This window comes from Nesoenas mayeri (genome assembly GCF_963082525.1).
Source record: "Nesoenas mayeri genome assembly, chromosome: 14".
Classification (NCBI taxonomy): domain Eukaryota; kingdom Metazoa; phylum Chordata; class Aves; order Columbiformes; family Columbidae; genus Nesoenas; species Nesoenas mayeri.
In genome coordinates this window covers 4,272,856-4,849,571 of record NC_137556.1, presented here as the reverse complement: position 1 = coordinate 4,849,571, position 576,716 = coordinate 4,272,856, and the positions used below count along the sequence as shown (strand labels likewise).

General features: G+C 42.2%; 6 protein-coding genes across 19 annotated transcripts; 1 reads left to right on the top strand and 5 right to left on the bottom strand.

Moving 5' to 3' along the window:
- Positions 1-166,585: 166,585 nt before the first annotated feature.
- Positions 166,586-436,745, bottom strand: EBF1 (EBF transcription factor 1; the record flags this gene model as incomplete). 10 transcript variants are annotated; one of them, XM_080353088.1, is made up of 16 exons in its annotated part: positions 436,422-436,745; positions 434,868-435,024; positions 434,551-434,614; positions 434,211-434,266; positions 425,028-425,101; positions 417,927-417,995; positions 264,433-264,514; positions 256,354-256,495; positions 234,887-235,020; positions 227,096-227,222; positions 195,675-195,763; positions 178,354-178,419; positions 177,565-177,742; positions 176,189-176,368; positions 172,423-172,617; positions 166,586-166,914 (listed from the first exon to the last, which is right to left on the bottom strand). In XM_080353088.1, exons 1-16 carry the CDS (start codon positions 436,553-436,555, stop codon positions 166,883-166,885), a joined length of 1,779 nt encoding a protein of 592 aa, XP_080209214.1. In that variant the 5' UTR covers positions 436,556-436,745. The 10 variants fall into 10 exon arrangements, with proteins under 10 accessions (XP_080209214.1, XP_080209215.1, XP_080209216.1 ...); XM_080353089.1 differs by having other exon boundaries at positions 234,887-235,017; XM_080353090.1 differs by having other exon boundaries at positions 256,378-256,495.
- A 17,870-nt stretch (positions 436,746-454,615) lies between these two features.
- Positions 454,616-494,847, bottom strand: RNF145 (ring finger protein 145). Its single transcript, XM_080353445.1, has 11 exons — positions 494,639-494,847; positions 485,758-485,971; positions 476,891-476,999; positions 471,160-471,251; positions 466,264-466,499; positions 462,818-462,993; positions 461,032-461,172; positions 460,058-460,240; positions 458,225-458,372; positions 457,169-457,525; positions 454,616-456,029 (listed from the first exon to the last, which is right to left on the bottom strand). The coding sequence occupies exons 2-11, from the start codon at positions 485,939-485,941 to the stop codon at positions 455,586-455,588; spliced, it is 2,070 nt and encodes a 689-aa protein (XP_080209571.1). The 5' UTR covers positions 485,942-485,971; positions 494,639-494,847; the 3' UTR covers positions 454,616-455,585.
- A 6,190-nt stretch (positions 494,848-501,037) lies between these two features.
- UBLCP1 (ubiquitin like domain containing CTD phosphatase 1) lies at positions 501,038-514,274 on the top strand. 5 transcript variants are annotated; one of them, XM_080353177.1, is made up of 11 exons: positions 501,038-501,170; positions 504,019-504,212; positions 504,618-504,709; positions 505,123-505,208; positions 505,301-505,416; positions 506,492-506,590; positions 507,539-507,576; positions 509,884-509,982; positions 510,412-510,528; positions 511,891-512,018; positions 513,287-514,274. In XM_080353177.1, the coding sequence occupies exons 2-11, from the start codon at positions 504,059-504,061 to the stop codon at positions 513,312-513,314; spliced, it is 957 nt and encodes a 318-aa protein (XP_080209303.1). In that variant the 5' UTR covers positions 501,038-501,170; positions 504,019-504,058; the 3' UTR covers positions 513,315-514,274. The 5 variants fall into 5 exon arrangements, with proteins under 5 accessions (XP_080209303.1, XP_080209302.1, XP_080209304.1 ...); XM_080353176.1 differs by lacking the exon at positions 501,038-501,170 and adding an exon at positions 501,464-501,504; XM_080353178.1 differs by lacking the exon at positions 501,038-501,170 and adding an exon at positions 501,468-501,504 and having other exon boundaries at positions 504,022-504,212.
- An 11,822-nt stretch (positions 514,275-526,096) lies between these two features.
- Positions 526,097-530,017, bottom strand: LOC308046001 (serine protease inhibitor Kazal-type 6-like; the record flags this gene model as incomplete). Its single annotated transcript, XM_080353594.1, has 4 exons — positions 526,097-526,142; positions 526,922-527,034; positions 527,887-527,912; positions 529,960-530,017. The coding sequence occupies 4 exons, from the start codon at positions 530,015-530,017 to the stop codon at positions 526,097-526,099; spliced, it is 243 nt and encodes an 80-aa protein (XP_080209720.1).
- Positions 530,018-545,735: 15,718 nt separating this feature from the next.
- Positions 545,736-550,526, bottom strand: LOC308045808 (ovomucoid-like; the record flags this gene model as incomplete). Its single annotated transcript, XM_080353317.1, has 7 exons — positions 545,736-545,945; positions 546,967-547,027; positions 547,606-547,742; positions 548,029-548,086; positions 548,586-548,722; positions 549,448-549,467; positions 550,472-550,526. 7 exons carry the CDS (start codon positions 550,524-550,526, stop codon positions 545,736-545,738), a joined length of 678 nt encoding a protein of 225 aa, XP_080209443.1.
- A 12,138-nt stretch (positions 550,527-562,664) lies between these two features.
- Positions 562,665-573,198, bottom strand: SPINK5 (serine peptidase inhibitor Kazal type 5; the record flags this gene model as incomplete). The annotated part of the gene is made up of 16 exons (XM_080353281.1): positions 562,665-562,710; positions 563,203-563,318; positions 563,680-563,740; positions 564,115-564,251; positions 565,530-565,590; positions 565,668-565,801; positions 566,930-566,990; positions 567,455-567,591; positions 568,352-568,412; positions 568,844-568,977; positions 569,947-570,004; positions 570,451-570,584; positions 571,088-571,148; positions 571,327-571,463; positions 572,327-572,346; positions 573,144-573,198. The coding sequence occupies 16 exons, from the start codon at positions 573,196-573,198 to the stop codon at positions 562,665-562,667; spliced, it is 1,413 nt and encodes a 470-aa protein (XP_080209407.1).
- Positions 573,199-576,716: the final 3,518 nt, after the last annotated feature.

Genomic DNA, 576,716 nt, shown 5'->3' with positions numbered 1-576,716 from the left:
AGATGACCCTTTGTAGAATAATTTTAAGCTAACTGGAAATAGATATGCTTCTTAGTTATCATTTCTGTGTCCTTTGGGAATAGTCCCCACAGGCTGAAGATCTGATTCTCTTTCTTGTTTGTTGTGACAAGCAGCATGCCAGTTAGGGCTGTTTTCTGGGCTGTTTTCCCCAAGCCCCCTCTAGAGCCAAATGCCGAAGGTCTGTATTTATCCTTAGGAAGACGCTGGATCTTGGGGAAGAATGAGCAATTGTTCAGAACTCAAGAATGCGTTCAGTTCCCACCTCTGCCACTGATTCCCACTATCACCTCCAGCAAGTCTCTTATTCTCTTGATACTTCAGCTCCCTCCCTGAAACACAAGTAAACCACCAGGTCCTGCCTCAAAGCCAGATACTCAGTCAGATACTCAGATACTCTTCTAGTGAGGAAGCTGAGATTGCTCCTAAAGCTACAAGAGCTTTTGAGTTTGCAGGATGGTACGTGGAGAAACAGTGTCACCGTTTACTGCGGGGTGACAATAAACCGTGGCAGATGCTCTCTGTTAATCTCCCACCCTCCCCACTAAGCAAAGGGAGAGAGACTTGCAAGCTGGAAAAAGTTAAAAATGCTTTACTAATGCTACTAATAAATAGAGAAAGTAATACAAAATATACCAAACTAATCTCTATTTTCCCCAGGTAGCGCAGTGGTGGCTATGGGGTGGGCACCTGGAAGTCCTGGGCTGGCCTCCGCAATAAACTGGAATGGGATTCAGGGATGCAGGGCCTGGAACCAGGCCTGGGCTCATAGGCCTGACAGGCAGGGTCCTCTTCAGATGCCAGCCATGGTCAAAGACAGTGAGATCCATATGATCTTCCGCTTTTATAGGATGCATGCCATGTATGGGATGGAATACTTGGTTGGTCAATATTAGCCACCTGTTCTGTCCACCCCTCCTTGCAAATATGCCCCTCTCACTTATGGGATGTGCAAAATTTATCGGTAACCTTGGCTGCTGTAGCAATAAATATAAACCTGGACCTCTTCTGCATACCAGTGCTGCCATTATCAGCTCCAGAGCGAACAATTTCTGGAAACACATGCAGCCATCTTCAGAAAAGTGCAGTTACTTAGAAGACTTAGCTGAAAGGAAAATCTGCTAAAATAGAACTGGTCTTGTAATATCTCTCTGTCCTGGTTTTGTTTAAAACAAGTCATCCTGGCTGAGGTGAAGCTATAGAATGTGACATGGACATGGGGAACCCAGAAATCTGGAGTGAGTGAGTGAGTGAGAAGGTGCAGCTGAATTCACAAACCACTGTGTCTGAGCTAGTATCAGCCCTGCAGAGATCCCAGAGCAGCCTGGCCAGGGCAGGTGGGTGATCTGGTCCAGAGGAGACCCCTCTGGACAGCAGAGAGCTGATTCTTCCCACCTCTTGGTGGTGAGCCCCCTCAGAGAGGCACAAGGTCTATGCCAAATTGCTTTCCTCTAAAATGAAGCCTTGGTTTTATTATTTGCCTAAAATACAACCCTGGAATCAGCACATCCCTAAACATTCCTTGTTTAATATATTTTAAATAACACCACTGATACAAGGCAGTTTTGGACTAACATTAACATCTGGGCTGACCCCGCCTCCCTACCAAGTTTCAGCCTGATGTTAATTAAAACAGGCAAGTTATAAACCCCAGGAAATGGCAGCTGACCCTTGACTATGAATGTAATGCTGTAATAATATGCAGTAAAAGAGAGGCACAGTCAAACTGCTGCCCAGTTCATTCCTAGAACGATGCTCTTTCTTTCTCACCACTGTGCTCCCTTGCTCTGAGAAGTGAGACCATTACCTCACCAGCACCTTTTATGGGCTGCTGTCTGTTTTTGGGGTGGTAGGTGGCAGGGAGGCAGCCCTTGTGCTCCGAGTCACCCACAAGAAAATTATCCCAGCATGACAGGAGAAGCTGCCTCTCAGAAATCTGAAAGCTGTTTACTGAACACATGTGGCCACTGAGGATCCCATGATGTTCTTCATTAGGGCTGCTCTGGCTAACTCTGTCCTAATATCTGGAAAAATATGGAGGATTGTGTTTTCTTTCCACTCTGTATTCCCAGCTGGATATGAGGAGGGTGCAGGAAGACGGCCCTGGGAGGGATTGATGGAAACCCCACAGCTGAGGGCACAGTTCATGTTTGCTGTGTGCCATCTCCAGCCATCTCAGCTCTGTGCCAGAGAAGCAAGAGGCTGTGTTTTATACTTTCAAATATCCATCGCTGTAAGTGCAACTGTCCTTTCTTTGGTGGGCCGAAAGTGAGGGGTGAAGGTGTCTACAACGGAAACCACATACAGCCAAGAGCCAAGGTGGTGAGACAGGGTCAGAATAGCGCTGGAGAAACCCCCTAGATGCATTGCTACATCTCTGCCTGACTAAATATTAGATGTGATTTGGAAATAATTAAAGGAACGTTTTTGTTGTCATTGGAAAATGTGGTACTGTTGAAATTGGAGTGTTTCCTCTCAAGATGTTGCTTTTTGTCAAGCTATGAATGAAAAACAAAACACAACACACACACAAAAAAAAACCCAACCAGAAGAACCCCTCCCAAAACAAAACCCCAAATCCTAAGGGCACATGGCCCTGCAACCCCCTTTGAATAGACCCTATAGGTTTCAGTTCCTGTGGCACATCAGAATCCAGCCCAGCTGTGTTCAGAGTCCCAGAGAATATGTCCCATTGTTTGTAAGCAAATTAAACTACCTTTTGAGCAGATATACATTTTATCTTCTCTGAGAGCTGAAGGAACCAGGATATGAGCCCATGAAAGGCTGGGCTGTAGTGGATACACCCTGCCCCTTCTCTCCTTGAGCCATGGGAAAGGTCAATTTTTGTCCTCTAAAATGTGTCGCTGCTATAAATATGACTGCATAATTTATTGCAAATTGTTCAGCAAATTTATTGCGAACTATTAATAAACCTCCTTGAAACAGCACAATGAGCGCGTGCAATAAACAAGGAAAATATTTGCTTGATTTGAACCACATTGGATGATGTTAAATTAATGTTGAATAGATACATTTTGAAGGCCTGGAGGGATGAGTGCAGGCAGCAACCGGATGCTGCTGCGCTCGCCCAGAGCACACATGTCAGAAAATGTCGGAGAAGTGACCAAACCTTTTTGTCAATGGCTTAAAGCTGAGATAAGCCCCGAGTGTTTAAATTGGCAATTCTAATAGCTACCTGAATCCAATTCAATTCACAGCAGCTTGGCTTGTAAGGCAATCGGTGATACAGTGTTAATGCCAACTAATCTGATAAAAATTGACACAATGACAACGTTGGGCCATTAGTTACCAGCAGTTTTTATGTCTGTGTAAATCCATCGTGTTTTACAAGGTGTGGGGAATTCTGGGAGTCGGGGAATTTCTTGTTTTTTCCCAGAACTGTGAGAATAAAGTGGTTTTGCCAGTGAAACCAACTCATCCTCGTGCCGTGCATGCAGCCCTGAGCACGAGAGTGTTAAATGGCAAAATTCATCACAACTAATTTCTATTTGCCGTCTATTAGGCTACATTGTTTTGTCCTCAACGTCAGGTTAAATAATGAACCTCTCGGAATAGAGTAAATTAACCTCCACTTTATGTTCATGTCATTGTCAAATGGAAACATCACTTGTACAAATGAAAAAGATTCATTAGTAAAGCTAATGCATAGGCTCCACTCTAGTAAAAGATAAGAGCGATTGAGGCCTTGTCATAATGCAGTGTCGAACCGCTGGCTTGTTATTTATGATGCCTGCCATAATCTTTGGAGATTATTTTCAGCAATGGTAATTAGCACACAATGCATCAGGAACAATTATGGAACAATGTCTTAGCTTGACAGGTATGCCACCCTGCTGCAGGCGAGCTATGATCCATGAGAAATTCAATCAAATCTCCGTGCTGCAGGGAGTTTATTAATATTTCTCCTTCCGAGGCAGTTTGAAAGGCAGCTATGCTTGACCGGCCACCCAAAAATACTTAGCAGTGTGATATGAGTGTACTCCTTGTTAACACACACCTATCTGCACAGAGCCTCCCTATGCACTTAGAGCTGATTAAAATAATATCTGTGAGTTTGCTGTTTGCCGTGGTGAAGAGACAATTGCCACCTCTCCTGGCTGGCCACAGGGCCTCGTTCAGGGTGGGTTGTTGCTAAAGGGACTCTGTAATAAAGTGGCAAAGTCCTGTACTGTCACAAATCCTGTAAGTCTGCTAGAAGCAGTGGGACTGTGCTGATTTACAACTCCTTACATCCCAGCTTAGTGTCTGATGAAGGCAGTTTTCCACTGAGTAGCAAAATGCAACACCGCGGCAGCTTCTTGTTTCAGGCATCCCAGCAATCCTGTGTGAAGCCTCTCCAGAGAGAGTTGGGGCATCAACAGTGCACCGAGATGTGTTTGAGGAGCACGGTATGTGGATGGTGAAAGTGGGGAGGTTTAAAGGCTGGGCATTGAAGTAAGTGAGCGATGGTGATTGTTGGGCTCCCCAGGCAGGATCAGGGGTGGTGTCTTGCCAACAACAACAAAGGCACCCAGGATGCCAGGGTGAGAAAGAGTTACCAGCTTCTGTAAACAATTATGAGAGAGTAGTGGGAACAGGGATAAGCCCTCAGCAGAGCTTGCTTTACAAACCTGAGGGCTTGGGACAGTCTTTCTTCCCACTAGCCACTCACATGATTCATAGCAGTGTCTCGTTTCTCTGCGCAGTGGAAGAATCATCTCTTTCCCCTGGCTATCTGGGCTAGTTTAGGGCTCCATAAACACCAGGCAGTAGCAGGAAGCTGAGAATATTGAAGGCAGGTAGAGCCTAATTTCTTCTGGGGACAAGGAAGCTAGAACCCTAAATGCTTCTAGGAGTGTTGGTGTAAGTACCAAGAACAACAGATGCCATAGAAAGTCTTGAACTCAAATACTGCTCTCCAACACGTTTTTTTCCTGCATTTAGCTATTTGTTCAAGCTTTTCTCTATGAAGGGAAGTCCAAAGAAGGCTGCAGCTCCTCTTTGCCCTGCTTATGGTGGGAAGCAGAGCCTGAGATCACAAGTGCCTTGCCAAGGGACAGTTGAGGCATTGCGTATATGCTCAGCCCCCTACCAGTGCTGTGCCTGCATTCAGCCTCCTTCATGCTCGGCTGCTGTCCTGTTCAGTAAAAACAGGTGCTTTGCTTTGCAGAGAGTGGGAGAGGACTTCTTCAGCCTCATAAATAAAGACATCCCACATGGATGGTCAAATCCTGACCTCAGGGAAATCAGGAGTAAACCATTAGCTTCAGCAAACCAGTTCACACCCCATCTCTCCAGCCTGACCCAATCCAGAAGCTGTAGTGGGAAGGTTAGTGCTGGTTCTTCTCAGTTCACTTTCTCTGGGCTCAGTGGGAAGAACTGGCCCTCAGCTGCATAGTTCCCCAGAGACAAAAGCAGCTTCTAATAAACATGGGCTTCCCATTTTTGATTCTAGCTTGAGTCTGTTTGAGTAACAAGTAGGATGGGCTCTGATTTGCCTCCCTGAGTTGATATTGTCTGAACAGATGACTACAGATGAACTCTGAAAAATGGACAATACTTCCCCCTTCCTGGTCCTCTGCAGACACCTTGTCTAACGTAACCTACAGAGGGACACCTCATCACTGTGGTATGCAAGCACTTTTCAGTATGACACATACAGAGATCATTTCTAACCGGTAAGTCCCAACAAAAACCGTGGAGATAGTTGGGTGGCAGATGAAAGGTGGTGGGCATAGTCAACACCCGCATAACTTCACAAGGATAACTTGCTAGAAAGTCCTGCTTAAACAGGACAGGGCTCAGCTCTGTAGCTGCAGCTTTTCACTGCACCTTGCAAACTCCTGAGCTGCTGGTCTCTGTAGCTCCAGGTCACTCCAGCTGATATGCCATGAACAATTTCTTTCCATAAGGCTGCAGAGAGTTGCTGCTGTGTGGCTGCTCACCCTGGTGCTTGCCTGGGCCAGCACAGAGCTAATGTGAATATGTGGCACAAGTGACACATGCGGTGGTTGTAGCCACCCCTTACAGCAGAGTTGTAGCCTCTGTGGCTACAACTGATTTTAGTACCTGCCTTATAATCCCTCTGGTATTTTAGAGACAACCTCACAGGCACCACATTTTTTTGTTGTTGTCAGTGGTGACATGAGGATCTTCCAGCCAGCTCCTAGGTCTGCCCCGGAGTACAAAGCAGAGCTTTCCAAAAGGGATACACAGGTTATATACCAGCCTTTGGGAATAAACTTGTTCCAAGCTTTACTAAAAAATAACACTGCAAAGAGAGCACCTTGGCCAGGTCTTATAGGACTTTGGCTTCATATTTTCTCAGTGTGCAGATTGGGATAACTTCCTCATAAATATTGTTTAACATCTTATTTGGTTACTAATAGACTGGGGGACACTTCATCATCCTCATTTAATAAAAGTACATCAGTTTGCTTCTTTCTACATGCAGAAGTGGAAGTGCTATCTGCAGATTTCTGCCCATTCTGCATCATTATGAATGATTTATCATTGTCATCCTGTAATAGGCTTATATCATGATTAGGATTTCTTTTGTTCTTAATAATGCTTAAAGATCATTAAGAAAGAGAATTCACATGCACATGTCAGTGGGTGAAGAGACACCCTTAAAATAGGGGGACAGCTCTGGATGGATAGCAGGAGTGTGGGAGGGACGGCTGGTCACATTTAGCAGCACCGACCATATTATAAAATCATCAGTCAGAAAGGAATTGTTGCTTTTGTTTATTTTAACATTATTTTCTATAGGGATTGCTGCTAGGGGCTGAAAGGCGTGTCCAAGTTGTTTTTTTTTTCTAATGCAAACATTGTTTGGTATTTCTGTTGCACACAATCTCTTTCCTTCCTCTTGTTTGGTATTTAAATGTATGGATGGCTTGTGATTAGGAGCAGGTGGAGGGGGAGAAGAGGACAAAGTGATTTTAAGTCACTCCTCTTTTGTGCCACCATCTGTTCCTGGGCTGGAGTGAAACTGAATGCACAAAAAACTGATCGGCACCATAACTTTTCCAAAGAAAATGAGGATGATCAGGAGAATCCCAAGGGACATAGGCCTGATGGCAGAGGTCACACCCTCCTCCTCTGTACCCTGACAGATTGCTGTGCTGCTTTTCTGCCTAGAACAGACAAGCCACCATTTATTAATTATGGGTTGTTCTGCTGCTGAACCTAAAAATCGGGACCCCTCTGTGCTCGGTGCTGTATTAACACAGAGCTCAGCGGCAGCCATTGGCCCCAAAGACCTTACAGTTTGCGTGGAAGAATAAAGAAAACAGATGGATACAACAAACCAACTGCGGGAGCATGAAGTAACCATGAGACAATTATGATCCGTTAAACTATGCAGGTCAGGAAATGCACTGAAATACTATCCTCAATTGAAACACTAGAAGGATGCTAAATGGGCAGAGGACAGAGTGTAATGATTAGATTTGGAACAATGGATCGAACGTTCATTGCAGAGATTGCCCCAGGATTTTTAATGACCAGTTGTGATCACTGCTTGCATTTTACATAGTACCCAAGGAAATTGTATATCCGGTTGCTTTAAACCTTCTTGATGTGCACCTTGTGAAGGCCTGGAGGGCTGGTATTTAGTGCTCACATAAATTTTGATGAGATAGTCTGCAATAACAAAAGAGCAATCAGCACTAACTGATCGCCACAGCTTACACATCCCAGAAGTTGAGTATCTTCCCTCAGAAAACAGCTTTTGATTGCTGTAGTCATCCCTGCAAAAATATCTGCTGTTCCACATACCTGGGAACACTGAAGGTTGTTTGGAACAGGCTCGGGATGTTCCAAGCGCATTTGCTCAGCGTGTCTGTGAGTCAGCTCGAGCTGAGGGACCTTTAGAGGGCACTGGAAAATCCCTGGCTGAGCTGCTGGCTTCTGCAGGGCTGGTGCTGTGGATGTGGCACCTGGCAGAAGGAAACCTTGTGCTTATTCCCACCCCAAATTCAGCACAGTGATTGTGCTTGACTTGGACAGAGCCTGAAAGGAGTGCAGGATACAGGCAGCTAGCCCAGAACCTGGAGATAAGTGGGGTGCGTGCAGGTGTCTGCAGCCCTCCTGTGCGGTCCCTGTGCTCAGGGGCACCCTGAGCTCTGTGCGCTCCTCACTTGCCTTCTGTCTGGCACCTACTTGTTCCATGCAGAGCAACACTAGGCGTGATGCTGTGATGCCCAGTGCAGGAGATCCTTATGGACATTCTTGAGGGACTGAAGACAGTACCAACCTACCAAGCTCATGAGTGCTTTCTGCCTCTGTCCAGTTCAAAGGAAACTGAGGTGCTTCAACAGCTGTTAGCTCCTATCTGGACTTCTCTGAAGGTGATGCTGGCCTGAGGTCTTCAGTGATGCCTGATGCAAACATCTGGTGAATAAGGGCAGAGCGGTGATGTCCCTTAGAGGCTTTGAGTAGTTTACAGCTCAGAGCAAAGCGCCTGCCTGTTGCTGAATGAGCTGGTCCAGACTGCAGGGTTCGCTGTACTTGTACTCACCTTCTATGAATGTCTGGGTTGGCTCCAACCTGTTGTAGCTCTCCGGAGTATTACATCTTTCAATCAAGTATTCAGTACTCTTTAGACTCCACATTAGTCCATACAGCTAAACCCTGACAAAAACTGTTTAATGCTTTACACAAGTATTTTCTTTTTAACAATTCTGGCCAGAGATGCTGAGTTGAGGAACCAAACTAATTTCATGTACTTCTCCAACACCCCATTATGACATTTATGATATATTTTTCTGTTTAGAGGAATGATTTTTTCCAGATGCCAGCACATCTAAAACTACCTAATGAGATTTCCACAGATGTAGAGCTTAAAACCATCTACGGTATTTTTATTTTTCTCTCTAAGTGATGATGCTTCCCAACTGAAACATTTTCCGTATAAAGCACTAGAAATGGTTGAATGCATATTAGATTCACAGAGAGAAGAACTCGTTCATTGGAAGGGAGCTGTTGCGATTGAGTCTTGGCTTTTCTGTCACTTGATTTGAAATGAGTTTTGTTTTCTTTGGTGTTGGCCAAGGACTTAGAGAACAAATTTCAGAGTTCAAGGTGGACAGGGAGTACTTCAAAGGCTCTTCTCTACAGTAACACTACCTCCCTACATACAGTGTCTTGCCTTTTCACATTCCAAAGGAGGTATTATTGACCATGTTTTACACTGGGGAAAAGACAGGAACAGAAAGACGAAGTGACCAATGGGTGAATCTCCGTCTTTTCTCTATGGGTGGGAGAAGCCTTTGTTTCCTTGATGGCAGTTGATGCTTACCCTGTCTTGTGTTTTTGTCCTTGGGGGATGGTGATGATGAGTGGCTTGTGCAGGGTGGACTCTACTCCTCCTCTGCTCCCTGCTCTTCTTCCCTTCCCCAGTCTGCCCACTTAGGAGGGAGGAAAGCAGGCTGATGAATGTTGCCTCACCGGACGAGGTACTGTGCAAGGTCATTTAGGGTCCTGAGAAGCAAACTGGGAAGTTGTAATGTGGTGGTTATTTGATCTGAGCCTCAGCAAGGCAGGATGTTTGTATTGCTGCTGGATAGTCATTTTCACCACCTTTGTTCTTCACATTTTTCTTTCTTAATGCAGCTGATGAGACTCAGTTTGTTCAGAATCAGGAAGAGAATCTAACCCCTTGAGAGCCACCCCCTCGTGAATATGGAATAACACTAGGAAGGATTCTGTGTTATTCTGTGGCTGGCACCGGGATTACTGGTTTGGGTGTGATCCCCAGGATGCAGAGACATGAGAAAGTTGTTTAGCCGTGCATTGGGTGAGTGTAAGTCTTGCTATCTCCTGCTTCCCCACATTTCTTCTGCTTTCACACAGAATGATTATTATATTCTTTCAGTGAAGAATGACCCCTATTACACTTAAAATAAATCGCAGCATTGTCTGGAAATATTTAAGCTCAATCTCTCTCAATCTTGTAAGAGCAGAACACCCACAACCAAGGAAGGGAGGCTGCACCGTTCCAGCGCTGAACTCAGCCTTGCAGATGTCTGTCACCTGTTTCTAAGGAAATGTGCAAGTGTTTGGGAAAGAGCTGGGCTTCGTTGTTATTGTGGGAATCTGAAACCGCTCTGAACTTTGGCCTTCTATCCCCTTTCCAAATTTCTTCCTTTTTTTTACAGAAGAGAAATTGCTAGGCTTATACTTCACTAACTGTTTTGCATTAAGGGCTCTGTTCTGCCAAATGCCAAGTGCTCTCAGCCCTTGCCCAAGCCAAAGTTGCTCAGGACCTTGCCAGAACTGAACCATAAGATTCAGATTTGTGCCATGAGTTACAAAGTCAATCTCAGTTCATGTTCACCAATCTCTTCAGACAATGTTCCCTCTCCTGGCTGGGGAAAGGTGTGATCTGGCATGACACGTGGTGCTAATAAATAAGAACAGACTGTCTCTGCAGCAGCTCTCGCCCTACCAGGCAGTGTGCTGGGCAGCAGAGCAGTGAGCAGTGTTCCTCCTACCTGCTGGTGAGGGCTGCGAAACAAAAAGCTTCATGCCCCTCATGGAGAAAGACAAAAGCCAGATGCCTGGAGAACAGGAGGGAAACCTCCTGGTCTGTATCTGGTCCCCATCTTCTCTCTGAACAGCCCACAGCAAGGCTTCTCTCTCTCCTCCTTTCACCTACCGCATGCGACTCTTTACTGTACCCCATCACTAAAATCCCATTCCTTCACCCCACTGGCTTGGCATGTCACTGTGCTTCTCAGGAATGTGAATAAGGAAAAGCCTTAGTAAGTGGAGAGCATGATATGATGCTTGTATGAGGAATCTTCCCAAATTCCTGTTATGCAGGAGTGTGTCCTTCTCAGCCCCAGAACAATCACATCTTTCCAGGTCCTGGGTTGTGTAGGAAGAGCTCAACTCATCCACTTTTCCATGGGAAACAAACACACTGCAGAGCTGGGTTTTTTACAGGAGAGGTGCCCCACATCTGCTACAACTTCATGGACACCAAATTTAAAAAATTAAGACCAGGATCAAGACAATTATCCAAATGCTTATTGGGCAGGTCTGCCAGCTGAGATAATTTTGGATCCAGAAGCAGGTTCATGTCCCAGCTAACAAGAGGTTTACTTGGTGCTAAAGCCAACTTCAGTATCTGTCTACCACTCAGTCAGTGGAATGTTTGGGTGTTAGAAACCATCTTGAAGAGGATGTGAATGTTGTGCACCTTTGCATTTCATGTAATAAAATGGTTCCTGGTCAGCTAGGCTGTCAGTTAAGAATTATGCATCCACTGCTTTGCATGATTAATCAGATGTCAGGATGTATGTGCTCTCCCAGCGTATCATCCCATGGCAGGCAGCAGCACATTTACAAATGTAGAAAGAAAAAAAAAAAGGCAATAATAGGAAAAAGAATTATTTTTATGTGTACTTGTCTTAAGACATATTTTTCCATTCAGTAATTTGAAAAAAGTAACCATCTGGAAAAAATTATATTATGGACAAGGCGTGTCATGACATTTACAGCACATATTTTTGCTGCTAGTATCAAAACCAGCTCTTTGCTCCATCAAGGGCTGAGTATTTGTATACACATAAATGTTCAGTAAATAAAAGGGCCTCTGCAGAAACTTAGTACTTGGCGATCCTGTGCTCCCAGAATTCACATTCTCATTTGTTTATAGTTTTTTTCAAACCCCTATTTTTTGCATCTCAGATGTAAGTGCCTGTAGTTCCTTTCCCTTTGCCCTTTGGGTCTCGGGAGAATGACAATGAACAGCACTGCTGTGGAAGAAGTCCTGATGTGAGTAAAGGTATCAGGAGGTAACAAGGTCATGAGTGTAAATGAGACAAAGTTTCCAAAGAAATCACCAAGATGATTTATAATCATGGGCAACCCGGTTCAGCCAGAAGGAGAAATGAAATGTGTGCATCACGTGCCACGTTTTGAGAGGGAGCAGAGAAAGAATCCAAACAGCTCCTGTCATCTTCTAGATTGTTTGAAGCTTCCTAATGATGTTGGTCCCTGCAAGCCACCCCTGGCAGCAGCACTTGGGGCGAATGACAACTCCCCTCTCTCTGACACTCCTCCTACTGAGGTCAAAGAGCCTTTTTTAAGGCTTGATACTCAGTCTGGAGGCTAATGCATGGTTTACATGAGGTGTAAGCCTTGCACAGGGTCTCTTCATAGCCAGGTTGCATGTCCAGCACCTACTTTGAGGTTTCTGTAGCCTGTGTATCCTTCGGGCAGCTTTATTTGTTGGGGTACCTGTAGCACATTGCCAGGATGCTGCCATGTCCAGTATCCCTATGAGTGTTACCTGCTGCCCCCTCCAGAACGGCAGCTCTGAGGGTACCATTTCCATGAGGAATACGACTTGAAAGGGTGAATGGAAGTGAGATGTCAGTATCTACATTGGGGTGACAGAAACAAGGAAATTATGGCTTTGCTTTACAAAACAGGGACAGGAGCTGTGGTGACGCTGACAGCCAAATGTTCCCGGGGTGTGGGTGTTTGGATGCACAGGTTTCCCCAAGATTAACCTCTGCCCGTAGAGAGGCTATGGGCTATGGGCTGTAACCTCCACTACCACTTGTATTGCCCAATTACCACACGTACGCTAAACTCATGTACATCATAGGCATTAAATGTCCCTCTAAAAATATAATTTAAAATATTAAATAACACTGTAGAAACTGTCAGGTAGTACTTATATTTATGTATTTCTTTATCATATGTATTATCACGCTTTTAAAATCTAAAATGTTCTAGAAATTCTCCCTTTGTTTTGCACAGATTTTGAACGTAACCTACTATTTTACCTAAAACTTGTACTTTACAAATATTACAGTTAATTTTAAATATTTTTGTCTTTTATGATCTCATGAGCTCTGTCTCCTAAAGCGCCTTCACAAAGCTGCTCTGTTTAGTCCCAGCTTAGAAACCCTGAGTGTACCAAAATCTCCTCGAAATAGTAATGTGGTAATGCTTAATCACAGCATGTTACTACTTTGACATAAAGGAACAGCGATTCTTTCTCTGGGAGGAGGGTCAGTAGAAATGAATCTTCTTAACAAAAATCAATACCCCAAAATCTGAAATCAGTTGATGCAACTATCTGCAATTCAACTTCCTTATTAACAGACCCAACCAATCAGTTCTGTGTACTCCCTGTTGCTAAGTTGCCTCCATAAACAAATTGATTAATTGATTTTTTTTTTTTTTTCCCAAGGCCTTTTAGTGTATAAGCAGGTCAGGCAGCTATTATTTCATTTTGTTCATCTACTCAGCACTGGCTTTGTAAATCAGCTTGGAACCTCAGTTCTTCGTCTCAAAGATCAGTGGCATCATCTGCAAGCTCAGATGGAAAAAGGTGGATCCGTGGAGAAGCTTCAACTCTCTGGGAAGATGGGGAGAGAGGGACGGGGTTCAGTGTGAGAGTGGAAACCATCCACCCTGCCCCTGAATTTGAAGCACTTGGGTCAGAACTTGTCCTTAGAGCTTCAGGCCGAGGTTAAGATGGAAAAAAACCTAAGGAATAAAAGTACATTTTAAATTTGGCTTTTCCTTTCAGCTGTTTCCAAGCAAGAGCTTGACTGAAAATCTGCTTCAACAGGCTAATATCCACAAAGCAACATCCATATCTTTCTGGAATGGGTCCCTCTATACGTCCCTCATTTTTACTTCTCTCTGAAAGATAATGTTGTGTATTTTGTGTGTTTGTTTGTGGTTCTCTCTCCACTTCATCTGTACACAAACTGAAAAACAGTGGAAAGAAAACTGGAAAAAAAGACAGTAAAGAAAAAAAATTGGGGAAGTATCAGTGATTCCATCACACTCATTGACAACATCTAGTAGAAGAGAAGGAGGAAAAAGGCTTAAAAAAATGACCCCAAATATTTCAAAGTGAGAAGTTTTGGAAAACAAACCATGGTATTTTTTTAACAATCTTTCTTTTTCTGTTTAAATTGGTTCCAGTAGTAACAAGTTAGCTTAGAAACATAAGTGTTATAGTCAAGAGGTTCAAAATGTTGTCTTTTAAACAACAAATTGAATTTCCAGAAGGATTTCATGGTCTTTGGCAGAGAAAGGTAGATGATTTTTGGGAGTCAAGTTTTGGACTAAGCTTGGGGTTTAAGGCTGAAATATTGCAAACTTCATTTCTGTAGAGTTTTGGCTGCACAGCAGCAAGTATCTTGCTCCATTATCTCCATTTGCAAAAGCATCACAAAAATAGTTGCTCTCATGAGCTGTTGATCCTTTTTACATTTTAGGTTAGATGCAAAACCAAAACACCAGTGGCTAATTCAGACCTTGGGATTTGAGCCTGAATCTATCTCAAGATTTAGAAGTGTTAATCTTCAAGATTTTGACTTTTACCTATCTCCAGTCAGAAGATGTTTCATATGACTTCATCACTTAGCAAAGCAAATGGAAGGCATTTAATTGTTTGTTTCTTTCTTTATTCTCAAAGTAATTAAAAGTTAATTCTCTCCGTAGCTGAAACAATACTTTGAAGCAGAAAAAAATAGTTTCTTTATTACTACCAAGGGTTTTGTTATTGATCCTAACTGTATAATTATGCCTGTCTTCAAGGTGATTCAAGGTAATAATGCCTTTTCTCCATAGATTTGAGGTCTCACCAAACATTAATTGAATACCTTACCTAAGAAACAAGGCAGGCTAAAGCTTGTGTGCTATAGTGGATACTAGTATTACATCAGCTTTAAATGTAGGCAAATCAGGACATAACGTTGCCAAGTGACACCTGTAAGCGTTGGTCTCTGCATCCTTACAGGCAGCCACAGGGCTGTGAATGGGGCCGGTGCTGCGCTTGCCCTCAGCAGGACCATGGTGGTGGCCTCAGAGCTGGTCTGGATCCCACCAGCTGGGACAGTCCTGGGCTGTGTCCCCTTTCATGGAGCCAAAGGACACCAGAGCAGAATGCAACTGAAGAGGTGACAGGCCCATGTAGATTTAGGAGGAGGAAAAGATCTTCCTGTTTCCTTCCACTCTTTCCCAGGCTGTCAGCAGCAGGAACAGATCATCAGCAGGACCTGGCTTACCCATCCTACCATGTGAGGCAGCCATGGTACTTGCTAATTTTGTTTGTTTCTCTCCTCTTGCTGCTTTGACCCTTATACACATTTCTTCGCTGTGCTATAAATTTCTTTTATATACCAAATAAAAGAACCTTCAAATGCCAGAACCTCAGAAACAGTGGAGAAAGCTAGTGTGACATTCAAGTTTAGGCATGTTTGACTGTCTCTTTCCATCTCTAGAGGAAAGAGGGACCTTTTAATATGAGTCTTATTGGGTATTTGTTATCTTCTCAGAGGTAGGGCACTAAGTCTCCCATCCCCAGGAGTGTATGACCTCTAACCCTCAAAAAATATGACAGACAAAAACACCCATCATCAAGATTAGACTTTATCTCTGATTAGTGCACCAAAACAACCTTTTCTTATGCCACCATTTGATATGCTGGACATATGTCAGAAGACATGGGCCATCCATATCTTATCTTACATTAAGAGGAGTTATCCAGAAATGTACCTTCATTACTGCGACAGTCATGTCAAAAAGAATCGATTTATTGTCAACGCATCTAACCTAACAACGTTAATGGACTCTTCAGACATCTTCTCCTTCTCATTTGTTTCCTACATGCCTATCAAAAAGACAAAGCAAGAGAGTTACCAAGCTCTGGGGAGTGGTGTGTGTATGTGTGAAGAGAGTCCATGACAGCTCCTTGGACTGCCTATAATGAAATGAGATGGGGGTGCAAGGGGAGGAATTAGGAAGAGGTTTCTCCAACACTAGGACAGACTTAGAGCAGAACTTCAGCTTCCTCTGCCGCTGTATTTTCTCAAACGTTAACGGTTCTTTTGGGGATTAGTTAACAATGCGGTTGGTTACACTGTTGGTTAGCAATATCTGGAAAGGATTTACCTGCGTTTCACCTCTGTGTATTTATTTGTAGCCCTAATGCAGCCAAAGGCTTGAGCCAATGGTGCTGAGCACCGTTGTGAAGGATTGATGTCCTCTGGAGCTGTCAGAAAGTGAATGTTTGAGATTGGGCAGAAGTGTTTTCTACGTTGTGTCTTTGCCAAGTCAGTCACTGGGAAACCTATTCCTGCATTCCTGTTATGAATGAACTCGCCTTTTGCCAAAGTATGACTGGCTGTCTGGTGCTAATCAGTGGTAACAGGATGACCTTTGCAAGTGAATAGAGCGAAAGGCAATTTATCTTATAGGACTTGTACAACTGTTTTGTTTAATGAAACAACATGATTATAATCTTCCCACAAAGGCACATAAACAATTAGAGTAAATCTCCCTCACATGTTGCTAGGTGTTTACATAACTCATCCTTCTCTCTTATCAAATGATGTGTACAATGCACTCCTGACTCTGGCAGAACTTGGATCATGTAAGCTTCATCAAACCTGATAAACAAATGTGTTTCCTATAACGCTGGAACAGCATCAGCACACGTTTATTTATGCACCCAGGTTCTGTTTTAAAAAAAGACTTCTCGTCACCAGCGAGCGGTATTTAAACAACCAGGGGGAATGCAGAAACATACGCTATTACTAAGGGCATAAATACTGCTCTCTTGGTGCCTGTTATAGTCTTCACTGAGTCCAAACTGCCAGTTTGGGGTTTGAGTTTGTTATTTCAAAGATGATCAAGAGGGTCAGGTTGTTGATACTTGTATTTTTATTTTTTTAAATTTCAATTTTAAGCTATTCTGAAATTATGTTTAGTAAACACTTGTAAACAAATACACCAAAGAAGTCACGTGAAGGTTTCTCCTGCCTACCTCGACACAGTCCTGCTGTGTCTGGTCTTGGTTCATTCAAATGTCATTTCAGAGGGGCTGAACCAAATGATCAGATTGCCCATATAACCCTAAGGTCTGAGAATTAAAAGGTTTCTTTTTCTTTTTTTTTTTCCTTCCCACTTTATGTGGGAAAACTACAGAACTTACTTTCATTCCACAGGAAAAAGTCTGTTAATGTGCCAACATCAAGTGAATTCCATGAGTCTTCTATTCATTAAACTCCCAGTTCCTCTGCATATAATTTATGTCAGTTCAGTTATGCTCCTCCAGGGTGTGCTACTAAAAGAAAAAAGAAACAGGTATTTAGCCAAAAAGAGGTGGTTTTGGCTCCAGAAATCAACTTGCACCTACTGACAAAGGAAAAACAGACAAGTTTTGCCAAAAAAACAAATAATGAGGCCTATTTTTTAAAGCCTGCTGTTAGAAGGTATAACATTTACATTGTTCTTTAGCAATTCCCTTTGGTTGGTTGTTTTTGTATATCTGTTAGGCAAAAAACACCCCTGTTTCTCCATGATCAGCTTTGTACATACATGACCCTGCTCATAATATCTACTGGTGACTTCATGCTTTCAGAGGACTGTTTGGTGACGAATCTCGGCCAGACCTTGGGCCTGAATACAGCACCGCAGCTGGGAACGATTAACTCTGCACCCAGGTTTTGTCTTGGGCTCCTGAATAGTGAAGCTCAGTATTGGATAATGTGAGGCAGGCTGTGTCCAAAACCCTTAGCCAAATACAGTAATGTTAAAAACAAATGGCTAAATTACTTCTGCTGATGGAAAGTACTTTCACTGCGAGCAAAACTTTGAGGATCCTGCTCCCCTTCTCCCCCTGTTCTGGCCCCCTCCCCAAAACCAGATGGGTCCTCCTGGGTTTCATTGAAGCCTCAGATTAGGGGGCTGGGGGGGACTGTAAGACTGATTTGCTGGGAGGCATCAGGTTGCACAGTGCCCTGCATTAGATTCTCTAAGTTAATTACTCTAATTGGAGCCCTGAGATTCCTCAAACCTGCCATGGTACATATGTTTGCTTCCTCTTTGGCAGAGCCTGGACTCAGCGCTGGATGAGACCCTTTGAGGCCGTAGGGATGCAGGAGCAGATTTATGCTGAGGGAGAGGGACCGGCCGCTGGTCGTGATGGGGGGTGAGGAGGAGACGTGCTGTGAGAGTATCTGAACCTGATTTCTGAGGTCCTGGCTGAATCCATGTTACTTCCCTCCATAAATTCTGGCAGGCTCTAAAGCCTCATCCATAAAAGAAAGTGAGAGACAGAGAAACTCTGAAGACGGGCTCTGAGTGGGTGGGAGACTTGATTAATTGCAATGTCAGACAAAAAGAGAAGGACATATTTTAAAGTAACAGCAAGACCTTTCCACTGAAATAAAATAATTCTTAAATCTGCTCTGCTACATGGGCATTAATCTTGAGTCCCTCCTAGAAAGCCGATGGAGGTGATGAGGGTTGTCGGGGAAAGTGAGAACAGGATCTGGCCTGTGAGCTTAGAGAGAAACAGGGTGAAGGAGAGGAATGCTTTCTCTTTCTCTGAGGCATTTCATCCACAGGTATTCAGATAAACCCCTCCTGTTGGAGCAGCGTGCTCTACGCCATCCTCTATAGGCTCTGCTATTTATGTCTTGTGTGTGCATGCCTCTTATGCCACTAGTACAAATAACACATGAAATCTGTAAGTCAGGGAATGCCTTAGATTTGTATTTATTGTCTTAGTATTTGGAATAATCACATAAAAAATAATATGGAGTGCAAATTGTTAAAAATTATCATCTCCACAATGAATTTCTTCCAGGGGAACTCTCTGATACAGGGCATAAGGGAAACTATATGGTAAAGAATTTAATGGTTGAGGTCAGATGTCCCCTCCCTTTCCACATGTCTATTCAATAAGCAGCTACTAAAAGGAGAAGGGAGAAAAAACACTTACTGGTTGTGTCCACGAAAGTCCCATGTCTAATCTCTCATGGGAGGAACTGAGGAGTAGCTCTTTGTAATGTTTAGAGATCTATTGAGCTGGAGACAGTGAGAGCATTTACTGTTAATGGGTAGCATCATTTGCAACAATTGTCTGTACTTTGAGAAGTTATATAGGTAAATCTCACTGAATGCCAAATCTCATTCTAGTGGAATCAGTGGTATAGACTGTTGAAAAGGAAAAATACACTATAGGAGGGGAAAATGTGTTTAATTTCCAGAAACCTTACCCAAACATGTACAGGTTAAGAGGTTAGAGTCCTTTACAGCTTAAACGTCATTTACCTTGTTAAGGTGCCCTGGTTTTGATTTAATTTTCTTCTGCCGCTTTTAAGATAAAGCTGGAAATAAAGAGCATGTTTTGGAGATCATTGGTGTCAATGGGAATTGTTTAATTCACTTCAGTAGGCTTTGATGTCAAACTTAAATGAAGAGATCTGCTGAACTGGGATGCAATCCATAGCCCATTGAGGACAGCGGAAGAACAGACACTAATTTTAAGGAATTTTGAACTGGACTCTGAACACCAGACCAAAACAGACTTCTTGGGTGGGTGAAGTTCAATGCATATGCTCAGTCTTGAGGATCAAAGCTTAAAACATATTCAGAATGAAAACCTGTATTTAACAAAAGTCCAGCCATCATCAGACAAGTAACTCCTTAGATTGAAATTGAACTAATTCCAAATTGATCAAGAGTCAGTTTGGCCAAATATCTGAACAACAGTCTCTCCTTCAATAACTAGTTAGGTAAATACAGAGCCTGGATTGTCTTTCCAGTTATTGAGATATAGGCTCAGGATGGGCTTACCCCATTGATCCTATTCATGCTGATGATATGTTATGTATTGTACATGCTGAAGGAAGTGTAGAAAAGTGGTCTCCTTCAGCTGTTAATCAGCTTACCAATTCTTGCATGAAAAATGCTATATTCTGGACCATGATCCTGGCAAATAACCAAAGGGGAAGTGGATTTTCAAATGCTTATTTTATTAATCTTTAAATATCGTCTCGCTAGGGCTCCAGGTGCTGAGTGGTTTATAACACTCTAAATTGTAATCACGGATAATTTTTAATCCTGTGCATACATTCCCCTACTGTAGCAGAATGGGGATCTCACATACCATAAAATGGAGAAGAGCTGCCTACCAGATCTGGTCCTGGTCTCTGGCACAACAGCACAAAGGAAATTTCCTGCAAACTCATGAAGTCCTTGAATAATTTGTAAAATAAGGTAAGAGTTTGAGAGCGTTTAAAAGGAGGAGAAAGATACAGAAGTGCACTTTCCTGCCCCTGGCACATCAGCCAAGTGGGACCTAGTCCAACCACCCCCTGTAGTTAAATGAAGAATTTGACTAATTTTTGGATCAAACCCAGGTAGTGCACTGCCTCACATTGAGAGCAGTTCCACTTATCTTTGAGTTGCATTTTCCTTACTTTGTTTCTGTACCAATAGTTCTTTGCTTGAGGGCTGGAGGATTTGCAGACCAATAATACTTGAGTTTTTCACTGTTATCTTCATGTTTCATACACGTTTTTACAAGGAACTTAGGGGTACTGCATTATGACATTAAGTTTATTAGGCTGGCACAAGAGATATTTACGGAGGACTTCGGCTCACCCTCTTTTCAACATTTATTAACTCAGAGGAACAAGGCACAGACCTTATTCACCTATTGACTGTGGCTTCCTTCCAGCAGAGGGAAGCTGGTGTAAGTGATGATTTTTTATTTTAATTGCAGAAAGGACTGGATGTGGGTCTGTTTGACTGAGGAATAAGTGTTGGCGGTAGAGGAATGGGGCTGGCAGCTGGCAGGGTTTGGGGAGATGGGGGAGAATTTCACTGCAAATTGAATTATAAGAGGATCTATGTGATAAAAGGAAGCCTCCTAATGGAGTTTAGTGCTCATTCCCGTGAAGACCCATCAAGGTTTGGACGGCTGGCATTTCTAATTCTGTTAAGTGTCAAAATCGATGCTTGATGGGTCTGTGGGAGCCAGGCAATGGGCACGCCTTTGCTAACATACCAATTTGATACAAGAAAAGGACAAGGAAGGGACTTCCCAGAATAAGAGAGACGTCTCTTGAAATTTAATTTGCTTAATAAGGTTTAAAAAGCATTAAAAAAAAAATTAAATAACAAGGCCATTTCCACCCTCCTCCTAAAATAAACCTCGAGCTTTGTTTGCAGTTTTCCACTCGTAAGCGACACATGTAAGCGAAGGGCCAGTTGTCGCAACCCTGGAATGCTCCCAAGCAAATGATGCTTCTTTATTGAAAGCAAATGAAGAAAAAAGAGAATCTGTCAAGGAGAGAGAATGGTTTAATTGGATTAAAACCTATGAGCATGTACAGTAGGGGAGGAGAGAGCTCCTCTATCCCTGATTCCTGTGGAGAAGGCAAGGAGATTACTGGGGGGTGAAGCAGGAGCTATGCAACGCAGCACGAGCAGCCATCCAAAGCCTGGAGGTAGCCAGTGCAGAGGTCCCAGAAGAATTGCTGGTTTCTTTTGGGCGGCTGGGGAGTTCTCCGTGGAAAGGAGTGGCTGGCAGTGCTCATTAGAGGGAGTGCAGGTCTCCTCTGGCACTGAATGCAAATTAAGGAGCAATGTTTGTGTTTGTGGTTCATTAGCAGTCAAGTGGTTTGTCCAAAATACATTTTGCCTTTTCTCTAAAGAGACAGCCTGTAGGTGCAAGCCTGAGATTTCTTATGCATTTCAGATGACTTACTCCAGCCCTGGTCTTTCATCCCCACACTGTTATTTAAAAGAACTCTGAGTTTTGGATTCCTTTTCATCAGCTCTCAGAGAAGCAGAGACTTTGCAGGAGAAGATGCAGTGATGCTGTTCAGCCAAGGTGGGAGGATGTAGAAAGTCACTTGGTGCCTTGCACTTGGATTAAAATTGCAGAGAGAAGAAGGATATTTGCAAATTCAAAGTCTTACTACAAAGCCACAGCTAATGATGATCCAGGGTCAAACCACTCCACCAAAATGTTCCTGACCTTTCTGGTTGATATGTGGGTTCTGGACACTGCGGGCAAAATTTTGGAAGGGCTCAGTGTTTTAAGTTCTCTGTTCAGCTGTGGGTCTGGAGCCTTGGAAATGGGGGACCCGAGCCATTTCTGCAATAATGCTTGGGACACATGGTGGATCTAGATCTTAATGTAGGCTGAAATTTGGAGGCCTGAGATGTGGTCCCAAATCTGGGATTGGACCCCCAGTGCCACCAGAAGGGATGGAAAGTGAAACTCAGATGGGTAATTGCACAGCGAGGCAGGGACAGGGAAGCCAGGACGTTCCGCAGGTTGGGTGGGGGAAGGGGCTTTGATTTGAATATGAAGAAGCATTTGGAGCCAAACCAGCAGCAGATTGTGGTACCTTCTTAATTCTGTGAGCCACACATGAATGACCTTTTTGTCTGCCTCCGCCTGCCTGCAGTGGGGGGTTCTCCCCCCCTGCCTTTCCCCACCACACACACTCATTGATAATATACATGTGCTAAATAGGATTAACTCTCCCTCATCTGCATGAGTTGTTTCTCTCCCTTGCACCACTCAACCCATCTCCCCCTCTCTCCCCTCCCGCACCCTTCAGCCCCCCAGCTCCTTCTGGAGCTCCATGTGGGCCTTGTGTGGAGTTTAGCTCCCTCATTGTAGGGCAGCTGGTAATGGGAGCGGGGCTGAAAAGCCGGCTGTCAGGCTCAGTGCTCAGGAAGAATAGGCGGACGTCTGCTCCGCAGCTTTCCCTTTGATAGACGAGGATAATCCCTGCTATGAGAAGGCTGAGTCAAATGGAAAGGGAGAGTGAGCCCGGCGCCCTCCCACAGCCCCAAAGCAGCACAAATTGCAAATCCCGGAATTTGAGGGGAGACAGCTCATCCCGCTAAGCACCTTGTGATGAATCCATTTCTTCCTGGAGATGTCTTTTTTTTCTGGGAGGGAGGGATGGCAGCGGCTCTCTGAAGGAGTGGTGCCCATTTCACAGCCCGAGCAGAGCTGGGAATAGCTCTTTTCTTGCCAGGAGCCGGAGATTGGGTGCGGGAAGGGAGAACTGTGCTCCCTCCATCCGTGCTTTCATTGGGGAGCATTCCCAGCTGCCATGTGCAATTAGACAGTGGGCACAGATTGGGAAACAAACTCGTTCAATGCAGCCAGGATCAGACCTCACAGGTTTCTTCTCCAGCAGGAGCCATCCCATGCTTTGTGTGGGGAAACCAGTGAGGGAACATGTCTCAGGGTGGGGGTCTGGGATGTGGGGTGGCAGCTGTGATGGGAGCGAGTCCTAAGGAAAATGTGTGGGTGTTTGAGGGCCTCCTGGACAGCCATGGCATGAGGCTCATATGGGCGGTTTAGGAATAGATCAAAGGACAGCCCCAGTGGGGGAAATATTGCTGCAGAGGTGGGAGCTGCTTGGTTGAATCTCGGTCCCAGTGTGTGAGATGTGATGTGGCTTCCCAGTGAGGGACCAACCCTAGGAGGCAAAAAACCCTGGTTCAGGGTCCTTTTCCAGCTTGAGCACTCTGGAAACTTGAGTTGCTGTCACTCAAGTGGGTGCCTCATCCTTGGCCAGGTGGTGGTTGGGTGCCTCCGGCTATATCTCACTTCCTGCAAAATAGTTTCAAAAGGTCTTGATTTTGAGATGTTGGCAAGAAATGGCGACATGGTGACATGGTGACTTAACTCAGAAGGGAGCCTTTTTATTTTTATTTTTTTTGTTTTTTGCATATATGTTGTACGGGACTGGCACTCGCTAGTGTGTACCCAGAGGTTTAAGTCAATGTTTAGGCAGGATGTTCAATAATTTTATTCACTGATGTTTATGAAAAACCATTGTTTAGGTTTTGGGCCAAGTATTACCATGTTGCTTGGTAACATCCATGGCCCATTGAGAGGAGATGAGGCAGAGCCATAACAAGAAACAAGAAATTATAAACCATTGAGAAGCAAGCAGGGTTTTTTAGCTGAACTTTGGATTTCTTTTGCATATTATGTTGAATCTGTCCTGCTTATCTGCTCTTGGTGTGTCCAGTCCTTTAGATGCCCAGAGTTGAGCTCCAGATTAAACACCTTGTTCCCTGACATTCTCCAATGCTCTGTATTTACCTAAACTCAACCTTTCTGATGCAAAAAGTTTGGCTTAATGTTTCCACAAAGCAGGTTTCCTGCAAGCTCCCTCTGCTTCCAAACAGCCTGGGAGGGCACTGGGAGAAAAGCTGCTCTCCCAGTGTTTTGGGGTCTACTCTCCCATATGGGATCCGAAAACAGAGCAGCATCATCAGCAAATGAGTGGCACTAACTGAGCATTTACAAACCTGGAAGGAACTTTTGTTTCCAATTCAGCTTTCAAAAGAGCTGAAAGGCCAACGCCTTTCGCATTATTTATTCGAACCCATTTTCCCATCCTTACTTGAGGCTCGAACAAAAGTGGCCCATGCCGAGTCCTGCAGATGGATTAGCAATCACGCATACAGCTGCACATACCTGGCACTCAAGCGCTCGTGCTCGCCAGCCTCCTAAGAGCCAATCTCATTTTTGCTTTCTGGGTGCTGGAATGTGGGAGTGGGTGGAAGGGCCAGGATGTGAGAAACCTCCACAGATGTTTTCAAGACGGAAGTGAATCTATAGTTCAGGCAATCTGATTTACTTGAATCTCCAGATTGTTTTCTTGAAGGGTTTTTTGAGTTTTACTGGAATTTCTGATGAAGGTTTGGGGCATAACTTATTTTATTAGAATTGATTTTCCTATATCCCTTTATATCATCTTCCTCTCATCCTCTTGAGACCATCCTGATCATCTGGAAGTGAGGAGCTGGCCTGACTGCATAAGCAATGAGATATATGGCAACTTGCCTCCCATATAAAAGTCATCATCATGTCATGAACAGCTTTATCTATATCTTTCAGATATACCTTGAAAGCCTTTCTCTAATTCATTTCAGAATGTTGAGCTTCTTTATTCATAAGGCCTACCCATAGAATATCAGCTCATTGTGTCACCCTGCAGTATTAATCCAAGGGAACAGTCTGCTGGACAGTAAACTCCCCACCAAAGCAACGGAGAGCTCAAAATATTGACAGCAGTTCACGTAAAAATTCATAAGCTGGTTACAGCTGTGAGCTTAACTCTATTGAAAGGGTTGCATGTGAAACCTGGCTGATAGTGAGCTTGAAACCACACACACCACATCTGGTTCCACCTAGGATGGACAAGGAGAGGCTGCCAGAGTGGAGTGAGATTTCAGCTGAGATTTTGGCTTTGTTCAAATCCAGAAACTTCAAAACACAGACCCAGGGAACGAGAAACAGAGTAAGTTGGAAATGAAAGGCAAGGAGCTGGATTTACCCAAAGGAATGTGATGTTGGGGGGGTCAATGTGGCTTGATTGTATGGGGCTTTCTGCTGGCTCTAGAAAAGCCCAGCCCAACAGAAACGCTTTGCTACAGGTTGTGCTGAGCAAAGACCCTCTGCTGGATCTGAAACACAAGGATTGTATGAAGATGTACAAGTTGCCCTCAATGCCACCGAATCGCCGTCTTTGTCCATGTGCTCTGAGCACAGGTCAACAAAATGCTTCAGGAACGATGCTGCATGCCTGTATGTACACACCAGGTTGTAAAAAATCTGTGAAAATCTTTCGTAGAAAACTAATGGGCAGGCCTCCCTGTAATGCAAAGCAGCCTGTGTTCTGTTTGCACTTGGAAAGCTTGGAAATAAGACTGAGGTCTGCGTTGGTGTGGGGAAAATCTTGAATCCTCACAGCCAGCAGTGCCGGCAGCCGGAGATGATCATTGTCAATAATACGCAGGAAGATCGTGCTCCATTGTTGCGGTTCTTTATTAAATTACATAATTTTCATTTTTTCCATCCTTAAGCTTTACCACTTAAAATGGTCTGTCCTATGCAATCAAGCGATCCTTGAGCCTCAGCTTAAAAACTCAATAACAATGGGCGTTCTCTGGAATGGAAAAATATAAAGAAAATAAAGGGGCTGTGTAGTAATTCACTTAAATATGTGTGCAGAATCTAACCGAGAGCCTGATACAAAAACACTGAGCGAAGTGCATCCAGGCCGCTGCTTTGAAGGCACAGAGATAACATCTTGGTGCCAGGGTCAGCCCGATCTCCTTAGCCCAGGGAGAAATACTTCAGGCATTGGGGTGGGCATCAGACAAGATAATTTTCTCAGGGACTTTACTAGCTCTCTGAGAAATTTAATAGTAGTTTAAGCAACCCAGTGTAGCATTTGCAATGGATTTTAAGTTTTGACATGGTGGTCCCTGTGCCTCAGCTGGAGAGAGGTAACTTTAAAAGTTAAGTTCATGCAATAGCTTATGATGATGCCAGTGAAAGCCAGGATGCATATACTCGAACATTGAGTTCTAAACTGATAAAATTGCTTAATTGGTATGATTGCTTTCCATAACACACCAGGCAGCTGCGAGGGAACTGAACTGAGTACTCGACAGCAGGAAAGAGTCTGAACTGATGAGTAACAGCTTTAAGAGTCTAAACCTGGTTATCCCACTCCACCAAGAATTAGTTGCTATTGGCTTTGTGCAAGTGCCCAGATACTTTCAAATACTTTTATTTTCCTCGAGCCAGCAGCTCTCTATATTACAAATTCAAGTGTGCTGCGAAATGTTGCTGCAATTCATTGCCCAGAGATTTCGGCTAACCACCAGACTCTTGCTGCAGTTAATGCTTTTGGATGTTCTTCTCCTTTTTGGTTCTACTTTGTGCTGGTTTTAATTTGAGGATTTAAATCCAACATTACGCCCTTCTTCCCCACTACTGGTGATGGGTCTCATGGTGTCTGAGTTTGAATTTCCAGCCAAGGTCCATTTGCAGTTGTGGAAAATAGTGTGTTGTCTGTTGGGTAGATACTGGAAAAATAGACTCTGAATGCTTGTCTTTGCCTCCTTGGTGGTTGCCCTTACTTAGTGTATTCCTTCTTTTGTCCAGCTGGAATGAAAGATGTTTAGATGAGTCTCTGTTGAAAGATTAGACTCACATGCCCACAGCCTATGTAGGAAGAACACAGAGCGGACATCCCACTGTGGTAGCTGACTGCTTGTGTGCCTCTGGAAGAATTGTCTTTGGATTTCTTGTCTCTGCTGTTCCAGCATGCTGAGGCCTGAGCTGCAACCTGTCTTCTTCTGGTCCTGCCACTCACCAGAGCCTGGTCTGTGCCGGCCATCAGGAATTGCATGGATCACCTTCTTCCACGCTAACATCTGGAATATTGTGTCGTGTTCTGGGCCCCTCAGTTCAAGAAGGACAGGGAACTGCTGGAGAGGGTCCAGCGCAGGGCAACAAAGATGCTGAAGGGAGTGGAGCATCTCCCGTGTGAGGAAAGGAATAAAGAGCTGGGGCTCTGGAGCTGGAGAAGAGGAGACTGAGGGGTGACCTCATTAGTGTTTACAGATATATAAAGGGTGAGTGTCAGGAGGATGGAGCCAGGCTCTTCTCGGTGACAGCCAGTGATAGGACTGGGGTAATGGGTTGAGACTGGAACACAAAAGGTTCCACTTAAATTTGAGATGAAACTTCTTCTCAGTGAGAAGGGCGTTTGTGGAGTCTCCTTCTCCGCAGACATTCCAACCCGCCTGGACACCTTCCTGTGTAACCTCATCTGGGTGTTCCTGCTCCATGGGGGGACTGGACTGGATGAGCTTTCGAGGTTCCTTCCAATCCCTGACATTCTGAGATTCTGTGAAATCAGATCTGATGAAAACCAGCAATGGTGCAGTAAAAACAAAACTGAAACAAAACAATCTCTTTTTGAGATGCCCTGGCCCAATCTTTTTTTTTTTTTGGTCAGGTAAAGATGACAGGAAATTTGTGAGTTGTCCCAAAAGCCACATCAGGGATTTTATGAGTTTGAGGCTTTCATTTTATCTTTTCCTAGTGGGGAGACTGACCTGAATGCAAATACTCAAAGCGGAGAGAGGCAGGGATGGAGTGAGCCCACACACGCTGGACGGCGAAAGCAGGGGCAGGATTTTGGAAGACCAAGCTGCGTGTTGCAAGGATCTACTTAAGAACTAGTGATTCACGCTGGAAAAGTTGTTCCACTTTCTTTTTGTCTTTCTTCCCCCTCCTACCTCTTTGTTTGCTTTTGTTGCATTGCTCCTGGGACGTTAGAATGACAATGAGGGAATTGTTCCCTCATGAACAGGGCTCAATGAAACAGTGCAGAAAAAGTGACACGGCAAGAAAATATGACAAATATTCCGTACTTCTGTGTGGAACGTCGCCATTTCCTCAGTATGTACTCCTAAGAAGAAAAATATCCATCAAGATATTGATTTTAAACAGGGTGTTGCCATACGTGTTTCTCCTCTTTCTGAAAATACAAAGCTCAGATCTCTCCCTTGCCTGCCCAGTAAGGAGAAAATGCACCCAATATCAATTACATTTTTAATCTCGAAGACCCAGTCTCCAAATATGTTAGTGTCTATGTATACACACAAACTGTTTTCCCTTTGTCTTCCTATCCAAAATGCAAAAGCCTCTCAGATGTTGTGATTCCTCCAGGTTTTTCCCCCGTGGGAGGATGGAAACATGTAACATTATCTTCTAGCTGCCTACTGCCTGTCTCCGAAATTAGCATTTCAGTGACTGAAAGGTAGTTAGTGTCTGCACACACACACACAAAAAGGGAAAAAAAGAAAGCAACGGAAGGTTAGCACAAGGCTGGCACTAATAGTAATAGGAGATAAGTGAGAGGGTATGGGCCACGTTAGATTACTAAATGAAAACTGTGATTTTACCAGATGTGCTAATAGAACAATGAAAGGGGCTTTTGCAGAATAAATTAACTCTTTGGGTTTCTGTAATTAGCTGCCTCAGGAAGGAAAAGCCTCACAGGGCACGTTAACACAGAGTTCAAGGAAAGCTCTTACACTGTCCTAAATCTGGATTTTTATATATTTTTTTTAAGTATTTTAGTTTTTATTTCTGGGGTAGTCTCCAGATGAGCAAGTGCAAAGAAGATGCTACTGGATGTAAAACTGAGCAACAGCGCAGATGCTCGGATCTCACGGTAATTAATGGAGTCTGTTGTTTATGGCTGTCATGCCAACACATCACTCCTTGCGCAAAAATTAATCACAGCGCCTGTGTGGGGCTGGGGGGCCGGGTGAGTTGCCTTTACCAGCCCAGGCTTGAGCTGAAGTTCTCACCTTCAAGAGGGGCGGCCAATGCTGGAGTTGTGCTTTAGCAACCGGCTTTGCAAGGCTCAGCTCAGAGGGGCAGGAGTTGGAGGGGCACTAAGGAAAGTGTTTAAAGAAAGCTCTTGTTCTTTCTGTTTTTCCTTCCTTCCCACAAGACTCCATGTTTTTGTGTGGCTGAAGATGCTCCTGTCACAAATTGGTAACATAAGACTCCCAGCCTTCTCCTTTCACTGTTAGAAAATTCAGTTCTCTTGCCACCAGGTAGTGGGGAGTTGGTACTGTGGACATCCTGATCTTGGCTTTTTCTTCCCAGCTGAACTCTGTTCAGAGCCCATAGCTGGGGGAAGGAATTGCTTTGTGCTTCTCTTTTGAGCAGAAACCCTCAGGGAGTTGCCAGCTGCCTGCAGAGATCAGAGGGACATCCCTGGTGTGTGCTGGTGTCCCTCAAGAAGCTTTGCAGGTTGGCATTGCTGGACACCAGTCGTGTCACATCAGACGTGGACCAGTTATTGAGTGTGAACCTCCGAGTAATGCATTAAGGATGGACTTAAATAGCTGTACTTGGGAGGGACTTGGTCACATAGGTAAAAAGTGCCTGGGTTTTTTTCTTTGATTTGTTTCCAGTTTTTTATTTTAAAAAGTCTGAAAAAACTTTAAAAGCCTCTGACTTAAATCCATAGGGGAAAGAGAATTGAAGGGGATGGGACCATATTTTTGAAATCCCACAAAAAATGTTGATGACGTTGAGACAGAAAAAAAAACCCAAACTCTTTTCGCCAAAATGCCTATTAATGAGATGCCTTTAAGATCAGGCCTTGCACAATCCACCCTGCTCCAGAAAATTTCAGACACTCCAAAAAATAAAATGTCATGGAAGGGATAGACTAACAGGGTAATGTTTCTACTCTTGGATGTTCCAGTTCCAGCTGGGTTCAGATATGGGTAGAAATACTGGGAAATGCTGGCTCCCGCTGCACTCTGTGGATGGCTGGTTCAGTCAGACTGTGAGCTTGTTCTGCAATATGTGGAGTACAAGCTTGTGTGGATTTTTGTAAATGAATTAGAACATTAAGAAGCTGTCCTGAACTTCTAACATTCAGAATCTGCATGCAAATTTCTTAAATAGACTTGCTGCTTTACTCACTAAGCTCCTGCCCAGTTGAGGCTGATCCTTGGCTTTCTGGAGTTTCCCCATCACCTTCCGTGACCCAGGGGGTGGGCTGGAATGGGGCATAGGCAGTGCCATCTGTGTCTATATTTATATAGCCCTACCTGGAAAGTGAGGGGAGGCATGAGACACAGAATTGGGGAAAATAAAACCCTCCCCTATTTTTTGTAGCAATTTAGTAGTTTCTGGCCTGTGGTTGAGAAGCGAGTTGTGCCATCCCCTTTCAGAGCAGGGTGGTTTCATTTGGTTTCACCACTGTGTGGTCACTGCTTACTGTGAAGCCTAAAATAGATGTTGGCCCCTTGTCTGGCATCTAACGTCAGGCTGGATAACAGCCTGGTAGCAGCCGGGTGGGACTGCACAACACGGGACGTGATACCCCTGCTGGGACCGTGGCTTCCCAGCTGGCTGTGGAGGGAGCTGACGTCTGGTAGTGCTGGAGAGTGGGTGAACCGAATTCCTCACTGTCCCCTTGCCTCAGATGCTGCATGGCAGCTGTTTTAACCTGTTGCAGGCACTCTCATTTGTGCTTTGAATTAGGAGTGCTCAACTCACAGTTACCTTTTAAAGACGTATTTGCCTTTTTACTATTGTTTCAAGGAGGTCCTGCCACCTCCCCAGCTTTGCTGAAGGGTTCCCATCCTCAAGGAGGCTGTTTTTTTTGGAAGGGGGCTGCGTCCCTTGAGGGGAAGGGTAGGAGTAATATTTATGTGCTTTACTTTTTCTGAACTGTTTTTTCAAACTGGGGCATTCACCAGTCAAAATTGGCAGCCTCTGCTGACAAACTTGTGATTTTTTAAATCTGCAAGGGGCTCTGCTGCCTGTGGACATTTGGGTTGTGTCAGCAGCTGGAACACGGGGTGAGTTCTTCATGTCCCACACAAGACAAATCTTGGCAGCAGTGGTGGGACAGCCCCAGGGAGGGGGCAAGGACAGAAGCCTGGGGATGGTTCACACTCTTTTCTGCAAACAAGAGTCCTCTGGGGTAGGAAATGTGGCCACTGGGCAGCTGGCACAGGTAGTGCCATCCTCTGTGCTGGGCTCCTACAACTGATTTAAAGAGAAACAGTATTATTTGCCTCTAGCAACTTGGGAAGAAATTTGGGGGAAAAGCAGCCAGGCTCAGAAGCCATGGGAGCACAGTGCGGGGCTTGAGCTGCCGTCAGGGTAGATAAGCGGTCCTTTGCTCACGGAGATTCCTTTGTCTCAGCAGAACCATGATTCAGGTCCCCAGTTGTAGACACCCAGTTTGGAAGTGGGGGGACCAGCTACACGATTTGCAGCTTCCACCAGTATCCCAGACCCACAAGAAACTGGAATTCTGGAGGATGGTTTGAAACTTATCTTGCCACAATTAAAAAGTGTGTGTTTAATGTTAAACATGCATTTGTTTTTAACGCCGAAGCCTGGCTTTCTGCTCTCGAATAACCCATTTGTAATGGATTCTTCATCCAAGCAGGGGAAGAAATACTTGGTCCTGGAAGCCAGCTCCGTAAAGAAACACAAAGAGTATCTTTCTGAATAGCACACAAGTGTGAAAGGAAACATGCAATTGCTGAAGAAATTGAATCATTTGTACTCGGTGAAGGGAAAAAGAAAAAAAAAAATAAAAGCTTTTCAAAAGAAGATCTGTGCCTGAAGCTCTCCAGAACTGTTTAACCTGTTGGGGATATTAAGCAGATGAATTCTGACCCACGTTCTCCACTTTGCTATACCCTGTGACAGAGCGACGCAGCATCTGCCGCTTGTGTTCCTCTCCAGACACGCTCACAATGCCGGAGGAAACGGGGGAGAAAATTATGCAAATTGCTCCGAGCAGATTACTTTGACCAGCTGCTCTTCTTCCTCCTCAATCAAAGGTCTGCCTTGGGAAGCCAATCTAGATTATATATGTCAGTCGCATACTCTGAGCCTGAGCCACAGCATCTTGGTTTCTTTCTGCCCAAACAGGGGTGTTTCTTACAGTGAGGTGAAATGCGAAATGCTGAGGATATCATTTGCTCAAAAGAGGGCACAAGGGAACAGGAATTCCTTTTGCTTTTTTTTTGTGTGGTAACACCTTCCCGGGTCGCTTGCTGGTTTTTCAGGGCAATTCCTAGAGAAAGTGGTTGATCTCCACGCTAACAATTATTGAATTTTATTATTAAGCATGATGAAATGTGGCAGAGAGGAAAAAAAAATGAGCAAAAAGGCTCCCTAGACGGTGTGTTCACAGCATGGCCTTAGGTGGTGTTATTAAGCACATGGGCTGAAAGCTGAGTCGCTTTATCCCATGCAGCCGAGGGGTTGCCGGCTTTTTTTGTTGTTGTTGCTCTTGCAAAATGCAATTTATTCATGAACGCAAACTGGAGGCCAACCTGCTGACGTGTTTCGCAGACCTGCCAGACGTGGCTGTGACGTTGTGCTCAGACAGACCGAGAGCTCCAGCCATGTCCCACCGCTCCGCGCTGGAGCTCCTGTCCCTCCCTGCCCTCTCCTGCCACGTGCTGCCTGCCCTGCGCCCGCAACAACATTCAGAGTCCAAACAAGACCCTATAGCTTCATAAATGATGAAGTGTTTGTCTTTTTAAGCTGCTGTACCAGAGAGCACCTAACCCTGGCAGAAACAAAATACAGCCCTGTCACAGCCTTGTGGTAAGCCAGGTTTCACTGCATTAAATCACCACTAAGGTTTTCCGTAAGTTTGATGGAAACTTTGGGTATTTTATCCCAAATACAAATCAAAGAAAGTCCCATGTTAGCATGTGATAAAACACACACACATAAATACGCGAGCTGAATGTAGCTGCAGGTCTGTTGGGATGCATCCTCTGGAGGGTGCAGTTCCAGCAAGAGAGCCCTTGCTGTGGCTTTGAGAGATTAATCATTCTCTTGTCCTAGTTTATTTTTTATTGGTCCTATCCCATAGATTTTTTTTTGTTTTCCCCTGCGGATGCCAGAATTGCTGAAGATTTTAGCATTTCAATATACATTCCCTCCCATGAATTTCTAATCCGACTCAGCAAGACACTGGAGCAGGGGCTGAAGAGCCTCATCTTGGAGAAGAGCCTCTTGCAGCAGGAGGTTTAGCTCCGTCTGGCTCACTTTTTGCTGGTTTTACCTGTTTGTGTTCACCGACTTAGTATGGGAGTAGGGGTGATTAGTGATAGAAGTTAATCAAGCAAGCAAATTTCCATGAGTGGGCCAAAGATTTCTGGCAAAACCTGTGTATGTAGAGACGCTCAAGGCAGTCAGCACAGAAGTGCGGACATCTCCCTGCTTTCCACCATCACATGCCAATGGTGAAGACGACATTTTAAAAACTTGAATCAACACAAATTATTTTAATTTTTAATCGTGGTGCGAGAATTATGCAAAATAAGTAAATACAACTGAACACAGAATAATTTTTCTTCTTAAGGTTCTTTTTTTTAAGGGTTATGCAATGAATCCTAATATTTTTCCAGAGTCTATGATTTGATTTAAGCATCAGAAGAGCACTGCCATCATTCAGTAAAATTACCATTTGCTATATGTTTCTGTGCAACATGCTTCTAATATTCTTTACAAAAAATGTTAGTAAAAAGGAGACAGTGACAAATAAAAGCCACTGCGAGTTTGCCCTGTTCTTACTGGATTGCCAAGGCACTTGCCTCGATGGCACCCAGGGTGGGTGCTGGCAACAGGGGAGTCTGCAGCACTTGCTGCTTCGTCTAATTTCTGTTTGCTGCTGGGTAAGTCTGAGCAGCCCTTGTTCAGGGAAAAACTGCAGTTCTAGCTGTGATCTTGCCATCAGAGTTCACCTGCTTTTTGGGAAGAGTTTGTGGAGGTTTGGAAGCTAATGAGCTGCAGTTAAAGCAGGGGGAGCTCTGCAGCTGCTTCTGTAGGGAGGTTTAAGGTCCTTGGCATCGTGTGTTATGTGCTTTTCTGTCTTGCTCTGGGCCCGCAGAGTGCATGTTCTCACTTTATTTCTCCAAGCCTTGGCTTTATTCTGCTTTATCAGGTTTGTCTTGTTCAAAGAATTGCTGCAGTGTGTTGATGGAATGAAAGTTACTAGTAAAAACAAAAACAAAAAAACCCACACACACGCAAAAAACCCACAACGCCAAACCAACCCTTGAGATATGATGAATTAGCTGCAATTTCAGTGGTGAAAATGGTCTCTCGTAGCTGGCTATTAACTACACTCTGAATATATTTTCATGCAAGAGATGGTTTGCCATTTCAAAAGAGTCTCATTGAGACTTGATCAAGTTATTTTCAAAAGTTTGAAGTATTGTTAGATGGCAAATCCCACTGCTCAATTTTACGGCCATGTTTATTTGCTGTCACTTCTCTGTGCATACTCAGGGAAGCTGTGTGGGTGGGTACAGAAGGAAAAGTAAAGCTAACTGCCCTGAAGAAAGAGGAAGAAATAGAAATACTTCCCTGTTACCCTAGCATAAAGGAAGTATGACCTTGTATTTCATGGTACTGTGGAGTAGGCTGGAAATCACTCCCTCACCAGCACGCTTGCATATCTAAGCTGCAGCCAGGATTCTCCTTATCTAGGATGGAGCACAGTCACTGATGTGCCATTACAGGTCATTTGTTAAAAAAACCTCTGTTTGCTATTTTAGACACACAGTCAAGAGGGGTTTTTTGTTTGTTTTGTTTTACTTTGGTTTTAGGTTAATAATGAAAGGAGGAATGTAGTCAGCAGGGTAGCTCAAAAAGTGAAGTAAAATGATTGCTTGTCAGGTCGACATCTCTCAGAGGAAAGAGCCACAGAAGTTGCTGCCTGGGAGCCCATCAGCAGCAAGTGGGAAGGAGTGACTGGTCCTGAGCAAGCCTGGGAGATGGATGTTACTCAAGAGCCACCGATCAAAACAATTAGTAATTGGTAACTCAGCAGAGTGGCTAATGAGTTCTGTATGAAACTGCTGTTCTCTCACCTGAAGAAAGAAGTTTCTTTCCAGATCTGGACTAGACTGGACTGTTTCTGCAAATAATCTGAGGACATCTCGGCTGCACTAATGCCATCGGAAATTTGAAATCCGTGAGGTATTGGATCATCCTGTATTTACTGTGTCTCTACAGGGAACCTTAATTACAGAGAGGAAATGACTTGTCAGCATTTGCACTTCCCTGCTTTGCCGTTGAATTCATCATGGTCAATGTTTTCCTTGTCTACTTCCAGTTTACTCGGGCTGTAACCTCAGTGGATCCTTCACTCAATCCCAGTTAGCTCAGGCCAGTGCATGTTCAGGAGGTGTCCAAAGGAAAAGTCAAGCGCTGAAGTTATTTCTGTTGAGCCAAGAGTATTTTAGGGTCATGTTCTTATTAGATCTGCTGCATTTTGAATGCAGCAGATCCGTGGTGGATGCATGGTAAAATTCTTGTCCGCATTCAGTAAGTAAAGAAAGTGCATTAACTTCTGTGCCCTGCATAAATTCTAGCTCCTGCCTTCCCTGAAACCTATAATTTCAGGTGGATAAACTCTGCTTCAATGATCTATCACTGTTTTTTCCTGGTGACTCCACTTCTTTGTCTTCCATGCCACAATTTACTGCATTTCACTATGGAATAATCGCTGAACAAATCTGTAAACATATAGACAACAAGATGATCCCATGAGCTCATTCGTACTCAGTACACACCAGTGTTAAAAAGCTGGATCTTTTTTCCATATCTGGCCTTAGGAGAGGCACTGAAATATAAAACAGCCTAGCTGAAAAGCAATTTTGAACCCAACCAGTGCCACGATAAGGGGCCACGGGGCATGCGGCTGGGCAGGAAACGGAGATGGTTCTGTTGCAGCAAGGCTGACCTGCTGTCCCTTCTCCTTCTTTTCTTTCCTCTGAGGCATCCTTTGGATCTCACAGTAATTCTGTCACGGTGGCACACAGTTCTTCCTCTCGAGATGCCTTCTGAGTTGGACCTAAGTAGGATGTGAGGTTTTGTTGAAAATTCAGGGAGCTGTCTGTGGCACTGTCGGAAGCAGAGCAAACAGTGAGGGGGGAGGACGTGCTGTGTTTTGCTCAGCCTGTCGCCCTGAGATGCACCGTGGTTTGCTTTGCTCTAGCGCCGAAGAGCGATGTGGATTTCTCTCATTTCATTTTCAGGTGCACAAGCTGAACTTAAAGCTGAAATCAGTGTATGCAGCTTTTCCTGGCCTGCAGAGCAAGTTGGTTTGACAGGAGCATCAGCCAGGGAGAATAAGTACAGAGAGAGACTGTGAGATCGCAATCACTCATAAAGCCACCTCCTTGATGCTTCTGAGCAGGATCTTGACAGAAGCCAGTGAGCAAGGGTTTCTCTCTCAACTTGGCACTGTAATCCCCTCCCTCTTCTTTCTGTGCCCCCTCCCCAAAATCCCCAGGAAGGCAGTGAAATCTGATATACAGTGAAATCAAAGCTTTGTCCTGTTAGCAGGTTACCCACCACTAAATCTGCGAGGGACTTGGGGACATTCTCTATGACTGAACAAGTGACTGCTCTGTCCTGGGGGTATAAATCTAACACAAGCTTGTCAGCATAAGCCTTGTATATTTATGGGAAGCTTTCAGAGGAACTGCATGGGATCAGAGTTTCTGTTCAGCTCCGAGACACAGCATCCCCTGGCATGTCCCAGGCACAGCCGCTGCCTTTCTGCTCAGCCCTGAAGAGCAGCGATGCATTTGTACTGATTTGTTGCTTCTGAAACTGGTGTAAGAGACCTGGAGTGGGAGCATGAAGGATGGAAGTGACACCAGGGTAAGGGCAAGGAACATTCACACTATATTTAGGGCAGAAGCAGATAGTGGTAACAATTGTAAGGATCATATATAATGCAGTAAAACTGTCTACCTGAAATATAAACAAAAGCCCTTTCCTGAGGCAGTGAGGAGTGATCAGTCATGTTGACAGTCTCCCCAGCTAAGCAGCCAGGACATCTCATTCAGAAAGCACAGACAAAGTGTAGGGCACAGCTTATTCCTCTAATGGCATCCTGGAAACAGCATCTCTGCTCTGCTGCAGAGTAACGACTCCTCTCTAGACATTTTACATGGGTGTCATGGGTGCATGCTAGCCCCTTTGGTGTTTGCTATACCTGGAGAAGCACGAAGGTGGAATATAAACCATAATGCAGCAGAACCTTAGAGAATTTGACTTAGAGTATACTCTGAATCTCAGTAGCTTGTTCAAGGATGTATGTTTATCAACTGTATTGGATCCCGAATCAGATCATATTAATCTAACTCCTGGATATATACATTCTGCTTTCAGCATAGTTCTTTTACACACACAAACCAGCACTAAACCCAGCAAATTTCAGGCCTGCACAAACGTTCCCCAAAGCTGAGGAATGGGCTCTGCTTTGATCTGCCCTTTCACGTGGTTTTTTTTCAGCCTGCATGGAGCAAACATACTGAAAAATTTCAGTATACTTCCTATTTTTTCTTTCTACCTTTTCCCAAGACATCAGTTTTTGGCTGTTCTCAGTGAGAAGACGCTGGCTTGATCTCAGCTAGTGCATCTTTACCTGTGTTTTACTAAGGAAGACTGTCCTCATTCTTCGAGGAGTGGAAAGCACACAGATGCCATCCGTTGCTTCTCAGGGTAATTCCCATCATCTTTTGCAGGCAGCACCAACAATAGTGATAGAAAGCCCTGTGAGCTGCAGGTTGCTCGCTGTGCTCACTGTCTCATGCTAATTCTTTACGCGGTCCACTTTTGAAAGTCTCAGAAGAATGAAATTCCACTCTGAGATATCCAGATACAATGCAAGAACAAACCCTTCAAAGTGGTAGATGGAAGGTAAGAGATACAGGGGCAACCTGATCCCCAGCCTCTGCGCACGGGAGGAAGGTATTTGATTGCAGTTTTATTGTTCTGTATGTCAAAACTGATGGACTGTTAGCAACAAGGGGCTGTCTCTGGGGAAAAGCAGCCCACGGCTTAGCAGTGGCTTCTCTGGGGCCAGGAGCGAGCAGTGGGGAGAGACTGAGGCTGGATGCGGCTGTGTTGCCGAACTGCCGTGTGTTACTGCTGTTCTAACTAGCAGCGTGCCCCACTCCCTGTCTACTCCCAGTCTTGGCTACCAGCCCTTCGTTTACACTCATAATAAATTCACCCGTTAATTGGAAGAAGTAAATATGATGAGCTTTTGATACAGTTCAAAGGAGCAATAGCCAGCTTCTTGATTCCCAGCTTGGCAACTGTCCTTCCTGCATGCCCCAGAATCAAAATGCAGCTTTTGCTCCTGCAACTGTCAGGTTTTTTCACATCTTTTGATCAAGAGCCTGGTTGCAGAAAGAGAAAAAAAAACCCAACACCCAACTGTTTGGATCTTTTTTTCCCTACAATTATTATCACATCCATTACTCAGCAGAAGCCTGGAATGCCCTTTCATTCTTACACAAATACTTCCTTTTGGGATTCATTTAAAGTTTCCTTGTGCACGAAGTGGTCACTTGTCAGCGATCCACCTGAAGGGGTGAGGCAGAGAAAGCACAGTCAGCTAAAAAGGAACCATGACTTCAAGCATTTAAAATGAATATTGACAAAAAGAGGGGGTGGGAAGGAGTGGGAATCAAAAGCTCAAAAATTGCTGATTAGGCAAAACCTGACTGCCTCCTGCTTGTGGTAGGAAATGGCATCATTAGGAGAGATACAACAGGGCTGGTCCAGAGCAGCAAACAAGCTCAGCGGTAACTCCCACTCAGACCAGAAAAGCAGCGAATTGCCCTTTTTTCTGGCTTGTGGAATTTCAGCCCTGGCCAAGCCCCAGGCTGTGGTGGTCCCCAAACTGGGTCACCCTCGTGGTGTGTGCAGCTCAGGCTCTGGTGCTCGCCACCAGCCGTGCTGCACACACTGACAGCAGGAGCCCTGCAGTAGGCACGGGTGGGATATTTTGTCTACCTTTTGCAGATTACACCAATCCCTGTGTTAGTTAAGTCATGAAGTCTGATGTTTCTATTCCTTCTCATATTTTACCTCTAATTTAGGGGTGCGAGTGATGCATAAACCAGGATGCAACAGCAGCTTGGGCTGCTGAAGACCTCCAGAGAGATGACTGGGGATGCAGGGAGCTGAGCATCCTGCACGGAGTCTTCCCTTGGCCAGTATTTAATGGTGAGTAGGACCAGGGGTGCCAGTGATGATCAGGCATTATTGGTTATTTGGTGCCTCGTGGCTAATGAATGATGCTCTCAGGCTGCTTTTGTCCATAGTGTAAAGGAAGAGCATCAGAACTGGGGTCTCCTGGCCAAGAGAGATGGAGTTAACTTTTTGTTTCTTTTAAATATATATCTTCAAGCATTTACTGCAAGTCAGGACTGAGACACTGGAGGGGAAAGCTGCAGCACTGCTGCCCATGTGCTGCCTCTTCTGTGCTGAGCAGACCCAGGCCCCTGGGATATGGATTTCAAGAGCAATAAATTCACTCTAAAAATTTAAAGAGGATGACGCAGAAAACTTTAAAAAACCAAACAAACCAGCTCCACGCAATAAAAGCCATTTCTCTCCTGACATCTCTCTCTAGTTACAGCATGACACATCAAGGTCAGATACCCTGTCCCACAGGAGCACGGCTTTGTGCAGGGTGAAAATCCTCCCCTGATGGTGTGTGATGTCTGGTGTTTCATAACGATAAACTGTACTTATATAAAAGCTAGGATTCTCATAGTGGGGCATCATTTGTAGCAAGCATTCCCTCTCACAGGGCAGGAAAGCGCTGAGCTGAAGTGCCTTCAGGAGGTAGGAAGTGTCAAGGAGATATTTAACCTGCAATTGCTGACTCCCCAGCCCTGTTGTCTGACTCCTACATCGCACCGCTTTCCTCATGCAAAGGAGAGCTCACATCTGTAGCTCAATAAATTAGCCATTCATACCAGGAGGTTTCTCTATGGCAGAAGCTGAACTCAACAGTGAGAATAATAATCCATATGTCTGTTATTGTGATCAGCTCCTCTGGAAGATAAAACTTAAAAAGCTCTGCTGGAGCATCACGAATGCTGCGGCGCTCAAGGCCCCTGATGCTTTTGGTCAGGAAAGGGGGTAGGAACAAGGACCTGCCCCCCAGCCTGGAGCATTTCCACCGCACCAGTCTCCTGCGTGGCTTGTTCAGCTTCCCTACCATACTGATTCTTAGGGTTTTTTATTCTCTTAATGCAGTGGATTTTCTTGTGCGCAGTCTCCTAAATGAATGCACAGGCTGTTCCTGGCATGCTCTAAACCTTCATGCATTTTTAATGATTTACAAGGAAAAGAATTTTTCCTCTGTCTTCCCCCCCTTTTCCTCCTCCTTGATTCCCTTCTTCTTTCTTCAAGAAAAAGAAAAAAAAAAAAGTAAAAAAAAAAAGTAATGACTGAATACATATCAAGTGGAATTGTTGGTTTTTGGTGACATTTTTATAATTCCAGGTTCAAGGGTTTTTTTTCTATTTAATTATGGACAATAATTTTCATGAACTATAATGCAATAACAAAAGCATGCTCCAGACTTGGCATAAGCCTGTACTTTATTAGTATGGGTATGGATACTGTGCTTTATGTGTGAAATAAAATATTTGGAGCTAATGCTGAGTGTGTTTCTTTAGAATTGCACAGAACACTTCTTCTTTTAAAACACTGAAGCTCAGGCTTTCTGTTCCCTGTTTGGCCTGCTTATACCCTGATAAACTCAATTATACTTCATTTCACGATGCCTTACTTGTTTGCAGCTGCCTTTGTAATACCGTAATTGAATAGAGGGTTCATACATTAACCTGAAGTCCTCTATAGTATCTTAGTTTATGAAGGTTAAAAGTGATTAACTGATGAAAGGCTGCCTGCTGTAAATATTGACATTTCCCCAACCTGCCAGGGTTTTGATTAGCTCCTGAAGTTGCCTTAACATTTTGTTTATCAGGTTATCAGCAGTTCCAAAAGCTTATAAGCATCAGGACTTTTCTCGTGCCAATTATCACTAATGTTTCAGACATTGAAGGCAAATGCTTAACAATATATGATTGAGTACATTCATCAGCTTTGAGTGGAAATGTGTGTGTAATATTAAGCTCGATTGTAAATATTTGGATAAATGTGACTAATTTTGCAAAAATTATTTTCTCTTCCTTGCAGGCACTTTATTTCCTTTTCATTCAGTCTTGATGATAATGTTTGTAAGTCATTCTGGATTTTTGGAGAGAAGAATAGTTTCTGAAGCAAGCAAGATTGCTTTTTACAGCTGCAAATGGTTTATGTGTAAGTCTTGCCCAAAAGCAGCTTGGATTTGACAGCAAGTGTGGGTGAACTTTGTAACATTCGTAGCTGGTATTTTAGAGAATTCCTCTGAAATCTGCCTTTGGTCCTGGCTCTGACTTCCTTGGGGTTTCCATAAGTGTTCCTGGCACTGAATATTTAACTCTCTGTTTACCAGAAGGGTTCTGTTAACCTGTTAAAGGGCAGATTTTGTGAGATGGCTAACTTCAAAGTGCCTTGTTGGTGGCAGAGTGAAATCAGGTGAATTAAGTAACCTGTCATGCAGCTTGTAAAGTCAATACTATGCAATCTATACATATATACAGCTTGTAAAGCAAATACGATACAATGTACATATATATATTTATCTCGCATACTTTTAGCTGTTTTTACTGCCAACTGCTCACAGGTGATCTGGGGCTTCACAAACAGGAGGGGAAACCCTCCCACACCCAGGAATAAAGTCAGGGGCAAATTGCAGCAGGGTGGTGCTGCTGGTGCTTCCTCAGATGGGACCTGCAGAGAAGTGCAGAGCTGCTGGTGGCTGTGCTTGGAGCTGAGAATCTGCCTCTCTTCCAGCCTCGCCACAGAGATGCAGCGGTAAAAACCCTCCCTGCCTTTTGCCAAGCAGTTCTTGGCTTCCTTATTTGAAATTAAGCATTGCTTTAGGGGATTTAGAACCCACCCTTTGCCTGCTCCTTCCTCCCTGTGTGCTGTGGGGATGGGACTGCCTTGCTTGTTGTTGGCTTGTGTTCTCCATGACTTGCTGAATTTAAAATCTCCTCAGGTGTGACTCAGGCTGGTTTTCCTCAGGTGTTCAGACCATCCTAGTCCTCTTGCATAACTCCTGTACTTGTAATGTGTGCTAGACTGCTTCTCAACAAGCAGCAAAGAGCGGATGCTAAGGAATGTTAAACCCTCTCTTGCTAGTTTCTCTTTTGATTTAAAAAATGACAAAAAAGCCACATAGGCACTCATGACTTTATGATTTATTTTCTTATGCAGAAGAGACATTTCTTCGCTACAATTGGTAGGATGTTCTTTATAATGTTAAATATCTGTTTTCATGGTTGTGTTTTACTTTGCAAACTGTGATATGGCTGTGATATGACCTGCCTAAAGGTGTTTTCTTTAGTATTTGAGGATTCTGAAAACCTTTCTAATGTAGTTGTGATTTCATCTCTGGCCATGGCAAAGAAATACAGATGCACATGAATAAGACTTCTGAAGTTTCATGCAAGAGGAACAATTTGTAATCTAAAAATATTTAAAGCAATTATATTCTTCTGGGTTAGGGGAATGTCAAGGTTTGGGGCTTCTCTGTTTTTTCCTCCCCAAACAAGTTACTACGCATATATTCATTTCTGTCAACCTGGTCTGAGCTTCTCAATGGCTTATGTTGCGCTAAAGGAATGGGTGCTGAATATATTAGTTATGGCATTCATAAACTTCACTCTTAACATGTTGCAGTTTCACTAGTAAGCGGACAGAGAATTTCTCATTGAGTCCCAGAGCTGTGACAACATCATGGAGTAGTTGCCAAGACAGTTGTGCACTGAAAGTCATGGTGAAGCATAAAATCAAAGAATTGCTTGTGTGTGTTTGTTTGTTTGTTTTGTTAGGTGGCAAATCTAGCAATTGTTTAGGTTACCAGTGTTTCACAGAGTCAGAACAATGCTCAGTAGACAGTGAGATGTGATGGTTTTGGCTGAGGTCTGCTGTCCTCCTCCATCCTTGACTGCATTTACTTTGCCACAGTTCAGCTTAACTGAGCCTCGCTTGTCCCCTACATCTCATTTCCATTCAACCACAGGGAATAAACATCTGGACACAGGCACAGTTTTATCAGCCAGAAGAACAAGTAAGCACCAGGCAAAGTTCTCCAACCCACACATTGTCCCATGCCCCTAGAAAGGAGGGTAAATAAATCACCTTTTTCTTATTTATAAATGCTGCCTACACCGAAACAGCACTGCATTTTATAAACACGCTATATGGTGTGTCAATTTAATCTTAAGAGGAAAATAAGTGCTGCGAAGTTGCAATGGCTTCCTAAATGCTATCCTTGAGCCTCACTTATGTGGAGAAGATGTGTTGCTGGCTGCTCTATGGGGTGGGCACTGTGCTTGGGTGGATAAGCTGAAGGCATTGCCAACATCTGCCTGGCATTAAGGCAGGGAGGTTCAAAGGCAGCAAAGCAGCCAAGTTCCTCTGAAGTGAATGGGAATGTGCCACCTCTTTGAACTCCATGCAAAACCCATGCCCTGTTTGCTGGGAAAGGGAAGTGTAATTTCTTGCGTCAGCTCTACCTCATTCACCTCTTTATGATGCCCTAAAAAGTAATCCTGTGCCTCCCTGGAAGATTGGATCTCCCTGAATGCCCATCCTGCAAGGGTGAACCAGTTGCATGAGTCATGGTTGCAGAGGCTTTTCATCCTTGTGAGTGAAAGGTGCTTAATGAGCATCCTCTTAAATGTGTCCTGAATTAGTAACAGACAGGCAGATGTAGTTATTCTGGAGCTGGGTGTCAAAAGCAGAGGTGGGGTGGGGAAAGGCACTTTAAGGTTGAAGCCCTGATGCTTCCCTTGGAGCAGAACATCTGCTCTGCCACGTTGGATGCCACTACAGCTGCAACAGCCCCATCTAGTCCTGTGACCCCGCTGGGGCTCGTGGCAGCGTGACACCCGTGTGGCTCGATTCACTGTGGCACAGCCTATCTTGACAGGATGTATTATTGATGCTGAGGAAATGCAAGTGTTACAAGGGCTTTGTTCAGAGCTGCTGAGCCAACTAACAGTGCAGAAATAGCTAAAAGCAAGGAGTGCCCATAAAATCACAAATTCTCTTGTTTAGCCATTGATTTGGATGTCTGGCCATTTATTTCGGTTGCCCAAATCTCCAGTTGTATTTTTCTTGTATCTGTGACAAGGACTGAAAGCGTTACAAGGAATCCTGTGGAGAAAGCAGTACCTCAAAGGCAGATGAGGAGGCGTATTCCCTGTAAAGCTGGCCTCAAAGTCTGAAGAGGGGGTGAGAAGGAGAAAGGAATGTATGCATGTGTGTGCCCCATGAACTAGTTTCTAGCCACCAGGGAAAAATGGAGCAAAATCTATAGCTAAAGAAATATGTAACATGTTGCTTATAAGTTAGTGGGTGTTCATGGTGCCAAAGAATCAGCAGAAGTGCCTTAATGTGCTGGCTGCAACCTGAACACGCTGCCCTGTCTCTGCATATGTGTCACAGGTGCAGGGCCAGTCTCTGCTTCATGGTACATGCTGCTTACTGGAAAAATTATGAAAGTCATAAAAATGTCAGCTTCTGTATTTCAGTTCTGTAAACTACACATACATAATGCTCTCCTCGCACCCTGTGAAACCAGTAAGGGTTGTCTTTGGGTTTCTGCTTGGAAAACAACAGGGATGTCCCCCACCCTCTTGACAAGAGTCCATGGTGCAGACATGTCCCTGGCATCGCTGCCCTTACCCAGCTCTGGATGGAGCTGAGCTCAGAGAGGTTTTGTGGCATGAAGGCACGGCCAGCTGCACTGCTGTCACGTATTGCACATAGAACATGATGGAGAAAAGTTAGCTGGAGGTTTTAATGCCGGTGCAGCTGCATGAAACGTGTTACTACCATTACTTGTGCAGAATGGGCTGGTTCAGGAGGTTACTGCAGTTGCTGGTTTGCTGTGGACAGTATTAGAGCTGTTGTTTCAGAAGATGACCATCCAAGATGCACTATTAAAGTCATGCATAGCCATTGGTAGTAAATCCCTCAGTTTAGGGTGTGAATCTTGCCAGCTGCCCATCACAAGGAGTCCCTAAGCTTTGGATCTTGAAGGGAGGGGGGGAAAAAAAAAGGCTGATGAATACTGTGGAGCATGGAGCTGTGTGTGACTGTGGGCACCAAATCTATCGAACCTTTAAGTGCACGCCTTACTTAGCAAAACCTAGAGTGGTAAAGTTTCAGCAGATGCCTGCTGGCTTTCTGAGCTGGACACAGACCCGTCATGCAGGTTGTACAGAGACTGTGCAGCTGCTCTACCTGTCATGTACACCTGCATCAGGTAGGGCTAACAGCAAACCCTTTACCCCCCCGAACATGGGTTCAAGGGGAGTTGAAGGAGTTAGGAGCATGTGTAACTGCTGTGCAAGAGATCGGGTCTTTGGAGCCTGATTCCATTCTGTTAGATTCCATATGAGCCTCTCCATTGATTTCAGGGCTTTGTATTGGTCCCTTATCTGTGATTAAAACTTTTTTTAAATGGAATTTGGCATGAAAACCAGGCGTGAGTGTTATGTTCCTGGCACAGAGCCAGTGTAGCCCCTTTTCTCCAGAGGTTGGTGGCCTTTGGTTTTACACTACTTTGCCTATTGTTAGAGTGATGTCCTTCTGTTATGGACTGGTTTGGTTGGGTGGGTTATTTTTTTTGCTATTTGCAAAACTGACTGGCTTTGCTGCACATATGGAAGTTTTAATAATTATTCCCAAGCAGCTCTGAGAGTTTTTTAACATGGAAACAAGTTCTACATTACTCGTTAAATTGGTCGGATTTCAATAAAGTCAGGAAAACATATTGAAAACAGCATGAATATAATTTACAAAGAAAACAATCCAAGCGTTACTGCCAAAGAGTTTTCCAACAGGAAGGAAGAAAGAATTTCTCTTTCCCCCCACATAGAATGACTGTACCGTACATTAAATTAGTGGGTTTTGGAGTGAAGAAAACCACTGCAGGATGCACAGTGTTAATAAGAGTGAGGCTGGTACCCGATGTGAAGATAGGTTTTGCTTCTTTGTTATCTTCCCAGGTAGGTTGTATGAATCCTGGCTGCCAATATTCCTATTTCTGTAAGTAGCTCTATATCAGCCTCTTTATACTTTATGAGATCTTGCTTGCTGTGTTTTTACGTCTAGCAGTCAAACTCCATGCAGGGGCTAAAGTTTGGCGTAGAGGGTCTGGATTCTCAGCAAGCATGGAAGAGAACATGATGCTCTCTTGCCCCTAATATCACATTGTCCTTTAATTAAATCTGTTGAATCAGAGCGTGAATGAACCAAATGCAAAACGGTGGGCTGATCTGCTGAAAACCTCTCTGAAGTCCTCAGGACCAGCACCAAGCAGTGAGGTGGCAACCTTGATTAAAGTGTCTCATCGCAGGTGAAACCCTTGTTGATTTTTCCTGCTCAGGGTTCAAAGTAAAAAGATGGGGAGTATAGCAGAGCAATAATAGCAAATCTCATGCTCGTTTCTTAATGAAGTAGATTCAAATGTACACATGCCATTCTACATGTATGCGGCTATATGAAGGGGTTGTTACAAAAAGGTATTGACTGGAGGCGTTATTGTTGTAATTACTTGGACTATCAACTCCACCACCTGAAAGGGAAATATAAAGCAGATCCAAACTTGCCTGATGATAGAACTTGATGTGAAACTACAACTGTGTCTGGTGACCACATTTTGCAATTTTGAGATGTTTTTGCGCTGACATGAAAAGGAGCCTTTCCAAGTTTTTTGCAATATAAAACTCAGGCCTCAAGAACATGGTCTGCACTGATTGCACATTCTTCCCCTCTTTCATTGAGAGGGACAAGTTTGTCCACCCTGAACTTAACAAACCTTTCTGTTGAAATCTTGGGCAAAATCAAGATAATATTTACAAAGTATTTTAGCTTTGGTAACAGGGCAGGGTTTTTTTGCTTAAACAACAAACCTTTCAGTCGAAACAGTTCCAACACATTTTTTCTGTCAACTTGTATATAATCTTCCCCTGAGGTTCCTTTGCAACTGATATGAACACAGAGGGTGTGGGGGGAGAGTGGCGGTGCAAAACCCACAAACACATTTTTGGAAGGGCTGTGTTTTGCAATGAGGCGGCTGCGCTGTTTGGTTTGACACTTTCAGAAATGTTGTGAGGTTTAATTAACTAAAGCACTTTGTCATCATCAGAGAAATGGAGTTCTACAAGGTTATTAGTAGACTTTTTAAGGGCAACATCTGTATTGGAAAAATTAAAATCTTAAAAATTTTTTCTTACTAGTAGCGTTGGAGGGAGAAAGATGGAAAGGGCACAGCTACTAATTAAATTATTGTGCATTTCCCCCCTCCTTCACTGTCAGTTTAACAGCTGTGCTCCATCTCTGAGGCATATTTGTCTTTATCTTTGGCCACTTTGTCAGAGTTGGCAGAAGGACTCTTAGGTGGGGTTGTTCTCTTAGCAAATTAAACAATGACCAAAACTTTGCTCATTTCTTCCATCATTATTTCATATTTCCATGTCTTCATTTTGACTTAGCAATATAGAGGCAGTGTGTCTCTGAATATGAAGCAAGGAGTGGGGACGACCGAAGGACTGTAGGGCCTACGAGGGTCTGTGTTTTCATGAGAGTGTTCAGGTCCTGCTCTATGCACCGTACCATCCACCTACGCATGAAGACACTATAATAAAATGCTTTTACAGCATTTTAAGTGCATAAAAGTGGTCGGGTCCATAGCTTGTGCATAGGCAGAGTAATGCATTGGTGAGATGGATTTTATCTGAGTTATGTGACTATTAGGGGTAGTAAGTACCATTTAATATAAGCTATTTGAGATCCAAACAGTTCCAGTGTTTTTGTGTTTCTTCATTTTAGTGCCTGATGACCATCAGAGGATTTAATTTGTCAACAGACTACAAGTGGCCAAACCACCTCCATCTGCTGCTGTGACAGAATACAGTCAACAGGAAAAATGCAGGTACTTGCCTTTACTAGTCTCCTTCTGGCCAGTTCGGTGAACTTTGTGAGAAATCTGACTTTCAAGCTTAGGCCTGCATTCAGGCTTTATTGTTTGGTTGTGTCCGTCTCAGTGGAGAACATGGATGAGGGGTGAAGGAGCAGGACAGGTAACAACAGCACAAAGAAACGTCAGGAGATGAATCTGAGTAGAATTGAAGGAAGGAAAAATGTTCAGATAGTGGGAGTGGTGGGAGGAGAAGGGGCTAGAGCCAGAAAGTGGGATCCTGGATGCTCTATGTCTTTTGTTCAGTGAGTCCCAAATCTGTCCTGTCCCTAGATCTGGTGGTGATGACATGGTTGCTTATCACTGGAACAGATCTCAGGATGTTCCAGGAAGACTTTTCCCTCTGATGTTTAACTGGGCAAAAAAGAGGGCCAGGTTCAGATGTTTAAATAGATGCAAGTTCATGTTCCCTGGTGTCAGCAGGGTTGTTTGCACTGGGTCAGTTTGGCTGAAGCTTGTGCTTCTATGCTTGTGGCATTGGTTTGTGGCTGCTGAGGCCTTGGGCTGAGGGAGCTTGATCACAGGGTGTCAGCCACAGCCTGGGTTTCCTTTCCTTTCTCCTTCCCTTGCAAAGCTTCAAAAGCAAATAAGCAAAACCTCCAGGGCCAGAAAGCCTAAACCACCTGCAAACTGCTCCGAAATTAAAACAAAACCAAAACAAAACCAACAACAACAAACACAAAAACCAACCAAAGAAACCCAACTTGAAATCTGAAAATATCCATGGCAGGTGTATTGTGGTGTACAACTGGAGATACCTTAAAAGACTGTGTCAGTACACACTCTGATGCAACTTTCCTCCAACTGAAATAGATGTAAATCTGCAGGGACCAGTCGCTGTCTCTCTCAGCTGCTGACAACCACAACCCTATGAGTTATTTCCAGTTTTGTACACCCAGAGCTGAAGGTTGGCGTGTCTGTGAGGATGGCAACAGGTCTGGTGCCATGAGACCTGCCTATCTCCAGTAGAATATACAGTCGGTCTGTGCCCGCATGTGACAAAACCATCCTGAAGTAACCTGCTCACCCAGAAACACTTGCTGGTGTCCCCTGTCACTTACTGGTGGCGTGTTGAAATGCTGGGTGAATGTTACGATGATCTTTTGGCAACCCCTGATGGAAGAAATAGAACACCGATCTAAAACACAAAGAAAAGGCTCAAAGAATCTATCATTATTAATCCTGCTGTCAGTTTTAATTTTGGGGACATTACCTCATTCAACACTCGTTGGAGAGAGCTGCCAAAAATGATGATGTCATCATCACCAGGCACATCTGACCCTGGCTGCTGATTGCCAGTGTTGAGTGCAAGTTAATAAATCCCCTGGTACCTGGATACACACTGGAGTTTTATTACAATGCAGGCATTCCACGATACCCCAATAATTAAGCAGGCTGGGGTGGAAAGAAACCAAGCCACTACTTTTACCTAGTTAGAGAAATTGTAAAATATAATTGTCTTTCAGATCAGCTTCCCTCAACTGCCATTTAAACATGTGTTTTGATTGTAGAGAAAGGCTAAGAGGAAAACTTGCATGTAGGCAGAAATGTGAGATAATATATGAAATGTGAGGCCCAAGCTGCTTCCCCAGGATTGGTACTTGCAGACCAAAGTGCCTCCTAAGTTTGTGCATCAGGGCAGACACCTGAGATCCCAAAGCAGTGAGGTGGTGGCTGTGGGACCTGCTGGGGGAGTATGTGACAGTTGTGTGTGTGTCTGGTAGGGCTGGTGGCCACCAGCCCACCCCCATTGATCTGTCAGGCTGGCTGCTGCTGTCCTGAAACCCCGTGCCAGGAAAAGGGCTTGAATTATTTTGTAATCTGGCTGGTAGGGGCTCATATGACGACAGCCATCCCTTGCCAGCCTGTAGCCCTGCTCACATCGCGGTACCTGGGGATGGCTGTACATGGCGTGGTGCCGACAGAGCTCTGCCGATCCCTTGGCCTTCCTTCCCCTGGGAGCTTGGGCATGATGCTCCCAAATGTGGTCTGGAATGTCCTCATTGTGCAGCCTTCACATCTAGCACAGATAGTAAGGGTGAACTTTGAACCAAGCCTGACAGTCAGGGCACTTCACCTCCAAGAGACAGAAATATTTTAATTTCTAAGAAATACTGCAATTCTGGCATCTCTCTGTGAACTCAGGAGTGGAGGTCTCACCACAGCCATGCCTCTACCTCCCTGCCACCCCTGTGAGCTCCCTGCCATGGGCATTCTGGCTGCTGTTCTCTAGCAGAACAGTAGAGCAGCCAGGTCTGAACCCTGTCTGAAGTCCTGAATAGGAGCAATATGGATAGCTTATGAGTAGTGGATCTGCACTTTCACTCTTAGCCTGTCTCCAGACATAGCCACAAGATGAGACAGACAAAGTATTCATAGGATTGCCGCATTCCCGTGGCAGTAGCAGCATAACTGCTCCCAAATTTATAGAGCCCATTGAATAAAAGAGCAATTGAAGAAGTCATGTTGACGGAGCAAAGCCTTTGAAAGCGGGAGCAGAGCTGGGAACTTTCACACTAGAGAAAGCTCTCAAGTCACGCTTGTTTGGAGCTGACATCTGTTTACCTTTAAAGGTCTATAAATAATATTACCTTTCCTCTTTACTGACTACTGGAGATGATACTTTGCTTCTGTTTATGGACCCTCTCCTCCTCTATCTTGATATTGGAGTTATCTGGCTGAGCGATTTGACATCATCATCATCATCACAGACATTTTCCCTATCTCTATAGCAACATATGATGATGCCACAAACAGAGGATTATGCAATCTGTGTAGGCTCAGATGGAAGGAGAGGCAGGGCTGGGAGCTCTGATTTAAACACAAATGTCTCTAATAACAGTGAGGGGAATACAGAAACTTGTTGGCAAACAGAATGTTTTTTTGTATAAACATTCTCATTTTCCAAGTTTTGCTTTGGTGGGAAAGTGCCTCCTTAAAGTCCTCTTACACACATATATATGTATTATATATACACATTTGCACACAGATATGCATATTTATGTGTAAATTAATTTATGCAAACGCAGTATTTTTTCCCAGCATTGTACAAGCAGAGGTGTTGCCAGCTCCCTATGCACGAACTCTAATGCATCCAGGATCTATTGTGTTTCACTGATCCCAAGGTGCTGTGGGTCTGCCCAGTCCTCTCACTCCCTGTTCAGCAGAGGACTGTCCTGGCAGGCCCCATGGAATGTCCTCTGTCATGTCTGGGCACAATTATGTCCTTGGCAGGTGGGATCAGCAGCCTCCTTGTTCAGACCCACCCTGTCTTTTCTCTACCAGGTTTGTCCTGTGGCTAAAGCACCAGAAGAGAAGCACAGGGGTAGTTTTAAATCTCTGCCCTTCCCCAAAACTTCAGCAAAGCCTAAAGAAGTGCTTTTGAAGATGTCTCTGTGTCTGTTTCTCCAACAATAAGACAAATAGATCTCATTCTTAAGGAGGCGGTGAGGATAACTTCACTCTTCTGTCTGAGTGTTCTGGATCTTTGGTGGAGGCCTCCATGGAGACTCTGGAAAACATTCTTGTGGGCGTTTCTTCTACGTTTATCTTCTTTTTATTCAACATACAAACGCATCCTATCTAGCACATGTTGTCAGAATCAATAACTGTGCCTTGTTAGCAGTTTTTCCATTTATGGCATATTGTCTTGACATAGCTGTAAAACCTCAATGAATATGGTTTTAATAACCCAATGGTATTTAATGTACAATCGCTGTCTTATTAAGTCTAAATTAAATCCTTACTTGAGACACTTAATTTAAAGTGTGACTGATCTTTTCCTGGCCTGGAAGGAGATACTTAAGTGACACTTCTTCCAATTTGGCTACATGGCTGAGGGGGTGGGATTTAAATAATGTATTTTGATGATACTACTCATCTGGTTAAAGCTGAATCGCATCATTTTGTGAACACTCAGAGACAGGATCAAATTAAACCCAACTTCCCACCAAGTTAACTTAGCTGAGCTCGGAGCTTAGCACTGTATGCAAAACACACGCTTATTGTGACTATCCACTCATCAGCATCTGCTTGGCTTTTCCAAAGGAAAAAATGAAATGCACCATGTTTTTCTACTCAGAGCCTCTTGTGGGGTGCTTTTTGAGTTGACAAAGACAAGGCTTACATTCTGCTGTGGGCACACTAATAAAATAAACCTAATAAAATAAACATTACATGCAATAACGATGCTGCTAAATCTAAGTTCAATGTGTAGTTAAAGTGTTACCCACAGATCTATTTAGAGTGATGTGCTTGGACTTCTTTCCATCCTTTTCCAACCAGGAGTCACATTCACATAAGCATTTGCTAAATTGAAAGCATCGTCACGACCAATGGGAGCTCCGAAAGCAAATTTGGCACGTGCAAAGCTGAGGAGGGCACAGAGCTCACACATAGATGACATGCTGTCATTTCTGCATGCCAAGGCCACCATTGAAGATTGGCCAGACCTAAGGGTTTGGAAGAAAATATCTGAACAGAAGTGCCTGATGAGTCATTGGAAGCTATCACATACATTGCTGCTTTGCTTTGTGCTTGGGCCACAAAGTAACTGTTTTGCTGGATTCCTGCAAGTTGTGTAGCTGAAGGTGGACAGGGAAACCTCCTTTAGTACAGACAGATATGGAGCCTTTGGGTTTAAGTCTGGAAAGACGGCGCAGCCGAGTGAACAAGGCACTGGACAGGGAGCCAGGAGAAGTGGGGACACTGGGTGGTGGGTTGATTTCTGGCAGGACTTCAGTTTCCCAGCCTGTTTGGCCTCTAGGCTTTGGGGAGCATTGATGGAAAGCCAGGCAGTGCCATCATTATTGCAGCCTGCAGCTCAGATTCTAGCTGCATCCTAAACTAGTCTCTCTGGATTATTTTTGAAAGTAAGCTCTGGAATATTTTAGTTTGTTTTCAATATAAAGTGGAAGCTTGCTCCAAAAAAAGCAATAGGAAAGAGAATTCCTGGAATCGCAGAAATCTTTTTATCTGTGCTCAAACTCTGCTAAAGAAGCCTCTGTAGATTCACCTGCTGTTGTGCTGAACGATGTGGCTCAGCTGCTGTGCTGGTTGCCACAGCGTGGCTCTTTGGGCAGTCACTGGAAGGGTGTGATGGGATTGCTGGAGAAATACACCCTCAAGAGCTGGTCTGGACAGACGTGTTTCATGGCTTTCTCCATATCGAACAAATGAGGTGATTTGGGCTTGCTTTCTGTTGAGCTTGGTGGTGTTGCTCACTTTTAGAATGAACTTGTGCTATGCCGTACTTCAAGATATCTTTTTTTTACCAAAGCCCCAGCTGCTGGAGTTATGGGATTATGCAAGAGGTTCTGCTCTCATTCAGAAAACCAAAGGAAAACTCAAGTTCAAGTGATTTCAGCAGGAGGGTTTATAGTGTGACCAAAACCAGAGGTCAAGCATGAGGATAATGTAAGTGTATTCCTCCTTTAAAGACCTCAAAAATATCTGTGAAACATTGTCATGACTGCTTTAGAGGCCTGACTTCATGATGTCAAGTGTTTAGAACTGGCAATACTGCTGCTGTATGCAAGTAAAGGGGCCAGACAAGGTCAGTTAATTGCAAGGATCTCTCTAAGGTGGATCACCACAAAGCTGCTTTGAGATCTGCTTGCAAGGCAGCTGCTAGAGAGTAATCAGGGCTGTCTCCCAGAATGAAAAACTTGGGGGTTTTGCAATGCCTATTACTGTTTGCAACCTTGCAAGGGGCTCAGGATAAAGAAAATGTTATTGCTATATAATCCCCTGAAAAAAAATTTGGAAGCAGCCTGGAGGAGAGGAGAATGTGCGTTGTTTAACATCACCACCAGTAGAGTCTGCACTGAGGGCAGTATAACACTTCAAGTAAAAATATTTGTGTTTCTATTATGTCTTCCATCCAAGAACTTAACTGCTATTTGGTTCAGTTCAGTCTTGGTGATTGATTTCTCCTGGATGCTGGGGTGAGAATTGTTTTAACAGTTTACAGATGGACAAATGAAACACGGAGGTGTCTGATATATTGCCCAGCACTATAAACTAAGCTAGTGGCAGAATGATCGGTTCCCTGTTTGATCCCAGCGAGGTCTGATCCCTCTTCTTTCCTTTTGTAAAGATTTGACTTCCTCCCTAGCATGTGTACACTGTAATAGCTGAATCACAGCGGTAGAAAATGAAGAGGCTGAAGACACTGATGAAGATATTTCATAGTGATATTTATCCTTGTTCTAAATCTGGAACAAGACTTATTGCAATAATTCCAGTTCAGGGAGACATATTAGCTTTGCACAGTTGTTGTTGCTGATGCTATACCTATGTATTTAACAGTTTTTCAAGTAGTTTACTGAAGTTCACAAGTTTTAAGAGCTTTTCCAGGATGAAAGAGGAGGGAAGGGTAAGAGCTCAGCCAGAGGGTTTTCTCCAGAGCTCTTTTGTCTATCATTAATTAGGAAGGGTTTCAAGTGATAAAATCAGCTTGTTGTTATAAGTCATCCACATGCTAGATTAAAGTGGGCAAACTGACATGGTGGTTAAACCCTCAAAGCCTGAAGTCAATCAATAAAATCTATGGAAAATTACTCTGAGCAAATTAACATTCTTTATTACATAAATGCAGATTCTTTTTTGTTGTTGTTGTTTTTGTTTGCATGCCTCTGCTTAGTAACCATGCACAAATTTCCTGTCCACCCCAATTTCATTCCAAGCTACACATCACACACTCTCCCCTTTCCACCAGTACATCTTCATAGGAGTCCATAATTCTCCAAAGTGGAGTGACAGTGTAAAGGAGTCGGCCAGGCTGGCTGAGGCCACTATGCCCCAGCTCCTTGTCATTCAATGCTCTCAGAATGGTCTGATTTAGGAAAACTCACTAAGAAAATTGTTGGGGTTAATTTGGCTTTTTTTTTGACAAGAGCCAAGCCATGGAGCAGCTATAGTCGAGTGGGAACATCAGGTGGGGTGAGAGGGGGCAGAAAAGGGTGGTAGATTTTCTCCAAAACATCTTTTTGATGCTTTCATTAAATTTGCAAATCCCAACCCCCCTGAATTTGTAGAGAAGGTAACTGGATGCAAACAACTTTGGAGAGTAGAGCAAATAGGTTTGCAGAGCAAGGGGACTTAATGGTTTCTGAGGGCTAAGGACACATGTGATCCATCTTTCTGTGTACCCTTGCAAGCACTCAGCATTAATATCTGACAGCCTTTTAGTGCCACTGAAGAATTTATTCTCACAACACCACTGGCAGAAGGAGGATTTCTTAGCTCTAATTTCAGTATAAGTAGGAATTTGAGAAACTGAACCATCAAGCTATTGCTTTCCACTTAGGTCCTGTCTATGGATATTTACGAAAGATTACAAGAATAGATAGATGAACTAGAGAGTATCCAATTAATTTTAGTCCCTTCCTATACATCAGTATTTCTAGAGCTCTAAGGATGTTCAGTGTGTGCAATTGTTTCAGATGATTTGGGCTAAGTCACCCCAGATAGAAAGTGCAACAGGCCAACAAACTAAAGGATTTGAGGTATTTTTAATTGCATGGTCAAAAGCTGACAGTTTGCTGAAGGACAAAAGGTTTGAGGTTGTGAAATGCACGAGTTCACTTCTCTGCCAATAAAGCTCTGGAATGGGTCTTCTAGATGTTTCCTATCAAGAAAGTGTTCTAATAAAAATTTGTCTTTACGCAAATCAAAATTTTCTGCAGGAAAATTCTGACTTTGCTCAGTTGCCCCCTTCCCTTGGGAAAATTTATACAGAGCTTCCTGCTGGGAAGAGTTTTGCCAATTTTATTTTCTGCCTGGAGGGAGAAAAACAGATTGCTGCATATTTTCCAAGAGCCAGCAGAGCTGGGAGGAGGAAGGAAAGGCTAAGTGCCCTGGCTGTCTGCCTGCCACACAGCGTGGTCACCTCTGCCCATTGGGCTGGGTGGGACAAAGGGAGATAGGGGTCCTGGAGGCCTTGTCTACCTACCCAGAATTTTATTGTCTAGTTTAATCTATTAAAAAAAAAAAAAAGACATTTTCAAACCTTTTTTTCATGGAGCGAAGGGTGTAAATTTGTCTTTTAAAATTTTATTTTATATAATTTTATTTTTTTTTTTACCCTTGGAATAGATTTGCATTTTCTGGGCTGCTCTCCTCACACAACAGCTACAGGAAAGCTGAAAGGATGATTACTTTTGAGCAGGAGTCTGCAATACCTTGGCAGCTGGAATTCCATCAGATAAGCGATATTTGGTTAATATTGGACAGTAGGAGGAGACCAAAAGGGATAGTATGGACATATTGGAAAAGCACTCACAAGAGCTACTCATGGATTTGCAATATTCCAGCACAGATTGCCAATGTTGCATTAACATATTGCCTCAGAAGCAGTTCCCTAGACCCAATGCAGGATGAGCTGATGAACGACTCACCTCCTTCTCCATTCCACGTATTTCCTTCTGTCATATTTCCACCCATTTCCTCTGTCTATTGCCAGTGGCTTGAGCAAGGTTGGTTCAAATGAATTTAAATCAGGGATAAATCTTGTCAATTCAAATCACGGCTTTCCAGTCTGTCCCCAGGATTGTCCCCAGGGCAGGCATCGCCTTGCTGAAACAGGTCATAATCCCTTCCTACATGAGAAAGAAGAGGTGAGGGGTGGCAAGGGAAAGGCAGGAAAAGGGGAACACCAGTAAGCAAGCGAATGATTCACAGAGCAAGGAGGACATCCAAGCTTTTGCATTTTTTTTCTTTATTGTAGTTTATTCCAAATCCTGCCATAGCCTTTCTGGAGGAGGGGGAAGTGCATTGGCTGATTTGCATCTTATGTTACTGCTGACAGTAGGAGGTCTTAATTGGGGCACCAAAGAGCAGGTGTATGCTAAAGTTAATCTTCCCTTTCACCCGTCACTCATGCAATGAATATTATCTCTCCCTCTCATTAGCAGCGCTCTGTCACATACCAGGGAGCCTTGGAAGGGTCCCTCTGAAACTTGTTGGGATTGATTTTGCTGCCTGCACTGGGTTATTACTGCCAAACCCTGGACAACCGCTCCCAAGGAACACATCTGTCCAGTGGAGGTATGGATGAGCACCACCTAATCGCCTCAAATCATATGTGCCTTGTGGATAAATGAGCAGTGATTCCTATATCAGCCTTATGATAAACAGATAGAGACTGGCTCATTTTGAAAATAACACATTGTATGTTTGAGTGTTGCAGAGATGACCTTAGGAGGAAAGTTAATTTGGGAAAGATATTCAATTTGGTATTATGTCCAAATGTTGATTCCTGGAATCGTTACTCACTCCATAGTCAGGCAAAACTTCCCTGGATTTCAAGGACTCCAGCTGGAGCCAAGAGGAAATTGGCCTGGGAGAGGATGAAATAGTAACTCTAGAATTTGAACCTCCATCTTTTGCAGTTCACCTATCACAGCAACAAAAGCCTAATACTTTGCTTGAGTGATGCAGAATATTAGGAAACAACCATGAGCAGCCAAGATCAACTAAACCTGCTTTGTTTCACTCTTCGTGCACCATGAACTCTGTCTCGTGATGAACCTGCAGAAAGGACAACGATCTCTGTCTCCTGGCCACACGTTCCTCGCAAAGAGAAGGGAAAAAAGGAAAGGCATCTTGCAAAGAGTTTATCTAAGCTTTTTACATTCTTCTAGTGCTGCTTTGGAACAAGTTCCACTTTGGTTCATTCAGAGGTGAAATAAATAATTATCTTTGCGGGAAAAAATTCACATGGTTAAAAGTATTATATTCAGACAGCAACAGTTTGCTGGCTGTGAGTGTGATCCAGGGGGATGAGCATCAGCTGCAGGCTGTGTTCTGAGTCAGAGCAGAGTCCCGTGGGAATCACAGCTGCCTCAGGGCCCTGGGGTTGGTGGATTTTCTTTAGGATGATGATGGTTGGCCTCCTCTTTACTTTCATCATTCCCATCGGTTGTTGGGAGGTGGCTTTCTTTATCATCAAATTCCTTCCAAAAGCAGTAATACTGTGATTCAGTATAATGGAAACTGAGAAACAAATGGGACTGACACATTAATAATGTAATTCTAACTCGTAATCTGTTTTTTTCTTGCTGAGGTTGGGTCATGGTATGAGACTCTTCTCTTTCCTGAGATTATGAAAAAAAAGGGCAGTTGTAGTAGCTGATTGCTTAGCCCTTTTCAGGATGAAGTACCTCTGGAAAAAAGCACAGGAAAAAGCCCTAGCCTTCCCTGCTAGAGGGCACATTTGGGAGCAACCTGTCTTGTTCAGGCAGTTAATCAGCAATGCAGAACCCTCCCGCATACTAATATTGCTCCCAGACACCCTCCCGGAAGGTCCAGGCTGCTGGCAAACACACTGTTAAAAGCTAAGGTGGTTCTGAAATTTTCAAATGTTATTCATCTTATGGGGAAGAGGTGCCATGTCCCAGCCACCCAGATTAGATGCCACAAATTGCTGTTCCTTCTGGCTGGAGGTGTTTCCCTCAATCCATGCTGCAAGTGGGCACTGTAGAGCCCTGCAGACAGGGCAGGGGGTGGCAGTCGGGATCAGGACCCATATTTGCAGACCAACCATCACCTACTGCGCTTTAACTAGAGAAGATTCCCCAACAGCCACATCCTAAATTTAATTACACTCCTGATTTGCAAGTGTGTTATTTGAATCAAACTTTCCAGGCCTAATCGTGTGTAAAACTGAGACTAATTATATTCTATAATGGTCCAATCTGCAATAGTGAGATGAAGTTCAGAGAAGGAAAGTGAGATTTCCTTAGCTGTGCAATTGTCTTTCCCGGGAGCTTGGAGCTGCACATGTGCTCTGTGCATCTTCCATATCACCTTGGGAAATACCAGAGAAGATAATAGGCATTCTCCTGATTTCGTGTGGGTTTTCTCTGTGGTCTTTATGGTCCATGTGTGGTCTTTAATTTTACAAACTTAGCTGCACTGGTGGAAGGATGCAGGAACCTTATGGCCTTTTCCACATGTAAATGTGCTAAAGCACTTTGAGGGTGAGTAGGTGAGGGTCAAAAACTGGAGATGTGATGTGTTCCTTGAAAGCCTTTGTGAAGGAAGTAGATATTTCCCATGAATATTTTTGAAGGAAAGGTTTTGTTTTTAAAATTTTTTAAATTTGCTTTTCTCCAACGACAAATGGAAACTTCAAAATCAATTCTGAGTCAACACATTTATTTTCTAAACTTTTTTTTTTTCCTTTAAATTCAAAATTTTTGCATTCAGCTCTCCAGCAGAGGGAAACAAGGACCTTTACGAGAAGAACCAATATTCCACTGAAGACAGGAGGATGAAAATGGTGGAGATAACCCTACTGTGATTGTAATTTCTCCATTGGGCAATTGGAGACCTTTTATCTTGCTATTGACAACCTCCTTACTGTCTTGTCTTCTAGTGAATATTAATAAGCATGTTTTTCAATTCCTGTATTTATCTAGTGTACTCTAATCAAGTAATTACTGAAATTATAAGGGACAATCATAGAATCACAGTGCCTAAGTGCAGGAGAAATAACATGCTGGATTTAAACTATATGAATATTACAGATTTCATTTGCCTGGTGAACTGGGTGAGGCAGTGCCAGATTCAGTGAGATACCTCATGTGCTTAACAATGAGCGTGTGCTTAACCACGTTCCTGGGTTGGGAGTCTACAATCTCTGTTATTCCAGTCTGTGAATGTGTTGTCTTGAAACGTACACGCTGCAATTAAGAGCTATTGGATAATAACTATGCCATGAAAATGTCCTAAACTATTAAAGAGCTGAAGATGATAGTGTGCTTTTAATGTTTCACATAAACCATTTGGGATTTGAAGAACTTTCAGCGCTCATGAGGAAGTTAGAATATATGCTTGCTTGGGTTAAAGGGAAGGAACAGAAAAAGCCCTGAATTAAATTTTTGAGCTCGACACCCTCCACTTTTCTACATGTTGCTCAATTCTAAACAGGGAAAATAAAATCAGCTTTGTTCGTGAGCATATGCTTTTGACATTTTTTCTTCTTGGAGCTTGTGAATTATTAATAAACTAATTTCTCTTTATAGTTCAATCTTTGGAGACTTAAAGTGCTCACTCAAATGCACTGAACAAGAAGAATGCTTCAGCTCCCATCAGCTCCTGTCTTCTTTGGAAATGCTGGCCTTGAGGTATCTTTGAGTCTTTGAAATCAATCTTTTATTCAGCCGGGAATTTTTGATGGCTCGGAGGTCTAGTCTGTTAATTCTGCCTAATGCCCTGTTTAAGTTTGGGGCATTTTCATCGGCTGATTTTCTGCTTTTACTTTGCTGAGGGACTAAGAGCATCCCTCTCTCCCTTCACCAAGCTCCCTGTTTCTTTTTCACCAAGTGCAAACTAAAATGTTTGTTGTGCTCAACAAGTGGAGGGAGGTAGGATGATCTAGAAAATACCCAAAGTGGCACCTAGTTGAGATCTCACTGAGTTTTCAAAGCCCATTTAACACAGCTTGATCTCTAGGATCAGAAGTACAGGTGTTAAAGGGATCCCTGTGCTCTTTCTTGCAACATTTCATCCCCACAGCCTTGGCTGAGGGTTTCTTGTGCTGCTGGCATCAGTAGCACTCCCACAAGATTAGGAGCCTTTGCTAATATATTGGGATTTGCTCCCCATCAGAGCCTGGGCTGAGAACCAAACAAACTCGTTTCATTTATGATCATATGTGCATGTGAAACAAAAGCTCCCAAAGATAAAGCAACATTGCTCGGTCCTTCCATTCTCATGCTTCTAAAATAAATAAAATTCCAACAAAAGAACCCCCACGAAACAAAACACAAACTACTGAAAAAGGTCCACATGAAATTTAAAAATAGGCTGAGGGACTGGGTTACAAGTCACTGAGCTCCATGCGGTCAAATAAAAATGACAACAACAACAAAAAAAACCAGTGCTAAATTAAGCTGTACAACAGGATTTCATTTACCAGAAATATTTAACTGGAGAAAACCACATTAAGGCAGTGGCCTCATTAACAAAAATGTCCTATGCAGAGGTGGTTTCCCAGTTAACATTTTTGGGGAGATGGAAATCTGACTCCTGAAAGAAACTGAAAAAATAGTTAAAAACTAAACAAAAATCTGGTTTTCTCTCAAGTCTGATGTATTTCTCTTCCTTAGTCCTCATTACTGAAGCTATTTGCATGGAAACTGTGGGCCAGACTCTTGCTCTCTGTCTTGCTGGGGTAAATCCAGAGTCACTCCACCATACAAACCCGGAGCATGAGCAGCGACCGTGGTAGCACAGAGTGTCTTCTGTACATGATTTGTTTTCCAGCTCTCTCTGAGACCTCAGCAGCCCTGTGACGCTGGAAAAACACCTCGAAACCTGGAAAGGGAGAAGTTTTATTTGCTGGAGCACGGGAGGATTCCCAGTGGGGGATTAAAGAGATTTGCTTCCAGACTCCCATTCAGGTCGATAGGATTTGTGCAGCTCATTCCATGAAGGTCTTTGGAAAATTTCAGCCATGAAGGTTAATTATAAGCCCATAATTAATGAGACATTCACTGTGGGCTGAAGTGGTCTGGCTGTCTGAGCACCAGCCCAGCTGCTGGAGATGCTGCAAGGCCAGGGCTGCGTGTTGGGATGGGGTGAGCGGTTTGTGCCATCAGTACCGAGTCTGGTGCACTGTGCAAGTGGGCTCCATCGAGGTCCCCAGAGTGACCACAAGATAACATTTAGTGGGAGAACCGGTTATAAAACGGGGGTAAAAACCCCTGAACTTTTTATTACACCTTATGCAATAAAAAATGAGAATAAATCGGCAGCTGGTATTAAAAATCCAAACCAGTTAAATTAAGTTGGGAAGCTGTTTAAAAGAGGTTTCTTAATTTAAAATTCCCTAAAAAGTGAGGTAGCAACAAATGACATCTCTCAAGTTATTTTTTTGATAAGTGTAAAGAATAATTACTCAGTTACGCAAGAGTATCTCATCTGTTGGTTTTCCCCAAGCCATTGAACTAATTTGTGGCCAGAGGTACCTGCAGCAGGGAGGGACTTGTCTCTCTTTGCAGAATTGGCTTGAGAACTTCTGGCCCTCCTCAAAATGATGGCAAAGTAGCATTGACTTCAGGGGACCTGGCTTTTCTCTTAAGTATTGTAATTAGCAGTGTTTTTCTTTAACTTAATAGAAACAAAAGGCAGCACTAGAGAGAGATGCTGATGAGGGAGGAAAAGAGCCATTTAGCTTCTCCCAAAATTAGAGGAACTCTTCTTTTTTTTTCCGAAACATATGCTGCATTTCTTAGGATGAGGGAAAAATATGACGTGGGAGAAAATAACTTCTAGTTGATGCACTGAAACATTTTTAACTATCCAAATGATGGAAGCTGCATCCATGAGAAAATCAGCAAGGACTCCTAAAACAATATGAGGCCAACAAAAAAAAAAGGAAAATAAAGATCCCCATTCCTGGAGGATGCCTGTTTCTTTAAGCAGCTGTTTCTTGTCTCTGAGGTAACAAAGTTGTCATGTGATGCATCTGTTACCATGGCAATAATCTGTAATTGTGCAGAAAATCCACCAAAGTATCGTGCAACTCCTTAGTGAATTGGATGGAGAGAAAAAAATCACCCCTGTGCAAGCCTTGAATTGATGATGTTGTGAAACTGCATTGGCCAAGTCAGCCCAGTTTCACCTCCAATGAATTTCCTGTATTTATTCACTCTGGTTCTGGGTTTGCTTGGTCTTTAAATATGTTCCTTGCTTATGCGCTCATGGCTGGTAAATGGTGTGCATCTTCGTGTGTGCTTCCATCCTCCTCTGCCGCATTCAGGGCGTTTTATATAAAGCAAAGGATTTGGACACTCCTACTGTTCTGGTCAAAGGTGCGACAACTGTAATTATTGAGCCATTCTTTTCAAGCACAGGTGATAAAATGGCACTAAATATTGTGCCCTGCTACAATTGCAATGAGAATTTATTTTATCTCACTCTCCCAAAGGGGCAGCCCCAAACATCTGCATTATCTCTGTTTCTTCATCAGGATGAGTTGTTACGCCAGTACCTTGGGAACAACTCCCACGCACACTCATGTGCATGCTATATTTTTATTTATGTATAATGTATAAATTTAAATAAATCTTCTGCTTTCAGGCCAAGTTCAGCATCCTTTAAAGCTAACTGAAAATAGAAACACAGAAGGATGAGAAGATGAAATCTGCAAAACTTTCTTCCCTGCATTAGTCATAAAATAAACTGCTGGAATTCACAAAGAAAATCCTTGAGCATTTTGAGTCATCTGCTCATGATATCATTGGGCTAAAAGTGTTTGCTACTATCCAAATCAAAACGCCAGAGAAATCTCATGAGAATATGCCTCGTGGGCAAATCCCAAAAGGAGAACATCTGGATTTAAGATGCCATTGCCCTGTACTTAACCCTAAGCCACTGAGAAAAATTACTATTCTCCTGCTCTCACTCTTTATGTTGTTAGTAAATATTTATACTACACAAGCACCCAAAGGCCTCAAACAAGAGCAGACTTCCATCCTGAGGCTCGTGCAGGCCTAACAGAGCGAGGAGCCCCCTCTGCTCTAAGGAGCTTGCTTGTTATTTATTTTTCCTTTCAGCTATGATGTGATGAGCTGCCCCATGCCCAGCAACTGGCTGTGATTTCATGTTATTGGCCACTAGATGAGACCCTCAAAAAAAAAAGGTGGTTTGTTCGGTGGTGTTAGTTCAACTGAGGCAGCTTAGAATCAGTGAAAACTCTTTTAAATTGTGCCCACACCAGCAGAACCACCTTTAGCTTTGTCTGCCCAGGCTCTAATGTAACCCATTGAGCCTGAGTTAATAACATAAAACTGCTTTGTCTTTCCTTGTAGTTTAGAAGGTGTTAATTAGATTGATGTAGATGATTTAATACTGCATCACACTAAAATTCTAGCCTAAAAACAGACCTTCTCACAGTCTGGCATTTGTAGTGAGCAGATTGAAGCTTCTCCAACCTGTGCAAGTCCCTGCCTGCTTTTAAAAGCCAACACAAGTGCCTCATCTGCAGAAGCAGGGCTGTATCCCAAGGTGGGAAGACCTTACAGAAAGTCATTTGCTCTCTGGCATGTGTCTCACCAGCTGAACCCAACACCACTGAGTGGGCAACCCAAGATCTGCCATTTTCCAATCAATTTTGAAAGACAGATTCTGTCATCTCAGTTGTGGGATCCTCAACAGGTCATAACCTGAGCCTGCTGCAACTGTTTCTGGAGGGGAGATGTATGACCCCAATGTAAAATAGCAGGAACTTCCCAACAGCCTTGGGTACTTTGTTGCATGCAGAGTTTGCCTCTAAACTCCTTTTCTTGGTGGTTTCTAATGAAATGGAAACAACCCAGTAACAGAGAGAACCTCCCCATTGCTGAAAATGTACCATACCTGTGCACTCCTCAGCACACCTGAGAAAGGAAAAACACAATTAACATAATTAATTAATTGAAGCAGAGCCTGGGCGGGGCTTCCTCACTTTGTTAATAAGGTCCCAATTTGAAAAAGCTCTTTCTGTTGTCCTTGACCTCTCTCACTAGGTTTAATTCTAAGGAGGCCTTAGCTTTCCTAGTTGCCTCCCTACACCCTCTGACAACAGCCTTATATTCTCCCCAAGTGGCCAGCCCCTCCTTCCATGATCTATAAACTCTCCTCTTCCACTTGAGCATACCCATTGGTTCCCTGTTTAACCATGCAGGTCTTCTGGCTCCCTTCCTTGACTTCCTATGTTTCAGGATGCTCTGATCTTGTGCCTGGCAGAAACAGTTCCTGAACACTGCAGAAGTGGTAAGAGGATGGTGTGTACTGGATTTGGGAGGTTTCCAAGGGAAAGAGTTTGCTTGGAGCAGCGCAGGGTTGGGTTTTCTTGGGCTTCTGAGCTTGGCATTATAACGGTTGGCTCTACAAGGAGGGCCTGCTGCTCCTCTCTCATCTCTTTGCAACTTTCCTGCTGGATGTGCTGAGACTTTTCACTTCTAGAGAGAGGCCCCTTGAGATGACTCACCACACTCCCCCAGCCCCATGAGATCCCAAAGCTGGTGTGGCCACTGTGGGAAGGCAGGAAGCGGCAGCCAAAGCAGAACTGTTCTGAAATAAGTGCTCAGGAATGTTCTGACCTCTTGCCTCACTGAAGCATCTTTTTTTTTTTCTTCTTCTTTTTTTTTTTTCTTTTCAGAAAGCACATTAAAAGAGCTGTTTGTACATAACTTTAATCTGCATGTGCACATACATAGATTCAGCCTGGGCGAGGGAAAAGGCATCAGGGCTCTGCCAATTGTAGGCGTTCAGAGTTCCCGACAGCTGTGACAGACCGCAGCCTTTTTACTACCTTAAAAAACATAATGCATCACTTTTGTAATTTTAGCTATAAATGCACTTCTGCTGTATCGCAGGACAGTGCTTCAGTATGAGAAAAGAGAAATACAAGAAGTGCAGAAATAATGTGGTGACAGGCCAAAGAACAGCTTATAACACACCCACAGAGTGTTTCCTGTGAAAACAATATTCTCCTGGTTCTGCCTGGGATGCTCTTGCTTGCCTGCTTTAAGGAGTAATTTCTCAGAGCTAGATTTTCGATGTTCAAATCTTGTAAACTCTTCACAGTTTAATACATCACAATTCCTCTGCTTGCTGAGTTTGAGCCACTGCATTAAAATTGCATCCACAACCAGAGTCATCAATATTACCGTTAACTTGCCTTTTTCTCTCATCTCAGGCTCTACCTAATGGTCTCAACCTGTGATCCCAGTTTGTACTGCATACGTGACTGAAGAAGATCACAGATCTCAGTCTTTCCACAGTTTAGACAAAGTGGATAAATAAGGTGAGTGGTATCAGTGTAAAAGTGAGCTTAGGCAAAGTCTTTTGAAGTTGCAGAAGTCTTTGTGGCATGTGGTCGTGTCCTGAAAAGAAAGACAAAGACTGCGATGGTGTCCTGGGTATGGACCTGAGGGAAAGAGGGATGGTGCTTAGGAAATGTGTCTGCTGGGGTGCTGCTACTGCTATGTACTAGGAGCAGAAACTTTGAGGTTCTGGACAGACTGCAGTGATTGCTGGATTTAGCTGGGAAGAAGTTGTCTTCTGGATGACTTTACCAGGCTTGATGTTGTGAGGGATGTAGCATACAGTATATTTCATGGGGTAGGATCTTCTAAGCAAGTCTCATTCACTGAGTCCCTGCCCAGACTGGGGCTTAAGGTGTTGCAATCACAACCCACTGGTGGTGGACGCAGCACTGCTAGTGGCATGCCATGGGGTGGGCTGCAGGCCATGTGGGGTGCAAAAGCTTGACTAAAGGGTGCGGTGGTTCCTTCTAGTCTCAAAGTCCGTGAGATGGAAATCAAAGGAAAAAATGATGCAGTCAAGAAGCTGAGTTGTGGCTGTGTTGGGTTTTAATGTTGTCGCCTGATGATCAGTAGGGGCTGGCTGGCAGTGAGGTGGGCTGCGTGCTGGAAAAAGGCTCAGGAAGGGCTTCATTAGCACCCACACAGTGCGAGGCCCTGCTGGTAGGTAAATGCTCTGCAGCAAGGAAGGTGGTGGTGTTAGGGGGAGCCTGAAAGGCCAAAACTGAGCTTTGGGAGGCCTTGGTGTTTGAGTGAGGCCAACTGGAGATGTACCGAATGGAGCTGGGAATGGGAGATCAGAGGAGACTTTAAGGTTGCTTAAATATTTTAATAGAAATCTCAAGGAGCAACAGCTATAAACTGAAACATTTCAGTCTAAGTCAATAAAACTGATCCAGTTTTTGTTCAGAATGCCTCCTTCAACCTATTTAATAGCTCAAATTCCTTAAGGGAGCCAGTTCCACAGGCTTGTCTTTCCATAGACCTAATTGGCAGATTGCAGCAGTTACCTTCCATGCCTTGTTGAGAGGGATGCTGGCTCTTCAGGCACGTATTTCTGCTACAAGTCCTCCCAGAGGTGTTTGGATCTGTGTGCAATCTGACTGGTGGTGGCTAAAGCGCTCCATATGGTTCCACATCAGGAGAATGTGGGGCTGGATGTCCCGGGAGGTCATCTCATCTCCCACGCTGGGACACTCGTCGTTCTCCTCCAAAGGCTGAGCAACTTGCTGGGTTACAGATGTAACTGAGCATTACATCTGTTCCTGCTGGACTTGCCATGCACTGCTGGTTGGGACAGCAGTGAAGGACAGAGCTGCAAAGGATGAGGGAGAAGGAGTGTATTTTGTTTTTCTTCTTTCCCAGTCTACCTACAGACATCTGTACCTTCCCCCCTTTCCTTTCTTCCCAAGCCTTTAGATTTGGGCATAATGTTTTTATATTACTTCAGAAATCAATCTGTTCGCTAACCTGACTGAGAATAAGTAATGCAGCTACATATTTCTGAATAGTTATATGCTCACGATCTGTTTGTACGATATGCTCCAGTCTTCCTAACATCTGGTTCCAGCCAGTTGCTATCAGCCCCTTGGTTTTATAAGCACTAAATTCACTCAGTTTTTAATGCAGGGAAAAAAAAATACAGCCCAAAGAGCATAACATTTACAAGCATTTTTTGTGGGAGTGGAGACAGGAGGCCAAGTTCTGTTCTCAGACAGAGTCCAGCCTTTGCATTTTTGGGTGGGCCTCTGAAACCATATTTTATCCTTAAGGTGCCTCGTTTTCAGCCAAGCTAAACTGATTCCTGTCAACTATTATCACTCCAGTATGAATGGGTTTGGCATAGAGACTCAAGGGAGGCTCGGCAAGATGGCTTTTTGGGATGCTTGTCAAATGCAAACTGAACTGTTACACATGCAGTATGCGTGTGTGCCTTTGTCTTCTGGGAAGGGGGACACAGGGATGGGGTGGTTTCATGTTTCTGGTGGCCTGGCATGCCTGTTTTTCTCACCTGGTGTCCATCAGATGTCATGTTTGATGGAGATAAGGGAAGATAACCTGTGACTGTCCCAGCAGGCTGCAGCATCCAGGGGCCCCTCCCCAGGTGGCTCTTTCAGTGCAGCCCTGAACATGCAAGGAAGACCTTTATGCTCCAAAGCCTTCGGCTCATTATCTGCAGGGATAACTAAGGGTGGATTTTTATTGAGCACATATGACAGTGGATGATCCAAAAGCACAAGGCAGCCTGGCAGCTTTGTTGAAATCTCTCCATAAGAAAACCAGGCATCTACAAAACCAGTGCTGCCAAGCCAGTTTCTGACACAAACAGCAAATCCATCCATAATGAGAGATGCAAAACCACTCAAATCCTTGGAAAACCTAAATCCACGTTATCCACGTGCAGTTTACAAGAGAGTCGACTAGCTGCTGTCTTGCTGTTGTAGCCAAATTACCTTTTTACTATAATTTTATCCTCTGTCCTCTCATCCCAGTTTGCTGTTCACCCTCATCTGTGTTAAGACTCTAAGGTGAAAGTGAAACTCTGAGGGATGAGAACTCCCCTTAAATAATTTGAATTACAGTCCTGAATAATTCGAGTCAGATCATTAATGCCATTGAAAACTTCAGTAATGCTAATTCTAATAAAAATACCACATACCAGGGGTCCTGTATGCTCTGCAAGGGGAATAGAAATGCATTTGGGGTGAAAAGGAGATAGCAAACCAGAAATTGCTCATACTTTAAGTCACTGAAGGGTTGCAATTCACATATGGATGAAATTTGGCTCTAGAATAGGATAATGTATTTGTAAGTAGAATAAATCTGGTCCACTAATTCTTTTTCTGCCTGCTTTGTTTTGAAAGACAAACCATCTTCATTTTACATATGCACATAAAGCATGGATAGTTGAAACAGGTAATGGTGTAAGTTTCTGAGTAGGATTTGCCAGGTTTTTTGGCAAAACCTCACTTTGTGATGAGGATTAGAGTGAATACACATGTCCTCTTGTAGAGGTTCTGCTTATCTGTTCCTGAACTGTGACTGGTAACGGTGTGGCACTAATTCAGATCCTGCAGAATTGCATATAGGTTTCCACAGTTATTTTTCTGTTGCTATCAAACACTCAAACTAAGGCTATGCTGTGGTCATACAGACAGAAAAATGACATCATGCTTAAAAACACTAATCCAAATGCTTTGGAATCTGAAAGATGAACTGTGTTCTAATTAGGAGCAAAAAACAATGACATTTGAAATGGAGAAATTTCTTGGATTATTATTATTTTTAAATCCTCCCCTGGCTTTCCTTCCAGCCAAAGCTGTGACAAGTGCATTTGAGCTGATAATAAACATACACCTCTGAGGTCACAGCTAGGATTTTTAATTTAAATAAATAAATAAGGATGAATTTTCTGGTCTCCAGGGATCCAGCATTCAGGAACACGCAGCACAAAGTCTGCTCTGCAAGGTCAGTGTGGAAGATGTTTTTTCTGCTGTTTAGCGTAACTGTTTGGGTTTCTTTTTCCATTATTTGAAAATACAAAACAGCCTCTTTCTATACTTCTTCTCCTTCCAAGGTTGGTAGGTTTTAATGCCAGACTTTGGGATGGTGACGCTTAGTGGGGGATTATTCACTGCACGGAAAAAGCCAGAATTACTCACAGCAGCCACACCGTTTCAGGAGGTCACCAGATGTGACCAACTCATCATGCCTTGGATGATCAGAGCTGGCTAGAGAAACATTGAAGAAACCATATTCCACCAGCTGTTGGGTTCTGCATGTCTCAATGCTGCCGCATCTTCTGGAAATGAGTCCACTTTGTTTTGGGGAGAAAACAGGAGAGAAATTCCAATAACATTAAAACTGACACATTGGCACATGAAGAAAAAATTTTTTGGTCTGAAACAAATTTTCTCCCAAATTTCTTATTATTTTGCATTATCTAATTGGAAATTGATTGAAACACAAATTAAATACTTCAATCTAAAAAGCTGGTTTTATTTTTTTCCTAGAAGCTTCTTCTGCAGAGAACTGAATGCCAGGGGAGGAGAGGTTGTAGTTATTTAGAAGACAGCAACACTTTGAACTCCAATTTATAAATTCTTTGAGAAATGCACCTTCCATCCTTGAACTAGTTTGCCTTGTTTCCTACTTGAGTCAAAGTCATTGCTCAAATGCAACAAAGCCTGCCATCTATCCCCCTCCCCAAAATGAGGTAACCATAATTCCCAAAGATGCGTTGCAGAAGCTGGTGTCTACAGAGACATGAACCAATGCTATATGTCATCCCCACTCAAGAAATTCTGTTTGAGTGGCCCTTTGTTTTTGCATGATCTGTTACATTGGAAGTGAGGCAAACGGGCTCTCCATCTCTATCCTCAGCCCCTGCTCACTTTACCTCTATCCCCATCTGGAGAATAATATAATGAGAATAGTTACAGAGGTTGTTGCAAGGAATCACCTACTATCATGCACCTGCCAACAGGGTGGATTAACTGTCTGGTTCTCTTAGGAACAGAATAAATCCTGACGTATTTTGAAAACGTATCCTCACTTGCTTCTGAATTTCTGTTCTGCTCAGTTTCATCTCAGTCATAGCTGGTTTTCTAGAAGTGCCACTATTCATATTGAATTTATACCTTGCAAGCACTTGCAGGCTTGTTGTTTAGCGTGGGCTGTTCTTTATTGATTTGATTTTGTGTGTTTGTGTTCTGTTTTGTTTTATAACATTTCATGGTATGGACAGAAACTTTACAGGTACTGGCCTAGCCTACTAATTGGTTTCACATCTCTCTTTGTGGATTTAGCAGAGTCTTTGTAGGTTCTTGCTTATTTAATTAATTAATTATTTATTTAACCATAGAAATGGAAGAAAAAAGCAGCTCTATAATGTGATAGTATAATTCATTACTTCCTACAGCTATTTCTGTGCAGACCACAAAAATTATTTAGTTGCTGAGAGAGGGCAGATCATAATAGGTCTTCTAGAGTGAATATTCAATGTGACAGAGGACGGCTCTTCCAGGGTTAGTGGGGAGAGAGTGGGAGCAAAGCTGGGCCCAGTGCTGGATATTAAGTGCAGAGGTACCTTTGGAAACCAGTGCAGGAGCTTCATCTGTGCCACCATGATAAAGCTGAGCCTTAGTGCTAGGTGAAGTTTATTGGAGTCTTTCAGTGGGTGTTATTCCACTTTGAATCAAAATGATCAACTTCTTGTTCCTTCTGTGCTTTCACAATACGTGAGCTGACTTTCCAGAGCCCCGTTGCTGTGATGTGGGAAGGGGCTATAGTGGGACTACCTGGACTCAGGGCAGACTCACCCTGTTCTGAGCTGCCCCTCAGCAATGAGTCAAATTTGGCTCGGTGCTTCCAGGTAAAGCAGCTGTCACTCCTCAGTGATGGCTGCTCCAGCTCTGACTTTAGTCTTAACTTTTTCTAATCATGTCTAAATCAGACTTTTTACAAAGTGAAAAACAATTTTCTGCATTTATAAATTACAATTAAATGGTGAAAATATTTCTACCTGTGTGTTCATTTACTATTTTGGAAACTAAATGTGTCCTGACCGTATTGTGTCTCCAGCTTTGACTTATGTGGCAAGCAGGCTTTTCTTGAGACTATATAAGAAAATGAATGCTAGGATTTTATCACTAGTTTACTTTTGCCATTTGATTATGACAATGGTGCTTGGTTATGGGGAACAAAATTCAGATGAAATAAGACATCCTTGTAATAGCATATGCTGTTCTTCATGGTACTTAAGACACACACGAACAACAATAAAACAACTTTAGGTGAAGGGCCAGTGAATAAGAACACTAGACTTCATTCTTTTTTCCTGCAGAATAAATTCCCTTCTGTCTGCAAGCATCTCATTTGCTGTTTGTACAGAAAGTCCTTTGTTAGTCATTTCTCATTACAGCTGTTGATAAGGCCTGTCCAAAAACATGCCAAAGTGCTTTTGTAAGTTAGATATTTTACATCAAGTACCAACAGCCAGTAATTGTACAGTGGGTCTCTCTTAAAAACTTTTTCACTGTTGCCTTTTTATTTAGATAACATTGCCACGATACTTGCAGCAAGGGAATAGTATTCATACTTCAGTATGGTGTTTGGTTGGAAAAGCAACTGAGAATGTTTCAGCTGTTAGGAAGAAACTTCTCTTTAATTAACATGATTTCAAATATTACTACTTGTATGATAGGAATGTCTTGTATTGTAAGGACATTTGTTTCAATGAAAATAGTACTGCACGTGGGAGCAACTTTTTTCTGTGCTGTTAAGCAACAGTGAATAGTATTTTATTTTCAGCTTTAAGAAATATACATGAAAATATTAATAGTTCATTTATATCTTTATCACATATATACAAAGTAGCTTCCCTTCCCCTCTAAGTCTGATCTTTATTGCCAACCTTCACACATTTGTTTGCAATTTTCAATTTCAGTACTTTCCAATGTTGTCTATCCATATCCAGTCCAAAATAAGCAGTGATATGGAGAAATGTTTGTTGGGAATGGTAATGAGCTGTTTCTCATAACACTGAACAGTACCCAAATAAATGATTGCGCAACAGCCTGTAAACAAACAAAAATCTACTTTTTTGCACAATGCATAATTAAGTTGTGGAACTCATTGCCACAGGATGTTTTAGGTATCTAAAGTTCAAGAAGCAACCAAACAAGTGAATGGAAGCAAAGGTCTCTAAAGGGCTATTAAATGAGATGACGCAGATGTAGGCTACAGCTCAGGAAGTCCTTAAACCACAAATTGCTTGAAATGGAGAAGATATGGAGAATTTGATACTTGCATCACTTATATGTTTTCTCCAAATGCCCATAACTGGCCTTTTCCAAAGACAGGATATTGTGTTGCATGGGCCTTTGGCATGACCTGGTCCAACCTTTCTTGTATGTACCTGTGGGTCCTGGGGAGCACAAGGAGGAACATTCTTGAGCACAGGGAGAGGACTAGGGATTTTCATTCAGGTTAGACACAAAGATAATGTTTTCAGGTGTGGATAGTCTAAAAAAAAAATCTCCTTTTAGGCATATAAGAAATCTGTGAGTCTCCAACTGCCAAGTACCTTGGGCTCTGCTAGTTCCTTTGAGCTCAATTGTTTGGGGAGAGAAAAATGGAGGATGTTACATATCAGATTGGAAACTTTATTGGGAAAAGCCTCCAAGAGTTTTGTGTATGAACCACAAGTGGAAATATGTGGTGAGCAGTGCTTACTAAGAACACGAGGAGGTGGTGACAACCTGGCTAATTACTTGTTATCTCTGCTCTGGTGGCCATGCTGTGGCATGGAGTCCTTCAGGTCCCAACTGAAGTCAGGTCCCATTTATTTCCACATCTCATCTGTCTCCCAAGGGTTTCGTTATGCAGAAAAGCTAACCACAGGCTGGAGAAAGAGATGAGGACATGTGCGATTCTTTCCCCTGCTTTGGAATTTCAGTCTGACACCCAGAGAAATAAAGTGACTTTAAGGAATATTGGATTTTTTGTTGTTTTAATTTTTCTTAGTTTTTAGGGAACATGAGACATTTTCTTTGGCACTAGTTGTGATGTAGAGTAATGAAGATGGCATTTGCTTTTACTTTAAAGTAAGACCGCATATCTCACTTGAACCAAGATAGGTGTATCAGCCTCCGTCCAGTCTATTTCATATTGACTTAGGAATACCAATTGTGGGAAGCAAAAGACTTTCTCTCATGAAAATAAATGTTAAACTTCCCTCATTGGATACAAGGCAAAACAGTTACATTTTCAGCCTCCAGCTGCCAAGGACACCTATGAGCATTTTCCTACCACAGACATTTTGCAGGCAATGTGGAAAACATGCCACATGCCAAAGGCATTAAAAGAAAGAGCCAATCATGAATAATTCATTTGGAATTCACTATAATGGTGTTAGTCATAATGAAACCTAAGCTGGTATTAACATGGGGGTAATAGGTACGGCACTTCCTCAGGAATCACTCTTTATTAAGAGGGAGTATTAAGGAGAGCTTGGAAAAGGGATCCTGTTTCTGCCATCATGATGCCCTGGTCTATGCATAGTGGTGTCTGATTGTCTCCAGGAAAACAGACAAGCTATGTTGGCTATGATCAGTTTTGAGGTACTCAGCCTACTAGTTTAAAAAGAAATTGCTTACAAAATGACTATATGCAGCAGCTTAGAGTAGCAGTAGATGTGCCAGTAGAAGCATTGGTTCAAAAGAATAAGTGATCTGATCATATTTCTGTTTCTTTCTTCTTCTTCTTCCAACAAGCTTCTGTGCACATGAGGTGTTTTCATGTTTGCTTCACAGCTGCTGGGGGAACAGGAGAGCCTGTTGTTGCATGAGGAGAGAAGAGAATTAGTGTTTTGGGCTGGGTTTGTCCCAGCCAGTCTGCAGGAGGGTAGAGCCTGGGGTTCCCAAACAGGGGTGAGATGCTGCTCCGGTGTGCTGGATGCTCACATGCAGCCATTCACTGTGAGAGGAATTCGCTAGGGAAGGAAAAACCTGTGCTGCATAACTTCAGTAATGAGGTGATCCGGAATCACTCAAGCCTTTAAGGATGTGCTTATGCTCTGTTGAAAACCTGTGATGATCAGGTTTGGTTTTTTCCCTAGACTTTGAAATAACTGAGCAGTAGGTGTGTGTTTGGAGTTCAGTACTCTTGAACTTGGACTGTATAAGGAGTAATCAAAGGCAGACTCGACAAGGGCAGAGTCAAAGTAAATGGTTCACAGGGCACTCCAGTTGAAATATGTTTGCATAAAGTTGCTATCAGAGTCAATCCTCAGAACAAGATGGGAATGATTCAGGAACAGGCATAAGGGCCAAAACATTCATGCTAAATAATTTGCTTTGCTTTAGTATTCTAAATCTCAGGTTTGTCCAGTTGTGCTAGATGAGCATGAACTCCTAGTTCACTGAAAGTGCCGCTTTACAATACAATTTTCATCATGCCTCAGTTGTTGTAATCTTTATACAGTGACCACAGAGCCCTTGCTGGAGATGCTCTGAACAGAGAAAGCAATCTGCTCAGCTAATGAACATCCTGCAAAGTGTAATTATGAGACCTTTGCCTCATGAGGTGGAACTGATTCACCAAAACACTAAAATCACAGGAGAAGTTAACAATAGTTACCCAGTACAATGGAGCACTGTTACAATATCACACCTGTGATTGTCAGGTGCACCAATGGACACCACTCAGTGGGCAAGAGCAGGAAGGTGTCTTCCTGCTTCCCTGCTGCATGTTGTTGTTTGTGTTTTCTGTACACCAAGCAGTACAGCTCTTTCTCCAGTGTAAGAACTTGCAAAATAAAAGATGGAGGAAAGAAAAGTGTTGTTCATCTTTCCTTTATTTTCTGACATGAGAACTACAGGTCTGGAAAAAAAACGAAGGGCTTGACATTTACCATTCATAAATTCTGCAGAAACAGATCCAGACACTGAAGCTGCAGGAGTGAAAGAATACAAAGTTCGTCACCTGCTGACACTTGTCTTGAAAGGAGAGTGTCAGAGACAAATCCTGTCAGGACTGAGTGCCCAAGAGAAGTGTCAGGTTCCAGATCTTTTGCTGCATGAATAAGTTAGGTCTTCTATTGTGAGCCTGCAGAGATGCCAGGACCTGCAGAGGTCTGGACACAAAAGGGAAAAAGCCTTTTTTCCTCCTTGAAGATTATGACTCCAATAGGCTTGATAAGGAGCCTGCCACCATCATCAATCCACCCTGCTCCACACACACCCAAGGGCCATCAGCATGAAAATTAAGTGAGTTTGGGTTTGTTTTAACATCATGATTTTTCTGAGAGCATCCCAGGTTATGGCACCTGTCATGAGACTGCTTTCCCTGCAAATGGTGGACAGGGAAGAGCTCTCCAAGAAGATAATTCAGAGCACCTCAGTGAGATCTCTGCTCTAAATTGCCCAGATGCGTTCATCCTGATTTGTTAATCATAGTGGCAAGCCACAGAGACAAGTCTCTTCGAGGTAAGTTATATGTTTTAGGTCTCTAATGACTTCTCCTGACTGACTTCCTGTTCACATCAGGAAAACGAACTTGCTTAGGAGTAACAGAGAGATTCTGGATGAGTTTTCTGCTGCTGCTGAGACTGTATGTGCAAGGGACATACAGACGTGTCCCTAAGGGCTCGCTGCACCAGCAGTGCTGATGCTCAGAGGTGGCCAGTGACAGCTTCTTTCCATACATCTGCAGGAATGCAGAATTTTCCAAGAAATGCAGAAAAAAATCCATGTGTATCTCTTTTTATCTTGAGCATTGACCTATGGATTATGTCAGGCAAACTCAGATGCTTCAGGGAATTCTAGTTCAGCTTTTTACGAAGAACTGAGTAGTTGCCTCTGTTTTACTTTCTTCACCTTCTCTGTTAACGATACAACCTATCCCCTGGGGTTTAAACCTATCAATGTCAGTAAATCCAGGTAATTCTGATAATGTTAAACTTTTGGCTTTCTTTGCGTTGTCAGAGTTATGGTATAATCTTTTACTATAGATGGTTGTATGAGATGGGTATGGTGTGCTTTGGAAGATGTAGAACCTGAGTGGGATTTGTTATGGAGTAAAGGGCAAATAGGGATCTGGATTTCCTTGCTTCTGAATGCAAAAATCACCTTTCTGTTCCCATGGGAATCTGCTAGAACTTTCTCTCTGCTACATTCACTTTGCTTAGCTCATATTGGACTAAAATGCTTGAGATCATTACTTATCTGTGTAGCTGAGACCTAGTGCTGATTACAAAAATCATGTGTAGCTGTAGACATCTTTAATTCCAATAACTTTAAACAAAGTAATTAGTCATTTAGCTAACTGAGCTGCACAACAAAATTTTTAAATAGGCTTTCCCAATTTTACAGATGTTAATTTGTGGTGTACGCATTGTGTGATTTACTGATGGTGACACAGTGGATGTGTAATAAAGCCAGAAAGTGGTTCCAAGGCTCCGATGAGGACATGAGCAAGCTGCCTCAACAGAGAAATATTTACACCAAAAATAGGGCTCAGCCAAACATTATTTTGGTGTGGGTAGGAGATTGCTTCATTACATTCATCATTTTATGGGGAAAACTGTAAGAAAAATCAACCAAGAATGTTATTTTAGAGTCAAATTCTCATTTTGAATTTTGAAAATGCTTGTGTTGGTGCTTTCTCATTTATCTTAGTGGTTTTCACCAGTGATTGTGTTAGAGTGAGTTTTACTTTGAAAGTTGGAATCTTGTTTTCTTTCATGCCCATAATTTCCAGAGACTACATTATTTGTTTGTTTCTTGTTCTAATTTGCTGTGGATTTTCCCCTGTGTGCTTCAAGAGCTACTGTTGGATGTTAAGAAAAGGTGGGATTTTTTTAATGTTCTATTAAAGTTCTTTGTATGGAATATGATGTCTGAAAATAGCGTGATATACATTTAACACTAGATAATGTTGAATACCTTTGGGTTTGTGAAAATGGCATTACAAGCTAGCATTCTGTGTAGCCTGTTTCTCTTACACTGGTAGTACTTAGCCTGACTCCTGCCCCCTTCTCCCACTGTGCTAAGCCTCTGGTCTTTTTGGTCCTGGGGATCTGAATTTTGTGATGCAGCAGTAATTATGGGTTGGCTGTTTGATGGATTCACTAGGCATTTCAAGGCGTGGGCTTCCTTGCTGTCCAGAGGAACTGCATTAATGACCTAACATTATGTTGTCATGCCTGAGTTTCAATACACTGTCCCTCTGTGCTGAACAATACATCAGGCAGGTAAGAATTCTGAACTTTCATTCAAATTCATGCAAAGTATCTCTTTTTAAGAAAGATTGCTTTTAAAGCATGTGGCAAATCCATGAGGCAATGGCTAGGTCAGTTTGGGAAGCGAAATTCAGGAGACTCTCTCCACTAAAAGTAGTATTTCTGTTTGTGGAGTGTTACTGATTATTTTTTTATAGCATATATCTTAAAAGGTGCTTTTTATATTAAGTTTTATATATTGCAGTTGATGCCCGGTAGAATATTTGTTTTTGGTACAATGGTGTATGCTTAGGAGCTGTGCTTTGTTATGCAGCATGGAGTACAAGAACATATATATCACTTTATACATGTGCTTTGAACATCCTCATTTTATTTATACATATCCTTAGAAAGACAACACTTTTGTTGCTGCCAGCTAAGAACTGTTGGATTCCTATACTGAGATTTGAAGAGAAGTATTAAATTATGTAGACGCTGTGCTGAGTTCTCAAAGAACTAATAGTGCAAATTCACATGATCTGCATGACCATGATTAACTTTTCAGTTAATGATCCTATTTGTTATGCTTACAGATTCCATATGTGCTTTGTATACAGCACACAAGCAAACAAAATATACATATGGGAGTGCTGCAAAAGCATACATATGTGCAGTATGTTTAAGGCCTTTGAATAGAATTCCTGGGAAACTCATTTTAATGGTATTATCATGGGCAAATACAAAATATCTGTGGGGCAGGCTCTAAGGTAATGTAGTCCCAGGTAACTTGTCAACAGCAAGGCAGAGCAGTAAAATTACAAACTTCAGAAGCAATCTTAGGAACTGATAACCGTGCGGCAAAGCTACATTCGTTTGGAATATTACCAGAAACAGAGAAAAGTGTGTAGCGTAATCAAGTATTTCCGCTGCTGTGTATTGTATGTTTAATGGACCACACAAGATTTTACCAGAAAATCCGATTTCACAAATGTTTTAAAGCCACAAGTGCCTGGTGATGACATAGCCATAAAATACGGCTTTTAAAAATCTTCCACCAAGGGGAGAGGTTCTCTGCATTATATCAGCAACATTGATTTAAACAATGAAGAATTGATTATAAAATTGGAATCCAAATTGAACTCTGTGAGTAAATCCAGATCCGTGCTCAAACCTCAGTTTGAACTGAAAAGTCTGGACTGTGTTTGATTTGGGAAGCAGAACCTCTGGTTCTTTGGTGAGGTCCTGCTGCCACTGTTAGAGATGCTGTTTACATAAAATGAAATGAAAATGAACCCGGGCAGGGTTTATGAGAAATCAAGTTTGCATAGTGGGTACAGGATATAGGTAGCCTGCCAACACTTAACCATCTTTTGTAACGTAAGTAAGTGTTTGTAACACCTTGATGTGTATTTAACTGTTAAATTTAGGAAAACACATTTCTGTATCAGTGGAGAATGACAGCTCTCAAAACTTTACATCTTTGCCATTGCAGACACCTTTCTTCAGGGCGTTAGCTCTGGCAGACTGCAGAAAGGGAAGATCAGAGGTGAAAAGACAAAACTGTGTCATGCAAATAGCATGTTGCCTTCAGATCCATGGGCTGTCTTGCAGGTGGTGAAATTCCACCAAAAGCACCGGAGCTTCCCGTCTTCCGCTCCTTAAGGCCACGACATGTGTGTTTTTTGCACAAGGAGCAGCCTGGCTTTAGCTCTGGTTCTTGCACTGTTTATGAAGAAGCTCTTCTCAAAGCTAAAGTCATCAACGTGATTCTCTGGTTCCTCTCAGGCGATGGGCTCCTACCGTAACTTGTCATCTTCAGACGCAGAGCGCTTCGCCTGTGACAGCTGGCTGCGTCAGAACTGCTTGGTGTGACATTTTGCTGCATGAATCAAGTCTCTTAACACTTGGCAGGTGGTGTTTGGTCACAGTTATGTTTGTTGCACAACTTTTAGTTCACTACATTGAAAATGCTTTCCCTCACTTCTTTGGGCCAGGGTATTCCTGGCTCCTCTGCGCATGCTCCTGTTCAAAGAGAAAAGGTAGAAAGTCCTTTAGCTAACATGGTTTGTAAACGTGACCATGATCACTTACTTTGGCTGGGAAACTTGTTCTGTAACACCAATAAAAAGCACAAGTTGCCTTTCTTGGTGTCTCAGGGAAGACCAGAGGTTGCAGGAATCGGCTTGCCCCATTAGAAAGGGTGGCCCTGCTCCTGTGGGAAGCTGTAGGAGGAGTCTGATCCTGCCAGTCTCTCACCTCAGAGCATTTCCAACACGTACAAGTGGCCTTGGCAACCCATATGGAAATACAGTAGTGAAAAAGTTTTTATTTGCCTCTGCTGGGCTCTGAATCAGCTGGCGTGAAGCACTCCTGAGACCTGCTGTGGTTTTTATAACCAGTCCTGTGGTAGCTTGGGGAAATCTACCCTTCTGCCTGGGAAGAAAACGAAGCTGGTGGATCTTGTGGACTTCTGTGCACCTTGCTGTTGTCCCTGCTACACCACACATAGTGGTGGTAGCAATACAAGGCTCTGCTAATGGTGAAAGGCAGAAATTCATTCCTGACCCTATGAGTCACCCTCCTATGTCATGGAGCGTGTGGTTTCATCACCCTTGCCATTATTTTACCTTTCATCTGAGTAGTTACAGGTACCATTAATCTATAAAATAGATGTGGGCAGACAGGAGGACGTCATGTAAAGTCTGCAGAGACACAGAACCAACAGACACAAAAAAAAGGGAAAAAAGAAAAGCCAGCTTGAAATCATGACCCCAACTTTTTACTGTCATATGTTACAGGAAAATGATTTATTGTTGGCATGTTCTCATGTCACACTGATACTCAGGACAATGTAAAAGTCATGGTAGTCACTCAGGCCCTTGCTTCTGTCATTGTATTTTCAGATATTTCAAGGAATGAGGTAATGACTTCAAGATCAAGGTCATTTTCAGCTGCATCAATTATTTCACTTTCTCCTGGCAAAGGCATCTGCATACCTCTGCACAACGCCAGCTACCAGGCAAACATTTCACTGGAAAACCTGACCGCTCTCATCTGTATGGAGTGACTGGTTCATACATTAAATTGGTTTAATCATTTAAACTTTTACTATGTAACTTAGAAACTGGTATGCAGCAACACTGCATTGTAACCCATTTAATGCATTTAAAACAAATTTAAGTGGGTTCCAATGTACTTAGTCACTGCTATGCAAAGGAGAGACCCCATATTTCAAATAACAAGGCTTCAGCATAGAGATGATGCTAGCAGTGGGTAATAAGCTGAACTATCTATCAAGATATCAAGTATGAAACAGATGGTGAGGAAAAAAAGGGTACAGTTACATTTACAAGCCTTTTAACATGCTCACCCATTTAATTCACCACAAGGTCACAATTTGATGTCTTAGACATGCAATCTCCTCTTCAGCTACAAACAAAAGCAGGATTAAAAAACAAAACCAAAACAACAAAAAGCCAAAACCAACCTGTTACAGTAGGCTTTGTGGGATTTAGCTGGCCTTTCTGGGAAGGGAAAATAGCCCCTTGTCAAACCTTACAGGTCTTTGCTTGCCTGCACCAAGTCTGGAATGCATGATTTGTAGACCTGCATCCATTGATTCCTCCAGTGGTTCAGTACATTAGGAGGGATTTGCTGTAATGACTCAGCTCTGAAAAACTTGTTCCCTTCCTTTAGGACAATAATTGTTGGGGTTTGGAATGTTCTCGGTTGTACCTCTTATGTTTTCGTGTCCACATAGATTGGGGTTATTCAGTCAAATATTCCCATGTCCTAATTTGTTAAACCACTGTAACTCAGTCATGTATCTGATGCTTATCAGCTGGTCATGAAGGCCATCCCTCTATTTAATTTGTGGGGTTAACTCTCTTACACCCCATTCTTGAATTATAACACAATACAACCTGGCTCTGTACATACTTTCTCATAGCATAGATTAAAATGTTAAAGAACCTCTAGTAAAAGTTATACTGTTACTTAAAGCCTTCATTCTAGTAGCTGGGGAATTGATGTCAGATGGAAAATGATTTCCCAATGGTTTGGTTTTGTAGCAAAAGTCTTCAACTTTTATGTAGATAGTCTTTGAAGTTAGAAATTGTTGTTAGACTATCAAATATTGTTTGAGGTGTCACTCATTTTTTTTTTTTCCTCTTTCTATTATGGGAATGGGATCTTAGCAAAGAATTATTGTGGTAGAAAATGAATGTATGACTGACACTGGAAAGGAAGGTGTTTATGGGGTATATACAAGGGGAATTGTTGTGCAACCTAGACCTGTCAATATAATATCAGTTAATTCTCAAAATGTCTGGTGTCTCGCTCAAAGAAGGCAGGGTTAAATCTCCAAAGGCTTAATACTTGAATATGTCATCCATGGTGTGGAATATTTTCTAAAATACCTTTCTGCTGGTGTAATTTCATGTTGCTGGTTTATCTGAGTCACACCCGCAGTTCGAAGCAGGGGGTGTGACTGTCTTTTGGACTGCAGTTGGCTTGACCTGCCTAGAAAAATACGCTTCCTTTCCCTGTTTTCTGGACAGCTTTCCTGTATGTGATCTCTGTCCTCCCACCTCCTGTTTCCTGGCCCTGCACAATCCTTCCACCACTGTTTTTGTCTGAAGAAGAACTGAGCATGGGTTGGACCAATAGGTGGCACACAGAGAGCTCTTAAGTAGGCTGAAAAAAATATACAAAGAGAAAATTAAAATAATAATACTCCAAAAACCACATAAAATATTCCAGTTCTTGGTTAGCTTGGCTTTTTCCCATCCTGTGACCTTTTCTTATTTCCTTTGCTTTTGAAATTCCAACCAGGCCTGGTTATCCAAACAAGTCATTAACACTATACTGCCTGTCCAAAAGTGAACATGATCCTTCTGTGCGGATACCTACATGAAACAGCTAGTGCTCTAAGTACTCTCTGTCATGTGCATTGCTTTAGCATCTCAGACCAGACACCCAAATCCTGCTCTGCTAGGAGCTGTAGAAACACACAGCAAAATTGTCCTGTCCTAAAGAGCTCATCGGCAAAGTAAGAAATGAGAAGTCAGATGGTACAGGTAAGTGGAAAAGTACAATGAAAAATTAGGACAGTGGTAATCAGTATGATAGGCCTTAGCTCTATTTAGTTTAAACAACAACAGGAAATCCTCAAAACTGAGTTTTAGGGTGTTACGAATTCACCTATTACAACAAACCTCTGAGGATTTGCAAGCTCTAGGGAACACCCAGTTGCCCTGAAGTCCTACAGAAAATAGTGATTTGGATTTTTAACAATATGTCAACATATTATATCTTCAGCTTTCCTAAACAGGGCTGGAGCTTTAAGTGGTACCTCCAGGAACAGAAGGTTTGATGGTATTTCCTCTGACTCCTCTTGGAGCTGGATGGCCCATAAAAAATGTATAAGCCAATCAGCCGCATAAAGGAGGTGTGAGAGCTTAAATTCAGACAGGCGAAGTCACAACTGGTGAGATCTATACAGGTTAGATTAAATATTGAAAGAAAATCTGGGTGCAGGTAATACCATCCCCATAGAACCTGCAGCACAAATTTTCAAGAGCACTGCCAGAGTTTTCACACCATCCTCTGAGCATCCTTGGGAAGGAGCGCAGCCAGGCTCTGTGTATTTTCACATCTCTAAAAGCAAAGGAGACAGTCAATAAAAAAGGGATGGCTGCCTTGAGATTACCCCCCTTCCTCTGTGTTCTGAAGGCAACAGAACAGAGTGGATAGCGAGCAACCTGCTTGCCTTGGGTGCAGATGGCTTTAATTGTCATTCCCAGATGTTCTGCCTCTTGAAGGTCAAATTCACCTTGTATAAATCAGACTGGAACCATCCAGGGAAAGCACAGACATTTTATTTGAAAAAATGTAATAAAAGAATGTCCTTCTTTCTTGTTATTTCTTTCCTTGTAAATTTAAAGGGAACAGATTGAGAGGGAGGCCTGGCTGGCACAGGTCATGGTAATGGGATATAGAAGCTCTTGTCTGGAAGATGTGTGTTCAAATCCAGCTCTGTATCACCATGGTTTAAATGTTGTTATGTTTTGGCTGATATAGCTCAGCTCTAGGTGTTAGCCCAGGACTCTCGCTGCTGCATTTCACAGCATCACCTTTTAAACATGGTGATACAAAAGCCACACACAATATAGAATTGCTAGATGGAGCATCTATTCCATCAAGAAAGGACACGTGTCATTAAGGCCTGATGCACAAGGAAACCAATGATGCTTTTGCCTCATCTCTACCTGTTCTGTAGTGGAGGTTGCTTTGGTCTCCAAAGCAGCATGTTGTGCATCTCCTCCGAGCAGAAGACTTGCACTAGTGTTAACACCAGAACAACTCATGTTTCTGCCAGTCTTGCACAGATCTCACCACTTGATCAAGATTGCCTTCCCTGTGTACTGAATTATGTTGTTAAAGCTGCATGTGTTTTGTCGTGGAATGTACCTCACTCAAAATAGAAGCAGCAATATGTTTTATTGAGATAACAGTAGTTCCACAAGGTTCAACTTATTAATTACTGCATGGAGGAAATATACAGAAGGAAACTGAGTTAGCCTCAAGTTAGAAGGTTTCACATTGAGACTGGAGATGCAAAGATTAGAGAAAGCCCTCCTGTTGAGTCATGAGGTTCAAAATGGACCCACTTGCTTTCTCAGAGGTGTGACTGCATCCAGACTTAGTCTCAGACTTGTTCAACAGTTTATGTCTAAGGATACAGATGCAGGGATTGAGAGTAAAGAATACAGAGGTTGTAATATTGGAAGGCTATGGGGACTGGCAATGCTTCATTAGTATAAATTCAGTATGCAATCAGAGTTACCGTACTACAAGGTTATGTATGATATCGGTCTCTTACCAAAGATCTGCCATTGGTAGATCATCTCTGGGCCTTCAAGGCATGCTGCCTGCCAGAGAGACCTCCAAAAAAGGCTCAATTAGGCTGTTGTATTTATAGGATATAGTGGTTGGCTTACAGTCAAATCAAAGATGTGGTGGGAAAGGTAGGCATAAGGCTCCTTATGCCCACAACTTTCGTTGTTCCTTGATAAATGAGTCTTGGAAAAGCCACCCACTACTCATACATCTCTCACGTGACTGGTGTTCTGTATACATTGGTGCTCACTGTGCCATTCTGCCACTCTGTGGGTAAGCTGGAGGAGTTCATGGGCCACCCACAGCAAAGGCCTTTGCCTTCTCCAGAGCCTGTCCCAAACCACCACCAGTCTGGTCAAGAGTGCACCCATCACATTCTTTCATCTGAAATCATCAAACTTGGTGATGCTTTTAAAGTAGTAGTTCTGCAAATTCTGCCTTGTGATTATTCCATCCTGGTGCAGGTGTTGTACTGTGGCACAACTACTTGGCTGACTAAAGCTTAGGTTGTGTCTTACAGTTTCAAGTATTAGTTTTGATGTTAGCTAATCAATGCTGATGGTATCTGTAAGAGTTCATCTTGTATTATCTCTCATTGTCTGCAAGCACCATTGACTGTATCTTTCTACAGATCATATCATTTTAGAGACTAATAATGAAATGTATATGGGACAATAAGAATAGGAATAATTATGTCTTTTGCTGTCCCTTCAATGACTTGGGTTTTTTAAAGCAGATGTTTTAAATATCATGAGACATATCCAGTTTTGTTAGCTATAATAATGTAAGTATAAAATACCTAGGCTACAGGAACATGAGTCACATGGACCATCAAGTACATTCCTTTGCTGTATTACCACATCATATAATCCTATTCACAAATGTACCAATCCGCATCCTAAAACTACTTTGGCTGTTCGTTTCTCCTTCCTCTCCTACTCCTGTAGGAAGTCTGGTTCATCAATTCACTCCATTGGGCTTGGAAATGTTTTTCTTCTGTCCAGTGTAATTTATTAGCAGACACATATATATTCCCTTGTTTTTGTGTCAATAATGCACAGTGTATTTTTTAAGTGTACTGTAATTAGGTGGAAACATACTGTTATGTCGAGCATCGCCAGATGGGGCTTTTACACATAGTCTGCAAGCTTTGACTCTGGGGAGGATGTACTGCAGAGATGTTTTCAGTTATTTAGGCATCTGTAGAGGCAGCTTTGGAAGAAAGGCTGTTGAGCGAGCATTAAGATGTTGTTTTTCTCAAGCTTGGATTAGAGTCAGTTATTGAGACAGGAACCAAACTTGAGATTTAGATGTCCTCAGATGTCTCAACCAGCACCGAGAAGGGAGAGAAAGCCAGAATTACTACATAATTTTTTAAAATCTCAGACAAAACCTGCATTTTTCCAAGACAGCTGTGTATTCCCATATCGTCTTGCAGCAGATAAAACAGAAAATAATTTTTAGGGATACAGCCTTATCCTTTGATGGTTTCTTTGGGCAATTCTGGAAGAAAGGAGTGAAGATTATACATGTGATAAATGTGGATTTTAATGGAGAAACAGCTAGAAATTCTAAAGGTGATTAATTAAAGGAAAATTAAGATGCTATTAAGCAACTGTTCAGGGTAATTTCACACTGGAAAATTTACAGATTCAAACACAGCACTTTGTAAATATAAGCCATGAGATGAATAGAGACTTTTTATATGTGACATTTATTCCCTTACTTTTCTTGTGGACTGAAATATTTTGCCTCCATGATCCCAGAAGTTCTGAAATCCCAAATATCTTTGATTCATATTCCCATACTTTATGTTGAAAGCAGAGAGCATCGGAAAGAGGCATTTGGTGGATAATGCAAGACACTGAGAAAATATATCAAAGATCTGTTGTGCACACCAGGTCCTGTACCATAAGTCGTGTTCAGGGCCAGAATAATCATTGTTTGCTGCACACACAGCTCCTAATGGTGAGAGTGCTGCCTGGGCTGGGAGAACAGCACAAAAACCCAATACAAGTACATGTTTAAAATCTGGAGGAGACACCAGTCTGCAGCAACAAAGGTCTTACACAATTTAATGAGCATGGAGGTGTCTGTATAGGAGTGTAAATGAAACTGAAGCCAATGTGAGAGTTTAGAGAGACACCTTGGCATGCCTAGCAACTAGGAAAATGGGGTTTGTTGTTCGAGTACTTGCTGCTTATCCATGTTCCACCCTTGGTTGATTGATTTGTGCTGGGAGGGGGAGATTTGGCTACCATTGAAGGTCTAAGTTGTGGGTCAGTGCAGTGGGTACTTGTGAGCGGGGTTAGTGCAGATGAGGTCTGGATTAGAGGTTTGGGAAGAAAAAAAAAACCCAAAAGACTACTGTCTTACTATTCTTTTATGAATTAATGAGATGAACTGCAATGCTTGTGGTGGAAGTCCTTGTTTATGCCAGTTTGCCCCCAGAGAGCAAAACTTCACCATGGACCCTAGGTTCCTTTTCTTCCTGATCTTTAAATCATATCAGGCAGCCTGCAGTCTCCCAGTCTTCACCTGGAGAGGTGTTCTGAGTAGAAATGTCAGTGCATATGGTAATGCAGGAGCATTGGGGGCTCCCTAAATGAGGGTCAAGCACTCAGAGAGAGGCCACTGTCCACACACTGCACCTCAGGGTTCTTATGTTCATGAACACATTGGAGTTGTGATGGGGACAGGAGTATTCTTAACACTGCTTGGGAATGACAGTGTCTTTACTAATCTCTCGTTACTTTTATATATATTTTAAAATTGCACTGGAAGTGAACTTGCAACTTTGCATTTTTAAACCAGAACCAAATGGACTAGCGCGGTAGTCATGGACATCAACAAACTGGAGTTCACCTTGTTTCTGTGATTCCCATACAGGGTTAACACTAGTCCCTAAAGTTCCCAATGTCCTGGCACAATAATGGTGAAGCCACCACACAGATGCTTTAAACAAGGAGGAAAAGGCAGGATAGAAGGAACTAATAAGTACACAACAAAACTGTTCTGCTCTGCAGTGTGTTTGAGGGGGAGGAAAAAAAAAAAAGGTATAAAAAATAAAAAACCCAAAAGAAACAGATGGATCTGCCAGAAGTTAAATACACATCTGTTAAGGATGCTCTTCTCATATTTGGGGTCAGAAAAATATGTACAAATGTAGCACCTTGCTGATTGACAGAAAATCCTCAGTTCTGGCACTGAGAATCTTGTTTTCTTGACAGCACTTTGTTTTAAGGCTAGAGGCAGAAAAATGTCTTATGCTTGTCCTTAAACTGGAAGGCCCTTTGTTCAGGATACTTATACCATTTGCAGATAATGATGTGCATTGCAGTTTCAGCTGTCTGCATATGCATTTTTATGTTTTTTTATGACAGCTCTGCGTACTGAACTAAAAGGCCATTTAGAGCTGTCAGGAAGTGACAAGCATTACCCTTTACATTTACAATTCTGTTAGCATGCGTTGTCAGGTGGGCTCACCATTCCACCGACATACAATTTTCTTTGAAACCTATGTATGACTTTAATTTAATACAGCAGTCTCAAAAAAAAAATAGGAAAAGAAAAAAGAACCTTATTAAGATTTCCTTTCCCATTTATCTACTTTTTTCTTTCATGTAGTTCTTTTTTCCATTCTTCCTTTCTTTTTACTGTTTTCATAAGCAAGAAACAGGAAAAGAGACAAAAGTAGCTGTCTAGCCTGGAATACTCCAGCAAGCTTCTCCATTGCAGCTTCTGATGTTACATAGAAAAGAGTTGATTTTTAGTCCATTGACTTAGGAAAAAAGTGCTACCGGCATATGCTAAATATTGAATCAACTTACAAAAGTAGAAAGATCAGAACACCTGTAACTCACAATCTTGCATTGAACTACAATAAATGTGGGTGTTTTTGTTTGGTTTGGTTTGTTTTTTTTTTTATTTAGGTAGCAATTTAACAACCCAGCAGAGACCAGTTTCCATCCCTATGGGTCAGTTTTCAATGATTTTCTGCTGGTTCACATTGCTTTCTAGTAGCCACACTGTAGCTAAGTTTCAAAGGTCCTCTTTATCTTCCAAAATGTCACTGTCTCCCAACTGTGTTTTGAGCAGGAACTAGTTTATTAATGGATTTAACAAAATTCCACCTGAGAAAGGCCGACACTTGGAAGCCTCAAACATCAGAACCAGTCTCTCCTCTTCTGACCACACAGACCAAGTAGATGCACACTCAAAACAAGGGAGGGAAACTGAGGCACAGAGCTGTGAGGAAGGTTCAGCTTTATCCTCAGCTGGAGAGAAAGCTTCCGAGTGACAATTAAAGCAACAATCTCCATATGAACAGATTTTTGGCTGTATTTTTTATATGGTGATGATACGGATATATTATTTAACTGCTGACAGTATGCTCAGTTTCTCAGAAGCCCCAGTAGAAGATGCATCCCCAAAGACCTTGTAGTCCCAGACAGTGGCAACTGTCTAAATCATGCTCCCTGGATTGTACAGACTAGTGTGATAGTTATCGAGGGTTGCATTTGACTGACTCATACCACTTCAGATCCAGTCATCCATATTGTGTGGCTGGAAGGACTGGGTCATATTAAAAATAACACAAGTATTTTTCATGCTAGAGTTTCAGTTTGCATTTTGGATTTGTCCTGAGGGTTTTTTTGGATGTTATATGCAGGCCAGCACAAATGGCAGGGTCATTCGCTCAGCAAATTCATTTGTTATTGGTAGGTAGTGTGGAGAGATCTGTATGGATGGTTCCGTAGTTCAAGAAGGCATTGTAAGAATTAAGGATCAGAGTACAGTGTGCTTAGGAGTAAAATAACACATGTGGCTAAATGCCCAGGCAACTTTGACACTGAATTCCTTTTCTGTCATTGCATAAAAGCAAACCCTAAACATTATTTTTAAGCAGATGTTTTTATGCATACTAGCTGACACATCTGAATCCGTGTTTCTATACATCCTAAGCTCTTCATTTGTCTTGAATATATGGTGCAGACGTGTTGCATACCCAGGCAGACACAGATTCACTGAGGTCACCTCTGAACATAAGCCATCCTCTATTTCTTCTTGAGGACCTTCACTTACAATCCCCTAAGGTATCTTTTTTCCCTCTTGTATTTTGTGAGCGTACATGTTTATTTGGGAAGTTTACATAGGTGACGTGATTCTGATTCACCTGAAGTCAATGACGGTATCTAAACTTCAGTGGAAGAAAGTCAGATACTTCAGGCTTGAAGAAGTAAAATGGCAATAAATATCCAACAGCCTAATTGAGGTAGTGATGTAATATACTGAAAGAAATGCTCTGAAGGGGCTGATGTAGGGAGTGAGAACTGTTCTTTTATGGTACATCCTCAAAGACACAGGGTCACAATCTGAGCTCTGCAGCACCCCTGGTGCTGTGCAACTCCCATTGACCTTCAATGAGATCCCCACATGCTCTCCTTCAAATGCAGGCAGAAACTAAGTAGTCCTTTAAAATTTTTGACTCTTAGTTTGGTCCCTGCTTGCAAGAAGAGGCAAGAACTCCTCGATTAGCCTCCCCTGCTCCTGCCTGGACTGGGACCTGCGGTTCCTAAGAAAAAGGGGAAAATTCCCATGTATCCATTCTTTCTCCTTTGTCACTATCTAACATTTTGCCCTAACCTGTAGTACTCTGCAGGGACCAATTACATTATTCCAACATAGACATTTTCCATTAACTGCCTTTACAAGGTTTTTCTTATTCTCTTCATCGACATTCTGACTTTATATCAAATTTCAGCTTCTTGCTAGTAAAGAAATAGAGTCTGTATGTGCACTTAATCCCACGTCTGCAGATAAATGTGTATATTGTAGGCAAATATTTGTCATTACCAGGTATCCTTGAATATGGAGCAGATTCCCTCTTTGCAGGTGTCCATTCCTGAAGACTATGAAACACTTCATGTTTTTCTTCCTCTTATATTTTCCCATGCGTTTTCCTACAGCTAATTCTCTTATACTGTATTTACTTGTTTATTTCTTTTCAAGAGGTACATAACCTGATCCTTACCAAAGTCCTGAAGTCATTATATTTTGACCGTATTCATTACTTTTCATTTGGAGACTGGAAATTCCCTATTGGACCTTCTTCTCCACACAGTTCTGTGAAACTGGCTCAGAAGTGTGAGCTGAAGATACATTTTCACAAGTGCTTCAGTGCATTCTTCCCTTTTAGTAGAAGCTCCAAGCTTCAGAATGACATTTTAAAATTATCTCAAGCTTTTATTTCTCAGAAGCAGCTTGGAGTTAAAACATTCCTCCAGTTCTTTGGTGGATATTTTAATAAAATCTTGAAGATGTGAGCAAGTATCATGCAACAGGTCACAGAGGAGCATAGGAGACACTGAGCAGCTCCCTCTCTCTCTCCACATGAATATGGATGTGGGGAAGGAAAGGGAAGAGGGGACTATGAGAATAGCTCTGACATGGGAAGACTCATAAAACCATTATCAAGTTAAGCCGATTACAAATTCTAAATGGTCCTGCTCTGTAGGAGCACTGAAGTGCTTAGGTATAACTCATATTTGCTTTTCTGTAAGGGACTTCCATAGTCTAGAGCTGAGAACACCCATGAAATTTGGACTACAGCAAAGATTCCTCACAGAAATGAGAGGAACGAAAATCCAGTTCACTGCTGATGAACCATGGCAGCCTCTCTGGAGCTGTGACAGGCCCAGGGTGATGTGTCTACAGATATTTGAAGTTTCTCATTAGCTGTTTGGGTTGCAACAGAAAATACCTGAGAATATGGCAGTATTCATCCTGCTTCCATATGAACCTGCAGAAGCAGGAGGTCCATGACCTCAGAGGCTTCACAGGGTGGGAGAGCAGAAACCCAGGCACAAAGAGCAGGTGTGACTTGTCCATAGTTGTGCAGGTTGTCAGTAGTAAGGCCAGGAGCAGAGAGTATGTCTTGAAGCTCCAAGTGCCAAGCCGTTACTCCGTCTTGTTACTCTGGCATATCTTTACCCCACTGGGAGACAGACCAGTGGTGTATATTCATATATTTATCCCTAAAATAGGTGGGATCTTATAGCAGAGGTCCCAGAGCAGGTTGTGCATCCCAGGACTGGAAGCAGAGTAACTCCATTCCAAGTGTGCCTTGGCCAAGCAGGAGCGTTCACTTAGGTACAGCCCCATGTGAGCCCAGTTGTGCCCCTTGTGCAGCTGTGGGCTATGTCAAAAGGTTCTGGAATACCTAATGCTTATGGGACTCCAACAACATGGGGGTCTTCATTGCCCAGTGTGGACGAGCCACCAGTCACCTCAGAGCCAGCCATTTCTAAAATAAGGCTCAGGAGTGAGATATGCTCCCAGAAGTCTTCACTCAAACAGAACTGAGGTCCCAGAGAGAAAACCCCAAATTGAAAATGCCCCCAGTGCTTCTCTTCTTGATTCTTCCCACTGGCAGTGCAGCTTGGTATAGTCCTGTGTGTTTTGCAACGATGAGGATATCTTCCACGTAGGAATGAGACTGAAATAATTAACATTTCATGGAAGTTCACTAAAAACCAAGGTTCTCTTTTATTGCTGGTCTACCGACGAGTCTGGTTAAGGCTTTCTGTGACTGGGCCTTCTGTGACATCTAAACCCACTAAAGATAAGTTGTAATTTTAATTACATTTCATTTAACAGCCTGTGCAGGGAAGCACCCATAAACTGTCAAATACACACCTAAATTGTGATGATGACGACACTGTTATAAAGAGATTGTGTGATCTTTTGTCATGGAGACACTAGTTAACTTGCATGAAGTGTGGGGGATTTTTTTTACAGCAAATCTGAATTATTCATAGCATCTCTGTGGGATCATAGGGATTGCCATGGTGGATCAGATTGTTTGTCCATCTAGTTCAGCATCCTGTCTCTCCCACTGAAGAGTATAAGACAAGACATTTCAGAGAAGGATCCAAGAAGCCTCAGAGACAGCAGCTGTGGGATGATCTGCCTATGGGGAAAATTTCTTTCTCCCTACCTTCCCCTCAGGCAGCTGGTGGGTTGGATATGCCCTGCGGCATGGTGGCTTATATCATGTATTCAGATTTAATCCCATTATTTTTATTTGTTATTTGGATTGCGGTAGTTTCTAGAGGAAGTCAGCTGGGTCAGGTCCCCTGATTGTAGGCACTGTACAAGCACAAGGAAAATGACAGGCCTTGCATAATGCCACTGTAGATGCTCTCATTGCCTGCATTGTCATCTCTACATATTCATCATTTAAGCTTCCTCTGGAGTTGCTTCAGCAGTTCAGAGAAATTCATCGCTCCGTTTCTCCAGGACACTGTAAAGTCCTAAAGTAGTTTGTAAGTTAACACCTCCAATTACAAATTTCCTTTACAGAAGTCTGAACAGAAGCAGCACAGCACCAGTGGTGGAAGTGCACCAGTGCTTCTGAAAATGTATTAGTCTGAATTAAAAAAGAAGGAAAACACTCAACCCCAAAACCTGTGATGACATTCACTCCGTCCAGAGGCCTATTTTCTTCTGTATAATGTGTGCTGATTTCTAAGCTAAAGTGATATTTACTACTTGTTAATAGTTCTTGCTCAAAATCACAGACACCACACTCCCCAGCTCCTCTTCCTCAACACTGCAGGACTGCACTAAAGCTTTGAGATTTGCCCTTGATCTGTTTGTTTCTCCTGCAACTCCTTTTGCACAAAACTGAGGACTTTGTAGTAAAACTACTATTTGACGTTTTAACACCACAATCTAGGAAAAGATACTTCAGCTTTATTTGAGCTATGGGCATTGTCCAAGTTTTCTGCAAAAGAATCCTAATGAGGGCTCTGAAAATCCATTAGTAAATTGTCTACAGGTGAAGCTTTCTGAGAAGGCAACAGATAGCTGAAATGCAATTTATTTTATAAAAGGAGGAAACAAAATCTCCATGTTTGAGAATATTTTTTTTATTTTTTTGGGACCACTAGAAGTATTTTTAGAAGCTTTCAACCAATTTTTCGCTGGGATTTATTTTTTTGCAGGAGACTTATTTTTCAGGTGTTTCGTCCTGCAGCTTTTCACATGACAGACTTCTGTTGGCCTCCTGTTGTCTCTGTTCAAGGTTATGTAGTTATAAGAGGATGAGATTTTTAAGTTCTATTGCTTAAATAATATTAGTGCAGAGAGCTGGTGAAGAAATCTCCTGCCTTCTGACTGTCATTACCTGTCTTGTAAATGGTGAGCATTTGCAACCCTTTATTCCATATCTGAATTTCACTTCGGCTATCAAAAGAAACAAATTAAACTAGAAAATTCAAATCATAACAAGTACAAGCAAGATCCAAAATTATTTTAGATAGAGTCTGTACAGGAAGGGAGGGAGGAGGATAGAAAATAACAATGAATGCTTGAAGTCTGAGAGCCGTGAACTCCTGCAGTAGCTGTAACATTCCCTTTCAGAGAAAAAGGGGGAAACAGAAAAGTCATTCCTCCAAACCCAGTGGAGCTTTTTCCCACATGAAATTTCAGTAGATTCTGAGCATCAAGCGCACAGACAGCAAATGATTAATTTATAGGTTTACACATTAAATGACGTGTATTTCCACAGCTTGTCAGAGCAATTAGAGCAACGGATGAGATGGCTGAAGACCCCTTGATGTTAAAACAAAAGGCTGGCATGATGCTCAGAGAGCAACTTTGGAGTGTCTCCTGAGGGACTCTCTTCAGGAGCATACGAGGATGAGCAGGATCACAGCGGTGGGGAATAATGTGGTCACGGGAACATGTGCTTCTGCTCAATAATTACTCTTTAGGTGAGCCTGTACTTATGCAGAATAATGACTCAACCTTTCTGCACAAAGTGGTTGTGTCCTGCCTCTCTTGCATGGGACAGCAGGGTAGAGAAAGAAATTGCGTTGCCTGATGGGTGTGGTGTACCCTGTTTGGGGACAAATATAGTAAAACCTTTATTTGCTTTAGAAGTTTTGCTCTCTGTTTGTGTATTTCATGTCTGCCTGCTCATTTTCAGGCACTGTTCTATTTATATCCACGTCTTTTGGGAAGCAGAAAATTGCTTTACTTGGACCTTTCAATCATGATCTTTTCCATATGGGTTGTCTTTGCAGTTTTCCAAGTGCAGGTAACTCCTCCTGCAACAGCCAGAACTTCTGTCTGTTGGCGTTTTGTTGTGTGGAGAGGTCTAAAGGTCTGCTGCAAACAGTGGCCAAGCACAAGCTTCAGTAGTCTCCTTGTCCTCTGGAAAAACTGATTGGCACGCTGAATTTATTATATGGGGTGTTCATAATGAGTCCCATGCTCACGGATTGCCTGGCTGATGTAGAACAGAAATTTCTAAGCCATGATCTAAGAATTAGCGCTATTTATTTGTACGCTGCAGCAGCCTCAGTCCTGGGTTAAATTCAAGGTCCCACTGTGATAAGGGCCAGGCAAACACACTCTGTCAGCCTGAGCTGCCCCAAGGATCTGCAGCCCAACGGGACAAGACGGAGGAAGGAAGGTTTGCTGGTGGTCTCGAGAGCACTTGCTGGAGTCCCTCAAAGCTGATTGATCACTCAGTGCTGGCAGACCTCCTCCTTTCCAGCTGGTAAATGTCATTAAAAGACAGCTATAAATACATTAAATACTTTCCTAATATTACTTTTCCGTGTGATCCACTGCTGCTGTTGCCACAGGGAAGCTGATCAAGAATGTGAGAGGAGGTGATCTCTGGAAAGGAGGGGAGGGCTGCCCAGCCCAGCCTCTCCATTAAGACACAACCCACACGGCGCAATAACCTGCGAAGGCAGAAGAGAATTAGTGAAGGAACATTCGTCTGTTGGTTACTACTCATTGATTACTTCAGACAAAAAACTTGGCTCTGGGTCTTTGCTCAGCAAATTATGTCATTCTCGTTCACAAAAGGGGGAGCTTACAGTACGCTTTCTAAATTAAAGCTGGTGTTTCAAAATTAAAAGCAGATAGGGCAGATGTGCCTAGGAGAAATTTATATCCATATCTTTTGGGAATTAGCTAATCGCTCTGCCAGGACTTCAAATCAGCCTTTCCTATGTAGGGCTCGATTGCACCACACCTACACAAGCCACATTGAATAACGTGGGATTAAAATGTTACCAGATATTTCCTTAACTTTACCATGTGAAAGATGAGGGCAATTGTTGATGAAACCCAGAAATTCCAGGGCTCCAACAACATGATTTAATATTACTCAAGATGATTTTACAAAGAAAGAGAGGGTTCAGAGTCCAAGTGATCATCTCTAGCTTAATAGGCAGACATGTAAGATACTAAAAGATTGATTAGAACCATCTGAAACTGGAACATATAGTATTACTGATAATTCCTGCAGAGATATTGCAAGGCAGACACATTTATTTTGGATTCCAGGTACATTGTAGTGATGCTGTATTGTTTTACAATAAAACTTGGCCAGAGCAGGTCAAAGAAAAATCATTCTTCTCCTCTCTTCCCCCAGAACAGTCATTTTGTGTAAGATGTTAAAAATGAGAATCTGCTATCAATTTGCAGAGTTCAGAATGAACTGTTTTGCTGTTTCAGTTACATTTTCCCCTTTAAGAACAGTCTACTCAAATTCAGAGTTCATTAGTGAATTGGGACATAATCATGATAAAAATATTAATAAAAAAATCTGAAGCATTCACTAAAATAAGATTTTTTAATAAGGTCAAATATATTTGGAAAATGTTTCACTTTCTATAAATGACATATTATATTCTAAGAAAAAAACGGATGTTCCCAATATTTTACCAAGACCCTTACCTGGAGATGTGTTACATTTCAACGTGTAAGTATATAAATATACAGTAAATATAATGTAGGTATGCATTTGTTGGCTTCTGATGTTGAAGTTCTTGCCAGTTGACTCTGATCACTTGGTCACTGAAGTTAACTGGTGGGATCTTTCAAGGAGGGAGTGCAGTAAGAATTTTATACCAGCTTCCAAAGTGCATTGTTGAGGGGAAGACAATGATTTATCAGTGATAAACATTCCCTCTGCCACAGACCTGTGCCTTGAGGCCCTTCAGCTCCTCCTTGCTGTAGGTGGCTACTGGTTGGAAATGACCAGGGTCTGAACTATTATTAGTAGTAATCTTTGTTACAGACCCCAGTGTGTCTGATCTGCAAGCCCTGGCAAAGGATGGGGCTTTGCCCCTCATGTTGAGCAGGTACTGCATATACATCCTATGCTAGATTGGAGTACACACTTCAGAAATATTTTAATTTTTAAAAGTATTTTTAATTTTTTACTATACATTTTAAAATTTATTCAGACTGTTTTTAAAATCCCTCCTTAAAAGTTGTGGGGTCTTAGCTCTTTATCAGGGTGAGAATGATGAGGAAAAGTACTAATACATTTTAAACACACCTGAAAGACAGCATCAAGTAAGTTCTTTATACAGTAAAGATATCCCAGCTTTAAAGGCAGTTAGCCCGAATTTCTTCTTTCCAATAATATAAAGTTTGATAAAGTTTCTAGCCCTGCTGTTTCATGAGAATTTGAATTGTAAATCTGTTCCTGCTTCAGGAGTCAGACTAAATAATCCAGCCATGGGCCCCCAGCCAGTGTGAATGCTGGGAGGGGAAATGTTACTGTTAGAGGATAAAAAAAAGGAAATATTTCTCCTGTGGTTTTTTTTTTAAATGATTTTTATTTTATTTTTAAATAGCAGCTGTGTGAATCTGCTGATGGGTTTGGAAAGTTGGAAGTGGCACTCAGGGAATGGCCTTTGTGGGCAGCATGTAGGTGGGGGGGTGTGCTGCGGACCCGTGTGCACTCTCAGCACCCAAAATCTCAGCTGCCATGTGTGCCTCTCCCTGTCACCTCCATCCCTAGATCTGCACCGAGACCTTTGGCACATGCACCCCTTCCTCCAACCCCTGCACTGCCACACAGCAAGCGGCTGTAATGCAGCTGCTGGTGCCCGGTTACAGCTTCTGGCAGCACGTGGTGCCCCAGATGGGGCTTTTCTTGGCAGGGTGAGGTCTGGCCCCACTTCTGTTTCTTCTGGGGTGTGCAGCTCCTCATGAGCAGCCCAGGCTCTACAGGAGCCCCTGTCATCTTCTCCAGGGCTTTGAAAGCATGAGGTCCTGGACCACGCTGGCGATGATGTGTGGACAGCAGCCCAGCATGGCTTGTGCTCTTTGAGATGCTGCCCCGCAGCACCTCCAGCCTGAGAAGTGTCCGTGCTCCCTTGCAATGGACGCTGGGTTCCTGCAGGCAGTGTCGCTGCGCTAGTGGAAAGGCAGGGGACAAATGGGCTCCCTGCTCGCTGTGGCTCTAGGGGAGACAACACGTGGATGTGCTTATGGCACAGATCATGGTGGTGGAGATGTCCAAAAGTCCAGATGCTAAGAGGGCCTTCAAACCCAGGCAGCAACAGCTACTCCATAGGATCAGTCTGCTGATGCTGCTGAAGTATGTCCACAGAGCCACAGCTGGTTTTTGTTTGGTTTTGGTTTGTTTTTAAGGGCTTTTCATCACTAGGAGAACAGTCAGTAGGGCTGCTGTGAGTGCAGGAGAAGTGCAGTCACCCAGCTCTACAGCGTGAACGCTGACTGCTCATGCTGGCAGCAAGACAGGCTTCAGAAGCCACAGCATGCAGACCCCGGGGCACTGTGCCTCCTGTTTCATCTTTCAGTCTAGGAGAGTAGAAACGTCCGACTGAAGTCTGACAGGAAGAATGCACATGCCCTTTGAATGGGCAACGAAATCCTGCCAAGGCTTGCAGACTCAAGAGGAAGCGGGTACAACACAGACAGTAGAGGGTCGAGGCGGGGGGGACCAAAAAAAACCTCCAACAACCACCTTCCTAAGCCTCAGTGTGTCTGCAGCACATGAAGCTGAAATGAAACTATTGGGCCAAACACAATGGGCAGTTTATTCCAAGTTACCCTGTGGCCTCTCTGCTCCTCCACCAGCACAGTGTTTGTTCAGACAAGGCTGGTTAGGGTACCCAGAGCTAATACCACCCCCCCCGGCCCGAGGATGCTGTACCAGCCTGTTCTCAACCTCCACCCTCCAGAAAGATCAGGTGTGGCAAGGTGGTTGATCACAGCCTCCTCATTCATAACCTGGGAGACCTGAGGCACAACATAAATCAAAGCAGCCCTGAGGGACCCCCGACTTACGCTGGGGCTACCTCTGTCCATTGCATGGGCCAAGATGGAGAGAGTTTAAAGGCAGTTCAGAGATTTGTGACTGTACCCTCCATCTCCCACGGGTTGTCTCCAGAAAGTAGAGTCTGGGCCGTAGAAGGGTGATTTTAGATAAGAAAGACTACTCCAAACTCATAGGGCTCTGCGGTTTTCCTAGTAATGTTAGTTGTTTTCTGATAATGTTTGCCATTGGTCTTCTGGGAGTGCCCCTGACATCATTAATCAAAACCCTGCACTGCCTACTGGTACCAAAGTATCCATACTGCATCATCAATCATAAATGCCGTGAAGGGTGTGCTCTGGATATCTAAAGAGAGCAAGTGATAACATGGTGGGGTGAGGGGAAGAAAAAGGAAAGAGGCTTAATTATCATTATCCAGTGGTCTTTGGTCCATCGCTCACATTGGAAACATCTCTACAACTCTATTTTGCTTGTATCTCTTTTAAATCCTTGTAAACAGCAGTTAAGATAGAAAGCTTCATTCTGCCGTGCAGGGTACCCCACTGCTTCTCAAGCTATTATTTTAATAAGGTCTATTTTACAATTAAGGCACCATGGGCTTTAAATTACATATAAAATAAAATGTGGAAATTGAAGCATTAAGCGTGCGGCTGCCGTCGGAGCCTCGGCAGCCTTGCATTAAGTGGCTGCCTGTTCTTAAACAGAGTGACAGAAGGTAGAGGGTTTGTGCTACGGAGGGAGACGAACAATAACAGCCCCTTCCCTCCGGGGAAAGCACCAACGTGGGGCTGTTCTTCCCTCTGGACTGGGCTGGGTGGGATGACTGCAGCGGTGGGTGCTGGCCGGGGACTCTGCAGAGGAGGTTTTTCCCTTCACCCCCCTACTCCAGCTCTTGATGAGGTGCCTGGCACAGCCTCGTAAAGCCCGACGGTTTCGGTTACGCTTGTTGCCATTGCTGTGGTCTGCTGTGATACAAGGAGCGACTCCCGCTCCAGATGGTTGTAAAGGTTAACGAGGAATTTATGCAGAACTATATACAAATCAGGCTGAATCTTCTGGCTGGCAACAACGAGCCACCGACATAAATTCGGTTTTCTGAACATATGTAGCTTGGTCACTAAGGGAAACTGGAGAATGGCAAGCTGCTCTGCAGAATATCACCTCTCGCTTGCGATGGGGAGGGGACAGCACTGCCTGTGGCACAGGAGGGTCCTGGGGCTTTGGCTGCAAAACTGTCACCTCACCTGGAGCACCAGGACCAGCCTCAGGTGTGAGATGCACAGGAGTCAGGGGACATGTGGCTGGTGTTCCCAGGACTGAAGGTGAGGTTGGTGTGCACGCAGGTCCTCCCACGTGGCACCGTGCCTGAACCAAAGCAATTCAAAGGAGCTTCAGGGCAGAATGTGGCCCTTGCATGAAGGGGAAAGGAGCTGGGTCTTCAGAGCATGAGCTACAGCCTTTCACCCCCTGCATGGATAAAAAGTTGTGGCGTCTCCTGTGAGGAAAAGGGAACGCAGGAGCCACTTTCTCTTCCTGTGTGTGTGCACAGATCCATTAGAAAGGTAACACATGGTTGTGAAAAGATAACATTTTAAAACATAAAAAATTGAAATTTCCAGTGAGCAACTTGGAAGTGCTGTGCTAATGTTCAGATCCACGGCAAGTGGCCACAGCCTTTCACAGTGATATTCCCCTGACAGTCCTTACAAACTGTATCTGCCTCTTCGAATACGCAGTGCATGGATGTCCCTGTGCTGGAGGCTCATGGAACCTCCCTCTGCCACCTCTGTAAGGTGGCCCAGGCCCCACACGTCTTTTCTGACCATTTTTTACTTTCCCTTCAACAAGTACATAAGCTCAGGGCATTTGTCCGCTACTCCACTGTGCCTGAAAGTGCTCTTGCTCCTCCCAGAAACAGTGGTTGTGATGGCATGGGACTTACTTTTTCATTTATCTTTCTATTTTTTAAGTTATAAACAGATCAGAGCAGGATGCAGCAGAGGCACATAAAGAGTTTCCTTGTTAGCTTGTACTCGGGAGCTGATGAGTTCCTCAGATGAACTGGCTGCACTGGGGACAGGGATGTCAGCTGGAATTTAACCTCAGGATTGTGTCTCCTCTGCAAGAGAGGGAAAGAACAGAGAAGGCTCTTGCTTTTCTTCCTTAGGATTCATCCAGGTTACAGATGTGTTGGTAAACAATCTTCCCACTGAAAAAGAAATGTATATGTTGATGCACCTTCTGAGATAAATAGCTTTGGTTATTTTGTGAACATTTCTAAAATTTACTCTGAGGCTGATTTCAAGCCCATATTCCCAACACACTTACCTGCTTCACTCATCTTTGGGCTTTTTCAACCCCTTTACGGTTCCCTGCCAGCTCTCCCCATGTAGAATTTCCTCCTGCCCTGCAGTCCTACCTACAGAGTCACCTTGGCATCGAGTGTCACTGAAGTCTGTTGGCATAGATGGGACTGACATGATTATAGATCCAGCACTGACCATCAGCACAGGAAATCATTTCAATCCCTGTGTCTGAGGCTGGGAAAAGCCTCCTACGACCACACAAGCTGCTTATTATTGTGCAATGCTCTGGGCCACAAACCAGATTCATAAAGAGCCCAGCTCCACCCTGTCTGGGCTCACAAGGCTTTTTTGGCAGCACCTCTGTCATTTGAGGATGGGCTAGGGGCAGCCTGGAGAAGACTCCCTGCTCTCTGAGGCACCTCAAGTGGGATCCTCTTCCCAAGGATCTGACCACAGGTAGCTCTGCTCCTGCTTTCTCTGCCCCTTTTTCTCTTTTGCATCTGAAGGAAACAATAAACTCCAGAAAATACCCGACAGCCCTGGCTCCCTCCCCTGGAGCGGTGAGCCCAGGCGGATTTCCAGTGGCCAGCATTTCCAAGCATGCTCCAGTTTACCAGGCTTGAGGCTTCTCAACCCAAACAAGACTGAGGCTTTCCTTCTGCAATATTAAAAAAGGAAAAAAATATAATCATAAATCCTCCTGGCACTGCTGGCTCATGCCACTAAGCTATTCCATGCCAGTCCTATTGTTAAACTGTAAGGATTGGTTTCAATACTGTAATAAAATACCGCATTTGAAATTTTACAGTTCCCCATTAACCTTCTTTCTCTCTCTCTCCCCCACCTATTACATCATCTCTCTCACTTCTCTAGCTTGACATTGCCCTGACATAAAACTCGAAGCTTCTCCACCTTTCACTTTTCCATTCTTCCCTTCTTTTTCAGAGCCTTTAGCTGTCACTTGTGCAATAGAACAGCTGAGCCAAAGCAATAAAGTGCTGCATACCATCCCCGAACAGCCTGAGCAATTTTTTAAGACATCTGTGCCAAATACCACTGCTTCCCACACTCGTGCACACACATAGCCCCGTCTCATCCCCAGCCTTGATTCTACCCAGTACATTTACTTGAAAAATGATTTTTTTCTCTCTGCATGCACTGTCTGAAAACAACCCTGTTTTCAAAACTTTCAAAAGCTTTTTCTTCTTGCTATCTTGTTGTTCATTCTGCCAGGCTTTTACTCAGGATCAGATAGTAGAATTTCTATTCCCAGTGACACCGTGTTTGAGGACGCCTTGCTGTCTCCCAGGACCTGGGCAAGCAAGAGTGTCACCAAGTGTCACCTGGGTTCATCACAATGACATACACCGGTTCTCTGCATCCTGCAGTCTTCTTCCTCAACACAAAGGTAACTTCTCTGAAATCATTGAAGACACCATAGCAGAAGACGTAGACCAATATCTGCTGGCTATGATCTCCATGAGTTAACTCATTTCACATGTTGTCTTCTCTCTACTCCTCCAATTTGTCTAATATACCCCTGGTGTAAGGGTTGGCGGTGGTAGCACTGCAGCACCGAGCCAAGAGAAGACTCTTCCACTCCCAGCATAACGATCCAGTTGGCCAAATTCAGTGGAAATGTTGCCATTGACTTTGCTGGTCTTTGTGTGATGAGAGTCTCCCTTGTAGTTTTGGATACTGAGAAATCTGATGGAAATAATACAAATGCTCTTAGAAGAACAGAAAGTGTTTTTGATTGAATGATGGTCAAGTGGCACTTTCATGTTCAAAGAACCATGTGGACGTTCGCTGCTCACAGCTAACGATGCCGTGGGGTGAACCACCCACGTGCATCAGTGCCCACCCTGTTCTTACGGACACGAGACCTGGGACAGGGTGGGAGTGGTTTGCCTTGGGTGCAGCAGAACGTAACGGGGCAAGGGTGCCTGTGCTGCGGGTGCCGCTGCATCACAGGCTGCCGCCAGCCTCCTGCACTCCTCAGCCAGCCTGGCTGCTATTTCCATCTTATAAAAACAGCTCAAACCCTAAAACCAAACTTAGAGTCTTTCTCATTTTTTTTGGAGAGGGGTGGTGCTTTGTTTTGGTTTGATTTGTTTTTTTCTCTGAACTTTACCTCCTCAGTTTGATTCTGCATCAAATAAGAAGAAATTTTTAAACAGCTGCTACTTGAGGTTTGTTTGTCCTGAATAATAACATGAATTTCTGATATTTTTTCCTTGTGTAAGAGCTGGGATTATTGAAGACTGGCTGTATTGTGAGCTATCCCCATCCCTGTTCTCTATACACACGCACATACAGACAGTCTCACTGATCTGCCAGTGATCTCAAGCCTACCTAGACGGACCGCTCTCTCTAGGGATCTGTCTGCTGCATCTGCCTCGGGCCTTTCCTGAAGAGAGACAACTAATTGGGAAAAATTATGTTGCGTTACGTGTGGCTGCTGTGTGATGTGGACTCTTGGCTGAGGCCTCCCAAACTCGCTGTGAGTGTACAGCTCAGTAACACTGCGAGGGCTTGCGAGGATCAGCGCAGATGTTTGCGCTTTCCATCCTAAGGTAGAGGATTTTAAAGATTTGGGTTGATGGTCATAATGCTGCTTCGTTGTTAATTAATGAATGAGCCCAGTATATGGGCTAAACTGTTAACATTATACCTGACAACGGACATCCAGGCTTTTCAAATGCTCTAATTGATGAGTTTACTTCTAGAGGCTCAAGGGTCTTATTTACCTTTCAGAGTTTTGGTCCACACACTGTTTTTATTTTGGGTGGAAAAAAGTGCTTTGACATATAGGGTGAACTCAGCTACCTGCATGTTCATGTTTAGCTTGCTTTCCTTCCAAACCTCCCTAGGGGGGCAGAAAAGGGAGGGGGAGACAATGAAGGAGGCAGTGACTATCAGATTAATTACAGATGCTGGGTTAACTGCAAAAAACAGCAGAGGAGGAGGAAGCGGGGAATAAAGTCTGACCTCATCCACTCTTTTCTCTAAAAGAAATTAGCAGGTAGACTGTCACAGAGAGTCTGTGAGTGAGACCCCAGCACCGCTCTGCTGATTTCGGTGCAGGATGCCAATTCACACAAGCCGAGATTTAGCCCACAAAGGTTTCATAGCCTGTAGATGAGATATAAGGGAATGGGGGAAGAACCGTATGTTTGAGAAAGGGGAGAGCTTCCCTCAAACAAACAAAAACTGCGACTAACCTAAAAATAGCAAAATAGGTTACGTGACTCCCCAGTTTCTTTGAATTATGTGGCAGGATGATATCTGCTCTCATGTGGAGCGTGTCCCTCGACTCTGACCGGTTGTGGCTGAACAAGGGCACATTTCAGTATTTATTTTCTTTCTGTTGATTTCAACCAGATTGCCCGCGCTCTGCTTAATGTAGTGCCTGCTGTAGAACTGGGACGAATATTCAGTCACGTTAAAAATAAATCCAGAAATAGCAGCTTATAAATTTGGATTTTTCTCCTATTATTATTTATGGGTGAATCCTGTCAGATGCATAAATGAAATATCTTTGTAGGACGATGCTGGGATTTATATCCAAGGGGTTCTAACATTTACTTCATGTACTCAGCTGCAACTATTATAAGCTATTTCATGTACAACTAGAGACAAATGATCTCTCCCATGTTTGTCTTAACTTAAAATGCAGTTGGGTTGCTTGAATTCGCTTCCAAACCTCCTGCATGGAGGAGGGGGGCAGGAGATTTATGCCTCTTTAATATAATCAATTCCAAGCATATCTTTAGACAAATAATTTAGAAATCTATGCATCAAGAGACACCTCTATTAATTTCAGGACACAATGTTTTATGCATTTTTTTTAATGTGTATTAAAAAGGGATTAAATTTTTTAAAATAAAAGCCCTTACCCTGTTAAGAAAGCAAATTCTAACAAGAACATTTTGAAATAAAATCCCAGAAGGCAACAATCCCTCCAACAATTAAACTGGGAGAAGGTCCCCTGAGGGCAGACCAACAAAATTTAGTAAAAATAATTGCCGTGCTGGGTCCTTGCTCTATTTTAGCTGAGTATAAGCAGACACACAAAAAATAACCTACTGAGAGCAAGAACATTCCTACATGAAACAGGCGAACAACAGAGCCATGTAACTACCTGGCCACACCACTCGGTTTTGCTGGCACGCAACACAGATTTTTATACTTCAGCCAATATAAAATAACAATCAGGCTATTTACAAGGCTCTGCCAAATATTAACCTTATATCCAATTCTCTTCAAACCTTTCAAAGTCTCTAATGTGAACCATGCAAGTTCCTCATTACTTGATAATATTCTGTAACTATGATGTTATGGGCTAGTTATATTTTTTAAAAGATGGTGTGTTTATGCAAAGATAATGATGCAGTGCATTTTATGCTGAAAAACTCAACGATTAATTAATTTATAATCCCCCTTACTCTTCACCCCCCTCCCTCAAAAAAGGAATAAAATAAAAGATTAATTTGCTGGAGAAAACAGGTTCATGTTTGCCCTTAAGACAGAGGGCAAAATTACTTTAGCATGTGTACCATGGTGAAAACAAGTTAGATGCATGCGCGTTCACAGCCAGGTGAGAGCTATTGTAAAGGCACTGAGAGTGAAGCAAGCGCAGAACTAGCTCTTAAAAACAGAAGGTTACCTCCAAAAAGCAACACTAGGCATGCAAGGAGCTACCAGGGTTACTAACTGTGAGACAAAGGCTTTGTCTCTGGCTGTGGGCAGCACTGCATGGGAATGCAGGCACTGGCAGAAGGGTGGTGGGATGAAGGAGAAGGCACGGAGCGATCCTTTAGATCTCTTCTGTGTCAGACACATGTCCCTGGATTTAAATAAATAATAAATATATATATATAAATTGTCTTGCCAAATTTTCTGACGTGGTACCTTGGAGCTCTTTAACTATTTAAGGTGACGGTTTGTAGGTAGAGAGGGGACAGTGGGGCCACGGGAGGCTCTTGCCACCCGCAGCTCAGAGGTGACCAGCGTGGTTCGTGGCCTCACACGCTGCTGAAACGCCAGCGCTGGGGCCACTCAGGTGCCCATGCAGCCACCCTGGGCCACCATGGCCACTCATGGGCTGACCTGTGCCCTCTCAGCACTGTCCACAACTGGGACCTGTCACCCTGCGGAGGAAGCGCTTCTTCCCACTGCTCCGTGAGATCTTTCTAATTGGGCTCCTCTTCTCTCTCTGAACATCTGTGAATATCATTTTGGAAATCAAATATTGGGTTTCTTATTTTACAGGGAGCCTTTACATCTATTTTTTTAGACACGTTTTTACCAGCGGTACTTTTAACAATAAGTTACCAGATCCATCACACAATCTGACTAAAAGCCCGTATTTATTTCCCTAATTTTATAAACATTTAATAGGTCCTTATTAAACACATCAGCCAGCATGATTTAATAACACAATCAGTCTAGAAGTTTAAGAAAATTGAAAACAGGATTTGAATGTAATACAGCCACAATTACCGGAGAATATAGGCAATCATTTCCATATGTCTGCAATGGGGAGCTGCTAATCTCTGTTTGCGTGGAGGTGATTTCCTCTGGAACACTTCCCAGCCTTCAACAGCGCTAGTGCTGAACAAATTAGATTTGAAAGTCCCCAGTTTTATGACCAAGGTAATATACTCTGTGTATTTAGAGAAACACTGATTTCCTATTTTAACTGGCTTCCAAATGCTGGACAGAGACCTCAGCTTCATTTAGTTTGGCTTTGCTAGGTATATGGTAAAAGACTTTTTTTTTTAAAGGGTCAGCACATATATTTTTGGGCATCTCAATGATACACCACAAGTTGCCTCCATCCATAGGAGGGAAAGAGTTAGCATGGTGATCCAGTGACATCATGGCTGAGGAATGCGTAGCAATTAGCCCTGCAGTACTGCAGGCAGCCCGTGGCCAGGGGACAAGCAGCTCCCTCCTGCTAAACTTTAGGAGTCCTAACACCTTATTCCCTGACCTACCGCTTATGAGATCCTGAATAGCGTCACTTGTGTTTTGTGGGAATTCATCTGGTAAACTAGGCTTTTTGTGCATGGCCTTGGCTCGGCTTTGGCAGTTACTGTTGAAAATAGGACTGCTGTTGGGAAAGATTTCCTGCGCGGAGCAGTCGGGAGCTGGGCTGGTTTCAATAGCAGCCAGTGACTGGTGGACATGGGAGAGCTGCAGGGAGCTGCCGATGTGCCAGCCCTTTGGGGGGACCCAATGGTGTCCCAGGCATTTTTAGAATTATGGCAGAGTTATATCAGAGAACCCAAAGAAGAGAGCAGGACAGAAAGGAAATCTGTGCTGCTCAATAACAGGAGAAGAGCAAAGGAACAAGTGGATTCCCTGTGTGTGCACACGTTTGTTAGTGGCATCACTCATTTCACCTCCCTGTTGCTGGACCACGGTGTTGGTGAGCTCCTCAAAATATAGACGGAGAGAGGCTGTGCTGGGGAGGAAAGGAAGGGTGCACAGGCAGCTGGATATCTGGTGCTCTTATCTTTTGAGTGCTTGTATTTGTGAAGCTCGTAGCATTCTTGTGCTGTTACAAAGAGACTTTATTCATGGGCTCTGGCCATGCAGACTGAGAATGACCCTCCGTTATTTCACCAAATTAGAAAGCTGATGCTTGTATGTTGGACTAGGAAATGATAAAGCAGATGCCTCCACTGAAAAGACATTTGTGGCTGGATGATCTCCTTTCTCAGCTGAAGGAGCAAAAAGTGGCCCTTAACAGCCCCAAGTCAGAACTTCAGCTCAACTCCATCATTGTTCAAGAAAGCACTTAAGCACAGACCTGATTTAAAACACGTGCTTAATTCACCTTGACTTCAATTCATTCAAGGTGCCGAACAACACATGATGTCTGGACACTGACTTTGCTGAAAATGACACGTGGTCTTTCTGTCGAGCACATGATTAAGGACTTTCCTGAATTAGAATCCTAATCTGAAATTTAGGATTTTATTTTACTGTTTTTAGTCTGAGAAAGAGTTAGTACACTTGGGCTGAAAATATGAAAAAAAGTTAAAGAAAGGTGGTATCTCTCACACTGCTCTTGCTAAAAAAAATAAAAAATAAAAAATAAAAAAACACATAGTATGGAAATGCACTTTGATTAGGAATTGATTTGTGGCAAACATGAGCAAACTCTTAAGGTGACCAGAGGTAGCACTTGTCAACTGCAATGACACTAGGGAAGTCACCAAAGTGAATTTCGCTACCTGTTGTCCCACTATAACTGTAATGGAAGTTCTGACTGGTGAGGTATCAGGGTGACACATGGCACACAACCTGCCACAGACTGACCTTGGACATAACAGCTGACCCAGACTGAAACTCTATGTAACTAATTAAACAGTGACAGAATTAAGTAGATAAAGCTATTAGGTGTGTCCTTTTTATTTCCAGATAGCACAAAGCTGAACATATACTGTAGTATTCATTTGCAAAGCTTGCGTCTATGATCTATCTTGGTTAGAGCAAAAGAAAAAGAACATGGTTCTTGTAATAAAATAAATGTACAATTCCTGCACATTACTGCCTTTGTAGTTGCTTTTACCCTAAAAAAGGCCAGCTCTAGTGCACAGTATATTTTTCATCATAAACTTGCTCGTGTATGCATTCCAGATGGTGTGAAGAAGGGGTTCAGGAATTCTAGTGGCAACCGCTAGTATTACGAAAATAAAGGTAGGGCCCAGTTTTATGATGAACCTTGATCTTAAGGAGTTTATAACTAGACTGGCTCCAAGTTATACTTGAAATACATGGATAAATTTATTACATCAGTGGATTCCTTTACCCACTTAAAAAAAAAAGCTGCCTTGTTCTTGTTTGAGTAAAGCAAGAGATTGCTTGCAGTTTAAAGATGTTTCATGGCCTTCATTTCATATAAAAAAAAGAGTTGATTAAAAGGAAGTTGGCAAGACAACCACCCCCCATATATTGTAATCATTCTCCATTTGGAAGCAAAACATTCACCCACATTCCAACTATCTAGGTTGATTTACTTTGCAAAACATTATGTTGTAAAACCATGCAACCTCATTTGGTTATATATTTTTTGATATCAAATGTAAGCTTTTCCTTAAAAAGGTTCATTAATAAGTATTTGCATCAATGCACAAAAATATGGCAATTAAGGATGCAAGAGTGGTTTATTAAGTTCAACTTTTATGGGAAAGTTTTTTCCTTCTTTTCATTTTTAAGCTCTTGCCAACAAGAAATACGAGCTCCACCGAAATAGGTTTTAGGAAGAGGGAGGCAATAGGCCCCCATGCAGGAAAGGCTTTCAGCACATGCTTATGTTCCGTTGCTTTCACTGGGATTTAAGCACATTCTTAATTTATTTGTGAACAGAGTGGGTTTTTTTTTTATGAGGCAATCTTTACAGTGGACACTTTTTTAATGATAACGTGTTTGAGGCCACAGCCTTGTAAACTGGAATAAGAGTGGCATGGTGTGAGGCAGGAACCAAACCTGGGAGACAGACACACAGACACGAGGCTGGGCATGTTGGGGTAAAAAACATGGGGATACATCCATCTGGAGGGAAATCAGGGATGCGACCAAGAGCAAGGACCACCGTGGATGTAAGTGAGCTGTGTCACAGAAGCACCGAAGGTAAAAGTACTTTGTTTTGTAGTTTTTGCTAAAGAAAATCCACTGCAGTTATCTAGACTATGTATAATCGAGAGGGAACTCACCCCTCCTGAAGGTGATCGTGTCACCTTTCTAAGATGCACTTTGGGTTACACCAGGTTGCTTCAGGAGATGCTCTTATCTTCTTAATGATGAAGGGGGATCCCAGGTGATGGCTGCAGCTGCATGAATCCCATCCCAGCTCTCTGAATTGATAGCTCTTATTTTCTGTTTTTGTGAAAAAAGGAATCCATCAAAAATGTTTGTTTACCCCTCCAGCAGTAACTGGAGCAGGGTAAGAAATGTCCTTATTTAGGAAATTATTTTTTGTTAAATAATTAAGTGCAGTACCTTGAAGCCAACTCCTAACATACCCATACTACTGAGCATGGAGGAACTAGAATTCTGTCTGTCCGTCTGCAATGCTTCCTTAGTTTCTGATTTGTCTCCTGGGCTGTGGCTTAAAGATTCAGGCACATTTGGAGTAAGGCACAAGCGAGTGAGCTAAACATGAGGCAGAAGCCTTTGCAGTAAATATCCTGGCTTGTGTTATTTTTATGCTCTTTGAACTCTAAAAGCAGTTATTTATCATTTATTTGATATCCCTTGACAATAAACATGATGTCTGTGTCGAACTAGTTACTGATAAGCTATCCAATAAGGTCGAAACATGCAAACAAATGACAGCAACAATAATAAAAATGTTAACCACTGCATCCTTTTTTTTTTATAACTTTTTAGATTGTGCACTACTGTGTTTTTGTTGGAAGCATGTGGTACTTTTGCTTCTGCAATAACTCGTCTTCATGCACAGCAAACAGAAAGGATTTCAGGCTTTTTATTTCCTTGTCAGCTTCAATGAATGCAAAACGATTTACCTAAAAGAGCAAAATATCAGGTCCAAATTTTTCAAAGCTTTTTCGTTCTTGTCATTCAGGAAGCAAACTCCAACTTTATAAGCAGACAAACAAAAAGGGGTTTTTTTTGCATAACTTATAAGCTCATTTCCTTTGATTCCTGCAAGTGATGTCACGCAGCCCAGCTGTTGTGTTTCTACGATGATTTCCCTTACTCATGTTTCACCCAGTCATTTCAGGCCCTAATAGAATCACTTTAAGCAAAACCAGGGATTTTTTTTCACGGTTCACCTACCACATCAGCTGATACAAGGAACTCTTCTCGGGGATGCACAGAGAGTAGGTGCAGGGAATGAGATATATTTCAAAGAACGTTTTTCTGTTTTGTTTATAATCAGCCCCTCATCCCAGTGCAGATCAGCACTCTGTGGGCATGAGGACCGATAAGGAATGCAGACATTACATTTGATGTTTTCTATTCTTTATACGCTTAGTTTCTCAGAGGAGTCCAGCAGCCTGGACACGTGTGTGAGCTCCCCAGCTGCTCGTGGGAATAGTTAGATGCCTCCTGTTGATATTTGGTGTGATGGAGGGAATTTTGGTAACTAGTTTTGACCAGTTGTATTAGCTGTTCTTTCCTAAATGAAAAGCAGTGTGCATAGGGATGATTCTTGGTTCCTACCACCCAGGCACTTCTCTGGACTTCAGTATAGCACCTTTGCCTACTTGTGCAGAGACTTCTTAGATGGCAAATATTTTCTGTTTAGAAAAACAGGGATAATAGGCTGTTATCCTTCCATACCACCACCTAAAGGTGACAGCACCCTGTGGGTTGGGGGAAATCACAGTTCAGTGCCCTTTTTGAGTGGTTCAAATCCATATGTCCCCTCTCGCAGGAGACAGTTCAATGCACTCCAGGTGCAGAGTTGTCTGATCCAGGGCATAGCAGACAGGTAGCAAATTACAGGATTATCTTCTGGGTAGCAGATAACAGGATTAGGGATGTGCAGAGCTGTTTTAGACTCAGTGTATTTGGAGCTTGAGACATTTTTCATGGAAAAATTAGGCTTCTCTGGAATACATAAGCTACATGTGCTTTCTTACGGAGTAATTGCATGAGCAATATCTAGATTAAATGCTTGTGTCTTTTATGTCCCTCATGTCCACCTTTGGCTGACTAGAGTGTGAATTGTGTGGACTTCCAAGAGCTTGAATTTTTAATGCCCTCAGTGTCTTCATGGAGTCATTTTAGATGGAATATTCGATCTTGTGTAGGTGCATGTGTCTGTATAAATATATGTGGGAAGCTATCTTGTTTTCTTTGCAGCTGGGTTTTTTTAGGCTTTTTAATATCACTGTTATTCTTTACCTGCTGCTGACATATTTATATTTTGTCATTATTCGTACTCCCATGTTGACTGGAGGCATCAGTGAAGACTGAACTAACATGCAGAAGTGAAGGGACCACTGGCACGGGGAGATGTGGTGATAAGCCAGCAAGTACAGAAAACCACCCATCCCACCTTTAGTGCTTTACCTGAGCTACCTGTATTAAGAACACAGTTATGCTGGGGTTCCTGCGAAGTCGGGAGGGAGACTGGCAGCTCCAGAGTGATTTAGCCTCATCAAAGACAGGAATTAGAAATGATTTTCTTTCACCTCGTGAGCAGCTACAGTGATTGATTCTGACTTATGGAGCCCAACCTGCTCTAACATGCTCTTCCACCAACCTTTCTTCAGTGTGGACTCCTCTCCCCATCGACTGTGGGGCCTCTCCCTTGCTGCCCTGCTTTGCAAAAAACTCTCAAAAATTAAAAATAAATACTATTAGGAAAAGATGGAGCATGAAGAATTCCAGCCTGAGAGCGGAATGTAAGTGAATTCATCTCTCCTGGTGAGGAGGAAATTATTTTTGTTACTCGCAAAGGTTGTTTTTTCATTGGAATTTTTCTCCCAAAGCTTTTAGGCATCCATCAAAACCACAACAGCTTAATTTCTGTAGATACAATGTTTCACTTTTTAGTTGCCATATAACCTCATAGATTTAATTTTTCAGATTTTTTAGATGCTTTCAGGAAGCTGTGACAAGAGACCCTCCCTGGGTAAATTTCCTCTTCCAAGAAAGCCACTTGGAGAAAAAGGAACAAGGATGGTTTGAGCAGCTTTGCCCTACCCAGAAACAATGCTGCAGAGCTAAGGCGCAATCACCTTTTATTAAACTCAGTCAGAATCTTTCTGGCCCTTTTCATGTGCCGAGGGTGGGGACCATTGATCCATTCTGCTTCCACCCAGCCCGAACAGGGACCCAAACCCACCACTTTTCAGCTGTGCCTGTCCTCTTCTCCCCTTTCCTTTTTGTTAAATGGAAGTTGACGTAACGGAAGAGAGGAGCCTGCCAGGAGGGTGTCAGAGTCAGCAATGATCACAATCAGACACTGCGATCAGATTGCTCTACCAACTCCTAGGAAGAAATAACCATCTGTTTCGATGGTTACAGGGAGGGGGAATACAGACCCACGTCCAGGATTTTGCATTGCACGCAGTACCTCGTTGCCTGTCAGGAGGCATTGAAATAGGGTTTGATAGTGCTGTGAGTTCAGGACCTTGTGCACCAGAGGCAAACATCCAGCACTCAGCTAATGCGCAGTAAAATCGAGGATGGTGCGTGTGGTGGTTTAAGCGTTTCCATTTTCCTTCTGGGACCTGAGTTGGACAGCAGCCTGGGGCATCTATGGACTTGCCTTAGCCCATCTGGCCGATGGATTTCCACCCTTTTTTTTAACTCCAAAATACACTGACAAAAGCCTGTTGCCATAGTTGGAAGCAGCGTGGTCTGCTGGAGTAAGTGGGGGTCCAGAGCCCGTCCCTCCACCTGTACCCCATCCTGCACAGGTGGCTGCCCAGTGGTGGCTGCACATTGGCCTCGCTGTGCGATGTCCTCTGAGCCCAGTTAGTATTCTAGCCTACAGAGTGCTATCATGGATGCAACAAAGGCAAAATTCATTTATTCACTCAGGCAGGTGATGGATAGTCTGTCAATGTTTATACAGTAGACACAAGCCTAATTTTCAGGTATTAGTTGATTAACACTCGAGTCATAGTGTGTGTCCTGTGTCCAGTAATGTGGAACGTCAAATGTGTGAAAGAGATTAATAGTGTGCACAGATGTTACTCAGAGGATCAATTTGTCTGGGGTTTGAAGAGGAGGTACCCTGCAGATCAATAGGAAAGGAGAAAATTAGAGTAATATGTTGAAAGAAATCACAGCCGAATCTATGCATGGCTGGGTTATCTGCTCCAAATACTTAGCTTCTGGTGTGGAGTTACAAAGACTGCAACAAAATGTTAAGTACATTCTCCTGTATTTTTTGTGTTTGTTTGTTTCTTACAGACCTACAGCTTCCCCAAATGGCACACAAAGCAGTCCTTGTGGGATGGGCTGAGCAGCCCAGGAAAACTTTTCCCTGGCATTTGGTATGAAAAAATGCTTCCCTATATTAGAAATAGCAACAAGCAGGAGGGCAATAGAAATAAATGTTGCTCTGTAAATAAGGGAGCCCAAGTTGGACAGCAGAAGGGCTCTTTCTGGACAAGCTCAATTTTTCCTAAGTTTTAAAGGAGAAATATTATAATACCTCTTTTTCCTGCTGTCTCCAAGTGGTGCCTGATGGGAGCTGCATTGCAGCAGAGTTTTGGGAAGGCTGGAGTGAGTTTAGACACAGACATCGCGACAGCAGCTACTGCACTGCAACACTCCCGGGCTCCCCACACCCTGAGCTGCCTGTGCAGGCAGGGGATGAGCGTCAGGTGTGCTCAGACCTACATATAGAAACTTCCTTCTATAGTGGGAGAACAACATCTCTTGAATTTAATGCTCGCTTTAAGTGCTCCCACCCCTTCACTGCATGCAACAGGGGGTTACAAAGCTGCGCAAGTGTGTTGCAGCCCCATCACTATGTTGTGCAGCCTCTTGGAGGAGGGCGCTTTGAGGTTTAGGACACTGTGGAAAGTTTCCCCGCGGGAGAAGGACAGATCCCTGTTATCTTTAATATCTAAATAATGGCTGAGTAAAGCTCTGGAGGGGACACTGCAGCAAACAGCCGCCCATCTCCAGTCAGAATGATGCACTGGTCCCCCCACCTTGTTCACTCCTCTGTCTCTTTGCTGTGGTTGCAAGTGATGCAGAGCTGGGAAGACCTGAAAGGAGGGAGAAGTTGTTTGGGGTCGGTGATTCTGTGGGCAATGGCATTGCCATCCCTGCCCAGCCCGTGCGAGGGGCGGAGGGTGCGTGTCCCCGCCGTGGGGACAGCTGCTGAGCGCAGAGCAGCCGGCTGGCGGCTGACTCGCGTGTGCTGCCAAACACAGCCCAGAGGTTCTGCATATCTGTTTATCTCTGTTACTCAGAAATTGCTCCTTGCCACTGAGACAGAAAGCAGCTTTGGACAGAAATCTCAGCATATGATGAGAATGTCAGCAGTGTTATGGTCTTTCATATTTTTTTAAAGCCTGGCTTTCTGCAAACTGACATACTATTTACATGCTTGCTTTATAACATTGGCATGGGATTTATGAAATCTCCTTAAAATTAATGTCTGTTTCTAACAAATTTAAATTAAAAATGACCATACCCACATGAGGAACAGGGTAGGAAATTTAATTTAAGGGAAAGCTGGGAATGTGTATATTTCTGTTGCATATATTTCAGACTATTTCTGTTGCAACCTAATAGCATGTGAGAATGAGTGCCTGATCCTTCAGACATAACCTATGGAGGATTGTACTTATACAAAAAGTTGCTTTGTGATATTAGCAGAAAAGCTCAGAATGTAAGAATTATATTGAGCGGCAGATTTTTTCAAGAATCCAAATTCATCTGCCCTGGGGCCCACTCACCCAAAACAGGAGTAAGGAGGGTGAAGAGAGGGGTGCTGGGCTGCACACCCCAGGAGGAAGAGGCAGAGTTAACAACGGGCTGGACAGAAACACCTTTTTCCTTCCCTACATCAGGTCCAGGCCAGCGACTCCGTGTAATTAGGAGCCTTTCATATATACCCAGCTTCGAGAAACAACCATAGCTTCCTTGCTGATGAATGGCGTAAACTGCTCTGAACCATCATAAAAATAGTAAATTCTCATTTTCTCAGCCCAGGCAGTAGCAGCTGAGCTTACACGCCCCATACTGAAGTCCAGAAGCCAGGCTCGGCGATATGTTTCCTGCACAATATATTTATATAGACAGCTAACCCGCTGCTAGTCTGCTGGCAGGTTTGCATTTTCCTTGTAAACCGTTCTTATGTGCTACAACACATCTGGGCATTCTTAATTCTGCCTCTCACTTCATTACCTTTCATAGGAGACTCTGGGTTTACAGCAAAAGTATCAATAGTTTGAGAGTTTTAAAAAGTGCGGTATTAAAAATGTAGAAGAAACCAGGAAATCATTGTCTCCATTCAGAGGAGGAAAAAAAGCCCCAAACCACACACGCACACACACAAACAAAACAAACAGAAACATGCAAAACAAACAAACAAAAACCAAACCAAACAAAAACACACGACAAACTTTTTCTTTGGGTAAGGATTTGGGTTCATAATTAATTATCTTCATACACAGCAGCCTGGGATTTCTTCAGATATTTTACTAAATCTATGTCTTCTGGAACCCATATTAAATACATTGTAAGAGTTTAGACGCACGGATTGTTGGCAGCGTTGGCGCAAAGTGGAGTCCGGCAAACAATCTGTTGCTATTTTGATGATTGGAAAGTCAGTTTTTGGGGCAAGGGGAGGCGGGGGGTATGTGGGGCACGTCCCGCTGTGCAGCCTCTGCCTGCGCGGGCAGCAGCCCCAGCCCGACGGGACTGACTTCAGCCGAGGATCAATTCCCCGCTGCAGCATTTCTTTCCCTCGAGCTGATCTAATTGAAATCAGATCTTTGTGCTGTGTTAGGATTCCTCTGGCAGAGCGGTCTTGGCATTGTTTTCTTTACCATTTTTCCTATTACTGTTAGTACCAATCACCAGAACAAGGCAGCGAGGAACAGAAGAGAAAAGCAACATGCTGTGAAATTGTTGAAATAATTCAAAGGTTTCCACAGGAAACATCATCTCCAAATGCTTGAATGCAGCCTCCCAGGTATAAATATAGTGCAGGGAAAGACAAGGGGGAGGGGAAGGGAAGGGAGAAAGAGATTTAGTGATATTAAGAGGCTAAAGCAATTGAAGTGATTTGTAAATTATACAACCGGTCGTGTTCCCCGCGCAACGCGCTTCGTGTAGCACCGGAGAAAAACACAAATGCCTTGCCGGTGCTTAAGAGCCTGTTTTAACTGAGGTCTGTGGGCTGCGGCACCCTCTCTGCTTTGTTTTAAGGGGAATCTTTAGGCTCCGTTTTCTTTCTTGCAAAGACCAAAGTTGAAAAAATGAAAGTTCATTACGGAGGAAAAACGTGCTCAGTTCAAAGAGTATCCTTCAGCACGTGCTGAGAACAGCATCAATAACACCCATGTATTTATTGATCGATATCTTTCAATCATTGAAGGAATCATTTTGGTTTTAGCAGATGGCATTCTTCCAGTGTAACTCATTCAAGCTGATAGATAGTAAAATAATACAGCTACTATAACACTAAAACACGCTATATTTTAATATTTTGAAATGAAAAGTCATTTCACTTATTTTAAGAAACAAAGCCAGCTTATTTTTTAAGCCTGGATAGGTAGGTCAGATTTCCAAATTAATATTTTGGTTTGTAGATGTAATATATTTGATTTGTAGAAGTGTGCATTTCAGAAGTGGTTAAATCCACATTAAAACTTTTTGTTAATGGAAAAATCAATTTTCAGTTAATCAGAATTCCCCAAAAGCAATGGTTATGGTTTTTTTGAGAAAATTTTGTTTTGTTAGAAGAACCGGAACAGTTTCTGGTTTTGAAACCATCATTTTGGAGGTTTTGTATTTTGATTGAACAAGAAAGAGAAATTCTACAGAGGAACATTTCAATGAAAAGAATTTATATTTTGTTTTGCCTGCACTTCTTGTAATGAGAGAGAAGGGACATTTATGTATCTAGTGCTTCTGAGTGGCCAAAAAACCCCATGCCATCCATGGGGGTAGCCACACTTTGGAAATTAGCCATTTGTATTTAGGTATTTGAAGGTAAACAGCCAGATTTGAAGCATTTGCCTTAGGAACTTGCCTTACAAGAGCAGAAAATCCACCTCCCCTATTGTCTTCAGGAGCTCAGCAATTTCTGGGGGCTCCCAGCACCCCCCAGGATTTCTTTGTCTGTAAACAAACTTAAGCTCTGCCCCCCCAGCTCCAGCTCTCTAATCCTTTGCATGAAATCATTACCAGCTACTTGCAACGAACATGCCATTCTTCAGCTCACAATTATTGTTGTCGGCTTCACATAACAGTTCATCCCTTTTCTGCTTAATCAGAGGCATTAGATTTCAGGTATTTGTGGAAATGGAGAAGAGTTTTGAGGTTTCCAAATACTTCTCTTAATGAATCTTGTGATATTTTTAACAAAGAGGTCAGAAATACATATTTTATTATTTTCTAAATGTTAACAAAATACAGAAAAAGAAAGAAAGAAAGAAAGAAGGGGTGGGGAGAAGAAAGTTTCCAATGATTTTAGTCTGGTGACTGGATGTCCTTTGTGCATCTGTTCAAGTATTTTGTGGTTTGCATTTACGTCTGTATTTGCCCAATTTACAGCTTAAAAAAATCAATAGTAATGTTATATTTTCATGAAACCAGCATTTTTTAACTGAGATCTCATGAGTGAATTAAATTTCATCCATGCTGGATTACATCCAAGTTGGATTACAGTTGCAGGCCCTGATCCTGCAAATGCTTATGCACATGTATATTCCTGTTGTGTTTGTGCCTTGGGCTGAGACTTGAGAGACCTGGAACCTGGTTCTAGGTTTGGCATAGCCTCCCTCATCCCCATGTCCCTTATTAGCTCTGAATCTCAGTTTCTACTGTTTACTGAACAAACAAACAAAAACCCAAAACAAAACAAAAAACCACAAACATGAAGTAGAAAAGATGAACTAATATTGACAGTTGACTTGATGTTGCATATATATCACTTGCTATGGTCATCTGTGAGCTGTGAAATCACAAAATGTACCAGATATGATGATAAAAAAGGCTTTCTTAGCTATGCTTATCCCAGACTCTCCTGAAAAGGAAAGTTAGTCTGTGGCAGAAAAGCTCCTGTTGAGGATTCCCTGCTTTTCCTCTTGTTCTTCGACACCCTGTTGTTTCTACATCCTCCTGCTCCTAGCATAGGCAGACAAATTAAAGCAAACAAGAGCATGGCTAAATTCTTCCTTGCAGAGACTCTTTTGAGTCTGCACTTCTTTAGGGCTGACAAAATGGAGCTGCCATATTACAAACAAACACTAATATGAATGAACTCCGATACGAAGCATCAGAGAAGCAAATGTTATGTCACAAAAGAGAACCACTGGAGCAGGTGGACACAAATGCTATAGTGCAACACATGGAACAAAATTGCGCACGTGGCTGAAAGATGATCTTTGCTGTAGGCAGTTCTCTAGGCTACAACATAAGGTAGTACACGAATTAAAAGAGGATCCTAAGCCTTGGAGACATTAAATGTGATTTAATATATAATTGCATGTCAGCTGAGCTACTGTAAGTGCATGTGTATCAGCTCTGACTCAACACCGTGGTGCCAGGCTCGGGGAAGCCGTATGGCCTGTAACTGCTGGGAGGGCCAGGAGCTCATATATTGACTTGCCATAGCTCAGCTGAGGTATCACACTTTGTTCTGCCACAGTAATTTGGGCTTGTTCCTGAAACCCTTGTGATCTGTGAAGGTCTCAGAAGCAGCCTGAGGGAAAATGGGAAGAAGGAGGAAATTTAATATATGTATATATATATATATATATATATAATTTTATTTTTCCAGAAAAATAAACTAGCAGCCTGCCAAGCCACCCTTAACAAAATTGTTAGTGAAGAGAGTGCCTACTGAAAGGTGAAAATATCCTAAGAATTATGTTTTTACTGTTCACCGTAGAGTAGGAGATAGCACTTAGGGAGCAAGCAAGAAAGATCCCACTGCAATAGGCCCTGTGCAGGCAGGGTGGAAAAATCCAAATCCCTGAAGAGTTCACAGTAAGCAATGATTAACCAGCCCAAGGGCCTGGAAAGCAGGAATGAAATACACAGCTTAACCCTTCACATGCTTGGAAACCAATGTAACGCATGACATACAGCAAAATTATTTTAAAAGTTCATTAAGGTTAGTGTGTTCCTTTGCAGTTTGTAGTTTTTATTGCAGGTGTTCTTGCGATGCAGCAAACCCTGATTACTTTGCCTCAGAGTGGTACTGCAGTTCACCTGGTCAAGCTCAAGTGCTAGGAAGTGAATTTAGCAAATAAATTCAAATCAGAGATTATGAAATTAATTCTTTTGCCCAAATGTCTTATAATATTACTGTCTTTATGAGACTCAGATCTGTGAGGTAATACAGCTTATCAGATACTGAACATTAGGTATACCAAGTTATATACATATATTCCTCACAATAACACCAGACATATATAATAGGTATGTAAAAGAACTTCTTTTCTATATAAAGCCTATGTATCTGATGCATCTTTTTCATTCTGTTACTCTTCCTCCTCACTAAACATCAATGACTGTAGGACACAGACCTCCCTTCCAATCAATGTATGCACATCCCCTCCCTGAAAGAAGACCATTATCCTATGGTATTTAGGTGAAAAAGCACCCGATAGGATCTTAGAGTGGCTGTGGCAAAAAAGATCCACTGTGATTTATGCGAGGTGCATTGGGAACTGTCTGATGTGAAGTCAGCAGCTGAAGGGCAATGAATAATTCAGCACCAGGACCCGTCACATCATCTCTCTTCCCATGTTATTGCTGTTTTTACGTAATTGCAAAGTGAAAAATAAATTGATGTCATAAAGAAAGCTGCATCATTTGTCTGGAAACACATAAGAGTTATAGGTACATTTCTGCTGCTTTGTGAGCCCTGTATGATCTTACTGTGTGCAAAATTAAAAATGTGTCTTTATTAAACCTTCTCTAGGGTTAGATGGGTGATCCATGCAGCATGACATCTTTTACATTGGTGTGAGTAGCCTGCATTGATAGAGAATGATGTTTCTGAATTGCTTCCTTACAGCACTCCAGTGCTATTGCCCTTGCTCTGTGCTTCCCCAGTGAAGCTTTAATGCAGACCTGGGACTGAGGCGTCTGCCTGTATCATATGGGAAATGTTGTTTGTCAAACTGCGGACAAAAAATAGAGCCGGGTGGAAAGGTTTACCTGCCTCAGGGGAGATTTGGAAAGAGAAGTTGTGTAGAATGTTGCATTTCTTTACTCTGTTCATCAAAAATAAAGAACCCAACAAAAAGATCGGATTTGGTCAGTGGACTTGCTGATCCTGTACGATGTACAAAGCTCAGATGGCTGGCTAGATATATTCACGGGAAGATCAACATATACACATGCATCTCATGCTTTCATAGTGTTCTTACAGTTCATAGGAACTGGTGAGTGAAGGAGCCGGTTCAAGGGAAGCTTTACTTGCCTGTGGAGTGGGCTAACATTTTGTATGAGAACCTGGAATGCCCCAAAATTCTTGCATTTGGGGCTGGAAGTTGGTGTTTGGCCTGTTTCACAGGTAGGTCTGAAAAGCAGAGTTTGGGCCAGGACCAAAGAGACTGGGACATGGGCTGGGAAAAGATCTGACTTCTTTGTTCCCCTTTTATGGTGAAGAGTGCATTATCCGTCATTGTGGTTAAGTGTGACTTGTGCTCTCTGCCTTTCTTGCTGTTATTATACTGTAAGTGGAAGAAAAAAAACCCAACTTGGCATATTTCTGCCTTTTAATCTGAATTGTTCCAAAAGATGTCATAATGAGCTCCAGCCGCTGACTCTCCTGTCTTCCTTATAAAGCACAATCCCTCCTCTGTTCTTGACTTTGTCCTTGCCTCGCTAACACGAGGCTGATGTGAGCAAATGCTGTTTCTTAGGAAAGTTCTGACTCAACAATGTAAGCTTTTCAAAGGAGAATGAATGCAATCTGTGAACTGAATTGGCAATGCAGGCAGATTAGAAGAAATGCTATGCAATACCCAGATCATGCCATTTTAATATCTAAAGATGATTGCTTTTAGGAAGGAGACAATAGGTTTAGCATAGAGGTGACAAAACATATTCTTTTTGCCTTTCCTCTTGGTAAACAAACTTCTTTCAGAAATGAAATGAAGCTGTATTATGCAACAGTGATGGAAAGGGGAAGACGTGGTGTGGGGGCTGTCCTCCAGCTCGTAAGATAATAGGTATTTACCAAAGGGAACCATTGGGCTGCAGAGACCTTCTGATACCTTTTGTCTTGCAGAGCTTCACATTCTTTAAGTTAGGTTGTCAAAACTGAAGGGCTCTGTGGCTTGGTGTTTTGTTTTGCTTTCATTCATATTAGTTACTTTACTCAAAGGCAATGTCAGCTGGAAAAGTCTTCAGTTTTAGTGTTAAACATCCATCAGAAGAAGGTTTTAAAGGAGGGCTGGTGAGTGGGCAGAGCAGCAGAGGGATGCTGAGAGAAGAGATGAGACCTCAAGTAAAGGGATGTGAGGGTTTATGAAGGTTGGAAGAAAATTTTTCAGTTAATAGACAAGCTCTGCAATTCTTAGCAATTAGGCAAAGACCTCTGCTAAAGATTCATTGTAATTTCTCAGTATTTCCAGCTGATCCTGTGATATCAGACTTTTCCCCTGTCCTGCCTTAATTTGTCTCTGTTTTCTTCCAGCCCTGCCATGGAAGGTGGAGGTTGGTATATCAGACTTGGCTTTCTTACCTGATGTTGGTTTCTTATACTGATGTTACTCCATCGCTAGAGAAGGAAACTTGTCTATTGTATACTTTATCTTCCATAATCTGAAGTAATGGAGGGCTGGGATAGGCTGATAAAGGGGATAATATAGTTATTATTTCTCCTGGATGCTGGGAAAAAAGTCTTGACAGAGGAATAAAAAAAAAGGAGAATGTAAAGACCACCGTCTGGATGGTATAGTAGAGTTTTCTTGTTTATCAAATCCTCAGCATCACATGTGATGGTCTATAGTATCACCAACCTACATAAATTGATTGTTAACCCAGTCTGAAAATCCATGAGGCTTGATTAATGGTCACAGATTTATTATTTCTAAAAACCATTACAATTCCTTGGTTTTGCTTATGAGTTCCAGGCCTTTAGCACATGCATTTTTAAACCTTTCTCAAGTATAGTGATGCTGTAAAACATCCTGTACTTCTTTATTTTTTTCCCCAGGCTCACAGTAACGTGGTGAAGTCTGGCAGCACTGTAGGAATGTTGGAGTTAGCAATTTCTTACCCAGTTAAAATAGTACATAAAAATAAAAAGTAGAATTTTTGAAGTTCCTTTCTGTCTTATGGCTAATATATCTGGTTTTGGGGGGTTTCCCACTGTGGGGTTTTTTTCCTTCTATTTTTTTTTTAGTTTTAAATCTGCTTAGCCTATTAGTTTAGTGCTGCAGGTGTGCCCATCCGCACCAGGTGATCCTCCCTCTCATTGGCCCTTAGCCCAGATTCTCCTGATTCATTCAGTGCTCTCAGGTCTTTCCTGTGCTTTTGTTCTCTCTGTGGTCCTTCTGACAGCATTAGCAGGTGAGTCTCTTTGAGGACCTGCACCAACATCCTTCTCTTCTGGTTGCAAAGGCAGCTCTGTCCCACCTTCCCTTGTCATCTACTTCCAGCCAGTGTATCTCCCACTGAAGGACAAAAGGTAAGTGACCATCTTTTATTTTCACTGGCTTAAATGACCCTAAATTGCAAGTTCAAGGCAGAGGTTACTACAGTGGTAGGTAACAGGAATTACCTGCTTCTCTAGCTCAAGCAAAATATTATTTTTGTGCAAGATTCCTGAAAACTTACTGGTAAACGAAGTAAAAAACTTGCCCGTATGAGTAGACCTGCAATATTTTTCCGTGGACATAATGTGACTAATATATGAAGAAAAACTTGTCATTAGGTTCCAAAGACGCTTATTAAAAATGTAAGGCTAATTTTAAAAAAATAGTAAAAACATCCACCAGAAAGTGTCCTTTATAATCTCTTTTTAGAAAAAGCGCTTTGACTCTTGAAAATAAAATCTCAAGCAAATAACAACTTCCTCCCGCTCACCCCCATATCAGCAATTTCGAATGTTTCAGGGATTGTAAATAATGAGAACTCTTCATGGAGACAATGATGTTGTTCTTGAAAGCACTTAACTGGGGTCATGGTTTTAAGGAGAAATATTCCTTGGTGCATTATGGCTGTGAATTGCAAATGCTGAGTTTCCAAGTATTTCCAAGCACATGCTTCACATTAAAATGTAGGGTTTTCTTCTAATTTCTCTCCTTTTAATGGATAAACTCTACTGGGGTTTTGAATGCAAAGACATCAGAAAAACACATGGATAATTTATTTTAGTTTATAAGCAAAGTTTTTCCAAAGTCTCTTGCATGCGTTTTCTTGTAGCTGGTCATATTAATACAGAAAGTAAACCAGAACTGTCACCTGAATTCTATTTTATTACATGCACCTTTAACACTAAGGAACTGTATAATCTAATATAGGATGTAGGTGAGAAGAGTCTAATCCAAACCAGTAGTTGGTGTGTTGTATTCCTTTTTCTGATGCTTAATTTGTAGCAGTTCCATGAAAAGCTGTGTAGACACTTTCCTGATGTGGATAATAAGGTCATTTCAAGTGCGTGTTACCTGGACTGGACTCTCTTGGATCTGTTTGGGGTAGTGAAAAAAAATGTACGTCTGTCTGATACCAGAGTTGTTTTGCACAAAATATATAGGGGGTGGGGGTGTGGAATCCTAAACAATTGAGCAGTTGTGTTCTTGTGAGTTTAATTTGGAAAGCAATCATATATTTCCTATAAAACCTGTTATAGCTGTTTGGGGAGGGGGCTAGGGAAGGGGTCTCTTGGTTTTATGCCAGGTTTAGTTTCTAAGCAATGCTTTATTTTCCATTTGGACAAATAACTGCAGCACAGTCTTGCTGAAACCAGAACGCCAGTAAGCTTACCTGGCCTGCTGGTTCCAGTTTGGTGTGAGACCCAGGGACAAATAATGCAATTGCTGAAGTTTAGTGTGCCAAGAAAAATCTACCAGGGCAAATATCATTGAATCAGAGCTGTAGGGACGTAGGCTTTCTGCTTCAGTGGCATGTCTGAAGCAGGAACAACAGGAGGTTGGAGCAGAGGCATTAAGCTGTGACTTTATTGCTTCTGTTGCTGTTAAAATATAGTATTACCACAAATTGTGCAGCCCAGGTTGCTGGCTTTGAGGCTCCAGTACAGCGTTTTCATCGATCCTTATCTAGACAAGCAACTTGTTTTGCTGCTAGGATTATAATCTTCTTTAAGAGACTGATCAGTGCAACCCATGTTCTTTCCTCCAGCACAAAAATATACACTAATTAAAAATGTTTCTGGGCAGCTGGCACTGGTGTGTGAGACTAAAAGTTCAGCACTTCTGTGGAGAGGAAAGGGAATCCCAGTAACAGAAGAGTTTATAGTCAATCATTTAAGGTCAACACGAATGCTGCAAGGTTTGGGTCTTTTTGTTCATGTTGCTAATAAGAACCATTTAGAATATGACTCAAGCAAATTCTCTTTCCAGAAAACAGAAACCAAGTGAAACTGGAGCATTTCGTTCAACCCTGTAACGTGGCACACTAATTAGTCTGTAAAAATTAATTAGTATAAAGAAGAGTAACATACTGTGGGCCAAATTCTTTGGTGACTTCAATGGGAGAAGTGCTTGTGTACCTGAGGGCAGAGTTTAGATGGCCCTTTGATCTTAACTTCTGTAGCTCAAGTGCCAAACTTTATTAAAGATTAATTCTTAGGGCCTGTTTTTTAAAATATGGACAGTCATTTCCAGAGGCAGATGCATCCAGTGTGTGGCTGGGGGAAAGGTGACACTACAGACCTTGTGGAAAGCAGCTTCATAAGGCTGGGGACCTGTCAGTGCTAAGATGTGGATTCAGAGCCTGGCACCCCACTTCTCCCAGCAAATAGGCGCCAGACTTCTGTTCTCATGAGATGAATAAATGGCGCTACCCTTTTGTACAGAGAGAAAAAAAGGCAAGTCCTGTAAAGTGTTTCTTGTCTTATGTCAGTTGTTTGTGGACATTTATAGTTAAAGAAAATAGAACAACATCTCGTGGCATGCAGGCATCTCAGATATGCCTTTTCAATGGGGATTTGTTAATCGATGTTTTTCTTTTACTCTCTGTGATTGTTTCACTTTTTTTTCTATTGTTCTAAGATATTTTTTCCTCTCCTGCAGTCCATACATCTCACACCCATCCCTACCCCACGGGTTGCTGGCACCCAAGTGTGACAAATGCAGACTCAGCAGTTTGTGTGGCCATACCCCTGGGGGACAGGAGGCTGTGTTATGGCACAGTAACAATACTAGTTTTTTAAAACCAGTTTCCTTTCAGACTAATTCTCAGTTGCGTTCTCAGAATTTACATCTCTGATATAAGGCAACAACCTTCCCTCCCTCAAATGCTGTAATAGGCTATTATTTTTTGCAGAATATAAGGAAGAATGATAAATTTGGATATTTATGTAGTGGCAAAGATATTTCACTGTATCACTGGCATAATATTAAATATATCCTGACAATATCTGATGCAAGTGCTGTCATCGCTCTTCTGGGTAGTGCTGTTATTCCTGGTTTTTAGCTGACAGGTCAGGGAAACCCACATAAGCTCTCACAGAAATCAAGGGTCAGGTGCCTGAGTATTTTTCTGGCTTTCTGTCTGTATCACTTGTCCACAGTGAAGTGGGAAAAGGAGGACTAGTCCCAGGCTGAGAAGTTTCCTCAGTACATGTCCTGGTGTCTCCTCCCTTGCACTCTCATGGTCTCAGAGGTTTGTGGTCAAGCAGCTCTGCTGCAGGTGGAGGCCAAAGTTTCTCCTACAACGGGTGGAAAATGATCCGTTATCATTTTGAGTACCCAGCATGGAGACATCAGGTGGCCGAGGTGTATGTGAAAGCAAATAACTTTGGAAATCAAAATAGAGTTTCTCAAGGGTTGTATCAGATTGAATAATGACATCGGTGTTGTCTGTGAATGAACATTTCACTAATGTAAAAAAATTTTTGGCCATGCTATGTTCTGGATGTTACTTATTAAATAAATGGAGCTTTATTTGCTCACTTTTGGGATAATGCAATTTGAACTGATGACTCTTCCCTCCCCAGATGGTGTCAGAGCAGCTCTGGTGGGTATGTCAGGTCGAAGTGGTTTCAGTGATGCTCCCAGAGTCCCAGCAGAATTGTGGTTCAAGGGCTTCCCTCTTGTTTTTTTGGCAGATAAAGTACTGGATGCTGATCCAGCATCCTAGCAGAATGATTCTTTTCTTCCTTCACATATCTCCTCAGCTGCTGAGCAGCTGAAGAGCTGACAGAATTAAATTACATTGCTGCTGCTGCTATTAACAAAGAGTAAAGAGAAACTGTTACATCTGGCTCCACTTCTTTGCCAGAGTCTTCATTTAATTGTTTTCTAATTTGAAGAAAACCACTAATGACAAGATGAAACTGCTAGAAATGTAAATACAAGAGTCAAATTGCTCTTGTCAGATTTCTAGTTCACAAACCACGGTAATGTGATTCTGCATATCTGACCAATAAATAAGGGTTGCAGCGAGTGGCTGCTGTTGATTTCTCTCTTCACGTTCTCAGTGCCCTCACTCATGATCACAGAAGTGCTGAATTTGAAGGAACATCAAACATGCTGAATTTGAGGATCCAGCCTGACAGCTGCAGGCTTCTGCAGTGCATGCTGTAGGACAGCACTCTTCCTTGGTATTAAATGGGGAAACCAGCTTGAGCTGGCTGGAAAAGGTTTCATTGCTTATTCTGTGCCACTTTCATAATTATTTTCTTGTTTTCTGCTCCTTGTTTTAGTTGGGTGATGTTGAAACATGTTTGAAGAATACTGAAAGTTTCACAGATCGTGGTATGAAGGGCCATCTGATTTCTACATGCATGATCAAAAGTCAGTAGTTATGCAGTTTCCTTAAAAATACAAGCAAAATAGTAACACTAGTCAAAGATCTTTCCCTAATAATTTTGCAACAAGTTTGGTCCTCAGATAAGAAATTTAAAGTGAAGTATTCCTGCATAGACCAATGGTGAAGAATAAGGTTTGTCCTTTGTAAAGTCCTTATGAACAGCAAAATTAACATTAGTGTACAAATGGTTTGTTAGTCAAAAATAAGTAACTGACAGTTAAAATACAGAAATGCAAACAAAATATGCAAGCTAATGTTTGTTTTCAAACTAATGTCTGACACTTGTAATAGAAACTTACAATCATGGTCCTGAGCTCCACTGGGCACATTTACACAGTCAAATAACGAAATCAATCATCGCTAAGGGATTCCCTGGCAGAAAGAAATTCCCAGGTAATGCAAGTGGCCTTTATCCCTTTAAAATCATGCTGCAGCCCATAGCGCTGGCAGTGTCTGACAGGTAGCTGACCCTATTGTGCGACATCTCCGCTGCAGCTTTGAATGCCACAGTTGGCCAAGTTGCTGAAACTCATCTGTTTCCTTTGAAGCTGCCCCATTGTGGAGGCAAACAGCCTTACTGGATCGATCCCTATCTGCTGCACGGGTCAGCTAGCAGGTCGGTTTGAAGGGACAGCTCATTGGGCTTGCGATGTCGCATGTGGAGCGTCATCAAAACGCTGCTTTTCCAGTCTGTTTGAGCTTGGTTTGTTTGCCCTGGAGTTCTTGTGGCGGAGCTAAATGTCGCTCGAGACGTGGCTTAAACACAGAGCTGCAAGAGAGGAGCAGGGCCCTGGGGGGCAGAGAGGAGCGCAGCCAACAAGCACCAGTAGAAAGTGCAGCTGTCACAGAAGAGAGAGAAGTTAAAAAGGGAAGGGGAAAAAAAAGCCTTGACTGTCCCTTAGGGGCAGGGGCTGCTGTTGTTCCAAATGCCGACAGCTTTCCAAACCTAAACTAAAGCTATAAAATATGAAATATAATGAACAAAAGTTGGCACCCGCCCATGTGTAGCTGTCAACCTAATAAAAACAAAACTATCTGGCAGCTGGCACGTAGGTGCTGCGAGATGCCAGCTCTGGACTCCTGCAGAACAGGTCTTGCCTTTGCCTTCTTCTTCTGGGTGTTTGGTAGATTTTAAAAGGTGCACCAGAGGATGAGGAAAGAAGCACCTCCATACCTAGGCAGGCCTTGGTCATCAAAATAAGCATCTCCAAACTATATGTCCCTTCACACTTTCCCGTTTAGAGAGGACAAACAGCAAAGGAGTAGTGGAGATGGGATGTTACCACATTTTGGTTCTATTTCCCCTGTCACTCATTTGTTAAGCACTGGCCTAAGCCAGTGCCTGGCTGCAGTGAGTGGAACTGATTTGCTTTGAATGTAGACGATTAGCACGTGTGGTTGCACAAAGCTGCCAAAAGGCATAACCCCAAATCAGGGCTCCTTATCAATTTCCTAAAGCAAATCTCACAAAATAAATAAATAAATAAATGTTTCTACTAGGCCATTTAGGAATCAATCAGGAATGGGATTCATGGGGGAAAGGGAGTGACTAGTCTTGCCGTATAGCAGTGTTGGGGCAAGTGTATATTCTTTCTACATTAATAATTAATTCCAGACAATCAGATAGATGAGTAGGTGAAAGGAACTGATGATAACAACTCTACATCTTCACTGTCTGAGAGTTGGGGGTTTTACTCTGGATTAGATTTAGGCTGGATTGGGTGTTCTCACTGCACATGTAGTTTGAAAAAGTCTGAAGGACCAAGCACTGATTTGGATTTCATGTCCCACTAAAAGTTAGGGCATGTTTGGCATGCACCTGGACTGGAACATCTCATGTAGTTTCTTCTAAAAGGGATCCCATCCAGGTGTGGAGGAACCCCTCTGCGATTGAAAGCAATGCCATGATGGATGGGGATGAGCAAAGGATTCTCTTCAGAGCTGCACCAAACTGGAACACTAGCATAGACACAGTTGGGGTGCTGCACAATCCCTTCAGCAAATAACATTTTAAGAGCTGAATGTGTCATTTGGGGAGCAGTTGAGTTTCAATGCTCTGGGTTTTTTTAGCCTTTTCTCACTGAGAAGTGTGGTTCCCCAGCCCGGGCTGGGAGGCAGACTGCTTTCCAGGTTGGCACTATCAGAGTAAGGTATCACGTGTGGGAGGAATCATGGCAAACCTAGGCCTTTAATTCCCATGTAATCCTAAGATATTATACCTGTTTTGTGCCCCCACACTCCAGGAATAAATAGCTACCTGCAATTGCATTGCAGGTGTTTTTTGGTTGTTGTTGGTTTTGTTTGGTTTTTTTCATTTTGTCTGAAAACTGCTCCTCATTACAAAAGAATCTATCTTGAATGTGTCTCATTCCTCACAGACAAATTGCTTGGTCGAATCTCCTGTGACTTTCCCCTCTCTGTAGGTTAGAAAGTGTTTGTTCATTTTTATGAAGGGCAGCCTCTCGATATTTAGTGCAAACAGACCATCCCTCAGGCACCTGACACTCATGGCAAACAGACAAGTCTTTCGGTAAATGACAGTGCCCCTGTAGAGTGGAGAAAGCGGTTGGTTACAGACATCCAAGGGCAGAGAGTGAAGCTTTCCATTGCATGGCTGGGTGCAGCCTCCCTTCGCTTGTCTGCCAGCAGACTTGACCATGTTTTAGGGGTCTGGGACTTGCTCCTGTTTTAAACAAAATAAGTTCCTTCTTAGATGCTGTGATTTAGTCAATCATCTTCATGCAACTTTCACTGGCATTGAACCAATCTATACCACTCACCCCACTCACTCATAGGCTCTGATGGTGACAGAGAAAACCTGCTTCCCATCAGGAAGGCTGGCTTAATGCTATGAGCTTCAGCTGTATGGATCATCAGAGAAGAAAATGGAACTGATTCACTATTGAGTGAATGTGAGAGGATCTGTTGTCATTCTGTACTATAATCTTTGCATTAAAGTCTTCCCAGTTAACAGAATTCTGCAAACATGCACTTAGAAATGTAGTCCTTCTCTCTGAAATGTGAAGTAGATATAGCATTGAAAGAATGACCATGAATAACTGTTCTTCTTTCCTCTGAAACACATCCACCACGTGCATAGACATACAAGCATATGCATACATGTAATCCTATATGTCTGTTCAGGAGCATTTGCATGGGCTCAGAGGTTTTCATGGCTGAAATTTCCATTAAAAATAACCTATGTGAAGACATGATCTGTCATAGCCAACCCACTAATGTTTCATTGCAATGTATGTAAATAGGTGTGCTATATATTGTTTATTTGGCTCTTGTGTGTAATTAAGGTTGTTGCAGAAAGATTTGCTTCCAATTCACTCTGCCTGTAGATCTGCCCAATGTTTGCTGAGTTGCTGTTTTATGTCACTCATTGCAATGGGGAGACAGTTGGAGTTTGCTCTTACATATCAATATGCTCTTGTGTCAAGGTAATAAAGGAGGAAAAATGGAAGTGTTTGTATAGCAAATATGAAGATCCAAGTGAAGCTAGGTGGCTTGTTTAAACCATGGATCCTTTTCGCTTACTGGAGTTTTAAATGGTAGCCATGTAATTCCTTTTTCCAGAGATTACCTAGATTTTTCACGCAAGGTACGCTGCAAACCTCAGTGAAGGGAATTTTGGCATAGATACCAGATACGAAATATTGTCACTGAGGCTGACCCATTGCTGGAACCTGCTCCTATGAGGTGGAAGAGACTCTAGTGACATTTTAGCCTTTTAAAAATTAGTGTTCATAGTAAGCTAGTCATCCAATATCTCACAAAGATTAGCAGTGAGACAGACATCTTCAGAGTCAATCCAGTCAACCCATCCTGAGATATGTCGACATCCTTGCAGAGCTACTTGCTTTTCTCTGCAGACTGCTGAAGGAGACTTAATGAGTAATTTAGACTAGATAGTTAACTTCTGCAGAGCTGAACTGAGATTATGGCAGGTTAGTCCTGCCTATAGAGACTTTCCAAGACATGCTCTCACTAAACCCCTGGTTTCCTGGTTTAGATGCCTGAATTGCTGATTGCAAACCATGGGATGTGTGATATAGGCTGGATAAAAAGCCTGGTTAATCACAGCAGCCCTTTTCTCCCTTAAAAATGTTGGATTTGAAGACAGGGTCTCTACTGCAGAATGGAGTTTGCATATTCCATTGAAAAAGTCGGAACTGAGAGAAAAGCAGTGTGATCCAGAGAGGTGCTGTCTGAAGCTGCAGATGCTTTTCCAGATAGGAGATCTGTGTATCGGGAGAGCTTGAACAATGGACCATTCAGGATGGTCTCTCTGGGACAGCACATGCTTCTTTTGGCTGCAGAAAGTATCTCCTTTGGAGAAGATAGTCTTTCCTCACTCTTGAGAGAGGGAGACAGAGTAATGTCACTAAAACAATGCTTCAGAAAGACCTTCTAGGGAGGTTTCTCTTTAGTCTCATTTGAAATGTTAGAAGCCCGAATTTTTTTGTGTGTCTTTGTTTTAATGATACATTCTTGCAAGGATCCAATCTGTCATCAGAGGGTGTATGAAATTCCCTCTGACAATTATGGGGGTTCCACCCATAGATCAAAAAAAGAAGAAAAAAAAAAAAGAAATGAGAGGGAGGAAGAAAGAATGGCAGAATAGCTCCCTGTCTATCAGCAGCCCAAGCCCCACAATTGTGCTGTGCCAAAGGCTGCACAGCATGTAAGTTGTTGTGATCATTCTCATCAGAAAACTAAATTGTTAGCTAGAAACAGCTCAAAAGTTTTCGCTTGGGTAGCGCTTGCACACACCCAAATTGGTAGCAGGTGTTCTAGCCTATTGTATGTTAGTTTTGCGGTGGAAAGTGCGTGCTGCCAGGTCAGCGATAGAAGGGGTTCATGCCTCCTCCTCACCCCCACTCCATTCTTCAGCTTCTATTCCCTGCCTTGGCCATCCTGCATGCTTTCTTGTCATCAGCACCATCAGTAATGGTTTCCTCGCTTCGGGTATGAGTCGGGTTGTGCTCCGTGCCAGAATGCTTTGGAAGGAAATCATTCTGAGTCAGCCTAATGCCATAACAAGCTCTGCAACAGCTGCAGCAGTGATATGCTGGCAAGCTGCGTTGACCTTTTAAAATGAATAAAGAATGACTATTTCCACAGTACATATAACTCTTGTCCCAACCTCTATCTGTGTGCCCAGACAGCACAGGCATGCTGCTGAATTTGCAAGGAAGCATTTTTTATTTTTGCTTTTTTTTTCTTTTCATCTCAAACTTTATCAAAGCCTGTAAAATTATTCTACAAGGGTTAATCCTCTGAAGTTTAAAGTCAAAATACCCCATTCTAGAGGATGACAAACAGGCTCTGAGAGGTTAAGGAATTTTGTAGTGATCGTACAGTGCACTTGTATCAGGCATGAGAATAAAACCTGGAAGTTTCAGGTCTCAGTTCCCTGTTAATTCAAGATACATCCTTTAAATGAACGTGTAATTGAAGAAACAGGGCGTGTATACAGTGATCTTTTCTAGCGCTCTGCAGGCTAGAGATTTCCCAAGCCAGAGAATCTGAAACCCAAATCTTCTTTATTAGCCATTTAGCAATCTCCTCCACAGGTTTGCCTTTCATCCAATACTTATTGCTGTCCTATAAACCAGATTGGTGGTTAAATGTTTGGAGATCTTCACTCCGCAGCTGGTAATCTGGCACCATCCCCTGGAAAAGAAAGTCTGTACTGAAAAACTTGAATTAAAAAAGGTTGTATCATAGTTTAATGGAGAATGACTTGTTTCACCAAGCTCCTGGTCACCCATCGGCTCACCTAGAACCTGGTCCTCAGCCCTACACCACCTCACCAGGGACGCTGCCCTGGTTCTTGGTCCATGGGGTACACAGGTCTCATCGCCCTGCAGCAGTTCTTCAGGCTGGGATGCTCTAAGTCCTTCCACATTTTCAATTTTGAAATATTGGGAGCATTGTTTCAAATTTTTTATTTTTTTTTTTTTTTAAAGCTAAATACCAAACTAGCCTTTTCATCAGTGAGCTCTCCTCCCTGAAAGCAACCTGAGAGCCTCCTTTCCTCCTTTTACACCACCAGCACTGCTTCAGAAATGTGGAAACCCCGCCACTATTTTCTGCACAGTCAGAAGCTTTCTGTAGGACCCAAAGAAAAGCACCTATTTTTGTGCCTTGGTTACCCTTGGCAAAAAAGGAGACAACAGCACTTAAACTCACCAAATTATGGCAAGGAAGAGAGTGGGACACTCCAATGACAGAGCTGTGTAGAGTTGTAAAAGTGGTCTATGTATGTAATTAACTTTAGCCATTTCAGTGATGCAGTAGGAAAAATCTATCTATTGACCCAATACATAAGAGACACCAAGATTATGTGAAACAAATATATTTTCATTAATGTGCTTTCATATTACATCCATGTTCAAAAAATATTTATGAAATTGTTACAACTGCATTGTGAGGAATGTGGGCTTACTGAAAGTGCTATTTTCTTGCTGGAAAGAGAGTTAGTTTAACAAAGTTTTCATCACTAGATACTTTAGTAAATGTTCCAAGTTATCAAAATGCTTTCTTCCAGTATTTTCCAAATTAATTTTTTTCTCGACTTTTTGAAATGAAAAAATCACACAGTGCCTTCAAAAATAGTAAAAATTAGATTAAATATTTTAAAACTATTTGAGACAAAAATGTTTCACTTGGCCTAAACTGTGTCTCCCACTCACAGTAATTATTATATTAAACTTGCATCTCAGTTCAGGACACAGCTTTTTTCTAAAATTGTGACTATCTTTATGGATAAAGAAAGTTTTCCCACCCAGTGTTAATGTCCACATAATGGCACAAAAGCTCTTTTCTCTAAAGATGCATTAAAATCAAGGCTGTTGTCAATGAATCATGAAAGTGGGCTTGCTTGTTGAGGTTTCCATAATTCTCTAGGAAAACTCTTATTTTCTACCTCAATCTGTCCAGGCAAACAATGTACGCTGGAGACATTGTGGTCCATATGGAGAGGAATGTTGAACCCAAGCCAGATGTTTGTAAACCTTAACTTTGAAATGTGGCACAATACCACAAGCTGTCAAGTTGTGTAAAAGCTTAAGCAAAGACAAAAACAGAATGTAATATTTACCAGATGAGATTTCTCTGTAATCTTGTTGGAATTTTGGGAGTATCCAACTTTCATGGATTTTGAAATGAGCCCTGTATCATTTTTTTTCTTTTCTCTCTCTCTTATAAAGAGGGAAAAGGAAAAAAAAAACCCATGCTAATAAAAAGGAAACATTTTACATGGGCAAACAATGGACTTAGTATGTCCTTGGGCAATTTCAGATGGCCATATATTTCCTTGAAGACTGAATCCCATGGAAGATACACATTTTATTGTAACATATTTAAAGATTTTTCTTGAAAATAAAATCTATTTCTGGAAAAAATTACTAAATTGGTAGTACGTAAGACAATGCCATAGTATTAACAACATTTTTCATAATGTCTAAATTATTGTAGTAACATATGTTAGAACAGTGCAAAGCTATCCAACATATTTTACATCTTTTGCCAAAAATAATTGAATTCATCCACATAAAAAGATGAGTAAAACATTTCACTACTTGAATTAAAGACATACTACTCAATCCAGAAATAAGTTATTAACTCAAGGGGTCTAAGGTGACATTTTTTGCTCTCTGCTGAGAAAGTTCTTATCCTTGGTGGTTTTCTGCTTTTGATTTTCACGAGCCCCAACTATTTCCAGGGTGATGTTCTCTACAGCACCAGGTTGGTAGCCTGTTAGACCTCTTCCCCCACTAAATAAAAACTAAAGGCCTGTCTGTAGATGTGTAGATGTGATCCCAGGTATTTTACACTGCTCATTTAGCCCAAGAGGAGCCGGACTCTGCCTAATGAGAAGTTGCTGAGACCTCACGTGGGAGAAGGGAATGGGTATTTGAGGACAGCATTCCCCACCCTACAGAGACATTATTGCCTCTGAGCCTCGAATTAATAGTGTCTAGGGGAGAAACAACCAGTTTCTGCCATGTCTCAGCTGGCAGAACACCAAGAAGGGATTCTGTCCAGCTGGCATAATTTATTGCAGCCACTGGGCTGCTCAATATCACCCTGGATGGGATTGGCAGGGGTTGCGCTGTAGAATCTGGGATTTCTCCAGTGCTTTGACACACCTCCCTGGTGCTCATGTTTGCTGTGAGATACGTAGCATATATGTTGTGGTGGTGAAGAAAACATTTGTTGAAGGAGTGACTGAATTGGCACCAGCAGTTCTGTCTTTTTCAAAATATCCTCAAGGTCCAAAAATAGCAAATGCACAAATCTGCAAAGAATGATGGGCTATTTTGAGGGTAATGTTGGAGCTGGTTCCCAGCATCAAAGAAATGAGAGCTGTGCATTCTGCTGAATTTCTGCTAAAACATAACTGAGAACAGTGATTTGTATCACTTTATACTCACCAGACTCATAGAGATTGTTGTTTGTGTTGCTTTGTTTTGCTTTGTTTTGCTGTTTGTGCCAACAGCAATTGAATTTAAGGACTTCATTTTCCAGGAAGTCTCCATCCAGCTACTGAATTGGTGTGAACATCATTTACATGCTCAAACAATAGAATGTGAATATACAAATAGTATTTGTGTGCACAAATCAAGTCATTAGCATGTTCGTTAATTTGCATTGCAAATTAAGTGCCAGACTTTAAATATTTGGCTCTCATTAAGGCTATAAGATAGAGGAAAATAAAGAAATACAGAAATCTTGAGACTTCCTTTTTTTGAACATTGTAAAACATGATTATTGACATCAATCCAAGTGTATTGAATTGCATGGAAAATATGATCTATGGGTACGTATTCATACTGATCTACTTCAGGCAGGCAGAGACCAAAGTTATATGGCAAAGTTACTTATGAAGTCAATATAGGCAATAAAGTCAATAAAGTGCGTCTCCAGGTTGTTTATTCAAAGTACATAACTTAGCTATTCGAAATATCTAAGATGACCTATTTGCTTACCAGTGTGTTGAACCAACACCGAACTACAGAAAGCTTGTCAGCTCCTTCCCCCTGCCCCATCTTCTAAAGCACCACTATGCTGTAAGATCAACTAACAGCTAAGTGGTTTTTTTCAGTGCACGACTGTGGGCACAAAGATCTCCCTCATTCTGAGTAAACAGTAGCTTCCATTTTCCCCAGTAGCTGCTGCTTTGAGATCATAATGAGAGTTCCCACACAGCAACCCCCCATGTTCCTGGGTAAGATTTCAGCTGGAATAGTTTCCTCCTAATGGAACATGGTCCTTTATTTGAATATTATTCACTTGATTCCTTTCCTAAAGACCTCACCCAGTGGGACTTCCACAAGCAAAATTCTTGCAGAACTGCAGCTTGTATTTTGCCCAGAAAAATGAGTATCTGCTAAATGATTAGTAAGTCATATGTGATCAACAGGCAGCTCACTTCCCTTATTTTCAATGAAAACAACTCCTGGACACTCTCTAATCCTAGGAAAGGATTAGGATCATCTTTTCTAGTTGTGCTGATGAACAGATAGGTCTTGTCAGATTGGATCAAGGTCATGTTATCACCCACTTCAGTACCCAGAATCCCAGATATTTTCACAGGAAAGTGAGGAATCCCTGATGTCTGCAGATGCTGTCCATTTTCCACCAAGAACACCCGGGGACATCTAAGTCCCCAGTAGGTAGAAATGAAAAACCAACAAGAAGTTCAGTATCCCTTCTGCAAGCTGTATATTTTAAAAGTACTTTGTTAGCACTCTTTACCCATTCTTGGTGATGTATGAATGAAAGTGACTTTGGTATTAATGAGAAACCAGAGATAAAGGTCCAAAATTTCTATGTTTCGAAAACTGGCCTGCTGCTTTGTGTCACTGGTGTAGATATGAAGGTGGAAGATAAATGTTTGAGATCAGTAAAGTTTTAGGGTGTGATTTGCCTTTGAATAAATGTTTCAGTCATCCCAAGGTGAGCTAATGTGGCTGATGCTAGAAGGATGTATAGAAGGACACAGCAGATGGAGAGTGAGGTGGAAGGAATGTTGTACTAATGCCTTTAAAATCACTTTCTACAAAGTAGATTGTTAATTTAAACTTGTTTTCTCTAGCTGTTATTTTTTAATACAAGACTGGAACAGAAGACACGAGATGTAATAATTACCCATCAAGAGCTGACTTGGGGAAAAAAAAAAAGGGAAAAACAACAACCTGAAACAGAAATAGAAGTTGTGAGGAAAGGGGGGAAAATAGGAAATGTAATTCATTTATTCAGTGCTGGTATTAAGGGAAAACCAAGGTTAAAAAGAAAAAAAAAAAAAAAAAGAGTGTGTCTTTGCAAAGCTCTAATAGATATGCCAGATCCTCTCTTTTGCTTTCAGCAATTCTGGTGCATATTGTTGGCAGTGGTTCAAAGAAATGAAGTGTTCGTTCCCTGGGAATTGTCTTTCACACACACAAAAAAAAAGTAATTAGAAGAATAAAAGAATATGATGTATTATAAAATGGGAGCCATAACAAACTACTAAGTAAGCTGCCATGGCTAATTCTTCTTAACATTCTTTTAACCACTCTCAAACTTGTAACTGCATCCCAAACATTTCACAATTTCTATCTTGTTGAAAAATTCTGCATGGCCTATCTGAGGAGGGCAGAGATGTCAAACTTCTAAGCAGTATTGTGTGTCCTAGTGACAAATATGTTCCCTTGGTGGAGGAAAAGGTCCAGAAGGTACAAAGGGAGAGAGAGTAATCTATTTATAACTTTTACAATGCCTTGTAAGAGGAGATCTTGGGAACTCTTCTCCCGGGGTGGCTGATTGTGCTCTCTCTGATGTGGACTCTGCTAAGTACGGGTAGGAATCCTGTTACTGACCACTACAAAGGACTGAGTGGTTTAGTTCAGAATATAAAATTCATATTATGAATGCTGTATGGAGGCGGGTAGGGGGGAGGGAAGTAATATTAGCCTTCTGAAGAAGAGGAGACTGTCATGAATAATGCAACAGTGGCTCTCCGGGAGTCACACAAATGGATCAGATTTAAGATTCCTTTCCCAGTGATAAGGTCATCCATAGGGATGCTTTACATTTCTGCAGCACTTCCCAGGTTCAGGCCTCAAAGCCCTACGAAGACCATAAAGGACTGTGATTTCACAGAAATCACACCCTGGCTCCAGATGTAGGGAAAGAAGGAGAGAAAAGCAGAGCTGACAACTAAGTTGGCATGGACGGAGCCAGCACACAGCCTGGCTCTGCCCCCTGGTTCACGCTGTGTTTGGTGGGATGGTTGTTTGCCCAGCCCTGTCTCAGTGCCAACACAACAGTCTATGAGGGCTGAATGTAAGTCCCTGTCAGTGACTCTGGCCCAAAATAGGGCTTTTTAAAAACTCCAGGGCAATTTGGTATCTAAAACCAGCCACTAAGGGCTATCGGTGTCAGTAGCAGTGGTTTTGCATGGCACTGTACAGAGAAGAGCAATGCTGGATCCTGATGGCAGCATCCCAGCCATCTTTAGCATGGACCATGCAGCCCATAGCACCCCTTCCCACAGCCTGCTTTGCACCTACACAGCCATGGGCCTCCCGGGAGAGCCAAGATGTGTCAGCTGAAGCAGGTGAGCATGTCAGGCACAGCCCTGGCTGTAGCCCCAGGACGGTGGCCAGGGAGGGAAGGTAGAGCTGCTGGAGCCACCCTTCCTGAGAGACGAAGCCGCCCATTGAGCAAAGAGCCAGCTTTGGGCACACCTCCAAGTGATATTCCTCTGTCCATTCAGGACGGACAAATTAGAAATATTAATATCAGCCAGAGCCCGTGCACTGCTTCACTGCTCTGTGACTTCACTGCTAGCAGCACCTTAGAGGTCGATACTGGGTACAGAAACGATGACTTGAAATTATGGCAACAGTAATGAAGTGGCAATCAATCCCTAGGTTAAAAAAATATCCTTGATAGTCTCTGCTAATGCCATCTGCAACAGTTCATAACTTAATGTGAACAAATAGAAGGGTATAATCTTCAGACAGTGTTGTAACTTGCTTTGTCCTGTGGAGCTGAGTCTATAAGAAGCAAGAGCATTATACTAAGAATAAGCATTTGACTCAGGAGAGAACTGTAGGTAAACACCAGTAATACAATGTGCTTTAGAAAAAAAAAGTATTTTTCTGCCCCTTGATCTCACTGAGTCTTAAGCCAATTTTGGCAGGTTCTGCTGCATTAAATGGTCAGTACCCCGTAGTGGTCACACACTGTTTTACTGGAGGTCTGACAGCAGCTATAGGAAAGATAAAATTAACCCTTTGGCTCCAATGGATCTTATTGCCCACAACAGGGAAGGCATCAAGAGTTTCTAGCTCTCGGCCTCATGGGGTTAATGGCAATCTGTTGCTGATTTCCCTGGACAATCAGAGTAGCAAACACTGGGCTTTTTAATGAGCCCCAGAGGACAATACTGGCACACAAGGCTGTGAAGATCTGGACAAACCAAGGAAAAGTAAAATGAAAACAAACATGGACGTTTATTTTCCTAACTCACCAGTTGCAAACAAAATTTCATTTAATAAACCATGAAATGATTCACAGAGTTTCTGTATATTATTGTAAGAGCAGCTGGGTAATGTAAAAGTTACTTTCCTTCCTCTTTGTTATGCTGTTCCATATCCAGTTCTCATCCAAACAAAGCTGTATTTATTTATGTGTTAATATATTTATCATCTTACTTCTTACCATGCTTTTCTGAAATGAGTTTAGTTGTGACTTAAGTCGTCATCATGCGTAGGGTATCCAACACAGAGCAAAATCAGAGCATTGCTGAGTTTGGAAGGGACATCTGGAGGTCTCTGGTCCACCCCCTCTCCCCTGCTCAAAGCACAGCCAACTTGGAAATTGCATTAGGTTGCTCATAATAGAGCATGAAGGAAAAGCTTTTTCTGGTCATGGAATGGGACAGATTTTCTGGCGAAGCGCTGAGAGAAAACAGTTATCCAAGTTTCAGTTTGCCTTTTCCCCCGTATCTGAAACAAACTGGAATTTACAAAAATGTTTTTCAATTATCCTAAGGGAGGAAAATCAGCACGTATTTCCTATATCAGGAAATTATCCCTACTCAGGGGAACACATAAAAAAGTGCTGAATTTGAGCATGTACTTGAGTCCCACTGTGGTGAACGAGCACATGCTTTGAGTTAATCTCCTACTGAAGTACTTTCGTGATTCAGGATGACATACTGCTTGTGAACAATTTTTCCTGTACACATCCTTGATGCATACGTAATGCTTGGTACCTGATTTTTTACTGATGCCCCCTGTTTTGTTTTTGTTCCTTGATTGGATGAATGTAAACTAGCAGAAAAGGCAATAAATCAAGAGAGATTTCAAGCTGGCAGAGAAAACTCTGTCACTGTAAATCTATGAAATAACATGAGATATCTGTAAGGCTTTTCTGTCTTTCAGTGAACCAAAAATCCTGTCATATGAGTCTGGGGATTTCACTTGTTCATGGGTTCACAAAAGTTGCAGTATTTGGTTAAAGCTAGTTAGTAGCAAGCTGCTCTCCAGAACAAGTGAATGTCAGCTTTGTCTCACATGTTTTATAAGGTTGCATTGAATTATGGTACAACAATTAGTTGCATTCCAACACGATGAGGTTCTTATTTCTTTCAAAACCTTCCTGACTGCCAAATATGCAAACACATCCACTTAAAACAAGACAATTACTATTGCAATTATTATTAGGTTTTGAAAAAACAATTTCTAGACCCTTTCAGTCAGCCTCTCCAAAACTTCCCTGTAGAAGTTGTTCAATGGGTGCATTTGTAACAGCTCTGTGTGCTTGAGAATATGATACTGATCTAATTGTGTGGTGTTAGTGAAACCCATTCCCACACATCTGGGCAAATGAGATAGAACATGAGATAGTCCTGTCCTCCCCTTTTAAACACACACTGATCCCACTGGACTGAGAAATGAAGCAGAAGGGAATTGGTGCTATGTGGCAAATGCAGATAAGCATCATGAAGGCAGAAACACCTGTGATTTCATGCACAATGGCAAATGAATGACCAATTAGCAAGAGGGACAGTGTAATGTGGCACTATAATTATGCTCATTAATGGCACTGCAGGATTATATCTCCACTCAGTGGTTTCCATCTTTTGGAAGGGAGTAGAGCACAGCTGAAATGCAGCAATTTTAGAGGGTTTTAGTAGGGATAAAGATAAAAGCAAGCTCTGTAGTGGCTTTCAACTTGTAGTCAGTAGACTGATGGAGATTTGTGGACTAAAGACTGGTGAAAGTCAACTGTTGTCAGGAAGCATGAGCTGCCGGTGGTCTGCAGCTCAGAAAGGGTAGAAAAGTCCTGGCCACTCCATGGATGTGGACAAAAGCAGCAGGAAAGGGCTTGGCTCCTGTTTGCCGAACGCTGGATGTGGCAGAGCTGGCTTGGTGTGGGTCCAGCCTCAGCCTTGGCAGCAGAAATTAGTTCGTTTTTAACTGCACAGTTAACAGTTGCTTTTGCTGCCTCCCTCTGAAACACCTGAGCAAAGTCAACAGGCAGGCAAGACAAGGTGGACTGATAGTTTAATCCAGTTTTATACACCCACGGGAGCTGATTTGTACCTAATCTTTCTATTTGGCATCACAGCTCACATTGCTGTTTTGGTGGGAAATCGTGCTGTTTGGCAATGAGAGATGAGGATCAAATGATGTGCTGGCGACTCAGGAGACTCTCAGACCCTGCAGGAGCAGTGGTAACCTTCATGATTCTCAGCCCAAATGTCAGCAAGAAACTTTTCTGAGTCTACATGTTCACCTTTAATTTAATTTTTAAACATTTAGTAAACACAATTGTAGGGCTTCTTATTAACTTTGGAACCTTATAGTCATAATTTTTGATACACAACATTACTTACCAATTAGCTTGTCTTGTTCATTTAAATTTCTTCTCTCATATTTTAATGGGAGCTAATGATGCCTTTGTTGACTTATTTAATGTTATGTAAATGTGGCTATAAACTGTGAAGGGTTTAAAGAGCAGCTCTTTTTATGCTTACTCGTCAGTTTTCTGAGAATGTTTGGCATTCTCGCAATCTGCACATATCACTCTGATGAATAGGAGTAACTAAGAAGACAAATAATAATAATTTTGTAAAATAAGCAGTGAAAAGTATTCAGTGTGAAATTTGATATCTTCTCTTTACTGATGATTTTTTTTTTAATGGAGCCTAAGGGGACTTTGTGGCAGCTGATGTGGTTTAGCATGATATTAAGAAACTGCTAAATGTAGGTGAATGTTTGGATTCTGCCACACTCAGGTTGCCAGCTCATGAGGACACCTCGTTTCACTTTGCTTGACAGAACAGAACATGTGTGGTTATACAGGGACTTTTGATTCAACGTACACTTCTCGTTAAACTGAGACATAAGCACTTACAGATAGGTGTATATGGGAAATACACACAAACATTTATGTCTATATGACACACACACATTTGTGCAACACATAAATTTAGTTACCTCTACAAAAAAAAGACATCTTTATTAAAGAAAGCAGTGACTCTTGCACTTATCTCTGACATTTGGCCCTCTGGAGAAAGCAAAGCAGCATATTCAGCATCCCCTTTCTTCTCTAAACTCAGGACTGCATCCCTGTCTCTCCTTTCCACCATGCTTTGCTGGCTACTAAAGGTCACACAAAGGGGATTCTTAGAACTCGGAGAGAAGCAGCCAGTGCGGTCTGAGCCGGCTGCAGTCACACTACTGCATGGCAAAGCGATTCTGGTTGCTAATGAGTAGAAGGTGGGGAGAAGGGAGCCTTGTGAAACTCTTCAGCAAGGAGTTCGTAACCAACTGAGTACTGGTTTCTCCAACCTGATGATAATGCTTTGAAAATGCACTTCAAACATAGTGTGGAAAATTTAAATATTTAAATATTCATTTATTCTAATGTTCCTTTTGATAGGTACCCACCACTAGGCATACATTTCAGCAACTATGAAGATCTACAGCACACTGTCTATCAGTGTGGATTTTAGCACAATCTGCTGTAAATTAGGGAACGATTTTCACCTTCTTATCAATGTTTCAGGAACTCCTTTAGTTCGATATTTAACAATTGGGGGCTGAGAAGGAAAACTTCAAACAATGAATGAACAATTTTTACCTCCTATTACTATACAGATCTGTTCTAAAGGTTGGTGAGCATGTGGTTGTCTTTCTTTAGAACAGATTATATTTTTACCAGTCTGGATTTACACAGACAACAAGTATAAAAGTATGTTCATCATAAACTCTTAGAAATTAATCAAGGATTTGACTTTATAAAAAAAAAAAGTCAAGCAGATGTGACATTCAAATTAATTATACATTTTATATTATACATATAATATTAGAATGCAATATTTTGTTGTGTTGTCAAGACATGAATGTTTCCTACCCTGGTAGTCAGCTAATAACGAAAGTAATATTAGCATATTAAATTTGGCGTGACATAAGTGCTAGAGAAACAAGTTTAGTGCAGAAGATGTCAGTGATATTATAATAATGTAATCTCTGATTCCCAGCAAATTGTTTCCTGGATTTTTGCTTTCTTATGGCAATTGTCAACTCTCTTATATGCATTTTCAAACTTCCACACCGTTGTTTGTTAGGGATGTTGTTCTGCTGAATGCTGAAAACATACTTCACTTTTTGACTTAGGATGGCAAACAAGAAATATATCTGCATATTTTAGTAGCAGAAATATGTACGTATTCTTTTCTTTACTTAATTGTTTGGTATTATATGAGTTCAAAAACTCATGGTAGATGCACCAGGGTGCTATTAGTTTCACTGGTATGAAGTTTGCTTCAGCAGCATCCATTTGCAGAAGACACAGTACTCATCACCAGTAGGCTTTGAAGCTCGTTACAGATGAGTGATGCTGAATCCTTTATATCATACCTCAGTGCTATCCGTACCAAACGTGTTACAAATCCGTAAATCCTCTCTGGCATAACGAGACTTTCTAAGATGTATTGTTCTATTTAAGTTTCTCATGAATGCAATAGGAGCAATGCTGGTATGAAGTTCAGTTCTGTAATTACTGGGAACTATTATCTTGTACCATTTGTTCTCTTTTATTTGCGTGTAACAGACATGGTGCCAAATGTTGTATGTCATGTGTCTTTAGTGTAATTTCACTTCCACTTCCTTACAAGCCCATTATCTGGGCTGTTTCACTGTTGAAAGGTGGCTTTTTGTGGCTATATCATCAGGGTAAAGTTCTTCAAGGCATGCAAAAATATCGGAGCAGTTTAATGCAGACTGTAAAACATGAATTCCTTCTAAAAGGAGTGCTATTACAATGAACTATCTATAATTGACATTTCAAACGTATTTCTCTCTTTCCTTTTCTGTTTTATAATCCAGAAGTTGAGGGTGTGAAAAGAGGGTGTTTTGTTTTGCTTTGTTTTTCATAAAACACCTTTCTTTCATACTAAGCAGATGATAAATCCTATGGAGGTTACTATTATGATTTCTTGCTCTGAAATCTCATTGATAAAGGTGAAAGAAGGATCCATATTAGTTCTTGAGGGATATTTTTTAATCTCTGTGTTTATGAAAGCAGATGTTAGAATTACTGTTTCTTGCTCTCAGATTAAATTCATTTTGCCAATCTCAGCTGCCCAGCAGTCCCTGGCAGAACATTATATAGTTTTGGAGTCCCAGTGCGTGGTGAGGGGTAATCAAGTTTATTTAGCTCACAGTGAAATAGAAAATCATTGGGGCTGTGACTGAACATGCAGATTTCACAAGGTCCCAGAAGTCCACATAAATTCAGATAAGTCCCCAGGCTTTTGCGTCTTCTCCAAGCTTGATCTTAATCTTAGGGATTTTCAAGGTGGAGCAGAAAAAACTGATGAAAACAGGGTTCTGTTATCAGACTACTTCTAGCTGCTTCTGCCGAGGTTGAAAGTTAGGAAATAACAAATTCATCTGGAGGCTTGTTTGGGAGACCAGTATTGCTGTATCACGCTTCTCTTCAAAGAGAAAGGTGAAAGAGTGTGCAGACACAGTCTGGAGACCAAGAAGGTGCACCATGGGTCATAACAAATACAGACATTGCAGCCTGTTTAGGTTGCTCACCGGGACTAACCGTGCCTCGTGTGCTGAGATCACCGTGTGTGTGCTGTGTAGGGACACTGGCAGTCAGGGGGAGGGAAGGAGAAGGTTGTGTTTTCTTGCAGGCAAGTAGAGGTGAGGGTATTTGGTAATCAAACACTCAAAGGATGGAGACAGGTAAAAAGACTAAAAAAAATAGAAATCCACAGCTTCTGCTGTCATTACTGAATGAAGCCTTCTTTTCCTGCATCACAGAATTAACTTGTGTAGCAATATACATTAATTAAATCGTGCAAGGTTTAGGCGTTTGTGCCTCGCCAGAGCTAGAAACACCCTGTGATTTTAAAACCAGTCGTGTTTGGAATATACTAAAAAGCCACTATTCGATCTTACTTCTAATATAGCAAAATGCAGCTGTGATCTGCAGCAGGCCAGCACGCTCCAGCCCCAGCCCTGCTTAGCCCACTCCATCTGCAGTTGCTGGCAAGCGAAACTAGAGGCCATTAAGAAAGCTAATGCTTAGCCATTTTTGTTGATGGATTCAGCACTAGAACAATATTTTGCAGGGAAGCTGGACAAAAATGCTGTTAGTTCTCATTAGAGATGGAAGAACTTTGTGAAGCTGGAGGTTTTTGCAAATCAATCATATTGCTTTTTAGGTACGCAAACTGAGTCTGACTTCACAAACCATTTTTTTTCCCTGTCATTGAATTCTCAGGGGGTTTCCCCCTCCCCACACAACTGATGATTAATAAAAAGAAAAAAAAACAACAAAACACAAATGTTTTTTGGCTCAGGGGAAACCTATTCCTTGTGTTAGCAACAGTAATGCCCACCCTTTAAAACAGTAGACCTTGCAGAAAATAGGATAGGCTCTCTCACTGTTTGTTTTTTACTTCTGTTCAATTATATTTTTAATTCTCTCTTTCTTTTCCTTTGTGATCACTCTCTGTTCCCCATTGTATGCTAACCCAGCTCCTCTCCTTTGCACCCGCGCTTTTCTCACTCATAAATAAATTTTCCATTGAGGTTTCTATTTAAGTCCAATTTCCAGTTCAGCTTTTTCATACAGAATGAGTTTGTGTGTTTACTAAATCTTATGGGTTGTTAAGTGCCATTGTAATAAGACCTCCGTGGATAATGTACATATTTCCTAGAAGCCCATCATGCTGTTATTATAGCTGAGTACCCAAGCCTCCAGTAAGAGGAAACTCAAGATGCAGGAGAGGGAAGGGGTAAAAACCAGACAGATTTACTGGGGGGCTAACGAGCCTTTGGAGCCCATAACACTCCTCATCTTTGCACTGCTGGCAGCCCCCTACTCCCAGCAGCTTCTCTGTGGCTGCTCAGTCCCGTCAGCTAAATGCAGTTGGCTGGCCCGTGACGAATACATCTGGCACAGGAGTTGCTGGAGCAGAGAAAGTGCAGCAAATGCGTCTTTTTCTCTCTCTGGACACTTCCCTCCAACTTGTCTGACCGTTTCTCCCAGGAGGGAAGCGGGCCTGTCCCCAGCACACCGGAGGCTGGCTTTACGCCATCCTCTGGGCATCAGCTTTGCGTCCCTCACCCAAAAGGTGAGCACAGAGGCAGGATGGGGAGATAGGCAGGGGTAGACATGCTCTTTCATGATGTACTGGGATCATGGCCATGCAGACAAGCAGCCCCTCATCTGCTTCCATCAGGGAATAACTCTGCCCGCCTTATTGCACACATCTAAAGTTCTACAGTAACCCTTTTGCATGGTCACTTCTGGCATAGTGGTGCAATACAAATCCTGCACTGTGATGGCACCAACCACAAATCATTGGATGAGTGGGGTAGAACATACTTCAGCTTTGCAAAACATGCCGTTAAATATTTATTCTAAGTGTATCTGTGCCATTGTATGATTAAACCTTCTCCATTATTCACAGCAATAGATCTGCTTATTATAATGACGTGCTGTCTTTTAAGTATTCAATACCATTTCCAAGTTGCTGTTTGAGATTTTTCTTCCCTCTTTTAAAAAATACCAAGCTACAACAGCCTGTTTCTTACTGAATGAGTTGCCGTTCATAAGTGAGCGATCAGCATTATCTAAATAAATGAAATATTCTTTGGGGCTCAACAAAACGCTTGTTAGGTTGAAACTAATCTGTAGGAAATGAATGGTGTTTGTTAGTCTTTGAGAACACTGAAGAGATTCAGTTCGTGTTAATATTTCCAATAGTGCCAACATAAATGTAATGTGCAATTCTCCAAGATACAGAGCTTGTTATTGTTATCAGATGAGGGGTGGAAAGGAATGTGGTGTTATGTAATTCAGAATTATTATTTAACATGGAAAGAGACTGCGGATTGCGCTCAGAAAATCTAGTTAAAATGTACAGTGGGTGCTCTTCGGTGGTAAAAGAAACAGCTCTGTATGCCAGGGGCTCCCGGGATGCTGCGAACCCAGATTGCTCTGCTAAAGTCCCTGGAAGCTGCTTGGACTCAGCGCCCTTGAAAAATCAGTCCAAAATGTGATTTACTGAGTAACTCTTCTGTTTCATATTGTGTGTTTTTCATTATTGTTTTCACAAGTGAAGGCAGGCTGATAGGAGTCACTCTCTTGAGAACCATGAAAAGAGAGTTCTCTTTGATAGCAAAGCTGAACTGCATGGCCACAGCCCCAGGACTTTGAGAAAGCTGCACCGCTTTCAAACCTCATAATTTCCCAGAGACCACCATGCAGCTTTATCATAAAACTTTTGATTGAAAACATGCAACATATTTCTCACTGCTCCACAGCCCATCTTTGGCCCTTTAAACATGGCTTGGACCACCACTCACCCACAAAATGCTGCTCAGAAACAGGGAATGAATCTCCTTTTACTTTCACCTTCCTTCTCTCAACTCCTCCTTTACTCTCACCTTCCTTACACCAGCGTGGTAGTTTCTACATTGCTTCATATTTCACATTCTGTGTTTCTTTTTAAGTCCAAAATACCTTCTTAAGAGTGATTTTGTATTTGTGGCCATTCGGAGACCAGATTCCCAGCTGAACTTTTCCAGAAATGGTGAGAGATGGTCCAGAGCTATGAGTCAGGGGACATTCTTGCTTGACAAGAGCCTCCTGTAGGACCTTGGCAAGTCATTTAGGCTGAAATAAAGGTGTTGGGGAATGTGAGCCAGGTGAGCTGCCCTTTGGAACTGCTGCTTGCAAAGTGGCTAGCAAGAAAGCTGCTTAAACTAGATGTCTAACGTTAGACATCTGGAGATAAACCCCACCTTCAGTAATTAGGAGGTGGCAGTTGGAGACCTGGACTGGTTTCTGACCATCTGCTGGGCTGAAAGGATCCATTTTCCATCATCAGCCTCAGTACAGCTCTGAGCTAAGTTATTTTCAGTTATTAAAAAAAAAAAAGGCAATTTGCAACTTCGAGGGGAAAGACCTGACATTTTAAAGGCAAACTATCAACTAAAATAAAGTGAAAGGATTATTATGTGCATATGAAGGATGGGATAGATGAGATATTTGTAAGTGACATATACAGATTGTTCGTGGAAAAATGATTGCTATGAGTAACATGAAAATTAGTGCCATACTACACTTCGGTATGCTCATGCTTTTACTTCTATCTTTAGAGCTTTTATAGTATGGCCATCTCAGTAGTGCCTGAAGTTTCTCTTACTCTGTTTTTGAGGATACTTCTTTTGGACTTGCAAAGTCTTTAGGTTAGGCTAGGTAGAACCATTCCTAATACAGAAGTCTCAGAACTGACCTGAAACCTTAAAAAGGTTTCTGTCATTGTGAAAAGCCTGAAAATTCAGTTGGCAGAATTTTTTGATGACCAAGGAGGTTGTGGACCAAGGCTTCCTCCATTGGCCCAGGTCTGTAGTGCTTTAAAATGAACACCAATGTTTGACACTATGCCTTCAAAGCTCTGCAGTATGTGCTCAACATTTAGCAAGGTCTTATCTACCATCAAAGCCGAATTGAAGCATGTCCCTGCACGCTTTGTTGGGCAAAGAGCCTTCAGAGGTGACATTACAGTCCCAGATTAACAGCTCTCTCCTTCCCAAATGTGCTAATTTCCACCATCAGTCTGTCCCTCAAAATAAACATGTAGCATGTTTCTTGAACAGGAGGACCACACTGGAAAGAGGATGAAAAGCCTCAGAGGAGGGAGGTGTGAAAAAGTATGTTTATTAGGGGGTCGAAGTCAAAGAAAAATAGAGCTACATCATCTTCGAACAGCATGTTTGTGCTATGAACTTCTAGCACTATTTAGTTTTGTTTTGCTATCTGCCATTGACTGTCACATTTCACAAGTTAAGAAACGTGTTATTTCTTTGTTTATTTTGTCAGTCTTAGATAGTCTCTGGAGGGAAATTATATCACTGTTTCAGTGGAATAGATTTAATTTGTTTGTGTCTTGTTGTCTATAGCATCTATCTAACTACTTATCTCTGAAGTTACCTCTCAGTCAAAGGTTTTCTGTTTTGTTCACATTTTAACAGGAGGGAATTTGCACTTGATTGCTTTGAACACTTTCTAAGTTTGGTCAGCTATCTATGTATTTATTTTTCTGTTCTAGTGAGAGAAAATGGGAATTTAAAATGTATGGAGCCAGCAGAGGTTTAGCTGAGATTTGTTTCTAATGTAGAGGAAAATTGCTCAAGTAATCTTATCCCATTCATACAACTAATATGGCTATGAGGCTCTGATGTGTTGAACAGTAAACACCATGCAACATACCCTTAAGAACTGTGGCTTAAAAGATTTCTTATTTTCCATCACACGGTTCTAGCTTTCGATGAATAAATATCAGGTCCTACTTACATTAACGTCCATGGGAAGTTTCATGGGTTTAAATGGGAGTAATGTAAGTTCCGAGTTTATAAGCATATTTTATAAAAATGGTAGTTATAATGCATTATGGAGTTAAATGGTACCACTGGGTAGCTATGCGAGGAAAAATATTTCTGATGCAAGCAAGCTACAACAGCCAATTCCGATCGAGAGTATATAAACCAACTATCAACATTTGGTCAAGGGATATCATATATTCTCCAACAGTTGATGGCTTGAAATCCGAAATAAATTTTTACTATCTTTTCCAAAAACCAAAAATTGAGAAACCCATGCAGGGAAATGCTCTGGCCTGTGTGATATAGAAGACATTTTAGATGAATGTGGCAATTCATTTGGAATTAATATCTATGGGTCAGCTCACACCTTCACCAACCAACATGAACTTTGAGCAAATTTATATATATATATATGCATATATATATGCACATATCAAAATCACAGGACTAAGATTGGAGAAGATGTAGGAAAACATGAGGGGAAAATAGCATTATATGTATCAACTTCCATACCAAACCATAGGAAGTCAAATCTTGTCCCATTATTATCAGCAATGCATTTTCATCTCTTTAATCAAAGTTGGTGAAGCAGATAGGCTAGGTTTGGATCTAGTCTTTGCAGAATTTTTGTGACTCACTCCTAATCTTCTTAATCAAAATATCTTGTGACATTTGGCTACGGTATTTCACACCTGACACCAAGGACGTTGTTAAGTGGCAATTTAACACATTGTCTTGCAGGACTTTTAATGGATCAAAACTCATACACTGCCTCATTGTTTTGCAATGGTGTGACAAATTAGCAGCTGGCTAACCTGGGCCTTTTAGAAGTGGTGGTTTTAGGCACAATCCCCACTGTATTTTATATTTATCTTCTGTGAAATTCTTCCCTGAACATACTAAATATTAAACCTTGCTTATTCCTCTGATGAAATCTACACATCATTTGACTACAATTTTGTTTCTTATATGCCACCTCCCTCATTTGCCACATCACCAGTGTTTCTTTGAATCTTCTCCAGATCCAGTGGTTGTTGAATTTACATTCTTCTCTGGGCTGTTAATGAGTATATCGATTAATACTGGCTCCGGTATCAATCCCTGTGGGAGACCAATTGATACTTCTCTCTCTTTTGACATAAAACCATTGATGATAACTCATTGGTTCCTAGCTGTTGGATAGATTTTTGTCTACCTTATTGTATTATTATGCAGGCTATGCAACTCCAGCTTTCCTATTGAGTTTGTGTGTAGCACTAAACTAACAATTTACTAAAAATCCAACTATGTTATGTCTGTCTCCATTAATTAAATTCTCAGTATAATTGGGCCTGATCTTCCTTTCACAGACTTGTATGAGCTGTTACATGCTACCACATATTATTCACCATTTCTGTCAGGCTTTGTTTCCATAGAATCATGGGATAATTTTGGTTGGAAGGGACTATAGAGGTCATCTGGTGCAAGCCCCTGCTCAAAGCGGGTTCTATTAGATCAGGTCGCTCAGTCCAGTCAAGTCTTGAGCACCTCCATGGGTGGTGTTTACTGAAGCTCTCTGGGCAACCTGCTCCCATATTTGGTTACTTTCATGGTTAAAAAAAACACCCTTGCAGTATTCCTTCTATTGTTCCACCTTGTGTCTGCTACCTCCTGTCTTATTGCTGTGGACCTCCACGAGGCATCTGACTGTCATTGTATCAAGCAGTTGCAGGCAGCGATAGTGTCTCCCCTTCCTCTTCTCCAGGCTGAGCAAGTCCAGCTCCCTCAGTTTCTCAGCTCCATCACTCAACCAAATTTGAGGCCTCTTGGGATTTATTCCAGTATGTCCATGTCTCTGTTATGACTGGGAACCTCAAACTGGACACAGCATTACGAATGTGGTCTCACAAGTGCCAGAGAGGAGCACATCACTAGACCTGCTGTCTGCTTTCTTGCTAATACAGCCCAGGATGTGGTTGGCTTTCTTTGCTTCTTCCTAGACAGTCAAGCCTGCAGTCTTTATTGTTGCGTAAGGCTATTTTTTGCTAGATATCAAGACTTTGTGTTTGGTTTTGTTGAACTTCATGAGGTTTCTGCCAGCCCATTTCTCTAGCCCGTCTTGGTCCCTCTGAAGGGTAACCCTGCCATCTGGCATATTGACTGCTCCCCCCGCTATTTGATGTCATCTGCAAACTTGCTGAGAGTGCACTCCATCCCATCATCAGGTCGTTAATGAAGACATTAAGCAGTATTGGTCCCTATATTGATCCCTGGGGATAACACTACTTACTGGCCATTTTGTGGAGGACCGTGCTAGCTAATTTACCTCTCATGGTAAGAACTAGTGGTATGAGCCAGGCACAGTGGAAGGAGATCCTGCCTCACTGGCATTGGCATATGACTGAGAAATTGTGACATTTTTTAGCTGAAAGCACTCAGGGTCTGCCTGGAGAGCTGGGATGAGGCTGCCGGCTGACAGCTGGACCTCAGAACAGCCATGGAGACAAAACTAAAGCTGCTTGAAGGGCAGATTCAATACCTAAACAATTAGTGAGTCTGTGATTCTTTAGAGTGGGCATTTCATGGTGTTATCACCTACCAGTTCCAGCTCCGAAATTGTTGGGCAACAGATACAGCAGAGGCTGTTGCCATTTGTCAAAGGCAGCGTGGACACAGCCCATGGCTGTCTGTGCTAGGGACTAAGTTCATATTTCGAGTTTTATGTGGACTCACACACATTGGGACAGTGGAATAGACCCACCAGATTGAAGACGTCTCCACTGCGAGTGCAAGCTTGCCCCCTGGGCCCGTTGCCCTACCAAGCACACTCAGCACAGCTTACATAAATATTTGTTCACTTTGGAGGCTGAAATGTTATTCCTTATCCAACTACCTTTCTAAGTGATGAGGATGTGGGAAAAGAACTCCTTCTTAATACCTCCGACACAATAAACATTCAGCTCCAGTAACTGAGGCCCTGATTCAGTAGGAACCCTTCCTGGGGAGGAGTGCTTAAGCAAATTATACCTCAACGGAATCAATGGGAGTTCAGCACATGCTGAATATTTAAGCATGTGCTGAATTGTTTACTATTCAGCCCCTCATTTAGTTCTCATTTAATTAAACAGGATCAGATTCTCAACAGAAATAAATCACTGGAGTTTCTCCCAAAGGAGTTTTCCCAGTTTGCAATAATTGAAGAGCTGATCTAATGTCCCAACTCTACTTCTTTTTTCAAACATCTAGGTATCTGTCTATCTACCTAACCTATGTTATTTTTACCTCCTAAGTGATAAACTATTCAAAGGAGAGATGCTGTCAGAAGCAGTGTAGAGGGGCATAGGTGTCATTAGTTACAAATGAAGTTCTGAGCCTCTGGTAAATGAAATGAAACTTTTTTGATATTATTGTTGTTCAAGTCTAAGCTGATATAAGCTGCTCTGCTTCTCCTAATACAGGCAAGGATTTCTTTGGAAGTTTAGTGCTTCCACTCCAGATAAAAGCAAGTCATTTGCTTCTTTCATCATGTCACTACTAATTTCCAAACAGTCAAAGCTGCTGCTAATTTATTTACTGAACACTGAAGCCCTGTTAGCAGGGGCTGCTACTGAAACTGCTTTCTGGCCTTCGGCTTTTGTTTGTTGACAGCCTGATTTCCCAGTAGGCTATTTCCACCTGTGTTTCTGTTGTTTTTAGTGCATGTCTTTCTTTCTTCTTCCCAGTGACTGTCTCCCAAATGGCTCCTGAAGGCTTTTCTCATCTTCCCTCACTCTCTCATCCCCTTCTCCCTCCTCAGCTCTGCTTTCAGTCATTCTGCAGTTAGTGGTTGTCTACACTGCTGAGCTCCCATGGGGCACTAATTTTTGTTTCAAGGACAAGATTCAAAAGAGTTTGCTACACACAGGTTGCAGGGTGCACCTTCAGATGTGCCTTCAAATAGACTTTGGAGATTTGAATATATGAGCTCCTGAAAATCAGTTTTTAAATTGCAAGGGAGGCCTATTAAGTGCTGTAAAAAAATATTTTTTTGCTTTTCTATTTTAAAAGCAGCATTAAAAAAGCGATATATTTTTTTTCCTTCCTCTCTCCCATGACATTGGGTGGAAATAGAAATTAGGAGACTGCCATTTCCCTTTAACTTCATGCATATCAAAGGAAGAGAGATGACAGGATAAAATGATTCAGAGAGTGCCCAGCGTACTCTGTATCTGGAGGAGCTAGTGAAGAAAGATATTGAGATGTTGCAATGGTTTCTTTGCAACAACTCAGTGTGTCAGGAGCTTTACGTGTGCAAGAAAGGTTCTAAGATGATTTCCGTGCATCAAAAAATTTGGAGCCTGCATGGCTTCAAGTATTTACTTATTAAGATATTATTTTAAATTTGCTACTTTAAATTTCCTGGCTTCCTTGCGTGTGAGTGTGTGTACATTTCTTGATATGCACTTCACCTTGTATATAACTTCTGTTTTATACTTACGTTCTCTCAGCCCCAGCAGCCTATCTAAATCTTTCTGAGGCCAATTATGAGAAGACTCAACTGATGTCTGGTATATTTGGCTTCAAAAAGTCTCCTTTGCTTGCATGCTAACTTCAAGTGGGATTTTAAGACTTCAGTTTTGCTTGAAGACTTGGTTTCTAATGAGTCCACAAAACTCAAGACACAACTGCTTATCTTCTGGCTTAAACAAGGAACTGCAGCTTGGTGGGAGGTTTTCTGCTTATAGCTCCTGGGCCCTTGATTTCTTAAGCTGGCTGTTCACATCTAGAGGGTACTTCGGATTGTGTTTTCCTCTTTGCCTCAGTTTCCCATTTGTAAAACAGAGGTGGTAAGGCTGTCTCACCTCAAACAGGCACCGGGAGGTTGTTCAGAAATATAGGTGGGAATGTTTTCAAAACAGTACTCAAAGCAAAGTTTGAGGAGTGCATAGTAAACCTCCAATGTCCAAAGACACATGCTTTGCAGGAGGCCATGCCTGCACACAGAACTCCAAGCTGGGCATTCGAGCTGTAATCTACTGACCCTGAGTAAGTCTCTCACCTGCTGTGTCTCTCCATTTCCCAATAATATTGCAATAAGACTAATATTTACTTACCTCACAGTCGCATAGTCAGAATGAATGAATGTTTATAAAGTACTTGGAAGTCCTTGGATGAATGATCTCATCTAAGTGCTAAGCGGAGCATGCATCGTCATTTCATTGTAGATAAATACACATCATTTACATGGGTGTACAGAGCTGTTCACACAAGCATACGCAATGTCTCATCTCAGTGCACTCAGGTTAGCACAGAACATAAGAACAAACCCAACAATCCTTGACAATTCATGTCATTTTGCTTTGAAATGAGTATATTTTCTTTGAGAACAGAGCTTATCATGTAATCTCCAATGAAAGTTATGTTCTGCCTTTTTACAGTTGCCATGATGCAAATGTCATTTGTACTCTCCTTCTTTATGAAAGTTAACAGTTATTTAAGAGATCAAAGTTAATTATCACTAAGGAGATCATTTTTACCTATCAACCCACTTTTGTAACCCCACTATCACAAGTAGAAGCTTTATGCTAATCAGTTTTCTAATTTCCATAAATTACTGATAGAATGACTTTTTTTTCTTTCCCAGCATGAAAGTAGATCTGCTGGTGAAAGCTCTTGAGAGGTAAAGAGATAGAGGGGAAAATGAGGTAAGGTGTATTTTCAAGAGTTCACCAGCTGAATGTGGTACCAAGAAAATAAAATCCAAATCATTAGTTTCATCACATCACAAAACTTGTAGATGCTACAGCTTCCCTGCACTGCAGAAATCTGATGCACACACATTGTTTCAATTTAACATGGTGATAGGAATGGAATCGAACGTGAGGATCACTGTGTGACCCTATTACATGTGAAGTGTCTCTATTAGAGCTGCAAAGACAGCATGCCAGAGGAGCTGAAATGTGTTGATAGAAACAAACAGATATACCTTTTTAAAAGCAGCAGTCAGAAACTCTGCAGAGTGATCCAAGCATGTTCTGCTGGAGAGGGCAAGATAGTCTGTCCTAGGGGAAGATGATATTAAGAAAGAGAAAGAAACCCCTTCCACTCCATCACAGCGCTTTCTGTGTAGTGAGCTTGTGAAATGGAAGCTGCTACTGTGGAAGTTGTTACTGCTCTGAGTGACAGCTGCTGTGAAATAACCTCAGCTACAGCGTGGAAGGAACAATAAGAAATCAAAATGAAACAGATGCGGATATTTTGGGTATCCCCTTGGTCTCGAAGTTGAGTAAAATAATTGCTTAGAAATTAATAAGCTTGTTGCTATGCTGCTCCAGCCCTTTAGACTGATGCTGATGAATTCCAGCATAAATTAAATAATCTTGAACACAGACTCTACAACCTATTGCTAAAGCTGTATCTGTGAATCACTTGAACCCCACCATACTTTTGGAGCTTCATTCTGAGTTGGTAACAGAGCATCAGCAGACTTCTGCTTGACCACTGCTCTCTAGAATAAGGAGGGACCTGGGCTGTCATTCTGATCATACTGAAGTCCCAGTGTCTTCTGTCTTTGCCTCTGTATCTGTGGCATTTCCTATGGCGTCTCAGCCAACTGAAGAGCTCAACTTTTGGTCTGTCAAGTGCGTGAGACAAAGCCCAGAGAGACCAGGATCTGTGTTACGTCCCCTCTCTCTGTCACAGGCATCCCATTTCCCTCAGAGCAGCCCTGCAACCCAGATTGGTCTCGGGAGCTAAATGTAAGGGGCACCTAAAAGCCCCCCAGGAACAGGCAGGCACAAAGGAAAGTAAAAGGACCTTAGCTCCCCACTGGCTGTGAGTTTTTGTGTCACTGCTTAAAGAGAAGCAACACAAAATTATATTCTCTCTTGTTTTGTTTTTATTCTTCAACCTTCATCTCTCTTGCACACATGCACCTATTTCTCTTCAAACGCATGAGCCATCCCATTGAAGTCAGTGGGACTCTCCAGTGCTTCAAGCAAAGCATGCATATGCCTGTATCAAGTTGATATTTACAGAGTCTCCTTTTGAATTGGCTTTTGATTATACACCCATGTCAGTGGGTTTTTCCTTATTGCAGCTGTGGACAGTGGGGACCAGCATGACTTGTTTCCGTGTGAGAAAGATGGCAAAAGATCGCAAATATAACATTTAACATTATAGACTTTTTTTAACTGTCATGTACTGCGCTGAACTGTGTATTTGTCATTGAAAGGGAACATAATCTATGATGCAGAACACTAGAGGATTTAGAAAACATAACCTTTGTGCATATGTTTATGGTTTTATTATCGCATTTATTTATTCTGCTGGATATCTGTAGGATAATATGATCAATGAGTTGGAATCCTTCTTGTTTCTACCAACAACAAATCAAACCATTAATAGCCTGATAAAACCCTGGGATTTGGAGAGAGGGAAGGAGGGTTAGTAATTGCATTGTTCTGATGCTAACGAAGCACATCTATCTTAAAATAACTGTTTAAAGCTGGCGTTGACACAAGACCTTTGCACAAAAACGCACGTTACTAACATACAAGGTGTGTAGTATTGGGTTATGGGAACATGAAGTTGCAGTGGCAGCTCTGTCTTTGCTGTGTGCTCTGTACAAGGCGGATGTGGGAAGCGCCTCTGTCTGGGGGGTATTTCATCCTGCTTAACCCTTTCCATACACCACAGTGACAAGCTCACAGCACGGTGGGGCAGGAGCACACAGGGTTCATGGGGCACGTTGTGCAGCTGATAAATAGTTCCCGAGATGCATGATTGCATAATGATAGCCACATTCATTCACTTGCCTATCAAAAGTGATGCATTAAAGTTTGAGCTCTCTTCCCCTGGGTCCATGAAGAGACATTTGAGTGTTGGCTTATAGTCTTTAACGTTTCTTCTAACAGTGGGCTAAGTGCAGTGGGGTTAAACAGAGTCCCTTTTGCTTAGTAACCCATTAGCTAATGGGTGTGTAAGCCCATCAATTTTCTGTTTATTCCCTAACCCCATTAGGGTACACCTGCTGTGCATAAAAAATACACCTGACAAATCAGAGTGATAGTTGAAATAAAATAAATATCAAGTGTTGTTATAGCTGATCCATAGTGTTTAAAGCAGAAAGGGCATAACAGTGATTTGTGAGGGTGGAACAAAATAGTGTGTGCTGGCTCACAGTAGCTCGAGCAGGTTGATACAAATCCCTGTGCAATTTTACCAGTTCACCTGTAGACTCCAGCACTCGACTGCCTCTTTCCTCAGCCTCATGGACTCCTTTGGAAGGCTGGAGTTCACCTTCAAATGCTGTCTCCAAGCGCCTTCCAGAGAGCCAGAGCGCTGCTAAGTGATAAATTAATTATTTGGGGGAGGGAGGGTGAGAGCTCACAGGCTGCTCTCCCATAAAGGCAGCCAGAAGCTTCAAATCTGTCTCTGATAGCAGGCCATTTGTTTTGTCACTTCACAGGCTTTATTTATTTATTTATTTATCTTCCAGCTCGCCTTGTGATTAAAACTGTTGAAACAGCTGTTGGCTGGTAGCAACTTTTCGTTGTGCTATTTCCTGACGTCAATCAGGCAACTGTGGGGCTGCAGCCGCGATGGGGCGGCCCTGCGCTGCTCTGCTGGGGCTGGGTGAGAGGCAACAGCATCCCCGGCTGTCCCCAAACCCTTGAGGGTCTGTGGGGGCTTCCACACACCCCATTGCACAAGGAGAAAATAGGGGAATAAGAGCAATGAACCTGTAGGACTCCTTGCCGAAAGCTGTTACTGAAATTAAGAGGTTATTGGAAAATGGAGTAAAATGGTGCTTTTATGTTTAAAAAAAGAAAAAGGGTGCCATACCACCAAGTAGAGAGGCTGGCGACAATAAGATGAGCAAGGCACTTGGTTCAAAGTGATGGGTCCAGTGTGGAAAAACTCCCTGGGGCAAATGAATGGGATTTGAATGAGCTGGTCTCAGGATTTGTGGACAGGAGCTGGATGCCCTTTGCCATCCAGATGCGGGGAGGGCAGGTGGAGAACACCATGGGCATCTGGGATAGCAGGGGATGGGGAAGCCTTGTAGTCTCGGTGGTTCAGGGAATGTGCATAGAGAGCCTCTCAGGCTGAGGAAAGCTTAGGGCCATGTTTCTTGTGTCAAACTTGAGGTGTGAAAGAGACCATGACCACAAACATTGCTACTCCTTTTGCTGTTGAAGAAAACAAACGTTGTGCATGCTTTTTGAATCACATCAGGCACCTCAAGGCTGAGATTACTGGCTGTGACAGGCCTGTTTGTGGCTCCTAATTCCACAGTTGAACAAGCTGAAGAACTCAGCTTGCATTTTAAAAAGAGAGACCAGGTCAACCCAGTTCTGCAATGGAGCCAAATTGCCAAACCCCTCCCTTTGGGTAAGGTGGTGGAGGGAGGGTTTGAGAATCTGGCCTGGGTTGCCCAGTCTCTGTTGATTGCAAGTGCTGTGGGTGGGCTAAGGAGCAGTGATAAAAAGAACAAAGCAGGTCATTGCTTTTGAGTTGTATTATCCATAGGCTTTGGCATTTTCCAGCCAAATGCTTGCCTGTTCTTTCCTGGCCCACTGCTGCTAATATTTTTACATCATGACTGTTGAGCAGTGTATCATTCATAACCTACTTATCACAGAGAGATTCCTTTTTAAATGCTTAGGGAGATAGAGGGCTACAAACCCTGGGAAATCAGCTATGCCTAATATATTATGTAGAAGTTCTGTAATCATTATTGAACTAAAGTGCATTGAGTAAGTGGATAAAATCAGTCCCACTGTAGCATAAGTCTCCAGAGAGCACAGATAAAAATGCCTTGCACTTAAGTAGAAAAAGGTAACAAAATATTTCCAGTCCCAGCAACTGCATTTTCCCCTCTATATAAATAGGGAACCCTCAGGAGAAGGCAATGATGCAGCAGAGGTTGAAGGCAAAGTTAATGGTGGCGAGGCAGGGGAGTGATGCGGCGCCTGGGGCGGGCTGACGGTGAGCGATGTGAGCAGCGCTCCGTGGAAATGAGGCTGAAGGCAGAGCCCTTCGTGGCAGGGGCAGTGGGGTGCGAAGCTTGGGGGTAAGGTGTGGGCCTGGGAGGGCGTAGAGATGAAAGCTGCAGCACAGCAACCTTCCAGATGAGCCTCTGTACAAGGTTTGTGCTCCCCTTTCGTCTAAACACTGCAGAAAGGTGAACTTTTATGACAGGGTTCATCTTGGGGCTTGCTTCCCAGAGCTTGTCACGGCTCTCACGCCGTTTCCCCCCTGAACGCTGTGACATACACGTCTGCATTTTTGAGCCTCCTGAGCTAAAGGCTGAGCTGAGCTGTTGCCTTCCTGCAGGGAGTCACTGAGGCATCCTCACTGGCAAATTCCTCTTGAGTTTATTCTCAACCAGAGAAGCGGTGCCTCTTCAGAGCACACTTGTACATAGCTGCAAACATAATCGGTCCTTTCCGCTCTCATACGCATGGTCAAGAGCTGCCAAAGTGCAGCGAATCACCTTGGCATGGTGAGTCTCTCTTGTATACCAGCTGCAAACCCACTGAAACCCTTGGAAGGGCTTACAGTATAAGATGCAATTTGACATGAATAAATGTGATAAAATTAGGTATTCTTATACTTTAATAAAGAAGGAAGTGAACAGTTTCATTCCTCCTTATACAAAACAGAGTTTGCCTCGACTGGGACACGCAGGACAGTTTTCTATATGTTTCAGGAAAGGGCTGGGTAATCATCTAAATGATTTTTTTTGTTGTTGTTGTTGTTTGAGGTCTTCAAATGTGCATTCACATTAGTGAGGAAGTTTGGGTAATTCGTTGAAAATAAGGAGAAAAATGCATGTTAGAGCCTTGTGTTTGCTGCTCCTGCTGTAGGCTTACACAAAAAAACCCCACCTAGAATTGCAGTCTCTGCTGTTAGGCTGTGACCTGGGTAGTCATCAGCATTCGTGTCCTGGAATGACTATATTAAAGTTTTCTAAGATGTGTGCTCTTTCACATGACCTGCCAATCATGTTGGAGCAGTGCCATAAGCTCTGGTCTGGTTGTATCCTCAAGGGCACCAAGGAGAGGAAGACAGAACAGGGTTGTGGAGTTGGAACTATTACTTATTTATCTAAAGTATTGACCTGACCTCCCCTACTGAAATATCAGCATTAGATGCTGGGGAAAGGGATTCCAGAGCCAGCTCCTTCTGGGAAATAGAGTAAACAGAGATGTCAAATGAGGCCCAAATCAGGCAGCATCCCATGGAGATAATGGTGGTGGGGGCAGGAAGGGAGGTAGCAATGACATGAAAGAGTGTACCTGGTGGGTGACCAAGTATCATGCTGAACTCTGTGTCAAGCTGTTTCATAGCATCTCTGAAATGTGCACTTATTGTATGGAGTGGACTTCGAGTGTTCACTGGTAGGTTTTGCACATTTTTATTAGTACGATAGTATTGAAGTATGTTTGTGAAGACAGAAAGAAAGAAAGAAGGGAGTAGAAAGAGTCGTTTTTGTAATGTTGCTGTGGATGAAGCTAAGCAAATAAATGGTCACAGGTCTGCGATGATGAGGTGGATATGAGTTGTACTTCAACCATGCTGGAATTTGCACACTGCAATTGGTCCTCGTGTGGTCTGGGCTTTGGAGGTTTTTTCCTGGCATCAAAAAGGCAGTTAATCATTTATTACAGTACTGTCACCTAGGTGATCTCCGTTTGGCTGGTCAGATGAACATCACTGGAGCTGACTAGCAGCTTTCAGCATTTGCCTGAACTAGAAGCCTGAAGGTTCATGCTCTCTTATCTCCCTTACCCCCTTTTTATAAAATGTAGCTGAAATTAAATTTCACACAAAAACATTTCTTATTGGATCCAAAAGGTTGAAGCAGAGCTCTGGTTCTGTGGCACCTAGAATGGGTTGCCTAACATTACATCCTGAATTTCATCTTTAAGACTGCTTTTCAGCAACATGTGACCCAACATCTTTCCAGTTAGCTGAGCACTCAGAGCCCTTGGCTGCAGTGAGAGCTGCCAATATTCACACCACTTGAAAGAGGAGCAGGAGAATTATCTCAGACAGAAGAAACAGATCTCTTGTGCTGACAGAGTAAACACATTTGGGGTCTGACTTCTCTGCCAACAGCTCTTTTTTCTCTTAACAACAACTACTGGAGTGGATCTGCTAACATTTAAGAGATATCCAACATGTTACGTTGCCAGAAGCCACTTCCAACTGCTTATGTTTTTAGCCACTTGAATTTTTTTTTAAGTAAATTTTAATTTCATTTAAACTGGATCCCAAACATCCCTATCCCTACCTTGGAAATGCTTGGATCCTTGCATTAGATCTCGTGTTTAAAGGGTTTTTTTGATTGTTCCTATACAAGTCATCTGTATGACAGCCACTCTTCAGGTCCAGTTAAGTGCCATTGTATCAACCATTCTCATCCCAGAGGTAAAACTCCTTGTGGTGCTCTCCTGCCAGAGGAGCACAGAATGAAATGAAACACCAAGAACTGATTTAGCACCTATGGATTTGTCACTTAGGAAAGGCAGCAGAATGGAAATACCTTATAGAAGCCTTCTTCGTGGTCAGGTAGCTAGTTACAGCTCTGTGTACTTCGGTGCAGGTCTTGGAGCTGGCCTTGAGCAAGACACTTAAGACCTGGTCTTGGAAGTGTTGCAATTGACTTAAATAATACCAAGATGAAAACTTAAATCTCCCTGGGTCACAATGCCAGAGCATTGGATCTAATATGCCTTTGTGTTGTACTTCATTATCACTGTGTTTAGAGGGACAGCTCTTTGCACCTGGGTACCTAAAGCTCCTGAATTCTGCTAGAAAAATAAGTTGGCCCTTCAGGCAATCAGTAGACTAAAACAATGGAAATAATAGTGATAACAAGATGAACATTCAGCGCTATGAGTGAGGAGCCTTTGAAATCAATTAGTGACAGATGAACAGTAGTTACAGTGCATGAGAATTCGTATGTTTCCCTGTGTAATGCCATGAATTTCTGCTTCTCCTTAATTTCACAAAGACAATTCAGTAGGCTCCGGCTTCTGTATTTTGTATTTTTTTCTCATCTACTAGTCAGCAGAAACAGAAAAATAAACACACAACTAGGAGCTGTATTCACAGACAGGAAGTAACTTTAATTAAATATTGTGAAAGTTGAAAAGTTTTTACAGCTTGAATTTCTGCAAAAAAATTATAACAATCTCTACAGTAGTTAGTTTCTCTAACAATAGAACTGTACAGTGTGTGTGTCTATTGAAAAAGATTTAGATAAGAAGGTGAAAGGTTAGTAGTTTCAGAGATGACTTCATTTTAGCTGCATCCTAGTACAACTGTGAGGAGATAGACATACTTTATGCAATCCAGTCATTGTGAAGCTTCACCTTGTTAAAACTGAAATCTGAACTTTTCCACTTAAAGCCATATTCTGTAAACAGCCACATCTTTTACGTTGTAAAAGATCAGGGTGGTGTCTGGGGGTTTTATATAAATTCCCAGTCCTCAGATCACTATAAATAGCTGCGACAAAACAAAATGATGCACACTGTCTAAGGATCTTTGGACACTGGCATAGAAGGCTACGAACATCGATGGCTAACACTGGTGTCAAACTTGCTATGACTTTGAGTGGAGCTCTACAAGAGTAATTGATGGTGTCACCGGACAAAATATGGCTTTAAATTTGATTACATTGTCGTGCTGTTGCTTGCTATGTGAATTAGAGTAATCGCTTGGAATACAGAGAAGCAATAAACTGACGTCTCTCACATTTTCCAGTTTTCTCTTCTTTTATTTTCTTGCCATAGAAAAAAAAAATCCTGTTTTCTTCCCTTCCCACCCTCCCCCCCCCAATCACACTGTGACGTTCTAGTGAAAACCATTGCAAAATTCATACAGGAAACATGCACAGTTGCAGCATCGTTGTAAATGATTTCTTGCTCGACTAGAAAAAAGTTATATTGTTTTAAGGTAACAAAACAGTTCTTTTGTGCTTTTCAATTCATTTTTTTTTTTGTTTTTTCTTAGAATGTTAGTGATGATTTGACAGTTCTGGTGCACAGTACAATGTACAAGTGAAATGAATATGATTTGCATTGTTAAGGCATCCAATCTGCTGGTTTATATTTATGTGAAAGACAGAGAAATATACAAGCAGACTTAAGAAAGAAAGTATTTTCATTGATTTCTATGAAGTTTCTCCCCATATTTAATGCACAAAAATGCGTCACTCCAAAGAGGAGAAATCCCATGCATATTAATAGAGTAAAAGAGCATTAGTTTTTGTTAAGCCTCAAAAGCAAAGGATACAATTTCTTTTTAAATCTACATAACTAAATGCTACAAGAATAATATGCTACTTTTTGCCATATATTGGAAAAAACTTCTTAACTTACAAATAATACAAAAATAGACAATGGCTTTTGGGTGGAAATTAAAAAAAAATGGAAGCATGGTTTTAAACAATACTAAAAAAGAACCCAAAAAACAAAACTATAAATGAAATGTTTTAAAATCACATTTCAACAGCTAATACAACGGTGAATGACCAAACAAATCAGCACTTTTCACATAGCAAACATACACAATAAAATAAACTTGGCAGGGGAAAAGAGCAATGTACAAATTCCAAAGATAAATACATTATTTATATGGATATTTTACAAACTCCCCTGTAAAACAAACGAACAAAAAAACAGAAACAAAAAGCTTTTTTTCCTCTTTAATTAATTTTGCAAGTATGTGCAAGCTAAAGGTAGTGAGCTCTTTTTGCAAAATATGCAGTAAAATTCTTTTTTTTTTTGTGATATTGAAAAACTGTCTTAAGACATTAAAATGTATAAATAGAACAACAACTTTGGCAAAAAATCACAAAAAATCTACAGTATTTATAACTACATACAAAACACAACAGCAAAGAAAAAAATATCAGGTAATGCATCTTCAGAGCTTTGCTGCCTCATTGACTAATAGTTTTTTAAGAACACTTCCCAGATAATGAGAGCAAAATTGTTGTAAAACAGAAGCTATGGTTTTGATTGGAAACCTCCCTAAGAGCCCTCCCGCCCCCCACCCAACTCATGTTTCCATTTACTATTCAAAAGCAGTTACCTGTTGCTTAATATATTATGGTACAAACCGAGAGGGTCGACTGATACAGGACCAATCCTAGTGGGATGCTGACAGACTCGTGTGCTTTTAGATTGTGACGATGCAGAACCACCGATGAGTCTGTTCTTGTTTTGCCCCATAAAATCGAACAGGGGGAAGGGATGGGGCTGCACTGAGCCCCCCGCGATGGCCACAGTCTGTGTTGGGAGAGGGCTGTGCAAAATCTAAGTGGCATTTTATGCACAGCTCAGGTGACGTTAAACCTCAAGAAGGCCACTCATTTGGTAAGAGTCTGATGTATAAGCTAACGGGAGCGCCCTGCTAATCTAATTCTGCTGTTGTAGCGTTATATCTAGAGGCACTGGATTTTCAGTTCAAGAGGAAATGTGTTATTTGCATCCTTACCTTTTCTTTCACCATTTTTTTCATTGCATTATTTACAGAATTATCAAGCCTGATATTAAAGAGAGGTTACTAATCCCACCCCTCAACCCGCCCTCATCATCCAAAAATACCGTCTTTCTAGGGAGTGGTATCTATTTAATTAGAACATTAAAAATGCATCATATTAGCTAGCGACCACTGGATAAGCAACCTGTATGAGCTGACCCTTAATTAAATGGCCATAATTCTTCTACGAAAAACTAACTGGCACTTCTATTCTGTCCCATACAGACTTGTATGTAAATGACACTTCTTCATTTTTCTTTACACAGCTTTAAAAAAAGAAAATCATAAATTAACAATGTGGAGTTCCATCTCTAGTGTCCCTTGTGTAATTGTGTGATTTAGAAAAGACAAATGGGGTTGAGTTAAATCAAGCCTTAAAAAAAAAAGAAAAAAAGACAAAAACCAATTAAAAACAAAAAAAAAAAAACAAAAAAAAAAAACAAACAAGGCTCCACCCCCCCACCCCCAAATAAAAAAAAGTGGATTTTTTAATCAACATACAATAAATATATCTCCCAGGTATTTGGGATGGACAACTTGAATCAACACCTTGCAATTGTAGGTTGTTAATTTCAGTATTTGCAAGGATGGCGATTTCTGGTTTATTTAAAAATCCGCAGTTATTGTAAGATTCTTCTTTATTTCTTTTTTTTTATTTTATTTTATTTTTAAAAAGGCCTGAGTAAAAAGTTCCACTCTGGGACTTGTATCAGATTCTCTCTGAAGCAGAATTCAACTTCTTCATTAATAAAATTCTTCAAGGCAATTCTTTCACATGGGGGGAACAATCATGCCAGATATAGCTGTCAGAAGGGAAGGGGAGGAAGGGAGAGAGAGAGGGGGGGAAAAGTTACTTTAGTGCATTATTAAGCAACTTTCCAAATCCTCAGAGCTTTTTAGCATTTACTATCAACGTACTGAGCTTCAGCTGTACTGTGAATTAAATTTATATTCAAGTATCATCCAGTAGAGACAACTATGTTAACATTAATCATTGGAAGTCTCATTCTGATCAGAAAGTAGTTTAAATTACATGTGACTGCTGATATTAGTGGTTTTCTTGCAGAAAAATGCACTTCCCTGATATCAGAATCAGAGCTCAACTTCATTTTCTGATTTTAGTTTCAAAATCTCAGAATGCTCAGGAGGCTTAAACCTGACCCACCTGTTGCTACACATTCTATTACTTTTTAAAAGCAAAGCAGATAGTTGCTCCACATATGAGCAACTGGCTGAGGTCCCATAGGCCCCCAATATTACAGATCTGGTAGGGTGTCTATTGCATTAGACACGCACAGTGGTTCATTCTCCTATGCCAGTTTTCTCTTCAATATTCAGCCCTCAGACCTATGTACACATTTCCAGGTGCTCAGAAAAGGACTTAAACTCTCACATCCAATTTTCAAATTGGAAAATGTCCTTAACTGGTGGTTTAGCAGACTGGCTTCTCATGGTTGTATTACACTTGTAGCAGACATCACCAACTATATTGACTGAGCCACATGTCAATGTTAATTTAGAATTTTGAAAGTTGAATCATCAGTATTTATTATGCTTTCCCAACCTCATTTTCTGTGAAACCACCACCTCTCTTAAAGAGGAGACATTCATTACACATCAACAGGTACAGTCTTCCACCTAGTGTGACCTCCAGCTTGGTCTCCTGTTGTTTACAAGGCACTCTATGCAGATCAGAAGTAATAAATGCCCAAGTGAGCAAGCACAGCATTACAGGAGGTAGTCATGCAAGTTTATGATGAAAACTATAATAGCAATGCATCTTTAAAATACCAGTTGTATGGTTATTTGCAAAAAAGGTAGAGAACAGATTCGCCTTCAGGTTGACGGCACTTCATGGGCACATTATTTAAATGCTAGAGCTGCCTGCCATCTCAGACATCTGGACATGTAATTTCTTAAGGAAGAACTCAAACCTGCGACTGGTGCTGATTCATTGTGCTTTAATTACAGCTGCAATTATTTGATAAGAACAGAGCCAAAGTAAAAGACTCACAGATTCAGGGTTGGAGGGGGAGAGAAGGGAAATGTTTTCTCCACAAACACCACCATATGTGCAAGAATTACAAGTCTAATCAACAAGGGGAGAACAGCCCGAGTAAACTGCACAGATTAAATGAAATAAAATGAGAGGAGAAGGCAAGAATGCAAAACACATCCACATGTTTGCAACAGGCCATCTTCAGAGGTGACATGTTGCAACTATACAGCAGCATTTAAATTCTTGGAATTTGGAATTCAGCAATGTTTCTATGTGGAATGACTGTACTGATTGTTTCCATTCTCCATGAGGGCTCGTTAAGGAGCTGAGAACAAGGATAAGAGGGATAGGGAGGTGAGTTAAGTTGCTTTAAGCCCTCCAGCAAGGCACTTAAGTGAGTAGCATAGAGGACACCACTTTGTCATAGATGCTCCTTGCTGACGTATTCCCTGTCATGGGCTTTTTAGGCTTCATCTTGGATGCATTTTCCTATAATGTCCACAGCTATGCTGTCTCCTTCATCTCAAATCATAGGATGAATGTAATACTGCCTTTTTTTTTAGAATCCTTGCCAATTTAATCAACACTGGGTGAAACAACAGCAGCTTTGTTTAAAAAAAAATCTCAAAGGGTTTTATTTCAGCAGTGTCTCAAATAACAAGTTCTGAATCCTCACAATTGGGCTGTCCTTTTTATAGGTGAGACTGAAAAAGAAGCAAACCCAAGCCAAGCAACGCTCTCGCTGTTGTGGTTGCTCCCTACTCTGCTCTTGATATCCTTCCATCTGAGCCAGGATACGGACCCTGAATCATGGACCTCTATAGCATCAGTAAAGTACGTATTGACAGCAATAGATACAGTCAGCCTGACTAATTCTGCTGTTCACCTACAGCTAAGGGCAAGAGTGTAATTTTCCCTATCTAAATATGTGAAAGATTCATGAAGGCAAAGACCCGAGACACAGATTTTTGTCCCAGTTCTCCTTCTAGCTCACTATCTTACGACAAGTGATTTGATTTGTTTCTGTTTCTTATCTGAGGATAACAATTTCTATCCCTAATAGTAAAGCACTTGGAGATTTGTAGATGGCAGTTGTTTAGCACAATATAGGGGTGGAACTGCAGTGCTTGGATGTCAGTGCCGCATGTTACAGTGCAAGGAAAAGCAATAGTGACAACAGTCCTCCCTTCGTTACTGCTCAGATAAGCAAGGAGTTGAGCAGATGGGGAGAGTCTTCCTATATGTGATGAGTGCAACTGAGCAGAGTCAGATGGATAATTCATCCTCTGTGCATATCATTTCAACCTTTTTTGTCCTTTCTGAATTCTAAATTTAGTGAAACTTTAAAACAAGATACTGTTTTACTTTAGAAAAAATACCTACACTTCAGAAAAATGTCAAAGTATTACTCCAAGGAAAAAAAAAGTCTCAAGCTAAAAGATTCATCAAAACCATATCAATTTCAGCAAGAAATGGTCAAGAATTTTCTCTCTCTTGGGACAGCGTAGCTGTCTGCCCTGGGTAAGAGCCCAAAGAAAGGTCACATAATTGCAGCTCCTCCCTTAGACATTTCCATGTAGTTACATATCAGCCATGCACCTTTTGCCACTGGAAACAACTAGTACAGATGCAGATCTTCACTCATTTTTTCAAAGCATTATTGTTTTTGAAGAGCTCTGAAATTCTGAATTAAATTACAAGGCAAATGGCAAAATGATATCTTTTCTGCCTAAAAGCTTTGATATTCCTGTTCTTTCCAAGTCTTCATTTGTATCTTTCTATTTTTATTCCTTAAGTGCTACATCTAGTCATGCAAATTCTCCCAGCTGTAGCATGTTATTGAACCTGAAAACAGAGATACCAGTGCGTAACAGTGCAGGTATGAGATCACACCACCTCCAGAAAGGGAGGGCAGGGAGTAGGAAAACTCCCACTAATAGGCATTATTTCATCTATCATATACTAATTTGTATTTGCTGCTAGCAAATTACAGAAATAATGTATTTTGAGTTTTACAAAATTGCGTGGCAAAGGGAACAACAGATGATAAGCCTAGCTGTTGTTTTAGTGAGTTCTGCTGATATCTAAGCTACATAAGGAAAGCTTGATTGCTTTCTGATGTATCCAGAAGCCCAAGAGAGATAAGCCAGCCTCCTCATACATGGTTGTTTATTTAAGCAATAAGGCACAACAGGCAGTGCATTTCTGAGTGATTATTACAAGCCCCGGATGGTGTCAGGAGGCATGGGACTAAAGCCTGTCTTTAACTCACAAAGAAGTTCAGTGATGACCTAGAAATGAACCATCTCTTGGTGTCTCATTCCTATTACGGAAACTGAGTTGCTAAATAAAAATTAGGGGGAACACTCAGATCTGTGTGGTTTCTGGACATTGCAGGTCTGGATGTGACATAATGAGGTGGCAATCAGCAAAACCCAGTTTTGTCTAGTGCTCTCAGCTCATCCCATAATTGCTTTTCATAACCGATTATGTGAAATCTGGGTATTCCATGTCTTGTCAAAGGAAAACGGTTCCTGAAAAAGCTTTTTCCTGTTATTTGCTTTTTCTCTCCACCAACAACATCAAGTTGGGACAAGGTGAAGAGAAGGAAAAAAAATGAACATTAACAGGTTCAAAAGCTTCTGGCAGTCAACTCTTAGCTCCTTTTCTACTTTTTAATTTGGAGGTGAAACATTTTTAGCTGTTGCCTTTAAAATTTGTAGCATGTCAGCAGTGCCAAATTTTTTAAATGCACAAAAATTAATCTGCTAAACATTAAAGCGCATCTGGTTTTTTTGTTTGTTTGTTTTATTCCTGACACAGCCTGTATTTATATCAAAGTCCTGACCGAAGGTACACAAGTGCTGCTTATAAGTTCCTAGCATTTTCCCAATTTCTGTGTGCATGTGTACATCTGCAATGAGTCCTCCTCTGAATTCACCAGCGTAAAACGCACAGAGGATAATGCTTTCCTTCGGTCACAATAGATCCCAGCTTTTATGAATGAATTCCTTCCACTCTGCCTGCATATAGATTTTTTTGGCTGTTAATGGTGCTATCAGCATTATGCCCGCAAGCCCAGCATTTCTCTTTCCAGAGGCTGTAGAGTGACATGTGGAGTCTATGGAATGATCCTCCCCCCGCCCTGCATATCTCCTTCTGAACGTGGCTTTAAAAATGATGGATTTTCTTCCCTGCTCGATGCTCTTTGGATAATTTGCACAGGCACGTGGAAAGGAAAACAGACCTGAGGTCTGCGGGAAGCACAACGCATACTGCAACGTCTTCCCCACCTCTGGCACAGTTGGAGGCAGCTGGATGCATCTGCTTATGGAAACGCCTCAGTTTAAGCGAGCATGAAAATGACTCTCTCAGCACACTAATGCGTCCTGAGGTAATTACACAGGAAGGTTTAGGCACAGTGTTGTAAAACGGGCTGAACCAAACAATGAAATGGGCAGCGCTGGGCTTTGCAGCATCCTCAGTTTGACAAGCTTTTGTCTGTCACTCCCTCAGCTTGCAGCGACGCTTCAAAACATATTTAGGTGCTAATGCTGGAATACTTTGTAATGAGAGAGGAAGGGATGGAGAAAAGGAGCAGCCCCTTGATACCAACAGTTCAAGAGGCTTCCAAAAAGGCCCTGCACCATTTATGGAGTTAATTGGCACAGAAGTACATTAATCAGTGGAAACTAACGTTTGCCCTGGTATGAGTTAAACTGGAAAAATGCTGCTGTTAGTTTGTAATGTGTCTTCTATTTATGAAAGGCAAAGATTTGTGCCAAGCTCTGTAACGGTCTGTTGCTGTCAGTAGGATTTCTGCACAAGTGTACTATGACAAAGGAAAAAAAGGAAGGGAAGATTGAGTGACGTACTTCAGGAGAAGGCCAGCCCCTGGAGAGACCCTGCAGTGGAGTACTTGCTAGAGTCCACAAAAGACTGGTCTGATAAAGGACGACAAGAGGGAATAAGAGAGGAAAGAAAGAAAAAGGATGGTATTAGTAAGCTGAAATATTACTTGTTTTTTTATCATAACAGTGGGTCTGTGCTTTAAAAGACACAGCCTCTCAATTTAGCAGTATTAGTTGAGTTAGAGATAGGGTGGTTGCCAAACACCTGCACAGTACTAGGTGGGCTGGTGGTGGAGTCCAGTTACTCTTTACAGGAGAAAACTTTAGGACAGAGACCACCAGGGATTCCCCATTGTCTTCTATCCCCTTTGACAACTCAGTGTGGTTTGGAGCCTGGCAAGGCACCGGGAACTGATGGGTTTGAGAGAAGCCATCTATGCTCCGGACTTGGTTTCACCTACCTTGCAGGCTATTGCCATTGGTGCTGGTGCAGGTGGGAGGAGGAGAAGTTTGTGGTCTCACGACAGGCGCAAAAGCACTCTTCTGTTTCACTGCTGAGACCATGTTGGCTGGTGAGAAGGAGAAAATCCCAGAGGAACTGCTACAGTTTGAGGGGAGGCTAGTGGAGGAGGCCATTGTCGGACTTGATGGCACAACTACAGGAAAAAAAAGACCCCCCCAAAAGGCATTTCTTAGTATTAGATAAACAGCAGGCTGCAGAAACAAGATAACTCTGCTTCTTGGATGCACTGGGTCTGATTTGAAATGGCAAAGGCCTTTATTGCGGTTACATTTCTGGTTGTTCAGAAAGTGTGATCAATCGCTACAGGTAACCCACTTGTTTTGTTTTGCACATGTTGAGGAGCAGTAATTCTTGGAGGTCTTAAACATTCCTTTAATTCTCTGTCACTGCAAATCTTTATTCTTACAACAACCCTGTCATGCCATCCTGTTGCAAATTTCTTTTCTAGTGATTGGCATTAGCCACTGCCCTGGTCCAAATAGGTTATGTTTTTGTGTAGGTGGAGAGTGGTTAAAGTATAAATTTGGATCTAGAATTTTTAACCTGGAAAGGTTTGAGGTTTTTAACTGCTGTGGAAAACCAGTGTTTTAATCTGTGCTTTCCTTGTGGTGAGATGGCTCCAGAAAGATCTACGAGGTTTCAGGGAAACTTGCAGAAGGTAGAGAGGTCTCAGTGGTGGCTTAGTCTAGTCAACTTGCTTGTCAAAAGTCAGCAAAAAGGGTTGGGTTTCTTTCCTCTCTCAACCCTGAACGAGGGCTTAAAAAGAGTTATTCTGAAAGCTGTGAATGTATATATATCTATATGTACACACACATATAGATATATATACAAATACAGGGAGGCTATCCAGTGAAGCAACAAGCAAGATGGCCACACTAACAGTTTTTTACTCCTTTGGTCTCCTGGCACTGGTGTTTTCAGTGTCTGTTGCACAAAAAAAAATGTGTGATAGAGTTTGTGTTTTTATCTTCCAGTGGGATAAACCATTAAACCTTTCTCACAATGGCCACCGATGCTTTCTGTGTTACAACTACTAGCACCAAGTCAGTCTCCAGCTTCCCTGTATCCATCAGCTTTGGGACAGTTTCCACTGTGACAACTTCCCGGGAATTCTCAGTGACATGACAAACAGTCATATTTTTCATGTGACCATTTATTTATGCACAGGAATGGAACTGGCATTTAGTATCTCACCCGAGATGGAAAATTTTGAAAATGAAAGGCTGTTTAATAACGGCCAAGACAAATAATTCTCCCAGAGCATCTGTGACCACTGTCTGAATACAGTCAATACAACATTCGCATTCAGAGCCATCGACTGGAATCTCAGCTGGACTAGCTAAGCAATGAAGCCATTCTGGTTTACATCAAGTGAAGATCTGGCTTTAACGACAAGACTGAATCAAATGAAAGTCTTCAGTTTTTCTAAATAAGTGTACACATAATGCTCACCTCTTTTTTTTGAGGGATTGAACTGATTGTCCAAAATGCAAATCCGCCATATAGGAGGTTTGGTTTTCAAATCATATATCCTTAAAGCATTATTTTACTATATAGTGGGATAAATATCTTTGGTTTGTGTATTTGAATTTTAAGTGAATTTGTTCTCATGAAAATAAAGCCAACTACTTTTATATTCAGACAGCGTTGTCAGACCAATAGTAAGATTCTGCACTTTCATTCTTCGCTCTCTTTAGAAACTGCTTATATACATGAGGGTTCTATGAATAATTACATATTAGAGGGTAAAATTCCTATAATCTGGGCTTTGAATTATTATTTTATTTGCATTTATGTAGATAAACATCACCCTATTTAAGTTCTTATTTGAGAATCTGATATCATATTTGTTAACACTGAGGAAATCAATTAATGGAAATTAAATGTTCAAAGTTTCACAGTCTGACAGATACAATCTTAGTCTGAAGTCACTCTGTGTCTGGAAGTACTAGCTAAGGGAGAGCAATCAAAGCACCTAAATTGAATTGCTACTATACAGCAATTAGTTTATTGATTTAATTAAGAATGCCACCTTTTAATTTTCAGGTCATGATTGAAGCATTTTCTGATGCAATGGATTAGGCATTAGCAGAGTGACAGATCTACCAAGAAAACGTCCCAAAATATAGCTAGAACAGACAACCAGGGCTGGGAAGTGAAGTGCTATTCTAAAGAGGACTTCGTTCATAAATATGAAATAATACACTGCTAGAGTATTTTAAATGCATTACTGGCATCTGCTTCCAAAAAGAGATGTCTCATCAATCATGTTATATTATGAATTCAGAGTGCACAGATTCTATGACAGTAAATTCAACTTAATAAGTAAGGTACTTCGTAACGTTACTTGTTACATTATTATTAGAGTAGAAAAATAATAACTGGTTAGCAATCCCCAGATTATAAGTACTAGTTATGTGGCTAAATATTTTCTTCTAAATTTGCAGCAGCTAAGAAGCCTCGGAGGCAATTTTCCAAAATCAGAGTTACTTTCCCTTAGTTCTGAACTCTAGCAATGCAATTCAAAATAATTCATTACTGCTGTTTACACCACCAAACTTAAGATTTGCTCCATAAACCTTGGTATGTTCAGCAGTCTGTTTGTCCTGTCCATGCAAGGGTCTCAGTCCATAAACCTATTTATATGACAACACCTTCTGGTCTGATTCTTCTACCAGCTTTCTGCAGATGTCAGTGGAATCCTTTGTGCTACATGAGTAATGTCAGTGGAGTTGGGCAGGTCCTATTCATTTAATTTTCTCATGTCAATAGGGACTACTGAGCTGTGTGAGTGGTTGCAGAGGCGGTTCATAGGCCTTTATCAATAGAAATGCATTTATATTTAAGCAGGTTACTAGACCTGTGATATCAAAATGCAGAAAGTTAGTCCTACACATAAATATTTCCGTATCTGGGACTGTAGACCATAAGCTCTTTATGCCATGCAATGTATGATTAGTGTGACTTACATGTTCATGGCATTTACTGTACAGACACTAAACCACAAACTCATTGTCACAATTTACTAATACTAAGCTCTCAGTAAAGTCAATATAATACCTATTTCCAAGGCAAATGGCGTGTAAGCAATCAAGATTAGGCCTGATAGCAATTAATAATTTTTATACAGGTTATGAATATATTATTTGCTCAGAGGTCTTGGAAACATCGTCATGCAGCTTATGGAAATGGCAGTCTTATTACAGCAAACTTTTCTGCTCTGCATATCTTCCAGCTGGAATAAACTATTTTTCCTGCAGCAAAGCCCCTCAGCCTCCCTTAATAGCCCCTACAGCAAAAAGTCATGTACTGACAACTGACTTTTGATCCAGTGCAACAGACTTTAAGTCACTTATGTCATCCCTGCTTTCTGCAACATTGAGGACATTTCTTATTTACAGAGTATAAGGTAAGTTATAAAACTATCAGCACAAATCATGAGAGATATCCTAATTTTTAAGCTCCTACGACATAATAATAATAGTAACAATAATAATAATAATAATAAACCAGAGAATAGCATTGCTGGCAACACTGAAGTCTTCAAAGTGCTTCAAAGATCAGTACTTTGAGGAGGAGAGAAAGGACTAAGCTTTGTTTCAAGTGCTCAGAATAGAAACCAACTATTGAGTATCATCACAAAAAAATCACCATCTCCTTCTAATGAAAATGCATAAAATACAGAAGAGCTATATAATACTCACTGGCATAGGGAGAATTGGCAGCAGATCCATTCAGGAAGGTTGGAGAACCGCCTAAATTTGACATTCCAGCATTCCCATAGCCATTCATGCTTGTTGTGACAGAGTTATAATTTGTCTGCTGAGGGGTGGTGCTTGGCACGTAGCCATGAGGTGACACGCTGCTTGAGTTGCGAGTAAAACCTTTTGTAGGGAGGGAACACATTTAGAAATTGGTATTATCCCAAGAACAGTTTTTTACACAAACAGTAACAAGCAAGTAACTCTGTGCTACCAAGCCAGTGGCTTAGTCTGGCCATGGCAGGCATTGGGAGGTCCAGGACCACCACTACCACCATGTAACCCAAATTGTGGACCCTCACTGCCTGGGTCACTGCTGATGGGAGCACAAAAAGGGAGGAGGGAGGCTAAAGCCTCCACAGCTCCGCAAGCAACCCATGCCCTCGAGCAAAGATCACCACTGGGTATCACAGGAACACTCACTCTGAAAGAGCTGCTTGTAGGAAATGGAGTAAACATGACCTACATTTTCAAAGCGAGGAGTACATGCCAACCTAAGCTATGTAAAAGCATGTAATTTTTGTTAACCCTATTCTGACATCTCTCGCATTTACTCCATCTCAGACACTTGCTGCACACTTTAGAAAACGTATGGTATATTTCTCAAAGTAGTGGGATATCCTTAGTCTTTTTGCCCTGGTCTGATCATGATCTTGGTAGAAAATGACTATCAAATTTTTGGCACCAAGTTAAAATTTGAGTCTCTACTTAATTTTTGAAATGATAGTTGGGGAAACTCACTCATATCCAAATATCCAAAAAGGAATATTTGTTTCTAGAAGCACAGAAATACAAAATGCATCTTCATTGCTAAAATTAAAAAAAAAAAAAAAAAGACAGCTTTTCTTCCTACCACCCAGGGAATCCATAAAATATTTTAATCTAAAAATAATTTATATGTTTTTAGTGTAAAGCAGAATAATTTTGTCTGCCCTTCTAGTAAACAGCCTAATTCTAATACTTTTTCATTAAAGTGTGTTTTTAAGTTGGATTAAAAAAATAGAGCTGAGCAAAGGAGAGGGGGAAATGCAAAAGGTTTTTAAAAATAGTGGAATTTAAACACAAATACAAGTGTTATTTTGAGCAGAAGGAAATCTATTTAGATACATGCAGAAGTGCTTTTCCCAAATTGGGGCAAAAGTGACTAAAGAAAAGCCCATCTCATGACTGCGTTGTGTCCTTCAAAGGCTGTGCTTGTATGAGGGATGGTGTCTGTCTAGCCTGTAGATTTGAACCATCACTCTTTCACTGCTCTTCATGATTCCCTGACTTTTATCAGAAAAGGTTCAAAGAGAGAGGAAGACGAGTCTTCTCCTGACCCTGATTGGTGGCTTGTGAGGCTTCGGAAACGTTGACAGCGAGTTGACCGCTAAAGGAATTCACTCCCATCATTCCGGCATGGACTGACGTGTTTGCAAGGGTGGGGAGCTGGTTGTGATTGCGGGGGACACTGTAGAGTGCTTCTGCGATGTCTGCTGCTCTTTTCAGGATTATTTCCTAGAGGATAAGGAGGAAAAAAAAAAAAAAAAAAGAATAAAAGTGTTACCAATGTGACTCTGACAAACCTTTTCTTACACGCTAAAATGAAACATTTCCCTGGGCAAAGGCAAAAACTAGATGCTTTTCTTTCTAGACCAGTTGGCTGACTGATGGATAATGCTTATAAGATCTGCTGCCTTTGTGATAAATCCTGACATCTGCGGTAAGAGAGCTGGAAGTTTCAGTCCCAGCGGCCACACTTCTGTATAACAAGACCAACTGGCAGAATGAGGCTGGAGCTTAGACTTACTCCACCTTAAAGCTGTCTTTAGGGTAAGATTGAATCATCACTGGTGGCAATACATAATGCATATCATTGTCCATATTATATAGTATCTGCTGAAAGTGGGCAAATGCCTCCAGGGTTAATAGCATGTTGCTTTTAGAAGCACTAAATTCACACCCTTTAAAAAAGAAAACAAGCACACTAAACCCCACTGCAGATATGACATTGCCCTCTATATTTATTCTTGTCTCACATTGTAGTATCATGTACCTTTAGCCCCTGATCTATCTATACATCTAAGAAATAGCCATATTTTAGAATTGCTGAAGTAGAATGCATTTACCTGGTTATTATGTGGCATACCATAGAGTGCTTCTACTAAATCAGCAGCCCTCTTAAGTATTACTTCCTGTCAATATAAAAACAGATGCATTGCTCTGAGTTCAATAAACTCCTTGTGGGGAGAAAAACAAATATTAGAATCTTTTTATACTCTTCTATTAGTTGCAGTGTGGTTTGTGTGGGTTTTTTTTTTTCTTCCCACCAGGTACACCTTAATTGTAACAACTATCAGCAACCACCGAATGGTGTTAAATCACTAGTTCATCCTATTCGCACACACGCTTAATCAAGTCAAAAGGTGAGAATCATTGGTGCTGCAAAATAAAATACATCACTCAATTGTCTCTACCATCTGCACTATAAACCACTCATCGGTTTATTGCAGAATACAATCCTGAGGTCATTTACTAGATTACTGCAATCAATGTCATTCAGAGCATGTTATGAATCCCTTCAATGTGTTTATTTTATTCTTAATTGCATACTGCAGGAATTGTGACCTTACCCAGCAGGCCACGTTCAAAAGATATCCAGTCAGTCCTGTGCTACTGGTAATGTAACCTTTCAACTCCTTTGGTTTGTATCTGATATGATGGGTCAGGGCAGGATCCATGTACATAAAATGCTGCACAAGAGGAGAACACGTGCAGTACGAGAGAATGGCCCAGTACGTGCAGTGTTTCCTGGAAAATTCCTGCATGGACAGCAGAATTTAAAACAGTCTGGGATTTAGTTCTCCATTTGGGGCATATTTTCCCCTCCATTTTCCTATTTGTTCCTTTTCTCTTTATATTTCTTCGAGTATTTTAAACTGGCATGCAAGTAATAATATTTCCTATGTTCTTACATTTTACAGTTTGGAAAAAATCTCTATGAACAATACTGATAGAAAATGTAAAAATGCATTGCAGAGTTAAACCAGAACACATTTTTTTTTCTTATTCTTTCAAAGCATGTAGCAGATTCCCAATTGCCTGATCAAAACCAGTCAAGACTGTCCTTTGATTAAAACAATATATTTTTGTAATTCCCAGCCCCTAAGCATTGCTGTAATATACTAACATGATGCTATTCACCACGGTATGTTTCTGCAGGTAGCTTACAAAAATAGAACCAGTTCTAAGGTTTGTACAGTTTTCTACAAAGTTAAACTTTCTAACTTAAAATATTTTACACAATAGCCATATTTTATACCAAAAAGAAACAGTAATGCTCAATTTTCATATACTGTAGACTCTGATCAGAAAATAGAGATATAATTGCGTTCATTTTGCTGTCATCATAACCTCTTCAAAATCCTTGAACAACTCTTCAAATGACAAGCTTTTAGATGCATATTAGCATTTTTTTCAATTTTAAATTCTCTATAATATAAGATAAAATAGTTGTCATACTGCAGTAACTACTTATGACATATATAATGTCCTAAATTCAAAAATGAGATGGAGGATTTTTGTACTCCCAGTAAACATTTAGGCTTGCCTTCTGCTGCACGCACCCTCTCTCAGAATACACATTTAAATTATTTTCCACATATGAAGTGAGAGGTAATATATAATTAATGGATTTTTATATCACTACATCAGAAACAGATTCTGAGGAGTTAAGTCACTACAGCCTTTTTTTTCTTTTTGTTATGGTTGTCTCATGGTTGTTGTTTATTTTATTGCATTTTTTATGTGTGTGTGTAGCTTGACCACAACATCCAGCAGTATAATTACGGACAGACAGACTACAAACAACATCCAGGTAAAATCAATCAATGTTGCTTTACCAGAATCATCAGAGCACTGAGTTGCCCTTTTTACCTCATACTGAAGATACGAACAGAGATGTTACTGAAAAATGTTATCTTTTTCAATTCATGATTTTAGGTGGAAAATTACTACACAGGTGTTTGACTTTGCAAAGCAGGATTTATTTCACTTCAGGAGAAATTGTTTGCACTATATATTTCACTGATGGAAAATTATAATGTAATACAGAGCCCACAAACTGCTTTGGAATATTGTTAACCTAAGCTGTCATTATGCCCAATTACTAAAAATAGAAGAAAGTTTAAATAGTCATTTTGTCTCAACCTGACTAATCATAGTTATTTATGTAATGCTGAGCCAAAAATCTTAGAATGCATCTAAAAAGAGATTGAAGACCATGTTAAAAAATGAGGTAATTACATGGAATCTTACAGCCGCTCTACCTAATATCAAATATATTCCAGTTCTTAAACAGTGAAAGTCCTTTGATGACATCATATCATATTGCATGTAAATAAAACTAATTTTCCTGATTGAAATATACTTGACAAGTAGCATTCAATTTTCCTAGCTAGTCAATGGTTATGTTTTTTTAACAGTTTCAGAATCTGTAAATTTTAGTTTCATACTTTCTCTAACAATATTTTCACACAATAAAAGCATTTCTTGTTTATGATATTTTCAGATCATACAAAGTAGATGTTACACAAAAACTCCTGTGTCAAATAGTGGTATCTTCTATTCCAGAGGTAGCGGTAGTTGTTATATACACAAACTAGCTATAGAAATACACAATAAAGTGCTACTACAGACATGCTTGACTTAGTAACTTCTTGTTTTCTGAACGCATCTTAAACCCTTTCCAGCTCTGCTTAAATTACCATAGAAGCTACTGTTACGACTCCACATACAAAGGAGCCCCAAAAGTCCTCTATAAGTTAGAGCAACAGACCTTGCAAGGTGCTTGGATTGCGGTGACCAGAAAATTGTTCTCACCTCCATGTCATTACGCTCCCAGTGAAGCAGCCCCCGAGCATGTTTGTGTTCGGGATCTAATATATTGCCTTTCAATCAGAGCCGAGAGCCACTGAACACACAGACGGAACATGACGAGCAGGTCAGGAAAGCAATAAAGATTTTACAGAGCTGTCCAAGGTGCTAAATTTACTCAATAATGGGTTTGGCACCATAGTGTTAACCTCTCATTTACTACCAGTTTGAGGGACTAAATTGAAGTAGCTGACTTCATTTACCTTGAAATGTATATTTTATGGCATTATGTAAGTAGATTGAAAGGGCACTGCAGTTTTAACAATTTAAAGGCTAGAGCATGTTTAAGATGAAGCTCAGATATTTATTGTGTATTGCACTTAAACTATATTATGTATTAAAATGCATTGATTAAATTTGTAAAAGGTATTATAAAAAAGGACAGCTAATATAAAAGATCTATGTCTTTTAAAATCCAATTGATACTTCATGTTACCACCGCAATGGTGATAGATAAACAGATAGGTGGACAGAGCAGCAGACAGACATATCAGAAAGTGAGTGAAACTCACATTCTATAAAAAGAAAGCTCTGCAGAAGCTCAAGGTCTGTTACGCCAGATATTCTTTTGTTCACAGAAATTTTTCTTTGCCTTCATCTCAGAAACCTAGATTTTCATAGCATTAAGTGGGCACCATGTAAGGTCCTTCCAATTGAATATGCAAGTGGAAATATTTCCTGAGAGAGACAGAGTTTGACTAAAGCTAATATCTAATTTATGGGGGAATTTGTCAAGAAAGATCCACAGTTCTATTAATACTAAAAGTCTGACAGCTTTTGGTTTAGAATAAAGGACTTTGCAGCATTTACTTAGAGCTAAAATGAGGGTCTTCTTGTCTTGCATTTGATTTCAAATGAGCGTCGTCTTATTTCTATAAAAACAACGATTTAACAAATATTGAAAAGATTACTTTAGTGATTAAATATGATGCATCAGAACTGTGCCCTTCATGCAGCTACACACCACAGATCCAGAGTCCATTTTTATTCCAAACTGAAGCTGATTTTCTACTGAGGGATTTTTACTTCTTTAAAATAATTGTATGCCTGTTTCAAAAATTAATCAAATTTTCCTTCTGAAAATACTAAGGAGTATTTACATAAGCAAAAGAGGAGGCTGGGTAGGGAAGTCTGCTGCAACTTCACATATTCCAAAATTACTGAAGGAAAGATTGTATAAATCATACCAGAATGACTGTGCTTTTGAAGCACAAAGACTGAAATTCAGACTGAATCCACTTCTGACAGAATGTACCTTGAACCAACGTTACAGCAACTTTGCATGTTTTATTTGTGGCATGCATTCGCTTAGAGGGAATTCATGAAGATTATGAAATTTGCATTTCAAGTTCTATCATGATGAAAACATTTTGTGTCAAGCTTTATCGTGATAAACACATTTTGTGTCACCTCCTAAAAAGATGGAATATTTCTTCTGTTGACAGCTGCTTACTTTCTATTCAGTAACTAGTGAAAAAAGCCATCCTGTGTCCCAAAAGGGTTGTGAGTCTAGTCAGATAAAGGGTATCTAGAGTTACACTGAGTTATTCAGCTTAAGTAACTAAATTAGATAATGTTCAAGGTACTTGTGAAATCTAAATGAGTTTTGTCAAGAAGAAGCTGACCACAATATATAATACTCAGCAGCCACACACTGTATTATTGAGACCACCAAAGGATTTATGTACTTGTGGAGGGCGTGGGGGGGAAGCTGTTCTAGCATACTCTGAGGCATTTATCTTATGTCTTGTCTAGATATCATATCACCTTCTAATGCTCTTTAGCATTGTAATACAAGAGAGAGCCCATTCATCTTCTGAGAGGGTACTTAGGGATGATGATGTCATTCATACTTCCATGACTCTTATGTCTGACCTCCTGCCTCTGCCTTCTAACTTCCTACTCTCATGGCTACTTGCAAGAAAAAAAACTCTTCTGCAGAGTCAAAATGGTGAACACCAGCCTCCAGTTCCCTTCTTCACCTTGGAAAGGTCACATTCTGAAATTTCAAGTCAAAATGGCAACAATCTGTTCTCAAACTTTTGCTTTGTTTTTCAGTGGGTGAAATTGTAAACGTGCTAGTTAAGGATATGTGTTAGAACTAAGTTTTAAACTTAGACTTTGTGTACACATTTTGAAACATAAAGATAAAATTTCGATCACTACTTTCAAGTGTAAAGGCAAACCCAACATTTTGGTAGAGAGTCATTTAGAAGGACGCCACAGATGTGAAATGCTATCTAGCTTGGTATACAAGAGTTTCAGCCTGTCCAGAACCTCTCATCTCCACATCGACACTGAGCATTGTATTATTGTATCATTTTCAGCAATTATAATTTTATAAAGACTCATAAAAGCCATTCAAAATGTAAAGACCCTTCATTTACTGTAAAACTGAGGGAACTACGCCAGCCTAATGGAAAGTATAAAATAACAGGGCCATTTCACTAAAAAGATATTTGTACTCGCATAAAGATGGAAACTTCTTCAGCAAACAAACAACTGAATTGTTTCCATATATTATAATTGAATCATACTGAAGAAGTAAACACCATACAGATATTACAAAGACAAGAAGGCAAAATCAGAAAGACAACACACTTCACTTGAGGGGTAAAAAAAGAGAAGCTTCTGCTTTCCACTGCCTGTAGAATGGAAATGCACTGAATTCCTGTCACTGCATTTCAGTGGCAATTTCCAGAAAATAAGTCTACAGTGGGAGCTAGAACTTCAGCCTTTCCAAGCCATTTTAGTCTTATCAGCCTCCACCCAAACTGAAAATCACATCCTAAATCTACAGCACTAAAAACAGTCATGCATGACCTTACCACCTGCTCCACAGTGAGCCAACCTTATAAATAAAATATAGAAAGCCTATATGAGGCAGCAGAAAGAACAAACACTGAAGTGCAAATGCAAGCAGGCATCTAGCCATAAACATTGAGAATCGATTATTAAAACACCTCTTAACCACAAAGGTGATAAATGCGTAACGATAGGGATAACACACCCTGTTCAAGCAGTCTCCATTGCAAACACTGCTGACAAAAAGAAGGAACAAAATTATGATGATCACCTGTAAGTCTGTCCTTGTAAGTCTTCTATCTTACCCCTATTATCCTCCTGTTAATATAGTGTAAAAAAAGGTATCAGCCCCCTTTTTTTAATCCACACCTTTCATGTTCCTGGTTTTGATTTTCATAAATAATGGGCACATAACAATGGTAACAGAATTAGTAGCTGGCACAGATGTGCACTTCAGCTAGGTACACTGTAGCATGGAATAAGCTAGCATTAATATAGTTGCATTGGAATAACTCTTTGAATCAACTGACATTTGAGAATTTGGATGCTCCCACCATATTCCATCAACTGAAGCATCTGGCAAGTAAACTGGATGGTTTTGTTGCTGAAAAAGGTCTAGAGTTCTCTGCTAATGTTAGGTCCCTAAGTCAAAGGGAGAAGGGCAAATATGTGAAAGCAGATATGTAGAAGTAAAATCACATGGCCAGTGCTTAAATCACCTCTTTTAGGGACTTTATTCAACAGTGATTACATGACTCATGTCTGTGTCCCTCAGACAGCTGTAGAAATTTGATTTTCCTAAATATGTTTAGAGTATGTCTTGCCCCAGACCACTAAGTTTACCAGAAAAAGGACATATATAGCTACCTGCAGGAATCCTTCAGAGTTATCAACTTTTAACTCATGAGGTCAATCTACCTTCCATGCACACAGCGTAGAGCTGGTAGTTATTACTACATTGTACTCTTGTATCTATTTCCATCCTACAAGACATTGACCAGTTGTGAGTCGTATTTGGGACTCACTGTCATTAACACGTTGACGCTATGGTAATTCACTGGCACCTTCTACAGCATTTCCCACAGGTTATCTTCCAAGCTCAGACTGTGAGGATCTAAAGACAGATCCCTTCAGATTGAAACATAGCAAGATGACAAAAGGAAACACATTTTCCTGCTGTACAAAAGGCTGCAGTATTTATCCCACCATGTAAAGACTAGTTCTTCTGTACATACTTTTCCTTAGTTCTGCAACCCCATCTTTCCTACTATGATCACTTTGTCGGATCCAGTAAATCATTAGAAGACAAAATAAATGAGATATACAAACTAGATCATGAACGGATAAGTCCACATAAACACAAAATTTATCTAAGTACGCCAACAAACTATTTTCTGTAAAAAACAAGTGTTCGCCTATATGCAATTAAAGACCTGCCCACATTTTCTGTTAACGAAGGGAGGAAAAAAAACAGCAAAACAAAACAAGAAAAAAAAACAAAACAGTATATCATTAAGATCTGTGAAACTGTCACTTTTCTGGATTGTACGCTTCAGGTAGGAAGTGTGAGGTACTTAGAAACTGAGAGTTCAGGTTACTTTTAATAGCAGGAGGAAAACTGAAAAATAAGACGTATTGAAATTCTGACCTACAATGATATTCCACTCTGTTCTGTGGAGAGTGAGTGCATAAAAATGTTGAAATAGAGACTGGAATAACGTTGGTAGGTTTTAGTATTACAGTTAAAACACTGCTCAGTCATAACCCCTACAAATGACTACTTTCACTTACATTTTATCATCAGTATAATTAAAAGAAGTCTCTTGAAAGGGGCACTCTCATTACAACGAAGGACCACTTCAGACCCAATTGAAATGAAAAGACAGACCATAGATTAGGTGTTGATACCAAGTGGTAATTTCTAGGGAAGCATAAAATGCCAAATGTGTAACAATTATATTTTATAACTATGTGTTCAAAGGATTTACAGTATTTTATTGTACAAAGAGACTTTGGTTCAGAAAGAGCACTTCAATGAAATGCCTTCTTGCATACATTCTAAAATTTTTTCAACTTTCTTATCAGAAAAAGATACTTTAATTTATGGCCTTAAAAAATCAGCTGAAGTTATTCAAAGCAAGTATAAATGTTGAATAACCATGTATTTAACAAATTAAATGTATCCAACATTTTACAGAGATAACAGTGTCTTTCTGTGTATACCTACACAATGTAAAAGCAGGTACACTATTTTACACAATCTAGGGCTCCTTTCTCTGTTGTGAGTGAAAAGATATATAGTACTATTAGTAAAGACACTTAGATCACCCTAAAGAAGAAAATTAACACACAGAAAAGCCAAAATTTCTGTATCTTAGATCTCCCAGAGTATATGAACAAAAAATTGTTACATATCTGTGGCATTGCTTAAAAAAATTACTTCTGTGTTTTGTTTTGATTCTCCTCTCAGCAAGCATATCATTTATCATCTATAGTCACAAATACATTCCAAAACATTATTTAAAATAAATCCAAAATGCATATCTGTGTTTATACAAGTAGCATGAGATTGTATGCTATTGTACTTAGAGGACATTTCAGTCCAGTTGAGTTATATCAACATAAGCTACATGATTGACTTTTACAACAGAAAGAAAAGGTTGTACTCAAACAACTGTTATTGCCTCAATGGAAAAAAGAAAATCAATGAAAGTAAAATGAACAAGAGACTTTGTCTGAGTTGCAGTTAATACTACTGAAGAGCTATGGATATTAAAAGGTCAACAAATAAATTAGTCCAAGTGTTATGAAATGAATGATTTGGCTTATAATTGTATTGAGTGCAAATTGTTCACTGCCTATTAGACCAGGTAATTTTTAACCATGGTGCCTCAATTACTGTTCCATAAGCAATAATATAGTTGTAAGAGCCACTGGTTCGATCGAGTGACCTGTGAGACGCACCAGGACAGCTGACTTCGCTATGATGGATCACTGAGCCTGATCTCCAAATGGTGCCAAAACTTCTCTTTCTGTGAGGAGATCTCATAAAAGAAACATTACTGCTTGATTCATTTGACCAAAATGTTTGAGTTTTCAAGTGTCAGCAGTAGAGTACAGATTGTGAAGCTCTGTATTTCTTAGAAGAATTACAACAACATTGCTTCCAGCACTCTCTGCTAAATGGCATCATGATGGTTAGGAGGATGCTTTTTCTGCTACTCAATTGGACTGTGTTGTGAGAAATATACAGCAATCATATTTTACATCACCACGTAAACCACCGCGTAACACCTAAAACTAGGCTAGAAATGGAAACTGTAGGTGAGATTATAGACATTACTTCACACTCCTGCAATGCCCTGCGTTCAAAGATCTCAAAGCGCCACTTTAATGGGAACAAATTAAACTCCACAACACACTTTCTAGGAAAATATTCTCTCTTTTCCACCTTCATCAGAGACAGCCCCAAAGTGTAGCTGTTTGGCTGAAGTCACAATGGTCCATGGTTACAACCAAGACCAGTTTTGTAGGGTGAGATCATATCTTTTATTAGACCCACTGATAGAGGTGGGAGGCGGCACAGCCAGCACGCAGGAAGCAAGGCTTGTGCACCCTAAACCTTGTCTTTTTTTTTCCTAGTTATATCAGTTAGTCTAATATAAGATATTACCACTCCTTGCAAACCCTGATAGCCTTAAACAGGGAAAATAAATTCATCTGATATTGCTTTCGTGCTCTGAAGTAACATATATGGCACTTCATGAGGAGGAAAGGCAGCAGCTGTGTTTCCCCATTTCTCCTAAGGGCACAGTGTTCCCTGTAAGCCAGGACTCAAAATTCGGCAATAAAAGTCTCACCACACTTCCCACAGCACTGGGCGTTAAAGGACTATAGCTGTATAGTAACTATGTATATCTGTTCTCTGCCCCTATATAAAATAAGCTGAAGATGTAAATGCAAATCCTGAATTATCAAATAATCTGTGCAGAAGAAACTGCAATAACAAAAGCCTAATTAGAATAGATTGTATCACATACAACCAAATCCTGTTTATATTGTCACTCCGCTATATTTTTGATAAATCACTACATTCAAACAGTCCATTGGGAGGGTGATTTTCCATTTCATCTCTCCATTGAGCAAAGAAGTGCCATGTGACTGGAGTCTGAATTTCAATTTCACCAGCATACAGTTGAACTGAATATTATTTGGCACAATACAGTATACAACTGAGCCACTAAATGGCTGATTTACTAAATTATTATTAGATGAGCTCTTGCTGTTCCAAGTGAAAGTGCAGTCACTGTCTCTCTTCATGGTGTGTTCAAATTGTTCTGTGTTTAAATATTCAGCATGAGGCTAATGTGAACTGATGAACTGAGACTACAAACATTCACTTCCAATACAGACAGAGAGACAGAGATGCAACATATCATGTGGCCTGCGGAGGTGAAAATGATTTATATTTAAGGATGCTGCTGCCTACTTCCATTACTATAAGATATTCTTAATTAGCTTTGTGTTTGAATCAGGAGTTTGGAAGTGTAGCTAAAAAGCAGCTCCAAAACTGAACTAGTGATGTGCCTACGGAGGCTTCAGAATCCTGGTCAAGTGGTTCTTGAACCTCGTTATCATATTTTACTACATTTAGTATTTGAGCATCACCTGCAATTCCAGCCTCAGTGTCAGAAATCCTACGAAATGTACAGGACTGACCATATTGTGTAATTCCGTGACTTTTTGAGGCAGGGGAGATGGGCAGAAATGAATTTTATAAAGAAAAAAAAAAGAAAATTAAAAAAAGGAAACAATTTCTTTACTGCCACCTGCTGGAGTTGACAATAACCCTTTGTCATACTGAAAGAACAAGCATCTTCACTTAGAGGACAGTTACGGCAAGCATTTAAAATACTGTGATCCCAGACACTTACAGTAGATTAGAATTTTTTATTGGTGCTGTGTTGCCATAACAACATAAAGACAGCAGATGACTTAAGCTAAGCTTGCAAAGCAAAAGGCTGCTCATCTGGCAGTTAAAATGAATACAGTTCACTTCACAAGTTCCCCATATGGACCCTTAGTGTATGGTAATGAGGATACCATATGGTGGGAGAAAATGCACAGAGAACAATTGTGCTCTGCTGGATGAGTGAAGTGAGGAGGAAGTTATGAGGAAATGCAGGAGAGAGATTTGTGCCTGTGCTCTCTAACTCAAGGGTTTCTTTCAGAGGGGGAGTTCTCTCCCTTCTTAATCTTCTTCTTAATATATACATGCATAGAAATGACAGAGAAACATATTGTACAGTTTGCAACATCATTCATCATAAACTGTCAGCTGTGTTTGTAAATCAGCTTGCTAAGATCTTATAAATTTGTAATTCTTAAGAGGTAAAAGTGCTAAGTTTTTAGACAAAGTGCAGGAAAATTTAAGCACTTCTGACAGGTAAAAACATTAGTGGTAATCATTTTAAAAATGCTTGCATCTTTCTGCCTGCATGTTTAGCTGTAAATAATGCCGCAATGAATAAAAGCTAGAGAAAGGGGAGGGGAAGATGAAATGGAATAAATATCTTTTATTTTATTTCCAAAAGGATAAGAAGTAATAGTCGGTCAGAACCATATACATGCAAGATTCTGCTCTAAATGTACATATGCTATACAGTACGCTGTACTAACCAGACCCTCAACCTGGTAAGACAGCTTGCTAAAGGCTGCAAAGTCAATTTTGTACTACACATGCTTCATAAAAGATGAATATAAATGCATTAGTTAGACACGGTGAGCTAAATTAGAAGGTCAGGCAGGGCTGGAAGGGCTGAAATATCACACAACCAATGACTGTAATTACTCTTTTTTTAAGTCTATTAAGTGGTGTTGTTCTATCAAGGCTCAGGGGTATAGGACATGAAGTACAAGATAAAGTAATGTGTATTTATTACTCCCACGGGATCAATTTACTAGATATTTTCAGCTCCACGGAGCAAAATACACAAATGCAGCCTTTGTTACTTTCTTCAAACTGTGGCTTTTTCCTTCAAAAGCTCTGCTCCTCAAAGGGATTGTGTTTACCTGTTTGGTATCTCCCTGCCGCCCTCAGTTAACTGTTGTATTTAAAATGATAGCAATAAGGATACAGGAACAGAGAAATGCAGGGATCCTTCTTACAGGATGTTCAAACAAGTGGTTCGAGTTGCTCAGATGGAATGTGCAGACTAGAAAATCCAATCCTGGGCACGATTTTTAGCCCAAGGCAAAGCAGAAATCAGGAACGGAGAATGGCACAGAGCTCCTTGTCATCGTGTTAGCCCTGATCTATTAAAAGTTTTGTCATAGATTCTAAATTACACCATCTGCTCTAATCATTTGCTGAGTAAATGCTGACCCACTTATAAAGAAAACTCAGTGAAATGTGTATGCGCACGGTTGACCTTCAGAAAGGAAAGGGCTCCTTGCCAGCCATTTGGATGTGGCTGTGCCCTTCAGCGAGCAACGTGCCTCTGTCTCCCAGCTCTCTCTCTTTTCAGACTCTGCATATTCCCAGACATGCCTCTGACATGCACCACTCCATAAGGGTAATACTGTCATAGTGGCTTCAGGCATCTTGGTCTTCTTCTCTCTCTGAATATTTTCAATAGGACAAATTGACTAAATGTCCAGATTGTTAGGAAATGAAAAAAAGCCAACTCCTAAGGGTTCAATACCAACCTTAACTCTAGTCTCACATTCCTATAAATTTTACAGTACAGCGTAGAAACTGCCAAGCACATCTCATGCCCTCCTTGCTATACAGATGAATCACAGAATCATTTAGGTTGGGAAAGACCTTTAAGATCATCACGTCCAGCCGTTAACCTAGCGCTGAACTCCAATAGCTCCTCTTCACATGCCCTCCCTTCCTGCCCATACTTAGTATAAAAGTTTCCTAATAAACCTCTTGTTACACTGAGTGGAGAGGGAAAAATAGCAAAAAAAGTGTTTTCTTAGTTAGAACTGCCTAACTTAGGTTAAAATATAGTATTTTGAGTTAACAGATGGATATCCATTCTGGAATTTCCATGGGGTCTGTCTGAAGAAGAAAGCCTGCGTTGCCTTGTCTTCATTGCTATTTTAACCTTCACTAGCAAGCCTGGGCCGACCCACCCACGTTTAGAGACAACCTTTATTTGCAATATAAACGATGTCCATGTCACAATGGATAAAGGGCAGATCTGTGGGATTTCATATGGGAACAGACAACTGCTTTTGCCAGCCATTGGTTCCTAATAACCACCTGTCTTTTATTAGTGTCCTAAATGGGAAGGTGGGATATGTCTTCTGGGGGGTCTAATGAGAGACCAGAGAAAAAGAGCTGAAGGGAAGGTGGAGCCTGGTTACGTGTGCTCTCCACTCAGCAGGGAGGCCCCTGTGTGCTACACAGAGAGAAAAAGGCTCCACTTTCATCCACATGAAGAGAAACCAGAAGTAATGGTCCCTTTCAGGAGGGATAAGGGGTCTCCTAGAGAGAGCATTTATGCAACAAACTGGGCGGGAGAGGATGTCAGATCTTAAACATAGAGTGAACAATCTTGTGCTTCATTTAAATACAAGTGATGAGTTGCAAAAGTGGGGAAAATGGCAGATAAATTCTAGGAAATTGCATATAATAAGGAATCATTGTTATTAAATCATTTAAGATGTATGTGTTTCAAATCTAGCTCTCAGAGGAAACTGTTTTACAGCTATAGCTGTGGAGTCTTAACAAAATTGCAGAATTGCAATGTATCTGCCAGGGATTTATTTTAAGGATTGTAGGGTGGTTACATAAATGAACCTCAATAGACTCAACATGTTGTTGTGATCTGAACTTTTTCCTGATTTCCACTGCAGTTACTTATGCAAGAGCTAACAACATGTGTATTTTTGTGCATGTATGCAAACACCTGAAACAGGGAAATTGCACACATGTGTGCAGGCTTGTTCCTGAGCTCCACAGGCAGGCTTTCTACAAACTGTTCCTACAAGACAACGATACAATTTCTTAATATTAGCATTCTGAAATTTCATTTCACTTTTCCCTAGAGATCTCTTCTTTCCTCTTATCTGCCTCCTGTCTGTATAAGAAAGGAAAGGGTATACTGTCCAGTGAAGTCCTGGTACTTGATCTCTCTCCAAGCTTTAGGTGCTAATCCCACCACCTCTGTACTGACTTTCTTTCCTCTTGGTGCACGTGTTTGTATGTACAGATGTGCACATCTGCTAGTGACAAACCTACACTAGCTGCTTTCCCTGACCTGTTCTGTACAAGAAGGGAACAGGACTCCACAACTCAGCTGCCAACATCAGCTCCCACTCCTTTTTCTCCAGAAAATATAAATTGCATTTCTACTTCAAACACACCTCCATATCAGCTCTCAGTCTAGCAGTCTAAAGACACTAATTCCCAGGTGCTCCATTCTCCTCACTATGGGAGGACATTCTCCACTGGGGTTTGGCTACTGAAGCACTGGGAGACATAGAAAAAACTTCACAATCAGGCTTTTTTCTTTGCATACTTCCACCACATGTCTGGAACATTTAAGAAAATTCATCCTAAGCATGAACACGGAGCACTTCTGAAGATACTGGTTCTACACTAGTAGTGATTAAATTTCTCAAACAACCTCAATGGGTTTAGAAATGCCTGTTGACACAGGTTAGTCTGTTAACTCCTCAGCTCTAGAGGGCAGAGCATGTGGAAACACTCACTTGATGGCTTCAACTCTTCTCCTTGACTGCAGGGATAAGTCACATAGCAGAATGTTCTTGTTGGTCCATGGGGAGGATTGCATGCCCTTATGAACACAAACATTATAACCACTTCTGCTTCTTGAAGGATCTCTAATTCTTTAGCAATGTTTCAATGGAATAATGGCCACAAACGCTAGCAGCAATCATAAGTGTGTTTTGTTTTACTTATTTAACGCATAAGTACGAGCTTTTTAATGAACAGAAAGTGATGATGCCCTGGCAGGACAAGGGGGAGAATGGAGGAAAGGGTATTGAAAGCTCTGAGCACTGCTCTCCTCTCTGCCGTCTCACGCTCTGTCTCTCTCATACATTTGCCCTCTCTGCCCGTGGTTCCATTGTGGAAGCCATATGGCTTCCAATTCCCTTCTAAGTAGCCACTGAGAATTGTCTATAGTGGAATATTGCCAAAGCCCTTCCTGGTTTAATGACATGGAGAAGAGCACTGTGCAGTGCTCACCCAGCACAGAGACTCGCTGCGTCCTTGATTATCATCCTGGAGCCAGCAAGTGATGCTGGGAATTGAACCATCAGTGCCTCAAATACAGAAGTCGACATGTGCCAACCCCTGCTGCATTCAGCTCTGTGCACGGCATATTAATGAGCCTTGAACTTGAGGTCCAACCTTCAAGCTTGCACAGAATGAATTGCCCAAAGACAAAAAAAAAAGGAAAGGTCCTCTTCATCCTGTTTCCTTCTAACCTTGTATTGTGATACTAGTTTCTTCACTGAGCTTGTTCAGTCCTTAAGCAGTAACTTTTTCTTTTTAGGCCATCATATCACACTTCTGCATACATAACCACAGTTCCACAATTTCCCTCAATTTAAAGATCTGAAAAACTAGCTTGAAAATACACACAGAACAAACATATTGAGCCAGAAGAGTATACGAGGGGACAGATGACTCTGTACTAACCCTCATTGTCATACCTTACCCATAAATACCTGCTAAATGTTGGGGTCAGGATATGGAGCTAGCTGGAGCTTTCCTGGGCCTGTTTTTTGTCCTGCAACACTATATAGCAGGAATGTGTGATCAGTGTGGTGACAGTCTTGGTCTAAATGGGAAGAAGACAGATGCTCAGCCTGGTGGCAGCATTCCCATACCAGCAAAAATGAGCATTTCTGGGGAGCCCCTCAGTGCCATGGGTGTCAGAAAGGGAGCCTGATATCTGTGAAAGTTGGTAATGCACTACAACCCTCAGCTGCATAACCCAATTTGAAATTGCTCAATCTTATTTTACTTGAATTTCCTCATTTAGAGGAAAGCCACAGCCATCTACAAGTCAGCTGGAACACTGGGTTCAGGGAAATGTTGCAGCATTTCTTTTGGTCTTGCGAATGCCTAGTGCATAATAAAGGCTGGTCTCTTATTTTCTTTGAAACAGTTTTTTATCTGTGTGCATATTTGGCAGCTGACGCACTACACAGATGACAGAGCCCCTACAGAAGGATACTTTCTTTGGAAAGGGTTGCACCTCTGGAGGGAAATTTGACAACTTCCAAAAGCTGTGTCCTGCTGTAAATCTGTCCAAAAGTCAGAGAAAGGGACAGCTTGTAGAGGGTGAACAGAGCCAATGTAAAATGTAACTCTCCAGGACAGCATGTTTCTCTAGTGCTAAGAAGGAAGGACAACACATCATCAACCCTGAAACCACAATCTATAGGCTTCCTAAGCAAAATAAAAGACCTAACAAGCCTGCTAAAAAGTAAAAATAATAATAATTAAAAAGTACATATTGAATTGCATTTCTTTCAAGAAATAAAAATAAGTTGTGGTGTTCACAGGTTCTTCTCACCTTTGAAACACTCTAGAAATTTAACTAACCAAAGCCCACAACAATCCGTGATTAAATCCTACTCACAGCTCAAGGAGCTACGGAAGAAAGGGCACAAGATTTACCCAGTCACAAACGCTATTCTGGATGTGCATTGTTCAAGGGATCTGGCCTGAGGCATCAAAGCCAAATTTGTTCTGTGTCTCAGGTCTGCAAATTCACATCTTCCTTTCTGTAAGTCAAAGGCAGTGTTCATCAAATACACCCACCAAGCCCACTTGACTGCCCAACTAACAGCCATGATGCCAGATCAGATACAACACACGCTGGCAGCTCATCACACACAGTGACTCCAGCTCATGCACTCTGTTGCTCAGTATTCCTGTGGCAAAGAGCAATACTTCTTCAAGAACTCTGCTTCTTCCTCCAGTATATCACAAAACTCACCACAAATTCTTGGCAGAGAGAGTATAGTAAGGCAAGGTAGCAAGAACAGAAGTGAGTGCAGACCCAGACAGCATTTTCACAGTACAAGGCAGAAGTTCTACAAGCCCACATGAACTATTCTGTTTCTTCCTCAGTTTTTACTTGACAGAAATAAACAAAAAAAATTTGCACTAACTTTGATGGGAATGACCATCAAATCATTTCATTAAGCATTGCTCTAAGTATTTCATCAATTCTGAAATAAAGCAGTATATAATAAATTATCTTAAACCAACGCATGGTGCAGCACCTGTGGACACACATTCCCTGAAGATTGAAATCACTTGATTTTATTAATGGCGAAGTTCTCAAAATTATAATGGCAAGTACCACTGTGATACCAAAACTAAGACACATCATTCTATGAATAAGCTTCTCAGGTTCGAAAAGACCAACCAAAAATGTGCTCTTTGTTAAGTATTTCAGAACGCAGAGTAAAATTTGCTTTTAAGAAACACAGGAGCTGTTTGAACTAGGTGTGACTCAGAAAAGTCACAGAAGTCTCATAAGTCTACAATGAAAGTTGCTGATTGGGCTTCACTCGTCATGTCTCTGTTTCAGCTTATCCAGGCTGGGTACCAAACCAGGACCATGACATTAACAGAGTCTTGTACTTCCAGACAAAAACATGCAGTAACCAGCTTTGCCATATTTAATACAACAATAAACTTTATGCTGACCTTTGGCAAGCGTTCAGGGTCACCAGGGTGCCGGGGAATAACCTTCTGTAACCTTTGGAAACCATAGTCAATGGTGGGTTCGTTCAGAGCTGAAACAACAACAAACAAGATGGTGAGGTGAGAAGCGCACAGCAAGTGGGCTCCGGCGCACAGTAGCAATTGGCAACGCGTTGCAAGACCAAGGAAGGATCACAGTAAAATCCCCTTTTACTGAAATCAGCACTGACTGTGAAGTCTCGGTTCAAACGCTGTTTGAGGTTAGTTCTGAGGCTTTGGTTCAAACAGCAATGCAAACCTTCCCACTTGAGTTCCTAAAACAAGGTTGCTGGAAAATTTGAGGATGTTGCGTACATCTTCCAAATAGGAAGCAATTATTATCTCTGAAAGCCATGATGAAATTAATTTGACAAATACTTTGCACCCCATGTTTCATGTTGGGGTTTTTTCCTGCTTTCATATTATGAGGAAGGTCCTTTGTGAATGGAAGACAAAAGAAGTAACTATTAGGGAGCCTCTCCTGTTCCAGATTCTATTATACATTTAATATGTTGCATGTGCAACGATCACACATAATTTTGTTGTGAAGTACAGGCAGAGGCTTTATTTTTTTACTCACCTACAATGACTTTAGCAACCCAGAAAAGGCTCTGATCAGCACTAAGCTTATCAAAAATAACTAATTAATTGTAAAAATAATGATAATAATAATCATCATCATCTATGGTTTTAGTTCATTTTTTCCTTAGTCTTTGTCCAATAAAATGGAGGAGAGAAATGGTGTAAGTGGAACACTTTAATCTTCATGAAAATGCTGGTCTGCCTGCATTAATCAAAGCTCTGATTGTGCCAAGCCTTTAAGCACATGCTTATCTGTAAGCACATACTTAAACGCATTTGCTTTCAGCAAAGCAAATTTGAGCATATTATGTTTTTTATATGATTGCCTGTAATTACAGGGGACTGCATTGAATGACCTTCTAGCTATATTTCCAGTCATATGATCACTTTAAAACTCAGATGTTAGTGAGACTTCAACATGTGCTTAAAATTTCCTAAGTGCTTTGGTGAACTGGAACAACAGTCAAGCATCCTCAAGCATCTCTAAACAACAGCGCATCTTGACTCTCCCATGCCAATAGCAATGATGAAATTTTCCACAGCAATTTGTTTGAGTTAAATGAAAACAAACAAACAAAAAATCCAGTATGGATTTTTATATTTTTAGACTTTTTTTTCCCTTCATTTTTGGGTCACTTAAAAGTTTTTCTTATTTTGTCCTAGCTTATTAACAAAAAGAAAATACTTCTTGCACAAGGTGTCCCTCTTAAGTTATGAATCTTTTCTTTATATTCAGGGCATCATAGGGAAGAGGTGAGGATAAGGCTTTATTCCTGCTTGCGTTCTTTGTGGTTTTTGGATGGTTGGATGTGTTTTGCATGTTTCCTTTCGCACCCTGGCCATGTGCTGTGCACACTGTTGTGTAGTTCTGCAGAAAATCTCACAGTGTCTGTGTCTGTAAACTCCCAGTTTCATTCCTTTTGAATTTCCTTACATGGCTTCTTATTGTCAACCTGTTAAGCTTAGACCTTCTTCAAATTTTACAATAAATTAATTTACTGCTGTTTATATTTATTATTAAAAAAAAAAGCTGTTCTCTGAGAAGATTAAAAACCCCAAACCCCTACAGTTCTAATTTACATTTCTTTTGCAAATGTGCTAGAAGGTTTTAGTGCGGTACTGTCAAATTTGTTTCTTCTCTAATTCACTCTAGTTTATGGCCATTTTCGCTTTACATCCTTTGGGAAAGCAGGTACTAAATTCTGCAGCATTATAAATGGAGGCCAGTTCTGAAATCCCCCCAGAGATAGCCGTCATTTTCTCATATCTTCCCACACATTCAACACATTTGAAATCCACAGAGTATTTCTTGCAAGCATTTTCTGAACTAAGTGACCAAAAAAAAAGAGTTAATTGTATGGTCCAATCTCACTGGGCATCAAGTATCCTCTGAGAGATACTGAAAACTTTCTGTCTCAAATAGCTTTAGCTTTACTTGAGTGGTGGCGAGTGGCTGCACACAGCAATTCACATGATTGGGTCCTAAACTAAATATCACTCAGTCTATAACCATTCAGCCCTTTCGATCTTAGATAAAATGAAAAGAAGACATCTTTAGCTGCCTGAACCTCTAACCTCAGACTGGACAATCTCAGCCCTCCATTCCTCAGTTCGTTTATAACCCAAGTCAAACGTAATTAGTCACATCTCAAAGAAAGAACCCCATTTAAATATTTAATCCCACCTTGAGCATTAAGGCCACACCAGTTGTTGTGTCAGTAGCTGGCCAAACTCCAAAGAAAAGGTGATATTCTGATCTCCTGGCACTGCAGAGATCCAGTGCTCAGGTTGCCCTTGGTGGCAACCACAGTACAAGGCGAGATTCCAGTTTCATGCAAGGTTTTGCCTCTGCTTCCAATACGTATGAGCCTGATTTCTGCCTTTGAAGTCCATTCACAATAACATGTTTCCCAGTGCTATTATTTTATTTTTCCCATGATTGGAAAAAAAAGAATCAATAGGGAATACAAACTCTCTATTTGTGTTCTTGACATCCATACATTAAAAACAAGCTAACACATGCTGTATTTAAAATGCATTCGCATTACCCTAAATTTTAAAAGTATAACTAACTTTAAAAAACTGTATTAAATTCAAATAGGTCCCAAGGCTAATGGAAGCAATTTGTATACCAACCCAAACTGACTGGCCCACTTTTCAAAATACAGGTATGATAATCTTGTGGTTTTAAAAGGACATTTAAATTGAAAGACTGTGAATTTAGTACATAATTATACCAATAGAACCCTTTAACTTGTCAACTTGTAAATCTAAAAGGCTATCAATCATTTCTAAAGAGGAAATAAACCTTAAAATTCTTTGATTGACAGTGCTTACTTTTTATGTGGAAAAAAAAAAAAAAAGGAGTAAAGTGGCCAGAAATCCATTTACAAAAGTACATTGTTTTACATAGGTGAGTAAAAAGCCAATAATTACACCTCCAAAAGACATATAAATCAAAGTAAGTACTTTTCCCTCACTTACATATTTTAAGTTGCAGTAAACTTCAGGTAACTTTTTATTAAAATACTTTTCCAAATGCAAAGCTTATTGAAGCCATTAATAGAGTAGCATTTTCATTTAAGCTAATATAATCATTTTTGCAAATACAAGATTTAAGCCATTTTTCTCCTTCCAAACAATAAACTTTCAGCCTGTCTCTTGTGTGAATTAACTAAAATTACACCCAGGTGTACAAAATCTGTCTATCTATCCTAGTGTATGAGTTAAGGCACAATATTTATTATTCTTACCATTTTATGAATTACTTCTTAAACCCTTGAGGAAGAACTTTCTTTCAAATTAGACTCTAACAGAATAAGCCACGAAGCTCTATGCAGCAAGTCTAAAGCCATAACTCATAAAATCTAAGGCTTTTAATCAAGAAAATGCACAATGTCTATGGAAATAAGGATGCTTACATATATTCATCTTTTCAAAGTCCAACTTATTTTTCAACAGAAAGGCTGCTTGTGCCTTTGAGAAAAATGTCTCCATCGTAACTATAACTTCAAATTCTGCATGAATAATTTTAATAACTACATGTAGATAATCCACCATCTTTAAAAGTCTCTTTCTCTTTTTTTACAACTAGTCAGTGGAGGGCTTTTTTAAACATTTCACATAATGAATTCCTACTGTGTCAATAAAGCTTTGGTCGTTAATTGAATGACTGTCTGCTGTATCCGAGAGAGGAATTTGTTTCTCTGGCCATGCTGCCAACTTATAGCAGAATGATCGACACTTAATATCAGCAATTAAAAGGACCTGTTCAAATATCGTATGGAATTCGTAGCTTGGGGTAGTGTAAGAGAACTCTTCACCGAGGAAAACTCATTCAGTGAATGCAGAGAGTAATTGAATTAGACACATTTTAACATTATTATTCAAAGAAAAATAAACACACACTACATAGAAGCATTATGGAAATATTTCAGAACGTAAAACATATCCAGTTAATTTGTTTCCCATGCATTTATGGTTTCATTTATTCCTTTTATTTTTCAGTGCTTGTTTCTTTTTCATTCTGTTTGACCCAGAACCAATGAGAAATCAGCACTTAGACCTATGAACTTCCCATATACTTTTCCAGGGGAAAGGGCTGCAAGGCGAGGGAAACGATTCGAAGGGCTCAAATAGCAAAAATGAGAAAAGGATGAAGGCTACAAACAAATTTGCCTCAGGTCCACAGGCTTGATTGTCCCTATCCCAGATGAGAAACCTGGTCTCGATTGTGTTAAGTGAAACTCCCAAGGACAGGCTGCACATGGGAATTAAGTGTCCCAAAGTGCTTGCTCCTGAATCACTGGTTTTCCTGGAAGGATTGGGGGAGTTTGAAGAAAGTAAGAATGACCTGTGGAAGCACAGAGCTATAATGGCTTCAGATTATGTCCAGGAGGTTGTGAAATGGAAGACAATCCTTTAGACTCTACCTTTGCCTCTGCACAAATCCTCTTTCTGTTTTTTTCAGTTTGGCTCCACAACAAAATTAGACACCTGAACTCTAATGTCAGAGAGATGGGGCTTTGGGGTCTACAATGCAGTTGTTCTGGGTGTTTTTCCTGTGTGATGAAAGAAACTTCACCAAAATATAAATAGATGTTGACTCTGTGGCTGAGACACACAAATATGCCCATCTCAACACCTCATAGCCTCAAAAGAGTATGAAGAAATCCATGCAAAAATGCTGCAGCATAGTCTCAGCAATGAAAGCCAGGCCAGGCACACATGTAACGTATCTCCCTGTGCCCAGATTAAACCAGGTCAGGACATTTGAAAGCACAGCAAATTAATATTTTAAATAAAATCAAGGGCATGTAGGAAGGCAGACTTCAACGGGAGCCTTGCAATCTTAGCGGCTTCAGAGGAATTGTATAGCTAAGGGCTTCTTTTGTCCTCGATATTTGCCCTCTTCCCCCAGCAACTGAGATGCCCACCTCTACAACCAGCCCTCCTGCTTTTTAATGTGCATTTGTGTCTGCAATTCCACACTGCTGAGAAACAGCAGAGTGGAGTGCGAGTGGGAACACATGAGAGTAGTCAGGCAAAAGGTTGTGGCTTCTGACTCCCCACTCTCACTGAGCACAGATTTTATGAGGTGACGGAAAGCAGGAGCTTCTGCTTCTCATAGCAGCAAGATGCTGCCATGGAGCTGATCCACAGTATTTACCTTTGTTAACAGCCTGTGGCTTCTGTCCCCAAGCCCTGGGTGATTTCTGTTAGAAGCCCCTGACTCTAACGAAATAACAGGTTGACTGTGGGAGATAGGGATAGGACAGGCCAACCATATGAACATCAAACTCCAGGTGCTAAAAGGCCTTGCTAAGGCCCTGCGGTACAGCAATATAAGCAACGGATGATATTATAAAGCAACAACTTTGACATGGTGTGCTGTAAGCAAACCCTACCCAACAACTCTTATGCATGGGGGCCTCTTTATGCCTGCTCTACAAAGACAGCAAAAATACCACTTCAAAACCCCATCATCAAATGAAAAAAAAAATAAGCCTGTTTTGCAAATCTCCCTGCAAAGACTGTTCCTTTGCTAATTAAAGACAGTTAAACGAAAACATGCAAGCATTTGAGCTATTTGTTGTTGTTTTTGTTGCGAATTTGGCTTGCTTTTTATAAAGTTTCCTTTCCACTGACTTTCCCTGGAGTGTTTATTCCCACAAGCAGTGGAAAACGGAAGCGGGTGGAACAGCAAGAGCTGTACAGAAAGGTTTCGGCGAGAAAAGCCCTTCAGTGCTAACTCAGAATGTTCTGGCTTTTCTGGTCACAGTTCTTCCTCACTTGTGCTTTGAGTGTCCATGTTTAAAATCAAAGTGTGACATGAGGCCATTTTTTTAATTAGAAATAGAAAGAGATAGAGATATCTGAAGTATCTGATAGAGATATCTGAAATACCACATGCATGTGCCAAGCAATATGAAAAATGCAGAGCTGAGTCAAATAACAAATCTAACACCTAGATCTCTTGAGTTTCCCTACTGACTGCTCTTTACCTGAGCTAAAGATGCAATAGGCCAGCATTTGAGACAGCTCCACTGTGTTCATCGGAGTTATTACAAACATGATAGACAGCGTGATATTTTCTTCCCGATGACAATTTTTCTCAAGCAACTAAGAATCAGAGGAGATATTCCCTTCCCACCAAACCCAGTCTCTGTGGCCGGTAGGAGTGCTGAAGATGCAAGGAGAGCATGTGTTGAGCCCAATCTTTTTTTATTGAAAGGTAAGGAATGAAATTACTGGATCTGTCTGGCAAGAATCATGTGTTTGCTTCTCAAAACACATTAAGTCTGAATGTTCACTCTTAGCAACCTGCAATCTGGCTTGAAAAAAACATCAAACAATCTGTGAGCTTCACAATTTCTTCTGCCTCTGACTGCGCTGACCTCTTGTCTAATGGGGAAGATTTGGCCCTAAGGGATTCTGAAACAGAGTCCAGTTTCAGGCACTGGAATTTAAACATACCAATTTCAGAATAGGCTGGTAGAAATCACTGGGGATACGTATAGAGAGGGCCAGAAGGAAATTAATGCATGTTGGTTACTTCTTCTAGTCATCTAGGTTAATTGATGCACCTTTGGCAGTCATTACAAAAAAGGAAAGAACAGCATTTATATGTGAATATTTTCCTATTTGTCAGACACGTTCTGGTAATGCACACGGGCATGCAGCAAAAATTTCCAAAAAATGGCTATCTCTCAATAGATTACCTCTTCATTTAAATAAATAAATACATGTCTACACATACACACAAACACAAAAACGCATATAAGCCAAGCCAATAATAATGGGTACCTAAGGCTGGCTATAAGATCTATATTTAGGTCTACTCAAAACATTTAAAGAATAAAGATGCTGCATTTATTTTGAAACTGTTGGCTCAGAAACAGTGACATACCATACAGACTGTAGGATATGATAAAATGTCACCTCATGTAACCTTCTCTTTCATTTTCTACTACACGTATTTTCAACACTTTTGCTTTGCATAGACTCATCAAATTCTACTATGTAGGTGCAGACACCTTTAAAATTTTCACAGAGATAATTTTGTATAACATACAGGGAGTTGTTTCTTTTTGTCACCCTCCACAAACTCCTTTGGGGTAGATAGCATTGAAAATCATTGTTGTGATATGTTGGTATGCAGAAATATTTTCTTTTCAATAATGCCAATTCAATGTCCTGTCTGAATGCCAAGGCCGTTCCTATCAGAAAGCACCTTAGCTGAAGTCTGGCTGTGTCTTCTAAATTGTAGCCTTCTGATGAGCAAGCGCACTATAGTCAGAGCAAAAAGAATCAAGAGACAAAATGGGAAAAACATCCGAGTCTCTGCAAATGAGATTCACAGAAAAATACAAGTAGAGCTGAATCATAAAAATGAGATGAACTGTGCCTCGCTGTAATGAACATTAGAGGTGTGATCTTGGAAGGGACTGACCTCCTGTGAGGTTTAATTTAGGTCTTTAATCCCTCACAATAACTAAGCTTAAATCCCTTGAGAAAACAATAGTTTCCAAACATCTTTACTTCTAAACATTAGCTTTGATTTGTCTACATGAAAGTGCGAAAAGGCTACTCACTTGAAAGTAAAAGGACCTTTTTGGTTATATCCCTGATGATGCAGCAAATTGTTTAAAACTAAAACAGTTGGGTTTCTTATCTGCTAGTTTGTGACATTTAAACAGAAATGTATAATTTGGGAGCTCTCAGTAGTCTCTGATTTTAGCAGCATTTATATCACCTGCTTCTATAATTGTTCATGGTTTTTTAGTTTGCAAAAATTTTGATAATAACAGTTATCAAGAGTAAAAAAAAAAAAAAAATCATAGCAAGCTTTCTGATAAACATGTTTCCCTGCCCTCACACCCCAGTGAGCACTGTGACACTATACTTTTATCATCTAGTGTGTGCTCAGAATGAGCTTAGAACAGCAATTGCCAGGAATAGGCAGGCGATAAACTGCATTGATTTAACACATCTTGTTTTCAATCATGCTCGGATTTTCTGAGCACGCATTTTTCCTGTACTCTAGCTTGTAGCTTTTATCTGACGAGCTGATCCCTTTTCACTGGAAAATGAAAAGGTCGCACAATAAGACACGGTTTACTGGAACTTGAGCACGCACCAGGGAAAGTATTTTAGATAAATACTGTCAGACATAGTGGAGCTGAATTTCAACAACACAATTGCTAAACAACAATACTTATTACTCTCTAGAACAAGGCTACAAGCAACTTATGGCTCCCAGCAGGGGAGATCTCAGAGTTAGGCTCAATAGTTAAAGAAACCTTATTCAAGCCTATTTAAAGATGCAGTATCGCTTTTGTGTTACATGCACCGACTAGCCATACCTCAGGACCAAACTAAATGGCTCTTCAGCTGCTTTCCCAGATAATTTGTAAATGACGGAAAACCACTTCAATGGCTTTTCTCTTTTTTTTTTTTTGGCAGAAAGCTGACTGATTATGTGCTCGATTTAATTTAATCAAATGGGGTACAAGTTGGAGGTAAAAACAAAATTATCCATATGTGAAAGTAATTGAACTGAAACTAATTAATTAACCAAGGCGAGTTGCTGAGGAGGTCAGTAAACAAGCAAAGAGTAATATGACCTGACCCATCTACCAATGGCCAAGGTAGAGTAGGCTCATAATAATTCTAATTTATTTCCCCCTCCCTCTGAAGTGACTGTAATGATCTTGGCCAATATCGCACTGGAAGCAAAAGATCTTCACTTATTCCTATCAGAAGGGGCAAAGAATATTGCAAGTTATTCTTGATGGCACTGATTATACCCCAAAAAAGATCTCACAAGTAAACATGGAACCTGACTTAATTATCTTCCTTGGCCTAAGGGGACTAACACCCATTTCCCTCCAAGGACTTGGTGGCTGATTGCAGCCAGGGAGGGGGAATTAGTTCACTCCAGCTGCAGCTCCTCTCAGCACCTGCTTCCAGGCTTCACGTGTGTGCAGCACAAGTCTTTCAAAACCAACCTCCACCTCACCCCTAAAGACTTTGGAGAAGACTCATCATTTCCAGTGCTTCTCAGTCTGCTCCCCTCATCCAGCAGCCTTGCTCATGAGAGGGCCCTTGTTTCTCATGGACCCCAGACAGCCCCCAGACCTTCCCCTCATTTACAGGTACTTCTGCACCACTGCCAAAATGCCAGCCCAGTGCGTTCATGAATAACATGGACTGCAAGTGAGAATGGCATGTTTAGTAGAGGGATTCCTTCAGCACGGGCTGTTTGCTCTGGCAGCAGTGGGTTCAGCCCCATGGTGTAACTCTGAAAGTGTCATGCCCTGCTAGCTCACTTGTGTAAGTACTCACGCAGCAAAATTATCACAAGCGAGTGATGACCACAGGTAAAAGCAGCCCTTCCTTCCTTTTCTCCCTAATATATCCTCATTCATCACTTTTGCTTACAATTATATATAGCCTCTCAATCTCTGCAAACATAAGAGGGGGGTAAGAAACTCCAGCTCCTGATCCAATCTGCACTTTTGGAGAAAGCAGCCTTGCTTTTCCAGGCAGCCGGTCGCTAAGACACAGCTGCTGGTTCGGCTTAGCTGTAACACTTAATGAGACACAGTGATACCATCTATTCCTCATGGAAGTTGCAATACAAAGGGAAGTCCCCAAAACAAAGTATCATCCCCACAGACATCCTTCCCATTTGTCAGCAATGCCAGTGCAAAACTGGTGTGAAATATTTATGTTTTCCTTGCTTCTCCTGAATGTGCTTATTAGTCATTTAGGCCCAGCATAAACTCATCTTAAATTCACTTTGTCCAAGATCCGCAACCTGTATAAAGCAGAAGTGTTCTGTCAGTTTTTATGAAAATATACTGATAGTGGATGGAAACTTTACTGGCTGGAGCTGAGTTTATATTTTGCATATACACATCAGATAGCCAAGCCTCCACCTCTAGCCAGATACATCCACCCTTCTCTGCCGTTCTGCTCACATTGTAAGTCTTATAGAAAGAATATGGTACATTTTGTTTAAATTACATTTTGAATTATAATTTTAAATAGGCAAGTCAAAAGCAAAGCAACAGACCTGAAGAAACATATAAAGTAAAATCCAACTTTGCAAGTAATGGCACTTTACATTCAGGCCCGTAAGCCTGTCTGCTAGAGAACCCATTCAAGCATCTATTTCTCCCTCTCACCTGGCACATTTTTTGGCTAGACGAGTAAACTGATAAATCCATGCTGCATTTTAGGGTTATCTCATGCAACACAGGCAGAATACCGATACGCCTTCTTCATTAACTGCTCATAATCCCAGAAAAGAAAGTAACTCATTTCTTCCCAGGATGCCTGTTAACTGAGAAACCCATCTTAACTGAATGCACAGATCAGTTAACCATCTCCAGATTGGCAAACCATTAGTTTGCCGTTTGCACAGCAGCTCTGCCAGCAGGTCTGCTCCCACCACTGTGCTTTGGGGGGACCTGAGGTTCAGCTAAGGTGGTGAAGGTGCTGGAAGCCATAAGGAAACACCGTCAAGCGCGCACACTCATGACAGAATGAGTGCTCTAGGGCCAAATACGCCTTTGCTAAATTGTTGGTGCTAGATCCCCTTGCAAGTCAATTATACAGGAATCAAAAACTACTGCAGCTCTGCCCCCAAATACGAGTAAAGTAGCCTCCAAACATGCCTACAGAGACATCGCTGATCTGGAATCTGGAGCCTCACAGGCAAAAGAGAAAGGAAGTAAAAATAATTGCCTATATCACTCCCTTTGCATCTTGCCTCTCTCCCACCATCACAATTTACCATCTACGATATCCTTGGTAAACTAGTGGAGTATGGAAATTAAAATATCCCAGGTGCAGCTGTTTGCCTATAAAGTTGATGCTTCCAAAATAAACTATAAAAGGAGGGAAGTGAGGAATTGGACTGAAACTCAGTGTCCTGTTGTGAAACACTTTAAATGCTTCATTTACAGGGGGTGTGAACCAACCATCGGTTCTTCAGTGGCCACTGCTGAATTTGGGATACGCAGCAAAACATCTCAGCGGCACCTTGAGGCAGCAACCGCATCCCTGCACCCACCCACACTCATCTGCCAGCTGAATAATGCTCTTTTGAGATAGCCAAAACTTTCTTGCATTCAAATAGGGCTCACCAAAACTAGCCATTTTGCTTTTAATAGGATTTAGAAAAATATTTTAAGTGTCATTGGATTAATTTTTCCTAAAGCAGAATATTACCATTTCCCTAATTCAAGGCAGAGGTAGAATAAACAGATTAAGGACTGCAAGATGATCAGAAAATAGAGTAGATGATGGAAAGTTACCACTGATAACCAGAATTGGTCAGACAGGTTTATTATCCTGCATTTGTGCCTGTTTATTTCCTAATTTTCTAGGTATCATTGGTAGCCTATAGGAAAATTCAGATCCCAGCTCTGAAGTTATCAATAAGACACCATCAGAGCAGCATGGTATTGCTCCTTTTCTCTTGTATTAAACAAATACCTTCCTTTCATCCAATTCAAAACAAGAGCCAAACCCTGGTATAATAGATTACAGTATTCTGTACAAATTTGTTTCTAGTGGATTTCATGACAACTGTTATCATCATAAAAAATTGCCACCAAAATATATGTGTATTGTATTAACATGCCTCAAAGTTCAACACCAACACAAACATTATCATCGGGTGATAAAAACAAAGATGCTGCAAGGGTGACATGAAAAAAAGAGTTAAAATCTAATTTAGCAATTTGCAAATTGCCAGTCTAAAAGGAGGAATTTAACATTAATCTTGCTGGAAGTGGTGTACTTATCAGTAACTGATTTGTAGCTTTCCAGGCAGTAAGCAATATATATAAATATACTTCTGGGTCCATCAGCAGTACGCAAGAATGTGCTTAAACAGACAGACTCACTAAGGCCCTGAGTGAGCAAAGGATTAAGCACCTGCCTGCCAAAGTTAATTAGTCTGTGCAGAGCAATGCACTGATGCTGCTGCTCCTGCTCCAAGCCAGCTCCATCATCACTGGCCTGGGGCACCTCTGCGTTCTGCTCTCCTGTGCTGGGTGTAGGTGACTCAAGAATTAAGCTGCTTCTTCCCCCTCCTATGACCCCCATGCAAGCCAAGCCCATCACCTTGGTATCTAACCACTCGTGGTGAGGATACCTCCGCTCACCAAGGACACGGGGACAGAGCTGGGAAGGAGCAGCCTCCTGCACCATCTCTCAGCACCGCACACTTCCAAGAGGAGTTAACTTGTCTTTTGGCCCGTAATGCATTCAGCCAGTGTGCAAAGCAGGCACAAAGGCTGTCGGAAACCGGCTACACGCGGAGAAGAGTTTGCAAAACTGTTCACTGCCTTGGGCTTCAGTGAAAATCGCTTTGGTTTCACACTGAAAAGACCGTGCTGATGCCTGGCAGCCCTTGTACATCGTGGGGCTGGCAGCGCCTGCACTTGCAGAGCCTGGGGACAGCTTGGGGGGATAGGGACCACACCTGAGATGTCCCTTCAGAAAGGAGATTCCCAGCAGTGGACTCTACTCACTTTGTTGGCTTTGATTTTTACATCCTGTGCGGTCTCTTCTCTAACTGACCAGGTAATACATATTCAGTGGCACAGGTAATTAACTAAAATAAATCTGAGTTGTACCTCATTGAGTAAAAAAAGGACTCTGACAAGATACTGTGTCATATTACACACTAATGTGCTCGTGTAATTGATTTTTTCAAAAAATACACTACTTTTTCATCTTCACTTGAACAAGACCTAAACAAAGCCCCCCCCCCAAATGTTATCTCTATGTACATGTGTATTTATAAGTGCTTGTGTGGATGGGTGAAAACATATTATCTGCAGCTCCTAGCAAATAATTTTGCATGTGCTGTATATCCGCATGTACAGAGGTTCAGAAAGGGGAAAGTCCTTCCTGGGGACCATAGCAAGCAGTAGATCCCTGCTGGAGCAGAAGTGTCCCAGCTTATCACAGCCAAAGATGGAAGACACAGCAACAATATTTAAAACTACGACTTGCAAACTGGTAGATGCTTTCTCCGTATAGCAAAGGGAAATGCAATAACGTTTTTTTCTTCCAAACTTTGCTTGTTGCGCAAAACGAAAGTGAATGAGCAAAAGAAGAGAGGGAAAAAATTCACACAGGATTCCCCTGCTCTACTCAAGGCAATGCAGACCTGCCATTCCCCTTCATTCCCTTTCCTTCCACCATCTGCCCATGACAGTAACATGACCTACAGAGAACTCTCCAAAAACTATTGTTTCAGTAGATTATCACATATATAAAATGAAACACGAAACTGAAACACATATAAAAGGAAACTAAATACATCATCTCCTTGGAACCTAGAACAAAACTAAAAAACCCAAACTTTTTCAACATTCAAATATTCAGAAATTAAAATATTGGAAAGGGAGAGATGGGACTAATCCAACTCTGCTTTAAAGCTTGTCGTGCTGTGAAATACCACATTACTGTACAGGCAGCATTCATCTTACTTCAGCTAATTGTGTGTGATGGACGCTGACCCACCAAAGTTTGGTGTAGGTATCAGATGGCAGAATTCAGTGTCAAGTACACATTAAAAAGTACTCAGGGTTGATTTTTATTACATTTAACTGCTAAGCATGCAAAACATTATTTATTATTGGTTAGGCTCTTCAATCCCACCAGATTAAAGAACACTTTACATGATTTGGTCAGATTTTTTTTTTAAGCATTAAAATCTTTTTATGTCAATCAGATTACAGCTGTGGGGCCTCTAAGTTTCAGGGTACTGAAATGAAGGTGTATTTTTAATAGCGAGAGTGAAGTAACAGTCTTTGTTGGGTACCTATGCAGTGGTTTTTTGCCTTAGTATCAGAGCTCTTTCCATGTTATTTGGCATCATGCATTCCCTGTAATTTATAGTAGTCCTGCATTATATCTCTAATTTAAAGCTGAGGAACAAACAGCCACAAATCCATAAAATTTAGGTACCTATGTGTATTTAAAAATCCCAGCAGACACCTAAATTAACATTCAGAACTGTAAATACAATTGCAGGTGGTCACTGGCAGCACAGGCAATATCAAGATCCTGCTGTCATTCAAGTTTTAGCTGACTAAATATGTGAACAATCACAAGGGACAAGATTCAAAATACATTACTTTGTGCTGTGACGGGCAAAGGTAAAAGAGTCACCTGTTGGGCACATTTTTTCCATAGTAAATTGCACAGAAAAGGAGCTGTGAGTCAAAGATGACCTCCTATACTGTGGCAAATAACGTTTTCTAACTTCTCCTTAAGGCACTAATGAGCAAAAATGAGGATCCACTCCACACTGTACTATTGCCTTCAAATAGAATTTATTCTATTTGAAGTTTTTTAATGGATTTGCATTGTTAATTTATTCCAAGCCATCAAACCCCAAATCTTTTGGAGACAGGTAACATCCCAGAAAAAAAATAAATAATAATGACTCTTATTCATGACCCACTAAAATAACAGGATCTACAAAGGAAAGATCAATACTGTTCAACATGTAGTGTACAAACCTCCAGGACACCAGAAGTCCTGCAACTGTTTTTTGGTGGTCCATGAACAAGAACTACAAGAGATGCAAGTCTATTGGCAGCAGGCTTAAAATCACCGCACAGTTCATTGTTCAAGGATCTGCATTTGTACTGGAAAATATGGAGGTGTCTACAACTCTGAAAAAGGTTGAAAAGACACTGCGATAGATGGTTTGTTGGCACAAGCTCTCCTCCCGCTGGAAGATTTGCTACATACATTGGGGCACCAGCTTGGAGGACTGTGGATATTTTGTGCTGAATGGGGCCCTTGGAGAGGAAATATTTGATTTACTGCAGAGTTCTCATTTCCCTGAATTGCAAATAAAATGTAATTTGATTAAATGTAAATGAATCCTACAATACTTTTGGTGGCTTGTCTGAAACAATTGATTGTAATGGGCATCCATCATTTGGCTTGATTTTAATTCAGAGACAAAAAAGGCAAAATGAGAAAACTAGGGCAAGTGCCACTAACATTCTAGAGCGGGAGCAGTCGGGATTTCTGGCACTGGACTGTTATTTCCATTGTTCTCGGACAGCAAGCAACGCAGTGGAGGGGAAACACAACAGCAAAAGACAAAGAATAATGTGAAACACATACCTAGAAATATACCTAGAGGAAAATTAAACTTTTTCACAATGAACTCCACTAAATCACCTTAAAGAGCATGATTTGTTAAATTTATTTTAGCACTGATATTCAAAAATGAAAGAATGTTTTTCAGAAGAAAATGTTTGTTTGTGTGGACCACCCAATTCCTTTCTCACCAAGGTATAATATTCACCAAGAGCATAACACTAATTTTCAGCAGTTCTTATGGTCTGAAATAACAAAAGAGAAGTGAAAATGTTGATAGAGACACAAGCTTGATACACTTTTGGTGTCACTTTCTTTAAATGTGGAACTACTCCAACCACAGAGATAATTATAGATGACCATATTGTAACTGCTTTATTGCTTCTTTTTCCTCATAAATTTTAATTTTGGAAAGTTAAGTGAAAAATGTGGTTTCAATTTCCTACAAATTGCACACAATTTGGTTTTAACAAGAAAATAGAAAGAGATGGTACGTTCTTTTGGAGTGAATTACTGAGGAGTTTGTTTCTTTGTCTTTCAGCATCATCAGAATAACAAAGTACAAAATGCAAAAAAGATGACTGTGAAAAAAAGGCAGCTGTACAATGTACCAAGAAAAGCACCAAGTAATTCTTTATCTGAATAAGCTCTGAGCAATTTAACTAGATAATGCAATTGCTCTAGCTTTTTTCCCCTCTGTTTTACCAGATTAGAGTTGAAAAGAAATCAAGCTGCATACACGTGTTACAGGAAAGCTTCTAATGAGAAAATGCTGTGTATATGACCATCTTGCTCTCTCAGAAGGTACCAGGAATTGTCAAAGAGCCGTGCAAAGCAGCCTTATTCAGAACATATTAAAAAGGCTTGGATAAATACTTACATGGAACTAACAAAACAAGAACAGAAATGAAAGCCAACACAAGACAGAGCCAATATTTATTTTGCCCGAGAGGTATGTGGGACTCAAATCAGTGTGTGGCTTTACCTACTGTACCCATACATATAATTACGATACACATATTAGGTTCTTAAATCATATTAAAGGCTACCCAGCCTTTACCTTCAGCCACAACAGAGGTTTTAGAGGAGATGGAGGATGCTCTGAAGTAGGTAACAGCAGCATAAAGCAAATGCTGAGGGCATCCTGCCAGTGCTGCCAGCAGAGAAGTGATGGGCTCAGCTCAGGATGGACAAGGAGAAGTTCCAAGTCCAACCAGGCCTATCGGTCAGCGTGGCTGTGAAATGGGATGGTGGAGATCAAAATGCAAGATGGAAAAGTCTGCTAAGCACTTGTAATCCAGCAGTTAAGACTTACTGTAAGGACTGTAGGTATCGTGATTCTTAGAATGATCCCAGGAAACCTCACAAAGATTGACAACTAGATTCCCAATTTAATAGAGCACTTAAGTAACCTAAAGAGTTTCCTGGACTTTCACCAAGCCGTTTAGGTGCTTCTAAGGAAGGATGTTCTCAAAACTTAAAGGGTGTCAATTGATTTACACTGTTTTTAATGCAAATAATGGTGAAAATTAACTAGTCGTGAATGTAAATATAAAGTCTTTATCAGTTTTCTTTAAAATTTAGATGCAGAGCTTCCAAAAAGAAGTAGCAAATAAACAAGAGAGAAACATTTTAAATTAATTTTAGAGCAAAAGAAATGTTCATTATGATAGCATATGCAAAAATATAATAAAATCTGGCACTGTAAGCAGTACTTTGGGAAAGAAAGAAAGAAAAAACAAACCAAACCAGAAACTTCCATAAAAATTCAAGTTACCAAAACTAGAGGGATCCAAGTTATTAGGGAATTACTGCACAAATTTGAGAAAATATCTGTAATAAATTTCATGCAGCTTTAGACTTTATTACACAAATCCCTGGTATTTTTTACTTTGTAAGAGAACTTTCACTGGTCAATAACAGGGTAAGTCTCAAACTGTTTTCTAAAAAAACATGCGTGTGAACCGATGAAGCTGCTGAACTGCTCTATTGACACCCCACGCCGTAGTCGTTTCCTGCCTTAACACACGTTTTTCATCTGTTCTATGAGTGTAATCACCAAAGACAGAAAAAACCACAAGCATTGCCAGTGCCTTAAAAAGATGCCACACCACAAACATCTTGACCTACAAGAAAATAGTTCTTTCCATGAATAGGAAGGCATGGTCCTACCTCTTTCCAGAGGCAAGAGTGCGTCTTCAGTTTACAATGGTCCCTTCCTGACAGTAGATGCAATGAGCGCAAGAGAAGAGGGTTTTCCTCACCCCGCGCGTCCCCGCAGAGTCAGAACACACACCTCAGCCACTTATCATCCTGCCATCCCAACCTGCCAGCTCCACAAGGATTTTTCCCCCAGGGTTTCTAAACTAGAACTGTTATTTAGGTTATGAAAACAATTGCATGTTTTCTGCTTCCTGAGCCAGCATAGGATGCAAACGAAAAGAGCCATAAAGCTGCCAGGGATGCAGCTCACTCCTCACCTTCTTGCCCGTGGAAAACACACACCCATGGAGGGAGAACTTGCGCCTGGGAAAGCAGCACATGGTGAGATGCTGTGACCATCGCAACCTGTGCTCAGTTCAGTATTGAGGGTTCCAGAGTCTTACTGCAGGGCCTTGCAGTTTACAGAAAGCAATTTTCTTTGGCCTCTGCATCAGCCAGAGGTTAATTTCCTTCTTTCATTTTTCCTCCCTTCCCCCTATTCCTTGATCAGAAGTGCCCATTTCACTACTCCCAACCTCCCAACTACACAGCTCAAAGGAGAAAAAAGGACAAACCTTGCATGTCCAACCATGCTGGGGATCCAATGCAAATCCTGCAGATTAGCTGAAAATTTAGCTGAAATTTGCAGTAGGCCTGATCTGTTCAGAACTTGCTCATCTAGTCTTTCTCATATTTCTAGGTGATGATCACAGGGGATGCACTAAGTTTGCCGGCACATATAAAGCAGCTTCCTCACAGGGCAGGATGCATGTTTGTCTTCCCAAGTGCTAAAATGTCGCCCCGTTACAGGAGTTTACTATTTTTTACCTCGCACCGTTTCTTAGTTCTTTTTTTTTTACATCGTTAAATCTTATCTGTGCTCATTATAAAATTCTTGCTGCTAAATTATTTATGCCAAACAATTGAGTGTGATACCTTTGCAGATGTCAGCAGATAAACAGAAATGCAATGTTGCATGATGGAGTTTAATGCTGTGGAAATGTCGGGGTGCTTATTTTAAAATTCCACTGACCTTTGCTGTCCTTTTTTCAATGTTTGCTTATCGCTACTGTAAGCAAATACTGCAATATGATTAGGAATTTTTATATGTGGATCCTGAAAGTCAATATTTAAGGAACGCATGTTTCCTCAATTACACCATTTCTGATTACATGCTATCAAAAGAGGCAGCACGGAGATACCATTTACACGGAACATGGGTGATACATGTGATGCAGCAAAGAGAGCAAGAGCAAAAAATACTCAAGCAAAGCCAAAGTACAGGATTGTCCTAAGAGGGCCAAGAGAGCTCGATGTCTGCCTATTGTTACAGCGGGACACTGTGACACTAAGTTACAACAGGTTTGTTGTTATTTTGAGTGTTCCTCTCTTTCCCTGTTGTCCAGGCTCTGCGGGACCCATGTAACAAGGCAATAGTGCCTGCAAAATAATGAGCCAGGAATGCAGTGCGGCTCTTCCACTGCAATGTTAGGTGCGATGTTGCACACTAAAGCTCCGGATCAATACTTCCAGCAGCAAGCCGTTCAATAACCCTGAATTATTGCTTCATTTTTCTTCTTATTATAGATGAGTTGTGTTATTATTTTCCCCAAATCGATATTTTACAACCTTTTTTATCCGTTTCTCCATAAATTTTGTGATTACTTTAAACTGGGAATTCCGGTACACTAAATAAGATGCAGTATCTGAGAGGTAGTGAATGTACCAACAAGATTTTTTTACTCAAGGCGCTGCTTAAAGGCAGATCCTAATCAATACCTAAGTAGGAAAATTTTTACGTAAGGAAGTTGGATGCAGCGCCACTCTTACAAAATCAAAACTCACATTCCTATAAAATATTAGCTACGAAAGAAGACTATTTGAGAAGCACAGGGAAAGAGAGGTCTGATGGGCACTTTGCGTGGGAAATTTAATTCCAAACAAATATGCTTTTTACTTTCCCTCAGCTAAAGGGCAACCATAATTCACTGAAATTGTTTCTCACAAAGCAGATAATCCTGTGCACCTTAGAGTGATTTAATTAGCTTCCGTAGCTGTCTCCTGCTAAGTGTTTAAAGCATCTGCAAATCAAATCATGTTAACTCATCTGCTGCACCACTTTCTTTGTTGTATGCATAGGACCTTCCTAATGGCATTAATAGAAGCATGGGTTTCCCTGGAGAGGGGAGCAGCAAGGTGAGTTAATTATGTAGTTATTGTAAAACTGTGTACGTTATTCCACAGAACACACAGGTTGCTGCACAGAAAATTAGGACGATTCAGGGTAATCTCACGGACCGCAACTTTGTAATTTGAGGATAATGCAGATTCCCATTGCAATTGGAGGAATTCTGCCAAATTCCTGCATGCAGTCTTCCTGGCCTGGCTGTTCACAGGCTGCAGTGCAGCATCCTGACTATTCCCTACACATCGGCTACTATTTCTATCCTCACATTCACTGCACAATTACAAGATGGAACAGTAGGCGCCACAGTAATCTCCACTCACTGTTTTATAACACCTTAATATTTTTAAAAGGAAAACCAAACCAAAGCAAACCTCCCTGGGATTTTCTGCTGTAAATTGTACAGATTTCTGCTCATATGCATTTGGTCTAATTAGGCGCAGTATTGCAGACCCCTCGAAGAGCAAGTCCAGCAGCTCCTTTGGGTCCGGGCATCAGTAGTACAGTGCGCAAACAATTCATAACAAACCATTCCCTCTCAGTACCTGTCCAATGAGACATCTTTCTCCAATTAATTGTTAGCTGAAAGCATTTGTAAAATAGTTCTTCTGATTAACCTTGTTCTTATAGACAGATCATTAGAGTGGCTTCATTTTAAATTGTCCATTTATGGCATATATTCAGAGAGGGCATCACCTCACCTGTGTGTTCGCTGTTTTCAAGTCATGCTTCCTAACAGCTAACACTAAGTTTTACACCCTTTTGCTCAGGCAAAGACACATACACTGTGGAAAGTTCACTTTTCATAGTACACTCTGAGGTTTTCTTAAAGCGAACTCTGTCAACTAACTCACTTCTTCACACATTCAGAGTGCAAAACACTACAGGGAAACTGAAGGAAATTCATTGCCAAAAAACAAATGAATATTCATGGTCCTTAGAAATACCCTTATTTCCCAGCTCTAATCAGCATGAACATCTGTGAAAAAAAGTCTAATGGGGGAAATTGGAGAGGGGAGGGGGTCATTTCCATCCTTTCCCTTAGGCCCCAGTTTAAAGGAGGTTCATTTGTCTTTTTAACAGAACTTGCAAGTGGTGCAAGGGTGAACAGTTTTGGTGAAGAAACGATGTGCAGATTGGCCTTGTCTTTGGGAAAATTGAGGTGAATTCTTCATTCCAGAACAAAAGATACCTCATGCAGATGCTTGTTCCTTTCCCTGACCTGCAGACACATGCACTGTCCTGAGAGCCCCTCCATCAATAACAGAGCCTGAGCTGACAAAAGTACCCAGGGAAAACACAATCTCAGGCAACCAGGTGATGCATGTTTCACTCTCTTCCTTTTAAATAAACACCACACACATTTCAATGCAAAAGTTAAGGGAACCAGAAGTACTTCAAAATGAAAAATCTGCAGAGAAGAATACCATTTTTTAGTACAGTGGCCACTTTAAGACCTATTTTTAGGAACGACAATGTAACGACTATTTCTAGCAGCTGTGCACAACATGCTTGTGAACTTTGGGGAGAATTTTCTTTGGAGTGGTGAATCTAGTCAGAAATCTACATTTGGAAAAAACATTTCCCTTGCAGAAGTGACCTTTCAACATGAATTCATGGTTACTTCTGTCAGTAACATCTTGCCTTTCCTTTTTACAAATACAAGCTTGCTGCTAGAACTGCCTGAGCATAAAACTCTTATTTGCATGTATTTTTATGCAATGAGTTGTAGTCTTCTAAGGGAAGTACCTCACAGAAAGCTAGGAATAGGATATAAATTACATTTTAAAAAACAAGCAAACAAACAAAAACAAACACCACCAAAACCAAACAAACACAAAAACAACCAAAAAACCCCAAAAGATGGGGAGAACAATAAGCACATGTATTTCAGAAACCAGCATGGGATCATAATACTTGGAGCAATAGTTCCTTTCCTACACAGCACCTAGTGTGTGGGTGACCAAGGGTGTAAAGCTTCTCACCCAGCTCCAGCCATCCAAATGCACGCTTGAGAACTTATTAGAGCCCATCTTCAGATAGAGGACAGAGCGGAGAGTTTCTTGGTGCAGATACGCCCACTTCTAAGATGATGTCTCAGACCATCAAGGGGGTATCATGCCCCAGAGCTCCAAAGGGAGGGTTGCTAGAGCTCACGAGATTCCTATCCCTCACGCACACAATGCAAAAGAGGACCTCATTATGTTGAAAAGAGATAAAGCTCACTCTGGAAGACGCTGCAGTACTAAAAAGTGACAGCAAGTTTCACAGTTATTCGTAGACATCACAGTTTTTGCTCTGTAATTTTCACACATTTAAAACGGAGAGTTTGACACAAATTCTTGTTTTCACAAACATGTATTTTTGCTGGGTAACTGTTACTACATTTTAATTTCCATGTGCATTGCATGGGGACTTAAAAAATATCATTCTTAGTTGATTATATCTGGTTTTGGGTGGGTTTTTTTGGTGATGGCTTTTTTTAGGGGGGGAGGAGGGGGTGTTCTTTTTGTTGCTATTGGTTTTGGTTTGGTGTTTTTTGTTTTTTTTTTTTAATTAACACTCTGTCCAATGAGAATGACGTTTCCTCTTCTTAACCACCAATGCTGACACCTGGTGCTATGCAAGAGCAGTTCAAGAGTCCGCAACGCTTCACGCAAAGAGGTTAACCACAATTTATGCCAACAGGAAAAAGATGAAAACATTACATTTGGGAGGGAAGGGAGACAAGGGAAACTAAAGAAGACACTGAAAGATGAAGTAACAGTGGCTACAGCCATGCAAATACCTTAGGGCAAACTGTGCAAGACTGCAAGTCTACAAGGGTACCTGTGCAAATCCAGGTCTTTATTGTGATACTGAATGGACGGTTCACAGTTATCTCCCCAAGGTGTAAACTGCCGTGAACTATCTGATACTTGAAAGTCTAAGTTTAGTATTGACTATTAAAGAAGTTCCTAAAGAACGGTCAACATGCTGCAAAACCACAGTCTAATTTACATCGCACAAACATGCTTGTGTACTAATATACTAAAAAACTTCTGTCCTACCTTGTGGAATAAAAGATCTGCATACTCCTGGCTTGGCAGAATAAAGTAACAGTTTTATACTTCTATAGTTAACTGCAGAGCTCACAACAGGGCCATGATAAGATCCAATGGCAAAACACCTTTCAGTAAAGGTTATACAAGACAGTAGAAAAGTACAAAGAACTTCACACTCCATGAAATAAGTCGCTCTTGCATCTATTAAGATGAAAGGCTGCAAGTACAAGATTTTCCTTTTACCTATATATTAAAAAAGCCTAAATCTGTAGACATGGGCTATATTGGGGCACATCTACTCTGTATTCATAGCTTTAACCAGGCTAGATAAGCATTACTGGCTGCATAGGGATGCCAGTACAAGCTCAAAGCAAGTGAGGCTGCCCAAGTCCTTCCTCTGGGGAACGATGGCTGCACAGGTCACCTCTGGTCTAAGCCAGCCCTGCAGCCTTCTCCTGCGTAATAACATGCCTAAGCAAAATGAACTCTTACTAACAAGCACCTTGAAGGATTAAGCACATGCTAAGGAGGCTATTTTGCAGGTAGTACCATGCAGGAGCGTGCCTCAGGTGGCCGTGCACTAAATCCACGCTCTGATTTTCTGGCCGGAGCCAACGCGCTGTGTCCACGGGCACCTCCGACAGTCCAGCCCACAGCCTGGCCAGTTTTCAACAACACCCAGTAAATCCTGCACACGGTTCCAGGCAGAAATCAAAACCTGCTGCACCCCATGAGAAGGACAAGACGGGTGAGTTAGGTACATATACAGCCGCAAGGCAGCCAGAATTCCCAGCTATGAAATATTTCAGTTGCAACAAGTAGCTAAGGAGTTGACTTTCTGGATGAGCAAAGAGACAGTGCCTTGTCCCTCTTCTCAAGGCATAAGATCAAAATGCATAAAGGTAAGTAGTACAGCCACTGCCGCTACTATATACTATACATTTCTGTGGCATTTATCTAATCTGAATACTCATACATTAAGAAACAAGACAGTGAAGACCCCTGTAGAAACAGAGTGCAATTCAGGGTTTTTAGTAATTCATCTCAGCTTTCTGTTTTATTGGCCATTTGTTTTAAGATGGAATAATATCTTATCAACTGACATGAGCTAAAAGGAGAATAAAAAAAAGATTAACAATTTCAGTCTGGAATAAGAGAGTTTTGAAGCAAGGGCATGAAAATTTGAAGGTTTTGGGGTGGGGATAAAGAAAAGAATTTACAAGGCTTATTTTGTGAACCCAGAGGGTTAATTTATCATGGAGTAAAGTCCAGAACTTGAAAAGCAAAACACACTTTATTGGCTTTGAAGGTCAGATAACTATGTTATATCATATTCAATAGGTTAAGGTTCCAAGGGCCTATGGGGTTGCATGACAATTGCAGAAATCCTTATAAAGTCTAGTTTATACCTTTATCGTTAATAGCTTTCTAATCCTTTACCACAAATTTATAGTTTAGAAATGGCAACACATCTTAAAGATTAAAGGTATGTGACAAACAGTTCATGTCCTTTAATAATCAAATCACACAGCTTAGATTGGGGGCTTATCAGGCTTTTTCCTACTCTATGGTTTCATAGGTAGAGAATACTTTATATCCCTATTACATGAGTGATGAATGGGACCATTGGTTATGGGCTGTTATTTGCTTGGCTGTAGTCAATATGTTTTCTTTGGACAGGGACTTCAGTGATTTATTTCTCTTTTGGCCTTATCACTTATTAACTCAGGGCAGACAGAAACAGCCAAGGTTGTGAATAAGGACTAGTGCCCATTTAGACTTCTAATATCATAGAAAATATTCTTTTTAATGATGCAGCTACCCTTTGCTGCATAGACTCCGATTGCACTTCCCTCTAACTAGAAAATAAAGGTCATATTTCTTGGTAAGTGTATACATAAAATATGCAAAATAATATGTTTCCTTCACAGCCAGCTTTATTCTGATGGTTGCTGTAATTGCTTTCATTTTGCAGCTGTCCTACAGGTACACTGCACACTTTTAGCTATTGTTTTTTGCAGTGTGTTATGATGCTGCCAGTGTTTAAGTGTTTAAGAAATACCAAAGAGATGAGGGTTCTATGTTCCTATTAGCATACAAAAGGGATTTTCCAGTCTTCCTCCACTGCTCCCTCGCTGTCTGGTAACACCCTTTTACTCGCAATCAATTAGGATTCCTCCCAGCTTCTTTTCCTGAATTGCTGCAAACCAAACCAACCACCCTAATATTCAACCATGATAATTGTCTGTATTTCACTCCACTGGGCATAACCTAAGAAACTTCAAAGCAAACACTCTTGTAATGACATTCATCCCTAAGCCCACCACTAAATAATAAAGACTGAAGTTATTTCATCTAGGAGAGCTTGCTCCAAAACAACGGCAACCTTTCTTTTTTTCCCTAAAAATTTCCAGACAACGTATTCACACTGAGTGAGCAGAGCCATGAAGTTAATGGACTGGAACTCAGAAAAGGCCAGTTCAAGCTTAAACATAGATTTTTCCCTTTCAAAAGCAGGCAACACCCAAGATCACATCACTGCTTTCGGTGCTTGGACAGGGGAGACTGCCCCAATCCCTCCCTTGTTTTCCTATCTGTATTTTACCTGCAATCCTCCCCAACCCAGCAGTGGAGTCCTGAGGACCTAGTTCTTCAGTGACTATGGCAAACTCCTGTGGCAGCAGAAAGCCTTGCGTACAGCTCAGCTTCTTCAGCCCAATGCACCACCCCAAAGACGGGTCCATCTCTGAGCTCTGCACAGCACCTGGTGCCCCTGGTGTCCCCACAATGAGTTCCAGCTGGGAGCCAACACTCAGCACAATGAGGTGCAGGGGGAACCCAGTAAACTCTGCATTAGGACATTGTTTCAGATAGCTGTTATGAGGGGGGTTTTGCTTGTCTCCAGATACATTAATTAAATTCACCAGTAAAAGTCTACAGTTACAAAGGATGAATTTAATATTTGATTGTGCAAGAGTTAGGATTTACCATCTCTCCTCTGTCCTTTGCAGAGTCTCTCTGAGATCAGGAACAGACTTTATTTTGAGCATCCAAAGCACAGGGTAACCTGCAGTGCAGGGCTCTCCTGCTTTTAAGAACAGACACTAGCTCTTATTTTAAACTTTATGCATTTCTTTGTATTGAGGGATTTTGTTCTCTTCTTCTGAAGCACTCGGTGACGATTTAACTTCGAGACATCTGATACTTTTTATTCTACCACTGCTATTAATATTTACTAGTGAAAGGCAGATAAAAACTGCTGTTAAAAACAAATGGCATTCATTTGCTAGCTACCAGATCTCATAGCTGGTCACTCTTCTGGAGGAGTGATGTGCTCTATATTTCATTTAAGATAAATGAGCATCATATCTTTGAGGGTGAAGAATTTTATGAACACATCAGGATAAACCACAAGATAGCATCAGAGATGCTGCCTTTTTTATTTTATTTTTATTGTTCTGTTGATGGTGGCCTTCCCTCCTCATTTATACTAATCAGCTATTTAAGTGCTCATGATTTAATAATAAACACACATGAATGAAGCATTGTAAAACTAATGAGGTTGTGTATTACTGATGTTGAGAAGAACTGCCACTAGGTTTTAACATTTCTCAGGAACTAACAGATACACAGCTATGGCCAAGGTTAGCTGGCGTAAGGGTCAATCTCTAGCCCACAGGGATCAAGAAAGGCTCCAGTGGGGCTACAGGAACCTCTTGACAGCCAGTCTGTCTCTCATCACCACTTCTTTTTTCTGTTTTTAAGTCTACAAACTCCAGAGCTCTCCTTTCTGAAAACTGATTGCTGCATTGATTACATATCTTTTGAACTTTGCATAGTTATTGGTGCCCTCTTGAAAGCAGAAAATTTTCCCAGCAAAGGAATCACTGAAGTTTACCAGGCTGGAAAATTTAGGGACTGGATATCACCTTTTAAGTGGTTCCAGTTCTGACCAGATCTGTGTACAAGACTTAAATCTCTGCTTCCAGGTCCATGGCCTGAAATTTTAAATAGTGATAGGAGGTTTTTGGTCTCTTACTCTTGGATATATTTGACTTAAGAAGTGAAGAGAACGATTCTCAGAAGATGACTACCCTTATGCTTCTATAAATTGAACCATTTAAAGCTAAAAAACTAAAAATTAAGCCACCTAAAACTGAAGCTTTTGAAAATGTTACCCAAACCATCTGTGATCTGCAAGCCTCTTCATATTTGTGTACAGACTCAAAAGTTTTTGGAAGTAAATAAAGGGTGAAATGAGGATGGAGCAGGGATTTTTCCACGTGAGGCTATTTCTTCTTCGTAGCAACTTGGGGAGTGAAAAGTTCCCTGAGAAGCCATATGACCTTTCAGAGAAAAATGCAGTTTCCCAGAAATCCTGCGAGGATCCTGACCTTCACAGCGCTAGCATTTCTCCATCACTCTACACACAATGGCCACAAGCACAATGCAAACACTGGTCAGTCTGGGCAGTGCTCCGCTCTGACCTTCGTCACAATTATCCTGGAGGATCAGCGCTCAGCATCTGGGATATTCGTCCAGCACAGCAAGCCCTGTGTGACTACGCTGACCCTACATCCACCCCTTCCTCTTTGCAGCACTTCTAGAGACACACCATGCCCCATAGCTTGTAACAAACCCCAAATGAGCTGTGCGAGGACTTGCCTGTTTCTCTAGGTACAAACAATTTAGCCCTCAGCCTCCCTGCAAGAATAGTGCAAATGAAAATTCTAACCTGTATCCAATCATGTAATCAATTTTCACAAAAAAAAGGAACAGTATGTGGAGTACTGCTCAGAAAAGCATCTGAATTAACGCCATGTTGTACACATAACCTTGGTGACAGAGCTGTATAATTCTGGTCGGTATGTAGTCCTTTGCTGTAGCTCAGTAACAAAAGCACAAAACCTTAAACTGAGCAGGTGGTAGAAGACACAGCATAATGCATTTTTATGGACCTTCCATATGTCTTTTCCAACATGCAGTGAGATAAATTCCCATTTCACTTACATTCATGCAGTCTCACTCAAATCTCGCAGTTTAGTACCACCATCCATAGCAAAATTCATCTATGAAAATCACGCTATCCAATATGTATCCATTTCTTTTTAATTAAAACAGAAAAAAAAGAAACCCTCAAAAGTATCACAAATCTGTGCCAATTCTCATCCCTTATTTAACTCAACCATATATGCCTTGAGTCACCTTGGCAAACTAACTACATATTTGTATCCTTAATGGCTTCTTCCATAACTTCAGGTTCTCCGGTTCTAAAATAACGGTAGTGATACATATCTGACTCCTGAGTTGTGACATGGAAATCCATTCAGTGCTCTTCACTACCAGAAGAGACTTAGAGGTGAAGGTACCACAGGTAAACACCAACAAGCAAATCTGGGTATCTCTGTGTGCAGTATGAACTTTTAATATTATTCCAAAATGAACACACATACAAGGCGTGTTGAGACTTCTCTATATCTTATAATGTGCTCTCAGAATTGTCAAAGCTTAAATCTAAGAAATAATTGCTTTATAAGTGCATGCTAATGGCTTGCTTTGCAGATGGAAAATAAAATCTTATGTTTACTTGTAAGCACAGGGTTGACACTGGTTTATTTCTTTCAAAAATACTTACAAAAGCCAGGATTTCTCTGTATATATGTGACCTTGATTCCTAGATGGCACATGGACTACTTAGAGATCATGTTACTGGGTTATTTGCAGTTAAAGGGGGGAAAAAAAAGGCTAAAATTAATGGGTCACTGGGTATTTTCTTCTGAGAACTTAAGTACTTAACAGTAAGAAAAAAACAGTTTACAGCCAGGTGGCTTGAGGGGATATTTTGTTGAACACTGATTAAAAATAATTTCTTCTAAATGAGACCTGACCACAAAATGGGACCATTAACGAGCAGGGACATTCTCACCAGAAAGGAAACTCCGCTTGATCGCCTCCTGCACCGCCCACAAACCCCACGTTTTTTCCTCTCTCTCTCACACACTCTCTTCTATTTTTTTTCCCCTTTTCTCCTCTCCCCTTTTCTTGTTCTTAACAGCAGAGTAAATAAGCAGCAAGTGATGCTGAAATGTTTTCGGCCAAAAACAGAGGCCAAACTCCTCTGAGAAAACATTTGGCCTCTGTGGTTTTGTAATATGTTCCAGAACACTGAGTTCACTGAAGAACATTGTGAAAAACTCCCATCGGCTGGAGTGATGCTGGGGAATGTTACTGTATCCCAAATTCCAATTGGTCCATTTCCTGCAGGCCTTGTTAAAAAAAAAAAAGAGTTAAAAAAAATAGCGCTATGTGGGAGTTAAAACAAGTTCTCATGGGAAAAATGAATGGCAAGAAATTCTAGCTTTAAAAGAAACAGCTAATCTGCTAGTTTGATTGTTCTTCAAAACTTACAATGAACCAATAATCCTAATTAAAAACACTTGGCCTAGTTCTCTAAAGCATCATAGCTTTTTCTATGCTTCGTTTGTACACACCATAGACTATTAGTTTTTTTCTAGTGCTCACTAACAAAGTGCTGACTTTGTTGGGATGGCTGAGCTAATTTCGTGAACTCAGTGTGAAACCTTAGCTAAACAAAATTGTGGTAATTTTCCTTAATTTGTAAAAGTGATTGGAGTGCAAACAAAATTTTCCTCTTGGGTCAATCCTATAATTTTCAATTAACTAAAACTAATCGTCAGGCGTGTACTGAACCTGCATTTTGTTTAAAGGGCTGGAAGGCACTTCCGAAGGTCAGGATGCATTAATTGTTTTTATTTTAGTTTCATTTAGTTCTTTTTTAAAAGCCACATTTAAGTTCAGGCTGCCTGTAAAAGGAAAATGCAAATTATGTGAGGTAGGATTGCAGTCACAAGAGCTTTTCTGTATCTACCGCAACACTATAAAAGCTGCATAAGTGAGAGAATTGTCCATGGACTGGATCACCTTTGATTATATCATTGTTGTTTAGTATTTCGTAACTTTCATTTACTGAATGAAAAATAACGTGTTTTAAACACTAACCTGAAAATGCATATATGGAAACACTCTTCCTGCTGGGACACTTTATTTTCACATTCAGACATCTGCTTTTGGGCAGACAGGCTAAACTGCCGCCCTCCTTTTCACTGGAAAAGCTAATTAATGATGATCTGAAAAGCAAAACGGGCTCAAGCCATTTTTACATTTAAATCGCAAAATGAAGTCCCCCAAAATTTCTTCTCAATGTCGATGGGGTGGCTTTCCTCCCTTTCTTCTTCTACATGCGTACTTGCCATTCCACCAGCCCAAGATGCAGCCAAGCCGGCGGCTCGGCAGCAAGAAGGACAGCACAGCTTATTGTGAGTGTGAATGTGAAACGGGAAAGGATTCATGGTCACACTGCCCAGAGCTCTGGCTGACACTTCCGCATGGTATATGCTGGCAATTTAAACTTTTGCTTTTGCTTTTGTTTCAACACATTCAAACACTATTTTTTTTTTTTTTAATATATGGTTTGTTATTGTCCAATATATGAATTTCCCACAGATTGTTGAAATCATAATGCTCACAATAAATACACACAGCCTCCACAACTGCCTGCTGCTCAGCCAGCAAGGTGATACATGAACATTTTAAGACTCAGTTTAAAGAAACACAGTGCATAATCCCAGCTGGAGAGAGGGTATTTGGAAGAGACAACAAAGCTTTATAAGGCACCTTTGCTCAATTTGTTCAGCATTATGAAAATCAAACGAGAGCTTCATTATCCAGCTGGAGCACAGAGGTCTGTCCTCTGCCTTGAGTCCCTCTGTGTACATTCATAGTTGGGGTAATATGCGTGCCCAGTGTAATTCAGAGTGCCTCACAGACACAAGTATTTATGATATATCTTACTCTTAAAGTTTCAGGGGTATTTAAGAATGAGAAAAGGAACCGCACTGGATTCTGGAAAAGAGTTGCAGAAATAGTCCTGTCTGCATATGTCCACTAATAAGTGCATAAAACGACAAGCACATCAAAATCTGGACCAAGCCATTAATTCTCATAGCATGCATACCTTCCAAGGAATCAATGACACACATTCTTTTAACAAGTTAGGCTGCTTCTTGATTTACTTCCCATGCCATCCTTGTCACTACTGAGAGTGGTTTAACATTGACAGCACCCGCGATGTCCCAGCATGTGTTTTGTTAAAAACTCTTCAGGCCAAACCAGTTGACTCAGTGGTCTCAGCGTGGGACATCACCCCTAAACACACGTCTGCAGTGTCAGCTGGGGTGAAAGCCACTGAGCCTCCCTGGGAGACAAGTATGTCATGGTGAGATGGGCAGGGAAACCCACTGATGCTTGGAATACTTGCTGGACAACATGAGATGGAGATATTCAGCAAGATGCTTCTTGGAAGGCAGGTTTGTGGTTGCACCAGTGTGTCTGCCCCTTGATGCCTGCACTCTTCCTTTGTTTAAGTACATGTTTCTCTCCTTCCTCCCCACTCCTGGGTAAAGAGAAGTCCCATTGCGAAGACAAACAAGCAAACAAAAATCCCACACTGCTATGTTTTCAGATTCATCTCTGTGGTCACCCATTTCTGAAATTCAGCCTTAAATTGGTATCTTCAATACCAGCCAAAATAATAAAATACAGTACAGCTTTTAACGATGAAAGTAGAAGTAGAAGCCCTGGCGAGTGTGATATATTGCCTGCCCTATTTCTCCATGTTATATCTAGTACTAAAGCATCCTTACCTGTGTAAATGAATCTTCCAGGCGTTCCCTTGCAAAACTGCTTAGACTTGTAGGACAATGTGACTTCTACAACCCCTGGGATATGTCGGGGAGGCGTCTGTACACGGATGGCATGAGGAGTAATCAGCTAGAGGAAAACATTGAGAAGGGAAAGGGGGAAAAAAAGCGCTGTTATATGCTGAACACTTCTTTAATAACACTTTCCTCTCAGATCACAGTAAACAAGCTTTGAAACATGTAATTAACCTGTCAATGTTTGAGTACAATCTTGATATAACCCACACAAAAGCCAGTGACTACAATATTTACAAGCATTCTCCTTCTCAGTTGTAACAACATTATTTCTGTTTTCATACATGGCAGGCACTTGCTTCCTAGTACAAGCATTACCCTTCGTTTAATGCAATAGCTCTAGCTCACAGCAGCAGGATGCCTGTGTTTGCTCAGGTGATCATTAGGGTCACGACAGTGTCCAGCAAATCTGATTGATAACTGATACACACGTGTGTGAACACGGTGCAGCACAAGCCCAGGCTGAGATACACTGCACAGCAAAAGCCCAGCCAGGCTTGTAAACACACTGGTCCCCAGCTGACATCTGTACACTGCAAAAGCACCATGTGCTGCTGCTTTAATTCTCTATTTATATTGTGGAGGTATAACCGATTACTGCAGACATGCAAAGCTTGGCTTCTGAAGGACGCTGGATCTCATTGCGGGTGATCAGAGCACACAATGAGACATACCAAATATAACCATCTAACCATCACTTCCAGTCTGCCTTCACTGCAATGACTGAACCACATCTGAGAGGGCTTCTGCACATGTGGATTTACACAGTAATAAGTAGACAAACTTATCTTTCTTGCTAACAGAGCTGGGGATCCTGATTCTATTAACATAAAAGGCTGGGGTGGGTCAGTGCTGCAGTTTCCAGGTTCTAGGCCATTTTTGCTCTTTCAGGATTCTGGACTGGATTTTAAATGTAGTCCCTGAAATTAATATAACAGCCATCTAGGAGTTCACTCATTTGTGGCAATTTATCTCAAATCTCTGCTGCACTCAAAACCTGTAGAATTATCCTCCCCATCACTGGAATGTCCTCTTCTTACTCATGCTCCCTCAAACAAGAGTAAAAAGAGGTACATAGAAAAGGGGACATGATTGTGTCCAGGAACCAAGATACAGCTCTGGCACATGGATAATCCTTCTCTAACTGACTGTGGCACATTAAAACACTTCTAGAGAGGCAAACAAGGTCAAGATCATAACCAGCCTTGACAGTGAGCAAAGCCATGGGCACCCTATACAGACAGTCAACTGCTCTGTGCTGTTGATTGACTCACATCCTGGATGGGGGAACACATTTCAATAGATTTTCTTTTTTTTCTAAAATTAAAAGTTAATTTTATTCTTATTTTTTACTGGGAACCGAATATTCCAAAATTGTAGTAAGGTCCTACCAAAAAAAAAATCACATTTTAAACCAGTTCTTTGTTTAAAGCACAGGACTGAAAAAGCACAGGAAGGTAATGTCTGTCTGAGCGCCATCTGTGCTACTGAGGGAAATGGCATACACAGTAGGAAGTTCTCCGTATTTAAAATAAGAAAATTAACAGTAAATCAACTTGAAGATTAAAACCAAAACTACTAGCATCCAATGCTCCAAAAGTTATTCAGATCCATGCAAGTGGATTTAGAAATGATCATGTAGGAATGGATGCCTTCTTGTTTGTGAGCTCCAAAGAACATATTTTCAGGCTCTGCTTTGAAATCATGGGATTTAGGAACTTATTTACTTTTGAAAGAAACCTGCCTTTTTTTCTAAATTGCTCACTCTATCAACTGGGAAAACACACAAATTTCCAAAGATTGCTTATCCTTAAATTGAGTTGTCTTACAGTTGGGCTGATCCAAGCCTAAAAGTCTAGGCCAATTATCTCCACATCCTCAACAGTCAGCAGAGGCAGAAAGCACTGCCAAACAGCAATTTATTTCCAGTGTTTTAGACACCTCTCGTGTTGGGATGAGCTGCTTTCTGGAAGCATCTACCTTTCTTCAATAAAGCGAGATGACAAGTTTAGACTAGATGCTTAACTTTAGGCAGCCAAACACAGCTGAGATGAATCCCATCCTCAAGTGGTTCTGGTTAACTGGGTGAACTGGCAAGAGGAGAAAAGATTCATGACATTTTTAGGGGGGAAATATTTGTAAAAACAGCCAAGGATTTTAATAGTAAAGGTTAACATGCTAATCTTACTATATCAGCATGTGCCTTGCACCCCTCACCCCCATTCTGGCATGAACTATACAGGCAGCTTCTGGTTGTATCTTTGAATTTCCCAGCATTTACTGGTCTGTCACCACTTTAATGTGCTTTAAACATAATTTGTGGCATTTTCCAATACTCATCTTCCCTGGTTCCCAAGAAATGTCTGACCTATTTATGGTCCATTGTTACAGAATGCTGGGGAGAGTTAAGCAAGTTTCCTGGTTTGTTCTCCACAAACAGTTTGGTTTTCCTTTGTGCTCTGAAGTAAATAAGTTTAACTGTGTTTAAAACCACAAATATACAATAATGTCGCCCACACATTCCCAAAGGGTGAACATTATGTCTGAAGTCCTATGGTTTCAGATATCCAGGATATATTTTACTCCTTCCTTCTCTAGAACTAAAGCTTGGGAGGTATACCAGAATACATATGCCTTTTGCTTTTGCTTTTTCTCCTTGGCATTTGCCACTGACCACTGTCAGGGATATAGTGCTGAGCTAGAAGGACCTTTGTTCTGGGTCAGCCTTCAGTTCTCATGCACACAGAAAGGAACTGGCTAGCTTGGTTGCACACCAGTAGCCTGCTATATTGCTGTCATAACACAAAATTGTCTTTAAGGGACAAACAACGTCACCGCACTTCAAAACCTGCCCTCTGAACCTCACCTTTGGACTTGAACTCTGATTCTCAAGTGCTGCCAGGATCTGCATCATGGATTGGGACCAGCTGGCTGAATTGCCCTAGGTCCATTTTGCAATCCCAGTGACCCCATGGGTACTGCACAGGTCTGGGTACTCCAGGCCCACCCACAGCAAGAGAGAATATGCCCCTGACTTCAGTAACTCCAGGATTATGAGATGTTCTCCTGTCTACACTGTCACTCTGTGGCCTGACCTTGGGAACCCACTCCACCTTTTCCTGCCACGTTTTCTCCTCTCACACTGACACAGGCTGTACCTTCTTCAAGACACAGTCTGTCCCATATTTGCAAATAAGGCACCTGGAAAAGGTGAGCCATTAGCATCAAGGGATTTTAAAAGTAAAGACACCAGTTGTGGAAGCCTCTGAGCCCCAAACGGTTGGAGGCTGGTGGAACGTTCTGGGGAAGCATCACTACATGCTCACCCTACTGCTTTTATAGATATCCGTCATTGCTCAGCGCCAAACACAAGATACTAAGACAGATGAATGAACCTCCATGTCTGTCCCCATACAGCCATTTCTATCTTCTAACCTCAGGTGGGAACTCTTGGCGTATTAACAGACGTCATAACAACCATAACAATGACATGCCAAGAACTAAGATTTTGTAAGCATGAGTTAGGTGCATTTCTGAACACATTTTTTTAAATGCAAATCTTGAGCAAGACATTAACCTGTGATTTGGAGATGAACCCACCAGCCAAAATCCCAGATCCATTCCATTCCAGCATTTGGCTAATTGAGATCTGGAGCTGGACATAAAACTAGTAACTGGACCCTTCCTCCCAAGGGATTTTCAGGTGAATTGGCCTGATACTTGGCAACTGCACTAGCTGTTTGATATAAACTCTTACATGTCAGTTGGGACCTGCTGTGGATTGCATTAAACCCCGAGGTAGAGACCTTCAGAACAGAGGGAGGTGCACGTCCTTCAAAATCCAAAACACATTTGTTTTGAGTGTGTACAAGCAGCCTCTTTCTGTGGTTTTAAAATATATTCTGGACATTCTTGTGTGATACAGCATAATTTCACACTCTTCGGAGTGCCAGGTTACTTTCTTTTTTTAAAAGTTACATTTTACAAGGAGATGTCATTGATCTGAGTCACTGGTTTATTTTTGCATGCTTGTGTGCTGGCTTGTGGTTAGGGAAATGGGGACAATCAGCCATCAATGTTACTTGGACTCTGTGTGAAGAGGACCATTAGGACAGAGATGAAGAAGAACCCCACCAGCTGAAGGTAATGACAGCTTTCAGTGAGAACAGGGGCCTTAAGATACCTATATTTTTTAAAATGACCGGTGACTATGCATGCCTCAATTCTGGGCATCCAGATCCTGCTTAATAAACCTTGCTGTTCCAAAAGAGGGTGCCTACTCATTTTCTTTTAATGAGTCAGACCTCCAAAATAAGCACTCAGAACTTCCAAAATCAATAATAAACATAAAAAGCAAAATAAAAATCTGTGTCACAGAATTTGATTCAGCAGCATTAAAAAAAGAAAGAAAGGGGAAAAAAAAAAGCCAAGCCAAAAAACCCATCCTCTATTTTTGTGCTGTACAAAGGTAAAAGAACTGATGTTTCAGTGCTTCATCTTTTCTAAGTATAAAAGAAAAAGAAGTTGTTTCCAGCTGACTCTGTACAGCTGGAGGAATGTTCTTGGCAGGAAAGTGTTTAAAGAAATAGTTCATTTTAAGCAAATATTGTGGAATATTTATAAGAAACTAATTTTGTCTTCGCAATCATGTATTTGCCCTGAAACTCGACTCTGGGAGTTTCAGCCCCCCAGTCAGAGAAACAACAGAGGATTCTTATCAGCAGCTCGGATTGGGAATATTTGCAACAACGCACAGCCCAGAACGCTGGGTAGAAACCTGCAAATAGACTTTGGCTGTTCGTGGGGCAGACAAACAGCCGGGCACAGTCTGTCTGGCAAACAGACGATTTGCTGTGAGCTGCCTGTCCAGATCCAGCATGTGCACGATACCCCGATGCCATTTGTCGGTTACGAAAGTCCCTTGAAATAAAGGCATTAGATGGCCCGTTTTGCTGTATTCTAAAAATATCAAGGGCTTTTAAAGTCATTTTTATAAAGTAATATGGGAGTTAAGGATTCATCGAAGCTACTGGCTTAGGGTATCTGCATTTCTGCACAAAATTAATGTGACAAATTAAGTTTTTATTTAGTTCTCCCTGGCTGAGAAAGGTTGTAATTATGTTAGAGTGTTTACAGTTAAAATATATGTTTAAATAATAAATAGGTGTTTCAGAAACCATTTTAAGCCTCCTTTTTTAACACAGTCAACTCCATTTCAAGCATATAAATATTTCAATTACAAAACTTGAATACATGTAAAATAAATTAAAAATATATTATTTACATTTCATATTATTTATAACATATGCTGCTTGACAGCAACAAATTCACCCTTAAAATGAACTTTTCTTTTTTTTTTTTTTTGGCTTTTAACTTTGCTTCCAAACCGTGGTAGGATTTATATTTTAAATATCCATGCATCTCAGCTATTTACATGGATTGTGCTATAATAAAATCTTAGTAATATAGGACCTTTACAATAATTATCCTCACAGCACCTCTCCAAAGAAGGTGACTAATCTTATTACTATGTTAGAGAAAGGGAATTGAACTTTAAGCAGATTATGTGATTTGCCCAAGGTCCCATGCGAAGTCTGTGGCAAAATGATGCTTAATTTAAATATTAGACTTCAACCCCCAAACCACCTGCAATTACATCTTAAACTGAGGATAGAAGAAATCCATGTGAAAATCCTCTGCAAGACTCACTCTTTTTCTTTTGTTTCCGCCTATCTAGTTTTGGTTTGGATTTTCTACAGCTCAGTTAAAACCACATATTCCTTGGATCTGTGAAACAACAGGATTAACTTGAGAATTCTTCTTTAATTCAATAACAAAATAACCTGGCCAGGTTTGCTCAAGACTGGCCCTGACTGGCACCTCCAGATGAATCCGGTCCAGGTTTGAAGAGGGACAGTTCAATTCTACACTCTATTAAAGGAAAACAGAAATATTCTTCCTGGCTACTGAAAATGCACTAGATAATTTTAGAAATGGGAAGGCAAATGAAAGAACTTATTTTATACTTCATATGTGGCTAGTTTGTGTAATTTGAATTATTTATAGATCACTATTATTTCGGGATCACTCCGACAGCTCATGCATTTCTGCACTTGTTTATTATGTCTGTTTCTTTTAGAAAGAATTTATTTTCCATTGCAGGTTTTTCTATTGCTCTAATTGGTTATGAAACTGAGAAGCAATTCTGCCATGGAGAGACAGTGAAGCAGTTTTCACTCAAAGCCAACTTGCAGTCCATCATATCATTCACAACAAGCAGACTGACTGGTCTAGACCTCCTCTAACATTATTAATTTTATGCCAAAGCCTTGCAACCATCAGCAACAATATTTTGACCAGCATTCACTCTTCTGAGATTAGAAACTGCCAATTAATGGCTTCTACTAATAAACAGAATCAAGATTTATAATGAAAGATGCAATGCTGCAGTACCAAATTCAGAGCACTTTCTCCCCAGCCTCTTCACCTTTCCCTGTTCGACGTTTATAACCATAATGGCTTCAATCCGAACACACAAAACGCTTACACTGGACCCAGGGGGCACTTTCATGATCACATAAGGGCTTCAGAATAGGGCTCATTTAATATATCTCCTTTTCTGGAGTGCCCTTTCATACACACTTGTCCTCAAGTGGAAGAATGAGTGAGAGAGAGAGAACAGTGAAGCCCATGAAGGACATTAGAGGATACTCTTCATATGGAAAAAATGCTGCCATATGTACAATGGAATCAGTAGAGGGAATGTGCTGGATATGAATTAAGCTATAATATTGATTTAATGTTTATAGGATACAAGGCAAAGCATCAGAAGATCCTTGCGTAACTGGGTAAGCATTGTATAGCTATTTCAGAGACGCTGCTTTGTCTGTTAGCGTGTTTATTTCAGTATTAAAATAATGAAAATAACAATTTCTTATAAAACTCCCAAAATGCTTTTGACAAGTCATAAGTGCAAAATCTGAACCTTCCCTTGGAGCTGCCTTCCCATGCCAATGAAGCCAGTGGGAACTCTGCCCTGACTTCTGCAGCCACTTGGGTGATGCTGCCTGGGTTTTAACTTTCCACAGGCCTTTGGGGAATATCAGACTCTACATTTAATTATGTGCCAGGAGAAGAGAGGATTCAAGAAACAGGGAGGAACAGCAACAGCAATAAATAGATTAAAGAAAAAAAATACCTGCTGTGAAACTACTAAGTATGACAAGTCTGTATTTTCCACTGTGCATACAATACTGTGTATTTGGCTCCTATTATGTAGATGGTACTTACACCAAGCGCCTATAGTTTAAGGATACGCTATTCAGAGGAGCTGAATTTCTGCAATCTCCACCTCATTGAGCTGCAGGTACAAGCAGCCAGTTTCCCTGGAAAGCAGGATCCCCTAAATGTCTGTTTCCTGTGGGCCTTTAGCAATTGTAGTGCTAAATGCAGAATTATTTACACAAGCATTTATCCTTCTCTTTTCTTGGAATAAAAGGCACTAAGCTAAATTCTGGGCCAGTGAGAGGAAATGCAATTCCCCTGGCTATACTGGATTTCTGCCACAGGTAAATTTGACTAATTATTTTGATAAAACTGAAGTAGGAAAGGATTCACATTTCAACATTTGTTGCTGATTTAGCATGTGGCATAGAAAAAGGACAGGCTAGCTAGAAGCTAGACAAAGCTATTAGACATTACCGTTCAGACAACACCTACCTCACTCCAAACCAGCATGGTGCCGAATATGACCTGTAACCCATCAAAGAAATTGTCTCCTATGATGATGACAGTGGCACCTCCTGTAGTCCATCCTTCACTTGGACTGATGGCTTTGATACATGGTGTAGCTGCTTTTCAACACACATGAAAAAGAGAAGTATTCTGCTGTTAGAACCAGATTTTAATGATAGAAGACTTGAAAAAATAAAATAAAAGGAGCTTTCATTTTCCCCCCTCACTAACACAAAGATTTCAGCAATCACGTTCTTTCTAGTACATGTGCATGACCTCAAACTATATATTCGGAGCATTTTTTCTCAATTAATTTCTGTTTAGTTTTGTTATCTGCATTGAAAAAATTAACTTTTCTAAACCTATATTAACAAAAAAAATCACAACATGATGGGCAGAGACCAATTGGAAATCAGGACAAATGCCTATCTTTATTCTATACGCCATACCTGAGTTAATAAAACAATCTCCAGTGAGCTTGCTTTATTATCCATCATAACCTAAATTCATGAGGGAAATTCCTATAAATATTATGGCAAATATTGGTTACATGAAAATGTGTGTAACCTTCAGCATTTCTTTAACTATTCTGCAATCAGATCCAGGTTGTTCTAGTATTAAACCACCTTGCCTTGCTTTGGTTACTAAAAAACAAAACAAAACAAAAACCAGCCAAGCCAAAACCTACAACCCTGCCATCCAGTCACTGCAGTTACACTGCATCTACATTTATAGATAGATAGATAGATAGATAGATAGATAGATATGCATATGTACATCTTCTTTTAGGGTTGCTGGCATTTGGCTATGAATTGCTACTTGGTCAAAAGGCTGCTGGGCTGTTAATTTGGTTTATAACTTTGAGGATTTGATGACGTACTCAGGGGAGAGCACGCAGGCACATCACCAGGTAAGGATTTACCAAGAAGATAATGGTGTGAATGCACATGTTAGCACCACCCAGGACAACACCCTTGCCCTCATTAATTACTTAATGTGGCTGTGTAGCAGCACAGCCCCTGCCCTGCATTCTCCTAATTGCAAAGACAGTAAATGAATTCATTCACAGAAGACTACTTTAAAATGCTCCAGACATAAAACACTAAAGAGACCCTGTGTGCCTTTATGATTATTTAGTGAAGTTCTGGTTGGTTGGAGCTAATTGCAAGAGTTGGTGAGGCTGCAGAAGCTTCTTCCTCCCAGTCCCTGGGCTTGATGGGTGGACATGGAGCTGGGAAGCCGGAGGGAGCTGGGAGCGGAGCTGTTGAGTCACCCTTAGCAGTGAGTGTTTCTGTGGGCACTGCTACAGACTGGCACCCCTGGAGATGGAACACATGCCTGCAGAGCAAACAGACCCCATCCCCACCTACAAAAGTTTGCAAGTGTCAGGCACAAACTTTTCCACTACTTAAGCTGACGGGGATGCCAGCTCCAGCGAAAAACACAAACACACAGGCAGAAAAGAAATCATTACCCTATTCCAAACTTGGCAGAGCGCAGCCATTAACTTTCACATGAGCTAACAAAAGAAACATCCCAACATTACCATCACGAAAATGTAGTGCGTACACAGAAGTAACTTCAATATGTTTAATTTCGATTCAAGTATGCTTGCATAAAAATGTACATAAAAAACATTGCAAAAAGTCCAAAACCAAATGCTTTCCTTTCAGCCAAGCTCACAGCAATGAATTTATAGCTTCTCAAAATGTCATCTAGCCCTTTTCACAGAATCAAACTTTTTCAGAAATAAAAATTAACATCACTTCCAAATTACACCCTTTCCAATATTTCCAGTCGATTGTGGACACCCACACCCCACAATAAAACCCAAAGATAATCAGTTTCCCATGTGTCAGAGAACAAGCTACTTTTCTTAAAGACTACAAGCAACATTTTTTTCCTAAATACCAGTGAATAAAAACTGTTTGAGACCATAAGCCATTAACAGAAAACACATGCAGGCTTCAAAATTACAGATTCAATTCATCTTCAAAATGAATGCAAGACACTGTTCTGCAGTTACAGGTCCCTGTTAAAGGTCTTGCTATTTATATTGTGATGTTCTTTGCAGAAGTGCAAGGTGCTGCACTGTCTGTGCTGCCTTGTGTCTTTGATTCTGATAGTTAATATGTGTATGTGCCATGGTGGCCAAGGGGACTTCGAGCCGACACTCAGGCCCTTGTGCTGCACTGGGGCTGGGGGTTTTTCCCTGGGACACTCTCTGCTGCAATGTGACCACTTGCACATGTAGTTTTATTTAAATATGTAGCAATTGTGCTGAATCAGTGCATCACCAAAACAGCTGGAAATAGCCCAGGACAACTGCTCTGAGGAGGAAAAGTCAGGACTTGGTTATTTAATAAGCAGGGTAGGTTGGTACACTTCGCAGGCGCTACCTGAGAAGCAGTAAGAGCCCTGTGCATTCAAAAGATTTCAGGGCATCATTTTCCCTTTGGAACAGTAGTGAAAAGAACAGTGGAACTCCAAACTTTCCCCACACAGTTTATCTTAAAATGCAAGTGTCTGTAAGGACTGGAAGGGTTGCACGAAGGTGCTGAAGGGCTGCATCCCCAGGAGACGTGCTGAGGGAGGCATCCAGACTGCTACCTGTTTTTGAAGGCACAAATCATGTTTATATAATGACATATTTGCAACAGACAGTGTCATTTGGGATACTGGTCTTACTAAAACTTTGCCCTTAGGGTCCTTCCCTTGGAGCACCAGGAAGGAGGATGGAAGAATCAGGTGCCATTTGCCAGCATCACCACAGGTGACACTGGGAGGGGGACAGGGCAATGACCTCAACTCTATTTATGTCCGTGGTACAAATGTCTGGCCAGCTCAGGCCCTCAGCTCTTCATACTTCTTCTGTTAATCATTTGGCAACTTTCAAAGTGCTGTCTGGAAGGTGTTTACTTCTGTGCAACCCTAGAAAAACAGAGCTGGGCAAAACAATCTTGTCATTGGAGACCTTGATTTTTTTACATTTTGTTTTGGTCACAAGAGAAACGAAAATACAGAACCTTTTTTTTTCAGAATGCAAAGTTCCAGACTCTCTATCTGGAATTAACGCCGCCACTTTTTAATATTTCCAAGAAAAACAAAATAATTGGTTTCAAAATATTACCACTTCACATGCCCTTCTGTAACACCAAGGCATCATTGCTAAAATGGTGCTTTTTAAACAAATAGAAAAAAGTTACTTAAAATTTAGTTGTTTTCTGTAGAAAAAGAGATTTTCATCAAAGTCTGGAACTTCACTGATAAAAAACCACCGTGAAGGACTTCAGACCAATTCTAACATAGACAACGTAATGTACATGATCAGTAATAGGAAGAGACTTTAAGTCCAAGGACTAATTATTATTTTATTATAATAAAAAAGAATAATTACACTTTCTTATGCGCAGAAACACTTTTTTAAATAAACAGCTGGCAGCCAGCTACAACCAGAATGAAAAGAGTTGGACAGCTTGACTATCAGAAGAGATTGTAAGACTCTTTGGCGTGATTGTATCACATTCACTGCATGTTTTCAGAACAGTCTTTCCCAGCCACAGTCACGGACCTTGCAGCTACCGGCTGAAGGGGATGTGGCCGCATCCTGCACCTGCTGAAATGGCCTAATGGTTCTGAGTCGTAATGAGCTGCTCTCCTTCTTTGCAGAGTATCAAGGCAAATCAGCGTTAACATCTGACATGTTTTATTGTGCTGCTCCTGCGGTTTGAGTTAACAGATACAGATGTTGGAGGGAGGCACTGCAATCCCAAACTTACTGAAGACAATGGGAATTTTGCCACTGAGCTCAAAGCTAAAGTCTCTACCAATGCATTTGAAGGATTTATGAGCAAAAACCTTAACGACTTTCAAGGGAAACAATGTTCCTTTTGAAATCTTCATCTTTTCTCAGAATATACATTGTTAAAATCTTATCTCCTTCCATGGAAAGGATGGTAGGTACCGACTTCACAACACAGATAGCAAAAAGGAAAAGTTTTTCATTTTGTGCCGTGTGTGTCAGTGTGTTCTTGTGTTCCCGTGCTCCCCAAGCTACTGATATACAGGGGATTTTTCTTCCTTCAAACTGTGACAATAAAATGATTACCCCGCCACAGTTTAGCATAATGGTTCAGAAATGCTCGTGGCATATTGCAGAGTTAAAGTGGAAATTATTAGGTAGCTCTTCTTTGTTATAATAATGATCACTCCACAAATAAAAGCTCTTCTCCCAAAGGTACTGCAAGGCACAAAATGCTAATTCGGAAGATTATGTGCGCGCTTTTATTAAATATTACTATACCCTGTCTGTTTGAGGGTTTCACTGCTCTGATTGTTTTATGAGTGCCATGTTAATGTCAGCCCCATCTTGCTAGCAGCAGGCACACATTTTAGCTTTTGTATGAGAGTTGATCAAAGGCCACGTGCTGAGGGAATTGCTGAGAAAACACGGACAAGCGATAAAAATCTAACAGATTAATTGGTTTAAATTTCATTTCAGGGCGTTGAACTTTGGCTCAGGACACTAATACTACGCTACCAGTCGGGGCCTAATTACCACATTTCCAATTTGCTTCTGAACAATGGTTGTAAGGGAGGATAATAACAGTACTAATAATACTAATAACAATAATAATAACAACAAAACAACAGCAATAATGTCTCCTCATAGCTTCTTGTACATGTGTAACAACTAACTTTGTACGCAAGCAATTGCACTAGGAAATCCCTCTCCCCAAAATCACCATCCATCCACCTTGTGAGCATTTCTATCTGCGTTGAACAGCACCTGAAGACAGCAGAAATAGCATCTAAATTTACAGAATCAATGAGCTACGGATTCAAGTCCCCCACAAAGACCCCCTGGCCATCTCATACTCTTAATTAGGGACCTGCATTTATAAACAGAGATAGTGTTTTATCCTCCAACAGAAATGATCTATTCCATTGATAGAAAACAGAGGCTGGAGGAAAAAAAAACAACAAACATATTTACCACATAGTTTATGGGTGGCCTTGGAATAAGGGTTAATTGAGCTTAGAGGTACATGTTCACTGAGGTGAATTAGTGGGATGCACAGCTATCAGCAGGGCTCTGGGACTGCTCTTATTTAGCTTTTGAAATGTATTTGCGATATGATTAATATCCAGTTTGTGCTGGTGACTGTAAGAGTGACCTCGCCTGCAGTTTCTATCATGAAATGTGGTTTCATCCTCCACTATTCCATAGATGAGGCTCTGACAACAGTTGCTGCATCACAATAGGAGTTTAAATGATGGGGTACATGATTTTAGTTTTCTTTTCTTTAAGAGTATTGTGCCACACAAGGAGAGTTGCATAAAGGCAGTTAAAACTGGGAATGCAGAGAAACAGGGAATTTGTCTCATCATTAAAGTATCTGGAGTTTAATTTAATTTTCTTTTTTTTTTTTTCTTGGGTAAAACCTAATTCCAGGCTAAATATATAAATAAGCCACATATTAACCTACAGTGTACAGGTCTGATCCTGCAACCTGTTAAATGCTTTCGCCAAACTGCTGATTTTCAGAATATCAAGACAAATCAGTTTTAAGCACTCAAAACCATGACCTATTAAAGTCGTGATTCAACAAACCACTTAAGTAAGTGCTTAAAAATACAGCCGAAGAAGTGACAGACTAAGGAACTAGATCAGCACAATGCTGCCAAGAGCTATGTAACGTATACAGAACTGGGGTTTCTCATTTCAAAACCCACTTGGGTCACCTGCAGACCACCCTGTGCTGTGCAGAGCTCAACCGACCTGACACAAGAACCAGCAGCAGCAGCAGAGCTGACGTACTAACAGCAACATTCTGATTTCAGGAACTGAGCCGCTATGTCTCTGCAGTGTGTCAGAGTCAAATGTAACAGCAACTCAACACCAGCTCCGGGTTTTCTACAGCATTTTTATGTCATCTGGTGCAGATCTTCCCTCAGGTACCTCATAGCTGTTGAAATCATGTAGGGTTTGTGACTATGAGCAAGGCGATGCCCAGGAACAATGTGAGCCTAAACTCCTTTCCCACGGCACCCTGGAGTCAGCGGTGTGCGGTACTTGTTGGGATGCTAAAGGCCTTTTGAATCAAATATTTTTAGTTTGGCAAGGTGTGGTTTTCCTTAAGAGGGGAGAAAAACAGTATTTCTTCCCTTGTCAAATTACAAATTTAAATGGGTGTTACATGGAGGGCAAGGGTTATTCCACTCATCCTTGTTTATTGTGGGTTTTCCACCTCAAGCACTTTAACAAACCGATTTGATCATGGGAAGGGTGGGGAGTTTTTTAGAGCTGAAACTTATAATTTTCAAAAATTTGCCAGCTTAAAAGAATGAACCAAATATTTGCAGTGAGGAGGTTCAGTTTGGGTGGGTTTGTTTGTGTTTGTTTGTTTTAAAAATAACTTGCTCATTCCTGAGAAGCAGGAGTTGTTGTCTGCTTACCTACTTTAAGCATGCTGAAAGGGTGGGCCCTAAAAACTGTGTGCACTCGCATAGACATATCATTCCAGTCCAGTGTGCAGAGGAATTAGCCAAGTTGTATCGAGCACAAGAAACTGAAGTTTACCAAACCAGTCTGGATGGGAAAAGCCCACAGGACCATCCCAAAGGGTTAGTCATAGACACTTCAGGGAAAGAGAATGTGGTGGAGGTTTTACATATTATACCAGAGCATTAAATCTTCACTCATAAACTAAACAATGCGTTTGCTGTTTATCTTTGTAAAGTGATGATCTTCCTGCTTTCCTTTTTCATATCACAGCCTGCTCTCTCTCCTATTCTCTCCTGACAATAAGCAGCTGCTGTGCAGGAAACAGGGTAACAGAGGTTTCCCTCTCGAGGAGATAACTCATGCAGCTTTATTCAACACAGGCACGAGAATGAGATGCCCCATTCCTCCTTCCCAACTCCCTCCTTTACAGCATCTCAATATTTGGGACTTACCATTTGCAAGCTTTAAGGATTACAACAGTCTGCCAAAAATGGCAACCTCCACCTGATTCTTCATGATGTCTGCATGGGGTGAAATCACCGAATCAAAAATACATGCACCGTGCAACCCCTCCAGGTTGGGGGAAGGGAGGAAGTTTGCCTTTGTTTCTGTTTTCAACTGATGAAATTAAAGGTATTGGCTGTAACTTTCTACCTAACATTTTGGATGCTCAGTTTCCATTAATGAGAATTTAAAATGTGTATTATCTGGTATAATATTCCACCTGCAATCAATATTAAGCCAGTGTTGCTCTTTTATCCTTCCTGATGCCCCAGCTAGCAAAGTTACATGTCATGGAGTCCTCTGTGTTTCTCTTAATGATTTCCAAAGCTCTCAGTTGTTGAACACAGCCTGAAAAATGATTGCATGGAAAAAGGAGGCGACCCTGAATAATGAGAGATGTGTTACAAAAAAAATCCACTGTGTATTTTACATAAAGCATTTCCATTAAAATAATAATTTAGTTCTCTATAAATAGCAAGAATTATCTCTAAATAGCAAGTTAGTTATCTCTAATTAGTAAGCTCTCCAATTGCAAGAGACGTATTTGCAGTCATTCTTTCAAACGCATTCACATCACAGAGGAAGATTTGGGGTTTTTGGTTGATTGGTTGGTTTGTTTGGGGTTTTTTTTTGGTTGGTTGTTTTTTGCTTTGGGAGGTACCTCTTGCTTTCAAAACCAGTGAGATTCCTTAGCATTTCAATGCAACTCAGTAAACTCGACCTCCAAAGGAAAGCTGTCATATTTCTTTGGCAAATAATAAATTACCCAAGAAAAATGTAATGTTGCAAAACCACTTGAAAATTTGGTTAAATTCAACATATAGTTTCAGTCTAAACATTTATATATATATATACTTTAAAAAAAAATAAATCTACATTATTATTCTTGAAAAAATATATATGCTCTTTCTAAATATGTATTTTTTTTTCAAGAAGCCTAACAATTTTATTGGGAATATTCGTGATTATTTTTTCTTCCAAGGAAATTTCAAGCAGGCTTTAAACTCTAATTTTTGCATTCAGACAGAAACTGCTGTGGGTGGCCATGGCCCATCACAGCACCCCGCTTAAATCAGTGCAGCTCTGAGATGGATTTGCACAGACCCAGGCACCAAAGCAATGAGTGCTGCAGCACGCTCTCCCTTCTCGGGGGTGCACAGCCACTTTTTGACCCCAAGCAAGATAAATGCTTTACCATGACCCCCCAAATTATTGCCCCTCAGTTTCTTCACTGCGTCCTCCATCCCACAGGGTCACTTGCAGAGGTGCAGGAACAGCGTTTGCTCCTAAAAGACGGGAAGAGCATCCAGGGGACTAAGGTGTGACACCCGCACGGGATTGCACTGCTTTGTCTGAATGTGAACTTTAAAAGCTTTGTTAGCAAAACAGAGAAAAAAGTCCTATATGCCTCTCCCACTTCAATTTCAACGGCTTCCTACTGATTTAACTTCCGCTGAGAGAGCTACAGAGCCCAGCTAAGTCAATATGACTATTTTAAAAACAATAAGCATATCCAGAAAGGAGATTGCATCTGTTTAAGTGCACTAAAGTTTAAAAATAGTTGCACTGATGCAATTTCTGGGTGAGGATGAAGGTAACCTTGAGAATGGAAGCCCAAAATATGTAATATAAATCAACTCTAAAAGTTTGTCAAAACAAACATTGCTGCACAGCTCACATACTCTGAAACCTACTTAATTTAACTGACTGGTCCTTCAGTGCTGCTAACGAAGGTCCTGAATCAGCAAAGCATTTTATAAGATGGGACCAATCGTTTCCTTAATGTCAGCCCTGTGGTTTACCGTTTTGCTGAATCCCAACCTAACAGAAAGGCAGGTGGATGCTATTTCTAAATTCATGTTTTGTTTCACCATTACCCTGGTCTCATTTCCTCTCTTTTATTTTCCATCAGCACCTTACCAAAATTGTAAATCTCTCCCAGAAAATCTCTCTGGAGTCAGAACGTAGGACTAGATAAAAGCTCCCATCCCTGCAAGGTGTAAAAAGTTCAGCATCCCACGCTCAACAGCAGCGAGTCTTGACATCCAGATGTACACTGGTATCTTCTGGCTACATTGACAAGGTTTAGACGGTGCTACATGGAATTTAATCTAAATTTAAATTCTCACTCCCCTAGACAAAATATTAGTATATACTAAACTTTTCTGTAATCTTTAACTATCACAAAGAAAAAAACAGAGCTCCATTCGCCAAAATCAGCTAAACACCCCTGTTATATTATATAGCAAAACATCCAGTTCACTTGAGATAGATCCCATGGCAAAGAATTTATTTCATCCTGATAAAAATAAGAGCCCAAACTAGAATTAAGTTTTAGCTGAAGTCTCTTTGTTCAGCCGAACTGAGAAAGTCTGTCCACAACAGAGACCTTGCGGTAGTCATCCTTCAGAAACAGAACAACCCGCCTAGAGACACAAAGCAGTTGTGGCAGGGACAGGGAGCGCCTGTAATCCTGTTTCTTCAAGGGAAATTCAAGTACCCTAAGAGTTCTTGTTCTTCCTCTGATTTCTCTCACAAATCACAAGCTGCTCTCTAATGCAATTTTCTGGAGTCTGAAAATCATAAAGTCAAATATGAACAAGTCTAGTGGAAAATCTGTGATGCTAATCTTGGCCTACGTTGTATTTTTAACAGGCACTGAATTTGTGTGCCGGATTATCCAGATGGTCATACAGGAATCATCCTGATAGGATTAAACCTTTGTGCTGAACTCTGCTCCATCTGTTCTCGGAGGTTTGCCTATTGCTATCAGAATACGAATGTTCAGCCTATGTCTCACACAACTGAAAGCGCCTCTTTACCACACACACACACAAGTGTATGTGCCACACATATCCTTGAGTACTTGATTAGTAATGTGAGATGAAGTTAGCCTGAAGTTTACCACTGAAGAAACATACTGGTTTTATTATATGTTTGAAGAACAAAGTATGCAATATCTAAATTCAAAGAAAAAAGCATTTTTGTTGTTGTTCTGGGACTTGTTCAATTCATTAAACCATAATACTGCCATAAATTTACAGATGAAGGCACGACTAAACATGAAGCAGCAGGCTCTTCATCTTTGAAATCTATAAGTGCATGAGAATGTATGACACAATGGCACTTTGAAGATAGCATGGTTAAATATTCCAGATTAAAAACCAGCCAAGAACAAAACACATGCATGCACCCAGCGTTGTTTGCTGTTATTTGTGTCTCAATCATGTCACAGACCAAGAACAAAGAAGTAATAATCAGTCCCAGTAAAGGAAAAGCTTATTCCCATTAATTTTCCTTCTGCTTTTATTATCTATTAATAACGGTCTTCTGCATTCATTGTTGCAGCCTGCCAGATGCAGCAAATATCCACGTTCATCATGGGCAAAACCTGTGCTCAGGCTGTCGCTGTGACAGGTGATGTGGAGCTGCCAATGGAGAGACCAAAGTCTGATGGACGGCTCAGGTTTCCAGGCCCTGGGCCAAGGGAAAAGGTAGGAAATCTGGCTCTTCTGTAGGAAAAGCATCCCAGTGATCAGATGACTTAACTGAAATGCTGTCCTGGACAGAAACATACTACAAACTAATGACTACCTGGAATGGGAAGGGTCGATAAGAAAAGTAAACAAAATAATTCTATTATTATTATTATTATTATTATTATTATTATTATTACAACTGCTACTACTTGGGAGGTTTGATTCAGGAATGCAATATAATACTGAGTCCATGTTTGTGATGGCAGCGGGACAGCAATGAATTGCATTTCAAGCAGAAGCCCTGATTGCATTGCAAAGACTGAGACCCCCTTGTCTCTCGTGTGCGGTGTCTTTCAGACTGCTTCCTCCTCTGTTCTTTGTGCTGCTCTGAATGCAGGGGCAAGCACCTCCTCATAGCCAGTTAGGCTTTACTTGCAAAAACACAAGCATAAAAATATATTTATAGTTCATAGTATCTCTTCAGCAGTGACACCACATAAAACCAACACGCTGAAAATCTGAGGAGCAAATACTTTGGACCTGAGCCTACAAACGCTTAGGGAAGTTTTTTCAATGTGGCTGATAAAGTCATGCTATGTTTTTATTTATTTATTTAGGGCCATATTCAGGCCACCTACCTAAGGCATTGCAGGGTGTACCAATCAAACTCCAGCTCTGGCTGGGTGTATTGAACTGCCTAAATTGGGCTCTCCTCTTTCTGCTGTACAATGAGCAGAGACGGGCAGACACCTCTGCAAGCCTGGACACCTGGGAGCTCTGTGCTGGCTCCTGCCAGGACCGAGGGACCTTGGCAAGGTGGTATCATAGGTAGGAAGCAGCCAGAAGCAACCTCGTAAGAAACATTTGGCAGCTGATACTGAGCAGACACCTGACCCTTGGCTTTCCGTCAGGCACTTCTGCTCCGGCTCGGGGCTGAATGAGGAGGCAGCGCTCGCCACCGCCTTCAACGTCATGGTCCCAGGAAGGGGATATTTTTCCCTAAAGGGCCCCTACTCAGAGTTGTTTTACCTTTCAGTGCCTCAGAGCACCAAACCTGGTCAGAAACATATTTCCCCCCCCTCTTCATCTCCTCCAAGAGCCTGGGGAGTTGAGCGAAGCTCTCACCTGAACACACTGCGGGAAAGCGCCGTGACCTCAAACCCCAACCCTCAAACTAAAGCTGCAGCTGGAAAGATGAGCAGCGCTGTGGTCAGCCCTGCGATTTACCTCCAAGCACTGGCCTTCCCCTCCACATGGATCAGGTAACACCAGACCTATGAATTCCATACGCAAGCCCGGGATTTCAGCGCTCAGCAATGCGAGCTGTGTGTTCGGTCTCCAGGAGCAGGGGAGATCTAGCACGCCTGCTGCCATGTCACAACCCAAACAGGGACCTTGGCAGGAAACACACTTTGCTTTTTCATGGGGTTGATAAAAAAACTCTCAGAGGATTGCTACAAAACCATAATGACAAGGTATTAACCAAGCATAATTACTTTTGAATTTCCTTATACTCTCATTATGAACAGACACTTCAACAGTAGCACAGTAAAAAGCACACAGGTTCCTGCAGTACTTGGGAGCAGATTTTTGGAAGCACCCAGCTATCCAGTGCTTCCAGTAAGCACCTAATGGTATTTTCAAAATACCTGGCAGACAGGCATAGAAATTATGTAGCCAAAGTTTAAAAAATGCCACTAACCACCCACTTGCGGCCTTAAGTTCACACTTTTGGGTGAGCACTTGACTCACAGAATGGGTCAGAAGTTCAGAAAGTCCTAAACATCCGCGTCTAGAAGGACAGTATCTTGTTGAGCATCTCACTTGTACCTTAACTTTCAGATCTAAATGTTTGAATTCCTCTTGAGAAATAAATTTAAACTGCTAAGTTTCAGACAAGTTTTTCATAAAACTTCATTCTTGATCTTTTTAATAAACTTCCTAACTCTATTTGCTTTGCTCAATGAGGTCATAAACCAGCACCGCTTATATTACAGTCACTTTCACCCTAAAGATTTGTTTTGTCAGAAAGAGAAACATAAATTCATGGAATGAAGGTGGGAAGCAGAAAGGACTAATTGTGACACACAAAGCTTTCTGGTTATGCTCAGCAAACAGTTTGGGCTAAGATTTTAAAAAACACTTTATGAAGTTGTCTTACTGGCTGTAATGAAAGCAGACTATTTGCAATGCCATGCACTCCCGAAAATCCTGTATTTGGATTTGGGCCAAACACAGAGCCTGTCTCCATTCCAATATTAATTATTAGTAGTTTATTTTTGTTCTTTACTACTAACATTAATAATTTTCACATGGAAACCCAGATTAGAATAACCACTCCAAACATCCCACTGTGGTCGGTTCCACTTTCTGCATCAGTTTCCTGGTTTATGCTATTAACTCATTTCCTCAGACATGGAGGAGCTTTGTCAAATACTCATTTTGCTGGGGAAACACTTGGCAGGCGCCACATCAGACAGTACGAGAGAGACTTGAATGCTCGCACTGGCCTTCTCTCAGTTCTATGAGAAGATGTACAGCCTCAGATGCAAAAAATACTGAGTTCCTTATTTGTGAAGCATTCTAATCGGAATATTCTAAACAACCATTTGGAAGAAAATCTTCATCTAAATAAAACCTTAATCCTCAGGTTGTTAGCACTCAGTTGATTCAGACCTTTGGACATAAGTTCAAGAAAAACAGAGACCTTTCATAATCACCAATTGTTCTGGGGTATTTAAATACCAGGGTGCCTAACGTGAAATATTTGAAAGTGTCCGGGTACCTGCAAACTGCTGTGAACACCATTCTTTGATAATCATTTGAAAGTGTCCGGGTATCTGCAAACTGCTGTGAACACCATTCTTTGATAATCATGACCTTTTACGACACCCAGATGAGTTCTCAAAAGATCACCAGTTCTTGGTCTTCATTTACAAATCAAAATACACAAAATCCTTGCCTTTGTACTCTGCCCAAATCAGCAGGGGACTGGAGAGAAAAAAACACCTTTTCCCAGCATAACGACAATGAAGGCATCCTATAATATAAAAGCTAAGATAGAGGAATTTGTTCAGAAATAATAATCATACAACAATAATATAATGTTTTGTAATTTGCTGGCATGCGTATTTTGGAAGGTTGGAAAAACAACCTCTGGCAAAACTTCATTGCCACACAGTGCAGTATCTCTCAAACCTTTATCTCACCCTAATGTAATTCTTCTCCCCTATGATGCCATTGTATTAGTGACACTGTGGCCAGCAAAGCAAATTGAAATGTAATGAATGTTCATTATCTATGAATATTCATTGCCTATTTGAGTGCTACTAAATGTTCTCCTGCACTGGTAGCTGTGAAGTTTCTGCCAAACAGTAGTTCAGGTTTTTCTACTGGCATAACTGTACTCTGATTGTACCCTGATTCCTCTGAGGTCTGGAGAGAAACCTCAAATCTTCAGAAAGTGCTTGGTCTAATTCTTCAAATAAGAGTCAAGTCTTGTGGTGGTTGGAGAATTTCCATCTGAACTTTTCTCCCTTATCTGTTTGCTGTAACAAAACAGGGTGGGGTGTTTTTTTTTTTCACACAAATCTGCATCAAATTTTAATGACAGTTTTCCCCATGTTTTCTTCTTTTGGCAATTTTGGGAGCGCAGTTCTGAAAGCTCCTCTGGGAAATTCACAAAATGTGCTCTATCTTCATCCAGGTGTTATTTTTCTGTGAATTGATGACATCCTCATAACAATAGAGGGTAACAACACATCGCAGCTTGACATCATTTAGATATTCTGGGGGAAGGGCTGTTTTACTTTTCATTTATCTGAAAAACTTAAAGGGCAGCTGCTCATGGGTAGGAACTGCCACACCTTATCTTTTCAAAATCAAGATGTCTCCTACTTCCATTGTAGCATATTTTCCCTTTTTCAATTAAACGTGACATTAGATCCTTGATAAGTGACTGTCAAGCAGGAATTCTTTTTAACTGTGGTAATTGGAGTACCCAAGCTTGACTTTTCAGGAGGTATTTCCATGGGCATTATTTAACAGCAACCCTTTTTATTAAAGGCTTGGATACTCCAAACGTCTCGCAACAGTGTTAGTACATATACGTTATGAAATAATCTTGAAATAATGACCAAAATCACAAACTCAAACCACCAACTTCATTAAATACCTACAGCCTAATGGCAGAACTCAAATCTGGAATCTCCTCACCCAAATCAACCATTAAGAGTGCGCCTCTCAGAAAATAATTTGAAAGTTGTTTTCATTTAAGCCTCAGACTAAAAATAAATTTTGAAAGATCAAAATTGCTGCAGCCAGATATTCCAAGCTTTTGAGTAGCTCTTCTTAGTGGCTGATTTATGACCTAGACAAATAGAAACAGCAGATTTTCTGCTTTCTGTTTGCCGTGACTGGCTATGAGAAGGGCAGCTCCACCCACTCACCCACCCACCCAGTTCTTGTGAAATTCCCAGTAACATCCAAAGACGTAGCGGGGGTCTGGGCCTGCAGACAACTGGTCTGCTCCAGTGGAGATTTGAAAAACACCAGCACAATTCGGAGACGCATAATTTAGTTAACACAGTTTTGGCCACCTAAATGGGAGCGGTATGAATCTGAGTTCTGCTGTGTTTTGCTAAGCTAAAGGATCCTAAGATCTTGCTCCTGAAGGGATCATTCTGATCACAGAGCCCGACCTCCTGCACAGCATCCACCAGCAATTCCTGGGTAAGGAGTTACTCAAACCCTTAACCTCTACCTGACCTCCCATATAATTTTAAGAAGATACCATGTCCTGACTTAACATTTGCAGCCTGGACAAAACCTGCCACAGTTTGGGCAACTTAATTCAGTGGCCCCTAGAGTTAAAATCTTGTTGAAATTGTATTGGAGTCTTTATCTACAAAATCTTTGAAGTGAAGCACCTTAACTTTCTGGTCATTTTGGTCTCTTGAGAGGCAAAAATGCTCTAGCTCCATCTGGGTGTACATACGGGACTAATTCAGCCCTGGTGTGCTCACTTATATTAGAAACATACAGTAGGTCCATGGGGCAGCGAAGAGGTTAATATTATACACTCAGTGAGGTCAAACTCCAAGAACACATAACAAGCCATTATGTAAAAAATTGCCTGAATATATGACTCACTGCATTTATGAAGGAACTGATATGAAAAAGACAACTTGGCAAAAGTAAAGAAAATTATTTCCAGTTTGAAGTTTTGCAATCCTTCAGTATATCAAGGCTCACTTACTGTTATTACTATCCATGTTGTGCAATGTTCTGAAAGTCACATTTTTTCCCTAGTGTATGCATAGAGATGTCCAACAACCCTAGGTATTCTTTCCTCATAGAAAATAAATTAGAAAGCAGACGTAACTCAGAATAACATACAAGATCCCCTCAAGTAGAGTGGTAGAATCCTAATATTTTTTTTCATTATTTCCCTTCTAAATAATAAATCAAGCCCACTGCATTTCTCTGTATGGAATGATACAATGCAGAAAAAGCTTGTGCGTTTATATCTTTCACATTATCACGATAACATTCTTAAGTGAAGCACTAACTTAAAACAAGTGCTTCCACCCAAATATTCACCATCCCAGGAGGTATTTAAAAGATACTGGAGTAAGGTGAGGTTCTTAGGGACACGGTTTAGAGGCAGACTTGATAGTGTTAGGTTAATGGTTGGACTCAAAATGATTCTGTGATTCTAAGTTTCTTTGGTTAAACCTGACCAGTTTGTTAATGCAGTAGTGCCTAACTTTGATTCAGACTCTGAACTTAAACCATCTAAGAGTAAAACGTATCAAGTTTTGAAGCCTAAGCTTTCTTAACTTGCTAATACTTTTCAGTTCAGTCAGTATTGTGTCTTGTATTTACAATTTCATCAACTAACATGGATACATTGAAGTGGTTAAAATGGAGCTGCTAGGGGCATCCTCTTCATGGCTCTCCACACTGCCCAAAATGTAGTGGTTAATGTTGTGGCACAAGCCACTTAGAGCACAAGAACCAGGTCACTAAGTCAGATTTCTGAGCCTCCATCAAGAATTATAAACAGGCACGCCCAGCACATGCAGCTAAATTCAAGGTAGACAATGACCATTCTCAACAATTCTGTTCCAGTCAGACTAGATACAATGATCCTTAAAGGCAGCCAGATTATCCTCTCAAAAGAATTTATAAGGTGAGGAAAAGCTTTCATTTTATTAACCTAAATAGAAAATATCTAATCAACTAAGACACAACCTCGCATTCGTTTTTGCTTTCAAATCTGAAAACTTAGCAGGAAATCTGTACATCTGCCTGCTGTGGTGACTGTCGCCTCTCAGATTTCCCAGGATGGGCAGGATTGACAAGAAAAGCTCCTAAAATACCCCACTACTGACGAGAAGATCCACCTGACATACCCGGCTGAGGCACAGCAACTACTACTCTTCACTTACTGTGGAAGGTTTTCCACCTCTAGACAGCAAATGGTCTGAATCACTCATTACTATCACGAATTAAAACAACATAGTCTCAGGTGACGTTATAGAGGAATGAAATAATCCAGCCACACACCATTTCCAGTATAAGGGAGACACTAATAATTGCTTTCTTATATAATAACTGATTTTAGATGCACATACACACACTAGATTTATATATATTTCATACAAAATAATGGCAGGATATGGTTATCTTCACTGCCATCTTCAAATTCTGACACATTTTATAATCTGTCCCTATTTCTACCCGGCATCTTTCCCCCGTTGCTGCTGTTGAGCTGACCCAGAACCAAATCGCTGGCAAATGTCACCACCACCTAATTCTTCAGCACTCTTCTATGGAGGAGGAGGAAGGAAAAGCAAAAGAAATAAACTGCCCCTTTAAAAACCCAAGCATTTAAGCTGCTTGTCAGTCGTCTTCCTGACAAGGCCACTTGAATGTATTCAGGAATATTTGCATAAATGCTCACAGTGAGTTCACGGTGGCAGCTAGCACTAATGGTACATAAAGTAATTTAGTCACTTCTCTTAGGCATGCTGTCAGGGTGATAAGCACCCCCTCTTTGCCTTGTTGCATATTAGATCATTAGATAATAAAGTGTTAGAGCATGCAAACTGACAGGGTCTCGGGGACTATCATTTTTCGAGGGCATTGCATTCTGCCAGTGAGGAAAAATAACAGAGAAACTGATGCAATTGGCTTTACATTCTTGTAAAGCTATTCAAAAATTTGTGGGAATAAAAGAATTTCTACTTTGCAGTGATATGAGAGTTTAAACTGGAAACTTTGCAGACATCTGCAGTGGTGGACTTCCTGCTGGTAAACTTGAAAAGGATTGTGGCAAACCCTGCCAGAATTCCCCCCTTCCATAAGCTACTCACTTAAATCACATTGGAAAGATTTTGCTCTTAAAATTGACACCCTGGGATGAACTACAAGCTGAAATATATTCTACTGGTTTGTGCCTATTTGCTATACATTATACATCTTACTATATATGTACAATTTAGAAAGGTCAACCACACTGGCTTTCTGGTTTACCATAAATATAAAACAAGTGAGGATCCAACTATTTGTGAATGAAAAAGTGATAATTATTTAAAACCACAGATTACCGTGGCTTACCCTATTTATACCACATAGAGATATATGAAATAATTGACCTCTGCCAGCTATTACTTTTGAAAGATGGATATATTTATTTGAAGTATGGGCTTCTTAACCCACTGGTTTCAAGGAGTACTGTGTGGGGATACGAAACCATGATGTAGGTTCCTAGCTATATTCAGAGAGATGAGCCACGACAAGGAACTTTCATATTACGGTCTGACAAGCAAGGTATAAATAGAGATGTGTTGGATGTCCCCGAAATAATCCAGGCTACCTGCTAATGAAATGGTAAAACCCAAATGTGGAGACACCAGGCTCCTGAGTGTCTTGGGAGGTGAAGCGTTCTTTCCAGCTTTTTGGCACCCAAAGTCTCTTTTAGGTGTCACATAAACTGCAACTTCATGTTTAAGAGCATGTTGTCCCAAAACAACTTTGTGAGGGAAAATAAGATGGATATTGTCTAACTAAACCAGGCCACAAGCACACTTTCTTGCTGCATCCCCCTCCCCTTCCCCCGGTCCGCACACAGTCAGGCATTCTTCTCTCTTGCCATCAGATATTTGTGTTAAAGAGTTAAACGTCTAGAAAAGTACACTGGAACACATTTGGTCAAGGGCATATGATAGTTAGATCCTAGTATTTAAAAACCTGTGATCAGAAGTTGCTCACCAGAGCAATAAACCTGAGCCAAACTTGGCATGCCTAAGCCAGCTTTGCATATCACCGTTTACAGCTACTGCTCAGGCCAATCTGGCCTCCCCTGGTGGAGGCAGAAGAGCTGAAAAGAGGAAAGGCAAACAAACTGTCTCTGCTACTTATACCTGAAGATATTGTCCAAGATAAAAATTCCAAACCTGAAGACTCCAACTCAGGACTCCAACTAAAAGTAAAAATTAATTTCAGTGGGGGAAACTATTATCTGTTCCAATGGGTCTAAGGTTCATGGTGGTTGCCCAAAATTCAATAGCGTTAAGCCCAGCTGAGATTTTTCCTATTTTTTTTCATTAAGTGTTTCAGACATCTAATAACAACATCTAAAACAGTTTGTGGATTTTTTTTTTCCTGTCTCTTGGACTCAAGTGTGCATAGAATTCCTGGAGAGCTGGATTGAAGGATTTAGGTTAAAAAGGAAGACTCCACCGAGCCACTGGGATGAGTGCAATTTGTAGTGTAGAGGTTGCTATTCAAAAGTAAGAATTTACTAGCTGCTTTATGAGGTTGCTTGAGAGGTGCCTGAGAAAGCAGATTAGAAAAATCACCTTTCCCACAAAATATACACATGGAGATATTTTGCAGATGTTGACTTTTAATGTTGGCACGGTAACTAGGGTTTGTGTGGATATGTAAGCATAACATTACCTTTTTTTGTTTCTTTTTGCTAACATAATCCCTCAGGTAGCAGGAATGAGAATGATAACTGTAGTAAAATGATTTGCTATTACATCAGGCATGCAAAGAAGAATATTTATGTATGAGAAAGTAAGTATTGCCTTGACCAAAAGCATGCACTGATTGAGAAAAAATATATGGCATCTACTTTAGTAGGAATTCAAGTAAAAAATAGGAGTGTTTTGTTGAAAGGCTAGGCTGAATGGAAAGATTACAAAGTTGAATAGAGAGAAGTTTCCTTCTGTAACATTCTGCCTTCTGCTAATTAATAAAGACAGAGTTCATACATTCCTTACAAAAATTCAGCAAAAATTATAACAGTGGTTTGTTTATTAAATTAGGTCGTTGGCAGGATGAAAAAAAAATTCTATAATATGAATTATGGCTGAAAATGGCTCATAGCCTACATAAAAAGTTAGAGCTAAATAAATACAGATGTAAGTTATGTTTATATAATGAGAAACGCTGCTGAGCTAAGAATTTTAGGTTAGTAAGTGTGAACTACAGACCCGATTCTGCAAACACTTATCAATACCCTCAACTCTACTGACACAAGAAGCCTCATTGATCCCAACAGGACCATATGTGTGCATAATCTTAAATATATGCATAAGTGCTTGCAGGACTGATGCCTGAAAGCATAAACAGAATAGAAAGCTATTTCCACAGGAATTCACTGAGTAGTAGAAATCCACACATTTGCCCATTTCTCAGTATTAATAATTTCTTTCAACATATCTAGTTAACATTTTTTCTGAGTGGCATTAGCTTTTCCAGAGAAAATTTTATCTGGTTTCTTTACACTCTTTGGAAAAATCTATTTAATTATTCATCAGATCCTTGGCAAATATTTGTGAAACAAACCAGCAAAAAGGACTGGAATCTTCTACACTCAACTACTTCAATGGAAGCTGAGGATACGCATCTCTTGGAGGGAGGAAGCACCTATTGAATTTAGGATTACAAACAGCTTTGAAGACAAAGAGCTATTCTACCAAGCTGGAACAGGGAGAGGGGAGTGAAATGCCCTCTGTTTTGCTTTTCAGTAGTAGTCATCAGCTTTGAGGACAAAGAGCAAAACAAAACATTAATCAGATCCATATTTTTCAAAGTACATTTGCACTCAACAACTCCCATTTTAAGCACCTACAGTCACCAGCAGATGTTCTTTTCCAAGATCAGCTGATCTTACGGAAAAGATGACTGTCCCCCAGGCTGCTCCCAGCCCACCCTTCCTGGGCTTTACTGTCCTTTCAGAAAAGCCGGACAAATTGCCTTGTACCATTTCTCTTCCAATTATTTCAGACAAATAAAGTAGATTTGCAGAGTTATTACTTAAATGGTTCAACTTTAATGAACTTCTTTGGATTGAAGAAGGCTAGGGAGCAACGGGACAACCATCTTAGCCGGCATGTCCATGGTGGAGAGTAGCCTGCAGCAGGGAGGAGAGACAAGCAGCTGTGGTGTGTAGGGAAGAGCAGCTTCCTCAGCTGGCACAGCTGGAGCCAGAGGAGAGCACTCGTCCATGGCTTGAGTAAGCAGATGGATTTCCAAGAGGGCTCTGCTTTCATTTAGGGCAATTCAAAGAAACAGCTGGATCTCCTGGAGAGCTCAGCTCTCTATAGACAGAAGAAATCCAATCTGAAACTTGGGTGCTGATCCCTTCAGAATATATGCAACATGCTTTTGATACACAATCAAGAATCAAGGCAATTTGGAAAAGCTCAAACCACCGCAGGACAAACTCTTCACCTGTGTTTGCTTACTGGTTTGTCATTTCACTATGTTTATCACTGACCTACTTGAAAAACTCCCGCTTTGGTCTGAAGGCCAGTCTCTTCAAAATACCTGGTCCCAAAGGTATAAACTTTTACAGGACAATTTGAAACCAGAAGCCAGAGAAATAAACAAAATAAAACTACATTTAAAGTAGCAATGCCAACCAATGAAAATTATATGCCTACCATGTTCCAGATAAGAAGGCGTACCTTCCGAGGGATCGAGTCTTCGAGCTCTCCGCCCGTGCTTGGAATTGTTGTGTACAAACATATTGTCCGACACTGCCAACACATGGCCATCAACATTGACTGTTGTAGACACCACAACCTGCAAAGGCAAGAGAAAAATAGAGGTAAATTTGGATATATCTGTATGTTTTTTAAGAAGCACACAGTATAATAAACTCAGTTAAATAAATAACAGCTGGGAGCTGTAGAAAATTGCATAGCTATTTCACATAATAACTCGTGCTTGTGCTGTACAAATCTAACAAGAGACGCTATTGATGAGTGGGTCTTTGGCATCGAAAGCTTTTGATGCAGTTTTAAGTCAAATTGCAGAGTTTGTAGCTGCATGGCAGACGGCACACTGTTAACCATTATTTTAACAAGAGGATCTTTATTAAGTATTTTTTCCCCTGCATACAAGGGCAGCTGTGTTTCACCCTAAATTATCCTTCAGTTTCCATGCTGAAGTAGATAGAGCTGTTGACATTGCAAATGAGAATCAATTCAGAATAAAAGAAAACAAAAGCATATTTTGTGAAGTTGTAATGAGAGTTGCTGCATGCCTCCCTGTCCCCCCCACTCCCCTTCTCAGTACAGTCACTACAGGTTGTTGGACTTGCCCAAATTTCTCCTGAGTTCTATCTTCAGGAGTACATATAGGCACATTTGTGTACACACGCACGCTTGACAGTGGGGTCTTGATCTGGAGAACACAACCCTATTCATGCAGCATTGGAATTATTTGTGTTTCTCAACTTATCTCAATGTCAACACCTGGGATTTGGTTTAAGGGGAGGGGAGGGAGACAGAAGCACCACCCTGGAGGCAGGATCCCACAGTTCTGCTCCCCAGAGCAGCCTGGGGTGGGAGAGGAGCCAACCCAGCAGGAGCCAAACAGGTACATGTTGGGTCCAGAGCAGGAGACCCAGCTACTCAGAGGGGTCCAAAGGCATATCTCAACCTTAAGGCCCAGCAGGCATTATCCTATAGGAGATCCCTGTTCAGGCTGAGGGCAATGGAGTCATGAACTATCAAGGAGGAAACATAGGGATGTATAGGGCAAGTCCCTGGCAGAGCTGGGAGCTCATCACACCGGGTCTCCTCCCACCACACTCAGACCAAGCAACCTCACAGCCTCCCTGGCTTTCATCCAGTCATCCCCTCCCATAGCCTTTTCCCAGCCGAGTACGGCATTCCAAGGGTTTTACCCCAGCCAAAGATCTGGCCTTCAGCTGGCTGTGCTGGTTTGCCAGGGGCACGTGTCGCCTTTGAGAACTTCGACTAAAACAATAAGAAGAAATGACCTACACTTCTCCTTACATTAAACAGGGAAAGGGATTAAAAACTGAAACCCACAGAGATATGTTTATTCATGTGACCTCTTACAACCAAATATAATAATTGTCTGTTAATTGCAGTTTCAGCTCCCACCTCATGCTTCGACATGTGAAACAGCAATCAGCAGCTCCTGTTTAATCCACCTATTATGTTGACTAATTAACTTTGCTCGACAGTTTATTTCTTCCTCCATTATCAGCCCCTGTCAGCCGCAAGCACACTGCCGCAAAGGGGGACCTCAGCCCTTTTGATTGATCACCGATAGATTGACATGCAGATTAATTTAATTAGAATCACCTCACTTGAGAAATGAAAGACAATGGCAAGGGGGCTAATAGATCTGCTCTTATAATGAGGCAAGCCTCCAGAGCCACGGCAGAGGATTTCTGATTTATTTTGCTGAATTCCCCAGTCACTCTGAAAGGCTCTCGCTTTAATTGTTCTTGGTTTTGAGAGGCTTTAGCCTCTGAAGAGGTGAAATGCTTTACAAGGATTGGCAAACATTGCTTCAACTCTCTCAGGAAGCTGCTGCCTCTCAAAGTTGGTCAAATGGGGACACTTAAAGGATTGCTTACAACAATTCAATTTCATCATTTGAATTAGATTGAAAAAAAAGGTAAATGAAAAATTTTCCAACTCTTGCTGACCACTGATTAAAACGCTCAAAAATATAAAGTAAGCAAAACTGTCCATAGCTCATCGCAAGGTCTTTGTCTGTAAAAAGAGGAATACAAAAAAGAGCAGGTTACGTCTGAAGTATCCTAAAACCATTCCTCAGAATGGCATTCCAGGCAATAGATTTTTGTGCGTGTTTTAAGTGAAAGATATTAAAACACAGAATAAATTATTCAAGAGCTCTTACAGATGGAAATTTGGGAAAAAGAAAGCACCAAACACTGTAGGTAAGTTTTTCTGAAATCAAACTAAAGGCAAGAAAACCCCAAGCCCTATATATAAAATTCCAAAAGGGATTTAAAAAGTAATTTATCCATTGCATTCCTGAGGGATAGAATAAGGTTTATGATATTTTCAATAAAATATGATCTTATAGTAAGTGGCTCAGGGTTTGCAATCTTATTTGTGCACTTGCAACCATTGTAAATTCTTTGCAACTGGGATCTTAAGCCAAATCCTTAGCTGGCATTGCCTGTCAAGGCTCCATGATTCCTGCCAGCTCCTTATATTCTGCAGTGGATCTGCTTAGACACGTCTGAAAATTAACACTATTACAATAAATAACAATGGCTACAACATAAAATATTTTCCCCAATCCTAAAACTATATAGGTACACGCAGATTTCCCACTGAAGCTGATCAATCCTCTGCTGAAATCCAAACTTTTAAAGATTTCTAGAAATAGGATTCCAGAAAAATAATGAGTCAAGAGTCATAATAGCAAGGTAGGTTCCTGTGACAATTGGAGATATAAGTAGCTGTCACTATACACGCACCTTTCTAGGGAAGAACTCAAGGAAAAAATCCTAGTGAGGTCAGTTTTATGTGAGTAAATCTACATTTAATTTTTGCCTCTTCAGGCTTCCAAAACTGTTGATGTAACGTACTTTGAATTACTTAACAGTGTCTTCCTACCCACCTCCTGAACAGAGAGTTTGATTTACTACAAAGAGACCACATTGGTGTGTTCTTCAGTGTCGTTAGCAGAAGAAACTATAAAAGGAATCCTCAAGAGAAACTCTTTTCAGTGTCAGGAAATGCATTAAAAAAACCTGTGGTTACTCTTATGTATCTGTTTGAAAAAAAAATAAGATTATCCATAGTGCACCTGTAAGATGCACCACACGCTCACTGCTCAATTCGTTAAATACAAAACTTCATTAATATGGGTATACTGAACATACACTCCACTAAGAAAATATTAATGCCCCTAAAAAATACACCTTGAATATTGTGTGACACAGTTACATATTTGGATCGCTACAGAGCACTTACAGAGTTACAAGTTCTCCTCATATTTTTTAATCTAAAAAAATACTGCACTCTCCTCATTTTGATTTTGAAATGACTGGGATATGTTCAAGTTAAAGGACATACTAAAACTAATTTGTGGAGAAATCATAAAATTAGGGGGAGGGGAGAGCCAAAGTATATATGGAATGGGCTCTGAGACATCCTAAAACACAGACCATAGCAAGAGGGAAAGGCACACTACAGTTTAATAAATGATTAATGAGGTGCTGACACATTAATGTAAGCACAGGGATAACCAGGCCTGCCAAATCTCAAACCTTTCCAAATTTTGTCAACAAAACACAGTTTTAATTTGGGACAGGCAAACATGGAAAATGATTTTGAGCTTTAGCTTTAGCCCTTCATAGATTTTGAATTTAAATCCTGTATCAACACCAGGGGAGACAGGGGTATGAAAGAAACACATTGGTTTACAACTTTCTTCAATGAAGTTGGCACTATCAACCACGCTAACGTATCACGGCTCTGTGAATTATTCTGCCTGCCATTAAATAGTTCAGTTTGTGAAAACTTGAGCTTAGTTTAAAAAAAAACAAAACCAAAACACAACATTCGGAGACCAGGAGCCTGGAGATCAAGCTATTTATCCACGTTTAGCGCTCGGCCTGTTTATTTGTTATAGTACCTCACCTAATATATCAAAATTAAGCATTGCATGACTCCTCATTTTTAACCACAGCCCATTAAGCGCTGCTAACTGATTAAGACATAGCATGTTCCTTGTGCTTTCAATTTTCTCCCATGTAAGGTGAGAGAGCTGATATTTGTGCGATGTCCCCAACATACAGTGGCAAAAGCAGAGAGAATTAAGATGATCTCTAGTTTGAAGTGTGTCATTACTGTTAAACCTGTAAGTCCAGTGTTCGCTGCTCTTCTGAAAGTGATGCAGCAACACCTTTATTTTCAGCACCACTTGGTGACTTCTTCCTCCAGTGTGTTGACTTCTTTATTCTAGTGACTAAAAATCACTCTTGATTTAATGAGACTCTTTAAAAGTCACCTAACTTTAAGCACATAAGTAGAATACATTCAGTAATTTTGCTCATGTGCTCAAGGACAGGCCAGGCACTTAATTGCCTTGTTAAATCAGGCTCTTTTTTTTGCCTTTCCCTTCTCTGGGGATGGAGCCTTGCATGTCCAAATTCCATTATCTGGGATTCATGAAGCATCATCTCTGTCTCTTATGCAAATTTGCAATAAGACACAAGTGGTTTCAATTCAAACATGAGTGGCAGTGTCCCGTGGAGGCAAACTAGCAGCCTAGGCTGAGGAAGAGGTTGTGGTAACAAAATCAAATAACATGGCAATTTCTAAGTGACTTTCAAGGTTTTCATAATAAATGAATGTCTGGGGCTTTATGCAGTGACTCAGTCTGAAAAGTTTCCTCTAAATTAAAGCTTGACATGTGTCAGTTTGCAAGCAATTGTACTAAAACAAGAACAACAAGATAACTAGGGCACCTGGGTTTCATTAATTAAAATAACATGCAAAACTGTTTAGGTTGTATGAATGAATTCTTAGTGCTGAAATATAAAATCCAGGCAGAGTTCACCGATGATGCCTTCTCCTAGGTATTATTATTACCACAACTAACTGGGGCACTACAGCTCATCCAACCAAGACTGATGACTTATTGTGATGAAGAATGCAAAACTGGACTGAGCATCTGCTCCATGGGGTTGTTGGAATAAAAAGGCAAGGTTGGACAAAGGTGACAATATGTGATATCACCAAATATTTTTTGCAATCGATGAAGCGCCGGCGATAAAATGATTTTCTCAAGGACAAGCAGGGAGTCTGTAGCACAACTGAACACTCAGCTGCCTTGAGTTCCTTCATAATACTTGACTCTCCTCTCTGACCATCTCCTTCTGCTAAGAGGAACACATCTAACACAGACAGGGCCAGCACTGCTCCAGCACACATTTTTGCTGGCACTCGTCACAATTCCCATTGTCACATACCTGGATGCCTCAGACATACAGAGAAATGCATTTCCTTCCAGGCCCACCACTTATTTTATGTGAGGCTTATCACACTACTACATTTGCACACAAAGTTCAGGATAAAAATTCCAAACTTATTCCTAGATGAGTCTGAACGAATTTTCACACACAGGTCATCTGAATCAACACATACTCTCCCTCTTCCCTCTATTTTCTTAACCTCCCATACCATATGATAATCAGACAATTTCCTGCTGCAGGATAAAAATACCAAAAAACGACAAGAAAGGACATTTTTCACAGGACCCATGCTTAGATAGTGCAAGACTCATGTCCCTGGCCCTTCACCGTTTCTTCGACCAAAACCATAATGTGCATCCTAACAACTCCCAGCAACTTTTGGGCACTGATGAATAAGAGACCATGGCTAAAAGATCGACAAATCTCTGGGCAGCTTAACAGTCCAGCACAGGTAGGGGAATGAAGTAAAGGAAGGGGACTTCTCACTTTCTTCTTGTTACAAAAGTATTCTACTACTCTGAAAGAAGCTGGAAATATCTTACGCTCATCACTTTTAACCAGAAATTTGACATAACTATTAGAGACCTTGTAAGTCACTTGCAATATTCCAAAGGCAGCTGATAGCAAACCGTCCACTGACTTTACAGGACCCCAGATTTCACTTGGTTCCTATACAACATTGTCTCAAACATCTAGGTGCATCATATGATTGTGGTACTGTGTGTAGGCTTGGTCCTTTCCACCCTAAGAAATGACAAATGAAGCCTGGACTTTGAAGACTCTGGCTGTTTTGTTTTAAGAAGTCTATTTCTAAAAAAGCAACAAGTTCAAAATTAAAACAAAACAAACAAACAAAACAACAACAACAACAACAAAAAGGAACAAAAAAACCCACATAAAACAAAAAAAACCACCAAACAAACAAACAAAAAGAAACAACAAAAGAAAAAAAAAGCAGCTGTTGTAGAACAATAAGCCTGGGCACTTAACAGGATGCTGCAAGCTTCAGTACCACCCTGTATTATAGCATGAGTGGTTCGCTCTGCTGAAAGTGATTAATTTCTTGAAAATGCTAAGGTCACACTAATTGACATGACCTGTGTAATTAAGCAGTCTCTGTTTACACACAGAAAGCTCAACTGCTGTGAAGCTGGGTTTGTATGACAGAATGTCTTTACAAGTCAAGAGACCAACAACCTTTCCTATGTCCTACCTACTCGCCGACATAGACTCCTGATTGCTGTTCTGAGAGAACACGAAAAGGCATTACCATATGAAAATCAGCCTCAAGCCTGGACGAGCACAAACCCAGTTGAGTGTACATGTTGTGAAGCAAGATCTGACGGGCCCCAGGGGCGACTGCTTGGCCTAAACCCCTGTACTGGTGAGAGTCCTTTTCCCTCTTTCTCCTTCAGCGATAATGCCCTCGCGAATCACAGGAGAAATGTGATGGAGGGAGGAGTGTGGGGTGAGAAGCTGAGGGCTCTGCCACACTAATGCCAGCTCTTATACTGATTAATTTAATCCCTGTGGCCACATCTCCTCACTCTGCACTGCTATGCTTGGAGGGGCAAATAACACCCTTCTGCCTTCCAGCATTGTTGCAATTAAGCAGTTCAACAAAAGACACATGTTCTACATATAAATAATATTGCCATTTACATAGCATTTAGCACTTTTATTTAAGTGCTACAGTGCTGAAAAATGAAGTAAACAAGGTTCTGAGCTACTGCAGAAAACAGCCAACTCTTGGAACTGTCTTCCTTCAGAGATCCATGCAGTTTCTGGGACCAATCTCCTGTTTTTTCCTCAGATGCTTTAGGCAAATCCCCACTGAATGGCTATCATGTTTTCTCCCTGGGTTATATACACTCTTCCCATTAGAAGAGAAGGTCCTTTGGCTCTCTATCCCAATATTTTTCAGCACGTACTCGGGTAAAGCATTATTGGCAGTCAATGGACCACATCTTCAGTAAGCGGGTTGAAGCAACTATTTCTCAGCATTGCCACCACGTACATCACTCTGCTGCCAGCACTGGGGCAGGCAAGTCCAGACCATCTTCCCAAGGGACAGTGGCATACTTAATCCCAAAGCAGTCGTGGACATAGGTGTAGCATAAAATATGTTCTTGGCCATCTAAAGCTGTGTTGATACTACAGTTCCAAAGCCCCACTGCCACATGCTGCAACATCAGGAAAATACCAGCCCAAAACATCCCAAGAAATATACACCCAATGGTAGTTTTTTCTAAGAGCTGACTACTGGGATGGACCTTCCTCCTATTGATACATTTTTATGAGTCTTTAACTTTGATGACGAAGAACTGCTGAAGTGTAGTCATGAGATTGATTTTATTAGTGGCTCTTATACCCTCCTCTGCCTCTTCCAATGAATATAGTGCTCACTTAATGTTTACATGAAGGCAAATAGTTCCCCCAGCAGAAGGGAATATCTCAGAGCAGGGTAGCCCCATAACCTAAAACAATAGTGAGGTCATTCTGATTTTTCCTTTGCATGCTTTCATTTCCCATGGAGAGGACATTATCTTCAAGAGTTCTCTTGTCCAGGGCAAGAAAATCCAACTACTTCCTGCCAATTCTGCTGTGACAAGAAGTCCTCAAGCAATACGCTGTGACCTTATGATTTTAGCATCTTTCAGTGAATTACTAGGTTAGTTTGGGTCAAAGTACTTGTGTACCTAACAGCTGCTGATTTTTAAAGGAGGAAGCGTGTCCGACTGACCTGGAATCGACGCATATCTCGAGGGTTTCCTGCATTTTTTAGGCAATTTTGGTTACATTTGAGGAAAAATTTCAAGAAGAACCTGTGGAGAAAGAGAAATGGACATTAACATCTTATAAACAGTGTGTAGTAATAGTATGTAACATCCACACATTTGGTCCAACAAAGCCTTATTTGCCTTTATATTCCCAATTCAGACAAATCATCCCACTGACCATCCAAAGAAGGAGCAGAGCTTGCATGGGCTTTAATCCAGCAAAATATGTAAGCACGTCTTAAACATTTAAGCATTAACTTAATAGATCAGTTGTGTCATAGCCATTAAAGTTTGCAGAGTCAAACCCTCTATCACACTAACCGGCCAGGATATTTCAGCACAGCAAAAGAGGACACAAAAATGTCAGCCAAGAAAATTCCCTTATGTATAAACGGGGTTTTGTTTTACAAGTTCACTGTTGTGTGCGAATTTTGATTTAATACAAAAATACTGAAAATGTTCCATAGAGTTGAAATTTCCTTTCCACAATTACCCCTGTTTCTGCATAAAATTAATGTTCAAATAGCAGTTAGTGGGAGATCAAAACCATGAAAGGAGAAAGAGGGAAGTCTTGGTTAAAAGCTTGACTTCACAGAAAAATGAAATCTTTTCAGTGCAGTCTATTTCCTGACCATACACAGTTCACTGAAGTAGCTATACGACCCTGACATATATCTCCAAGAAAAGACATTGCATTTTACAAAGCCAATGAAAAAAGCAAACATTTCCCCAAAAATATTTCCTTCAGTGTTATGCATCAGTGGACTGTAAACTCAGAAAGACAAGTTGATGAATAATAGTGAGTCTCAGATTCCATGCTTCCTTCCTGAGAGCCAAAGTTTATCAACCTTTTGTCCAAAATAAACTACAGACTAAGGTCTACTAAAGCTCGGGCACGCAAAATTTAATCCTACAGTAAGTTTAAAACCTAGCACATCCAGACAGAGCAGCACTACACTTGCAACAACCATCAGTTGACTAAGCAGAAGTTAATCTGACCTGTCTCCATATACAAAAAGCAGGGTGGAGAACTGTTTGATTCTGGTTTACTTTAAATCGGAAATTTAACTTTTGCAAGTATCCATCTTTTAGCACCCAAACTGAATGCTAGATCAGCGGAATTTGCACATGCTGCCACCAAGAAAGGAAAAACTACAGGGAAAACAGCTTCACAAAATCCCTTTTTGATGAGCAGCATTCCTTGCCCCACTCTAGTTGTGATGCTGCCCCTCAATGAGGTGTTTTGGTGCTTGTTCCTCCATGCCAAGAATATCATACTAGGCAAATGGTTGTGAAGACAAATTGAAACTACAATAGACTGTCTTCCTTAAAGAAAAATAAGGTTACGAGGGGGATTATAAAATGTGATGCCTGGGATTATCAAGGACTGTATCTCCTGAGCCAGGAAGTCCCTTCTAGACCTGTGCTCCTAAATAAGAGCAAGCAATCAACATAAAATAAATAGCTACCACACTTGAACAGGGTTTTGGAGACACTATGTTTACACTAAAATAAAGAGCAGTGTAAGCCATTATGTTTTTTTCATCAAGCAGGTTCTGATATTCAATGATGGAAAGTTGGTGTTATTTGTTGTAGGTGTGTGTGCCTTTTTAAGCCTCTAATGGCCAGCTGTGACAGCCTGACTCAGATTGTGTAGAAGGAGCTGTCAGCACAAATCTTGGCATCTCAAATCCAGACAACTGCTCGCCACCAGGAGAGGGTTTGTACTCACGCCAGAATGGATTTTGAGAGACAAGCAAATAGGGCATTAACTCCACCAAAGAAAAACTAAAAGTGGGAAGAGTTCAGGATCTTACATTTTAGATTATAGCTTTCCTGTCAACAGCCCGTCATTTAGGCTCATGAGCTATGAAGGGCATGGACATCAGATCCCTCTTGCCCTAAGCTGGCCCTGTCTGGAAAATGCTGGCAGGATCCAGAGACCACCCCTCCACGCAAGATTGCTTGCTGAAATAAAAAGCGTGGCCATCTGTTGGGAGGCAAAGACATCCCTGTCAGCTGGTGCCTACAGCTTCGAATGGGCCCTTATGTGGTGAAGCCTCTCAGAGCCACTTGCTCTTTCAGGAGAAGCTGGTGCTGCCCCAGGTTTGCCAGGAGATTTTTGGTGGCTTAGCCAAGTACCGAGCCCAGCAGCTGCTCGCCTGGTCTGTCACAGCCCTGGAGCAACATCTCAGCCCCCAGCAGGGCTGGGACATGGAATAGTTAAAAATATCTGCACTGAGAAACAGCGTCAGTCATGCAAACATGGGAAGTGCCTTCAAATCTGGCTCTGCCCCATGAGCTCTGGGCAATGGGAGTTGGCAGGTTGACACGAGGGCCCCAAAAGAGATAGAAAGCCCTTCATGAAGCTCTTTGGAGAAACACTGGACCTCCCCTCCTGAAGTCTGAGCTCCTGTCAGCTCAAAGTCTTTGAAAATCACTATGAAATAAAAGAGCTGGCTTCTGGGGTCTGCAAACTCTAACCCAAAGTTTCAAAGTCTAACTGCATTTGCACCGTGCTATCTGCCACATTCTACAGAAGTTTCATCAAAATAAACTACAGAAGAAATGAAGTTTATCTATTTAAGCCTACCAAAAAAATATCAGGCAAGCAAGTAAACAAACAAAACTTCCTTCGAATTAAATCAACTCCAGAAAAAATAACTTAAAAACCATCAGTATTTTCAGAGGAATTTTCAAGACACCAATCTGACACAGCCAAGTCCACTCCCTGCATTTTAAGTAAAAAGCCGCCAGTTTACAGAACACATTCTGCCAAACACCATGTTTTTATTCTACTGAAAGACAAAACAAACTATAGGCTGCGCTTTGTTTTGGAACACACCAAAGATGGAGTCCTCCTGGCTACGCAAAAGCGTCCCCGCTTGTCTGGGCAAGAGCTGAGCAGCTCCTGAGCTGGCACAGTGCGTGCCGGCCGACCGTCTGCCCCAGCTTTGGCAGCAACGTGGGTGAGAACAGATTAGGACAAGGGTAGAGTGGAGCAGTTTGATTCACGGGGTTCAGCCCAGTCTCGGTTTGTGCTTTAAAACACTTCTTCAGGTGCCTTCTTCACCTCGAGTCCAGTTCTGACAGCCTTGGTCATTACCAACACTTCACTCTGCAAATAATTCAGATTTAGATTGACAGGACTGGTGCAGGAGAAGTGCCAACAGAGCTGAGCTCTTTGTAGGCATAAACCTCCATCCCTGTTTGTTTGCATCTAACTTCTTCACTGTGGGTTATTTTTTTCAGTTCTAACTTTATCCGCCTTTGGCAGGGCTGTATAGCATTAATACTAACCACAGAGGATATATAGCATTAATGCTAACCACTGGGGTCTGACATTCATTTCCAAGATGAAAAAAGTCTGCAAAACACAGAAGTGTCAATAAAATCTTCAACTCTCTCTCCAAACTTATGTGCTCGCTGAACACCAGCTCTTCTGTCACACAAGACTCAGTCAGCAATTACACTTATTGCTACCATTGAAGGTTTATTTTTTTCGTGAATCAAACACACATTTTCTGACTCCCTTCTTGACTACTAACATCCCTGGTGTGAGGAGAATTGGTGCATATGGAGCAGAGAAACACAAGCCAGTGCCACACAAGTGGGCTCAGGTCCAGAAACATTCATACTTTACAAAGCACTTGTATTTACTGTCTTACATTGCTATTAAATCACGGGACTCTGTGCTTCACCCCTTAACCCACAGAGACATGGTTGGAGGGTATGGGAGTGCAGTTTTGGAGAAAACCAGTTAATTTTAGATTAAGATGTGCTAAGATGCAGCTCAGTGCAGGCTGCAAAAACCACTCAAGGACTGAAGTTGTTGAGCAGTTCATCCATGCCATGGCACTGTACTACTACTGATCTCTAATCAATTGCAAGGACCAATGTAGAAATATAACCTCCAGTTAAATACAAAACTCTGATCTGAATTAGGCCCAAAATTAACTTGAACCTCTGTATGCCAGGCATAAAAATGAGTTATTGGCTCTTTGGGGAGTATTCTCTCCTTTCTCACAACTTGATTGAAAATTAATTTCTGGAGATGATGAATTTTTTTCTAGCAAAAATGCTTCATCTCCAAAAAGGTTTTGGTGTCAGCAGGACTGTGCTCTCACCATTACCCTCTAACTCCATGTTAGTGAGGGACTCTCACCAGCCCGGTCTGAGCTCCCTGGTTGTCCCCACTGCCTTCCCACATTGCTATTTCTTGCTCCTGACACCAGCTCATCCCTTGTCCTTCCATGCCTTGATTCCCCTTGTGCAGTCAAAGGATCCAGTGAGCACACGACCAGCTGGAGGTCCCTACATTTGTATAAAACACTCCCCACAATCCATCATTGGCCATCTAGTCCACCACACTGCAAACTCTTTGCATGTTCAATCCCCATCATCACCCCAACTTTTTGCCACTGCTAACTACCACAACGAGTTAAATTAAATAAGTACAGCAGACATGGAAATAGTAGCAATAAAGATTTAAAAGGATTTTGCCTTCCTACATTTCTTGCCACTACAAATTAATACCCATGTTTATTAACAAAAAAACCCAAAGATTTAAATTAAAGAAATCAAGCTCTGACATGATCTAGTTTGGCTCTTCTGTCACTCCCCCAAAGGAAATTTAAAGGAGCTCAAACACGAAGGCTTAGCGTTAGGATTTTCTTGCCATTGCCACAATAAATATGTCTGTGGAAGGAGAAAAAAATAGTTGGAAAGAAGGCCCACTGCATTCCCGATTCTGAAGAAAAGCGAGTTTGTTCCTGATACATTGGAGAAGTTGTTCAAGAACAGTTCATCCATGTGAAAATACGACAGCTGTCGTGCTGCCAAGGTCAGCCAGAGCAGTGGCTGTCCAGAAAGTGAGTGCCCATTATACAACTTAAACATGCCTAGCGCAAACAAAATCCACAAAATGCACCTTTTCTGAGGTATAAATGCATTTGATAGAAAAGAGAAGCTTTAGACCCCTGGATGAAACACAGCAGTAAGTACATGTGGGTTTGCAAAATTAGTAAAACCAAAATACATGGTCCAGTGCAACAATTAGTCCATCAGATAATGGGATCGCATGCTCATTCTGTAGGACACAGCAATTCAGCAGAGTACTAAATATGTGCATAAATTTAAATACACAAGCAGTACCGATGGAGACAAAGGTACCACTCACGTACTGCAGGAACTTGCAGAACCAGCTCGTCTCCTCTCTTTGGTTGCTCTCCCAGCAACAGAGGATGCTGGGGATGTGATAATACAAATACAGTTGTCTCAAACAGTATCTGATGGGTATTTTATTTCTGGTGTAAACTTGGCAATACTAAGAAGTACTAAAGAAAATATAGAGGTGAGTCCACAGGACACCAAGAAGCCAACAGTGCTTCAGCCATTTCATTTAGGTTTTCAATGTACTTTTCACACACTTCTCTCTAAAGCAGTAACTTCTACTGCACCTACTGGTAGCTAGATCTAATTAGTAATTTATCACTAAAATAAAAATACAGAGGGAATGCACTGTTTAATGCAATTTTATTTGGAAAAGTAAAAATTCAAAATGTACAAATGTCTCTTTAGAAATTTCAGAAGGACAAAGCTCATTTTTTCCCTTTCAAGATGACCCTTCTAATCAAAACTCCAGTTTTACAATGGAAAATTCCCATATTTAAAAAAAAAAAAAGCTAAAATACAACATTTTTCCTTGAACAATAATTTCTTGAATTTTCCAACATTTTAAAAATCTGCTTGAAGGGAGAACTTTTCAAAATAATGGCATTTCCTACACTACAGAAAATGTGAGCTCAGCTCTACATTAGTAGAGCCCAGCTCTACTAATAACTGCAGGAAAAGGAGGGGAAAAATACCTTATCATTTAGGGGATGAGGATTCCCATTTACTAACAAGTCTGTTGTTGCAATGCTTTATTTTTGTTTTATTTTGTGGGTTTTTTATTTGCTTTGGTTTGTTTTTCCTCTCCTTGTAGACCTTTTCACATACAAGTTACTGGTCATGTCAGGGACCCTATTCAGAAAGAAAAATTGAGACTTAAACTGATATTTACCAGCACGAGGTTGTGCATGGAAATCACATAGAGACATGGGGAAAATCTCCTATTACCCACATGTTCACAGCTGGATTTTACTTGGCTCTTTAGTCAATAAACAGCAGTAGCTACCTTTTGTGGCATTTTTATAACAGTAAATTTATTCTGCAGAAGAGAAATTAAACACCAGATATGGTCATCTAACTCTCTTCTAAACATAACCTTCCTGAGTTGTTGAGCATCCTAATTAAGAAAATACAAGCTAAACCTGCTCTCCCCAGATTCCGTGTTCTCACTGATTTAAAATGGAAACAGAATCAGCATCTATGTGATGCTAAACAATTCACTGTGTAAAAAAAATTCTTAAAAGTTAAAAGAAATAATTAAAAAGCCAAAACCAAAAGCCTGGATAATTATCTATTTTACTAGAAAATATGTATCTTCCCCTTGTACTGCAGAAAAGGTCCAAGAAAGGCAACATGACATAAAGAATAAGCCTCAAGCAGTCAGAGTCTATTCCGAGATTCTTCAGGCAATGCCATAATAACAGAAACAGAATAGTCTACATTATTTTTGTGAACTTGCTCTGACTCCTGGAGCCAGCATTGCCAGGGCTTGCTGCTATCAATATAGTAAATATTCAGCTCAGCACAGCAAATAGCCAAGGAGGCACAGACATAATCACCAAATCAGAAGGCAGAGCTGCCCAAAACAGCCTTAAATTACTCATTGCTCGCTTCGCCAAGTGTTCCCACTCGCTTTTCCTCAGGTCTGTGTGTTCTGCGCAGCGAAGCGCAGCATATCAATTTTTCATCTTGCATCTTTTGGACTTCTCTGATACTGAGTTATAATGCATCAGAGAAATTTAGAGTAGTTTGGGAAAGTGTGTTTGTCATTTTCTCCCATGAGTGAGTTAGAATCCCAGAGAGACTGTTTTGGTTTCTTCTCTCAGACTTTTAATAAGAAAAGAAAGAGATAACACCACCAAAAAACAACATCACGAAACAGAATTAAAAATAGTCCAGAGGCAGGTTTGAGTGCTCAGTTTTCTGTAATTTAATTTTGCCCCCAGGTCTGATTTTTTAATATTTTTTTTTTCTCTTAAAGTAGTAAAAATCTGAATTTTCTTATATCTCCTTACATGTGCCCAACTCCATTACCTAAAATCTGTATTCCATTTGAACTGCAGCTACCTTCCTATCACAAAAAAAAAAAGAAGGTTGGACGGAGCTTATGCCATCTGTGTATAGAGTATACACAGTGTATTTGGGTTATGACAGCTAAATGCAAGACAATTGAACATACAGAGCTCCTTTAGGTTACACTGACACAAAGCATATAGTGAGACACACAGTGCAGTGCTCACACCCCGTGCCCCGAGCACAGCGCTGCTCTTGGCTTACACAGCACAGAAGCCTCCAAAGCTCTGCCTTGCTTTACATGCTTCAAATCACAGACTATTCTCTACAAGCTGATGGGTTGGTACTTTAGCTGAAATTGTGACAAATTTCCAGCATCAGAGTGTTTTATTATTGAGTATAGTCACATAACCAAGAGAATTTATCCTTATTCATTTAGTAAAAACAACCGATATTCGATCAATTTGTTTCAGTTGAACTCCTTTTCCCTTCGCTCTTTCCCCATTGCACTACTTTTTCACTCCTCAAATACAATAAATATGAAAGTGAGTTAACTATTTCTAAGTTTTTACCGAAGACGCTAGACTTCAGTTCTGGAAAAGCATCCAAAGCAGCTCTGTGGTCTGCCATAGTTCACACGATGCCATTGAATTAGCAGCTCCCAGAGTCATACTTTTGCTAAAAGAACCTCTGTTCAGTGGAAGTGATGACACATAACAGCATTACTGTTATTGCAATATGATATCAGGATTTGGTTGCCTGCTACCTCAAGGTAAACTACTGTAGCTTTAGCGTGGTTACCAAAAACCATCAGCAATAGCAGAGTGTGTCGGAGAGCAGCATTAATCCAGGCACCTGAAGCTGGTTTTCTTACAGCAAGCATGGGACCCTAAAACTTGTCACCTCGAGCTGAGGGTGCTGATGATTTATTTCTTTCATCAGCTTATTCAGAAAGTTACGAAGATTCACATGGTAAATAGGTCAAGTGTGGGAAACGCATTTCTCAACTTTCCCTGGATCAGGCACATGTAAACCCCCTGTATATAAAACTGTGTGCAATCTGCCTGCACTTACAATAATTAATGATTCCTCAAATATCCTGACACCAATAATATCCATAAATAACACTTGACACATCAGTGTTATCATTCGAACCTGCGAAACCCAGAGGGTCATGCTATTAAAATGACACGTGTGTGCAGAACAGCTCCTGGCCAGAGCGTGAGCCTCTAAAGCACTGAGAGAAGTTTCGGCTTAAGTAGCAGTGAAGTGCTACTCAACAACCATCTGCACAGATGTAACCAGGAATGATTAAACATGCAGACAATGTTGCAAGACCTGGCTCAAAACCCGCTCTGTTTTATCCTCAAGATTTCTTTTTTTCCCCTTTTAAGTGGAAAATGCTTCATGCTAAGAAAAAGCCAAGGGGTCTGCTTAGACTGACAGGCAATGATTTTTGACCAGATTTAAGTGAATGGCGGATGGCCTGACGAGAGAGAAGTGGCAAAGGTGCTGTTAGATCTCTTATTTACAATAAACCATGAAAAAAATGAAAAAAGTGATTATTGTGTCCATTCATGTCTCAAAATCATTAAAAACACACAGTCCAAGGAGTTTCCAGCCCCGGAGAAATGTAACAGAAACTTCGCACACGTGCTGAAGTAGTCCAGGAGATGCTGACTGTGCAAATCCAGGGGCTCTCGGCTGCAGCAGCTCCACTGCCTCAGGATCACCCCAGCAAGATGAACATTGCGAGATCATGGGATTTACTGCTGGAATGACACCCCAGTCTCAGCTTCTGCATCACTAAAGCCTCAGCAGAACTGCAACAGCGATGGCCAACCTAGAAACAAGACTGTAAATCTGTTGACACAGTCCTGCTCTGAAGATGAGTGGAACTTACCCGACCCACCTGAGGAACTACAGAGAAATACTTGGAAAGTGTCAATATGGTGAAAGATGGATTGCATCCCCTCCAAAGACAACTTATGCTTCAAGAAGCAAGTTGAGTGTTTGTTTCAAGTAACGTAGCAGCAGTGAAGGACATTACGTGGGGAAGAAAAAACCCAATAACTTAAAGTTATTAAAAGCTAACGTTTAGTAACTTAAAAACAAAACTAAACTGGGAATCCAGTCTGAGACAGAGATAGAGGAAAATCTGACAGAATTTCTGCTGGGATGTGTGATTTTACTTTTTGTAATAACCTTTTTTAGTCCTCTGAGAAGAAAAAACAAAAACCAAACCAAAACAGACCAAAACAAACCCAAACACACAAAAATAAATAAACACACGCATGCAATAAAAAAAGCAACCACACCACCAGACAATTAAAAGGAGTCTTTAAAACGTACTAGTTAATGATGAGTCTAGAATTAGCTGCTTAGAAAATAATATACATCTGCAAATGTGTATTTGTATTTATACAAGAAAAGACGAAGCACAAAAATCCTGTGGAAGAAAGACAAGCGCTGCCTTTGGCTCCTGCCACAAGCTGGACATTCCATCCAGGAGTTCCCATTGTTTCACGATATTTGAGAGAATAAAGCCCCCGCTTCCTTTGCAGCAGGGAGCTCTGGCAATGAGGATGGGCTTTGGTGTGTAGTTGCTATTTTGAGTGCTGGAAGGAAGCAAAGAGACGTTCTGTGGAAAGGCGGAGGAGCATTGTTTGAGCCGTGCATGCGGTGGTTCAACAAGAGGAGATATTCCAGGGGTGTTTGAAGGGGATGCTGAAGTGGCTGTAGGTATAAAACACAGCAAAGTTTTTTTGAGCAAGCAATCCAGACACTGTAAGATTCATTGCAAGTCACCACAGAACAGTAAGACTGAAAGAGAAGGGGGAAAAGAGAGTTTTTGATGTGATGGTGAAGAGGATCATGCTATATGCAGTGTTGGAGATGTCATCAATAAATATTGCACGTGTGTGCTACCTTTAACATGACATTAAAAGAGCTCAATTAATCTTTGAAATAATGACCTCTGCAGCAGACATGCAGAATCAAATAATATCTGATTATATCATAACTTTTCTTAAAGCAATGGGCCTTCAACATGTAGGAAAAACACTTTTGCTGATGCGCTCTTCTATTTCAGAGAGACGTGGAAAAGGCTTCATTGGCTGGAATGATGAGAAACAGCATATTTATCATAGAGTTCAGTGGTGTGAAGACGTTGTGAAGACAATGGCACAGTGTTAGATACCCTACATGAGGGAGCAGGGAACAATGTGCATTATCATCTTAGGAAAGAAGGTGACCTCTGTTAGCAGCTGTAGACACCTTCCATGGGTGCTGAAACACAGTCAAGAAGTGGGGTCTCTGCTGTGTTTCTGGATGTCTGGCTGTATCACTGAGATGCCCTTCTGTACAAAAGAAGAGATGATACCTGAGATCAACAGGATTCATAGCCACAAAACACAGAGCATGGGGATTTTCAAAGTCCTATGTAAGTATTGCGTAATAATGGTTCTTCCGTGTAACTGTAAAGCAGCGAGGACAGCATCAGCGATGGAAAAAAGGTTTAGAATGAGCAGTTAAGTAAACTTGCCAGATGGTCAGAGCAGAAAGGCTGAAGTTCTTATTCATCTACATCAAGCAATGAAAGTCACAATTAATTCAATGGACACGGAAGTGCTTTCAACTTAAACTTTTACTCTCTAACTCCATTTTATGTTCTATTGTTATTTTGAGAACAGTTGTGCTGGCAACTGGCAAAGAGTAAAGAGGATCAGCAAAAACCTACAGCTGCCCTCCCAGCACCTCACTGGTAACAATTCCTAGTTAATTTAAACGTAACTAACAAATCTCACTCAAAATCTTTCTAACAAGGCAGTATCTTAAAATCATCAAGAACTCTACATGAGTACTGAATGTTGATCATTTTCTTTTCATTCAATCCTGTAGCTCTGACAAAGTTTCCCTAAAGACTTAATTGCACGATAGTTTTCTTCAAACATGTTATCCTCTCCATAATACATACATATCACTAAGGAAAAGGCTAAAATCCTTAAGATGATTGGCTAAACGATGTGAACCTAGGTGACAATATCTCTTATGTCACAGATATTGATATAAACCTAAAGAAAACATGAATTTTCATCTTATCTGGTGAGTGAAAACTCCAGGCTCAGAGTCAACTAATACAGGAATAAAAACACAAGTGTCTGCCCAAAGGCTTGATGCTCATTTGCTGAACATACAATATCAAGTTTTAAATCCCTGCTAAATCTCCATATAAAAAATAAGAGGGAATTTGAAGGAAGACTGTGCGGTGCCAATGACAAATTTATCAGCAGGCGTGTTAGACAACATTGTAAAATACTCTCATGTCAACTTGTCAACAATAACCATCAACTAACTGACAACCCTGACAAAATAATACTCAAAACAAAGAGGAAAATACAGTTAAATGTACATTATCTAAACAAGTTGTATGCGACTTTGGTGTCTATTAAACAAAAAAACATTACTCTAACTTCTAAGTATGAATCATCCTGGTTACAACCGCATGACAAAGTTTCTACCCTCAAAGTTTCCTTCCACTGTGCAGAATAACTATGACAAGTCCAAAATGATTGCACTGTTTGTCCCCCCACAGCGTGGATTTTCTGCCATCCTAGATCTACAGCGTTACCTATTTACAGTCAGATATAGCCTCAGCACCTTCTGAGTCCTCCACCAACTTTTTACGGAGTAAGTTGATGGATATAAAGAGGCAGGTTGGGCTCACTGTATTTAGGAGAGCATGAAGATCCCTTCATCTAAAGATTCCTGATGCTCAGTACAAGCAGCTCGCTGGAACTAGTGAAGACACCAAGGAGAAAACTTTCATCCTTACAGTAAGTGCCTTGGGACTTGTTATGTCTACAGGTGGCCAAACACTTGACTTTGTGTCTCTCCTGAAAGACAGCACCTCCAGCATGCTGCTCCCTGGCGTGACACCTCTTCAGCAGCATCTGAAAGAGAAGCGTACCTCCTACTGAGCCACCAAACGCCGCTTCCCGCAGCACAGAGGCTTTTCCTTAGAGGACTCTTCTTTTACAACAAAAATTGTCAGTCTAGTGATGCAGTGCCAATAACTCCATGTGCTTTTGTTTTTGTGTATCCTGAAGGTTGTGTTTGAAAAATGGGTTTCATTACACAACGAGTTACAGCCAAGGGGCGTGTCACAAGTTTTGAACCGATATCATTTTTTTGCAGCTGGACACGGTCTTCTTGATCTCCATCCAGTCATTTAGAAGGCGCATTCCAGTGTTAACCTACGTGTCTCTTTTCAAGCAAGAGATTAATACAATCTGCATTCCTTGGTAACAGTTTTAGATTATTTTTTTAATTCCACTCCTAAAGATCACAAAATAATGAAACAAAACTAGTTTTTTTTTTTTCCTTTAATCAGAGGAATCTTTGCGTAAAGCTGTAGGCAATAATGCATTTGAGATATGGAAACAAATTGGAGCTGGCAGAACACGCACAGAAATGTCTTGCCTTCATCCCATGGAGAAACATGCTTCTAAGATGTTCAGGTAGAAAATTTTCTGGAATTTTGAATATGTTAATAGTTCAAAGTACTGATGACTTCAAGCCAAAACCCCAAATTGGAAAGTTCCTGAGCTATGGGCATTCAGTCCGCAGTTGTAGAAGAAACACAAATTCAGATGGAAACATGTACACCTTCTGTAAAGTTCTAATTTGAGGTTGGCACCTGCCCAGAAATAACCCATTCAGACCCCATCTTGGAGACCTGACCTCAGGACCAAGAAGTCTCCAGAACAAAATGGAAATGCCTTCCTGAAAGGCGAGAGATGCTGGTTTCTTTTGTGTTGCGCTGTCTTATTCCAAAGTATCTCCACCCATTACCTCTTAAAGGACACCAGCAAACGGCACCTCCTAGGCTGTATAAATCTCTGCAGAAGGAATGACATAATTTTTCTCCCATCACAAACCTTCCAGTCTAATATTTGACAGCCTAGATCAGGTGCTGTCCAAACATTTATTAAAACATTTTAAATGATGAATATATCCAATTATTACTATTAATGCAGCTAATACTGACTAATGAGGGGGAAACACACTAGCTTGTGTCCCGCAATTCATTACCCCTGCCTTGTCAACAATTCAAAGCCCAAAACCTAATCATCCATACCGGGCCCTGTTATATTTCACACGTCACATTTAATAAGTCACTCAGTGCCTATAAATTAATGTAACATGTCGGCGTTTATGAGTGCGGCTCTGTCGCTGTTAACAAATGATGTGCTGGCCTGGTCTGCTGCAGCTCGGCAGTGACGAATGATGGAGGATGATTTCTTTCCAAACTATAAACTACGCACTGGGGACCACAGCAACACATGGATACACTTACATACACGGGCACATATGTGCACGCACATGTACATGCATACTGTGTATGGAAATGGTATATCATACAAAGAAGGTGCACCTGCGTATACTTTTTAGGTGTACTGCATACATTTTGATACAGATTATTTTTCCGTTTGGTCATTATATTTTATCAACACATATCATACCTATTCATACATGCATATATATGCACAGTAGATACCATACAGTATTAAAGGAATGTATATACAACTCTTCAGCAAGTTTACCAAAACCACGTCTGCTGTATATATCATATCATGACTTTGCTTGCACTAGTTTAAGCCAACCAAGTTTATAGAACAATACTACATACTGATGGGGTGAAGCCAGATTTACAATTAGCCTGAACACCTGTAATATTTCTATGCTTAGCGCTTCCATGGCCAATCACAACCTGAAACAGAAACGAAACACCACAGACTTGCATTGCAAAATGTGATGCTAAACTGCAGATGACTGGCATGGCACCAATAGTTTCTTTTCTTTTTCTAGAGCAGAACTGATTTTTTTTTCAACAGTGTTAATAATACATAAGAACTTAAAGGCACACAGTACATGAATAAAAAATGTATATGTGATACACATGTACTTTTTAATGTGTTTCTTCCTATTTTCCTGCAAGCGTACCCAGTGGAAAGTAAACAAGAAAAATGCCGGTGTCTTTTTGGTTAGTTTGGTTACAGCTGTGGCAGGTTCGGGATTGACAAAAGGCATCTGGATCTACATACTGTACGCAGTAATAAAACGGCATGTTGGAAATGCACACTGTGGCCAGAAGGAAAGTCGTCACTAGAAGCAGTTTTTATAGAGCTCAACTGGTTTGTCAGCAGCAGAAGACAGATCAGGAAAGGAGCTCTGAGAGCTGAGCTCCCAATCCCTAGGAAAGCTGAATCTTACCAAATCACAGACCACAGACCCCAGTTTTGGCTTTGTCACAAAGCTTTCCCAATGGTAATACCAGTTTTACGTTTCTGTTCTCTTTTACATCAACGATATACCCTGTGTCACAGCAACAGATTCCTTGTGAAATGAAGTGTATTCGAGTACACGCAGTAATTTGAAAAGTTTAAGAGAGATGTGAATGAGTCCACAGCCAGTCTCGGAGTGACTGATCTGACTCTGAACCTTCTGGGTACTTTTTTTGCCTCTGTTGGGAAACAATAGTCTGTAAAAAAGAAACTTCTGGGGGAAGGATGAAAACCATGTTCAGAGGAAAACCTCCAGTGTGTCAAAATCTCAGATAGTTTACAAATGAAAAGCATGTACCTTCCTGGTAAAAGACAAAGATTGCTTGGAAATTTTAACTTAAAAATAATTTTAAAAAAAAAGTTGGAAATACATTTAAAGGTTGACATAGAAATTATCATGTTTTTATTCACAGTATTCCCTTTTTTTCTTGGACCACTGACTCACAAATTGCATAGGGATTCTGATTGTGGTTTGTTTTTCCATTTAATGGGGTTTTTTTTTTCAGTTTGTTGGGGTTTGGTTTTGTTTTTTAATCCCAGTTTCAAACCAGAAAACTATTGAAAGGCCTCTGGCCCTGGACAAAGGTTTCCTGGACAGGTCCAGCAAAAACCCCACAGACATTGGCTCTGTGACCCCCTGAGGCTTAAGACACCAAAGCAAAACCTGGCTCTGAGGGATCATCGCACTGCGACATGGGAACCCCTGCAAAGGTGTGGGCTTCACTTCATGGCAGCAGCCACAGCTTAGTGCTTCTACGCCCCATTGAAGCAGCAATAGTGAACAACAGTGCAGTAAATTCATACTTATTTTCCAAAATCGATCTGCCCTGGGAGGGCCGTCCAGTGGTTAAAGTACTAGACCAGAACACAGAAGACCGAGATTCCATTCTGTGCTTGCCATACTTTGTAAGCTGCCAAGTCGCTTTTAGGCTGCTAAAGATGCAATTAAGCCCTCTTGAAAGTCCTACTGCACACTTTACTGTAACTTTAGAAGTCAAAACACCTTTAAAAATCTAGCTTTAAATCTCTCTGTGTCTTCTTTTCCCATCTTTAAAATAGGGATCATGACACTTCCTTAGCACACAGGTACTGTAAGGATAGATAAAGACAAAGGCACTTTCTAAAAGGTGTCACATATATCTGGGATTGTCTCATGTATTGTTGGCATAAAAAAAAAAATCTTAGATATTTTTAAAGACTTCTGATATATAAAGTGGGAAATGATGCAGGATTTCATAGACCTTTTTTTTAATGTCTCTAAGAAAATTATTCACTGAAAGAAGCACACTTCCCAATTTGTTTTTCTAGGTCATGTGTGGGGGTTTTTTGGCACTTCATGCCTCTAGACCAGTAGATATGGTAAAAGTGTGTTGAAAGGTGTGAGCATTGCTGCTCCCGCACTCTACGTAATGGGCAACACCCCGTGCTGAAGGAAACTTGGAGTTCAGTCTGCAGTCAGCCATGGTGCAGCAGCACGTGGTGCACAACAGCAGAGGTCTGGCAACTAATTAAAGCTAAAGGATGCCCTGGTGTCCCAGCAGCCTGCCATTTGCGCAACGTTAAAGGTAATAAAGCCCTGAAAACCCAGGACTGCATTCCAGCCAAGCAATACAGCGACCCCTTACCAGAGGAAATAGGGAAGGGGCAAAACCAAGATCTCCAAGATATTAAATACTTTAATAATTTCACTAAAGAACATTTATTTGGTAATAATGCAGCGTTGTATTTCCAGCACCTAACTCAGAAATCATCTTGCAAACTCTCCCTCCAAGTAACTCTGTGACAAGACCTGGGCAAGCAGAAGCTGAGATTATTATTCCTGACCTAAACCAAATTCTTTGAGCAGCACAGCTGTACAGAACCCCCATCATTTGTTTCTTCATCCCATTCTCCTCAGTGTCCTGTCATTCATTTACCATCTCTAGTTCTTTCAGTCATCAATTTTGTGGGGCAGTAGTATATCATTTGTATAGAAATCTGACCTACCAGAGGCCTCCAGGTACAACTGCAAAATACATGATATATAAGAACAAACTTCTTTTTTTTTTTTTCTTACATATACATTAAGCTCTAAATGGGCAGGAAGAAAAGCAAAAAGTGAGCTGAGTGCTAACAGGAAAGCTTAGTAATATACACATACCACAGCAGTCTCTGAAAACTTAGAAACCTCCATGAGAAAGGTGGAGACTTTGCAATAAAACTACCGCACTACCACACTGGCACTGCTGGAAAAAGCTTAAAAAAATAAAAAAGGAAAGCAGTAGAATTACCCTGCAGCAAGGGATTCATGGAATCTCTGAAATCTTGAAGAAGAGAAGAGAAATCTGCATGACAATAACATTGTTTCCTTCTCCGAGGGACCCAAAGGGCTCACAAAATCGTACAGAAAAGAACACAGCTCTTTTCAATTCAGCCCATTGTATAGAACGGTGAATGTCACAAGGTTTATTTTGTAATGATTTATTATCAAGAAAAATAAGGCCTCAGGCAGAGACATATTTTCTCAAGAACTTATTGTTCACCAAAATGGTTTGTTTTGCAGAAACATTTCTTTTTCCTCTATTTTTTTCTAGCAGTTCCTTTTGGCTTCATCCTAGAGCTGCCTCCATCCATACTTTGCTTTGCTCCGAGAGAGTTAAATTTTAAACCTTCACCTTTTCTGCTACCTGCTGCTCTCAGACCTCCCCTGAGTGGGGAAGCTGCACCCGCAATCACTGCTGAGCCACCACCTTCTCCTCCTTGCACCACATCTGTCTGCGTCCTCCCTCCTGAAGCATCAGAGATCGCTCAGACCTCTGGAGAGCCAAGAAGGGAGCAAAGCGCTGACAATACAAGTTTCAGTCCACTGCCACCAGAGACAGAAGCACACGGCTGAATCCCACAGCGAGGATCTCCTTTGCTAACAAAACCACAGCTGGGCAATGCCCAGGTGGCAGAGGGGGGCGGGAGCAGCCCAAGCTCCTCAGGTGGAGCAGAGGCTGGTGGAACATCCTTCCTAAACCCTGTGCGAGCAACGAAATGAGCTGCACTGAAAGGAAGGGCTTTAACCAGCTCTCCTTACCACCTACCGGCGTGAAATGGCATCTCTACAGAAACCCTGGCTTGGTGTGTTCTGTGTGATCCTGTGCTATTCCAGTGCCACCACAGGCTTCATCAGCCTATGTGTTCCTATGGAACTTTGTTATTATTACTGTTTATATACTTAGTCCCTATAGCCGTGATGCCAGCTAAGGAAATGCCTGTGTTCTCTTTTCATAGGGGAGGAAAATAAGTGAGTTCACAAAGGCATGCAAAAGTTTTGGGGGAAAGAAGAAAAGGTTATTCCACTGCATGTACTCTGGCTCTACTAGTGACTAGATTTCTACTCTCGTAGTTATGTTTTTTAATTAGAAAAGCAGAAGGATTTAAAGATTAAAATAAAGCCTTCCTCGGATGAATTTGTCACTTAGAACTTGAGCTTGGTTCAGAAAATGGATAAACCAAAAACTGAGCAGGCAAAGAAAACTCAAAGTGCATTATATGTCCAAGATAAACTGATGCAAGTGCACACATTCAGTAAAAAATAAAGTCAAAAAAGTAGGTCAGAAAAGCTGACATAATTAATCACCGAAAAGATGAATAGGAAATTTGATGGAAATAAGACACTTTTCATGATGAATTCATAGTCAGCATTTAATTGAGTACAATGAACTTGAAAATACACTTGGTGAACGTCTGCGTTAGCTGGACTGCTGAATGTTTGCTGGCTGTTAAGATACACAAACTGATCAATAGTGTAAAACAAAGGAGCTCAGGTATGCATGTGTACTCATACATCACTTCAATAAATTACCCTGCATGTTACAACTGGGAGAAGGGAGGGGGGTGGATTTAGAACAATCATTTTGGGATCAAGAGCTAAATCATTTCAACCACATCTTGATTTCTGCAAAACTCGGCAGGAATTATGAGGCTTAACAGCATCTCAACAATTAGCATATTATAAATACAAAAATGATATATTAAAGCGAGAGGAGAAAAAGGCCAGCATTTTACACCTACAGTAATATAATTCCACTACTTAATGCAAAGTAACAGGCATTAGAGTGTTTGGGATCCTCTTGTATAGTGTTATCTGCTCTATCAGTAAATGAGACTATGTGAACAGTACAACCTATAAATAATTCAAGGCCTGAGATGGCAATTATAGAACCATGCACAACCAGCATGAATATTTTATGAAGGCTAAAACAGCCCTCAGAATGAATCATGGATAGATGAACACACACACATACACACACTCAGCTGTTGGCCAAGTATTGCTTCCAGACATGGCTTATATCTGATCCTCGGTACATCTAAAAAGAAATTTCCTGAACACAAAAGTCAGAAGTTATATTTGTATTTTTATATATTAAAATATATTAGAAAAGCTAAATAAAGTGACTGTAGAAAAAAAAAAAAAATGCTATATTGGTGAGAGAAAACATTTGTTTCTTTCCAAATATTCTGGTAGGAATTCTAAATAACTTTTTGCTCTGCATAAATTGTGGTTGACGAACGTAACCTATGAGGTACAAAAGGGCCTGCAAGGACTGTGCCGTACATCGGTCTGTAAAATCTGCCCCTAAAGAAGGACTTGCCCACATGGAGATATTTACCAGTAGAGATACACTGGTGTAACTTCCCAGATGGGCACTATTATCGCAGCACAAGAGCATTCACATGGGAGCTACAGCAGTATAACTACTCCAGCATAATTATACGGGTATAATTATGCCAGTAAATTTCCCTGTATTAGCAAATCCGGAGAAAAGCTCCCTGTAAGGAGCGCGGTACGGCTGCATCCCCCAAGTGCACCGGCAAGGGGCTGCAGCAAAATACAACCCGGAGCAGAGACCCCCAAATCTCGCTCCCAAATCAGGGCGCTCAGTGGCATATTAGTAAATAAATAACGCACATGCCTATCACGCACATAGACACAAAGACATGTATGTGCTTACATACACACTGTAGTTATATTTATGCTACGTATAAATATAGTATATATAAATATACATAGAGTTATTTATATGAATTTACATTTTAGAAGATATGTGTCATAAACACTGTCTGATTAGTCCACAGATCAGCTCTTTGAAATGAGGATGTATAATTTCTCCCATTCTCTGACTGGTAAAACTAAAATACACAGTTAAAGCACCACCAGCTATTAAAAGAAACTGGGCTGGAACCCGGTTGACCATCAGATAACTCTTCTATGCCAAATAAGATCTTCGATAGCCTGAAGATTTCACACGTGTGAATATAACTGACCAGGCTGGTTTTGGGTACATGGCAGCTTACACACATGCTTAAGAAATGAAGATTGAGAATAGAAAAACGATGGGACTAAGGGGGCAGAATCAGATCTTTCTTGCTAATCTTAATACACTTTTGCCTTGTATTTTTTTAAAAAAACTCTAATTGGGTCTTTCATTTGCATCTAAAAAAGGATCTTTTAAGGCTACAATTTAAAACGAAGCGTTGCAGACAGGCTGCCGAGTCCTCCTGCAAGGATGTGCCCATGAACAGGGTCACAGTGTCACAGACAGCGCAGAGAGCACGAACTCACCCATCTCGCTGCCTTTTCCTGCACGACCCCTATAATTTTGTGGGTTTGGCAAACACAAGGGGCAATTGTGTCTGCCAGGGTCAAGCTGCCATTGTGGGGGGTTTGTGGGCAGGTTTGGTAGCCGAGGGAGAAGGGTTGTGTCATGCTGGGTCAAGACACTGCAATTGTGGGTGCCAATTTGGCAGCTACCAGGTGGGTTGCAGTTGTTTTCCAGGGAGGGAAGAGACAAGCGTCCAGGCGGCTCTGGAAGATACAGTTTGAACTGAAGCTGTTTCTAGAAGGTTTGGCACTGAGAAGAAGGTGAAGTTAGTTCAAGGAAGCAAGGAGATTGCAGAGGTGCAAAGTATCTGGGAGCTGGAATGGTTTAGGATATGTGGAGGGGAAGATGCGGCCTCCGAAGGGATGGACGCCTTCAGCATCCTGTATCGCTCTGAGTATAATAGTCAGCAAATAGGTGCATTTCCCCCAGTAGAAGCTCAAAAACCACACATCCCTCAGTGCGTACACCCATGAGGAACTGGTGCACTGGGGGAGAGGTTTCACAAGCGAGTTTTACAGCCTAATTCTGCTTTGTTTGCAGCCGTCTCTTAACTCAGCCTTTTTTCTCTCACCTGCCAATGCATTTGGAGATGCTGATCTCCAAGTCAAACTGCAACTTGAACACAACCAGACTCCTGGTACATATGGATCCAGCAAAGCAGAACTGTGAAGTTTGTTTTTTCTCATTTAAAGGCAGTGAATAAAGAAAAAAAAAATCATGAACAGAAACACATACCTTAAGACCACAAGTCCAAAGGAAATACTCTGCTAATTGCAAGGGTGTATTAAAGTCATGAACTAAGTAAACTAATTTGCTCTTGGCATACCTTCTATACCTCCCAGGTTTCTGTTTAGAATCTCTGTTTAGACGTTTCGCAATCTAAATGTGGTGAAGTCTGAAAAAGGCCTTCAGAAGAAGGGGGGCAAAGAACAGGCAACTGGTGTAACAAGCAGCTTTCGGAACTTGATCTGGCTTTCTATTAATTTGCAAGATAGATTTGATTTCTAACTCAAAAAAAAATCTGAATGGTTAATCTTTTATTTTCATTATTTTGACATTTCTGTTTACCTTTCAGAAATGCTATCGGAGGCACAATGTGGCATTGGAAAGCTAAATGCTAACACATGGAGTGCTCCACGACTGCAAAAATTTCTCTCATACTTTTGCAAATACCACAGCCAAAATCAACAGTATAAGTTTGATTTTCTTCATCATGAATTGACAGCTTATTTATCTCTAAGGAAGAACTTTCTAAACCTCTTAAGCTTCCAAACAACTGAGGAAAGATTCTGCTGACCATCCAAAAATATCAGTGCCTCATAAAATTATAAGTTTAGTTATTCAGTTCTTTGTATGTTCCTTCCAAAACAAAAGAAGTATGCATTATGAATTGCAACAGGCTTCAGGAAAACAAAAGTCAAAATGCTGATCTGCCAAAAAGCTTTCTTATTAGCAGGGCATCTTTCATCTGATACTAAACCTGTATTTATCCGTACCATGCGTAAAGTCCAGCTAAACAGTTTTCATGGTATCAGCTGATCTTAGATACATATGGACTTTCAAACACTTGGTCAAGTCTCATTAAAGTAAAAGTTTAACACAGGCTTCAGTACGTCCAGAACAATGATGGATTTACATTCAATGCTCAATTGCTTTCCTGAATTACGGCCTTAACCACTTCATACTCCAGTGAAGGTAAACACGACCATCCTCAGAATGCTGGGTAATGCCCATGCTTTACTACAGCGACTAAAGCACAGGCGTTGCCAAATTGCCATCGCCTGCAGCAGAAATAACGGGTTTTGGTGGCTGTCAGGCAGAGTGAGATGGTGGGTGAACACCAGCCCGGAGCTGTACAGGAGAGAACACAACCCTGGCACGGCAGGACACAGCCAAAGCAAACCAGGGCTGTGCATCAGCATCTCCCAGGAACGCTGCCTTCCAGCGAGCTAACTGCTTGTTTACAGGAGAGGCTTTAAATCAATACACGGGAACGAAAGAATCCAGCAATGCTAACAGATCAAGTATTCAAATGTGGAATCCAAGTAACGTCCCGCTTGCCAGTAAAACGCCCAGTGTAACTCATTCACCCATGAAAAGAGCTGTGTCTGAAGTCATCTTTATTTACAATGTGTTTGTGCCATACGTCTGCTTGGGAAGTGGAGGACAAGTTGGAGTAGGTGGCATCTCTCATAGCTTCCTTTTCACACACTCCGGATTCAGGCTCCAAAGCTCTGAGTCTCACAAGGCAGCTACTGACGAGCAGAGCAAGGCACACATTTATTTGCACCGAAACTACATAACGTATTTGCTGTGAAAGTGTTCGCCTGAGCTTATAAAGCAGGAATTCCCTGTGCAAAATATGTAGTTACTCTGCTCTAAAACTGATGTAACACAGAAACTGGGCCTTGTGCCGCTTTACCTCCACTGCCCAAACAGCAAAGTGGGTATAAAAATGACCAGTCAACCAGGAATATGCTATGAGTTTTTCTGAATGTCAAATTGGTCAAAATTCACAAGTTTTGTTTGACTTAGAAGCCTGAAATTTTGAAATTTATTTTCACCTGAAATCAAAATTAAAACCAAACAAACACAACGTGCTGTGAAAAACTAGAAATTGTACCTGGAATATCAAAATTACCTTATGCAAGCCATGACAGAAGTACGCAATATGGTGGGAAATCTATCATTTCCTCAGACATTCTGCTGGCCACTGTGATATATATACCATGGGCAAGTGAAACTTGATAACATGTTTTCCTGTTTCAAGCTCTCAGACCACCCTACACTTGAAGCTAAGGGAGAAATCTCAGATAGCAGGAGAGAGCTCACAGGAAAACATAAAACTGCCAGGAGCAGGAGGTGTCTCCAGTTATGTCATACAAAGTATCATATAACATCTTCATCCACTCATTTTTCTAAAGTAAGAGATCCTTTTCCAGCACAAACTGCATTATCACACCGTAAAATTAAAAAGATGTTAAAACCGTGTTTGAATGTATTTGATGAAAAAGCTGTTCTTGAGAGCACAGTTCCATCCTGAAACTGGCATTTGTGTAAGCAATTGCATCCAAAAGGGATGGCTTGTTTCTAGGTTACTCTGCAGAGTGGCTGTCTCAAGAGAGATGAAAGAGCAAAGGTGGGTCTTTCCTCTATATCCCTATCAAGATATTAATGGATGTGACGGGGGGAAAAAGCCTGAAGTGATGTCACTGGAGGCAGAGTGCACACAGTGTTATATGGATTCCATAATGAAGCAGGAGAGACGAGCCACCAACACGAGAGAGGGAAAATGCTGATGAAAACCAGGTAAACAATAGTGAAATGGAAGTTCAGTTGGACTGGAAGCTTTTGTGAAATGGGAAAAATGGACACAGTTAAGTCCTACCTAAGGGGCTGTGGAGTGTAAGAAGGAGCAGAAGAATAAATAAATAAATAAACAAACAAAAATCACCAAAACTCAAACCAAACCAGCTTCTGATACCACAAAACAAGTCTCTACAAGAGACCCCACCACGCAGAGGGTTCTAAACCCATGTGTCCCACTCTGTGAGCCCATTTCAAACCACCATCCTATAGGGCCTTTCTAACCTACCGCAATGCAACACACGCAGCATTTTCGTAAGTCAGCAAAGCAGCTCATTTTTGAGGGTTGTCACAAAGCAACAGGAAATGCATCTTGCAGCATAAATGGCCATCCAGCATAGAAAGCAGATTTTGTGTTAGTGTTACACAAGCATACACATAAAACCAGTTCCCTGGGGTAAGGACCATTACATAACACCCCCCACTATTTACTAAATGTAATTTCTGTTTTACTGAAATAAATGAAGACAGGTAACTACTGTAACCACAGAATCATAATAATGAACCGGCCAACAGATGGCAGCTGAACCAAATCACCTGATTTAAATAAGATCTGCATTCTCTTCAATCCAGCAAGTTTTGCAAACAGATTTAAGTCAACTGCCAGATAAAAATCAAGTAATTTCAGAGTCATGCTTGCTTGTAATGGATTACAACTTTATTATGAATTACGTCTCTGAACCTGCATGTTTACAGCTACAAACAGTACTACTGTGGCAACTGAAAGGCGGGGGCAATATCACTCTATTTGATTTTGCTCACCAATGATATCATTCATACAATGAAAATAATGTGCTGTGCATGAATCTGGCTTCTGATGGCAGCACTTTGGTGAGAGAGAGACTGAGAAAATACAAAGCAGAAACAGAGTCCTGAGGCAGTCAGTGAATATGAATAAAAAAAACACAAGAGAGCTTTCTGGCCTGAGGTTAGAGGCAGAGGTTGGCATTATTTTACATTAGAAACAATTCACATTCAAAACTGTAATTGATAGCAGTGAAGTGTTAGGGAAAAGAGACTGTGGTGTTCAGGCAGGCTGACCTGCCAATCAAACTCAACCTTTCTCTGAATGAATAAAAGCTTCATTGCCCTATTATGTGGATCTGGGCAGGCAGCACTAAAGTACCCTGTTTGTCAAGTTTATGTGCACTGCCCCGAGCTACTCAGACACCCATGCTCAATAATAACTCGAAATCATCAGTGATTTTTGATAGGGTTTCTTTTAAAACATTTAGTGTTAATTTTACTAAGTCCCTGGGACTTAAAGAAACAGGAGGGCAATATTTCCACTCTGCTTTGTACAAAGACTGACAGACAATTGTGCTACTGCTATAGTTAAGGTAGAGAGAGGCTGTCAGCTGGGGTTTTTTTTCAAACATCTGTGAAACCGTGTAGTCTGAACGCTGCAGGCAACAGCTCCTTATCATTACAGGGAGGAAATGCTTGTCTTGATACTTTTTTTTTCCCCCTCTCCTCCAGGCAGGAGAGCTCTTGTAAATAGAACAATTGGCCCTTTGCTAACCATTTGATGGGAGACTTTGGTTTTTCACCATTTCTTTCCTCTCCCAATTGCTGCCAGTCCATTATGCTCACTACTGCACCAGATCCACCGCTGCTCTCACCCTCAAGCACTTATGAGCACAGAATTATTTGCTGCCATCAATTCTGTTTGCAAACAGGCCTCCTTTAGAGGTCTGCTGGTCTCTGCTGAGACGTTCAGTGGGTGCTCAATGTTGAATTTGGCCAATGTGGTTGATCACCCAAACTGCAGGGTGCTGTTTCTACTCCTTGTTTGGGGAACACCGGTTTTCCTCATGCAAGGTATGAGGAAGCTGAGATTTCAGGAGATATTAGAGGGGATGAGGAAAGATCAGTGAGCAGCACATACACAGGCCTGGGGTGTTTGAGAAAGGACCTCACTGCCCTGCTCCACCACCACCCTGTTTCTTTCCTCATTCCCTCCCTGCTAACAGTCTTTCCCTCTTAAATGGAAAGTGGGTGTCTGGCCACTATGGAATCCAGTTTCCTGCACAATGAGAAGCGTTAGATCTCACTCTGAATATGAACACTGACAAATATTCTCCAGGCAGAGGATCTGCTGCTGCCTGCACAGCTCACTGTCTGTTTTACTTGATTAATTTGTATGAGAACCGCTTGTTCTCACAGCTTCTGCAGTTTCTTTTTACCTCCTGAATCTCCCCATTAGCAAGTATACAAGGCCAGTTTAATTCAGATGTGTTCACGTTTGAAGTTTCTTGTAAAGCTGCAAGAAAAACTCCTGCTGGGAAATTAGTTCACTGTGTCCAGATATTCTTGTTAATATATAATTGTGATAAAGTACATATAAACACAAACAAGAGCTCCTGCCAGAATACAAGAACAAAACCCGTGTCACCATTCGAAAGCCGCCCTCCAAAGACAGCTCAATTCTGAAACCCGATTTAGCCAGCAAAGTTTCTGATTACATTCAGCCACTGCTTTTCCAGTTCTCTTCACAAGTGATTGAGGGGAAAAGCTACTTTTGTAAGCGATAACTGAATGTTGCAGCAAACAAACTGGGCAGTAGTCTGTGGCTAGAAAAATTAGCGAGGAAACCTTTCTTAAAGTGCTTTCAAAGCTATTAAAGGAGACACTGAGAAGAAAGTGAAGCAGAAAAGAATTCACTCGACTTCTGCCTTTTAAACCACTGTCCTTCTTCCTTGGCCCATTGTCTCCCAGGTTTTAAATATCTTCTAAGCTGTATTTTCAAAGGGGAAGCTCTGTGTACGGGCAGACAAGTTGGTTGAAAATAGATTCATCAGGCTTCAAAGGATTATTGTTTGCAAAGAGATAGTACAAACATTACTATTTCACTGTACAGCTATGACATTATTAACCTACTGTGGAAGGATTTTATTGCCAGATTGGTTCATTTGTCAAAAATAAGGGAAATTCAAAGCACCATAAGGAAGCTAACATTTCAGCAGGCTTGGCTTTCACTTAACGTCATTAATCTCTCTATTCACAGAAGAGGCAAAAGTGTTCATTTAGTGGTGTCTCACAGTTCAGCGTAAGAGCCTTGATTCAGTTTCTGAGCACCAGTACATCAATACTGCATGCGGTAGCAGAGGAAATATTAGTATTTTTGCTATGAAGTGATTTTTTTGTTACATTCAGCATCCCTTCCCTTGCTAAGTGCTGGGAGGAGAATGACAGTCGCTCTATGTGAAAAGTGTGTATGTGCACAAACTGGCCAACACTGGAAAGAAAAGAAGATATTAAAATACTGCAATATGCATGTCATTGAAAGAATCAAAACTTCTATATGTAAGAATTGGTATCTTCATGTCATGATATCACAAGGTAAAAGCAAAGAGCATGCTGGGGGAGGAAACACTGAACAATGACTCCTTTTTTTTTTTGTAAAGAAACTGATGGCAAACATCTCAATAATTCATGAAGAAGCAATTGATTTTTTTGGCTGGAAGGACTGGCTCCTTTCGACTTGTCCTCTCCAGAGGAAAAGCTCATTAACACAGAGGTGTGGGGGGCGGGGTGTGCCTGTGTGCACGTGGATGCTCTGGATGTGTGTGCATGTGTTTGTGCACACACTATTTATGTGCATATATTCATCTAACTTTTAGACATCTCACACAAACGTGATATTATGGTTTTTACCTATACAAAAAATAGAGACAAAACTGCACAAATACACACACACACAGTGAAAATACCCTTATGGATTTTCATTACCATATTCAGACTTCCCTATTCCCAAAGATTTTCATGAAGACCCTAAATTATAGCCTTTTAATTGACCCACCTCCAAAGCATGCAGAGTGCTGAGATCCCAAGATGCATATAGTATTTTTGCAATACATTACGGGTCAAATTCATTTCAGCTACAACCCCTTTGCAGTGACTAGTTATATCTTTTGAGAATGTTAGCCCCCAGAGTACAGTGACAGCAATTACCCCTGTTTTCCTGCAGGAAACATTACAATATATTTGAACACTACTGAAAGCACAGGAAAATGTGCTTATAGTCATGGCTCCCTCAGATGCCTAATAATGGAAATTATAATGTCTCCAGTTCAGCCTACTGGGTTTTGACCCCAATGGTCAAAACATAAGAGGAAGGCTTTGCATTGGGTTTTTTTTGTTAACCCTCGGCTTTTATCATTATTTTCAAGATTTCTAAGGGCTTTTTCAACTAGCTGGAAACACAGCATCCAGCACCCAGTACTTTACGGCTGGATTTACTTAATCCCACACAGTCAAGCCATATAGAAGTTGAACTAAAGCCGTGACTTCATCCTCATGCCTGGATAGTGCAAGCTCATGCCCTTGCACATTATGTGTAACATAGATTGGCAGAAAAGAAGTTACTAGCCTTAGACTTGAAGGAGTTTCACTGTGCATGGTGAGCAGGGTATAGGTGGTTATTCACAAACAACGTTGAAAGCTGCCCACACCATGGGGGCACTGGGCTACCCAGTGCTCTTCTCCACCAGGTCTCCGAATACCTAAGACCCATTTCTCTACCAAGATTCCCTAGTTCCCAGCTCACTCTCCACCCATGACGAATCAGTGAGGTTGGACATGGCACTTAGTGCCATGCTCTAGTAAACAGACTAGAGTTGGACCAAGGGTTGGACTCGATGATCTCTGAGGTCTTTTCCAACCCAGTCGATTCTGTGATTCTGTGAACTTATACTGGGATATATTCCCTACACGGGGAAGCTGGTATCCTGGTGCACAGTTATTGCTATACAGAACACTCCACTAACCCAAAGGGAAGATACGGATTATTTCTCCTCTTTCTCATACATGGCTTTACCACAGCAAAGCAAGGGAAGCTTCACTGTATTTAATGCACACTCTTCTGGGCATATATTATTGTCTAGAATTACTTACTTTTAAACAAGATCAGGGACCAAACAACAACGCTGCCTTTGAAACTTTAAAGTTTAGCAGCACATTTTAAAACTCAGAAGACTGGGAATTATTTTGGTTTTTGCCGACTATGAATTGCAAACCCAAATGATTAACCTCTCCGCTGGGCTCCCTGTTTCCAGGGGAAACAGCAGAAAGGATGATTTCTATGCTTAAATCTCTAAATCAGATTGCACAGAGTAGTGCTGGCAGGTGATAGCTGAGCAGAGGATACATCCTTTTGTCATCAAAACCTTACAAATTATTTATTTGATCAGGAAGGAGAGCTGCAAAAGGCATCATATATTGACAGTTACTATTTCAGGGCAGGTTGCCATCCTTTCCAGTTGCTGTAAGAAGAAAGGAACAATTCTTAAAATACACTCAAGTCTCCATACATTATATTTTTGGTGTGGATGAACATCGAACTTACAGCTCAGACCACAAAGCTGCTACATCTCTCTGTAATGGATTTGTGCAGCATATGATCCCATCAGCTGTGCCCCAGAAACCCTGGGCTCGTTTTTTGGCTTTGCCACTGATGTGTTCTGTGAATTTGGGCAAATCACTTCAGCCAGTTGTGCCTCCCTCTGTTCTCTTCTTCCCCGCTCCTGCCTGTCTTTGGCTACTTATGTACACTAAGGATGTCTGATAACACAGACTGGTCTCTACTGTGTATAGAAAATGTTATTTAGCATCCTGATTTTTGCTAAAGGCAGTATATGCTACTTCACAAATAAGTAATAACAACATAACTATCCATACCTCTCTATTGGCTTATGTACCCCCATTCAATCTCAATTGGTATATTGTGCAGTTTGGGGCCCATCTCCTTGTAAGAAGAGTTCACAGATACCAAACAGTTTTCATTAGCTGACTCAGGGAGAGTAATTTGAGCCTGCCCTGGCTCCCCATTTGTGCTGCAACACCCATCCAAAGCATTGCTTCCAACACTGACTAGCGTTGTTGAAATTCTCACAATAACAGCTCTTTTACCTCTGTTTCCATGTGATTTTTGTGAGGATTTCATCACACCATTTTTTAAAGAAAGTTGATTTCTGGATTTCATATGGCGTTGGGAAAACCAGAAAATACATAAATTGCAAAGTGAACCCTTTACTCACCATCATACAAAACTGCAAATAGAGAGAAACTAGTATTTCTGTACTGAAACATCTTCTGATTTTATATTCAATCTCATTCTGGAGGGAGCTGGCGTTCCAGCACCTGACAGATGCAAGGTCCCAAGGAGATGAAAAGGATTTCAGATCTGGAACAAACTCCCTCCAAAAGAGGGTTTTTCTTGAAGTCTTCCAAAGTATAACACCTACAAACATAATGTCTTCCATAAAGGCAGACACTGAGCCAAGCATCTGTCTCAGCATTGGCCAATAGTAGCTATGTGAAAGGAGAAAAGAGGAATATTGAAAGAATAGCCAACTGTACTCTCCCAGCTTCCAGCAACAAAAGTTTCAAGGTTTTCTGAGCCCAGAGATTCCATCTGCACCTTCGTATTTATAGGCTTTATAAGATCGGTTCTCCCTGAACTTGTCTCTCTTTGAACTCATTTTCAGTTTCGACCTCCACATCCTGTTGCAATGGGTTCACACTTAAATTCTGCATTGTGTAAAAAAGTACCTTCTCTGCTTGTGTTAAACCTGTTACCTGATCACTTAACAGGGCAATCTTTAATCTTTGTGTTAGGAATTTAGAACTCTCATTCCATATTCCCTTTGATAATTTCATAGTCTTGATTGTATCTTCCTTCTCTCATCACTTTTCCAACCTAAAGATTCCCGATCTCTACAATCTCTTCTCATATATGAATCATTCCACAATCCTAAATATCCCTCTTCCCATGTCTCACCTTCCCATCCCTCCCAAAAGATATCTATTTCCTTGACTTGTTTGTGTTCTTCTGATTAGGATGCTGGGAAGTGAAAAAGCAGAAGCTGGATGAATCGTATTTGTAAATGTCTTGTTCATACTACTCTTCTTATTACGTATTTCTTAATTTGTTTCTGTAAGGTTTCATTTTCTAAGAATCAAGAGAATAAAATAAATGGTTTTCTTAAAATGTGGTCCCTTCTCAAACTTGACTGTAACTGCCAGACATTTACAAAAACCCAAATATAGTATTTCAAAAATCACATTATGGCCATCACAAAATTGCCAATGAACAGAAAGATGCTGAGTGAAGGGTGGGAGCATGGAAAACAAGTCCTTGTAAAATGTGGTTTGAGAGCCCCTGGAGTCCAGAGTTTATCAAAGAAGGGATTTTACTAATCTTAGTTACTTTCTATTTCCCTCCTGTAATACAGTAAGTGATGCTCCTTTATTTACTTGTGCTATTTGAATTTGATCCCCTTGATCCTCACCATCTTGACAGCCTTGCACTTAGTCCCAGTTTTGCATCACAGGTAAAGATAATGAGGTTTGTGAGCTACCATGGGTTATTCCACTCTGTCTTGAGCTACTACTACTGAGAAGAATTTTCAGCTATTTGTTCCTGACCATGTTGTCAATAGTTATCCCATGCACAACGCTGTAGATTAGTTTCTTACACAAAGAGCTAATTAAAGTTCACATCTGTAAACATGTTGTTTTCGGCTAATCTCCATCCTTAATTGCTCCTTTGTACTTATTCTTGACCATTTTGTTGGAGTTAGATCCCCCCACACAGAGGCTAAAATCCATTTATTACCTTCTAGCTGCTGTCTTACATTTAACAACACAGCCAGGGCAGGTAAAGGGATGAACAACACCTTCAGGAGTCACCTGCATGGTCTACAGCTCATCATGTGGGCAAACAGTGTCCACAGAGATGCTACTTTGGTCCTAGATGTCACCAATCTCTTCCAACCAACACAAAGGAGCAAGGAGAGGCTAATTTGTCCAAGCATAACTTTGGCACTGATAATCTCATCTGGAGCAAACGGCAAACAGCATCCAAGTCCTGGCTCTGAGTTACAGGTCTTTGGCCTAATCCAGAGACTTGTAGTGAGATTCATGGTTGTCCCCTAGGGTGTCCCTCTGCTTCTTGCTCCAGACTTCAACTTAGTTTTGCTGGTTTTCCCCGTGAAGAGTATTGTGAGCGTTTCCCTGCTGCAGATGTCAGAGCTTGCAGGGCACAGTCACCTGGAGCTCCTTTTTCTGGATTGTGATAAATGAGCAACTTCACATCATTTTCACGTGAAAGAAGAACAGACTCTTCAGAGCTAACAGTAGAACCTTCCACAGCTTGACTCAGAAGATTAAGCCTTACAAATGCCTTATCTGGACAACCACAAGATGGGGACAAAAGCCACAGTACCTTCCCTGAATGGGCCATACATTTTTGCAGGCATTAAACTACAGTGTACCAACTCCTCTTACTCAAGTGTTCCCTATGTTGCATCTTCAAAAATTATCATTTCTTCCAAAATACATAAGTGTTCAATGTAGCATTGTGACAACTCTATTCAGCCTTCAGACAACACAACCACCCAGATATCCTTCACTTCAAAATAAATGCTCCACATAATCTCAACATTCAGAAATTAGCCTAGTTTCCTCTCACACCAGGCTTTAGTGTGATGTAATAAAGTAGGAAGAGGGCAGGGAAATCTGTGCACCAACAAAAAAAAAAACAAACAAAATGAAAATGCCAGATAAAACTAAAAGCATAGCCAGGATGTTAACACTTGTAACACAAAAAGTTTTCTGTCATTTGCTTTGCCATCAAAGTTCCATATATTTTATGCTGTCCATAAATTTTCCATTCCTGATATGCCAGAAGTTTTGGAACACAAAGTGTTTGTACCAGAAGAAGACGTGGCAAAGCTGGACACAAATAGGAAAGCAGAGGAGATGGCTTGAAGCTGTATCAACTGAAACCTGAAGCTTCTTTTTAAATGACAATCAGTGAAACATGAACAACACTGTCAGTCATTCTGCCCTCTTCAGGTTTTGGAGTTAACTGTGAGCTAACTAGGACTCCATACACTTCCACAACCTTTTGTTTCAAACTCCTGGCAAACTCCAGCAAAAAGCTCTGCGTCCCTCTCCAGTCACTTCATGATGCAAGAGTTGTCCCTACCAGTTTGAGAACCAAACCCCTACTACTTGTCTCTGAGATGGAGGAAAATATGTCTTAATGTGAAAGAAGTGCTTTCTGCAACCTGGAAAACACAATCCCAAGGGACACAGCAGGCAGAAAATTTCAGCATGGGGGAGAAGACTGAAATAATAGATTCGTGTTCTCTTGGCAAAGCTGAACTCGATGAAGCAATCGGAAGTAGAATGGAGCACGAGAAGCAGGAAGGAAAGGGAAGAGGACTGACTCCAAAGAGAAAGAATTCCTCCAGCCTCTAGCAGATCTTCCAAGAGTTGTTATCGAATGAGAAGATAAAAGACTGATCAGAGACCCAGAGCAGGAACCAGCAGCTGGGAGAAAATGAATGGATCAGGAAGGAGTATGTGTGATTATTTTGAATATGGTTAATGGGGGAGAAGAGGTCCTTGAACTTGTGTAGGGTGAGGTCACGATCGGTGACGTGAGCTCTGCAGAGCAGCACCATTGTTCTCCCTGAAGTCTTCCCCTTTGGACGGTCGAAAGAAAATAACTGTTTTCACCATCTTCTCTTTTAATTTCAAGACACAGTGATTCGGCTCCAGCTGTTTCCACACCCTGCTTCACATCTATGGTCCATCTGACCTTTTCTCCCTCCCCCACCCCCAGCCATTTCCTCTCTGAGCTCTTCAGAACAGCTTATACCAAACAATATTTAGCACTAATTCATTCTTGCTCCATTTGGTTACTTCTTTCAGCTACAAAACACAAAAGAGCTGCACTTCCCTGATGACACAAACACAAAAACCTAATGAAAGTATTGGCACTGTTAAATTTTTCTAATATGAAAGTCATTGCTGTCCCAGCCCCCTCTCCCTTATTTTCAATCTCTAGCATATATATTATTAACCACCTTTTTATTTTGCTGCTTATGAAAGAATACATGGTCGATGCTATCCTGTGTCCCTGGGATTAGGAGTTAAGACATCCCCTATAAATCAGAGTAATCTTTGTAAAAGGACATTGTTGCACTGAGCATTCCTGTCTGTATGATACATTTTCAATTACTCTACATGTTTTATACTTAGTAAGCCAGCTTAATTCTTTGCTATGTCACAATATTAGAACATGTCCCAGGTTAGAAAAAAGGAGCAATCTTGGAGCCCTTGTAAAGTTGTTTAGCCTCTGGCACTTATAAATCCAAAAACACAAGGGAAATCCCTTTTCCTTGCTTGTAATATGCCTTTAGATTTATTACTTAAAGAATCTGTTCACTTAATCCCCGGCTGAGGTCAGGGTTCATCTGCATTCTAATAAAGGTTTTAGTAAGACAAAATAAAAAATCAAGGAGCTGTATGTGCCTGTATAAGCAAGCAATGCTGCAGATAAAGTGTATTCCCAAGTAAATTCTCCACCAGGAAAGAAAACGAAGCAGAAAAAAAAGAAGCAAGAAAAAAGCAGGATGCTTTAAATTACTCTACACAAATCCAGACCATCTATCTTGGGCTGCTCTCTTGGACAGCTTGGCCAGGGTGGGCAGGCAAGACAGAGGCTAAAGAGCTCTTTAGGGACCAAATTACTGTTTCAAAATGGGCCTGCTGCTCCAAGTATATGACAATATTATCTGAGAAATGTTACAGACATTGTGTGTCCTTCAGAGTTCTGCTAACACATGTCCTGTGATTGGAGGCATGTGTCACTACCAAAAAAAATAATAGAAGAAAAGATGTTCATTATAAATAGACTCAAGGATATCTGGATGTAGAATTAGGAAAATGACCAAAATATGGCTACGAAACTTATTAGCAATTTATGTTGATGATCACGTTTGGATTTCCAGAAAACTAGTGCACAGATGTTTTATGTTGTCTCTGCCTTTTCAGGGGAGCTTGTTTAATTTATTGGGTTTTGTGTTGGAACAAAACAGTGCTGCAAATTCCCTAAGAGGTACAATGAGAAAGAAAGAAGCAAGATAATGCAGATAAGTTATCTTAGCCTGTGTTTCTAAGAATCTGTGTGTGAATAAGTATGTCTGTGTATACACATGTGTGTGCAATTAAAAAAAATCATTATTGCAAATCAATGTGTCTCTCTCTTTCAAGGAATGATCTCAGCAAAAACAACATACACCCTGGGTTCTACCTGATCCCACTGAAATTCAGGCAAATCCAAGTCCACTGAAATCATGGTTGTTTCTGTATTCACGGGACTAAGCTACTGTGAGCACAATACACATTCTGCATCCCAACTTTCTGATTTAGAACAGCTCTGTCCCACACTTCTCCCCACAACCACCCCTCTGCAAAGCTCTTCAGTGACGTCCCTGGTGTAGCGGTGCAGGGACAGAGCCAACAAGAACCAAAGCCCACGTATTTTGTTGTCAAGCCTGAGACACCGGCCTCAAAACACAATGCACTGAAGAGGGTTTGCTTCCCATAACACAAGATACTCTGCGGGAGAGAAATATTTTAATGCAAGAAAATGCTCCACATCCAACAAGTCTTTAACAGATCACTTGTGCAAATACTACCAATAAAAATTCACTGGGATTTTGTAGTTTACTGTGAGGTCCTAATGCCTGTCCTGCAGATAAAAGCACCTGCATCTGTGTAGCATTTACAGGATTTCTCTTACGTATCAATTCAGAACTAGAACAGAACCTACCACCCTTGGTGCTACAGGTATTTCACGAACGAAGAAAATCCACTTTTAACCACTAGCACTGATTGAAATCATGTTGTAATACAGAATGCTGGAGGTACAAATTGAACCACATGCAGTTTATTATTTTTTCAGTGATGTTACTGAATGGAGCATCTCTCATCCAATTATCACAACACAAAGCATGGATTCTGAAGTGGAAGAGAGGAAATATTGCATTGCTTCACTCTCCCTAGATCAACTCCTCCTGAGCAAGTTTCTATGGAAAGGTGAGAGAATAAAGTTGAGGGAACAAGAGAATTCCCTTTTTTCCAGTGGGTCTTTGCCTTGCTGGTCTTGGGCCCTGATCTGGCACTGGATACTGCACTCAACCTGGAAATCTGCATCAGCCTAAGGAACCCAATGTAGGAACAGTGAGGTGAGTTAGAAGCTTTCCAGAAAAAGAACTGCATTTAATCATGTTTTCTCCAGCACAAGCCCATTATCTACAATAACAAACAAAACTTACATTCTTGAATTATACCAGGTGGAACAGTTATTTATTCATCAGGTTAGGAAAATTGCTAAGTTGTCAGAGGGCACCTACTGCGAAATGTTTGCAAATAACTATTTTCAACCCTGTTTACAAACAGAAGATAAGAGGATTCAGAGGGAAATCTCCATACCATAAGTATCTATTAAGACTACTTGTTCTGCTGGTATACTGTAAATTCTTATTTTCATTTACTTCAGTTTCCAGAAAAGAAATTCTATTTCAAATAAATAAACCAATTGAGCTCAAAAATCAGACAGCAGGCTGAGACCACCGTTCTTCTCCCAGCAGCACTGAGCCCTCAGCACATGCTGATATTGCAAAGAACCCTTCCTTCCATTCCAAAAGCAAGAAATAGAACCCATTTAAGATAACCCATCCCCAGATTCAGTTGGGGTTTTTTACAGTTATGGGTACTTGAAGGACAGATTTCTTTTTCATGATCTGTGATATATGACTAAGCTCATTTCTGTTCTTATATAGATTGATACCATCATAGCACCCATGACCTCCATATCATTTCTGTTCACTTAGACCACCAGATATTAGGAGCAAGCACATCTTCTTCTTGCTCCTATGTGTGGTCCTCACTGACACACACACAGATTGAGAGCCATTCTATTATGACTAAATCACCTTTCATGAACTGAGTTCTCTTTGTCAGCTGGCACTGGGCCTCTCCAAAGCTACATGAGTGCATGATGAGATGTTTCCATGTCACTAAGAATTGATTAGTTGAAAAATATGGGTTATATTAACACTTTGATATGATTATGAATTTAATTCCTTGACTCTTCAATCAGGTAAACACTTTATCAATAAGAATATCTACACTGCATATGAGCAATTTTCGGAGGTGTTCCTGATTTTTCTGGACATAGTTTAAATTACAGCTCTTCCTAGGAAGTAAATTATTCTCATTCTGGTCATGCTCCAATCCTAAAAGGAGCTGGCAGCCTTCTGTTGGCTGTCTTTCCCCAATCTCTAAAGGCTTAACTCAAACTACAAAAGTTAGTGGCTGGAAACCAAAGGCAATCACCCTTCTCCCGATTAAATCCCAAATTGCCATCTAAAGTTCCCCACATTCAGCTTTCCAATCCCCTTATTAGACTATTTTAAAAGCAAATCACAGCGGGGTTCCAACAAAGACCACGTCTCATTGTTACAGGTTTGAGTGTCAGTAACTAAAGATGTCACACATGCAGAGTGTGCCCTGTGATGAGCAACCGTGTCAAAGGAGCTTCTCTGTTAAAACACTGATACTTTAAGAGTGGGATTTTCAAAAGCACTCAGCATTCACATAACTGTTCAATGGCAACGCTCCCCAGTTAGGCCAATATTGAACACTTTTGAAAATCCCATCCTACATGTTTACACAGTCTTTTAATCATTTCTGGCCAGGCTGGCAGGCCCTGGGTGCCAGAGAGAAGAAAAGGATTTAACAAAGCAGAAATAAAAATAAGGAAAAAAATATCTAAGGTACAACAACTCCTTTAATAAAAGGTTGATGCTTTTAAAAGGTAAAATAATTCACATTTTAAACCCCAAAAAGCTAATAGTGAAAAGAACATCTACAAGTAAAGCAGTACTCCAACAGTATCAAATAGTCCAGTCTGGATACACATTTAAAGTCAAAGGCTTAATAACCAAATGAAAGGATACTGAATATCATTAGAAATGAAGAGGTGTTCTGTGACATCAGGGAGAGCTGATTAAATGGGCAGTTTGTACCACAATTTGGTCAGTGGCACTTTGGCACTGCAGTATAAATGGGTAAGGATTAAGTCATTTCTCAGCTTTCCTTGGCAGAGTCTTTTATTATTTACAATATTTACTTCAGGGAAGTCTTGGCGTGTGTCATATTTATCTTGCTGAAAAATGGGCCTGTAAATGCATATCACCTCTTGAACAAAGCAAAGCATTGTGATACTAATGTGGTTCCTGAAGTACGTAACTCAGCCTCTTTGCACAGGGGCAACATTTGTCTCCTGCTTTATTAAACAACTATAAACCCATTTTTTTTTTACTTGGCACTGAAACAGGCCAGGCCACTGTCACACATACACTGGTGTTCTGGAGCGCTGCCTGCACACAGGAATTGTCATCTTTCAGCATGCACCTACTACCATGTGTGAACACAGGTGGGAGAGCAAGACCCAAAGCTATTGCAGATAACAGCGTGGTAAGTCCTCAGTGACACAGCAAAGAGAAACTCTCTGCTAACCTCTTTATTCCCGCAACAATCAGCTTTTCCCACCCCAAATTCACAGCTCAGACAACAACTCTTGCTGCAATGGGTTCATCTTGTCAGCCTGTCTAATAAGATCTGCCTCCAGAAGTTTAGGACACAGGGTGAGCACAGAACCTGCTCATTTCAGAGAGATGATTTGGGGATAACAGCAAGTAGAGCCATCCCACATACACGCAGAGCACCAACACGGCAAACAATAGGAGCATTTCCAACTGCATCTTCTGGCAAAAATTTCCCCTCCCACCAGGAGAAATGCACAGTATTAACACTCAGAGAATCCAGATCTGCCCATAACATCGCAGACTCTGGTGGTTTAATTTTCAGTAGCCACATCCCAGATGACCACTGCCACCCGTCAAGAGCTCTTTCATGCTCCATCTCAGATAAGTCCTAAGTGAGATCTTCACTACTCCACCTACAACATATGTCTTAGGAGCTCTACACCTGTCTGGTGTTTATGGCCACCTGCACTATGAAATACATAAAATCCTGTAAAGGAGCACAAAAAAAATGAGATGGAGAAGAAGAAACACAAACAGTCAACCTCCAGTTATGTGCCTCTTTTGCTAAAGCAGACATCTTATACACAAATGGGTTAGGAGTAATTTGATATTGCAGAGCAACCAAGTATGGGGGAGGGAGGAACGATGCGTGCAGCTTACAAATGCAGAGAATAAATACACATTTTTAGTGAATTGAGAGTGTTTAAAATAATTTCACAGACAAGATTCACTTATCACCACAGGTGGCCTGTGTAATAGATGTTTTAGTTGAAGATGCAAAAATTCGGAGAAGCAGAAATTGTTGATTACAAGCAAGAGTGTTTGCACTTAAAATCCTATCAAAACTGATCTTTGTAAGTAAATAATATTAGACTAATCTATTCTCCAGAGGTTATTAAGTGTGTACTCAGAAAACAGCATTGCTGTAATGTTAATTAATTTGAGCAAATGGGGCAAGGGGGAAAGGAACTGCTTTCACGAAAGTTTCTCATTTTATCTTCAGAAATATGTTAGATAAAGAGCTGATCATAACAATAAATACCTAGGTTTTAAGTGTTGTTTTCCACGAAAAAGATTACGCAAATACTTACTTTACACGTGGAAATATTGTGGTTGGTATTCTAAGTAACAGATCAACCAGAAAGAGACCAAAAGCAAGAGTTCTGCATCTCTTTGTTATCCAGACTGTGTCCAGTGTGGTGCCATCTACCAGCTTAGGACTCAGCACCTCGTTTTGCTCTGAGATGCTGTTGGGCCACAAGACATTCCACACAGGAGAACATACATAGTCAAGACCCAAACTACTCACAAGCCAGCTCAGGGCCTGCTCCTGATGAGGCTGTCAGCTCTCATGAAAAAGAGAAGAGGCAAGAAATGATGGGAAGAGCAACATTAAAATAAAGCTAAGTGCTTTGGAGTTTTAGAACAAAGATATTGCTTTAATTCCATTTTATCCACAGCACCTACTTTGTGTGGCTGCCGGGGTGCTACTGCTGTCAGGTCACGGGCCAGCAAAGGAAGCACACAACAATTGCTGAGTGCCCTCCTATACTTCAGCACAACAGCCCTTTTTCCTTGCTTGATTTGTTCCAAAATTAGGATGTCACACTTTCCTTGGCCACACTTAAAGATGATAGAATAGCACCTCTCCTTATCCACAAGTCAAAACACATTACAGTAACAATTAACTCAAGCTGTTAGCTATCAGTTTATTTTTTTTTAATCTTCATGCTCTATCTTATTTTCCCATTTTCCTTTCATAAAACAAACATTGTCCTTCAAGCTGCCATGTTCTTACATCGTGCTGCCTCATGAGCTGTGCTGTCTCCTGTCAATGAATTTCTCTTCAACAAGGATTTGTCTCAGGTTCTAGCTACCTGGGACTTGTTGCACCCAGCAGGAAGAGGCACAGCCTGGCTGATGGTCATCTAACAACAAAGAGAATGGATATTGCAGGGCATTCTCCCTGGAGTGGTGTCTGGGAAGATGTGGCACCGTCGGACAGAGCCTGAAAGATCAGCCACCTGCCGAAAATTATAGAGGGCAAAAGCATATATAAAGAAGTGGCATTAAAATGTAATGATCTGCGTGCATGTAGGAGAGAAAAAGGCAGTTTTGTCCTAGGAAGTTTTAATTGCCATTTGGCTGAAAAGCTTGCATAACCCAGCCTTTAGTTCTAAGTACTACAGCTTTTCTTAACAGAGGAGGACAAAAGCCAGGCAGCCTCCACGGCACCCTTAGCATCAAATACAGTGGCTTCTGTCAAAGAATGTGGTTCTGTTTTTCCACCATTTTGTTCCATACATAAGGAATACGCCACGAAATAACGGCAATAGTGCTACGAAAAGACGGTTATTTTTGTTATTACAACTACAAGAGGAACCAACAATTTCCATTTAACTAGAATTGTAAAATAAACATACAATCATAAAGCCAATAGCTGAAAACAAACAAAACTGAAAAGTGCATTGGGGGTTTTATAGCTCACTTGGTACTCTTGGTCTTGCGTGGATGCTGTAAGCAAACATCTAATGTAGCAAAACCTGCCATGTACTGCTCCGATGATATTCAGGACAGTTACATATTGTATCTATCTTGCAAAGATAACAAGCAGGATAAATACACATAGTGGGAAGTGAGAAAATACAGATCTATTATCAATCCATGGCTCAAAACCTGAAACTGCTGCACAGACACAAGATCTGATCTATGACAATTGTCCACCTACAGCCACTGTATGGGATTAGCTTCTACCATATATATTTTCCCTTTGCATTTTTCTATAAAAAACATAACATGCGGTTATTTCATGCATTTATTTTCAGATATCAGTAATCAATTGCTTGCTACCAGCTCCCATCAACTACATACAGTGGCCACTATGCGTATGTGAATACGCTATACCATGCTTTCAGTATTCTGAAAATAATAATAAACGGGGCACAGCCAAGTTGACTAAATAAACTTTGTAACAGACTGCAATTAAGACTATTAATTTTTCAGCAGAAAAACAGGCATATAATCCTCCCATTAGAAAAACTTCTTTAGAACGGTGCCTATCCAACGCCAACCAAATTGACACGCTTTCTTCCATGCATCAATGCCACTTGGTTCAGACTGGCTGGCTTTTGCTGCAGTGACCCCATCTTGCCTCCTGTATTATTTAAAAAGATTTATAGCTGGGTGTCTCGTGTGGTGAAACATGAGCTCTGACCCCCAGGCTTGGAAGTTGTCAGGCAGAAACATTAATATTATGCCACATTAGGAAAGAAAACTCATCAGTAGCAGCAAACCAAACGACAAAGTGAAACATGATGCTGCTTGTCATACATGACACTGAACAGTTAAACGTACCCAAAAAGTTGTGCCCTCTAACGTGTCATGTGTTATGTTACAGCAATGCAACAAGCAGTGGTCCAGATTTCAGCTGGCGTGCCTCTGATACAGAAGAACCTACAGTCACAGCAAAAACAGTCAAATCTCACTGTGTGCCGCAAAAACAAAAATCCAGGCCACTTTTGTCAAAAAAAAACCTTAATATCTAGATAGTTGGGTGGAGGACAGAGGGGTAGATAACTGACAAGCAAGGCAGATAACTGACAAGCAAGGCACAAGGAGCCAGAGATGTGAAATGGCTTCTCCAAAAACGCATCAGAAATCTGTGCCAGAGCAAGGGACTCTCCTGAGACCCCATCGAGTAACCTTACAGCACATGACTCTTCTTCATTTGAATTATCTACAACGTTTATGTAGCCAACAAAATCATCTCATCAACAAATGGCTGTGTTTCAGATAATGTTCTCCCCACAAAACAGCATAAAAACCTAACCCAAGGTTTTAGAAAGGGCCGGCTAATCCCAATGACTTGTGAAATCAGTGATGATGCTTCATGCTAAAAATAGGCACAAACAAGTTCAGCTTCAGGGAATAATCAAGTCGTCACACAGGTAAGCAAGGATTTTCCTAACCAAATCCCATGGACAGAGCTTTGCATCGGCAGAATATTTGAAGTAAACACACACACATATATGTTGGTATCTATATATAATCTTGTCTCCACTTCCGTACACGCTGATATCAGTAATATGTAACGCTATAGATTCAAAGTCTGAATTGGGAACACAGAATTTGCTACGTCAAACACAGAAACTAAAGATTCAAAATATTATCCCCACACTTTGCTCAGGTGTGTGTTTTGCACACACTCCGTTTATCAATAAAAGGAAGAGAAGGGAAGAAGAAGGGGCAGGAGAAGAGCAGGAAAGGAGGGAAAAGCAAAAGGAGCAACTTCTGCTCTCTCTGCTTCTTAGCACCGGTTTCAATGTCTCCTGTGAGTTTGAGCTACCTTGAGGAAATCAGAGGAGTAAAGATATATATGTTTAATCACTGAGGCAGATATGACTTTTTAAAAACCATATATTTTATTTAAATCTGATTTCCTTTTCATAATAAAAAATGTATTAATATGTACTTTTTGACTAATCTCAGCAATACCTGGTAATTTTCCCATATCTTTAAATATTTCTTAGAACAAATAGGCTTGGGTCTTAGTGTATAACATGTGCACGGGTGTATGAGTGTGAAGATGGTCCCGTTTCTCACTTGAGAAACCCAATTTGCTTTCTCAGGACCTGTTCATTTTATGCCTCTCTATAAATATAAAGTATAGAAAAGCAAAAACTAAGCAAGCAAGAGTTTTCTTCAGACATTAATCAGAGAAACACTCATTCTTAAAGCAAAATGAGGCACAGGCAGGCATTTCCACCAGCTTTGTGTATTGGTTTTGCACCTTACTGAGCTCTCCTAAAATTCTGGCATGCCAGGATAGTTGTAGAGCCCTATTGTCATCTGTACCTCTCCTGACACTCCGCTAATACCATAACTTATCCGCACCGCTAAGCACGGACACGGCCTCTCTCCTTCTGAATGGCCCACTCACTACAGGCACACAGGGACATACATAATGCACAAGTCTACTGCATCAAAAGTAGAGTATCAGGAGTATTTCTGCTCTTTCTAGGTTGTACAGAATAAAATATCATCTTGGTTGAAAGGCCAAAAACCCGCCTTCTGTAAAAGGTATACATCAGCAACGGCTTGCGTATTTCTGTCAAAAAACATCTGCTCTTTTAATTAAAAGCCTGAGCCAGATTGTGGCATAGCGTGCAAATCCTGGAAGTTCCGGGGTGCAAATTGTGGTTGTCTAAATACTGCTAATTGAAAAAGAAAAAACCCAAAACACAGAATCACAGAATGTCAGGGATTGGAACGGACCTCAAAAGCTCATCCAGTCCAATCCCACGCCAGAGCAGGAATACCCAGATGAGGTTACACAGGAAGGTGTCCAGGTGGGTTTTGAATGCCTCTAGAGTAGGAGAGTCCACAAGCCCCCTGGGCAGCCTGTTCCAGTGCTCTGTCACCCTCACTGAGAAGAAGTTTCTTCTCAAATTTAAGTGGAACCTTTTGTGTTCCAGTTTGCACCCATTACCCCTTGTCCTATCATTGGTTGTCACCAAGAAGAGCCTGGCTCCATCCTCATGGCACTCATCCTTTATATATCTGTAAACATTAATGAGGTCACCCCTCAGTCTCCTCTTCTTCAAGCTAAAGAGCCCCAGCTCCCTCAGCTTTTGCTCATAAGGGAGATGCTCCACTCCCTTCAGCATCTTTGTTGTCCTACGCATTTCCATTATAATGAAATTTTACATATTCTCCTGACTTTTCCAAAAATTACACAACCTAAAAAAGAAAATATGTGAAAAGTATGTCCTGTCACAGCTCTAAATGCAGAGGTGTGGAGAATCCAACATCTTCACTTTCTGAGAAGACGAAACAACATGAGTACCTGGCTCATTCCATCCATCCTGCTACACCTTCCACTACTTTCAGAAGTTTTACATGCGCGCCATGCAAATAAAAAAGAGCACTGCAGATAGAGAAGCAGGGGGTGAAACGAAAAATGCATATAACTAACAGAAGAATATAAGTCTATATTGCCTCAAGATAACTGCACATTTAAGCTACGATTTCTATTCCTCTTTTCTTTTTTTCATGAGTGAATATGGAAATGCACCTCTGGGCTGGAAAGTTTAAGGACCAGGGACAACTTACACATGTCTCGTAAGCACAGAGAAAAAACTGGCAGCCAGAGGACAAACGCTAAGATCATGTGCTTCCCAAGCCCACAGACTTGCAATTAAATTAAGTTCTCATAATTGTGAATACATTAGCAAATATCAAAGAGTGAAATCAGAACACAAACAGAACGGAAGGGAATCTTTTCAAGAGATCTGTTATTTGCAAAGCATCAACTGTCTATACAATAACTGGGACTCTTCAGTCGGAGTTTCGCAAATGCTAATCAGGGATGGAGCTTTTCAATGATTTTCAGATCAAATTAATTAAGACCTTTGGAAAAATCTACTACATTTGCAAGGTTTTTTTGGCTGAAGGGAATTTGTCATGCCTGTCTAAAGTACTTTATTTTTTGCTCTGGGTGTTTCGACACACATGTACAGTCAGGAAACTGGACTTACAACCAAGTACAAAACTTGAGTCGCACAACACTGATGCCACCTTTCTGTACATTTAGGAATTTGTGCATTTCAGAAGACCTGACAAAACTAACCAGAAAGAGCTTTTGGCCTAGGGAATTGTAATAAAGCCAAGACTGGAAATGTTGCAATCGGAGAGTCTGGGAGAGGTAAACAGTACATGCACAGGTCTAAGTTCACAAGGACCAACGTGCTGGAATGGTTGATCCTGCAATGAAGTTGCTCTGCATGCTGCAAACCTGCTGTGTTGAAATTGCCACACACAGGTAGACTGAATGCAGGGAACATGTTCCCTTTGCCAAGCAGTGAAAAATAACTGCAGAAGTCAGGAAAGACTACATGACATTGAAGAGAACTTTAGAGGATGGCCAAACATCTCAAAAACAAGGGGTTGAGTCCACACAATGTACAGGCAACATACAAGCTGCCTGCAGTCTCTCCAATGGCTTGCGGTATTTTTTCCATGTCTCTCTATCCAGCATCCCCCTTATGCTGGAAAACACCTCTGTCAGATACCTCACCAGAAAGAAAGAACTCTTACCAAGCCAATATACCCCCTTATGAGTTTCAGTGTTCATGTCGAAAATCAAAGTTAATAGTTTTTCAATACTATTTTCATTTCCTGCCCATGATCCCAGTGCAGCAAAGTATTTAAGCATGTGCTTTAGACTTTGTCCTAGAAAGGCATTTATGCGCATGCTCAAGATACACCCCTGCCCGGTGCTTTTCCTGGCTCCAAAAAGAAGTGCAGAAGAAGGGTAACGCGGGATAATTAACATTTGCGGTACACATTCCAGTCATTTGAATTTCACTTTCTGCTCAAACAAACAGACTTATAATTTGCACACTGCTATTTAGAGTAACTTTCAATCAATATGACAGTTTAAAAAATGATTCAATGTAATATGTAAACAGCCTGAAGCAAAAGCATCCAACAAAAAGGAAATATTTGCAAATAGAAACAACAAAGATTTTCATTTCACTCTAGAAAATGAAAGAAACCTGCTTAAAAACAAGTTAAATGAGCAATGTATTTTTCCAAGAAAAGTTTTGTTGGTTTGTTGTTTGTTTGGTTTTTTTTAAGATGAATGAGTTGACAGATGTTTTACTAAAATCATTTAGACAAGATGGCAATAATTTCTGGATGTGTTAACTAAACTATTGCGATCTGGATCATGTGATGTGTGACACCACAGTTTTCACATAAGGCACAGAAGCAGTTTACCAGTTTGAAAGAGTATCCCATGCACTGGCTTTCATACTCCCAATATAGAATACCACCAGTAAAGGGACAGATATAAATATACCTGCATGTAACTTTAGCAGTAGATTTAAGGTAGGTGCTTATTAATATCATGAAGATATGATTCTTAATGATCTGGGAGCACAGCCTTATATAGGGTTGAATAATGACATTGTCTCATTGCATGCATAGTTTGTGCTTTTGTCTCCGACAGGTTCATTTTTCACTGGAGGGGAAAGGTTCATATCGCACGAGGGGGGTAACCAGTTGATGTTACAAGGCTGCCGATTAGCCCCCTCGCTGTTCCACATGACACTGGGAAGGACTCCAGCAGGCATCCTTAATGCCTGCTTCAGCATCTTGAAGAAATTAATGAACACAGCTTCGATGGCAAAACATTTCAATCAACCCCAACCAGCTGTGTCTACCATTAAAAAAAAATTTATCCATTTATTTTAAACCGGGTTTATCAAAAGTTTCTTCGAAGGATGCAAGTTCTTTTGGGAGGGAGAAATAAAAAGGAAGGACAACGGTGTTTAACGCCAAAAGATGTGCAATGGCCTCTGTGTTTGTTGAACAAATTAAGCACGTTCTGGTTTTTCACCTGCTGAAGTAGCAGCAGTGCATATGGCCCAGAAGTTAAAAATAAGGAAATATGCATACATTACCATACTTAATGGCCGACCCTCTCCATTTAATATGCAAATTTCCTGAAATATTACTGAATGCCGTCTGTTCTAAATGAATAAATTTGAATTGCAATTAGAATAATCCTTTATAATTAATGAAAACTGTCAATTTTGGTTCATAAGTAATTTGATTAACAGGATGATGGGACACTTATCAAGTTCACTGGACTGCTAGGGTATGAGAAAGCTGACAGGGAAAATAAGGTGGTCCAGGCACTTAGGCACCACTGGAATATTATCCTAAATTATTGATAACACAAGCTAATGAACTTCAGAAAGTGAACTCTGCATGCTTTATTTAAAGGGACAGTGCAGTGAGGTGATAAGTACTAGTCTGGTCATGATGCCTTCTCCAAAATACAGTCATGTCATTACCCACACTCAGAGAGGGAAAAAAAGATTTCCACAGGCAACACCACACACCTACTTAAACCTGAAATTTACACCCTCCAGCTGCTTCCAGAGAGGGAAAAAATGTTCACACCATAAATGTAAGAAAGGGACAATGCAAGCCAGGTGGAACACAGTTTATATAATGTACCACAAATACTATTTTATGTTGTATTTCCCTTGGTTTAAAAATGGCACTGACTACAGCTGGTTTTCCATCCTTTTTCCTCCTATAATCTACCATGCATTTGACCATCAACGGGGTTTTTTTAAATGTGCTTTTGCTAATTGAGAACAGGAGAATGTTAATATATCAGTTTCAGTTTTATAAGAAAAGCAATTAAAAAAAAAACAGCCACTACACACCCAAGAAAAACCCCAAGTCTGAGGCCATCATTTCCCTCAAGCCACGTGTTCACTGACACCAATATCACAAATGGGAAAGGCAACTGCAGGCCAAATCTCTGGGCTGACACAACACTCCCTCTGTAACTCCCTTAATTTGGGGGGCCATGAAGGATGTAATCCAATGCAAAACTTGCCCATAATGGCATTTTAAATCAGCACACCCATCAGCACACACAGGCTGCAATTCTGACAATCCACTTAGTGAGCCCAAGTGTGAGTAACATAGGTGAACCTTAGTAGAAGTATCAAATCTGGCAATGTCTGAGGATATTAATTTTCCCAAATCAGTTTAGGATTTGAATGAAAAATACGGGTGGATTTGCTATCCTGCCACTAAATGAATATGGTGAAATCAGGATAGTTTTTTCTTTTGCCCTCGGTCTGTCTTGTTACAAAGCCCTTCTTCTAAAAACACGCTTGACTCCAAACACATCACTCCCCTCTCTTGGGGAGCTATGTCATATTTTATATATTGCACATGGCATTTATTGTATGCAATTATTCCATATCACCCTCAACACAGCCAATGGAACAATTCTGAATGCAACTTGAGAGTGCGATCTCCTTCCAAACATCCTGATAGAGCACATCCTGGATACACCCACGCAGCACAAATGGAATCCAGTGCAATCGGCCTTTTATATTTTGCAAACAACAGGAGTTGAAAATGGTGAAATTGCTTGTTGAATGAGGTTACCCTTTGCCTGAGCACAGGCGCAGTGCCAGCGGATTCTGGGAGCAGGTTTGTAAAAGCCTGCTATTGCATAACAAAGGCCAGTGTGCATGAGCGAGGTATGTTTTTAAACCATTACAGCTCTGAGAACTCAAAACAGATTTTCAACAAATCACTGAAAAGACACTTCTGTGACCGAGGGACTAAATCTCTGCTAAATTTCAGATTCATACAGTCCGATCACCAACCCACCAGCACTACCTACAAGAAGGCCACAACTTGGAGTAAAACATATGCGCTCGCATACTCAAGAACAATATCTCATTTTTAAATCAAACTTTCCAATAATGTTCAGATCTTGCCTAATGCAGAATATTTCAACACAGGAGGTAACATTTGTCAAAAGTACAAGCATCTGGAAAAGGCTTTTTGGAACTGAAATGCTCCAAACCACAGGTGGTGTTACAGATAGACATTATTAGAACTTGCAAAGCCAGAAATGAGTTCACTTTACTAACCCTGACCTATATTCCTTTGTAGCCATTTTAGCCTGTTTCTACTAGACAGTTACTCCAGTGTTGAGCAGAATCAGACATACCCAAACACTAATGTGCTCAGATCTTGGTACAGTGCTCATCAGTACGGCAAATAAACCACATTACGAAGAAAACAATGCCATAATTGGCCAGTGGGCCAGTTTCCTGTCTTCTTCCTCTGAGGCAATCAGGCTTTTTTTTTTTTTAGTCTCATTTCCTAGGGAAATGAGGATCTGTGAGATCACATTGTCTGCTTCTGAGTCCCTCCTCCTAATAGTTTTAACCCCTTGTCCATTGTCTACTTAGGTCTCAAAAAAGGAAAAGTTTTGATACTTCCATGCAAATGCATCACTTAGGAAAAGCAGCAAGTTCTCCCATGGAAGGAACGACTGGTACAAAAGGAAGCACAGGATGGGGAGCACAGTCAAGGGACAGTTGTGCAGGAAGCCAGGAGAGGGCTGAGTGTTTGCAGAGGAACGGAGGTTCATAGGGAAGTAGTGAAAATATTGGAGTGATGGCTATAAATGCCACATCAGTGATCAAAGAGTACTATGGTGACAAGCAGACATGATGAATGGAGTTATTGTGATAAAGGAGCACAGGAAACAATACAAATCTGTAGAAAAACAGGGGTTAGTTCCATTAGTTCCAGTGTTCATGGAATAAACTCAACAAAGTTATACTATTTTTTACATCTCTGTTTCTACCTTCCTTTCACTGCCCTTATATTTCTCTTTCTTTTCGCCTTCTGGTTTCACCATGGCTATGGAAGAACATCATTTGCAAGTAGTAAGACACCAGCAGACTCACATAAGAAAACACTAAATTATCAGTCATGCATGTAAAACATAAGGTTACATTTATGTCACTGACTTCACTCCTTAATGGGATGTGGAAATTACGTGCAACTCCATCACACTCCTTTTCACTATCTTCCAACTTTCATAAACCTTTGTCCCAATCTTCTTAAGAAGGGACGTCCTTTAAGAATCCAGCAAGCATTTCAGGAGCTTTAAGAGAGCATTACTATTTCAATTTAGGGACAGGATAAATGAGGCAATAAGATGCCTGTAACTCAGCATGTGACTACAGCAAGACTAATAATACAATGCACAGTGAAGTTAAAAAGTCCTGTGACCAGACCACAAGACCATACTGCCCCTAGAAATCCACCACTCTAAAAGCAGGAGGACAACTAGTATTACCCATTTGGATATGTGAAGGTTGAACAGGATCATCTGAATAAGTAAATAATCACCTAAACAAAACCACACAAAACGATGGGGAAAATCTTCCATTCTGAGCTTGCAGTATCTTTCACTACATATAATGAAGGTGAGTTCTTTATGATTTCCTAAGAGCAATAAAGACTCATCTTCATGAGAAAGCACTTTAGGTAAAGCACAGCTAAACGTTCATAGTGCTATCTCTTATTTTGTTCATTCACACAACATTGAGAGTTTCATTTAATACAGTTCTAGGTCCTGTAGTGGGGCAAGACTGAACTGTCCACTAAACAATTCACAAGAACATCAGAGATGTAGCTGAAGGACATATCAACACATTGGACGGGAAAATGCCTCTATTTAATTCTCTGTCACATGAATGGGAAGCATAAACATAATATTCTCCTAGTAGAGCTTCAGAATTATGATGTCAAAGAGCAAATGCCAGCAGGTGAGGAAAAAAATATCTGTTGCGACAATAACTGAAGTTTGGAAGTTTTTCCCTTGGGTGAAATCAGTAACTATTCTATCAAATAGGACCTATCTATTCTTATTTCATTCCCATTATTATGGCATCCAAGAACCATTATCATGTGCTGCTCTTGGTGACTAATGCTGGAGCAACTATGGCAAGTGGAAATAGGAAATAAAAAAAAACAACGGCAATGGAGATATTAGTGGCATAAACTGTTACGGATATGGATGTAAATAACAAACTTATTTATTCATGCTCCTTAAATATTCTTTTTTTCTTCATTGTTTGCTGAGCTAAGAAAATGAATCATTTTCAAACTGTTGATGTTGGGAAGGGAAGGTTGCAAAGGGTACGTGTTATACAAGGGCTTTGTCCCAAACAAATGAAAGTCTTTCAGTGAATTATGGTCTGACTAGTTTTCTTTTTTAAGGCACATCAAGGCATTTCAGTATGTGTCAATAAAAGCCCACCTGGAGGAAGAAATTACAGAGCACTGGAAAGAACGCCAAGATTACTCAAGTCTTTGTGTTTTCATTTGTTTTAAATCTGCATGTTGTTAAAACAAACGTAGAAATTAGCCATATGGGAACTTAGTTTTGGTGCAATATCTTCATCTGTCACCGCATTTGGAAAAAAGCGCACACACAACAAGATCAGTGGCCAGGGAAGGGAGGGTGAGAACAGCACACAAGGAAACAATGCTGAACATATGCACAGGATTTCGACCTCGCAGCATGGTGACTAATGATTATTTCATAGATATTGAAGCTGTGATGGATTATTATTACTGAAGAGGTACATTTTTAAAGATCATCTTAACAGTTATTGTATAGAAAGGTAGCTCATATCTCTCACTGGGACAACCTGCCCTTATATGTAGTGTATCTTACCCAAATGAACACCACACACTATTTTCAATTCAAACCTTAGACCCAATCCATGTAAGACAGGGGCTTAATAGCTTTCCAAACTCTCATTTGGCCTCAGTTATACAACCAGCTGACACTGAAAATAATTAATGCCCTTTAGGACTCGCATCTGCTCCTATGGTTCCATGTCAAGGTTTTTAATTGGGCTATTTTGGCATTTGGAGACAATGGCAAGGTGAAATAACCTTTCTTTAATATTTCTGAGGTCAGAAGTTAGTCCTGCCAAAGGTCATCCTTCAGGTTCACAAATGAGTCATTTGTATCACCTAATGCAATCTGTGACTTGCAAATTGCAGTGGGAGATGTTATAGTGCATTAATTAGTCCATGTAGTGAATACTGAATTCATCATTACCAGGGAGGCCTGTGCAGGCGTGCCAATACTCGTTTTGGTGGGCTGCAGTAGCTGATTACATTACATATTATCCTTCAAACTGTGGCCTTTAATATCAGGCCTTGTTTGCTGCTAAAAGCAACGACAAGGACAATCTGGTCCTCTCCCACTGAGCAGCAAGAAAAGTTACATGTGAACAGTTCCCTGGGTGGTGAGTGTGCAAGAAGCCACCTTGGCCCATTCATTTGGCTTCTGCTTCACAGATACTGTCATTGAGTGTTCCCACAAGTGACACCATTGCTGGATTGCACTCGCAAGTCAGAAGGCTGGTTGAAAGTTTAGAAACTAGGCTGTCTTAGCTGTCCTCTGCTCATCTGAGCCTGAAGAGTAGTTCTAATTTTTAATTTTTTTATATATATATTTTTTTTTTTTCACGTTGCCTGGTTGGTTTTCTCCGTAGCTGTAGGGATTACAAGCTTTTAAACCAGACAGGCATTAAACAGTAATTAACTGCAATTCTCAGGTGGCTGCATGTTCACAAAAGCAGGGCCTTTTCGAAAAGCACAATAAAACTGCAAGAGCAGCACTAGCATCTTCCAGTGAGGATCTGGGATATTTGCCCAATAACGAGGTTTCCCAGGTCTTATTTCCAAAAGCCCATGTGTTGCTGTCACCTTGTACAGGCTATTGAAAACCAGATAATGTCTCCACATGTGCCCTTCCACACTTCAGGTCCTTCTGGGCCCAAAGACAGGTCAATAGCAATCCCAAGCCCATTCTGTAAAAATCAGCGTTCAGTCAAGCTTCCTTGTTGTAAAGAAACCTTGGAGAGAATTTCACCCCAAGTCACAGTCTGATCTTTCAGCTGGTTGGCAGCTATCGCCTATAATGAAGGGATTATTAATTTCTGTTTCAAAGGGATAGGAGATCAGGATATGGACACGGCATGACTGTACCATCTGTGTGGCTGACATATATTGATTCATAGCATCTTCCCATCTGTCCTTGACACTACAGAGCACCAGAGGTCACAATCAACTCTTTGCTGGAATTCCCCCAAAAAACAAGTTTTCATCCAGTTCCCTGTCAAAAAACGCTTCAAACCACTTTTACAGAAAATTGATCACCTCTTCAGTGTATTATGGAAACCTATACATTGACCACAGTTCAGCCTTCTAAGTATAAACCACACAAGAGGTACAACAATGACCAATATTATCAAACAATGACAAATAGGAGCTTCAATGTCCCTTAATGAAAGGCTCAGACTAAAATATTGCTCTTGAAACAATCAGGGGCTGAAGAAGCTATGAAAATTATTAAAGCTCTAAAGAGATTTACGTACATATATTGCACTAGGTACAATAACCAATCTGAGCAGCAGGTTGAGAAACGAGAAGTTTGGTTGTATGTGCCTATGGAAAGTGGTAGGGGAAAAATGAAAACCTGCATCTGAGTAAATCATGAAATGTATCAAAGTCTCTGGAGACGACCTAGTTTTGTTTTCATGATAGGTACCATTTCTTTTTTTCCTGTCATCCTATGCAAATTGCTAATAGCTAAGAAATGAAAACTTTTGAAATAGCCATTTCTGGCCTTTGTCAGTTTAAATATTTCATCTGACACAGCCCACAATATAACTGGAAGCACTATGTGTAATCTAGGCTTAAACATTGCTCATGCGAAACTGTGTTCTCAGTGAGTTACAACTGCCCCAAAAACAGCCTTGGGTTAAAACATGTCATGCTTTTTTCTCTCTCCAAAAACTGGCTGAAGAAAATCCAACCAGATTTGAGCAAGCCTGGAATTTTAAAAAGTCTGTGGTAGAAGGACTGGCAATTACCCAACGATTTGTTGTTGTTGCTGCTGCTGTCACAGCAATGACCACACAAGTTAATCCTCAAATTTACACTTAATAATAAAATTCAGTCCTCATGTACTGCTTTCCTCTTTGGGCTATCTTACCAAGCTAAACTCAGTGAAATCACAAAAAGCCTCACCACCTTTTTTATGTTTAAAAAATAGGAAGAGGACAACACAATCTGCCTGGGTATGAAGCTTGAAGCTGTAGGCCCTGGTTTGATTTATGGCCATGGTGAACACTACTAAAATATAACATTATCAATTTATTTACTCAGCGCGTTAGCACAACCTGAAATCTCTCTGCTGTTTTTGGAGTGCAACAGCGAGTAGAAGGCACAGTGAAAGAACTCATGCTGGATTCAACCTGCAGTGCCAGCATGGCAACTTTACATGCTTGACCTACAAAAATGTTCCCCAAAAGCCATGGATCAGGCCAGCTGGGAACTCTCAGGTGACAGCAGCACCTTGGTAAGTGCACCTTTACCTGGTTACCCATCCGCATTTGCCTGGACAGCCCATAGTACCCAAGGACAGCTTGACATATTACATAAATATCATAGAATCACAGAATGTCCTGAGCTGGAAGGGACCCACAAGGATCATGGAGTCCAACTCCTGTCCCTGCACAGGACACCCCACAGTTCACACCGTGTGTTTGAGGACATTGTCCAGTCTCTTCTTGAACACTGTCAGGCTTGGGGCCATGACACCTCCCTGGGGAGCCTGTTCAGTGTCCAGCACCCCCTGGGTGAAGAACCTTTTCCTCATGCCCAACCTAAACCTCCCCTGGCACATCTTCTGCCATCCCCTCGGGTTCTGTCGTTGGTCACTAAAAAGCTCAGCGCCTGCCCCTCCTCCCCTTGTGAGGAAGCTGTAACCCCGATGATGTCTCCTCTCAGTCTCCTCTTCTCCAGGCTGAACAGGCCAAGTGACTTTAGCCACTCATACAGCTTCTTCTCCAAACCCTTCACCAGCTTCGTAGCCCTAAATATTTCACAACAGTTGTATAAGCTCTCTGCATTTTTTTTTTTTTAGACAACCCAGTCAGCCCCTGAAACTCAACAACAGCAACGCAGCGCTGTTGTGGTTTATACCTGATACCTCTCGTCTGCATCAGCTGTGCTTATCCAACTGATTAATTTCATGAATTAACTTTTGAACACATGCATCCAAAACAGGTGACAGGCCATGGGGGTGGACTGCCTGCTTGCCCTCCCTTTTGTTTGTGCCAGACATCTTCCCTTGACCCTGTGTAAGCAGGGCCTGCGCCCAGCGCTCCTGCACACCTCCCTCCCTCCATGGCAGCCGCACGCCAGCCCCAGAGCCCCACTGGGACACGGAGCTCAGGGGACAAGGCCAGCAGTCACCCTGAAGAGGCTGCTCACTTGGTGTTAGGAGACATTTCTGCTTTCAGTGGACTACACAGCAGAAAAACAAGGGGGCACGGAGGAGGAACAACGAATAGCACGAGTGTTAAGGGAGAGGAAAGGACCGCAGCACCCCAGGGGCCCGCCACAACATGGCGCCCCGTGGCCCCGCACTGCGCTGCCACCTCGCGGCCGCCGCCGCGCACTGCGGCCGGGCGCTCGCCGGGGGAGGCCGCCTCCCTGCACGGGCGCACACCGACCTCCCAAACAAAAAAATACCCCAAGAAACTAATTTTTGTCATCCCTCCAGTGCCAGGCATCCGCACGGGGGGGGATTGGAGGGGTTTATGCTGCCTTGACGTGTTGGTACACACTGACAGGTTTCCTCGCCCACATTCAGCCCCTGAGGACTCAGGGAACCTCACAGCACAAGGCCAAAAGGCTGATAATGTGCAGTAATGGCATTAATATGAGGTAAAATATTGCCACGTTATTCTTAATCTCTTAATAAATGCATTGAAAACCGGGCACCATCCATTAATAGCTGCCCAGGAGCCAGGACATTAGTCGACAAGATTTCTCCATGTTAATTTACTATGGCCTGTTCTGGTAGTAAAAGGATCTAGTCAAGTTGCAATCCAGTCATCTTAAAAGTACACATACAAAATGAGGCTTTGGGATTTACAGTCTGACTCCCTGCCAACTGTTGAGGTTTCACAATCGTGTTCCTCATGTGTGCTTTTTTTTTTCCTCCCCCCTCAAATCCTTTTTTCCTGTGTTCCTGTGTGTGAAAGAGGTACCAAGAAACAGGGAAACATGGAGCCTCGGACCATCTCCTGTGAAAGCTCTGTGTAATACCAGCCACTGTATAAGACTCTACTTGTATTAAACAGAGCACCTACCTAAAATGAAACCTCCTGGAAGTACTAGGTGGTTAAGTACTTTGAAAATTGTGTTTCAAGGGTACATCAGGGGATTTGTCTTTGCTGAAGTGGATGAGAAGCCAGCCCTTTCAACATATTTGCTGTAGACATCACAAGAAATCAAAGTCCCGGAGCCTGTAGGAGCTGAGACACCACGGTGGCTGATCAGAGCACAGAGATTTACCGTCACAACGGTTACTGACAACAAATTGTGGGTGCTGTGCGAATCCCCACACTCTGAGTAGTAAATGGTGACTGAAAGATGAGAAAAGCAGTAGGACTGTCCTGAAGTACCGTGTTAATGAGACTGTCTAAAATTACACCAAAGAAACCAGGCAAATGAAGAAACTATTGAAAACGGGCAAACACCAAATGGGTCATCTTCTGTTATTTTTTATACCTGCCTAAGACTCATGTTATTTCACTTTGTACTAAAAAGATAAGGACAACTTTGTAGTTATTTTGCTGAGGTCAAAGAGGGTGACGTGCATCACAAACAGCCTTCATAACCAAGCGGCAAGAGCATTGCTGATCAGCTCAGAGCTCACCTGAAGGGAGAAGCCTGAATTTTATATCACTTACTTTTGTAAATCGGTTATAATATCTGTGTGTTTGGTCTAGGCATTTGGGTCTGGCTTTTACCTGTTCCTATGTTTATTCTGTACTTGCTCTGTTCCATCTCTCCTTAATGCAAATGAATCCATTTATATATGTTGTTCTAAATAAAACAAATGACTAAGTAGGAAAATACAGATTTCTGTGAATTTGAATTCACTTTACCTTTTCTGTACCTCCAGAGCAATGTGTCGATCCAAGAATCAGCTATCACTTATCCCTGTAGCCTTCCTATCTGGGCACAGAAAATAGGCTCACAGTCTAAAATGCTTTGTCCCACATAACCTCACTGCAGTAACCCTTTCTACATCTTCCTCCTCCATCTCTTTGCCCTGTATGCTTTTAGAAACAACCTAAGATGCTTCCTTACCTTCCTTTTTTATTTATTCAATAGGAAACGAAGACTTTTGCTGGTCAACAAGTGAGTACAGCAGAATCACAGTAACTAGTGCCTGCATCTGGGACAAAACCACCTCCAACATCTCCCTGCTTGCTCTAAGCCAAGAAGACGTTCCCACTGCATCTCACAAGCACTGCTTCATAAGAAAACAAAATCCGTTGACACACCAGCCACAAGCAGGCTAAGAAACCAGAAAAATGTTTTGCCTCCCATGCAAACCTTTGAGCAGTTGCAACTGGCAGCAACTAAACCACACAATTCTCTGTTAAATAATTTACCAGAAAATAAAAATAGATAGAAGCCCCACTACTTAACATATTCATCCCCACATCTGGATGATAAAATATAATTCTTATGGCAAAATATAATTTTTAGGCGCTATGTTCCCTATCTGCAATTACATCAAAATCACATTAATTGAGCTATAACACTGTCAGGCCCAGCAGCTGGGAGGCACATCCATACATTCTAAAGAGGTGGCCATTAATTCAGTGCTCCACAGTGTGGCAATGAAGCTGGGATGTCCGTTCCCCAACGTGATTTACTGTCTTTCAAGCTGCTTAAGTGGGAACCTCTACAAAAAGATTTAAGTTAAGTGACTCTTATGCCAAGCTGGAGCTCATTTATTATTGAATTAAGTTTTCATTTCTTTTAAAGGGAAAGAGAAATATAGTTTTATTTGAAACAAGGTAGAACAGTTCAAAGAAAGCAACTACTGCAATTCAGGAAGCAAGAATATGTATCTGTGGGTGACAGTGGCATTTTGGTTTTGCATTGCTCTAAAAGGTAAATTAAAAAATTATATACATACTTATAAATGCACATATGTATATGGTTTATGCGCGTATCTGCTTTTACATGTATATATGTATGTATGTATTTGCATACAGATCTGGAAATACATCTATAATTACAAATGTAGATATAGTTTATATCTATCTAATAAATTTATGAGCCTAGATCCTGAAACAGCACATATGCTTAATTTTAAGGCTATGAAGTAGCTGACTTAACAAGGCAGTGGGACACTACAGTATATAGAAGTTGCTACAAAATTTATCAGTATAAATTGTATTTTGCCTCTTACCTTAGCACCTTTTTTCATATTCTAGCACTTCTCTCTCTTTAAAGAATGTATTTAATCAAGTTCTGTTTCAGAAAATATATCGTGATTTATTTATTTAAAAAAAAAAAGAAAAGGCAGGCTTACACCTGACACTCAATCACCTTAATTAAATGAGGTAGAAAGGGTGGGTATTGTTTGCGTCCTGTGCTAAAAACTGGGTTTGACAGAGAAACAGACATTTATCCTATTCAAGCAGCAGGTACACGATTTCTGCTCTGAAATTAGAACATCAGAACATAGCAATCGATGCAGGGTTTGGCTTCTGTCCTCTAACCACGTGAAGAAAATATATTGAGCTAAATTTTCTGCCAGCTTAATTTTATTGAAATTAGTGGAATTTATCCAACCAAATACTTGGCATCTTGTATTTGATGGCTAAAATGTGCCAGTGCAGGGAAAGGGATTTTGAGGGAAAGCAGTTACTCTGCATGCTTAAATTGGCTAAATATTTCTGAATAAAATATATTTTAAAAATAAATAATTAAAATTTGCCAGGATCCCCATAATGGTGTCATTTACACTCCAGTCACATGAGTCTACAGCGCAAGACCCTTTCATAATTAGGAACGTACACTATATAAGCTCCCTCTCTAATTAGCAAATTATGTTGAAAATAGCATCCTGCTAATTAATGGTTATTATGGCATTTCTGAAGCTGAAGCTTTAATTATCACCAACCTAATGATTGTGTACAGAAAAAAACAACTTTTTTTCTTAAATTATCAATAAGGGCAGGAGATTATTATCAGGCGAATCTGCTGACGGCTGATTAATTTGTTTGATGCAAAGTTGCTGTGTGTTTCATATTATTTTATCGGAGTTGCAGGAAAAAGGTACATAATTTGGTTTCATTAGCAACTACTGCTATTTATCACTAGAAGATACCCCTCCCTTTTTTGTTGTTTGTTCAATTCCCTCTGTGTTTTTGCCTGCACCAGCATCAAAGTCAAGAGCAGGAAGTTTTAATTAAGTGACACTAATGAGGTCGTTGAAAATGATACTTCAGCAATTCAGCATGCTGTTAAATGTGTTTATTCTATAATGTCATCAAAGGTGATTGTTTTCCCTTGTAATAGATAAAATTCATTACCATAAGCATTGTACTTTTGAGCGTTAGAGATACAAAATGCGAGTTAGTCAGGTGTGTCTGTTGCACATTTCATCTCATCTACCTCTGTAAATGAATTTGCATCTAAAACTATCCCTTAAAAAGGAAATGTAGCATGAGCTGTAATTGTAAGTGGGTTTTTGTTCAGAAATAGCTAGCTTTGAGTAATCTACTTGCTTGTGATGATTGTAGCCCTGCTTTTCTGGCTGCCAACCCATTCATAAGTGCATCCCAAAATTCGGTGTTTTCAGCCTATTTTGCAAGTCCTAATCAAACAGTTTGAATTAATCATTTCCAGCTCACAAAATAACTGCAAAGTAGTTGTACAATTCATACTACGATTACACAAATCAAAGAGTAGTTTTAGGGCTGGGATCACAACAGGCTAAGGATATATTATAGTAAGGCAAGGTATGTTTGTAAGGAGACGTTGTAATCTCTTCAATCAGCTGAACTAGATGGAAAAAACCACAGTTCTTCAGGTCTGCCCTAGGAGTACTTATGAGCCTCTGCTACTCTCTTCCTCATTGGGGATTTGGTATTGTAGAAATGTTCTTTGTTTGGCCTCACATTTGCACAGGAAAAAACCCTAGAGATGTTTGATGAGTAAGATATGGCTTCTACAAACGCACATATGTGTGAAAAAACAGTAAACCTGCAATCAGTGCTCATTAATAGATTTACTCATGTCTACACAAATTGGCATGAGCAGGGGCAAAAATTCACAAAGGTCCTAAATCTTTCTTGGGTGGAGATGGACATTGTTCACTAGACAACGTTTATATCAATGTAACATCTAGTCTGATCAGTCCTCAAATTGCTCAATTCCTTGACAAATATATTTCAGAATAAATATATATATATATATATATAACTAAAATTCATTTTGCAGAGCTACGTTCAAAGCAGCAGCTGACTCTTAAGTAGTAATCTCAGCATAGTAGCGGAGCAGTAAAGAGACTTCAATGGACTTCATCTATCCTAAAGCCTTGCAGCAGGCTAAAGACATTCAGCTTTACTCAGGACATAAACAGACCGCAATACTTCCTGGCAATCCACTTCAATTCCCAAATTTCACTCATATGATTAAGAAAGTGATCAAAATGTTACTTTTCTGCTCTTGTATGCTAAAAAATAAGGAACTAGGTACACGTTAATACTAAGGCCAGTAAAAATACCACTCGCATTTTCAGTGAATGTTCTTTTCAAACTACTACAGTTCAAGGATTATGAAGTTTTCCTTATTTAGAATAACATGAAACCAAAAAAGTAGAGAAATGAGCTCTATGGGAAAAGTCTCCCTTTTCTTCACTGAAGAATAGAGGCAATAATTTGTTTCAGTTTAAATCAAATTCATTTTTAAAAATTCAGTTTGTTTCCAAGAAAAATTTTTTAAATGTCAGATGAGGCGAAACCAAACAAACTTCAAATTATTCAGAAAAGGCAAAGCACCACAAATATTTTTCAGTGGAAAAAGTCCACTGTTTCCAATAAATAGCATTTGGACACTGCTCAATTGCTAAGTGAAATACAACATGGCATACACAGGCCTAATACTGGAAATCTTTACTTCCAGTTCGAATTTAGAGCTGCCATTCAAAGCTTTGGGTCTCTGGGCAGATCCCATTTTAAACACCTGGCCCATACTGTGTTGCTTTCCATCTGGCTGGAGGGAGAATGCTCTTCAAGTTTAACCAGCCTAAAGCCACCAAATCCACCTCATCCTTTGGCCCTTCGCTGCGGGGTGACAGAGGTGGCCAGGGCCATTGGCATCTGTCGCTCCGTGTGCCACCCCTGGACAACCCAAAGAGCACGATACTGCACAATACGTTTCATCCTGGGATACAATTTGTGTCCTGTAGTGCAAAACCACTCACTTCCCACAGTTATTACCCCTTGCGTTTGCTTAACACGTGTGTGTGTGTGTGTGAGACACATCAAAATACACTGGAGATAAGAGGGTCTCATTCTTCGTCTTTGAAGTCAATCGAAAAACTCCTATCGATTTCAATGGGGCAGGACTGGGCCTTTAACAAGGAATAAACAGTCCCCAAAGTTGGGTTTTTTTACTAATAATATTTACAGTGGCACCATTCAACCATCACAACTTGTTTGTAAGACACGAAAAGAATTTTTGCCTTACAGTCAGGAGCGGGGAATTAGAAATCGCCTGCAAACTCACCCACCCACCCCCACAGCAGGAGCCATAAATCATCATTTTGTCCACGCAGAGTGAAAAGCAGGAATCGCAGCGAGATGTAGGGAGAGCCGCCCTTCATGTGGACAGCAGGGGACACGTCTGGGTCACATGCCCCCTAACCTTATCTTTATTTTTCCATCAGGCTCTGTGACATTTGTCCTTTTTCATTCAATAAGATGCAGGACTATTTGCCATTTTCAAGTAACTACATTATACAGTATTTCCCATTGACAGACATGTCCCCCCAGCACAAGGTGTTTTAACTCTTTCTAATAGGTTTTTTCCTGGCTTCTGTTTACCAAGTGAGATTTTATGTTTTGTTTGCTTTGACAAAAAGAAGAAAGGGAAAAAAAGAAAGAAAGAAACATACCCCCTGGGAAAGTTAACCTCAAAACATAACATTTCTAAAGCAGGATAAACCACTATCGTAACTGCAGAGGACAACATAATTACAGGCAAAAACACAGAAAAACAGATGTACTGAGCAAGCAGTCTTGGCAGTCCAAAGTTAGAAGGTCAATAGGTTGGTTTGCCTAAATTGTACGTTTTTAAAGTAGACATTAGTTGCTTTCTGCAGATTAGCCACTGCAAAATCTATATTTTGTCTGAAATCACAGGCACCTTCTCATCTGAAAATCCAACTTCTCTGGAAATATGGCACAAAACTTTATCCCACCTAGTACAAAATCCTGGGGAAGAGCTGCCTGTAGAAGCTGACAGTTTGTATCTCCAGAAGGTTTCTATCAGCTTCACAAAATGCTGTCTCCTAATCTATAATCGAAGGCTGGAGCTGCATTGTCCTATGGTCTTCTGAAGGGGCTCATCCTGGTCTCATCCTTCCAAGTGGAAGAGGATACCCCATCTTACCCCTTCTCTGCCCTCTGCAGATGGGAGTTATCCTCATGGGGCCAAGCACCTCAATGGTTGAGCTCTGACACATTTTTCTTGAAAGATGGAGGATGTACCCACCTGCTCTTGCCATGATGCTTAATATTTTCTCACCAGCAGTGGCACTGCCAATTTTAGTAGAGTGCAGCTGGTAAGGAAGGGCTATTCTTCCCATTTTACTGATAAGAAATTGAGGGTCAGGGAAACTGTGTAAAAGAAAGTGTCCTGGCAAAGCAGGACTTGGAAGAGCAGTCTCTCAAGTCACTGATCAGCAACCTTGTGGCTCTTGGCAACTTTCCTCCATCTCCACATGAAATGTGTATGGCCTCCCTGCACATAAACGGTGTTGATGAGCCCAGGCTTCAAGGTAAAGCACCTTTGCAAAGACTCTGGAATAGAAGATGAGATGAAATATTTCAAGCAAATCCTTTGGTGCCTCCTCTAACCAGTCCAAACGTGTCCTTGCTCATAATGGGTGCTTCAGCTGCTCCATTTCAGGATGCTGCTGATAAAAGCAAGGAGAACAACATTGTACCACAGACACATTTCAAGGGCATCTCCAAGTCACTGAAGTGTTTTTAAAACCCCATGACATAAACTTGGTTATTATACTAAAATCATGTGCTCAACATCTAAGATAAAGTCTGGGGGAGAGACCTGTCTTTTGCACAGCACAAAACCTGATGGAGCAAAGGTGCGGTTGATGCCCACAAACACTCATGAGAGCTTCGTGGCCTCTGAAGGGCTCAATGCCCTCTCAGCATTGCCTGGTTGCCCTTCAGCCCCAGCTCTGCCTGCCACCTCCACCCTGCTGAGAAAGGGCAAAGCGGTGATGTGCAGCCTGCACCGAGCAGAGGTGCTGTCACCGTGTTAGCGCTTCGCCCACACGCAGAATAACCACGGGTCATGGAGGAGGCAGGATTTCAGCCTGAACGCAAACATGAGATGTTGACCAAGAAAATGCCCCACTGGGTTTTTGGTTTTTTTTTTCCCCATGTGATTATAGGCACATTCAGATATTCTCTGAGAAAAATGACGCTCTCTTTAGTCATCGCAGGAAGGAAAGCACCACTGAAGGCAGCGTCATTGGGGTGTCCAAACCACATCTTCAAAGAGGCAGAAGTTTAGTCATTTGTAGCTGACTTGTAGCATAACGCTGTGCTCATGTGAGTGGATCCACCTCTGTGGCAAAAATCAAAGATGGCCAATTCTGGTTTTGTTCTTTCCTATGCTTATATTTGACACGTAGTCTCAAATATGAGCTTACGTCATGTACTGTAACACAAGATATTATTACAACCATAGGAAGAGGCTTAGTACAAATTCTCAGCGCTTATTCTGTGCCAATCCATCCCTGTACCCTCCTGAAAAGTAACTGATTTGCATTAGCAGCTCCTCCAAATGATGACACTGAGGTGGATGTGGAAATGTAAATACTAGGAGAAGCAAAACTCCAGATCCAGATATCAGTAACTAGCAGCTTTCTATGGGAGCATTTGATAGCAGCCAGTAAACACATCCCATATGTTAAGGTATTGTGACATTTTCTGAAAGACAGTTGATGTGTGTGTCCGTATCCAGAATGACTGTCAATGTGATGCTTCCAGAGGAGCTTCTGAGATGCCACAGGTTCAGAGTACTGCTGGTGGACAGCAAATTAAACATGTGATATCGCTACAAAATGAGCACTGAGTTGGAGCCAGATGTACAAAGGTGGCACGTGGTGATCAAGTGGCACTGATGGGTGTGCACCTACAGCACTGTGTTCTCCTCTGGACAGCAAGATTATACAAAAAATATCAGCAAATTAGACGGAGATAAGTGACAAAAATTTTCAATGATATTCAAGGGAAAAATAGATAAAGTAAAGTACAAGATAAGCTGCAGATTTGTAGGCATTAGTTTGTTTTCTGGTGATACTAATTGAATTTGTAGTCTTCTTTTACAATTAAAAAAAAATAAGCATGACCATAAAAGCAGCAGTTTCCTGGGAATGGAGGCATCAATATATGAACTTCTATGCAATGCTGGAGCTGCTAAGAAAAGTTCTCAGAGCAGGAGTGTAATGTGTTTGTCCTTATCCTCTGTGACTGCAGTTCAGAGGCTTTGCAGCCTGCACACAGCATGCACACCATGCCTGCACCCCAGCTATGGGAACATGTTCTCTGCACTCTTTGTCACCAGTCATCAGAATTAAAGACCTGTAGGAGCATTATGCTACCACTGCTTCCCTTACCATAGGAAATCGATGAGTGTTGCAGTTTTATTCTGACATGCACACAGAACATATCTGTAATATGGACCCAGAGACGCAGGCAGGGCACAGAATTGCTTCACGGTAGACATATAGTCCTGCTAAAGTCAGTGTGACTGCCAACAGTCATTCAACATGCTCCAGATATTCAAAACACAGGTTGGGGGCAGATCAAATGATCAGCAGTAGGTTTTCAGCTACAAATTTTACACTGACAAATGGAAGTTTCTCAGCGGTGTCACTTCTTGCAAATATTTCTACAATTTTTTCACGTACCTTAGACCCAAAGTAGATCTTTACAGCAAAAAGAGGACAATCTGCCTAATAGAGCTACTGGGTCAAGTTTAAAACCTAGACTCAAATTCTTGATCTTAGACCAAGACTACAACCACAATAATCTCTGCACCAGAGCAGTTTGCTACCAGAGGAATCATCTATTCTTGAAATTATTTTCTCCTTAATAAATAAATAGCATGAAAAGCACAAGCTCCTGAAGGGGAAGAGAATGAAATGAGAAATCTTCATGTTTCTGCAGACTGGAATTCTTAGATTTCAGTCAGCACAACTGAACTTGCACATTTGAGTCCAGACTTTCCATGGACCTCTGGAACCAACAATTCCTCAGCTCCTCTTGAAACACTTATGACCCCACTCCCAAGAGTCAGCATCAGATACATGCCCAAAACCGCACAGTTCTTAAAAGAATGAGATATCGAGTACGAATGGTGAGTCTTTTTGGAAGTTCAGACCCACCAATCAAAAGAATGTCACAATCTAGTCCCAGGCCAGACAAACGCACAGCTGGCTCCCGTCTAATTGCTTCGTGTCTTAATTTCCTGACCCTCATTTTCAAGTTTTATTTTCTCTCGACTTCCCGTCATGTGTTCTCAGCTTGCAAAAGACAGGATGCCATTTGCATTCACAAACTACAAGGAGATTTTCGCTGAACCATAAAATTTACTTCATCTGACGTTATTTTGACTGTATCAGCACCGGTTTGATATTTGAAGCTGAAGCCTATTACACAAGATGCTCCCTGGCCCTCTCTTGCACTTGGGCCTCCATTTAGGACAAGTTAGCCCATAGGCCAGGAATGGAGAATTTAGTCAGAATATCAAGGTAAAATGAAGAAATTCAAATTTCTCTAGATGGGAGAAGTTTTCAAATAGGAAACACACATATTGATGTATTTAATATCCATGTTTTATTCTTCTTCATTAACTTTTTCAAACTTTAAATCTGTGTTGCACTTACACTGTAACCGTGCTTCACTTCCTCAATTTCTATTCACATATAGCTTACTATATGGAAGACAAAAAAAATAATGATATTCTATTGATTATATACCTAATGCAGCTGTGTTGCTAATCCCCATACCTCAGACTCCAGATGTGCTATGGGCAAACAGCATCTGCCCACAATCATGAACATGGAATTAAAAAGCATGCAATGTTAAAAGTGAAAGCTTGCAGAAGACTTTTCCAATATTAAATAAGATTATTTTCAAGTACTTTTTTCCCTGAACTGTAAGAACTAGAAACTTTCTTTTATAAATAAGAATTGCTAACATTGCAACCAAACAACTTCTTTGTTGTTTAGCAAAAAGTCAATTGTATTTTGAACTGAACATTCAATACTGATAACGGGTACTCTCTGTGACTGGGAGCACCAAAAGTAAGAACCTAGCTTTTTAAAATAACTCTTACAAATATGGGCTGTGCTTCAGTGGCTTGAAATGCCTTATTTGTGTAATTTCTCCCACTGGGTGAATACAATTTTAAAAAGAAATGAAGCATCATGATATAAGCTACATACCACCTCTATATACCTTGCACTTGCATGTGGGCATTAGAAATATCAGCAGCAAGAAAAGGAGCCAGTGCTTTTCTAAAGGAAGAAGACTTTTTTGTTTCATTCTTTCCTGATCTATTGTTGTGACTCTCCCTCCGATTGACAGGTGGCATTCTTGTCTTTATGGATGGAGAAGCAAAGCTCTTGATGGTTATCGACATAAGGAAATGTCATGTCTGAATATGTTTCAACAGGACCTTTTTTCCCCTCATTTCCTGCTCCTTCCTCTGACTTAATTTATTATATTTAATGCCATGAAATCTCACAAGTATGAATTGATAATCCAAACACTTAATTGCAGTCAGGAACCCACACCTGGCATTTAATTGCTATTTGGTATTAAAAATCACATTTGCAAGAGAAGTGTCCTTACAAGGTCAGGTTGACCGAGTTCCCCATGCACCAAAGCATCTCTTGGCCTTGAGCCTTCAAGATGGTGGTGGGAACACACTGCTGAGTGACAGGAGCAACTCTGTAACCGACAACATCGTTGTAAATTACCCATCAAGTGTAATTCATTCAGAAACCAGAAGCAAGTGGGTGGAAGCGGTAAAATAGCTCATTTTGCACTGGGCTGACACACAGTGTAAGTGCAACATGAGGGCAACTCACTCCGACGCAATGCTCAGCGGCGTTGCATACCGTCCTGCCAATAGGGCTACCACCTCCACGTAACATCCAGAATAACTCTCTGACATTAAGCGTCAGGGCTGAGTGCAGGGCCTGAGGGAATCGTACTCTCCCCCAAGGCCTGGCTTTGGCTCTGGTAGCCTTTATGGTGCTTTATACCAGGGACACCAACCACTACATGCCATTAATCCACCTCTTTGCTCCTGACACATCAGTAATGTGGACCATCCTTCCTGTCTGACCATCACTACCCTCTGCACCACGTCGCCCCCAGCGAGACTCACTTCTACCCTGTACAATATTCCTGGTTTAAAAAACGGTGTTTCTTTATGCCATGCACAGGCTTCAGATTACCTCTAACACTTCTCGTCTGCCCCTCTTACACCCTACCTCTCCTTGCTTTGTCAGGTCTGAAATTAATTTGTTATCCTCCATCTCAAGCAGGGATCATATCTTTATCTGTATTGCAAAGTGCCCAAACAGCATAAAAATTGTATCTTTGGTGATGTCAAATAATAAATAATAACAATAGGGCAGACTGGGAATACTTTGTCTGGGATAATGCATCATTGCTCTCTCTACCATGACCCTAATTCATCTGCATAAATTTCCACATGTTTTATATGCATTAGGCTAACATTTTGACCACTAACCACAGGGTGAAGAAGTATAACATAGGAGCTGGTTTTGCACAGCCAAAAATAGGTACCTCTAATTAAAAAATAAAGAACAGGAAACAATTCCCTAGAACCTGTCTGTCCCTTCAAGTGGATCCTTGTCCCATCCCAGGTGGAAAAGCCAGAGACCTGATTGTACTTGTTACTCCACGAATGGTTCACAACGTACAAGGAGCAGATCGTAGCCTAATGAACCGCCCTCCCTCTGCCACTTCAACACAAAGAACTTCACAGCTAGGTAAATTCTCAGCTGCTCTTTGTCTTACTTCTATTTAATGAGCAGTGCTGTGGGGATTAATATGCTGTGAATGCCTCTCTATTGCGCTCTGAAATCAGGGAGCCAGTCCCTCACCAGTCCTCAGTAGCTGGGGAGTCACCAAGACATCTGACAAGGTTCAGAACTCATGTTAGTGTTTCATTGAATCATGTTACTCCACCTGGAGAGCAGATGCTGCAAGTGGTTCCAGTGGTACCTGTTGAAGTTCCTAAGCCCAACTGAACTTTCCTTCCCAGCTCATCACCATATATTCCCCAACTTTTTAATCCATATGCTTTCAGGCATGCACAGGGCAAATGCTTCTGTGAGAAGACTGAATAAATACCTGAGTAATGAATTATATTATTTATGCCCTTCTCTGCCATTGGATTCAATCTCATAAATGCAAAAAGAACATCTAAGAGAAGAGCCTTCCTGGCCTCTTCTCTGTAATGGGAATACAAATAGCAAGTTCAGAGTCAGGTCTATGCAGTCTAAGCCCAGCCTGGTTTCAGTTATAACAAGTTTTGCTACAGATGCTAGAAGAAGCCTCCAAACAGCACAAAGAGAGGGAGACCTGAGCCAACTCTGAGGCAATTACATTATTCCAATTGAAGGAGTATTTGGGAAGACAATCACATGCAGGATGCATGAGCATTCCTATTTCTTCTAGTTAAGTACTTCTGGTTTTCCCTCATCTTGTCACTGAATGCATTTCTACGCCTTTATAGCCAGCCAAGCTATAAAATTCAGCATGAGCTCGAAGTGTACTACATGCTAATTTTGTATTGCCCTAATAATGCCCAGATTTACTGGGATCTATTCTCTCACTGATGCATATTTGTAAGTACTATTAACGTTAATGGGAGTTACCAACTAATTAGAAAGGAGAACAAAATCTAGGCTATAGGATGCAAATTAGAGTAGTGCCTATGTCACTTATCTTCCCGCTGAGGAATTACAGAGTAGAGCAAAATCAAGGACAGTGACTCTGAATTCTGTTGACTATTTGCCTTACGTTTTGCACTCATGAACCCACAACAAAACAAAATATTTGATGGGAGATAGCTAGCCAGGTTATGGAAGTTTATTGCGTAATAGCAAAATCTCCAAGCTGGTTCTCAAACAGAGAAAGATTTGAGAAGTTCTAATCTGGTTCACTGAAACACACTTAACAAAGAATGGTTGCGAGGTATAGCTAACAATTAATAGTTTTAACAAGCTAGTCAAGAGAGTGTAGCTCAGTGAGTCTGTGTATTAAAAGGGCATTGTTAGCACACTGCTTGGCTTTTATGAGGTGAAACAATCCAAACCTACTTCAGCGCATGGAGAGGTTTGGAGTGGTTTTATTTTCATCCTCAAAGTCCAGGGTGGCTTTGGCATAATAAAGGTCATATCTCCTAATCATGGTAATGTTCACACACAGCAATATGAGCTCATTGCAGAGAGCTCCAGCACTCAGAAATCCCCGGTTAGAAGGTGTCACCGATTAAACTATCGCATTTCAAAGGCTTCCATACAGTAAATAGGAAAGAAAAGAAGAAAAGGAACCATGGCCTTTTGTTATTCAAAAAGCTACGGAGAGCGATAATTAACCCATTTTTGTTGAGAAATCATTTGGACAAAAGTCAAGGGATTGCCACCCTGTCAATTGTTAAGTCTAGATAAGGACATTATATTCCACTGTACAAAGAGTGACTGAAGATAGTGAATAGAAAGTAGGCCACTACTATGACTTTCCCTGGTCCATCGAAAAAGAGGTCTATTTTTTTTCCACAAAAGAGGTAATATAGTAAAAAAAAAAAATCTCTTCCTACATTAAAAACATAACTACAGTGCTTGTTTTTGCATTTTGTTAAATATTCAAAGGTACCATGCAATTAGCATGTCATTAATGAATAATTAATTAGTGCTAAAACAGCCTTCAGATTTTTTTGCAACTAAATTATTTAAAGAGCAAATATAACAATGGAATGCAGCCCTCCCCTCCACCCCCCCCTTAACTCTGTGTTTTCATCAGTGCGTTGGTCTGTAGATGAATAGGGGTGTATGAACTAAGAGACAAACAATATTTTGGAACGGAGAAAGGTTCCAGTTTCCCTTCCTGGTTGTACTGGGTCAACCTACCACATCATTGCTCTGCCCTCAGCCCCTCAAAGGAGCCCAAGGACAAAAGTGATGTGGTGCTTGTTAGCATCTGCTAGGATTAGATAAAACACCTGAAATGTGCTTTAGTATACAAGATTTGAACATCTCCTGAAAAAAAAAAACACCCAGATATGTTAAAAACTAGTCATTACCAGTACTTTGCAGCAGTGCACCCAAAGACTCGGCAAGTGCGTTGTGTTTTTGTTTATCATTTGTCACCAGATCTAATGACAGTTGCTGTGTTATTAAAATCTACCCCGCTATACAGCCAAGAGTTAAAGAGAAAGTAATTTGTTGCCACTTGCAGATATACATCACTAGTAAGACGTTAGTTTATATTTATAAGCTGCACATCTGTGAATCAGTTGGCCTGCCCATCTGTTAACTGCACCAGTAAACACTAAGGCTGTAAGCTGCGTATTCCTGCATCCATCACAGATTCTTTCTTTAATTGTATGTTTATGCAACAAACCTCCACTTAAGTGTATTTGAGAATGTTTTGAACAGTGATAATTAGTTTTTATGACTCAATACTACTCTTCCTAAAACTGATTCAACACTATTATTTTAAATAGAGACGGCACTTCTCTCTGACAGTGTCAAAGCAGGTTTTCTCCATGGAGCAGAATTTGTCCCTACAAAGATACTCTGGTAAAACAAATCTCTTCCCAGTGTTCCCAAGCTACCGTTACAGCATGCAAACGTGATTCTTCATCTTTCCATAAGCTTCTTTTTTAGGGGTTGGTCCCTGAAATAAAATACAATACGAGCTATCAGCCCACCACAAAAAGTTGTGAAAGAGCTTGGATTGCACTGGACTGGATAGCAGGGGCTAAAATTGCAATTTTGGACACACATTCAGCAAGCCGCAGTGCAATTATTAAGACGTGGCATCTTTAAGCTTGTGAGTCAAGGAGATGACTCACCTGTTTAAACTTAAGATACCCACTTACATATACTGCTGATTCCAAGTGCTGTTTCATTTCCAAGCAGATTTATGCTTGGGTACTTTACCTAATTTCTGTAAACAAAAAGCTAATGGAGAAAAAAAAAATAACCATGAAGTTATACCTCTTACTGTATCTCATTTTACTCAGGAAATATTGCATGCACCTTTTTGCATAATAGGGGATTTTCACAGTATTTTTTTCTAATGGCTTTACAGTGAAGTGGCGTACGATATGATGTTCAACTTCATAAAGCATTTAGTTACAGCATTTATTTTGTTTGAGGAACCGAAAGCACACTTATCTATGTATCATTGTGCTGATGCAAATGGCAAAATTTTCCACATGATTAAACATCGTTTTCTCAGGGTATTCTGTGTCCAACTGCCTGCTACTCAGTAAATGTTTAGATCAATGCATGGTTGATCCCAAGTCTTGCAAGCCTGAAATCCTTCCATATCTAAATAAACACATAGGTTTACTTAAGGCCAAAAAAAGGACTTAGGCAGGATCTGGAAAGAATCAGCTGGGTAACAAAAAATGCTAATTTAAAAAAAATATATATATGCTTGCAATGATATTTTAAACCACAGGTTACATTTATGTGTATCTCTTTATTTACTCCTTACCAGGAAAGTGTTTCACTTAGTGACTCTTGGAGCAAAAAGTGGCCACCAGTGAATGACGGTGCTGTGCAGAAATCGCCATTGACTGACAGTAGTGACGGCTACTGGCACCACCGGCTCCAGTAGCTGCCAGAAGCTCCCCTGTAGTTGGTCTTCAGCCACCAAGCTGCTCACAAGTCCAGCATCTGTTCTTTGCTTAACATGACTGGGAGCCGTATGGACACAGTCCTCCTCTCTCATTCCTAGGGGCAGATGCCAATGTGGTCTTATGTCACTTCCAAGAGAAAAAAAAACACCCTCACCTACTCAGTGGCCATCAGACAAACCAGGATCTTCAAGAACAGCAGGCTTAGCAAACTATGATAATAATTTTTAGAGCACGCAGCAGCCCAAAGAGAGGTTTTTCTCAGTATATGTTGTGGTGATTTTGCATGATTATTACAGATATTGAGAAAAGTCAGGTCGAAATAAATTTACTGATGATATAATAACAAGTGCAAAATGAAGGAATCGCCCCGTTCCCATCTCCTAAATACTTTGCCAGTCCAGGACTCCCAAATCCTCCAGCCCCATACACCAATAGTTAAGCTTGGCACATCACGGGGGCTCAGTGCTGAAAATCATGCAGCTCCCGGCTTCCCTATGAAACGGATGACAAGGGCATCACATTGATGCTTCTGCCAGAACTGGCCAGAGTACAAAATCTCATTCCTGAGCAGATGTCAGGTAGGGCGAACATTCAATCTACACAAGACTTGGACAAAAATGTAGGATCACAGCGCAGAGGTGAAAGAGATTTGGTGAAAAGAACAGACCCCAGGTCTCCAGCCAAAATATTTCAAAGCAACTTCTGCCGAGGAGACACAATCAACAATTCCAGTGAGAAAGAATGTCGGCTTCAGCACACACCAAAAACCTTCTGCTAACATCTCCCAAATGGAAAAGATATTATAAACAACATTCACCTCACTCTCCTCCCTCCCTGTCACAGAAATGACCACAATTCTTTACTACATACCTTCAAAAACAGGCCTTTGCAGATGAAAAGAAATAAAATCCAACCTTAAGAAGTACATTCAGAGCCCCCCTTTATGCCGCTGCTCTGTGCTATGGAAAAATGAAGGTAGAAATCTGTTGAAAAACATTTCCCTGCTGTATTGTGATTGACATCTGACAGTGCTCAGTGGTGTCCTAACTTGGATGAATTTAAATGACAAGCTTTCCTTTATAAGTAACAGAGCTCCTCTTACAATAGAACAGCACGATTACTTCATGGAAAGGAAAAAAAGGAAGAATCAAAGTTTTTCTTCAAATCCCTGAGGGTACCCCTGACCTGTCACCAGGCTGCGACCTTCCCTCGTTAATCTATGCAAATCGGATGACTCTAATTTGTGCCACCGATTGCTTTGCCACACCTTTAAATTCAGAGATCAGGCTCCGGGATGATGCCTACATCACACAGAGTTCAGATCACCTTCATGTCGCCAACTTTTTTAATGCTGTGACAGATGACTTCCCCACCATTCTGGGACAAGACCGTCCACTGAGCCCTCCAGACTACTTTTTGATTAACATCGAGACAAAAGCCAGCAGTGTTTTGCCTCTTGGTTTGTGATTAGCAGCATTGCTGCCATAAGCATTCCTAAGCAAGAACCCCTGGGAAGAGTATCAGATCCCAGGTCAAGGCACAGACTGCCAATATCACGGCTGCGCTAACAGTCACCCAATCGCTTTTATGGACATAAAGAAAAAAAAAAGGTATTCACTGTAATAAGCACCGGTTCCAACTGAGAGACATTATGTCAAACTCTAAGGCCTGTTTCAAAACTTTCTCCATTCATGTAACTTAATACACTTTGTAAGCCAAAGAGGGCAATATCACAGAAGATGCTCTATGTTCACCTTCCACGTCACACAAAGGCCACGGAAGCTGTTTTGTCTGGGTTTAGTGTGGTATGGGAGTTAAACTTTTTGCTTTAAATTGGGTCCTTGTCAAGGATACACTATTTTTTATTTAACCCTAACCTAACCTATTTTATGCCAAGTTTTATCCCTTTTCTCCTGTGAGACTCTTGTCTTCATAGAGCTGAAAAAGTGGAGATTTTGATTTATAATGAAAAACGTATTCATTATTTCTATTATCCACCTATACATGCAAATCTATCCATTCAGAAAGTTATTGGAGAGAAAACTTGAAAATCATTTTCCTGAAAACCAGAAAGCGCATGGGAGCATCATCATTAATAAAACATTCAAAAAATTTAATACATGGCCTATGCGATCCATGCATTTAATGCATCTAACAATATACTCTGTGTAATAATCTTATTTGCTTATGTCTTCCAATTCTGACAACACTCCAGCCTATTAACTATCTTTTCAAACAAACACTGAAGGTTGCCAGTTGTGACAGATTTGGACTAACGTTGATGGTAGCATGGGAGTTCGCTAAAGTGATTTGATAAGCTCATAGCAGCTTGAGGGGCGGCGTCATTCCAAATATGTAAACAACATTGTCAACAACAGAGCCCATCAGTAAACGCAGCCCCTATCTCACACAGCCATTATTAAAATAAAAATAATATTGAAAATACAGGAAGGCAGACAAAGAAAAAAGATATTATTTGTCTGTTGCCACAAATCAATGACATATAGCATCAGGGTTCACTGAAACACTGACAAATGTGTCAGGAACACTTGCTTTTACCATTACTGTGTTCTTTACAACTATTAGGAAGCAAGTACAAGGTTATTATAGGCATAGAGGCTAAACATAGTGACATACTTCACAAGCTCACTCATGCTTTGTATCAGAGCTTTCACTTACTATGGGAGTGGATTATCCCATTTTCCCATGCTGATCCAAGTGATCTCATTACTTACAGAAGAATCTTGGCATACAAGGATTACTTTGCCAACCATCACTTAAAACATCCCAGCAGACTCTATTTTTAAAGGAGAACTGTCATATTTTTCTTCTAATGGCTCTTCTATTGAAAAAAAAACCAAAACTAACAAACCAACAACCAAAAAAAGAAAAACACAAAACATAACATAAAAAACCTCACAACCCACCAACACTGAAAACAGCTTCTACAGGGATTACAGCCTCTGCCACTGGGAAGCGAAATGCAGTTATAGAGCAAATATTTTTTAATGGCTCCCACTCTGATGGCCAATAAGCAGCTTGGTATTCCTCCATCTCCATCCCCCAAGCAAATATATTTATACATATATACACATATATATCTCCACTGGCGTGCTGCCAGAGTCTCTGGAGGCTCTGCTCTCGGTGAATCCTGGCCATCTGGTTAGCTGGCTGGATTGCTGCCTCCACGATCTGTGTCTTTGGGCAGAACCAGCCCCTGGAGTATCTGGTTATGGGCAAGAAGTATTTTAGGGAACAGTCTGCCTGTGCTGATTGATGAGAGATCAATTCCTTTGCTCCATCCTCAAGAGCTTTTATCAGAAGGTGGATCCCAAAGGTCTCTCAGTGTCTTATGATATATAGAAGCCCTTTCCATAAGGTAGGACTTTCCATAGCAGACCTCAAGATTAAACCTGTAAATCAGTGGGGAAAAGTGGTTCAAAATAAACAACAGCTCTCAAAACAAACCCTAAAAGCATCTAGGCCCCTATCCAACAAAACACTTAAATGCTCATGAGAGAGAAGGCAGCTCACCAAATATGCACAGATGCTTGATAGCCAGATCCACTTTTCGCAGCTCTGCCACAGACTCGTCTGTAACCTCGTACCAGTGATTTGAGCCCTGCCCAGCTATGCTTCATTTCCTCCAGCTGTAAAACTGGGAAAGTCATCCTGAGTTTCATCATTGTGGATATTGTCTTATGTATTGGATGTTTATCCAGTGACCAGATACCCGAGTTATGAATTGCACAGAATATCTATATATACTCACTTACAAGAGGGAGGGTCATTCTGTGAAGTTTAAGAAATAATAACTTGGAAAAAAAATTCCAAAGGAGTGGACACAGTAGTGATTAATATTCCAAGAGGAAGATCTAGTGAATATGGAACTGCTCAGGGATTCAGGAAATACAGGATATGGAAGAAGATCGCAGATTGAATATGGACTTTAGAGAATTGGTTTCATCTCACCTGCAAAATCTCAATAAAATAAACCATTACTACTGCAGAGGGGACATATCCATTAAAACATCTCAGGTACTTTATAATATTAAGGCTGAAATAACAGGTGTTTCATCCATGATACTCTTACTTTTCCTGATTTTCAATCTATCCAAACTCCACTGATTCCTAAATCTCTGCCCAAACTGGTATTAAGGTCACCTTGACAGCGCAACTGTAGGATAAAGATATCTATTAATTCAGAGAGAGAGCATATAGACTATGAGTGCCATAAGGGACTGGCGAATCTAACCAAGAATATACATCAGCCTGAGAACATTCAGGAAAAGCAGAGCTCCACAGCTGCATTTTCCAATCCATAGTTAAAGCAACTTCCCAACAGCAACCACGAGGAGACAGAAACAGAGAGTGAGCGCCATCCGTGCAACTGAATAACACTGCCTGACATAGTCACCAAGAACTACTCGAGAAGAGGCAAAATGTACCCTCACAGACTGGAGTAACAATGCTTATTTCGTGTAATTAAATGATTAGTCCTGCTCCCAAGCTAAACCTGCAGCCAAAGCACTCAGCTGGCCAGTGCAGTTCCCCAAAGCAATGCAAGGGGGGCCGGGCACCGACCAGTGTGTTCCCCTGGCACCCCACACCACAACCTCTGAAATTGTGGATGAAGGGCTGCACTTCTCAGGAATCCACAGTTAGAAATCGTTACCGGTATTAGAGGTGTTGCTGGGATCCGCACATTGAAAAGCATTGCAATTTAAGCAGTAGTAATTAATTGATGTGAAGCTGTGTTCCTGCCCCTCCCATGGCATCTGAGCAGATCTTACCTTTGAAATAACAAGGGGTTAAGATTTGCCATGAATGGACCACCTACATTTTTAAGGTTATAAAAATAGGATGCTTACACTTTTCCTAACCCCTCACCAATGACCAGACCCATATGTAAATTTCACACAGTAGTATTTAGTAGCATAATTAATCCCTACTTTATGTTATGAGTAATATTTCCTATTCCCGACCCTGCAACGTCCTTTAAGAAGATCCATGTTCCAATTAGACTAGCCCATCGGCACTCTTTTAATGAGCAGATTAATCATTCAGATGGGTACAATGGTGTCATCACAGGTTTTAAATATGATAATCTACATCCTAATGGTGCTGCAAAAGCCTTGGCTCACAGCAGAAAAAAAAGGTAGGCAAAAATTGGTGATACTTTCCTTTTTGTTCTTTCTTTTTCCACATGACTCAAGACATGAGGATACTTGGGCGCTGCAGAAAGTGCTGCAAGAAGGCAGCTCAGAGAGAGGGGCTGCTGAGCAGTTCAATAATTCAGGTGCAATAATTGTTTTGCAAGGACAGACAGATTCTCTGGTCCCTGAAAAACCTTCTGCCATGATGAGGAAATATTTCAGATCTCTCTTGTCAGCCTAACATGTTGGCTCTGCCCTTACAGCCTTTTCTCAACGCTTATTGAAAACACATCCAAAATGTAAGACTGTCATTCAGAATTTAATTTCATTTAATATTAATAAGAACAGAGATCTTTTCAGATCGTGCCCAAATTCACCATTTCCAAAAGGCAGCCTCAGTATTTTTAAAGCCAAAGAGAACCTATACTATTATTTAAAAAAAAAAAAAAAATCCAAAACACCAAACTTCCAAACTACATTATATGGGCTCAATTCCATGCAAAAAAAGCTGGTATAGATGCTCCCGTTCAAACACAATCCATTAAAAGGCTCCTCAAGTAATATCACTCTAAAAGCTACGAGTGCCATAGTTATAAAGCCAGAACCATACTCCATCCCTGCTCTGAGTGTGACAGTTCAAAATCTCATGTGCTGTACCACTCCTTAATTGTGACTTTCTACTCATGAGGCTTGTTTTAGCAACCAGTAGGAGTTACATCTGCTTTTCCTTCTCTTGAGCTTGTCTTAGTAAGACAAGCCCTGCAGAATACCAGCACCTTTGCAGACACGCAACATTGATTTACACTGTGGTTGATTTTGATGTAGCCAGAAAAGAACCAGCAACTGTCAATTCATCTGTGGGTCACCTTTTAAATCCAGCAAAAAAAGGACAGTGGTGGATATTTGTCTATGAAAAAGCCAGCTATAAACCATGACCCAGTTCTGAGGACTGTCCTCTTGTGAACAGTCCCCATGAAGTCATGACCAAAGTCTGAGTAATTCTTTCATCATTGTCTGAGGAAGAAGTGAGTAAGGGATATAAAATTTGGACTTATCTCAAACGTACCCACACACAATCTATGGCAGAAGGCAACTGTAAATTCTGCCTCCAATGTCTCGACTTCATTAAAACATGTTTCTGACATAAAGGAATCTTTATTTCTTATCATTAAAGCAAAATCTCTTCTTCAGCAGCCAAAAATCTACTCTCCAAAGTCACTGTCAACAGTGTTATTGTATTTTTAAAACTGCATTTTTCAGCCAATTGTTGTCCAAAGCCTCCTCGTTTTACTCAGATATGTAACTGTAAGAATCAGTCATGCTACTCTCTCCATTAAATTGTATCCATTGGCCCTTCATCTTTTAGGATCTAATCCAGCTCTCCTTGACTACAAAGACGATTGGATCTGAGCCATTTTGCATAACATTGGTAGAGGATTCGGTATTTCGGTCAGGTCTTTGGGTGTACTGCCTGCACTCAGTCTGAAATTGCCTGCATCAGGTAGGCTGATAGAGAAAACTGTTTGTACACAAAAGGAAGCACTGAAATTATAAAGAGCCATCTTGTGCATGTGCACTTGCTGGGTAGGAGACATTATTCTTACTAATGCACCTTTGCTAATGTCCACATCACAAGGACTTTTCTTTTTTAGTATAACACTAATGTTAGTTGTCCATTATGGTATCTGGAGTCATAATGGGCAAGGAATCCCTACAGTGAAGGAGCCAAAGGAACAACATTCAGAAATAAATTCCTACATTGGTTATGGGAATTATATTGCTGTAGCAAATTTTATTATTATTATTATTTTAAAAAGTTTGCAGTGCATTAATTTCTCCTCATTTTGCAAATTCAGGAAATCATTCAAAAGGCAGCACTTTAAGAAGCACTTAGGAAAACCAGTATCAGCCATCAGCCGATCCTGCGCTGCTCCTCTCTGCTCACCCTGGCTGGCCTTTCCGCAGCCCCGTGATACTGGGGAGCAACGCATCCTTCTGCACCCGACACCAGAGTCTGCTTTGGGCTGTCACTCTTCTGAGGCTTTAACTATCTGCACAACTCTAGAAACCACATCAAATTGCAGTTTTTCCTGATTTTATAGTAATTTGCATAATAGGTCACCATTAACACACTGTGCTGAAGGAGAAACAGCTCAACTGAAATCCACCTTGAATGCTTCCATTAAAATATGCTCAAATTTTTCTCTCTACCCTCAGTCCTGCCAGCCCAGGAGTGAATTAAGGAAATACATATGTAAACAAGTATAAAAAAAAAAGGCAAAAAATAATTATAAAATTAGTTCTAGACACATAATCCAATGTGATTCATGTTATGTTCCCAGCGTGATCCCAGCTCCAGAAGAGTTAATCAACCATAGCAACCTTCTAATCAGAGCAGTGAACTAATGATCCTATTTCTGAGTAATACCAGTCAGATAAGGCTCTCAAAAGGTAGTTAACATCACTTTGGTGGAAAGGCATGACAAGTGCAAGTTCTAGCAGTGGGTAATGCATCATTCATGCCCCCTCTCGTTCTGACATTTTAACGTTATCTTGTTTTACTGTGTCGGCCTAACACTGCCACTGCTGGCAAATTAAACTGTGAACTTACAAAGTGGGTGGCAATAAATACAAATTATGAGAGTTCAAAAGATGTCCCTGGAGGTGTACTGCCAGACATGGAATGTCTCTGGCTTTTCTGTCACATAGCAATAGACAAGACAAAGTGTAGCATGAGCTGAAAAAAAGAATTAACTACATCATGATGAAAAATGAGATGAAAATGATAAGAAAAAAGAAAAAACAAATAAAAGGGAGATGTAAAGGCAGGACAGGAATGAACAAAGGAGCGTACTCTTGAAATAGGAAACATAACTCTATCTCAGAACGAAAGCTATGTAAATTCAAAGTCAACAAACCCCTTTTAGAAATATATTCCGACTATAAAATGTTGTCAACGTTATTACAAAAGTAAGCGGCTCCTCTTAAAGAAACTGCAGCACAGAAACAATAGCAGCATGATGTTACAGCGTTTGTATCTCTGCTAGAAGTTCTGAATATCCCACTGCTCTTCTCCACACTAACAAAGATTTCACATTTTGCATTGACTTAAATACATGGGGCAAAATCTTGCTTTCATCGTCTAGAAAAACAACAACAACAACCAACCAAACAACAAAACCAACACCAAAACCAAACAGACAACTGCCTGGGTTGACAACAAGGAAGTCACAAAAAGCAAAAGCTCCTTGCACAGACTTTCCCAGCCTTTTCTGCTTTGTGCAGGGAGCAGGAAGAGAACAGGGCAGTGAGGTTCCCACTGTTCTTGGGGGGCTGGTGACCTATTACTCCACCCCACAGAGCCAGGACCCAACTGCACAGTTCATCAGTCGTACTGCAGATTTAACACAGACAAAAGAGGCAAAAGTTAACGTTTCTTCCTTCCCTCAGGAAGATAAAACTTCACATGCTATTAACAGGGTCAGAAAAAACTGTTCTTTTTTTTAATATACCGAAGCCACGAAGCTTATTCAACTTGGTCTAACACCACTAATGAATCTTATAAAACATTTTATCTCCCCCGCCCATGTTCGCAAACCACTCACATGAGGCTTGAAAATCACAATAATATCTTCCCAAAGTGCAGATATCACTCACACCATATGCAGCACAACTCTGTTTATTTTTCCCTATAAACCATTAGTTTCATTGAAACTCATTAGCATCACCTGTGTTAATTACACTAGCAAACCAATCAACAGCTCCTTCTTAATTAGGTTTTCTTTATTAAAGCCGGAAATTACCGAGGAGACAAAAGTCAACTGGGGAAATTATGTGAAAAGGAGTGTTTATGCCAAATTACCATACAAAATATAATAAGGAAAGGAAACTCAGTTTGTTTACAGGAATAACAAACAATATTAATTTTCAAGGTCACTGGCACAATTATTAATTACCTGTCTTACATTTTATAGTGATAGTTTACTCTGCAAGGGAGGGTAGCTCATAAAAAACCTTCCGAGTGTGGTTGTATCACATTTCAGCTGCCATGGTCACTGCCTGTGATGCGCGAATTCTTTTTGGAAGTTACTTTCACGAGCATTTCCCAGATGGGTTGGCACAATGGAAACTCAGAAAGGTACATAAAAAGCTCTGAGGTTTGACCGCTGCCTCCCTTAGAGAGGTCTCATGGGAAGGGAGAATTCAAGCAGGGAAATCTAAGTTGCTCATCCCTAGTGGAAGGCATTTTGGAGTCCAAGAATATACCATGAGAAGTGCTGCTACAGATCGTAAGACTCCACAGAGGTGCCATGGCCTCTCCCTTTACATCCCCTGATACCAGCTAAAATGACTCCCACAGCTCCAGGGACCAGAGTTGGCACTGGATACAACAAGCCCCACTCAACATAACTGGGTTTTCTGACATCTAGCAGAGAACATTGGTTAAATCAACCCTTCCGCAGAAGAAATCTGCTGGTTTACTCAGCCTCTGCCACTCCGCTGCCAGTGAGGAGATCTCAGGCTTCCTTTGTGCTCTGTGGGTCAAGAGCCAGACCCAGCAGCATCCTGCTCAGCCTGGTTGGGGTTGGGTTGGTGCCAGGAGGAGGTCAGGGTGCTGGGCCACAGAGCAAACACTGTGGCTGTTACTATAGGAAGTTTGCCAGCTGCTCGCTCTTTACATACCCACCTACCAGGAGAGTCCTCTTTGAGTGTTGGTTACCACACTGTGCCTTCTCTGCAAGTTTTCCAATGTGCCTACACACACGCGTGCACACACATTAGTGCAACTACTGTGCAGCTCCACAGCTCTATCAGGATCCCCAAAGAGTCATTATATGCTACCATCAAAGCAGTTGTCTATCGACAAGCCCCTAAACTAGCGACCATGATGGACCTTTCAAGACACACTGCATCAGGAAGGCATCGTGTGCTGATGTTTTGGGTCCTATGAAGCTTCATCCTTTCTTCAGATTAAGCAGATTGCAACATACACTGATTCTTCAGTTGACCAATAAGAAAGTCAATGCTTGAGCTCTGCATTCTTGGCCTGACAAGTCAAAGCGAAATACTGAAATATACCATTCATGAACTGTAGATTATCTGCTGTCAATTCATCTGGAAATCCAGTCTCAGCAACCTATTATTTCAAAGTTACTTGCTGTGCTGCACAACAGCAGCTTTCTAAAAATGACATGACTGTTCCCAACCTTGCACTGCTTGACATGTCTCTGATTTTACAGAACCTGGAAACTCCTTACTGATTCCTTAGAAAGCTCAGATCCTGCATCATCCTCAGCATCACATTTTGTTTCCTAAATGCCTGTGAACAGGTCCCTTTGAAGTTCACTGCAGTTAGTTCAGGGTAACATGTATGCATGCTGCTGTTACATTGTCAGACATTTTTCTGTTATTTTGGGATCATTCTACACTGATTGCATAAATATATCTAACTTATAATTAATACTTGTATTCTGTCCTGCTGGTTTGATGCATATGTCCTTAGTTACTAACCCATTAGTTCTTTTCAGTCCTGCTAATACTTGTATTTGGGAAGAAAAATTTTCTATCATTTTACAAATATCCAACGTCCTTAAAAAAAATAGCCTACTTCTCAGAATAACTTTCCTTTAACCCAGTTATCTATTATACCGCAAACATCTCAGTCTGCAATAAGTCCATTTATTAACTGTTCAAATGCACATGCCTTAGCTTTATTGCACAGCTCTATTACATAATGGGCAATTATCTCATTTCACAGATAGTTGCTTGTAAACTAAGATAATGTGGTTTTCCCATGAGTTATTCTTGTATGGATTATGAGTTTTCTCTATTTTTTGTGTGTCTCAATCTTATACTTTGCAGTCCCCTTTATGGCACTGCTGGAAGACACAGCAATCACCAGTGCCAGGACACCTGCTGCATCTGCTCTCTTCTCGTGTTCTATCTGGCACACTGGGGCCTCAGTGCTTAACTGGTGTCCCAGGTGTGACCATAGTACAAAATATTACACTTTCTCCAACTTCTTTGCAATGCTGCTTCATTCCAGCAAAATTTGGAAGCATTACAATCCCTTCTCTCCGGCTCTGCAAGGACTTTTTCCAAACCGATGCTTTCTTTGATCCTGAAGTAGGTAATAAAGACGCGACAGAGATTCAGGAGGGCTGGTGAGAGACTGGGTCACCTCGTGGCCTCAATAAGAGGAAAGATAAAGGTTATGCAAGACTTCAGGTCTGAATCTCCAGAAAACCCTATATAAACCATACACAGCGCTCACATGAAGGAGTGAGGGGTACTGGGAGGGAAGTGGCTGCCCTGGAGGTGTCTGTGTAATGGAGGACATCTCACAAGGTCTTTGGCAGGAGCTTTCTCTTCTCCCTGCTGCCTGTGAGCGTTTCACCTCAGCTCATCCCGGTCCCTCCTCTGAGGCATTGACTCTAATGAAAGCAACACCCAGAGTGTGCACTCACATCACGTTTTCTGGTGAACCAGGGTTCAGTCAGATGACATATCCATCCCTGCTTTCATCCTGCTGGAGAAGAGGCCCTCTCCAGTCATCCCCTGAATCTTCCTGACTTTCAGAGTACAACAATAACACGGTCTGCATATGCCACAAAACTGGCTTGCAGAGCCCCCCAGGTGAACATCTGAACTCTGGAGAGGTTGTGGTGGCTCTTTAGGCCTTCTTCACACCCTACCTTGTGAGGGAATGACTTGTCAATGCAGAGAAGTCCCTACTCAGCCTCTTCCATTGAATGAATGCCAAAAATAATCCAAAAATAATGAGCTGTTGCCTATTATGTCACCTGCTGTACCAAGCTCTTGCAAGATAGGTAATGTCACGCAATGTGACAAGGCTGTCTCAGGAAAGAGTTATACATATATCAGCTGCCCTTTAGAGTGGATGATTGTAGGAAAACATATTGCACCCTGAAGGTGGAGTTCCCAGTCATTGCATCATTTAAGACAGACCATCATGTTCTGTTTTAGAATGAGACAGACATAGGGAAATGTTCATTTATTTCATGTTAGTTGTGGGGGGAATAGCACAGAAAAAAAAATCCACTATGCTAGAAATGTGTCATGCTTGCAACAATTCCAGAATGAGTATTTAAAAGACAATTTTTAAAAAAGGTATATGATTTCCCTGATAAGCCATAATGGCTCTTTAGAAACCATCATGGTCTACTATTAAAAAAAAAATCATATTTAAAACACTTTTAAAATATGTGTTATAAAGACTTTTTTAAAATGAACATTATTTACTCAGAAGGCCATAATGGTTCTGAAATGTATTTTGCAAATCTGTACTCAGGGACTTTTTTGTTAAAAAGGAGTTTTATTTTTTTTTCTTTGACCCAAGAGATCTTAAACAGCTTCTATGGAGCGATCAGGATTTATTGTTTTAATAGGGCTGAAATGAAGTTTAGAACATGTTATTGCACACACAGCAGCGATGTTTTTCAGACAAAAATGAGGAAGAGGAAAGAGGAAAGAAAGAAGTATAACTGGAAGAAGGAGAATAAATGGAAGATGGAGATGAGAAGGAGGGAGATGAGAAGATGGGAGACTGTCCACATGACTGAGATGCTCAGGCACAGAAAAGCCACAGTCCTGGCAGCAGGCGCAGTGAGGGAGAGGTCCAAAATTTGCAGGAAAGGGGGGGAAAGTGTTTCTGAGCTCACACTTGCAGCAGTACAACATGCCAGCTCTGAGGAAATAAAAGAAAAAAAAAAGGTCAATTTGAGTGAGCAGGAACTGCAGAGCTGACAGGAACCTCAGGTAAATGCTTGCACATCAGCATCTTAAGACAAAATAGTAGAGACTGAGTCTTCTCCTGCATGCCCATTAGGCAAATCCAGCCCACACGCTGGTCCATACTGTGGGATAACGATGTAAGAGGAGAGACGTGAACAGACAGAACAAAATAACACAACCAGCATCCCACTCGTGCTGGGTTGTAACCATCAGAAGCCACCTGGACCCACGTCAGGTGGATCAGAGAGCCACGGTGTCCTCTGTCAGTGGGAACGGACTGGCTCACACACTTTAGAAACATTCTCTGACTGATAAAGAACAATAACGACAACATTTCTGCGTTGCTTCATATCTTCAAGAAAAGTGCCAGAGACATCAACTGATTCATCCCAAATGCAGCTTCTAGCAAACCCTCAAGAGGAAATTACGGATGGGATAAGGTCCCTCAAAGAACAACCAGCTGTGGATGCACAAAAAACCTGCAGCAAGCAGCAAGTTCTACATATATACACAGACACACACATACACACATACTACAATTTCCAGGAGCCATAGTTGGTGCTACCAGATGACTTTGAGGCACTACACTTGATTTTCGTTATCTCAGTACTCTAATTCTCACTTGGGAAGAAAATATTGTGCCTAGAACAATACTCTGGGACTAGGAGCCAACTATTTCGGTATAGGTGAATCAGACTCTGGTTGAAACACCAAGAAACAGCCCTCACTGAGTGCTGTATCAGGGACAAAACCAGCTTTGCTCTACTTAGAGAAGCCAGAAATCAAAACGTGCAGGAGCTTGCTGGCTTGCCTCTTGCAAAGCTCCACTGCTCAGCCACACGGGGTGATTCCAGCATCGCGGATGGTTTGTGCCCACAACTGCAACACCGCGCCTGGCACAGCATCCATGAGCAGAGCACTGAGAAGGATCAGCCACTGAACCAAATCTAGAGCAATCCTAAAAGCCTGGCTGCCATCCTTACTTTTTTTTTTTTCTCTTAATAACTGGAATTAAGTACCGACTAAAAGCTAGCAAACATGGTTTGTGCCTTATCACGTGAATATGTCATCAAATCCAACCTGACAATGAGCCTGCTGATACTGCAAATGGCATTGGTTTAACTAAACTAGTAAAAAAGCCTAACACAACACATTTAAACCATTTTAATTTACGTCTAAATAAGATTTAGAAATAAAGACAAGACAGCTCTTGATATTTTTATGCAAGCTATGGTATCTTCTGAGTTCAATATCCATAGCCCAGTGTAGTAAGAATTTCTGTGCCTGATCCTCTTTTCATGTTAATGCATTGGCGATGGTGAGGAAGAAGTCACCACTGGTGTACACTGGTGGAAATGGAGTCACTGCAAGCACGTGTTCACACGTGAAGTCCAGCTTATCCTCTCAAGGCAGGGTCTGGTTAACATTACAGGCTGGGTGCAGTCACAAAGGGGTGAGTTTCCCTGGGGGGTGCTGAGCCAAAGGCCAGACTGCATCATCCACGGTCTCTTCTGGATTTCAATTGTCTACATCCATGAGTCAGGATAACTGGTATTAGTGATGAAATTCGGAGCGCTCTGTACCTGGGGACCCTCACTCCCCAGGGAACGGGGGGATATGTGTCTGCAGAGGGGATGATTCCTTGGCCAGATGCAGCCTTTTATTCACAAAAGATAACTTTTGTCACCGGTCTTCCTCGCAACGCTTCAAGAGCTTAAAACACACTTTGAGGAAGGTTTCAAACACTTTTTCCCCCCTCAAATCTGTCTACGCTTATTCACTGTGGATTCCAGAGGGATGACCTGGATTTCCTTGCACACTCTCAAACCAAATTATATTGGTCTCAATTAGGCTGCCTGCTAGCTGTACCTGCAGCTAAGACTGCAAAATTTCTTCCCTCTGTATCTCCTTACAGTGAGGGCTCTGGACAGGGAAGCTTTCCGTGTTAGAATATAAAACCATATATAAACCATATATAAAACCATATGATGGAGCCTAAAAATACAATTATAATTGCAGTGCCAAAAGCAAGCTACTAGTCAATATCTTCAGGATTCTAATAGTTTCAAGCACTATTACCTTAACAGTCTCACATCACAGTACTGATTAAAGAAACATTTTGTCTTTTTATCTGTATTCAATGGAGAGTGTAATCACTGGATCGTAGAGAACTAAAACATTTATTAGGAAGTACACATCTTAGGTCAGGTGGCAAAAGTCGATGTTGAAGTGATGATGTGCAGCACAGCTTTCACTCTAATTCATGGACCACATCCCGTCATCTCCTTGGGATCATCTCCTGTGAACGGGACAAGCGGCTGCTCTGCTCCTCTGACAAACGCTCGTAGGAGGAGACCCCTCAGGAGCTTAAATTGGCAGCGTCACTCATGGACAGTGTATTTCTATTGGGCTAAGTCAACAAAAGCTGCACATGGAGATGAAATACGTAATCAGCCTCAAATGTGGAAAATATGGGGCTTTTTTAAGTAAACGAGCAAATCTACCTTTACTGAAAGTAGCACTGTTCTTCACCTAGAATTAATAATGGGGGGAAGAAGAAGAAGAGGCAATGCCCCCATTCTTATACTGATAAATTTGTTTTCTCTTTTTGCCTGATTGCTTAACAATAAATCCACACACACTCTATTATCCATAGCCTACTGCAATATTCCTCGGGGCACATGATCAGCAATCAGAAAGCTTGAAAGATGGCCAACATAACCTTAAATATCGCAGTGTATTACCAAATCAGTATTTCAAATTTAGTGGACATACTCAGATATGTTTTCCTCTCTGCTAGAGGCATCAGGTAAGTGGCAAACAAGATACAGAAGATCGATTATTTAGCATAATTGCACAATCTAATTGTATGGATTTTAAATGGAACAAGAAGGCAAAAGATTAAAATCATACAGCACAGCAGTATACTTTCACAGAGTGCATGAAATATATTTTCCCCAATTAGCTGAACAATGGAAATACTTACTGTCAATTCAGTGAAGATATTTTGAAACAAGAGTCAAGCAACATCCAGATCAGCACGGGGCAGGAGCACATCATTTTATCATTAATGGGAAAAAAACCCCAAGAAAACAAAAAACCACAACCACACCACACTGAAAACTTACACATTCCGCTCAAAAAGCTGCGCTCCTGTGATGATGCTTCCTTTCAGAACCACATTTAGGGGACCTTATGAACAGATTGTGCTGACTTCCCAGAAGAAAGTGCAACATCCATTGACATGGATGGATTTTGTGCCTGCCCATGTCTGTGCACACACAGCCCCACTCCTGCCTGTTCCACCATCGCTCACCAAAAACCGAGCCAGTCCAGAGCATCCTGCAGATTAACTGGGGGGCAGGGGGCGGTGAAGGGAACTTTGCTGTCTCAAAAATTAAGTGAAAACGCTAACCTTGTCATATTCCGCGGGCAAACAAAGGCAGAGGCAGCGTGGCTCTGCTCAGCTGTACCATGGGTTAACTGGCATTTCTAATACTTTTCACCCAGCGTGGCTTGACAGACGCCGAACCTTGGCTGGGGAGTGGAGACAGCCTGATGGGCCCTGGCCATACAGGGGGAAAATTTTTGATGCTTCCCACTTATGACATGATTGATTTTCTTTCAGCGGCCCTTCACTTTGGGCTGTGGCGGGGGCTGCCTGCCCGAGCCCCCGCGCGCCCTGACCTCGACATATGGCCGCTGCGAGGCTGAAAACTGATGACGGCAGAAACCTAAAAAATCAATAGGCCCTGTCAGTCAGCGGGGAGGCGAACGTCTTTTAAAAACCCAATCACGACATGTACTTGCTGCATGGTGCGGATCTGCTGCACACTTGAGAACACACTGGATTTCCCGGTTTATGTGTTTATTTATTTATTTTTAAGAAAGTTCTGTGTTAACACACCGGTTACCTATTTATTCCTTAACCTTTTACGCAGGAAGAAAGCAAATGAATCATCGTCAAGACGGAATCTCCATGATATTAACAGGAAAAAAAAAATCCCTGGAAACTCTCTGGGAATAGTATGAAATAAATAAAGAGCACCTTTCCCTTGCCAATATAAACACTGACATCATTATTTTTGACATTATCTGGAAAGAATTTAGATATAAGGAGTTTTGGAGTCTAAAAACATATGAGTATGAAACTGGTTTAATTTTCTTTACGGGAGGTGAAGTATTGTTTTGGTTAGATTTTTTTTTTTTTAACTTTGTTTCTGAAATATGTAAGAAAAAAAATCAGATTCACCATTGGTTCTACACTTCATAGTTCTTGTCATCCTCTGTGTGCACTGAAGAGAGGAAATTATTAGGCTGACTGTAGTCAGCTGGAGATGCTGGTGCTCCCTAAACTGCACTGGGCCATTTATACCACTCAGGACTGGGCCAACAATATTCAACTTGCCAGCTCATGAAAGAAAAGCATTTTATGAGATAAGTGATATAACATACATTGATTTGATTTCTACATTTTGCTCCAAAACTTTCTTCTAGAGCCCTGATGAAAAGCAAACAAACAAAAATCCAACCACAATTAAAAAACAGATATACTACCGGTGGATAGGACTTGTTATACTTTATCACCTCCAATCAAGCGTGCAAAGCCCAACCAACTAATGCCTCTGAGTGATTTACATAACCTTGTTGAAATTTTGGAGGCATAGCCGCTATTTGGAAACGATGTCTTCATGGAGGAAAAGATAAAACTGAAAGATGTTGGCTCAGAAATCGATGTGTTGCCAGGATGTATTTTAAAAATCCCCCAAAAGTAAGAAAGATTTAAAAAAAAAAAACAGTAATCACACAAATAAACAAAATCTCCTGCTGAATTCCCAAACTAAGACCAATTAAAGCTTTCTTTATGACTGCAAACCTGACAAGCTTACAATTTCGCCCTGTTGCAATGGGGTGTGTGTGTGTTTTAATGTAATATTAATCAGCCAGGATGGAGGGTCATAAAAAGTGATAGGTTTTTGCGATGGTAAATTATAAATCGGTATTGATTTTTCCCGGCACTAATGCAGCCAGCTTATTGTAAGACACCACAGGCAAAGTGCACTTTATCAGATTAGACTGGAGCCTGGTATCAAATATACATGAGAAAAGGGATGCATTTGTGACTTAGACTAGACTTTTTTTTTTAATGATACATGAAATTTTTAAGGAAAAAAGTCTCAGAATATTAAGAAATTAAATACAGTTTTAAAAGATCTCAGATGGCAGCAAATAGATATTAATGTCACATTAGGGTAATCTGTTTTTACACTGATGGGATATAGGCTTATATAGGAATATAGGAATAAGTACATGAATTAAATCCTGCTCAGATTTAACTATGTGCTTAATCAGTCCAATTTATGATCATCTCAACTGCTCATGATAAAATAGTTCCTCATTTGCATAACACGCCTGAAGAATCAGGCCCTGCATCTGCTTATGACTATATATAATATAAAGTCACACGTATATACGTCTATCTGGTGAGCGTTGATTCTGTGTGTGTTACGTTTCATATCCTACGCTGCTTTGAAGAAGTTGTTTGGTTTCCCTGTGTATGTACCACCCAGCCATGCCAGCCAAAGACTATGAAAGAGCTTTTCCTTGTAGCACTTTTATTGCTTAAATGCTGTGAAGCTTTTCTTTCCCTTTCATCTCAAAATGCATTGGGAGTTGTCCGCGCAGTAAAACTGGGCGTTATTTTTTAGAATCAGCTTTGCTTTTCATCTCCTGACCTTCCCACAGTCGGGATTTCCTCATTAAAACATTTCAGTGATGTGGATAATTGACACAAAAAAAAAAAAGGAAGGAGAAAAGAAAACAACAACAAATATAAAAGCGCCATTACTTTCTGCAAAGTTGCTCTGGATGAGGAGCAAAACAACATCACTTTTCCTTCGCTGGAGATGGTAAGGGATGGGTTTGCACAAAGGCACATGCCTGTGTCCCCTTGGCAGCTCCTTCCCTCCTCTCACCCCAAATATCCCCCCCCGGCCCCCGAAGCAGAACCGTATCCTACTTTGCTGGCCCAAGCAGCCTGTGTGCAAAACTCACTATTTTTTCCCCAAAAACCATATGCTTATTGACAGTTTGTTACCAACCAGCCCCTGCACAGGCTGCCTGCGAAGGCAGGCACTCATGTGTGAACCCAAATAAGTAACAGAGGAAGGGGGAGGCTGTGGAGGGTGGAGGGGCGGGTGTGTTTGGGGAGTATTTTCTGCACAGAAAGAGGCGTGTGGTGAGGGAGATGGGGACCCTGGAGTCATCTGAACCTTTGGGGATGTTTTAACAAAGGAACATCGAGGACAGTCCTTCACATTTCACAAGAACGGGCAGGTGGCCGAGGAGTCCCCCATGCTGAGCACTGAGGGGTCTCAGTGGGGCCCACGAACAGCGTTGGGGAGCACAGAGAGAGTGGCTGATCCCACTGCCCAAATCCCTGTGACACCCACCCCAGACCACCCCACCCAAGCACCAGTTTGCCGCTTTTTTTTTTGCATTTTATCAGCTGAAACTAATGCTGGACGTTGCACCCTCAAAGTGTTTCAGCAACTCTTTGCCTTCCTGTATTTCAATTTTTTTTTTATTCTTATAAGCAGACTAAGAAAGAGATAAGAAACTGGGAAAGGAGAAGAAGGAGAAGGATGCTTTTTCTTTCTACTATATACATACAAACGCTCCTGAACAAGCGCAAAACATCGAGACCTCGTCACTGGAAACTCTCTTTGTGCACCCAGCCACATTGACTGCCAGGGATTTCAGCTTAACAGAGCCCCCCGGAGCACACCCCCCCAGCACCAAGGATCGAGCCCACAGTGAGTTACAGGATCTCATAAAAATACTTATGATTAAAACAACAAAGAAACTCAAACACCAACAGCCTCATTAGCAGATTGCCAGCAACCCCACTTGTCTCGCAGTGATGTGTTGTATCACAGGATAAAAATCTGAGGCCTGATCTTAGCAATCCTTTCTCAGACAGAATTCCTATAAACTTCCATGGAAGTTTTTTCCATCCTGGGACCGAATGGGCTTTCACCTTGCAGCTCCTCATATGCTGAGAGCAATAAGAGGAAACTTTTCTTTTTGACAAGACCTCATCAGCTAAAACCTAATAAAGCTAAAAAGGAAATTAGGAAAATGGAAGGTTATTCCCAGAGCAATCTGATCCTGCCGTGGCTAAAGCCAACACTGGGATGCCTTTGGTCTGAATGAGCCGGATTCCCACCGGCATGTTCACCATCGCACCACGGGCACCAGCTGAGGACGCGACACACCAAGGGACACTTCACATGGGTCCCGCTGAACTCAACCACAGCATCGAAATCTGCCCACACCCCCAGGAAAAGACGAGACCCTCCTGCTGCCTTGGTGCAAACTCATCGCACTCCCAGTCAACGCAGCACTTTTAAAGTTGTGGCTATAAACATTATTAAAGTGAAACAAGCCATTTTTCAAATGTATGCTAATTCCACTTTGTTAGTGATGCCAAAGTCCTCATTTACATTTTTCATAAAAATTATGCAGAGGTTTTTGCTGCTTTAGGGATAAAACTAATAAACAAATACATAAATTAGTATATTTTAATTAAATGTTATCCCATGAAGTAATATTGTATCCCATTGTCTGAAACAACAACAACAAAAAAAAGAGAATCTAAAGAAGCAACTCTAACTTGAAAATTTGTGTTGTATTAAAATATTAGAACTCATTAAAATCTAATTTGAAAATCACTTTACCTAACAACCATAAAAATTTCGAATTCTGTATTCTAATATGCATTATTTGTTTTGGTACAGGAGATTATCACTGCAGCATGCATTACTATTAGAACATACATACATTAGAAGCATCGTAGTACCCCCAGATTCTCCTAGAAAATAACCAAGTCAAGTACTACCTGCAAACGTATCCCCATTACCATTTTAAATACTGTATTATTTCTATGCTGTAACAGCACAGACTGTACACAGCACACACGTGGCACACGTGTTAATTTAGGTTTAGGTCCATATATCACATCTGAACACGTAAAAAATACATATGTATTTTGGGATGGGATATTGCGTGCTATTATTATTCTAAAATGCTGCTCAGAGTACAATAAACAGGGCCGTTTCAGCAGTGAGGTGTGGCTGGAGCTGCAGGGGGAAGTCCAACAGGCAGAAAACAATCACATCCTAATTTAACATCTTAAAGTAACCTGCAGAAATAGCGTGGCTACTAAAAAAAAAATAAGCAAATGTGCATTAGAACACATTCACCTCATTAGAAGGTTTTCTGCAACCCTGCTTTCCTTCGGAAAGGACAAATAGACCCAGACTCCTCATTTTCATGACTCTATCCTCCATTGTAATTTTTTCTAAATGTAAGATTATTGCTTTGCAAGGCAGGTGCTTAAATGAAACAAGCACTCTATTTGGCATTTTCACTGAAAAAGTTTTGTCTGCTACTTGGTTATGTTTCCTAGAAATGGAAAGATTTAAAAAAGAAAGAAAGAAACGAGGAATTTTTGTGTATATAAATGCGCTTTCTGTAAAGTTACATTCATTTCTCAGCCTTTCTGTAGGTGTAATTGACTGTATATTCCTATTAGAAATACAGTGTAAGCCCTTCAGAGGCCATATCTTCAGGTATCTGTTTCCAATGTCAGTGAGCGATACCAATTGCACAGCAATGGGGAGCAACTGGATGAAGCCAAAGCAATTAAGCAGGAAGCTTGAAGTCAGGGCTCTTTGAAAGCACATTTAATTATCGGGGGGATGCAGCACCAGGGAGTAGTACCTGCCATTCGGAGAAATGGACCACAGTGCAAGGGTGGGAGGACTGAGGCCCCCCTTCGAGGTTAACCTCTGTGGATGATCCAAAGGATCATGGATACAGAGAAGTATTTAATCTATGGGGAGAAATTTCAGATCACACAAATGTGGAAGGTTTTTCATTGAACCTCCAGGTTTCTTGTCTGCCCCCAAAGAGGAATTTCCTGCAGCTTAAACTCCCTGGATCCTCCTGTTCTAGAGGAGGTCAGGTCATCTCATTGGGGGAATTTGGATTTCTGGTGGTACAAACAACATCCAGTAGCCTGTTCTGTGCCAAGCAGTAATCAACAAAACACAAGCAAAAAAGCTGTCTCCTGAACATGCCCAGGCCCTTTAAAAATATTTTCAAAGTGTTCTTTTTAAACTGCTAAGGCTCATAAGCCACTGTGAGATTAGTCTTAATGTGGAGCAGTGACTCATCTACAGTGACATCAGAGAGAGTCCAATGTCGTCTCTCACTTTACAGTCAGCGTTATCACCCCCTTGCCTCACCCTGAGCCTTCCCCATAAATATTTAAACAAGAAGCAAAGTGATATAATATTATGGATATCATATTCAAAACCGCCTAAGTGAGTCGCTTCAATTCAAGATCCACAAGTGTATTTAGATACCTAAACTTCAATTTAGACGCTTAACTTTCTTTTCAAATGAATGGAAAAGCAGGCTCCTCGAGAGCTTCTAAGATCCTTGTATTTTTATGAATCTGGCAGCAGGTTACTCACTAACACAGCGTTCAGCATCGTAGCCATCATCTCTGGAGCTGAGGACAGGCTAGCAACATCAACTCAGCAGAGGACGTGTAGCTGCCTGGCAAAGCGGTGCTGGAAGACACATAGAGAAGCTCAACCTCAAACATCTGATGCTACTAAAAGCCTGGCCCTGTGGTACTGACTCCTGAATTTCCTCTCCCCAAACGCAGTGCAGCTGGATCAGCAGCCACACAGCTGTCTGGCATCAGAAACCACCCCCCCACAGCCCTTCAGGGTGGAAATCCTGGGTCACAGATCCACGCTGCTCCAAACACTTTGATGTGGAGGAGCTCCCAGGAGATGCACTGCTTCTCACAGCAGCTTCTCCCAGGTGGCCAGGTGTCCCCAAAAGCCTCGTGAAGCTTATAATAAGAGTGAGGATTGCCAGATTCTTTCTGGTAATTAGGAGTTATCCCCCATTTCATGCACAGATTTTACTCTGGAAATCCCCTTTTCCTCTATCTCTGTCCACGTGGCAGAGCTTTGGGGAAAAAGAAGGAAAGGGATTTGTCTCTGCCATCACTACCACCGTGTCCACTTTGTCACAAACTTCCTGAACACAGAGCAAATGCTCAAGCTAGACATCCAAACCAACAGCGCATTTTCCCAGGTGCAGAGACTCCTACAGTTCTGATTAATTACAAGTAGAAAATTCCCAAATATTCTTACATGACTGATGCCATGATAATGCTTACACTTAATTAACAAGTGAGACCTTGTATCACCTCGAGCATCCTCAACAGACACTAGTGTGACAGATTTCATTTCTGTCTTTGCTGACGCTCCGCAAGCTAACCAAAATGCAAACTTTATTTTCACCAAAAACTCCTCGGTTGCATGATAAAGAGAAGTTGTGAAGTCTTGTGAGCAACTAATAACAAATTATAAGAGCACTAAGCAGGCAGCTTGCATGGGAGCTTCAGCAGAAGGCCTCTTTCCTTCCTCTCACACCCCCATTGTTTTCAGTGGGATCATTCGTGCACTGGGTGCTTGCTAGACCATGGTGTTCAGTTGTGCTTGTCATCAGTCCCAGACACCGAATCTCAGTGGCAAGGGTTGGCACCAAACCGAGGAAAGTGGAGGGTTAAACCAGTCCCTTCTAGACTGCCCATCAAAACTGCAGGCTACCTCAGCACAGTCCAATGTCCTTACGTCCTTCTGACTCCAAAACCAAGACACCAGACTCACAGCAAAATGTAAATAGGCAGACACTTGAGCGAAGGGAGCGTTTCTCTTGCCATCAGTACGGTGCTGATTTTGTAATCAGTCTGGAAGTTTTATTTTTAACTGCCGCACCAAGGTTCTACAGAGACACAATTGTTCTGTTGAAACCTTGCTAATAGGGCTGATCAGTAATACTACTACTATATACGGAGCAGAAAAGCACAGCATAATGAAATTGTACTCTGAGAAACCATGAACGAAGTATTCTTTCTATAAAAAGCATTTTTTAATAAAATATGCAATGGCTTCAGAAACTGCTCATCATATTCAGATGAAGAGACTGGTTCTGCACTCACTGGGTGCTCATCATCTCCCCATCTCCTCCGGGCCCTCACAACGCTGTTATTCCCCTTTGAGAAAGTGCATCTGGCAAATTAAAAATGGGGACTTTTCCAAGCTACTTTCACGTCGACCACACACTTTAAACCACTCAGAGCCCGTTCCAAGGAACAAAGTGAGTAGAGATACTCTTTCAGCAGCTCTTAGGTCGATGTGATACACTACAGATGCGTTAAGGTATTCTATGCAGATTACCATGATGTATAAATTCAGTACTAGGATAAGAAGCTCAACTGTGGATCTCCAAAATGCGTATGCATCCCCTGTAAAGTGTCATTTCTCTAAGCACACTGCCTAAAAGCTTATTTCCAAAAGCAGTTATCGATACAGCATGCACACAAAGGTTACAGCCAGCAACTAAACACATTTTTGTTTTATGTTGTGCTCCAAAGGTGTTTGCAAGTGGTAGTTTGCTCTGTTTCCTGAACCGAAAGGTTTGCACTTGGTTGTCTACAGGTAATTTTGCCCCATGAACTTTGTAAATGTTCTACAACTTGATCTTCTAAAACTTTTAAGCATTTAAGAAACTTGTGGTTCCCATTCTTGTACCATTTTAACAATCCAGATCATATCCATATTTTTTCCTTGTTACCATTGTCTAGAGTTACCTGAAGAGAACAGTCTTTGCTGCCAATTCATAATTTCTTAGGAGTTTAAAACACATTAAAAGTTTAAAAGTTTGGGTTGGTTTTTTTTAAGTTTAAACCACTCTGCAGACATACTGCACAATTTAAATCCTTTGCTAGGCTTTTTTTGCATCTTTCTCTGTACTTCTCTGGTCCTCCCTGCTGCGCCATGCAAGCACTTCACAGTGATTAGTGGATTATAACCTCATAACAATGAGGTGGAGGCACAAACTGGATTAAATGACTTGCCCACATCCACGCCAGGAGACTGTGGCAGAGAATGAGTCACAGGCAGGACACTCAGATTCCCTGTGCAGTGACCTATCCATAAAGCAATGTTTCTTGTCACAGAATTAAGAAATCTTTTTTCCGTTTATAGTGAGGGGGTCAAGAAAGCAATCTTATTATTTAGCACAACTGTAAAAGGGCAGAGTGGGTGATCCCCAAAATTTTATTTTGTTTTTTTTTTATCTCAGTAGATTTTAAATCTGTGTTTATAGATAGAAGTAATTGCAGATATAAACCATTTAAAAAACACCCTGTATTTGCCACTGCTGCCTTTCAAAAGGAGGAAGAGGAGAAACAGACAGAATTGTTTTGTTGTCAAGAAAAATACATCTAGCATAAAATGTTAAGGTTGCCAAGAGATGACAGTATTTGGCAGCATCCTAAAATGTTTGTCATTTTAAAAGTATTTATGCTAAGGCAGAAAATAAACTATCCAACATTTTAGTCACTTTAGGCGATTAAAACAAGTTATTAGAATTTTAGCTTAAAATACTCTTAGACAAGATTTTCCCTTACCTAACCAGCCAGTTTTCCTTCCTCACAGAAAAAACTGTGTGCAGTTTTTGCTCTCAAAGCTTGTGTCTTAGCTCTAAGTGCTCTTGTGTGATGCAGGGAAAACAAAATGTGGTAGACTTTGAATATCATTTTCATTTTCATTGGAAACCTTTTCAATGACTACACCACTGAATAGAAATAACTGGGGGGAAGAAGGTTAGGAAAACTTTAAATCCTCAGGAAAAACGCAAGAACTTCTCCTTACAAAAATACAAGTAGGTGCACCTAGTTGTCTAAGTTTAAACTCTAACATGAATTTGACAAATTTTCCCGATAGCGACTTGCCTTACTTCTGTTTCTTGTACCGTGTTCAGAGTATTTACAAATGCACATTTCTCATGAAGTTGGAAGTAAATTTGGATCTATTTTTTTTCATTTTATAGAGACACTGATGTGTTTTTTCTGACATGCCTCATGAACTCAGTCAATCACAAGTCTTTCTTAATGGAAACCACATGTCTGCCCAGCACTGTGTAATTACAATGCTAGGATTCTTGGCACTGCCAGGAAAAGGGGCATTGTCAAACCAATTAGAGTTTATTTATTTACATACCATTTCTGGATGAGAATGTTCTTTCTTTTATGCTGATGCTGAGAAAATATATATTTCATCGAGCAGCTGTAATTTTCGCTAGATACTGTTACATTTTGTAGCAATTACATCTCTAGTTTTCAGTTACTTTGTATGTAAGGAAACTTTCCTTTAAATGAAACAGCTGGGAATAACATCATGAATTTTATCAGCCCGGTTTTCATTTGTTTCAGATGATGAAGGAGCCGTGAGGGCGGCTGTTTCCCTAAGCTCAACAGAGTCAGTATTTCCACCCACTTCCACCCCACTATGAGCTTTTCATTGTACAAGATGCCTTATTTGTACATTCACCCTCCCGCTGTATCACCCTTTCCACACCCCCATCAAGTGGTACCTGCAGCCAGCCCTGGCCGAGCAGCACAACATGTCCCAGAAAAAAGGAGGAGCAAGACTCTAGAAGGTGATCTGCAATGCTATTCCAAGGTAGATCTCTCTGGACACCATTAAAATGAAAGTTATATGACTCAGGAAAGCCAAATACCACGCAGCTTTGCGCTGGGTCCTCTGCTGAGTTGCGGTGCTGCTGCTGGAAGGTTATAAGCAAGCCAAAGGGGCTGTGTGGTGGGAAATTGCATTCCAGGGACACCAAAAAAAGGCCAGGGCCTGAATGCTGTTGTAGCGGGTCTCCCACAGAACGTGCTGCACACCGTAACCTGCCGAGGGTTCCCTCTGCTCTGTCACAAACACCATTCACTGGTTCAGACCTTCTGGGTTTGTCTCAAATATGAGTACAACTGCAGCACAGGCATGAAAGGGGGAGAAGGCTGCTAAGTACTGATTGTCTATAGGAGTAAAAACAAGAGTAAATGGGCGAGTTTAAACTACAAGTTTACTGGACATCTTTCACTTATTTGCATTGTCCCCGTCTGTCTGAGACAGATCGTGTACTTTTCTGGCTAACGCCTTTCCAGGTCCCCATTCCTGCAGTGCCTGAACACCCAGCCATCCCCAATGTCTCCAGCCCTTACTCCCACCTGGAGAGCTGTGACACCTTCACATTGCAAGGGAATCATGAAGAGACGTGCCCAGGACCCGGCAGGACAGCTGTGGTGCAGGAGGGGGATGAAACCCACATCCCCAAAGAGGCAGATGGGGTTGTGCCAGGGTGATTTTTCAGGGCTGACCCACAGGAGCCATCCTCTTCCTAACACAGAACCAGCCCTTTCTGTTTTCACACATATCTGTTGCGTGCCACAGTCCCAAGCAGTGACCTGATGTCAGCTGGCCAAGATGATCCCCTCCCATTGCAGAGGATATCAGTGTGTGTCGTGTGAGACCATAAGGTATTTAGTAACGGAGAGATGTCAGGCTTAAACCCTCCCATCTGGACCAAGCCAGTCCCTGCTGGGATGCTCTCTTTGTCACAGGAGGCACCTCCTACCCTGAGATTGTGTTGTGCCCTTCCACTGAATACACACAGGAAGGGAAACAGCTGTAAAAATCTCCTATTTAAAGCTCCTGAAGCTTCAGGGCCTTCTATGAAATTCCTTGTATGAGATTCTTTTTATTTTTTATTTGTTTTAATCACTGCTCCAACCTTTCATGACTTCCTCATCTTTGGAAAGTTCCAAAGCATTAAAAGGAAACATTAAGTTCTGACGCCCTCCAACATTATTTTTCAGTTTAATCGTTTTCCCCCATTTTCCTCCTCTTTCTCTGTGCTGAGTGAGGGTGGGAAAGAGACAATGAAGGGAAACTCAAAACTCTCAGATGTTTCAAATATGAAAAAGTTTAATAAAAGTTTTCCCACACAGCAGCAGAGAAGTAGGAAAAACTTTTCTTATGAAATTCTCAAAGCTGAAATGACCAAAACATTCCTGGGTTTTGTGTTCACCACTCCCACCCCAATTTTTTGAGCCAAAAGTCTCTGTTTTATCTTGTATTCATGCTTGTCTGCATGTCTGTGAGAGACAGAGCCCTGCCCTGATGATCTTACATTTATAGGGACCAGGCAGATGTGGGGTGAGGGTTGAAGCGGCGGCGCAGAGAGGGGAAATGACTTGCCCAAGGTCGTGCAGCGGGGCAATGACTCAAAAGATTTCCAATAACACAGTTGTTTCTATAAAGGCTTTAAAAAAATGGTGCTTGATTCACTGCCCCGCACGGCTGCTGCGGAGAATAACACAGTCCTGGGAGCTACCGAGGAGTTACGCGATGCTGTGTCAGGCCAATCATTTAAGCAAAAGTTGGCTTGGGTTCAGCTGGGAGGGGAGGAGAGGGGGGCGGATACGTGTGTTTTAAACTACAGATCCTAAATAAGAGAGGGAGACTCCTGGGATAGGTATTTATGTGGCTATTTTAAGAGTTGATGGAGGTAATCCACATCTTCAGAAAGAGCAAGTGAGGATGAAGATGAGTTGACAGGTTGGGCAGCGGACAAAATACCCTTTTTTTTTTTTGCTGTGTCACAGCTTTTATTTCCATTGTGGTCTATGTCCCATGACATCTAGCCACTCAGCTTTGGACATTCACATCTCTCCATCCTCCACAAATTGGGTGCCCCATCGCCCTTCTCACACAGCAAAGCAGGGCAGAAACCCTGTTGGTACCACAATCTCATCCCAGGCCCATGGACGGGCAGCAGGAGATGGAACCTGGCAGCTTCTCCTTGCTGCAAAGCAAACAGCCCAGGAAGAAAAGAAAGGCAAGAAAAAGGTGCCCACAGGGAAGAATTTTCTGCCTTCACAGTTTTATTGGAGAGACTGGATTGTAATCCAAGTTGTGTTTTCATCTCAGCTCTGTTCACAAGGTGCTGCAGCCCTTGGTTGAGCTGTCTCTTGGCTACTGAAGTCAGGTTCATCATCACTTCACCAGGCAATAGGAAAGACCTTGCCACCTTGCAAAGCAAACTCATGAAAACAATGTGCTAGTGACTGCATTTCAATGCTGATTTCAAATTATGAAGCACAGGAGCAACTTTCTACACACAATTTCTGATTCTGCTTTCTATTCCTGTCGAGCTGCAGCCAGAGTTTTGCCAGTGAAAAGTGCTATAAACAGCCCTGGCCTAGCTGAAAAAAGCAATATGCCGTCAGTCTGACATCTACCTCGCTTTTCCGCTCATTGTCAGCACTTTGATTGATGGTGTTGTTCATTAATGTGGAACGATTGTCAGCTTTTCCTGAATAAATATAAAAAGAAACAAAGAAATCCCCACCCTTTTCAAGCCAGAGTGAATTATTTCCTATTTTCCTTTGCTGAATTCAGGCATGTAACAGTACACTGCCCTCAAAATATACTGGAGCTTTAACCACAAAGTAGGAAATTGGACTTTGGATAGAGGAACCAAAACTTTGCTTAAGTAGTAAGTACAGTAATTAAATTTTACTATTATTTATTTTCCAAAAGGAAAAAAAAAACACAATGGTATGCCCTAAAGGCTTCTGCTTTAATACAGTACTTCAATTTTGTGCAAAAAGCTAAAAGAAATCTATTTGGTGAAGACTAAAGTGACATGTGAAAAGCAGAGGCAATCACAAGCACCGCAAAAGATAGGCAGAGATTCAATTTAGTACAAGGCTGCATCTTAATTCATACTGGGGAGAAGGGAAAAAAAGATGTGAAAATTCACATTCATTTAAAGTATTTAAAAGACAAGTAAGTTTTATTGGGCTCTCAGTACCCCCAAAATACTCCCCATGATATCTTGTCTGCTCAGGAATCTTCAAGGTTTGGTCAAGTTGGACATCCTCACTGTCTTCTTTGTATTCCCATACACCAACAATTAGAAAAGGGGGAGACGCCATAAAACCCATCCTAAACTGTCTTAACATTTGGCATTTTCACTATACATTTTATCTCTCTGAGTTTTCCTTGCACTGGCACCCTTAGCTTTCTGCTTGATGGAGTCTTTCTAATCAGGTCATTGCTTTTACCGTTAGCAATAGGGTCATTGCTCAACATCTTTTTCAAATTGTACATTGCATCAGTGTGTACAAAACACAACAAAAATGACAATTACAAAATTGTAACTGGGGCGGGGGGGGGAGGAAAGGGGAGAGGAATGTAAATGGGTGACCAATGATTAATTCAGCAAATTATGCTTCAGCACAGATTTGCTTTAGAAGCAACATGCTAACAATAATAATATTCTTCACAAGTGCTACATTTGTAGACTTGAACGGCAAATTATTTTGAATACCTCTGTAAAGAACAGGAAACTGAGAACTGTGGAAAAACTGGCATTATGCCACCGATTGAAGATTCAATCTGACTGTAATAGAAGGTGATTATTGGGGACTAGCAGGCAGATGATGGATGATTTCCTCCTAAAATGACAGCTCTGCTGTGTATCAGCTATCCTCATACAGCACAAATGTACAGGTCGGCTTTTGTGGCTTTTTAATTGTTACCATTGTGGGAAATGGATTTCAAACCTGTGGCAACCTATTTCAGGGCACATTTGGATTGTTCCTGTCTTTCTCTTTTCCCCCATCTTATTTGGGTTTGTTTTCTTTTTTTTTTTCCTTCTTTTTCTTTTCCTTTTTACAAATCTGACAAAAGATGCTCAGTGAAGTTTTGTAGACATTTACCTCAAGCAGAGGAACAAAGAGCAGAACCACACGTTCCTTGCTCCGACAACATCCCCACTCGAACCCAGTGGGGTCAGGCCTGGGAGGGCAGAGCAGGACGAGCAGAGCCCGGTGACAACCTTCCCTCCCCACCACTGCCCCCATTCCTGGGTAGCATGGAAATTAAAATACCCCCTTGTTTATCTTCAACTCTCTTCTGCTTTAGTGAAAAACACATACACAAAGCATAATTTGTGTGCTAGAATCTGATACCCCGCACAGTGTTTTGTTTCAAAAATACTCATTAGGGCTTCCTAGAGAGCATGGCCAACCCATCGGTGTGACAGGGGACCATACAGCTGCGACACCAACACTCCTTCCATGTTTCACTGCAGGAAAAAGGCAATCCAGAAACTCTAATGAGGTTAGAACAAAAAATATTTTAAGTTCCTTGCTTAAAGCTATAAGCTCTGTACAACCCTTTGCTTTAAAAGACAAGCTAATCAATAACACCGTCTTTTATCGCTCTGCCCCTCCGTGTACTCCGTTAATGATCACACAGCACTTTTAGTACGTCGTGAAATCATACAGACCAGTTATAGGACAGGCTGCCTTCAGGAGGAAAAAGTGCTATCCAACAAAATCCAGGCCATCTACTCCGTGTCACTGTGGTCTGGTGTCTAATGATGCCCTGGCTCCCCGCTCCTCACCGTAAATTAATATGGACATATGTTCTGGTGTCTATCAAGACCCAGCACCAACACTCTGCCACGCCTGCACAAAAGGACAAGGTAGTTCACAAGAGCGGTGAATTTATCAATCAAATCCTGTAAGTGTCCCTCGTTGACAACATCAGCCCTTTTTTCCAATTTAACAAGAAAGTAAGATCCAGCTTGCTAAGACATCATGGGCACATTCCACCTACTAAACACCATTGTCAATATTTCACAAAGTGCTTGCCATTCTCCTGTCTGCAGTCACTTGGGTGCTGGATTGTGCTTATTCATTTGCTTTTAAAGATAGGGGGGTTTGTACACCAAAGATCAAAAAAAAAGGGCAATTACATACATTGGACTAGATGATCTTTTGAGGTCCCTTCCAATCCCAAATATACTGTGATACTGTGATCTGGTTAATCCTGAACATTTTTTTTCAAGTAATAAAAAAAATCATTTCATTTTGGCCTTTAGGTCTCAGCAATGGGCAGGTAATTAATTGTTAGTTTTATATTTGTGTGCAATCTGCATAGTTTTTATTTTTTTGCTTTATAAATGCAATTAGGGATGATGGAATGAAACAAGTAGGCCAAAGATGCTGCATAACAGCCGTGAATTAAAAACAACGCGGTTTTGCTTCTCCTTTGTCACAGGTTGCTGGCACTAACTTTTGCAACGTAACAAAGAATGTGTTCTGCTGCTGTGCAGAATCACGGTGGTGTTGCACAGAATGACATGTCAACAGAGTAGGAGCTCGTGTTTATAGTAGAGTAGAGCAAACCATTATCAGTATGCGATGTCAATTTAAATTTTACTGGAACAGAAACCTTTTGACCCCTTCCAAACTTGATCCATTACTAGGTTTATACATGAAAGCTTAGGAGAGAATTAAATTAGAAGGAACATTGCAAGAGAACTGTATTTGCATCTATTGCACTTAAGACTGGAGATTAGTTGACCTTTGGAAAAGGGGATTAAAGCAGTTTCACCATCAAGAGAAGACAATCTGTGTTCTTAAAGCAATCAGATTGGGAAGGGTAACAACCTCTGAAAGATGAATTGAACTGAGGAAGAATCCATGCTAATTTGCGTGGTTTACATGTCACTTACAAATGAATTTTGCAGTGATTTCTGCAAAGGGAATTGTACAGTATTTGAATTATTCCACAAGTCCTTCAGTGCTGGCATGTAAATGTGGAAACTGTGTCCATTTTTACAATCTAATTTTACAATAGATTAACCTCAGAAAGGGTATCAGTAGATAGTAAAGATGCTGTGCGGTGCATAAGCCTGGAACAGCAAAATGCAGTCACAAGGAAGTTTCTCCCTTTTCCGTGGAGAAAAATGTCAAGAACAATAATTGCCAAATCACAGCGTTGCAGAAGCACCTGCTCCAAGATAATCCAGGGCCAGGGAACAAATAACACCCAGGATGGGAGAGGGCCTGATGTGGGGCATAAAATGAGGCTTATCACACAGGTAGCAAGCATATCTTGAAAAATATATGAAGCTGTACACATTTGCTGACAATGTGGTCCTTAGTGAGTGATGGAGCAGAATTTAAACAAAAAAAAGGATAAAAAGGTGAAATTATGTTCTCTATTATGTGTCTTTAGCACTGTGGTTATACAGAGGGAAAGTCTGTTCTTCCCCCATGTCAGGAAGATACCTGCTAGCTTTATTATCTATGCCATGAGATTTCACTCATCAATTAAACCATAATCACATTCTCATTGAAAATTAATGACAAAAAAACCATCCAAGTTGGGCTCTTCCTTACTTTCTAACAACCAGGAAAAAGGAGCAGTGAATGCAGATTTCTTGTAACCTTTGTGTATCTCTGCAAAGTTATAGCTCTTCAGACTCCAGTGCTATGGAAAAGCCTCTCTGCAAATGCCATAGGACTGATAATATTTTCCATCAACTATATTTTGAGTTTTGGAGTATAACAGGCTCTGAAATAATCAGTGTCAATACAGTCTCCAGGCATCCATAAGAATCAAGAAACGAGGCCACTAAATACGATCCCATCAATGCAATAAAGTGACGTTGCACTCATCATCACACAAATCAAGAGAGAACAGGGGTAAAGAGCGAGAGACATGCAGATCTCCTGGGAATCTTTGCTAAAATAAAATCTCCCCATTTTCAGATATAAAGACACACAGAACCAAACATGCTTAGGAAGCCATTTCCCAGCATAAAGCTGCTCGTCAGCAGGCTTTTAAGAAATGTGACAGAACTTTTCATGCTGAGTATTTATAATTTAAAGGGGCATTTTGCATTCTTATACACAGATTGCACTGTTCCATGCCCATAGTTACAACACCTCAAAAAGAAAAATCAATAATCTGGATGCCAATACAATTTGCAGCTTTGCAGCATGGAAAACCTCCATTCCGTCTGTGAAATTTGGGTAGTTTTGTCTGAGGAATAGAGCAGAATGTATTAGGACTATCCATCTTCTGCACATCTCAAAGCAAGATATGGGTCAGAAAAGCATTTGTTAAATGTATTTTTCCTCCTGAATGACCAAATAGCTGTTGCATTGGTACCGGAGGGAGTACATAAACCAAAAAAGGAAAAAAAAAGCAGAAAGAGTATAAAAGGATAAAAGGAAACATTCATATCTTAAAGAGGAAAATAGACTTCAATTAAAAAATAAATAAAAAAAAAAACCAAACGAAATCTCAGCTTTAATAATGAAAAAGAAGATTTCTTCATTAAGGAAGGATGCTGAGGACATGCTGATTTACAAGGTAACATTCTTATGCAAGCTGAACCCAGCTAAGAATCAAGTGGTTTGGATTTGTTTAAACTTTTAGCTATGACAGTCCTAGTTTGTAAGGAGAAAACTGTCTGCTGCTGTTTACTGTGCACCTGTGCAAAGGGCTGAAGCACTGAGATGCAGATCTGGCCATGAGACACATCTTCTCTGGAGAGCACCTGGAGTTGTCTCACTCCATGACATCACCCTGGACGGATGGACAAATGCAAGGACAGCTTTCCAAGTCCTCAGGCACAACAAACAACAACTACCTCAAGCCTTCAGCAACTCTCAGTACTTTCAGTTCCTCACCTTTGCAGAAGAACTTGGCATCCGAAATGCTGAGGTTTCTGAGGAAAACATGGGGAAAACCACCTGCAGCCAGGCAGGAAAACTAGAGCAGGAATTAGCTGCCATCTCCAGAGTCAAAAGTCAGAGACCATCTCGTGGCCCATCTGTTGTCCCCTTCCAGCAAAGATTGAAACATTCTGCAGTGAGGACACAGGCAACAGATTTAAGGAAAAAGGAAATCCTATAATGTGCAAACCACTCCAGAACCACTAGTTCTTGTGTTAAAATGATTCCTGTCTTTTTAAAGTGAAATTATTCAGTGTCCCTAACCTTGCTCTCAAAAAATTCTAATAGAAAATGGTTAAGAGCAAAATGAAAGGGAAAGGTGTTATTTTAGAAACCTAAAAAGCGAGGGCTTTTTCAGCCTATTTATTAAAATGTTGTCTGAATGCTCAGAGAATTCACAAAAAGGCACCCAATGGTACTTGGCAGTACCGGCTCCTACATAAGTTTTGCAGCAGCTGCAATCATAGGATGAGTCCAGCTCCAGGCCAAACGAACAAATAAATAAAATAAAGATGCACCCCTAGGCTGTGTCTGACTTTTCCCATATAACTATCTCCAGGATGCCACCTCTAAAGAACCTCAACGTTCTTTTATATTCACCTGCAGAAAGCCCCTTACTCTTCCTTGCATTAAAGATTCAGCCTGCTCACAGGGACACACAGAAGGAAGGGGTCACACACACACAAACACACACACATGCTGTTTTATCAGTTACTGATTTACAGCTTGGTAGCACAATGGGCTTAGGCTGACACTTTCAAAGGACCTGGGAACCTCACCCCTTCAGCCTCCTTGGAAAATCACAGCAGTGTCCCTAACAATAACAACGCACACTTGCTCAGGACCCAAAACCAGTTATTACACTTGGAAAATAGGCTGGGGAAACCAATTAAAAGCTCAGTTCAGTATCCAGGTAAAGTGTCGGCAGCAAACCCAGGCTCTGTAGGTTGGCTCGTATGTCAGCTTCTTCCCACGGGAAAAAATTATACATCTTAAGCACTGCCAACTGCCCCTTGTTTGTGGCTGCCGGGTCCCAGCGAGGGACTGGGAGCTGATACGGTGACTATTTGCAATCCTTGCACCACGATGCTTGGGGATGGATTTGCAGGGGCTGCTGCAGATTGGGATGGGGAGCTGAGCATGGGCTGGGGCTGAGAACATCACCGCAGCACCACGGCAGCATTGTACCATCCTCACCCTCATTCGAGCCTTCCCCAACTCCTCCTTGCTGCAGCACACACCAGACTCACACAGGCCAAGGCTGATAAAACAAAAGAGAAGGTATGCATCTCTGAGGATGTTGAAAACAAAGCTTTTGTGATCTAGATTCCTCACACCAAGAGGAGCAGGCAACAATTAGAGCTGCTAAACATCAGCTAAAGGCGGACAGTAATCCAGCTTGTATTGCAAAACAGCCATGCCAACTTCCAAATCTGTTTTCCCTCTCTGGCAGCTTATTAATCAAATGCCCTAAATACCAACAAAATCCCCTTTTCTAATATTAATTTGAGACCACCTGGAAATGCGGGGTGGTTACTCCCACAAGGAAAATCCTCTATTCCTCTCCCTTTCCCTCTCACCTCCTCTTCACCCCAAGATGCGCTTCCAGGGCTCGCAGCGCGCACCGTCCCCAGCAGCGCTGCGGCAGCAGCCGACCCAGCACGGCCCCCCCGGCACGGCCTGCGGATCTCTGCCAGAGCTCCCCGAGGCTGCGGTTTGAGGCTAAGTACCTAGGAGCTCACTTTCACTCCCAATCTGTCAGCCCATCATTCGGGATCAGCTGTGGCCCTCTTGTTAATTGTTCCCAGCTCTGAGCAAGCGGGGATGGGAAACAGGCCATGGCTGATACATGACTCCCGGCTCTGGAATGCTGTTTTACCATCGGCCCTTCGGAGACCGAGTTTGTTGAGTTTAAGTCTCAGCTCTTCGCCTAAGTCCAGTTTTTTGGGAGAGACAGAGGTTGGACTGTTGTGTTTTATTCACGGACGGGAGCACATGGGTAGAGAGCTGTCAAAAGTCTTGCTTGTTGTTTTAAATGGTGGTATGCAGGAGTATATTGGGCACGTTTACATTAATTTCTGATTAAAAAGGGGAAGAAAGGATTTAGCATTTCTAAAAAGACAACATGTCTGGATCCACAAGGTAAACTTCCCACGAAAGAACATTCAGCGCCTGAATTTAAACCTTTGTATATTATTCCACTGAACATCTGTTGACCATGAAACTTCAGATAACCAGCATTAACATACACAGGCTGTTTGTTCAAAAAAATAGATTATTCACACAGAATCAGTAAAGCCCTTAAAGAACTATTTTTCTGTTTGTTTTTTTATCCCCACAACATTTAAAAGGAAAAAAAAAAAAATCAAAACCTTCATAAGCAAGAAACATTTTTAACATATGAAAAATGAGACTTTTGGATTAGAAGTGGAATTCCACACAGCATTCAAGATTGCGTTATCAGTTCTGTGGCACCCTATTAATCTGTTACAATAAAATATGGGGGAGTTTTTAAAGGGAAATTGTCTTTCAAGAAAGGAAAAGCAAAAGGTCCAACCTTGATAGTAAAGCTTATGCTTACTGAAAGAAACAGGAAGATCCGTGTCATCTGGCCGTCTAATTGAAGAAAGATGCTAAACACAGTGCAGAATTGAGTATAATAAACATGATTTCTTTTCTAACTGAGTGTAGAACTGTTTTATAGATTTTTTTTTTCCTCTTTTCTTTAGGTGTGTATATGCTTATGTAGACATATATATCTATTTTTTATAAATGTCGCTTAGTACTTATATAAAGCTGTCAAAGAGCACTAACAAACCAGCAGGATTCAATTAGCCCGTGCTTTTTCAAAAACGTCCCTAAATCACCGAACGTTCCCGCTCCATCCCGGCGCATTTTCCCAGCGCATAATTTCACCCTGTCCTCAAGACAGAACACGGCTTTATAAAAGAAAACCTGAAATATTAATGCGTGTTTTGCTAAGGAAGTGGAAGTCGAATCCACTTCCTGATACCCCGAGTATCTGATTTCTAAAACGGTCCGAGGCCGATGGTCGCAGCCCCTCCAGATGTGGGGCGCAGCGGAAGCCCAGCTCTGCCGCCCACCGCTGCGTCGGACGCAGAGCTCAGCGGACTGCATCCTCTGATAGTATATTTTTGTTAGCTGGCTGCCCGGAAACCCTCCGCTGCTCGATTTGTTTTGTGATCCTGCGAGGGCCTTCCCGGCGCTGATGACAGCCCTGGATTCAAGAGCTTGTTTGCTTTGGTGGGGTTGGGCACCGGCGTTTAATTTATCCTCTGCAAGAGAGGTGTGGGGGCCTCGTCCTGAAGGATGGAGTCTATTTTGAGAGGTTCGCGCCACAGACTGTTGTTCACCACATACCAAAAAACAATGCCTTTTTGTTACCGATCCCGCCTTCTTTTATTGCTTTGTTTATTGACATTTTTGGCATGGGATGTCTTAGGAGCATTTCCTCATACGAGGAGCAAATGTCACAAATACCAAAATTTGAGCAAAGGAGAAAGAGAAATCCCAAGAGGACTACTGATTTCAATACCTCCATTTTGGAAAAGAAATTGGAAAGGAAAACTTCTGCATTTTATTTTGCCTCCTGCCTTCCTTCTACAAAAAAAAAATAAGTATTGGGGCAGAAACAGAGAAAAAAAAATGCAACAATGTTTGCTTATTCCATCCCAAAAAAACAAAGACATTTTTGGGACTCAGAGAGCAGAAGAGGCGATGTCCATAAAAAGAAAACAACAAAATCAAAACTGTCCCCTTGCCCCTTCTCCCAGTTTGGAGCTGAAACACAGGCCACTGCTACAGGGAACAGCTTGTTTGCTCCAGAGAGAATTCCCAGTGCAGCAACACCCTGGCAAAGCAGCCCGTGTGTGGGACTGAGGGCCGGTGCACACTGTCCTCCTTGGCTTTTCACTGAACTGTGCCTCAAATTTCATGTTTTAACTCTTTTTGTGTTGACATTCAACATTACCGTATTTCACACGTTGCGCACCGAAGGCTGAGTCCTGCTTCTGCAAATATTTTCTCCTACCTCAGTTATTCAGAAGTTACTAAACTTTTATTTATATGGCTTTTTTTTTTTGGTGGAGTTAAAATGTGTCATTGCCTACCTAAGCATTTCTGATGCCCTTATTGTTTTTTCTATGCAGTGACACTTAATTTGGGAGCTCATTAAAAGGGATCAAATTCTTCTCCCCATTTTAGCCCTTGCTCAAGCCCTGGAAAGCCAAGCCAGCTGCTTCTGCAGATGCTCTGCCACCCATCACACCAGCACACAGAACACCCACCCTCACAGTGAGAAGCACCATGTTTTGGGTGCACAAAATCTATCTGGGCACTATCCAATCTACCAGATGGATGATGGATGCGAATGGGCGGCAGGAAAAGCTGCTGCAAGAAGAACTCGGGGCAAAAAGTTTCACGGCTCACATCTAGTTTTGTTCAGCCCTGTGGAGCGTACAGCAGAAAATCCCTCCCCATGCTGTTTAACTTTGCGAGATCTGGACCTCGGTGTGTGCAGTTATCTTCCCACCTCGCTTCCACAGGCACTATTCTTTTACTTGGCAGGAAAGATAGTAATCAGCACAAAAATGTACTCCATATTCATACATCTCGCTCTGTAAATACTTAAGAGTCAATTCCTCCTCTCATTTCCAGAACCCCGAAAGAGAAACAGCAACTGCTCTTTCAATAACACAGGTTGGATTTTGTCACGTTGCAATCTCTAAAAATGACATGGTTCCAGCCGGTTAAAAGTCAATACGTGAAATGACACAGCAGTACATGGCATCACAACGGAATCCAATTTAACACAATGTAACGTATCAGAAATGTGATTTTTTCCCTTTTCAGATTGGCTGTCTGCTGGCATTTCAGGGATCAAATAGCCAACAAAAATGGTTTTAGATCTGGGAGCTGCTCCATTAGCATCGTCGGCAGCGTTTCGATAGCTGCTCACCGTGCCGGTCCTGTCACTGGCTGCTTCCACATGTGCACATCTTCACTGCTAATATCAGTTGCAATTTCCAAAAGTAGAGAAAAGAAGACTTTTCCAAACTTTTGTTCTTTTTCATTGCAACGTATAAAGCGAATCTGTTTAGTATTTTACTTATACAGTTAAAATTGATCGGATTTGAACAAGCTGTTGATATTCTCAGCTAATAAACTCATTTAAACTGCAGTGAGTGCTGTAGTGAGTGCAGTCCAGAACACGTGCATCTGCGGAAGTCACTGATTAACAAGATAACATGAACAAATCACATTTTTTAGATATTTATCCAAGTGTCTTCCTAAAACCATTTAGTATCTAGCACGTGGAAAAATATGGATTCACATGGAATTAGAGATGCAGGAAAACAGGCTATTCTTGCTTATCACTAAAATACTCAGTAAAATTAGTGAAGTACAATAAAAAAATCTACCAGACCACCAAGGCCAAAAGGCTTTTGCTCTTTTACTAAATCCACAGATCAAATAATGACAAGAAGAACTGAATTTTCAGAGTCTCCGAACACATTTCCTTACTGAATGGGTAAATCTTTACACACTTACAGACACAGCCTGATCTTTGCAGCCTTTTCCTCAGCTCAGCCCTCACTCACTCAAATGGGGTATTTATTGAGCAAAAAATTGAGAGAAGGGAACTATGTGTATTTTGGAAGAATTTGGAGTATTTCCTGGACTACTGTGTGCAAAAGTGGAAAGGTTTGATTGGCATAAGACTTCAAACAAGACTTTAGAAAGTGAAGGAGAGAGGACTAAACACGCTGCTCGTAGCGAGACCATTTCACATGTTGGTATTGTCCCTGGGACCTCAGTGGACTTGCACCCATGTAACTGGTGATGATTTCCAGTGGGATGAAAGAGAGAAAAATCTGAGCAATATTCTTAGCCCTGCATAACCACTTAAAGATGGACTTGTGTTCCTTAGACCAAAATACTGACAGTTCTTCCATTGCTCCAAAAATGCACTTTATTAAAAACTTATTAGGCCCTATTCATTTATATTTACCTAATTCTCCTACAAAAGCATTAATCTTTGCACAATTCCTCCAAGCGTTTACCAGGCGAATATTTAAAACAAGCGATGTCCTGTGACCATAAATGTCATGTTTATTTGTGTTATACAACTAATTAATATCTCAGACTTCCTGCGTGTATCTGGATAATGGTACTGTAAATATAAATGTAAAATAAGTAATAATTTATGAAATCCGATTTGCATTTTCAAATATAAAATGTGCAAAATCCAACTAATTAGCAAGAGTGAAGGCCAAGGTGTTTCTATAGCAACTATAAAAATGCTTTAAAAATGTTTTATAGCAGGCTCATTAATGTTTGTCTTCCTCACTTGTTTTGTGGGTATTCCCTCCGACACGGATTCTGCTTTGCTGTTAAGTTCTGATCACTGAGTACTATTTAATACCTTTGGCAGAGCTCTGGCACTACTTCTTTATGCTGACATTTCTGTCACGGCCTTAAAGAAATATTTGGTGCGCAGTACAAAAAAATATTATACTAATTAGAACAGGATGCAACGGCGCAGGAAAATTAACCCAACCAAACTGCCAAAGAAGAGAAAACTATGAAAAACAACCCCTGGACTTGTCCTCTTTCTCCCTCCTTCAGATTCACCCTTTTAAATCCGACCTGCTGATGTTGTAGCTGGACAGACAGCAAAGTTTCGGCCAGTTTTCCCCCTGGGTTGGTGCCAGTGCTATTCCCAGCCCAGTGTACAGCATCAGCCAGCCCAAAGGCCACACTAAGGAATCCTGATTTTCCCTTCCCCTCCCCCATCCTGTGCAACTTTCTTGCTTAGTAAATCGAAATGGAGCCTCTCATTTCCATCCTCAGTGTACACAGCTCCCCGGCAGATTGATTTCTGCGAGAAAGCGAATGACAATGCTTAAAAGATGTAAGATCTCCTGTTCCACAAACAGCCTTACTCAGCCCATACCTGCGAGAGGGAGAAAGGTGACAAATGTCCCCATAAAGCTGGGAGAGAGTGGACGGGAGCAAGTCATTCTTCTTTGGTTTAATTACTGAAAATCATTTGAAACCCGGGAGAAGCCCATCACTTCCAGGCGGGTTATTTGAATGCAAAATAAACTTATGCTGAATGGCATAGAGAGTGGCCACTGACAGCATTTATTTCCAAGCTGACTTTAATCAAATGCTAATTCCCAGCCCCTCTGCTGAGTATTAGTAATATTTTATGTAAAAGTTCACGACATTAGGTCTAAATTATCACAAACAATTGAGATATTCTGGAAGTTCTGCAGTGTTGACAAAAAAGCATGCACAGTGGCTGCTCACAGTTGTGGGCATTAATTTCTAATGCCACGTGTGTGATCTCTATAATAGTTTAATACCATTAGACTGCATTGCAACTTTAAATGGCCCTAATGGACCCTATAGTGTTTTTCAATTATGGATACTGGGAGAGGTCTAGTCTGCTCCCGTTACTGCTGCTAGTTGTAAAATACTTGTATTTTACAGACTGAGGGCATTAAAATTAGTGTCTTTAGTTAACTTCTAAACTGGCCCATCCAGGGAGTGCTCACCAGAACACTGCTGCATTTTAAAAAGGGCCTTTTCCTACAAGCTCTGTTTCAGTTGATTACAGCACGAGGCAGAATATTGCGATGCTGAAAGGCATCTGATCTGCATGTTACACTTGCAACAAAGCCCCCGTCTCTTCAAAAAAACCACACAACTTGTTAACACAAATCTCCTCAAAGGCTTTATTTTGATAGCTGCTGAATGGTGTTGTCATGCAGCTCAATTAAAGGCCGCAAAACACGCTTCAGCGGCTGCCGGCACCACTGCTCCCCACAAGATGAGCTCGGGGTGACCAGCTGCTTTCCCAAATTTGACACTGGGCATATGGGGGTAAGTGAGGCCTGGGGGGCAAGGAGCTGGGGGGAGCTCTGGTGAGCAATGACGGAGGAGCAGCAGCTCCCGCTCTGCACCGAGACCACAGCACTTCCCACCACCCACCCGCCACTCCGAGTATTTTGCATGCAATAAAACTTGTGGGGAACCAACTCAAGTGAAACTCTTTGAAGATATATGATGAGGATTAGCTGTAAAACACTAATTAAGAAGGGGATGAGGAATTAATGGGAACCTACGAGGCTCTGCATTTTATATCGCCATCTAAAAGCGTTGCTGCTCTCCATTTAAAGAAAAGAGAAGCTGACCAAATGGATCTGGGATTTTTTTCATCTACAGTGTTTGGCTTTTTTTTTTTTAATTATTATTATTATTATTATTATTATTGTTTCCCTTAGCTTATTTTGTAAGGGCAGGTCATTAAAGAAAGAATATGGCCAGAAAAATCTCTTGGTGAAGGCTCATTACATTTTTCAAGCACAAATAAAGTGTCACTTGAAAAGGAAACCCAGTTACTCTGAAGCATTTGTCGCTTTACTTCATTGCATATGAAATGAATACAGGGCCCAACGCTGCCCTCAGCTTCTGTAATTTCCGAGCAGCTAGACGCTCAGAGACAGCGCTATGTAAAAATATGTACATTGTTTAATTTATTGCAGTACGTTACCATTTTTCTCATGAAAACAAACAAACAAAAAGATTCCAGCAGCTGGTTTCAATACCGCCCACTTTGTTTAAATTTATAGCGAAAACTAGCAGCATCATTAAAAACAAACATATTGCTCCCCTCCGAGCATCCTATAGTGCAGCTCACAGAGAGATGTGTAACTTTTGTAAGAGATCCAGGAGAAACCGGCCAGCTTGGAGCTCCGATCTGAACCTCCAGCTACGTTTTCCAGGACAGAAATAAGTAGCATTTTATTCATTGAAATAGTTTTCTGGAAAGGAATATTTTGGATAGAAAAGAACATCTCGACAGAAAATTTTCCATTTGCTGAAATGTTCCAATTTTCTGCTGAAAACTAACAATGAATTCTGTAATTGGGTTTGGGAAGGCAGTGCGCTGAGGGCTGCCCGGCCCTGCCTCTCCCTGCCCCGCCAGCCATGGGGAGGACCAGAGGACGGATGGAGAAGGGAGAGAAGCAAAGCCAATGAGAACCAACCTATTTTTTGTTTTGAGTTCCCTCCACCACACTGATAAATGATGTGAACGTTTTCCAATGCTCTTTCAGTTGGGCTATTAATCAGATGTCTTGGAATGAGACAGATCCTCAGGCTCCTTCGTGGAGGAAATAAATACACTCTTTTCCTCGGCCTTTCCCTACTGAAACTCCCTCCCACCAAACCAACCTCCCTGGCAAAAGCAAAGAGAGGGCTTGTACAAGTTCTTTTGGGATGGGGATAGTATTTTCCTACAGTTGCAGACATACCCATCGTTCTGCGAGGTCCCTACCCCTGGCAGGGACGTGACCATCACTGGGGACACCCCGTGGGCTGCCTGCAGCCTCGTGCTCCCAGCAAACGGCAGATGAGATCCAACCATTGCCTGCCTGATGGCAAACCATCATGCCAAGGAGCATGCAGAATGGGGAAAAACAAAAGCAAAGACAAACATTCAAAGTTTAGCTCAGTTCATAGCTGGCTATAAGTAAAAACATTTTGGCAACAATTCCTAGGATAGTCCTTTGGACTAATATTTTTTCCAGGTAAGACAGGTGGAGCTACAAGTAAAAAGGTTGAGGACTAGTATGTAAAAAGGCAAAATAATACACTCTCAAGCTCTTTACATTGGTTATAAACAACATGACAAATCCATGAACCTTCCCAATAGAAGGGGCAATCTGCTGACTGCGTTTGCGATAGAAAGCTACATCACCTGAGAGCAGCTTGTGAGACCTGCCAGCAATTTTACTAAAATCAAAATGCCCACTGAGATCACAGCTCAGCGTTTTTTGCAGTCCAGTAGCTCTCACCTGCAAATGCTGCTTCAGCCTTAACTTTATACAAGGCAATACTGATCTCCTTGGAATAATTGAGCTCACAGAAACCATGCTTAAAGATGAAGGACAGCATGCAAGGACTTTCAGAACTCAGGCCTGACTTATAAAACAGGTAGAATATTCCCAAGGAAGAAAAAAGCTTTAGAACTCCTTCCTTAATAATGTTCTAGCAGGCCAAAATTGAGACAAATGCTAGAATCTCCTAGAAATATTAACATGTCATAAGAGCTTCAAGTTCTACCTTCTTCTTTTTTAAAGAAACCTCACAGATATGAATTACTTTGGAATTCAGATATGAAAAAGCAGCACTGAAGCCCAAATCATCTCAGAGGACAATGTCAAAACACGGCTCAGATCTAACTTCAGGTGCTTTGCTCCTGAGATTCTCTTATTTAATTGCTTAGTCCACGTATGCATTTATTCACTCATTTGCATCCCCGCATTTATATTTAGAACATTTAGGGGATTCAACTACACCACTTTTTTTTTTTCCCAAATATCTATAAGAAATAGGGGATTCAGCTTTGCCATGAAGCACCACACGCTGTGTGGCATTAGACATATCACTAGCACAAAAGAAACAACATGACGTTATCCTGCTTCAAATTTCTTCAACTGTTTTGCTCCCAGGTTCTGACTTTTGTTTCCCCCATGATATGCCATTCTTTATTTATTACAGCATATTTATCCATGGGGTTTTTTATTATTATTGTTGCCCTGCTCTTACTTCTTCTTTAACCTTATTAACCCTTGCTATTACTTGACAGTTTAACACCCTCCATTACTCTGCAATGTTTGGTATAAGAACTGACATGGAACTAATAGCAGCCTTTTTATATCCAATCTGCGAGGTCACATGAAACTGCCCTTGGCTGAACCCTGCAAGATTTCCTATAGGTCGTTCTCCTTTTCTTTGGATTTTCTTCTTGATATGTCTCTACAGGCCTATCTGAATGTAAAAAAAATGGAATCTGATTCCTGCTAACTGTAGTTACTGACAACGTGCACCTTAGAATAGGTTTCCCTTTAGTGAAAGCTCCCAGTAATGTGATTTGAAATAACTTTGTGGTATTCTTTTCAAGAATTATATATTGTTTTAAAGGCATACCCACAGATGTTCCTTTTGAAGGGATCTTTGGCTTTCCCAGCAACGTGCCAGAATGGTCACATTCATCTCCTGAACCTCAGCTCTGAGTGTAAGTAGGACGTTAAAGCGATAACACTGTAATGCTGGGGTGTCTAGCTCAGTTGTTCAGCATGGTTTGATTAAATATAATTGTTTGGGCCTCTGACTTCAGGGGGTACCCGTCACTCTGCACTGTACGATCCCAAGCTGTTGTTTACCCTCATGAGTGGATCTGCTCGAGCTTTCCCCCAGCCTGGGTGGCTGGCTTGGCACTAAACTCCATGACAAGATTCTTCAAATGCAGAAGGACGTCGTCAATACACCCGTGCAAAGCAACTGAAGTACCCTATTGCTCATCAGCAGCCAAGAGAGGGAAAATGAATCGCTGGGATAGCATCGATCAGAAGAGGCTCACACACACACCTGTTACTTCCCTAGGTTTTTCCTAATAGGACCTGAGCAGAAGGAAAGAAGGTGCTTTTTTCATGCATTTATTCCTTGCAAGTGTGAAAAATTAACTTTTGCTAAATGGAAAGAACACAAAAGCACAATGAGATCCATATAGCCAAGCAAAGAAGTATATGGGGGACAAACAGAAATTTAGGAGAACAAGTTTAACAGCTTTCCTTGCAGATGTAGTACCTGTTTAGATTAGTTATGATCTATTTTAAAATTTAAAATAAAATTTAAAATTTAAAAAGCCTTCCTTCTGTGCAAACCTATCATCCTAATTATTGCTATTCCAAGTGCAACGATGACCCTGGGAACTAAATTCTTTACTTGAAACTTCTTTGGGAAACCGTTCTTAGTTCAGAAGTCCACAGTTTCCCCCACCCAATTTCAGTTTAATAGCATCTAGAGTGACAAAGTGGGAAGAGACAAACATCTGGTAGAGCTAACCAGTCATTTGCTGGTTCTACGGAAGTTTGTGCTTCCCAGTCAGTGTCACATATGAGAAATACAGATGGTCCCAAGTCAGAAAAAAAGTGTTGAAACATATACAAATGTTATGAGGACTTTAAGTGTAAAATGTTAACCAGCTGTGAATGTGACATCTCTAGTTTTACTAAATCTACTGAGATGCATCATTACTGCACATGACATCTATATATTTTCTGTACTGATGGCAATTCTCTGTTCTCCATTTGCTTCTAGTTCTGGGCCAAAACCATTCAGATAAGAACACAAAAAGAGAAAGAAAAGTGTTTTTCATTTCTAAGAGTTGTTTGTAAATGCTCCAATAATTTCCTGTGTTATAAGCCGACTGTTTACTGGGGGAAGGGTAGAAGTCACAAACATCAGGAGTTAAAAATAAGATATAAATGTTAAAACAAAATCAAAAGGTTACTAATTCACACAAAGTCCTAGAGATTTAGAGTCATCCATTCTATATACAGTTCAGCAATGCATGGAATGCAATAAGACATTTAAACCACAACACAGCAGTGCTCTTGCCCTGTTGCTGGCAGTATCAGTTGTTTCCCACACAAGGGCCTAAATCTGACCTTTTTATGAAACTTTTACATTTGCAAAAATAGAACAGTTGGGAAATCTTGGGCACTTCTAGTTAAATTGCAAACAAAATAACTCTCTCTCTGCTGCTGCTTAAGCTCTAGATAATCATCACATATCAAGACAATTACTTTTTCCCCCTATATGAGTTGTTTTGACAGAGCTTTTCAAATGTTATGTACAATGCAACCTAAAAGGAAAAGAAAATGTATGTTTCAGGATGCATTAAAGTGTACGAGGGGGAGGAGAGAGTGGAAAACAGATGGGTTTCCCTCCCTTTTTCTTGGACAAAAGCTCCAAATTTCCATGTCTACCTTTGGCGTCTCATGCCTGCGTGCAGCATCATGGTTAACACGGGTGAAAAAATCACCCGTGAAAGGACAGACAGATGCCCGGCGACCTGCGTGGAGGGACAGCAGCTCTGGGAGCACTGGACCCTGCCTGCCTGGTACCTTCCCTTCCTCACCTCAGCCCATCGGGGACCTCCTGGGAGCAGGGAAATGGAGCATATCTGGTGTTTCAGGGCACATTGGCAGGGAGGGAGCACTGCGGGGAGGCAGGAGAGCTCCTCTCAGCCCTTCCACCCCCTGCTCCCCTCCGCTCGGCTGCACAGAGATGCTCCCTTCCCAGGAGTGGGTCACAGGGAGGTAGCGAGCCAGTCTGGGGTGGTTTTTTGGCTTGCGTGGTTGGTTGGTTTTGCTAGGAGTGGAGCAGCGCTGGAAGAAATTCAGATTCTCCGCACCCCTTCCTAAAATGTAACTGGGAGCAGGGACCAGCCTCTCTCACCCTCATCTGCCAGGAGGCTTTTCCTTTCTATTTTTGACTATTTTTTTTTTCCAAATAAGGCAAGGAAAACAAATCAAAAACAAGTAAATAACAAACAAAACAAACAAACAAACAATAAAGCCCCAGTTTTAATATAAATTGGAAAAATATTATACTTCTTGGCAGAGTTTTACAGCTGTTTTAGACAAGCGCTGATGTCTTAGCACACCATGGACCCCTGAGCCAGGACGAGGACATCACCACTTCGGGGCAAGAAATGAGCACCAGCACAAGGGTGGGAGAGTTCCAAGGGTGAACAAACCTGGGGGCTCCAATTGAGATGTAAACCTCCTTTCTTCGGAGGAAAGAGCTACTAGTTTTGGATTGTCTTCCTAATAGATTGTTTGCCTGTTATTATGGACTTTATTATGACATTAGCTTGCTTTAAAATGTTATTTGTATAATTAGCTTTCCAAATGAGATCGTTTGGCTAACGTATTTCTTTCAACACCCACAGCAGAATTATCCTGAGATGCCATCATAAACCTTTTTGAATCGTTTTCCTAGTGCATCCCACCTAGGAAGTTTTTACCTGAACAAAGGGATGGTAGCACAGAAGAAGGGAATTTATCTTTTCCTATCAGACAGAAAGATGCATTTCTTAATCCTTCTCTCACTGAAGTGGGAGGGCAACACCAAAATGACACCAGTTAACAGTGGAAAAACACATTAGGACATCCCTTAGGGGAATATAAACCCCTTCAATACAAATTGGTGTAAAGCAGCAGCATAAACACATCAGGCAGAATTTGTGTGCCTGAAGTTTAGCCAAAGGCCAAATTTCTGCAGGTATTTAGGCACCTAAAGAGAGGGATGGATGCCTGCCAGGGCACCCCTGCCTCCAGCAGCCACTGCGAAAGCCCCATCGGCCCCACCAGCTGCTAAAATCGTCTCCAAGCATTGCCCGTGGGCTCCACTCCTGCCAAGAATTGCCAGCTGGGTTGAGCTCAGGGAATAACCCCGGCTGAATCAAACAGCCCGATAGGACTTGGTTGTTGCTGATGAGCCCTCATGGACACCCACTCCTTGAGTACAAAGCCCCTCGCACCCCACTACCCCGGACCGAGGTGCCGCTCACAGTCGCTCCTGCCCCGCAGGCAGATAAATTGACTTCCCGGCGGTTCATCGCACGCAGGCACTTAAGCAGGTAAGTTATAAATTGAAGGTCCGTATGGACGAATGATTCTCCCTCCCCTGCGGCCGTGCTTTGCACCCGGCTGGGGTTCATGGCCGGTACCCCACACCGCCCCTTCCCCTTCCCAGCATACGCTGCGAGGTCTGCGAGTGGAAGGCTCTGAAATGCTGTTAAATACTATCGCTATCACTCCATGCTCAGCACTCAGGAAGTTGGCCACCTGGGTAAATGTTAGAGGATCTTGTACATATTATATCCCCATTATTTTCTGACAGACTTTTCCTTCCATTATGCAATACAGGAAAAGAGGTTTAGTATTATAACACCAAGAACGTGGGTTTCGAGCTCCTGCTAACTATAAGACCAGATCCTGGATACAGACACACACAGTTATCAACAAACACAAGGTAGCACTGAGACCACATTAAGTTTTTCCTTTACATTTAATTCAAAAAAAAAAAGCTTCACATAGTTTCCTCCTCTTGACCTAACACAAATTCCATCAAACTTCAAAAACAATACTTTGAGATGCTGGAGGATGCAGGCCGGAAACTGAGGAAAGACTTTACACAAAGTTAGGAAATATTTTTTGGAGGGAATACTTGAAGCTACTGAACTATTTTATCTAAATGACTAGATCTTATGGTAGATGAGTATATAATTAAATTTAAGAGCTACGCTATTGTGTTCGAGGTATATCAGCTCATCAACAAAAGAAGCACTATTTAGCTATGCTAAAAGCGATATGTAAATACCATCCTCTGATAAATAATTGATTATCACCTTAATGTTTTGACAAAGCCATAAAATGCCCTGCAGATTATGTCCAAAACATTTTAAGGTGATGTGAAATCATTTTTATTGTAATGACAGTGAGCTGTCCATGGTCGACTGCTTTAAATTTTATATCTTTTCATGTTAGGAAAGGTTTCTGTTTTCTTTGAGAATTTAATTATCAGAGGGTGTTTAATATGATAGGAAGATTTACGGCCTTCAGGAGCTATCCAAAAACAGTGCTATAAAAATGGACTTAGATCCCATCGCAAGCAATAAAGCTGTTATGCAGACTTGATGCTCGCGGTGAAAACTTTGTGTATGAATATATTTCACCATTGTGCATGGAAGTTCACGTTGGAGGATTTTTAATTTCGAACCTGAAATGTGACCTGAACTACAGGGTGAGGAAAGCAAAAAAAGGCTTCACAAAAGCAAGCTGAGCTGTGCTAGTATGGATGCATTAGCGTTTATTTTGGAAAACGCTCTTCACTATCCATAAATATTTCTTTTAACTTGTTGCCATTAAGATGCAGTAGGGACTAAGTTTTCCAGGAGGACATAAAAGAGGACTACAACGATACACTCCTATTGTGTAATAATCAGTCCACATTTCAATGAATAAGTAATATTTCTCACAAGCCAAAGTTAGATAGTGGATTTATTTAACCTCTGAGGGTCAGGTAATAAATACTAAGTGAATTATTCAGACCAATGGCTAATCAATACAATTCAGTGATATATTTTTTGTGTTTCATAAAAGGTTGTACACTAAAGGCAGTGAGCAATTATGGAAATTGGGCCCGAGCGGCACTCAATTCTTCTCTTACTTGAAACCCCAGCACCACTACCTTGACAGCAAATCGATTAGTGTGCTAGTGAAGCAGCTCAGCAACCTCTGACCCCTTCCAGCTCTGTCCAACAGCCTGGAGACTATTTTATATTTATTTTATTGAATTAACCCCCTCTTGCCTGGACACTGTTTTACACATACAGTAACGCGGGAGGAGGAAAACGACAGACTTCTTTCATTTAAATGCTTCTCTGTAGGTCTGAGTGAAGCAAACCTAACAGACTCCTTTGTTCTGGCTTCAAAACGCCGATTTTTGCCACGACATAGGGTTTTCAAGTCCATCCCAAAACTAACATAATTAACAGGATGCAAAGAATGTCCCAAGTGTACCGCAGACACTGAATCGCTCCTATTCATGCCCGCCTTTGCGCACAGCTACCAACTTCATACAATGCGCGAGTCACCGTTTTGTGCCAAAACTAAAAGCTCCTCAATAAAAGTGAGTTAATATTGCTATAGGTATAATATCCTGTTTTACACAGTGTAAGGGAGAACACTAGAGATTAACAGCATTTTCCACCAGGAAATTAAAACTAACATAAAGCCACATAAAGCGCCTTTTCTGCATGTTTAACTCTATAGGCACTACTCTCGTATCCTTCGCCCAGCAAAGCCCAGTCTGATCCCAGTGGGACTTTGTGAATATTCAGGGCAATGTAGAAAAGACAGTTTTAGGTCTAAGACCTGCATGCTTTTCTTTGCATCATGCAATGTGTTCAGCACAGACACTTTTGGTGGTGCCATGGACCAGGAGCCCGTACCCTTACCCACCAAAGTGTCAGCTCTCCATCCCCTCCTGGCCAGACCCGCAAGTGGAAATGTAAGCCCCACAAAAAATAGCACTTTCCTCCCCCAACAAGCACTTGCTTAATGCCCCAACTGCCTCATGTCACCTTTAGATACATTATCAATAGGCTTTGAAATCGATGCAACGCCTCCTTTTCCAAAAAAACTGGCAGGAGCACACAGAAAAGGTGCTGCAGCATCTGCCACCTTACCCAATATCAAGCACCGGAATAAAAACTTGACTTTCAGTGCCTTTAGCTGGAGACATGACTTGCTGCAGCCCCACAGAGGGCCCCGTGCAAGGTATCCTACCCAAAGCACAAGTCTGTTTACTTTTCCAACAATATCCACAGGAATAAGCAGGAGTTGCAGCTATTCACATACTCTCTGTATCACACATAACCAGTTCCCCTGGTTCTAGGAAACTTATTCCAAATTCAAGCTGGTGTAGTTGAGAGAAGATTCAGACCCCAAAATTCCTAAATCAGGATCTGTCACTGGTCTGATCCTAAAAAGATTTTAATGACAGATGAATACTCCAAAATTTGCAAGTATTGCATCTCATTTGTATTATGAACTTTAAGCTAAAAAAATAATAGCAAATTGTATGCAAATAACAGAAAGAGAGATTTCTCAGGAAGAAATCAATTCCCCCCAAAAAAGCAAAATCATGATGCTGTTCCCATTGAGGCTAACAGGAGGCAGATTAGATTTCCACAGTAGCTGGTCTGTTCCACTCCAAACAATGATAATCACAGCAAAAATGGCATTTAGTAACTGTCGAGAAGCTCATATGCTCTGTCTACAGGCCTTATTCTGCCACTTCAAGGCTGAATAAAAACCACATGCATAGCAAGATACAGCACTTTTCATAAGACTATTCACAGAAAAAGGAACCACTCAAAGTTCACCACATCTGACCATAAGCAGATACACAGCTCAGATTTGAGCAGTGTACTTTATAAAACCCTTATACCCTTTTCTATAACACTGCGTTGAGTTCTGAATTATTCTTTTCGTCTCTTCCGCTCTCAGAATCTGTACAAAAGTGATTACTTCAGTCATTTTTCAATATAACTTTCATTCCTGGAAAATGCATTTTCAAAAGTTATTTATTTTTCACAGTATGGCATGTTGTTATATTATACTAGTTAAAATAAAACCATTGTAGACTTCGGCATGCATTTATGTTTCTCTTCCAATGGTACGATGTAGGATTTTCAGGTTTTTATGCTGAATGTATTCTACATATTGCATTATCAATCCTTTATCTTAGGTTTGGTGTAGATTTAAAAAACAAGCTGTTAAATCAAGTTACTAAAGTAATTGAGCTATAAAACTGCCTTCTTATTTATAATCACCATTTCCCTCCTAAAAAGAGTTTTTAAAGATCAACTGTGGTTTCTGTTATGCAATTTTTTAAAACAACTTTATGCCACTGATTTAACTTAAAATCTAATTAAAACAGTGGAGAAAATGTATGTTTCCTACACGGCGACAGTGAATGGGCTTTGTTACCATATTGCAGGCTGAATGTTGGGACTATCCCTCCTTCAGGGTGTGTGGGTGAAACTCTGCCCGGCCCTAAGTGAAAATCAAGGGACAGACTGGGGTTGGGCAGCCCAGGGTCTCTGCTGACCTCTCATCCTTGCCCCAAAATTCATCCTAGGAATCCTTTTCAAAAGGTTTGGTTCTGTTTGGTTTCTTACCATGTAATCCTGGGCAATGCTGGAATCCAGAACATTATTTCTGGGTAGAAAAGGGTCTGAAACAGAACTTATTTAAAGATCTATCCGTTGCCTGCCCAGCTGATAGACAACAGTGACCATCGTGCCACTTCTCAGTGGCAACCTCTTTGAAACCAGTTCAGTTAAACATCATGAAAATTGCTGTTTATCCAGCTGTTTGCCAAAAAAACCTAAAATATTCCGGCTCCGTGGGGTGCTACCAAAGCAAAGCACAACAGCTCAGCAGCCCTGGCATCGACTTTTGGAGGGGATACATGGCAGGAGCTTGGGGGCCCTTGTTTCCCCACGGGATCACTGTCCATCGCCCTGCTGGACGAGCTGTCTCAGCCAGAGCACCCAAAGCCTGGGTACCACTGCCCATAAACCCCAAACCAGCTGAAAATACCACATTGCCGGGGCCATGATTTCTTCAGAGCGGGCAAAAAGGAAGAAACGCAGCTGGCTGCATGGAGAAATACCAGAAAAGGGAAATCCAGCCCCAAATCGGCCAACAGAGGGATGAGACATGGCACTGACCAACCAGCAGGACCCGTGGGATGGTTTTGAGGCAGCTGCGGATCCCACATTGCTGTGTTATGACAGATCTTACAGCCTGTGGTCCTGCCCCAAGGTTGTGTCCCCTCTGCAGCCAAAATCTCTTCGCAACACCCCGCTTGTCCCTGTGTCACCCCCCAGCAAAGCAGGGCAGGCAGAGCAGCGAGCCCACCCTAAACCAGCGACAAACCGTGGCTGTGCTAGAAAGTCTCAATCCTCCCAAAAAGCGCATTATTGAGCACTAGAGCAGCTGAATACCGGGGATACACCATCCCTTAGAAAATCCTGCGCTCGTTGCAGTGTGGCTGAATTAGAGGTGGGAAAAAACAAGCTTAAATATTTAATAAACAATTCCACAAAAACTCCGAGTGCAGGTCTGAAATGAGTCTCTGCTCTACACCCACAGAGGTGGCCGGGGAAATGGCCGAGGGCCAGATGACTGAGGACTCTTTTTCTGAAACAGTGCTGGCAGAGGCCTATCAGGAAATCTTTCAGAATTGCTTTAATCTTTCATTTTAGTTTGGTCTCTGGCCACACAAGTGCGTCCAGCCCTCAGAGACCCTGGAGGTCACTATCTGTGAGTTTTTAAAAACAGGAAAGCCATTACAGAAAAATCAGAAGAGCAAGGGGAAAAAACGACTCGCTGTAAATATGTACATTTTTAATATAACAGAACGATAGTGAGATTTTTTTGTTCTGCTATTGCTTTTAACTAAAAAGGAAGGGAACCTGGAATGTTATAAACATCTCGGAGTTTTTAGCTCTCTGCCAAAGAATTTATCCATTAAACGCAACATGAACTACAAATCTGAATTTCAGATCCTGCTTCACAGAGTATGAATCTATTCCCCCCTTTGATATGCATGTGAAGTTCTCATTGACACTAATGGGAGTTACACGTGCTTATTACGGGATAACTAGATCTCTCAGCATGAATATATACTTCTAGATAGACAGCTCTCCTTAAGTTTAAAAAAAAAAGGGTGGAAAGGGGTGGGGGGAGAAGATACCAATGAGGGGAAAAAATACATTAGGGATGTTCTGCAAACAGAAGAACCATTCTGGGCATTTTTGATCAGCTGGCAGCTCTGAAAAAAATAGACATCTACAGAAACACATATAGGTGTGCAATTATATACGTGCACATCATCCTTCCAGAATGCGGGGATGCATTCGAAGATGCACACGAGCACATGTGCCATTGCGAGGAAGAGTCTTTGCTCAGTCTCCCCAAGGCTCAATGCCGGTCCCAGCCTATGAGCCAAGTGTAAATCAGCTCAGCTCCGTGATTTCCACTGAACTGCCCAATTTACACCAGCTGAGCGGGTGACACAGGGTCCATGGGAGTGCTGCAAGCCCCAGGTCTCTCCTCCGGGGTCTGTATAGAGTAGCTGCTCCACGGAATGCTAATGGGTACAGAGCACACAGCACTGGGATCTAGGAGTTATTTCTTTTATGGGAACATTTCTTTAGATGTGTATTTCATTTTTTAGCTTGCTGGCTAGAGGTGTTACCAGGGACAGCAAATAGAGAGGGAGAGTCATGTTAAATTCATAAACATATCCTGTAGAAAGTAAGAGAGTGTATAAGGATAACATATGAGTGTGTATATACCATACCTGCATTTTTATGGTATAAAAGGACCTGTGTGTATCTACGTGTGTGTTTACACCCACGTGTCAAAATATTGGCACTTAGAGTCAAATTTATAAATTGTCCAGCCAGACCAGACATTTTCAGTATTTTTCTTTAATCAAGAGCTTTCACTAGAAATATTAGTAAAGGGTCAATTCCTTTCCATCCACCAAGTGACAGTTTTGAATAACTGTGTTACGCACAGCGCCTTGAGAAGACTTATAGGACTGTCACAATATTTAACTACTCATTTTTGCCTGCATGATTGTGGTTGATATGACCACAGAATACTGATCTATCCAAAAGAGAAAAATTATAGAGTGGAACAGTGGGATTTATGAATGAGATATCTTTGGCTGCAAAGCATTCCCATTTATAGCACTCAGCCACCACAAAACTGCTGTGTAATTGGAAGAGAAATTTTTCCCATGTACTGAAGCTATAGTCAAACTGCCAAACAATAAGAGACAGCCTTGTCTGAATTAGAGGAGTCACATACCTGATTTTTCTCCCACTCATTTAGAAACAGACCTTATTTCCCATCTCCGCTCCTCTTATGCTGAAACTGGGTGCAGGAAAGCTGTGTTTTGCGATTGCCAGAGCCTAAAGCTGATTCCATTTAAGCATCATATCAGAATAAATGTGTGGACAAATCAGCGGGACTCGTCAGAGCTGCCAATTTTAACTTCCTGAGTATCTGCATGTGAAAACCGTTATTTTCCCAAGGAGGCACATGGGCTTTTGTTATGATTATTTATTTGTATTAGAATAGACCAAGGAAGCCAAAGAGAGGGCCCTGTAATGTGAGAGGACACACAGACTCAACGCTGCCCCAGGGCACTTGGGAGGCGGTGGGACAGTCCCGGGATGCACTAATGCTCCCAGGATGGACTGACGCTCCCAGGACAGATGGACGCTCGCCCACACTTGTCCCTGCTGTGCTCACACAGAGATTGCTGCGAACTAGGGGCTCTGGGGCTTTACAAGGCTCATCTTTGCAAAGCCCAACAAGTTAAACCACCCCGTTGCACAGCCTCACAGCACTGCACAGATGGACAGACGGACACACGGAGATATCCCTCCCCTTGCAGTCCCTGGGGTACCAGGCAGGCAGATGCCCCCACAGGACCAGCTGCCTGATGAGCCGCAACTAAAAGCAGCAGCTTGAGACCAGGGACAAAGCAACCATAGAACAAGTATGTTTCTTGCCATAGAAATTAGCAACCTCAATTCCTCATCTCACAGGCAACACCACGCATCAGAGGCCACCCGGTCCCCCTGGGAACACTAGATGGGGCATGTCCCATGGGGCAGCACAGCATCAACCCCTTCGGAGCGAGCAGGATGAGCTGCTTTGCTCTTACTCTGTGATGTGTCCCCTTTTCTCCCTCCTATCCTCTCCATCATACCCTGCGTGGCCTCTACCCCCGAGGCTGCTGACAGGGACCAGATAACTGTGCCCAGCCAAGCTCTTCTCTGCCCAGGCCCACTGCAAGTTCCACACCAGCACCCATGACAGCCACGCAACGCCACAAAACATCATTTTTAAATATATTTTTGCAAAAGGAAAGTTCTCGGATAACCCTTTCCATGAAGACTCCAGGGCGGAAAGCAGCACAGAGTGAAATCTCATCAGGAGCTCATGCCGGGAAGCACGTGGAAGACGCTGCGGAGCGGCCCCGCCGTCTTACAGCCCCATCGGAAAGCAGAAGTCAGGAAACAGGTTTACTTGCATCATTACAACATGATTGCTGCTGGGAACACCTTCCTGTCAAGGTCCCTGCAACTGCATCCTTAATCACAGGCACTGCTGCAGAGGCTCTGCAGGACCCTCAGATCACAGCACCATGGGACACGAAGCACCAGCGGCACCGCTCCCTGGTGAGCGACAGCACAGCCCGGGGAGAGAAACAAACACCTCAATTAATTGACTGCAACGACGGTGGGGAGCAGGTATCACCCCAGAGCATCACAGGCAGGGTTCCTCCAGCACGAGCAGTTTTGCACCGTGCCACTGGGGCTTCCTAGAGATGCCTATTGCTGCTCTAGCTCTCAAGTTTGCACTTCTTGGTGGGCTCAGTGGCTTTGGAAGCCAAACTGTAAAATATTGACCGTGGGAATGAAATCTCTGCTCTGGAAATCAAGACTCCACACAAAACTCAAAGCTGGGTGCCCCAGAAATTCAGGCACCCCAATGATGAGTTGTTCTGGAAACTCAGGGCAATGTTTTCTGCCAATGATCAATAAGAGGGTTCAAAGCGGCTTTCTCCAACTGCCACCATGTTGTGACAATTTATTTTTTCACTTCATCCACAAAGAAAATCAAAATACCAAAGTATCAATTTTACACAACTTTATGCTTTAGCAGATTCACAGTTTGTCAAGAGTTCTGTAATCCATTTCAAATTCCCTCTTATAAACAGGATTTCTTCTATTTCTGTGTTTGAACTGTGGGTGATTAAACAACAAGCAGCAGAAAATTAATATGTTAAATTCAAAGTCATTAAAAAAATAGATAATCTCATTGTCCAGAGAGAATCCCAGGAATCCTGGAGTTTCCAGGAACAAAAGCTACAACTCACTCAGGCTTAGGTCTTAGTGGAATTAACATTACTCAATAGCAAGTACTGATTGTGAGGTTTTTTACTAACCTACAATACAGAACTTGGCTAATACTTAAATAAATAAATAAATAAACCTTATTTATATATAAAGAAGAAAAAAAAAACATTGAGAGAGGCCACATGTGTGACAGGAAGCAATGAATGCTACGGATTCAGAACCTCGTCTGAAAACCTCTCCCAAGTCCCCAGAGATAACCACAGGACGCTTTTCTGAGTCCCTGCCCCCAGCCAGGCAAATTATAAATGTGAACAATGACTCTTGTTTTTCTGTTGAAATGCATTGAGTTTATTACTTTGTTGTGCTTTTCCAAAGCGCACCTTGCACGTAGAAAGCCCAGTACAGGCTCAGGGTGCCAAAATATTTCCCCCTCCTGTTTAGCAGCACGTATTAATACCGTAAGAGTTTCAAGGACCTGGCCAAGATCCTCTTGACATAATGAAAGGATTTTCCTCCGGGCAATGACACCGTGACCGGATCTCACTGATGGCAACACAGTACATGGCAACGTGGAGAGACGAGGAGCCGAAGGAGCTCGAATGGTGGCAGAAGTGATGCCAACTGTTTGTTTGGGGGAAAAAAATACTCCTAAAGAGCTTATGGAATTTCTATCTCCAGAGACTCCCTCTTCCTTGAGTTTTCCCAGCCACAGTGCCCCATCAGTCCAGAGGGATTTAAGGGGAGAAAGCAAACAGGCCACTGATCTCCCTGCTCACAGCAATGGGATCAGGATGAGTTCCTGCCGTCGGATTGAGAGGAGCTGGAGATGGGGATTCACCACTGACGTGAGCAGAGAATCCCATATTCCCTGTGCAGGAGGAGGCAGCAGCACATAATACACATCAGGGGCAAAAGCGTTGTTGAATTTCGTGCGATGCTCAAAAAGAAATACACAAGCACAGGGCTCGATCAGCCTGTGAACAATTAATATTACCATTGGAGCAGCCTCATCTCTCCTGCTTTGAGCTCAGCCCCACTACCCGTAGCAGAGAGGCACAAAATTGACAGCCAGAGATATAACGTTGGTACATTTACATATGTATCTCTTGAATGCCCTATTGATGTCCCTGTGAGAAAGGACTCAGTAAAACACTGCAAATTAATGACATAAGAGCAAAATCCATTCTGCATTGCATGTTTTAAAGAAAAAATAGCCTCAGATGGGAAGACACAAAATAACAATATAAAGGCAGAGTGAAACATTTTGATCTGCTGAACGCCTTTATAAATATTTGAGTATCATTTATTTATGTTTTCCTTCTTTTCATTGTAAAGCAAGGTTTTCTGACAAAAGCCCTCGTTTGGAGAACACTGTGCTTTATTATTTAACTTCCTAAAAGTGACATCAAAGGCTGGAGTTTAAAGCTTTAAAACAAATGAACTATTTGCAATATTTTAAAGATTTAGAGATGAGAAGAGCAGGAGTTCTCCACAGCTCACATCTAAAGGCCTCTGCGGTCTGTGCTGGGCAAGGAAGACACAACAGCCCTGCCAAACGCTGGGGAACAAAATCCCTGACATCCTTTTGCAAGCACCAGCTGTAGCTTGTGCTCAGGGCTGCCAAGATGCTTCAAATTCAGTCATTCTCCTTCTCACCATTGTGTCTCACCTGCAGCCACTCTGCTCTCCTCTTCCAGCTTTCCCACCATCACTCTTGGGAATCACTTGTGCTGGGAGTCCCCTGAACCACAGCCCCATGCAAAGACAGTTTGCATCACTCACGTTACTCAGACACTGATCCACTCCTGTCCCGGTGCTGCTGTGATACAAACCGAGTGATCCTGCCAGAAGAAAATTAGCCCGTGCCAGGTCTGGCAAGTGTACGTGTCATGGGAACATGTGGTTGTTACTGGCACTCACATAGCGGATAATACGACAAATTCTCTAGCTTTGCAAGGCATTGGGACAAAGTCTGGAAGCTCTGCTTAAAGGAGTTTCCAATGCCACCCTGATGGATCCGGTCCATAAGAGAAGGCACAAGAGGGGCAAGAAAATGTGTTGTGCCTCCAGTATGCAACCACCTCAGGAAACCTTTCTCCATGAGAGCTCAATGGGACTGAGCCTAGGAGAAGGACCTGTGCATTTATCCCACACCTCAGTCCACTGGAGACCATTTCTCCAGTGAACAAGCTTTGCTCTGCGATCCAGACTGCCATGCAGAGGAAACCCCTTCAAGATTCCTACATGTGGAGGCAAACATAACACAGCCCCAAGCACTTCCATTCCCATTGAAGCCAAGAGCTGAGGGACTGGGCAGTCAGCAGATCTGTCTTCTTTTTATAATCCAATCCCTGTTTGCATCCTCCTGTTGTTTAAACACACTGATGTGAAGGGATTGCTCATATACCACACCTTCCTTCTACTTTTTGTCTGATTCCAGGCTCTTTGTGGCTAGGGCAGAATGACTTGTGCTGCACATATCGTGTTCAGACCTCAGCATCAGTCATATACCCTCACAGCTAATAAAAGAATAAGAAACAGAATTTGCCCTTTGGTAACACTAAGGGCTACAGCCACTGCGAGTATAAATTTGCAGAGCTCCACCAGCTTCAATTTTATATACGATAAAAAAAATAAAACCTTCATTAAGTGTTATGTAGTTAATTAGAAAATCCCTAAATTAATTTATTGTGGCAAAAAATGTCTGTAAGAGAATATGAACTTCAAACCCTACGCCAAGACCATTTCTTTACTGGTTTGCTCTGAGACAATCCATTTTAGGTCCTACAAACTTAAAACCCCTCAAACACAGTTATGGAAATATTAAATTCACCTAAACTGGCTGAAATTATGCAGGCAACTTTAAAAAAAAAAAATACCAAAAAAACCCCAACAACAGTTTGCGTTTTAAAGCAGAATGGACTCAGCCATCCATTAAATATGACAAGGTCTGCATTTTATTTAGACATTGCCATTAATAATAAAATGATGTATGATTTCCATTCCTGCAGTTCTTCCTCCCCTACACAATCAATTATGCATTTAAGAAAATATTTACTTGATATAAAACTATTCTAATTAAGCATTACTGGTATACTAATATAAGCTTGAACAAATCAAGATCTGATCTCTAAGATGCACAAAAGAATAAGATGCTCCACTTTAAAGGGTCATTTATTCCTGTCTGGCAGGAAAAAAGGAATCCTTAAAAGTTGAAGCCATACAAGGTTCAGCGCAATACTACAGATACCACCATTCTTTAGACCATCCTTTAGATCTAACAAGGTAAATCTTCCCTGTGAGAGGGTCCTTGGGGCTACTCACATTGCTAAAGCAAATAGAATTTGACCCGAGAAAAATCACATGGGAAACTGCATGGATATGAATGTTGACAAGGAGAGGAAAGATCTTCCCAAAGACTCAGACATTTCCAGGTTGCTTCTGGGCGAGAAACGGGATCCTAAAAGTAAATTTCAGAGTGGTGGCTGTGACCAAACTCTCTTGAGACTGCAAAGATCACTGTTGTCAATGAGAGCATGAGCTGCAGTTCAGGGCTGCTTTTCATCCCTGGGGTGATGATCAGAAGCACCCCTTGAATTCCCCCGTTACAGAACTACTGCCTGACTCCTGGCTAGCTAGTGCAAAATGGTCTTACATGGAAAACACCCCAGGGTAGCTGAGCTGGGCTGGTCACCCAGCTGTGCCCTGAAGGAGAGAGCACACGGCATTTACAGCTCCTCTCTGCTTCCCAGGGCTCGCTGGAGACCCTGGAAAGCAGAGCATAAATCACAGCAGGCTTAGGAAAACCTCTCCAGCCTGCGCCAGGAAAGCAGCACCCAGCCCAGCCGTAAGCCTATGGGGGCTAATCCTGGCCGGTAAAGGTGGTGTTGGAGGTAGGAAGGGAAATGGAGAGAAAAGTGGCTGGAGGCCAGAAAGCAGCAGCCAAGGAGACAGCAATTAGGATGCAGAAGCAGCCAGAGATATGGCATCGCCAGAGATTTACTGTGTGTACACACCTCCCTCTCTGCTCCCAATGTACTCACTTCTTCTTTCTGTCCATATACATACAGTAAATCTTCAGTGACTCCTTATCTCCCAGTCTGCTTCTAGATCCTAATTGCCATCTATCTCTGTCTGCCTGCCACTTCCAGGTCTCCCAGCCTCTTCTTCTCTTACAGCTCCCAACCCCCCGCACACCCTCCCTGCTTTGCCCACCTCCTCCTCTTCCTCCTGTCTTCAAGCAGGAGGTTTCCACATGAAATTTGACACGGGCAACCAAAATTTCCCCCTCTCAACTAATCATTACACCCCAAAACATGCAATAAAAGCTGTCAGCAGCACAAGGCTCACTGGGGAGGTCAAAGCCAAGGGGCTAAAGTGCAGGAGCAGCGGAGGAGCCAAGCTCTGCTCTGTCCCCATCATATAGTACATAGAATGTTGACATAGAATGTCCTGAGTTGGAAGGGACCCACGAGGATCATTGAGTCCAACTCCTGTCCCTGCTAGTGACAACCCCACAGTTAAGGTGTCTGAGGATGTTGTCCACTATCTTCCCTTGGCTTCTCTGTGCCACCCACCCACTCTTCGTGGCCATTGGCTTGTGCCACCTTCCCAGCCTAACACTGCCAAGGGCGCCTTCCACAAGGCTCAGCATGCCGCTCGCTTGATTTCATTTTTATTTACTACTATTCTTCCCTACTATTTATTTATTCATTCCTATTTTTATTTCACTTTGCACATGCCCAGCTGTGTCATCTTGGTTTTGCTGAAAATGTAAACAAAAAAGCTGCATTCAAATGCAGCCTTTCATTGCGTGAATACATTTCCCATCCAACACAGCTCCAGTGCTCCCACCCTGAAATTAAAACTTAAAAAAAAAGCAACATCAACACTGTACATCACATCTATCCCCCCCGATGTTTTCTTTATTTGTGCTATTTATTCTTATTGAAAAACAAACACGTCAACAGTTTTAATAGCTAAATTTTCTCTCCACAAACCAGGAGGAAAGAAATAAATGTAAATAGAGCTAATTTTATATCCCATACGGTAACAAACCTGAATGCCTCTGCTTTTCCCTAGCAAAATATTGTGCCTGATTTACAGTCTATGACACAGAATTGGTCACCGTTTCTTTTTAAGTACTGAGCTCAGTTTTTATCTTGCAAAGTGTAACTTTAGCGAGCTCTGAGCCTGAGGCTTTTCAGTTTGGCTTAACAGTAGTTATATGGGTGCTGAGAAAGGAAGCAACATTGTATGTTCCTTACACTTTGCAAATTTTTCCGCGCTTCTCCGCTCTAAACACAGAAGGAATATTTTCTCTTCCGCAAGCATGACAATCCAAAAGGAAGCTACAGAACACACTGTGCAGAAGAAAACACCCCTGAGAATGCCGTGAGACACAACGGCAAAGCAGCATTTCGTAATTCTGTCTCTGGCTTTTAGCAAGGGAACAATTCGAGAAGAAGAGAGGAGGAGGAGGAGGTAAAAAAGTGAAAGAGACAAAAAAGTGAAAGTGGAAGAGAAAGCGGAAGAGAAAGCATTTTGTAATTCTGTCTTCGGCTTTTAGCAAGGGAACAATTAGAGAAGAAGAGAGGAGAGGAAGTGAAAGAGGGGAAAAAGTGGAGAAGAGAGGGGAAGGGAGAGGGGAAGGGAGAGGGGAAGGGAGAGGGGAAGGGAGAGGGGAAGGGAGAGGGGAAGGGAGAGGGGAAGGGAGAGGGGAAGGGAGAGGGGAAGGGAGAGGGGAAGGGAGAGGGGAAGGGAGAGGGGAAGGGAGAGGGGAAGGGAGAGGGGAAGGGAGAGGAAAAAGGAAAAGAGAGGGAAAATAAAAGGGGAGAGAGGAGAGGCAAAAGGGATAGAAAAAGGAAGGGTGGGGGGGGAGGGATGTAAAAATAGAAAGAAGAAAAGTGAAAATAGAAAGAAAATCAAGCCAGACCGGAGAAGAACGGGAGGTGACAGGCGGGCGCAGCCGCAGCGCCCCCCCCGCCCCCCTCCATCCCCCCCCCCCACCCCGGGCACGCGCTGCCCGAGCCCCGCGCCGGCAGCGCGCGCAGCCCCGGCCCGCGCGGGTAGTGCGGAGCTTTGGCTGGCGCCAGCGCGGAACCGCCGCTGCGCTCCCGGGGCCGCTGCGCTCCCGGGGCCGCTGCGCTCCCGGGGCCGCTGCGCTCCCGGGGCCGCTGCGCTCCCGGGGCCGCTGCGCTCCCCGCCGCCACCAGCACCGCCCGCGGCCGGGCCAGGCAGCCGAGAGACACCGGTCTGAGAGCCGATTAACGGCGGCTACAACGGCACTACTGAGAGCGGGGCGGGGGTGGGAAGAGAACGAGCAGCGTGTGCCCCGCGCCCCTGCCCTTCTCCTAAAACCCTCAGCCGGCCCCTCCGCCCTGCGCACCGCTGGCTTTCGCACACAGCAGGAATTTAGAATAGAGCGTGCTCCTAAATTAGCTTTACCATAAATCTTTTAGGCTCTTAAATAAATAAATAAATAGCATTGCTGCCTTTCGCCCTCCTTGTTTTTTATTTTTTTAGCATGCAATTCTTCATCAGTTTCATTCCATTAGACTTTCCTGACAGCACTAAGAGACCCGTTGAGTCCGGATACTGGGGTTTTTTTTTGTTTTGCTTGTTGTTGGTTGGTTGGTTGTTGAGGGGGGGTAGTGGTGTTGCTTTGGTTTTATTTTGAGTTTGTTTGTTTTGGGGTGGTTTTTTTCGTCTCAGCAGCAGGCTACTTTCAAACTTTGTGCAAGGCTTTGGGTTTGTTTGTTTTCCTGCTTTCAAATGGCATTATGATTTTAATCAAAATGGACTGGTTTCTGGAGAAAGCCAGAACAGACTGGGACTGGGAGGCAGATCACTTGGGCAGTTTATAGCAGTTCAGAAGAAGGTTTTGTAAACAAACACAGCTCAGAGGTAGAAAAGCAAATACGGTGGGTGAAATCTTGGCCTCCTCTGAAAGCGATGGCACAGCTCAATGGGGCCAGTATTTTCACATCCACACGCAACTTTTCCTCGAGCAAACACGAAACCAACAGAGACGCAGGTAATGGAGAAAACAGCTCCAAATCTGTATTACTATTGCCTAAACAGCTTGATGTTGTCAGGGGAAAGCAAAAGAAATACAAGTGACAACCGAGTATGAGAAACAAACATCCTAAGGGGTTTTCTGGCTTAAGGAGCCCTCCTGCCCCTGCAATTTTCCCCAAGCATGGGGCAGCATCACGGCCCCCAAGCCAATACAAGAGGACTCCCCCAAGCAAGGACACAGCCCCCCTGGGTGCTGACTGGGGCTCCTGCACACCAAAACCTCAGAGGAACCATGGACACTAAGGTTTAGAGTTTTGTTATTCAAATGTTTCACTTGTAAAGCCTGAGGGGAAAAAAATGGAAAATTGTGGAGAACTAGACGAGGTTGCAGGATTGGGCCATTTAGGACAAATAAGATAGTAAATTCCCCCATGGTCAGTGTTATCCAAGCAAGGGCACTGGTACATGTCAGTGCTCCTCTGGCCATTTCCATGGGTTGTGATTCCAGCGAGGAGCCCAGTGCAGAGCCATCGGGGCCAAGCTGCGTACGGGACCTTTCCCAGCAAGTACAGGCAGCACTTTGAGCCTCTGCTCTGCAGGTGCAAAGCCAGAAGCAGCCACAGCTCTGCCATGCCACACAGAGGGACACTGGAGTGACAGAAAGACAAGCTTCTTCCAGGAGGAAGAGATGCACACTCTTACTAAAAAGTACAAATTAAAGTCCCTCTACTTGGCTTAAGCCTGTCCCACTTCTTTTCCACACCACCTAACTGCACTAAAACACATCATCAACCTGACGCTGCTGGAGAAGGGGCCAAACCATGAACCTCAAGATTGCTCACCACGTGAACAACTCACCAAGGTGAGAAAGGGCTCCTGGAGCAAAGTCCAAACCCGCATCTGGTCCAGGGTGGGAAGAAAAGTGAGGCAGCAACTGCCAAAAATGCGGGCTGGATCCTGCCAGCGTTTCCACAGCACAGGGCTGGCATTGGGAGCTCCAGCAGAGGTGAACATCTCGCTCCTCCTCAAGTCTTTCTGCTGGCCCTTGAGGGCTAAGCAAGCTGAACACAGAGCTGAGGTTTGGGCGCTGTTGGCAGATGCCTTTGGGACCTCTCACAGCCAGGGAGACCCCTCCAGACATGGAGAGCCACCAAACGATTGTTTTCAGCATCAGAGCCATACTCCCTCTACCTTTGTCCCCTCCTTACTACAGCATGGGAGCATCACATTAAAAAAAAAAAAATCAAAGGGAAAACATTAATAAATAATAATCAAGATCATCTGCAGTTTTAATGATAAGCTATTTAATGAATTATAAAGTACCTATAACTCAAAGTATGAGACTGTACATTGTCAAAACTGGCATTAAAGTGTATGGAGATAATTAAGCAATAATGACCTCCACAGAGGGCTTTTCCTGGGAATTAATGACCGGTCGGGAGGAGCTGATGGCTCAAGGCACAAGCAAGGGCCATTAACCCCAGCTGGTCATTAATACCCAGGAAATGCCTGGCACTGAGGTCATTATTGTGAGTATACGATAAAATAAAGAGGGAGCAGTTATTAATATCTGAATTAGGAGGCTGCTTGGAGAGGTGATGTTTGCAGGTACTCAGGTTCATGCCTGACCATCAATCACCTCCAGAGCTCCCAGAACCAGGAACACGCCCCCGACACAAACCCACTCTGGACCCCTGACACCAGCATTTGGGGGCTCTGCCAGCACAAACAGAGCCCTCAAGACATCTTTGCAACCAAAGAGAGTAAAAGCAAAACATCCTGACAGCAATGCAAAATCAGAGGTTTTGTTTCAAACCAAATTTCGGATATTGAATCCTTATGCTTCTCGCAATTTCAGATCCCGAGTCTCAGGCTCATCTATCTATAAGTCACGCTTTTGGGACCATCACAGCCAAAGCCAGGCCCTGGTACAGCCCTGGCCACTGTTTGTAGTGGGAGCCTCCCAGGCTCCACGCAAAAGCGGAAGAGCAGAACAACCTCCTTTCAGCCCAAAGCTGCAGACATCTCTCCCCAACCTCATCATGACTTCAGGGGGATGTAGAGGAAGAGAAGTGTCACCTCCTGGTGGGGCAAAAGGAAAGCTAACACAAAGCTGGCCCTGCAGGATGGACCCGCATCCTTCCTGCAGCACCAGGTTGGCACCGGCTCAACCCCTCACCGAGGTGTCAAAGCAGAGCCCAAGGCCAAATCTCTACCTGTCTCCCACCCTTAGGAAGGCATGGAAGGATTTGGGGAAACAGTCCCCTGGGATAGATGCCCCAACACTGCCCCCCATTCTAACCAGAGGGAGGAATTAACCTGAGCTGGTTTGCTGGGACAGTGAACCCCAGCTGTCCTCTGCTCCCAGCCCCACGTTTCCACTGATCTCCCCCATCCCCCTCTCTGATACCCACTGGGGAACCTCTGGAAGCCCAGAGTCACCATTATGGTCTCCCCTGGCTGGGGGAGTGCGGGGTGTCTGACCCCCAACCCCGCACACGGGGCGGGGTGGGAGCACAACACCCACCCCAGCTGCAATTATCCAGCCCTGTTCTAAATAAACCCACGAGGGAGTGAGGGGACTTGGGTTTTCCACTATAGCCTCTCTGGTCATTTATTTACCCCAGTGCCATATTCTTGCACTGAAAACACATAAATGTACTTGGAGGTGACAATCGCAGAACATTTTGCCCTGTAGGATCAGAGCGTATGTAAATTTTCACCTACACAAATGAATCCACGATGGTTGTAAATATTGCCAAATTATTCTGTGTAGCGATCGGCGCTAATCACGCTGTTTGTGAGAACATAACAGCGATGTTTGTTGGCAAAATATAGGATCCCTTTTAGTTTCTTACAATCTGGAAAGAAACCCAGAGCAGCTCCTCAGTCACAGTGTTTCTCCTTCACTGTTTGCAATCGATTGGAATAGAAAAATTAAGTATCCCACTGGCAATACGGAGTTTCCAACAATTATATGTTAAAAACAGCTCTTGCTTAGCAGAGGGAAATCACTACATAAGGAAAATTAGTGCTTGTTAGTACATGTAATATCCAGAATCACAAGTAGAATAAAAGCAGCAATGCAGAAACTGTTATCAGCAGAGAGAAAATTATTCAAGTATGCATTTGAGTAATTCTGCATTTTAATTTAACCCTTTGAAACATTAATCAAACCATGGCTAATTATAGGAATTAAGGAATTAAACGATGGAATCTTCTAAAAGATATTATTTAAAAGGCAGTTTATACAATTACTTGTATAGATGTTTGCTTTAAAGAGGGAAACATTTCTACTGTAATGAAAAGGGTCTTAGAAAATTAAATTAACAAGGGGGGACCAGGCTGATATGAAACTAAATTAGCATCAAATGCAAATTACAGGGTACTTAATGGTAGAAACAGGTGCAGAGCAGGTCCCTAAATGAGATAAATGAATAAAACATCCCTCTGCACAAATGTGGAAGCTGACACAAAGTCAATGATATGAATAATTCAGCAGCCTCCGCACTGCTGTTGAGGTCAGTTTTCCTTGACCTTTGAAACAGGAAGTAAAATTCTGTCCAAATGTGAGTGACTGGAAATGCAGCAGCTATTTGTTGGGAAAATACATAAAATAAAAAGGGAAAATCCAGATTAGAAACCCCAAAATACAAACTCACGGTATGCATGTGAGATTGTGTATACATACATATAAAATAATAAACAGAAACACTGTGTAAATGCGTCAGCACAAGGAAACATGAAGAAGTGGGAAACCTGTAACATGTTGGAGTCATAGTGGCTAAAGAATATTTGTTTCAGCCTAAAACTATGTGTGTGTGATATATGAAGATATTTAGGTCATGTTCAGAGCTAAATGGATTCATCTTTTGAAAAATAATATAGTTGTGCTAAAGGGGATATTAATAGAGTCAAAGTCATATTTCAGGCATTAAAGAAATCAAATCGTATAAAAGTAGCTGCTCAAAGCCAAACGATCAATTGCTTTCTTTACTTCAAACTTCTTTTTTAATAGAGGAACTGAAGACTTCTTTTCTGGACTTTTTTACCTGAGCTGCCGATTTAGTGACTGTTGCAATTCAAACATTAAAAAGTCATAATTTCACACATAAACCACCCTAATAACAGATGCCAATGAAGCACAAACTGTGCAAGTGTGCATGAGTGTGAGCACTCTCAAAGCAGAAATTGTGTAGATACATCTATATTTTACATAGATAATTTAAATTTAAATAATCCATAAACACAAATTACTGTATTTATTTCTTTAAAAGACAGAAATCTGGAGCAGCTGCCGTAAATCCAGTGGAACATCTCCAAATTTACACCCTCACAACTAAATGAAGATTTCTGTGCCTTTCCCTATGACAAAATACCCAGGTGAAAATATAGGTCATCATTTCTGACTAGATGTAGGATCCTAATTTCAAACTGAATTTGGCACTAAAACAGATGACAAATAACTAATTTCTCCAAGCTGGAAGGAACGGAACAACATCACCTCTGCAGCTCGTCTGCTAGGGCAACAAAAGATGTAAGATAACAGGAGTTCTCTCTGCTCTTCCTTTTGTTGCATTGATCTCTTTTTACCTTCTTACTTGTCATCTGCAGCACACGTGTCCCATATCAAGGGGGTTAATTTTATTTGCTACGCTTTAGGCAGGTGAAGCCCAGGAATGGCTCTGACTCCATGGGGTTTTTTGAGGAGTTAAAGCCAGCTCTGGCAGCAGCCACCCTGAAGATGCGTATTAATGAGATAAATAAAAATCAACCCCGGCATTGCATAATCCCATGTGGCAAACCCAGCGCCGGTAATTTGGGGGTTGAGTTCGCGGCTCAGCTCAGCGCCGGGTTTGTGTGCAAAGTGGCTCCCTCCAAACGCCAGCGCTGAGAACCCAGCTGGTTCTCATTTCCAAACAACCAGTTTCTCTATCCCCAAGTGCTAAAGAAAATAATCCCAGCAATCCATGACTACAGGCTTTCACAGGGACAGCAGTGAGAATTTGATTGGAGAGATAATTAAAGTCATTCCTGAAACTTCCAAGGAAAAGAAGTTGGGGGGGAGGAGAGGGGCCAACGGGGACAATGATGCTCGTGTTTAAATTGAACTAAGCAACCGGTTTGGCTTGGAGAAGAGATGGGTGGGACGCTACTTTTGGGGAATTTGTTTTCCTGAAACTTCTCTCTCCTGCATTCTAATAGTTACAATGTTTGCAAAGAAAACACGATAGACTGTGGCAAGTAGGAAGATTAGAGTCAGGTTTGGAGCCTGGATGTTCCTAATTTGGCAAGAACATCCAGAGGGAAATGCTTTTGCGTTCTGGTAAACTTGAATAAAATTATGTACAGCCACTTCAATTAGAAAGGTTTAAAGGGAAATGATACTATAAAAGCAATAAAACCAACTGCTATCTGCTTCAAACACTGAAAACATCTTTTTAAAATTAATGTTTCCTGCAGCCCTGCCATGAGTTAGAACTGAAATAATTTTAATATTAACAATGCTCAAGAGCAGGTTAATCTAGAGCAAATCATGCGGCTGGATTAGTCCACTACGTCTTTCCAAAACAGTGGAGTAATTTACACCACTCCAGCTGGTGCAGATCAGCAGGGTGTCCCTGGCATCAGGAGAGCGTGAGGTTCTGGCCACAACTGAAAAATAATCATAATGATGACGATTAAAAAAAAGCCTTGCTTCCAGCAAAGCTAAATTGTACAAGCCCCATGTCACACATCTGCTCTGCCCCTCGTCGTCCTGAAATCGGTGTGAAATTCAGAGATGGAGAGAAAGAGTTTAAAGCACTTGTAATCTCTCTGTCTGCACTATCTGCCTTGAGCAGGAAGGAGGGATCCACTCAATGAGAGCTATTCAGGGCCTCTCAATTAACCTGATTAGTTCAGCAGGCTGCTCTCATGAATGACACCTTATCTTGGAAATGAAGGGAAAAAAAACTTCCTCCCTTCTGGAGATCCAGGCGGCCCCCAAAGCCAGAGCAGCGGCGCCCATGGGGACCAGCTCCCCCAGGAGCTGCTTTTGGGGTGGCAGGGGCAGGCAGCCCAGGTGGCCCAAGCCGGGAGGGGGTCCCCCTCTTTCAGAGCCACCCAGGCACATGATGGGATTTGCTGCCATGGTTAACCCTTGGGACGCTGGCACAGCCCGGCCACGGCGCTGCCGGCAGGTAAGAGATGGAGCAGCCGAGGGGGCGAAGCCCCCGGGAACGCTGCCGTAGTTAAGTGTGTTGTAGTCTGGAACTTGTTTCATATGTGACAGATTAATGTGCGATAACTGGGTTACCATGGCAAAAAGCATTCCCAAAATTCTCTTTTGTTTCCCCGAGAACAGTCTCTTTTTTATTTCTTTTTTTTTTCAAACCATACCACTTTGCAATAACACAAATATTAAGTAACGGCGTGTTATTCTTTCAAGCGCAGATGGCTGTGAATGTCAACAAGGCTGACTGTTACATACAGACTCCAAGAATTAATCAGGGAAAATAGGTGTCTCAATTACAATTATAATACTGAAAACTCAAATTTGTGAATGCCCAGCTGACTTTGAAGGCATTTATTAGAAAAACTCCAATGACTTCGGAAGTATTAATGCACTAATGACGCATTAGGGCATGATGTATTAATGTTCTTGTAATTTCTGACAAATTAAGTTACCATTGTCACAGCAGGGCAATCCTTCAGGAAAAAAAAAAGAGAGAGATGTTGCTCTCTCCTGCCACACAGCATACAACAGACGACAATTCTTGTACACATAATGGGGTTTAGCAAGTTTTCCTCCTACACCACAATACAGTTTATTCCATTTTTCGGAATGCCAGAGCTATTACGGAGCTCACTATGCTTAAATATATATATATATATATATATATATATAGTAGATGTAAACTAAGGATTGTTTAGCTCCTTAGGGAAGAGGCTCCGTCTCACTGTGCCTCCTCACCAAGCAGCACCCAAAGCTTGACCAGCCCAACAGAGCCCAGAGATCACTGCAGCCCAGTGACATCTGAGCATGATGCCAACATGCACCTATGTAAGAAGCCCCAGCTTGAGAAACAAATCCTGTCCAAGACCCTAGAAGAGTCCAGGATCACGCAGGGCCCTCCTTTGTAATGCAGCAGGACTCTCTCATTTTTCCTTAAAAAGGGCCAAATCCTGATCCTATTTGTGGGGCAGCTCTCACAAAACACGGACAGGTCCTTTTCTTCTCCTGCCTGTATAACCCACAGCGAGACGTGCCGTGGGATGTGCTCCCGTCTGCAGCCAAATCCCAGCTTGTGCGGGACTATGCAAGCAATGCAGAGACAGATGGAGCAGACTGGAGGAGATGCTACCATCAGATCTTAATAGCTCTAATTTTCTTCTTCTTTTACAGCAAAGAACATTATAATGAATATACAATGCATTTCTCTTTTTCTTGTGTCATCGTTCCACAAAATCTGAATTAGGTAAAGCGGTTTTTAACATCCACTTATCAAAGTGACTTAACGGCTGGGAAGTCAGCCAATGGTTATGTAGTGGTGCAGATGCCAAAAAATCCAACTGAAAGATTGTGTTCAGGGAGATTACAGAGAAGACCTGACTCAACTGGGTGGAAGCGGGTGGTTACCCTGGTCAGGAAAGCCTGAGAGTCTCCCTGCAAAATCATGGAGAAAATGAAGGAAAATGATCATCTTTTAAATAGCTTCCTTTTAACCCATTATAGACACCGGCTGTATCCTGTACCAATAACTTTTCCAAAGTTTGGAGTCCACAGATGAATAGTTGGCAAAGTCCAAAAGAAGAAGAAAATGATTTTCTGTCTCCAACAGTCATCGGGACAACACTAACAAGAGGAAGATCCTTTCTTTATTGCTACACACTCACAGTGGGATATCCATTCTTCCTAACATTTACTTTACACAAAATTTATCCTTTCCAGGGTCACACTCATGTCACTTGGAGGTGTCTATTTTTTTTTTAATTGATATTCAAAAAAATGGCCTAAACATTCTGCTAATTGAACAATGTGATTGGCTGAAATGGTTTACAATTCTGATTAGAAAGTCAAGGTGAGAAGAGAGCTGAGAAAACCCAAGTGTACAGGAAGCCTTTAGGACCCCAGTACTATGTCACTATAGCATTGTCCTTTTCATTTAACTCAATTCTTCATTCCTTTCTACCCCGATGTGGCACTGGAAGGGTTAAAGAAAACAATAAAAGAACAACTGAGTGTACAGGGTAGGGTTTACTGGCATTTACTTTTAATCTATGGTCCTTTGCTCTGTGGCTTATCAGCCCTATGTCAGCCCTTTTTCCTCCTTTATATTTCATGAGGGGACCCACATGCTGGTACTGAGAGACAGAGCCCAAGTGTCTGTAAGCTTTTTGTCAGGTAAAAAGAGAAGAAAAAGGAAAGGAACAAGAGGAAAAGCAAAGCTAAGAGGCATCTATTAGATGTCACTAGGCTTTTGTATTCATGTCAATGATTCAGGATTAGAGTATTTGAAATAATCTTATTGAGAGAACTCAAAAGCCCCACAGAGGGAAAGGCTGCTCGGTAGCATATGGCAGAGCAGCGGACAATATCTTATTAAGGATGTGTTAGCTAACACCATTACTTTTTATATTACATTACTGAACTATTGTGCCTCAGCCGGTTAGCGGGATGGCACAGTTGTGGAATGCCATTTTGGACATCACCCTGTTGTTACAATATAGGAGAGATTTGGCCGGGCATGCCGGCAGTGGGGACGATGGTGGTGATGCTGCTCCCTGGTCCCCCCCACACTGCTGGGAAGGGCAACCCCCACTTCACTGGCAAAGGGGAACGCGATGTCGCCAAGTGCACTGATGACCACTCTGCCCTCACTGTGGGTGGCACCATCCAGTGCCCACCCACCCTGCTCCCCCCAAAATTTGGGTCCCTGCCTTTCAGCACTGGCTCACTCCCCACTGTGGGGAAAAACAGGGGTGCAGAGGGTGGTTTCTGCCATATCGCCAACAAAAAATCCCAAACTGCTGCCAAACTCAGCTTCTTGTCAGATGAAGGGAATTTAATTTTGTTGTAGTGAATGCTGTTAGTCTAAAAATCTCTCTTTGCTCTTGGACAAAAGCTTGTAATTGGAGAAATAGCTCTTTTTAGAGTTATCTTCATCTGCCTACACCTTTAGAGGCAGCAAGAAACCAAAGACAAAACAGCACTGTTCGTGGCATTTCAATGATTGCTGTGAAAGGCTCTATATCTGGGTCACCTTACTACTGCCCAGTATATAATTTCAGTGACTTGAAATGAAGCCTTTTAATAACTTATTTCATATAGTTCACATATTAACAGCACCAGAAAATTTGTTTTCACATTTCCTATTTCCAAACACTGTTTTTAAAAAGTAGGTAGAAAATTCTGCTTTAAAAAAAAAACAACAACAACAAAAAAAGACCTCTAAAATACTGTCCTTAGCAAAAAAACAAGTAAACACTCATTTGATACAGTAATATATTCTGATCACAAACCACCTATGCAAAGTTGCTAATGTGGCACACTGGGAACTTTGTATGGCTTTTCTGTACTTTTCCAGAACTGTTAGAGAAAAATTATGCTACAGCGAAAAATTCATACTAGTATTTACCACCACTACTACTACAGAGACTTGCTGCTCTCTAAGGACAACATTAAATCCATTTCTAGAAAGTTATCTCAGTCGTGATTTACACAGAAACCCACAATTGTTTCTTACTCTTTTTTAACTTTATTAGTTAGATGTTGTACTAAAACTATATATCTCCAGTGGGCAGAAATGAACTTGAATTTAGCAGAGTTATTTTGATGTGGCCAGTTACTTATAAGAATACATTTTGGTGGCTAGAACATGCAAACATTTATGACAAATCAGAGGAAGAAAACTACTCATAATCCTCAGCTTCTGCAGAATAAGGCTTGGGTTATGTTTTTACCCAATAAACGCTGGGATACGTTTTTCATGTTCAGAACAATTTTAGCTAATCTGCATTAAAACTGAGGATGATCTTTGCAAATACATTTTCATGTCACTCTGATTCTTGCGAGCATTCCCACTGTGACAAAAAATACAAAGATAAGTCAGGTGTTAAGATGGGATGGAAAATTTATCCACACCAGAAACAGTGTCTACATGTATATGCACATGAGAAAAAGCCAATACTTTTTTCCCCAAAAAAATGCCCACTCTTGAGATTGAGAAAAGCTGGCACTGAGCTGCATGGAGCCGGGGACCCCACAGTGCTGAGCGCATCCTCCTTGCGGCAGGACACACTTTGAAGTAGGAGTTCATGTTAAGAGATGGATAGGTAGGAATAGCACATTCAAAGCTTTGTGACCAGAAACAAAGGGGAAGGCCCAGGGATCCTCCTGGGATCATCCCGGTGCACTTGGAGCTTTCCTAACGCTGTAGGAGGTCACATTTTTTAAGCACCTCTAACCTTGGATACCCAAATCCTGCCATCTGAATGAGCAGCAGAGTAATCCACGAGGTCTCAATTAGACCTTGGGGTGCTTCTCTACACAAGCAAACCCCTCGGCTCTTCAGGATGGCCTTGAAGGAGTTAGACAAGCCAGTGCAGTCTCCTAAAATTGTTAATCCTTGCTGACCAAGACTGAGATTTTCGGCAAGAGCCCAAGGGACTTGGCGACCTGCCGGCAGCCACAGCTCTGAAAGCAGTTGGTGCAGAGCTGTTCACCCCAGGCTCACCCAAAGCAGAGCAGAGCTATGTGGACATTGGGGCAGCAGGTCCAGCATATTCCATGCATGCACTCAACTCACTTCTTTGGACCGACAGCACAACCGGTCAAGCCCCAAAGGGCTGTAGGTGAGCACTAAAGATGGTAATCAACTGCCAAAAGCAATAGAGTAGACTGGTCTTCAGTTTCCCTCATACCTGGGACATTCAGTGCAAGCCTAAGTTTTTTATTCTCCATAGAAAAACTTCAGTCTCAATTTTTAAACTGCACCAGGAGAAGCGCTTCTCTTCAGGAATGCAGTCATCAGCCTACCTAGAGACTACATAGCAGTTAGCACAATGAGCCTTCTTTGAGACAAGAGCCTCTGTTATATCACCGTGATATTAAATAGTAATAATCAGGCATAAGATCGTAGTGAAATAAAGCCCAAAACACTGGCTGCAGATTCAAAAGGCATCACTGAGAGAAGCAAGTTACTATTAGAGCAGTGTGAAATGTTTGCAGTGAAACCCAAAACCACATAAAACTTGCCTGGTTTGGGGTTTTATAACAAAGTGAAAACTCAGAACAGGTTTGCTGAGAAAATCACAAACCTCCTGAGTGAAGCCGAGACCAAAATAAGGTTTTGCATAATAGTTCTGAGATTATACAAAAATCCTTATACTTGGAGGCAGAGGGGAGAGAAACCAAACAAACAGTAAGCAGAAGCTGGTTTGATCCTGCACAAGTTTTCTCGACCCCAAGAGCAAAATTAATGGATTTTGAAGCAGCAGCAATATGTGCCAACCCCAACAGGCTGAAACCAAGAGATTTTTGCAAGAACTCTTGCAAAGTGACCCCCAGCTCTAGCGATTTCTTCATCAGAAAGAGGACTGACACCAGATGCATTAGGACTGCTGGTAGAGGGCCGAGCATGTCTGACTCTCTGTGTGAGAAGCATCTACTGATCAGTCTCCCATTTATCTCACGAAGACACAAAATGCCTTTGGTTGCCTAAGTCATGTGGGAAATGTTTTGGGTAATGCTTCTCAGATGCATCAATCACAACCAAATCCTCAAGGATGTGTGTTTCAGTCCCTCCCCTCTGAGAAACGCATGGGTTCACAGGCTCCGGGAGCTTGCACGAAACGCTTGAGGCCAACTTCTGCCCGTCTGAACACTCTGCTTAGAGGCCCTAAGGGTTTAGTCGGCACAGCCTATAAAGACAGCCTGGGAGACATCTCTGTGCAGTGCTGGGGGTGTCCTCTGTCGCCCTGTTTCTGCTCCCCGCACTCCCTCCCTGCTGGATCAATAACTCCCATCTGGCGCTGGAAGGGGCACAGCAATGAGGTGGGCTCTTTCTAGCGCAAGATGCAGGAGAACTGCCAAATATTCAGGCCCAGGAGCATTTCTCACCCATGTCTTGACATCTATCAAAGAGATCCATGCCTGCCCTCTTGCATGTAAAACTCACCCAAGGATGCAGGACAGATGGGACCCACAGCCTTTTGCAGCCCCATCACCAGTGTGAGCAAGCAGGGGGAGGAGGACACCTTCCTCTGACCCCACGCTGCCAGGTTCAGGTACCCACATGGCATGGGGAACCAAGACCTGGGACTCCTGCAAAGGGACCACTCCCAAATCACCTGGCATCTTCTGCCACTTTTCTGTGACACCGGTGCTATGGCAAGCCTGTGTCCCTGGCTGGGGATCGTCTGTGGCTCTGATCCCATTCCCTGCAACAAAGCAATCCTCGGCAGCTCCCTCCCAAGGAGAACACCCAGCTTGTCCTCTCCTGAAGCTGGCCCGCTCTGCCATCCCACCCACATCTCCATCACCCTCCCTCCGGGCATGGAAACCTGCTGCAAAATATATTAATTGCCACATCTGCCTAACAAGTGCATTTGTGAGGAGGATGCAGTGAGTGCAATACAGTCCCGTGTGTCATTTTTCCACCTGCCTGGTATTTAGGATGAAAAGATGATCAGGTCCGTAAAATACAATCCACTACGCAATGACTTGTAAAGTGGTAAAATGGAGACACTGAAAGTCATTCACGCCTCTTTTCATGTCATTGCAGAGTGAAATCCTACCCCCAAACATAAAATTTTTCAGCTTAAAGACTGAAAGATCTCAAAAACATATGTAGGTAGGCTGGCTCCCTCCATAGCTGTGGCAGCTGGGGACAGATTACATAGAGCCTGGCCAAGCATCCCATACCGCAGGTGTCAAAAGCACACAGGCCTTCCAAACACTTGTAGCAGGTCATGCATTAAAATGTACCTTGGTGTCATCAGATAATAAAGTAGATAATAAAAATATATTATAGCCTCCAATGTACGAGCTGCCAACTGCTGCTTCAAGGACAAGAGCTCTGATCACTTCAATATATAGCCAGACAAGGGCTAGAAGAAACCCTGGTCATCCTCAGGCTGACCTGCCACCTCAGGGCACCCAGGAGAGCTCCAGCACCAAGCCCATTCACTTACACCACAACTAAAACATACCTATCCCAAAGAAAGACAGTCATGAGATTTCTTAGGCAGGGCTCATCTGTATTGGTAAATCTCAGCACAGCCAATTTCAAGTCACTGTCATCAGCCTGCTTGTGTGCTCTGGGAAATGCAAAATTTGGGGTGGACCGGCAATGGCCAACCGGGCTGTTTTCAGCCCTTTTGCCATGCAGTGTCACAGGCTGGTGGTATATGGTATAGATTCAAAATGCTGAGATGTTTCTGCCACTATATTTGGGATTGCAGTGGTTATTCCTATTTTATCAGTCAGTGGGACTCCTGTTTACTGGATGCAGCCATAAAAGGTAAAGAAGCCCCAGCAGACACAGGCAACACCATTAAATATCGGTCCCAACAACTGTAAATTGGGTTTAAAAGTTTGGAACACAATGCCAAGAAAGAAGCCGCTTTCCTGAACCAAGGAATAACAGAAAGTCCCACTTTCTCCCCTATGTGACTTTTGTCATTATCATCTTTTCTGATTCTTACAAAGCAAACCTAATTAGGAATCTTTCTCATTAGTCTTCCAGAAAAATTAGCACAGCTTATGCTAATTACTCCTGTAAAATTTAATAAACTCGTTGAAATGGGAATAGTCTAATGAGGTTTTATTTATTGAACTAAGATAACTGTAAGGAAAAGGGTTAGGCCACCAGGATATCCAGAGTGGTAATAAAACTACAATTTATTCAATTTCTTCACAGGAATTTTATTGCAAACCTTTTAAATTCAAATATGAGTTACAATTTGAAAGTTAAATCGATCTAGAATTTAATTTAATAACAGGAAGTGCTCTCTGTTTTGTTTAAGTGTGATTACAATGCAGCCCTGCCACCGCACTTGTAGGAGGAATTGTGCATTTGTGTTGTGACAATAATACCCCTTTTAAAATGAGTTCCTGTTCATCAGAGCTTCATCTCAACACATGTAACTGGATTAGTGATAAAATATACAGGCAATGCTAAGATGATGATTCAGACACACACATGTTTCCAAGAAACTCCCTTGAAATGACTGCTCTATGAGCATAATAGATTTATTTAGTTCTCCAGAGAAAATTTAGATTGCTATGAGTATAAATTTCTTTAGATCCCTTTCACTGCTATATCTGCTGATACCGTAATACAGCAAAGTATAAAGCAATTTTATAAAGGATAAAATCATATCTTGTTTCAAACACAACTACACACTCTTTTTAAAATCCCACATTTTGATTAAATAAAGATATACGATTTATTTTCATATATATCTAGTGTTTGAAAAAGAACACAACACATGTAACTTCCAAGCTGCCAAACAGCCTCTTCGCCAAGTTCACTAAACCACCACAAAGACTGAGCTCTCTCTATCCCAAGTTTCTCTAGCCTCATCAAAGAGAATTAATCAATCTGAAATAGTATTCCGGCGTGTAAGAAGAGGATAGCATTTCCATGTAAGTACATAAGTCAAAAATCCCATGGATAGATCCTACGTTAAAGTCTAAGTTAGGTCAGAGTCTGTGGATTTGTAGGATTTGATGCAAGAGTTAGATTAAATCCATAGACAAGGCTTTATCAGAACGCAAGGCATGTGGGAGCGCTTTAGCCCAAATGGTAAATGAATTTTGTAAGCTCACATGCAAATAAAAATAGCTAAATATGGGTTTGCATATCAATTGACATAATAGTTAAAAATTGTGTGCATGGAGAAGTGACAATAGAGTACAACTAAACACATGTTCTGATTTGCACAGGCATTTTAACATTAGAACAATTTTAAAGGACTCATTTTAAGGTTAAAAAAAGCTCCACATAGATCACTACGTCCTTTCCAAACTAAAAGGCAGGAAAAAAAAAATGAATAGGATAAATGTCACAAGAAACATCAGTAAAGCCACTAACTGTATAAAGCACATACTTATTTGGCCTAAATTGTTTGAACTAGCCCCGGCCAAGAAAAGGTTTTAAGTACCCTACTGGGACAGATGCGAAGCGGCAACAATAGAAGCCACACTAATGCAATCCAGGTAACACAATACTGTTTCAAAAACATGGGGAGGGCTAATTACAGTACTGCTGAGTCAAATTTCTTATACCACTGCAACCCACAGGAACAGGTCAAAATCAAATGTTATTCAAACCACAGTCATATCAACCTTCTGTATCAAAGTCACAATTTAAAACCAAGAGAAGAACTTAAAAGTTTAACCCATTCACAAGCCAAGCGTGATTCGGTATGGGAGGTAAGGGTTTGTATCATCATCTTCAGATTACGTTGAGCTCACGTTTTAAAAACTGTCTTCAGAACCTTTTGCACCAATTTATTTAAATACTGATAAATTGATCACCGCTATGAAACTCGATCTGTTTTTTTCATGCAACTGTTCTCTTCATTTTGCAGGAAGCAAATAACAGACAGCATCCCTGGCTTTCACCATTTAAAGTGCTTTGCAACTAGCAGTTTTGCATACTAGATAGTTAAACAAAATATTTCCGTAAACCTGCCATTAGCATCTTAACATCTCACTTTCCAGTACAATGAAAAATTCATGTGAATTTTGTAGCTTTCATGTCACTCAAAATGCCACTCTTAACACCATGTTTATAGTGTTCAACTCTGCAGCACGCTTATAAAACACATCTCTACACGGATTTCACTGTGGGGTTTTCACCCCCTCACTTTCCCTAGTACCACCTAATGCTCACAGAAGATGAAAAAATGCCTAGGTAAAGCAGATAGAAATATCTTCTGAGATTTAAACATTCTTAGGATTACATATTATAGCTAATCAAAACATCTGCTGCAAGCTTCCAATAGATGCACTTGCTCACCAAATTCTAACAAGCACCGAAAATCTGAGAGTCTGGATGAGCACAGAGCCAGACGAGGCTCTGCCAGAGCCCTGGACCGCGTGTGGCACTCGACACGTCAAACCCTCTGCACTTCCTTTCATGTTTCATAAAAACGGATGCACTGGCACAGAAGATGGTTTAAACTTAATGCAGCAAGTGTGAACTCAGACAATAATGCAAGGAGAAGCACACTACTCCATACTCTCACCCCTATATGTATAGGTAGTTTCCCTTCAGGGTCCCTCTACCCACACGTTGGTGGAGGGGTATCGCTTCCCCCAGCTGATCACAGACACTTTCAGTACTTCATGGTCATTTAACTCTTCTAGAGTAATGCTGCATAACAACCTGGTTACGCCACATGGCTTTGGACAATGAGTTTGGGCAATTAAAATGTAAAAATGACTGTTTGGCTACCATTTTGCATGATTTGCAAGCACAGAAACCATGCATGGCTCCGAAAAACTCAAATAGATGTACTATACAACAGTGATTTACTTGGTGGTGTCAGATTAGCAATATGGATCTGTTTAAAAACACAATAATTAAGACAGGCAAAAATGAATTAATCAACTGACAATACAGTCAAAATCATATTCCAACCAACAGAAAATAACAGGAGGGGGAAAAAAAGTACTTTGCAGATCTATTTTTTTTAACTGTTTTTATGCATAAATAAAAACCTTAAAATGTAGATGGATTGCATCCAACGGAACTACTGTAGCTAAAAGTGATAATGATTCAAACATTTTTCAAATAAAAGTTAAATATTTATAAGCGCCCAACCACATTTCATAAATCACAAACTATTATTATTTTATTCCTGAAGCTTCCCTGGCACAGCATGTGAATTGAGCTGCAGCAAATCAGAAAGAAAAATCTCCTCTTTATGCACATGAATCAGTTACAAGAACCAGAGCCCTCCAAAGAGCAGGTCGCTCCGTTATCCTCCATATGGCCCTTCCATGGCAATCGCAATTGCAAAGCACAACTAATTCGGTATCAAAAACAAAATTTCATCCGCATATACTCCTAATTCTTCCCCATTAGCAACACAGGGCAGGTGTTTCATTATAATGAGGAGAGGGAAAAAAAAATGAAAGGAAACAATAGCAGTCCTTACCTGTCAATTATCACTGGATCTGATGGAGTCTCATTTCTGTTGCCACAGCTTTTCTTGTCACAACAGCGGCTATAGAGCAAAAGTGAAAGGATTTAGTGCGACCATTACACTGTAAAATCATCATTACGAACACGGTAGGTTCAAATTGCCGGCTAGAGTTACCGCTCGGTCCCTGCCTGGAAATCAGTCAAATGTAGTGGGTCACATATGGGTTAATTACTATGTTTAACTTCTTGCACAGCTGGTTAGCAACAGAAAATATAAAAAGAGAGGGGTTTTGCCCCTTTCACAAATAATAATTCAAGGATAACCCGAAACAGGGAGAACTGCCTATTCACAGCCTCTTTTCCACAGGGTTTAACAGTTGTCCTGTGTACACTCGCACACAAAATAAAGCAGCTTTTTCCCTGCTGAGCCTGGTTTTTAGATTCGCTTGACGTTTATGTTACACATGCTGTTCCTGCTTCTGCACACAGATGAATTCTCAGCTACCGGGAAACCTCCCTCCAAAATCTGAAAGCACAATTATTCTCCCTCTAAGAAACGCTGTTGTTAATGGGGAAGCCAAAATGCAAGTACCATCAGCAGTGGATTTTAATGCTCAAGCGTGCCTGTTTCCCCAAGTTTTCCAAGCACGTTAACAATCGCTAATGCCACGTAGAGCACAGCTCCGGTGGCTGGTGCCCTGCGTCAGCTCGGATACAAAGCAGGCATGTGAAATATAAGCTCCGTCTCTTAAAGCCCTGCTCCATCGCTGACCTCTAGGCTGGGATTCTTTTAAGCTAAGGGTGGCTCATTGTTTCCTAAGAGAGGTTAAATTGTTGTTTGTGATGATTCCTTGTCAGGGGTTATTGTCCATTAGGAGGCATAAATACATTGCAGGTAAACTCACAGGCAATGTAGGTGTTTCTACTCGGGGTGAGAATCCCTCCTGGTGCATCTAGAGCTGTGGCTGAGCAGCATGGGGGCTGCTCTGTTCTCCCCAGCAGCTCATGTAAACCCACCAGAACAAGGCACAGCTGTGTAGGTGAGCAAAGCCTCAGGTTTTCACCCACCTGCTCATCCCAAAGAGAAAACACCCACCCACCCAGCAAGGAAAACTGCTGTTTGGTGACATCCCTTAACAGAAAATCAAGGCTGCAAGCAATGAAAGAAAAATATCAGGAAGCTCCTTGTCTTCCCAAGGTCTCCCTGGTCCCCAGGGACCTCATGGATGAAGCCTGGGCAGCTCCTGTGGGGTGATGTCTACAGGGGGCTTGGGGACAGGGAGCAGGGACCCCATCCTATGGTGGCACCAGGTGACACGCAGTGAAGACCACCCAGTTTACTCTCCCTGGCCAGACCTGAGCACATCTCCCCATTCAATAAACTTTATGGTAAACCTCAACCCCACGCGACCAAATCTTTGGAAACCACCAAGCTTGTTCCAAATGGCATCCTGGGGACCTGTCTATCGCCCTTATTTCAGCAGCTGGCAGAAGCAACCACTGCTTGCATTCCCAACCCAGATGAACTATTCTTTCTTTACCCAGAAGGTGGAAGAACATGAGGGCAGGAAGAAGCCCTCAGAAGTGCCACACTATATAAATAGCCCTGTTGGGAGTATGACAAAGGTTCTCTTGTGCTGCTGAACAATAGAGTGAATAATATACAGTTACCCACCAAGATTAGCAATAAAGCAACTAACCACACTAAAGATAACAAAAAAAAAAGGGGGGGCAGGGAATGGCCTTTTGCAAAAACAGCCTGTTTAAACATGGTTTAAAAAAAAATTGTTTTCAAAGAGAGGAAAATACATAATTCTTTTCACCGCAAAAAGCTTCAAGGCAACTATTCAGGGCTGAAACTTTGCACAGTTAACACATGTGCGGTATCTTCATTTTGGTGGAAGTTACATTGTTTGAGATTGCCAAAAAAAACTGCTTAATTTTACAGCACAATACCACAATTGATCCACCAGAAAATGCAAGAGCCTTGGCACCCAGAAAGTATTAAAATTTAGGAAGGAATAAAATATGCTGTAGGTAAATAGTCATGTGGATGTTCGGGGGGGCTTTTTGCCTATAAAAGGACTTCTCATTGGAGCGCAGCTAGAATGTGTGGGGTGAGAAAATTTACCCACAAACAAGGCAATAAAAACTGCTAATCATTTTTAAATGATTAAAATGTAATTAGAAACAGAGTTGGCACAAGTTAAGACAATGCAGTTCTTGTGACTGAAGCGAATCAGGGCTAGTCCTGACATTCTCACAGCAGACGGGAGGGACAGAAATTGCCTCACTTACTCAGGCGAGCGAAGGTTCCCAGGCTCCCAGCCCGAGATGAGCAGATACCACCATCCGTGCACCACCAGCCCCAGAGCCCAGCACCTTCCTGGGGCACTAACCCAGCGGGAGAGGCAGCCACGGGCGCCCGGAGATGGGGACACCTCAGTGTCACCTCCTGCTGCCAGTGGGACGGAGTCAGGCGCTGGCTGATGGGGACAACCCGGCTTTGAGAGTGGGGGAAATGCCACGTTGCTCACTGGGTGGTCCCTTCGTTTGGCTGGGGTAGAGTGCACCCCAATGATCACGAGTAACAGTAGGACACCTCACTCCTTGCACCACAATTTGAGAGTGAATTTGAGGATGGAATGGGTATGTGGCTGGCATGTCCCATTTCCTGGTGGCTCTGTGGCATGAAAGGAGACCTCAAATGTTCTTCCATGTTCTAGATAATTGGTTTTTAAACCTTAAATTGCCTTTTGCATTTTTTTCCCCCAACAGCAGAATCCGAGGCTTCTTCTACCCCAGTTTTTCTATGCAGAGAATCAAAACATCATGTAAACCCTGAGTTTGAGACTTGGTTGCACAGAACAAGAAGTGTTTTTAATTCAACTTGCCTCGAAAGCTTTGGCCTTTAGTGCCCACTTAACGCTTGCAAAAAAAAGGTTCCTAAATATTCAACACCCTTTCTCCTTTCTCTGAGGAATTAAAAATTCCCAGGAGCTTCTCCCAGTCACCCAGAATCCTTCCCGCTCCCAGCAGGGCTCTGTGACCGTGCAGGGAGAGGCTCAAGTGCCGGAGGGCAAGGACTTGTCCTCACTGTGCCGCCGTGACACCCATTCTTCAGTGGGGCAACGAGCCACAGCTCGGGCACAACATCATGCTGGCCCACAGGAAAAAGCCTGTAAAAATTCTTCTGTCTGGGGGCTTGTTTGTTTTTAAAACAAGCAGTCTTTGATGGTCCTGAAGTCTCATGCCTCTACGACCCCCTCCAGGTCGTGCACCCCATCTCTGGCTAACCCCAGGTTTCCCCTCTCCTGTTGCCGTCCTCGCCATCCTCAGGGCTCATGTCCAAGCCCCACGTATCCCCATCCTGCCCCTTTCCAGGCTTCCCCATCCCCTGGCCACCACCACTCCCAGCTTTTGTTGCTGCCTTTGTCCTCACCGCAACCCTCTAGGGACCTGCTGCCCTCCTGCCATCTTGCTCCACATCTTCCTCCTCCTCTTCCCTTCCCTGCGCTGGAGCATCTCCATCCCAGCCCTGCCATGGGTGCAGAGGAGATGGCCTCCTCACCCCAATGTCTGGTGCCCCCAAATTCCCCCACCCTGGCGGTCAGGAGCATCGCTCGCGAGAGGAGCCCTGCTTTGTGTATCTGTGCACTCCGGCTTTCCGCGGGGACGATGAACAATGAGGAATTACGGGGTGATGGCACGTGGCCAGTGCAAATGCGACTTTCCGATCATTTCGTTGCCAGGCTCTAACAAGTCATTAGCGAGTATGTGTGGGACATGTTGCAGAAGCTCCCAGCGAGGAGGGCTTCATCCTGCACACGGTGCAGTTGGGACAACCTCTGTCCCAAACAGGCTCCTTGCCTTGAGGTGTGGAGTTGCAAGAGCTTCTTGCCAAAACAGCTGTAGGATTTTATTTTACACAGACAAAAACCATCTTTTACTCCAACCTCATTCTCAGAAATCACTGAACCATTTTAGCTGAAACTTTCCAAAGAAAGTCAGCCCGAGGCTGACACCCTGCAAAGGATATTTCAGCCAGAACAGTTTAAGTTTGGCAAAGCTGTAAGCCACTGAAGGTTTCATAATGGAAATTGTTGAGGCAATATTAACTATAGATGTCCCTCCCCATGCTGCCTACAATACTAATAAATTCCACTGAGGCTGTGAGTTCTCCCCAGCTATTAACATTTTTGCCAACAGTGTAGATTTTTATATTGGACTAAATGCAGTGAAATCCTTTGAAATAAACAGCCACCTGAAGCAAACCTCAGCCCGGCTTTCCTACCGCAACCAGGACTCTCCTATACATTTGAATTCTTTGTCTTATCCATGCCGTGGTTGTAGTATACTATAAATACCCAGCTTTGTCACATAAATGCAAAGTTTTATTGTGCAGTTAGCCTTGATAGAAAGCACTGCTGAAAGTTGTTTAGAAATTAAATATCTAAAACAAGCTATTTTAAAATACAGAGCCCTCACTATTTCATGTCTGAAATGAAGAAATTTCATCTTAGGGAGAGCAAGCTGTCTTTCACACCATATGGCTAATGGTAGTGCATAGCAATTAGCTGGGCTGATTAATGGGGAACAGACTCTAATTTTATGCTTATAATTGAGGCTGCATTTGCACCCCTGGTGCAAATTCAGCACATCCCAACTTCCACTTACAACAGGCAAGAAATCAAGAGAAACAGAATGGTGTGGAGAGAGAGATTTTTTTTTTCCCTTCTAGACCCCTAAAGAGCATCAGATTTGCAATTTAAGAGTGTTAGCAGCACAATGGATGACAGATTTGTGCAATAGGGTCAAGCGGCCTGGTAAACAAACAGCACCCTCTTACACATGTATAGGCAGAAAAGGAAGTGGGTAATATCTAATATGAGCTGCAAGAGATTTGAATATGTCTCCCCCACCCCATCGGGCACACAACATTTGCCTACCGTGGTCAGATTATGGGTTTTTTGCTACCTCTCCACCTTATGGTTATGAAACACAAAGCAGGGACTGGCAGTAAACAAATACAAGAGGAATAAGGCTCCCGATCTAGTGAATTGTAAGAACAAAGCAAGCCTAAAGTGCTTAAATAAAGGGAAAGACTTCATATCTTTCCACATTACTGGAGCAGAAATAATTTTATCTCAGTCAAAGTATATTGAATGGCCATAAGTCTTTGATGCAGGTGTTTAGTCTTCTGGTTAAAACTCAGCCCTCTATATAAAGTTTCAATTTACTTATTACTCGTTCTATTTTAAAGTATTTGCAAGAAAATTAATACATCAAAGTAGGATATTATTACTCCTCCACAGACAGGTCAGTGAGTAGCTGGGAGATGTAATTCCTGCCCCAAAACTTGGCCGTTTAAGAACCAGAAGGGCACATCACCCAGGACTAACAGCAGATTCAGCCCCTGATGTTGGAAGCACTTGAGCATGTGCTTAATTTTACTCGTACGAACAGTCCCACTGTTTTACTGGCCTATTACAGGAGCAAAGCAAAGCACACACTTCAGCCTTATCAGGTTGGGGGCCTCCTTTAATATTTCCACGAATTGTTCTTAGCTAGGTGTCTAGTGTGCAAGTGGTACTAATTGGGCCAATGAATTTTCGGGCAAGTAGGAGTTGTCAGCACGACTGGGTTTACATTTGGAAAGGGAGAACTGGGCAGGAATCACCAGCAAAGCAACACTGCAGCTCCTGGGAGAAGCTCAGGCACCTCTTGGAGATACTCCAATCATTCCTGGACTGTAACAGGTTCTCTTTGGTTTCCTAGAAGAAGTCAAACCTACCAAACGCCTAGAAAAATACGACCTGAAAATGAACATCTCAAAGGATTTGGGGGGGTTACATGGGGTTTCGCCCAGGCTGGCAAAGCGAGAAGCTCCTTCTCTGCCAGCGTGGCAGAGCGCTGCCCTCGAGCGGGGTTTTATCAGGGAGGAGCTGCCATGGAGGACAAAACATGCAGATCCCCAAGAATTTAAAAAAAGAAAAAAAAACACGACAAATCAACCAACAGAGAAGTTTCCATCTGAATATTTTGTCTAAGACTCTCCCCCACCAGGAAACCCTCATCCAAGTTTATTCTCTTAGAAGTGGGTTCTAGTTTTTACCCTCAAGGTACTCCTTTTAGTAAGTGTGTTTTGTAAAAGTTACAACGCATGCAATGGCATTTTTACAGGCTTAAAACAACTGATTGTAACAATGAGCTTATGCAAGAATGCCTCATCTTCCACCAGGGAATTATTTTCTGCCATCAAATAACATGTAACAAATGATTTTTTCAGACATGCAAAAAACACCCACTAACTTTAATGAGACTGCAAGGTCAAGCTCTGCTAGGTGTTGGAGGGGTCTGTGGGAAGATGCTGCCTTCTCTGTGGTAAAAAGGAAGCAGAAGAGGCTTCACCTATTTCGATCAGCCAGAAAAGAGAAGGAAACAGCTGCAGAAGTACCGTGTATGAGAGAGAAGATATTTGACTGCCCTGAATTTAAGTGACCAGCCCCAGGCAGGCGTGTTCGAGGGAAGAGAGCACAGGGCAGAGCCGGATCTGCACGGGATGTTAAAAGAAAATCAACAAGAAGAGATCTTTTGCATGGAGGAGCATCGCTGAGCAGGGACCTTGCATGAGTAGCAACTGGGACAAAACAGGGCTCCTGACCTCACGTCTTAATGCACACCCAGAAGAAAAAAATAGTAATTAAATAATAATAATAATAATAATAATAGTAATAATAAACACAGCCAAAACCAAATACTTTTGTATTCGGTCTTACTGATGATGTTTTGGTGGGAATTGGAGACAGACATTTGTATTGCTAGAAGACTATACTTGACTGCTAATTTTGGTGAGGGGACCTTTCGTGGGCTACGGTGTCTAAATGAAAACCAGTAGCATTCTGTTAAGAATAAGTCTTTATAAATAATTGAAAACTAGTGTGATGACTGAGACCTTGCTGCTAATTACACACACTGAACTGTGTTATTTTGGGATTGTTTAATGCAAGAAAGATAGATTTAAGTCTGAAAATAGCTGCAGGTTCAACCTAGATTTTGAGAGACAGATTCATCTTCTCATCACTAATTAACTGGAAGGGGGGTTATTTCTTACCTGCACATTATTTCATGCGTGAGCAGAACTCGGCACATTTCTGGGTTCTTGTCTTGGCCTTCATATACTATCGCCTAGAAACAAAACATATTTTTAGCTGTGAGTTTGGACAAAATAAAAACACGTCGCAGTAACTAAAGGCACAGCTGGAACTGAAGCCAAGTTGCAGGCTAAAGAGACCGTGTCTTCACCGAACCTGCTCCAAGACTCGGAGCTGGAAAACAACAGAAGCCGAGTACAGCTAAATTCCCTCCTATCTGTTGCACATCTCTCAAGTGGTGTGTAGGATGGGTTTTTTTAGTAGTCAAGACAACCACAATTTTCTTTTCAATTTGGAATAAAATATAAACCTAATACTATTTTAAAAAAAAATACATAAAAGAAGAAATAAAACACCAAGTCTTGGCATACTCTGGGTGCTATTCATTTTTTTTAAAAAAAAAAGACTGAAAAAGAGAGAGCTCATGTATTTTTAATTACAGAGGCTGCACATCCCAGGCATTTTCCTGGTAGCTCCTGAGAAAGCGCCTGGGCCTGATTCTCCCGTTGAACCTCGTGATCCACCACTTTCCGGAGAGCGACTCCGGAGCTACAGGGATATAAATAAGTGAGAGCCAGACCCTACCAGAGCAGAGAATACCAAAACAAACAGAGGATAAACCAGCCCAAGAAATTTGACTCTGCGATAGCACGGGGAGAATCCTTTAAGTTAAAACTGTGGAAAGACGGTGTATTCGCACTGCAAGAAGAGTCTACGTTTGCAGTCCTTCCACCAGCAGAACGAGCGGTGACGGGGAGGGATCGGCACTACATGCTAACTGGTTTAGTGCTCACAGAGCAAGGGTTTCCGTCTCATCATGACAGAGTTATGTTTTCTAAGCATCCCTGGTCCTGGGGACCAGCCCCCGAGCAGCAAAACGAGTGCAAAAGAGTTGCCTTTGCAACAGCATCTTGTGACAGCACTGAGGGTCCTGAATGTTTTAGGGTGTCACTCCTGAGCTGGGATCGACGGTTAAAGCCCCATTCCCAGTGGGATGATCACCCCTGCATCTGAGCATCAGCTCTGCCCATGCACCATGACCTTTTCAGCCTCTAAAATATAGACAGAGGAAATTGAGGAAAAAACTTTGCAGATAAAAATGCATCTGATAAGGGTATCCCTAAAGCTAGCAATGAAATAGGTACTGAAAATTTTTAAAAAAAATAGTATATTATCTGGATGAAATACATTTTATGGAATGAGGTAACTTTGATATGGAAGTGTGGAAAATACTGAGAAAAAAATAAGGTATGTTAATATATGATGAAGTAAGATCATGTGAACTGCCTTCCCAGGCCTTACAAATAAAATCCAACAAGGGTAAGAGATGTTGTACCTACAAACAGGGCACGGATCTTAGGACACACATCTGAAGAAGCATGAGCTGAATTTTAACATCATTTTAATTGCAATATGCAATATTAATATCATGCTTTATCAAGTGACTTAGTGATACCATAAATAATATCAGGAATGGGGCTGTGTCATCTTTGCTAGTTTTAATCTTTTCGGTTTGGTTTTGCTCTATGTGTTCCCCTGAAACCTGGCAGCCAGTGGGGCTTTTTCTTTCTGATAAAACAGAGGCCACTGGTGCTGTTGCAACTAATGGGTACAGAGTTCCACCCGACTTCTGCCCCCTCATTCCCACCAGTACGGCACAAAACCTGTGAACCCAGCACTCATATCAAAGGGACACAAAAATTGTCACCGGATGCACAGAGTCCCCACAGCACAGACACCAGCAAACCCCCCGATCCCAAATGGGACCCACATTCCCACTCAGTTGCTGGTGCACACCCTGAGTCACCACCACATCAGTGCCCAGAAGAGCTGCTGGTGCTTTGCCAGAAGATGTGGAAGATGCACTACAGTCGGTATGTTCAGGAGTCCCTCACTTCCATGCATTAAAGGGGAAGATGGAGAGAAGCTTCTTCCAGCCAAAACCAACAAGTCTACATAACCAGCTGGTGTGTGATGGGGTTGGTCAGCGGGGACACTGCGAAGACTCCAGAAAACCCCAAATCGGGTTTCACCTGGCAGTAAGACAGACCAGGTAAGGGAAGCTCAGGCCACTTGATGGATTTAATCACTAATTAAATAATAATCTGCTTCTGAGAGTATAGAGCATGGAGGTAAAGAGCAGATCTACCCCCATGGCCTTTAGTGGAGACAAACACCTCGGGTGCCCAATCACCTCCGTACATCAGAGTGTGACACCGGGGGAACAGTGCCCGAGAGACAACTGCTGGACTTGGCTCATTCTCCTTAGGCTTTTAAATCTTAAAATGGGTAATCTTGTTGCCAGTTGAAGCCAAGGAAGCCCTAGAAACGACAAACCAGAACCCCAAATTTACTTTCTTGTTTTCCCCTCCCCGCTCTCTTCGTGCTGCTGTGCTTACTTAACCTCCAGGTACCCGCTGAAATAACTCAACTAAATAGTAATAATGAACAGACAGAGTCAACATTGTGGTACATAATCACCTTGTCTGTTGTGTTTAGCATCAGTGATCCCTTCTTTGCGTGCATAACATTCTTCTGCTTTCCTCTACGTTCAGGATTTGCTTTTCACTTTATTTGCGTTTAATTACCAATGTTGTACCCATGCACATTTCGTTGTCTCCACATTAAGCGCGGATAGCCCCGCATGCCCTATTCCTGCAGGAATTTTTAGGCAATTCTAGGAAGCAGGAGGAACTGCTGAATTCACTTCTGAGCAACACATCCCCGACTCCCATCCCCGTGTCCCGATTTACTTGTGAAGAGCCAAATGTTTGCTTCCATGAATGGCTGCCCGAGAGCACTACAGCTACTCCACCGCCTTGTGAACTGCGCTGCTCTAAAGCATTAATTCTACAATTAGTTTTAAAAGGGAAACAGGAACTGCTTAAGTTTCAGATCGTTACAGCTGCCAGAAGTATTTTTACAGGAAGGGTCCACAATGTTACCGTTGTGAAAATATTTAACTGTAAGATTTGAAAAGCCACTCTCTTAAAAAAAAGTATTTTTTTTTCTTTTTTAATTATTATTTTTTAAAGTTCAGGCTTTAAAACAAGGTGCTTGCTGCAGGATTCCTTGTCTTGCTGACATTCATCGTGATTTTGTCAAATAAAGATCACATTAATGAGAGATAAAGTGAAAGTTACAGTGTATACACTTAGACCACAGCAAAGCTAAAAATAAGCCTGCAAATACACATCAGGGTTGGACAACAAAACACCAGCAAAGGAAACGCAAAATTATAGACTTTTTTTTTTTTTTTTACTTTTTGTTTACTTCATGTAGTTTTAACCTGGTGTTATTTCATACGGGTTTCAAAACAGCTTTTCTCCTCGTGCACAACTTAAATATTTCCCCACAAAATTCATCTTCCATTTTGTAAGCCATTACTCACCCAAGTAACCTCTCCACAAGAAGTCTCAGTGAGTAACGATCATTCATGCACAAACAGATTTCAAAATCAGGCCCCAAGAAATCAGTGTCAAAATATAAGGCTTCCTCACTTCCATTTAAATAAAGCTGCATTCAAAGTTAAATGGAATGCAATTCACTGCTTTCCAGCAAATAAAAATTACTAAATTGAACATATTGCAGTCATTTCGAGACAACAAATGTGTCCAACAATTTACCTAAACTTTACAGTGACAGAGTTCATAATAGATAGATAATAGATAGATAGATAGATAGATAGATAGATAGATAGATACATACATACATACATACATACATACATACATACATACATACATACATACATAGAATAAAAGGGAGGGGGGTAATATAAAAGTCAAGACTACAGTTCTCATTTAATTCACTTTTCCCCGAGTAAAGACAACAGGATCAATCAGTAAAAGAGTTGACAAATAAGTTGGAAAAAATATAGAACCAGATTTTGTCCTTAACTATTCCTGAATAGATCCAGATTTATACTGGTGTAACTGTGGGCAGAATCATCTTGTGGTGTCAGTTTGCCAGTCAAGTGATTCTGCTTTCTGAACTGAATGAGAAACAATCTTGAAGGAATGAGATCATGGTCATTATATTATTCAGTTATGTCATGGCCTTAATTTTAAAAGAGTAAGAGAAGGAGAGAAAATCACCAACATGCATCTAAATCCACTCGCTTTCCAATTCCTCATCTGTTTCACAAAACAAACTATCTCCTTTATTTCAATAAAGGAGAAAGAAAAACTCATTAAAATGAGAATCTTTTCAAAAACAGAACTAAAATTATCTGGAATGACGTATACAGCCATACACACAGAGAGAAAATAAAATCCTGGCCCCACTGAATTCAATAGGAGCTTCGCAATTGACTTCAGATGGGCCAGGATTTCACCCAGAGAGGATTAGGCTTGTATCCGCTATATATCTACACAGAAAATACTGTGAATTACATTTATTTGGCTTCGAACACTTAACCCTTAATTACCCAGGTTTTTACCCCTTCCTCTAGCAAATTTCAACTCATCCCAGTGAGGTTTATCCCGGACGAGCAGCTCAGCGCTGAGTCCCAGCGCAAGCACCGTCAGTTCTTGCTGTGCCTCTCAATGCACAATTCAGAAGCATCTAATTATTTTATGCAGTCTCCCTCTGCCTTTGATACCCGGCCTGCTTATCGGCATATTCACACGAATTAAATAAATTTATCTCTCCTAATATGTTCATTTTTAATGGTTTTCAAACATTCACATGGAAACAGCTCTAGCGTAAATATCCCAGAACAAATGGCTGTATATTATACAGGAGGGAGCAGTTGGGCTGCCAGACTGGGAATGCACCAGGCCATCTGGCTCAGGCAGTCTCTCCAAAATCCTCAGCTTTGTTTTCACCCTCAGACTCCAAACAACACATTTTCCACTGTGATGAGTTTACATTTTCCCAAACACAGGTCCTGATCATGCATGCAAATTCCAAACTTCTCCATTCCTCTCTGTATAAGAAAATTAAAATCACCTGCGCTTCTGACATCTCACCAAAGGCACAAGAAAGCTGCTAAAATCTGGCGCAATGTAAACTTTCCCCGTCGCAGGGGTTGGGTTTTGTTTTATGTTTGTGTGAAATTTCTCCGAGTCTGCTGAGGCTCCTCTGAACTTACTGATAACATGGGTTTTTTTCCCATGCATGTAGCTGCCAGAGAAAGGCCGTGCTATGCATAGAATAGAGAGCTGATCAAATATCTGCAGACATCACAGAATGATAGAGAAGTCAACAGAAAAACCATTTGCATCCAGAGTTAAAGTGCTGGGGAAAAAAAAGGCAAAACATAAAGAGAGTCTAAGTCTGAAGGAAGGGGTTTTGACTCATGAGGACTCTCAGCAATAGACAATAGCTATCGTGCAAAACTTATGATTTTTAAGATGCCTGAGCCGTATTAGCATCCATTATACCTTATGGATGAGAACAGTTGAAGGAAAAATGGGTGGGGAACAACTATTTCAGATTTATTTCCTCCATCTTTCCTAATAGTGAAATATCTCAACTTTATGAAAATACAGCTGAAGAAATAGAAGGCATCTCTTCTCTGCAAATATATTAAAATCCTTGGACTCGCCTGAAAACTCCCGTTTTATTAGAGCAGACACATTTCACATTTTGCAGGCGATTTCAAAATGCATCATTGTTAGAGCCAGACCTACTGCGGCAGGAGCTGCTGCTTTACGGAAAGCAACAGCTATAAAGTTTGGGATCCTACAGGGTTTTGAACGCATTAGGAATGTGATCCCGACATAAAATGAGGTGCCAAGATAACATAAAAGAAAATGTAATTAAGCCAGCATCAACAACGAATGTTACCCTAACTGAAAAGAACTTCCCCGCAACATTAACGATTTGCGCGTAGTATTTACAATTTTTAGATGACGTGGACGCATTTGGAAATGTAGCGAAAGCCCTCAAAGGCACGTAATTCCCATTTTACCCAGCATTTCTCTGGGGCTACCGCCAAAGGCCAAGTATGTTATCCTAAATATAACTCGAAATGATGCACTTCGAGACCAAGCCCGCCCGGGTTTCCCATTCAGAAGTCCCATAGGCTGCCCAGGGAGCGCGAGTGGGACGAAAGCTCATGTTTTGGGGCAGCACACGCGTGGTGCTGCACCCCAGATCTGCCCTGGGATGTAGCCGGCGACAAAAATTCTTGGTTACTTCAGTAACGGGACTATCCAGCCCCGCTTCCCAAATCACATCCCAACTGACAGAGAACACACACGCGCACACCCGGACACAGAGATCCCCTATTCCACCTATGACGAGATTCCTGCCATGAGTTCCTTACTTGGGCACAGCCACACACACAAATCCCTGACTTATCCAGAGCAAAAACTCTAAAGGAGTAGGAATATTTACCATTTATTACATACGCAGCACCCAGCATAGTGAAGCCCTGCCTGTCTACCTGCTAATATAATGGGGCATTTATGTTAAATCTATGAGTAGCAATCCTATATACAGAAACCTAGGTCTGATTTGCAGAACAGATTTTATTTCATCTTGCCTAACTTAATAACCTGCAGCTGCACAAAACATTGTGATTTGTAACTGTGAGACAAAAAGAATATGTTTAAATCTGATTTCTCTAATTCAAAATATATATATATATATTTAATATAAGGAAAGAGCTACAGCTACTTTCCTGTATGATCTGGGTAAACCCAACTCATTCGAGCTTTGTTTCTGTGGGATTTTTAATTTGCCACCAGAAACCTCAGAGTAGCTGTAATTTTAGTTTGGGAATTCACAATTATTGAGTGTGTGAATGCGCGTGTGTGAGTGCTGAGAAGATCCTCGCCAGCTGAAACATGTACGCTTCTGCAACAGTTTCATTTAAAAGTAATCATTTCATTATCCAATTTGTTCTGAGCGTCATGCATTAAAATACTACACCTTCAAGTAGACTGACAATATATATTTAACTTTCATTAAAAATTAAAGAATTTTCAGACAGTCTTTGCAATATTTAATTACAGTTTGATGATTTGAAAGTTACTTAAAAATCTTCTATATAATTCACTGTCGTAAAATATAAATGATATATTCAACATTTGGGTGAGCTTCTGTCATGTGTTGGACTCCGCTTCCTAATAAGCATTCAGTGATCGAAGCAATCGCAACTCTGAAATCATTTCACTTTTAAAAAGGAAATAATTAAAAAGAAGAAGAGTAAGAATTTAGCCCCCACCCCCTCACAAAAATCAGAGTGGCACATGCCACAGTTTTGACAGGGCAATGCCCTATTCTTCATAAGCAATTATAGTCATGCCTAAAGAAATTATATTCATGAAATTAATACGTAAGCAAACATGTTTGCGACCAAAATAGCCTTTCACTCCCTGTTTTCTAATCTAAGTTCAGAGAGCTTTTGTTCTAAATCCTTGCCTCTCAACTCCATCGTGCTTTCCCCAAAATCTGTAATTTGCACTAACTTTGTTTTTGTAAGACTTCCTGAAATCAGATTTTTCATCATTGTGAAGGTACTTTAAAGCTACATGGCAGGTTTTACAAATAAACTGTATCTCGGGGAGGTTTTTTCCCCTTTCTCTCCAAAGACCCTCTGATGACTTGATAATAATGAGAGACCAAGAGGTCAAACAGTGCCTTAGGATGAACTCTTCATATGCAAGATGCCTTTGTTAAGAAAATTATTTTGAATCCGCTGCTCTACGTGAGTTCAGGGCTCTGTTTTCAACAGGGTTATGAACAGAGGCTTTTGCATTTCCGTAATGATAAGAAGGCTATTTAAAGATAATATTTATCGATAGCCTCCCTCGTATGGTCTACAGTGAAACACATAAGCTCCTAAAGGACTAAAGAGAGGTTCTATCTCAGGATGATATTGCTACTTTTAACACAAACTAACCCATTGGTGACTGAAAAACAAAGAATGACAGCAAATACTTTCCAAGATTTGTTACGAAGGAGGGCATGTTGCTGCTGTTTTAATTCCTACAGGGAATGAGCTCTGTTTGGAAGTGTATGGTTTAACAAAGTTCAGATGCATAGTAGGTTCTCTAGTAAAATTCATCCAACTTCCTTTTTTTTTTCTGTTACAAGACAGCCTTCAATGGCAGGAAAAGATGTTTTGGGACCATCAAAGAGAGTTTTCTAAAACAAACTCAGCCCTTAGAGCTTCATGTTTTACTGTAGAAAAGGAACCCAACTACAAGCCAAGAGTTTTTTCCACTACAGAAAACATACATGGACTGACTTTTTCTATCAATAGAAAAGAGACTAATGTTTTTCTTAAATAAAATGTAAGAATTTTTTTAACAAGGTTAGGAGGGAAAAAACATCTCTTAAGGATAAAAGGCTTAAAAGCGAACCAAACTCTTTGAAAGAAACGTATTATAAAACAAAAATATTCTAACAGTATCAGAAGAAAAAGCCAGAGTAACAAATAATTTTTAAAAAGAGAGAATCGATTTTTTTCAGATAGTTCCTTTACAGAAATACTGTTTTCGAAAATACAAGTATTTTTTACAGGTAGACGCGCACGTTAGTACCCTGAGAAGCTAAAGAGCAAGCTTAAAACCAGGGTTAATCCATTGACAAGCTCTACTGCCCCACAGCCCTCTCCGCAGTCCAGCACCGAACTCGCCGCTCCCCGCGCCGCGTTCCGGGGGCTCCTGCGACACACAAACGTGCCCCGGTGTGACCGCTGCTCCTTTCACCCGGGGACTCAGCGGCAGCGCGAATAGAGAAAGGACCAACACGGCCACGGCGCTGAGCGGCGGCTTGTGCTGGCGGCGTGTGGTGGGCTGGGGGCGGCGGGAGGTTAATTCTTATTAATTAAGCATCCCGAACTAGGACGGCTGGAAGGTCGCCTGTATTTTTCCGAGCTCCCAAGCCCTGAGGCGGGCAGGGTCCCGAGCGGATCCTCCGCGCCGCCCCGACGCCGGGGTCTGTCCCCGCGGCTCGGCCCTGCAGCCCCCGCCGCTGCGCGAAGACCGGTCGCGGTTGCGCGGGTGCGGAGCGGGGAGCGCGGCCGTGCCCTGCGGGAGGCGGCAACCCCTTCCCCGGCGGGACAGAGCCGCCTCCTTTCGCAGAGGGGGTGGGTTTCGCCTCCGCGGGCCGCCTCGCCGCGCTCCCTGAGGCCGCCCCGACGGCTGCCATCCCCCCGTCCTCCGCGGGCGTTCCGCAGCACCTACCTGTTTGGTCATGGAGTCGATGAGTCGGACATAGAAATCCTGCTCCGTCCTGATCCCTGAAACAAGGCAGAGGTGTGAGGAGCTGGGCCGGTGGCAACGCGCCGGGGCTCGCCCGAGGGCTCGGGCCCGCCGGGGCTCCCACCCGAGGCCGCCCGTCCCAGCAGCTCTGGCCGCGACCGGGCTGCGCTCAGGCACCGAGCGCAAGGACGAGCGGAGCAGAAGGGAGCCAGGGTAGCGGTTTCCCGGCCTCTGGTGGGCTTTCCAACCGGGGAGGCGGCGGGAGGGCAGCCAGCGGCGGCGGGGGATGGTGGGGCTGATACCGGGGGCTCCCAGCCCTTACCATTGCTGTAGAGCAGCTGCAGGCGGTAGTGGATCCCGTTGTTGGTCTTTTCGCTGTTGGCTTCCTGAAGTCAAAGAAGACACGGGAGGCCGTAGGAAAAAGAAGAAAAATATGATATGAAGTTTCTCCATCACTCGCACGCAGGGTGACCCCAGGGCTGGACGGGCCAGCTCTCAGCCCCCTGCCCTGCCCCGAGCATAACGGGGCCAAGGTAGAGAGAGGCACCCAGGAGGCGGCGGTGGCTCCCGGGACAAGCCGGTGCCACGGCCCTGGGGGAGCAGAGCGGGAGGGACCCCGCGGGCTGCCGGGCTACTCACCTTCTCCTTCTCCACGAAACCCACGAAGGCGGTGCGCTCGATCTCCACGGGCTGCCCCTGCCGGTCGTACAGAGCCAGGACGAAGTGGAAAAAGTTGGACTTCCTCAGGTTGGAAGGAGGCTGCTTCTCGAAGTGAGCCCGGGCCAGACCCACTCCGCTGGGACCAGAAAGACGCGGGTTAGCGGCAGCCCCGACGACGCGGCCTCACACCCCCATCCGCAAGCCGGCTCCTGGGCCCATGTCTTCCCCGCCGGGCCCCAACTGGGCTCCCCCGGGGCTGAACATCCCCCCTCCCCCGGGGCTCTTCCCTCCGGGCAGGGTAAGGCGTGTTCAACCGCGGCCACGTCGAAACCCCGCGGAGCCGAGAGTGCGGCACATACCCGACTCTATCCCACCCTGCACCGAGCCCGAAGCGCCAAGCAGTCCCCCCAGGAACCCGACACTGGCACCCACCAACCCTCCCCGGGGACCGTTCCCGCTCGCAGCCGGCCCTGCATGGCGGGGGAGCTGCGCTCAGCCCCGCCGGCGCGTTGCCCGCGGAGCGGCACCGGTCCTGCCACTTCTCAAAGTCGGCTCGAAGCTGTCACCCGGAGCGCCCATGTGCCTTATCTTTCAGTTTCAGTCCTGCGAGCCTTTCCTCCCCTCGCCGGAGCGGTGGGTAAACACCGCGATGGCAGCCCAAGAGACAACTTGAAATATTTCAGGGTTGTCCCTGCAGAACTTTCCCTTCCTTAGAGGGCTCCAAAGGGAGGGGTGCGGGGCGAGGTGGGAGACACCGGGAGATGTCAACATCAACTTCTTAGTTGGTGCCGGCTCCGGGGCTCAGGCTGGGAGTCCGGCATCAGGGCTTTTGGTTGGAGGTTTTAATTATTTTTATTTCCTTTTTTTATTATTATTTTTTTTTCTCGGGGAAGAGAATGAGGAGAAGGAGAAATAAGAGAGAAGGCGAGGCTGGGTACAGCTTCCCCAAATGCACATCCTATATGAAGCGATTTCTTTTTTAAAAAAAATCTGAGATAAGTGACAGTGGTTTTACAAAGGGGCTTCGAATTAAATTTCTCCTCGAGAAAGCTTTGCAAAACTCACTGCTTATCGGAGGAGAAGAAGGGAGGCTGCTGATCCTGACGAGGATAAAAAAGCGAGGTAGAGAAATATATTTTGGATAGATCCGTGCACAACTCGCGGCTTATCGGAGAAGGAAAGTGTCATTTGGAGATCTTAAGACTAAATCAGCAGTAAACATAGTTTTCAAAACTCCTTCCTCCGTGCGAGTACAAGGAGCTAGAGAGATTAAAACCCACCTATTCCTACCTAGCGAAACTCGCTGCTTCCTTTATTATTATTATTATTTAATTTAAAAAAATCATTCCTACGGGACGAGAGGGATAAATTTTTAACTGGCGACATCTACGCGAAACTCGCAGCTCTCAGTAGAGCTCCAGAGCCGGTTTTTTTTGGTGGTGCGGGGGGAAAGGCGCTGCCCGCGGGGAGCAGCGCTGCAGGCGGCGTGCGCGCCGGGGCGCGGAGCGGGGCGCGGGCGCGGAGCCCCCCTACCTCTGAGCGGCCGTGCTGGCGTCCAGGACGCCGGCTCCCTGCATCCAGGTCCGCACCGCGTTCATCCCCGCGCCGAGGGGCTCTTCCTTCATGCTGCTCCCACTCCGCTGGATGCTTTCCTGAATCCCAAACATGAATCAGAAACAACAGCGCAAATCTTCTTTCTTTAGTCAAAAAATAATTAAAAAAAAAAAGTGATAAAATCGCCAGGCGGACTGTTATATAGGTCTTTTTTTTCTTTCTTTCTCTCTTTTCTCCTCTCTCTGCAGCTGATCTCTGGAATCAAAGCAAGTCAGAGAAAGCAAACACAGGCACGCACATTAAAAAAAAAAAAATCCAGAAGCAATCAGAGCCCGGTTTTGTTGCTGCTGTTTGCTGCGTGTGCAGTTTGTTTGGGTGCTTGGAGGGGCTGGCGGGGTGCTGGGGGCTGGTTGCAGCGCTGGCAAGCCGGAGGAGTACTTGAAGTCCCTTTTGTATGAAGACACCCCTCGGATGGCAGCAGGAAAAAAAAAATCTCAGATGGCAGTTTAAGAAACAATAGGACGAACGGGAGCTGCGGCAGGCTCTGCTACATCAAGTGTCATTTTCCAGTGACAAGAGAGGCAAGTTTCCCCCCCCTTTTTTCCCCTCTCTCTTTTCTTTCTTTCTTTCTTTTCTCCCTCTTTCTTCTCTCCGCTCCCCGCCGAAGCGCTCTCTCCTCCCTTCTCCAGCCGCGCAGGAAGCGAGTTGCCGGAGCCGGGCGCACGCCGGGAAGGGAGCGAGAGGGGCGCACCCGCGGCGGCGGCGCGGATGGACGGACGGACGGACGGAGGGAGACCCTGGGGCTCCCAATGCCCGCGCCCCCTCCCTCTCCCGCAGCGCCGGGGCGGACTCGCCGTCTCTCCCTATGGGAGCCACTTTGACTGTCCCCGCCGCCGAACACGAGCCCCGCAGCCCCGGCGGGCGGGGGGCGGGGCCGCAGCGGCCACGCCCCCTCATTTGCATCGCGTCACCTCTCCCCCCCCACGGCTCCTCCGCCAATGGCCGCTCGTGGAGACGCTGCCGCGGGGGCGAGGCCACGCCCCCTCTCGTTAGCATAGCTCCGCCCAGAAACCCCGGCCGACCCGGGGGAAAGTTGCCCCGAAGCCCCCCCCGGGGGTTGGGGGTATTAACACAAACACGATCGTGCCTTTGTTCATCAGCGAGGCGGCGGCGCTGCTCGCTGGGGCCGCCCCGCGCGGGGATAACCGGGGAAGGGGGGGTTGACACACGGAGACCCCCTCGGTGGGGTACCCCGCTCTCCCCCCGCAGTGCCTAGCGCCGCTCCTCGCTCCCGCACAGCCCGGAGCCACCGGGGACAAGCGGCAGCGCTACTTGCAAAGGTGGCCGAGCCCTCCCCGCTCCCCCGGGGCCGCCCCGGCGGGTCCTTCCCCAGCGCCAGGCTGCCGACCCCGACTGCCCAAAGCCGGGTACGCCCCGCGGCCGCCAACCCCTGCTCCGGGGGCGCCCCGCCGGCAGTGCCCCCTGCCCGAGCCCGGGAGGAGAGGCCGCCTCACGCAGCGGGATTATCCTCAGCGCAAACACCGCTGGAAACACGCGTGTGGCTGGAGGTGTTCTGGGTCCCGTCAACTTCCCCGCTGCAAATCCCCAAATCCCCGCTGAGCCTCCACCGCTCACCCCGGTTCCTGCCCCGTTCCCGGGCAGCAGTGCGTTGCTTTGCAGCAAAAGCACACAATTTCCGAACACAGAGAAAGTCCTATTTTTTTTTTCCTCTAGGAAGTCCGATTCTTTTTCTAGGGAAAATAATAATATAATAACAATAAAACTAATTCATGCCCTCTCTGGGGAAGCGCTGAGCTGGCTGGCGGTGGTGGAGCGGGCGCAGCGTCCGCAGCTCTCCGTGGGCTCCTGGACCTGCCTCTCGCCAGTCTTCCCGCATCAACCCGTCTTTCCCCCCGCGCAACTCGCTTTGCTGCCGAGCGGCTCTCCTGCGCCCCAGGCTCTGGCCATCGCCTCCCTCACGGGCTTTTCACGCGGAACCGAGTTAGCTGTGCTGGCTGCGTGGGTTATGCCTCCTCAAATACAGGTTTGCACATATAATAAAACAAAAGCCGGTGCGTCTCGGCAAGCCGGGTTATTCGCCCTCCCCAGGGCGATGTCGTGCCGCTCGAGGGGAACTCCCTATCCCGCTTAGGGGAGGGAAAACTCTGAAGTGTTTGGGTTGTCTCTGAATTGCTTCCGTACCCCTCTGTTTCCCCCCGAGGTGCGGAAGATGCTGTCGATAGCAGGGCGAGTGGCTGTTCCCGGGGCTGCGCAGAACGCCGCGGAGGGCAGCGGAGCCCAGCGGGCCGTGCTAAGCCCTGCCCGAAGCACAGCTGAGGGTCCAGAGAACAGGCAGCACAGGTACAACACGCTACAGGCACAGCATTCAGCTCCATAGGCACCCTAGGGCAGTCCGGCAACTCTACAGGACCCTCTTCCAGCCACCTGCACGGCACTTCGTGAGCAGCGGCTGTCTGAGCACACAGCTACATCTCGGCAAGAGCTCTGTCTCAAAAACACAGGCACACAGCCCGCTGCCAGCACCTCGCCGGCAACGAGAAACTGCACTTGATCCTTGGCTCTAGGCGGGTTCACACACAAAACATCCACGTCCGAAGTACACTGAGCTCTCACATGGGAACCGTTATGGAGAGCAAGTTTTTCACATTCCCTGCAGATAAAATTTGAATCTTCACATAATCCTACTGTGTCATATCTCAGGGATATGCAGAAGAACACCGACACACAGCCATACATGAATATTTACACCATAGGTATCACATAGGAGTAGTTTGGCCCCTGTAGTGCTCTGGCTTATTGGTCTTCTTCAGGCTGCTGCTTTGTCACTTGTATCATATCCAGCCTAAATGCCTCCACGGTGAGATACATTTTGCAATTAATAGCCATTTGCACCTGCACTGATTGCTCTTTTCCCAGGGCAGGGATCTGCCCAGGGAGGAATAATGCATTTGAATCAATATACTGAGCAGTTGGCAGATTTTACCCTTCAAATCTGTTCAAGGGATCAGGGGACCGTTTCCATGCCTTTTCCTGGATGCTGAAGGGAATAGCATCCCAGCAGCAGTGTGAGGGCACCTCCACTGCGCAGGGACATCCAGCCACAACAATAAAAGTGACAAGTTCTCCACTACTTTCCACCTTGTACACACACACACATCTCTGTGTCCAACACACAAGAAAGCTCCTGGAGGGTCCTGCTGAGGGACAGAGGAGATGCCACACTTGAGGCATTACGGGCAGTCTCAAAGCCACAAACTAATTGCTACAAGGATGAAAGAGTTAAACACTGGGTCGACCCCCACTGGGGCAGTGTGAAAGAAAAGCAGAGCTGAAACAAGGAGGGGGTGAGAAAGTCAAGACTTTGGGAGAAAAAAAAACATGCTGGCAGCAGGCAAGGAGACTTCTGTGCTCCATCCACCCTGCAGAGGCCAGCCCCAGCTTACCAAGGCTTTTGATATAAAGCATTCCCAGTTGCCTTTAGCACTCACTTTCTCCTCACCACCTGAGACTGGTCTCTGGACCAACACCACTGCACTCTGCCGACTGCAGCAGAGCTGCTCCTGCATGCATATCGCTGTCATGCCCGTTATGAGGCCGGAGCGTATTCATGTGGGAAGCTGGGTTCGTCCTTTCCTCAGCATGGCAAACTGAGCTGGAGGACACTCTGCAGTCTGCCACGGGGGAGTACTCGCTGGGCTGGCTGGGACTCGGTGCTTAACTGTTTTGCTGCAGAAGAAAACTCAGGCACATTGCAGTGATGCTTCCCTGCAAGCCCGAGCTAAAAGCTCTCAGCGCGCAATGCAGAATAGAACACACACAGAGACTTGCAGGCTGTGCTTTGCTCCCAAAGCAGGTGAGAGCTGCATAGGCAAGCTGTGGATTTTACCACAGCTACATCAACCCATAAGCTGCAACTTTGCAGCTCGGGCAAGAGCGGTTTATGAACAGGACCAGGATCTGGTTGCAGAGTCCCCGGTTGTGACAGATAGCAGGGATGGGGCAACACTGGGATCCATGTGCCACGTCTCCTATATGGGAGAAAACAGGGCTCCTGGGGAGGACAAAGGGGCATGGAAAGAGGTTTCACTCCAGAGGACAAACACAGCTCTTATGAGGCTGGAGACAGAGGAGTCTCCTGCATGGGGAAAGGCCTCTCCCCTGCCCTGACGAGATTTCCAAGTGGGCCCAAGGCCCCTCTCTCCTCTGACCTGGAGCTCATCCCAGACAACTCCCTCCTCCTGCCTCCATTCTCCGCTCCCTCTGCCTCAGGGCTCTTGGCACAGGGGTGACAGTCAAGACCCACTTCCCTCTGTCCAGACCCCAAGTGAGGGAGAAGTGATCGGAAATGGGAATTTCTGAGAGAAAACCCTTCTTCTCCCTCCTCTCTGACCTCTGCAGCTGGATGAGGCACCCCCAAAGGGACTGTGCTCCTTCCTGCCCTTTTTGGAAGAAGGCAGATGAGCAACAGACCCATGCTGAATGGGGGCAAGGGAAAAGCAGACTCTCCTCTCAAGGTGGGACTGAAAGCAAAGCACTGGGAGTCTGAGCACGTACCTGCACTTTCTGCTGATGCAGAGGTGGAAGGGGCTTGAAGGTTTGGGTACAGTTCACTAGTATCCTCCCCAGCAAAGATGCTTTTCGTGAATATTTTCCTTATTGAGAATAGGCTCCTGTTTTGAAGCAAAGACTTTCCATCCACAAATAAATCCAATGTTCATCTTGGCAGGTGATGACACTTTTCAGCTACTTGGGGTATTTTATTCTTCCTACCTGTCTTGCGTCTGGGGAGAAGGAGGAGAAAAGGGCTCAGAGGACTGAGGGTTGAACACTCTGCCTGCCCTATTGAGGAGGAAGGAGCATGGATGCCTCTGGGACAAAGGGTCTGTCTACAGTATGATGATACAGAAGCCTGCTTTTACCCTATTTTCCATGAAGAAGCAGTAGCAGGTGATCTAGATGGAAACATCTCATCCAGGAGCTTTCCTCCTCCTGCCTCCCCCGGCCCTTGGGGACTGGGGGGCCCCGGGTTACCCCCGACTGGCATGGGGCACTGGGGCTCTCCCCGCTGGGCAGAGAGAGGCTGCTGGCCCTGGGGCTGGGTTAATTCCTGCAGGTGGGAAGCAGTGGGACATTGATGGAAGCATTTGCTTGCCTGGCCTGCAAGGGGCCGGGGGGAAGGGAGGGAGCGGTGCCTGGGGGCGCGGGACCCCGGGACAGGGGGCCTGTCAGGCAGCTGCAAGAGTCCGACAGAGCGGGCTGGCCCCCAGGGACTCGTCGGAAGGAAAACGACGGGACGGGGGGATACGCCCTCCCCTCCTTCCCAAGTTTAGCTCACCCATTACCGCCCGGGGTAGGAGCCCGCCAGGGGCGAGCAGAGCTACGGAAACACGTCGAGGTGAGACCCGCACGGGGCTGCACGGCGGGGAAGGAGGAGGAAGGGCACCCCAACCTCCGCTCTCACGGGCCGGGGGGTGGGGGGAAGGCGAGTCCCCCCTGTTCCCCCAGCAGCGGAGCCGAGCCCGAGCGCTGGCGGCGGGGGGGGGGGGGGGGCGGTGCCGGGGCCTCCGCGCCGCGTGGCCACGGCGCCACCTGGCGGCCGTACGGGGGAGCTGCTCCCGCCGGCACCGCGGGGACGCGTGGATCGCGGGATGCACCCGGGGGCCGGGGGGAGGGATCGGGGTAGAGAGCAGCTCCCACAGCTCCCCCCGGCATCCCAGCCCCACGTCTGTCCCGTGGGATTCCCGCGGGACCCGCGTCCCCACATCCGACAGCAAATGTGAGCAGGGACAGTTACCCGCATGGGTTCGGGGGGGTGGATGCTGTGGGCCACTCCAAATACTCAGGGTGCTCAGGCAGGCGGTAGTGCTGTCGTTCGCGGACAAGGACACGCGGTCGTGTCCAGCCATGAATTCGACTCTTGGAGAGTTGTTGCTATCCTGTGGTAAATACGGCTGCACGGGTAGTTGGACCACAGGGTGTCAGTGACAGGGGCCTGATGGCTCTGTCCTAACCACCTCCCAGTCCTCATAGCCCTGCTCATGCCAAAAGGGCAAACCATCTCTACAGAGGGGTGACACCCTCTGTTTTCACTAATAAAAACAGATGAAATCTGTTTCTTTATTGCATTGGTGGAAATTGCACTACGCTACAGCCAGCTGCAGATTTACGTTCCCTACAGTACTTGCAGAAGTTTGCAATACATTTAAAGGCTGGCTAGTGTTTACTTGTTTATTCTGGCATCCACTGGGCAGACTATGGTTATTTTATCACACAAAATCTTGATATGATTTTTACATTGTCAGTTCAGCAATGCATGATCAATTGCGATCGACTTCAGGGACATGCGAGTACATGTCTCCCATTTAAGAGGGAAGGGAGAAGCCCAGAGGCATGCACTGAGGGAAGGAGTTTAAATATATTACATGGGATGGATTTAAACATCTACTAAAATGGTCACATGCTTTGCTGAATCAAGACTATTATCAGAAGTATTTAAGTGACTCTGAAACCTGTATCTGCTTTAGAACACTTCTATAAACTCTGAGGACTTTGCCTCTTGGGATTTTGACTTTAAACATGCACAAGAACTTTTGAAGGGTGTAGTCCAGAATTTCAAGCTCTTCCTTCAAACAGGGGAGCGATGAGAGACACAACTTGCTGGGTCGGCAAGTGTTAACTTCTCAATGTCTAGGACTTGGCTGCTCAGGATTTGGCTGCTCTTTTTGTGCCGACCATTTTGAAACCTGCTTTCTCTGGAATTTGTGTTAACATCAGAAGACTTTATGATTTCAGCAGAAGCAGAACTAAAAGTTCATCAGCTGGGCTCAGACATTTTCCCTGGAACCGCAGGCAAACCTTTGACAAGCGAGATTTTGCCAGAACACAGCATGGAAATGCTTTGGTTGCAATGAAGTTTAAGGTACAAAGAGAGACTCACCGTTGTACGTACCTTCCACAATGCTTTGGACAATTTGAAGTTCAAGATCCTGGCTTTGCATGATCCACCTGGATTTCTCAGGTCCCTTCTTCAGACCTTTTCTCAAAAATATTCAACCTGTGTGAAATAGTAATACAAAAGTTCTGGTGAAGAGACAACCAGACAGCGCCTGTTAAACGGGAAGGAAGAACCACATTCTGGGTTATCCCATGTCAGTTAGAAAGTCTGTGCCTGTTTTAAAGTCTGTATTTTAGCAGAGATAAATTGTGCTTAAACACTCCCCTAAATAGACTTTTTTTTTTTGAAGATGTGCTTCACTACCCATCATTTGGGTGGAGAATGAGACATCGTAGTTCCTACTCAAGCACAACTTGCACTGACTTCTGTAGGAAAAGGGTAGCCTGGCTGAGCAGGCATCTGTGAGCATGTGTGCTTGTTCCATATGCACACACATTCATTATGGATGATATACAAATGCTGCTCATGCTTCCCAAGATCGTTATGGTGAGGCTCACATCCCACTGATCTCACTGCAGGGCTTAGGAAGCCTTCAGAAAGCCTCCCAAAATGCATTACAAACGATGTATGGAGAAATTACTTCCTCCAGTGCTGAAATAGAGTCATTGTCATGGTGTGATGAAGGAACTGTTAAACAGACACAGCAACAACCCTGGAGCTGGATTCTAGCCAGGGTATTTCAAGCAACTTGTAAAAAGTTCGCTGATTCTTTAATGACTCCACCTGGTTCGAGCAGGACCTCTGGTTTATGTGCCTTCCAGAAGATATGTTGCGAGAGAAGTGTGTCTTAGACGATATGAATCAAATGGGTTCCGCCAACATCATGTTGGTCTGGAATAGCTGTTGACCCGATGGAGTGTTAATGGGAACATTTATTTGTTTCTTTATCACTACAAAGATGTCATACATACTTACCCCGCTGCTGCCACTGTTCCCCAAGGGCTGTCAGCACAAGAACCATTATAACACGACTGCCGGAGGTAATTCTTTTTTCCCTCTCACACATTATTTCTTCAAACGGTTCTGTAAAGAGAGAAATGACTTGGATACAAAAATTGCTGGTAAAAGAACAGTGCAGTGCGACGTGAGCCAAAGAAGCTTTACTAAACGCCTGTTAGTCTTTGTTTTTATTGCTTATGGAGAGAGAGCAACACACACAGAGCCAGGATCTGTCTTGGCACGGGGTGTGGGTGCTGTATCTGATATGGTGAGGATGGGATTTGCTACCGGGACTCCCCAGCACTCTCCCCATTCATGGAAACAAATGAGTGAAATTCGGGTGACACTGCCTGACCCTGCGACTGCCCCGTGGACGTGGGTGATACACCCCATCTTTGTGTTTCTTCATGTTTCTGGCTTACATGGGAGCGTGAATGCTTTAACGCAGAATGTTTTGGCAACACAGTCATTAGTAAATAAAAATTAAACAGAAACTCACTGCCTTTACCTGCAGAAAAAGAAAAATCCCATCACATTTCATCTGTGTTATGCAATGACTTGACAGTTTAAGGAAATTGCTAATGGGACCTTTTACTGCTAGGTCACTAGTTCAAACCTGGCTCTGTCAGTAATGACCAAGAGTATCTGATGAATGTTTGATGACGTGAGATTAAAATATGGGTCTCAATCCATTTATCAGTAGAAAAACCCTTCAACAACTTGAGCCCCTTAAAGCTAATCCCGATAGAAAAGCCTGTGAGGCTGGAGCGCGAACGAGCCCTCCGCAGCCCCACAACAGATCAAGGTCAGAACGGGGCCATGCAGATGGAAAAGCTTACGGCACCGATGTCTGGGCAGAACCTTTCTGTGCATAAACAAATCTACCAGTTAATGCACTAAACTACTCCAGTAACAGTACAGTACGAGAGAGCCAAATCCGGTATTGTTCTCAAAGGGAAAACGATCCTGGTGGAGGGGGGAAGATGCATACATTAGGAAATCCAGGATCAAGTATGGGTTTATATTGGTGCCAAAACTCAGAACTTCACCGTTTTGCAAGCTGAAAGGTTTTGCTTGGATTCCTCAATATTATAACACTGCCATAAAGTTGAAACTGAAATGTCAAGCTAGTAGGTAAAGGGTTAGTAAATGTCCTTTCTTAATCTTTGAGATGAACTACGATCAAGTATTTGCCTATTTTAGTACCTCCCAAACTGTCCCTTGCCCTCAAAAAGCATAAAGCGTTGCTGGCAGAACTTGGCCAGGCAGAGACTGAGGGCTGACATCTGAGCAAGAAACAGCCACCTGCCCTTTGGAGCCTGGCCTTGCCCCCAAATTAGTGCCAGGGCCAGGTGCAGGCGCTAGACATGGTCTGTAACACATAGGCGCAAGGTTCAGTTTAACAACATTTCCAGGACCTGCTCTGCGCCCTCCTGGAGTCGCTCAGTGCTTCTCCTTCAGGACTTGTCCTACAGACCCAGAACACGAGGGGACCCCCAGGAAAGGCAGGGAGGTGTCCGCCACCGGCACTGGCTTCATCCAGGAGTCCACGCTTTGCACTGCTAAAATAAAGTGACAGGAAAGACTTGCCCCCCTTGTAAACTCACCAAGTGCTTGCAGAGCATTTACCAGCCGTTTAGAGTAAAATTTAAAAAGCGTGAGGGCCATCTGGTGGGAGTGGGGAGGGGGTTTGACTTTACCTCATTGTTCTCCGTGCTTTTGCCGTGAGCTAAATCCAGCTGTGGAGACTGCTGGCCGGATGCTGAGAAATTGGGGAACGCTGGAGGGGCTGTGCTGGCATCACCTTGGTAACACACCTTGCACCTCAAAACACCCTTTTCAAGGGAATTACGTCTACAATCACTATGTCACTCCCGAAACACAACATACTTCTGCCGAGTGGTTCTGTGTCAGCGATGGAGGCAGCTGCTGGGGCCGGGGGCTGGTGCGTGGGCAAGCACCATACCTGCAAAAACATGGGAGCACTGCCTGCAGCACAATGCCTACTAGGGATGGAAAGTCTGGTGCTGCAGGCAGGGAAAAGCTCTTCCACAGCATTCATGGGGCTGGAAAAGGATATATTTATGTGCTTCTCGGTTTAAGAAGGATAAGAAATTACTGGAGGGAGTCCAGCAGCAGGATACGAAGATGACAAGGGGCCTAGGGCACCTTTCTTATGAGGAGAGACTGATAGAGCTGGGGCTGTTCAGCCTGTAGAAGAGAAGCTGAGAGGGGATCTCATCAATGTTTATAAATATCTCCAGGGTGGGTGTCAGAGGATGGTCCAGACTCTATTCAGTGCTGCCCGACAACAGGATGAGGGACAATGCGCACAGACTGAAGCACAGGAGGCTCCATCTGAATATGAGCAGAAACTTCTTTACTTTGAGGTGCCAGAACCCTGGAACAGGCTGCCCAGAGAGGTTGTGGAGTCTCCTTCTCCAGAGACATTCAAACCCACCTGGACACCTTCCTGTGTGATCTGCTCTGGTGACTTTGCTTTAGCAGGTGGATTGGACTGGGTGCTCTCTAGAGGTCCCTTCAACCCCAACCATTCTGTGGTTCTGTGATTCATTCTGCCCAGTAAAGCTCAGCACCACCTCACTGGAACCAGCAGGATTTACCTGACTGCTGGAAACCCTGAAGGGCCGGGACTATGATACTGTGATACTGTGACTCAGCCTGCGCTGCGCACCCTTCCAGCAGGTTTGGTGTGTGCTGGATGGGAGCTGGAGTCACAGATCCCAAACTGCAGCCTGCAAATGCCACCCCAGCAAGCGTGTTCTCTGCCAAATGAAAACAGAGCCAACAGTCTCCTTTTTCAAGGTACGCAGAAATTATCTGCCCCTCTTGCTTGCCTTTGGTTGTGATCTATGGAAATTAAAGTTGCATTCATCATACTTAAGTATCATTTCTCAGAGAAAACAAACTTAATCACCTCAGAGGAATCTGGAGCATTAACCACCACCTGACATGTTCCTGCAAAGGAAAAAGTATCAGTGCCACCCAGGAATTTTAATATGAATTTTCCCAGGTACATGATGTTTTATACAGAAGACTCAGTTCCTGTGCATCTTTATGCTTTCTGGGATTTGATCCTTATTGATCCACATGTGCTTCCTCTAGGATCTTTTAAGGCTGCAGAAATGACAATTTCCACACTAGTCATGAAATAATTGCCCATAATAATTTAATAATGAGCTTTCCCTTTAAATTATTGACATAGGTAGCCAAGAAAATCGTAAATTTTAACAAGTTTAAATTCAAATGACAAATGCCGAATCTGTGTTAAATGAGACCAGCAAATTAGCAATTAAAATATTTATGCAAGAAGGCAAAAGATACTGTATTCAAGGAGGTGAAGAGCTGTCTCCCATTGGAGTATTTGACAATGGCCTGTGTTTGCATATCTCAGCTTTAAAACCCTGTGTGAAAGGAAGAGGAAAAAATATCTGAACCCATAATTGAAGCTGGACGGTGCTGATTGACACCCAGTGGGATTTTGCCAGAATCCAAGCAATTCTCAGAATACCCTTGGGTTATATTGAGCAGAAATCTTGATCCAAATCGAATTATTTCTATCATATAAATCTTTATCTGTGGGAAGCTCCAATAAAAGGCATTGCTTTGTGGCATCTAATTGTCTTGTCACTGAGAACGGAGCTGACTGTGCTGTTTGGTTTTTAATGGGGACGGGGGGGAAACATCTTTCAAGCTGAAAGAAAAATACGGGTGTTAGAGCACATCATACATCCCCTGTAAATATAAATCCGATTCTTCCCAGCAAACTTTGCAGACAAGCCGTTCACAGAGCATCAGCATCGCAGGGGATGTGCTGGACCGCAGCTTCACTCGGCATTTATTACAGCTGGTGGATTCAGGCGTGAGGTTCTATTATTATTGTTCTTTTCCTTGTAAAACTCGCCATGCACTATTTAAATGTGCGGAACCCCCAGGAAGGGCATCCCCGGTTCCCGCTCCCCCCTGCAGCCGCGCCGGTTTGCGGAGCGGCACCGCCCCGCCGTGGCCACCGTGGGGGCTGCCCGGGCTCCCCCGCCCCCAGCCCCGGCTCCTGACTCCATCCCCTCCCTCTGCAGCTGGAAAGGAGGAAAGCGAACCCCCTGGAAACAACCCCGGGCCCTGGGGCAGTTTGGGGTCCCGTTGCACGAGGTGTAGTTTCATCCAGGTGTTTACACAGGGGTTGTTACACAAGTGTTGAAGGGTTGGATCCTCAGGAGGAGTGAAGAAGAGGTTTAGCGCCAGTTTTCTGCTCAGAGAAGAGTTTGATCCACAGCAACACCAAAGGAGCTTGAACCTACTACAAGCAGCGTTCCACACACCCCCCGTAAAAGCACAGCACAAGTAGATCAAGAGACCGCTTGTCTCCAAAAGCAAAGGGGGTAATTCCAAGACCCATCAGTGACAGACAGACACAGCTAAAAAGAAAAAGCCCACAAGGGTAAGATCTGTGTTTTCTGTTGGAAGAAGCCTGGGAAGAATATGACAGCAGCCCACCCCATCACCTCATCCCAGACCCAGTGCCTACCGCCGGGATCAGGAAGTTCTCAGAACTCGGCTTATATTTATTCCTCATCCGTACCAAGGGAAAAGGTGACCCTGCACCTTCCTTTAATTATTCTTTCCAGCTCCACACCTTTAGAAAAAGAAATTGGGACCTGGAAGTCACCAAATCCACCTTAAATGCAATTGTAATTCTGCTGAGAAATGGCTGAATGGGTCCAGTTTTTGTTAAAACGTCTCTAACCGCCCCAGTCAATCCTCACTGCTGTGTTACAGCTGGACACACGGACACACACAGACCAGAACCCCCACAGCACCCACAGAGCTCAACAAGGAGCCCACACACGTGGCTGCACCTTCTGCAGCACTTAAGGTTAATATTAAAGTACATCAAGGTATAATGAAGAATTCTAGTAATATCCAACAGCTGGATATGAGGTTCTCTCACTGTGTGTTTCCTACCACCTGGGGGCAAACGAAGATCATCACCAGCCTTTTTTCCAGCAAGGTGGCCACAGCAGCGATGCCCAAAACAGCAACACGCATGCGAAGATTTCCTTGTTGAAAACAAGATGCATCTTAGCAGGTTACAATTCTTCATTTTTCTTTACTCACCAATACGCACTTTCCACCATGGCCTTAGAGAAATTAATTCCCATCTAAAACCAAACAAGGTCTGACAGCATTTACAAAGGAACCCATCTCTCAAGGACGTTTCCCTTTAAATCGCACAACGCAGCTCTTAGCAAGGAAACTAAATAAAACTTAATCCCCCCGCATTCCAGCATTTTTTCCCCAAGCTAGAAGTGAACAATCAGTTTAAAGAAAACTCAGACTATGTTCAATTAAGGAACTGTATATAATTTCATTTGTAAATACCAGATACATATTCAATTGATTATTTTGGTCCAATTAAGTCAGTTTTACGTTTTAAATTCCTAAGAATTAAGTCATTTATCCGCATCGCACTCCTATGCTTTTAACATTTGTTGCTCCAAAATCCTGCAGATCGCCTGGTGTTTGGCTGGTTTATTAGCCCAGAGTTTCAGCTACCAGGTTTATTTTAGGATGTGGATTATAAGACTCCAGGAAATGACAACTACTGAGAAAAATCACCTCTAATTACTTGGAACACATAGAAACCTATTTGTTGTTGTTGTTTTTAATTTGGATTGGTTATTTGTGCATATAAGTTGTTTTTCTCTTACATCTTTTTAACCAAGACGGTCATCTGTAGGTTTACGTGTGTGCCGGGTATGTTCTCTTAGTATTGTTTAACACCCTCCAAATTGTAGAGAGCTCACCAAGTTTTGCAGGCTCCCTTTTTCTCTAAGAGACAGCGTTTGTTTTCAAGGCAATAATCAATACATTAGAGCCACAGAACATATCTGCTGAGTGGTTCATCAGCTGAATCATAACGTCCTCTATGAAAACAGATGGAATTTCCCTGGCCAGAGTCTCCACATCAGCACTCGACGTCCCCAAGCCAGCGCAGCCTTGGCCTGGGACTCCAGCAGGGTGCTCGTAAATAAAATAGCCAGAGTTACAGGAAATAGGCATTGTCAAAAAGAAAATTGCTATCTTCAAGGTGCAGGGGAGTGAATTGTGATCCTTAACGTGATTGAACATGCACTTCGCAGAAAGGGGGACCAGTTAATTTCTAAACTCAGTATTGTAACACTATGAAAAACTGAGTTTAAAATTGCCTTTACTGACACCTTTTTAAGTGCAAGCAAAGCCAAAGAGCTTAGTAGGGAAATGTATTTGTCAGTCTTGCCCACAAATGTTTTTGTGGAGTCCTGTCACAGGCAAGACTTGGAATAAGCGATTTGTACAGGGCAGACTCAGCTACCGTGCAGCTCCAGACACGGACAAATAGTGCTGGAAAATTAAAGATCTCTTCATACAAGTTCAACACACAGGAGGAAAAAAGCCGGTACCAATCCACGAGCCACCTCCACAGAGCAGAGTGAATCAAAAGAGACTGAGGGGACACCTCATGGGGTTGCAGCTTCCTCACAAAGGGAGGAGGAGGGACAGGGCTGAGCTCTTCTCTTTAGTGACCAACAGAACCCAAGGGGATGGCAGAAGATGTGCCAGGGAAGGTTTAGGTTGGGCATGAGGAAAAGGTTCTTCACCCAGGGGGTGCTGGACACTGAACAGGCTCCCCAGGGAGGTGTCTCAGCCCCAACCTGACAATGTTCAAGAAGAGCCTGGACAACGTCCTCAGACACACAGTGTGAACTGTGAGGTGTCCTGTGCAGGGACAGGCGTTGGACTCCATGATCCTTGTGGGTCTCTTCCAGCTCAGGACATTCTATGAAACCAGCAGTGGTCCATGGAACGCTCCCTCTCGAGAACTTCCAGCCGTTGATCACCGTCCATGCTGGGACGGGCTGCGCTGCCGCCTTCAAACCCAGTGCGTGGGTTTCCTGCCCTGCGCTCTCCTGACCCAAACAACATCCAGCAAGTTTCACTCTAATTCAGTTATTTTCAGCCTGAACACAGCTGGCTTCCCAGCATCACATGCTTCCAACAGCCAGTTCTCCTTCCCAACTGTGGGTTTTTCTAGACACTGATATCAGCTTTCTTGTATTTTCTATCTTATTTGCTAGAGATAGTTTGAACAAACTGAAATCAAACTCTGTGAGTGTCCCTGCCAGTTAGGAAAAATGTTACAACTTTGCTCTCAAACATTCAGGTAAGCCCAAACTCCGGTCTATTTTAGGAAAAGGACTTGGAAATTGAATTTAAAATGAATTAGGAAGAAGCGGACTCTGAAAGAAGGGGTGGAAAACCTTGTGCATTTCAAGAGTTCTCTGCCTTGGCATAAAATGAAGTGCTTCCCTAGGAACAGGGAAGGAAATAGGGTTTTCTGCTGCAAAATAGCCAAAAGCCAAGGGAGCCAAGGGCAGCGAAGTTCAAACCAAAGCGTTCAGCTCAAATTCCCAGCCACAGACTTGTTTGCTCTTCCCATGGAGTCATCTCACCTTGTGTAAATAACATTTCCCTGAGCCCAGAGCAATGGACTCTCAATCAGCAGCACTGCGATACTCCGTAGGACTGACCAGACACACACAGCATCACACCGTGTGATCAGTGCTGCCACTTCCAGCGAAAAACCAACCAGCCATGAAATTCCCAACTGTTCCCATTGTATCACCTGGCTGGAAGCATCTTTGTGAGTCCAAATGGTCGTCAATCACACCACCATCAGGAGTCCTGACATCATGCAAATGATTTCAAGCCTCAGCCTGCAGTTCTACCCTGATCATAAACACTCAAAGGCATTTATTTTCCCTATTTACTCATGCACAGATGCAGAGAAAACCAGCTCAAAGCAAGCGGTGTCCAGGGGGGAGTTCTGCACCAGCAAAGCTCAGAGATCAGGACTGTTCACCCAGATGCTCTATAGAGCATCGAGACAGGAGGTTCATTTCATTCCTGACCTCCCTGCTCACCCATAGCGGCCTTTTCTCCTGTTCCCCTTCAAGTTATGCAGTTTTATTTCTTCTGCAAGATCTAACTTGGTGTTGAGTTTTGACAGTTCTCACTTCATCCCTGAACACCCTTACCCATAAGATACAGTCCGCTTGGCTTTTCAGTGCTTATTTCCCATCCACTCCCATTCCTTGCAGGCTTATTTTTGGGTTCTGCTAGAGCTAGATGTCCCTAGTTTTTCAGAAAATGGTATTTTGTCAGTATTTTTGAGTTGGAGAAAACAAAGCCAAAAATGAAGCAAAAGTGAACACACACACACACACACACACACAAACACACACACCTCCCCCTCCCTCCTTGAACTTTCTAGTCCAGCAGATGTCAGTAACCTGTCAGCTCTGCCTCATGAACATACACACTCTGCCTCAGCTTGCTCTCACGAACAATTCTTTATAAGTGTTGGCACCCAAGGAAGGTAACTTCCTTCCTTCAAGCAAAGCGCCATTCCTATGAACTCTCCAAGCCAGCAGCCTCCCCTCCTTTCTCTCCCCTCCCTCTCCAGAACATCCTTCTTACAGTCAAAAAGGTGCAGAGATGTTTTCATCTCATCACACCCTCTCGCCAGGATGCAGAACTCAGCCGAGATTGCCTGAGCCTCCACATCCTCAAGCGCCTTCTCCAGCACAGAACAGTTGTGGTTCAGTCCGGTGGGCACCTCGCAGCGTCATTTCTCGTCAGCACGTACCTACCTGGTCCGCCGGGCTCCTTTCCAGCACCACATCCACGCCCTGACGCGCCGTCCCAGCAGATGGGGCATTTGTATTTGTTCAGTGTGCTGTGGGTCTGTTGATCCTCAATGAGCAGTCTCCAGGTGCACTTACCTCTTAGCGATGTCGGTGTAAATTCATAGTCCTTTCCTCTAGCTTTTGCACTACCCATTAGCTATGAATAATTTAGGGTAGAAATTAAAAGGTTCATTGCCAAGAGATCAGTCAGGCTGAGAAACGGCTCTTAGCATAAACAGTGAAGGCAAACCTTATTTTTTTGTTACATCACCACTTCCGATATTTAAGAAAGTGACGTGACATACCGTGTGGGATAGCAACGGAGCTGATGGCTCCTGTGATTTCCTCCTGTCCTCAGATGAATACTCTAGATGAGCACAAGTTGTTCTCCCTTCCTCGCGCTCGCCCTGAGGTCTGTCCAGCAGCCACAGCCCCTCCAGGCTCCAGCCCACCAGCTGACTCTGCTGAGCTGTTCCCCGGGGAACCACTGCTCCCTGGAGTTCATCTTAACCAAGGAAAAACCTCCCACCCCTGGTGTGAGGACCTTGTGGGCTCATCTTTCCACACCCAGGGACAGCAAAGCAGGGTTTAACAGAGGGTCTTCAAGAACGTATTCTGTGAATCAAGGGAAAGCCTTTGTTTCACAACACTAAAGCGCAGCCCAGAAATTCTCAATTTCCCACCTCCGCAGATTTTTAAGTGCGGCTAGAATGGAAAAATCATGAATTCCGTAGGTTAAAAGCCTAACATCTTATTGAGAAAAACTCTGTTCCACAGAAGCACAGACACAGAAGAGAAGGCTCCAGACCACTGACCAACAGGAGTGAGACTTCAAGAAAGAAGTTCTCACAATTTCCCCTGCTCTCAACCCACCCAGCAGTTAGTAAAAGCTCTGCAGTGCTCACCTGGTAAACCCAAATTTCTGATCAACATGCAAGAAAACAAAACTGAGATACAGCATGAAAGGATGGTGGAACTGATCCTCCCATCCTGTCAAAGTGAGAATGAAGAAGGTTTGGGTTCTGTTGGAGGCTCAGCAGCAGCCCCCACAGCCTCCAGGAGCAAACGGGCCTCGTGTTGTGCTGTTCTGTGTTGGTGCAGATCTGGTGGTGAGGACCAGGGGAGAGCAGGAGGCACCACCAGAACACACAGCACTGCAATGGAAATGGGGGAGAAAGCAGGTATCAGAAGTTCCACTGATCTCCAAGGGGAACAGAAAGCTACTACTGCAGAAGAGCCAGTCAAAACATGGAATTTCAGTACAAGAATCACACAACCAAGTGTAAAAATCTTCAAATGTAATTTATTAAGACATTCAGCTATGTCTGTCAGTCTACATCCAAATTTACTACTAAAAATAAAATAGTATCACATTTCACATTAGGAATACCGACTTTGAAAAACACTTGAGTCAAGCCTATCGTATAAATAAGTGACTAATTTCTCTTCATATCAAAATTCACATAAAAAAATTGCCTGCTCCCTACTCCCACCTATTTCCCCACCCCAGTCCCTAGTTCTACTTGAAGCCATGATGCATGTAAAAATTTAAGTATGGACATGTCCATGTCAAAGAAAAAAGGGTGCAAACCTATTAACAGCTTTAAAAGTGGCATTTGCGGAGTCTGATCATACACAATAATGTACTCATTCCCAAAGTGCAAATATCGCCAGAGTTTAATACTGTTTGAATTCAGCTGCAAGAATTAAACATTACACAGCACAGTACTGTAAGGCCTTGCTCTGTGCCCTAAAACTCATCCCACTTTCCTCCTGCACACGGTAGCAGAGGTCAAAGTGTTCATTAGAGCTTTAGTTTACTTCATGCAGCCCAGACTGTTCCCATTATTAGCAAAAGTTTCATATACATCAAAATATTGAAGACTCCATCATAAATGTCAAGAGTCGCTATAGATTACATGAATTCAAATGCAACTGCCCCACCAAGAACACCCAAAGCATACATATGACGTATACGGAGTGCTTCCATCTTCCAGTACAATCGCTGCTGTTCTATCTTTGATTTTTGAATACGTGCCATAAAAAAATGTTGCCAGCAACCAAAGCTGCACCTCAGCCAGACCAGCAACTCTGCATTTAACGCCTCGTGGATACCCTGGCTGGATGTGACACCCTCTTCCTGACCAAAATAAAAGCTCATGTTCTGTCTGTCTTTCTACAACTTCTCACAGACTTCTCACTCCTCTTACCTCTCACCTATGTCTCCAAAAACACTTTTTACTGCAATTTATTTCCAGACATCCTTCCTATGCCCACAGTTCAGAGAGCTTCTGGAGTCATTTCTACTACATCTCACTGGAGTTACCGCTACCAAGCAGCCCACAAAAATCAGCATGGGAGATTACGTTTTGACCAGCATTAATAGCTAAACTTCTTTCACAGCTGTGGAAGGACAGGTTTTCTTCTGAGTCAAACTTGGATCTCTGAAATGTATTTGTTCCCGTCTCATCCTTTGTCACCTTAGAGCTGGACACAAACGCTCAGGTCTCGAGCTGGACACCCCTCTGGGGCTGCAATTAGTTCTGCAGCACAAGCTGCTCCCTGGCTGGCCCCACACGGGCTTGTGTCACTGTCCGTGCTCTGAGACCCCTCCGTCCCAGCAGAGGCCTTCGGGCTGTCCTGTCCCTCCCCAACCTGTCCATCCCCCTCGCCAGAACTGCCTTTCACACTTGGCCCGTTGTCATGTTCAACAGCAGGGGGTTCGGCTGCATCTCCAGGTCTGGTATTTTGCTCTGCGCTGGGGTTTGGCTGTTGAGCTGGCTCTGGTCCCAGTCCTGGTAGCTGCGAAGGGCTCTTGAGTTGGCAGTGGCACAGCGGGCAGGTTTCTTGCACATACAGCCATTTCTTAAGACAACCCGCATGAAAAAAATGGCTACATGGTGTGATGACAGCAGTTTTCATATCCTGGAAAGCACACAAAAACAAGAAAACACATATTATTTGTAATTTCATTCCTCTCGTCTCACACAGCTGCTGGGTCCACCAGCCACAGCGGAGACAGAAACAGCTCACCGGCAAGTGTGAATGTTTCTTCATATCAACAGGCCTCCACATTCAAATACACACACAATTCACACACTGGCTGCATCTGCTTCTTTACGCTACTGGGATTAGAAATTAGCCAAAAGCTTTGTTTCTAATACATATGTATTATTACATTTAAATACAAGCTTTTGTAGGATGAGAGTCACAGGATTAGTTGGCTTAAGAAACAATTGTGCAGGTCGAAACCAGCACACTTCCAGATACAACAGGAAACAGCAGCAAACCAGAAACTAAGTGACACCCTAATTCTGTCAGCTGAGACCCACAAATCACCCGTCTGGTGTTTTAAACATTGTCTCTCAATCTGGCACTGGTAGTTTTAGTCTGAAAGAATCTCGATTAGGGTTGGAGTCAATCCAACCACACTCCAACTGCACACTACTAATCTTAGGATGGTTCTTTCACTGTCACATAAAACTACAATTTCTATCCAAGAGAAAAAGACGTTGGAGCTGGAGATGTGATAAAGATATTACTTTCAGCATTAATTTCTAAGGTCTTTATATCTGCTGACTTACATTAGACAGTCCCTTAACCTTTTGATAATTACGTTTCTGTTATAAAACTGACACTGCGCATGAAGTAGCAAAGTCTGTAGAGACTGATCTGCTTCTATGGAATAATAACAGATCAGCTACTGAGTACACATTGTCTTTCAGTATCCAAATCTTCCACTAATGAAGGAAAGGCACGTTTGCTGTTACTGCTGAGACCAGCTCAACCCAAACACAGAAGGTATCAAAGAAGTTCAAGGACAGAGTTTCTTGTGTAACTGGAAAAAAGGAATGAAAGTTTAAACATATCCAAACTATCTCAGTGACAGCACTCCAAATCAATTTACACAAAGCAAAACACTGGGCAACTCAAATAACTTCATAGCACGATATAACTCATTAAATATAATTCAAGTAATTTATTTTACTAGTTGCAGGCTGAACTTGACAGTCTAGAGGTATTAAAGTTCAAGTCAATCTTTTTGACACTACTCGAATTCTTACCTGGTAGCAGATGGCACAGATATCATTGTGTTGCTCCAGCTGCTCTTTTGTGGCGACGGGCAGTGATTTGATCTTATTCACAGCATCTCTGCGAAGAAGGAAACTTTTCCACCCCAGCTGGGCCCGCAACCACACATTGTAATAGGAGTGAATGAAGATGATCACAGAACCCATCACAGTCCATTCACCAAAGACGGTTTCCGAGACGCCGTATGCCACCACACAGAGAGCGACGAGGAATTCCAGCAGCCGGTAAGTGCCGTTTACATAATAAATCACATCATCCATATTTTCTACTGGTTCTTTTCTGAACTCCTCCACCATAAACAAGACATAAATGAAGAGAGTCCCAAGCACCTGTAACACAGTGCAAGACCATGAGCTCAGCCTTCAATTCTGAACTGGAGCTTAAGTCCTTCAAGCTTTGTCCATGCTCCCAAACCACACAGAGAGCAGACAAGCCCCAAAGGAGTCAAATTGTTGCTCAAGTTCAAGACAAATAGAAGTCATTCCTTCCTGCAGAGCACTTAAGCTTGTTCCCAAGTTCATCCCCTTCTGTACCTTCCTGAGTCCAGAACACGGCTGAGTTGATTAAACAAAAGTGTTGAGCACCATGAGGGGTGATTTTATAAATTTAATAACTGAACATAGTACAAAACATTTCCTGTATTTACACTACTGTGTTTTGAACATCATATCGCTCTCAAAGAGCCACAGCTAGGTAACAATACAAAAATGCGTGCTCTAGAAAAAAACAAACAAACAAACAAAAAAAAAGACCAAAAAACAAAAACCCCAAACTTTTTACTGTGATAGTTGTGCCCTCAAAAGCCCTCTGGCTTTACAATTTGAAACAGACTTCCTTTCACCTATGCTCTCAGCCCATCCCTAGAACTTCTTAGCCTCAGATACTGGATTAGAGATTTTTATACTGTATCTTGTACTTCTGTCCTTCTATCATTTCTGTTCTTTTCTCACCACGTATGTCCCCCTCTAGAGTAAGAGGATCACAGTTAATGCAGGGCTGCACAGTTACTACAGGGCTAACACTCTTACCTGAAGAGAGGTCAGAATACTGCTGGAGATAATGATCAACAGCCAGAAATCCATGTGGAAAAACTGACAAATCATGTAGGCCATGTACGCAGGGAACACAAGTAAGAACAGACAGAGGCTGACGGCTCGGAAGTGCTTCCACAGACTCCTGCAAACAACACAAGATGTTTTTATTTCTTAAGTCAGATGCGAGTGTCAGGATAAGAACAGGCTGCCTGCTGGATGCAGGTGCGTTAGATGTTTGCTCAAGGCTTTCACTCGTTGAAAGGAGTTTCTATTTGACTTGGGCACAGTCTCATTCTCAGCATGCACCCCTACAACACATACAGTGTGAAAAGTTCCCTGTCATCTGACCTTTGCTGTTTTCAATGCAAAGATTATAGGCAAAAAATTCACCTACGGTAACTGTCATAATGGGTCAAGTCAGTGGTTACACAAATTAAATACCTAAGATATTGAATGTTTCAGATGGAAGCCTATTGAAATGAAAAACATTATGAAATAGACATGTAACTTTGTAGACTTTTCTATATAAACAGAGTTCTTCCAGATTACATATTTATTACAACAATGTAATATCTATTATTACATGTCTTTTTGCATGAGGCAAGTGTATTTCCTTTCATCACCAGATTTAACCCTGCTGCCTTTAGAAGTATATTCCCTAATTTAGGGATCACAAAAGAAGAAATGTAGTGGAACTTGAACATTCTTCTCTGTCAGTCCTTACTCTGCTCTTATTTACTTCTTCCTAATCTCCTCCCCAACCTAAACACACCATCCATCTTTTTACACCTACCCATTTGTGAAGGCTTTCAGAACATCTCCAGTTATTTACTATACTACCTCTACATGCTCCTCAGGTTGTTATTTTAAACTCATTTAGCTCTGGCAATGTGGTATAGAAAAAGTGCAGGTATTGGGTGGACAGGCCAGCAGCAGAAATCAGCTAATTTAATACAATCTGAAGAAACATCAAAATGCTACTGTGAGGTCTGCAATTCTGTGTCTGTGGGTGAGGGAGAAAGGAAGAGCTGAAGTAGAATTTATCCTGATCCTTGTTGATTTAGAACTGCCTGGGAGATTTGGCAGAAGAGAGTTAAAACTCGCTGTCTGCTTGCTTAAGCTGGGCAGATGCTCATATCCTGGCTCAACTCCCCTTCCCTCTGTTACTATATTTGAAGTTAACATCGCTGCAGGCAGAACACACTGCCCACAAGTAGCCTCTGAGCTAAACAAACTCTCTACACAAAAATAAACCTCCTGTTTCCTCAGTTACAGCTTACAGAAAAGGAAAAGACACAAGCAATTAACAAAGATACAAACAGATTAATACAAGAACACCAGTTACCAATACAGCTCTTCAAAACACAAATTAACAACAATCCCACATGGTCAGGACATCTGGTACACTAATGGAAGTCTTCCACCTCTTCTTCTGTGCCGGTAAACCCTATCATTTTGGAATCACAACCTCACAAAAAAAAAAGGTCTTACAATATTTAACACAAGGTCACTCCCAGAAACTTCTCATCCTCAACAGGTGTCTGAGACCACTGCACTGGAGGGAAACCTCTGTGCAATACTCAGAGTGGGCGACCAAAGTCAGCTCTGTCTGCCAGCACAAAGCAGGGTAAAAAGTGTTAGTGTGCCCTCGAGGGAGGAAGACAGACAGGGAAAAAACAGAGAATTTAGACTAGAAAAGAAATCTGCATACAGAAAACACAAGGTACTTACAAGCTACTAAAAATCCAAATCAGGCCATCAATTATTACTTTATCAGCTCCTAAAAAGAACATTGAGTAACTTTCAGTTTAGAAACCAGTCTCTTACTTGTCCCTTGAGGCTCCCAGTGCCAAGACAATGGGATCAGCAATTTCCAGCATGGACTGAAGTATGGACGCCACCACAATGAAAAGAATAATACTAAGCAGGAACGCCCGATGCACAACTTGGAGCTCAATCAAACCTGTCTGCACAGCCAGGATCAGGAGTGTGACTCCTTCAGTCATTCCCCTGCAGATCAACACAGTTAAAAGAACAATCAATCAATCAATCACATCTGTGTGTCAATGCTGTATGAAAAATACATCTAGAAACACCAGGAAATAAGTTGTTTCCATCACAACCCTTCAGACTGGATTTAATACCTCCAAGAGGCACATCTTAGCACCAATATTTGATGCAGTGAAGTACAGAGCACCCAGCACTGCAACCCTGATTTATACCATTTTTACTTCCACATCTTGGAATCCAAAATATAAAACATTCTTTTGCACACGGTCTGAACTTTCTATAGTTAAGGGCTGGAATAACTGAGCAAGGTAGTGTCATAGCCAGGATCCCAATTTCGTATCAGACAAGTTAGGACAAGTGTTAAGAAAAGGCAGTTTCTATATTTTGGCTATTTCCATAGTAATTTACAAGCAATCAATACAATGCAGTGTTTTAAGCCTCAGCCATTAATAAAGTTTCACACATGACTACAGGGTAAATGAGGACACAGAAATGTGAAGTGTTTATATTGTCCAAACGTGAAAATTTTCTAGTGACTCATGCAAACGAAATTGCAGCTTGATAGTCTCAGTGCTTTCAAGTCCCAAATAATATCTTTGAATGCTACAGAAATGAACAATCTCTCAAAAAGTCTGTGACAAGCTGTGTTTGCACTCAAATCCTTCCAATGCACACATAGGCTAGCAGACCAGAAGCCTGTCAAAGATATCCAAGAGTCCAGAAGTTGAAAAATAGCAATGTAATCTGTATATTTCCAAATAAATCATTTTTTGGCACAACGAGGCACTTACCTGTTCATAGCAGGATCATTCATGAATGCTCGGTAACCCTGCAAGTAAAACTTGCAGAGAGTCAGAACTCCCAAAGCCACAAAAGAGACTGTGAAGACCAAGCCCAGCAGCGAGTACGGAGTGCTACAGCATTCTGCGATACTGGAAGGAGAGAGGGGGAAAGCAAAATTAGATTGGTTTAATGACAATATTAAAAGCTGCACACAGCCACAGAATCCTTCTATAAAAAGAAAAAGATGAGAGGTGTTCTGTTACTTCTTTGTGAGAAAGAGCTGGGGCCAGGGCTGCGCTGTGGCATGTCCCCGATCCCTCTCAGATGTGCCACACGGCGGCACTGTCCTCCCTGCATCAGGCTTTCCCAACCAAAAGTCTGTTGCTGAGATTTCACTGGATTCACTAAGGCACTTCCCACTCAGAACAATAATAGTGCAAACAAACATCAAAATGATAGATAATATCGGGAGACTGGGGGCTTTTTGGCAGCATTCTCACCAGGTCAAGGTAGGCAACACCTGTTTGTCAAACGGCTGAGTCAGAAGCAGCAAAATAAGATGGTGAATATTCTCCCTCAGCAGGTTTCGTCCTCTCTTTTGCTACAGCAGTGAAGTCCCAAAGGCTGAGACCCCAGAATATATCTGATGATGCTGAGAATAGTTATTTCAGCTCCCTCACCTCAGGGCCATTCCGCTCATCCTGGCACTATAGTATTTGGAGCACTTTAAGCCTCAGAAAGTACTTGAGCTTCTGAAACATGACACTGGCAGAAGAAGGGAGTGCAGTGCAGTGCACCCTGTGCCCCAGCATGGTGAAGACTCAGCTGTCAGACAGGGACTGCACATCTGGAAATCCTCAGATACATAATCCAAGGTAATACACAAACACCCCCGCTCACTAACTCAACAAAAACAAACCCTAACCCACACAAAAAACCACACACAACAAAAACACCCCATACACTCAAATCCAAAACTTCACTTGTTTACCAGGATAGTAGTTTTGTAAGAGAAATTATGGTGGTCAAGAACACACCATGCTAATTAGCCAACTGAAGAGTGAACTAGTCCAGCATTCTGACAAAAGAGTTTTGAGGAAGCATATGCTTCAAAAATAAACAAAGCTCATCCAAGAGACATTTACTTTGTCTCTTTTAATAACTACTTTAACCAGAAAACTCCTTTGAAAGCAATTCACAGCAGAAAATGTTGACGTGTTTACATATACTATTTGCAGTGCTTGCGGTAAACCTTCAGATTCTGCCTGTTTACCAAACCGAAATGGGCTGGAAAAGCTTTTATTTGCTCCTGCCAGTCAAGACAGCGAGAAATACAGTATTTAAAGCAGCTATTTCTGTGGGATATTTGAGGAACTCTAAGTTTTGTTTCAAAATAAATTATCAGAAATCAAGAATGCTGGGTTTTCCACCGGACGCCCAATCCTTTTTTGTCAGATAATTTTATTAATAGTACCCTTCTTAAACTTATTTCCAGATGATCTACTATGCAAGGGCCCCAGAAAAGCTTAAGAGCTCAAAGAGAAGCCTGGGAAGCTTTCAGTGTTATGTTCATGTGTCAAGCACAAGTTTAGGAATTGTCCCAAAGAGCTGAACTCTTCAAGGCTTCTCAAAAATCACAGCAGTTGTATACCCACGGAAAAGATTTTGAGAGGAATGACGACGACAATGGAAGGTACAGGACAATTTTTAACAGCAAACACACAAGCAAGAGCTTTCCAGTCGTTTTGCTGCATGTTGCCTTGTGCGGTGTTAATTAATTAACTAGTTAATTACCTTGTCAAGAAAAGGAAGAGGAGCCTCTCTCTTGAGGCAGGCTGGTCCCGTGTGCTGAAATAGGAATAGATCTGAAGAGCAAATAAGACAAGCCAGAACACCATGAAGAGAACTGGGACGACCAGCTGGTTCCACAGAGACATCCCCAGAGCAAGGAGGCCATACACCTCCACCACCTGGGTAAGACAGAAAAAAATGCAGTTTGTTATTGGTTCACAGCACTTGTGATTTGATAACAACAATAAAGCCACAAAAAAGCTGAAGATAATTCACATGGCATTAACCATCCCAAAGGAGAAGAGGTGGTACACCAGACTACAACGTGACAAAGGGAGAGCACTAACACATTACCCACTGATACACTCTCTGTCTTGAAGTACGGACACCCACCTGAGTGTGCAGCAAACTATCAGAGCAGCTGAATGTCCCTTCCAGTGAACAAGGGGCTCAGAGCTGGCAGCTGCAGCCTGTGGGGTGGGGACACGTGCTGCCCATCTGTCACAGCCCACTCAGACCTTTCTGCTCAGCTTAAGGCACAGCAATGTTGTTTTCTCTAAAGCTACTGCCCACTGCACACACTGGATACTAAAATACGAGCTACGTCACTTCAGCACAATAGATTTGTTTTGCTGGCCTAGCTTTAAGGAAAAACATAATAGTTCACACATTTTAAATATTTTAAAAAGAACATGTACCAGACATCTGACTGTTCCTAATCCACAAAGTGTTTTGAAATTCATGCTTAAGAGTTATTTCAGAAACTCTGAAGCTCAAATTACTTTTGTATTGCAAAGACTGTTACGATACAGTAATTTCCAAGAAGCTGGAACTTCATAGAACTTGACTTAATACAAAAGGTCAAAAGGAAATCACTCATAACTACCGTTTCCTCATCACCTGCTTCCCACAATGACACACAATTCATATTGGTTAGAAAATTTTAGTGAACGCTAAAAAAGCTGCCAACTTAGTCTTTCATGACAAGCAGGATGGATGTTACATTCGTGGGACCTGCTGCAGTGTGTACTGTGGCTCATCAACACGCAAAGAGCTGCTGGCAGGGATATGGTGCCGAGCTCCTGCTTTAACCGTGCACACAGATTGGTGAAGGAAACACTTGTGCCCTGAGGAGACTCCCTTGGCCTGGGACCAATGCAAGCAATGCCACGCAGCTGCTGGCAGAGTGCCCCACCACGTGGGAAAAGGGTCATGCTACGCTCATAATGCAGATTCATAACCCTGAGGTATTTCTGGCAAGTAGGCAGCCAAGATTCTGGACCTGCTTTTAAGTTATATCGGTAGGCACAGATTGAAATACAGACACAAAAAACTGCCCTGGGCAACCTGGTGGGGCTGTCTCCCCTGTGGTGCCGCATTCAGGAAACACTCCTGGTGTTCAACATCCCAATATTCACGAAGTTTTGCCACTGATTTCAAATCAGCAACCAAATCCACCCTAAAATAGTAGTAAACTTGCAAATACCAGGATGGAGGCATCACTGAGAACTAACAACTACACAGAGTTATAGCGGAGGAAACACAAGTAGGAAAACACTGAAGACAAAACGGCAATAACCTCTTCTAGAATAAGCATATTAAGCTTGATGTGTAGTGGAGCTACAGCCAATTATATGAATATACTATGAGCCAATGTTTTTCTCTGTTCTGTTTCAGGAACACAAGCAAAGAGCAGCAAGCTCTTTAAAAAAAAATAATAAATCATGTTTTCCCATAATGTCAACGGAAAAACCACTCACACACAACTTTATATTCCAACCCGCCCTCTACTACATGCATTTAGAAAAGCAGCATACACCACTCTACTACAAATTCAGTGCCACATTATAAAGTTTTTGCTGTTTTCTCTGTATTCTCAAGGAAAAGCCTGTATGCCCTCTGGATAAAAAGTCAGGAGAAGGAGTACAATCAGTGTCCAAAGGCCACGAACAAGGAATGCTTCTTCCTCCTGATTACAACACTGTAATACAGTCTAGTGTGGAAAATGTGAAATATTGATGGGAGGGAAGAGACAAGCAATCCTAGAGATGAGGAGACTTGCCCAACAGCTCTATTTAGAATACAGTTCCAACAAAAAAAAAAATCAGCAATAAACAATTCTTGCCCCCCTCACCTTGGAATGTATTTGTAATTAAAATGTAAGATGTTGAAGTGTTTTAAACATGTGTCTAATAAAAAATAGATACATGACTCTCAAATCTGCATCCAATTTGCCTTCAGGAACACTCTGCATGTGTTCATGCACATGGAAAAAGAAAGTGTTGGTTTCAACCTGTTGCAAGTCTTCAAGCTGTCCATCTGTTTCACCCCAAATGTTACCACGCTAAGTAAACTGTTAAGTATGATTTTCCTATTCTCACTGGAAAACAAAGACACTGAAGCTTTGCCAGGTAGCTCCCAAAGGAGTTCATAATCAGCAAATCTACAAGCTAGTTACAGGCAAGATCAGACCATGCTAGGTACTGTACAAGCACAGGATAATCCTGCTCCAAAGACCAATTACATACAAAACAAATAACCAGCCAGCAATGATCAACATGACAGGCTGAGACCTTGGCACACCAGACACCTGCTACTGCCAAGTTTTTATTTGTGTATGACAGATATGACAATAAAGAAGAGCTTTAAAGAGGGCTTTGAAAGAGCTTAACAAGTTAGTTTTCAGATTGCTTCTGACTGAAGAGCAGAAGGCAGAAAACTGGTGTGTCAGTCAAAAGTCAAGCAAGCATGGACCTTTTTATATGGAAATATACAGAAGGATGCATATGCATATATATTTTATTTTTATATAAATAACATTAGGTGTGATGTTTCTGTACCAGTAACAAAGTATCTTTTAAACTAAATACGTATCAGATGTCAAGGCATTAACTAAATGGATGAGATCAGTCTGTTTCTGCTAATTTCTGTTAGAGGTCTCAGCAATGCTGCTGTTCTAAAGAAAATACTACAGACCTTCCAAATCACTCACTGTAAGTCAGTGATTATTACCGTAAAAAACCAGCTTTAGCATTACTCCCAATTTAACTCTACTATAAATACAAATCATTCGCATACAGAAGAAATTTCTTGCAATGCACAGCTACTGCGATTAATGCATAGGGATTACCTTGCTCACTTAATAAGGCTGTAAATAAAGCACATTCTGCCACAATCTTGCCATTTAGCCTGGATTCGGAAAGGACTAAGCAAAGTCCAAGCAAAGTGGATATGATCAGGTGGAGAGCAACATAATTCAGGCTAATATCTTAACTGGTCACCCATACAAATTATAAGCTACCATAAATTAATGAAAGAAGATGCTATGGATTTGGTTTGCTAAGAAAACGTGAGTTAAACACAGTTGCACAAAAGACAAAGTACTTTTTTCTTTCCTGCAAAAAAAGCTCAATCCAAGGAAAACAACATTGTTACGTTCACTGCCTTACCTGGACAAGCTCTCTGTATGCAGATTTCGCCAAGTTATAGGGCACCAGAAGATTCGATGCCAGAAAGTAGAGAACTTCTAAACCAGTGAAAATCATGGCAAATTTGTTGATGATGACAATGGTTTCCAAAGGGACCAGGCACAGCCGTGCCAGCAGAGGGAGCATGTGAGCAGAAAACAGCCAGATCTGCTTTGTTTTCATGACGCAGGAGCAGAGAGTACATACCACCAGCTGACCTGAAAACGAGACAGGGTTTTATAATCAAGCTGATTATCCCCTTCAGGAAAAACCGTATTTTAATACGTTATCTTTCCATAATACAGTTATCAACATCCAGCATATTGTGACGGTTCTAACTAGGACATACCCGTTATGAAACCAGGCTCCTCTGCATCTTTTGCTGGGTCACAAAAGTTGCCATTTTCCAACTGCACAAAGTGCAGGATTTCACTTTGCAGATTAGTGAGATGTAAACCCAAAACGCATGCAGAATTATACTCAGATTAATATGATGTCCCAGGAATAAATCACGCAGAGGATAACCGAACAAGACATCCCTCTTTTGCCTTACCCTCCCCAGCTCAACTTAAATCCCATCAGCATATCTATATGCAGCAGCAGCTTTTCTGAAGCCCACCCATACGACGTCATCCCTCTATGCAAAAAAAAGTAATTGGAAGTCCTGAATGGCTTTTAAAGAAACAATATTTAAACTGTCAAGAGAAATTACTGGCCAAAAATAGCAACAGGAAAACAGCCAGGTCAGCAGCTGAGACTTCAATTATTTCATAATACCCTGAGGCAGTTGCTCAAAACTATCACTGAAGCTTGCAAGTGACAGATAATTAACAACTAAATTCTCTTTTGCAGTTGGCAGGGACACAAACACGAGCAGAGCTCTTCCCCACACACACATACATGTGGAGGGTGGTATTTCCAGAGCAGACCACTCCAACAGAACTGCTCCCATTAGAGACACTGGAAGTTGTGCCCTTTATCTCAGAGGAAACAGAATGGGGCAAAATGTACACTGCCTGGAAAAGAGTAATTCTCACTCCTCATATTTGCAGTATGGAAAAAGTTTATTGTGTGTTATTTCAAAGCAGAACCTTGGTTCACCAAGTGCTTATGCCCTGTTTCAGAGCCATCTCCACTAATATTTGCGTTTCGCAGCTCCTCCTGAAACCAGGAGTTAACCTTAGCGAAAAAAATGAAGGCTGTTAACATCTCTGGGTCAGCACTAACCCCATGTGTTCACATAAGCGTACTGACCTTGTAAGCCCTTCTGGATGGGTTGGGGATGGAAGCTGCAAGAGGAAAACCAGCAGTACCAGAGGTTTGCTTTCATTCTGCCTTGCTTCCCTATCCAGGAAGGGACTTCTGCTTTCAAAATAACTGCAACTGTGCTTAAAGCAATTTCTGACCTGTACTACTTAAGCATACAAAGTTGTTCCTCATTCACACTGTCCTCTTCCACGTTTAAGTCCTACTGTCAATTTGCTAAATGTATTTTTGAATTAGCAGATGTCTTTTCAGAATAAGCCCCCTTGCACCCAGCAGGACACTATCAGCATACTGGGTCTCATAAGTCTCAGAGAAAGTTACTCATCTTTTGAGAAGTTCAACAGACTCCAGTTCTGAAGCATTATCCCTCTGCTTTGTTGTTCTCTGCCCACACATGTGTTGCTACAACCCTATTTCGGATCCCACCAGTGCTGCTGTAATATTGAGAAGCCTGGCACAGTCAGCTTGGGAGGATTTCTGCAACTCATGGTAACTAAGGCAACCCAGCTTCACACACACAAGGATACAAATACCAGCATCCAATATGTTCTTCAGGGTTTAGTAAGAGTGTTGTCATCTGATAAAATATCATAACAATGTTGCGTTAAACAATCCAGCGGTCTTCAGGATGACTCTGGGGCTCTCCAATCATGACATAAGGACCTCTAAGTCCAGTCTCATGCAACAGCAAAACCTGCTTTCCTCCAACACTGATGAGTGAAGTATGCCGGTCATCCCTGCTAAACTCTCTGATCCTCCCACCTTTTTAATTTAAACACCAATCAAAAGTTACTTGTCACGGGAAGGAGACCAGAGGAAAATACATGGAGCACTTTCTCTGGAGGCCCCAATCTCCTTCCTGATGTCTGCAGCTTGCTGATTTTCAACCCCTTCAGGAAAGGCCTGAAAATGTCTCCAACAGAGCTTTTAGTCACTGGTACTTCCCATTTTAAACTGGGGTAGCAGCACCTTAGTTCAGGATGGACAATGTTTCTGCAGTAAATCAGATTATCTCCAAGTGGGGCTGTACACCGTCAGTCAACACACATAACATAGCAGGATCAGTCAGAAGAAATTAGTTTGTACCTCATATCAAATCATAAAAATATTTTAACACCCTAGCTATCTGCTAAGATTAGCAAAGCCAGCCGGATGTTTGCACTCCATAAACTTACATGCCGTGGACTGAAAACCGCCAGACACAGCTAATGAACCTGACAGCTGGAATCCTGCAGGACACCAGGCTCCTCTGCTAGGGAGTGAGGCAATAAGGAATAAATCTATTGCCTTCAGCTCCTGCCCACTCTTTTCCTTTCGCAAAATACATTAAACATTGCTGACAGATAGCCAAAGCCTCCCAGTTTGTGAGCTGATGGAAAATGTGCAACAAGAAAACCTATGTGGTACAGCCACTGTTCAAGCTGCTTTTAGTAGGGAACTGTCTTCATTTAATTCCATGTTTTAAAAAGCTGATGTTAACAAATTCCCTGGCTACGCCATTAACTGCTATTCAAAAACCAGGACATCTTAAAGTTAATACATAATCCCATTATTGTGGACTAAGAAAAAGCAAGTCTTCGTGGCAGCATTGTTTCCACAACCACGCGGCTTTGTAACGTTCACAGCTGACACGCTCACAAAGTGGCACATTCATCCAAGCAAAGTCTTCAAACACATTTACTTCTCCCATCCAGCACTTCGGAAAGTATTAGTAACTCCAGTCAAGAGTCATCACGCTGAACTAGACACAGGGGAAGAAATGACTATGAGAGTCCATTCAAAAAGCACTAATGAATAAAAGCATTAACAAAGATTAAATTTGTGAACCAGCTGGCATACCGTACCTCATCCCCTTAATCCTGACCAGAACTTTTAGGAACCAGAGCAGTATCAGTAGCACGATTATTCCCCCATGCACCTGCCTCAGCACCTTTGTCAACAGTGCACAACACTCCAGCAGAACATGTAAGAAAAAGATGGAGCAAAGCACTTTCATATTCATTTTGCTGTGAAGATGAGATGGTTCAGTGCAGTACGCTCCTGAGACACGGCAGATTGCACTGGATAAATACCTTTTACGTAGCAAATCTGAAAATGTATTTCATATTTATATAGACACTGTCAGACCTCACAGCCCACTGTCACGGGTCTGCCCCAAAGAGCTCTGCTTGCCATCAACACGACAATTACACTTTCAAGTTGGCTTTAAATGAACATGGGAAATTAATAAGGGGGATATTAAGTATGTTGATGTACACACATTTGCTAGTATAGTCAAGCACCTACTTCTGAAAAATAATTACAACAAGGACACATTTTATTTTGACACCTAGTACAACCCAAAACTGTATCGCATAAAAACATTATGTTTTTCTCACTTATTTTTAATCCATATTAAATCCTGGATGAAGCAAAATGTGTTTGAGTCTCGGTTCAGTTTCTGTCTAAATGTTACTGAATGACACAACACCTCCTGATCTCCTGCTGCTTTGGGAGGCTGATTCTGCTTCATCATGGGATCCGGCATCGTGCCCCAGAGATTCAAGGGACGAATTACAAACATTTGCTCATAGAAACACGCTAAAAGCTTTAGTTGTACTTTGGTGTCATTTGACAAGACAGCAAAAATCTAGAAATTCCGAAGAAAAAAGAAATCATGTCTAAAGATGTACATGTTCTGGTAGACCTCATATACTGCAAAGTAGTAAACCCATTTAAATCTGCCAGTAGCAGCTGTGAGTAAACAGAAAGCAGCTGAGTTTTGCCATCAGTACATGGCTGACTAAATCTGTCAATAATCTGATGAAAACCATAGATCTTGGTGAAAGGAATTAAGGAAGATTTTTCTTCCAAGCTTGTCTCAGACTTAACTTCAAAATACACATGGTGAGTGTGTATTCCAATATCCTCTCAGTAGAACATATGGTATGGCGTAGCAATCTTAACACTGAATTTACTCTCTTCCAGTCAAAGTTCAAAGGGTAAGGGAACAGTCTAGAAAGTCCAATTCTTCAGGATTTATTTGGGATTTGAAGGTACAGAAGTCACCTCTGCCATTAATCAAACACAATTTAATATTGACTTGTTACTCCTTAACTCTAATTAGAAATATCCTTGGGAGTGTTAAAAAAAAAAGTAGCCTATAGTCCCATGCACCCACCCACAAATCTATTTCACCATTTTTTTGTAAGACAATGAGACTGTTCATCTATAAGGCAAATCAAGAATACTCATACAACACTTTCATTGACAAAAGCACTACAAATACATGTTCCTATTGAAATTTCTACCATACTTTCCACTTAAAGATGATTATAGACAAGCCAGTCCTTCTGAATGAGATTGCGAGTCTGAGAACACAGGGGCAGAGCACAAAAAACAGACCTAGAAAATACTTTGAAGTTGCAAGTATGGGAGCATTGGTCAATCAGTGGCACAGAAAAAGCCAGGCAGGATACACCTGGCGTCCCACACATCTTGGATATTAACGAGAATCGCAGCTAGTAAAAGCGGTAAGAGAAATTTGAAATCAAGAGGTAAAACCTGCAGAGGTTTCAATGAAGAGAATTAAGCAGAGCTCTCTGATGCATCACAAATATTTAAAGCACTTACCTACTAAAGCAGTCATGAAACGATTCATAGAGAGAGGTTCCAAGTACATTGGCCCTTCATATCCTGATTCCAATTCACTCCTCACGTAATCCCTAAAAAAATAAACCCACAAACTATAAAGATCCATCTGATCAGATAAGAAGCAGTTTATTCATTCCACACACGTAACTTCAGTGTATGTCACAGTGAATTAACTAAATTACAAAAAGCAATATTAACACTACTGTTCAGTGGCGTCGCTGTAAGGATCTGAGGCATGACTTAAGCAGAGAAGTATTATCTGTAATTAGACTCACTGGCATAGCTGTAAAAATCCTTTGGGACATCCAAGCTGTTCTTCAGAGCGTGGCCTGAAACTGCTTATTGACAAAGCCTCTTAAGCACCATTCCATTTTTAAGTATCCTTATTAAGTGTTCTTCTTCCTAATAGTAATTTATTTTCCCATCAGCTCCATGTGAAAAAAAAATGTGAGAGCCTGACAGACAGGTCTCCCAATCCAATAGGTAAAGTATTTTGCACCTCAAAATCTCTTTCTTCTGAATTAAAAAAGAGGCATGAAGGAAAACTGACAGTCATGGACTAGATTCAGCAACACAGTAGCTTCATAATTGTTTTATCCAACATGATTTAAAAGCTGAGCATTATCCTGGGAAACTTTGAGGCACCAAACCGATACCCCCAAACTGACAGATCTGACATGGTATTTGTAACTTCTCTCAGAACAGGTTGGCGAGGAGGGTAGGCTCAAGCAACCAAGGGAAAAGGTAAGAACCTGAGAAGATGGGGCATTTTTCTGCTGTTGATCATCCGTCAGCTTTGCCATCAAGCAGGGTCACACATGGCACAGCAATATGACTCAAATACAAGCTTCACATTGGAGCAAGGACCCTGCGCTTTCAGAAGGTGACTCTGGAATAGCATGGCAGTAATTCCCAGCGGCTCCTCAAGCCCCTGCCACGGGACAGCAGCCGATACTCATGACCCTCTGCATCCAAATCTCCAGCTCCCTTCTCTGCCTTGCTGGGTCCTTCCTCCTCTGCTCCGAGAGGGCTGCTGCTCCACCCTCAATACGACACCACCTCAATACCACCAAACAGCGCAACTAATCCTGGGCTGGAATCTGCATGACACTGTCCAGTCACTCATGTCCCGGGAATGCCAGACAGACACACTTGATCTGACCCTGCACGGAGCAAGTGGAGTCTGTTCGAGGGGCACGGCACTTCATTTATTGTGGATTTATTTATATCAGTGAGACAAGCCAGACTGGCTGGGAACAGATGCAGTCAAAGCAAGATAAACAGTACTAGAAGCCACAACTGAGACAAGAATTGTGGGGTTTTTTTTAATTTCAGTGCAGCAAAACTAAAAATGCAACTCAGTGCTACTGGAAGCGTTCACTTCTCCCCAGAAATATGGAGATACACCCTTCTTCTAGTACTAGCTTGCGACCCCAAGCTGAAGTATTCACATTTTCATTTGTGAAAAATCTCTGGAATTCAAGACATAAATCTCAAAGTACTAAAACAAACACTTCAAAGCCTGTTCTTCATAGCTGACAGCCCTGCCTACTTGCTGCAGCTTCTCAAGTGTCATAGTATACAGGAGGTATGTTGAAATGGGTTCTTTATACTGTAACCTGCAATTAAAAACATATGAGGACTGAAAAGGTACCTAGGACAACTGATTCTAGGTAGAACTTTCCCCCTTGTTATAAGGGTATTGCTAAGCACAAGGGTTTTTTCCACCTTCTAACACCTATACAGATGTAATCCATGGGACAAAGTTGGGTATTTTTACTTATTTCATATGGACCTGCAGAAAGCACCTTCTGAAAACATGAGCAACACATAACAGGATAATCCGTGAGAGTTACAAAGGGAGAAAAAAATAACACCATCTGCAACATGCTGAAGATGGTTTTTTGTATTAGCAATACCACACTCCATTTTCGAAATGGGGGTAAAAATGGTTATTTCTAAACTGCCAAAAGGAAAGCAGTGAAGACATCAAGTTTTTTTCTATAGCCGTTAGGAACCAGGTTACAAAATCACCCATGATACCAACTGTAGCAAGATGACCTTATACAACTTAGCTAAGCCATACCAAAAAACTGCACTTACAGTTGCTTCTTCAACACCAGGAACGTGCCTGGAGACGACCCAAATTCCTTCAAGCTGCATTTCATGCTGTTGTCGATCTGATTCGGTCACCTGCACAGAGGTCTGTACTCGGCTTAATTCTTTAAGTAACTCTCATTAACTGAGTTTTAGGCCTACCAGCTTGGAGAAGCAATGTTTTACAATCTCCTAAATTTTTTAAACAGTATTTGTAGATGATGTCTGAATAAAGGAAGTCAAAGCAATGATTCTCTTATTACCAGTACAAACACGGGATCTTTTGGCACAGACACGGATCAGATGATGCCTCGAACAGCTGCAGTGCCACGCAAGATGCTGAGAAGAGCAAGTGCCTGCACTCAATTTTGATCAATTAAAGCTGTATTAAGCTGCAGCTTTTACATTTGAGAATTGTTCACTTTACTGCAACGATGTAAGAAAACAAGAATGCTAAAATCATTATTTACTAGTTAATAAAATGACTGAAACTGCGTTATTACTGCAGAAAATTAGGATGTAAGAATAAAGCTGAGGTCAGATTTCCTGCTGTTCATTCTGCAGACACATTCCCAGCCTCATTTAATCAAACTGCTGGACTGCTAACATCCACTCTCTGCCAGCCATGACTGACATTGCTCTAAAAAGATAAAGAGATACAGGGCTTCACACACAATCACTTCTGTTACTGAAAGTGCAGGAAAGTCTTCTGTTATTAAAAATACGCTTTGTAATTGACTGACATAAGGCACAATGGTAACCTGACCTAATTGACTCATACTGCTGACATTTACTCTGGCTGATTAATCTCCGCTATCAACAAACACACACTCTCATAGGTTTTAAATGTCTACAGACAACCTTGGAATTAAAAGTGTATTTTAAGACTATCCACAAGAAACAATTCAGTCTCTCGCTCCCCACCTCCCCCTATCTTCTCATTCTAAGCTCTGCCAGGGCTCAACACTTGGAATTCAATTGTAACAAAACTGCAAAACATGAAATAAGATAACGATGTAGATTCAATTTTTAGCATTAACAGTGTGTTTAATGGCATCATTTCTTTTCTGCCTAAATACATCATTTGTTTTCCCCAGTTTTATTGCTGGAAATGTGGAAGTGTGATCCTTCAAAGCAAGACATTTGTGCAGCTACATATAAAATAAAACCACCATCCATTTTCCTCATCAGAAGCCGCAGGATTTTGTTTTTAAAGCTGACTTCTCCTTTTTCCACAAACAGATGGCACATTATCTCCACCCAAATTGCCAGGTTAACATGCTACATACAAATGTAGCATCTTCTTGGACTCCCCAAGTGTTCACCAACATAAGCTCATCATTCTTCACACATTGAGTTAATTCCCACTTCTGCAAATAAGGATACAAAGGCTTAAGAAGTTGGGTGACTTGTCAAGGTCACATAGACATGGAAGTCTGAAGTCAGAGCTAACTATAAAATTCAGATCTTCTCATTCCCAAACTTGCAGCTGAACCACAAGCTATTTCTGGGGTGGAAAAAAAAACACTGAAAGCTGAAATCTTTCAGCAGCTCAGAATTTCCAGGACACTGCAGAGTCACAAGTGCCAGCTGATTCTGGTCTTGTTCTATAATCTGCATTAACCAAACTGGCCTCAATATGAGACCTCTTCATCTGTTTTTAATAGCATCCCAACTGGTAGTGCATGCAAGCAATCCACTGCAAGTTTTCAGCTGTTAGCAGAATTATTAACGACACAGAGGAGTAGCTTGCACATGTGACTGCTGTGTGTTTTGTTATGCTCAAGCTGCTAAATAGAAACATCAGCTGGAATTGAGATAGCTTTAGCAATAACAGGAATAGCTTCTCTAATATTTTTGTGTTACACTTTACTATTTTCAATATGAGAAGTAATGGGATACACAAATTATTTTGAAAAGCTAATGCAAGCGTCACTCCCCAGGTGACAGGAACGCTGCTGGGAACCCCTTGCATGGCGTTGCCTTCAAACCAAGGCAGCCTCCGACCCAGGGGATGGGTAAACTCGCTTAGAAGCATCAGCAACTACATTTGCATTGCAAAATAGCTAGGGAATACTGCTGGACTATTTGAATCCAAGGCATCTTTTAATTAAATATATTTTTTGGTGCCAGTTGACACAAGATTTAATTAAAGTCTTTATTAACTCGCTCCAGAAGCACCAAATAGAGAAAGCTTAGTAGAAATACACTGAACAGTCCAAGCAATATTTATCTAACGTGTTTCAATGAAGCCTGTGAAGTCCCAAACCTCACAAAACAGAAATCACTATTCGCATTATGTAGAAACACAAGCAAAAAAGGTATTAAAATCAAACACAGTGCTATCCCTTAATGTGTCAACCAAAATCCAGACCATCTCCTTTTCTTTTAAAACTTTAAAGATCCAGAATGTCATAGAGATCTCCAGCTGCAAGCATTCTGGACCAAAGCCCTGTATCTGATGGGGATTTGTTACTAGTGTTATTTTTAACACAAGTTCTTCAATAATATTCAGGTTGCTTTTTGTAATAAGTAAGCCTTAAAGCCCATGAGAAACACTCACAAACTGTAGCTATAAAAACCCCAGCCTCCCCTAAGGATGATAAAAACCTCTCTTTCCTTCCTCCCCAGGAAATAAGAGGCCACAATTCCTCTCTTGCACCCTGATACATTCAGGAAATCATTAACTGCAACTCTGATAGCCACAACAGTGATACGTCAAGTCACCACAAAACCTTCATTAACACTCCCCTGAACTGCGAGTAAAGAGATATTCCAGCAAACGCTTTGGAGCAACAATTTCGATGCAGGAGTTAACCAACCTATTACTTCACTTAAATCAATCAAAAGCACATTTTTAAACGCTTCCCACCAGCAGACACCAAAATAAATCAGTCTTGAGTCCATATTTTCAAAACTCCCCATATAAATTCATTAATGTGATGGCCCTCTCTTTGGTTCCAATTAAACCTCTTATCAGTATGAGAGTTTACATTGGCTTTCAGCAGATTTAGCTGCAGCCAAACAAATGAAGATGGTTGACTTTGTCTGGTCCAACTCAGTTCTCCAGCCTCTTGCTCTGCGTTTTACATCCAAAATGCCTGTCTTCATTTTCACTGTAAATTATATTACACAAAGATTAATTTAAGAATGAGTTCCACTATTACTTCAATTTTACCATTGTCCACATTGCTCTCTTATCTTAGGTGCCAGGAAACTAAAAGTAACGTCCTGTCTGCTTTGCAAAATGCGGCAGTGTTGAAAACACATTCATTGAGCCACTGAGTAACCTGGATTACTACATCAGAGGCCACTTTTAGTCTTGTGGTGAGTGTTTTTTCTCTCCTCAGATTAGTGGACATTACACTCCACAGAAAAAGTAGCTCAAAATTCCCTTTAAGTCAATAAAAGTACACCAGAACTACTTGACTGCATATTTGATTCCATAAACTTTTTCTAGACAAAGAACAGCAAGATATATTTAGGTATCTGGCATAGAAAAAAAGGCTTCCATAAAACCAGATGTCTCCCATTTATACAAGATATTAACAAAATACCATTTATTTTTCTAATTTCCAAACCAAGCTAGCAAAGTTAATCCACTTCTTCTTACCTGGAAATTTGGTGCCCAGCATAAAGCAGCAGTGCAGTCAAAAAGTACAGGTAAAGCTGAACCAGGTGTTGCCTTGGTAAAGTCAGGAGCACAACACTTAAGATGTAACCTGTAACAAAAAACACAGGTTGGAATTTCAAAAAAAATACTACCCAATACCAGATTTCTTAAAATATGAATTAACAATCCAGTTATCCAGGATTCTTTAAGCACCTTTGTTTTCATTTGGTTCTAAAATTCACGCACCTACATCACAAAGCAAAGCACACAACAAACCTGACACTTTTTTTCTCTCCACGAACAGGAACAGCTCTACCAGATTCTGCAAGATTCCATCTCAATGTCAAGAAATGGACTTGATCCACAGTATTTTAAGAATACTTAATTAACATAACCTATGTAACATCAGGGAAACAGGCCTAGACCTCCCTCCTCTTTCAAGTGAAAGCCAGTTTCAGTGTGGCAGGAAAAACGCCGATCCATGCAACAAACTCCGTCCAGTGATGCAAACACTCCTTTTCTTCAAGCAAAGGACACACACACCACCTTTCCACACTGATCAGCATTGCACATTTTAATTCTTCCACTCTGTCTTAATGATTTAAACACACTTTGCATGCCCATAATTTGAGATGGGGACACACAGGCTGTTCTACATATTAGTAATATAAAATCCCATTCAAGCTATCAGTGTCACATAAATCAAGGACAAGCCTTGGCACGGCCTGGGATTTGTAGGCATTTACACCCCCAGTTCCTTCACTTCTTGTTAGCGTTTAGTAAGACTGTGGAAAAAGACACGATGCAGATACAGCTTTACTCTTCAAGACCACAGCCTGGCTGCTCAGCAGCCTCTCCAACAAGCAGATCCTTTTTCTCATATCTGCTCTCATTAGGATACTTAAATAAAGCAGTACTTTGAAGTCCACTTCACAACTGGGTGGCACATGTCCATCTCCGTCTCTTTCCCAGACAGATTGCAGGTCAAAACCGCAGCACATGGTGCCATTACTAATCTTCATTTCCCAGCACTCCATCACAACGCGGTGCACTCACACTTTTTCTGAAGGTCAGGTTTCGGTGCCTGGCACTGAAATCCATTTAGGAAAAAAAAAACCCAGCAACAGCGAACAACTTCCCTGCAGCTAAGAACAAAATGCTATAGCAGAACTTATCCTGACACTTACAGCTATATTTGTCACATTACATTTAAAGTTTCATCCATCTATTCAGCAACACTGGGCAAAGCCTTTTTAACTGAGTTAATTCATAGTTTGAGCTTTTAAAGAATACTTAAAAAAATAATGTAACTCTAGATTAAAGCACTCAACCAGCTACTAGAAAACAGCTTGTGAACACAGCATGTTGCTATACTTGAAAAAGATACAATTTCAGAGCCAGTCAGTACGTAGAAGTATTTCAAGGCTACTTAATACCTGCCACCTTCAATAAGCTTTTTCTGAACTCTAACATTAGGTCTTCAAGAAGGTAACTCACAACATGCTCCTGAAAAAGGCATCAGACCCACAGTATGTCAAGCAAAGATCGATTCAGATACAATAGATTATAGGAGTGATGATAGAAAAAGCCTGTTTACTTACCTTTTTAAAAATACAAATACACAATTTATGTATTTAAAGGTACTTTTTCAGGTACTTTCATAAAGTAGATGTGACAAATTGCACATGTGTCTGAGGATGTGCCTTTTTGAAGGCTGAAATAATTGATAGCTTCTTTGATAGAAATGAAGTTATCATACCAGTCACCATCACCAGTATCTGCACAGTATCCATTTGATCATTTACAAAAATGACCAGAGGGCTGGAACACGTCTCCCATGAGGACAGGCTGAGAGAGCCTGGGGTTGTTCAGCCTGGAGGAGAGAAGGGTCCGAGAAGACCTTATTGCAGCCTTTGAGTGCTTAAAGGGGTCACATAAGAAATATGGGGACAGGTTTTTAAATATGGCCAGTAGCGACAGGACAAGGGGTAATGTTTTCAATTAAAACAGCATAGATTCAGAATAAAGACAAGGAAGAAATTTTTTAAATTGAGGGTGATGAAACCCTGTCCCAGGTTGCCCAGAGAGGTGGTGGATGAACCATTCCTGGAGACATCCCAGGCCAGGCTGGATGGGGCTCTGAGCAACTTGAGCTGGTGAAGCTGTCCCTGCTCATGGCAGGGCTGGCACTGGATGAGCTTGGAAGGTCCCTTTTAACCCAAACTATTCTGTGATTTTTATTTTGAGCTTTTTCTTTTTTTTTTTTTTTTAATTTATTTTATTTTGAGTCTGAAACTCAGCACTACAACAGTTTCCTTCTAGTAACTGTTTTATACAGTATAACATGCTTCTAGTTAATACAACACAGACATTCTATGCCATTAGTTTTCTTAGCAGACACCCATATTTTATGGAATTCATCTTCTCTGTCCATCGCTTTCCCTCTACCAAATACACAAACGACAAGAGCAGGAACTCCTCGGCAGTATCTCCATGAAGACATTTAACTAGTTTGCCACACCCCATCATAAGCATCACAAGCCAGCTCCAGCAGCTCTGACACCATCTGATGTTCTTAACACCTTGTCCCTGTCGCACTTACCACCTTCCCTTAATTGCTTAGTTATGGACAATTCTTCCTGTGAAACAACCACGTATCATTCCACCACCTGAGCTGAATCTCTCTAAACCTTTGCTTCGCACTGTAGCCCATGACTCACCTCCAGTGGAGAACTAAATGGAGTTTATTATGCAGTCTTTTATTCCTCTATTACTCTATAAATAGGCTAAGAACACCTGTTTACTGTGTCTGCATTTAAGCTCTGCCATCTTCTTCACCTTATTCTATCACATGAAAGTCTGCTCCTTGGCCACATGATGATGTACGTGAGCGGTGCTAGGCTAATTTCTGCAAAAAGAAGACATTTTAGAGGGCAGTAACTGCACTTCAACACAGCCATGTTACACAGGAGTATTTTAGAAGAGACTGAAGTTCAGTTCTTCTCTACATGATCCCAACTTGAATCAAAATGTAGCAGGATAAGTTGAAGGAGTGAAAAAAATGTCCAAATACAAATCAAGAGATGAGAAGATTACGATCACATCTGTGCTTTTTACACAGAGAGTTTCCAAACAGCACAGACACTTGTAACACTGCCCAGGGAATCAGCACAGGACAGGCAAGGTGACTGCAGAGGCTTGAGCAATGAACTCCACTGCTCACAAGTCTGGGCTGGAATCTAAGTGTTCACTTTGAAGCAGCCATTTGGCCTAATTGTTAGATTTTGAAGAGAGTGAGAGACACTTAAAGTAGTTCCCTTTCACTCTTATTTACAATTCCCTCTTGTGACTTGGTAAGAGGGAGATTTCAACACACTTCACACTGCAATATTTGCATTTTTGCTGTAGAAGCCCTATTCCCAAAGTGGTACCAACCTCATTTTTATTGACAATGCCTCTGCCAAAAAAAGAGGCAAATAATTCATTACCAAACTGTTTCATTGCAGAAGAAATGGAAGACAAGCTCAAATCCAGTTATACTAGACTCAGGCCTCAGTGAAGAACATAAGGCTGTTAAGACAATAATAAGCAGAAGAGTTAAACGCTTCCAGACAAGAACACATGTATTAACTAGCTCATGACCTCATTTACAACCAGTTGATTCAGCCAGATGGAAACCTCTCACTGTGCAATGCTCATCATCACCATCAGCAGGAGCTCACAGTTTGCCTTTCAGCCATCTCCCCATTTGTGTGCCACCACCAAGGTGTCCCCCAGCTCCTCTCACCCCATGTTACCTCTTTCCCAGCTCGGGTGTCCAAGTTTTATTGACGTGCTGCATACAACAGAGGCTTCTGGAGCATGATCAAAGTTGCAAGCCATCCTCTTTATGAAACATTTTAGTGCTCATTTGCATGATTACAGGTCCCTTTTGCCCACTTCACATTATACCCAAAGTTTGCTGCAGGTTTAGTCTAAAAATGGGAACTCTGCACAGGAAAGAGTTCACATTTCTTAATAAAACCACAACATCTTTTGGAGTGCCAGAAAGTAATAGCATAATTGCTTGGATTCTACCAGGAAATTATGTCGGGGGCCACTAACTTCCCACTCACCTACACCCTATGAGGGTGAAGGGCCCATCTTACAATGACTTGAGAAGCACCTTGCTGGGAAGCAGCAGGTCATGAGCCACAGAATCCCATCAAAACTCCTCAAAACTCCTACTGAGCTGCTCATTTCATTTCAGCCCAACCCCTGACTGTCCTCGTTTCCATTTATTCAGACAGCTATCTGGCCACAACATGGGCCAATAACACAAGACAGACTTTGGAAAGACGGTATTTGATATGGTAGAAGTATTAGAACAATTGGCACCTTTCTTTTCAGTGTGTCCAATTCTCAGGATAACCAGTCATCAGTCTGGTTACACAACAATTTACATGGAGATTTAATAAACTGTCTATGTCTAAAGCATAGATTTCAAGAGTGGATGATTTTTAAAGACATTCTAGCACTCACGGTACTTAAAGGCAAGACGCAGAAGCCACCAGGAAGGCTCTGTGGGCTCTCCACCGGAGGCCAGCTCAAGCACAGAAGGAACCCAAACAGCCACTTATTTTAAAGCTCCATAAAAGGAGAGCCAAAAAGCTCTTGTACATCCTCACTACATACATCTTTTGAAGGGTGATCTCTCAACCAAATGCCGCCTGTCTCACCACTGCTAACTCAACACCTGTGCAAGGCAGCGTAAGCTGAGATATATTAATAAAATATATGGTATTTATGGGGAATGATGTTTTTGCATGGCAATGCCAAGGCACATTTCTTCCTCACGCTCCCGCTCAGCCAGAGCTGCCCAAACAAACGTTATTCACCCCAAGAAGTTTTGTGCTTGGAGCTAACATGGCAAGTATTTTGCCCTTCAGAAAATGTTGATAAATTAGTTCTAAACTGAGAAAGCACACATTCAAACATACTTGCACTCAAGGAAATGAGTATTTACCCAGTCGTGGCACAGTGCAACTATAAACAGAGATCAGAAATCCTGCTATCAACATCTGCGCATCGCAGTGAAAATAATGCCAAGAAAACAATTTACTCATTACTGGGGGGGGCTACCATCAGTTTCAACAGCTGTTTCTTGAATTTTTAAATGCATAACAGGTTGGGCACTCTAAGTATAAATAATCCAAGAACCAAGTTCCTTCAGAGATCTGCAGTGTTGTCTGAACAAATAAAATGGACTTCTGATTCTGGATCCATCATATGATTCAGAGGTAGTTCCTCTAATAGAGCACACCTAATGATGAGAATTCTGGCACAAATTACAACCACAGAGAACTTGAAGAGGACTAGAAAAGAACATGAAGTGGAGCTGTAAAAATATAAACAGTCACAATGTATTCTAAATTATGAACACAAATTGCCATGTTGTCATTGGACTGTTACTCAGAGTTCATCGAACCTCAAAATTTTAAGTGTCTCCTTTCAAGCAAGCTGCTGTTGGCTTGTTTTTTTTAAATAAAAAGTGATTCAGGTTGCCAAAGAGAGATACCAGCTTTATACAGAAAAGTCACCAGAAAATACTCATATGCTGAAAAAGCTGCTTAGTAGAAGCTTACACCACCAAGGAAGCAGATAGGAATCGGCAGCCTCTAGAGTTGGAAAGAGAAAAAAGGGTATGCTATGTTTTGAGCATGGCATGCTCTCTGTCCTCTTCTGTGTCTACCAACTGCAGCATACACTGCATTTTATCCAAGAAAAGAATATGAAAACAGAGCAAGTCCATGTCATAAAATTGAAGTTGGTTAAAAATAGCTACAGCTTAAAATAGTAACACTCAGAAAATAGTTCTACTACCCATTTATCTAAATGCTGCTGGCAGGAGGGAGACAGAAGACATGGGACAGCAAAGCCAGAGATGCTGACTCTGAGCAGCATCTCATCTTTGTATGCATTAATTACATTCACACATTTAGTCATGCATCCTCTTCTCACAATTTTGGGAAATTTGTTTCTGGAATGAACTGACTGCTGCTTCTCACACTGAAACTTCACATGGCACTTCTTATTGTGTTTGTATTAGAGTACTAAATCTTTCCCCTTAAGAGAAAGGGCACCACAAAAAAGCAAACCAAAAAAAGATCTTCTCATTAACACACAAGAGCTTAAAGAAAAGTGGGCAGACCAAAGTAGAGAGCAGTCGGCAAACATCATGGCAGTAAATTCAGAAGTTCATAAACACAACTCTTTTGCAATTTTTCCTGTACGAAATTAATCTGTTTACATTCAATAATTCTAACCACAAATTTATCTCTGCTGTTTGCACAGCTTTGTGCGTATTTAGTTACATTTCACGCAGTTGAACTTGTGGTTGAGTTGTTATCAGGACGGAATATTTTCCTTCACTCAAGCAGATAAGGGCTGTTTCATGAAAAGATATGAAAGGGGAAAGTTCTATCAAAGGACAAATTGCATCCTAGAGGCTTTTATTACATTCCCAGTACTGCTAACTGGAACACAAATCATACTAACATACATCACTTGATCAAAAACAACTGGCTTTTCAAACTTTAAGTCAAATTGATGGAAGAAAAAGAGTGTATTTAAACAGAAACATACTCGTGGTAACCCCCAGTTCTGAGGAAATTTCCAACTTTGCATTCTTAGCTCTGGGAAAATGTTCACTACATCAAGATAGGTAGAGTTCATTGATTTTTATGGCTCTCTAACCAAACCATTCCTTGAGCACTTCTCCAAGACAGATGCACCCAATTTCCTAAGCTGCTAGAAGCACTTCCATGATACGGAATCTTACACTACCCATATAAGAAACTCAGTGATTGTTTGATATTGCGAAGCTGCCACAGCATTTGCTGATACTGTGTTTCCTAAATGCAAATATGAACAGTGGAATTTTTTTTCCTAAATAAAAGAGATCAGCACATTGAAGCATACCCCTGGTAAGCTGTTATTTAAATCACACACTGGCAGTTAATTTCCCCCAACATATCTTCAAACAAGCTTAATTTCACAAACTAGTGGAAAAAGTACTTTGTTTTCCTTACAAATCCAATTCACATATTTTGATACACTATTTTATTTAAGGTTATACTGTAAACTGATGCAATTAAATCCATATAAAATCTTGTGCAGGCATGCAAATTAATTTAGCCCATCCTCACACTGGCACAGCTTAAAAAAAAACAACCAAGGAATTGAAACAAATCAACTTTTAGAAGTACTAGCAAAGTTTTGTCACTGAAAACTGTCTGAAAACCTTTAAAACACTAAACATTTTGATGATTTAGAAGCCCCTCTTGATCAGCAATTACCAGTTGGACCAGTAATAGTACAGACACTCAATATTGTTAAAGCGAGAAGTAAAACAACTGCTGAGTAACTGTGCACCAGCACAAAAGCATCACTTGTATGAGGAGCACAAGTCAGAATCCACTGGTTTAGTATCCAGGTGAGAAATACTTTGGTAACAATACCTACCCTCTCTGTAGCACTTTTTATTGGTGTTATCTCAAGGACCTTAAACAAGGGCAAAGTTATCAAAAGGCTGTAAAGAGGGGCTGTGTCACAGCTGGAAATTTCACACTGACATCTGGATAGCCTATTGCACAACTGTTAGTTCTGTATTAGAAACTGTTCTGATAACTCATTCCTAAAAGCTACTTGTGTGCATATAAGTGCATGAGCAATCCAGCTGCAGTTACATGTCACCACAGCCCTGTATCAGTCACATTCATCAGCAACAAATGAGTACTCTCTCCCACAAACAGACGAAAAGGGCACAGAACTGCAACACCAGTTTTTTGCACTAAAAGTACATTGCACGAGTATAGTGTTTTTAATGGCAGTAAATAATTTGCAGACAACAGACATTTAATCAATTAAAAAAGTCAGGTCACATGCCAGCACTTCTGCAGTCAGGATTAAAAACCTGAATATGCTACTTCAAAAAACCACAATCCAGTAACTACTTAACTGAAAGGCGGTGTTTCCTTTAGCTGACTGCAGTACATCTTTATCCTCCAAAGCCATTTACAAGGAAGAATACACTGCAGAGTGAGAAAATATATGCTAGCCATTCCTCTCCAAACTAGGCAGTCCTCCTGCAGATCATCAGTGGCTCTCAGCCTCAACAGCCTGGATCCAATCCCTAATGAACCCCATGTGCAGTCATAGATGAATCACATACCCATCTGGAGAACAGGTCCCAGAAGATCAACCCTTTCATCTCCTAAAAGCAGACATATAGCATTCCAGAGCTAGACTTGCAGGCCAAGGTTCAAACCTCAGCTCCATGAGCTGTGTTAAAAATTTTGTCCATTTGCCTGTAACACGAGGACTTGTTACCTGCTCTAATCCACTCACGGCGTATCTGTGGTTCATAAGGTTGTACACTGAAGAGCCATATCCATGCAGCAGTTAAAGGCAACTGGTGCTGTGGTCACAATCCAAACTAAGAAACCGTTTCCCTACTCTCTTCTTTAATGCCAGTGATATAAATTGCATTACTTCTTGTCTGCATGGCATTTGACAGCAGCTTTTTCACCAGTCAGACACAGGCCAAAGTCACTGTGCTATTCTCTCAGGGTGTCAATCACGTTTCCAGGCACCAGATTTATGCTACGTATCACGGCTACATACCAAAGTTCAGTAGAAGACTCTGCACAGGATTTCTCTGCTGCTAACATAAATAGTCCCTCAAGCAGAACTGTAATGACTATATTATTGCACCATTTGTTGTAATCAATATATCATCATGCTATTACCAAATGCTTAAAATTCTTGTAGTAAACCAAACAGTATTTACTACCGTAGTGTTTTCTCTTGAATACGTGCACACTTACCCACATAATGCATATTGAGGGCCAAGTACTTGTACTGGAAGAGAGGGTTGTTGTGCAGGCTACTTCTCTGGATTTGCTGGAAGAATGAGCTGACATCCCATCTGTACAAGACATCCAACAGCATGATGCTTGGGACCCTTAGGGCCACATTCAATACTGCCTCCAACTTCTCCTTTGCAGCCATTCTCTTCCCTTTCTGTGAACTGGCAGCAGACTGTAAATAGCACAAGACAGAGAAGAGTAATCAGATCAATCTCACTGTACAAACAGCTATTAGGCTTTGTGACCATATGAATGGGGCTTCCTGGGTGGCCACAAATGACTGAATGAATCAACCGAGTTAAATTCGGATCTATGCAGGACAGCTTCTATTTCTGCTTTATAAAGGACAACTTGCTAGCAATATTTCCACGGTGATACAGTAACATGGGAAAGGGAGGAGCAGATTAATGACATCAAAATGGTCAAAGAGTGTGCACCGGATAAACCTTTATTCTTATTTGCACTAATTTAGCAGCCAAGACCCCAGCCAAAATACCCCAATGACATAATAAGCTTTGGAAAGCAAACAAAATTCAGACACTACCTTCACTTAACTACGCCTCTCAAATGAAATGACCACCAACTAAAATAGTTCTTAAAACATTTCAGATCCACTTTGCCAATGCAAATTGAAATAAATGATTTTCCAATACCTAAGCTTTTAAAAAACAATGTATGGTATTCGGTAACTTCTATGAATTTATACATTTGTGAAATTTGAGGGATGCGGCTTTTGAAGACTAGGACCAATAATGCAACTATTCTACTCATTTTAATGCAATTTACCACGAGGAATCATACAAATAAAAGACCATATCCTCACTCTGGAGTACTAGAAGGTAATTTAATATTGGTGCTTGTGATCAGAGAAGATAGGTGATATAAGACAGTGAAGGGTGCTTTTTCTTTTTTTAAACAGGAAGAAAATTCTGGTCTACAACAGCATCTCAAAAGAGATCAAGTCATGAACTGGACCATTTTAAATAGCAAAAGGATCAGTTTCCACATCCTGTCAGAGCACAGCCTTCAGCTCAGCCTCACAGTTGTTCCTAAATGAAATGTGCCGGTTTTACCACAGGCCACTTGCCCACCCTAAACAGCATTCACCCCAGGCTATTTGTAAGCCACCAATTATATACACTGTACTGGACAAGTGCAGTATCCAAGGCCAAGGTGGGGATGATCCAGCAAGTTTTCATGCAGAGGCAGCCATTCAAAGAAGTAAAACAAATCACCTGTAGCACAATCCATCTCCCAATGAGGTCAGGCTTAAGAAAAGGCTCCGAATCCCAATTATTAGGGGGACAATTTGAAAGAACTGAATCCTGACCAAAGAAACAGAAAAATCCGCACTTCAAAATGCACTTTTCAAATAAAGTTGTAGAGGACTTTATTCATATTGTCCTTGTGCAAAATTTAGAAATATCTGTGGTTGTTCAAGTTTTACTCTTTTAAGCCAACATGGAAGTACAGCATGAAATGAAACTATGCTAACATACAAAAACCAAAAACATCTTCCTTCTTGTATGGACACACACACACACAAAATAGCCTCCTGTGAAGTTTTGTGTTGCCATGGCCAAGAGCCCACCATTAACAGTTCATGTGCTCACCTAAAGCCACACTAACACTTGTTGAGACATGATGACATAAAATTAATCCAGCTCAAGAAGTCGGGAGAGATCAAAACAGAGATCTGGCTCAGTAAATCCCAGGTTACAGGGCTGCTGCTTGTTGCTGCCGAGCCCACAGTCTAACTTTGCAAGTTCCATCAAGGCAGGCAGAGCGGCTCTTACAGCAGCTCTGCAAACCCCAAAGCCATCACATCCTTCCCCCCCCGCCACTTCGGGCATCCCACGCAGCACCAGCGTTGCACAATGTTTCCTGAAATGAATTAAAAGGTCAGCCAGAAGACTACAATTATTTAGAATGAACAACCAAAACCATTGCCCAAGCAGTTACTACAGAATACCAGCGTTCAACAGTTAGGGTGAATAGAAGATGGAGTTTAAATGTGTGGTATTGTACAAACAAAAGTTGGGAGCTACACAGAGTTTTTGCCAAGCTGCATACTGATATACAAGGCTATGCTCAGAACAGTCTACAGCCACACAGCTCAAATAATTTATATCAAAACATTTAAAATGTCCTGGAATTTTCAAAACTCTTTGGTTTTGCCGAGTTTGCAAAATTTATTAGAACTCTGAAATGAAGCTGCCTCCTGTTTGTTTGCCAGGTTACTTCTGCAAGTAGAGCAGGGCTTGGGGGTGGGTGAGAACTGACTTACAGGTTTTCACTCTGTCATAAAAATACCCACGTAAAGTCACAACAAACACCTGATTTCAAACTACATTCTCGCAACTGTGAAACCTTTTCCAGTCAACAACCAATCACGTAGGACAAGAAGAAAATTTTGACTTGAGCTTTCAGTTTCCTTAATTACTCCAAATGCAGAATTCTGTGGACTTCTCCTTATTATGAAAGTTAACTAAGGTTCGGCACATTAAAACTGAGCTGAAAAATGTTGCCTTCCAATTTCATACACGCACATTTGAGAATGCAAGAGAACTGAAAAGTACAGAATTCATATTATCTAAGTAAACAATCTACATTTCAAACTCTGTTAAAACAAACTTTGAACATCACATTATGTGGCCATGGATGTGCGATGAGAAGCAGCCACTGCAACTCCACAGCATATTCTGTCTCTGACTGAAAAAGCATCCAACACTAATAAGAAACCCTTTAAAATTAACTCCACCAGAAATGCGGATGTGTTAAATAAAGCTTCATTTGTAATTGCTGCCAAGTTCTAACAGAATATAATGCAGGGAAGCAACAAAGTCCATTGCTGTAAGCTCATTAAATCGTCAAGAGCTCTCACAATGCATTATTTTGATTGGTGCAAAAAACAAACAAAAACAAAAACCCACCACAACATTAAACCTCTAAAACCTTTAGATAAATGATGATGACAAGAGTTGCTGGATGCTCAGACATGAGGAAAAAATAGGTCACTGTTGTACATAGTCAAAAACTGGACTTAAGAACAGGACCAGTTTGTGCCACAATTTTTTTTTTCCCCACGATTTCAAACATCTCCCTTTTCCAAATCAGGACAAGAAAAAGAACAGTCTTAGGAAGAACTTCAGACTTCACATGCTAAGTGAGTGCAACCACAGCTGTGCTACAGGACCAAAAACAGCTTTCAAAAATTTTCCATAACCGAAACATTTTTGTTCTCTAACAACACAGTACTTCCCAAAATTCCATCCCACACCTGACATACTCATTTTTTATCAAAAGCATATGCCTGGTTAGCTTTAAAGAAAACAGCAGAATTAGCAAAATACAATTTAAAAAAGAAAACAAAATCAGAAATACTATCACAAGTCTGTCCCAGCTCTTTCCATTAGCAGAACAGATTAGCAATTAGCTCAAAAAACAAACCTCTCTCCAAGATAAGACATATTTTCCCTTTAACAGAAGTTTCCTTCTGAGGTTTTGCCATCGCATAAAATTTTAGCATTTCAACTGAAGCTGTGAATTATGCCACTTAAACCAGTGTCACTGTTCTTTATGTACCAACTTAAATATAAATATATCACATCACAGGCAGAAAATACTCACTGGTAAAGCAGTTCAAGAGGCCACACAAAACCTGCATCCATTTACCCAAGCGAGTGCAAAATTACATTAATGGAGTAGAGCTTGCACATTTACAAAAGCATTAATTATAAAGTTACTTAAGAATTACAGAAATACACTGGAATACTTGCAAATTTCAGAGTTACTCTAATATCACTGCCACCAAAAATCACCATAGAAAGATAAAGTAACTCCAGTCAGGATCAGAACTTCAAAACCAGACCTGATCCTGCCACGTTCAGCCCAACATCTGTGAACAAGGTGCTCAGTTTCCTGCATGATTATGACCTAAACCACTAGAAAAGATTGACTAGAAACCAAAAGAGACAACTTCAACTTCTGTTCCTCACATTTATGAAATTATCATTACGTTGGATACATTCATTAACAAGCAGGCTTTGATCTGTGTCTAGTTTCCACTTGAAATTATTTTTCAATGATACATTCTGAAACTAAAAATATCACCAGGAAAAGCTTTTGTTTTCCTATAAGGTAAATTTTGCTAGTTGAATCTTGAAGAGGGGAAAAAAAAAATACAACTCCTATCAGTAACTCTAGAAAAATACAATGTCACTGTTCAAAAACTAAAATTAGGTCCAACAGCTGTGCTGCATTCAGGCAGAACTCAGAACTCCTGCTATATGCCTGTCCTGTTCCAGGGGGCAAAAAGAGAGGAATTTGAAGTACAGAAGAATCTCATCCTTTGGAGTGTTATGTCTTTATATCATCAGTTTGGGAGAAAGAAAACCAAGAGAAGAAAAGTGAAGGAACAGGACAAAAAGGTTTATCAGATACACTCTTAGAAAATAATTTCTCTGTGTGAGTCTGTACAAAAAAAACCCCTAGAACTCCAGCGAGTGAGTCAGCGCTCCACCAAACCAGCGCTTGCAGATCTCTTGCTCCCAGACAATTTAAATGAGGCCGAGTTCAGTGCTGGCTGACGAGGACAGTGCTCACAAATTTCTGCTGAGAAGGCCAGACCCAGCGAACACAGCGAGCGCAGGGGAACGCCGCATTCCGGTACGGCGACACCGTCATTAGGATCCTGTCAGCATCCCCAATAATACCCACTTCTTGTAGTTCGCTGGAGTAGCCCCATAATTTCAAGTAATAACCAGAAAGTATTTAGCCTTCAATTTAAAGGTTGAGAGTTGGTCAGCAAACACTGCTCAGTCTTGCTGTGTAAGAAGTTAACAAGAATAAACAACTTTTTTTTCCCTTTTTTCCACATTTGGTCTAACAGTATGGATTGCTATAGAGCTGCTGCGGTGGTGTGACAGAAGAACTGTTATTTCCACCTAGAAAACAAATTAATACCTAACTTGCTACTCACTCAGTTGTGAACTGAGGCACAGCTAATTATTCTAACCAAATATATAACATACTTTGCAAAAAACAACTTCTACTGTAAAACAAATTAGGTCAACCTCTTATCTTTAGTAGGGACATAAATGAACAGGCATTCACATTAAAAGCATATTAAAAATGGACAAAAGAGTTAACATATAGAAGAAAAAAAAAACCCTATATTTCCAGCTTTCATTAATTCTAGAATGTTTTATATGAGGGAGAAGAAAATCAAATCAGGAAATGAGAATACATATCAGAGAGCTGTGAAGCTAAAGTTTCCTTTAAAGATTTATTTCTGGAGTACATTGATACACTATGAACAGTTCCAGTACACTTTCAATTATATAGCAAGTGTATTATTCATAGGCAGCCTGTAAAACATCCTCTGCCTTTTATTTTTCATAATTAGCAGGTACGACCAGGAAACTGAGCTCAGGGACTAACACATGTTAACGAAGGTGAACAAATCTACCAGGTACACCGCAAAGTCTTCCTGCGGATTCCTGCAGGATCAGCGCTCAGCCCACACACGATCACTTCAAATCCAGCCACACTAAGAGGGGCTGCTTGTCACTGCTTGGCTTTTAGATCACGGATTTGCTGAGTTCAGTTAGGCCCCTAAAGATGGGAAACTACTTCATTGAAATAAAAATATAAGTATTTATATCTCTAAGTAAAATTTTCAGAAAAAAATCCAGGTCAAATCAACAGACTGAACTGCTCTGAGGTCCTTTTTAACTCTACAGTTCCCTGCCAGTCCAAGGTTGGGTTTATTAACTAGCTATTCAGCATTTTTCTTTGCTGTCACAGCCATGTTTGCAAGCCTACACCTACAAGCCTGCCTGACTACATTTGCATCAGCACATTCTGAGAAAAATCTGGGCAGCAATCCCAAAGCGTCTCTGCAGAGGAGAGAATACCCAGCAGACCCGCACACAGAGCATCGGTGGCAGCCCAGGGTGATGCAGTTTGTGACAACCCACCTCAGAGAGCCCATCACGAGGGAATCTGGCACAGCCATCAGCCTCACCAAGCCCTGCAACCCAAATGTGTTACCAGGACGAAATATATTCCATCCTCCACAGTTGCTCATTTAGTTTTTAACCATTTCAGATACAGACACCGCCTGTTTAGAGCCCGCAATGCCAATAACTAGCTACCTGACTGGTTTAGAAGTTGAAATATGAAATAAGACTTTTAAGATCAATAAGTCAATATCGATAACTTCCATTGCTGCTGCTGTTGCCTTAGCTATTTGACTTCTGTAAATAACAAGCATCAGTTTCCAGGCCTGTCACACAGGCAGCTTAGCTTCCCGCAGGACCAGACTCACATGACAGAAATATCAAATGGTGAAAAAACTTAGAAAAGTCCCTTTTAAAACACGTTCAAGCTCAAGACATGCAACCAAAAAAATTTTGCAGAAAATCTCCACAAGATGAAGCACCCACTTCTGAATGTTCAAGTACGCAACTAATTACAAAGCAGTAAGGCTTCTCTAAAATGAAAATAAATGTTATAAAAGTAAAGGCAGGGAAACTGGTCCATGGATATCTGAATCATACTGAAGGCGCTAGACAAGAACACACACTTAAAAAGCAAAATGACAGTGAACTGTTCACTTTATAACCACATCAAACATTGCCAGGTGTTTTTGGAGCTAAAAATGGACTCAGAGAGTAAATCGCCACACAAATATAAATATTTCCAGTGGACTGAAATAGAAGCTATCCACCTGTCCCTGTAAAGAGGAGGAAACCAACTTAAGTTCAGCAAACAGATTAGAGACTGTTTTTGAGAGTGGAACACAAAACACTGAGCAGGCTTATACAGTTTTCCAAGACACACCCATCCGTTCACATCTTACTGGCACGATGTGCCTTTCTACATCTGCACCATGGACTCCAGCTGCTGAACCGAGCAAGATACCGATCTCCTTCCACCATCTCCAAAGGAAGGAATTCCCCAATATTTCTTCCGATGCACGTCGCTCAGTTCCTATCTCCATCAGAAACAGGTCACTATAACATCAGTAGTTCCTCCTAAGGCTGATAGAAACAAGGTAAATCCTGCGTTTTGGACAAGCAGCAGCTTTAGATTGCTCCCTAAGATTTTTTTTACAGTGCTTCCACACAATGGTGGCCACAAAGACAGCATTTCCCAATGCTAATGAGTTTAAGACTTAATAAAATTAAATCCTTGCATGACATTATGCCTCAAAACCCAGCAGCTGATTACCATAGTTATTAAAACTAACTACAAACAAAAATACACAGTTTCTCATGCACAGGTATCTTCTTTCTTACTAGAACTGGCAAAAATAAGCCAAGGTTGTAGATAAACGCAAGTTACAGGGTACAACAGCTTAACAGCTCTCACCTTAAAAATATTTTTTCAATATTTAAACCTAACTTCATTAATCTACAAAGTAATCAAAGAAAAGTAACTAAGAACTATTTCCTTCTTCTCCCCTCAAGTTTGATGTCCCTAACACAAACATAACTAAAAGTATTCAAGTGCACAAAACATGATAATAGAAACTCTTGTATTACAAATTGCAGAAGAAAACGAACAAAACAGCAGCTTCAGACTTAAAGTATTTTGAATGAGATCACAAATGGCTAATATTTATGCGTCAAACATGTCACAGTTGCTTTTTCATTAGTACGCAAAAGGCATTTTTGCCTATAATATCTATTATTACCCCTCGTTTTCTGATACTTACATGCATTAAACAAAAAAACCCACCACTTTTTCATTTTCTTCTCCCAATCACATTATTTATGCACCAGCCCCCTCTCAAACACCCCCAAAAAGGCAGCACAACCAAAAGACAAAAATCCCTCTAAGAGCAACCATCTGTCACAGGTGTACTTGCTACACAGAAATACTTTCTATCACAGAAGAAAATAATGAAAATTCTCATCATTAAGGTTATTTTAAAGGCTACAGAAGGCCTCAAAATAATCGACTAAGATGATATAAGTAGGAAAGATAAAAAATGTCCTATTCTTCATGCTGAGGGACCGCTCCTTACATAAGCGCTACCATATGCTGTCGGGCCCGTCTCCAAGAGGGAATAACCGCCCCCCCGCCCCGTCCCACCTGGGCCCAGGTCACAGCCCCGTGTCCCACCCCTGAGCCGTGTGGCCTCAGGCCGCCGGGAAAAGGGTCAGGGGACATTGACAGAAGGTGAAGCCAGAGCCCAGAAAGGAAGGGAAGAAGCGCAGCCTCCGGAGCGGAGCCGGCACCTCGCTCACGACTGCGGCGCCGAGCGGCTCCTCATCCTCCGGGCCCGAGTCGAGCTCCGGCGGCCGGGCTGAGCACACGCACCGGGCGGGCAAACTCTGCCACCCCCTCGGCCCCACTCCACGCACACTCCCCAGCCAGTGACTTATTCCCTGCCCGCCGCCTGCCAGGCCGAACTCGCGCGTTCATCCCCGGCGCTGCAGAAAGCCCCTCGCATCCTTCCCCGCGCAGCTCCGCCGCCTTTGAACTCTAGTAACCCCCTGCAAAGCTCGCTGCAAGCCAGCGCCGGCGGAGGGAGGGGAGAGAGGAGGGGATGGGGGGAAGGGGAAGGAGGGGAGAGGGGGGGGCGCTGCGCACAGGAAAGGTCGGGGAACCCCCGCCACACAAACGCGCACAAGCGGCGGGGAGCGCGGAGCTGCGCCCCAGCTTCTGTACATCCGCGCGAGCATCGGCGGGGGAGGCGCGCGCCCCCCGCACGCGCGCGGGAAGGGTGTGCGAGGGAGTGGGGGCGGGGGGGGCATCGGGCCCCGCGACGCCCTGAGGGGAGAGAGACGGGGCACGCGCGTGTCTGAGGCGGCGGGTGGGGAATCACCTGGGCCGGCGGGGTCGCCGCCGCCTTCTCCTCCTCCTCCTCTTCTCGCTCCGCGGGGGCTCCGCGTCTCACAGCGACGGCGGCGGCTTGGTGCCCGGCGGCGGCAGAGCGGCTCCTCGAGGCACCATGGCCGCGCCGCGCCGCCTCAGGACGGCGACACTCTCCGGATCCGCAGACGGGCGGCCATGGACCCGCTGCCTGCGCGCGCGCGCCGCGCCCGCTCCGCGCATGCGCCCGCTCCTTCCGCAGCACCGCCCCGCGCGCCCGCCTGGGCCCGCCCGCGGCGCCGCGCAGCGCGGGGTGGGGGTCGGCGCGACCGGGGAGCGAAGAGAGCGGAACGCGGTTTTTGGGTGGAAAGCATGGGTTTGGGTGGAAAACGCCGGTTTGGGCGTAGGAATTTGGCTGGGGGCCGGGGGGGGTTGCGGGGCTGGTTCCCTGCCCGCCAGCGGGGTCTGTCAACGCCCGGCAGTTCGGCGCCAGCCGCCCCCTCACCGGCCCCGGAAAAGGCAAAGGTTTGCGGTTAAATTCCGATGGGAGACCAGGGGTTTAGTTTTGGTTTCGGGCCTTCCCGGGAGGTGGAGGGCTCATCAGGCAGCTGCAAGTCTGAACCATGACTCACAAGGGTCGGTCAGCAAAATTTGAGGTAGCGTCTGGGCAGATGTTTGAAACGGCAGCTCAGATATTTTAATAATGTTCTGTACTGGCCCTGTGGAACACAAAATGCTGTCTTAATTTAAAATATTAAACTTGACTCGTTTTTTTTTTTTTTTTTCCAGGAGAGTACTGCGGAATCCATAGTCACCATTGTTCTGAGATCGAGGAGAAAAATCCCAGACTTCTTGTCCTGCATTGTCATTTTCCAGCTGGGGCAGTTCCCTCACAGCACAGGCTCTTGTGCAGGAGCTTATGTTTCCCAGTCTGTGCTCACAACCTTTGCATGAAACATCTCACTAATAATTTACTTCTTCTGTAAAGGTTGCATGGCCAGGCCCTAGCGTGCACTCCTAAGTGCTAAGGAAAAAAATGTGACCCAAGAGAAGTAATGTGACCTTTATATTTGAAAAATTACGAAGCTGCATTGTCTGGGATGTGAAAAAACTTCAGCTAAAGTGAGGAATGAGGGAATACACTGAACCAGAAAATCCTGTCATTCACAAGGGTTGGGCTGGCCAACTTAATAATTGCTTTTTTCCTTCCATCTCTAATGAGGACTGGAGCATTCGCAGACATAGACATCAGCAATGCGTGGCCTCAACACGCTGTCTTTATGAAGCAAAGATATTAAAATAAGGGCTTTGAGTGTCTGTCCACATTCTGCTTTGCAAAATTACCCCTTGTCCGAGTACCCAAAGGTTTTCAAAACAACAAAAAGGTAGTTTGGACATATCTCTGTTAACTTTTACCAAAGGTGCAGCGGGGCTCTGCCCTGCTGTATACTCAGGCAGTTTATTTGGTGTTAAAACTGGATCTGTCTTCTCCCAAACTCCGCTCAGTCCAGAACACAGCAGAGGAGACCAAATAGCACAAGTGACGGGGATCTCCCAGGCAGAAGCCTTTCCTCAGGCACCATAGACAAACTCAGCTTATTGATATAATCTTCCACAAACTTCAGATTTTAATGCTGTTCAGAAAATAAGTTTTTTATTGGAAATATTTAGCTTCAAGCTATCAGATCATGCAAAGACTCCTGAACTCAGTAATCCTTCTCTTTAGAAAGAACAAATAAGCATGTCCAGCCAATGTAAGGACATGCATATACATGTGATTATTGCTCATAAGCGCTCTGTCTTCTGGTCAGGCTTGTAAGGTTTATAGAGTGAGAATTTCAGCTTCATTTCTAGGGTTTGCTTGTCCTCTCATGCCATATATGGAAAAAAAAATCATGAGTCACTTCTTTTCTTTGTGGGGTTGGTTCAATTCTGACTGAAGTCAGGGTGACGGTGCAGGATCTAAGTCCTACCACCTGTCTCCAGTGCTGCTTTTGAGCAAAAAGACAGCAAGCAGCAGAGAGAGACAAATACATACCGCAACTGTAGACAGTGACAGGTATTTATAGGAGATTGAGTGGAAATCTATTATTATTTTAGAAGTAATTATATCATGGAAGTATTGTAGCAAATCATCAAAGTTCAGTTTGCAAACAAACAATAGGAACTGAACCCCACCTTCATTTCATTCTGTCATCTCTCAGCATTTAATTCTGAAAATGTGTTATTTACAAAAGCGCAAGTTTCCTAATGGGCAGGTCAGGTATGTGGTGTTACCACCGTCTTGTCAGGCGTGTCTTTTTAAAAGCACCTCAACTTTCTGCTTCATTTCTCTGGAATTTTAAAAGCCTTTCCTGCATTTGACACTGGGTGGCTGAGAATTCTGAATTCAATTATTGTTTATCTCTCATTATTAACAGAGGCATTTGAATTCCAAACTTTCAGTGATCAGCAACTGAGGACTGAAGGAGGCCGCTATGGTGACATCTCATTAAAACTTTCAAAAGACCTTCTCGGAGTTCAGATGATGTGGAAGCTTGATTTGCCCATGAGGATGGACAAATGCCAGCACCCCAAACTGCTTACAAAGAAAATCCCTCATAAGAATTCTCAAAAGCAGCAAAATATGCTGACACAGAAGGACACTGCATGCCTAAAGTGGACAATAACATGGGCAGTTTTATTTGAAGCTTTTTACAAGTCATTATTTCAAAAAATATTCATACATACATATGTAAAAGCAAAGGAATGTCTTAACAAGTAGGTTGTATTGCATAAAGTGAGACAAAAGTAAAATCATGCAAAAATTAAGATTGCCTGTGAAACCCAATTTGGTGCCTCAAGCATATGCCTTGTCACGCTGATGGCAGCCAGCCCCCAAAGCCTTTGTGTTCGCTTCTTGCAATTTTATCCCATTCACTAAACAAAGGAATAAACAAACTTCAATTCCTGCAGAAACACATCCCCAGACACAGGAACTGGGAGCATGACTGGGTCCCACAACAGCAACAGAGCCAGGGCATCCCTGTCTCTGATTTACCCACTCTCACTCCGTAGCCCCATCTCAGAAATACCTGTTTTCCCCTCTTTGTGACCCTATTTCCCAAATTTCCTCCCCATCACTTGGCTTCTCATCAACCCTTATTTTTCTTCTAATTCTCACTGCTTTCCACAGTTCTTTCTAGCAATTCAGCTAGTTGCAGTTTCTCAATTTCATATTTATTTTGACTCTCTTCAGGAAACCTCTTCAGCAGTATGTCTGATAATTAGGTATCTCATATGATTACATATATTCTTATCACTTTTGTAACACTGGAGAGCGCTGACTCAAAACAAACAAACAGCTGCTGTGATTTACAACTTACCTAAAGGAAAGAAATACCAGTCTCTGGGTTGAGAAGCTGGAGAGCTGGGTGGTGATGTAAGGAAAGTGATGAATCAGGGTTTGTTCAGCAAACAAAAGCATCACAGTTCTCTCCTAAGATCTCTTGCCAGTGGGGCATAATCTAGAATACAAAGAATCGAAGTAAATAAAATAAAAATAATTGGGCTGCATAGTGGCAGAAGAATAACAGTTGCATTCAGAAACTGGAGAATCATATGGTGTACTGGTACAAGCCTCTAGTACTCACAGCATCCACAGTGCCAACATTAATTAAATAATCCTGACAAAACTCCAGTAAGGAAAAAACATAAATATTATTCTAACCACCACGTTGCTGATAAGGAAGCTGAGACAGAGGCTTACTGTATTAGTGATAACTCGAAAATGTGTTTCATTTCAAACTTGAGACACTTCCATGTCTCCAGCTAAGCTGCCAGCGACTAACGTACATCCCATTATTGAACGCTGGAAATTCAGCTCTCGTTTTTTTGCCCAGAGTCACACAGTGACTCAGATCGTCACAGCCCACAGTCAAACGCTGCATTTCCAGGGCACAATGATGGCAGTGTCCAGTAAATCACGATGTCTGCTGTATTCCGTTGAAGTGCTCATGAACAGTGCAGGCAGCTCGCACACACGTCTGCACAGGGCTGGAATCACTTGGATGGTATAAACTTCAAGCATTTCACATTCTCAGACATTGCTTTTACCACTCACTTAGAACAAATTATAAAACAAAGGAACTGGGAAAAGTAATAAATGAGAAGGTATCGTAGGAAATAGCATAAAGAGTTGAGAGGGAAAATCAAAAAGCATTAAAAGCATACAAAGCTGTATTTTAATCATTCTTCTATTTCCAGTAGAGAATACAAGCTCTGTTCTAGGCTTTTTCCTAACATGGGTTCAATTTAGAAGTGGGGTAGATACAGCCACATATTCAAATGAGTTTTTGGAACCAAAAAGCAATTTGAAAATAAAAAGTTGCGAAACTTTGAAATCGGGATGTTGGCCCATTCATAGTCTGCATCACATTAACATCTGCACTGACTCTCCGCCATTGAAGTCACTAAATAGAACAAATATTAAGCATCTCTCAGCCCTGCAGTATCATCACCTTCACTTTCTAACTCCTCACATGTGATTTAAACTTACTCTTAATTCTCAAAGCAACCTTTTGAGCTTTCTACACGTTTTTCAGCTTTAAATGACGATTTTAAAGGATTCTTATCCAGCATTCCCCAGAGTTGCTACTGAGAATTTTGCTCTCTCACTTGCAGCACGAGCAGCAATTTAGGAGATGAGCTCCCAGGCTTCAGTAGTTGTGCGCGTATTCCTCAAAACGCACAGCAATGCTTGCTGTGAACATGAGGTACTGCAACAGAGCCAGAGGCGTCAATCTGACATGCAGCCACTGTTTTTATTTCACCCTGGAGCATCGCAGGACATAGAGCACATCAAGGTGAAAGGGAACATGCATTTGCTTTAAAATTTCCCCACTGCTTTTCCTTCCTCCGTGGTCTACTACAGTTTACCACACTGTAAACCCAGAGGATACCACCACAAACCAAACTCCTCACTACAAATAAAAGATTATGCTGTTTGGGCTTGAATTCTATGGTCTTAAAATACTTTACCACTTAGCACTTTTTAATGTTAGGATTGAGCACCACCATGTGTTTTAACAGCTAAGCAAAAGGACATATTTATCTGTGCCACATAAATATTGTCAGGATTGGAGCATTTTTCAACACCACCTAATGCGAGGATGTCCGAGTCATACCTCAGGATAGTAGAACACTAGTATCATACCAGAAATGAAATATGCATAAGTATGTATGTTTTTTTCATATTCCTCCTCAAACAGGGAACAAACAAACAAACAAACAAACAACCACCACCAAACAAAAATGCTACTGCCTTCTCTTCAAGAGAGCTTCTTAAAAGCCAACCAAAAATAATTAGAAAATATATTTTAAAATATTACAAATAGAGAGGCAGTCAGACTACGCATCATTTTCGTCTTCTGAATTTTTAAACAGGTCTGGAGGGTGCAGTTTTATGACAGGGTGTGACTTTAGTTACTAGTTGCAGCTTTGGAAGCTTTTCAGCACTGCTGTGAAGTGCTGCCTCTGTGCAGAAGACAACTGTGTGTCATGAAAGGAAAAAGCAAACCCTTTGTGACTGCAATACATACATAATGACTGGGTTTACGTGGATTTATGTGCAGTCAGACGCTAAACCCAACATGTATTCGCTACTCTGCCATTTGTACGACTCTTCTGAAACCCCAACTGCTTTTATGCCAAAACCTGAATATAGAACAGAACTCAAACTACATATCCAGGCAGGAAATACATTAAATTCATATCCACTCAGCAAAGAAATTTGGCTTCTACGCAGTTTTTGTTTATACTGCACTTCTTCACTGTGATTTACTTACACGGTTACAGCAGCCATTCTGAAGAAACTTGTACTTGGTGCACGGCTGCTCACCTCTGCTCTTTTATTCCCTTACCTATTTGTAACTACACGAAAAAGGCAGAGAAAAACTATCTAACCTCTCTTAAGAGCAAGACCGAAGATAAGGGAAGACTGAAACTTTTAGTTCCTTCAATTTAACAGCGTCTCTGCTGATGCCGAGAGGAACTGCAGTCTATTTCACATATGTAAGAAACTGGACTGTACCTTTCCTTTCATGTATTTCTGCAAAGGAGAATACTCAGTGCAAAAGGCCATCTTTGTGCAAAATACATTTTTTTTCTTCTACATTTGTGGTCCACGCACAAAAGCGCCGCAGCTGCAGCCAGTTCCCAACAGCCGCTGCGAAGTGTCCATTGAATCAACAAACACAGAAAGATGATATGCCTGTAAAGAGTCATCTTCGAAGCTAAGAAAATCTGGAGTCAGGATCCCTGGGTACAAAGCAATCCCCTTTCAGAGTTAATAACGAAGAGCCGCCGGTGGCGATAGCTGCACACGGCAGCTCCCTCTGCCGGCCATGGGGGGGGCGCCCTGGGGCTGCCGTGGGTTTTACCGCACAAACCCGCCGCTTTCCGCGTGACCCGACAGGAGCAGCCCTGAGGAACCCTCCTCAGGCGGGCCTAAGCTGTTATTCTCGTTAAAGGTGGTTAAAACTCTCCCTCGCCTCACAGTCTGACCGGTACGAGAACAGGCAGGACCGCCCCGACCTCCCCACCACCGCTCGGGCACCGGCGACCGGGGCCACCGAGGCCGCCAGCGCCTGGCTCGGGGATGACGGTTCCAGCAGGGACACAGAGCTCGGCCACAAGCCCGGAGTGAACCCGGCGGCCCAGGCCGGCCGCCCCGCCCTGCCTGACGGCGCTGCTGCCGCCGGACGGGAAACCCGCGCCCATCCGGGAGGCTGCGGGCGCCCCGCACGGCCTCTCCCCCGCCATCCCCCGCCCGCTTCCGGCGGGCGCCAGTTCCGCTTCCGGTGCGGCGGAACCCGGGACGGTGCCGGTTCCGTTGCCACGGTGAGGGGCCGCATCGCGCTGCCGGGGGTAGGGGGCGGGTCGGCGGCGGCGCTGTCACCTGGTGGGCTGCGGGGAGCGCTGCCGTGCCCTCTAGCACCGGGGCGGCCCGGTAGGTCTGGGCACGGGCCTGAGCCCGTCTGTGTGCGGCGGGGGCCGGGGTGAGGCAGGGCCGATGGCGGCGGGGGGACGAGGGTGAGCGCTTGTCTCGGCCGCGTCGGTACCTCCGTAACGTCTGCGGGGCGGGAGCGGCTCCCCGGGGCCAGCAGCAGCGTGTGGGCTCCCCCAGCCCGTCCCGCCGCTGGGGTAGCCCCGCCCGGGGCCGAGGGGAGCGAACTCTGGGCCGGTCCCGCCGCCGCCGGCCGGAGGCGCGATCGCGGGGGTGGGTGACACGGAGCAGCTCTGGTTCAAACCCCCTCCTTCCACCTGTTGCGATGTAGGAGAAAGTGCTGCGGTCCTGTCCGCACGGCCCCTGCTTTGGGGGTCTGTATGGTTTATGTCACGTAGTGAAACTTGAAGATGTAGATGTCTCTATTCCAAATTTCCCAAGAAAAATTGTGTGATGTGACAATCTAACTACAACAGCACAACTTTAACACTTTCTCTGCCCCAGGGACCTTCCAACCCATAGGCTCATGGTGGCCCAAGGGGCTTGTTAAAGCTCTGAAAATGTAATTTCACCAAAGCAGGATCAATTTCAATAGGCTTCAGTTTCACTTGGCGTCCAGCCCTGATGGTAGAAACTTCAAAAATCTCTGTGGCTTTCTCTGCTCCAAATCTGTTTTCCTGCAATTGTTGATTCTGGTGTCCACACTCAGTGTGTGTTTTGGCATTGAATAAAGGTGTTTCTTGTTGTTTCTGGTAACACTCAAGAGGACTGTAACTCAGTAAAGGCAGAGGGTTGGTAAAGTGCTCGACTTCAGACAGATGATCTTTTCAATGTAGAGCTGGACAGAGACCTGTGCAGTTTTCTCACAGTTCTTGCCCGAGGCATCTTCTGGCAGAGTGATTTGAGGTGTATGGTACAGGTGAGAAAACAAACCCTTCTTTTTATAAACTTAGTCTGAGGATTATGGACAGGGATACTTTATGGTAGTGACCCCATACTTGATGCTATGCAGCCATAATCTCTGTTGCATTTTTTAGTGTTTCTGTGATGTCTTTTTCACAGGATAACACCAGGTCCCTGTCTGATTTGTGGATATTTGAAAAATAAAAAAAAAAAAGACTTACATGAGACCAGTTTTCCTCTTCAATTTGCTTTCAGGGCTCTTGGAGGGAATAGTGTGGAGACGTGGCTTGTAGTGTCCTCAACAAGCAGGTTGGGTCTAGCCCTCTGTTTCTCATCTGGTCTGAGCTTAATGCATCCACCTGAATAATTACTTGTTCCTTTCTAATAGGCGACACTGTATGAAAGAGAAGTATTTTGTGTGAGAGCAAGTAGGTAACCTGTGAGAATCCGATGCTAGAGAGGAAGAGGAATCAGATTTTTGGATTCTGAGAGTTTCAGAACCGCCAGACCTGTATTTCTTGGTGTAAAGCATTTCCTGAAGGTGGATCGCCTCAGGTTTTTTCATAGGTCTGTCTCTTTTGAAATATCAGTCTTTCGAGGACATTCTCACCATTAGTGGTGCAGAGACCTTCTCTGCATCTCCTGACAGTCTGTAACAGCCTCTTCATACCTTTCTATCTCCTTGATTCTCTGCTTCCAAGCTTTAACAGAAAAAACATGTTCTTCCTTCTGCACAAAGCTAAAAGTCTTGTTCTGCTGTGTTTAATGTGGGACTAAACTGTCAAGTACAATTTGTATAAGTGATGCTGTGTAAATTAAAGATTGTATAATTATGGTTGTTTTGTTAGCACTGCAATGAAAGTGCAGTTCTTACAGTGTAATTGCATGGCGTGGGTGTGTATTTTGGCTTTGTTTTCAAACTCCTACTTTGATATTGCTACAGCGAGACGTGACCTGGGGTGTGTATTACTGCAGGTATTTCACAGATCTTAGTGAAAGTGATCAGAGAAATCCAACGCTAAAAATGGGCTGGTGGGTTCAGAACTATTCTTATGGTTTTATATATTTTAAGTGTTTCATATTTGCTGTTTTGTTGTTACCTATATAAAGATATCGGTGGCTGATTTGGTTGCATAATTATTGCAGAGGACATTTCAGAGATTTGAAATGACTTTTATGATACTGCAGCACTGTGCTTGGGTGCTGGTTGTGCAGGGAACAGGCTGTACCTGCACAGAACACAGCAAACGAGCATGTACTGGAGCAAACGGGGAGCATGACATTGCTAAACACATTGAAGTGGAATTCAGAGCCCCAGTTTTAGTGCTGGTTCTTTCTCCCTCAGTTTCAACATTTTATCAACACGCTTATCACCTGCTCACACAAAACAAACATCATAACAAAAATCCCACAAAAATTCTTTAAACAGACTGTATGGTTCGTTTTCTGAAAAGAGCAATTCTCCTACTTCTTCCTTACATAATCATTGTGTTTTCCTCCTGCAGCAGATTTTTCAGAAAATAATACTGAACATATGCTTCAAGGATGTCTCTCTCTCTCATAATAAAATGGGGTGGACAGGAGTATACGATAACCTCGCTGTCAGAAGACGACACAGTGTTGGATCTGAAGCAGTCTCTTAAAGGCCTTACTGGAGTGTTACCAGAGCGTCAAAAACTACTTGGACTTAAAATGAAGGGTAATTATTTATATTAGCTGTTTGTGGTGAACGTGCCCTAAAGGCTGACCATTCTCTAAACCCACCCAGGATCTGAATAGTAACAGGGCATCTACCTCCCAGATCCAGCTTTTGAGTGAACACAAGCATAGAAATTTTATACATCACTGGATATTGTTTATTATTGATACATCTACTGGGTCATTTTTTAATGGCTGACATGAAAGTGCAGCAAATGTAGGTTAGAAAACGCTGAATTACTGCCAGCCAGACAAGCAATTTATCTGCGTGTGGAGGAAGAGAATAATGCAGCTTGGGCTCTTCTGGTGCTTGATGGGTGGTTTATTTCAATTAAGCTTAAAATGTCTTAACATTTTTCTAAAATCTCTCTACCCAATTAAAATAAAAAATCTGCTTGCATTATAGGCAAACCTGCGGATGATGACGTTAAGCTTGGAGCTCTGAAGCTGAAACCAAACACTAAAATAATGATGATGGGCACTCGTGAAGAGAGTTTAGTAAGTATTTTACCCTTTAGTTTAAATAGGAAAAAATGCTTATCTGTCTCCTAATTGTGATTTTAAATTTTGAATATTCCAGTAATCATTTGGAAAATGGTGGTACAGTAGATTTCTGTTGGTGTCTATTTTTCTATGTGATGTAAGCTTTTCTGCAGCACTCTGAGAGCAGTGTGTTCATTAAGTTCTTGTAACGTTCTAGACATGAAGTACTAACTTCTTATTGTGATATTCACCCACTTCTCAAATGTGAACCATCAGCAGCATGCTTCAGTAATTGTTCCTGCTAGTAAAGTGAAATAATTTTCGTTGAATAGTATTTTTTCCTGTAATGTGCAGGAACAGAAACTTGCTATCCGTTGTTATTTTCTCTCAGTGATTCTACTTATCTTTTGTTATTATTATTCCTCTAGGAAGATGTCCTTGGGCCGCCTCCTGATAATGACGATGTTGTCAATGACTTTGATATTGAAGAGGAAGTTGTGGAAGTCGAAAATAGGTTGGGAGTTTTAGCTATTATAAAAACAGTCCTGTTATTGAATGTACAGTGTGCGTTTTAATTAACCGCGACTTTTTGCACTCTTACATTAGGGAAGAAAACCTACTAAAAATTTCCCGCAGAGTTAAAGAATACAAAGTGGAAATTCTGAATCCTCCTAGAGAAGGCAAAAAGCTGCTGGTGCTGGATGTTGATTATACACTATTTGGTGAGATTTTATGCAACTTGTGGTTTTTGCTTGTTTGAGAGGTCAGTGTGTTTGCCAGTTCATGTTTCTTGATTTTTGCCTCACAAATCTTCTTCAGTGACGTTGGTATATGTTGTACTGTGTAACTTCTGCTTTGTAATGTTGTGGGGTCTTCTGCTCATATTTTAAAAAACATTGGGCTCTGTAAACATTGCATATTGCTGATTTTAGAGCAGCAACTATTTGCTTTCTGCAAGATGACACAAACAAGTAGAAATTCAGTATTTTAGCCAAATATTTTTTCTCTTGACCAACTTGTATCTTGGGTGTCATGGTGGCAGGGCAAGATATTGTAAAATAGTGATCTTGGTCTGTACCTGATTGACTCCAGTTTCGGGGGTATGGGAGAGTAGCTTCAAATTTGATTTCTAGATGATTACTAAACATGCACAAAAGCACATTTTACTTGGATATTCTGTCAGACTGTTTTTTTTGGAAGCCAGAATTTTCCTTCTGACTTAATTTTCTGGCACGCAGGTGTGTCGTGGCAGCTCAACTATAAGCAGTAAATAATAGCTTGCTTTATGCCTTTTCCTTAGTTTTCCTTTTTGATGAGATTCGTTTACATCTGAGATCAAAATTCAACCCATTGCTGAGTCTAAAATGTTTATTTAGGTCTTGTGCTAGGACAATTTGAGGCAGCGGTTCTCTAATTGGAACAGACAGCCTGATAAATGTTCACAAAATTAACTTGACCAGGCTTGAAGGAATCTGTTTCATATCTGGGCTGCTACAAATTTTCTAAGTTGCACAGGTGAACTATTTGACTTGACTGTTCAAAGACATTCAGAACCACAGATCTCTGCTTTAATTATTAGCTAAGCCCTCAGATACCTATGGGGAATATCCCCCCTGCTTCTTTTCTCCACCTTTAAAATGGGAGGGGTAGATTGCTATGAATTCATTCATGATTTTAAAATGCCCCAGTGCTTCCCTCATGAAACTCTTCAGGTCTTTGCATACATAGGGAAGTCAGACTGAACTGTAATAACCTCAACTTTAATAATGAATTGCTTATCTCTTATATTCTTTTTAGACCACAGGTCATGTGCTGAAACTGGGGTAGAGCTGATGAGGCCATACCTGCATGAATTCCTGACATCTGCATATGAGGATTATGATATTGTAATTTGGTGTAAGTTTTATACTCAATACCTAAGACTTTGTTGTAAATTGTCATTCAGAGCAAATACTCCAGGTGGGAGGTTTTTATATTGCTTTTTAGTGTGAATCACAAGATCTAAAACAATACATGAATTAATACATGCTGTAATACATTCAGCAGGAATGTTCACACAGCTGGTAGAGCTATTTTTAGAAAAGTAGTAATTCTTATGTGAAAATTTTGCTCACATGAATGGATCTAATCACAGGATAAAGCTCAGCATCACTTTACCGAGCGTTACTTTGCACAAACAAACAAGTGCTTGAAGTAACAGAATTGTATCATCAATATTCAACCACTGTTTGATCTCAATCCAGACAATAAGAAGTGCCAAATGAACCAAACTCTTCTGGTACAGGGATGGTCGATCCTTTGCCTGCTATTTCACTTCCTTTCCGACAGCTGGAGAACAGACTTTAGCCAGTGCAGAGTTTAAACCATATTAAAACTGTATTACAAAATTTAGTTTTCATAGTGTGGAACGCTGTTTCCACATACTCTTAGAGCAATGGGCAGTGTTGAGATATTTCCCTTTCAAGACCTTATGTGTTCACTTACTGTTGCTTCAGGAGAAAATCCTGCACAGGCTCTGTGGGTCAGACCAGGTGTAACCCACTTCTTATGGTCCTGCAGACTGTAGTTCAGTAACAGCTGATCTAGAAAATGATTTAAACACATGCAATGCTTCATCTAGTTGTTCATTCAAAAAGTAAGCTTTTCCAAGTAAAAATAAACTTCATGAAGGAAGACTGTCTTCAAGGCAGTGAACCCTAGAAGCTGTAACAAGGATGGATTTTTCTGACATTTATCATTTTGTAAATGTTTGATATATTAAGTGAACAATTGTCTTGCTTCTGTTTTGCCTGTCAATGACTTATTTTGGTAAAGCTTCCTCTCTTTTTCTCCCTTTTATTGCAGCTGCTACTAATATGAAGTGGATTGAAGCTAAAATGAAAGTAAGTTGTCCTGAAAATGTGATTTCTTTCTAGTCTCACTAGCTGTTCATGTAGTTGGACTCATGCTCGGTGTTATAAAGCAGATTAGCAACTGGGGGGGGGTCCTACAAATTAAACCCCAAGCTTTTTGAATCTTCATAGTCACTTTGAATTATCTTTGTCACGAAACTAGATTAAATCTAATTTTAGATTTCCACACAAACTATCAGAAGTAGGTGCTAAATTTAACAGAACTGAACACAAGTCAGTACCTGCTGAAACTTGGATTAGTCACACAGCCTTCACAGTTGCTTTCATCTTACTTCTAATTATAGAGTTCTAGTCTGTAATATCATTTTTTTGAAGGAGCAGACAGATGTGACATGCTGGAGTAGGTTATCAAGAGGAAACTCTTGTCATATTTATGTTGTAGCTCTTGCAGCTGTGTGGTTCTTTAGCTTCCTCTGCCTTACTAAACATCCGTCAGAGCTCTTCTTTCAATCCTAGTTTCTTCTGTACCTAAATCGGGCAACTAGCCAGTTTTGCACAGCTGACCTAGTGGTAAACATATTTATAGACAGGCTTAGCTGTAAATCTAATCAGCTTACTAAGAATTGCTGTATGTTTGGTTGGTGGCTTGGGGTTTTTTAGGCTTAAAAAAAATCAAAGCTTGTTTCCATTTCAGGCAAAACTTTTCTAAATTTAAACTTTTCTATCTCCACTCTTTGTTATAGACTAACCTTTTTTTTCAGGCTTTAACAGAGCAAAGCACGTTTTCCACTGTTGTCTATCTCAAAGTAATACATTGCTACAAGTTTTCTAAACAAACAAAAATGCCTCAGAGTGATCTCAGACATGAGAACCTTTAATCAAAACTATAATCAGTGCGAGTAAAATCAATGTTGAGCCTTGCAAACATTGTGGCAGTGTTGCATCTCTGTGTTGTGTGTGTCAGTGTAGTGGAAAACCATTGTTCAAAACTGGGCTGTTTCCCCTGCACTGGTCACCTTTCTACATTTCTGCACCACCTTTCCAGCCCTTTCATATGTTACTGAATCACAGCCTTTCTGTGCCTACTCCTGGATCTTGATATGCTGAGCCTGCTATCCATAGGTGCCAACTGCTGTTTCTCATTAAACTGATAGCACCTGGGGTGCTCACCTCTAACACAGGGGCGTAACTACTCCTACATTTACACAGTCCTAAAATTACATTTGGCTCTTTGAAAGCAACCATGAGGCTTTCATGAGTTTGAAACCCTCGGAACAGTTTCACTTTATGTCAGGGAACGATGACCCCAGCAATAATGGCATTAAAGTTTTTGTTTTAAACTGCAGAGCAGGAACAGCATTAAAAAGAAGGGAGTATCAGATAACCAAGTTTACGCTCCCATTTACCATCTCTTTTTGCCTGGAATTCAGCAGGTCTAGAACAGCTAGTTTTTTCAGTGTAACAGGACACTGACCCAGGTAGGTTGTGCTTTTCATTTGCAAGATTCACTTTTTGATATAAAGGTAAATCAGTTCAGTGTGGCTGGATATTTGCAAGAGAGCTGCTGCAGTGGATATTTACTCCTTGTTGTGTACCTTTGCACGTCACTACTCTTGCACACACCAGAAATGAAGTCAGCAATATCTATGTTATAACACGTCAGCACGTGTTACTATTACTTTTCAGCTTTGTAAAGGATTTGAAATGATGCGCTCTCATCTAGTCAAAATTGGTTGTGTTTTTGTTTTGTTTTTTCTAAAACGCATAAGTTTTCCTTAGAGTCTTTATTTCACGAGTTACCAAATCTTTTAAGTGCAAACTGGCAGATTGCTGACTAGCATTGACTGTCTTGGACATGCGTAGGAGGGAAGGGTAACAGTGAACTGTTACCATACATTTCATCTTGGATTGGGCTGTGATTGTTGCTACTTACTGAAGGGAGGAAATAGACAGTACACAGTTGCTGTCTTTGCTATAGATAAAGCTGAGGCACGTGGAACTTTTGGAGATTATGCACAAAGGTATGGGTGAGACCTCTTGTATTTTGCTTTTCCTGCAAAGTTGCTTTGATTTTATGCTGACATCAGTTATTAAGTTGCTGATAGTAATCACTGCAAAAATAAATCCTGTTGTTTTTTTCTCTTGGTAGAATGATGTAAATTTTATGGTCCTCATTGGATAGAAGAATTTAACCCCCCTCAGACATCTATTTTTAGTGTGTCTCTGGTAATCTTCAGCTCACCCTTTGGCAGACAATGTGCTATAATGATGGTTCCAGCTGTACAACAGTAAAACTGTCATAATTAGAAGCTTTAATAATAAACCTTTGTGCTGCAGGAGCTGGGCGTGAGTACCAATGCAAACTACAAGATAACTTTCATGTTGGACAGCGCTGCCATGATAACAGTGCACACTCCTAGGAGAGGGCTAATAGATGTAAGTGGCTATTTTTTCCTGACCTTTTTCTACATTCAACTGACATGTATTGTTACCCCTTGGAAATATTCAACAATGAAGTTGTACAAGAGTTTTCATGCAAGAAAACTTTAAGAATCTTGGAAGCATAGATGATTTTTTTTCTACCAAAATTCTCTATTAACGTTTCATTTGGAGTAGCATGTTTGGATGAGACTGCTTTCAAATCCAGTAATAGATAACAGAGAGCGTTTCTTTTGCGTGTGGGATATTTAGTATGTTATACTATTTCACATCCCCTCCCTTATTAAAGCCCAACTGCCTGCAGATTTTTCAGCAGAAGGACAAGTGTCCATTTGAGTTTGGACTCAAGTTCCTGTGGACTGATGTTTTCATCTCCTGCCTGTGATCTGATTTACCTCAGGTACCTTGTATGTGATATTTTTGCAGGTGAAGCCTCTTGGTGTTATCTGGGGAAAATTTTCAGAATATTACAGCAAAAAAAATACTATAATGTTTGATGATATCGGCCGAAACTTCCTAATGAATCCGCAGAACGGACTCAAGGTAATTTTAACAGGAATTTTTGTTTATTACTACTTTTTGTTATACTTCAAGTAGCACTTTGTCTTACTTCTTTGCTGGATCATAAAGAAAGGCCATTCTTAATTGGCAAAGATGCATATTTTATTGTGTGGGGTTTTTTTTGTTGTTTTTGTTTAATTTAGAATGCCATTTTTCTGGACTAACATTTCCCTAATAGTAGTATTAAATAAGCTTGCTTTCACTGTTAACTGAGCTTTTAAGAGACTACCAAAATCAATGAAATTATGTTTTCTGCTTAAATGATACCTGCAAACCATAATCAAGCTGGGCATTGCTGACAGGCACCATTGAAATATGTGACGTTCAGTCTCAAGAGTGGTCACATTCAGAAAATAAATCAGATAACAAGCAGCTCTACTCCATAGTAGTATGCCAATATAATAGCAAGCATTCTATTCTGGGAAATAATACCTCAAGCCATTTTGACTGCAGAACAGCAAATATTTCATGTTATCAAATTGTCAGCCAGTTTGTGCTCCATTATCAGTGCTGGTTCTGAATAAGAAGAATGCAGCTTCAATTTCTACTTCTATATATGATGGTACAGCAGTGTGGTGCTAAAAGAACCTTCATGAATTTCTTTTAAAAAAATAAAACCTGTTTTCAGGTGCAGAAATCCAAGATGATGTTTCTTTGAAATTATCCATGATGTGAAGAGATCTAGCAAGGTGATGTTCATTGAAACTATACAGTGTTAGGAGAATGAGGAATAGCAAAGATCTTGCTGGGAGATGATTATCCCAAGAGCTCCCTCTAGCTCAGATTTGAAAGATGTTTGTCAAAATGTTGTTAACAGAGCTGCAGACAAGAATGTTAAATCACTGAAACAGGACACACATGTAATGTATTCCAAGCTTAAAGCAGTTGTCAGATAAGCTTTATTTCTGACATCTGTCTTCACAGAAGCTATGATTGTAGTCAAATGTTTTTTGTTGGGGAAAAAAACAAAAGCATCTGGTTCCAGTGATACCACACAACTCATAAAGCAGAGCTGAGAACCCCTCATGTCTCCTGCAAAAGTATCTATGAAATCATATTAGAAAATGTGAGAGCCCACTCCAGATCATTTTCTCATTCTGTCTGACTGGGAAGGCTTGAGGTGGGTACACAAGGCAAAGACCCTGCGGTCGGGTTCGTGTGAATTACAAGGCAAATTGGATGTGGCCACTAATCGAAAAGGTTTTTCTTCTGCTTACCCAAGAAAAATCATAACTTGGCATAGTACTGAACATATAGTTTAATTAGGTGGTAAATGATACAGAATCAGAAGTGTTTTTCTTACTTTGAGCAAATGGTTATACCCAGTTTGTTTCCTTTGTATAGATAAGGCCTTTTATGAAAGCACATTTAAATCGTGATAAAGACAAGGAACTTCTAAAGCTCACTCAATACCTCAAAGAAATAGCAAAATTAGATGACTTTTTGGAGCTGAATCACAAACACTGGGAAAGGTAAGAACAAAGTCAAAATTCTTTCTTCTTCCATCCCTGACCTCACTGTGTTTTGCTTGAGGTTGTCATAGAAAGACCAGAAACAACTGAGCTAATGAACTTTGACATCACTTACAGTTATGAAGGTCCTTTAGTTTGAGTAGAAGTTTAATAAGGCTGTAGTGTTTGGGCTGATTTCCTAAAATGGTAAGATTTTGACAGAATAGACCTTTTCTTCATACTTCTCCAATATTCAAGCCCACTGATTGTTTGCAATGAAGCAATTACACTTTGAACCTGATCCCCGGAGATCCTCTTGTTCCACTCCTGCAAAGTTCGGCTGTCAGTTCAGATCTCAGGTCCTTTGGTATGAGGCAACTTTTCTGGCAGGTAGTTCAGGGTTTGGGGTTTACAGTGTGGTTCTCATGCGCTATCCAAGCTGTGTGGCATTATAGTATTCATTGGCAATACTTAGGGCACCAGTTAGCATCCCGATTTGTGCTAGAGAATGATTAACTGGAGTGTTCAGGCAAAATTCTTAATATTTTTATGCAACAGCCTGAAGTTTCAATACATATGAAAAAAAGTATGTGCAATGCGCTATTCGAAAAAACACTCATTTGGTGCTTAAAAGAACAGCTTTGCAAACTTGATATAATTTTCTAGTTTCTGATTAAGAATCGAAAGTCAAATGTGAAACTTTAAAGGCGGTGAAGTTCACTGGATGTTTCACATTGTCAGTTAAATTGATTGGATTTTTCCCCTATGTCCCCACCCGGTCAGATTGCTCCAGCTGTAGTGCTGGGAGGACTGTGAGATCAGGACACTCAGATGCTCTAAAGCAGCGAGCGGAGAGCTGTTCTTTTCAGATTATGCTAGATTATGTTCAGTTAAAGTCCTGAATTTATCTGAAGGAGCGCCACATCTAATGGGCCTTTTTATCTTCAAGGATATAATAGCTACTTTTCCAATTGAAGTCATTTTCAACCTCTTACAATAAAACATGTTTCCATTTCCTTCCTACCTTTTGTTTGAAAAGCCTAACAGAGTAGCTGAAAACATGACTTTGAATTACTGTAAGATAACCTATAATGGAATTGAAAGAATACTGAAAGCAAATAAAATCGAAAGTAGTATTGATCACATTTCTAACTTTTGGTTATCAATAGAAGGATTTCTAGTGAGAAAAGGAAGCAGATTCATACTTCAGGTGGATAAAATGTACCAGATATATTTGTGCCTACTTCTGATTTTGTGGAAAAAAATAAATGTACTTTTGTTTCTTTCAGGTATCTTTCAAAGAAGCAAGGACAATAACACCAATAAAATCGAGTGGCACTGAACTGAAGGGAACATACCTAAGATCATTGGACTTTTCCTTGCTTTTACGCTAGAGTATAATAGTGCTGGCCACTGGATCCAACGCCAGAATGACTGCTATACTTGGTCTTCCAGGTGGTTGGTTGTGGGTTTTTTTTAAAAGATCACAGCAATAAGCTCAAAGTGGGAGAAGGAAGTCAGTTACTTTTTCTTGTGTTCCGTTCTGGTGTTATTACTTAAAATACTTTCCTCTCCTTTGCTGCCGAAGTACAACCATAACCATTAAAGACCAAAACCATTCTGAAACTAGAAAAAGAAAGCATTTAGACCAAAAAAGTTGAGTAAGGAGCCAATCTTGGCAGTGTATGAATTGTATAAGCCCTCTATTCCCTCCATCTTTAGGAACAGTCTCCCTCTCCCATTCCACTATTTAAGTCTATGAATTACAAGTTGTCTAAGTTTGGTATGTGTTAGTACGTCAGTGTTTCTCTGTGCAAGACAGTAAGATGGGAAAATACCACCTCTGTGGCCAATTTACCCCAGTGTGTGAACTTGTACTACAAAGCAGTGTTTACTGGAAAACAAAAGATTGAAGTTTGAGGGAGAGCAACCCACTCTTATTCGGTAAGTGAAAAGCAGTCTGCCTGAAAAATTCTCACGTGTCAGTTGAAGGGTTTAAACCTCAGATGGGAAAGTCACATTCCTAACAAAGCATGAACAAAACCCTTGTTCTCTTCTAGCTAAATCTTGTTGAAGTGCAAACACTGTGTTTAAATGCAATATTCAGCCATACTGTTCTTGAAATATCATTTACTTGCGCTGCTTATGCCTGCACTATAGAAGTGTGATGTGACTGCTGTTTGGCATTACCAACACTTGTGCATTATGCAGTTCATGTATTTGAAAGAAGACTGACCCTTTCAAATAAAAATGGTATATATTGTTCTTAAGGAACTATAGCAGTTGTGTAAATAATAAATTCCTTTTTTCATAATCCGTGTCGTGTGCTGTCTTAAGTATCTAGTTTGTGTAATAGAGAAACCATTGATAATCTTCATTTTGGTTTTTGGGGGTGTTTCTCCGGATTACAGAGATACCGATTTTGCACCAGTAGTTAGGTAAGAGACCGGTACGTGCCGCTGCAGATTAGGGCGCTGGTGTTGAACAGTGACGTGCACAGCAGCCCAGGAAAGGAACTGTGACAGCAAATGGCAGAATGTCAGGACAGCAGACACAAATGAGCTGTTAAGATGAGCACATTAGGCTCCGGCTCAGTGGCCTGTCAGAAAATATACAGTTTCTTATCCACTGCTCTTTGTGGTTTAGTGCCAACCCAAGCTGTGTTTTAAACTGGCAAACCAGAAACCTGATGCATTAAAATCTTTGGTTTAGGTAAGTACAAAGGGTGAATTTCTGCAGTTTTGTCTCCTTTAGCCAATTCCTGAGCTAGAAGGCTGACTCACTCACTCGCGTACAATGCAGATACAGTCCCTGAGGTTGGAACAGCGATCCTTTGCCTAGAGAGCCTGCAGTAGCGTAGATATTGGAATCCAAGACTGGTATATGTTGTACTAGAATACCTTCCAATTTAAAGCACTGAAAGACGTCAATGCATTGCACCTGATTCACCTGTGGAGTGCGTCATGTTAGCCAGGCAGAAAACAGAACCAAGAGAACCTATTTAAACATGTGCCCGTATCTGCTGCTCAAAGTTGGCATAGAAACAGAAGCTTTGTAGTGTATGAGCGAGACTCCTTTTTGCTTTATACAAGGAACACTTAAAAAAAATAATACTGTACTGGTGGTTTGTTGGTTTGTGTGGTTTTTTTTTTTCAGTGACACTGGGATTTCATCTTAGAATTTCAAAGTATTTGCTGATCAGAAGCAAATGTGCACTCTCCTTTGAAATATTTTGTAAGCTGAGCTGGAATATGCGAGAGTGTGATCTCAATGTGATGGTAACACATTGCTGTTGCTGATAAGCCATTGTGTCTTTTATGACTGATGTTTCCCTTATATTTTATATTTGAAGACTAGCCTTACAATTTGATTTTTCCTCCCCCTCTCAAGCCTGTGTATTTTACTGACTACCTTCTAAAAACTCTGCCGTGATTTTCTGGGCTGAGACACAACTGAGGTTTATACAATCCTGAAGCTTTGGACAAGGCAAGTGCAAAACTGCTGTTCACCAAATCCCACAATACTAGAATGAGAGGCCATTCACACAAATAGGAGAATGGCTTAAAATTGTCAAGAGCAGTGGGTAGCGATCTCCTGGAATTTGTTGCGGCAGGTGGCATCAGCAGGTTCAGGAAAGAGTTGGAGAACTTCATTAACAAGCCCACAGCCCAATGCTCGGAAGCTCTAATATCCCTAATGTGAGAATTGTGGGTGCTCGGAAGATGAGAGAGTCACACGTGGCGGCCAAGTCTTTAACCACTGCTGGGTGGAATTGGGCCAAATCTCTCATGTGTGTGCTACGTGACTCTCATGGGCTAAACATACAACGTGATTCTGTGCCATACTACCAGAATTTAGTGTAACTGTAAGGATGAATGGCTACTGTTCTGCTTAGCTCCAAAATAATGTCTTTATTGCATGTAAGTTCAGAGAAGAACACCCCAATTGACTTTTTGTCAAAGCAAAGGCAGTTTTGACCTACTTGTATTTCTAAAGTGTAGTTGAGCCTTGGGAATAACTATCAACAGCAAAGTCTAATGCCTTGTTCTCTGTTAACATCCAGTTCTCTTCAATTATAGTGAGGTCCCTGAGAAGTATTTGATCAATGGCTTTCACAGTCTCTGTTAAAAGAAAGAGGATTCAAGCATAATCAAAGACAGAGTGTGTGGCTTAATTATAGAGCGCATAATTTACTGCTCTGCAAAACTCCAGAGAAGAGCTAAATGGAGTCTGAAATATTCCAAATATTTTCATGTGTCAGAGACTGTACTGGACTCCCAGTGCACGTCAAGTATTTTATATGTTGTTCTGTCTGATTATTCATACCAAAAGAGACAGTCCATTTGAAAATGAAGTTATTTCTGTAAGCTCTGGATATCTGACAACTCTAATGCCTCAACTGTGGCACGAATGCCCATCACCGGAGGTACATGGAGTGACAGCTGAAGCCAAGAACTCAACTGCAGATTCAGCTCCACAAATCCTGCTGCACGACTGTGAAATCTACAGCTAGTTGCCAATTTTTATTCCTGACTTGACATGCAACTGACAGCAAGTGGATGCCAAAGGGTTTAAGACAATTTTCCACTCTGCCTGTTCAGGATGTATTTAAGGCTGATGTGAGAAGTGCTGAACACTTTCTTTCTACCAAGAAGGCAAAGCCGAGGTAAAAAACTGAGTTTGAGAGGGTAAAGTGAACAGTTCTGATTCATTAAAGCTGTTTAAAACCAGGAATGCTGAATGAAGAGGTGTTAGAGGGCGGAATCCTCCAACATTTCGCTATTGATATTGCAGCATTTGTGGCAGGTGCCAGCTGGTATTAGTGTAGGCGACCACAGCACCCAATGCAGGGTGCTGATGAGGTTCTTTGGCTGGGGGATTGATGGAGAGAGATTTCTGTGAAGAGGAAACATGGAGGGAGACAATAACAGGAAAATAAGAGAAAAATACTGATCCTTCCTGGAGAAGACAAGGTACATCTTTCAAATGAGATGAGTTTCTTGTGTAAACGTTATTAGCAATATCTTGTGACAACCGTAAGTTACCAGATGTGTGCTTTGAAAGGGCTTTTCACTAATCAGGACATATTTTAAGTGTAAGCAGCTCAAAAGATCAAGGGTCTGGAAGAACTGCCTCATGGCAAGAGATGAACAATTCCAGTCTGGTTAGGTTTTCCTAGAGAATGGTGGAAAATGTCCATGATGCTTTACAGTGCTAAGTCTGACTCTCCTGCCTGGTTTATCTGCTGGATGACACCGTCTATTTTAGGCCTTTCTTTCCCAGCCCAGCTGTATTATCCGCTCCAGATCATCTACACTGCAATCCCCGTTGTCTTTCAGATCCCTAATAAGCACATGGGGCTTCAACCTCGCCATTCATACATCAGCCCTTTTCTGATGGTGTTATACAGATACACCTGGGTTAGCAGTTACATCTGAGCAAAATTCCCACCCTCACAAATAGCAAAACGGTTGAGATAAAGACATTCAGAAGCTATTAAACTACTTCGTTTTGAATTGGATAGCTGTAGCTGGAAGAAAACAGGCAAATTCTTGAAAATCCTGGCTTCTTTAAACAGAATCAAAATATTCTATTTTGTATGCACATTTCTACTTTAATTTGGTTCTAAATTTTAAGAATTTAAGTAACCTCAAGTGATTATTTTTTTCCCTCAGTCTAATATGGCTGGTTTGGTTGGTTGGCTGAAAAATATCAAACCACCCCTTTTCAGATGTTTGCTTTAGACAGACCAAAACTGAGTAAATTTAGGTAGACTTAGTTCTGCAACTACCAAACTACATAATACATGGTTTTATGGACTGGAAACGCATCCATGTGGTATTAAATCAATACTGTTGCTACTGATAAAACCGAATTCATAGCTTGTCACTCATTCCAGCAATCCCTGACCAAGGTATGTGACAGTGCTTGGTTTTAACCTCAGAGGTGAGATAAGGCAGTTGTCCAGTTCAACTTACATTGCTGATTCGGAACCATTCATACTCCCCGAAGCACGGAAAGCCCTGTCGAGCCACGTACAGCGAGAGCCCCGCAGCTCCATGCTGGTCCAGAAGCCTCAGCTGGGTGTTGGGAACCCGAGTGCACAACTAGGGGGCAGAGATAAGGGTGAGTTACCAACCAACACCACACACAACTGTCCACATTTCTACTTGCCCTGTAGTTAACCCAGCGCATTGCATGCAGAGGTTGTGGGCAGCTGGTGAGATGAGAACATCAAGAACAGCAGTAGATCTTGTGAGGTTAACATATAAAATCTGTTGCCTAAATATCCATTAAGGGATAACTATAGACCCACAAAGCATGGCTTAGTCAAGAACAGGACACAATTCCAGAAACTATGAATGGGAAAAAGTCAGTGTTCCCTCCAAAGAACCTCGAATCAAGCCAGAGATCAGCAACAGCACTAAGTTATCAGGCTGTTGGGGCAGTAAGAAGGATAAATACAGAGTCATGGGCAGAGTTTCCAGCACTGGTCGATCTTTCACAAGGATCAGTTGAGCTTTACACCCCCCCACACCTTGCCTTTCCTGGGGCTTGAGTAGAAGCCTTGGGCCAGGCATGGGACAAGCACGACAGCAAAGTGCTCAAGGCCAGGAAGGAAACCAGACAGGAGCTTTTGAGCTAAAGCTTCTGCCAGGAACAATTAACGTGCACGGGCTGGATTGCACCAGCTTTACAGAGGCAGGAGACAGCACGGAGTGACCTTATCTCACCTAGCAGAGACAGCGCTGCGCAGGGTGTTCACACAACCTAAGTGTCAAACAGTGTCTCCCACCCTACAACAGGGACCTGGACCAGTTCAAGACAGCCACTTTATTGCCTGCTGTCAGGTTTCCAAACAAACATGACAGACTTCCCTACAGCTCCAGGATGAGACAGACACAGTCCTCTTACAAACAGTGTGCCTGGGATGGAACATGAATGGTTTCTTCTGCCACCACCCATCTCACTGCTCTTCTCTGTACTTGTGATGCCGAACGGTCTCTGCTCCAGAGCATGAGCACTGCGGCTGGCAAGAAGTTGTCACAATAGACAGAAGTTCTGGAGCTATGAGCAGATATACATATACCTGAAGTTTCTTGTTAAAGCCGGGCTGTAAGTAGTTGCTGCCTGCCCCAGGGGACTGCAGAGCTCAGCCAAATGGGAAGAAACAAGCATGTGCACCTGCAAAAGCCCCTATTTTAATTTTTGAGGGGTTTTGTTTTGTTTCTGCATCCAAAAAGCCACAGGGAGATGCAGCACCTGTCACATCAAAGGCAGCCAGGGTTCAGGGCTGATGCCAAGAGAAGGGCTGCACCACGAGTGCAACTGGAGTGACTGGAGGAGCAGAGCCCTGGGCAGGCAGGAATAAGGGCTGTTATCACAGCTTGGCAGGAAGGTCACATTTTAGTCTCAGCAGCTGTGACACGTCTCAGGCTCCTGGAGCTACCAGGTGAACGTTTGTATGACATGACCCAGGGCTAATCAGACTTGCAAACCAAACAGGAACTGGGATTGAGTCCACTGGAAGTGTTTGCCCCCTGCAATACAACATTGTGCTGATTTTTCAAGCAAGTTTATTATTCTGTCTCAGAGTTTTCTCAGCCTTCCACTTGAGTCGTGATTTCACCTCACATTAAAGTGGCTTAAACTATATAAATATATGTAGGAACATATTTAGGAAGGTAGAAGTTTAGGTCTCACCTAATAACTGCACTCCAGGAGCTGGGGCTTTACAAAAGAAAAATCCCGTAGCAAGAACCACAGCGCCCAATAGACACAGTAACGCTGATCGAACCAGCCGGTCTGTGGCAGCATCCAGTGTCCATCCTCGGTACTGCACTCTCCCCTCCTCCGTCGCTCCTCACTTTGGTCACAAGAGGAAGAGCATCACCATCCTGCCAGGCCTCTGAGAGACAACGCCAAGGCCTGGACCATCTCAGGGAACCCTCTGCAGGTGCTAAACAGGCCACCAAGATACAAGAGCAGCAGAGCAGCCTCAGCAGTGAAGGTCCTCCGAGGACCTGTTAGGTTAGAGGGGGCTTGCACCAGCTCTGGCCGTGCCAAGCCATAGCTGCTTGGATACAAGGGTACACAGCAGCTTTCTCCTTTGTTGCAGCATTAACAGAGAGAAATTGCTTCACAGAGGCAGAGCCCAAGCCTCGGGCGGGTTCAGTGATAAGCAGAACAAGCACATTGCACCTGGAGTTCCACCACTGATGCTAAATCTCAATATTGGCAGCCAGCAACAGCATAACTGGAAAGTTGTCTCCAAATTCTAGAGGTGCTAAGCCCAGCTCATCTCAGCAGCACTTCTCCTGCAGCCACTAGAGGAAGAAGTTTGGGGGTAGAGAAGTGAGCAATGCTCTGGGGTAGACAGCAGCCTGGGGAGCCTCAGGCCAAGGACATCATTGATTAGAGATACCTCTTATCTGTTATGTCACGGGGACATGCTGAGACTGTGCCTGAGCTCTTTGAGAGGTGATGGGCATGCAGGAGCCGAGGAAGCTTGTTCAGAGCACCCTGGCCTGGCAGTGGTCTCAGGAGAGGGGGAGAATGGCTGCCAGGAGGGAGAGACAAGGCAGCAGTAACAAACAAGCAATTTACTAGGACAGCTCACTGTGCCAGTGCCTTCCTGCTCTGCGCAGATCTTCATTTGCGTAATTAATTGCAAGAGCTGCTGTGGGGCTCAGCAAAAATAAGCTAATACAAACACCCACCCTGGATGGGTGCTGCAGTCTCAGGAACCTGCGAGTCTCTGAGGGTAACTTCACCACTCTTTCTACACGGCTCTGCTGTTGACACCTCTAATTTTAAACAAGACTTCAACAGGTAAAATGAGCTCCGTGGCTGGGCAGAGCACTAGGACCACAAGATGGCATTTTGCTCATAGGAGCAGAGTTGACTTGCTCCCAAGGTTTGGCACAAGGAGGAAGGACGTGGGGGCCCCTGTCCCGGACGAGCTCTGCCCAGCAGGACCAGAGCAGCATCCCTGTCCCGGCTTGTGCCCGACGGTCACAAGGGGGAGCCCGATGCCCGGGTAGGAGCAGCGGCCCCGCAGCCACATCCCGGCAGAGCTGCGCTGGGCAGCGCTGGCCCCAATGGGACGGGCCAGCAGCGCAGGGGCCTTCTGCATCTCCTCTCAGCTCCTTTTAGTGCGACATCATCATCATCACGCAAAACTGAAGCATCTGCTTGCCAGTTGTAACTGTGAATAAGGATTAAGGGTACATCTAGAAGCGGAACACAACAGGAGGAGGCTTTTACAGGGCAGAACCTGAGCAGCTGATGGTTTTATTATAGGTCACTCCACAAAACCACCCTCCCAAGAAAGGCACAGCATTCTCTGGGAAGAAGGCTAGAAAGGTCACAGCCAGCCCTTGTCACGATACCGACATTTCGGTTTGCTGCCAATTAACTGAGCTGGTTTAGCTCAGAAAGGGAAGCACTGCATTACACAGCACCACCACTTTTCTCACACTCCTGGGAAACCTTTGCTTCCCAAGCTGGGTACTGGGTCCAGCTCTGCTACAAGCACCAAAGCTGTTGTTTGGGGCCAGTCTCAGGTTGGTCAGAACATCCCTCCAGGCCCAGCAGAAGTTCGGCCTGACCTTATCTTTCAAGTCCTGATTGAGGCTCTGCCAAAGCTCTGCTTCCCCTGGAGACCTGAGGACCTAACCTTATTGAAGCTCTTGCCCCTCACTGGCCCATGGGTGTCAAATCCAAAGAGATGCCTTGGAGCACCATCTCATCATTGGAACTTTAAAACAAGCAATTCTTTATGTGGTACCTGCCTTTCTGTATGGATATAACTTATGTCTCTCGCATTCTCCCCTTACATATTGTGATAACCCTTGTCTGCCACATGCATTTTATAAGCCTTTGCCAGCATTTTTAAAGTTGCCTTATATGACACCAACACCAGCCACAATTACTGCAGCTACTCCCATGAAAAGCTCCTAAAGGACACCGCTTATTTCAGGGGGGAAAGTAAACCAAAACATCAAACAAACACTACAAAGGAAACTCCTTACCTTCTCTTTGTTCTGGAACCAGTGAAAACAACCTAATACCTCCCCTCGGGTCCTACTTAAATCCTTCAGCTGTGATGGGGACAGGCAGAACTGTTGGCTGATTCCCAACATCTGGGAGGCATTTCACCCCAGAACAGGATCAGCTGCTCTCTAATCTTTAAAGGACCCAATACACATTGACACCCTCCTGCCACTCCCTACAACTGTCACCATCTACATCTTTTCAGTCCCCTGCAACACAATTCTCGCACCTGCTCCCCAAACAATCATTTTCCTTGTCCCCATAGCTCAGCCTTCCTTCCCATGGTCACTTTTTGGGCCCTCTCCAATATAAGAAAGACACTGTAAAACTGGACGAAGTTCAGCGAAGAGCCACCAAGAGAGTTGGGGGCTGGAGCGTTTGCCCTGTGAGAAAGGGTGGAGGGAGGTGGGCTTGTTCGGCCTGATGACAAGAAGGCTTCAGGGGAACATAAAGGCAGCCTACCAGTTAACAAGCAGGTTACTGAGCAGACGGAGCCAGGCTCCTCACGGTGGTGCAGGGCTTGGAGATGAGGCAGTTGAAACAAAAGAGGTAGAAACCAGATACAAGGAAAAATTTCTTTACCATGATAACAGTCAAGCCCTGGGATAGGTGGCCACAGGAGATCATTTATCTGCAGCCCTGGGTAACCGAGGAGGTCCTGGTTGACTGGAGGTCAGCAATATGATGTCCATCTACAAGAAGGGCCAGTAGGAGGATCTGGGGAGCTACAGGCCTGACAGTCTGCTCTTGGTGCCAGGAAAGGTTATAGATCATCTTAAGTGCCATCACACAGCACGAACAGGGCAACCAGGTGATCAGGACCAGTCAGTATGGGTTTATGAAAGGCAGGTCCTTCTTGACTGACCTGATCTCCTTCTACAACAAGGTGACCGGCTTAGTGGATGAGGGAAAGGCTGTGGATGTTGTTTACCTGGACTTTAGTAAAGCCTTTAACACCATTTCCCACAACATTCTCCTGGAGAAACTGGCCGCTCGTGGCTTGGACAGGCATACTCTTCCCTTGATAAAAAACTGGTTGGGTGGCCTGGCCCAAAGAGTTGTTGTGAATGGAATCAAATCCAGCATTGGAACAGGCTGCCCAGGGAAGTTGTTGAGTCACTATCCCTGGAGGTATTTAAAAGACATGTAGATACAGTGCTTAGGGACATGGTTTAGTGGTGGACTTGGCAGTACTAGGTTAATGTTTGGACTTCGTGGTCTTAAAGGTCTTTTCCAACATAAATGATTCTATGATCATACATTCTCCACCCTTGGGGGTTTTCCATGCTAGACTGGATAAAGCCCTGAGTAACCCGATTTGACCTCAGAACTGACCCTGATGTGATCAAAAGGTTGGACTGAAGTCCCTTGCAACCTGATCCAGCCTGTCTTCTCTTAGGAAAAAGAGGATGAACTAAAATGATAACCAAGTCCAGAGCTCCTCCTCGGCTGGGCTGTGGGAACCCTGCAGTCAGCACCACCACCCCAAGATTATCCCATGGCAGCTAGAAAAACCTTGTCAAAAGCTGTGAATGTCAAGGGAAAAAAAGTAGGACAAAGGATTCAACTGAGTTGCGACAGTGACACGTGCCTGTGCTGGAGGAGGAGGAAGCAGTGGAGCACACAAGTTAAATGGGCCAAGAGCCTGGACACAATAATGTATCAGCTGCCTCACCAGCGAAGTGAAGCTGTTAGATGGAAATACATCCTTCCCCTCTGCCATATGCATAGTCTGGTCACGGGAGGGTGCTCAGCTATGAGCAATGGCTTCCTTTCAGTAAGAGCAACCATGCACAAATTAAATTCTTCCATTATTTTAACTGCCAAGGAGAAATGAATGAGACACAGGGCGCACAGGACCCTCATTCTGCTGCAAGAGGCAGGTCTTGGCAGCAGCCAAGATGCTGGGGCAGCTCCACTCCAGCCTCTGCCCTGTAGCTAAGGACCCTTCCTCCCCAGGGAGAGAAAAAGCTGTGAAGATGCTCGTGTTATCTAACAGAAGAGAGATCTGAAATGTATCATGACTCACTCACCTTTCAAAGCTGTCAAAAAAAATTCCCCAAAACCCTACACATCTCGAAAGGTGGAGAAAGGAAACCAAAGGAAAAGCAGTGGCTGAAGGTTTGGTTTCTGGTTTGGTGCATGTGCAGGAGCTCAGTCTGGACAGGCTGTGGCCATGGCCACACTCCTACCCTGTCCCTGGCACCCACCCATCAGCTTGGATCATTTTCTTAGTAGCTGATATAGTGCTGTGTTTTCAATTTAGTACAAGAATGTTGATAATACACTGATGTTTTGGTTGTTGCCAAACAACGTATATACCAAGTCAAGGACTTCTCAGCCAGAAGGCTGCAGGTTGCACAAGAGATTGGGAGGTGGCACAGCCAGGACAGCTGAACCAAACTGACCAAAGGGATGTTCCACACCATATGAGCTCATGTTCAGCATATAAAGCTGGGGGAAGAAGAAGGAAGCTGGGGACATTCGGAGTGCTGGCATTTGTCTTCCCAAGTAACCGTTATGTACGATGGAGCCTGGCTGTCCTGGGGATGGCTGAACACCTGCTGATGGGAAGAGGTGAATGAATACCTTGTTTTTCTTGGGCTGCATGCAGGGCTTTTGCTGTACCTATTAAACTGTCTTTATATTGACCCACAAGTTTCCTCACTTTTACTGTTCTGATTCTCTCCCACATCCCACCGGGGATGCAGGGGAGTCAGTGAGTGGCTGTGTGGTGCTTGGTTGCCAGCCAGGGCTAAACCATGACATAAGCAAACATTCAAGCTCTGTTCAAACAAGGTCTAGAGGTTTAGATGCTCAGCATTTAGGTGCTTGCAAAATGTGTTGACCCCTCAGGCTCATGATAAAATCTAAAGCTCCCTTTGAAAGTCAAGTGTCTAGCATGAAGGAGCTGGTGTCCCATTGATCTCTTGCCAATGTTTTAACAAGGGGATGTCACAAGTATTTATTTCCCTGAGTGAATTTTGCACAGTCAACGGGGAGAGACTATAGAATTCGTTTTCTCATGTTCGCACAAAGAGGGATTTTCCAGCCAGCATCAAGAAGATAGAGGGCAGCAGTGTGAAAAGAAAGGAATGATGTCTGTGAGTATTAAAAATTGTAAATAAATACAAATCTTTGTGCCTATGAAATCGAGGTCTATGTATGATTCAGGGAGAACTTATCCTAGAGGAGGGGAGAAGAAGCCCACAGCTCTTCTCCAAGGAATACATTTTTTTTAAATTATTGACATACTAGACAATCTGTTGCTCTTCTAAATATAATTTTATTAGCATGAGAAACCACTTGACAGCAGGAAACTAATGCTGGTGAGTTCACAGTTTTCAAGACAAAGCACTCTCTTAGAATGAAGAAGAAAGAGACCGATTTGGAAAGAAGAGCCTCGCAGCTTCTACCTAAAACCAGCCTCCACCTGCCATCTTCTTGTTGCAGGCTTAAATGGAGCAATGTTCCCTACCCTCAGCTTGTTTGTCTCTGGTTTCCAAAGGAGATGAGGCATATGCAGTCACGCTGTTCACCAGCTCTCCTGTCACCCTCCCACAATAACCTCCAAGAGAGGAAGGAACATGTCTATGGGGGGCTGGGTAAAGAATAAAGGCGCCCGCTGTCACCCACCCCCTGGGATGGGGAGAATTGGGCAGGAGCCCATAAGTGGTTGCTCTGCTTGGCTGCCCGGCAGGTGTGTGACAATTTGTCAGGAAGGATGGGGACAGGAGAGCTACGGCTACTGGGGATGGGGGCACAGAGCCCATGGGAGCCATGGGAATCGCTGCTCTGGCATGGGGAGCGCCTTGGGAGCGGGGTGATGGAACAGCATGGGATAGCAAAGCCACGCATTAGACATTCAAAGTGCTTTGCTGGGTGTTACAGAAAAAGGAATCCAGCCAAAGAATGGTGCTGAGTTTCATTTTATTGAGCAGAGAGGGCAGAGATAAGGGCGAGCTGCTCCCGTGTCCGCGCACAGGCGTCTGCAGCTGCTGCTCGCGGGGGCTCGGCTGTTGCTCCTCGGTGACAGTGAGGATTCAGCATTTCCCCAGGTGCTTCAATCTTATTTTGCCTCCACTTTTCCTGCAAAAGGAGCAACACAAACTTAGACAAAGCAGCGTATGACAGACACAGCAGTGCAGGACAAGGAGCTCGTCTGTCCAAACAGGACTATTTGCCTGACTCATGCTAGTGTACGCTGGTGCCTGCCAGGGAACATCAAGACATTTTCTCCTTTCCTTGCTCTTCTCTGCTTAACCCTAGGGAAAAGCAGCCTCGAGTGCACACCAAATGTAAAGGACTGCTAAGGAAAAATATCATGTTTTGCAAGCTCATTCAGTCCTGGGGTGCTGCCTCCGATTGCATCTCCTTTAAAAGGAGACAGAGCTCAGGAAAAGGAGAAAGTCAGGTTCTTCCTCTGAGATTTTTTGTCTCGTTCCACAAAGTCCTTTCAGACTTTTCAGGAATCGTTTGGCACAGCTCAGCTCCTGCGTTCCTTCAGACACTTCTCGGTATCCAGAAGTGTGGGCAGTGAGAGTTGCAGCCTGTGGCATGTAGTGGGAAATATGCATCAATTCAGTGCGTGCAGAAGGTACAGACAGGGTACAATTGCCTCCCAGGCCCCGTGCTGCCTCTCGGCATGGTAACCAGCAGCATGCAACGTCTAGAAATGAATCAAAATTAGCTTGCAATCACACAGCTCTGTTCCAAAGAGCAATTATTCCACTCGGCATGATTCAGGGGCTGGTCTATACAAGAAGAGCGGCCTGGATGCAGGGCCCCCTGCCATGAAGAACATCATTAGATATGTGGAAATGGAGCCAACTCTCTCTGTTATTTCCATCCCCTCTACTTTCACTTACAGCACTGCCTTGCAGAAGGCACATTTGTTTCCGTACGTGACGCCATCCGTGCCACAGTGGGGGTTGGACTCCCTCGTGCAGTACACGCTTCTCTCCACAAACTCCCTACAAATCTGCAAAAGGAATTAAAAATAAAACCTTTTTAGGACTCTTATATTCTTTCTTTCTTTCACTTTCCAAATTGGATACAAGGTCACTAATACAATGCTTTTTCTGGTAAAAGGACTAAAACAGTGGTGATGCCAGACACTGCTCATTTACTGAAAGAAAAAAAGCCCTGTCAGAAAGGAGCAGAAGAGGTGTTTCAGGGGAATTTCTGCCCCATGTTTGAGGAGGGAAGCTGTAGTCACCTGAGAGAAGTCTTGATCTCCCAAAGACATGGGAGGATCAGCCCAGGCATGCAGGAGAAGAGTCAGCACTGATGCTCTTGCAAGCGCTTGGCACCGGGGCAGCTCACTGCTGCCTGGCGTCATGAATCTTGCAAAACTGTACACACGGTTTGGCGCTTGCTGAGCTTCCTGCCTTCCCGGCAAAAGGAGGAGAAAACTGCAGCTTGTGGGGAATTAAAAAATGGTGTCCAGGAAATGTATTTTGTCTCTGGACAGGTCCCACTGATAAACTTCATTTGGGGGAATGAAACACTCTCAATAGTCCATTTGCTTCATGAGATTGGCCAGTGGAGCAAAGTGGACAAACACAACCCCGTGCAGGCACCCTACCCTGTGCAAGCACCTCATCATGGGAAGCATTTGCTAAACCAACCGTCTGTTTCCACAGTCTACTTGTTAGTGCCACACGTAACAGCCCCTGTACAATGGTAAACTCCCCAAAGAGCTGAGACATCTTGAAAGGACCCACCTGCACCCAGCAGACATTAAAAACTGTTTACCATGCACCAAGATCTTGGTTATAAAACCATTCCTCTAGAAAATGCAGATTCAGTAAGCAGAAACAGCAGCACTAACCTCTTCAATATCTTGACCTGCTACATCTGAAATAAAAAAAACACAGACCAACAACAGAGGCTTTACATACCGGCATTATTTTCTGATAGAGGCTGAACTAAAGTCACAAACCACAGTGAAACATACACCAGGTTTGTGGGGTTTTTTTCTACTCTGTCATCCTGTACAGCGGAGGAGTGGGCAGGAAATACATTATCTGAATTGCTTTTCAGTATTTTGCTTTTTTTGAAAAATGTTACTAAAATACCATGTAATCAGTCATTCAGCTGCTAACTGCACCTCAGACACACAACCCAGTCTCCTGGAAGGCAGCCACTCCCGGGGAAGCGAGCTGCCATATCGGATCTGGAGCTGCGCTCAACCGAGACTTTAAAGCTATATTCACTTCTAAGGCAAAAGCTGCTGCACCTCTGAACAGTGCAAATGGCTGGTACTGCTAACAACAGTGCACCACGGAGAAGGAGACCCACTGGTCAGCTTTACAGCCCCTCTCAGCACAGCACAGCCCAGAGACCCTCCTGGAACAGCCTCATCCCAGGTGAGGTGCAAAGGGACATCATGGGGTGATATGGAGCAGAACAGGCAGTGCCAGTCAGCAAGAGCACAAAAATACCCGCTGCAAGCTCAGGCTCTGGGCTTGCAGCTGATCAGTCTGTCCTCTTTCTATTTCTTGCCTGCAAAGACTGCAGCCAGGCACATGGGTTGACTCATAGCTCCGGGACAGGGTGACCCTGTGATGTCTCTAAGGGGGAGCCCGACACTCAAGGGTGGATTGAACACGGATTTGCAGAATCTGGGTCACAACACTGCGAGACAAATACTCAGCACCTCATATGGCAGCGAGGCAGCAGGATTCAGATGTGGGGCTGTACCTGCTGGCTCCTTGGGGCAGCAGATGGGGGGACCTTGTCCTACAGTTGGTAATCCCACCCAAGCCTCAGTCAGTTAGACCATCATCCATCAACCCACCCTACTCCTTCTGCCAGTTGTATTGCCCTTTGGTGTTTTACTTCCAGTGCTGGTGTATTTGTCATGTTAGGTTTGGCTAGGCTACCTTAGGTGTCAGTGTTATGGCTACTGCATATTATTTGCAAAACAGCTCATTAAATATTTTTTATAAATATTACATGCGGCTACAGAAGACTTTGTGATGATGTCTCTTGACATTTGTTTATTTTATGGGAGATCACAGAGTTTGCTGCTATTCTGCCTGGCCTTGGAAGGAAGCCTCAGCACTCTGACGGAACCCAGTCCCAATTAAGACTCAATTAGAGACAGATGAATATTTCATAATGAATAATGCGTACAAAGTAATTCATCTCTTTTTCTCCATGCACAGCTTGCAATTTTCTCAAGTGAATTCTTTAGTCAAATTATTCACGGAAAAACAAGTATAAATAATTCTTGTTCTGAACGTTCTCAATAACTGTTACCATAAGCCTTCCAGAGCTGGGTCAGCTGGACGCAAGCAATTGATAACGCTGACATGACCTATATGTTCAAAAAATCATCACTCAGCTTCCCCAGATCATCAGAGAAATGTGTAAATCTCCAGATAAATAAGTACTGGATCCTTTTAATTTGCCCTCTTTGTTCTGACTCCTTGAGGACATTTGAATTTAATTTTCAAGCTTTTCTCTGCAACATAAACGAAAGCTGAAACTTTCATCTAATTACGTCTCCACATCTCCAAGGAAAACACCAAATGCCAAGATGCTTAGGATCAAAACAAGAGCTGACGACCCTGAGGTGAGCGAGCTGCTTCTCTAACTGGTTCAGCAAAACTCTCCAGCGAACGTTTGTACCAAAAATTCATAATTACTCTTTGCTTTGGTACATTTGCTGAAAGACCCGCTTAGAATTTCCTCGCTCTGTCTCCTGGTGACACCTCCGCTGCGTTATTCACTGCGGAGGCACCCGAGGAGTGGAAACATGTCATACGAGTGAGCAAGTCCTGCAGATATTTTCCACTTCCTCAGCTTTGTCTTCAAGCTTGTCATCTGGTGATCAAGACTCTGAAGTTTGCTGTTGTCAGGAATTTTTTCTTCCTAGGCTAGGGAAAAGATCACTTACCCGAGAAGAAAGAGAGCAGCAGCAGACTGAGAAGCACCAAGGAACCTGTTGCCTTCATGCTGCAGGTAGCTCTTTAGTCCAAGCCAAGCAACCTGTGCGGGAGGTGTCGTCCCCGCACCGGAGCGCACAGTGCGCACACGGACCTGCCGTTCTGTGTATTTATGTGCCTATCCGTAGCTGTCCTCGTTCCCCACCTTAATTGTGAGAACTTCTCCACTTCATTTCTAAAGCCGCTATTGGTCCTGGCCATGTTTATGGTGCCTTAGGAATGCTGCCCTGTCCACATCAAACCTAGAAAGGGATAATTATATGAGTGATAGACTCAGCCTTGTAATATCTTCTTTTTTTTTTTTTCCCCTTCTAAATAGTCACAGGATTCTCACAAGGGTGAATTTTCAAAGCGGTGATTCATCGAGGAAGCTGGTAATTTTCATTCTCTGGGCCCTCACTGAATGCCAGCTCCGAGGCTTTGACTGCGGTGCGATGACACTTACTAGACGTTACGAAATAAATCACAGCATGGGAATGTGTTGTCTGTGAAACCAATTATACGTTGTTCCCTGGCTATTTTTGAGGATGGTTCTAAATTTGTGAGTTTGGGGTGGAGAAGTGCTCCGATGTGACACGCTCCCATAGCTGTGTGCACAGTCCCAGATAGGACTGCTGACTCTCCTCCTTGAACTATTTAAACTCTAGCTGTCAATATTTTCCAGTTTTTCACATTGACAAACATATGTTAGGGCTCTGCTCCCACAGGAAGTCGCGATGAAGGGAATTTGATGGGGAATTGGGAGACTTGAGCTCTATTTCCAGCTGAGTATGTGCAAAGATTTGCATTCAGCTGCACCATTTGCAAAATACCTGTTCAGATAAGAACAAGCTTAAAACGTTAGTATGCTTTCCTAAGGAGACAGGGCTTAGGAGAGCACTGTGTGTAGATATATATGTTTATTAGTTCCCCCAGTAAATTTTACATCTGCAACTAGTTCCAATCATAGGAGTGAGATATATATATATATATATATATATGTATACATTTTTCTAGCAACAGAGGAAAGATGCTACTAACATCCTCGGTGAGCAAGGGAGAGAGTTTCTGCAGGAGAGCAATGTTATGAATGCTCTACAACAGGGGAAGCAGTAGAGTTTGCAGCTTGCTAGACATCTTAAAATCCACACAGCAGAGAAACCGTGACTGACAGGTGAATTCTCAGATGTCTATTAAGGGTGAGCTCACGATGCAGCCTCTCATATAATTTAGTTATCAAGTCAGTCAGCTGCAGCACTGTTCAAAATCACGCTCAGTTCTGCCACTCGCAGCACTACTTGTTTGCCTTTTCTCGTTTCATATGTCACTGCTCACAACCACAGCCTTAATGCCTCAGTCCTTTATCTACCCAAACGTTTCGGTTGCTGCAGCACAACTGACTGGATAAAACCTTCGCAAACGTACCACAGGGACCAACCCCTTCTGGGCTGAGGAGAAGAAGAGACTAAATTACCAAGCAGGTCATTATTGTTATTGCCCTTTCCACTTCACTACAACACCTGCAACAGGCCATTTGCTGGCACAGGTCAGGGAATTCTTCTGTTTCTCTGACTTCTCTGAAAATCAGGGATAGAAGAAGGGCATCTGGACCTTGCTTTGCAGTTTAAGATGTGTAGCTGGGCAGAGTCTTGCTGGTGTCAAGTACTTGTCCATGCTGGGCCAGTCTTTAGTCTTACAGGATACAAACCTTTCCATCTTCTAAAGAGTTCTTGCCTCTGAATGCTCACAAGGCATCCAAGATACAGCCATACACCCTGTACTTGCCACTTGCCCTCCCTTTCCCTGTAGGTGAGCAGCTCTTCTTTGGGCTTTCCCAAAGCCTCCTGAGATCCTAAGCAAATATTGGGCTTCCTCAGGCAGAAGCTGCCACTGCAGAGGAGGCTCACTGTAAGATTTTGCTGTTGAAGATGATTTCCTGATATGGCCAAAATTCCGCTAGTCTGTGGCCACTCTATAAACTTCTTGGCCAACAAGAAATTGCAGTGGATCTCTGTCCTATGCTGACAGATCTGCCTTTGCATCCACTAGCTACTTAGACTGTTCCTTAATTATTTTTCACACACACAAGCAGGGAAGCAGTGGGGACTCCCATGACTCTCCAGTTTGTTTTTTCTTAAGAGCAGGCACAAAGGCATGATGTGATTTATGTTGCTTGTATTAACAGCAAAAAGACAAACAAACAAAAAAAACCCCTGAAAATCTGAAGTCCATCCCTCTTCCTAGGAAAGAGCATTGATTGCTCTGTGCTAGTACTATGGGAAGGTCAAGACTCTTCTGGTGGGAAGCACCTACAAAAATCCTGGTCAGGAGGAAACGAGACCCAAAGAAAGGCTTGGAAATCACAGATTTTGTCCTAAATATCAGCCTTAGCAGCATGTACTCTTACTACATAACAAGAGAATGAGAGGTAGAGAAAGGAAGAGGAAAGGACTGTGTGAGCCATGGCACTAGGGACTTTTTGCCTATGCTATTTGCATATCAACTATTTGACTCACCAAAAAGATAGCACGTCATTATGAACGTTCATATACATCATTGCTCCTCCACTGCTCTCTTTAGGCTCCCACAAAGATGTTATCTCCATACCTTTTTTTTCCCAAGACAGAAAGCAGCTTGGAGCTACCAGCACGTCTTCTGGTCCTACTTTCTGAGGGTTAGAAAATCCAAGACCTTTTCCTGAAGAGTCCCCTGTTTTACCTCTGCCTCAAAACCTTTTCGGATATCTTCTCCAAAAAGCTGAAGGCCTAAGCACAATCCATTTTCTCCTCAGGTTCTCATTAGGCTCATTACAGCCTTGCCTAGCTTGCTGCTCTTTCTGCTGATCAACAGCCTCAATGGACACACCCTTTAAGGAGGCAGCAGTTCCTAATTTTCTTCCCAATGAGATAGCCTCCTCCCTTTGCCATAAGCCTCCTTTTTATAACACATGTCCAGACCTACCCCTTGCCCAGGTGTGACCAGGTAGGGCTGACCTTTCTCTTTCACACTTGCCCAGAGCCATGCCCCCATACCAGGGCCCCTCAAAGGACCAGCTCCTCCAAGGCTCAATGCTGGTACAAAGACAAATCCATTAGTAGTCTATAAGACACCAAAATTAGGAAAGTGACAGTATTTTATAACAGCCTGGTTTCTGTTCTGATGGTTTGGTATGGCGTGACGTACTCTTGTGAGGGCTTGGGCTGGTGTGTGATGGGTGTTACGCTTTGCTCTTTGTTGTGGTTTATTTCACAACTCTTCTTGCCTGACAGATAAGTACCTAAAAGCCCAAAGACCATTACCCCTGCCCTTAAAAACCACCAAAAAAACAAACCGCCAAAAAACCAGTCCATGGCAAACAGAGTGGCTGCATTTCATTTATTGATCAAAGCAGAGACCAAGGTGCAACAGTCGAGAAAGCAGGGAAGAGTGTGTTAGCATGTTTTCTTGCAGGATTTGTAAGGGAAAAATCAGGTCCAAGGGTACAGTTCCAATGCTCAACATCTGCCACGGTGTCTGAGGAACAGACTTCCCTCGTTCCGCCTGCAGAGAAAGAGGGAGACCAAAATTACAAACACAGATCTTAGTTTTATAGTCTAACTTTACCCAAATAAGCCAATGCTCTCATGCTCTCCAAGTTATAAAGTACTCTGCTAAATGTTTCACCTTTTTCCTGATTCCCCAGGTTACACTCTTTCTCATGTGAAAGAGATGACAAACCCCATAATTTTTGACACCTCCTACAGTTACAGCCTAAATCACTCTGTCACTCAGCAATGCTATGAGCCTGCAAATGGAGATCTGTATTTAATTGCAAGGGAGCAAGATGACCCACTCAGGCTTAAGATCTGAAGTGCCTGGGGGATGACAAAGGAGTGTTGGGAGAGGAATGAGGAGCAGGGATGGATATACCGGGGGGGCTAACAGGAGCTCAGGGGCTGCCACACCAGCTGCTGCTGCTGTGTGTGTGCTCCAACTCCTTTGGTTCCATGGCTACACGGTGAGCTCCATACTTACAAAAATGCTTTGCAGAACTCGCACTTGTTTTTGTAAGTTTTGCCATTGGAGCCACAAAGGGGGTCGTAGCCGATGGCGCAGACGAAGTTGTTGGTCTTCTGGTCGTTGCACTCGACCTGTTAATCATGGAGCAACAGCAGGTTTTAAAGGTTTTGTTCCCCATGTTTTCCAATGTAAGTGCTTTAAGTTTATTTAATGTTTATGATATGTCAAAACATAAAAGCACTTTTCAGGTACAGGGCTTCGTTGTTCTAGTGACTCTGCAAACACAAAGGCAGCAGAAGTGCTTGCCTGGGGCAGCCTGAAATGGGGAGAAGGCAGGGGAGTGGTGGGTGGTGAAATCAATAGATACTATTATAAATAGTGAAGTTACCATTCCAATCTGGAGACCTGGTTCAAGACCTGGCTGGAGACCCGGCTGGAGACCTGGTTCAAGACCTGTCTGGAGACCCGGCTGGAGACCTGGTACAAGACCCGGCTGGAGACCTGGTTCAAGACCCGGCTGGAACCTCGGCTGGAACCCCGGCTGGAACCCCGGCTGGAATCCTGGCTGGAGACCTGGCTCAAGGCCTGGCTGGAATCCCGGCTGGAGACCTGGCTCAAGACCTGGCTGAAGACCCGGCTGGAGACCCGTCTGGAGACCTGGCTCAAGACCCGGCTGGAGACCTGGCTGGAGACCCGGCTCGAGACCTGGACGGAACCCTGGCCGAAATCCTGGACGGAACCCTGGTCGGAACCCCGTCTGGAGCCCCGGCTGGTTGAGCTGGCCTGCTTCACCCAGCTAGCAGAAGCAAGCATACAGAAAGTGAATGGTCACAAGCCACAACGTACAAAGTACTCCCACCCAAGGAGTCACCGCTACTAATCGTTCTGGTAGTATATGACCCTCCTGCTTTCCTGCAGAAAACGTCTCATGCTCAGCCCCTTTCCCAGTAAAAGAAGGTCTCAGTACCCAGGTCTGAGGGGGAACTGCATATCAGAGCCATGGATTTGGTTCAATACCCTTTCACCCCAGCATATTTTAACTGTTTCCTTGTGTTAATCGTGTTTTCTCTGCACTGGGAAACTACTGCTGGTCATTTTTTTTCTCTGTCATTCCTCCAAGAGAACAAAATATACTGCATTTCTTACGGCATGCAAAAGCACCTTTTCATTATTAAGACTTTCAATGCTTTCGGCAAGAACTGCAGGCAAAGATGATCATTCCTTGGGGAATCAAGACAGGGAAGATATTTAGGCAGTTATTCAATAGTCATATAGATTTTCTGCTGGCATTCTGTGATGTGCCGATTCTCACTCTACATTATTAGTTGGGTTTTTTGTCATCAACATGGTAAGTTATCTTCCTCTGACAAAAGTATTTTCTTATTTTGGGGACAAGAGGTGTTATAATACTTAGAGGCACTTTTAATTCTTCATTTCTCAGTCACTCGCTTACTTTTTTCTCCCTCAAGCCTTCCCTGGGACACAGTGTATGAATAATTCATCTAGACTTAGAAATCTAAATGACAAAGAATATCTGCTACTCACCAGTCGTTCAGCAACAACAATATCTACAATAAAAACAGAGATTATAAAATACAAAGATTGTACAACGTCCTTGACCAAAATTCCTCAGGAATCATCAGTTTCTCAATAGAGTAACCAAATACACTTTCTTATTACTGAGAAGTTATTATTTTCCCAAATGATTTGTCTATTCCAAGTAAACAAGAAGTTATATGCTAAGCTTTAAAAAGTCCTTACTTGAGAAACCAGAAATTTTGACTCACTAAAGAAGAAATAGTACAAAATTTTCTCTTTTTGCAGTACTATTATCCCCACTAAGCCTCATACATTTTAATCAGACAAATGCATCCTAACGATCTACAGTATTTACCTGCACAAGGATAAAGTTCATTAGAAGAGAGCTCACGTATTGCTAAATCACCACTTCTCCAAAAGATCGAACTCTCCTTTAAGATGTTTATATGAAGATAAAGGTTCAGGAGGACTAGAGACACCAGCATAGACTGGAACAAAACCAACTTACCAGCAAGGCAGCTGAGAAGTGCAAGCCCAAGAAGGGCAGCACTTCTTGTTGTCTGCATAGCGGAGATGGTTGTGGACCCCGTTACTTGCAAACCTTCCCCTGTGGTGTTCGGTAGATGGTTCTCAACCTGCTCTCCCTGCAATATATATATACATCTCCCCTGACCTTGTAAAGTAATCCCGTAGAGTAATTATTTGCTATGTAAACTAGGAAAATTGTATTGATTATTGAGGTAAGCTCTATCGAATACTTGTTAGAGATACCCAGAAGAATTAAACAAAAACGGGAGCTACACCCAGCTGTTAACAAAGGCACCCTGCTGTACAATGAGTGATTTGTACTTTCCAAACGAGAGCACTGTCTCAATAATAGACGTTGTGAAACTACATATGGAAGTTGGTAAAGCAAAAAAAGGCTATTTGTTGAAAGTGGTTTGAACTTGTGCACACCATATTGCATACACTGGACAGTATTGGGGCTCCAGGAGAGTTGCAGGGTATACCAGGGTGTGGGGAGAGCAGCTTGGCATGCTCTAAACTTTTACAGGCATAAAATCTGGGGTTTGGCAGGTGTCAGTGTACTGTAAAGATGCTGAGGGCTCAATGAATCCCTCCACACTCTCTCCTGTAGCTTCCTGGTACACTGGATTTCTCACCAAGAGAGAGGAAACAGTCATCACAACTGGAAAGCATTTGCTAAAACTTCAGAAGTTTATAAGACATTTCTGCGTAGAAGCAATAATTATTCATCTGTTGACAATGGGAACGAGTCTGATTAAGAAATTATGAGAATAAGTAGACTTAAATCTGTACTGGGATAATGTTTCCCCTTAATGGCAAGCAAGTGGTGTCCTGTGCAGGTGAAAGGGGTTTCTTAATACCAAAGACATTCAAGAAAAATTCACAGCATCTGCCAACAGAAAGCAAGTCCTTAGGCTCCCCCTTCCCCCACTATTATGTGGCGTTAAATTTAGAGTATCAGCTGAAGTCATGTTTTAAGGAAGATAAGTGAAGAATAATGTGCTAGGCTCTGTTAAGTGGTTCAACTCTATCGTGAGTGCATGGAAAAATAAATAAGGAATATTGCATAAAATAATACATTTTTGATTTAAGGTAGTGACGGAAGGAAGTGAGAGATGGAGCATGTTTGTGCTTTAGAAGAACCTTGATTCATATATGTGGTTTAAAGGCAGCATGATTTTTTAAATAGAATATCAGGATTGTTTTTCTTATTATCCTGGGAGAAGTTCAAGGCTTGGCATGGGCAGATAAATCATAAAAAAGTAGCTGAAAGTGCAAGGGAACTATAGGCACAGAATAGGGCTTGTGGGATTTAGCCTGTTCATATCAATGAAATCATTTTCCTGAAAAATAAATGAGTAATGCTGTTTGGATCTTATTCACAAATATCAGAAGTTGAAGGGTTCCTTTGAAATCTGTTTCTGTTGTATTCTTAGCATCCTGAGTGCCTTGACTTTCAGATTCCTTGAACTGATTGTGAGCATATTTGGAAGGGAAGCTGTAATCACAGAAGCATTAATATTGATTATTCTCCAGGGGCAAGAAAGCCAAGGCCTGAAAAGAAGGCTTCCTCACAACCTGCAGCTGGTGGAGATGGCACTTGCTGGGTTCGCAGTGGAACGCAGCCTGAACCCTTGTCAGCCCTGTGACCCGAGCTTCTCCAAACCCACCTCCAGATCTGTGCTCCCCAGTTACCAGAAGCTTTGCTGCTTCTCTGGTTACATCTCCAGCCAGGCTGAGGTCACGGTGGCGGCTCAGTAGTTGTTGTGAGTGGCAGAGTATCTGCTGGGGAACAGCGTCATTCGTTTGGCCAACACCCGCCCTTTGACTAGTTAGATCTGCCGGGGAGATCTCCCTCTGATCTGCATCTGCTTCTGAGGGTCTGGGTGGCCAACGAGGACTGCTCCAAAAGCAGCTCTTTTCCTCCAGAAATCCCCGCCACTTCACAGGGCAGCAGGGAGAGGAAGAGGAGCAAGGAAAGAGTCCGGCTACAGGGTCTGTGAGAAAAGGGGGGAGACAATTGGCAGCAGCAAGAGCTGCTGGGCTGGGTGTGACATGGGGTTGCACAAGGAGCTCCATTAACCAGAAGCAGAGGGATGGGACAGGAGCAATTGTGGTGCAGCAGATGAGTTGAAAACAGGCATTAGGAGAAGTCAAAAATAACTGTCTCCGTGCATTGGGAAGAGTGAGCTTTGGGAAATGCCATACACGTGTTGCAGATGCAAAAGGTAAAATGAACACCCTCAGTGATATTCAAGAGTCTCATGATAGTGGGCTCAGTAAAGTAGCTTGGGCCACAGGATTATTTTACCCTTTCTACAGATAGGAGAACCACAGAAAGGTTCAACTAAAACTCCCCCTGCTCTTCCAAGTTCTTGGAGGGCAAACTTTTAAGAAGATTATAGCCATATGAATGGGATAAACATCGGCAGTCCTATGATGGATCCTCTTTATTGAGGTATATTTCTAAAAACTCTGGAAATTTCTTCCCATAACAGTGATATTTTCCTGGAAAACTTTTCCTCTGGTCTTGAGATTCCCTGTGTCAAACAAGTCCATAATCTACCACCACCTAAAATGTTCTTCATTTATTTTCCCTGCCTTAGTTTAAACCTTGTCACGGGCTTCATCTGGCTACAAAGAAAAATGATACTTTAAAATTCTTTCGAAAAATCAAAAAGGTGGATGTGTGCCTGCAAGACCACAGGTTGTTATTCCAGCAGCGATATCATTGTCCTTGCTCCTGTATCCTGCTGTCACACACCGCACCGTAATCAAGAATAAAGTGGTGCTGTGCTCCAGCCTGTGCTACTGTAGAGACAAATGTGAAATGCATTTCTTTCCCGTTGATGAGTGATGTGGCACATGGCAAGAGCTCCCCAAAACAGGATGCTGTTCCCAGACCTCTGCACATGGGGGCAGAACTGGATCTTCTATGAGAACGTGAATTCAATTTACAGCAAGCAAAGCCCCTGCTCTAAGCCGCTCTCATGTAATATTTCTCCTTGCAGTTCAGCTATCTGATTGCTGCCTGCATATCTCCAGTCGTTTAAGCACAGATGATATCACAGGCAAGGGTGTCTGGAATAATTTGACTGTCTGGGAGCCGCATACAAACAGCAAAAGCCTGAGGATCTGGCCCCACACCTCCCAACCCTCAACAAATCTCAGCTCTGCCTCCCTGCAACAGCTCTGACACAGCCAGCCCCCAAAAACGACGTCTCCAAGTAATTTTCTTTTAAAATATCATTTCATTTTTCTCCGCATCGAGAAAAAACGTAGTAACAAACCATTTATCCTGAATGGAGCCTCAGAGAGAAATAGCATTAACAGAAAGGTCTAGACTGGCCTGAGGTATATTTTGGCCAGCAACAAGTCGAACAACCCACTAAAACAGAAGCTTTGATATAAAATAGAGCAGAACAAAATAACTACATGCAATGTGTTAATCAGGTTGTGGGGTAATTGAACGACATTTCCTAAATTCACAAACATCAGATAATGACATAAAGTGCTGAGGTACTGCTTAAAGAATTGTACCGTAAAATACCTCGGCAGGCAGACAACATTTCCTGCCTTGAATTTCCTGGAGGGGGTGTTAGATTAGTAATGGTGAGAGGATTTTGTGTTGTTGTGGCAGGATTTTATTGAGCAGCAGCAAAAAATGATTTCCAATGAGCTGCCCATGAAAGAGGACTTGGCTCATCTCCATCCTAAGGATCTCCCCACCGGGGGCAGGGGGGGCTGCCGGGGTCCTGCTCTGCCCTCAGTTACTCCTGAGTAACCAAGCTCTGCATCAAGGTGAAGGATTGGTCCCCGTTCATTTCTACTCACAGTTTCCCCTCAATTGCCCGGTGGATTTTCCTGTTTAGCGGACATGGCCCCTGGAAGATGCCCCCTGAGGACCACTGGCATCTTGGGTGCGATCGGGAGCTCCACTTGTCTCCAAAGCATCATGGCTCCTGGGGACCATCCTCATCCTCTCCGCTGCTCCCAGGAAAGCAAATAAGTGCTGGAGCTGGTGATCTCTTACCCCCAACTCCCTCGCTCAGTGGACGGGGACAAGAAGGAGTGTGAAGCCCCTGAGCCACACACCCCCAGCACAACCTCCCGGAGCCTCAATTTGTCTTGGTCCCAAGAAATTGCATCTGACACCAAAATGCCTTCCTGCACACAGACCTCCCTCTCACAGGAGGGATGTTCCAGCCCCGGGAAGGGACTTGGCACTAAATGGTTGCAGAGAGTCATGTCTTTTGGAAGTAAATTGTCTCCCTTCAGAGAGCTGCTCTCTCTGGTCTCTGCAGAGTGACACATTGTCGCTTAAGATCATTAACTATTTGACTGTGAGACTGCTGCCTGTACAGCATGCCACATTGCCAGCGCTTTGCTGTTAATGAATAATAAATTAACGCTGCGACTCTGAGCCCTTCCTTTCATCAGATGAGATTTCCAGAGGCCGGAGAATCTCTAAGGATCCTCTATAAGCAACAGTCGGTGTAATTACCTACAAGCAGCAGCTAAGTGGTGGGTGAGGTGCAGAAACGGGCTGCAGTTGTGATTGCCAGCAGTCCTCCAAATGTCAGGTCTGTTAGGACTGACTGCCCACTGGTTTTCTGCAATGCTCTGCATGGAAGAACATTGCAAACACAAATGTGGGCAGCCAGATATCTGCCTGCCCGGAGAAAACACACTGTCCTGTTGCTTTGGGAGGCAGAGCGAATTGCAAAAGGCCTTCTCTCAGTTAAAGATGTCTATCCAGCCCTGCTTGCAAGGGGAAGAGATACAGCTGGCAACTGCCCTTCTTCACCACTTCTCTTGTGAGCATAAGAAATTGAGGCTAACCCTAGAAACCGAAACAGGGATGAGCAGCTCCCGGTGCCAGCAAGACCCTCTGTGCCTCCTGGGCTTTTGCAGAAGAGCCACAAAACACCCCCAACTGCACCTGTCTTAGGACTGTCTCTAAATATGTGTGTTCAGGTCTGTTTGGGTGCCTTCACGCTGCCAAAGTCTGCCATACTGTAACTCAGGCATGAGGCAGCAGGTATTTGACGGCAGCAGTTAGAAGGATTCCTCTCACCCAAGGACACAGTGCCTGTCCAAGATGCCATTAACGCAATAAACTGATTGGAGCATTGCACCAGGATGCAGCTCCAGCCCTGGTTTTCTTTTGGAAAGCTGGATGAAGGCAGATGCCTTCAAGATCCACCCATTACCTTTGTGGTTGGTGTTGATTCCTTTGTAGCTCAGAGCAATGTGTTCCCTCTTTGCCTGCTAATACCCACACCCCAGGATCACTGCAGCGATGTAATCATGCAACATCTTAAGTAAAAACAGAATGAGACATATTATTAAAGCAAGATATAAATGCTGATTTTTTTTAATTTTTTTTTTTTAATTAGGCAGAGGTTTCAAGATTCATCGGGAGCTTTCAAGGTTCAGGACAAGGCTTTAGGGGAACATCTGCCATGGGGAACATCGCCAGGGAGGATTCCTCTTTCTGAGCTGAAACCTCTTGAGAAGTTAACAGCTTCCAAGATATCTCAAGCGAAGAGTCCCACGGCTGTTCCTGTGGAGAAAGAAATCAGAACCTCAGAGACAGAACATGTAGGCTTTTACTGTTTGTCTCTCCCTCTAGTGAAGGAAGTATCTCAGAGGAACTTAAACCAGAAAACTCCTGAACACTATTCTAGCTATTTCCTTTATTACTAACATTCAGAAACAAGATAAAGACTTAATTTAAAGGTAGAACAAATAGTCTGTAGGAAATAGACTTTGTTTATTGGAAGAAATCTGTTCAGCAAAATACTTAAGAGGGAAATGGAGAACTCTACTATACCTGAAAGAAAGGAATTCCTGGCAAAATGTCGTGATAAAAAATGACTTGCCAGTAAGAGAACAGGCCAATACAGAATAAAAGCACTTTACTTCTCCAAGTGGACTGATCAGTTAGTTCAAGCTAAGTTGGTTCATGATTTAGTTAGCAGAGAGATTTATTTTCATACATACAGGACTGCATTGCAGAATAAGCATTGATTGCCATATGTTACGCCGTTGGACCCGCAGTGTGGCTCGTACTCCATAGTACAGGCGTCAGTGGGTACCGCATAGTTCCTGCAGTAACCCTGTAGAAAGATGTAATGTATGCTCACAAAAAAGCTCTCAACAACAGATATGTAGGAAAGGTGACATTAGGAGACCCCACACACACCCCAAGTTCCCCCAGGACCAGACAGAAGCAGATGCTGATAAAACTCCCAAGGACAAGGCTGGAGTACAGAGGTTTGTTGCCTCCAGCAATGTAGAGCCTGCGTAACCATCATAAATGCTGCTGCAGTAACTTTGGCAATAACTTGGATGCGAACTGCAGACTGCACTACTTGTTGAAGCTATCATCAGATGAAAATGGCAATGTCATCCAATAATATCTGTGGCAAATATTGCTCAGGCAGCTGGGTGACTCAGGATTTTCAAATGCTCGATCACAATGCGATTAGTAAGGATTTATACAGAAACTGCTTTAAGGAAAGAAATGATGGAAAGTAGAAAGATCTGCCCCTTACCTGCTGCGCATCAATATCTGAAAAAAAAAAAAAAAAGAGAAAAAAGAAATGAGGAAATAAGATACAAATCCAATTAATTGGTTCTGTTAGAGTTAAAAATCTGTGAATGCATGCCCTGAATACACAACTTTCAATTCACTGTTTGTTAGCAAATTACTTCTTAGACAAAAGGAATTTCAGGCAAAATTTTGTGCCATATTTTACGTTTACAATATTGATTCTGTGGTATATATTTTTTTAATGAGGGTTACAGCCAAGATGGAAAAGGGTGTAAAAAATGAAAGAGGAGAGAGGCATTTTCCATGGTTCAAAGGATGGAGCAGGACACGTACTCAGAGCTAAGCAAGGCAAACAGGGTCATAAAGCTGGCATGGGCACAACATCTTATATGCATTGCCACAATAGTTCTTAAATAGAGGATTATTTAGCGAGGTGTAACTTTTATAAAGCTTCTACAGCTGTTCAGGCTCTCAAATTGCCTCTCACTTCAGGATGACTACAAGAAATGTTCACTTTCATTCAGTAAAATAATTTCTGTTTCTGCAACATTTCAGAGGTTAAATACTGGATGTCTGAGTCTCCGGGTTGTACCACGTACATGTCACTTCTTTCATTATGCATAAACTAACACTGAGAGTAGAGCTGTTCCCACAGTTGTTCTTACCCACTCAGTTCTGTTGCTAAAATATTACCCCATAAGTGATAGTCTTTGATGTCAAGTCTTTTCAACACTATCTTTCTAGGAGTAAATAAGTCCTTGTAGAATGAAGCTCTTTCCAGTCTGAGGATGTTTTTGTGGTTTTAAAGACAGCCAGCACTTACTCAAAGGCAGAGCAGGAGGCAGCAAAGTGACTCACCTGGGACGCAGCAAAGGGCAAGAGCCAACAGCAGCAACACATCTGCCGTCTTCATGGTGGCTGAAGCGTCTGTGTGCAGCAGAGCCTGGGTTTTGCTCAGGAAATGGAGCCTTAATTCTGCCCTCAGGTGGTAACCATGCTTATACGTACATGCGCCTGTTTGTGTGTGTGCGCGTGTTTGTATAGATTCGTATTTGGTTTGTGAAGTAACATTCCCGGTCAATGGTCCGTGTGGCAATCTCAACAGAGGTGAGTCGTGCTGTGAACCAGAAAGAACGCCTCTCCATCAACAGCAGTCACAAGGAGTTTAGGTGTGTTAGATACACCCTCTGTGTCACTGTTTCAAGTGAAATACGTGGCAGGTTCCTTCTGAAGGATCACAGGAAAATCCTGCGGGCAAAAGAGCAACTGAACAAACCCAAGCAGCGACTGCTGTAAGATTTTCTCCGCGTGTACCTATCAGTGCCAATTCACACACACTGCTTTTTCATGAGCGAAACATTGAGTGAACAGCTTCCAGAATGGAAAGTCTCTACTTTTATTTTCAAGCTTCATCACAGTAAAGCATCATTAAGTTATAGTGAAGCCAGGAAAACAGCAAACTGGGCAGGCAAGCAGGAGGGTGTCCCAGACGCTGAAGGGATTTCTTGGACTGGATGAGAGGTGAAGCAACTTTTATGGGCATTCGTGGAGAATTTACAACTGCTATTTTCCCTAAAATCCATTAGCATTGTGGGTTAGATTTGCAGTAATGGACTGATAGTCTGATGATGACAGAATGATATGAGACCCCAGCCTGGATCCCAGAAAAAAAGTTGAACCCAATCTAGAAATTGCTGCTTCATCCATCTGCCTATCTCAACATAAATCCTTTGTTTTACCATCAAAATGTCACTTTTTTGGATGACCTCATTCCATCAAGGAAAACAAGCACTGACCTCTCTTTGGCTCCCAAATGAAATGCATATGGGAGACATTAGTTTTTAGAATGGATATGCCCAACTTATTTATCTTTCTCTTGTGTGGATAAAACCCCCACCAATTCAATACACCAATACAGGACAAAAGTACAATAAATTTCATAGACAATACACCAATGACAGGTCACACTCTCAAAAACAGAAGGATACTTTGACCTTGGATTGTGAAACGCTGCTGAAATACTTGGGCTGGCAAAGAGTATTATTAAAGACTAAGAGAGAAGACAAGTAGGCAGAAGTAGGAACCATCCCTAGGAAAGCATTTATCTTTAAACACTTGGAGGTTGTTAAAGGGTCATTTCAAGAAAAATATGGGCTTTGCTAACAGACTGACCTGGTAGAACACTACACTTCAGGTAAGGGCTGTGCTCAGGGGGCTGGGGCTCAGCCCTCGGTGCAGACACCACCACAGACTGAATGGGTTTTGCTGATGCTGCCTGCACAGGGAAAGTGCACCAGAAATACCTTAGGAGAGATCAGTGTCATCACTTCAGAGCAGTATTCCAGCCCTTTACAATGTCAAGTGTCTAAAAAGGTCTGAATGCTAATGCAGGCTGACTATCATTTGTGTGCAAAGCCACACAGCTCTGAGGTTTATCCATCTTTATTTAATTTTCTGCCTTTTATGAGAGGGAGGGGAGCAAGACGTTCTTGTTATATCCTGGAGCTATGTGCACACAACCTATTCAGCCTGGCATCATCATTCAACAAATCAGAAGAAAATGTTTCACAAGACAATGCATGAAACAAGACAAAAAAATGTTGCTGACTTAGTTTATTGAGAGAGAAAATCAGGATAGAACTGAGTTCCCCAGAGGGCGAGATGAACCAAGGTGAGATCTTTAGCTGGGATTTGACAGTGGGGATCCCATGGTGAGTTCTCTCAGCACCGATTCTCAGCATTTTCCAAAATAGTTTAAAGTCAGAGTCCCATTGCTGTGCCTGAAAGAAAGGAGGGGGAAAATGGATTAGACAGAGAGAAGGCATCAGATAAGATCCTGCCCCAGAGCCAAAGAAATTGCAGACTCAAAGTCCCATTAGCTGTTTGATTATTAAGAGATGAGTGAAATTATTTAACCCATTCTTAAGACTGAAAATATTTTGAGGGAAACTATAATGAAATTTCAAATTCAATTTTCTTTGCAACACACAAGAAAAACTCCATTAAGGTTAAAGGTCTTCAAATCATTTACACTAACAAAACAGATATAGGTCTTTGTATGCTCTAATGAAATAAAAGCGAATGGTTACCATGATGGCTGATATTCCATCCCACCCCAAATCCCTAGTCAACACCGGTCAGCAAACAAGAAAGTAGCAACTGTGCGAACTTGTGCCTGTAGGAGGCAACTGATAATGCAAACGTGATCTGTGTTTGTACATACACGACTGCATTGCAGAAGTTACACCTATTGCTGTACGTTCTGCTGTCAGAGCCACAGACAGGCAAGTAATTAAGTGTGCAGGCATCTTGAGGGTAGTCACTACAGTCAACCTGAAAAAAAACACAAATACAAGGAAAGTTTTTATGTGAGGGATATGAAGAAATCAGTAGCAGAAGGACTTGAACCCCTAGCTACAGCTGCATTACTAATGATAACCATCTAACCAAAAGTAATTAACTTCCTTGCAAAATCTAAGATGAGGTGTCAGTTTCTTCTATTCTAGAAGAATTTAATAATATAAAAATAGATCATAATTTCCTGTTTGAAGGGATGTACATCATAACCTGACCACAGCATTTCTAAGCAGCAGCAGCAGCAGCAGCTCACTTGGTGAATGTGCCGTGCTCAGGATCACGTTCACCATGTCCACAACCTGGCCAGGAAATTAAATGGGCAAACACTGGTGTCTGGAGAAGCATAAGTACTAATGCCTGTATAGCGGTTCAGTACCTCTCCCACAAAAGAGGGAGATCAACACTTAGCTACATACTGCACAAATGGGATTTTGTTTGTGCAATGAGTGCTACACTTGCTGAGAGGTATCAGTGCAAAAAATGTGTATGGGTCCAGGAATAGGCTGGAAGGAGAAACCCAATGAGGCTTACTGACTATACAGAAATCTCACCCGCCTGAGGTCCACCACCTGAAAATAGCTGGAGGCTGGAAGAGTGTTTGGGAAGACCCTTACACTCTACTCTTACTCTCTCCTACACAGCCCTCACAAGCCCTGCTAAGAGCAGGCTCTGCATCAAGCCATGATGGGCTTGATGGACCATTGGTCTGACCCCAAAAGCCATTCTCTCTTCTCATTCTCTGTTCTGCCCTGATGGACTATTTCTGCTACTACTCTTTTACTGATCCCTTCCCATGCAGTCACCCTCTTCCTTTTGACTTTAGCATGCATAATGTGTATTACGTGTGGAGAAAGCTGAATCTTCCCTGTGCCAAAGCACAGTGGCAGTCACATTCCTGTAGGATGCTGCTGGTCCAGGGGCTGCTGCAGACACCAGCAGTGCTTCCCCTGACATCAGTGGGACTGAACCCCCATCCCTCATCATGCAGGTCACTTACTGTAGCGATTTCCCTCCTACATTCACCATCATACTTCTTGCCAGCGCTGGTTCCACGCTCTCTGAGAAGGGAAGACACCCATGTTAGGGAGCTCTGTGAGCAACCTGCTCTGCTGAAGCCCATGTCCCAGCAATGCTGACCAGCCTCTGGTACAACATATGGGATACAGGAGATGTCCCCCTTAGGCTGTGTCTGCATGGCTCTAGACACCAGCTCAGGTGGTGCCACAGCCTGCTGGAGTGGTGGTTTATAGTGTGACGTGAAGGACAAGGGACAGTCCAGGGTGTTGGGGTGAACTAGGAGCTGGGTTGTGTGACAATGTAGATGCACCTTAGGTTAGGTGCTGCCCTCTGCAAGGCAACATCTGCCACATACACCCCTTTAACTTAGTTAAGAGAAGCATTCTCTTCTGTGTTATACCCACATCCAGCCCTCTACTTCTCTCTCTAGATCAAAGGCACAGTTTTCCTTCTAACCGCAAAGGAAAACAAGGGACTAGTTACCAGGGGAAGAGGAGGGTCAAAGTCCAAGCACCTTACAGAAAAGGCCTTGGTAGAAGTCCTGATACTCAGAAGAACAGCTGCCAGGAGCGCCAAGCACCCATCCCTCACAGGAGAGCTGGGCACACATGGTACTCACAGGCTGCGGGCACACAGCAGGCACTCGTTGTCATAGGTGACCCCATCGGTACCACAGACCAGGCTGAGGTCTTCGTTGCAGACCAGCATCACTCTGCCTTCCTCATTTGTCATGTTGGGATGTTTACTGCAGTCCACCTGTTGAGGGAACACGCAACAAAACACTGGTGAAGGCTTGCTTATAGGAAGCAAGTAGATCTGGTGAGTGTGTTGTTTGGCCATCTAAGACAACTACCACATTAGGAAGAATGCTTTTTCACGTGTCACTGTGATGACAGTACACTTGAAGACAACCAACACAGGATTCTGACATTTCATATGTCGTCTTATTTAGTGTTTGAATTATTACTTGGGGGAGTCAATAAGCAGCTTTGGCCCCTCAGAAGTGGGACACACCCCTTGTTTTGCCCTTGGTTTTACTTACAGGGATAACTTCTCTGCATCGTCCATCATGGTCTTTGCTGACATTTGTTCCATATTCTCTGTAGAGGGAAAGACAAATGTTAGGAAGCTCATCAAAGATGTCTTGCTACACTGTAGGTGCTGGAAATATGTAGTTAATACAAGGGAAAGCTGATGCTTTATCAGCCAGGCTTTTATATATATACTTTTTGAGAATGTAGTGCCATCCTCCCTGATCAGCCAGCACTGAGTGGCTGGCAGAGATATAAAGACCCTGAGAGCTTTAGGACCTATTTGGAGGGTTCAGAGCATAGCATTTCTCCATCTTTTCCACCTGCTTTGCTGAGACGAGATGTGCCCTAGTGGCTTGAGAAGAAAAACCTGAATAAATTACACCAGAAAAAGAGAAGACACAATGACTAACGTGAAGTCTAGGCAACGGAGTGCCACGCTGTGATACCCAAGCTCATTTTGAAGGAACTGACATGAGTGACATGTGACAGATCGCTCTTTCTTGAAAAAACGGGGGTTCCAGGAGTCCTAAGCATCACTGCCCGAGATCTCTTGTGCGGTATGTACCTGTTGTAGGAACAGAGCTGGCACTCGTTGTCGTAGGTGACTCCATCGCTACCACAGATGGGGTTGAAGTCCTTGGTGCAGAGCAACCCCTCTCTGCCTTCCACGTTTGTAGTGTTGTGATACCTACTGCAGTCCACCTGCCAAAGGAGCATACAGCAACAGGGTGGAGAAGGCATTCTACATTCACAACTCTCACTTTGCATGAGACAGTGACCAGATACAACCTCCAGTGGGTTTTTCACCACCACAGCACTAACTTGTGCTGGTGGAGCAGCCTGGGAAGGGTTGAATCCTTCCTGCAGAGACCTCCCCGTATGGCAGGAGAGGAGGAGAGGGCTACAGCCATGCAGCCCCTTCAGTGCACGTCTGTTATTATCTTTTTACCCTTTTATTCTCAATACATGGATTTTTATTACTTTTTCTTTTCCTTCTGGAGGAGCAAGACTAAAGACCTGGTGTGTTGAAGCTGGGGTGTCTCACGGTATTTTATTCTTGCAGTAAGTTGCCTTCAGATAAGTTCTGATACCACAGTCTATTGGTATCAGTTTAGATCCAGTCATATGTGACCAGCTTAAGATCTAGATCAGTTTAAAGTTGGTGAAAAATGTACTCATCTGATTTTTTTATTATTATTATTACCACTACTACATTATTAACATACAGCATAGATGTTGAGCAATATAATTTAATGTTTTATACTGTAAAATCTGATTACAGTGACACTAATTTCACGCTAGCTGAAAAACAGCTAAGCATCTACATGCCTGAGGTCTTTCACACTCCTTTGGTTATTGCGTATTTACCAATTGTCTTTACCAGGCCACATGCCTGAGAAAAGTGACATAAAGAAATACTCACTCACCTCAACCCCAAAGGCAGCATCTGGAAAAGAAAAGAGAGGCAGAAAATGTGAAATGAAGCCAGTATGATAAGACCTCAGTTAAAGCTGGAAATCTGGATGTAAAATTCCTGCACACAGGACCAAGCTGAACGATTTCCAGCGATTGGTTTCCTGAACTAAACAAACTACGTATGGTATTTGTTGCTATGTTGATAAGTATAGTAGCATTGCTTATTGCTGGCTGCGATGAAACGTGGTTTTGAATAGCTTTGTTCTTTTTTTTATTTTGAGATAGGTAGACTTATTAGTTGCAAATAGAATAGCTTTTCCTTCCTTATCTTTTTACACATCCGTTTTGACCCCAAAGAACCGCTGTTATTTATCTGAAAAGAAACTTGAATCAACACAGATAAATTCAAATGCAAATAGTCACCTAGAGGATAAACAAATACATACAGCATCTGTTGGCAGGAATATGCATTTTAAAGAAGCTGAGTGTGGGAAAAAAAATAAAAATGTCTTTGACGTTGTAATTTCATCAGATGTAAATAAGCAGTGAGAATATCAGACTCCAGGTTGTTTTCATCTCTTGTTTCTCCATTAGCAGCAAAAGTATTGCAGGAAAGTTGCCAGGCTCCTGCACAAAACTTCCTTGTGCCATTACAACATTGTCGTGGCTGGTTACTGGAGGTATGACCACCTTATTGTGGCCTTGTTTCAAGTATTTATCCATTTGCTGTAATTGTGCAACACGAGTAAGCAGTGTAACAGCATTAGAACAACTATAAAAAGTGTAACAACACCAGTTACCATCACAGAGCTCCACTGGCAGTTATTTGTATTTCTGACAGGCAACCGGCTACAACAGTGATCCATTTAAGACCATCCCAAAATCTGCTCCTGCATCTTATGCAATGCTAATGTATCCAGGCAGCCTAGCTCTTTGTAGTAGGAGAGTCTTTCTCTTCAAAGCCACAATCTTATGCTTTTGAAGACAGACAGGACTCAGACACAAAGCCTCTGCAGCACCTTGAGAATTACTCACCTGGGAAGCAGCAAAGTGCAAAAGAGAGGAGCACAAAACCAGCTGCCATGGCCATGGTGGAAGTATTTCTCCAGTCTGCAGGCTGCCCACTCCTGTTCTGCTTGTGAGATGGTCTCTCCAAGGCTGACTGCAAATATATACAAATGCAATGTCTAAATTGCTCAATTGTAACATACACAATCAGCAGAATCTGTCATTGACACAATGAGGCCGGTAATATTTATTGAGGTCTTGACTTCCAGGTAATGGTCTGCATCTTCTAGGCAATTGATTTTGGCTGGACATCCGGTTAATAGCTTGAGACAAGTATCACATGTTCTCATGGGTCAAAACCAAACAAACAGCCTTCTGCACAAATTAAGCCTCTTTACAATTCTAGCAAAAATGTAAGAAGAACAAAATACTGAGGGGAGTAGAGGGCAGGTCTTTCATCCCTCCCTGCAGAGCAGCATCTCCCACCAGGGAGCAGTTAGGACACATCAGGCTGACAAGCTCTGCTTTCCTTTCTGCTTTTGGGTCACGTTGTTTTGTTTTTCCATACTCCCAGATGTTCACCACTAGATATGAACATGGGTCAGGTGTGGCTTTGCCATCAGCAGAATCAGTTAACCATTGTCAGTTAATGGTATTTAGCACTGGTTTGATGAAAGAAAGGGCTTCTTGATAGTTTCACTGCCTTGAAAGCAAAATCTGTCAAATGCCACTAAAAATGTCACTTGAAACTTATCAGCACGGAGCATTATTTACAGACCTAGTCACAGTTAAACACACTGACCGATCCAAAGTGTTCCTCCAAGCCATCTTAGGAACAAAAGACACTGAATGTTTGGGAACCTATTTACATAGCACCAGCTACATTTGAAAGCACAGAAGGTCTTTTCCCCCTACAGATATTTTAGAAAATTATACTTAAAACACAGATGCCATCCCCATTTTCCTGTCTGTCTCGCATCTCCAGCCTTCGTAACATCTCCAAGTTGCTCCTTCCTAGGAGGAGGTCTGGACTTCTGCTGTTTTAGCAGGTGCAATATTGTAGGAGTGGGTTCTGTCTTTAACCTATGTTTCTCACCATGATCACTTTAATGGGTCCAAAGTGGCAAGCATACCTGGCTTTTTTTGGTCACAGAAGCTAAGTATTGTGCTTAGCACAGACTTCAGCACTGCAGGATAGAAGATGCTTCACAGATGCTCCTTTGAACAAACAAGGCACCACACATTAATCATATGAAATTCAGCTGAAATAATTGAAAACTAGTCCAAGCAACTGTGTTGATGCCTGATACATCACAGTGGTCTAAAGAGTATATGCACTTTGATCCATAAATTGCACTGTAGTGCATGGAATCACCTGTCCTGGACACTAGCATGTCATGAAGGTCACAGCGTGTCTGCATGGATTTATAGGTTACATTATTACCTAAAGGAGATTAATTTCTTCACAGGGAAAAGGATTAAAATAATTACGCTGTTGGATTTGTTTCAATAAATTACAGGGAGTGTACCTAAACATTTTAGATCTGGCACATCTTCAAGGTGTATTGCCCTTGTGTGTCCTGTGGATGGTGTCTCTGGAAATCATGGACTTTTCTCCTCAGCACGTACAGGAGCACGCCGAGGTTGCTGTCACATGCCACGCTTGTTGCCTTCATCAGTTCATGTCTCTGCATGGTTGGAGGGAGGTACATCTTTCTGGGTCAAACACGACCTGTGCTGCTGCCTTCTCCTGCTGTCCTGGCCCCAACATGATGGTTTTCAACAGGTTGCCTCCTGCCTGGTGCCCACACGCTGCTGCTCCAGGCTTGTCCCTGCCCTGGACGGTGCTGTCCTCTAGGCAGGATCAACCTTCTCTCCCGATGGAAAGAAGCTGGCATGTGTTGCCTGTATACACTAGAAGAAAATTTTCCACTGCAACTGCCAGGTTCAACACTGGGTCTGGGCCTAAGCAGCCCCAAGATTTGCTAACAACCACCCCAACACCCATCTGATGTTGTGCAGATCCATTCCTTTGCTCTCTCACCCACTGGCAAGCCACAAAAATGACACTCAGGCATCACCAGGTTTCAGACTAGTGCACAGCCTCCCTACCCAGGGTTACAGCTCCAGATTGCCCTGCCTCTCATAACAGTGTGGAGAAATCCCACAGCTGGCTCAGCTCGTGCTGTAGGACAGGTTGCTCAGTCCTTAGCTACTCCTGTAGGAACAGTTAGAAAGAGGATTTGGCCTGCAATCCTGCCACTGATCTTGTACTGTAATCTATTTCATCACAGTCTTCTAATCCTCAAAGTCAGATGCAGCATATGGCTTATGACCATTTGGCTACAGGAGAATCCTTGTGTGTGCAGAAGCCAGCATGAGGACATAGATCTGCAAGTAAGCAAAGACAGTGCCACATCTTGGGGTAGCCCATGTTACGGTCCTGAGCACCAGAGGGTCTTAGTCTGACATCAGGAAAGGTTTTGACAATTACACAACATCCTCTCTCACCCAAGGAATTTCTTGTTTTAACATTTCCCATTGCAGTTTTTGCCAGTATCAATTTCATATTCTCTGGAAGTATCAAAACTAATGTTGGGAATTTTTCTTAGCAGGTATGCGACTTCTGAGTTTAAATAATATACTGATAAATGAACGACAAATTATTTAATACACCTAGCCTTCCTGGGTTTTGTTACATTATTTAATTAAAAAATCGCTACTCTAAATGTGAGAAATGACAATAATTAGTTGTAGCTGTTTCATGAAATTGCCTCTAATCACTCAAAAATGCCTGTTAAATACAACTCAGACTGCAGTTTCCACCTTTGTCTTTCTCTTGGCCACAGCGTGGCCAATAACTACTTGTACTGAGCCACACACCTGGAGAAACCAATACAGAGCAAATGGAAGGTCTGCCTCTCACCCAGTGCCCAAAGGCACTGTTTGAACTAAGCAGTAAAGCAAACAAAGTCACTGATATGATTAAAACATATATATATGAAAACATATCCATATGAAAACGTATCCATGCATTTTGCAAACTTATTAAATAAAGCTTGATTCAGGTAATGTCGGTGAATGTTTTCCTGAACCAATAGGACCATGTGCAGAACTTTGTACCCTGCAGATGAAGGCTAACATGATTTCATGTCACTTATGCAATGCATTAAATGTACTTGGCCCCACTGCAAGGACAGATATTGGCAGATGGGAATGAGTCCAGCAGAGGCCACCAGCCTGGTCGGGGTCTGGAGCATGAGGCATTTGACGTAAGCCAAAAGAGCTGGGCTTGTTGAGCCTGGAGAAGAGATGGGTAGAGGGGATCGTGGGCTATCTGCAGCTCCATGATGGGGTTATAGACACGACAGAGCCAGAGTCTTCTCAGAGCTGCACAGCAAAAGGATTAAATTCTGACCAGATATCAGAGATTGTTCTTTGCCGTGAGAGTGATCAAGCAGCAGCACAGGAACCAGAGAGGCCATGTGTGTCCTGCCTTGGTGATACTGAAAACCCAGCTGAACAAGGAAGGCATTGAGCTCCCTGAGCTGACTTTGGCCTTGTTTTGAGCAAGAGATCTCTTCCAACCTGAATAATTTCATGTATATAGTACTTACATAATGCTCTCTGTTATGGCTAGCTTTTATTAATGAAGGAATGTCATACTTTTCCATGGCCCAGGAGAGTAGCCTCAGAGTTTTCCTACAACCTTTGCTAAAGGACCACAGGTAGGTGGTACAAAGAGCTCCTGGCATATTTTTATGGGGGATGACCAGTAACATGTACAAAAAGTAGATTGTAATTATCATTTAAAAACCCACACTGAACTATTCAAATTTGAGAACATTATTAACTCTCAATGGTATCAAACTGTCTCCACTTCTGCAGCAGCCCAGGCGCCCTGCTATCACATTTCCCCAGAAGAGCATCAGCATTGAAACCCACAGCAAAGTTACCTACTCCACAGAAAATCAGCTGCCAAAATAGCAGCCCCTTCAGTGCTGAGCTGCAGCCTGGACCAGATGCGGGTCTCAGCAGCATCAGCTCCGAGGACATACCTGCACCTCCCACCTTCAGCGGCTTGTGCTGTGCTCCAGCCCTGGGTGACGAGGACATCAGGTCAGGGCTCCATGGCACAGGGCAAGAGTTACTCACGGAGAAGCAGGAAAGCACTAGAATGAGCAGCAGAAAAAAAGAGGCACTAAACAGCAGAATATTTGGCTGAACAGCAGTCCAGGCTCTTTGAGGTGAACATACTGCAGGGAAGGTGGTTCAGAGGTAATGCAGGAAATGCTATCCTGCAGCTGGTCAGAGGAAATCACTGGTTTAATCAGTTTTCCTGACATTCCAGTGGTCTCAGCTGCGCATCACTGAGTGCTTGTTTCATCTTTGTCACAGTCCAAGCAGGAACAATGAGGAGGTGGCTGTGGGGAAGTAGCGGGTGACCCAGGACGGACATCATTCATGGCTGCCTGGCAGGAGAAAGTCAATCTGGCAGCTTCACTGCTAAGGCTGGGAAAGTCTCCTTCGGGAGCTGGGGTTGGGGAAAAAATCTTCCCAAGGTAGGAAAAAAAAAAATCAATATATTTATCTGCAAGGAGAAATCATTTATAGCTCAATGCACAGTTAAAAGAGAATGAATAAGTGTGCTCTGCCATGAAAGCAAATTGCTTTGAGGTTATATAAACCAGAGGAATAGTTGAACACATCTCCAAAGGACAGCACAAGACATTTGCAATCTCCCAGTCATCTAGCAGTACGCACATCACCAGAATAGCGCATGGCAGGGGAATCGTGGCTCTGTCCCTTGGCTTTCAGACAGCTACACAAGCCACCAAAGAGTGTCATTGCCAGGAGAGGCTTATAGGCAGAAGTAAGATATTTTAATTGACTAGCTAGCAGGGCTGGGAGAAGCAATTCAATCTGGTTGGGATGAGCAGCTGCTGCATGCTGCTGAGCAGTAAAGAGGAATACAAAGGCCTCAAGGAAGATCGCTTGATCCCTGGACAACCAAATTCAAAAGCTTGTTTACAGGGGGATAAGCACCCCAGATGCAACTACGGTACAAAGGCTATGGCAAAGCTGACTGGGGAGATGGGTTACAATCTTCTACGAAGCAGAGGGATCATCACAGTGAGCTGCCAAGTCTCATTAATTTATCATAGGAACATGCCTGCAGTGCTTGCTCCCCTCAGTTCTATTTCACAGGATTGACAGACACGTCTATAGACCTCAAAGTGTTCTTGACAAGAGGGTAATTAACCTTTCATGTTTACATCTCTCTCCTCTTGGTAAGTAACACACCAAGTTTGGGTGCTTTGGGGAGGACTGGTTGTAAATGAGTCATAGTTTTCTTTTATTCTCTTGATCAGAGGTGAGGAGAACTGGAATAACATTTTTTCTGAGCACTATCTGGAGTAGTAGGTAACTGAGGAAGAATTCCCTTGAGTAAATGGCCAAAGCCTTGAACTTGAAGCTTTTGGATGAGCCCCAGGTTTGCAAATGAGATCTCCATCAGCCTGTAGCTCCACAGCCCTTTGGGCCAGGATCTGGAACCTGCTTCGTGCAAACTGAGGACAGGGTGAGCTGAGGCTCTGCCCAGGTTGAGGGAGCTAGGGGTGCAGAAGTTTATACACAGATAGCAACACGTATGAGAGATAAATTATTCTAGAGTGCTTTTTAAGTTAGATAAACATTCCAAGAATATGTGTCCCCCTGCAAAAACTCCATATGGGAGGAAGCAACCGAGAGTGTGAAGCTGCTGCTCCTGGAGGTGCCAGCTCACCGCTGCCACGGTGACCTGGAGACATTGCTCTGCCTATGGACTGCCCCGAGAAACATCAAACACAGCCCCAGGAAAAATTCTTTCCATGTGAAACTACAGGACAAGGCAATGCAGAACAGGAGCAAGTAGAGCATCTCTCCCAGATCTCACCTTATCAGCCAGCGAACTGGCAAAAATTGGTGAGAAACAATATCTGGAAAAGACAAATGAAGGTGGCTGCTTTCATTTTACGGGAGGAACACCAGAAACCTCTGGGATCTGGGGTGAATGATGGTTTTCTTTTTAATAAAGGTCTTGTAAATAAAGCAGCAATAAGGGGTTTTCTTTCTGAGAGACAGGGTGCAATAGGCTAAGAATGAAAATCCACTGCTCTCTGGTGGGAAATAAAGGGAGAATAGGGTGAGAGACAGGATATATCACAGTGCTATAACTTGAACAATTGGCTGGAATAGGAAGAACTGGAAAGAGTTTCTACAGCTGAAGGACTATTAGCATCATAACCACTGAACACCTCTTTCATCATTATTAACATCAAAAGAAAGTGCAATAATTTCATTTGTTCTGCAAAGATGAGCTTTAATAAGACCACTGGCTGATTTTAGCAGCTGAACATGGGTAAAGCACTGTTGATGTTGATAAAAAGAAGCATACTGCTGTCTTACAGGTTTTAACTATTTCACAGACATTGAGATAGATAGCAGGACTTCTACCATCTCTAAACTACTGCACTAGCAAAGTAATGCAGTTATTTACTCAATATGTTAGTACATGATCATATGACCCCTACAGCCCCTGGCTTGGACACCGCGACACACTTCCAACCTGACAAAAATTCTTGTCTCAAGAGAGATGAATCACCGATTTCTGCAAAGGTTTTGCTTATCTTCTTTTCTGGTCTTGAAACACGTTCATCTGCACTTCCCTGATGCTGTCAGTGAAGGTTGTCTGTGCATGCTTGCACAGCAAAGAAATATTTCTGTGAGTTGTCTCATATTTTGCATCTTTTTCTCTTCATACATTCGAATACAGCCTGTGGAGAATAGCAACATTAGAAAGCTAGCGTTAAATCCCTGCCAAGCAAAATGTCAACAGAAGGTACATGCATCACTTACATCCAATGGTACGCTGCCTGCTCAGCATCCGGCTGACACTATTTGGGATGCTGCCACAGGCAGCAATGGAAGTTCAGGCTGCTTCTTGGTTTGCTTTCCTTCTTACTCACTGAGGTGACTGCTGTTCCTAAGTCCCTGGGTGCCCCACGTTCTCTGAAGGAGGGAAACTCTGCCATTAGACACTCAGTATGACCATGTTCCCAAAGGAGGACGGGTGCTGGGAATGTAAATAAAATTCCCTAAATGTTGCAAGTGAAGGGGAGTTCATCCGAGTTAACCACCAATAATGAAGCGGTTTTACTGTTTCTGACAATTATAGACCTATCAGTCAACAAACCTACGCCATCTGAATATGCTGCAATATTTGGACTTGCATTCCAGCTATTTTCTTCAGCTATTTTCTGTGCTAAATCTTAATGATTTCCCCCCAAGCACAAACAGCAAATGAAGAGGGAGAAAAGGAGGAAGAATAGGAAAAGCACAGGGAGGGGCCAGGGGGCTGTCACTCGGAAAGCCTGTCCTTTCCATCAGAGTGACACATTATAGGCACAGATCCCGTGTTCATCAATGTAAATGAAACCATTTGTGCCACAGATCTGGCTTGGCTGTGGGGCTGGGACTGGCCATGCTTAGTGCTGGCCCTGGGACATGTGCTACAGCTGAGCTTTAAAGGGAAAAGAGCTTAAAGCAATAAATTTCCCACCATTCCTCATTCTTCAGGGGGCCTGAATGAAATCAAGGTTTTACTTCTGTGAATGAAAAACAAGCAGGAAGCGATACACCATGCAAACGCGCTTTGTTTGCAAATTCGCAGTGTATTTAAACTCACGGGGCTGCACCTCAGCTGGTGAAAATCTGGAAAGCTCTCCGAGGCTGAGTGGATGTGTGCCAGCTGGAGACCGGCTCCCTTCCACTGCTGCTGTCTGCTTTCTCATACCTGTTTGTTGATCAGCACAGAGCATGCAGCACAGAGCATGGAAAAGACACAAAACTGTACCAAACATTACATTACCACAAGAGAACGAACATTTCTGAGTGTGAACATACTGATGGATGACATGGGCGGATACCAGGATTATATTCCTTTAAATATAGAGGTCTGAGGGAACTTGAGTTCCCAAACTATTTCCTTTGCTAACAGCAAATTAAATAGAGCTGTACAACTGATACAAGTTTGTATAATAATTTCTGGATTTCTCTTTTTTTTTAAGGAACATAGTTATAAAAGTGGTAAAACAAATCTAAATATTCTTCTGAAAAGAGCACAGTTTTAAAAACCAGTGGGATGAGCCTTGTCACCCCTCAAGGGAGTGACAGAGGATCTAGGCCCATCTGAATGCCTCTATAGCAAATGAAACCTATGAAAAAAAAAGCTAAAATAAGGCAAATTATAAGCAAACAGAACTTTGAAATTTATAGAGCTTTTTGTAAAGCATCTGAGTGAAGTTTAGGTACAGACACTACCAAGGAAAAGTTGTGAGGTTTTTTCCAAGTCACAGATGAGTGAGTGCTGATAAACAGTGAAAAAATATTTCGGCTCAATATTAAAATACTAAGTATTGTTTTCTAAATCCCATATATCAATCAAGACTTCAATGATTCACCTCATTCTTCCTTCTCTTTGTGTTGCAAGAAAAATGCCTGTAGACTCAGAAAACATCGATGAGGCTATAAAAATAAGTTAGACAAACAAGGAACGAGGGAGGACATTTATATTTTTAAAACATTGCCTCTGCAATATGTACCAGTGCATTTACAAGTCATGAATCCTGCGGCTGGACTGTTATGAGTGTGAAGTACGTAGAAGTTCGTCAGCCCTTGGCATGGCTCGGGAGCTCAGTCCCAGCTCTCCGGAACCAGAGGCTGTAGCAGTGGCTGCAAGGCAGCGTGTGCAGCTGGACTAGCTGTGCTTCAGCAACACATTTTAAATGCCTGATGTTACAGTCACTTGTAAGCCAGTTTTTCCTTCACTGCATCCTTGACTGAGGGCATAAGGCTGCACCTGCAACTATTTTTTGTTCATGGCAAGAGTGCAAAAAATAAGAGTTTGCTGAAGCAGGACTAAACCCCTATTTGCATCTCATTCTTTTAGTGCCTCTTTCCAGGTTAAAAGACAGGCATTGCTAGCACGACAGTAGAGTGGTTTTTGAGAATAACCTAACCACTTCAAAGCTGCTCAGGCTTTGCTGAAGGTAAGAAAGCCAGCCCTGGGGCTCTGCAGCATTATGCACCTGAGAAGCAATGGAGCAGCAGGCTGAGCAGCACCAAAGCATTTGTCACCCTCACGCTGGAGAAAGCTACTGAACATATTGGCAGTCTGACAAGCACAGAGCACGTGAGATGATCTTTTGGTGCTCCCCAGCATGTAATCTCTATCTATCCAGCCTTTATCTGTTGTCAGGCAGGCACCCAGCTCTGTCAACCATACCTTAAAAGCAGCTTTCAAGCTCTTAGTGACACTTTATACCTAGTATTGTTCTACCTCTCTGCTACACCACAAAAGTTCAATGCTTCCTCTTGAATATACTCCTCTTTGTCTGACCATCGCTTCCTCATCGACAAGAAGCACAAAGAAATGGTCTAATTAACACATGCTCAGTAAATAACCCTGGAACAGCTGAAAAACCAATTTGAGGCATGGAAAACAGCTCTGTCCCTGAGAAGAAGGCTGCCCTACTTTTATAGACTTATATTGCTTCATAAAACACCCCTGAGCCTGGGGAATATTTATACTCCAATGTCAGGCTTCTCCCATTTTCTGGCCCAGTTTTAGTGATTTATTCCATTATGTGCTTTTACATAAAACGTTCTGGCGAATGCTGCATGGAAACCTCTGTCTAACAGCCATTTTGGCTACTTCCCTGGATTGCTCTGACTTAATCTCAACTTTGTGGCTCCTTGAGTTCATGTTTGCCCTTGGTGTCATCAATGAGCTCCTCAGAGGAGGCTTTGGCACAGCTGTGCCCAGTTAATGCCTTTCTGTTAGATCTTGACAATTTCACTGGAAAGGCTTGCAAAAGCCAGTGGTCAGAGCTAAGGCCAAGTGAAAGTGTGCCAAAGTCCACAAAACAAAAGTTATTCAGGTCTTATCTTTGAGGATAACCAAATAACACTTAAACTAGATTAAAGCAGCATGTTCTGCAAAAACACCTTAACAGAAAACGGCAAGAAGGTTATATAAACCAAAGGAACGTTTACATTAGGACACAGACCCAAGAAAAGTACAATAAGCCATTGTTAGTTACAAATCATCTTGAAAAGTACATGCCACCACAGGCTTTAATAGCATAGAGGTATTATGGCCTCCTTCCCTGGTACAATACCCAGGGTATCTCCAAATCAGGAACATTTGCCTTCAGCCTATTCATCTAGCCTGACAATTCAAAGAATGACTCCAAACTGATCCAAATAAGTGTGCTATTCTCTCATAAAGTACAACGGGGTGTTGAATCAGGGAGGAGATAGCTGTAGTCCAGAAGAAATCCTTTAACCCTGCAATATTTGACCTGCAGTAGCCTTGGTGACCTGGTGTGGAGCTGGTGGAAGTGGCCAACAAATGTGGCCAACAGACGCAGGGCAGTCCCCAGGTCCTCCTACCTCCCCTGCCATCCATACGGACACCAAAGTGACAGCAATTCTATCACCACATCCTTGGCTCTTTGGCCTCAAAAAAAGTAGGCGAAACATGACTATCAGGCAACATCACAGAGGCACCTCAAAATTTAGACAGGCAAATTCCAAACAGACTTTACTCTAGACAAATTTGTTTAGCAAAGAAAACAACTAGCAATTGGGTTTGTCCAAAATTATTCAGAGCTCCAACAACGTTACAAAACACAGATTCAGATACCAGTTGAGGATATTATTACCATACAACCATGCAAGAATAACGAGGATCCCCAGCGCGCATATGCTCACAAAAAGCAGAGGCCTCTTTCACTCAAGGGTACTCAGCAGAAATAATCACTTACCCAGGGTGTGCTTGGACTCAACTCAAGGATATATCCAGAAGAAAATCACTCCCCAGGGAGAAGGTGAGGACACTCAATTGTGAAGTCTCCTTAGATGGTGTCCCTGATCTCAGGGGAGGGCTCTGGTCACAGCCCCGCTGCTCTCAGAACCACTCCAAGGGGCTTCAGCAGGGACCCCATGTTACAGCCTGGTTGGATCTGGCTGTGGCCATTGTGAGCATGGTCCAGAAGCTTCTTGGCTTCGCTGGCACCTCCTCAGCTGAGGACCCTGCATATTGATCGAGGGTCCCTCCTGTCCCCCCAGCCCAGGATGGGGCATGAATGTGAGGAGGCACTGACCAAGGTGCATATGTGAGGACAGGCACAGTGGGGCCATCAACTGTCCTATTGAAAGCTTTGGATCTCGTGGCAGAGTCGGGGGGGCTGTGCAACTGCCACAGGTAGAACCACTTTGCTATGACTTGCTGTAAATTCAGTTAATACTGGTCACGATTGAACTTGTGCATCCTTTCCTGGGGGGCTTTAGAAGGCAGGCAGCTGCAGTGACGTGCCATGGCTGTCCCCCTCTCCCCCATGAGGCTTGGAGTTATTCTGCTGCATTAATAAATTGAGATATTTCATGAGTGGATGCTTCTGCTGTCTGAGATGCTGAAGTGTGCTCAACATTCCCCTCTGTAGGATATATCCTATAACAGCACACAGCCTCAAGGGCAATTCAGTGCAGATAGACTGGGATCACCTTGCCTGGCAGCAGCTGCTGCCTTTTCCATGGGAACCAGGACAGGGACACCCCTTGGTTAGGTAGCAAGTTTCCTTTTCTAGCCCCCAGCAAGAAAGTCCTCTTCTTGGGAGAAAACCACCCGCATTCTAGACATTGCCCTATGGAGCAGGTGGATCATGCTCTTTATGTGAATACCTCCTTGTGCTGATTATAAAGATGGAGTCTGTGATCAGGTCATACAGAGATATTAATGATTAGATTAGATTAATCCTGACAAAGAGACTCTGAGAAGCAAGTAAGTGCCTGGAAACTCCAAGGGGACACCAGAGCTTCATGAGAACAGGGATGGCACTGACAATAAGGCAGCAAAATTTTACCCACATTGTTTGGTGGAGCAGGACCTCAATATAAAAATACATATGCACCACTAGAGGTACCGTGTCAGGGAGGAGAAGGGGAAAAAGGGATGAGACATATCATCAAGGCAGAAATGTTGTGAAGTTTATTGAACAAGTGTTTCAAGGATCTAAGGAAATGAGACAAATTGAAGGACAGTTTGCTGGGGAAGATCAGCCTGTGGGAAGTCATGTGCAAGGGAGCTTGTCTTCCTGGGCTGGACTCCAGCACAGACTTAGCATTCAGCCATACTCATGAGGTTGAGAGTCCTATTGCTTTCCCTGGTGAGAAAAGAGAAGAATTAGAAACAGAGCATATTCAGCGCTGAAGTTCCTCACTTCACTGGCCCAAGTGTTGGATTCGTGCTGACTGGAGATAAAGAACGGTCTCAAAAGCCCAAGCACTCCCTTTCATTATTATCATTAAAGGAAAAATGAAAGGTTTCACACATTTGATACAATCCAACTAGTTTGGTGGAGTACTTTCCACATGGCCTGGTCAGCTTGTGGGACAGATTATGTGCTGGTGAAAATGAGTAAAATATCTCTGATGTTAATAAAAAAGGAGGCCATGCACACATCACAGAAATGGGCCTTTTGCATTTTCCCTTAAAATGAAAAAAGCCCCCTGGTGTACCATGACTTGTGCAAGGATAGAAGTGTCCAGTATATGCCCATAAGCAGTTAGTCAAAAATGCCTTATGCAAAAAGCCCTGCATTTGTAGTAGGTACAGGAATTAATCATGAAAGGAAGGATTTTGCTCTTGTACATACAGGTAGGCATTGCAGAAAGCACATCTGTTGCTGTATGTTCTGCCATCAGAGCCACAGTGGGGAAAATACTCCATGGTGCAGATAGGAGAGACTTCTTCGATGCCTTTGCAATGCTCCTGCAAATTTAAGATAGACATGAGTGTCTCTGCCTGAGAGCAACTGTTGTCCCCCCAGCATAATGAAAGACAACCCACTGAGAAATGAACCTGTCCGTAACACCATAATAACTAGACCAACTCCTCCTAGTGGCAGATGTGATCTCATACAATTTCTGCTCACTGCCACATCTTTTCCTGCACAATTACAGAGCAATGAGATGGATGTTGGCTGGTTTATGACTCGTGTGAAATTCCCAAGGGATCTCCTCGGGTCTGCGTACTGTCACTCCCCCAGTTCATAGCCCAGAGCAGAGGATGGTCCCCCATGACTGTAACAGACACTGGACCTCTCTCTTTGCTCCCATCCTTTCCCACTCACTTTAGTGATATCCTCTTCACAGCGTCCATTCTTCCTTTTGCCAGTATTGGTCTGATGCTCCCTGGAAGAAGAAGAACACTGTTGTTAGCCACCACCCTCCCCATTACAACCACAGTGCAAGAACATAACCTCAATCTCATGTAGTGCCCAGGCGTTTTCAGATGAATTAGCTCAGCATCACATGCACAGCACTAGCAAGAGCGTGCCCTTATAGATCAGGCACTTGTCTTTCAGAACAATGCTCTCCCCAGTTGATGCATCCCCTCTGTAGGACTTTCGGGTCAATGACAACCACCAAGCATTGAAAAGGGGGTAGTCAGACAGGACCCATCCAGCACAGGGTTTCAGAGAGAGCCCTTGCATGCGAGTTGGCACTCAAAAACAGATCCAACCACCACCACTGGGAATCCCGCAGGGAGAAGCACGAGTGCTTACAGGTTGTGGGCACACAGCATGCACTCGCTGGCGTAAGTGACGCCATCGGTACCACAGACGGGGCTGTAGATCATCGTGCAGGCCATCAGCTGTCTGCCGTCCTTCAGCGTGGAGCTTCGGTACTGGCTGCAGTTGAGCTGGGGAACAGACAGCAAAAGCTGCGGCACAGGCTCTGCTCTGTGCAAGGGAACCCGGACACAACACCCCTGCTTATGCCTCTGCCTTTTAGGGTCTGCCGTAGGACAAATTATGGTTATATATTAACTCATTCTTCATGAAAAACTAGCAATTTCCTTTCTTGGCCTTACGCTGGAGAAGACTGCATCAAGGCATGAAGGTAGACACTACTCATTCAGCTTCGTATTTATCATGATGTCTCTATACCTTGCTGAGCTTACCAGGATATTACAAAATGCAGCTCAAAAATAATGTGCAAACTAAAATGGCATGATTTATGCACTTCCTGTGAGAGAGCTGACTGTGACAAAGGAATTTTTCACAGCCTACAAGAATGGTGGAGAGATGTGCTGACAGGTCTTGTTGCAATGGGTCAGCTCTGAGTGTTGAAATCTGCCAGCAGGACTGACAGCAGTTGAGGCTGATTTACACTGGTTGAAGAACTGGCCTTGTGATTTAGCACTCCCAGTTTCTCCAGTGTGAGCTGTTCCTCCCTGATTTATGTATCTCACCCGGTCTCAGCACAAAGCATACTCAGGAAACAAATGAATGACATTTCATAGTTTGTTTGTATAGAAATGAAATATCTGACTTGGGATGTTGACTCTTTCAAACGCGAGGTAATGAGATGGCTTTGTTCTTCTATTCCTCAGTGAGTGTAAATAGTTTAGAGCTGGACAAATACAGTTAATCTGATCTTTTACAAGACTCATTGTTGGTATACATTTGGTTACATTACATTTATAAAAAAAAAAACCCACAACCACACAGAGAGGGGTTTGAATCTCCTAGTATATTAGGTAGGAGCATTCAAATCACAGGCAGGTTCCTAATCATTGCAGAGCATCCTTTTGTAAAACTCAAGCATCCAGAAAGCACCAGACACCCTGGGTCCTCTGCATCCCCTTCCCCTGTTGCCAGAACAGACTGCTGAGCTCCTGCAGCAGCTCTGACAGACTGCTGTGGGAAAGGGATTTCTCCTTGTAAAGTGTTAAATCATTTATGCTACCTGTCTCATAGCTCATTCCTCACCTGTCCTTTCCTCTTTCTTTCCCTGACTGTGTGGAGGAACTGCACAATGTTCCTGCTGCTGGGAGGGTGATATTCATCCCCAGAAGAAAGGACAACATGAGCCGTGACCCCCAGCAGAGGCTACACCACCAAAACCAACCAGCGTTTATTCTAGTTGTGCCATCAGCACCAGCTTAAGCTCTTATTTTTCAGTAGGTTTCACTTACCTGGGGAGCTTCCTCTATGCATTTTCCATCATGCTTCTTGGCAACACTGGTTCCAAATTCACTGGAAGAGAAAGCAGAGTTTAAAATGCTTGTCAAGTACCTCTCTTGAGCTCTCAGTGGGTGACTTCCAGAACTCACATGTTGTGGGCGCACAGTACACAGTCGTTGCTGTAGGTGACACCGTCTGTCCCACAGATCTCACGCAGGATGAAGGGACAGGCTGCGATGGCTTCGCCAGTTTTGGTGTTGCTCAGGTATGTGGTACAGTCAACCTGGGGAGACAAAATAACAGTGGTGGGTCAGCTGCTGGGAGATGGACAAGTGCCTCATCTGCAGTCTGCCCACTCTGATCCTCCAGACTTTAAAGGCTTCTGCCATAGGAAAATCAGAGGTTTTTAAAGCTTATTCTTCCATTAGAAATGAATTAGATAATTATGGTTGCATTTGGTATTGTCTGCTAACAGAGGGAAGAAAGGAACAGCTGACCAAAAGGATGATTTTCCTAGACTAATATGTATGCAAGTTTTAAAAGAAGCATTTAACCCAGAGGAATGTGTTTAAAGTGTTTGACAGTACGTCCAGTTTGACATAGTTAACTAAATCTAAGATTTTGTTTCAGCTTTTTCAAAACAGTAGCAAGAAGTTTTTCACCAGCTCCTGTTGCAAAATATTTACGATATATAAAATCTAACAGTTTAAATATTTAAGGATAAATAGACAAACATCTATTGGAAGTCAGTCTACACTAGCTAAGCATCACTGACACTTCACTGTCATTTTGCAGTTCCCCCAATACAGTGTTCTCTTATTACCCATATTTCCCATGAGAGCAAATTAAAGCAAAGACAGCATTTTAACAGCATGACTTTACTATAGAAAATATATTGCAGTCCCTCAGGATGCATGAAGTTATTTTCGGTGCTTTAGAGCTGCTCTGCATAAGCAGAATAAATGCCTTGAGATATTATCAGCACATACTGTTACTGTGCAGGATAATAAAGCTATTTCTGTATGCATATCTGGGACCAGATTTTTCCTAGCTGACCAGAGCATGAGGATTTTTTTAACCTGCCTATCCAGTGAATGAATACATGGACATCTAACACAGCTTTCTGTCTTCCTCTCCTACTGTGCTAAAATGGGCTGCAGCGTTCTTGGGGTGCCTCTGATGATTTCTGTTCAGAGATCTGCAGTACTGGGACATTTTGTGTCTGAAGTTCTGGCCTGTTCCTGTTCTCTCTTGCCCTCACACATAGCACATTGGCAGCAGCTGCTGTGAGCAGCCAGAGAATCACAGCACCAGCATGAGCTCCATGCATCACCCCACTCCACGCACCGGGAGCACGGCTGCCCTGAGAGCAAGTAGGAGCTGGTGCTTATTTTACAGCTAGTCCACTTACAGGGCTGCTTTCATCCTTGCATCTTCCCTCATGGCTTTTCTTAACGTGAGTCCCACGTTCTCTGAAACAGAGAGATTGGTGTTAGCATGCTCACTGGCTAAGCCCTGTGACATCCAGGCGCTGCGGAAAGCAAACCAAACTCATATCCAATATGTATGATAAAAGAGGCATCTCATTGTCTAATGAACCAGCTTTTCCTGGTCATTAGCAAGCATAATCCTAAGCAGTAACACACCTATCAGGTCTCCTCACTCATGCTCTGCAGTAGCCCCATACACTCTCAACCCTGCCCGAATACCACAGTCACCATAGTGTGCTCAGATTCAGAGCTGGCTCTCCCATAGCTCCCCCAGGGAGCACAAACAGAGCACCAGGGAAAAAAAAAAATCAAGGTGACAAGAGCTTCAGGATGTTGAAAGAGAAACAGAGACATATAGACATGTCGGTATCAAAAAAAACAAAGCCATCTGGAGCACTAAACCATGGCCAGTAATTCCAAAAGAAAGTCCCGTGTACAGTACTTACACGTTATGGGCGCAGATCTGACATTCGTTGTCATAAGTAAACCCGTCTGTGCCGCAGACTGGGAGCAGGATCCTTGGACAACGTACATGGGCTTTGCCATCCTTAAAAATTCTTGATGGATACTCACTGCAATTGATCTACAAAAAGTAGGAGTGTCAAGACTGGAGAAGTACTTGTTCTCCAAGAAGAACAACCAATGTAACCTCCTGCCATGTCTTTTATGCTAGGATGCTGAGACAACACTAGTGCTACATTTCAGTTCTCTCAAAACCAAGCTGAGTCAGTTCTGCATGAATCCTCTCATGCACAGAGGAAACTGCAGAGCGCTGCAGAGATGGCAAATCACTAGTGTAAGCACCTCAGTCAATCCTAAATGCAAGAGAGGCCAGAAAAGCAAAAACAATAAAAGCTGAGTCCCCTTTTCATTCATATAGATATAATCAAACCACTAAAATAGTGAAGGAATTTGGACTTTGCTGGCAATGCTTTTGAAGAGCATCCTCAAAAGAAGACATGAGCCCGAGCTGACCGATTTCCACACTTATGTGTTGGCATGTCCTAGACACCCGCTCTAAGGCTTCTTGGCTGATATACTCAAGTTAAAACTTCAGGTGTGTTCCATACACCAGATTATACCATGACTTCGAAAGCTGGTGTAGGTATGAATTTGTAATGTAAACTCTGTGCCTGACTCCCATGCAACCCATCTGCCAGGGCTGTGCAGGCGAGGAGGACAGGCGGGATTTGTAGGCATCCTCAACACAAGGGGCTGACAAGACTTAATAGACATGGAGAAAGCCAGGCTTCAGGCCAGCTCACTTTGAGCAGATGTAGCCTCGGGGAACCTTCCAGTTGATACAGCTAAGGGGAGAAATATGCCTGATATTGAAAACTTACCTCGGAAGTCTCCTGTCTGCATTTTCCATTATGCTTTTTGCTAACATGGGTCCCGTGTTCTCTGGAAGAGGGAAACAATAAAGTTGAGGAACTAAATATTTAATCTCTTGGTCTCAGTCACATGCAAAATGAAGCAAAACACTGCTTCACACTCTACAAGGGTGTATCAGAATAGCTACATTACTTTACTCATTAACTAGCTTATCATATCTTCTCATAACATGCAATTTAAAGCAATATTCTGAACTATTCATTCCTCTGCCCAGTCACTGCCCAGCCCACAGACTAATCCAAGGAGCTGCCATCTGACTCTTTAAGGTTTCCCCTCTTGAGCACGAAGACTCTATGAGAATGAAACTCAAGGTAAAACCAAAACCAATCCAGTTTCTAATTGATTTGAAGAAACAGGCATAAGCAGAGATGTATAAGGGTGCTTCTCAGGACTGCAAAGCACTGCTGGCTACTAAGGAGTTCTCTACGTATGGCACTTACCCATTGTGGGCACAGATCCCACATTCGTTATCATATGTAACGCCATCTGTGCCACAAACTGGATTCAGGATCCTCGGACAGGACACTAGCACTTTGCCATCTTTAACAGCTTTTGGGTACTTACGGCAGTCAGGCTGTCAAAATAAGAATTGGCTTTGGTGGATCCCTTACTATGCGAGAAAAGTTGATGCAAAATACTTTCATTCTGTATCCCAGCCAACACTGTTTCTACAACAGGACAAAGCCCACATCCACTGAAGCTAAAACTTCAAACAGAAATGAGCTTTCTGAATAATATCCTAGTTTTCTAGTAGTCAAAAAAAAAAAAGAACTATCATCAAAAAAGCAGTCTTGAATTTAGTGGGAAACATTTTTCACCAGCTGGAAATATGACTAATACTGTTTTGGTTTGTGTTGGTTTTCTCCCCACTGCTGCAGCTCTGTGACTACTTATTACTTCAGATTCCCTGTAGTTAAGCAGAGGGTTTGAAAGGATAGAGGGAAAAAATGGTCATCTATCACTTGAAGAATGTACTTTCTACACCCCAGATTTTTGGTGCTGAAATATAGAAGCTTCTCTTCCTGAGGCACCAAACTGTTGGCCCCATAAAATATATACAACAAACTATATTCTAAAAATATATATGCTTAGTGCTCTCACTACGTGAAAGCAACCAGCATGGAAGCTTTGAATCCCTGTTGCAAAAGGTGGAAACACTTGTGATCTCCAGAAAGAAAACTAAAGAAAACTGCCAACCTGCACAGCATGTTGTCAAACAAAACCTTGGGCCTGGGCACACAAGCCAGCTTTGTATGTAGGGAAGTGAATTCTGCAGCACCGGCTCAGTGCAGCCTCTCATTTCATAGCCATCTCCTTTGTCCTTTGTTGGTGTGGTATGGTATGCATGGGGGGACCTGCTCTTTGGAGCGAGGAAGATGCAAAATCCACCCTCACTGTGCAGAAAGGCAAAGCGTGGACTACGACCCTCCTTAGCCTTGTCATATGGTCCTCTTGCAGTTTCCTAGGGACATCTGTGTGGTTCTCAGTATTCTGCCTATTAACAGCACTAAAAGATCAATTTTTTTACTTCTCTTGCACTTACAATGAGAATCTGTTCACATGGTCCATCATGTATTTTGCTGATGTTGGTGTGATGTTCCCTGGAAGAAAGAGATGCTTTGGTTAGAATCCTTCAGAATGACTTTTCCCATTAGACTCCAGGAACTAGGACGAGAAAGCAAGCTCTCACCCATCTCATGGGACACTACAACTGCTTGACTTGTCTGAACATGCCACACAGAGGGTTAGCAGCAAATGCAGAGTATTTCCATATCATATGGTAACCAGGCATTAGGAGTAATTAGGTGTTACAAGTAACACTTTGATCTGCTCATGGCTCTGCTCTGGGGTGTCCTCTGGTTCTTTTATGATTCCCCTCATGAGCACAGACAGAAAATGGGGAAGAAAACTCAGGAATTATGAGCAGCCAGCTCAAAGAGCTTACAGAGATACCTGCCTTAACAAAGACCAGTGTTTTGCAGAAGTGCTGCTGAGAGCCTTATATACCACTAATTATTGAGAAGGATGCCCTTTACACAGGACTTACGCATTATAGGCACAGATCCCACATTCATTGTCATAAGTGAAGCTGTCCGAGCCGCAGACTGGTTTCAGCATCCTTGGGCATGCTATCATGATTTGATCATCTTTTACAGTTCTTCTGTACCCACTGCAATCAACCTGTAAAAACAGCAGGAACAGTGGGAAAAAAACAACAACAACAATATTTTTGATGTAAAGATATAACACTCCTGCAAAGTCTGCTTACTCTTGCTCAGCCTTTAGGGACAAACCCAGCATCAAACTAACCCTACTATCAAAAGTGGAAGCCAGAGTCAGTTTTGTTGGAACTCTCTCCCGCTGAAAAATATGGCATAGCAAGAAAGACTGTGATTTGGATTTTGTGAGGTTCACCACAAGATCTTGATGAAGCTATTGAGGTGGTGAGATCCAACCTTCAGCCAACACAACATTTTCATTTTGTTCCTGCTCACGGATGCTAGAATCCTGAATTAGAAAAGCACAGAGGCACGGTACCAGACAGCCCGTAAAAACCCTCTCGGCTTTGGTTATTGTCAGATTTCAATTCCCTTTGAGCTGTGCACATTCTGTTTTCCTGTTGTGTGGTGGTGGGACTGTCCCCTTTCGCAGCCAGCTGAAGTCTTCCGAAGGCACCTTCTTACCGGAATAGTTTTCGGATCGCATTCTCCATCATGTGCCTTCTCCACACTGGCCCTATATTCCCTAGAAGAAAGCAGGCCTGTATCAGGGCTGGCAGAGAGCAGCACCACCTCAAGGCTGGCGGTGTCGGTACCCAGCTGCTAACTCACGTGCTCCTCTGCCTCTCCATCCTTGGAGGACGGAGCTGCCACCCTTACCTCGAGTCCCATGCCCTGCAGCTTCAGATTCCAGCAACACTCACCTGTTGTAGAGGCAGATCCCACACTCATTGCTGTACGTGGTGCCGTCAGTGCCACAGACAGGCTCCAGGTTCCTTGGGCAACGTACCCAGTCTGACCCACCCTTGCTGATGCCACTCAGATACTTGCTGCAATCAACCTGAGAAAGCAGCACAGAATCAGGCCCAACGTCAGCTCCCGCATGGAAAGAAACCCCCATGCAGCCTCCCACCACCGCGGCCACAGCGCCTGCCACTCCTGCCAGGAGGTAAATTGGAGGTTAAATTAGAGGTATTGTTTTGAATCTGCTCAGGCAGTCAGGGGCGAATCTTCTCTGCAAAAGTTTCTCATTATGCTTTTGTGCTGGGGTCTGGGGGAGGCAGGGCACAGAGGAGGGGTTGCAGTGGGGACATGGTGCCTAATGAATGCAGCTGGTAATTGGGAGCCTGGCTGCACACCAGAGCCCCTCAGCTCAACATCTGATCGTTTCCAACTGTGCTGCTGTCTCTGGTGAGCTACAGGAGTCTCGTAACAGCGTGGGAAGAACCTGCAGATAAATCCATCACACAGACCCTGCTGTTTTCCTCTGTGTGATATAGATATAGAAAACCTATGCAAAGAACAAACAGTTCTTTGGGTCTTACTGCATAGAACAATATTATCAGAATCAATGTCTTTGATTCTTTCTAGCATTTCAACCTACCATAATGTTTGTCATGGTGAGGTAACCTACTGCTTTTGGCTTGGAGCAAGTCAATTATGGCTAAGAATTAATACAATATGATTGTATAATTACTTTTTGTTTTCTTCATTTTATTTGATGAACTAAAAATATCATTAAAAATGGCTCATCTTTTACTTTCTCATGAAACTCGCAATATCATTCAATCATGCATCGGCAAATATTATTTGAACAGCCAGGCTTTCACTACATTTAATCCACTTGCTCACCAGGTAATTACATACTGTTTCTACTTTACCAGAAATCTGGAAGAGAACAGAATAAATAGATCTGTAGCTCACCTCAATGCCAAACGCAACATCTGAAAGAACAAAATGGAGACAGAAAAGAAAAAAAAAAAATAAATTCTTGATAAGCATCAATCATATATGTAAATCTTTTCATGAAATTGTTAAATTCAGTTACTGTTGTTGACTAGTTTACTGGGTTTAGGAAAATATGGAGTTTTACATTATGCCAGTAAACGGTCATAGCATGCATTAAAAGTTACAAAATAAAGTTTCATTGCACTTTTGAGGGGAAATAAAACAGGGGAGAGCACATATATTAATCCATCCCTAGGATGGCACAAGTGCTTTCAATCTGGTATTCTTGGATTTTAACCTTTTCTAACAGAATTTGTATTTGACTTTCAAAAGTTTGGACACGCGTTTAAGATGGCTGTCGATCACTGGCGCCGTCCGTCTCCAAACACATCCTTCCTAGTTACCAAGAACAGCACAGTAAACTTAGAGAGCGATCCTAGAAGTTAAATTTTTGCATTTATATTGCTGATGTGGATACAGACGCCATTTCTGACAGTTTTGCTTTGCCTTTACACACAGCACTTCCACGTGCCAGCTCTCTCCCTGCACTAGCGCTGCTCTTGCAGCAATTTGCTTCTAGAAACCAAGACGATGAAAGCAGTGATCTGTATGAGGTTTGCTGAAATCTCGGTCTCAAAGCCTAATTTTTTTGCTACACCCCCTCAGGAAGAATATTTCTTCAGGGAACATGGCCCTCCTCCACATTACAAGACCCAAATGCTTTTACTGAAATGAAAACTCAACTCTGATTCACAGCCAGATCAATCTCCGCAATATCCCGGGAAACACTCACCTAAGCAGCAGCAAAGGGCCAGAGCTGCCTTCACCAAAACCCCTGTGATCTTCATGGCAGGCAGAGGAACAGCCGCCGCGCAGCCTGCGAACTCTCTGTACATGAGAGGAAGAGTGCAGGGAGGAGCAGGAATATATAGCACACCAGGGGATCAAGTGGTCCCACCTCGTTAAATAATGATTCCAGTCTGTCATCACCATTCAAAGCCAAAGACGTGTTTACACAGCTCTGTATTTCTAGCTAATGATTGACACAGGCACGGATGCCAAGAAGGGGACTTTTGTGTGGCAGGTGGGGACGGTGAGCCCTCTGCTCCTGGATGGACCTGCCCCAGCCCTGGGCTGCCCCCCGCCAGGCCGTGGCACGTCAGGCTCACATCTCACCCACAACTGCCTAAATACAATTAGATCATTCTCCCCCTCTATAGTTTTCAACTGAGCTGCCAGTCGATAACAGAAACCCTCGTTATTTAACCTCAAAGCATGATTTTGTACTCTTCACCACTGTATTTCATCCCAGTTTGAGCCCAGGCAATTTCAGCCCAGAAGGTCACCCCGCGCTCTGTGGGAGAAATCCTGCTCTTCTCCCGTTTTAAAAAAACTCAGCGGTGCTTTGCTCCATGTGCCAATTTTTTCTGTACGACAGCAAGGGGCAAAAATATTAAGTTTGTCCTAAAACTCCGTCTTTCTGGCTGCTCATTGATAACTCCCTCTACTCATTCGCTACCACCTCCTCCATGGCCAGTTCCTGACCCAGCTCACAAAGCCCAAGTGACACCATCCCACGGGGCAGCAGGCCAAATGCTTTTGATGTTTGCATAGACTAGATGTACTGTACTTCCTTTATCTAGAAAGTCAGCCAACTTTGTAAAGACTGATATTAGCCCATACATGGTTTCCTTCATGAGAATTAATTGTGTATGTTATCTCTTTACACTTTACATCTTTAACTTTCTTCAAATTTCTCCTGAAGGTTTGCCCACTATTAAGGTAAAACAACTTGGATTGGTCCTGAATGCTTTCTTGTCCTTTATTCAAGGACATTTTTGGCAACTCTTTGGATTGGTTTCAATCCCAGTCTTAATTAGGGTCCTAAATTCTCCAAGTTTCTTGCTAGATTTTAATCTTTCAAATTCTGTACTTGGTAATCAAAACCCTTACTTGCAGATCTATTTATGACATAATTTAAACAGAGTGAGCTTGTGTTGAATCATCCTAGTTTGATTTTCTGAGAGAAGGACATCTCTAATATCTTTCTCACTTGAAAAGCAAATCCACAATAATGCAATTTTTAGGATTACCTAATGGAAAATCCTATTTGCTTTCATATCCAGGAGCTCTGCTAATGTTAGTAGTTTGCAGCATACATCTGCAAAGCCAAAGTCTCCCCAAATGCCACCATTTCCAGCTACATTAACCTCTACTGACATTAGAGAGATCTCTATTCATATATCTTGTTTTCATTCCTTCCCCCTGATATTCAGCCTTGGTGTCTCCTGTCCTGTCCCTTATCTCAGTTCCACGAAGTGTCAAGGACTCTAGATCTTTGGACAAACTCAGGCCTCAATGACAAGGACCTCTGTTCATGCTGATTACAATATCCATCTCTCAGAGCTTATTCCAGCCAAGACCATCATCAATTAATGCTTCCTGGCAGAGGAAAAATGTATCTTGACAACTTAATTGCCAAACTCTGTAAAAGCTGTCATGGTCAAGCAAATTCCTGCCAATGTCCACAGAGATGACACCTGAACCTTATTGGAAAGGAGATACTATTTGCAAATCAAATCTGCGGTTTAAAATAGATTGACTCAGCATGTTCTGTCAAGATCACAGCACTTCCTTTCCAGCTAAGTTATTAAATTTAGAGGATAGTTTGCAATAGGAAGCAGATTAAAGGGACAGAACAGCAAACAGCTGTCAAGGATCTAGACAAGGAACTGGGATCTAGAAGACATCACCACAGCTACAGCACATCTGCCGTCCCCTGCGTCAGCCAAGGCACATAGTGCTCAGCTTTGGGCTCCTGCCCTGTGCACAAGGAAGATCCATGCTGCGACCCTGCAAGCGAGCCACCTGCTTTGCAGAGATCGAACCAGCAAAGCGTTTTCCACCAGCCATTTGTCCACCAGGACAAAGCCTTTCAGGATCAGAGCAGAAGCTGCACCACTTCCCACCCAGGCTGAGCAGGGAGACCTTTGGTGGTTCCTGCGTGTGTACACCCTTGTGTTTGTGTAACCCCCACTTACCGTCATGCTGCATTGATGTCTACGTGTTTATTTTCCCTTCGCCAGCCATAACGGGAAAGGGAGGCTTTGCAAAGCCCATCCAGCTGAGCAGCCCTGGACTCGGACACTCTTCTCTGTTCTTCTGTTGTCTCTCCAGGTTGCTTCCAGTCACAGCTGTGAATCATCTGTCATCATTTCTGCAGAACTTCACGGACATGGGCCAAGAAAGGAATCCAGACCTTTGAGGCCAGAAGGCAGTAAAACCAATTCACCTGTTTTTCAGAAACATAACTTGTCTGTGCTTCCCTCCCACAACCCAAGTTTGCAGTTGTTACTACACCTAATACTAAACTGCTTCTTTTGGGACCTTCTGCATCAAGGTGAATCACAAATTCTCATCCAGATTCATAATTTTCAAGTAGTTGAATTTACATCTTACTATTTCCAGTGAACAATTTGAGTGGAGTTGCTCATACCTTCGTGCCAGGAAAAACATTTAAAGTTCTTATGTTGGAGTTCAGGTGGAAGGGCTGGGCAGCAGGAGGGATCCTACAGCAAGTGGAGGAGAGAAGTCCCAGGGAGCCCTAAAGAGAGGAAAGGGAGAGGCCCCTTCACCAGTCCCCAGGATAAAATCAGATGGGCCATGGAGCAGAAGTCATGATAATCAAGGCAAATGATGCTGAAACACCAAAGTAACCATACAAAGCAGTTGCTTGGTGAGATTGAGCATCACAGGGATGTAGAGAGAGCTGGAAAAGAGAGCTCTGCAGCAGACCCAAAGGAGCTTCACTGCACAAATGGCATCAGGCTCTCCATGTCACAACTCACCCAGCTCTTGAAGAAGCAAATACCCCTAACCTGCGGGATTTGGGGCACAGTCTACTGTGGCAGACCATGAGAGTTCCCCTGGCCAGAGCACACCGTGCTGCCATCCATGGGCTCTCCCTCCTTGGGGGGTGTTGAGAGTACCTGGGAGGTGGTGGGCAGAGCTACCAGGGTCCAAAAGGACAGACAGCAGAGGATTGAGAAACACTACGGTGAGTTCAAGGTCTGCTGAGGCATCTGCCAGAGTCAACAGTCCTCGTTTTACACCAAGAGCAGCATTTGCATGCCCTGAAGAATTGTATGAGGATCTGACGCCTTTTATGGAAACAAAAAAAAAAAAGGCAAGAGACTCAAGGCCCCTGCAGAGAATAGTTTAGCCCAAAGCCCAATCTTGTTGAGAAGCCTGGAGACCAAAGCTGTCAATTCATAATGCCAGTTCTACAAAACCTCAGAAACTGCTGTGAACCACATGGGGTCTGTGAATCTCAGCAAGAGACGTCCTTAATAAAGGGCAATTTACA

What these genes read in the sequence shown, in the direction of transcription:
- RNF145 (XM_080353445.1), bottom strand. Translation starts at nt 485,941, where the DNA reads ATGGCTGCAAAGGAGAAGTTGGAGGCAGTATTGAATGTGGCCCTAAGG. An exon ending in AATGATCCTGCTATGAACAG is followed by an intron (nt 460,241 to 461,031) that starts GTAAGTGCCTCG and finishes GTTGATCTGCAG; the next exon opens with GGGAATGACTGAAGGAGTCA. An exon ending in TCTGTGCCATCTGCTACCAG is followed by an intron (nt 456,030 to 457,168) that starts GTAAGAATTCGA and finishes TGTGCTTTCCAG; the next exon opens with GATATGAAAACTGCTGTCAT.
- UBLCP1 (XM_080353177.1), top strand. Translation starts at nt 504,059, where the DNA reads ATGTCTCTCTCTCTCATAATAAAATGGGGTGGACAGGAGTATACGATA. An exon ending in GGATTGAAGCTAAAATGAAA is followed by an intron (nt 507,577 to 509,883) that starts GTAAGTTGTCCT and finishes TTTGTGCTGCAG; the next exon opens with GAGCTGGGCGTGAGTACCAA. An exon ending in ATCCGCAGAACGGACTCAAG is followed by an intron (nt 510,529 to 511,890) that starts GTAATTTTAACA and finishes TCCTTTGTATAG; the next exon opens with ATAAGGCCTTTTATGAAAGC.